Source organism: Atractosteus spatula, chromosome 20, assembly GCF_055471065.1.
Source record: "Atractosteus spatula isolate fAtrSpa1 chromosome 20, fAtrSpa1.hap1, whole genome shotgun sequence".
In the NCBI taxonomy this organism is placed as follows: Eukaryota; Metazoa; Chordata; class Actinopteri; order Semionotiformes; family Lepisosteidae; genus Atractosteus; species Atractosteus spatula.
In genome coordinates this window covers 12,282,202-12,858,917 of record NC_142725.1, presented here as the reverse complement: position 1 = coordinate 12,858,917, position 576,716 = coordinate 12,282,202, and the positions used below count along the sequence as shown (strand labels likewise).

The window sequence follows — 576,716 nt, the reverse complement described above, 5'->3', positions numbered from 1 at the left end:
ACACCAGACTCGCTCATCAAAAATACAGTGGCAAACATACGGCTTTCAGAGCCATTAGAATCCTGTTCACCTGTTTTAGACTGAAGAGCAGTTACAGACACCATTTATTTTCTAACCACTTTATCCAATACAGGGCTGTTGGGGAGCCCGACCCCAACCTGACAAACAAGGGGCGCAAGGCAGGACATGTCATGTCTGGGGTGTCCAGCGCCAGTTTTCCCTGGAGCAAATTAACCCACCAGCATGTCTCTGGACTGTGGGAGGAAAGCAGAGCACCTGTAGGAAACCAACGCAAACAAAAGGAAAACATACAAACTAATACATACACAAGAACACCAATTACATTGCGTATTGTATCTCAAAGACTTGAAAAAGATTCACTCAGACAAGCTCAAGTCAATCTGTTTGTATAAGCCCAAATGACAGCAGGCCACACGCTGACAAGTCAATGATGCTCTTGCTCAGCTCTTATCAAAACGAGCAAATCTTGTTGACACAGCACCAACTGAGGGGGAAATTCAGAAACGAGAGCATTTGGCCAAATATCAATATGAGGCTTAGTAAAAAAAAGAGTTTTAATATACCTCCTTTTCATATAAAGATCAAGGTAATTAACAACCAGTTTTATAACATGTTTTCAAGGAGTGTCTTTAGTAGTTAGAAGCACTGCAGTTGCCCCAGCTGAAATGTAACCAAGTGTGCATTAAACAGTAGGATTTCTGGAGAGGACTTTGAGGCTAGCATACACATGTGCCTTGTTAAATTACTGTGGCTGAGAGGAGGCCCCCTTTCACCAATGAAAAGGCAGGAGCAGCAATAAAACAATGGCCTGTTAATTTGCCGGCCTTCTTTTCTCTGACCTTAGCATTGCAAGCTCATTACTGTCTTTGCACATGAATTATTAACAGTATGTTCACTCATTAATTAAGACCTCAGACTGTCAGTTTCAGAAGGAGGGGCCCAGAGCCTGCCATACAGACACTGCAAGGTGGAGGATATGTCTGTCAGATACAGCAGCGCGGCCCCCACAATTAACATTCAAAGCATGGCTTTCCCCAACTAATGGATTCGTCATTAAAACCCAAGGAAGCCAAGATCTGCATTCACAAAGCCATAAAGAGCCCTTCTGTGCACAGTATTCACTGTCTAGCACAATAAGGTTTGATGAAGGCAAAACAGTTTAAAGCCCTACCAAAAAATAGAATTGAAATAATTTTCTGAAATAAAAATATCAGGGTGGAAAAAACACAGAAAAATGTAGGAAAACCAATCTTGCTCAACAAAAAAAGTGATCCAGCTGTTTCGTGACAAAAACTTTATTTAAAGTATAAATACATTTCAGTTAACTTAAGGAAAGCTCATTTTCTCACAAAATACCTCATTACGGCTACGAATGTACATTTTTGTTACACCACTGGGGTTCACCATTTGAGATGTCTATGCTATTGTAGTACACTGTACAATACCTACAGTATTCCAGCATCCCACTGTTCCAATACTCCAGTATTTCACTGGATTTAAACTGCACAGTATCCTACACAGTGATGGCAATTAGCACACTCAGCCAGTTCAGGAATATCAGCCTCTTTCTTGTCAAAGAAAGGCTGCCTGAACAAATGTTTGAGAAATTATAAAAATTTGAGCTGATCAACTTGACCTAGCCTTAGGCCTTTACTGCCATATATTAACACCATACAGTATAGCACGTAATCTTGCCAATATGGGACCTGCATTATTGCATAAACACTTATTCTGGATCAGTTAACATTACTGAAGCACTGCACAAGAATGCAGAGTCAGACAGTATTAAAATGCCAATCTAAGAGAGGAAAAGGAAAATGCACAGAATTCAGCTCTAACCCTCCAAGGAGGAACATTAGTTTCTGAACAGAAGGGATCTCTTGGTCCCTGAGGTTTTGAATGAATACTTCCAAATAACAAGTTTATCATCCTAGCCGAGAATGTGCAGTTAGCTATTTTCTGAAATGGAAACTCACTATGAGAGCTACAACTGGCCATCACAAACTCAAAATCAAATGTCTGAAAAAAAGAAAAACGAAATTGTTAAATCACATTAAAAGCTTCTGCTTCATCTTATTTGCCTCCCATTAAAAGTAATATATTTTGGATATAAACACAACAAAAGTCAGGGCTAGTTGATGAGCACAGTTTTTAAGCACAGAGTTTACATCAGCTGTGGAAGAAAGAATCTTGTAACATACTGTAGCTTTGTCAGTGGAAAAGCATCAAAAGCAAGCAAGTACAATCATTTCATTAACTGCAGTAAAATGTCCCATTGCCTGCATATACTTCTGAATTCTGTCAAACGTTCAGCACTACGCAATTTCTGGAACAATCATGACATGCTAAATAGCAAGGAACATATCAAATGAAGAGTTTCCTTTAAGATACAATCTGCGCATTGCAAAAAAACAAAATGTGCATTCTATATAAACAGCCCATTGACTGCAACAGCTACTGAAAATGACACATTTGGAATTTCATGCTTTCTGCAAAAAAACATTAGCCAAGCCCTGCAGTCAAGCTGTTTACTGGATATGGGAAAGCATGAAAAAAATGTGGCAGTTAAGAGGACAATCTGTTAAGTCATTGCCTCATCCCCTTTAAAGAAGATAAATCAAACTCCTGGAACATTTATTTTCTTTAGGCAGAAAACAGAGGGCATCTGTGTTGCAAAGCTCTCTTGGGTTAATAGTAATGTGTTTTCACAGGCAAGAAAAGCAAGACATAACTACCCACTTTCTCTTCTGAGACATATAAAAGGATCTTAGAAACCACATACAATACCCCTGAATTGTATACAAGCATTGCATCAACCTGCAAGCATGGCAGTCAATAACTGACATTCTGTCTCTTTATGCATGATGAGCAGTAGGCAGACATTCTTCATTAGTTTACTGTAACCTCAACATCGCTAAAAAGCTGTGTATGCCTACGACAAACGGTGTCTTTGAAAAGGCTTCAGACCTAGAACAAAATATTTCACTCTAAGGTTTCCAAAGTGCACTGAGATACCCCAGACCTACTATAATTCTCAGGGTGAGGACAATCAAAACCTTCAATCATACTACTGGCTGCGCTTAAAAAATCCTGAGCAACATATAGGTGGCAGAATGACGTCTTCAGACAAGCTAAAATGTTTCTCTGGAGAGAGGCGACAGCGTGGATAACGTGCGAAGTGAAGAGAGTGGATGAATCACTCCGATGCAGGCTTGGGTTCATTCTGCACCACAACTCCATGCGTTCGTAATGAAAACATTACAATAGTAATAAATTATTCAAGTGCAATACCGAATAACCGGGTGACAATCTATAAGTCAAGGCCTTTCCAACAATGAGTGCAAATCGTTTCTTTGAGTGAGAATGTAATATTTTATGGATTATGGAAAATATTTTTTCCAAGGAACCTTGGTCTGCTTCTAAGAACTCAAGAGGTCTCTGGTGTTGAGAACAGTTGAACAAAGACAAATGCTCTGCTGAAAGCAATGCTTCTCGTCCCGAACGAGTTAAACTAAACCTCACAGCAGGCATTCGGAACTGGGCGGTTATTAATACAAATTAAAGAAGCAAACAATGCTTTTTTCCCCAAAGTTAAATACATACAAATGAAGCAAAAGCAGGCAAATGTACCGTTCATAAGCACACAGAACACTGTTCCTATGGAAACCAGTAATTGCACTAATGTAAGATGAAAAACAAACAAGACCAAGGCAAGCTGGAATCTAAATTTAAAATGCAGTGCATTTAAGGAGGTCAGGACCCTGAGAATCAGCGTTAATAAGATTCCATGTGCTTCATGAGAACGAGCAGAAGAGAACAGTACTCAACCCGAAAATCAAAGCGCCGAAAAGATTATTCCTTCTTGCTCTGTGACATACTGTACCTTGCTCATCAAAGAGAAAAACATACTTGGAAATAAGTTAAGGTATGTGTGTATGTATTAAATTGAACACAAGCAGCTGAAAGGGAGCGGGTTGTCATTTTGAAAGAAATTACAAAAATTACAAAACCCTTTCAACGTGCTTCAGTCTATTCTTTCAGGAGAACACAAGCAGGGCTGAACAATGTTATTGGGAGAAAGAAGTAGAGCAATATTTTTGATGAGGTTTTTAAATTCCCTGTGGCTTGTTCAGGAGTGGGACAAACCTTTATTATTTGCTGTCAGCAGACTATGTTGACTACAACACTACGATCAAAAAGGAAGTATAAACAAATGCAACAAATGAAGTAATACAGATTAAGTTACTTAATATTACGGTTACTGGAACACCTAATATTAATGTGCACCTGACAAATGAAACCAGAGGCACATACCAAATTTACTAGATTACATTTTAATGCTTTTGTGGCAAAGATGAATCAAGTAGGTTCATATGCAGCACTAAGGAACCTTACCAGGTAGTTCGCAAATGATCAAAGAACACTGCTAATACTTTCGCTTCCAGGAAAGAGAATATAGACACATAAATGGGCCAGACAACAATATTTCAGTAAGATACAGGTCCCTGCATCTCTGTTCAGACTGAAACTGATGACAGCAGTGGCCTCTGACTTCTGCATAGGCCCTGTGCAAATCTACCCAACTAGCTTTTCCTTCACTCGCATATAACTGAGTAACTGCACTGAAGGCCAGAGAAGACAAATGAACCAGTGCAACAGCAAATCTCTAAACTGCTTCTGATTACAATTTGCCCACTGTGGCCCATGCTGTCCTCTGGTTCATGATCAGAAGAAGGTTGTATTGCTGAGATAATTGGTGCGTAGTTGTCTGCGCCTCAGCCTGGCAGGAATGATACAGTATTAGTAACAGATTAGCAAATTCTGTCTAGTGCAGGTCAGAAACTGTTCCTGTTCCAATGTCTTCAACTTTCCACCTGTAGCTTAAACTCAAGGTTAGAGGATTCTGAAACATTCAAAGGAAACTCAGATCTCCGCATTACTCCAAGAGTAAAATGTGTCATTTTAATTTACAGCTCTGGGAAAAAACAGACCAGTTTACTGTAAGTGTCTGCCATCAGTTCAGCTGCAAAAAAAAACCTAGTGTAAAGGATTTGATGTCAGTACCTAATGTGCTACAAGGTTCTGAAGAACTACACCACTGATCTTATAGGTTTTCTGTAATTACAACATTAAAACTTTCAGTAAACTTTAGTACAGTTTGCTCTTTGATAATGCTGAACAACTTCTCTAATACATTCAAATAGCTTTTAATCTCTAACTGTCCACTTACAAAGCACTTGGCTCAAGTCATAAAAATCCTCTGTGCTCAGCTTCACTGGAGTTCATTCACACAGCTAGCTTTGTAAGGGAGAAAATCTGGCACTGACAAACATACCACAGGGAAATAAAGGCAAATTAAGTCTTCATAATAACTGTGCAGGTATCACTCACAAGTTCAACAATCCTATTCCCAGACAGGGCTAACCGGCAGTCGAACACAAGGGCCAAGACAAACAGATAAAGAAGAGCCAAGCACAACAACCACCTGCTACAGTATGTAGTGAAGCTTATGCAGCACAATACCATCCTTTCGTTTTGCACATGTGTACTTTTTGCAGACTGCTCTCTCTCAGTGTGTTCTTCCTTCTCAAGAAGTCCTAGGGCTTGTCTGGTCATGTCATGACATTCTGTTCTGAGGTTTTAATATGCAAGATGAATAACTACATGAAAACAGAACTACAGACAGAGACCTGCTAACAAAGGCTTTGCCATTTAAAATGATTCAGTGTAGAACCCAAAACACATAGTTACACTATGTACTGTACCTCCCTCAAGTGAGTATCTGGTGGCGATACTCAGGCCAAATCTACCAGCTTGTGAAAGAGTGCAGTGTTAAAATAAAGATAACTATACACACACATCACATCTTAGGGCACATGATTAAATACTACATGAAATATTAAAAAGATGCAACAGTTTTGGATGCACAACAAACCAGCCCCAAGTCAGTATTTGGGAATTTAGAAAGCACATCACTGGGCACCCCTCCGTCTCGTACACCCTCTCAGTAGGCACTCCCCTCCCCCTGCCTGTACTGCTGGCCTGAAGCTGGAGACGAGTCTTGCTGGTCTATGGACTGGTAGGAATCCCGGGTCCGAGTCATCGTGGGAAAACCTGCGCAGATACAAGAAACAGGACAATGGAGTATTACCGGCATTTTCATTCTTCACACTGCTTTGTCACCATTAGAGAAATGTTCCTCACTTTTTTGTCTCACACACACACACAAATCTGCACTGTCCAGACATCTTGCACTGCTAGCATCAAGGTGCCTGGGGTGTATAGCGTTCCCTGGACACTGTGCCAGGACACTTCTGCATTACTGAGAAGCAGTGGCAACTCCAATGTCCTTCTCTAACCTTGTACTAAGAGTTCCTGCAAAGTATGCTTCAGCTGAGTTTTTTGTGAACAAAGCAATTATGGAACAGCTGGAATTCTTCCAATTTAATAATTTGTTAATGTTAATTTGAACATTAATCAGTTTTTTTATCATTTAAACAGCATTTTCAACACATATTCCAGCCCGCGCTGAGTCAAAAGGGAATCTCCCTCACACTCAATGCAGTGGAGAAGAATGAACTTTACTCATGAGAAAAATGTAACAAAATGTAATAGGAGTTTGAATGTCTTAACCATTAACCCAAGCCTTCAAACAAACAACTGAGAGAATGCTTGTGGTCTTGAGATATCAATTGTTCTGAAGCCTAATTTTGCTTTAAAACTACAGAGTCATGATTCAAGTACAAAAGAAATTAACCAAATTACCTTCACAATAAATTCCCTTTTATACAAAAGGCTTTTTTTAAAAGGATTCTGTGGTTCACCTAATGCACCTGCCTTGCATTTCTGTCCAGATTTATTAATTATATTTAAATTTACTTTAAATCTCCCCAGTGGAATCCTTTAACCTAGCTGGGGTATGATTCATTTTAACTGGATTTTGACTGGATGCTCCAAAGGTGAAGATCGCTGACCCATCTACTTGTACAAAAGCATCACTGCAAAGCAAGCAGGTAAGGAGAAATAATGAGATTTATCTAGCCCCAAAGCCCTGCTATTCTTACTTCTCTAGCCTAGAAATGTTGGGAGCAATATGCACGCCATCTTCCTCTTATTCCTATCCTCAAGGTATCATATAGAGACAAGATACATGATGTAAACCTCTTCACTCAAGAACAAAGGGGACAGAGGAGGTTTGACCCAGGTCTATGCAAGAGACAACTTCAGGTTCAGTAGAGACACAATGCTGTAGTGGAGAGTAAAAGGAATTGAACTGAGGATGGATTATAAGAAATGCTTTTTTACACAAAAGAATCGCAGGTATGTGGAAGTAATGCTTGGGGACCTAACTCAGGACTCCTTCAAGAAGCAGCTGGATGGGTTTATATTCACTTAACTACCACTAGATGAACAAGATGGACTGAACTCCCTTTTGTATGGATGCGTCCTTGGTTTCATTGCAACTTAAACATGAAAAAATTAAAAAAAGACAACACAAAGATTTAGAAAAAAACATGCCACATTCATGAAAAGCATCCTTAAATTAAAGTACGGATGAGAAATAATCTTTATTAAAAATAAACATTTGCTTTAAAAATATTGTTACCAAAATACATTTATAATGCTATTAACACCATAACAAATATCAACAAACCCACCCATTCCACACTTTTGTTATCTAGAATAAAAGCGAAGACAATTACACAACAGATTACACCCACACAGACAAAACAAACATATACAAAGAAAAGACCTTTGGCCAACTTCCTGTTAATGACATGTCACAGGCAGAAAAGGAAAAGTGACAACTACTTTTGTCCCTACAAAGGCTTCAGTTTTTTTTCTTGTAAGATACAGAATGATAAAAAGACAGGCAATGAAATAGGATCAGGACCAGAAATAGATTGGAAACTAATGGACGTAAGAAACCAAACAAGCTCTCTGATTGGTCATTTAGATGCTGGCTCTGTAATCAGAAATTTGTTGGTGGGCTTGAAAGGGGAAGTGGCAGGTGTTAGGAACTTCAACTTTGAGGTTTAGATTCACAAAAGTGGTGCAGAACTCAACCCAGAGGGAGAAAAATGGGAAAGGCAGGTGTTTTCACTCCTGGACTCTGTGAAGACGTCCTGGACAAGCTGGAGGAGAGGTGTTGCGCGCTGGCTGAAGAAGAAGATGGCAGGTTTGAAAAGGAGGGAGCTGGGAAAACGCCTGGGGTGGGGTGAGGGGGTAGGAGGGAAGGGGCAGGGATCAGTATCGGCGACCAAAAGGGGCACTGTCGGCACTGTCCGTCGTGTACCGGCTGTCAACTGAGGTCTCCAAGTCTGAGGGCCAACATACAGGGAATGGGTACAAAGGAAAGAAACAGAAAAAAAACAAATCAGCAAGCAGAGAGACAGAAACAGAGGAGGTACAGACAAGCTGAGGGGGCTAGGAACAATGCAACTTAAACAGGAAAGCTCTTTTTCTAAACTGAACTATGAAATGACACCACATGCCTTAAGTGTGATTGATCGGTTCATTCTGAAATCATCTCTGATTCTTTCAGCTGAAGGTGGAAACCACAATGTTCCAAAACACATGACAAGAAACTACTTAGTTTAAAACTCATACAGTATAATACATTTCCATCTACTTGTCTTGCTTAAAAACGTTTTCAAATCCTGGCCAAATTGTAGAAGACATGCCAGCATTTAATGTTTAATAATCTAATCTTACGCTAGTAACTGACTTTAGAGAGGCGAGAATCAAAATATGTAAGAGATCTTACTTCTTGCAAAAACATGTAAACCTAAATCATTCAGCTTTACATCAACATTCCTTTAATATGTTGACTTAGAAGGTTTAGATCCTGGAAAACAAATAAAAAGCATAAACAAAAATATCACTAACTGGATTTTAAACAGCCTTTACCATGACCAAAATCCAGGGTAGTTCTTTCTGGGATGCCCACAGGAAAGAACTGTGGAAAAGTCAAATTCTTACAAATGTGGGCCAAGCTAATAAAATAAACCTTCCTGCTTCTGTAGCTGTGGAGGAACCCAAAAGGATAAGAAGATGGCAACTCGTGTCATTGTTCCTGGTGTGACTCGACTCAGAAGTGCAAAATAAAAGTCTAGACACGGGAGTATTTACCCATCCTTTTTTCTAGGTTACTTATGTTATGGACCTTCAGACAATTGAGTCTTTAACTCACAACGTGAACTTTGTGGCCTTTACATGGAAAAGGTCCATTGCATTTCACCGATTCACTCATTAAAATGTAAACTGTATGTGACAATGGCACTTTAGAGAATGTGCTCCCTTTATTAGAACCGTAACATTACCTGCTTCTGTTATATTATGTTTGAGCAACAGGACTGTGTAAATGTTTTGTGTTATTTCATTGAAATCTAATCTTTTAGCCTACCATGAGCACATTATAGTGATGTTTTTTTATAAATTATCGTAACAAAGAAACTTAATAAACTACTAAATTACCAAATCAATAGCTGTAAAACAGTTTGATTAATATTGTAATATTCACCCATTTTTTATATGTGAAACTGTGTTGTTGAAATGCTGCTGAAATGCTCACTATAGGGTATCCCATAAGGGTTATAATCATGTCAGATCTCTGTAGTGGCATCTGAAACCCTTTTTAATACAGCAGCTTCCCCCTTGGTTTCTAAGCAGCTTTTAATTAATGCAGCAGTCCAGTATGTTATGTGCTAAACCGACACAACCAGTTCAGATTCATAAAATAGAATATAACCCACATTCTGGGAAGCACATCGCAGTAAATTCATACAGACAGATTAGAGTATGTGATGAATCCCTGCCAATTCTTGATATGTAATTGGTGGCGATTTGTAAATTAAATCAAAATTAAAGCCCTAAGATCAGGAATCCATTGCTGTAGTGACAATAGAGCAGTGCGCTCCTATCATCATGTTACAGAAACATGATAGTCTTAATGCCACAGTTGTCTTGATATCATGTTAGACATGTTAGACTATCCAGTGAACAAACAGAATTATAAAAAGCTGCAGGCAGATAAGGAACTAGAGAGGAGGCAACACAGTTTGTCAGTAATAATCTTTACCTTAAAAAAAATGCAAAATTAGTTAACTGTAGTACCATACTATAAACTGTATAAACTCCAAAGATTTTGCAACAGACGCTTTGCGATGACACAGATGACCGTTAACATTTTTTTACTATGCACAATACAACAATATTAATTCCCAGGCCCACTATGGTAAAGAATAGATGAGGAAACATCGCTCAGTATGACACTTGATTTCAGTGTAAACTGATGGAGGAAACGTTTTTGAAAAGCAGTACCGGGGTTCCTAAACGCAATAGCCTACAGTACATGTTCCAAAGTACTGAGCACCTGTGAGATGTTAATTTGGCTGGTAGGTGTGTTTTTGTTGTTCCTTTTACATAACTAAACAGCTCCTTTTGAAAACCAACATGCACTTAGTTTTGTTAATTGTTTGCCTGTTCATGTTATGTATATGGTACTTGGTAATAAAAGCATATGATACACATAATCATGTTCATTTTTTCATAAAAAGACCTTTTCTTTAAAGTTTTCTTATTGTTAATTGTGAAGTTATAAGGTTGTTCAATTACAGCTTATAGACACTGCTGTTTTCCATTATCCACTTAGTTATGATTTAGGGGTGTGTTCAAGCACAATCTCTAGCCTAGGTTGATTGCAAACAGTGCACTGGGTTTGGATGGCTTTAAACAAAAATTTCAGCCCCTCTCTTGAGCCCCATCCTAACAACGCGACATAGTATGAGTGCAAGCGACTGGGCAATTACTTCACTGCAGAAAAAGCACAAAGAGGGCAAGAGCAGATGCTTGCAGGTTAAGCACAGTTTACATATACACAAATGAAGCACAACTGTACCATGAAACAGCAAATGTCCAAATCCTGTTCTACGACAAATTCTTCAGTATTTCTCTTTGTCTGTTTCCTGATCTGATATCATATGTACAGTATATGTGCGGATACCCCCTATTTGTCCAGACAAGAAAGAGATTAATCGTTTGAAAAAGCTGAGACAACAGTGAAAGAAGGGCCATTTCACAGCATTAACTACATCTTAAGATTTGTGCAATTACTGACATGTTCTAAACCAGATATATAAAGTATACGTATGCAATATTTTTCTCTAACTTTCACAAAGCCTTAGAAAAGCATGATATTTATAAAGAAAGGACTGTGCTAGAGTATATATCATATTTCCCTAAAATATTTGTTTCGAAGACAAAGGCAGATTTCACATAAAAGCAGAAATGTTTAGAAAACCTCAGATCATCACAAAGTATTACAGTGTAACATTACTGCCTCGGTAATGTGCAATGTGTTGGTGTGAAGTGTGAAGAATAGGAAAAGTAATTGTTACTTTGCTCTCCTTAGAGAAATCTCCAACACTTACCCTTTAATGATCTATATACAGCATGTCAAAGTGTGCTGCATATTAATAAAAGGGGCTGTGCTGATGTTTCTAAACTGTATAGAAAAGCTGTTCCATAGACCAAGGCAGCATTTCTCTATTAACAGGTGTGTTGCTGAATTTTGGAAAAGTCACATATGAGAGAAAGAAAAAGAAGAACAAAATAATGTTTTCATCTATTACTTCTGCAGAGTCACCCAAGTTTCGCGTTTCATGTGCATATGACACAGGAGGCCACAGGCTAGGACTGTTCAGGTGCCAGTCTCCTGCGATATGTGCTTTTCAACTTTAACAGGCATAAACACACAAAAAATTAGAGCAGTGGCGCAGGAGCTCCATCCGACACCATCGTGAGTTCCTGCCAGGACGAGAAGGCTATTTGCTCAGAGACAAACTCTGATTGAACGCTGAAGAAGGTTAAGTTTATAATATGAATAATACCACCAGGTTGGTGACGTGTATGAGTGTGATGGTGGGGCAGCATGCCCAGTATTTAATTTTGTTTAGGTAAGTCTGCTGCAGGGTGGAAAACATTGAGAAACACTGCTCTAAGGTACAACGCATCCAGAAAATCCTTTCTGAGTTCAAGGGAAATGTAGTGTCTGCAGTAAGGCCTACTCAAGTAGAAGCTTAAACTTGTTTGGCCTGTTACAATCCACAGCAGTGTTTGGTAGGTGTCAAATTCTTAATACCAAACAGAAATGTAAGAACCTCTCTCAACGCCTGCATGAGAACAGACCGAGGCTCGGGAGCAGAGCCACAGCCAGGCCCCAGAGGAGGCCCTGTGCTTACCGAAGGTCACGTTGCAGTCGCCTCCCCTCTCCCGGTACATCTGGTAGACGAAGAAGCAGGAGGCGGGCTTGAGCAGCAGGCTGAGGATGGCCATGCCGGCACAGAAGCGGAACGTGTCCCTCAATACGGGGGGCGTGCCGCTCTCCGCTCCAGCGTAGTAGATTCCCATATGAATAATATCGGTCAATATTGTCACCGCCATTCCGGCCAGAAACTGGGAGAAGGTGTGGGAGTGGGTGGGAGGGAGGACAAGGTAGGTAAGCACTGAGAAACACAACAGCTAAAGGCCATTACAGGAAGCTGACTGAAGTGCAACTTTTAAACCGCAGGAATGCAAATTAAAACCATATTCACCACATTGCGTAATGCATTAGAGTGTGTATCTTACGGACAACGTTCTGATTCCTGTAAAATTAAATGGTGCAATATCTCAATAGGTCACCACATTTCTCCGTGTGGGCTGTGTGTTTCTGAGCTGCTACACAATCACAACACTGTCTTCCTTTTAACCCGTTGTACAACCACGCAGGTTTAATTTGGAGCAACGGCTTTGCGATGGAAAGGTGTCATCTTAGCTGACTGGCTGCATTCCCCAACTTGTCAAAAAACAAATATCGTTTTCAAGGGAGCATGTGGAAAGTCTTCCAACTCACCATGAGTACAGCATCAATGGAGTCTCTCTGAGCGACGGCCCAGACGCCCACCGCCAGGACACTGAAGTTACCCCAAGCGTAGGATGAAGGCAGCCAGATATACATACAGGCCCTGGAGACCAGCACAGGATAGCTCTACTTCAACATTCGCTTCACAACGACCCCAGAGCCAGATGTCTTACTGTGTGTTGATGCTAATAGCCTTTATTGCTACAAAAAACCCATTGATTTCTATGAATTTCTATTCATACTCATACATTTTGCTAGTCTACGTTTTAAAATACGAATAATTCACGGGCTTCTCTATGAGTGGCACAAACTGCAAGCATACTTATTGTGCCTTTTTGTCACTGTGCTGTATGACCTACCTTTCATATTGAGAAATTAAGAATACCACACACTAATAAGCTTTAAAAAGGGCTCCTTAACTTATTGTGGAGCTCCATTCTTGTAGCCATTTCATCAAAACTCCCAGAACATCTACAACCAATAACTTTGTAAGTAAAACAGTTGACAACGCTTTGCAAAACACACATTGTGTAAATTTTTTTCCTTTTTAACAGCAGAGAATTGAGTCACGTTACTTTCCTGTTGCAGCTCAATTCAACTTCACTTTCAGTCTAGGCTTTCTTAATCGACAACTGACGGTTATGTTTCTCATTAGATGAAAAAACCACACAAGAAAATAGTTAAAAAGTGGTTAGGGTCATACAAATAGTTAAAATAATAATGCAACGTTTAGTTTCTGCACTTTTCCATTATGGTAAACTATACATATTGTAAGAAATACCAAAGTTTATTCCTCATTGTGTGAAATCTGCTCTTCCTTTAGCAAATTCACTGGATTAGGTACACAACAGAAAGTGCTTAAGGAATATGGACCTAAATCCATAATAATTCAGATTATCAATATAAGACCACACATATTACATACAAAAAAATACTTACTTCTCAACCTCAAACCTACAATAAGGCTTTGTAATAAACCCATATTGACTGGTCTTACAATTGAAAAAAAAAATCAACATGCTTACTTTTCTTACTTAAAAGAAAAGGGAAAGGATATCATTCACTGCTTTGGGTCTCAACACGAAAACTCTGGGCAGCGAAAGAAAACCTACAGAAGGCACCACTGCAGTCTTGAAAAGGAAAGAAAGTTATTTTCGGGTTGGGGTAGTGGAAGGTTAGAAAGTGCATATACCCTCCTCCAAAAGTTAAAACGGCAGAAGGGCAGCCGGAGAAATTCCTCAGCTGTTTGAAAAGAAAAAAAACCCAAGCAGCTTACCATACTGTCAGAAGCCAGTGAACCAGTATAATTGCCTGTGGGTAGACGCAGACAGAGACTCATTACTGTTATGCAAAAGCTAATAATAAAATAATAATCCGGTAGTGGCACAGAGTTTATTCAGCGCCACTCGCATAGATGTAAAATCAGGCCCCCGGACGGACCGCAAAATTGTCACTTCTTGTGATCTGGATTTATGAGCTCTCCTAAACGTGTGAGCTCTACATTAAAAAGTAGAGATGTACAGAAGATAAGCCCTTTGAGCTTGTGTGTACTTTTAGCGTGAATTACCCGCAAACAAACTTTTATTTTCATTTACAGAATGAAATGTTCTACAACATACAGTTTAATCTAGGAAATCAACAGTTTTCTGGTGAAGACAGGATAAGAAATTCCACAAATTATCTCCTACGGTTTATCAGATTGAACTGACTGAATGCAAATTACAAAAACAGAAAGCAGTTGCATGCTGACGTACATTTAACAGACCTGTCTGTTTTTTCTGTTAATGCACTTCTATAAACAGTCCAAATTTTAATATTTACCTTAAGATTTATGGCTGGAATTTCCATGCTCTTGACGAGTTTCTATCTACTCCCACTCAGCCTTTTTTGTTTTTGCGTCCAAAGAGAAATCATATAAAAGTACAGTACCGTAATTTCTCTCTCTGAACTTCCCGGTCTCCGCCCTCCGTGGCAGAGCTACAGACACAAACCATGTGACGGCAGCCTGACTCTCTCCACGTGACTGTGCCCACCCTGACAGCACCACGTGAACGTCAGCAGCCTCATCCCCCGCCTTTACCCACCGAAGGAATTACGTTAGATGCGGAATAGTGAACGGGGTGTTGAATGATGATTTGGTGAAATTCTGCTTAGGACCCTTTAAAGTTGCATTGCCCTTAAGAATAGGGTACATTCCTAGTTCCTGGTCCTCCTGGTTCTGTATCTCACATGTTGAGTGTGATATGGATGTATCTTCATCCGTCTTTCCTAATACCAGGGAGAATGCATGTATTTAAAATCCATATTCACTTAGTATTTGGTGTGTTTTTGCACTGGTGGTTTAAGGTATTCAGAAAAACTCCTTTCAATAAGCAGGTCATTCTGCTGTAATGACAGCCGGGCCTCTGGTCACTGGTCACAGCCCGCTGCATGTCTGATACTCCACTGCCCCCCCCCACACACACACACACTGGTTTGCTTTTTCAGGTGAGAGCAGGTCTCTATTCCAAGCTGTTCACACCAGGAACTACCCAAATCTCTGCGCTGAACAGACAACATACCATTACACTTGGAAATGCTGCCTTTTATGGCAGATAGATGCAATATTACCTCGGTGAGAAGTGAGTCTGAGAAGTTAAGATTTTAAATATATGCAAAAGCATTTGTTACATACAGCAAGATACTTTGATGAAGTCTGAGAGTCATGAAGAATTGAGTAATAGGCGTGTTAAGCATTGTGAAATGTTAAATACACGCATGGAATTCCCCAGCTATAGTAAACCTTGATGACTGTGCTTAGTATAAGCTTACTATGAAAAGGTTCCTTAATAAAATTATTTGAAATCTGTTGATTAAAACTTCAGAGTTCTTAAAAAGTTGTCCTTGTTTAATTCATTAAAAAATCAAACTTGGGCTCTGTGAATTGTGTCCCTATATCACATTATTTGTGTTATTACACTAGCAAGCAGCTGAAGACGTTCCAGATTACAATTTTAATTACTTTTGTAACCGATTTTTGCAAACCAATTAATCTTCTTTTATTACAGCAGACACCGGAGGCTCCACATGATCTGGATGTTCGTAAACTTAAAACAAAAGCCCGCAGCTGTCATGGAAACCTTTGCTGCTCCCAATTTCAGAAAGACTGAGGGTCTATAAATCAAAGAGTGGCGCACGGGCCTCACCGCAAGTGTGTGGAAATGTGTGCCATGCGCCTTTCTTCTCTACTAGAGTCTTTGCTTTCACGCCTGGCTGTTTAAAAACCTCCTTTGTTGGGCTACAAAAAGCACAGCAGATGGTGGGCTGGTTGTAAAGACCGGGGTCCTGTGGCAGGATCACCCCTCCTGCTGACCCGCTGACCCCTGAGCTCGGTGACAAGAGAGGGGGCAGTGTGGAGAGGCTCTATTATACTCTTCCTCTCTGTCCCTGCTCCTCCTGCAGACCTCCTCTCTCCTTGAGGTTCTGCTGACCCAGCTACAACCTTGGCTTACACCTGTTTAACGTACAGATTCATTCATTTTTTCCTGAGATGTGGGATCTATCCTTCTATTGTTAATGTAACTACTCTGTTTTCAGTTGCAGGTGCACATGTTCTAGTGATCCCATTGCATTGACCCAGGGCTGTATCTGACATGCGTGGAATGGCCAGCAGATGCAGCACCTCCATAATGGCATTCTGCTGCGAGATCTGTTTAACTCTGGGGCAGAGGAATACAGACAAGGGAAGCAGAATACTAGTGATTTCAGGAACAGTTCAAACCAGGAAATCTGCCCGTCTTCTGCCCGTGTGTCATTGTCCGAACAAGGTGTTTTTCAAAGAGTAGTGTGAAAAACAATCAACCGTATCTCAGAATAAACAATTCAGTAATGAGTAATATGCACCTTACTTTGTCTGATTGCTGGAAAATTACAGATACAAAAACGTCTTTAATCAAGTTGAGGAACACATGGGGTATCAGCTGCCACATGTGATTTGTTCTGTGCTCATACCACTCCTCTTGTACATCATTGCCTCTCACATTTGCATCAGCTTGTACTATGATGATGCTCCACGTTACATACTGTACCAGTGGGCCTCCTCAGCTAAGGCAGTGATTTGTACAGCAAGACATTTGCACATAATTACAAACAGCCAACCTGGGGCTTCAGAACAGTCCTGGCACGGTGCTCTGATGTTTCATACAGTATATACTGTATATATCCATGTTCCTTGTTAAGGAGAATGTTTGAGATTCACATGGGGCTCAGATTCACTGGCACTGAAAAGGGGTCTCTGTTATACAGTATTAAGTAGAATTCTTGGAGATGCAAAAACGCATCACAAACTCCTCAGCTCCACCAGCACAACACCCACACTGGGCGTTCATTCATTTTTTTCTCAATTGTTTTTTTATTGTTTTCAACAAAAATAAAAAGAATACAAGTAGACCCTTTGCAGCTAACGTATATGAGGAGATGGGCTGGGCTTGGCCACCTCACTACCAGAGGGGCAGAGCAACTCTGGAGTGCCTCGCAGTGGTATTCATTAGGAGCTGACCTGCAGAAGCACTGCAAAACTCTTAGGTAGTCAGTTACAGAAGAAATCACTTTTACTTCACACTAAATTGTCCCAATCCTTCACACACTCGTAACAATTCGTCAAGAAATCTGTATTCATTGGTCAGGTGAATACAGAAGCTCTACTGCACACTTGTATTATAAATACTCATAGGTGTTGTGTTATGTAAGGGGTCAGCCCTCAGTCAAGCAGGTTAAGTCAAATTTTCATCAAACACCCCATAATCCTTTCAGGACGCTTAATTCTTGGGTGCTGTTATTCCTAGTGAATCATTTTCTTTTTACCGGACTTTTCCCACAAAAATGAAGTGCACCAATAATAAAACAAAGCAAAAATAAATATTTCATTGGTTTGTACTGTTATTCAGGTCAATTGCTTACAGTGGAAGTTATTTATGTTTTGTTACTTTAGCAAATTGTATACCATATATTTACAGTAGACTAAATAAAGAGCTAGTATATTTACAAAAGGCACATGGACAATTTCAACTGACTGTGTTGTAGCTGTTCAAAGTTAAAAGACCCAGTAAGCATATATATGTATGTATTTTCTACATTATTTAACAGACATACCTGACACCACTTTGCCTCTGTTGTTTATAAAACTGAGGGTTTACTGAATTTTAAAAATAGGATACAAGCTCCATCAACAAAATACATCTTCCCAAAGCACTGCATCCTTGTATCTATGAGCTAGAAAAAGCAGCACATCAGAGAATTATTTTGTCAATATATTTAGCTTGTCTTAAATTACAACTTATGCATGATCAATACTAAGAGTTTAGTGGGCCACCCAGAACTCAAGGTCATAACATCTGTGACATTACTAAATCTCATAAGTCAATAAATATCATTAACAGAGGAAATGCATCTTTATGTTATTACAACATGTAATAATAATGTACAGCAGTCTTACTTATCTTTGACCTGAAATTAACAGAGGAGCTTCTGGAAAAAAGCTCAATTTGCACATTTTAAAACTCTCGGGCTGTCTACAAACAGGCCTACAAAAGTCACTCAAATCAGTGAAATAATTAAGTAAAAATTGTGTCTATTGTGAATGTCAAAATACCTGTATCTTCTTGTCAGGTGAGATAAATAGCAAAATCAATCATTTTATAAATGTTTGCATAAAAAGCAAGAGTTTTTTCAATCGTGAGGAAGCTTGTGCAGGATGCGAGAAAGGTGAACATGTATGGAACTGTGTGGGTGGTGGCAGGGGCAGTGATGAAGGCGATTTCAAAAGTGGGCACAGAGGTTAGGACTAAAAATTATAGTACAAGTTAGCCAGTGTGTGGCTGGTCTGGGAGTAGTTCATGTTATCCCATACAACGCTTAGCTGCAACACTAATCCAAACACTAAACACGAGCCCTCCCCAACCCAACTCCCAGACTTTCATCCAGCCTAACCATAGCTCCAAACTTCAACTTAACACTGACATAATCTTTGCTGTTTATCTTGAATACCTCCCACAGTGTAGCTGTTCTCAAGAGGTTGTCTCTTCTCCTTACCCTTATTTTAGTCCTAACTCTCACATATGCCCCAATCCTAACATTAAGCACAACCTTGCTCCAACCCTAACCCTAGGCCTAACTGAAGGTCTAACTCATACTCCAGTGCTACACTACATGAATTCAAACTCTAAATCCTAACCTTAACCTCATCCCCAACCTTAACTCTGAGCCCAGAGCTAGAGTCAGAGACAGAATTAGGATTAGACCCGGTGGTGGTTTACAAACATGTCTATTACAATTGACATTTGCCAGTAATGTTTCTTCAAATTAAAAGGCTATCAAGCTTTTGAAGCAGAGATTTCACATTATTCACTTTAGGTTACACACATGCAGCACGAGAACGTGTATGTTATTTAAGGATCTTTTAAAGAATCAGACCTCTTTTACGGTTACTATACATAAGAAAACAGCGGTGTAGAAAAAAGTCTTAGATTCCAAAGAGCTTTTTAATCACAAACCTTGAAAAACACATCTCACACTCTTCTCTTGAGAACAGGACCCCCAAGCTGAAACTGAAGATGAGAAAAACAGTTTTCTTTTTTTGCAGGCATTCTGACAGCACTGGGAATGTGAGAAAGGGACTCTGCTTCTAAGAATCAAATGAAGTCTGTGAACATTACAGAACAACAGAAAGACTAAAAATCAGGTTGACAGCTTGTTTTAAGTTTAAGAGTAACAACGCAAAATAATTTACAACACTTTTGCACTTAGCAATCATACCACAAAGAAAGAGAAATATTATAAAGGTGTGTTTCGATTTATTTTGATTTTCTGCCTTTCTGAGAAAAACAAAACACAGAGGTCTATTTTGGCTTTTGGAATAATCCAATTAAAAAGATATGCATCCCTAAAACATTTCAAATAAATTAATTGAGAATAAGATATTTTGTCATTATTATAATGGGAATATTTAAACAACCATAAGGAAAAACTGAGCCTCAAAACAGCATTTATTTATTTTTGTCTTTACCTCATCAGACAACTACAGAAAAACAAAACACGTCTACTGGGGGCTCTTCAAATCAAGAATGACAATCACTGAATTTATATCATTTTTTATGTTGTGTTAGAAAAACAAAATCTTCAATAAAGTGAGCTAAACATGAATACAAAAGGCTAAAAAGACGAGTCTGGTTGGGTTGACCTTGGCTCTGGCTTTTGTACAATGTGTTTCTTCTCTCTCTTTCCCTGTTCAGTGGTTTGGGGCCAGTGAATGCCTCTTCCTCTTTTAGATGGTGATAAAAGACCCCTGGTCACTGTTGACTGACTCTGGATCCACACAGCGTCCTCGTCTCCGAGTCACTCTCCTGTTCCTGTGAAATTTGGCGTAGCACCGGAGTCCTGACAGCACAGGACACGAAGAAATGAGGACAGGAAACAAGAGGAGGGGGAAATAGCTGCTTAAGCATTCTTGCGATTTTGGAATCAGAAAAAAATCTGAAATGACTTTGCAATAGGTCGTTTTTTAGCCCGTCAAACTTTTTCTTCTACTTTTAGATTCTTAAAACATTCAAATACATTAAAGCAACATGATACAGTACATGTAACACATTTATTGCCAGAAAGAGGACATTTTGCCTTAAACTAAGATTGACCTGTTTTCACTTAAAGAGTACCTGTGGACAGTGGAAATACATGTTTTTATTTTAAATAGAATTGTGTGGTCCTATCTTTTTGTCAAAGCTGTAAACCCCTCCTACCAAGAACTTCCTAAAGAAATTTAAGATGTGCAAAGCTGTTTAAACATTGCTGTAGTGGTTATCAAGTGAGTCACCAGTGATGTGTTATTGCAATACTCAGTTTCACATTAATTGATAATGTATAGCACAGGTGAGTTGCTTAATCATGATTAAACAGCGTGGTATTGCATGAGACCTGGATGTTAAACTGCACAATTTTAGTATTTGCAATCTGTGCTAATAATTGAGATAACAGCCATTAATTCTCATTGCATATTTCCTGAGGACCCTGCTCTCTTCATCTTTCTATGAAACAAGCTCTGGGCTGCCATTATGCTTGGTAAACAACATTCTAATTAAAATCTAAGTACTACAAGAAGAGCAGCAGTGTTGAGAAGAAAGATTAATGGTAATGATTAATCCTTTAGGAAAGCTGAAATGCAGCACAGTGGATTACAGTGTAAACAAACCTTTTGTCCTGTCATATAAAAATCCACTTTTCAAAATTTTAAATGTCAACAATTACATGTTAAAAAGATGTTTCCGTACCACTTTCATTACTGCTTCTGCACAGGCAGATGCATTGTTTGTCCACTTAGCTAATCCTTCATGCATTTCATTTACCCTGAAAGTATTACTGTAACACAGACAAACTCCGGAATATCACCAAACTGTTCCAGGAACCAAGGCTATGCTCCTTCCTGAAATATGTCAGCTTGTCTGTGCTCTGAAGAGTTTTTTTTAAAACTGACAAATAGATTGAAATATATAGTTAAGCAAGCGAAACAGTGAAAAAATCACCAGGGCAAGAAGTGTTTTTTCAGAAAGGTTAGATTTTTATTTCTGTCCACAGGTGCTCTCTTTGCTAGCAATGAAGAGCAAATTAAGAGTCAGCTCCTGATGATTAATAAGGGAGATCTGTATTTCCTGCAGGGTTTCCCTACTAGACAGCTGTAATCTGCAATCTCAGTGTATTGTTAGTCTGCTTGTGGCCAGCTGTGTGCATGCTGCTCTGCTCTGTGCCCCTTAAAGCAGCGAGAGCAAAATGCCCTGTCCCCACCCATGCCCAGCCTCTCACCTTCTTCACACATGCAGTCGTCATAGCATTTGTTGTTGAGCCCGCGATTGTGCGGTTTGCACACATGTTGTCGCAGGTCACAGCAGGAGCCTGAGCAGGGTTTGGGACAAACAGAAAGCTCTCATGAGATTCACTGCAAAAACCCCCAATAGAAGAGGACAAGAAAGCAACCAGAAACCTAAAGACTAACCAAGGACCAAAGACTAAAACAGAGAAATGCAAGAAGGGATACGAGTTAAGAGAAAGTGACACCTTTCTCACATTACATGATCATTTAACCTCCAGCTAGGATGAGAAGATTACAGTGCAGACAGGATGGATAGGGCACCGAAACAGTGGAAGGAAGTTCGAAAAACCCAATTTTCAGGATGGATAATTTTCAATTCACATTTTCTACACCAGCACCAGGTGAATATGCATTGGTCTTCATCTACAGACTTTAAAACATAATGAGAAAGTCGAATTCTATTGACAGAAGGTAATTATGTTGTCAAGCCAAGCAAAATGTTAAGGGATAGACTGTTACATGATGAAGTCTTAGCAAGCAGTTGATGTATGACCTCCATACAGGCAAATGACACTTTTGTCTCTGTTTGTGGAGGGGAAAGGATGAAAATTACAGCTCCCATGTTCTGCAAACCAGGTAGCTGGATTCAATGACCCTACTTGCTTATAGCTTTTCTCATAGTTTTTATGCTTTTTTTGTTCTGTATTTATGTTAAGGAGTGCTGTTCGGCTGTGGGTACTGTGACAACCACACAGGAAATGGCCAGTCAAATGTTTCTCTGTCGCTCAATGTTGTATTTACTGTATACAGAAACAAAACAGCTTCCGAACAGGCCAGAGTGAAACTCCCCATGGCTGCTGTCTTTATTTGACACCGGGGAGGAAACCTCTGTGGAGGTGAGGCGGGGAGGCTGGAGGCAGACTCACCAGGGAGGCAGTCCAGGTGGTGGTCGCAGGGCTCCGCCTGGGCATCTGTATCTGCTGTCATGTTGCCGCTGCTCAGATTCTTACTGCGGCGCTTCTCTGCACCAGACACAGGGGATAAGAGTCACTGCAGGAACCAGCACCCCAGCAGTCCACGCACCACTCCCAAACCCAGCTACTCGTAAGGAACACATGGACGCTGGGTTGAGGGTTTTTATTAATCTAGACAAAAGTCGTTTTTTTTTCAATTGGCAAAATCTAGACACGCCAGTCGGTTGTGTGCGTTTATGTGAAGAACATAATGGGGGTTTAAACCTCAGCACAGCAATCGCAGACAACTGTATACTGAAATAGCATTCCTGCCTGGCAAAGCTGCAGGTATGCACAGCATCTCCTGGCCAGCACACACGAGAGAGGCATGTAGCTGAAGTGTTAGTGAAAATTCACTGCCAGCTTATCCTGCCAAAAACTGTCATCTTAAACATCTTTTGGATTTTTGAGGAAATCCTTTAAACACATCTATTGGTGTGGCTGTATACTAATGAACCCTGAAGACAAAGCAAAGCATTTGTTATTAAAGATGCTAGTGAGGGAGTGTCAATGCATCACCTTTCTTCTTAGAAGAAGGCCAGGTGTCTACCGGCTTCATGTCCTCGTAGTCTGTCCAGTCGAAAAGTGCCATGTCCAAGGTGGGCATCACTTCACCCTCTGATCTCATTCGGCCCTGGGACAACTTCTAAAATAGTCATACCGATTGAAATTAAAACCACAACAGGAGCAATCAGTATTTTAGATTGGCTGCCATTATATGACTAAATAGGACTGCAAACTTCAGTTCTCCTCCTGGTCAGTCTATCGTCAACCCGTGATTGGCACCTCTTCCATCTGGACAGAAAGTTCCCAACCAGGCTCATGGTTTGGTGACTGGGATCATGGCCCTGTAGGAGGCACTGTTCTTCAGATGAGACTTCAATCAGAGGTTCTGGGTGCTTGTGATCATGAAAGGTCCAAGGGAACTACTTGAAAGAGCAGAAGTTCTAGTTCCCATATTCTACTAAAATAACAATTGAGACTTCTCAATGACATGCCTACCTACTTTTCTCCCTGTTGAGTAATTATTTGCTGTGTAGATGAGCTGTTGGCACAGAGATATCGCCTGGTGCCAATGCAGTGTGTGCAGTGACAGTGGTGATGAAGCAAAACCCATCCTGATGAAGAGCCTCGGGCTCTTTCAGGGATGAAAAGCCCATGCCAAACACACGTTTTTCTGATTGTGCACCTTCAGTGAAATACGGATGCTGTTACACCAGCCACAACATGTAGAATCAAAATCATTGTTTCATTTAGGGCAAGATCCAGTCTACAAGGCCCAGAATCCTTCTTATTGCTGTTCTAGTCTGAGTCCTTAAATACTAATTATTTACTTCATTGGGCACAATTACCATTTCCCTGGTCTTCAGCAGGTGATTGGTAAAATCAGGTGCTGGCTTCCCAGGATCGGTCTTCAGCACTCGTGATTTAGGGTATCATAGGAAGCCCGTATGCACCCAAGATAAGAAGGCCTCCAAGAAAAAAAAAGATGCTCTTCTTGCGTCACTGCCTGCTTTAATTTAGCAGCAAGGCTTCAGCAATTTAAACAGCCTTAACTGATCAAAGGGAACATGCAGATTGGTTTCTGGGTCCAGCGATTACACACAGAACAGATTGTCCTATAATTCAGACAGCTCTCGTATATCACCGAAACGATACTGTCTGTGCCCGGATGCAGCCGGTCCTCTCCACAGCAACCAGGTTTAGAATAGCAGGATACAATGCACATCAAAAGGATGGCAATGTCCCCAGGGGTGGGGTGTGCAGCGGGGGAGAGACGACAGGGTTATTTAATGAGGGTCAGGGTGACTGACCCGTGTCACTCACTGTGTCACCAACACATGTCAACAGCAATGTCAATCTGACCGTAAAATTATGCGCTGTTGGACCACAGAAAGGGAGCCTGGCCTGCATGTGAATTGAAAATGGTAATCTGTTTTAGAGGACACGGAATCGTCAGGAAAGACTTATTAAACAAGCAGCTGGGAGATTTACTGGGCCTCTGAGTCTTGGTCATAGCTGGGCGTCTGTTCTGACTGCCAAGCTTAAAGATGGGACTTTTTATGGGTCCACACAGAAAACATATGCATTAAAAAAGCTGCGTCCTTCAGACTAGGAATGTGTAGCTTTATGTAGGAAACAGTATGCAATTACATGCTAAAAATAGAAATATGCAAATATGGATCTAAAATAGAGAAAAGAAGGAAAGGTCTTCTGTCATAGAACAGTTTAATAGACAATGACTACACCCACCTGGGTGATATGTGGCAGCCATTCTGCATGAGCACCACCATGTACCGAATAAGGTGGAGATATGAGAAACTGCTTTCACCAGTTGACTCAAGAGGGGACTTTAAGAAGACCAGATTGTGCAACCTCGGTTTCTTGGAATATAGCAAGAAATCAGATCCTTAGTGACTTATTAGTCAAGACCTAAGTTTAAAATCTCACCCTAAGCATGGCACCTCCTATAGAACAGTGTCTCTTGTCATAATACCGGAGCACTGCTTTAGGAATTCTTCTCCAAAGGGAAGAACTGCTTAGGTCTCTTATCTTAGTACTAACCAGACGCATTCCCATTTACCTTCGGAGATCAGATAAAATCAAGCTGCAAGGTGGTAAATCTACAGCCAATTATAGACACAGTTGAGGGGGTGGCAGTTAAAGAGCCTGTAAGCACAAATTTGACAGTAACTTTAAGAGAACCATTCAGGCAGATGGCTGTTGCGAAGAAGGACAGGTTTGTCTTTGTTAACACTCACACCCCACTCTGAGAGGGCGCCCCCGGGTCTCTTCCATGCTCTCTAACAAGCCCCCCTGAGTGGCACTGATTGGAAGAAGTGTGGGGAATCTATATTTAAGCAGGAGGTGTGAACAAAGAAAACAGCTGTAGCGTTAACCCTCGGAGATAAGACAGCACCGTGTCAAAATAAAATAAGGAGCAACTTAATTAAATCTTTCCAGCCAGATTCGATTAACGCTAGGAATCCTCTTCACCAGTTACCTCCTGCCACAGAGGACTTTAATTAAGTCAAAGGGATTCTGGAAACATAAATATCTGAAGGAGCCAATCCGATCTCCTCATACATAAATCAACACATCCATGAACTGGGAAGTGTGATATTCCTCAAAATCCGTGCTCCTGCAACATTGTATAACTTATGTATTCAAATGACTCTCTGAGATACTTATGTGTTTCATGAACAGACAAACAAACAGACACTGGGCTGAGACAGAAGGCAAACCGGTGGAGACAGAGACTGATAGAAGAGGCAGGCAGAGAGACCCTGAAAGAACTGGACAGAAGAGAAACACATCTTGACCGTCTCTCCACCTGTCTGCCTCTCTGAGTGACAAATGCGTACCTGTGGTTTGGTGGAGGCAGGAGGGGGGGCTGGGGCGTCCTCGCTTATCACTGTGGGGACCAGCGCCGTACTGTGGGCGATGCCAGGTGTAGGGGAGGGCAATGCGGTTGGTGGGGCTGCACTCTCCGACGGGGGCTTACTTGGGAGCTGCTCCTCAAACTGCTCCCCTTCCTTTAGCACAGAGCCCAGCTCAGGCTCGGACAGGCGGGCTGGAGAGAGAGGAACAGACAAGGCAGGAGGCCTGTGGTCAAGCAGCAGGAGCACGGAATCGACCTTCACTTGTTTTTCTGCCTTGAATAACAATGTTAAAGAAAGAAATTGTATTTAATTGCTTGGGCACACTCTCGGTCTCCTGAAATCAGGGGACTGGTGGTGTTTAAACACTTTCGTGTACAACATACAATAAACTGTTTGCTGTCCTGGTTGAGTGGTGCACAGGGACTTCTTTTTGCAGTGCAAAACTTGCAGTACCTAAACTGGGCAGAATACAACACAGAGCGAGCGATCAGGGCCTGAGAGACTGCCTGTGTTTGGCGACCCCTGCAGAGTGTCTGGCGGGTGGGGCTGTCACCTTTGACCTGCCTGGCCTTGTCTTTCCGGCCTCCGTGTTTCCTGTGCTCCAGGTGGTGCCCGTGCCGCCTGCCCTTGCCCGTGCCCTCACTGCCAGGAGGGCGGTTGTCTCTCTCATGGAAGGGGGTCCCAAAGCCAAGGAAGCCCGTGTCCCGCTCCTGACTGCTCCCCCTTCTCTCCTCTGGGCCCAGCTCCAGCCTGACGGGGCTCAAGCCCTCTAACCCTGTCCCATCATCCTCTAGACGCCCCATGGATGGCGGCGGGCCCCGAGAAAGCAGCCCGGCGCTGGCCTTGTCCTTGCGCCCACCATGCCTCCGATGGTGCCCGCTGCGCTGCGGCCACAGCTCTGGGCCCTGGAGGGTGTTGACACCCCCAGCAGAAGGCTGTTTCGGGCCTCTCTTGATGCTTCTGGAGCCAGGCTCAGCACGGTCCGAAACCGCCAGCGTGGTGAGGAGGAGCGCTGGGAACAAGCACCAGGAGAGAGCTGCCATCCTGTTCCACATCGGCACCTGGCAGAGGAAAACACACGAACGTGAGCAAGACTGAGATCCGCTCTGGGGCACCTTCTGACACTGTAGTCCATGACTACAGAAAACAGTATGCGATCTCTTTAAGACTCTCCCATTGTAAGTCGTTTTCTGCAATGCAACTCCCTATATTTCTGCTGCCTGTCACAGAGGAAGCTATGACCTACTTCTGCGCTTCTCCTCTGCTGAATTAGAAGAATGTTGGAAATCTTGAAATACAGCTCCACCAAGCACAGTAATGTCAGTGAATGAATGCACTCCATCTTTTGCTAGAACGAGCTTGGTGTGATGGCAGAAAGCACTCGCTTGAAGCTAGGAAATTGTATTTGGCAGCCGTTCCAACAGGAAAGCTTGAGTGGTGCACAAACAGAACATTTTCTTTATGTTAGAAATAGCTAACGGGTGTAAAGGACTGGTATGTGCTACATTCCATTAAGCATGTGTAACAGATAAGTGCAACAGGTAAATACAAAGATTCTGCACCGCGAAATGAATGATGATCTCATTTTTGGGGAGACAGACAAAGATCTGGAGGTACAGTAGCTGATGCCGACTTAGTGTTGCTCAGATCAGTTGTAACAAGAGCTTAGAGTGAATCTGGGCTGTGTCCAGAGACAAATTTCCCAATTCAGCTACTGATTACCAGAGCTGGGATAAAGTTGGTGGGGGGCTGCAGTCAACTCTTATTAATACTGAAAGTTCCCAGTCATCACAACATCCAGAATCCAACCCCACTCCCCCAGAGCCTACTTTAGCAGCAGGAAAATGGCCAATGAAACAGAGAGCACACAGCAACAGTATTAACAACAATAAAAGCTTTAAAACAGCACGCAGTAATTGCACTCAAGGTCCGCAGACAGTCATTAGAGAAAATTACAAGTGTTTACAGCATTGGTGCTTTCAGTCAGAGTGCCCTAAAAAGGGGGCACTTATGTGATCAGTCATCATCTTACAATCAATGCCTGTAAACTGCTTTATAATCTACTGCTTCCATTTAGCCACCCAGTAACAAAAATAGAAACACACAAAGAAAAAAGATTTTCTACAGGGTTAAAAAAAAACCTGTTAATTCACCACATACCAACAACCAGATAAATAATTTTTGGACATACATCAGCCCAGTTTGCTGCCTCAGGGTGTTTTGTACTGTAGTATTTTTATTAAGCAATTTTTCATTCTGCTTTTCCATGAGCACTATTCTTAGGGGATGTGAGCTGGGTTTTCATGGGAGAACTCCAATCTTGTTTGGTTTGATAACCTAAAGAAAGAAATCTTGATTCTAATAACCTAAAGAAAGGACTCACAGGTTTGAAGTAGCACAGTACTCAGTCAGACTGTAATAAATAATCTGCTTCTCTCTTTAAGCTTATGAATTGTGTGCTTTTCAGATTTAGATCTAAATCATTGTTTAGTGCAAACACTACGTAAGCCAAAGGAAAAAATTATGAAGAATAAAGATGAGTTATGACTGATAGTTGCAAAAGCTTTTGAGATTAGTTTTTGCCTTTTACTTTAACCAGATAAGTCAAGTAAGAACAAATTCATATACAGCAACAATTTTTAATGAAACACCTAGCTCAAGGGTACAACAGCTGTCTCTAGAGACTGAAAACTCACAACCCTCAGGTATGGAGGTAAGATACCGATTCACTACTCCAATTAACTTATAAGTAAAAAAGCAGAACACATAAGTCTGTCAAAATTGCAGCACAAGAACCTGTGATTGAATGTTTAAAGTGCCAATTTGTGGACAGTGTTTGGTGATTGACAGTTTTAATACTAATCAAGATCAAGTCATCTGTAAAAAGCAGACACTTCATTTGCAGTATAACAAACTATCACATATAGCCAATGACACAGCCAGGGACAGCTGTGGGTATTTTCCTGTTATTCAGAGAAAATTAAGTAAAATGTGCTTGGATTCACTTCAACCAGTGGAAAGAAAGTGTCAAAACCTGAATATGATAAGTATCTTGGTTTGTCAGCTCAGCTAAGTCCAAGCAGCACCTACAAATTTATTCAATTTCTTTTTCCTTAAAAATGAAATGTGATTCTTGTGCTTCTTGTTAACTCCTTTGTTACTCTTTGGCTGTGTGTCGAATTACTTTAAGTAAAAAAGAAGGAGAAGTTAAAGACAAAAAAAGCTCTTATAGCACTGCAAAGCTCCAAACCACTTTCCAATGAGAGCTTTTGTTCCAGAAAAAAATAGGAATCAATAAAACCAGTTTATGCAAGACATCAGCTTTTGTGGGGTCCGTCACATATCCTGGCAGTTTGTCACTCGGTGCAGGAGGTGATGTGAAAAAGCACATGTCTGTCTACCCTGAAGCTGTTGTGACTGCTTCCTATGCAATTTCCCACCACAGGGAGAAGAAAACTCGTTTTCTCAGCTTGGGAATGTCAGCAGCTATAGGAAATCAATAGACTTCAGAGTTTATGAAGGGGGTTTTGAGCTTCTGTTGTGGAGGAGGATGGGGGTCAATGAATGGCCTTCTCTCTTCACTTCCACAGATAAACAGCCTTCAAACAACTGTACGCAGGGGCTGGGGTATGATTATGATGAATTGCATGGGGTTCATTTAGCACATTACAGACTAGATATTAATTACACAAAATGTAAAAGAGCAAAAGGCCTTCTCTGTCCAGTTCAACACATAAAATGAAGAGAAGAAGGGAGAGGAGGTAGAGCATGTCTGGTAATGGAAACTTCAAGACAGAAGAGATGAGTGATGTAAATTTTAAGCATAGGCAGTGGAGAGGAATGAATCTACTAGATTATCAGTGACCAATCCTGGTGATGGAAATCCAGTGTGTCTGTGAAGTTTCAATCCAACTTGATGAGTCTCACCAGATGGCTACTGGTTTAACTAGACATATTGAACAGCTTATTCCAGCTCTTCAGGTGCTGCCACTATAAAGAACCTAAAATACCTGCGGAGAATCTGGCCAAGTAGTTTGGACACCCCTGTACTAGCAGACATTTAGCAGACATTAACAAGATCAGCCGAGGGTCCCAGAGAGGCAGGCATTTTAAAGCAGAAAATTGCCCATTAAGCTCAGGGACGTCACAGGCTCTGCAGAATGTCAGGTCACCTTCAGCTGAAAGGTCATGCAACCAATTTGAAACCAGGAGAGGAAGACTTACAGCTTTCCATTGCAAGAGGAAAAGGTAGAGACACACTTAAAATATGTTAATGAAGAACCCCATTCTCATAGAGTCAAAAATATAGAAAACCTCTCAGAACACATGCCACAAAAAACAACTTGTATAGCAGACAGCACTGTGGGATGTGGGAACCTCTTTCACTGAGGAATTTTTGGTTTCTATCAACACAGAGATTTTAAAGTTTTCTGCAATAACAGGACTAACCATAAAATATTGTCCATGAAAACCATGCTGCACATCACCTAGAATCTTAAGTGGCTGACAGAAAGTGTAAAGCAATTCTGCAGAAATACGAGCTCAGTTCTCTTAGTTATGAATCCATATTATGTCTGATATCCCACAATGGAAACATTGCATTCTAAAGCACGAGCCAGTACTTGCAGGATGCTTTTCCCAAGTGCTAATGTGTCTCTCCTACTGAACCACCTCAAAAAACATACCTTTCAAAATCATCTAGGACTCTGTGAAATGCATCAATGGACAATGGTATGAACATGTAATTTCCTTGGACCCTGAAACCATAATGACAAAAAATTCACCAGCTGATACAGAGCTATTGAGAGTGGCTCCTTTACATGTGATAACCACTCACCCCATCTTCTCATAGCGGAAAAGGTGATGTTTCTTACTCACCATTTAATGTAGAAACAAGTCAAAGGCATATGTTCTCTGATGGATTGCTAGTTATGTAATTTCTCTTTCAATGGATTAAGGATACAACCCAGGCAGGTGAAATAAAAATAGTGGAATCATATATTAGAATAGATGCTCTGAGTTCTGTGAATTATTATCTATATGCTGAAGTAACCTTCTCTTATTTTAATGAACCCAGAAGGCACAACACAACCACACAGGCACAGTTTCTATTCAGGCTGTACGCGCAGATTGCCATGCTTCCTGTGTGCCCAGAACAGCTGGTCTTTGAAAGAAATGGCACCGATGAGACTGAAGAGATGACACTGATAATAATGGAGGCTGTGCCGTTAAAAGCCACACCACTGACAATGTCCCATTCTGTCCTTGACTGGTCTCAGAAGCTCCCAGAGGAAGACCAAAAGAATGAAATATTCGAAAGTGGATCAAAGCAAGTCCTGCCCAGACCAACGGCTCTGGTAGCAAGCAAACGTATGGAAGGAAATGTAGACACTTCCTCAAAGCAAAGTACAGAGAAGAGCCTTTCAGATGTCACTCCCACCCACAGATTTTGAACATACTGAAAACAAGGACTGCCTCCCCCATTGCTGGCACCTATATGCAATACTCCTCATAGCTACTGTATGTCTGCAGGCAATTTCTGCCCTACCAGTGCAGACACTGATGCCAACTGTAGCGTCACACAAGCAGGATGTGGTCTGAAAATATCTTAAAAACAATTAAACAGCAGGATGTCATATGCACTGTAATTTGAAAGAGGGAAGGCAGTCAGAATCCCTTTTCCTGATCAAGTTGCAGGGGTTGTGGAATGGTGACTATGCTAATATGGTGAGGTCTCTTAAACACCTGACGGACAACTGCCTAAGTAACGTTTAAGATCTGTCCCCAGTGCATCTCTGCAGGAGCCGGTGCAAAAAGAGTTTGCAGCCCACACCTGATGGCAACACTGAATCCAGTCCCAAGCTCTCATCACATAGGCAGCAGGTAACACAGATAATCTGCAGTGATTGATAGGCTGGGAATCTTGTGTAAGCTATCACTTCCATTCATTTTGCAGCACATGTACTGCGTCAATCTGTGCCTTTTTTCATATTTAATGTGACAATTTAGCCAAGCATACAGAATCTAACAACCGCTGTGGCAGGAGATAAGGAAATAAGAAAACGTATAGATAAAGATGTCTCTAAATGATCTGTTTTAATGGTAAAGCCCCGCCAGATTCCCCGCAGCTTGGCTTTTGCTTGGTTCCCACCAGTGGGCTTGAAGAGAGGGCTGGAGGAGGTGGGGTAATGCCAGAGAGATGACAGTTGAGAGGTGGGCAGCGAGTGGGAGAGACTCGCGAACTGGCGGCTTTCAACGCCGCGCCAGCAGTCAGCGTGTCCAATGGACGTTAAAAGAAAGAACAACAACCACCAAGTGCCATTTTAATCTACGCTGTCGTTTTCAGGGCTGTTGGCTAGTCTGAAATCCCAGCGTGGTGTGATTGTTGTCATCTTATTTCATATGTGGGAATGATTCCCATCTGGGGAGGGCACTGGGATCGGTGGGGCTGGAGAGAGTAGGAGGGGGTGTCAGAAAATAATGGAATGGCTCAGATGAATGATTAGGATGTGAAGCCGCCGGGATAGCGCACTGCACGCCTGACAGTAGGGACTGGTAGGCATTGTGTGCGCCGCAGTGTGAATAGCTCCCAGCGATGAATGGTCGAGGGCAGGTTTGGAGGCTCCGCGGCGGGAGGGAGAAGGGACGTGTGAATAGGGCTGTGGCTGCTCCGGCGCGGAGCCGCGGCAGTGTCAGCACAGCGGCGGCGCAGCGGCTGAGCCCAGCCGGGCCAGCCACGGCGCGGGCATTGTGCGCGTTAATGACTGCGCTGCCTCCACCTGCTGAGAGCCTATCTTCCAGCAGCCATCTGGTGCCCACATCTCTAATAGCAACCAGTGTGCTCGCTCCAGGCACGATGCGGCTCGCAGCCTGCGCTCAGCAGTCCGCAGAAGCTGAAACAAAGCGAAAAAGAAGATGGAAAAATGGAAAGGAAGACAAGCTGACTCGCTCTGCTCATTCCACCTCCACGCTCAGCACCTTTCGACAGGAATCTGAGGCATTAGAGTATGTTAACCTATAGTCTTTTTCATGCCTTATAAAATCTCAGGACTGACTGATCTGGAAAAGATTGCCATGCTGGAAGGCCACAGAATCTTTCGGTAGTAATTTATTTGAGCAGGAAACATTCTTCGCATATTCACTATACTGGGGGACTGATGACACAGCCTGGTTAGTCCACGTTCCCCAAGTGGGATGTGATGGACATGAGTTTTATGTGAAACGCTTTATCACTGACTCACGCTGAGATTTCAAGGAACCTGTGGGAGATCACACAATCCTTCTTACCGTTAGTTGATTTGCAAAAGGCAGATGTGTTGATAAAATCGGGTACCAGCCACATAACTGAGGGCAGTGTTTTGCACTGGAGAAGAAACTGAACACTTGGAGAAACAAGAATGTTCCAGCACTAAGTGTGAATTAATTCCAGGCCTTCAGTTTCTTAGCATAGTGTCACAATACATTAGGGGGGAGGAATTTGAAATGCTGGTACAGTATATCCACAGCTGAGCTGACTGTACAATAATAGATCTGGAAATGTACCATGGCCACTATGCTTTACCTGTTACCTTTGCTATAAAGTGAACTTGTTTTGTATTATATTGTCAAACCTGAAGAAATTCCAGGTGTAGTCACTAATTTTCTGTACTGTTATGAGAAAACCATGACTTACCAGTGAAAACATTTAACAGGGCAGAGATACGGGTACAAATACACATAAACACAAATAAAATAAGGGTAAAAGACATGTGCACCTACAGATAGATAATGCTAAAAGAAGAGATGACATGTGAGAATGGGGTTAATTGCCAAAGTTGAGAACTAACGCTCTTGTTCAGCCCTCAAGGAGAAGGGGACAAAACTTGTGAGACTCAGGTGGGCTTTGGTCCTTGTCTCTGAAAGGCAGGAGAGCAGAGGGGGGTTTTCACAGCTAGCGGATTAGACACACAATGAGAGACAGGCGTGACAAATTCACCAAGCCTGCTTTACTTCCCAGTGTGGACAATGGTTAGACAGCACAAAAAAAGGAGACAAGCAAGTACAACTCGTTACCTTGATAACTGTATCAACAGAAAAGCAGATTCGTGAGTAACTGAATCGTGTTAGGAAATGAAGCAGATACAGAACGCGATATCATATGCTGGCTTGTTTGCATGTGAATAAGGAAAGCATAAAAATGTTTGTGTATCCTGCTGAGCAGTAATGATATACATGTTCATTACTGCTGAAAAACTGCAGGACAAATATTTAAGATGTACAAGAAGAGTGAATATTTAAAATTGCAAAAATACATTGCCCTGTGTTTAAGGTTAACTGTCTTAAAACTGGCATCTCCTGAGCATCTCACAATGCTACATCAGTGAATGGATTGAACACATCCTACACACTTAGTATTTAAAAGCGTTGTCCTTCATGCCACAGTCACCATACCCTCTACGTTGTGGCTAATGGTATACATGGGTGGCATGGCATATGCTTAAGCCTGTATGAGATAAGCCCAGGCTGTGTTACAGTATGTATACGCAGGTTTTTAAAGTTTACACGGACAAGCTGAGGGTTGATCCGACAAAAAAGTAGCAAATGTGTGAGCATACCAAAGCTCACATTGGCACAACACAGAGAGAATTTGCTTCTTGGAATCTGTGGTTTAAAACACAATTTTAAACAGAAAAAGAATTTAGGAGATCATAGTATGCTTTGCCTTTTAGTAGACCGATGTCTTTTTTTCAGTCTTGACAGTGAAAAGCACAACCTGGAACCTTACCAAACGAATTAGCTCAGATGATTCTTTTATTCATTTTACAGATAGCCTTCTAAAAATGTAAAGACTTGACCATATTGGGGAGGAAACAGATTATTCCACTGAAATAACTAAGAGAGGAGAAATGCATCCACCTGACTTTGCTTTACATTTCACAGTGCATTACAGGAAGAGTGTGTTTGTAGCAGGAAAGACAGTAAACCAAAAGGAATCCAGTTGGATCTCTAAATATGATATCTTTACCTTGTTTTCAAGAGGAGGGATTTCAGCTGAGCACTCTAATTTCTTTTTTTTTTTGCAGTTTCAAGTGCACATTAGACTTGGAATGGTTCAGAACAGCTTAGCTGTGAAATCTGCCATACGGATGGCCCATCTGTTTGCAAGGCTGCTCAGTGAGAGAGATTCATACAGTGAGATTTTTGCCCTCACTGCAGCAGGTAGCACAGATGCTAGGCACAATCCAAAGGAGGTGCAGTTTGACAGCAACATCACAGCCTCCCCACGATCGGACACTTATCATCCGTTTAACTGCGCCTACAATTTGCACACAGCAGGCTGCTGCTGGATGGCAGCTCCAGCCCTCCCTAATGAGCCATATTATTTTAATTAAACAGTCCACTTTGACGGACAAGCAACGCCAAAATGAGCCCTTTATTAATCAGTAGGGATTTTGAAGAGGAGCTTTTGAAAACCTTAGAGCATTGCATTTTCACGCAGAAATATGAGAGAGTGAATCTTTTCTGTGCTGGTGTAAAAAGGAAGTAGAAGGAATACAGGAGTTCAATACAGAGGGAAAGAAGGTAAAAGAAGAAAGAATGCTTCAGGCTTGGATCCCTAATAAAAGATAAAGATAATCATGCACCCTGTCACCTGAGATAATGTTTCCTCTTTTTTCCAAGCAACACAGAAGGTACAAGGTGTTGCAAAGTCAATTAATTCAACGTTACATTTGTACTAAAATACTACATTCCACTATACATACAGATGTAGCAATTTGGTTAATTTCTTTAAATATTACACTTACACATGAACACTATGTTGCATCATACAATTGAACAAACAAATACACAGACTTAATTACAAAACCTGTGGCTTGGCAAAGTCCAAACTACATTTTTCTTTGCTTGGATGTGTCAACAGCATCTTCCAAATGGAAGAATGCTCAAACAAATGGCAGTCTGGACAGGAGTGTTCAGTATACAGTGTGGCAGATCACAGGCTCTGATCCTGGATGCCTGCTTAACTTCCTTGAGATGCCAATGATCATTCTGTGTTGCACTTCCATCCTACAATGTATTAAAAAATGCATTTAAAAAGGGGAATGTCTTAAACTTGAACTCCCCTTAAAGTTGCCAGCAAAGAGAAACGTGTTTGATATTGTGTTATTTTCATGGTGGTCCTGACATCCCACCAGAGAAGTCTAAATGATGATGCAGAGAAACTTGTAACGATCAACAGTCTCACCATTATGGCCGTTTATATCCAGGGCTAACCTTCCTGCTGTCAGTGAAAACTTCTTTTGACCAGTCCAATACAGAAACCATTCAATTTCCACTGTCATGTCTTTTTGCAGAAAGCAGTCTGTCTCTGGTCAATACTTCTAATCCATGAATGGCTTTTTTTCAGGGTGGCCAGCATTCAAAAGCAAAAATTCAAAGCCAATTCTCTCAGGATATTCCTAATTAGAACATGAAAAGTGAAAGCAAATGAACTTGTGTTCTTGAACTGATTCTACTACAGCTAAATATGACATCTGTCTCCATTTTACCCTTTGGTCTTATTCCTACTTCCTACTGACTACATTTGAATACGTAAGAGCTAATAAAAATATACAATAGCTGTAATGTATTTATGTTGCACATATTTATTCCTTTTAATTTCTTGTGGTTAGGCTTGCAAATAACTGTGTATTGCAGGATGCTTTGTTGGTCGGTATTTACTATTAATCAAATAAGAAAAAGACGAGTTTCTTTAAAAATGCAGTCCCTAGTGAACTGGTGGGCAGTGTAAATGAGAGAGGTACACTATTGCTCCTCCATTCAGCCCCCTTCTAAGATAAGATACATACTGTATGTAAGATTTACGTGTGTAAGGCTAGTTTTAGAACACGCCATGTTATGGTTGCCTGCCAACAACTTTGAAGCTGTTAAGAATTAACTCCATTAGATTTGTTTTGTCTCTTCTTTTTCAAGTTCTTAAACCTTGATGATATAGGGTGCTCATTATGTCCTAGTACAGTGCTGCTACAGTACAGACATTAGGGACTTGATTTTGTTCTCTTTTGTTCAAAACACTTTATTCCTTTCATAGCTGTATTCCTTAAAACAATCCCACACAGAAAAATCACTATTTAGTCTGAAGAGTAGCCACATAGGTTGGATCATTATGTCTGATTCAGTCTGAGCATTTGCAATGTGATCTAAAAAGAAACTTCCACATAAGTCCACATAAGAAACTTCCACTTCCACACCAAATGACACAATTGCTTTAAATTAGCTGTGGATTTTAATTGCATTAACATAAGATCTCACTGTCTGGACTTAAACTATCGCTTGTTTTTGTTTTTAAAATGCTTATATGTCAAATAATACTGCCAAGAAACCCCAATACATCGGCCCTTTGACTAGCAGGCAGCAGAGAGCACAGACCTACATAATGCTGTCAATTTGTACTGCAGTGATAATAAGAAGTAACAATTTCAAGATGTGCAGGAAACCTTACTAAAAGAACAAAAAACATGTTCAATGTGAGAAATGGCAGATATGTATTGTGTAAGCACTCTGACCATGTTTATAGGAACTGCTATTTTCCCTTCTGTCTGTAGCATACTGCATTTCTCTTAACAACAGAATCACTGGCCAGCAGTGAAAGCCGGAGCACATGAGCCTCTGTTTGTCATGAATGTTGAACAACATCATAAAATGTTATTAAAACATATTTAGAAAACACAGAAATATTTCAAACATGCAATTAAATTAAGTTAAAGCAATATTAACTGTTTGCTTTTACAATTATATTGATGTTCATGAAAATTATCATTCATGTCGTTCCCCCAATGTCACAAAGATCTGCAACTAACATTCATGAAAACATGAGGGAATGATTTCTAACATATCTTCAGTTTATCTTCGTAGTTTGGCCCTGTACAGGAATACAAATGTACTGCTTTTTCATGGGTTTGGTAATAATTGAGGAAAGAATGAGAATAACAGGTGTTTTAGACTGACATTAAATTGCACGATCTCTCCTACAAGAAAATTATTCATTTTGGCAAAACAGTTAAATTGCAGCTACATAACGGTAGTTCTTTTAACGTACTTGCAGACATTAACATGATGAATGCATCCACAAGTCAGAAACACCTGTCTTGATCTTCTCATTTCATTTACATATGTATTTTGATGTGCTAAAACAGAAAAATTAGATCAAGACCACATTGCGTTCTGGAGGACAGATGGAACTCAAGAAACGCAAGAGGATCCGTAATTTCGGTTGAGGTAGTCCATATTAAAAAGCGTCTCTTTCAGGCTTTAAAATACATGTAACTGGTACTGCATAAACAAGCACTCAACATCTTTCAACCACTGTTGTAAACTGCCTTCAAGCTCTTCGGCAATATGTACAAATTATACAGCATAGGAGAGAAATGAAATTCTGGCCGTTACAATCCTTATTAAAAGCATATGGATCTTCAGTTATATGTAGTTTTAATTAAACTATTGAACATTTACATTAGAAGGTTGTTGAAATGACATGATTAGTTTTAGTTGAAGCAGACTGCTCTTAAATAAGAATGAAACGTAAAACACGTCTTCTAGTGCACACAGAACATGGGCATTAGTCTTTTTTACTTATTCCTATAACTCAACCAGAAGCCAAAGTCTACAATAAAACGAAAGTACCGTTAGATTTTTGTTTTCAACTGTATACTTACATTCTATTGAATACATACAGTAGGAAAATCCGTAGTGATGACAAATTTCTAGCTTCACGTAAACTACAAAATTCCACATATATGAAGGTTAATATTTACTAGCAATATTAAAGCGCTGAGCGATTTAAAACATTTTAGACTTGAACATTCGTTCAATTAAATCTGGCTGTTATTACCGATATTTTTGTTAATAAATCACAGTTGTACCGTATGACATTCCCTAAAACAAATGAAAATACAAGACTTCTTCAGAAGAGTATTTTCGGACATAATCGTTCATGACTATGTTGAAATGCCTAAAAGTATTATGTCATTTATCAAAGGAAATGACAAAGAGATATATACAAGTTTACATCAATGTAAACACAGTGCTACAAGGACCGGATTGTATAACGCCAGGAAATTCAGCGCAGAGCTTGTGTAACCGCTTGTTGACCAAGGGATACGTCTGAATCCCAGTCAACTAATAAGTCTGTTTAGGAAAGTATTATTATTATTATTATTATTATTATTATTATTATTATTATTATTATTAATTATTATTATTACAGGACGTCAGAGCTAGGAAAAGTAGAAAATAGTAAAATGTAATCTAAGATGTGAAGATCCTGCTAAATTTCAAACGCATTACAATATATTCGGAACCAGGCGAATCTGTCTGAAAACAGCAATCAATGGATACTGGAGCTTTGAAACGGGTGATGGCTTTGATTGCTGAAGTTTAAAACGGGGTCACCGCTTCACGTTCAACAACAGAGAAGAGAGCGCATTCTGGGATAATGAGGTTTATAAGAAAGAGACAACCCCCCACCTACTCTAGTACAAACTACAGGGTATTTGTCAAACTGTCTCTTTTTACAAAAGGCTGCAGCTACTCCTATTTCCAACGCATAGGGTATTAGGCTTGACAGAAGCCAAAGTCTTCAGCTTTTCGCTTTGTGACACCACTTGGAACCACTTTTCATCCGGGCAGCTTTGGACGCACCTGAAAATGAATGACCCTAATGAGGTCTTTAATTCAATTGAAATCTCATCTTATTTCTAGTGCTAAAACTGTTTCTGTTGCTAAATCGAGATAGTCGAAATCTTGTACTGTGAAATCACAGGTAGTGTTGAATAATAATAATAATAATAATAATAATAATAATAATAATCACACCATACCAGCAAACCCTCAAGAAAAAGCAAATAAGGTTATGTTGTTTCGGGTTCATTCAGGTTCGGGTTTATTAAAAAAAACTAAATAATAAGACCAAAATTTAAGTAGAAGTAAGAAATAATTCACGTTATGTGTGCAATTGCAATAGGCTAATTATACTTATAGCAAGTCTCTCTCTTATAGCAGAAATAGCAAGTCTCTATGAGAAACGGCATCATGAACATATGGGATCAGCAGATTATAACGCAAGCAATTAATTATGGTCACCGAACTGACAAATATTGGCGTAGAATTCAGTAGAATTCAGCTTCTGTCCTGCCTTAAACGGAAGGTTTAACAAACTTACACATATTCATATAACTACATATAAAATAGCTGATGATATTAAACGAGACTCGGGATTATTTGCCATGTAAGAAACAGTTTTTGACTTTTTTACCTTGGGTCAGTAAGCTATAAAATTTAGGACAAGAAGCGTATATTATTAAAAAATTCTAATGTTTAAATCGGAGAAATTAATATCCGCTATTCCGCCATCTCGAACAGGGCTTGATTGAGATAGTAAACTGATTTACTATAGAATTTAGAAAATACAGAATTTAACAAGATGCCGATACAGCATTAAACCGAAATTAAAAGAGGTAATTTGGGGTTGGGCAGCAGTAGTTTTTCAGTTGATGTTTTTTATCGATTTTAGCCCGTTATAAATAATTAAACCATGAAAGAGCCGATGGAATCTAATTTTTATTTTTAATGTTATTGTGTTCAGCCAGATTACTGATTTACAAAAATTACAGCCCTCGTCCAGGAGAAGAGATCTCAACACCAAGCACCGCCCGAACAAGGTTTATAGTTCAGTATCCCGCTGGTTCATTTGAAACTTCCTGGTGCAGTTCACAGTGCTTCAAAGATTGTCTCACGTTTTATTCATAGGAACCACCGCGTTTGTGTCCTTTACCTAATACACGGCTAATGGTCTGATATTACTGCGAGGACGTGCGTGGGAGCAGAGATGCGGTGCAGTGAACTCTAATTTGATGTAGTAATTATCGTGGCGTGTCCTGTTCTGTGCCCATACGGTCTTGGCAAGATGTACTAAAGATAATGTGTTTAAAATTAAAAAAAATATTCTGCTGGCTCCCAGCCGAAATACAATTTACATGAACATGAAATATGTTACATAGTAAATAAAAGTGTATGTCTCTTACAAATCACATTTACAAATAATTATTCGGACTTCAGTGTGATAATAATCTCTTCCTTACCTGTCTTCCAATCTGTTATCCTCGCTTTAAAGTATCTGGCCGGGACTGGGACAGCTGTAATGTCAGATCCAGAGTTTGATTAAGCGCACGGGGTTGCGAGCGTGTGTCTGTGAGTGTGCCAGGCGACAGAAGTGGTTTATTATAGGAGGCAGGTCGCGGTGCGCGCTACTGCGACGCGCGTCCACGTCTGGGGCTGATGTCAGTGCGCGTCTGTGTGCGGAGTGAGAGAGAAGGGGGGCGAGCTCCGAGCTGGGGGGGGGGGAGACTCCTCGGGACAAGGAACAAAGAGACACTGATGTTGCACACGTGCGGACAAAGAGGCCGCCTAATGATGCGAAGGATGTCACAGTGCCACATGGAAACTACATGTACACAATGTACACAAGGGGGTATGAATTATCCTAGACAAATGCATTGAAAACACACAATAGACGACCGACTGAAAATAAAGATAAATTATTCACGTTCACATCGACACTAATACTTTAGAGCGGGCTAGGAGCATTTTCCTGTGTAATTAGTCTTAAGATTAATGGCGAAAACGCTCAAGGGCGTTCGCCACAGATGTGAGTCAGATAGAAAGTGCTAACTACACTTAAAAAAAAAAAGAGCCGGTGTGGCGACTTTTAGTAACAGATTCCCACCACAACTGTGAGAGCATACTAAGACATCGCTTGCAAGGACAGTTTTATTGCTGCACTTGAACACAGTCACTGTGCATGTATTGTTGAACACAACGCCTATGGCTTACAAGCTGAACGCTGACTTTCCTTAGTATGAAAGAGCAGACACAATCTTTTACAAAAGGTTTTTTGTTTTGCATTATGTAGTAAAAACCCTTGTGACTGGGACTGATAACTGCTTCAAGGATAGGGATGGTGACTCTTCTCCACAGCAGTGAAACAAGTTCAAAAATATTTTTTTTATAATAATAATAATTTATCATGAAAAAGGAAACAGCAGGATGGGTCGTTGCATGTTTTCTGTGGTGTGCTTTAAAAGCCCCACAGAGCTTTGTACAGTACTGTACATACAGGCCTGTTCCACAAACACCATGATTCAAATTCTCTAAGATGAAAGATCCAAATTTACCTCCCTGCTCTTCCGAGACCACACATGAGGATATGACTAAATTAAAAGAACAATAAAATGCACTTTTCCTATTCTGCACTGTCACTCAATCGCAACATTGTGACATTCTGACATGGGAAATCCTTGGTAAGGCCCTGTGTGAGTTATCCATTTTTAAACACGTCCGCCCTTGTCTGTAGCTGTGCTATGACAGCTTGGTTGCAGTGCAGTAACTTCCCATTGCACACTCTACAAAAGTGCACGTGGATGTAACGAGAATCAATTCTCATAACTCGGCAGAAAAGGTTTTGTAAATATGTTTAGCTGCACTGATCACGCACTAAAGTGGTCCCTGCTTTTCAAGCTTGCTTGCTAGGTGCAGAAAAAAAAGACTTCTTCGATATGTCTGTCCATATTTTTGCTGAGGTTGTCGCATTACCCCCAAGTTGAAAAAATTCTAAACTGCCCTTAGATTTTTATGCGCTTGTATGAAAAATGCTTACTTTGAAATCTTACCAGCGGCTGCTGACTGCCTCTCCTGCTTCTTCAGTGATGTGCATTCAGAAACAGCACAAAACCCCCTTTGCTGGTGAGGAAGCTGATCTACAGGCATCACCAGGGAGCCAGTTTGGGCTGCTCGCAAGCACAGGGTAATAAATCAACTGTTAATAACACGACACCATGCTGCGATCAGGCAGTTCCAGTGAGGTTTAATCACATTTCCCCTATTATATCCCTTACATCTAACAGCTACATTAAAAAGGCCCTTTTCTCACATAATAGCACAAGTTTTTTTTGTCCCTTTTACTTCCTTTTCAGTGTCCAGCCGAACACAGTTGCACAGAAACTCTCGATATAGATGTTGTAGGAGAAACAGGTACTGTATGTGGAGGAGGGGGAAGATATGTACAGTAAGCCCCCGAACACAATAGAAAGTCCCTTCACTGCCTTTGTGTGTGAAGGAATTGTCTTTAACTTGGAATTAACTTGCTGTAGTAGAATACCTTTCACCTCTTCACATCTAAGTCAATTCCAATTCCAAGACCACAAATAAAGCCTTTTAGTTGACATTAGGCAAAACACAAGTCCACTTTATAACTAGTATATCTGATCCTGTATTGTTTTTTTTTCTTGCAACAGGGCTGAGAGACTTCAGTAAAGCAGCAGACAAAACATTTCTTGAGACAAAGACTATATTTACTAACCAGCTGAGTGTTACAGAGGAAAGATCAGGGTCTACCGCACCACTGGGAAATAACCACCTCTTTCTCCGAAAGCCCATTAAGCAATATTTCAAGTTGTAAAATCCAACTTTCATCTCGGCAGCTCTGGAGAAAGGGCTTGGAAGAGTCTACAGCTCTAATTGCATTCCCCTCTGTGGTCACGTCAGATCATACTGCACGAGGCGAGTGCAAGCCAGGCAGTTTCCCAAATTCGGCACTGGAATTCGAAAATAGGGAAAGCTCCGTTATTTCTGTCCCCTTATATTGTTTCCCATTGGAGTGTGGTTTTTTTTCCTTTTCTGTAATATAATGATTTAATAACCAGGGGAACACAGGCAGTTTTTAACAGCAGTGCCTGGGTGGCAAAGTCACCACAGTTACTGCTGCCAAGAGAGATCTTGCCAGCTTCACTAATGGGAACAAAGGGAGACGCACACTGCTTAGTAACTCCGTCTTCTCACCACAGGACTGCGGCTGCCGTATTTAAGCACAGGCTGGCCAGTAGATTGCCCTGCGTGTGAATGGGTAACAACTAGGAACAAGGGACAGTAGAGCACACCCATTTCTTTGACCTCAGGAACATTTACACAAATAAAAACGGGGGGAGATAGCCTGGTATCCTGTACCATACACAGCCACACAGCTACAGAAGGTCATACTGCAACCTTACATCATGAAAAATGACTCTTCACTTTCTGATTTCAGGCCCGCCTTACAGACTGCACAGTCCCATGATCCCATGTTTGCAAAGTAAGGCAAATAATCCATAATAGATTTGTACTAATTGGACACCACAGCACAGCTAAAACATGGCTGCATCACAATATAACATCATTCGCATTTCTGAGCTTTGTTCATGGCCTTCCTTCTTTCTGTTTTCATGTCACATCGTTTTTAATTATTCACTAATTCTCACACTGACAGAATGCTGATTGGAAAGTCCTGGGATAAAATGTATAAAACACTTGTTTTACATATCAATTTTGTCCAGTTGAGGGGCCATTCGAAAATCTGTTCTTATTGTCCTAGGGTTTTGAGGACATATGGTAACTTGGAGAATGGAGAATGTGTCTGTTGATAAAGATAGCTCTACCACTTCCTAAAATTCTAATAACCTGTCAGAGATACAGCATTAACTTCACAAATCTAATGATTCACCTGACAAATTTCCAATCTTTGCTTATTCATTCCAAGAGATTTGCCTGAGCTGTAATTTTTAACATGTTAAAGGACAAATTAGAAAAGAGGGCTTCCAAAATGAGAAGCTCACATGGCCAGTTACCTAACTCACCTCCGCCTCCCTGAATTCCATCTTATTAGTAGGAGAAAGACAAGAAACCCATGAAATGTAACCAGACTAAATATAATATTATTTTCCCTATTCAATTGCTTTCTTTTTTTCAGCCGAAAGACATAGCGCAACTAGACCCTCACTTTCTAGTGCAATGAACTCCCAGGAAGAAATATGAGGTCAGTTTTCCAAGGTTATTATTTCTGACATCCTGAGCATGTCTAAAAGTATTGTTTCACTGAAGACATTTATTGATCTGCACAAGGCAGCTTACTTCAGGATATACTGTGTTTTCTAACATGGCAGGAGAGGAAAACACATTTTCTAAAAAAAATTGGTAACTGGTCCCTTTTCATGTCACACGTCACACCAACAATACCAATGAGGTATAATTGTTTAAGACTGTCAGTGATATCAGTTCTTCCACTGGGTCATTTTGGGAGTTTGTGGTCAGTTCATTAGAGGAGCTTCCAAGCTGAGCAAATAAGTTACAGTGATCCGATTTCGACCAGGGTACTGGGGCAGATTAAGTGCTGCCACACCCTTGATTGAAAGCAATGGGTTTGGAATGTAACATTTACAATGATTGTGATTAATCAACCCAAGAAAGCAGATACACTCTTGTGTTGAATACAGACAACCATCCTTGAGACCTACTTCCCACTATAAAAGCCAGCACAATCATTTTGTTAAGTCAGACTTGGGGGTTATATCTTAACAGGGGTGAATGTCTGTTATGTGCTATTCTGTTATTTTCTGCAAAGCTTGCTTAATAAAGGTTCAAACAGCGTTCCTGTAATAGTTATTTTTAACATGACTGCGTGGTGAAAACCAGAACTCAAACGTATTTCCCGATGGAACTGAGGTTGGCTTGACGCAAGGGCACTGGCATGGCGGTGGGGATGGAATCATTCATTCTTGTGACAGCTCACTCCCTTGTCCCGTCTAGTGGCACTGATACATACTGTACCTGCAACATCCCAGCTGGTGACCCCGCACTGGGCTGTGCGTGTTAAAGGTGTCGGGTTTCTCTAGAGCTGAGCCACTCCTCCTCATACAGCACTGTGATAATCTCCAGGACGCTGCTGATACAATCACTGGAAACAAGGTGGAAACGTGAGAACCCAGACAGATCTACTACTCAGCGGATGTGCAATCGTACCTCAGTACTCTGAAACATTATCATATCAATTATCAGTGTGTTTGCTATTCATGGCCATTACAGCTCAATCCCTTCCAGAGACAGCAAGATATTTCAATCTTTTCATCCTCATACCTAGACCACAGTTCAAATCTCCAAATGCAGACTATAAAACACTTTTAATAGGTGCAAATTTAATTTCAACCGTGAAGCGACTTTTGTCTCTTGAAAAAAGGGCAGAGGAGTGCGTAACGTGATCAACACCTTTTCCACATTAGAAAGAGGAAATTGCAGAATTCTCTGAAGGACTGTTCGGAGATCAATGGTAATGTTCGTTCAGAACTGAACACATGCAGGAAAATTAAAATGTCATTTTTTTTTACTTAATGCAATTTTGTGCATTTGGTTTCATGCCTGCAAAGGGGAAACTTAATCAGTCGACTAGATGAAATTGTCCTCGCCATTTAAAATCCTGTTATACCGATACTCAATCTCAGCTCCATAGCTGACAATCCCAAGAGTGTTAACAGTTATGAGAACCGAACAGGAAAAAAAAATCCTGACAGCATAATAAAAGCACTCAGCCATGGCACAGAAGACTTACACCTGCAAATGTAAGCCTGTTGTCCATAGCTACCAGTCAGGATTTTGAGGGATGCAACCTTTATTTTCTTAAAGAATTCTTCCATTTGTTTAAATGCAGAAACATTTGATAATGAAGCTGCAGAAATCCACAGCTGACCTACCTTAGCAATTGTTATTTCTTTACCTCCCCTTATAACTGAAAAGGTGAAGCATACTTGCCTTGGGCCTGACGTCCTGCTCAACATCCATATCTACCCTTCATCTGCACCTGAAGGGCCTGTCTTAAACCACCCCTCACCTTGCATTTAACCTTAACCCACGATACCAGAAGGGTTACACTTCCCTGACTTGCTATTACTGAGCAACACTTCTAGACCTCTTTTATATCGAGATCACTGAACCATGCATTTCACTCACTGTCGCAAGAAAGGGCAAATGTGGAGGGAAGGGGCACTGTGTTCTCACTGCAGGATCAGGCTTCTGCATTGACAGGCTGTTCTGGCCGTTCATTTTGAAGTCTGCAGGAGGTGGTACAGCAGGCGAGAAGGTACGGTGAGCGAATGGAAGCTTCAATCAGGCCTCGTACGGTTTCAGGTACGGTGGCCTCCGAGTTTTGAGTTTGCGATGCCTGTTCTAGTCTCGGCAAAGTGAAAGGCCAAACCCTAACAACTCTGCAAAGGAAGCCGACAGAGCCATGATGAGCCAATTTCAATACTTTCAAAAGACATCAGAAAAGAACGGAACTCTGTGAAGCCGACTGCAGTAGCACCTCTGGCAAAAAAGCACAAGTTGAAACGAGGCAATTAAGTTGGAAAGAGAGAGCTTTCGTTCAGCAGGAATCGGCAGCTGGCTGGAGACGGACCCCCTGCCTGGCCTGCTGCTCTTATCAGCGCACTCCCCCCTGGTGCAGGCGCCCGGCACCGCTGCTCCTGCCTCGGGCCTCTCGGCTGCTTTGATGGCGGCACGGCGCTAGGCGCTGCAGGTGTCGCACAGCCCGCGTCATGATCGATCTGGTTTCCCCCGGCTCCCGGGAAGCCCCCGTCCTTGCTCCTCGCCTGGGAGGCGCACACGACGGGCCCCCGCAGACCGAAGACAGGGTAAGAAGACAGGCGGCAAGCACCCCGAAAACTACCAGAAAAAAAATTACATTTGAGAGAAGATATCTTGGCTATGTGCTAACTCCTTTCATTATTGCAAAAGTATCCTTTTCTAGATTTCCATGTTTCATCTCCCCAGAAGCGACTTAATGATTACAGTCAGTAGGTCAGTAGTTTAATAGGCTTTGCTAATACAGAGCAACACTACTTTCCCGAAGCCTCCTGGCACTTCATCATGAATTGCAGCACTAGGGAAAGTGTGGAAAGGCTTTGAGGAGAGGGCTGAGCGAGGGCTGAGGCTGCTGCTTTCCAGTTGAAGAGCAGCAAACGCCTTGTCCCCGACTTGGGAAATGTAAAGGCTCGAGAAGATTAAATAGTTTACTTAATCAGGCATGTGACACGGCTTTTGGAAAATAAACCGAAAGGGTTTGGCTTGGAAACCAGGCAGATCTTAAGCACAAGAAGGGAAAAAAAATCGTTCCCCCCCCCCCCCAACATTGGTCATTATGGGTGCACAGTGGAAAAAGAAATCTAGGTCATAGAGACTTTTTGAACGACTAGTTTTTATGCCACTATCATTTTGCAAAATGATCCCACTGTTATAAAGCAGTGTAATCAATTATCAATTTGGGTCACTGCTGCAAGTTGAAACCGTCACTGTTGACGATTTTATGCAAAATGTGCATTTCTGAACCATTCACCCTCTTTTAAATGAGGAACTACAAGGGATACTCAGCTCATTGCACATCGCTGAGTGGGGAATCCTGGTCAATTATTGCTAATCAGCAGTGCAGACACCAGCATATCTAAATACAAATGTAATGCCGATAGAGCCACTGAAAAGCAAACATGGGTCACAGTCTTTTAAAGCCAATGAAATGTATACTAAATGTTTCCACAATTAACCACTTAATTACATCAAATTGTTCAAGATAAGCTAGGTGCCCCTTTGCAGTTGTCCTGATAGTATTTCTACAATCCACTGAGTTTCTGGCATAAAACTGCTGGTCTTCGTGGATGATAAAAGGAAAAATGTTCTTGTCCAAGGGTTAGTTTACTTCTAGAGAAGAAAAGAGAAAAGCTATCAAACAGTAATTTAGAAGGACAATGTTTTTTAATGAAGACATTTAAAAATATATTTAACATTTAAATACATGTGATTGTCAAAGAACATAGCTGATTTTTATTTTTACACAAACACTGAAAAAATTAAAATAAACATATTTCAAGATATGTGAAATGAAGCATATATATGTACACACTTACAGTATATATACATATATATAACAATTATACAGAATCTCACTAAGTGAGTTGTGACAAAACATTTGAGAACTTTCAGTATTTAAAAGGAAAAATAATTGACTTTAAACACCATTTTGGTCTTGATTATGTTTTCTGATCACAAAAACACATCTAATTTTTGCTTACTATCTGAATACAACAGTCCCCAACAATATCTGTGTATTATCTTATTGCTTTGCTCACAAAAGCCGACAAATGTCCTTGGTGCTATGCAAGCACTGTTCTTCAACGCTAAAAGAAAAGCACACTGCAGTGTTGTGCAAACTGATCAAACTCTCAGATTTCAAGTCAGCTTCGCAGCCTGAAAGTCAAGACCTGAAATTAAATGACTGATACAAACAGAGAAACACAAAGACAAAAGCACACCTGGCTGAGATAATGAGGCAATACTGTTCTCCACATCCTGTACAGCCCTGAAGGAAAATCACCACGCGAAGCTTATATCAGCTTTCAGAGGAGATTAAAGTGCTGTGATCTGCAATTTGGGAATAAACAATAACACAATGTGAAACAGCCCACCAGTTTTAACGCTGATACATAAGCACCAATAAGCTTGTTATAAAAATAACTCCCTGGAAAAATGTATACTACTGACAGATTAAAGAAAAAAGGTTTATGTTATATTAATAAACATCCAACTTTTATTAAAGAGAATTACTTTCCCTCTACTGGCTTGGAGAAAAGAAGTCAACTAGTATCACACATTGAAGTTAACGATATAACAGTGCAACAGGAGTCACTAGTGAAACACTGTCACCTTGTGGCCTAAGGAGAGAACTGAACAGCTTACAATTGTTAAGGATTTAGCATGGCTTGACTAGCACTGTAAGACTTTGTGCAGTACTTACTGATAAGGTAGAACATCTCTGTCTAAATCCACAGGACTGTAACCCAAAAAATAGAGCTATGCAGTTTCTTAAAACCCAAGCCAGAAAAGAAACGTGCTGACTAATTGAATGAAGAACTGAAGTAATGCAATTTTAAAAAATGCCCCGATTTGGAAAAAATACTTAATACATTTAAGCTGAGGTGTGGGGGAAATAAGAATTAAACTTCTCTCGTAAGACTACATTGCCAAAACCGCAAGGCACATTAACCAGTACAAATTAGTGCTTAACACAAAGTGTTTCATCTGACTGGTACGTTTACACACACATACTTTCTTTATCTTATTAAATACCTTACTAAAGAGCAAAAGATGTGATCTTTCAATCATCAGGGGTCTCCAGGCATTGAGATTTTTTCATTTTTTCCACTATATTGGCTACATGTTGTCAAGAAGACGTCCTGCTTTCTCCTGGCGTGGCAAGTTAAACCAAAGATATAAAGTTGCTCTGTGCTTCCACATTCCAGAAATTTAACAATAAAAAAAACACGCTCCAGTCTAAAATTAAACCGTTTAGAGTGGGCAGGCATAACCGCACTCAGACTGAGGGGAAACAATTACAATCAGGTTCAATTAATATAATGTTCAAGTACTTTTAAAACTCAAGCTAAAAACAGTCTCTCAATTATCATCTATTTAACTCACTTGCTCTGGGACTTCAACCACTTCAGAACTGTCCCCTTCAAAAGCCGATATCAAAAAGTCTGGCCAAGCAGAATGGATGGTGAGTACTAGAGAAGCACCTGGCAGGATTTGGCTTGGATGTCTAAACTACTTGAACAGCATGTGCTAAAGTCAACCTGGCGATGATGAAACTACGTTCATCTGGCCCTGAACAGATCACACCCTGCACCGCAACAGATAAGAAAATGGGATCCATTAAAATGAAACTGATACTCTAAAGCAGGAGAGACACCATCATAGCAACAATTGCACTCGACACTGGAAACATTATACCCTAAGAAAGCAAGATGTTTTGGTGTATTGCTGAGAAAAAAAAATGAACAGAAAACAAAATCCCTTTTTGAAGCTTGAAGACACTAAGGAAGCTTTGAAAATATCTCAGCCTCTTACCTTCTTAGGCCCTTCTCAGCTTCAGGACACATTCATCTGCAAATTTAATATTTGCAGTTTTCATATGAGAAAAAAAACAACTTCAGGTACAATAACGCAGTTTAACTAAAGCCTGCTGATTACAGATGTCAGATTCATTAATTAAATCATTTTGTTCCATCGTGCAAAATAAAACTGAACACCTGATAGAACAAATTGCAAGGAAGAAGTCCTTTACACACCACCCCCACAGCCATGAAAAAGAGCACGCAAGAGAGGGAGAGGCTGTCATGTGTCTGAGGGTGCTGGAGAGGTGGGGGATCCTGGGGCGCCTCCTCATGACTGGGGGGGCTGCTCGAACTTGAACACCACGCTGAAGATCTTGCCCCCCAGCCTCTCGGCCAGCCAGGAGTTCTTGATGACGGCCAGCTTGAGGCTCTCGCAGCGCAGGGTGGCGTAGTAGTTGGTGTGGATGGCGCGGCCCATGCCCTCAATGATCACCAGGTCCGTGTGCCGCTCTCTCACCACTGTGGACAGCACCTTGTCCAGGCGGCTGTCGTGGGGAAAGACAGCGTCAGCAGGTAATACAGCACTGAGAAGGCAAGGCTGTGAGCACATTCATCCCCTGCTCGTCACTCCAGTACAGCTGAGTGGGTCACCGTCACGGCAGGGTGATTCTCTCAGGTCCTGTCCACCCCTCCCACCCCCTAATATTTTGACACAAAATTCAAGTAAAAAGGGTGGACAGTTTGTATATAGAAGTTGGAGTAGAAAGCTACGTCAGCATGCATAGGTTGCAAAGGAACACGTAAAAGTGCTAAAAGGATACCAAAAACCTCAGGTGTGAAGGCTCTACAGCCAAAAGGTTGTGTTTATTTTCTGTAAAGTGCAGCATGGAATGAACCTTTACCTGTTAGTTTGTACATATATAAGTATTAACGAACAAGTAATAGGTTTATTCCATGCTGAAAAAAAGAAGAAAGAGAACACAACGTTTCGGCCGTGGAGCCTTCTTCAGAAGAAGGCTCCACGGCCGAAACGTTGTGTTCTCTTTCTTCTTTTTTTCAGCATGGAATAAACCTATTACTTGTTCCTTTGCAGCCTACGCATGCTGACGCAGCTACCCACCTGAACTATAAGTATTAACAATGTAAAACATGTAAATATGGTTCATTCACTCATTTAGACTGATGCATTTCCCAACAGAACCTCCATTTCTACCCCGAAACATTCACACGCAGTTTGTTTCCAGTGTTAAATATTAAAACAGTAATGGCCGGTGGGATCCATACCATACCATTGCCTGTTTTAATGCCTCAGGTCCTAAACGTCCTAGTAAGACAAAAAGCCAGTTCAAACAAATTACAATGGAGCTGGCCATAATGGTGTGACTGAAGAGCGCTGTGGTCGATTCGAAATTTACTGGCCCTAAAGCCAGAACTAGGGCTTTTGTTTCCATCTCTGTTAAAAGCCTCCTGAATTTTGGCAGAGTTCTCCCCAAGACTCACTCTCAACTAAGAATCTTAATTTAATTAGAACTTTTGAGCTGTGGATTGTACTAGGTGTCCCCTAAATTAAAACAGAACTGCTGAGAACGCCACCTTAATTTAACTGACAAGCATGAGTACAACTGTAAACACCAGCTTATCAGTGCATACCCACCTCAGGTCCAAGCACGGTGAACTGGAGCCACTCTGAACTAAAATTAATCTGTCATCCTTGATCCCAGACCTACAAAATAAACAGAGAAAAAGTATTCAGAGACTTCAGAGAGTTTGACCCCCAATACCTGTACAAGCACATTAAGACTAGACACTTCTCTTACTAGCAATATTTCTACTGAATTCGTCTGTACTACTGATTAAGAAATTTGCATAATAGAAAGCAATGACATATTCAAAGTTTGAACAGCAGTCTCCATCAAGTCAGGCCAGCTCTAACCAGCTGCCTGATGTGGAACATAAACAGAAAACTTACTGAATGACTGAGTCCATGGCTGCTATCCGTTCTGTCAGTATCTGTAATTCACTGTATGTCACATCATTTAGCGCTGGTCCAGAGTTGCTTGCCAGCACAACCTGCAAAGGTAAACCCAAGGCATGTTTGTGAGTGGAGAAAAGAGGATTCAGAACATTGTTAGAGTGAAGTGGCTAATAATTCATTTAACACTGTTTATCTCAAAGTATCCCAAAATAACTAGGCATATAGGTGGCAACCTATATCTGCAATGACCTTGTTACATTAAAAAAAAAACATCAACCTACCTCTTATACACATTTTGAGGGAAATCACAGTCTTGATGTATGAGAACTGGCACTTGGCCACAGTAATCACAAAAAAGAAAGTGGCTTACCTCTGTTCCCCTGCAGAGAAGTTCTCTGACAAATGGGAACACTCCCAGAATGATGTCTATTCCACTATTATCTACGAAAAATAAGGCACATTTGTGAGGAGGACCCTGCAAGAGAAAGCCAGTATGCATGGTATTCAATCACTGATTCCAGGGAGTCGTCCTTACACAGTTATCACAACAGACATGAAACAGAATAACCGGCAAAAACGATACGTTAGAGGCAATGACTAAAGAACATCTGGTACCAAAGATTCATAAATAATTCTCTCATAGTTCTCCTTGTTAAGAGGTGTAAAAAGAGACTGTGGAGAAGATTACCACATGGGAGATATTGTACAGCCAAAAATATAATTGATAACAGATTCACCCAAAAGCAGAAAGTCTGGGAAGGGCACAGAACAAATTAGATCAAGAAGAGGGGATTTCAAAATAAAAGTACTGCAAGCAAGTTTGGAATGAGGTGTAAATTCTTCAAGATCAAGGAGAAGCGTTTCTTTTTGTGCTTTACAAGACTTATTTACTGAGCTCCTAATTGATTTATAATTACTGCTTAAGCTGCCTACTATTTGGGTGGTTTTGGGACTGGAATTCCTGGACATGTACAGACTTGGCACAGCACTTCACAATACAATCCTCTTAAAACAGGCTTCACAGCCAACCATTGTCACACTGACTTTATTTTCAATTTAAAAACTCTGCAGCTTACAAACCTATTTATACTTAAAAAAACTATTAAATCTAGCTGCAGTATTAAACAGTTTTTTTAAACAAACATAAACCAAATACTTGAACGAAGAGCACACTTTTAATATACAGGGTGATGGAGATATTGAAGGTTTTTATGGTTGTAATGTGTGTTTTCAGTTTGAAAGCATTGAAGGAGTTGTTGTGTAGATGGTAACACTATAGAAAATGTTTTGCTTACCTTTAACCTCTCAATCCATTCATTATATGAATCCACAAGCCAAGGGCGCTCTAGGGAGTAAAGGACACAGTCAATACCAGCAAGCCACTGGCACAATCGCTGTTTAAAGATTGCCCAGTGCATTTAAGCAATCACCACGCTCAATGTGCAAATATTTTCATCTCTGTATTCTTTAAACCAGGGATTCCCAAACTTGGCCATGGAAAACCACAAATCTCCTCAGTTTCTGTTCCATCCAAGTCCCAGTTACACATTTGAATTCTTAATTGACTTAATTAAAAGGATTACTTTGAACTGTTTGATTGTTCTCAGCTCTGAAACATGTTGGAGGCCAGCTTTTAACTACTGTATCTGATAAGTAAAACAAAACACCAAAGCTTTCAGTAGGATAAAAACTTGCAAATATTCCAGTCAAGCAACGTGCTAGTTCAATTAAGGATCCGATTGCGTAATTAAGTTTGGGATTGGGATTGGGAAGCCCTGCTTTAGACTGAACTAAAAATCCTAGGTAAGATAAATCATCACAAAACAAAAGATTATACTGCCTCTTCAAAAGAGAAAGAAAAAGCTCTTGTTTCAGGGAAAGGACAGGTAAAATTTCTCTTCCATTATCCAGACCCCATTTATTTAATTTGGTTCATTGACCTTGCTTACTTACTATACATCTGTGAAAGAACAGATCTTTCCAAAGGAACAAAACCCTCATACCTTGCAACTTCTGTTTTGCTTCTTCAAATCCAAACCCTGCATCAGACTCAAGGACACTAAAAAAAGAATCCGAATTTTAGAGCGTTATCATAGTAGCATGTTACTTTCCCCTATCTTCTCTCAATCCTGTCAAAGAGTAGCTTATACTGCAACAGCATACCTGACATTACTGTATCACGAACTCCAGCCCAATATGTGTCCTATTTTTTTCTATATGCACCATTTTAGGCAAGCTGACACCACTGTGAAAATTACACCTGTCAGAAATTTACAAGATACTGAAAAGACATGAGAGATTTAGGGAATCCGTTTTAACCTACTTCCAATTTTTTGTTTTTGCAAACAAAATCTAGAGAAATGGATCTTGTAATTGTTTGGAGTAATTCCTGGTATAAAACAAACTTGAACACTAACAACAGCAATATGGCTTGAACTTTTCAAGGTTGGTAAAACCATTGTTGAGTCGACACAGTGCATCAGACCAGCTAGTGCACTCCAGATGGCTAATGGTTTATAAGTGACCACAGTATTTCAGCCCAATGTTAAGACGGAGAACTGCTTACTCTGAGACTGCCTTGGCTCCCCAGTCAAACACATTCCCAGCCAGAAGTCCCTTAACCAGGGCAAATTGTCTCTTCTCCCAGCTCAGCACTTCCAGCGACTTCACGACCTTCTGGAAGTACTTCAGTGCTAAGTCATTCTCTCTTTGCTTGATCTGCAGAGGCATAACAAAGACAGTGTAAATAATATTTACCCCACACAACTACCACTGGTTATTGAATGTAGCCATACATATATGCAGTAATTCTGCATATATTAACAGTTACATTAAAAAAACAACAGCAATAAATGCCACTAACAAAAAGTGAATGTCTCCTAAGTGCAGTGTTAAAAGCACAACTTCACACTGCAATAGTATTGGATCCATAAAATCTACAGTTAAAAAAACAGCTTTCAGAAAGAAAGAAGCTGATCGATGTTAAAGCAGTGCATTTTTAAAATTTTCTGTGTGCACTTTTGGGGGGAGACAAAAAAGGGCCTTAAAATAAGACGGCAAACTAGTTCAAACCTTAGAATAGGGATCGGGAAAGTTGAACTCATTTAGACAGTGTTCTCTTGTGTCTAACAAACTTCTGACAGTGAGGGACCCATAGGCACTAGGAATGAGGAGGAGAAGAAAAGCACAGATGAATTAGGGAGGAAAAGGGGAAAGCACAGAAATTCAGGTCACAATGCAAAAAACTGACTTCAGTTGCACACCAGTGCCTTGGCTATCTAGATTAATACCATGAGACCATTTTAATACCAAGACCAGGGAGGACTTTATTCTGATGACCAATACTATTATAGTATTACGATCAAGCACGCTGGGATCATTTTCAGGTTTTTTAGATTATGGAAGCATCAATAAAAACTACTGTGAACTACCATACCAGAACCTACTGTACTTCATAGAATATTAGGTATCTAGTTTATAAACTAGACAAACCATGTAGTACTCCACTAATTAAACACCTCAGTAGTAGCATTCAATGTTCTTTATCCTAATATTATAATACCTGAATTTACCATGGTATGTAAAATGGATGTTTGCATCCATTTCTGCTTTTCCTGCATTAGACAACCCAGTATCTCTTCTAAATATGCTGCCCCCTAGAATTCTTTTGCCATACAGATGATCCTTGTTACAGTAAGTTTCCAGAACCTAACATATAACCAAAGATTTCTAGATCTTGATATAGATGGGTGCTAATTTATAAGCCCTGCCTTGAAAGACTATTGGAAGCATTTTAGTAATGATCAACAAAAAACATTCTACACTTCCTTTAGTAAGACTTTAGGAAAACCAGTTTTCCCTGGAGATCTAGCTCAAGTTTCTAGTACTGAGTAACATTTCTGCCTCTTCTGTGCTAATGCAAGTTAATGTAGAACTATATATTTTTTAAATCTGAGACATTGTCTATTGCTTTTCTCAGATGAACATGCGAGAGTGTTCAGTGATGAGAACTTTTCCATGAAAGACTTGAAGAATTCCTTGGGAAGGAGGGAATGCACTCTTACAAAGGCTGGTGCCGGAGGGTCTGTAGCTTGTGTCGGTATTTCTGGCGGAACTTCTCTGCTCGCTCTCTGGCCTGTGGGAGGTCTGGCTGGCTGGCGATGGCTCTCTTCACCACCTGCAGAGACCAGAACTGTGAACTCGGCCGCAGCTCCACAGCCACACCTGACAACAACAGCTGCTTTGAGCTTAAAACACAATGCCATCCTGCTGTGTAAATATAAACATGTGGACATGAATATGATGCAACCTTAATTTATAAAAAAGCAGGTGGTTTACACCCACTGTATTAAGCAGGGTACCCTGCCTATCACAGCCCCGGTCAGGTAACTCCTGGGGTCCCCAGCTACTGCTGACCAATTCACATTTGAACGACAGAATCAAAATAAAGAATGAGAATCTGGATTGCTAACTGGATGAACCACTCAAGGAGCAGAAGCTGCTCTAAATCAGGTTTGCCCAATAATATTTTATTTATAAACACCTGGAAGAAAGGATAAATTGCAGTAATGTTAGGCTGAACTACATGAAAATGTGGAAATATGCTTTCGTTACAACCTTCAGCTGAGAATGATTTAGGCTCTAATAAGCGAATAACTCAGACCCTAAGGACCACAGCTGGGAACCCCTGCTCCCGATGTCGACGCGGCCTTGTGCTCTCACCCCGCCCAGCGCCTCCTCGAAGCAGTAGAGCCAGTATTCACGAGCCACAGCGTCCTCGGTCAGGTCCATGGTGTCCGGGATGTACGAGGAGGGGTCCTGCAGCAGGGGCAGGTTCACCAGCTGGCGTTCCAGACGATCCATCTCCAGCATGTCGAACTGCAGGGGGCAGGAGCAAAGTCACTAACCAGCTACAGCACCCTGAGTGTTTACACTAATGCAAAGTAGCTCTGCGTCTTAACGGCTTAATAGCAAGACCATTTTTGTTAAAAACGTAAACTAATAATATGAGGAGGAGACTATTTCATCAAGCGTTTACTTAAAAGCCATTTCTGGAAATATACCACTGAACCGGCTGCTACAACATAACTTGGAAACCAACATGTAATTCACAAAATCAAGCAAACATATTATATGGTTAATCATATATTTTAACTAACCATGAGCACTTCAAGCTCACAATCTCACCATTTAAACAATGGATGCTTAGCACATATTCATAGTATCAGAAAATGCAGGGCTATAGACTAAGCAGCGAATGCAAAAACTCCAAACAACCAAAATTAATTAGCTAAATTATACTAATATTAATCTCAGTCTTGCATAATATCGTATATTGGGGAAGAACTGGTACCAAGGACATCTGAGAATCCCAATCTGTTACAAATTTTGAGATCACAAAAACAAGTTGACTTGTTAGCAGGCAACTTTCCTTCACTCTCCATGCATTCTTTGTGGATTTTGTCCAGTTGCAGCTCTCGGGCAGTTGCTTCTTTCGTGCTTACTCTGTCATTCAACGTTTAGCATTTTTACTACAGCTTTTCAGCATGTGGCACACAAACATTCTTATTTTTCATTGTAGGAGGTAAGCAAAGCATAACTTTTTGTGCTGCCCATGCCAGTGTGAATTCCCCAACAGCAGCCAACAGTGGACATGATATAGACATTTCCATTAGATAAGGGGAAAAGCCCATTCTGCTCCTTTTACTACTGAGCATTACTTGTGCGCATCTGTGACCTGTATGCTTCCTGCCCTCCCTACTGTATGTATTCGGGGCACACATCAACATTTGTTGTATTAATGCTTTTATTAATGTTGACTTGGACACAAAATCTGCAGAACGCAAGCAGTAACTGGAACCTAATATCATTTTGATGACTGACGGATAACTCACACTATGATATTATGGCTATTTGTTGAATAGAGAAAAAACTGAAATTTCACATTCAGACATGCAAGACCTACAGACAGAAAGATCAGTGCAAATCTCTCTCTCTTTGTTCATTTTTGAGCAATTATATGTGATGAAGTCAACTTAGCAGTCGGCCCAGTTTTATAATATTTTGCTCAGATGATAGTACCTGAAATGCAATGCATCTCAGCACAACCTAAAGATATTTTAAAAGTGCACTGTTATTTTCTTGACGACTCAGAATAAGAAAAATTTAAATGAAATGTATATGTACCACATTTTGATTAAAAATATTTTGCAGAGGGATCTTTACTACAGAGACGTCAGTGAAGACCGTATACTTTTAGTAAGATGTCTCAATGCCACACAAGCAAGCAAGACAAAAAGGCACAGACAGTTCAAGCTAAGGCTAACTAATCACTATTTTAATGCACAACTCACGTAACAACAAGCTGTGCTCCCAGCATCTGAAGCTTACGCTTAAGCATGGTGATTAATCACCCATTGAAAAAAATGTGAATTGTAATACACATTGAAAATGGTATTTACTTACGGGAAACTGAAGAAAAAATATAAATTAAACAGAGATCATGGAGACAATGATAAGTTGGGGATGAAAAAAAAGTAAGAAATAAAATGTTAGAAACAAAACGCAAAGGATAGATAATTCTGATCCTAATTTAATACCCCAGTGCATTGCTTTAATCCAGCTCCAAACAGAGAGACTTGTTGTCTTAAGATGCTGCTCAATCATTAAGAAACAGAAGGTAATAAACATAAAAATCTGTCATCTTTGAATAATTACCACAGCTTAGAGAGCAAACACCACTGTTTCGAAATGCCTAAGCCTGTGACTAGTTTAGATGTACAGCAGGTAATTAAAACCTTACCAGGAATAAGAAGCTCTCTGTAGAGATTTTCTTTATTGTAGTTTTACGGCTGTATAGTTATGAGCTGTGCCACTTAAGGAAAATGTCTGCTATACCCGTTATCAATTTATTCCTGCTTTAGGGGTTACATCAAACACCATGTCATTTCCAGGTTTGGAATTGGATTGAAAATAGCACAACGTTCTGGCAGGTGTATTTCATTACATTCACTGCACATTAACGGACATTCCTGAGGAAAGAATATGTGCCGTCATAACAGGTGGAATGCTCCATCAATGTTTTTATATTAACACTTTATCCATTAAAAATGCTAATTCCTCCACAAACACACAGGAGTAATCCAGCCAATTTACTCTAACACTGTTCTACAGGATGGTCATAAAAATAGCTCGACTGCGCTCAGTGCGGCGCTGAACTCACCGTTCCACTGCGGGCCCGCTGCATGGGGTTCAGATCAGGAGACACGCTCATCAGGCCAGAGCTCCCAGCGTAATTCTCCCCCCAGCTGTACTGGTTAGGATCTGTGTGGAACGGATCAGAACTTTCATTAGTCAGCATTAGAAAATGAAAACTCCCATTTCACAATAATACTTTAAAATAATACAGCACCTAAGGTTATAGAAGCCAGACCGCTGGACAGGTTTGTCAGAATTCATGCCTTTGAATAATTTAAGAGAAAGCACTAAAACAATTATAAAAACAGACCAAAAGAAGTAATGGACAATAAATTGCATTAGCTGATACTCTCTTTCACAGCATTTGTAGGACACCACCAAATGCTGAGACATTAATCACATTACATTTAAAAGCATGCTCTTTCCACTACATACCAATAGATTTTGCCTCCCTCTCACAAGAAAAAATAATTGCAGTCTAGACATCTGCTTAAGAGAAATGAATGGTTGAAATAACACAGTTTATATTCTGTACAACCCTGAACTCCAAGAAGAGGTTACAGAATGGATGTTCTGTATAATCCGGCACTATGTTCTGTCTCTGCACATTGGAAAACTCTATAAATCTTCTTGTCTTTTTTCCTCCATCTCAAAGGAAACGCAGCAAACCACACCATAAAACCTGTACTTACTGTCCTCCTCTGCTCCCTTCAAGAAGGCTCCAATCGCTCCTAAGTAGCCTTCGTGTCTGAGAAAGAGAGCCTGGACTTCCCCCTGAGGATGATTTCAGCAAAGCATTAATACCAGTGCAAGAAAACTATAGAAACTTTGACTTAAGAACAAAAATGTCACAGTATTTGGATGGCTAATTCAATCTATTTGCAGAAAACCAGTACATGCACCCACATTAATTGTACAATAATAGGATGAAAATCATTACTTAACTCCAAATATCAAGACTTAAATTCCAAAGATTTCTTTCCATAAAAGGTTGGCAAAATTTCTCCATCGTTACAGACATCTGGAGGCTCAACGAGAGCTCAGTTGAAGATGTTTTACCTTGGTGAAGAAGTTGATGCTGTAGGTGATGGTGTGCATCGTCACAGGGTGTCCTCGGATGAAGAACCCCCCGAAGTAAACTCGAGTGAGGTTGTGCAGCTTGGCGTAGAGACAGGCAAGCTGACCAATGTCATTGCTGATCATATGCAGGAGGCTCTTGGCCATGTCTTCTTTGGAGAACTCTAGTATATAATAGCACAGAGAAGGATACACTTGCATAAAAACCATTTGTGTTAAGCAAACAACTGTGGTACAGTTAGAACAATCACCACTTTGAACAAGAAAACAGATCTGATTGACCAATAAAAAAAAAAAACAAATAGCATAAATACAAGTGGAACCGTATGAGTACAATCCTGGAAAATCATTGCCATTTTACCCACCAAGAAATGGGAAAGCAGCTCAGGAAATGAAAAACTGATGGATAAACTGTGTCAAAGAAAGAGAACCGCAAAGGAACGCACTGAGAGAGCTTCATCACACATCTTGACACTAAGATGATCTCTTTGCATTGAAATGATAAGAAATGACTGGATAGCAATTCAGGGAATGCATAATCACACTCATTCTTCTTCAGTCATGTCTAGTATGTATGCTGGAATGTGATTGTGCAAATGTGGCAGAAACAAACTGAAAATTCCAACACTCTAAGGGTTAGCCAACAAGGATGCATCGTCCACCTTTATCGGTTGTGGCTGATTTGCCGAAGCTGCTGGCAATCAGGTCTCCGGTCAGGCCAAGTGTCCCATAGGCCCCTCCGTAAATATCCTTCACCAGCATGTCAACACTGGTGTGCTGTCCTCTGGAGGCCAGCTGCAGCAGCTCATCAAATCTCTGCAGCAGGCAAAGAACAAACGTTGGCAGCTGCAGGACTAACCTTGTCATTCCTACGGTTCCTTCTAATAATAACGCCAATATGACCTGCTTGTGCATGCTTTTAGTTCTGCACGTTAACACATGCTCAAAGTGGAAAAGGAGGCTGTTTAGAAGAGTGGTGAAGCAACAAGATGCGTACAAAAACTAACAACTGCTTAGAAGAGAATGCACCACAGCCATCTGGAGAGCCCACAGCTTCATGAACAACACCAGGCTTATGCGTCCTTCTGCACGTAACATAGAAATAATGCCAAAGTTCAACCACATTTAAGATTTTAACTCAAACCATTCCTCACTCACCCAGCCATGAGTTATACCTGCGGTAGTACAGCCTTACTTAAGTTTATATGCCATTAATTATTACCAGGGTGAAGTTGAAGGTAAAACAGCAAAATGCTGTACTTTTTTTTCACTGATAAAAAATATCTCCTGAACAGGTACGGTCCTGACACCTGAGGAAGCTGAGCACCGTGTAGAGATCTGTATTGGGCTGCTATAACGACTGCCCTGCAAAGGAATAAGATGACCTCTTACCTTGGTTTTAGTTAGTAAAGCTCCCAGACCCCAGAATGTGCCACCTCCAATTGAACTTCCTCCAATCCGTTCAAATTTGTCTTCCGATTCAACCTGCGTTAAAAAACATTTTTAATTAATGGAGATTTTTTTTTAGCTGTTCTCCCCTTCTCCGGGTAACTGGGCATTCAACCAGACCTGAAGGCCGTTGCGATTCCGAAACAAAGCACCTAACAAGAAACTGTTAATGCAATTAGGTTTCTGCCATATTAAAGGGAGTACTTGAGAACCACTGCTGAACTGCACTGCAGGTGGCTTGTCGTTGGTGCCAGTTAAATCAACGGGCTGTGCTTTTTAAATGCTGACTGGATTGCTATGAGAGAGTGGGCTGACCTTGACGATGGACACGCCGGAGCCGATGTTGATGAGCAGGTAAGGGAAGATGTCGGGTTGCGTGGTTTGAAACCGAAACTCGGAGTCGGCATGCTTCACATACACAAAAGCCTCGTGGGGGATATTCTTCAGCACAAAGTTACAGCCCTTGATGAGACAGGACATCTCGTCCTCTTTGTCCACCCTGCCACGAGACGACAGCAGCTGCATCAGTACAGGAGAGGCTGGCTCTCTTCTTCCTGCACTTAACGTTTTCAAAGCTGCTAGAGGAAAACCTGGGTGCTGTCAGAGGATGCCTACCTACACCGTGGCATAGGAAAAATAATTTTCTTAATTGTTATATTATTAATCATTATTACTTATTATTAATATTAATTAGTAATAACAAAAAAGGAAATCAACTGCAAACACAGGTCTCTGGCAATGTTGGGACAGCAGGAAATCAGTGAAAAATTATTGCAACTACATATTACCAACCAGAACTCTGACAAGCAAGTTTAAGATGGAATTGTTCAAATAAAAGAATCAACAGGATATTTTTTAAATCTAAAAGAGGTTCAATCACAGGCACATATAATCACCAAATTCAACAGAAATAAGTGGATCCAACTAGGTACTGGAGTGTAAACTCCAGTATCCTAATAATCCCCATCTATGGATTGCCTTCTCCTCCCCATTGATAGCTGGTGTGTGGGGAGCGTACTGGTGCATTTTGACTGCTGTTACACCATCCAGGTGGGGGCTGCACATTGGTGGTGGTGGAGGAGAGTTCTCATTATCTGTAAAGTGCGTTGAGTGGAGTGTCCAGAAAAGCACTACATATGTGTAAGGAAGTACTAGTGCAAATGGGTTTCTCTCTGTTTGAAATTTCTATCCCTTGGGATTGCATTACCATGCCCAGTCTTAAATCTTTTTTATTTAAACACGAACAAACCGGGAAATCAAACATTACTGCAGATCAGATGACATTCAATAAAAATGAAAAGCTACAAGGGAATGCTACACTGATTCTATAGTGTAACATCACTAAAAAAAAGGAGGTTGTACATTTTCGAAAAATAATGAGAATTCGGGGACAAAGATGCAACTACACCTCCACCTCTTCTTCTAGTGACACTGAGACTAGACCTTTAGCACTCACTTCAGTTTCAGTTTCTTTTCAATCAGGTCCTTGAACTTGTAAGCACCCCCGCCAGTGGCTTTGATGACTTTGGTTTCGGTGTTGACCAGGTGGTCTTTGATGAAGTCCAGGCAGGTCTCTATGTAGGCGTTCTCAAACTTGATGAAGTGTAGGCGAGCTGTGATCTCCTCCTGCACCGAGATCTCGTAGAGAGGATCATCTTCCGTCTCCTGAGATAGAAGGGAAGCACGAGGCGATTAATGCAGCAGATTCTTATACAGTGGTCACAATGGTTCTTATAATGGTTGTGATGGCTCTTTTGCACAACATCCTCATGCCAAAGGGTCAAGCCTGAAACTGAAGGCAAAGCGCAAGATGGGTAAAGAAACTGAATTCCAGATTGGAAAGCTGTGAGATCAGATCCCTATTGGACATTTGTCGTTTTATTTCTCATGAAGATCATTCTCTCATGTGCCTCTAGTCTACCAGTCTATGAATGAGTATGAATGTTGCGAGGGGTAGGAGGCAGTATGGCAGTATAATTTTGAAAATTAAAAACAGTGAAATAATATTATTTCATCAGTACGTATTCTAATACACCATAATGTTGTAGAGACTCGCAGGACTCGATTTTTAGTTTCCTTTTTTGCTGGTTTGAAAAAGCTGAGATGGACAACATTGAATGCTATGTGAATGCACAATTTCACTTTTGGTCTGCCAAAGGATTTTAAAAAACGGTTCTCTGTGAGGCTGAAGCCAAGGCAAGGAGCCCCTGCATTATTAGCCTAGCAAAAAAAAAATAATCCCCTAAGGATCAGGATCTCAATAACACCAAAGTGAGCAGCATTTGTCTTGCTAATCCTCCCATTGTGACAAACAAGAATACTCATAGTCCTGTGGTAAAAGTAAGCAGCATCAAAACCTCTTTGAAGAACTGCCTTCTTTTGCCTTTTTTGTTAAAATAAATCTGTAAGGTGAATATGCAACAGCAGTTGTACAAAACTCCTAAATAGCTATGTAATGTGTTTGGTCTTTTAGTCAATTACCAACAAGTGAGGTTTTGCCAAAAGAAGCATGAATATACTTGTGCAATGCTATTTTATATTTTATGCACTATGCTTCTACACAGTCAGCAAACTCTAAAGTGGTTATTAAAAGCTTTTCTATGAACTGTTCTGGCTGCATTAGGACCAGCAGTAGGTGCACTGTAACAGGAATAAGGAAACATGCACTACTCAATATAGACTTCAATTTTAGAAACTTGCCCTTGTGGTCAAAATACAATGCAGCAACTTGAGTAGACAGTAATTTACTCCTTAACAGACAAAGCACATGATCATAAAGACCCTGTCTGCAATACAAAATGCCTTACCTTCACAGAGTGGTCAAACGACCGGACCTTGGCAACTTTATGCTGAACTGTAGAATAATAGGCCAGTTTTGTCAAAGACCCCCCTGATTAAAAACACGAAACAGAAATCTGTTAGATCTAACGACCTGCAAGCAGTACAACCCCCCCGATGCAAACATGCTGATATGAACATTACGACTGTGGCTTCTTGCATTAATACATTACTTTATGTAAATCTCTGAACATGGAAGACATTCATTTGACCAGTGAGAGGGAAAGTATTTTCAATCTAAACCTTAACACACAGACAAAACCAGACTACAGCTGCTTAAGAAACTAAAAACTCAACTTTTAAACGTCTGGTGAAGGTCTATCTTTATCACAATTGAGATTGCTGAAGTAATCTGACAATATCCCAGGGTAAGAATTCCATAAATAACCCGCCTAATCGCTACAGGTCTCCGGAGGTACAGTATAAATATCTCTTCGTTGAATTACGTACTAATTCCTCTTCCTGTTTTCAATGGACGCTGTACGGTACTATATTACTAGTATAAGATACATAATACTAGTTTTACGCTGAGAGATCTCACATATATATTTAATCAACTGTTGTATTCATTATACCATAGCAACGGTATTTACTGCATTTAGGATACACCTGTGATTACAAATCGTGCAGGCAGAACTATTTTGATCTCGATGAAACACGAAAACTGCAGAGACCCACCACATACAGTATCGTGTTGGTACTGCTAATAATAAAGTTATACATTTTCGATTGATTATCGAAAACGACTTAATTATTCTGAAGATTTATTATAACTGTTAACATTTACGGAGAAAAAAATAATACTGGCACAAAAATGTTTTCGTACTGAAAATCCAGATTCCCAGCGTCTAAAGCAGCGGTCACTGGGGGCTGTAGTCCCCCACTTCAATAATAACCGCACAAGTCAATACAAAACAGCTACTAAATGACTACAGCCCCCACACAAGCCGTCTCCCTCCACCCGCGCCCCGAAATCGGGGGTTCGTAGTCCACTTCCCACAATTTTGACATTCGCGTCAACTGTCATTTTTACCCCCAGAAAACTACATTTCGGAGTGTCGACAGGACATGACTCAAAACCCTCTTTTCCCGAATGGCCCGCAGCAGCAGCAGCAGCAGCAGCAGCTCTACAAGTGGGACATTGTATTAAGCCAAAAAAAAAAAAGAAGAAAATTACTCATTTCCGTATTCTGGTACCTATGTCGATAGCGAACCTCTTGGCATTCTCCAGGTTCCGAAAAATCTCATCTGGCGGGAGAGTAATGCTTTTGTCCATGCTGTGACTGCTCCTCTCTAGCCGACTACATGCCGCCATCTTGGATATTTGCTTACGCCGCGGCCGAAAGGCTTCACGCAATGACGTTCAAAGCACAAAGTTTGGCAGGTCCCACGACACGATCATGTTAACAGTCATGTTACATCTCACAAGGCAGTGAAGGGCGATATATAAATATAAACTAATGCGTTTAGCCGGAAAAAAAAATCGTAGTCGTTCAAAATAGACAGTATTCACAATTAAAACGTCCTCGTGTCATCATTATTGTTCTTTATATTTGCTCAGGTCTAAATCGTGTAAGCTCATTTTCAGCTGATTTATAACTGTCATGAGTAAAAAAAAAACTGCAATGCAAAAGAGAATCTATACCACATTATTAAGCTGTATTATAAAAGCAGAAAAAAACAACCACGATACCTGCATTTTTCCTAATATGGTCATAGGCTGACACCTTGTGTACGACAATTCGAACTACAACTATATTTCTTGAAAAACTTCTGGTAGTATGAACAAGGTACCACTACCGAGAAGTTAAAAGAAACTAATTTCTGGAATTGGTGTACTTGATTCGTGCGACATCTAACAGATCAAATCAAGCAGCATAACAACATACAATTTGACATCTCATTCAGATTTTATTATCCAATTTCTGTATTGTGACCGACTTACATAGTATGGTCGAATAAACGACATTTTCAGATTTTTAACAGTAAAAGAATTAGATTTACTATCATCTGTATAGCTGTAAGGGTTGTGGAGAAGCGCAGTAAAGTGAAAAATACTTTCAGAACACTTTAAGAATAAAAAGTTCAGAAATTTCCTCCAACGTTGAATGTAATTATTGCTTAAATTTAAAATTAAAACTTTGCTAACTTGATATTGTTCTTCATTTTGTGGGCTAGAATATAACCACTTTGTTATATTCGTTTTAGCGCATCTTGACTTCTCGTAGTTACCTATAGGAGAAATTTATTTCACTTAATGGATTATAATATACCAACCTAATTTCCACTGGCGCAATTAAGATACACGCATCAGTAACTGATGAGCTCATCAGACTGAATGAGTGGTATTATTCATATGAACTGAGTGAAAATTAGGGTTAGAAAAAACAACCAGCACTTTACCTTATCAGATCTCAAGACTGCAATGGAATTATCTAAATTGTTAGCATTATCTGTAACGTTTTCATCCTGAAAGTTATGTTTTTCTTTCTAACTTGAATTTATAACAGTAATATCAATACGCAGTGACTAGCATTGCAGTCCTGCAGAACTGGGGCCCTGGGTTCAATTCCTGGGCTGCTCTCTGTGTGGAGTTTGTATGTTCTCCCTGCATTGATATGGGTTTTCTGTGCTCTGTTTTCCTCCCACAGTCCAAAGATTGTATGTTACTGGTGCTGACAGGTTAACTGGCTTCTGGGAAAATTAGGCTCTGACTTGAGTGTCCGTTCCTTGTCTGTGTCAGTGTGCGCCCAGTGCTTTCCAATATTGGCTCAGTAGTATGGGACTCCATTGAGAAACACAGAGTCCCACACTAGCAGAAAATAGGCTGGAGTACAAGTCTGGTAATACAATCCGTGAAAAGCATGGCAGTAGGCCAGGACAGGGCTGTCTGTATAGGGTTGACCATGGAGTCACATCTGTAATACAGCAGTAGCAGAGTACAAGAATTGTGTAAAAATCTATTGACTTACATAGAACACAAGATACATACAAAGATAATAGCAGTTAATAAAGCATTTAGAAGGATCCCAGTATTGACATTCATGCATTAGCTGTAACAGTAGTGTAAGTAACAACAATAACTATCTCCTTTATCATTGTCAGGCTATGACCAGGAGCACAAAGCCTGCAGGGGGCAGGAGTGTGACTGACTGTCAGCTTTGTAGAGGCAGGTCATGCCTGGAAAAAAAATACTCCTACAGATATTTTTTAACAGAAACATCGCTAGATGGCATTGTGTGGCATAATGTTTGCCAAATTCAATGGAGTTTCAAGTTTGACATCACAAATGTATTTATTGAATGCTCCTGTGAGCAGACCAATATACATTTTACAAATATTTTGCTTGCCCGTGTCTGGGTACGCCTTTGTGTGTGTCCCCCAGTGTAGGACTCTAATTACTGTGTGAGCTTGTCTCGTCTCGCAGGGTGCAGTTGGGCAGTATTATGCTCTCACATCTGGCTGGAAGAATAGACGCTGTACAGCTGCACTACCCATCATCCCCCACACACAGTTCATTATTCCCCTCCATGTGAGACTGTGCTTGTAGCAGTTTCCCACACACTCCTGCATTCACTGCCTTGAAAGGCAGGGACAAAAGAAGCGTGCCTAGTTACATATCACATTAGTAATGCTGCTTGCTTCTCCATTGTTCTACATGAATAACCCTCAAACACCATCTGCATGACAGCTCTGGGAAGGAGAAAACAAGAAGGAAAGGGATACTTTGAGTTTTTCAGGAACTGGTGTCAAAAGAAAATGCCCCAGTTAAGAAAAACCGAATCTTTTTCTATTTAGCAGGTTCCAGTAGTGAAATCTAAACTAATCTAAACCTTTCTTTAAAAGAACGGACATTTTATGACCTCAGTTCTACACTTCCCAAACTCTTTGGCCTTTTATGTTTTAAAATTCCTACAGTACAATGCTAGATTTTTGTCTGTGACCCAGCAGTCTCCAATCCCCTCAGTGCTGGTTCTAATTTGCTTCTCTATTAGTGACAGAAACCCAATAATCCCTAATAGTGATACATGACGTAGTTGTTTTTGAATGCCAAGTTCATTTTCGTGGTTAATGAAATTGAGATATCTAGCTGTTAATGTGACAAAAGCAGTGTGATTACTGAAGGTGAAATTAAAAGTGTGAACAAATAAGACTGCATAATGTTATGTCTGCAGGAAACAAAGAAAAGAAGTGTCAGTAAATCAGACCTGTTTTCCCACCATTCTGAGATAAACATGATAACATGACATTTCTGTACTACAATAAATGATACAATTGACTAACATTAAGTTACATGTCCTTATCTTTTGTGATTTGTAGTTTTGGGCAAATATGACCATGTTAGAAAATGAAAACAGTATTGATTGCATAGATTTTGTTCCATATTTATTGGAATTTAGAAAGCAGATCATAATGATGGCACACAGAGCTTTGAAACAGCACTGACAATAATTCAGTGAAATAACAAGTACAGCTTTCTGAAAGCAGCTACAGAAAATACAATGCCTTCATAAAGGCTACCTAGCAGGCAGACACTCTGCCATTGACTTTGGTTTCCAAAACCAAAACAAAAGCTCGAAAACAATTTCAAGCAAAACAAAACACATCTCTTGCTTTAGCTCAGCAAATATGTTTTTTTAAAAAACAGAATCATTCTTCATCTAGTACCTGAAGGTCAGTGTGTAACTGACAAAGTTCTAGTGCAACAACATGTCATAGAAAGACAGATCTTCACAGAAGAAGACATATCTGAAACATTCTTTTACACAACATTCAAGGTGAATATTTCCTAACAGAGCAAGCACTGCCTGCACATTCCTTGTGTGACAAGCTATAATCCGACTGTGTAGCCTTAAATAGGCAGTTTGCACTATATGAAATGCTTTAATCCTAAAGGATTAAGAGGCAATTCCTTAAAGGCATTTGTATCGCATACATTGTATGTCTAAATACAGTACTGCATTTCTCTAGTGAAATACATATGCTGTGAAAACTCACAGCAAAGTTGATACACACTATAGTGTGAAATTGAAATTAAAAAAGTACTCCTGGTCTCCAGGAAAAAAAAAATTGAAGACATTTTTGTGCAATTGGCACAAGAGCCAGCAACTTGCGTAAATCTGAAATGGATCAAACTGCTGTGGAATGGGAGTCATCTGCCTCCCTAAAAGCAGTTCAGTGACAGCACCACTGCGAAAAAGTACACAAAGTACTTCATATTACACTGGTTACTTCAAAGGAAAGCAACAAAAAACTTTTTTCAAAGCATACAAATCTCTTGTGCAACAAGATAGATGGTTAATCTCTACTACTATATTATACAGACTATAATGCATTTTGCATCTTCTAGTAGCATTTAATACCTTCTGCACAAGCAGAAGAAGAAGAAAAATTCTTCATACACTGCGAGAATTACTGTCCGTGCCAGGTTTAGACCGAGCTTATTGAATTCTGTTTTTTCAAGGGTTCTTGACAGTCCACAGTGCTCTACCAGGGCCGCCAGATGGCACATCTGGACAGTGCCTCTCCTTTGATGGTGGTGTGATGGACTGGGGAGCTCAGCTGAGGCAGGACACTCTGACAGCTGCTCTTATCCAAGGACAGTTCTGTGTTCTGGAAATGGTTCAGCAGTCTTCCCTGGGACTCCACCTTCATCCCATCCTGGGAGAGGAAGCGCTTGATTTCTTGGACACACCTGGAGTAGCCTTCACTTTCAGCTGAGGGCCGAGAGGGGGCGCTCACGGGCTGCCGGCTGTGCCGCCTCAGGTAGCAGACCGTCATTTCCAGGATGTCGGCTTTTTCCAGCTTGGAATCTGGCTGCTGGTCCAGGAGCTGCCTGAGCCGCTCGATGCTGCTGTTGATGCGATCTCTGCGCATCTTCTCCACTATCGGCTTTCTCAGCTGCAAAACAAGGACAAGACACCTGTCAATCACCTGGCTCTGGGATCCAACACGTCTTACAGAATTAAAATGGATATTTTTAAAAAGCACTGTAACATCTAAACTTCACAACTCACCTTGATGGCCAGAGTCATGTGCTCCTTCGAATAGCCCATTGCTGCAGTGACTGTAGGTGCCATGGCTGTATCTGTGTGCTGGAGTGCTCTCTGCAGAGGGAGTCTGAGAGTCTGACTTGTGCTGGCTTCATCTCTCCTATTTATAGTCCCCAATCTCCATACGAATGTGTGGGTCTGGGGCTTGTTGGAGTTTCTCACAGTCTGTAGCCAATGGACGAGCTTGGGGGACAATGGGGAAGCTGGGATTGCCACATGCTCAATGAAGTGCTTATTGCCGGGGACAATGGCCGTCTCTCTGGGGAACAGGTGGAGGGGAGGGGGCGATGACGAGTGACTCACAGGGCGCTGTGTGAATCTGGGAAAGTGGTGACCCTGTAAAGAGAGCAGGTCTGCTGCCCAATGATGGGATCAATGACACTGAAAACATACTGGTCATTGGAACAAGCATGGGACAGGTACAGTATAGAAACAGTACCAGAGGAATAATTGTAAATGTTCACCAAAGCATATCACTTGGTGACACTGTAGAAAATATACACTTTTATAAGTGCCAAGCAGATAATTAAGTTTCAAAAACTGTTGAGAGATGTTTTATATGAGTCTCTCAAATAATTTTCATTAAGATCTTCTTTACTCTAGATGATGCTTTTTCTTAGATTTATTACTAAATGTAAAGCTTAATTGCATATAAAATGTACTTTAATTATATACTTTATATAAAAGGGTGTATATAAAATCATTTAAAGTTGTTTTTTGTTTCTTAACCATGGCATTTTCAGAACATGAGAGCTGTCCTTTCTCCACTAAGCGATAGCAAAGGAAAAGTCAAATGTCAGCATGCAGAAATCAATCAGGTACGCAGTTGTTTCAGCTGGAATAAAATATAAAGAAATAAAAAAACTGAATTCACTTCAAATAGTCATTAGCTTGCAATAGGATGACTGACAGCTCAATAAAGCTGCTACAATCTATTATCTACGCACTCTACTGTTCGGTTGGTTAGTGGCTGATTAAAATATTAGCAAATGATTTCAATAATCTTGTAACCCATTCAGCTAGACAATCTGAACACAGAACTCAATAACCCATAAAGATACATATATATAAAAGTCAACTGCTTGACAGTCAATTAACTAAATTTACACCACAAAATTATAAATACAGAGAGAATATCAGCAAGAAAATGTCACACTTTAAGACAGGCTTAGATATCAGTGATACATTTCTGATTTGATTGCCCATAATATCTTTCAAGATATATTTGCTGATCACTTGTGACTGGAATCACTGTGGAAGTTCCACCAACATGTCCAGATGTCACAGATGTGTCTCCAGGCTTGTGGCTGGTCGGCACTGTGAGTAAAAAGCTGCTCAGGGTTTCCCACACTGTGCTCTGTGTGCTGTGCTCCCTGCACAACAAAAGCAGCCGTGTGTGCTGAATGAGACATTAGTGACGGTGATCGGCTGTGTATTGTGGGTCAGCCACAGCCTGACATCACACACCATCTGGACTGAGAGGAGATCAATGGCTGATATAATATCAATACCGCTTTTCCTCTGTGCATCTTTTCTCTCAATGATAATCATGCACCACAGCAGTGAGGAGATGGAGCGCAGCTTTAATTTGATTTCTTCTTGATATGTCAGTGAAAAAGTAACACACAGTATTTTATTTATTTGTTTGCTTGTTGACTCTCAGGCAAAAACACAGAGAATTTGTGGGATACAATAACCTTCACTTTGCCCTGAAAGTTTTGTATTTTACAGATAATAGTCAGATGTTACAGTGTCTAACAGGTGCCCCAGTGCAACACCCCTTTGACCAACAAGAGAAGTTGCCCAGATGCTGGTGGGATTGAGGAATCCTAAAGACGCTGGAACTGTGACTGTGCTCTCCAGAGCTTTCCCACACTCTGCCCATTGACAGAGCGCTCACTGCAACAATAGAAGTGTGCCTTGTCAGATGCTAATTCGCTTAGACCAGCAGATAATGACAAGCCCCCTGAGTAGATATGTACTCATGTTAAATATACTTCTATCAAGAATGACAAAAACACAAATGTTTAGAAAGAATACGGTTGGGAAAAAATGTGCTTCAGATTAAAACACTCCAAGTGCAATATGTCAGTTCAAATCAAATGCTAAACACTTTAAAATCATCATACCCTCTTAATCAGCATTACTGTCCACAAAGACCTGTCAGACAATGTTTAAATCTGTGTACAGGGATTAGATGTATTGAGCAGAGGCCATTGGAATTTGGAAAAAGATTTTTTAATATTAAAGACATGATTTCCATTCTGACTGTCTCTGAATTCTAAGTAGACTTAAGCATTGAGAGATTAAATGACAAACTTTTTTTTTCCAGAACTAAGAAATAAACACCTAAACTAATTACCCCATTGAAAAATGACCTTTGTCGAACAATGAATATCCACTGACAATGATCTTTTGGAAGACTATGAATGCCAAGTTGAGGAAAGTCTTTAAATTCCTTTCCCTGAGCGCTGTGCTGTGCTATATGGGACTTTCCAAGCACATTGGATCTGACCTCCTGCATATGAAGAGAATTTCAATGTTGTAGAAAGTGTGCCAAAGGAATTACAGCACTGTGTTTGACAGTTTCAACCCTGTTGCCAAACAATTAAATCACAAGCGATTCAGTGTGTGTTCTGCTCTTGCCCACACTGACCCAGAGGAGCTAACAGTGGCTCTCTGAGATGAAGCTGGACAGATAGATACTGTGAAGTAAGCCTGGGCCCAAGCCAGCCTTGACAGAAGTAACATTCAAAATGTCAGAACTCTCCTTTCTAAATGACGTACTTTCTCTAAGACCGAAACTAATCAGTGAATCACACCCCCTTTCCCTGCAGGCTGTTGTGTGGAGGTCACTCCATTGGTATCGGCCCACTGGGACTCTGAGAGTGCGTTTTCCTCTGTTTCTCACACTCTCTCCATTCACTGAGTGAAGAGGGGAGACAATAGAAGTGTGTCTTTATTACACATCACATTAGCGACGGTGTTTGATCTGCCATTGTGGGGGCAAAGATGCCTCATCCCCAGGAGACCATATGTGACCAAAGTGTCATTGTGCAGCTTCAGTCAGACCCCAGAAACCTGTGTCAGTGCAGATGGATTTAATATGCAACACATTTATACTCCTGGTGCCTTTTTGGCGGTAAACCAGGAGATGTTACAGTGTATGTTGTGTATTTATAGCACAAAATACTGCATGATCAGCAGCATTGATGTCCCAAAATATTATTCTTTAAAATATTATAAAATAAACCATTATATAATTATATTATAATAATACATATAATTGCTACGTGATTGTGATTACACATAAGTGATTACACATGATGGTTGTAAACACAATCACCTACTATTTCTACTGCTACTACTAATACATTATTAAACATTCACCTACCTATTTAGACTGTTCTTTAAGACTTTATAATTATTTTATTTTCTGTGTCTTGTGTTGCATTATTTTTCTTTTGGTTACTACACACAGAACTTTTAGTCCCTGAATCATCTTAGAACTGTACTAATTTCTTCAGTTTGGTATGCTTTCTTATCTTCATGTTATTTTACATCATGTTACATCAGTTTTTCAATTAATTGCTTTGAAAATCAAGCTTCAAATTCACCAGAATCCTCTAACAAACAGACAGCTGCCCTCACTGCTACAGAGCTGAATTTTGCTTTTGACAGTGATGGATGGGATTGATTTTCCATTGAATCTGAGCCTATGTTTGTCCATCATGTCTTTGATCTTTAAATAAGCACAACACAACTCCTATATTACTGTTAAATCTTATATCTTAAATTCAGTACCTGATACAACACCTGTAGACGATGGTTCAATTGTCTAAAACAGATTTACATACCAGTATATTATTAAAATCCTATAGGGCTAAATAATACTTATGTTGAGGTCTAAATTAAGAACTATGCAAATACTTATAGCCCTGTCATTAAAATATCTGTTGTACTTAACTGTATTCAAGGAGACTGAAAAATGCATTGAAAAACTTTTTTCATCAAAACATTTATTCACCTTTTTTCACTTTCCTCCAATTATGCATCACTAATAGCAGCATCATGTATTACAATAAAATTAGCACACAAAGTAACATAAGATTAATCTTTTATTTCATTTCTCTATAGAGAACACTGTAAAGTTCATAGATAAGAACCATGTAATAAATATTATTCACAAAAATGAGTTCAGTTTTACTGATCACAATACTTCTCTTTAAATAAACACCCTACATGAAGGTTACAGGTAATAGCCCATATCTACAAACATTGTAAACTGGACTGTGAGCAAACATCACATCACAACCACATCTTGAAGACGTCTCCAAGATCAGAACATGTATGGCACCCTTAACAGAGTGTACAGATTGAGAAAGCACTTTTATAAAGCCTTTATAAAAGGCATGAATACATGTCATAAACATGTCAGAAATGAAATAGAGAATATTTATGTTTCACTAGAGAATACGTGCATTTCTTCGGAAATAACATGCATCACATCTTCAGATTACCCCTGAAAACCTAAAATCATTCCATTAAGAAATAATTATTTCATTATACAGAAATACCACACATGTGCATTGCACACAGATTTTGTGAGCACGCCAGTCTTATGAAACAAGAAACGTGCCCTTAGGGGATGTATTTCACATCCTCACAATTTAAAACTTTTTGACTCAATCTCTTGTGCAACAAGAAGATAAAAAAGTTCATAGTAAATTGTCAGTTTTTTGGAAAATATCTGTTGGCCTTTCTGCGAACGAAAGTACCATTAACAATATTCTGCATTGCAGAAGAAGAATGAAGAACTCTTCATACACGTTGGGAATTTCTCTGAATGTCAGTCTTAAACTGGTTTGTTGAACTCTTCTGCGAGTGTTCATTGACCGGCCACAGTGGTCTACCAAGGACGCCAGAGAGCACTGATGCCTGAAGGCTCGCCTTTAATGGTAATGTGCTGGACAGGGGAACCAGGAAGGACTCTTTGACACTTGGGCTTCTCAGAGGAAAGTTGCTCATGCTGGAAATGGTTCAGCAGTCTTCCCTGGGACTCCACCTTCATTCCATCCTGGGAGAGGAAGCGCTTGATTTCTTGGACACACCTGGAGTAGCCTTCACTTTCAGCTGAGGGCCCAGAGGGGGCGCTCACGGGCTGGCGCTGGCTGTGCCGCCTCAGGTAGCAGACCGCCATTTCCAGGATGTCGGCTTTTTCCAGCTTGGAATCCGGCTGCTGTTCTAGAAATTCCTGGCCCAGGAGCTGCCTGAGCTGCTCGATGCTGCTGTTGATGCGATCTCTGCGCATCTTCTCCACTATCGGCTTTCTCAGCTGCAAAACAAGGACAAGACAACTGTCAATCACCTGGCTCTGAGATCCAACACTTCTTACAGAATTAAAATGGATATTTTTAAAAAGCACTGTAACATCTAATCTTCACAACTCACCTTGATGGCCAGAGTCATGTGCTCCTTCGAATAGCCCATTGCTGCAGCGACTGTAGGCGCCATGGCTGTATCTGTGTGCTGGAGTGCTCTCTGTAGAGGGAGTCTGAGAGTCTGACTTGTGCTGGCTTCATCTCTCCTATTTATAGTCCCCAATCTCCATACGAATGTGTGGGTCTGGGGCTTGTTGGAGTTTCTCACAGTCCGTAGCCAATGGACGAGCTCGGGGGACAATGGGGAAGCTGGGATTGCCACATGCTCAATGAAGTGCTTATTGCCGGGGACAATGGCCGTCTCTCTGGGGAACAGGTGGAGGGGAGGGGGCGATGGCGAGTGACTCACAGGGCGCTGTGTGAATCTGGGAAAGTGGTGACCCTGTAAAGAGAGCAGGTCTCCTGCCTGGTGAGGGGATCAATGACACTGAAACACGACCAGTCATCAGAACAAGAATGGGCGTGATGCAGAAAATCCTTGATGGGAAATCGATGAGAAACAAGAATTGATCAATAAATATCTGGGTAAGATCATGTGTACAATATGGGCACAATAAAAGTATTTGGTGATTTTATTGTCTAACTGCACATCTTCCAAATTGCATCGAAGAAATGGGCCTGCCCAGGAACATTTGACTACAGTCAAGACAGACAAGATTGAAGTATAATTTCTCAACTCTGTAAAGACTATGCAGTGCTGTATATGTCAATCTAATATAACAAAAAATGAAAAAGAGGATTTCTTATAATGTAGAAATAACTGTTGTACATGTAAAGACTTACAAATATTTTTAGTGGCCTTTAATACTTTAAAATGCCATGTATTGTATTAATCAGAAATGTGAGGAGGGTGTATCAAAACTACAACTCTAAATCCTTTGTCTTAGCACATCGGTGTATTATACTACAAAAAAAGTAGCTCTATATATGCTATCAGAATGAACAGATGGATATGATAAAATTCAGATAAGAATCATTCTTGGTATTTGTATTGTTCCTTTCACCTCCGTTCTTAATCATCAATAAGTCGGACCTCAGTTTAGGATCTTTGGATGAAATAAGAAGAATGTCACCTTCTTCAGCACAGTGTGTACCCTGTCCCCTCACTGGGGCGCTGGATTGGAAATTTTGCAATAGAGGGAGAGTATGCGTTGAGCAGACGAAAAACCACAGGAGTCCCCCCCCACAGACTGAATGCAAGTACATTGTACATGCAGGTAAATCTTAAACCCCTAAAATACTGGTTTCCATTTATTCTTTTGGGTGGACTGCAGTAACTGGGGTAAAGTCCCTCCCTTCTCTCAAGGTACAACAGCAGTGACTGCAGCTGGGACTTGATCCCACAATCCTCCGGTTTTGGGACCAGAGACTTTCCCATCACACAGAGTTTCACCCCACCAGTTACACACTGTAGGCTGGCCATCTCCCATCCCAGCTCAGGCCAGGCACAGCTTGACTGCTGTGCACTGATGAAATCAGGGTACTAGGTGGTAGTGCTCCTATCATTTCCAAAGTGTTAGAAAATTCATATCAAAAACCCTCATCAGATATTTTCTTTTTAACACAACAGTATGTGTCATTCATCATTAATATGATACTTTTAAACAATTCTCTTAGTTAAGAAAGAATTTAGATAAAAAGATTTTCAAAAACATTTGTCCCCACACAAGTATTGTTCTTCAGAAATATAAAAGTTCAAAGGTATAACACTAACATTTTTAGGCAGGAAATGGAAACTTTCACAGCTGCTTGAAAATGCATACAACAACAACAAAACAAACAAACAACACAGTACAAATACCAGCTGAAAAACTCCTCTCGTAGTTATTAACTGATCACTTGTGACTGGAATCACTGTGGAAGTTCCACCAGTGGAGTGTGGACAGCCTCCACACAACATGTCCAGATGTCACAGATGTGTCTCCAGGCTTGTGGCTGGTCGGCACTGTGAGTAAAAAGCTGCTCAGGGTTTCCCACACTGTGCTCTGTGTGCTGTGCTCCCTGCACAACAAAAGCAGCCGTGTGTGCTGAATGAGACATTAGTGACGGTGATCGGCTGTGTATTGTGGGTCAGCCACAGCCTGACATCACACACCATCTGGACTGAGAGGAGATCAATGGCTGGTATGTTATCAATACATTTGTATCAACACAGTACATCTCTGCATCTGTGCCTTTAGGGTACATCACAGCAACACCTTATATCATGGAAGTGAGACAGAACCCAAAGCCCATGGGGAGGAAATTTAAAAAAAAATGAAATTAACTGGACTTCCGCCCAAAAGAGGAAAGAGTTTAAGGAAAGCCTTTAGTTTATTATATGATAGCACAGCTGAAAAACTTTTTATTATGTTTTAAATGTCCAGATGTTCTATGGAAAATCAATTTGATTTAATTTTTTTCATTTTTGTTACAGATGCTGCCCCATTCCTCTAGGTGCTTATCTTTAACGTGCCGCAGTGATCTACAAGAAATCTTTCGGGTGCCTCCATTTCAGCGTGCCTCTCCCCTGATGCTCACCCTTGTCCACCCAGACAAGAAGGTGCCCAGGTGCTGGTGGGATTGAGGAATCCTAAAGGCACAGGAACTGTGACTGTGTTCTCCAGAGCTTTCCCACACTCTGCCCATTGACAGAGCGCTCACTGCAACAATAGAAGTGTGCCTTGTCAGATGCTAATTCGCTTAGACCAGCAGATGTTGACAAGACTCTCAGGAACACATCTTATTCGTTAAATACAGTTTAATCAAGGACCTAATGAACACAAACATTTAGGAACAATTGAGGACCAGGTGTATTTTCAAAAAGAAAACTCCTGGGATAACCTCAGCCAAAATTAGTAAATTAATTCAAGGTAATCAATGAGTTTTTAAAAATGCAAAGAAGTCACCCTCCACGATAAATCAGCATTATTATCCAAATTAAAATTCTGTCAAAATGATCTTTCTAAATTAAGAATAGGGGTTGTGTTTGCGGAGCAGAGGTGACTGGGATTTGAATGTGGATGAGGTTTAATAAAGAGCATATTAAGATTTGTTTCATTCTACAGGTGCCACACTCACAACTTTCCTATTACCTTCCTATGATTGACTCCATACAAAAATACTCAATAATTAATTAGGTGACAAGGACACGTGTCTGTTTTTTTTAAGTAAATAAATCCTTAAGCAAAGGCCTACATCACTTCACTTTCTGAAAAAAAGGAGATGAGTAATAAAAACATAAAATCTCCACAAAATTCAACTCCACTGTCAGACGTATTTAGCCACAAGATTACAATAATGTCTGCTATCTTCTGTGTGTGTTGCTTTCCTCCATTCAGGGAAAGCACTTTCAGAGATTAATATGGAAGAGCTAAGAGCTGTGCAGTGAGTTAAGATTGTACACAGCGATACAGTGTTTGGGGATAGCCTAAGGCATGATAACAATAACATAAACGATGACAGAACTCTTTAATATGATACATGCTTTCACTAAGATCAAAACTAATCAGCAAATCGCACCCCCAGTTCCTCATCGCCTGTGTGCTGTTCTGTGGGTTGACCCTACAGGTATCATCCCACTGAGGCTCTGGGAGCACGTTTTCCCTCTGTTTCCCACACTCTCTCCGTTCTGAGTTCAAAGGGGAAACTACAGAAGTGTGTCTCATTACACATCACATTAGCGATGGTGTGTGATCTCCCATTGTTGGGTGGGGGGGGAGCCTCAATTCCCGGGAGAGAAAGTACGTGTGCCACTGCTCACTTTTAGCCGAATGTCAGAAACTGGAGTCCGGCGGCTCAGATCAGTTCTCATTTCACATCCAGCAGAGAGCAGCACAGTTATAGTCATGCCGCTATGGCTGCGGTAAATGAAGAGATGCAAAGATGCATGTCCTACATCAATAAAATGTTATAGCACATGGTCAGCAGCAAGTGACTGAAGTAACAGTGCCCCCCAAACTATAGAAGTATTATGATCACAATAGGTGGCACCGCTGTTACACAATTCTTGGGTCTTGGGTTCAGTGCTTAGGATTCTGTAATGTCTCATGTGTGGAGTTTGCATGCTTTCATTCAAGACAGGGCGTCTTGATTATTTGGTGTCTTTAAATAATTCTTCAATAAGCTGCTTTCTGATAATAGAGTAATATAATAATAACTATTTTGTAATCATATTAGATATTAGATGTAATAACAAGAAAATTATAATGATTGTGATTTTAAGACTTCATTCAAATACTGTATATCCCATCAGTTACTTTGGCCCATCAGTTCAGACTCTACTTTGAGAATGTATGATTCATCATTGTAATGTCTATGCCTTGTGTTGCACTGCTGAACACAGTGATGTGATAGTCTATGCATCATCTTAGAATGTAATTTATTTCTTCACCTTGGCTTGTCTTGGTCATTGAAATGTGTGGCTTTTGTTTTATTAACCAGTTGAATAAAAATGACAAATTGTGAACATATAGGTGTTGTCAGAGTGGCAGACTTGAAAGTTGCTTATGGCAAGTAAGATCCATGATCTGAATGAGAAAGTTTAGGTCTAAGCATCAAATTCTTTCCTTCCAGAGTGTATGTCCTTCAGTACGTCACTCTTCTATTCAGTACCAAAGAGAAGCTCGAAAGTTTGTCTTAATGTTTAAATGTACGATTACATATGTGAAACTTAGAAAGAACATGGAAAGAAAGACCTTTCCAATATTTATGGAGAGTAAATGAATTCAGATTTATTTCATATCAATGTTTTTAAATACATTTTTGTAAATTATACAGGAGAGATTTTACTTTCAAAATGAATTTCCCTTGTTTGAAAAATTGTAATCTGAACAAAGTACATCTTGTGAGTAATGTTATTAATTGACTCCATTTCTTTCACTTAATCATTCCAATGTACTACTGAATGTAAAGTAATTTACTAAAATAACTTTAAGCACACAATGGAATATAAGGCTCAATTGTTTATTTGGATTTCTTTAAGAGGGCAACCACTTTAAATGGATATGAATTACGTAACAGAATCCAATTTTCTGATTACAGCAATTACAGCTTAAAAGTACCTTACAAAAAGGTTACAAGTAATGATAAGTGTCCACAAACATTGTAAACCAGAGTGTGAGAAAACATCACAACCACATCTTGAAGACGTCTCCAAGATCAGAACATTTACATCACCCTTAACAGAGTGTACAGAATGAGAAAGCACCTTTATAAAAGGCATGAATAGACATAATTATGTCTAGATTTCTCAAAAAGAATATAACGAAAATATTTATACTTTACTACAAATATTTACAAATTTGTACATTTCAGAAAACAAACTATAACGAGATTAGAGAATTCAAGTGCTCAATTTAGGCATTCAACTTTAAAAACCACATTTTCAGATAAGCCCTAATATTTTCACTGTTAAGAAAGGTTCTTATGAAAGATACAAAGTTGCCTTCACAGAAGGTAAATGCCTAAATTAGACAGCAATTTCCTTTAACAAGGAATATGATAACTTATATATTATCGAAAAATGTCTTGTAATAAGAAGTATTTTGCATGCGTATTATTTTCCAACTATTGGTAATATGTCTTGTCCTTTCTGTGAAAGAAATTATAATTTGGAACATTCCACATAGCAGGAAGACATCAATTTTCTTTAAAAAGGAAAAATGCTATTTCAACATTATTGAAATAATTTCTTGTGCAACAAGTAGTACCAGATATGTGTAGCGAGTTCCCACATTTGGGTAACATTTCTTTGCTTTCTGTTACTGAAAGCAAATCTGATAATATTCATTACCGGTAACAAAAGTGGCAAAAAGTTGCTTTGCATAAAACTTTTCTTAAGTAGAAGCTCTTCACACAATTCTTTTAAAACAAGATACAATCTTGCCTTCACTGAAGGCGGGTTTCTGAGTTAGAAACCAATTTCCTTTTAACAAGAAGAATCACAGTTTCAACAATTGAAATAATTTCTTGTGCAACAAGTAGTACCCAATATGCACGGCGTATTCCCACACTTGGATAACATTTCTTTGCTTCCTGTTACTGAAAGCAAATCTGATAACATTCTGCATAGCAGAGGAGGAAGAAAAAGTCTTCTACACACTGAGAATTAGTGTCCTCGCCCGTCGCGGACTGGACTGTTCAATTCTGTTTGCCTGAGGGTTTAGTAAGAGTCCACAGTGCTCTACCAGGGCCTCCAGAGGATTGTGTTAGCCTGAGTCTCTCCTTTGATGGTGGTGTGATGGACTGGGGAGCTCAGCTGAGGCAGGACACTCTGACAGCTGCTCTTATCCAAGGAAAGCTGTGCGTTCTGGAAATGGTTCAGAAGTCTTCCCCGGGACTTCACCTTCATCCCATCCTGGGAGAGGAAGCGCTTGATTTCTTGGACACACCTGGAGTAGCCTTCACTTTCAGCTGAGGGCCCAGAGGGGGCGCTCACGGGCTGGCGCTGGCTGTGCTGCCTCAGGTAGCAGACCGCCATTTCCAGGATGTCGGCTTTTTCCAGCTTGGAATCCGGCTGCTGGTCCAGGAGCTGCCTGAGCTGCTCGATGCTGCTGTTGATGCGATCTCTGCGCATCTTCTCCACTATCGGCTTTCTCAGCTGCAAAACAAGGACAAGACACCTGTCAATCACCTGGCTCTGGGATCCAACACTTCTTACAGAATTAAAATGGATATTTTTAAAAAGCACTGTAACATCTAATCTTCACAACTCACCTTGCTGGCCAGAGTCATGTGCTCCTTCGAATAGCCCATTGCTGCAGTGACTGTAGGTGCCATGGCTGTATCTGTGTGCTGGAGTGCTCTCTGTAGAGGGAGTCTGAGAGTCTGACTTGTGCTGGCTTCATCTCTCCTATTTATAGTCCCCAATCTCCATACGAATGTGTGGGTCTGGGGCTTGTTGGAGTTTCTCACAGTCCGTAGCCAATGGACGAGCTCGGGGGACAATGGGGAAGCTGGGATTGCCACATGCTCAATGAAGTGCTTATTGCCGGGGACAATGGCCGTCTCTCTGGGGAACAGGTGGAGGGGAGGGGGCGATGACGAGTGACTCACAGGGCGCTGTGTGAATCTGGGAAAGTGGTGACCCTGTAAAGAGAGCAGGCCTGCTGCCTGGTGATGGGATCAATGACACAACTCTGCCAACTGGACTGCACACGTGTTTAGGTGGGAGCACATCTGACCATGGAGAAACAGCCACAGAGATGTGAATACAGCAATGTGGTAGCCTATGCTGAATTAGATGGTACGATTAAAACATACATAAATAAGCTGAAGTTATTGTGTCTCTAGGCACTCAATTATCAAAATACACTCTAGTTCAAAAAAAAATTAAATGCATTAAATGCAAGGTAGTACTTTAATCTGTTGGTGCTGTGTCACAACAATACGTGTCAATACTGTGATGAACACCAGCAGCGGATCAGAGTTGAGAATTGAGTTGCACTGAACCGGTAGAGAAAGTGACTCTATTCCCACACTCCCGCCAAGACAGCATGCTGCCTTGCATTGTGAGCAGCACACGTCCCGTGTGCCCCTGCCCGCGCAGAGATGGGCCGCCTGCCGGAGATCCGCACACACACGCACAACCCCGAGCTCTCACTGAATGTGGGAGTCGGACTTTCACAAAGCTTCCCACACTCCTATTCACAGGCACTGAAAGGCGCCAACAAAAGACGTGTGCCCAGTTCCACAGAGCGGCACTGACAGCTTTCACTGTCGTAACAGGGAAGGGAGGAAGCAGAGGGGTGGAGGGTTTGAGTAGACCATCTGGATTTGAACTATTTATTCACAGGTAACCACTACCCCTCTGGACAGAAATTCATCGTTAGTGCTCTGATTTCCACAATAGTATTTTGCTTATAGACCTCTCCTTTTGGAAAAAAGTTTTCCTCCGTTTTTGAAAACTAGTTTGCATTGACATATTGGTGACCATTAGTGGCAGTTCATTGGTTTAGATCCTGGTGTAAATGATGAAATGAATACACTTTAGATTGTCCCAACCCTTAGTTGGAATAAGCAGTTTTCTGATAGGGAATAAGGATGGGGAATGGGGGAATAATGGATAGGTGGATAAGAATGCTATTTATATAGCGTTTTCCATTCCAAAGGATCCCAAAGACTTTTACACATAAGAGGGCACCCATTTCATCCATCACTGAATTACAGCATTCCCACTAAACAATAGCTCAGGCACACTACTTCACCAGGTGAAGCACAAAAGAACTCTGGGGAGGTAATACTAGTGGAATTCATTCTAAATTTTTTCCCTGTCTCCATAATGGAGCATTAGAAGCCACATGCTGGTCAACACCACTTACAGCAACAACCTGATTTTCCTTACAGGTCTCCCACTCTTGCCAAAGCCTAGTCTGAGTTAGCTTCTGAGAAAACGACCCCATCTCAGGGCAAAAATGTCCAAATGTGTTTACAGTAAGGGGGATTCAAATTGTATATAACTGGATGCACAGTGCAGCTATATTTTCCTTAACATAACCTGTTGATGTTTTGTGATAATGCAAATAAAATGTGTTTGTCTGGCCTACTTACAGGCAAGAAAATAAGCTTCTACACAGTATGTGAACATAAGTACCACAGGACAGAAATACTCCTTGGATTATAGTCTCTTAGTCAGTAGTTACTGTTTTACTTTCAGAATGAATTAGCATCTGACAAGGCACACTTCTATTGTTGCAGGGAGCGCTCTGTCAATGGGCAGAGTGTGGGAAAGCTCTGGAGAGCACGGTCACAGTTCCTGTGCTTTTATGTCTTTAGTGGGGGAGCAGGACTCAGACCCTCAGGCACCTGATTGGTTTTTTTCTGTTTTAAAGACAGACTCGAGTACAAAGTAGCAGGACGAACTGAGCAGTGTGACAACCGACGATGATCTGTCGAAATCAGGATTGAGAGCGGATTTTCCTGATCATTTTACTCACATTTTCTTGAGAGATAACAAAAATAACAAAAACATATTCAAACACTATATCAAACAAACCATCTGGACAAAAATTAAAGGATCACCTCGAGCTCATCACCCCATTACTGATCAGTGAAGTAAAGTCACAAGCTCGCCTAAAGCAAAGATAATATCTTATCCACACGTTGCACGTATTGCGATTCCAACTACAGGCACAGAGGAAAAGAGGTATTGACATTATATCAGCCATTGATCAGCTCAAACTTTGGATGGTGTGTGATGTCAGGCTGTGGCTGACCCACAATACACAGCCGATCACCGTCACTAATGTCTCATTCAGCACACACGGCTAATTTTGTTGTGCAGGGAGCACAGCACACAGAGCACAGTGTGGGAAACCTTGAGCAGCTTTTTACTCACAGTGCCGACCAGCCACAAGCCTGGAGACACATCTGTGACATCTGGACATGTTGTGGATTGACTTACAGATTCAATTAGGTACTGTATACATTTTAGTGATAAACGTATCAGTTTATATACTAATACAAAGGGACATAACATGTTTTTAATAATTTCAGGGAAAAGTATTAAGTTCACCAACGACACGACAGCGATTTTTGTTGTGTCTTAACATGATAAACTTTAGGGTACTTAGAGTTAGAAGGCTCAGGTCTGCTTTGTTACACTGCCCAGAATAATTCTAACAGAGGAAGTACAAATTTAGGTATAAGATGCCCATTATTTTAATATTTGATTCATCCAAATCATTTACCACCAAATATACAAAAAACAAACAAAATGGAATTTGATGTAAAAGACATAAGCAGCACTACTATCACCAAAAAACAAGAATAAAAAGTATATACATTAATCAACAGACTTGTTAATAAAATTTAGAAAGCAAGTAGTCTGAAGAAGGTGAAAACTCTTATAACTGCCTATGTATAAAAGATTAAGATTTATGCAAGCTAATTGCTAATGTCATATCACTATATTCTTTGCACAAAGAACACCTGAACCAACAGCTATGGTCAAACACATTTTAAAGGTTTTAGATTGCACTGACAGGAAACATACTGGGAAGGCCTGGTGCATACTGTAAGACTCAGGAGCACAGCTCTGGTCACCGTAATATTTTAAATCATGTGTCACGTACACACACACATTCTAGTTAGCAGAGCTGTGTTTTTAGTGTCATTGATCCCCTCACCAGGCAGCAGGCCTGCTCTCTTTACAGGGTCACCACTTTCCCAGATTCACACAGCGCCCTGTGAGTCACTCACCATCGCCCCCTCCCCTCCACCTGTTCCCCAGAGAGACGGCCATTGTCCCCGGCAATAAGCACTTCATTGAGCATGTGGCAATCCCAGCTTCCCCATTGTCCCCCAAGCTCGTCCATTGGCTACAGACTGTGAGAAACTCCAACAAGCCCCAGACCCACACATTCGTATGGAGATTGGGGACTATAAATAGGAGAGATGAAGCCAGCACAAGTCAGACTCTCAGACTCCCTCTGCAGAGAGCACTTCAGCACACAGATACAGCCATGGCACCTACAGTCACTGCAGCAATGGGCTATTCGAAGGAGCACATGACTCTGGCCAGCAAGGTGAGTTGTGAAGTTTAGATGTTACAGTGTTTTTTAAAAATATCCATTTTAATTCTGTAAGACGTGTTGGATCCCAGAGCCAGGTGATTGACAGGTGTCTTGTCCTTGTTTTGCAGCTGAGAAAGCCGATAGTGGAGAAGATGCGCAGAGATCGCATCAACAGCAGCATCGAGCAGCTCAGGCAGCTCCTGGACCAGCAGCCGGATTCCAAGCTGGAAAAAGCCGACATCCTGGAAATGACGGTCTGCTACCTGAGGCGGCACAGCCAGCGCCAGCCCGTGAGCGCCCCCTCTGGGCCCTCAGCTGAAAGTGAAGGCTACTCCAGGTGTGTCCAAGAAATCAAGCGCTTCCTCTCCCAGGATGGGATGAAGGTGAAGTCCCAGGGAAGACTTCTGAACCATTTCCAGAACGCACAGCTTTCCTTGGATAAGAGCAGCTGTCAGAGTGTCCTGCCTCAGCTGAGCTCCCCAGTCCATCACACCACCATCAAAGGAGAGACTCAGGCTAACACAATCCTCTGGAGGCCCTGGTAGAGCACTGTGGACTCTTACTAAACCCTCAGGCAAACAGAATTGAACAGTCCAGTCCGCGACGGGCGAGGACACTAATTCTCAGTGTGTAGAAGACTTTTTCTTCCTCCTCTGCTATGCAGAATGTTATCAGATTTGCTTTCAGTAACAGGAAGCAAAGAAATGTTATCCAAGTGTGGGAATACGCCGTGCATATTGGGTACTACTTGTTGCACAAGAAATTATTTCAATAATGTTGAAACTGTGATTCTTCTTGTTAAAAGGAAATTGGTTTCTAACTCAGAAACCCGCCTTCAGTGAAGGCAAGATTGTATCTTGTTTTAAAAGAATCTTGTGAAGAGCTTCTACTTAAGAAAAGTTTTATGCAAAGCAACTTTTTGCCACTTTTATTACGAGTAATGAAATATTTTTTTATTAGAAAATGCCCTAGGTCATTTGTTATATTGTTATTTCACAGAAATATGCTCACACACAGTGAAGTATACATTCCTCATTTCTTGTTTGTGAAATATTGATAAGTTTATAATGTATCCATGCCTTTTATAAAGGAGCTTTCTCAATCTGTACACTCTGTTAAGGGTGCCATACATGTTCTGATCTTGGAGACGTCTTCAAGATGTGGTTGTGATGTGATGTTTGCTCACAGCCCAGTTTACAATGTTTGTAGATATGGGCTATTACCTGTAACCTTCATTTAAGGTGCTTATTGATAATGTATTGTTGTGATCAGAAAACTGAACTCATTTGTATGAATAATATTCATTTGCTATGGTTCTTAAACATGGATATTGTTTTGTTTTTCACAACAGCAAAATCAAATAAAATTTGATTCAATATACAAAAGATTCAGAGTATTTTCAACTTCCACAGTTTATAAATTATTATAAGAATAATGTTTTTTTTTAATCTCACCATATACATGTAGCATGGAACATGTCTGAATGAAAAGGCTAAAAAGAAATCTTTACTTCTTTATTCACAACCCAATATGAACACGATCTTCGTTTACAGCATGTTAACATTGTGTTGAGCCCAGGGAGTAAAATCACAACAATGTGCCATTTGACACATTTTCCCAGATATTTCTGTTTTAATCTATGGGAACATGTTGCAAATACTGAATAGGATAATGAAAAGATTGTGTTGAGCTTCTAAAGATCAGAGACATTTAGGGACAAATTTAATTCAATATAATGTCAACCCTCCACCCAAAAGGAATTAACACTTTCACTGTCAAAGCTGCTTTTCTGCTTTTTAGTGGATCTTTTGGAATTTGAGTTCTTGGATGAGCCAGTGTTTTGAATTGTTAATACAGTAACCTTACATAATACAATTTCCTAAACAAGATTAAGAAATTATTGAATTTAATGATTCTACCGTTCTACATATTAAGACATATCTGACCTTCATCTATTCTTCACCAAGTCCTAACAGTAGATAAATCTAACCTCATGGCACAGATAACACGCATTCTGTTTGCCATGAATGTGTTTTATAGTGCCATCAGTTTAAATACATTGCTTGGCTTGATTGGCATTCGAGAATATTTGTATTTTGATGACAATTCTCTGCAAACAACTTCATCAAAATACTTCTGTCACACTCCTCAATGAATAAAAATGATAGTAAATACTCACCAGTGTGGACAAGGTGCTGATGTGGGTCAGTTATAATCATATGGGTGGGATGCAGGAGACACGATCACAGTCAATATCAAGCCCACAGCACCAGAGGATAGTACACCAATGTCTCCTGAGTCTGCCCACAGAATAACACACCGGAGGAACTCTTTTATCCTGTAGAAGTGTTCAAAATCAACATTGTTACTGTGTCTGAAGCCAATGAGGATTAAACAGATCCTTAAAATCCTGAAGCGTATTTTGCTTAAACAGATGCCTTGTGATGTATTAACTAGTTAAGGACATACTGTATATGTGTTAATTCATTAACCTCAGGCTCATTTTTCTGAGCACGTTTAGAGTTAAAATTGCACTCATGGTAAATGTTTTAACAATCAACTGTTGAAAAGTTCAATTAAACTGCAAGGCATGTAACAGTAGGACCTTGCAGGAATAAAGTGCTTTTGGAATTTAACATGTTCTATTGATTCCAGCCAGCTTGAATACATTTTCTTTTTACTGTTAAGGCCCTGTTTACCAGTTTTATCCTGGTTCTCTCTCAGGTAACCTTAACCTCACTAGGTTAGTGTCAGCTTCCTGCTGCCTGTGACATAACATTATCATTACTACATTTCTATACAAACATCCTCACATCTCCTGGTTTACCGCCAAAAAGGCACCAGGAGTATAAATGTGTTGCATATTAAATCCATCTGCGCTGACACAGGTTTCTGGGGTCTGACTGAAGCTGCACAATGACACTTTGGTCACATATGGTCTCCTGGGGATGAGGCATCTTTGCCCCCACAATGGCAGATCAAACACCGTCGCTAATGTGATGTGTAATAAAGACACACTTCTATTGTCTCCCCTCTTCACTCAGTGAATGGAGAGAGTGTGAGAAACAGAGGAAAACTCACTCTCAGAGTCCCAGTGGGCCGATACCAATGGAGTGACCTCCACACAACAGCCTGCAGGGAAAGGGGGTGTGTTCACTGATTAGTTTCGGTCTTAGAGAAAGTACGTCATTTAGATAGGAGAGTTCTGACATTTTGAATGTTACTTCTGTCACGGCTGGCTTGGGCCCAGGCTTACTTCACAGTATCTATCTGTCCAGCTTCATCTCAGAGAGCCACTGTTAGCTCCTCTGGGTCAGTGTGGGCAAGAGCAGAACACACACTGAATCGCTTGTGATTTAATTGTTTGGCAACAGGGTTGAAACTGTCAAACACAGTGCTGTAATTCCTTTGGCACACTTTCTACAACATTGAAATTCTCTTCATATGCAGGAGGTCAGATCCAATGTGCTTGGAAAGTCCCATATAGCACAGCACAGCGCTCAGGGAAAGGAATTTAAAGACTTTCCTCAACTTGGCATTCATAGTCTTCCAAAAGATCATTCTCAATGAATACTCTGTTTTACTATTCTACAAAACGTGTTTTTGTTAGCAGATTTCGTTAATTTTTAGCTTTGCTGGTAAAGTTCTTGGCACTTACTGTTTTATTTATAACACCTCATATTGAACATTCAGATTTTCAGAATCAGAATCATTCCAATCAGAATGGAAAGGCATATCTCAGCAATTAATATAATCTTTCACAAGACAAATTCCAGTCCACATCCCATTCACTCTTTAAATCTGATTTCTTAGCTCAAGTTTAAACCTAATGATACAGAGTGCTGATCAAGTGTGTAGAAAGAATTCTGTGCATTTTTATCTAAAGCTTATTATCTTAAAAGCACACTTTACCTAGACTTTGCTCTTTGTGATTTGTTGTGTTCACTGAGTCCTTAATTAAACTCTATTTAGCGAATAAGCTTGGTCCCTGAGAGTCTTGTCAACATCTGCTGGTCTAAGTGAATTAGCATCTGACAAGGCACACTTCTATTGTTGCAGTGAGCGCTCTGTCAATGGGCAGAGTGTGGGAAAGCTCTGGAGAGCACAGTCACAGTTCCAGCGTCTTTAGGATTCCTGAATCCCACCAGCATCTGGGCAACATCTTCTCTGGGTGGACAAAGTGAGCAGGGGAGGGAGTATGAGAAGAGCCCCTTGATGGAGCAATGGAGTACAGAGAAAACATTTTAGGGGATTACAGTGAAAACATAGAATGTTTAACATTGTATGTAATATAGTTTCAGGTAACAGGGTAAATGGAGACACCCCTAAATAACCACTGCAGTTAAGTCACTGAATCACTGGGAGCCCAGTTTCCTGACTAGATTCATTTCATTCTCATACGTGAGTGCCACATGTTTAGTTCTGCTGTCCCCCTACCATGGTTTCATATGTTGCTATGAAACATCATAAACACAGAAGTAAGACCATTAGAAAGGTTAAAAATAAGAGGAGATCATTTGTCCTATCTAGCCTGTTTGGTAGATAGTAGGTAACTGACCTACTGATCTCAAACAGCCATTTTATAAAAGACGTCAGGGGATCATCTTCAACCACTTGGATGGGTAGCTCGTTTCACACACCCTCAACCCTTTGGATAAAGAACTGGCTCATATTTTTCTCTGTTCAAAGCTATAAAAAATAATTTCCTTCAGCCTGCCAGCAATGGATATCCCCTGAAATCCCAGATTGTACCTGGTCCAAAGGAGCAACATCTTTCCTATATTGTGGTGACCATATTTGTACACAATATTCTAAAGGAGGCCTTACAAATACCAAACCTCTCAATGAGGTTTTACAATTCTAACATAACACTCCTTGAAGGCTGGAGGTAGAGATGTATTGATACAATATTGATCTCCTCTCAGTCCAGATGGTGTGTGATGTCAGGCTGTGGCTGACCCACAATACACAGCCGATCACCGTCACTAATGTCTCATTCAGCACACACGGCTGCTTTTGTTGTGCAGGGAGCACAGCACACAGAGCACAGTGTGGGAAACCCTGAGCAGCTTTTTACTCACAGTGCCGACCAGCCACAAGCCTGGAGACACATCTGTGACATCTGGACACACTGCAGCTCTCTGATCCACAGCTTGACGTATTCTCATTTTTTACATTATATTTTGCCATTTGTATGCTAATACACAATGCCATTCACAACAACTACATTTTGTAACATTTTAGCACATCAGATTAGCTTTTCTACTCTAAAGCTTTGAGGTTACTTATATGTCCCTCTCAGAAGAAGCAGCTCAGTATAACTTGCCACTGTGTCCAAATGACTTTATCCTGCATGAAAATTCATAGTATTCATTTAAAAGTTGTATTAAAAAATTGTACAGAATTAGATCATCATTGGTAGTATTCTAAGTTGGCCTAAAGCACATCAACAACTTGACAACAGTACAAAGCACATGGATTTTGTGTAAGATATGGAAAGCAGCTCAGATCTTGAAATGGAGTGTTTGATAACATGGCAGGTAACTGAGTTAATCAGCTTTTGGGGGAATTGGTCTGCGATTGGCAGGCATCCCATTCAGGATGTACCCTGCCTTGATCTTGTTGCTTGCCAGGATAGACTCCAGCTTCCTGAATTGGAATAAGGTTAGGCAATGGATGCATGAATCACAATCGGGAGCCCACTTCTACAAGAAGACAATTTCTGGAGACACTGGGCATTTTATTGAAGTACTGCAGGTAAAACAGCAGCATCGCACCAGTAATTTGGCTTTGCTATAGTCATTGAACACCTACAGCAAGATCTAAGGTCAAACATATTTTGAAGCCTCGAGAAAACATGTTGGGTTGTGTCACATACACGGCAAATATTAGTACTGTGTTGTTACAGTGTCATTGATCCCCTCACCAGGCAGCAGGCCTGCTCTCTTTACAGGGTCACCACTTTCCCAGATTCACACAGCGCCCTGTGAGTCACTCGCCATCGCCCCCTCCCCTCCACCTGTTCCCCAGAGAGACGGCCATTGTCCCCGGCAATAAGCACTTCATTGAGCATGTGGCAATCCCAGCTTCCCCATTGTCCCCCGAGCTCATCCATTGGCTACGGACTGTGAGAAACTCCAACAAGCCCCAGACCCACACATTCGTATGGAGATTGGGGACTATAAATAGGAGAGATGAAGCCAGCACAAGTCAGACTCTCAGACTCCCTCTACAGAGAGCACTCCAGCACACAGATACAGCCATGGCACCTACAGTCACTGCAGCAATGGGCTATTCGAAGGAGCACATAACTCTGGCCATCAAGGTGAGTTGTGAAGATTAGATGTTACAGTGCTTTTTAAAAAAATCCATTTTAATTCTGTAAGACGTGTTGGATCCCAGAGCCAGGTGATTGACAGGTGTCTTGTCCTTGTTTTGCAGCTGAGAAAGCCGATAGTGGAGAAGATGCGCAGAGATCGCATCAACAGCAGCATCGAGCAGCTCAGGCAGCTCCTGGACCAGCAGCCGGATTCCAAGCTGGAAAAAGCCGACATCCTGGAAATGACGGTCTGCTACCTGAGGCGGCACAGCCAGCGCCAGCCCGTGAGCGCCCCCTCTGGGCCCTCAGCTGAAAGTGAAGGCTACTCCAGGTGTGTCCAAGAAATCAAGCGCTTCCTCTCCCAGGATGGGATGAAGGTGGAGTCCCAGGGAAGACTGCTGAACCATTTCCAGAACGCACAGCTTTCCTTGGATAAGAGCAGCTGTCAGAGTGTCCTGCCTAAGCTGAGCTCCCCAGTCCATCACACCACCATCAAAGAAAAGACTCTGGGAAAGAGTGCCCTCTGGCGGCCATGGTAGAGCACTGCAGACTGACACCACACTAAATTGAACAGACTGGTCTAAGATGAGCATGGGCCATGTGTCTCCATGTCCAGGAGCTGTTTTCAACCTAATTGAAAAAATGTAAAGTTTCCAAGTTCAGGAAACTAAAGTTTATGGTACTTGTAATTTCTTGTGAAAGTATAGGTGAAACAGTCTGTTAATCAAATTAATTTCTTAACTTCTTCTGTGGAGAATATAGGCAATTATTTTTTTCTTGTCAAACAAGGAGTGTGTTGCAACATTGAGTTGTTTTATTTTAAGGTTTGGAGGGAAGAGTTTTTTCTTTCAAAACGGTGTTCGCTCTAGGTTGAGCATATGTAATTACTTTATAAGTGAGTGGTATCATTCTAAAATGATTTAGACATCTGGCTGAATCATGTCAAACAGCAATGATATGCTGTCTATGAATATGCATCCTGTTAGGGACAAATCCCTTACTGTATTTTGTCATACAAAGATAGAAAGTATGGTTTATCTTCATATTTGAAGATGGATTTTTATAATGTATATCATATTTTTGATGTTCTTTGAAAAAGAAATCTGTATCTTGTAACAATAACCGCTTATGCATTTCTGACTTTTTTCACTATTTTGTGAAAAAATAATACAGTGCTTACAGTTACGTTCAAAATGTTTCAGAAGTGTATACTTTTTGTGAACCCGCTTAAAGTGAAATGTTTTGCCTAAATGTTTTATGAGCTTTGGTATAGAATGGTAAAACCTTGTTTTACCAAAAGCCCAACTGCAGAGTAATTATTAATGCAACTATGCATTTTGTGACGTTTCTATTATGATAGAAGAATACAGTAATAATAAAATCTGTCCTAATGGTACAGTCCTAAAGTCAATCTAATCACTGTTATAGTGTTTTAATGGATATGTATTTCATTTATGAAAAAATAAATGTACTGTAAATACAGTTCAAGGCTCATGGACAGTCTTTTCTCAATTTTTACAACATGTAAAACAATTATATTTATTTTCTGGGTGGATTATTGCTGGTTTTGAAAACTAGAACAAGACCTGTTCTGTAAATCATGCAAAATTTTCAATCAATTTCTTTTCTAAAAATTGAAAGGTGCACCATAAAGACTGATTTAATACCTCAGGCCTTTATTAAGGATGAGGGAAATATTTTAACTCAGGAACAACAAAGTAACACTGAAATATTTAGGATTATTTCTCCATAGAAGAATTTCCTTTTCACATAAAAACAAAAGTGGTTTATATAACAAGTGTCATTTCAGGCCTAGCCAACACTATCTTTAATGTTAAAATATCATCTTTAATACTATCATTAATTATTATATTACACTGTGCAGTATACCAAAACTAAATAAACTTTGTGAAGAAACACTCATCTCTTTAAACGCTTATAGTGACAACTACATTGCTTTTTCAGTTTTGCAAATACAGTCATTTCAAATTATACTTGACACTTTGTTTAAAAGTATTCAGTGTCACAGAAATTAACAGGCTTAATCACTACATGGTTTTAAATGGTTTGCATGCTTACAATTAATTTGTTTTTTCTTCCTCGTCCACATTTTTGCAACATGGTGAAAAAAAGCACAATAATATTAATCATCAGACTAAGTGGCCTCAGGTATGAAGGCAAAAGTATGATCTCCATTCAGTTTGAAAGTCCACAGAGAGTTGCAGTTTCCCACACTGAGCAGTCAATCAGAGTATTGACAGAGATCATGGGGAGACATTTAGTTAAATTGACAGCATATAGCCCTGGGACAATGGCTTCTTAGTAGCTAAAAAGCAGGAGTATGTGGGATATTGTGAATGCAAACCACTTTCCTGGAAAAGAGCTGATGGACTTGTTGATGTTTACCTGATTTGCAGATAAAAATCGACAGTCCAGTTAGAATAAATAGAGTAAAGCACAAATTGCAAAATATATCAGAGATAAAAGAAGACATTTTCAATAAGCAACACTTTTCCTCAAAAAGCTACAGATAATTGTGCAATTTATAACATCACAAAGATTTGTGGAAAGTTGCACACATTCCAATCAAATGACATCATGACAACTATTGTAGTTTTTTTTTACTTGGGGGTAGGTAGGTTATTCAGGACCGACAGTGGCTATAAAAGAGATCAAAGAAATAAATTAACATAAATGCCAGCATAAATGACAATCGTGTCTCTGCTACACACTTCCTGATTATATGCAACTTTTAAACAGATTACTAGCATGTCTTTTTGCACTTGCTTATTTTTTTTGGACTGCATAAAAAGGTTGGCAGTGAGCATACAATTTTAGATACGTATTTCACCTATGCTTAAAGAGCTTTTCAATCACACAACATTGAAAGCTGAAATAAAGTTTGAACCATTAAATCAGTCTCCCCTACTTCAAATTACTACCCTTAGAAATGATCATTTAGTTTGCTCAAAAACATGATACTCTGAACATGTTTTTACACAGGGAGTGGAAATAGCTAAATAAGGATTGTGTGGCTATAAAATGAATATTAAATAAGCGTTTAGCACACTGGGTCTAAAGAGTGCAGTTTGTAAGATTAGTGTAAAAGTAAGAGTTTCAGATGTTTGCTCAGACTTGTATCTCTCTGTGGTATCCAGATGGTCTGCTGGGAAAAGGGCTCACTTCCCCCCATACAGGAGATCAAACACCGTCGCTAATGTGATGTGTAATAAGACACACTTCTATTGTCTCCCCTCTTCACTCAGTGAATGGAGAGAGTGTGGGAAGCAGAGGAAAACTCACTCTCAGAGCCTGGGCAGGATGATACCTATAGAGCGGCACAAAGCACCTCCACTGGGACGCTACACACTCACTGTGCAAACTGAGAGAGACTGAATAAAGAGACGTGCAAAAGCTCGTCATGAAACCGAACCTACTGTGGCCCAATTACAGGGATTTTCTAAGATTCCCAGCCTGCGTTTCAAACTACAACCACCAAATTAGTACTTTTTCAGATTGCTTGTCATAAATAAGGCTGGCAGCTTATTTATCGACAAAAGTTGCGTGGTGACTTGTTTTAGATGCAGAACCCTGCCATTAGTAAATGTCTAGTCTGGTTAGTGCATGCTCCAGTAAAGGTGATTGATTGGATCCATATCAAAATTGCTTCTTTTGTCTTGACTGGCAAATTACGGGAAGCATTTTTGATGATATGCTGGAATTATGAGTCAGGTGCTACATCTACAATTCTTATAACTTCCTATAACAGCATTCTCTTACAACAGTGCTTCCCAAACTTTCCGTGAGAAGTTTGAGGCACACAAAATATTTTTTAAATAATCAACACTAATATTGCAAGAAATAGCATTTTTTCCAAACTGAAACTTAGACTACAGTTTCAATGAGAAGCATTTGACTGTTTGAGAACTTTAATTTCCAAGAGTTTGTTTTGATTAAAAGAACTGTTTAATATTTGGTTTAATGCTGGAAAGAGCTACACGATGCGCCTGAACGCATTTTAAGCATGCTTTAAACAATTTTTCACATCTGAAGGATGATTGACGCACTTGCAAGAAATGTCACAGTTTAGATCTCAGGATGAAGGCTGAAACTGTGGATAATACCAAAGGTGGTGTAACAAAAATAATTCACCCATTTTCTATCCACTTTATCCAATTCAGGGTCGTGGGGGAAGTCAGAGACTATCCTGGCAAGCAAGAGGCAAATGACAATAATATAATATTATATATTATATTTAAAATATTTTTAAAAATCTCAATATGGACTTTAAATGTCAAACACTTATTTGGAAGCTTGTCAGTTAAATGTGCAAAAGTAACAAAAAAGCCAGTGTTGTCTTCGATGGATTTATTCTACAGCAGAATCGTCTTTATTAAAAAAATCTACATTCAGAGAAACAAGTTTTTTTCTAGCTTTCTTCTTCTGCAGAAGGATCAGTTAAAAGTCAGCCCAACACCAATAAATAATTGCATTTTCCTTTGTGCTGCACTGATGACATTACTTAATTACTGGTAGACTCCTGTAGTCATTTTGTTAAAGCACTACTTACAAGCAACTCCTTTAACTTATGCTTAACCACAGAGATTGATCCCTGGAGGGCTTTTGTTTAATAACACTTTTTCAAAATGGACCTGACTCCTGTCTAAATGTTTGTGTTCATCAGGTCCTTGATTAAACTGTATTTAATGAATAACCTTGGTCCCTGAGAATCTTGTCAACATCTGCTGGTCTAAGTGAATTAGCATCTGACAAGGCACACTTCTATTGTTGCAGTGAGCGCTCTGTCAATGGGCAGAGTGTGGGAAAGCTCTGGAGAGCACAGTCACAGTTCCTGTGCCTTTAGGATTCCTCAATCCCACCTGCATCTGGGCACCTTCTTGTCTGGGTGGACAAGGGGGGTGGCAGTACTCTGACACTAGGGTATCTGACATGCTAACTCAGAGTAAAGACATGCTGGACCATGGTGAATTCTAAGGTAAAGAGAAGTATGGTGGTGAGCTCAACAGTATGGTCATATGAAGCAATAACAATAATACACTTAATAATGGTTATTTGACAACAGGTCCAGTCAGCACCAAAACAAATTCATACTTTCTAAATTACTACTGAATTTGTAATTAGATTTTGAGACACTTCTTCAATAATAAAAAAATATGTTATGAGGAATACCCATGAAGTATATATATCCATCTTGTACAACAATATATGATTCTTATGAGAAATGAAAGAAAAAAACCCTAACAAAACCTTATCAGTCATTGATCACCTCTTCCTCCAGATGGTCTGTGATGTCAGACTATGGATGTCCCACAATACAGGGCCAATAGCCGTCACTAATGTGATGAAACCCTGAGCGACTTTCTACTCATAGCACAAGGCTGGAGACACATCTGTGACATCTGGACACACTGCACTTTCCATCGACAGAAGAGAGCTTTTATCAGTGTGTTTCCATCAATCACTGGTGATCCTCAGCTACAGTGTTTAAGAACAATCATGATTGCAATAAAATCAGACTTTGCATAACTTTCCTGAAAGGTTGCAATGGACACATTGTAATACATCTCCACTTTTAAATCATGAGACGTATTAGCCATTATCTAAATTTCCAGTATAAGCGTATCCTTCTCACCAAAATCATAATCCTTTTAATTAGGATTAATTTAGTCACGCATCTAACAGATCCTATTTGACAGTATTTTCTTGAAAATGGAAAAAAAACACTAGACAGCAGGCAAAATTAAAAATCTTATTTTTGTCAACTCCTGTTTTGCATGACACTGTACTCAATACAGATTACTAACCTGAACATTAATGAACCAATTTAGTTGAGCATTAATGCTAAACTTGACTGAGCATGTGGCAATCCCAGATTCCCCATTGTCCCCCGAGCTCGTCCATTGGCTACGGACTGTGAGAAACTCCAACAAGCCCCAGACCCACACATTTGTATGGAGATTGGGGACTATAAATAGGAGAGATGAAGCCAGCACAAGTCAGACTCTCAGACGCCCTCTACAGAGAGCACTCCAGCACACAGATACAGCCATGGCACCTACAGTCGCTGCAGCAATGGGCTTTTCGAAGGAGCACATGACTCTGGCCATCAAGGTGAGTTGTGAAGTTTAGATGTTACAGTGCTTTTTAAAAATATCCATTTTAATTCTGTAAGAAGTGTTGGATCCCAGAGCCAGGTGATTGACAGGTGTCTTGTCCTTGTTTTGCAGCTGAGAAAGCCGATAGTGGAGAAGATGCGCAGAGATCGCATCAACAGCAGCATCGAGCAGCTCAGGCAGCTCCTGGACCAGCAGCCGGATTCCAAGCTGGAAAAAGCCGACATCCTGGAAATGGCGGTCTGCTACCTGAGGCGGCACAGCCAGCGCCAGCCCGTGAGCGCCCCCTCTGGGCCCTCAGCTGAAAGTGAAGGCTACTCCAGGTGTGTCCAAGAAATCAAGCGCTTCCTCTCCCAGGATGGGACAAAGGTGGAGTCCCAGGGAAGACTTCTGAACCATTTCCAGAACGCACAGCTTTCCTTGGATAAGAGCAGCTGTCAGAGTGTCCTGCCTCAGCTGAGCTCCCCAGTCCATCACACCACCATCAAAGGAGAGACTCAGGCTAACACAATCCTCTGGAGGCCCTGGTAGAGCATTACAGACTGTTCTCAAATGCTGGGACATACTGAGTTGCACAGGCCTGCCTAAGATGAACATGGTCAGCAATTATAAATTTATAATATTATTTCTCTCTTTTGTCTGTCAAGTGCAGAATTTAAATGATGTATTTCTTCAAAATGAGTCAGACTTATTTCCTGGTGTTGGATAAATAATTTGCTACTTATGTCTTGTGATACAAGGTACTATCTGCCTGAAATGCAGACCTAAGGTACTTTAGAGTCTTTTCTATTTCAGGAATTTTCTGTACTTTTACACTAGCTCTATTGTCTTCTGTGAAGACGGTAGTCCGAACTATTTTTCTTGGCCTGGAAAAGTATTTTAGCAGTAAATTACTTAAGTAATGTTTTTATTATATATAACCCACTGGTTTTAAATTTTTATTGAAACTTTTTGTACAAGAAAATTTCTTCCCTAGGACTCCTTCCTTCAAAAATGTCTTGTTATGCATGAAAGTAATTTTTAAAATTGTCCATTTTGTTTGACAATTTTCTTTAATTGAAATATGCAATGAAATAGCGTCTTCTATGAAGACAAAATGCTCTGTAGTTTGTCAGAAAAATGTTGTTTTTTTCTCAAACAGCTATTATCAATGTTTTCACACACATTGTAGCGATTTGTTGTTTTAATTTAATAAAAATGTTTGTGAAAGTTACATGTTTATGTCGTACATTTCATCTTAACCTCGCGTTTTGCAACTATGCCCTCAAGTGTTTTGTGTGCGTCATTCCGCACTTGAGTATGATAATTACATTACTGGCCGCAGTAAACAGGCAGTGTGGTAGTTTTGAACAACTCTTGTGAGTAGGCTACTTACAATGTAAATCTAGAAAATGTAAGAAAAGCGCAGTAAAGAATTGCAAAAAAGCGCAGCAAATGTAGAAGCGATTAAGTAAAAAAGCCTTAAAGCGGTTAATTGCTGATCAAATTTGCCTAAGCAGACCTTGCAATACACAACACGCTGTTAGGCTAAATGGGTGGGCAGGCGCTGTCCATGGTGCTGATCACTGCCCTGCTCAGGCTCCACAGGACCGCGTGGAGAATGAACAACGCACAAACTCACGTGTACGGAAGCTTAGGAGCGCCAAGGAGAAAAAAAGCGTTTAAATTAGTACAACATTACAACGACATACTTAGCGCTTCTAAGCTTCCGTAAACGTGTATGTTCAGCACTGTTCAGAACACGTTGAGGAATGACTTGTGTTTTGAATTGCCAGTGTGACCACAAACGTAATTCGTCGTAAACGCATTGCCTTGTCCAATCTTTCGGCTCAATTTGCGACTACATCGTTTTAACCTCCCTCAAAAGCATGGGTGTGATTTTGTTTTTAATTTACTGAAGAAAGTAATATGCTTTAAGCACTCATCGATTCAAATTCTAGACTTTGTACAAAAACATCGCTTTTTCGGACAAAGAATATACAATTCGATGACACCAAACTCTTTTTTGTTACTGTCTATTTTCACATTGGTGCTTTAACTCGAAGAGAAGGGGGATTGCTTCTGAATGCAAACATCCTGAGAAAGCGTTTAGTTCATATTCATTGGTGAAATCGTTTACCTTCCCCTTAAATAGAATGAAAGGGGCCCGACAGATAACGAGACAGGCAATAAAAATCTTCAGTGGGTATGTCACACTCTGTGAGTGTCTGGGAAGCTGAAGGTTCCCACACCAAGCTGTCAATCAGTCCATTCCCAGAGACCGTGGTGCGGAGCCTTAGTCAGTATGCGCTATACCGAAGAGTCCAATGGAAAATAAGCTAGATCCCAGTTTATTATTTAAAATGCCCCTACTGCAGTTGTGAAACTTACTCTATTTTTTTTCTGAAGTAACCTTAAGTCACGACAGTAGCATGGTCTCGTGTAATTTAGATAGCGCTTTTCACGTTTTCCACGTATTCGTTATTTTTAGGTTTGCTATTTAGAGAGCCTTTATACCTTAAATAAAAACTTAACGACTGCGTTCTATTGAATTCGATTCGACAAGAATCAATCCGAGTTGACGTGCCTTTCAGACCTTTGATTGAAACTTAAACTGACAGGTATTGTTCCTCTACGGTCTCCGGGGAACTGAGGCTTCCCAACCCCCGCCACAGTGGGAGATCAAACACCATCGCTAATATGATGTGTAATGAGACACACTTTTGTAGTTTCCCTATGGAAATCAGTAAAAGGAGAGAGTGTGAGAAACAGAGGAAAATGCGCTCTCAGAGCCTCGACGCCTCACAGCAGACTGTACACATCAGTGACTGATACCCTAAACATGAGCGGGAGGCTCTTTTCTTGACGTTTGCGGCACATTACTGTTGATGCCACTATTATGAATGTATTTTGCTGTTATTCGTTTTAATTTTATACACTTTGTCTCTGAAAAAAAGTATTCGATATCTTTGGATTAACGAGTTATATTGATTCGACACGCAAACATAATAATAACAATGCATTATGTGCAGTATCCACCTGGATGAGGCAACAGTCAAAGTGCGCCAGTACGCTCACACAAACAAAAGACTTGGAGAGTCTTTTTCTATAGAAAAAAAATCATACTTTTAAAGAAGAAAAACGCTTTTCTTTGCCGTCTAAATAATAGGCGCGTATATTTCAGTTGCTCGACAAGGCTACATTGCCAGCACACCGCTGTAACTGTAAAATGTTCTGGACAATGTGAGATGAGAGAATATGTAGAGTGTGCATTTACATTATTTAGGTAACGTTGGTGAAGGTGATGTTCTGCGATTGACTCGTTTTCCGAAGAGAGTGTGCCACGCCTGGCGACCAAAGTATCTCCACTGTGTTATAATTTAAAAAGGAAGAATATAGAACATCTGTCATTTCACCTGCAGTATGAATAATATCATGACCCAACTGTAAAGAATGACTTCAAAGTCAGACATTTCAGGCCATACCGGGCACCTTATCTCGCGGTGGACTCAGTGTATCCTAGAACACAGAAGCATTGCTGTTCCTAATGCCACATTCAGTCTGACTGGTTCATTTTTTGTGCCGTGAGCACAGTACAGTGTGGGAAACAGGTGTGCCCAAAGACTGATGTGCCCAGAAAAAGTTGAGCCTGGCAGTAATCATTCAGAGAAAATGTTTCGTAAATTGTCTGTAAAGGGAACTTAGCATGAGTTCTCCTTTCCCTCACCTTTTCTCTCATCCAGGTAATGGTCTTAACTAGTCGCTTTACTTCTAAAAGTACGCGGACATCTACAGTACATATTCCCCACAAAAGCCTGCTGTAAAGTTACAGTGGGGGCAAAGCGCACGAGATGAAGATCAAAGGGCTGGAACATCAATCGTTTGTAGTTCCAGTCTGCGGGTTCCGATCTAAAGCGTCACGAATTCGACACCTACCAAGACAGCACACTTCACAGCCTTTTGCCAAAAGACTTCAATAACAGAGGTGGCAAGGCACGTGAGGCCGCCAGGTGCGAAACTCGGCACCTAGCTGACAGGGGGGAACCATGCCATGACAAGCTCAGAGCCACTTTACAGAAATAACTTTTCAGAGAAAAGTTTTAATAGAACTTTTCAGAGAAATAAAAACTGTCTAATGCAAAACTAACATAAGCTCACGGTTTCGCCCTTTGATTCTTTAAGTCCATAATTATTTCGTCACAATGAAATTATTCGAAATATACTAGTAAATGTGGTAACGCTTTTTAATAGTAGGCAAAAAATCCTAATGCATTCCAACTTAATAGAAGATGAGAAACACGAATATCTTACAATCTTCGAGTTGTGATAAAATAAAATGAGCTCAAAATATTTGCCAATTATAGTCTTGATCAATTCACAATTTAGTGGACATTTTCCCCAAAATGATTATGAATAATCAATATAAATGATCATGCTAGGGTTATTATTTTAATGTTTACACTTTGTTGTACTGTGATACGACATCATAAAATGTCTCATTTCTAGAATGTGCTTATTAACCTTCTATTGCTAATTTAGCGAGTACTCAGACGACTCTATAAAGGAATTCCTGTTGTACTTGAGCTATTCGTCCGACATGAATAAGGAATTTCTGCCTGTGACCGAACAAAATAAAGAAAGCAGCTGTTTCCCTGCCTCAATTAGTATTTGGATGCAGGTGAACCTGTGAGCTTTAATTAGCTGCACGTTCCAACAAGTCTTTCTCAAACAAAAGTGAGAAAACTTAGCAATTTTGAAGGCTGCGATTGACAAGCACGCCATTACTTCAAATACTAAGCTGTTGTGGAGGTACTTGTGAACTCTTCAGAGGAATTAAAAAACACAAACATTAATTAACATGAGAACAAAAGAAAAAATCCTTAACAATAGCTGCGGACGAAGAAAAGGATAGCGGATGATATAAAATGCGACCACCACCTTTATAAGTATGCAATTTGAATGAAAAGTCGCTATAAAAAAGATCATTCGTACCCCATATTCAAAAGCACACAGGAATACATCAATTCTGACACATAAACGCTCATTTCTGCTGATCAGTTATTAGTATAGCTTAACGAGTCAGAAATGAATGTGTAGCCATTTAGAACTTAATACGAGCAACGGAAGGACGTTATTGAAGATAGACAACCATGTCAGAACTAAATGTTTTGTCAAAATATCTAAATGTTACTTCTACACCACTTAAGAAACGACTCACAAAAATAAATTATATAGATTTTATTATACAAGCGTGCCTTTGAAATGTCATTTTTCCAAAGCCTTGTGGTTATTCTGTAAAACCTTGTTGTTGTTGTTTTAACACATGACATTGTCATAAAACAGTTTTTACAAAAAGAAAACCTTATAACACATGCTGAGCTGAAATATATAAAGATAATACAGAACAGCCGCCATACCCTGTACAAACATCTGTACTCATTAACTCATTATACGCACTATATAATAATGCAACAATAAGCGTGCTACAAACATTGTAGAATTAAAACGCACCATCAGGACAATGCTCTTTCTCTATTTAAAAAAATATTTTTCATAGAATTTTAGAGAATAATTATCTCACTCCTTACAAAGGGTGAGTGGAGACAGTATACACACAAGGTGTATTGAAAATCACGGAAACAGTACGTTCCTACTCAATCAGAGGAGTCCTGGACTTCAAGCTCTCCTCTAGTTTCATCGGATTGTCCTCAGTCACTCTAAAGTCCCTTCTACCAGGGTCTCCACAGAGTCGTGCGTGGGCTCGGTGCCACTTGCTTGGCAGAGATCGGTGTCCGCGTGGGCGTGGGGAGCTGTCCGTCCGGGCGACGGGTCCGAGCGGCTCTCTTCTGCAAGCCGTAGAAACACTCGAGGGCTTTCCGCTCGGCGGCCTGCTGAGGGGCGTGGAGAGACAGGTACCGGAGGGTCTCCTGCAGACACCGGGAGAAGCCCTGCTGGTAGCCCGCGCTGGCGCAGGACTCGCTCTGCTCCTTCAGGAAGCGCACGGTCATCTCCAGGATGTCCGCCTTCTCCAGCTTGGCGTTGGGCTGCTGCTGCTGCTGCTGCTGCTGCTGCTGCTTGAAGTGCCTCTGCAGCAGCGCCTTCAGCTGCTCGATGCTGGTGTTGATGCGGTCTCGGCGCATCTTTTCCACGATCGGCTTGCGCAGCTGGAAGAGAGAGCAGAACGGTTTGAGTTCTCGGATCTCAAGGGAACGGGCTTACAGATAATGACTCTCAAGCAGACCCTGATTGAACAACATCCGCGCAACTCATACTTACTCTGTTCTTTTCTTTGTTCGACAAGTGGAAAGCGGTAGTTTCCCTCTGCACAGTGAAAGGAGCCATGGCGGTAAGGTTGCGCGCTGATTGTCGCTGCAGGTCTGGCTGGGCGATGCCAAAGTTCAGAGCCGGTCTGAAGGGCTGGTGGCGAAGCGCTGCTGTATTTATAGTCGGGCTCCGGGTCTGGCCGCGTGGAGCTCAAGCTCCCCGAGCTTTCCCACACTCCCCAGCCAATCGCGTCGCCCCCGGCGACAATGGATGACATCAATTACTTCACGGTTTAGTGACTCGGATGTCTCCCGAAAGCACGGGGTGGGGGCTGGGGGGGGCGCACAAGCCCACAGAGGGAGTGTGGCGGTGTGTGCGCGCGGCGTGCAAGGCCTGTGGCCCTGAAACCTGGGAAATTCCCGCCCCCTGAAACTCAGACCTGCTGCCGGAGGCAAAGATCAAACGGCCTCTCTGAAGTGGCAGCGCTATTAGCATAAATATGTCAGGCGCATGCCTGGCCGTTCCAGCGACTATCAACACTGGGGCAGTTGCTGCTGGTCGTTTTTCTTCTGTAATTAAAAAAAAACACAGCATGGAGGCCAAGCCTGAGCAAGGGAAATTATAAATACAAACTTGACAGGTATTTGGGAATTGTAAGTTTTCAACATTTAAGAGTTTCCTCGGACATTTCCACTCGTATGTTATGCATAGAAGAACATTCCACATCTAGGTACTGTTGATCCCACAGTTTTCCCTGTGCAAACTGTTGGCTGAGATTTGTCCGTCTCTATGGAAAACTCGACCGTGACCTGAGATGAAAACGTGACACTATAGCCCCACACACAGGAAATACAGCACACACAGCAATTGTCTAACTCGGAGGTGGATACAAATATTGTTAGTGGACGGGATGTGTACAGATGCGATGTTATTGACCAGTGTTGGGGTTTTCCTAAAGTGTTCTGATATTCATGAATGTCAAAAGTCAGCTCTGTGGGCGAATGTAGGAGGTCTTTTGATTCAGTATTATTTGCTTGGTTCTTGGTCAGAATGCACGGTGGCGTTTTGAGAAAAACTTTCTGCTGAGTGAAGACTGGTATTTTGCGGCGACAAATATAATTTGCCTCGTTCTTTCGAGACGTTCGTTAAACCTATTGAGTAAAAACTACTTAAAGCAGAGACCAAACTATGTGCGTTTTATTGTGACGCTTGTGTTGTTGATTTTCCTACCGGGTTTGAGCATGTTTTGGGGAGGAAAAAAAAACATAAGAAAAGGGACTGATATGGTTTCAGTTTTGACGTTTCCTGGGAGACGCACTTGATGGAGAGGCGCGAAATCAGGAGGGGTCAAAACCCACACCCTCACCTCTAACGGGTAATTCTACACGGCACGCTTCCTTTGTGAGTCAGCTGAAAGCCGAGAATGAAACACGAGTGTGGGAAAGCCACGATTAAGCTGGCCCCACACGTGTGGAGGCACAACTCTTTATCTTTCATGCTCGCCAACTGTTTCGGTGAAAGGAAAGCGGGCAGGGTTCTGGGTAGTGAAATCACGGCACTTGGGTCAATACAGGAGCAGACTATTAATTTATTCATCTGAAAGATTATTCCCTCTCTCTCCCCGTGTGCGTGCCTGCTCAGAAAGAAGCGAGCAACGAGCCAAGTTCATAAGCGGCAAAATTATCTTTAAAAAAATCTTTGCAATTCTCATTTGCAATAAGTATTTAGTGCACTGTCCTGCAATGTAGCGTTCTGAAAGAGTATGTGCTTAGAAGAATTCTATATTTCAAATTCAATTACCATCTTATTATTGGCTATAACTCGAGTATCAGCAACAACAGTAAAAGCCTTTTCTTGGGTTCGTTTTTTTCCGGTTCTGACTGCTTTTCGGTTTTGGATGGAAACGTGGAGGATCATTTTAAATCTACAACATTACTGCAAAGTCCATAAGAACAAACGGGGAGGACAGTGCATCCAATTCCAAAACAATGTCCGAAGCAGCGTGCTATTTAAATATTAATTGAAAGGCATTACACATTTGCTATGCTGTTCGAAAATTGTTAATCATCGGCCTTGTACAGCTAAACACAAAGAAGCATCTTCGTGAATGAAATCAAACAATAAAGACGTGTTCGATATCATTACAATGTGTATAATCTGGTATTAATCTACATCCTTTACAGCTGGTAACGACGTTTGTACTGGAAAAAAAAACGTTTGTAATTTAAAAACAACACTTTTGGGGCATTATTATGACAAAACACTAAACAAAGGCAAAGTTGATATTTACGTATAATGCACAGCAATTAATACACTTATGCTTTTATAAAACCTGTCTTTCGGAGGCCATATTGTGGAAAAACAGAATTTCTCTGATGTGTATTGCCTCATTGTTGTGAAGGTATTCAAAAAGCTTTCATATCAATACGTATTCCTTTTTTTCATTTGAAGGAGATGGGATACAAACCAGATATTGGCTACAGCTCTATTCCCTTCAGTATAAACAGAGTGAGTGCTAAATGTATATTTATGCTCTTGCAAAGGAGATATACATTTCCTTTACATGAGCATTAATATGCCCTGGGCTGCTAGAATGTTTCTGCTGAGGTCTCCAGAAGGATTTCATGCAGTCATGACTTGCTTTGTTGTTGCCACTTTGCAGTAAAATGGTTAGGAGACATAGACGAGCAACTCGGCACAGGTCTCAATAGATCCATGGATCTGCTAGTGATATTGGAGCTGCCAGTGTGCATTAGAGACCTTAATGGTGGACAGGTGGACAGGAAGTGCAGTGTCTCCTGCAGACACCAGGAGCACCCTAGCTGTGGCACACCCCAAGGCCATTTCAAGGAAGTTGTGTTTCTCAGCTCGGTGCTGGGGTCCTAACTCTCCAGCATGTCCTTGATCTGCTCTGCACAGCTGTTGCAGTGATCTCGGTGCATCGCAACCAGAACTCTTAAAGGAATAGAGAGGCAGCAGTGTTTATCATGCTTCTCTGTTTAGCCCTTCAGGTATTTGTTATGCTTGCTGCTTTGTTTTCTTTTCTGGGGAACTTGAGGTTGGTGAATTTGCAGCTGAAGGGGCTCTGAGAATGTGGAGCCAGTCCTGGGCTGAGCTTTATTGAAGATTCATAGTTAGGTATTTGCATTAGAGTGCTAGGGGGTTCCCACCTGAATTGTAATTTCACACTCAGAAGGTGGTAGATAAGTCCCTTCAGAGTAAGAGAAGAATCCACAATTATCTTATGTTCTGGCGTATGCAAGCTTTTCCACTAAAAGAACATTTTTCCGGTTATGAGCCGATACACAGAGTAGCCAGGCTACTGAGGCTACTACAGGCTACGAACAACCCACCCACAAGAAGAGAGGGTTTTATATATGCTGTATATATTGCATATGGGTTATTAAAGCTGTAAAGATAAAACTAGATATTCTTTATCTGGTACTAACAGTGAACAGCGTTGTATCTGCAGTCTGATATTTTCCAGCTAGGAAAGTTTTTATGGGAGCTTTTTATTTATATATGCTCTAATATTTTCTTATCAGTATTTTTCTACTTATTTTATAATAATCGACAACACGGTCAATAATTATTTTAGGGGGAAGATATATTGGTAATGACATTTTCTTGTTCAATTTTTAGACAGCACCAGAGTGGTGGAGCAAATTTCGCTTTGATTTGATTTGATGTTGAGAAAAGTCCCTTTTATATTCTGTGTTTTATGGTGGTACGTGAAGTTTTAGCAATTCCAATTGTCTCCTAAGAGAGGAGATAAAATTATTCAAGTTATTACATCATATACATGAATCCAGATATTACTTACCATTTTCGTGCTATTACAAAGCACCTTTCACCTTACTGTGTTTGACATTCGATATGGGAGAACAATAATTGTAGTCTCTTCAGTTACCTTATTATCAACTTCGATGCTACGGTCCTGTTTTTTAAAAAAAAAAAATCTATTTCCATAATCGATTCCTTTTAAACAGTAGCGCTTCCCAGGCAATTAAACACGCTTTCAATGCAGTGTGAAAATCTCACACGTCTCGCGAACGCCGCTGCGCTACAATAGAGCAGGGTAGCTTATTATCCTGGAGGAGGGAAGAGAAAGAATTAACACCTCGTGGTGTGGGGAATACGTGGGGAACAAGGCAGGGAGCCCTGAGTTCGTGCTTGGCTCTGTTGCCACACGAGTTCTGGTTACCTGCGCAGGTGCCGTTCTGACACCTGACCGCAGGATTAAGGCTGCAGAGCGGTTGGGCTGCGGCTACAGCTGGCGCGCTCAGGAGATTAAAGAGCAGCTGTCGGGCACAAGCGTGAGTCTCAGTTTTACGATTCTTTCCCACACTTGCTGCTGCCACGAGGGGGGGGGGGGGGAATGAAGCACACCTTATTAAATTTCCCGTCTCATTCTTTCTATATAATCCCAAATCATATCCTGTACTCCTACATTCTTCAACCCCTTCTATCTCCCATGATTTTCGCCCTACCGGGGTTACTTTGCACAGCTTTTGACATTGTGTTGACATTAAATGAAAGAAAATTTAAATATATTTTGTTGCATTGAATGTTTGAAATATCACTGATATTTACATTTTAGACAAAAAAACACACACCTGAATATCAAGCTATAATTAAAAAAAATAAATGTTGAAATCCTACAATTCCCAAATACCTGTCAAGTTTGTATTTATAATTTCCCTTGCTCAGGCTTGGCCTCCATGCTGCGGGTTTTTTTTTAATTACAGAAGAAAAACGACCAGCAGCAACTGCCCCAGTGTTGATAGTCGCTGGAACGGCCAGGCATGCGCCTGACATATTTATGCTAATAGCGCTGCCACTTCAGAGAGGCCGTTTGATCTTTGCCTCCGGCAGCAGGTCTGAGTTTCAGGGGGCGGGAATTTCCCAGGTTTCAGGGCCACAGGCCTTTCACGCCGCGCGCACACACCGCCACACTCCCTCTGTGGGCTTGTGCGCCCCCCCCCAGCCCCCACCCCGTGCTTTCGGGAGACATCCGAGTCACTAAACCGTGAAGTAATTGATGTCATCCATTGTCGCCGGGGGCGACGCGATTGGCTGGGGAGTGTGGGAAAGCTCGGGGAGCTTGAGCTCCACGCGGCCAGACCCGGAGCCCGACTATAAATACAGCAGCGCTTCGCCACCAGCCCTTCAGACCGGCTCTGAACTTTGGCATCGCCCAGCCAGACCTGCAGCGACAATCAGCGCGCAACCTTACCGCCATGGCTCCTTTCACTGTGCAGAGGGAAACTACCGCTTTCCACTTATCGAACAAAGAAAAGAACAGAGTAAGTATGAGTTGCGCGGATGTTGTTCAATCAGGGTCTGCTTGAGAGTCATTATCTGTAAGCCCGTTCCCTTGAGATCCGAGAACTCAAACCGTTCTGCTCTCTCTTCCAGCTGCGCAAGCCGATCGTGGAAAAGATGCGCCGAGACCGCATCAACACCAGCATCGAGCAGCTGAAGGCGCTGCTGCAGAGGCACTTCAAGCAGCAGCAGCAGCAGCAGCAGCAGCAGCAGCAGCAGCCCAACGCCAAGCTGGAGAAGGCGGACATCCTGGAGATGACCGTGCGCTTCCTGAAGGAGCAGAGCGAGTCCTGCGCCAGCGCGGGCTACCAGCAGGGCTTCTCCCGGTGTCTGCAGGAGACCCTCCGGTACCTGTCTCTCCACGCCCCTCAGCAGGCCGCCGAGCGGAAAGCCCTCGAGTGTTTCTACGGCTTGCAGAAGAGAGCCGCTCGGACCCGTCGCCCGGACGGACAGCTCCCCACGCCCACGCGGACACCGATCTCTGCCAAGCAAGTGGCACCGAGCCCACGCACGACTCTGTGGAGACCCTGGTAGAAGGGACTTTAGAGTGACTGAGGACAATCCGATGAAACTAGAGGAGAGCTTGAAGTCCAGGACTCCTCTGATTGAGTAGGAACGTACTGTTTCCATGATTTATTAATGTTGATTACACAATGTGTATCCAATTGCGCCCTTTATAAGGTGAATTATGTGATTTAATTAGTATTTATGGAACATTTTTGTAATGCTGGAAATACAGAAATGTATTATTACGCCACTACAACATTTGTAGACAATTCTAGGACATGTACTATCATGTATTATGCAAAGGATCTTTCTTCTGAAGGCATCAGGAAAGTTTGCTTAAGGTCGAGCGTTTCCCCATAAAAGTATAGGGGTGTAGTTTCGTATCTGAATAAAATGTGACCTTTTGTAAAGGTGGCGTTTTAGGCTTATACTGCCTTAATGAAGTATATCCATCTTGTAAATGAATACGCTTTATGGTTAAATCAAGGTACGAAGAGGGCATCCATTGTTCTTAACATTTAAGGTGATGTGATGCGTTGTGTGGAGCTCCACTGCACCGAATTTAAGAGAATTTAAGAGTGCATTTTCATGTTTGAAATTGCGAAAAATAAAGATAAATCATTTTACTTTTACCAGCGTGGTGTATTGCATTTTTTTGTATTGCATAATATATGCAATACATTGCATCACATTACAGAGTTTGCAAATCTTAACGGCATAAACTCCACAATTCCTGGGATTTACACTCATACAGTATATATACCTCCTTTATATACTATTTCAATACTTAAAATAAAAAAAAACAATACTTGCAATGAAACGCAGCCCAAGCTACCTATGCACTTCATACAGGGGAATTATCGTTTAAAACTGTATGACTCGGCGAGTTAAATTACTTCATTAAAGCGGCCCGCGTCTAACGTGTTATTCCGTTCGGATAGTCTTTTTTCGATGTAGTCAGGTAGGGTACACATTTCAACCTTCGTCATCAATTACAACGCTTGCGAGTGCCTACCATACCGTATTTATCGTATTTACAGGATGTCAAAGCATTTGGAGCTTTTAAACTAGCGGTGACTAATTGACTTCACCCTTGCCCTGAAGCGTGGGTTTCGCAGGAGTTAGCCGAATGCCTTAGAGGTGTGAACTCTACCTGCCAACGGGCAGGGGAACGCTCAGTCGTCATTATTGTAACTTTTTTTGTTATTTAATAATGCAACATTTTATTGAGAGTTTTTTCCAAGAAATTCAAACTCCTTTACACAAAAGTAGAATTAATTCCAACGTGGAAAAACTTATAACAATCAAAAAGAAAAAAACAAACTTTAACAGACAGCATCTATATTTAGGCTACAGGCCTAATATAGCATATTAAACTGCGATTTACAATGTCCTGTCGTATATCTTTTTTTTTCTCCATACGGATAAATGTATGATTTCTAAACCCTGCGCCACTGGCGGAAACCGCGCTAGCAGCGGTGAGTACTGAAGTCTGGAAGGGCGGGTTACTGTAGGCGGGCTGGTTTCTTTGAAGTTTGCCGCATAACAAGCGCGGGCGCTGCCTCCGCTAACAAGCAAAGATGGCGGCGGTGGATAAAACGCTGCTTCGGAGTGTGGGAATGAGTGAAAGGTGTCATCCCCAGAGAAGAGTCATAAAACATTAAAGGCATCCGGGAGGATCGCTGAAACTATGTTGACTGTAAACATGTCACGTGCACACTATAGTGTTTTATAAAAGCGCCAGCAGCTTTTATACCCCTTACTATAGCCCACCTGAGTGCTGCTGGCTTCAGGGACATCATGATCATTTTTCAAGGTGTCATCTTCCCTCACACTGAGGCTGGTGCTCTGTACATCGAAAGAGTATGATACAGCGCCTACTACATGAAGGCAAAGATAACTCCCTCTTCATTTAGCGGGTCAAGAATAACAGTTGTTTTAGCCTCTGCAGTCAAATATTTCACGGCTGAGAACGCTTACATTAAAAGGATAATACAGTGCTGTTCTAAAAAATAAGAATTGGGACATTTCTTGAAATATTACATTTAAAATCATATTTCAAGATTTAGGCAATTCAGGTTCTAAGTAATTGCATTGCACTTCTAGAAGTGAAGCAGATAAAAATACACTGGGTATAGCTTGAGACCACTTCAAAACCCCGGAGCGTTGCAGTCACAGGGACTGTCATGCTGTATCAGTCACTGCTTTGGGTCACTTTAAGAAAATTGGAGAAAAAAAGGAAACCTCGCATTTAATTGCAAAAGCCAAATTAGTGCATTTGTTTTTCCCCCAAAAAAGTCTGGACACAGAATGCTGAGATAAAACTTGCACCACATGATTTCCTTTTTAAATATGCTTGCTGCTCCACTTAACATGACAAAACTAGTCCTTAAAAGATATTCAAATGCACTCATGGGTTATACAGTAAGGAAAGAAAAAAAAACAGTGTCTAAATGTTTCTATATCTCGGAGGAAATATAGATTTTATTTTAAACGTATAGAGGCCCTTCTGTCTTTTTTTACCTCTCTCCCTTACACACATATAAACAGATGTTCTCACTGGGAATATCAATTAAACACAATTACCAAGCCCCCCGACCAAAGGCACACTTGTACTGCCCTGCCCCACTGAGAAAATCGAGCAGTGAACGGGGGAACAATGTGGGAGACCCAGCCGAGCTCCCACTCACACGTTCCAAAGCCAATAGCTGACCTCTCCCGATCAGAAGCCCTGTATCACCATCATAATCCACAGATCAGTGAAGAGCCACCTCCCTCCTGTGTGCATGCAGACCTGCACAGCGTCACAGTCCCTTCGCCTGCACTGCGCTGCCCTTTGGCAAAGGAAATCAAGCCTGCTCAGGCCAGTTCTTTTGATAATTAGGGTGCTTGCCCCTATCTGTAGGCTTCCTCTTTCCATCAGCACAATCTTAAAATGGAAGTCTGTCACATCAGGGAAAGTAATTATACAATCAGCTAGTTTACACCTTCAATCAAATGATTAAATTAAGTATTACTTCTGTCTGTAGCATCTAGCATGTAGCATGTGTATAACACACTCATTACAGGTATGTGAAGGGTCAGTTTCTAAATGAAGTGCCTGTGGGGGGGGGGGCGATGGTTCGGTGTGGAGCAGAGGGAGGAGTAGGGCGTGGGGCGTGGAAAGAGAGGAGTGGTGCCAGCCCTCTGGGTGGTCCTGCACGTGCTCAGAGGAGATATCATTACCACATGGCACCTTCAGACATGGATCATATCTGAGCAGGTGCACAATGTTAAGAGCTTACATGGCATTCATACAAATGCATGCATTTGCACTTAAAGTCTCAAGATGGATCCAAGTTAATTTTCCAGCACTTTTTTTAAACTTCTGCTTGCAAAGTGAGGATTGTGCATAGAGACGCACACTCAAGACAGCTGAAAAGAGGGTTTCGGATTGGGTCAATCCAGGAGTTTCTGCAAAGAGAAACCATTTAAACACAGAGCACTTTCACTGGCTCATCTCTGTTAGCACTCTCTCCAGCACACTGCCTCGTGTTAGCAGACGTGATTTGCCTGCGTCTGGGCGCGCAGTTGAAAAACAAAGGTGTGAAATTCTCAGCGAGATCCCGAGCCGAGTTCATTGCAAGCCCTTTCCTTTATCTTTTTCTTCCCACCATATTTACAAAGAGAGAGAAAGGCATGCTTAAGGTATGAAGTAATCGCAATGCCAGCATCCAGCCTTACTTCATGATAAAGGACACGTCTCTATAATAGGCCTCCTCTACACAGTTTCAAGGTAGCAGGCCCAGCTGCTCTTGTGTTTAACAGAAGTCCCTCTTTAGAGCGCAGGCCCGTTCCTCTTTCCCACACTTTGCTCTTATTCACTGCAGCCTGAGATCTCCACACAAAACAAGTGGGCTTTTCTGGCACGCCCTGCCACTGATAGACTGCTTTTTTATTGTGTCTTGTTTTCAATAGGCCATCTGGGCATTTGCTGTGTTAGCCAAACATATATTTATTTGTAGTACACCTTAAAAAAGGATGGGGGGGGGGGGGGGGGGAGGTTGGTGAGTGCAGTGTATCTTTTTAGAAAAGCAGACTTGGACTTCCTCAAAACCCTGTTGTTTTTCACAAGACTCCAGTTAGGAACAAAAAGAATAACCACATAACTGCAATGCAAATTGGACGGATGGATAGATTGGTTTCCAGTTGAAATCTTAGCCCCACTTAGCACCCTTTGGGCATATTCATTTCCATGTTAAATGATATACCTTTATTCGTTCTGAAATATTCCACTACAGGTGCCTTCTGCACATGGAAACCTGAGCGGAGAATTTGGAAGACTTTGATTCAAAGGCCAACGTGCTGAGCAAGTCCTTCATCCGTGAATGAGACACAGAAAGAACAATATCCCACAGAGTTAAAAAAAAGGACACACCAGCACCCACTTGTAAAGGACATTAAATATTTTAAAATCATATAGAAAACAGTTTTTGTTTTTACTTTGCAAACAACCGACACAAAAGCCAATATGCTATTATTAAGTCACGGCTTTCTGAAGAATGAAGTCCGATGACATTTGACACCGGAACATTTTCCCGCCTTGCCAAGCTATTCAAGGCTTTGCTGTGAATGGGGGATCACGTGACGCTGGAATGCGATGGAGCAGCCACATCAAGGGAATGGTTTTAATCTACCCGAGAGGTCAGTCGTTTCCCAGCTTCCAGAGAAACGGAGTCTCATGGATGCTTCATATTGTATGAGATGCACACCACCTTCCCCTCAGCATGGGAGCTGCTGTCACTCAGCGGACAGTGGAAGCCTATTTAGCAGAAGCCCGAATCCCGTTGTCTCCCTAAGACGTTACTGCTTAGGGTGTGAGAAAATCAGTCAAGGCTCAGGCGCGCACACGTCCAGCATTCCTGCAGTTTAGTCTGCTTTCTGCTTTAGTGCTTCTACAATTCATTCATAGACACGTATATGTGCATGCCCAAGAGAGGGACTGGCATCCTGTCTGGGCTGTAGTCTATAGACGGTGGGTGCTATTCACAGCAATCTTTCATTCCTGAACAAAAAAAGCATATTCCATAAAAGAACAAGAAAGGTTGCCTTCACACTGAAAAGGAGAAAAAAGAAACAATTTCTGCTGTCACACCTTCTTCAGGTCACATCTGAGCCCGTGCACCTGCAGGAGGCTTAACAGCTGAAATACTTTTCTTTCTCCTTTCTACTTTTCCACTGTGGAAGTGACCTTTTCTTTGCACCCAAGACTCCCTGACACAGCTCCCAGTTTGAACAATTTCAGAAAAGGGCAACAATCTAAAAGGAGCCCTAAGAATGATTCATTTGTTTCTCGTTATCTGTTTTGCTAAGAGTGGACATGTGACCAGAGGAGTTTGTGTCTCATGAAACGTCACCGAACAAAAGATGACCGCTCTAGATTCATTCTACACGCAGCCTGGATCGATATACTAGGTAGTGGGTTTCAGAGCAGCAAAACTTGAAATGTTTCAGATTCTGTCGACTGTTTTTCAGTAAGAGAATGCAAAATATTAAACTGCCCAGTGACGAGCCTCGGGATACAGCCAGTCCACTTAGAGAATCCCAAAGGATTGCTTCCACATTCTCTCGTTCCTCACAGAGGTCTTTAATACACTCACAGGCCTCTGTGTACTGTTACATTCTTCACTTTCATTTTTAGTTCACATTCAGCTTTCGTTGAAAAATCATTATGAATAAAATATTAAATGCAAGTAGAAAAAGTGAAAGGCAAATGTGACAATAACCGACTGCGTGGTTTCATTTAAATAATGGTAATTTTTTTAATGCCAGAATGAAGTCATGAATATTTCATGTGAAGTGGGAGATCATGGGTGACCCCTCTAAAATTTAAATTTTATATTTACAATTTACAGTCATACCTGGTCCGCATTATTCAAAGTTAAAATGTTCTTATCCATAGCATGTCGTATTTGTAAAAGGATTTTGTTTGGCGGTTTGTTTTTTAAAGAAAGAAATGGCATGAAAGTAAAAACCGAATATCAAAAAAAAAGGGGAGATGCAACATTAAAAGACTTAGTGCGGTATTCACCTTTGCTGACAGCCATCACCACTTCTTAAGAAAGATTCCCGCGCGCTACAGCCAGCTGCTCTTTTGTATGACGGATGCGGTCTTCAGACAAGAATCTTGGAGCCCGGACTGCGCTGACTTTCCCACACTCCATATTCGACTGGAGTACAATAGAAGTGTGCCGTGTTCTAAGCCCCATTAGCAATGCCCTTCTGTTTAGTATCCAATTCCCAAAGGACCATCTGGGCACGGATCATGTTAATATAAGGTTTGCCCAACTGTTATCAATTAAAAAGTACCATCTCTCCATATTAGAGCAAAGTACATTAGCTCTGTTTAATCTCACCGGGTTTTTTTGTTGTTGTTGTTGTTGGTGGTGGTGGTGGTGGTGGTGGTTTCAAGCAACGAGGTATTCCAAAAGAACAGAGAAGAATGTTGTAATTCTTAAAGCAGTGTAATTGTGTTTGTAATTAGCACACTCCACTCTTTGTTAATTAAATGCGCATTACTAGTGGTTATACAAAGTTTCGTGTTTTGTTTTGTTTTTTTTATTTTCAAAGTGCGGCGCAGCAAACGCTACAGAAAGCTTTTGGCGAGACTCGGGAGTAGCCTGGCAGAGGAAACCCAGACTAAATATCCAGGCAGATCTGCACAGCTGTATACAATAATATGATCTCAAACGCACTTTTCCGAAAATTAAACGTGTTTTTCTGCTATGTTCACGTCATTGCCTCGAGTTTAATTTCTTTGTTAAAACACAAACTTTCATTCCAGAAAATATAATGACCGATTTCTGAGATTTCCTTTAATATTTAAATGTTTGCCCCTATAAATCCAAGATCCCCCCCCCCCCCCAAGTAACAAGGTTTATATTAATGAATGAACTGTCGGGCGTCGGTCACTGTACAGAATAAACTGGATCTAACTGACCAAGCAATGAGCGGTTAATTCAAAGGGGAAATATCTACAATCCTCTTTAACCCGGGCAATTAAACAGAGGGCTGTTACTCACATTAAAGCTGTCTGGGGATCCTGTACATACACTCACGCATATGAAAGTTTCACTTGGTCATTTTTTCCCGCCTTGTTCACGCTTTCATCCTCCGGTCTGAATGAGGCATCATGTGATTTTTCGACTACGGGTGAGCAGAGCGCGAAAAAGACAAATCTGCGTCCCTGCGGAGGTCAGCTCTTTCCCAGATCCTACACGATTCCACGGGCGCTGCCTATTAGCGCACACACTCCACCTGTTCATTTGGAAGACGGCTATTATCCCTAGGCAATATGCAGTCAATTTAGCATGAAGTAATTGAAGCTACTTCTATTGTTCAGCAACGGAGCCTGATTGGCTTTTAAGTGTGGGAAACCCCTGTAAAGCAAAGACTCACACCGCCTTATGCTGTCGGAGATATATAAATAGACGCGACGCTCCAAACTCAGTCGACACTAACTCCCGCACTCGAGAGCTACTGGTGGCGGTGTGAGCGGTATGGCTCCCGTAAATCTTTACAGTATCTCTCCGAACTCGAAAGAAAAAATGAAAGTAAGTATAAGACCCTTGCGTGCTTATTACTGGCGTGTTCCACAGGTTCAGAAAATGTTGCAGTTCTCTAACTTTCAGTCTTTCTTTTCTTTTCTTTCCAGCTAAGAAAACCAGTCGTGGAGAAGATGCGCAGGGATCGCATCAACAACAGCATTGAGCAGCTGAAGCAGCTGCTGGAAAGCGAATTCAAGGCCAGCCAGCCCAGCTCCAAGCTGGAGAAGGCTGACATCCTGGAGATGGCCGTGTGCTACCTGAGGGACCACTTGCACCGCGTGTCGTCCTTCAAGACGATCACGCCAAAGCAGGGCTACGCTGAGGGCTTTTCCAAGTGCCTGGAGGAGACGCTGCGCTTCCTAGCCGTGCACGACCCCCTGAATAAATCCCAGTTCAAGCTTCTCCGCCACTTCCACAAGGCAGACCGCCAGCTGGGCGGCCGAGACGGGGCCGGTACAGCGGCCGCTCCCAGCTACCCGCCCGCCAACAGCGGTTCCAAACGCGCTGCCCCGCTCGCCACCGAGCGCCTCTGGAGACCCTGGTGACGTCCTCCAGACGGGCGTTCCGGTCCGGGGATTGTGAAAACGGAGGATGACGGGGCTTCGTATGACAGTCTTAATAAGAAATCCTCCCTTCGTAGGAAATATTAATTCCCCTTTTATCTTATCTGACAGTTGTAGGCAAAAATTGCCCTTAATGATTATTCTGTAGAGGATGTCGCAGCGTGAAATTGTATTTAATCTATTTCAATAATGCTGTAACTTTTTACTTCACTTAATTGAAGTTGTTTTTACATATTGTAAAACTTTTATGCTTTATAATACTTGGAGCGTGTTTTGTTTTTCTTGACGGAAAAGATTGTTACTCTTATATGAGCATTGTATTAATAATAGTGATTTTTTTTTAAAGTCTTAGGTTAAAAATAACCAAGCTCTTGTCCGGGCTGAACTTTCTTCTGTATTCAGAAAATTCTTGATCTTAGTAAAGAAGCACTAAATGTATTAATTGCTGTTTATCATATTGATAACACCAGGACTTTGTGTTGTTTTGTGACTTTATTATACTAAGCTTAATAAAACAATGAAAAACTATATCGTGTTCGTCTTGAATTTGAGTTCTTTTTGAACCTGAGTCCTTACTCAAACTCTTGCAAAGTCTTTCAAGTGAAGCCGCCGAAAAACAAACTCGGCGACAAAAGCTTTATTTCAACGAGTTGCATTTATATACTAATTGTACAGCAGGTTTGTGTTCACAAAATAATGGTCACATATTTCCACGTTACTAGCACCCTCGTTTTTTGCCTTTCACGTAAGGGTTTAATTACGGGGTAACGTGTCACCTACAACGTCATTTAAAGCAAAAAAAATCATAATGTAGTCGGGAACAATATTTGAAACTGAATTATTGTTCCTGCCGTTCTTAAATTCTATAATCCCATGAACAAAATGACAGCTACTCTTATAGTAGCTATTGCCTTTCACTCTATACATTTCAGAGACCACATTATCGACGGGAGTCCCGAGACGGAGTTATACCAGCCTGTAATACATATGTATGCAGCGGGTAAATGCAACTAGCTATTCACTATGAAGCGTTAAACTGTAAGCTGAGACAAGTACTTTCAAATATACCAGTTCTTTAAAAATCAGTTTTTCAAAAGCACTCCACCCAGTAAAATATTTTAAATCAAAGAGGCTACATGAGAAAGGCGCATCTACCCGGGAAATGACCTATTATCAAGGTTATTAAGTGGGAGAAGCAGCTATCATTTTTCGGCCGTGGCGATTTGGGCTTTAATCAAGACTGTCAAGACGATTAACGATCGTGGCTAATTGTTATTTGACCTTCGCTTGTCTTCATCGCTTACAGTGAATTAAATTGTTTTGTGTGTTACCAGTTTTATTCACCCATCCAGTAGCAAACAAGACGCTGAGTTTTGGTACGGGAACCCCTTTGAATAAAAAATATCTCTTCTATCAAGGTGTTTATTGTCCGAGGGGCTGGGGAATTGGAGGGAAAGCTGTTCGTATCTGAGTACCTCTCGCTGTGAGTTGTGGGCAAGTCGACTCGCTCTGTTGGGTAAACACTGTTTCAAAGTGACCATCCAGCTGCCGTTCTCTACAAAGCCACAGCAGCCTTCCCGAAACACGAGGCTGGGAGATCCAGCTCCCCCAGCTTTCCCACACTCGCCCCATTCAAAGCTTTCAAAAGCCAGACAAAAGAAGTGTGTCGTATTTCGCGCCGCATTCATGTCGCTCTACAGCTCAGGATTTGATTCCTAGAGCACACCATCTGGAGACAAGTCGTGAAGCCGCTCGTACGTGTGACGGCTGTACGTGAAATATATGATCACTGCTCATGTCCTTCCCTCTCAGAGCACAGGTCTCAGAGGCGCTCAAAGCCAGCCACCCCTTGCACAAACTGGGCTGGGTCTGACCGCACATGAAGGCAGCGGGAACGATCGTGCTGGCTTCGCTTTCACCACACAAGTCATTTGACAGCACGTTTTCCAAATCTTGCCTAGCCAGGCGTTCGCCTCGTTTGTATTCCAGGTACAATTCTAACCTGGGAAAAAAATGGGCAGTCTGCTTTCTTGCAGCCTGTGGTTCTGCTCCTTATTGTTGCGGCCGTTTCCATAAAAGCGGTCGATCGCAAACAGACTGCTTTGCAAGCCAATTATATGTTGACTCCTTTTTTTTTAACAAGCCCATTATGCTATAGGTCAATTAAAGGGGTCACGATTCCGCGATTCCCGCTTCCGACGCACCCACTGAAAGCTGTAAGGAGAGGGGGGAGCGAGGGGGTGTTTGAGTGTGTGTGTGTGAGGGGGGAGGGGGGTTAATTGGCTGGAAAGCAATCCTAGGAAACAGGCGCCATTCCCAAAGGATCTGTTCCACTCCGTTCCCATACTGTACTGTATCGCAGTGCTCCTGCCTACTGACTGACGTCTTATCACCTTTCCCCGAGTTATCAGATAACAAAGACAAGCGGTGAGCAACAGGATGATCTGCACTCAAATCCCTGTACTCGCAGCTTAACCCATTCGATGGGAAAAGATAAGCCAAAGTCTTAATTTACAAATAAAAGACATATTTGCAACACTCCTCGAGGAAAAGAGATTAAAGGATTACTTCTGCGAGCGAAGCGTATTACATTCATTTAATCAAATAAATGAAAAGTCGTTGTGGTCCTGTTTACTTGTTTCCTACGTGCGTCTTCTGTCTTGTAGCAACGGCTGAATATGTTTTTAGAGTGCCCCATTCACCCCGTGACTGAGGCTGGGGTGCACGCAACCCGGGCGTGAGAGATGCCCTTTCTGAAGAAAAATCTTCCAGATTGTTTTTTTTCCGAGAAGGCAAATAATCGAAAACACAATTTTTGACCCTGGGTGCGAAAACATACGTTGAGAATCAAAGGGGCGCAGAGGCAGCAGTAAAGGTTATGAGCCACTGTATAACCTACATCTTTTTATTTCACGCTTCTAAAAACGACTCTACATGCGAGATTAAATTATAAGAGGTTTTCCCAGGAGAACAAATAAAGCTATGGTCAACTACTCCTCACCGAAGGAAAAAAAACAGTCCTACCCGCAGGGAAACAGCTGACCTAGAGACTTAACCCAATTGACAAGACCGCGAGTGAGCTGAAGATCCACGTTTTCCACACTTTCCAGGTACTGAGTCCACTGTTCTCAAAGCTTGTCTGTCGTTATAGTACACAGTCACGGAACTCCATTAATAGGTTATGGCTGTAACATATTTCGGCGGAGGAAGTTTACAGGTACCAACAAACTCGGTACTTGAACTCCTGATTGTGATTAAAACAATGGGGGCAATTTGTTTTCCGAGTATGTCTGGTCAGGTGGGGTGGATGTTTCAATATATTTCAATGTAGCGCCTTCTTTTCCTGGCAAAACGGGAAAGTCACGACCACCAGATCTTTCAGTTGTGATCTTTTCATCAGTTGACCCCAGACTTTGCAGCCTTTACGCGAATAAACAGTCTTACATTAAGGGAGGAGTTACTATGTTAGAACATTGGGTTAGATGTTTGCTTTTAATTTTTAACCATGTTCTCGAAAATGTATTGCTTGTGTACTCCTTTCATTGGTGAAGAGACGCCAGTTTCCAAATTACCGCGGGTACAACGCGAGAGCCCATATTCACATTTTTAGTATTAGTTTCAAGAGCGATATAATTTAACAATAAAAAACAAAATTTAAAAGCACGAGCATAATAATATAATGAAAATAAACTTTACATGTCTATTAATGTTTGAAGCACAAAGCAGAAGGTGTCTCCCCTACCTTTAACGATTAAAATTGTTCAAATACCATGTATTCGTTACAGAAAGCAGCGGAGACAGTTATATGGCAAATAAAAAATGTATTTATTTCGAAGAGTACGGGACATTGTGAATCAATAAAGACGTTTAAAAATAAGCCGATGTAGTTATAGTGCAAATAAGTAAAGCATTTTAAAAATAGATTCTCATTTACAGTAAACAAGGCGATCCACCTGGCGCTGCTGGCTTGAACAGCTCTCAGACCCGTGATTGGCTAAACCCCCGAACAGTTCGGGCCGCGATTGGGTGAGAAGTGAGAATCGACACTCTGATTGGGTACAGCGCCACAGCGGAAGTTCCGTGTGTACTGTGTGTGCTGTATGAGCACGCTGGATATACAGTAACACATGCATTGGTTTCCAATTACTGATAATTCTAAGAGAAGTCGCAATGAGGTCAAAAGTGAATAGCAGACAAAGAACGTCATGGCATCCACAGCGAGCTCACGATTCCGATAGCATGTCAGGATAGGAGTGCGGACATCACGATCACATCGCTTTACCCATTGCGACTGGCCCACCACTGTCATTGCGCCACTCGCGACATTAAGTCCATATATCACGATATGACATACCCCGACAAAACACCCCCGCACCATGTCACGACATGAAGACCGCATATCGCGATATGACATACCCCGACAAAAGTGCCCCGCCCCCATGTCGCGACATGAAGCCCGCATATCGCGATATGAAATACCTCGACAAAAGTGCCCCGCCCCCATGTCGCGACATGAAGCCCGCATATCGCGATATGACATACCCCGACAAAAGTGCCCCGCCCCCATGTCGCGACATGAAGCCCGCATATCGCGATATGAAATACCTCGACAAAAGTGCCCCGCCTCCATGTCGCGACATGAAGCCCGCATATCGCGATATGAAATACCCCGACAAAAGTGCCCTGCCCTCGTGTCGTGACATGGAGTCCATATGTTGCGATATACGGCAATCTGCATAGTGTACGAAGTAAATTATTTTCGCAGTAATTAATGTATTTACTATATTTATTACTATATTTACTATATTATACACGTGTAAATACATTAATTACTGCGAAAATAATTTACTTCGTACACTATGCAGATTGCCGTATACTCCTAGTTGCGGCACACACGATATATACAGTAAAAAGCCTCAGGCACTGTGTTAGATGTGTTTTCGACGTTATATATGCGTTTATTAATGTAGTCGATTTTACGGCTGCAATTCGACGCTGATTATACGTCGCGGCGACGTATATATAGCCGTATTTTCGCCGTGATATATACGTATATTCGACGAATCACTGCCCAATGGGACATTTGTCTACAAGAGTTCTAGCCGGTTCACTTATAAAACATTTGAGTAATATTGCCCTTAGTTGGAATTTTTGTTTGCATAACATCATCATCCTTGCATTGTCTTTGTATACTGCATTTAAACCAAAACCCCACCACACATAGGAGCGGGCAGACATGAGGGCACAGCAAAGCAGGTGGGACGGTGAGACAACTTGAGCAACTGAGTCAAGGCTGGAAATCCACGGAGGTCAGACTGAGCGTGCCCACTGTGGCGTTAGCAACCACGAAATCATGGGAACTCGTAATGACAAAGCAGTCAGAACTTCAGTTTGAAAGATCTGGTTTGAGATGGAAGAGTGCCTTCTACTGGTCCACCAATGGCAATTATAGCAGCAGCTTGGTTTTCCTTAGAGGTCTCCCTCCTTAAATCTTAGGTTACAGGCTTCGCTTCCGTGACCTTGCGGGATCTGACTACATTGACAGTAGCATCGCTGCAGTAAATGAACTTTTATGGTCGTAAATAGCTTTTTAAGATATGTTTGTCAAAAGTCTGATTCTTCCAAAAGATACACAACTTTTTAATTAAAAACAGCGCATCAGAATGTAATTTTGTAACACCGGCTACTCGGTACCGACAGGCGTTGCATTCCGTCTCACTGTTTTCAGTGCAGGCACCTGAAAGCGCAGCTGAACTCAAATTGCTGTTTTGGCAGCTATTGAAAATACCCCAGCTAGCTGGTCTTGGTGTAAAAATATCAGGAACCTGGGCAGCAAATATGAAGTGTGAACAGGAATACTTGCATTTACAAAGCTCCCCTGCCGATACTGTGTATACTCGAGCATGACGTCACGGAATACTTCCGCAACCAGGCAATACGACCCTATAAACCCTCTCCTTTCAGGTCATGTGTAACGCCTCGTTTTTTTTTCTCTTATTTTCCAAAAGATACAGAGAAATACGATTGCCTATAACACTTTTTATATACAGCAATTGTATTTGGTAGGTGTTAAATCAATAGAAAGTACCCAAGAGTGTGTATTTTAGCATATGAATATATATTGATAGATACCGATGGAAGAAACAACGTTTTCGCCATTATATTAAAGAAACCATCTATAAATATGAGGTTAGTTTAATGCCAATGACCTGTCGCCTTTCGGAGGCTGTCGTGCGTAGCATCACGTACTGTCAATTGTTATACAAATTGCTGTGCGCACCCATTTCCCCACTGGGAACGAGCACAACGAGCACAACGAGCCCCACATTTTCATATGCTTTACATTTGCTTTCTTTTTTGTTTACCTGGTTAACATTTTGTACCTGTACCAAACCACGTGAGCTGCGCACAAAGGCTTTGACACGCTGTATGTACAACTGTCATCAGTGCAGCTTTTAGCAAAAAAAAAAACAATGTTATGGAGGTTACAAAATTGTTTGGCTTCTACGCCTTGTTAAAGAATGATAGGAGAGAAGGTTAGTGTAAAAAAGCAAAATACAAACAGTATGAACAAATACATGTATGTATTGTATTTAGCATATTTAGCAGTTGAAATATTATCATCTGCAGTTTAGATATGGTATATTTCTACATTCACAAAAAAGAAACGGGTCTACCCATCAATATCAGCATATCTACCAAAATTAAAAACAAAACCTCAAAGTTACATCATTTGCTATAATCCCACTACAATACCCTTTGAATGATTTACAGAGAATGTCATTACAATTTAATTTAAAATGTTATGCAGAAAATAAAAATTAATCACACAAACCTTTTCACACAAACATTACCCGAATTGTTTTTTTTTCTTATATGCTGACCTGTGTATAAATCAGGTTAAATCTAAAGTATTCTTATTAATGCAATTATGCTGAAACATCTTGGAATTTGCAATCTGAGATTTAGGATACACATTCTCTCTGGATAGTCCCATAACTTGAAATGGACAAAGTAGGCAGCTGTGTCAGCATGTGTAGGCCGCAGAGGAATAAGTACAGGTTTATTCCATGCTGAAAAGAGAAGAAAGGAAACCCAACATTTCTGCTGTGGAGCCTTCTTCAGGTGTGTGAAGACACACACACACTTCACACACCCGAAGAAGGCTCCACAGATGAAACGTTGTGTTTCTTTTCTTCTCTTTTCAGCATGAAATTAACCTATTACTTGTTCCTCCTCAGAATCAAACAAAGACGCCTTTCTGCAGTGCTAGCCACTGATGGAGCCACATGCTAAAAGTATATTTTATTAGTATAGTATAGTTTATTTTAAAACTGTTCTCTGTCACATCATTTAATCATTTGTGCACAGAAGTGGAAAAGTCACCTGTAGATTTGTCACACAGAACATTCAAAACATATACATTTAAGTGATGAATTTCTCGTACAAACAGTGTGGCAGAGATGGCCATAGTTGTTTCATATGTACACAAAGAATATCTGTTCTTGCACACAATGTGTTAAAGTAACTGCCAGAGCACCAATATTGTGTGGTTGTGACTGCCGCTGATGTTGGTATGTAGTCGAGACGTGCATCAGACAGTATTGCTGGGCTCAGTTCAGTGTGAATGAATAGATATTGAGCTCCTTAGAGACTTAACATGGTAACATCTTTCCTAACAATCTTCTCAGTGCTGTTTTCCAATCACAGTGTGATTGAAACTAATTGACCTGTGTCACCTTTAAGTCTGAAAAAAGTTCTTTTGCATGTACAGATTCAAAAATATAATTGACTTTCTATAATATTACATCCAAGCACCTAGTCAGCACTGCAGGATGAATAATTAGGGTTGAGAACATTTAAAAGGAATGTTTTAGAATCCATAGATACACAAGGGTTTCTATGTTAAGGATTTCCCTCTTTGCCTTCTTGGCTCCACAGAACTTTGGCTAAGAGCACCTATGTGCAAGCAGAAATATAAAATATAAATTAAATTAGTACATTTTAAAACTTGGCACACCTAAATTAATTTTTGATTTATTCTAATTGTGGTGGGCAGATGTTTGCATGGTGTAGAGCTGAATACAAGTTTGAAAATGGGCAGTTGTGTTTAGCTCTGGTCTAACAAGAATAGCATAACACTTTGGGAGGAAATAACTCCCAAACACAGCAGACAAACTGACCAGAGAGCACACTATATGGAATGCCACTGTGTCTCCTTTATATATTGTTGTTACAGTGAGATAGGAAATTCTGGACACAATGCAGATGAACAAATTGATTGTGATACACTTTGCTTCATTATAATGGTCAGGTAAGTTTTTCCCTGCATAGCAGAACACGAAACACAAAAAAAGTAAGGCAACATTGTAGGTGAGGGTTAAGAATGGGTTATGTCTCTTACAGCTGAGCAACAGCTGGGTTTTCTCAAAAGACTGCAGAACAGGTACGTCACCACTAATCAGATAGACAGAAATCATCACCTGTGGAACTGTGCACAGAAAGATGAGAATGTATTGCCCATGATCTTTAATCCAGAAATCAAACGCTTTTGGAAGTTTTGCGGCCAGTTTGAAGATGCAAAGGAGCTGGAAAGATCTGACAGCAATGCAAGAGATGCAGATGGTGAAGCTCAGTTCAGAAATAGTCCTGAACCTGCAGGAGAAAGCAGAGGCCATGCCGACGTTGGCATACAAGGAGCAACAGGAGCACAGAAGGGAACCTAACATGACAAAGGCAATCCTGCCCCCCGATGACCGTACAACTGGCGTGTCTCTTTTCATGACAAACACGCCCACTGTGGCTGTGAGCACTAGCAGCAGAGCACTGATGGCCACCAGCAGGACCTTACTGACCACATAGTCCCAGGAGAGATAGACCAGGGTCCGAGGAAAGCACTGCTCACTTCCCTGTGCAGACCAGTGGCCTTCAGGGCAGGACTGGCAAGCATACATATCTGGAAAGGGAAATAAGTGCGTTTTACACATCCCATGTGTAGCAACAGAAACAACACATTTTTCATTGAATTTCAAAGCATTCCGATCAAGAATGTTGATTTTTCTGCCCTTCTGGGCACAAGCTGAAAGAGACACATTTAAATCAGGAGGCAAGCAGGTGAAATCAATTCAAAAGAGAGGTTTTACACACCACTTGTGTTGAAGAACGTTCCTTCCGGACACACTTTGCAATCGAAGCAGCACCAGTGGAGTGCCGTTATCTGCTTTCTGTGTCCGGGCTGACATTCCTCGGAACATATAGATTTGGGAGTCTAGGGGAGAAACATGAGTGAAACAGGACATTTGTGTCCTATCTCCCAAAACATGGCTTATGGTCTTCTCTACATTAGAATGGCATGAGTTGAACATATACACGAGGCCTCTTAAAAGCCTTTTGTCTAACCTGTGTAATAATGGCTACAAGACCTGAGTCAAGTATGCTGCTTTAAACAAATTATGTCCTTGAGAAATGGTCAAGGTTATAAAGCAATACTTCTTCTGGATTACTTCCAGGCAGCGTTAATGATTTTGCAGCTGTGTTAGCATTTGTAGCAGAACTGGAAAAGGTCAGTTCACCCTTCTCTTCCTTTCTAGGCTACAAACTGTGGACAATCAAAAATTGCATTGCTCTATTGCTTGATGATGAAAAGAAGAGTTCAGGTTAATTTCTATCATCATTTCACTCATTATTCAAACACAAATGGAAAGATCTAAAAATTTTTCAGTCAGCGCTGCAGATTTGAGTGAATTGGCAATGACGTTGTCTCTTAGTCAGTCCAGAACAGTGCTTCCCAAACCCTGCCCTGGTGACCCCACACACCTGCTGGTATTCATCCACGCCCACCTTCTTCAGATCACTGAAGCCTTACTGGATCCAAGAAGATGCTTCAATTTTGTATTTGATTTTGTTTCTAGTCACAAATGTGGGATCTTATTTCACTTATGCTTACAGCTCCAACATGTGTAAGAGCTGGGAACAAACACTTCAAATTAATCTTATTATTAAGTCAATGAAGGATCTGTTTGTGTAACTGAGGGCTTGGCTGAAGAAAATCCAGGAGGTGTGTGGGTCTCGGGGCCAGGATTGGGAGTCGCTGCTCAGCTCCTACTGAGTAGACAGAGAGAGGCAGAGGGAGGCCACGTGGAGTACCATGTTCCTCAGCCAGCGGACCCAGCTCCTCTCGATATCCAGGCTCCGGGTTTCCAGGTTGAAGGAGCCAATCTTCTTCAAATCGCTCTCCTCCTTGTTCCACAGCAGGATGTCATAACCGAATGGAGGATCTCCATTCTCGTCAAAGGACACGGTACGATTGAAGAGGGAAAAGTTGGCCTTCATCATCTCCTTCAGCAGCTGTCCAAAACAGAAAACACCTCAAATAAACTGTGTGAAGAGTCAATATCACTGTCCTTGTCACAGCATTATTTTTTTCCTGAAACATTACAATCCAGAAAAACTAAAGTGACCTAATACTGTGCTGCTATTTTGTTGTAGAGCATTAAAAAGAGTGTACTGTATTATCAGAGTTTTAAAAAGTAATATTGATTAGTGCATTATTGCTCCCAATCCTTGAGCCATTTGTAACTTTAATCTTTTCACAATATTATTAGAACTGTTATGATATTCCAACAAATACATTTGCAGAGCCTTTCTGTGACTTTGATGCTTCATATGCACATGTAATGCAACATTATATGATGAATAAGACAGACAGCTTCCTGAACACTTTGCTTACCTCATTGGACCTGAAGTTCTTTTTAGTGCAGTGTGTTGAAGTACAGCCCAGCACCTTATGCATGCCATGGGCCACTGTGTGTACTGCAGCATATATAGAGAAGACATACTGGGAGACCAGCTCTTTGTAAATAAGAGAGGAGCAGTCATCACAGTGCTGAAGACTGGGATCCTGAAGAGAGGGAGATCCAGAGACCCTTTGGAACAAGGATTTGTGTTCGTTCGGGAGGTCCATTTGTATATTTGCTAAAGTTATCAACTTACCGAATTTCTCTAAGTTAGGGATGTTTAATAAAAAATGTTTATCTGCCAGGGACTCACTAGTGATCCACACTCTCTCCCTCAGGGCTGGCTCTCTGAAAGCTGCCTTTAAGAAGACAATAGCTGGCACGTCAATGGAGAAGATGACTGTGGCGTTTGTTCGTGTGGTAATTATGGTTCTCACAGTGGTTGCAACATATGCCATTATATCAAGGGGCCCAGTTGGCAAAACTGAGATGGATGCTATGCAGATCCCGAACTTGGAAGAAAGATCCACAAACAGATGTCCTGCATCGGTACCGTAGTTATCATCACTGGTGACCAGAGAGACCCATTTCCAGCTGAATTTTTCCAAGAGCCGCAGCACAGCCTCCACTTGGCTTTTATCGTTGGAAACCGTGCGCATGAAGGAAGGGTACAGGCGCTTGTCACTTAATTTTTCATTGGTGGCGGAGAAGCTGATCTGAGCGACAATAAAGAGACAGAACAGTGAACCTCTGTGAAACTCTCCTGCCTTTAAAAGCGTGTCCCAAACTTTAAAATGAATGCAGAATGTGATCCAAAAGGGAACTCAGTACGGACTCAATTACTTACAAGGCTTAAAACAAGCTGAAACACGATTAAACAGAACTTTAATCATCAGCAGTTTTGCCAGCCTTCAAATGAGTGCTTAATGAGAAGAAGAATCGTCCATTAGAGAACCTTACCAGGGGCACACGGAAAGCACCAACAACAGCGCCCACGCCCAGCGCAGTGCTGCTGTACACTGGTCCTATTATTGCCTTGACTTTGGTGTCCTCATTGTACATCAATGGCCGTGAGCCCACCTGCAGTCTGTTCTTGGTGCTGAGGAGGGGGATGGTGGACTCGAAGCAGTCTGTATCGAGGTAGCAGTCCATCATCTGTAAGCCCAGGGTGATATTGGGAAGAAGACTGCTGGAGTTGTTTATGTCAGCCAGGACAAGAGTCAGCATGTGCCAAGAATTGCAAGCCCAGCTATCCATTTTTGCACTGCAGGGAGAGAGAGGCAGCAAGGGCAATGATCCCTCTGGATTTCTTTTCATGTATGTACTGTATATATATATATCATGCACAATTATTATGCAATTTGAACTAATAATTTACAGAAGCATTTTCCTGGAAAAGGCTTGGTTTACATCGTATGAAAGGCCTAAGTTAAATTTAGAAGAGCAGGGCTAAAGGTTTTAAAGTAAAACAGGTCCTATGTGCACAGGTTGCCTTTGGCTGTCCTTAATCAATTCTGCACAACCATTGAACTTCAAATAACTGGGAGAAAGGATACAGAGATATTATTTACAAAAGTGACTGCAAGACTTCTCATTTGAGCCACCTTGCAGTTAGTTGACCTGGCAATATTGTTCTGATTGTAGCTTCTTAAATTAGTATGTATTACAAATCCAAATTGCCTGTTTTCTTACCATTTGCACTTAGTGCCATTGCTGCTGTCTTTTCCAGGTGTCAAACAGAAGGTCAAAAGTCCTCCTATCATGTATTCTCCACGCTGGGTGAACTCCAAGGGCAGGCAGTCTGCTTCCTGAGAAACTGCACTTGCACAATCAATACCTTTGAGAAACAGAAGGAAAGCAAAAAGACAAAGCATTCCTGCTGCTTAATATCAAATTCCAAAGACAAATCAATGTTGATGCTATGGAAGTGATGTCAAAACAACGACAATAAATGGAAATTGTGCTGGATTGCAAAATATCTCACACAGCTGTGCATTTGCATGTGAGACTTTGCACGTATTTGCATAACTCAGAGTGCTCGAAGTGGGATACTATGGATATACAGATGTACACAGTGGATTTGAATAGGATTAAGATGACTGAAAGAGATTAAATAGACTTCTTTTTCAGCTGTGCATGTATCAAAGTCAAAGTCAGCAACTTTAGACAACTGTTCTATTTCCCGTAGCTAGGGCTCATAAAGGAGACATGGGAAACTTTGACCAGTGCAATGTGTGTATATTTATTTTTTCATATAAATACTCATATAAGGTAAATGATACATTATATATTAGAGTGGACCATGTAACAGTGCTCTATAACCTTCAGTGGTATAAATAGCAGTTTTGGGACAATCCACAGTAAAAACAAGAGACACCTGATCAGCATGTGCAGTCTAAATTTAGCAAATTAGCCAAATGGTAAATTTAGGTTGGTTTGGGATTATCAAAGTCTTAATGCATTAAGCCTTAATATCTGGCACGATAGAAAATTTGGAAAGGAAAAAAATTAAGACTACCTTAAATGTGGCTAACAGATTTTGGTTTGTTGCTGTGTATGCAAATGTCAGACTGCTTTTACTGATTGAGATTGTACCAGTGGACTAGTTTAAGTCAGCAATCATTAAAATACCCCAGTATTTTTTAAAAATGTTTTGTAAACACTGGACGCATACCAGAAGTCGCACATTACAATGATGTTACTGTATTTGCTTTGTGAGTAACAGAACGAAAGAAAATTTGAAAAACAAGACATCACTGAAGAATACACAAACCCCAAAACAGATAACTAAAAATTTGGAATGATCATAATTAGGCAGTTGCATGATGCTTAAGGCTTCTTGAATGATTTTATACAGTCAGCAAATTGAAGAGCAATGCATTATGATACTAAGGATTGTTCTCATCATATGCAAAGTATTTCAGGGGCATGCCTGAGATCAGCATGTACAATTTCAGCCTTCATTAACTCACCACTCTGGCTCAGTGGTAGGACAGTATTTGACTTGATACTTGGTTTCGATCACTGTAGGGTATTTTAATTAATAGAGATGTAGAGTGTGAGCACTTCAATCCCAGCCCCGCTGTGTGCTGAGACTACAGATTACATAAGAGTAATTGTCTTTTATTTGAGGAATGAGGTTGTTAAAACAATGAAAATCATTGCTTATTCTGGTGCCTGTCTTCATCTTTAGGTCATTTTTCCCAATGTAAAGCAGCCACATAAAAGATCAGTAAACGTTATACCTGAAGTATACCCATCCACAAGGGGGGGTTATATCTGAAATGACTAGATGTATTTCATGAGAATTTAATGGAAAATAAAATTATCTTGTTTTAAATAAGTACAAATAATTGAATTATTACAATGTTCAGTCCATGAACAGAGTACACTCTTTCTGTCTTATATTCAGAAATAGTCTGAAATAGTCCCTTTTACTGCAGTGGTTGTCATTCCTGGTGTGCAGCTGGCTCTCCAGTATTAACTGGTGCCTACATCTGATCTGTTAGTTGGTTTAGACTTCTTTTCTGGACTCAGTCTTTGGTATAAAACACCTTAGTTATAGTGCAAAATTTCCAATAACTTTTTACAGTCTCACTCCAGCTCACTAATTGAGAATTGGCTCTTATCGTTCTGGCTGAACAGTTCTAATAAGTTATGAATTAATGATGTATAGCCACAGGTGGGATATATAGGCAATGCACATTATTATAATGATTTTTGCTAAAACATACCCAGAAAATCACATAAATGTATAATCATTAAATATATTTACTCCAATACATTTTTGAGTAGTCAAAATAAGGAAGACGTAGGTCTTAGTCTGATGGGCACCAGTGCAATTTGTCTGCATATTTGGTGTTTGAATTGTCATTACATTTTCATGTTGTGAAGAAATAAAATGGGATATTTGCTGCTTCAAATTGTATAAATGCATGTTGTGTGGTTAGAATTTGCTGGCTTTTGATGCCAGAGCTCTTTTTAACGTCTGGGACTGCACTGAGAAGCACTCCTGGATTCCTCCTTGGTACGAAACAAAATATAAATTTGCATTCGTATTAATACGAAGTGTATAGGAAAATCTAAAAAGAACATCCATTCAAAGCATGTGCTCTACTGCGTGCTGCAAGTACTCTCGGTCAACTCAGCACAAGCTGGAAGTTGCAGCATTTCTGGGAAGAAACGTGTTGTGCGATTCCTCCTGTGAGATGTGCGCAGCTCGCCTCCATTTTATTCCAGTCTATTTCCGCCCTCTCCTGGTGACTGCGCGCCATTGCAGTCTAGCGCTGTTCAAAAGCATCGATTCCGCTACATCACGCTGCTTTTGAGTGACAGAGCTCCCTAAGCACAACAAAACACTTAAATGAGTATGATTAAAAAAAAGAATCTACGTTTAAGGGTAGAACATATTAGAGTTAATCTTGCACCTGAGCAAAATGATCTATAGTTTTATAGAGCTAAGCATCCTCATAATGATATAGACCTGCCATATACAAGACTAAAAGTGTTGCACTCAGTCTCTCTGATTGGCCTCATTACTATTGCCATCATCTGAATGTTGATATTCTATTACAAAAATAATGTTATTCATAAATGCTCTTACTCTGTTATAATGAAAGATAATTAGATGTACAAGTAGTATTAGTTACCATAATTCATTAGTAATACTTGTTTTAGAGTAAATTTTATTTGTGGTAGTACAGCATAGTTACAGAAATAATAACAGGTATAGTGGTACCTACTTTACTATGCCTACTGTTGAGTCTTAATTCATATACTGCATTTAACTCTGCTATACATACATATATATTTCACTTTACAAATTTGTTCAATACAACAGAAACCCCTTCTTTTTTGACAATCTGAATTTAATTCACAATTGCAACCATTTCACATGGCATTTCTACATGGCATATAGTATGACCTACATGAAGAGTAGTAATACAGATTTAAAATGTTAAAATGATACTCAGATCTCAGTTCAGTCTATTGTCATGTGCTCACGTGCAATGAAATGCTTATTTGCATGTGTGCTCCAATACAAAGACATTAGAGGAATCACCAAAAACAGAGACACAGAACAGCAGCAGCAACAAGTTAAATAACCTACGACTTAAACTGTCTGATCATATTCACAAGTATGAAAGGAGTTGTCATAGGATAAGAGCTTGTTTCAAGACAGAAACAATTACTTTTCATACAGCTGCATTGATGTAATTTAATTTAGTAAATGATGACCATAGAATACATGCAAGCCATAAAATGAACCTTCCTGCTGATACTGTATTCCAATGGAATAGCATAAGACCTGACTAGGAGACTGTAGAACTTTTGAACTGCTGTATTTTATCATTCCTTGAAAGTAAATCAGTGGAAACTGGATGGTGACACTTCAAACAGATTATGCTTGAAGCACAGAAGATATTTATCCCAACAGTGAAATAATAAAAAAAAATCTATAAAAAACCAGTATCCGGCGTGGCTCAACAAATCAGTCAGTAAAAACATAGGGGAAAAGAAAACACTGTATGAAATTATTGAAAAATGACAGGATCCAATTAGAGAAAAAGAGCATGATGAATTGTAAGCACAGCTGAAAATGGAAATTGAAAGGAATATTGTAATGGTGGTATTTCACTTGGGAACAAAATACGGTGCCTCAGGCAGAAGAAAGCTACATTTATGTATAAAATAGTATTAACATCAAGAGGTAGAAATGTTTGGGGTATTTCAAATACACGAGATCAATAAATCCCCAGGTCATGATGGTATCTTACCAATAAGAGGTTCCAAAATTAAATATCCTCATGTGAGTATGTACTGTATGTAAATACTTAGATCCAGTATCTCCTGGGACCTGAGTGAGCAGTTATTACTTCAGTCGAATGTTTCTTGTTGCTGTAGATCAGTTTCTCAAATTGACTTTTGGATTTTGGTCCATTTTTCCTTACAGAGCAGCAGATAGTCATTGTCGTTGAGGGTTTCTTGCACATCCAGCTTGCAACCTCACGTTGAAGGAGCATTTCAGCATTATTTTGGGATTGCTCTCTACTGACAGGCTGAAGGAACTAAACGTTTCTTGTTTCTGAAGAATCACAAGAACAGTACTTAACTGGGATCATGGCTGTTACTGCAGCGACGTGTTTGTCCTACACCAAACAGCACACACACACCTTACAGTGAATGCCTCACCTATTAACTGAGCGTGACTTAATCCTGTGCCTTTTCTTTGCATCTTTTCAAATATCCATACTGGGGGAAGTACAATATGATTCCCTGTCCCCTGAAAATAACACAAAAGAGTTTTACTGCCCTAGACTTTAATTGACAGCTCTGTCCCTCTCTTTCCTAAGGGCCAGGCCAGATCGGCCCAGAGTACAGTACCTGCGCCATGGCATAAGACCCTACAAATCACAAAGAAGACCGCAGAACATCTGCGAGAGCTTCTGGCAAAGGCAGGTGTAAATCAGTTTGGCCTATTCAACTCCAGACGGCAGTCAGCGCTGCCAACAGTGGGCACACAGACATGCCCGGAGACAAAGGCCGCAGCCTGCCTGAGCAGTCACCAGAAGGCATGGCACTGGTCTGCAGTCTTTTCTTCTTTTCATTGCATTTTATTGCTCCCTTTCTTCCCATGCCTTAGCAAGTCAAAATATATGAATGTCCAGAATGGCACTGAGGGGAAATCTGGTACAGCTATAACCTAGAAAAAAATCATTAAAAACATTTTTCCGAACGGCAATAAGATCTCAGGTCTATTAGGGGGGTAAAAACATCCAGTTGCTAGAGGGTTTCTCCTATGTGCCTGTTCAGTATTCGTTATAGCTAAAGCAAATGCAAGGTAAGATTTGGGATATAAACTATTTCATTAAACAAAAGACTTCTGTAGTGGAACCCTTAAATCCCAGAGTTGAATATCTCAACCAGCATCCAAAAAGGGCATTGCATTCTCCATAGATTATACCGAGTCTGTTTGAATCACACGGATTTATAATACAGTCCATGTACAACAGCTTTTTACTTCATTAGTTCTCACTCTTCTTGGTTGTGTACATTTGAATGCAGTTCTGGAAATGGGCTGTAGTATTCATTTGGGGTTTTAGAACAATGATGTAGACCTTGGGCATGAAATAGCCCCCCAGTATCCCCAATACACTAGCTAGGATGGCTATGACATTAACCACAATGAGGTACTTCCCTCTGCTAATGATGTAGACAGTGAAGAAAGTGAGCCAGGAGATCAAATAGATCAGCAAGCTGAACGTAATGCACTTGGCTTCATTGTAGTTGGCCGGCAGGTCTTTCCCCATGTAGCTAAAAGCGAAGCAGAGAAAGCTGAGCATAGTGATGTACGCGAGCTGCAGGATGGAGCTTACAGACTCCGTCCCGCTGCACTCCAGAATGATGGTGTCTGGGTAGATGTTGTAGACCTCGGTTGGCACAGGCCGGGCCAGGAGAACGTGCAGCAGGGAGATGAACAGCGCGATCACCGAGGAACTGAGGATCACGGCCTGAGGCCCCCTCTTCCTGGCCCACACCTCGTAGGCCCTGGGCAGCTTGGAGGCCATCTTGAAGATGCAGACGATCTGGAAGGAGCGCACCGCCATGCAGGACAGGCAGACGGTGAAGCCGAAGGTGAAGAGGGGCTGCTTGAGGACACAGCCCAGCCCGGAGGGCATGCCGAAGTGACAGAACGAGCTGCAGGTGGCCCCGGCCAGCGAGGCCAGCATCAGGAGGCATATCTTCCCGCCCGCCGACTTCACCACCGGGGTGTTGAGATGGAGCAGGAAGAGCAGGGCTGTGGCCAGGGTCAGCAGGAGGGTGAGCACCAGAGAGACCAGCAGGGCTACAGCTAGGCTGTCTTCCCAGGGCAGGTAGACCACCGTTCTGTTGACACAGTGCTCACTCTCTGGTAGGGACCACTCGTGTTGCTTGCACGGCTGGCAGAAAGTATACCCTGACACACGGTCAGAAAAACACAGAAGAAATAGGATTCAGTTCGTTTTCACCCTAATAAAAAAAGAAATTAGTATTCAGTTTGTTTTCACCCAGATAAAAAATTCTGGGAGTGAGGGAAAGACGATTCAAGAAAAACGGGTTGTAGTTTGTGTGTAAATTGCGCCACCTGCTGGGATTTTCCTGGCATGTTCACATAGGGAGGAGGGCTGGGGTTCACTGGTCACTAGGCCTTGTGTGCTTTGGATTTCTAAAGCCCTGAGTGATGTTCAGGGTAACGGTAAAGCTTTGTGGTTTGATGGCCTAACTTTCTGATGGAATTCTGTACCCTAGAGGTGATGCTCACTAAACCTGAAGATGAAGCTGTGAGCTGTTTGCTTACCGCTCCTGTTGAGGAAAGTGGAGGGTGGGCAGGCCTGACAATCAAAGCAGCAAGCATGAGTCCCCGTCTGCAGTCTCCTGTAGCCCTCAGGACACTCTGGTGAGCACACCGACTCTGGAACCTGGGGAGAAGTCCAGACCTTCACAGCTGAACTCGGCTAACAGGCGCTGACTGTGTGACATCCTTCTTCCCTGACACTGAGTTAATCCAAGCACAGCAAAATGCCAAGCACTAAATGTCACATACCCAAACACCTCAAAAGGTAAGCTTGGCTTTTCACGAGGCCTGAATGTGAAGGAATATCAACATCTCTTAAAGAGAAGTTACTTCCAATTATTCTCTCTCTGTTAAAAAGTGTTGTGAGAATCCCCGCACTTAATTCCTTCATTCCTAATCTGGATACCACCAGGCTACAAAGTGGTAACTCCGTCATTCGATTAAAATGACACTTCATGGCTCTACAAGCAACATCTCTGATGTCTCTAAAATAATTATGGAGGAGCGTAAGAAAACACAAAAGAGGTTCACGCTCAATAATGAAACGGGACTATTGAAACAAAAACTCCGCTCACACTAGGATTGGACGAACTCTCCTAATGTAAACAGTATATTAAGAGAAGCTCCACTCACCACACCCTGGCGGCCTGTGTTCCAGTTGATGAGACTGGCATCAATGTCCAGATTCTCAGGGTCTGGGCTATACGTTCCGACCAGCCTCAGAGACAGATTCCCTCCTGCCCAGTCCCAGGCCATGATGTCATAGCCTGTGGGAGGGTCACCATGCTTGTTGAAGTACACTGGCTCACTCCCCACAGAAAAGTTCACTTGCCTCAACTTTTCCAAGAGCTGGAGAAAACATTGAAACAACACCATAACACAACAAAGAAAAATAAAGGGGAAAATAAAACAGCAGTATTTTGGTACTGCCCACGCAAACTGTAGTAATTTACTTTTGTGTTGTCTTATTTTTACTGAAGACCTTGACTCATAAGGAATACAGCACAAATAATATCAAGTGCACACAATGTCTTTAATTGTTGATTTAAATGTCATTACTCAGATTCTAAATGTCAAAACTGCCCAGTACAGCTGAAGGAGACTATAGATCAAGTTAGAAGAGGTTCCAATGAGGATCTGCAAAGAAACAAGCAGGGGTTAATGCCACACTGAAATTTAGAAAGAAGGAAAAAATACATTGGTACTTCTGTGGCCACACATTCCTGAAGAGGTTTTTGTGTTTCTCAGTGTTGAATTAACCCCTACTTGTTCTCTTACAGACCGAGTTTCTCTTCGAAGCACACATCGCCTACTCGTGTGGCTTGGAAAACGCTGTCGAAGTGTTGACTCACGCGCCATGGTAGGGCCTCCACCCTACTGCACGCCAGCGAGTCGCAGTCCAGCAGGGAGCGCAAGGCATGCGCCAGGGCGTAAACGGCCTTGTAGACATTGAAGGAGGACTGAACATCGAACTCCTCCAATGGCACCTCTCCAAGAGTCAACGTGCCGAAGGCATCCCTGCCTTGCAGGCACCCGAGTGCACGCCATCTCTCGTCCTCAGATTTGTTGGCGACGGGACGTCTCGTTTTTTCTACGGCAAGGGCCTCGAACCCTTCAAAGCCGGATAAGGTTGCAGTTTTGGTCGAGATCCCAAGGACGGTCCCGATCCTCTCAATGCCTGGGAGGGCGGACACCCTGGTCGATATCGACCAGTCTTCCGATCCAACCCACACTTTGCCCGTGACGTTCTGCTCGACAACCAATGGAAAGAAACCGCTGGCAATGCGTTTGCTGGAGAAGACTACTATGGTGTTGACCCGGGTGTCCACGATGCTTCTGACCATCTGAAGCATCTGCTCCCGTCTGGAGTCTGTGTATGTCTGGATGATCCCTTTGTAGGCGATACAAATACCGTATTCTGAGGCCAGCTCGGATAGGCTCTGCACGCCTTGCTGCCCATAATCATTGTCGCTTCCCAGCAGGGCAATCCACGTCCACTTAAACTTCACCAGGAGCTGCACCATGGCCCTGACCTGGTTCCTGTCGCTTGGAATCGTGCGGAAGAACGCTGGGTATAGCTGTTTGTTACTCAGCATTTCGTTTGTGGCCTCGTAAGAGATCTGCAACACAGATAACAAAAGAGATGCAGCACCAACAGAGAAATACTACTTCTACACCGATATTGCAGGTTCTGTTTAACTGGGTTTCTTACAAAGTACAGTGTAGATGAAGGAAGGCATAGTGTGGGTGGGGGATAAATTGTCTTAGTTTTCATCACAGGTTTACACTCTAAAATAAGTAAATTGGTTGCAACGCCAGTATTGACTAGAAGTGTCCTCTCATCAATCACGAGCCCTTAGCCCACTCTCCTGTGAAAACCAATGGTAGTTTTGGGCAGAGCCAAGAGGTGTGCTCAAATACAACAGCTGAATTATTCCTCACCTCTGGAATCAGATAGTAGCCCAGTGTGGCAGCAGAAGTGAAGGCATAGCTGCTGCTGTCTGGCCCAATGACAGCTATGGCTCTGGTCCTGGAGGCAGTGCTGTGAGACTCCGGCTCTCTATTGTAATCATACTGCTGGACAAGCAGGTCAAGAGTGGCCAGTATGCTAGCAGGCTTAGAGCAAATATCGTAGATTTGGTAGCCCAAGGTAACTCCTGGTAGCACGTTCTCTCCTCTGCTGCCATTGTTAATTTCCTCAATGGCAAATCTCATGGCTTGCATCAGATGATAGCCGTGCTTGTTGAATATCCCGCTGAGGAGGAAAAGCGTCACAGCCGTTGAAATTAGGGCGCAGCTGAAACAACTGAACCAAATTAGACCGCTTTCAATGTTTCAGACACATGGCCACGGAAAAACAAATTCAAACAATAGCCTTTTTTATCGCTGTCTAGAACAGGTATAAGATATTCCTTTCTCGTGGGATCCAGATACAGCCTAGAAAGGCAGGGAAAGAAAATGTTTGGTCTTTGTTTGAGTACTTTTTATATAACATGAAATAACCTAAGTGAAAGGATTCCTTTGTAGATTTAGAAACAAGCAAATACTGCAATTAGAGCAATGGGGGGAAATTACTAATAACAAACTATATCTGCAAATGATGGCACTTCAATTGTGAAGAGGCACTGACTTCAGCTGAGAGTGTTGTGTGTGCTACTGTGGAAATATGTTTCTGTTAGAGGTAATAATAGAACTTCTGCACGGTTTTGTCACCTTGACACATTCGATATTACACACCAGACTAAAATAGCTGTCACTCAAACCAAATGTAACGAAGTACTGTGGTGCAAGCTCCATTTGTCCTATGCAATGAGTCACTTGAGCTTTTGACAAGTAATACATTTCCATTATCTTTAATTGCTTAAAGGCAGGTAACAGTGAATGAACACATTTGGTAACATTAATCTATAAAACATGCGTAAAAAAATATCTGCTAAGCAGATGCCCTTATCCAGGGTGACTTAAATACATTTGAAATTTAAAATAGGCAGGTAGGAGATATGGTGGATCCACCTCAAGTCCGTTATTAACACTACAAGGAAAGTAGTCTTACTTTTGGCAGTCGTCCAGCTCTGGCACAGATTTATCAGACATTCCAGCGTTGTGTATAGGAAACAGCCCAGCAATCACATAATCTCCATCCAGCTGGAACTGAGAGAGCGGACCAAACTGTCCTGCAGCAGCAAGGTCCCAGCACTGCAGGACAGCCGCCCACGTCATCCACCCGAAGGCTTGCAAAGTGACTCTGCCACAGACGGCCATCCCAGTCCTGAGCTCGCGACGTCTGGATTGCGTTTACTAAACTCAGCCGGACTGGGTGACTTTTTATCTGCCCGAGCAGCACTTTAGTGGCTCTGTTTGTTTTTGCACTTATTAAATTTGCATGCTTTCAAATGTTTAGCACCGAGGAGAGGTGTGGCAGTGTAATCCCACCAGGCAAACGGACGACACTGGGAATCAGTGTCAGATGAAAAGCTGTCCGACTTTATTTGCATTTTGCAGCAGCATGAATCAATTCATCTTTGTGGCTTGTGCAGTGTGAACAGAAGAGCTTTATCTATCACAGAACAGAAAAAGAGAAAGAGCTGCTGCAGCAGGCTCACAGATCGCTGGATGGACTTCGATCTCCCTCTAGCTGCAGAAACTTTATTGAGGGAAAAAAAGAAGAAATGTCGCCATGGAAGCTTTGCAGCCCAGAGTTATACCATAGCTGGCCCAGTGCATGCTGTGATGACACAGAACACACAGCAGCGGTGATGACTTCATTTCGATAACTCAGTGGGTTAAAGAAGAGCACTTGGCGACAGAGGTGGAAGCTGCACCGTTGGCACTGTTGCCTTTAGCTCAGCGAAGAAAACTGCAGGACATGATCCCTGAATTGCATGGCAGCTCCAGGAAACAGCACAGCCCTGAGAGCCCAGCGGATAATCTTTCTGCATGCAGATAATAACCCCAAAGATCCTTCTCTACCTCCCACAGTTTAGCAATCAGATTGCTGAGAAAGAAAAAGGACACAGTTATTAAGTTAGAGTAAATTTCAAGCACTGGAATACCAGAAGGAGGAAGAGTACAATACTCTTGGTCAAACAAGAAGGAGGGAATTTCTAACGGTGGTCCCTTAACCTTCTTTTTAAAAGGATCTGTTAGTGCTAACATGAGCTGCTGCACTCAGAACCTGGTTTTGGCAGTTTCTATTTGAAAGAGCTACTCTTCAGAGATTGCTAATGAATTACCTTTCCTAGGACTCATGTACAAGTTCAGAAACAGAGACTAGGCCCTGACACATATCAGATTACGAATCATGACACCGTGAATTAGTACTCGGCCTCACTGCATTCCCCTCTAAACAATTAAAAACACAAGCCACTGAATTGACTTTTTACCTTTTACTAACAGCACATAGTACTCAATATGACAAACAGCCAATACCGCTGTGTGCTGACACATTCTAAATTCTAGACCTTCACAAGCACATCCTGAATAAAATCGGCTTCAAAATGTTATTACTGTATGAAAATCAGTTATTAAAAATGGCAAGCCCTTGTTTTAGACTGTGATTATAAGGCCACGATAATGTAAAATATGTCATAATATGGAACCACCATTTGTAATCAAGGAGATCTACCTTTTTAAAGATTTTCTCATTTATTTTAAAATGGGTGCAAAAGCTGGCTTTTGTTTTGCAGTATTTCGAAAATAAAAATCCAGAACAAGGGGGAAAAAGATTTAGAATAATTTTAACCACACCATAATTAGTAGATCTCTTATGAAAAACTGCACATTTCAAACTAGAAGTTCAGACATTTGAAAAGAGTATATACTGTATATATATATAGTACCCATAGATTCCTGAATGGTTTTGGACAACCAGGATATTGGACATCAGCTGTTACAAACCCAGAACTTCAACAGCTCATGTTAAATCAGTTGATTTATTAATAACATATTGATCTGAGATTGTGTTTGAAAAAATATTCCTTAGCAATGATGTTGCATTATAAGAGAAAAATGGACTAATGGTTAAACTGCAATGTTCCACTGAAATATTTCTAACATTTCATTAGTGTTACTAAACCTTGATATCTGCCTGTTATGTTTTGGTAATATTATTCTCAACATTATATAGTGACAAATCCACTTGAGAAGCAGATCAAATGTAACTTTCTCACAAAAGAAATTAATTACATAATTATTCAAAATACTGTATTTGTCAGTATCTATTATTTTCACTGTAGACAATGCAAGACAGTATGAACGGATCTATAAAGTTACAGAATGTTTCCAGATCAAAAACATTAGATCACTATTCGGTTTGCATGTTTTCAAGGTCTGTATGCTTGCCAGAGTGAATTACAGCAGTGTAAGATGGTTAGGATTTTATCATGATTTACAATTACACAGTTGTAACATGAAGAGATGTAGCTCCCAACCAGGGAAAGGCAGAGCTGCAGCCCTTCAAGACAGTCTCCTTCATTACAACTGCAGCCCTCGTCACTTACACTTTCAGAGAGGTTGAGTAATGCTTTTCAAACCCGGACTTTAGCAAGGTCACAGTATAAACCACACCATCCAGCTGGGATAAAAAGTCTACAGAATGACTTTCAGTGCACTGACTCTGATCATTGTTTCTTCCACACAACCGTACAGCAGTTAGACAGGTTTTCACTAGAGTTCCCACCTTTCATTTCACTCAATAATGTCGATAATACATGGAGTATACATATGGTAACAAGCTAACCATGATTCAAAACCTATATAATATGAGGAATGATGGACAATACAGACTGATTCAGAAACTCTGCTAATTGTTTCCTCCCCTTACTTTTAAGATAATTAAAAAAATAAAATCCTAATATACATGTCACACCTCTAAGCATACATTTCTTATAGGTCTTGCTATAGACAAATAATTAAGAAGAAATTTGAAATTGTGATAATTCTCAGCAGTGTTGAGAAGTCTGTACATTGGTGTACTTTCAGGGACATGAGTGTTCGGTCACTATAGCTTCCACACCCCTTGAGATGTACAGCTACTTCTAATTTCAGTGCTATCTCACTGAGATGGGTCAACGTACTGCAAAGCATAATACTCCAGTCTTCCATTTAAACCAGAAAGAGCTAAAATCATTTTATAATACACTCTCAGCTTCTTATTCACTCATGATCAAATCAGTAAAATCTGCGGGTCCTGTTTTATTTCTGGGAGGGGTTGGGTAGGCTCACGTTCTCTTCAATAGAAGGGAGGGGTGGGAGTGGGAGGTGGTGGCTGGGGGGGTTCTGTCAGCTTCACCCCATGTAGGGGTACTTCCATTCTGTCAGTGGAACATGGGTCTCCTTGACAACCTGGGGGGAAGTCCATCGCAGAACGTAGTGTGGGCCTCCTGGCTTGTCATTGGTGCCTAAACATACAGATCAGCCAATAAGGAACAAGATGTATAACTGCAGCTTTATGATGCTTTACTAATGCGAACAGGCACCTGAATAAATTCAGAATTAACCTTCAGCTTTCTCACACTGTGAGGCAGCAATGCTAGTGATAGCCACTGCACCACTATCTTCTCCACGATAAGCTATAATTTCATGCACAGTCTATGATTCACTTTATCACATGAGTGAGTCCAAGAACCACGTAGGGTTTGGCCTGCCCTATTCTAACTGTGTTCGAGCACTGGCAGTGGTTTCCTACTGCTAGCACTGTCAGCAGACCACACACATCAGACACTCACCCGAAGCTCTGGAGCCCCCAAACGGCTGCTGGGCCACAACAGAGCCAGTGGATTTGTCGTTGATGTAGAAGTTGCCAGCCGCGTTTCTCAAGACCTTTCCAGCCTCGGCTAACACGTTCCTAAAACAGAGAGCCCAGGACATCAGCAGTCTGCACAGGGGGCCTTTCACTGATGAGCTCTTTTGAGGTGGCAAATTGTTTTCTCTAACTTCCAACTTGACAGCCCACTAATGGACCAGGCCTCTTACCCAACCAGGACCCAAGATTTTATTCGTAAAACATCAGTGCTGTGTATTGCACCAAAAACATGTTCTCATGTACTCAAAGCGTCTCTGGATATGATTCATTTCACAAAACCCGTCTACATTATTTTTTTTTAATTTTTAAGTGAATTAAATGAGTTTGTAACTTTGGAGACAGACAAAACCTGAGCTGTTAGCGAGCTGTAGTTTAGTCAAGTGTGAAAAGCAGTCTCATGAAGGCCATTCAGGTGGGTAGCTGCGTCAGCATGCGAAGGCTGCAAAGGAACAAGTAATAGGTTTATTCCATGCTGTAAAGGGAAGAAAGAAAACACACCCGAAGAAGGCTCCACAGCCGAAACGTTGCGTTTTCTTTCTTCTCTTTTCAGCATGGAATAAACCTTTACTTGTTCTCATGAAGGCTTATGCCAACAGCACATGAGAAACCCACCAGACTGGGAGTCAGTTAGAGCATGCTAAATGAAGGACAGAAACGGTTTTACTATTATGGGATGGTGTCTTATGGGATGGTGTCAATATTATTACTGTTACTGCTAATTCACTACTTGTAAAAATTACAATTTGTAAGCTGGGACCATAGACTCAATTGCAGCAAGTCTGCTTTTCATGCCAAACTCATACTCCTTTAATGCAACTCAAAGGCAAAGGATGACCACCCGAAACTGGGGGTCTGGCATGCTTACTTGTCAAGGGCAAACACTGCCCCTGTGAGGCTGTATGGCGACGTGGTGTCAACCAGCTGCAATACATTTCTGTAGTCCTCCTCAGCGTACACATACACAGTCAGGACTGGGCCAAAGATTTCCTGCAGGACAAAAAATGTCACAGATTAATTCAGCCTAGAAAACCTACAACCCTGAAACCTGAAGACTCAATTTTGCAATTTCCTCTGCTTTGCTTGCAAGTATTTATTCCATTACAGTCTTAATCTGGAATGCAAGGTGACATAACCTATCCCTACTCTCCAGTGAAGACACGTACAGTATAGTGTGTGTCAGTGTGAGTCCTCAGCTGTAATGATTTTTCAGTATGACTGGAGGTTGAGCAGCGTCCACATTCAACAAGAATACTTTTGATTTTTTGTATTCACTGTAAAATGAAAGCCTTCTCAATTGACTCACAGAGGGGTGAATGTTTCTAATTAGGATTTCTAATGGTTGTTTATTTCTATAGGTATTTAATTTGCAAATTGGTCCCATTCTCCATGATCGCCAAATGACGTTATGAACCAAATGATCTGCTCATTTCTCCCATTTCTGTTTAGACTTTGATGATTTTAAAGGTGATCCACAGTATAAAACCAGCCTAGTTTCCAAGCCACAGCCTGAAAAGGTGTGTGGGTGGAGGGGCAATTTTTTTAACAAATGCAGGGGTAATTCGTGTAAAAATTCAAATCAGTGCCTTGGTCAGAGGACTGCTTCTAAGGCTCGGAGTGAGGGTGGGGCGTATTTCCAGTGGCTGTTCAAATGCAAACTGACACATGTAATCTGAGCCTCAGGGCGCCTTCAATTAAAGAAACAAGCCCAATTGTGGTGGACCGTGGTCAATCTCTTCAACAGGCTCTGCTGTCCTCCAGATTTGCCTGCTTAATCCTGCACTTTGTAGCTGGCGGCTCTGGGATACCAAGCTAGGAAACAGGATTGACTCATTTACACTTTTCATCTTTGTTTGGACAGGAAGGCAGAACACACAAGGTTATTCTATCTCCCCCAAGAGTAGATCTGACATGAAGGAGGCAAATACAATGCAAAAACAAATCACACTGCAAAACAAAAAAACACAACAAAGTTTACACTACAGAAGAGCAATGGTATACAGTAGCTGAAATGAAATTTGCTCTTTATCTTGGAAAAAGGTACCTGTTCCTCTCTTTGTTTTAGTGGTAATTGTGCAATCCCACAGCAGTTATGAAATACATACAGTATCTGCTGGCACACCTTGAGCTTCAGCGTTATAAAGAGAAGCATTTAAAACCCAGCATGTGAGTACTGGGACCAATAGCATGTGCTGAGTTTTAATGTGATCACAGTGAAACAGGGTTTTCCCAAAGTGTAGTCCAGCAGGCGGCGAGAGCAGAAGGCATCAGGCTGCACGCGTTCTTCACAAGGGCGCGTGGGCCTGGTTTTCCAGGCTTTCCCTTGGGATGATCCTGGTGCCCTCCTACCTCTTTCATGATGATGTCCTGGGGATCCTTGGTCTCAATGATGGTGGGCTCCACAAAGTACCCCTGCCTGTCGTCGCACTGACCCCCGGCAAGAATGGTCAGGTTGGGAGAAGACTTGGCATAGTCCAGCCACTTCTTAATGCGACTGAAAGACTGGGGAGAGACACATGGAGACAACACGCAGACAACACAAAAGAAAAATCAGACTGAATACATGCTCTTGTTTGAACAGTACATTTTGCAGTCCTAAAACAAAACTACTGCTTGTATGCGTTTTGTCTGTTTATATAAGCTCAGGGTTGAAACCCTTACATGTAAAACTCACAGAGTGCAAACTTATTTTCCTCAGACCCGCTATCCTTTGACCTAACCCCTTCTGCATCCTAGTGAATTTGTATGTATAAATATTGATTAAAGTGTAGTGTAAACGTCTTAAATACTCAGGAAAATATTTGCGCTTTCAATACAGATGCTCATTACTCAGTGAAACATTGAGTGGAAACAAAAAAGGACTGCAAATCAGAACGTGTTTTCAACTGTCATCTGGTTAAAAGGCCTGAATAATAAAAAAAGTACCTTGTTGTCAATTACAGCAGAGAAGAATGTGCTGAAGTCCTCAACAGGCTGGAAAAGCAGAACACAAAAAGGACAGTATATTAATACAAACTGTAGATTTTACCCTGGAGTTTATTCTCAGATAGGCTGGCTTAATTAAAACAATAGACAAAACTAATGAAGATCTGAAGAACTGTGCTTTCAAATTCTGCATGCATCTACTGCATCAGAATCCAATCCCAGTGTTGAGGGAACTGCACGCTAACACACAGGTCATTAGTTCTGTTTCTGAAGCACAAAATTACAATACCGTAGAATCCTGTTCAAACACGGAACAAAAAGTCCCATATAATTAACTAAAATATATAATAAAAAGCACTCAAAACTCTCATCCAAACTTAGAAGACAACCCAAAAATGATGTGTTGGGAGTTGTGTGAGCATGTGTATGCTGCAAGGAAGCAGGTATAGTTCATTCCATGCTGAAAGGAAAAGAGACATCTCTCTTCTTTTCCTTTCAGCACGGAATAAACCTTTACCTGCTCCTTTGCAACCCAGAAACATGGTGAGAAAGACATGGACAAGGCTTGCCCTTCTTTCACGATAAAGAAAGGGTTCCTTGGCTTCGGAATGGCTGTCGAGGGCAGACTCACGTTGCCCAGCCGGATCTGCCGGTGCACGGCCAGCAGCTCCTGCCTGATCCGCGGCCACAGCGAGTCGGGCACGTACATCCGGGAGCAGGCGGAGCACTTCTGGCCCCCGTACTCGAAGGCGGAGCGGATCGTCCCCATCACCACGCTCCTGTCATCGGCCGACTGGTGCACGAAGTGGAAGTTCTTCCCCCCGCACTCTGGAGACAGGAAACACAAGGCTGAGGGGACACGTGGGCCGCAGCGATCTTGCGCCAGGCGTGTTCTGATCATGTGGCCGGCTTCTACGGCCACCGGTTGGAATTTTGTGGTCTAGGCAGGTCTCGGACGGACACAGTAAAGGGCTCACCTCCAGCCACTCGAGGGAAATTTCGGTAGCGATCCAGGTTCTCCGCCACCTGCTTCCAGAGTTGCTTGAAAGTCCTGAGGAAAATGAATGTTAGAGCGATTACTCTCATTATTCAACATTTCCCATATTTTGCGAGGGTCATATCACTAGTTAACCGTGTCCAGGATTCCTGAAAGAACAGCACTGTAATTAGTAGAGAGCCACAGGATGTTAGTCTGCAACCGGGCCCTCATTTTTTGGTCAAAAAAGCAACTCCTGCATTTTTACCAAGCACCTGCACGCTAGCGGTGGCATGAGTAGGAGATACACTGTTCCTCCAACCTGTGCCAACTCCACATCACTGCTTCACACAGCCTCAGTGCTCACTTCTTAAACTTCTCACTGTCAGGGAATTGTTTAATCAAAATAAATAGCCCCACTCAGTGTTTGATGAACTAAAAATTTCTAAATCTCTGGTAAACCTCCTTTCTTAAGCTCGTACTGGAAACACAGACGTACAGTAACAATAGGCATGATCCAACTGGTGCTAATAGAGCAGACACAAATATGCAGAGCCTGACATAGATGATACAGTCAAAGGCATGTTTGTATCATGGATGCCGCAGTGTTGTGGGAAAACCTGGAAATTCCACTTTGTTCGGGTCGAAGGTTTTATTTGAAAAAGTCAGGTGAAGAGAGGAGGCTGCTAAAAAGATTCGCACTCACGGGACACTGCCTGTGAAGTTGATGCCGGCCAAGTGCTCGGAGGCTGTGATGGTGTCCCCGAACACGGGGCCGTCCGCTGGCACGAACTGGATGACGTTAGGAGGAAGTCCCGCCTCCCGCAGGATCTTGTAGACAGCGTAGCTGGCGGACATGGCCGTGTCGCTGGGCTTCCACAGCACGACATTACCCTGGCAACGACACAGGGCCTGTCAGCTCCACACAGCCTTGTGCTCACTTTGCAAATTTCTCACTGTCAGGGCATTTTTAATCAAAATAAAGTAGGCCCACCCAGTGTCTGAGTAAGCAAAATTTCTAAATCTCTCATAAATCCCCTTTCAGAAGATCATACTGCAAGCACAGACATACGGTAACAACAGATATGATAAAACGCATATGAGTATTATTTACAGAATTATTTCACCTCTTATAAGTAAAGACGTATAAGGACACTTTAATGCAAAATAAATCAGTGTAGCCCAACATGTAGAAGTGAGCTTCAACTCACAGACACATATACCCATAACATTCAACAAACAGGATGTTTCTCGGGTTTTGTTGTGTTGTGTAGTATCTGATAGAAAACTCTCTAACTGTGCCAAGAACAGGCAAAGACAAGTGCTCGCTACTTGAACAGCACCTTGATTTTGCAGTGTGTCTTGTTGGTGTGAGTGTAAATGTTACTGCGTGTACAAAATTCTTCTTCGCCTTGTGCAGCAGATGTGCCAGACTCACCATCAGGGCCGGTGTCCCTGCCAGGTTTCCTCCAATAGCAGTGAAGTTAAAGGGCGAAATAGCTGCAACAAAGCCCTAAGATCGAAAAAAGATGTACATCAGCCAATGGAATGAATCTAGTTTCACAGACTTGAGAATGTGAACTACAGAAATTCAGGGGGAACAAGTTTTCTTCACGGGATTTAAATATTTGACTCACATTTGGTTTGATCCGATTTCAAAAGGAGAACTTCAGAATCACAAAAGCCATATTGTTTTCACCTTTTAGGACAGAAAATGAAACTTTTCTAGTTCTCTTTTAATGATTGTTTCATCAAGATATTTCAAATTTGGCAAAGACTGATTTTTACCTTGAATCTGAAGGAGTATAAGTATCCACTAGTAGACTGTCATTGTCATTTTTTAATCAAGATGTCAAGTTTACAAGCCTAGCACTTACTGACATGACTTTCTTCATTCTATCTTACATAAACCCTCAATCACTCTTTGGGACTGTAGTCTCCAAGTGTTGGGTGGTTCAAATCTAGGATTTAATCCTGGCCAATGTCGCAAAATATCTTGAGCGGTGACTCCTCATAGGCCCTGTAGGTGGTGCTCACCTCCAGCCCACGGTACAGCATGGTGTTTGTGCTGCCATCTCCACTCAGAGGTTGCTGATGCTCCAGCTCAATGGCGTGTTTGGCGTTGAAGCGGAAAAAGTCAATCAGCTCAGCAGCGGCATCAATCTCAGCCTGCACTACCGTCTTGCCCTAAAAAAAAAAATGTCAGTCTGAACTAGGAAGCAAAATCGCCTTTTACTTTCAAGCCGAAAAACACACAAATTGATTTCTGAACTGAACACCAAACTCTTTCTCCCCCGGCACATTAACAGCACTGCAGGCAGATGTGTCACTGCTGGTTGTTTCGTTTGTTTCAGACTCCAGAGTTAAACCGTTTGCTGGATGTTTTAAACGTCATTGTTGAAATTAAAACTCATTTCGGTAGCGAAGCAGAAGACTGAAAATCAGCCTGACGAACACTGTGGGCTTTTCCTTTAAAAATGTACCATGCTACTTACTGACCCAGGACACCACAAACAGTGTTATTTGCACTGGAAAAGCATCACGTGACTGCGGGATTCCTCTCTGTACCTGGCCTATCATGGTCTTGGCGAGCAGCTCGGCCCTGTGGGGGCCGCTGATCATGTCTGCAGCCTTGAAGAGGATCTGGGCTCTGTCCTGGACGGGCTTTAAGTCCCACTCCCTGCGGGCTGACACAGAGGCTAGGATGGCTTTGTTCAGTACGTCCTGGCAAAACACAATCACACAACGTGGATCACACACCCAGAAAGCAGGCTGCTACTGAGGAACCAGACATGGAAAATAACTGCAGAGATCTCTGTAAGCTCTCTCTTTCTGAGCATGACCCAAGAATAACACAAAACACGTTTAAACTTTGGTTAGGATCATACTACAAAAAACTGAACTGTATTTCTTGACTAATGAGCAAAAGAAGTCCCTTACCAATACATATAAAAAGACAGCTTTAGCAAGACTGAATTCTAGATGTCAGTATTAGATTTTAGTGGTGCAGCTATTCCTAATTCTGAATCAGCTCCTCATTTCCCCACACCCTCTGTAAAGGAAAAGAAACTACAGAACAGAACTGAAGTAATGGGTTTTAACAATGGATGAAGGATTACTCACCTTATCAGCGTAGCAAAATTTGGCCACTTTGTGAGAGTGATTAAAGGGCTGGAAAACAGCAATCCAAAACAACATATTAGCAATCCATTGGATACACAGTATGTTGCAGAATTGAAAAACCATGCTCTATCACTGTACAGGCGCAGTCAGGAAAGCTAGCCATTTCTGATGAGATTTAAATGTCATTGAATGTAATAGTGTTGAATAATCTGTGTACTAGCTGGGTTGAGTGGAATCATTTGAAATAATGTGCTCTTGAAACAGTGTGATGTGATCTTCAACACTGGCATGCTTAGTGCAACATGTTTTTTTTAGACCTCAATCTTTTTTATCATGAACACGTGTGCCATTTGCTCTCTGGTTTCTCATTTGCTTAGCGATGAGGCCACAGTATCTGCCACCGCTGCTGGAGATGGGTGGAATCACTCACCGACAGCTGGTATCTGATGTCTTTGGTCCAGATCTGCTCATCCCCCACCACACAGGGGATCTCCTCTGTTTTCCCCTTCAGCTCATTCAGGGCCTGGTTTACAATGATAAGAATGTTTTGTTGAACTACATGTTGAGATTGTAGCTCCCCACTCATGAAAGAAAATGGAAAGAAGCAGTGAAGGAGCTGGATGTTGTACCAATATCTCATCAAATTACTGGCTTTGTGTATTCTTATATTTACAATGAAAAACCAGCACTTGCCATATGCTACAAGGCCAGTTGACACTAGGTAGCAGAAGTCTGCAGAATGACTCTAATGTGTGTCCAGGTACTGAGAAGAGTGTGGTCCAGTATGCGATTACCTTCTGCAGTGCCGCCCTCTCTGAGCTGCCCTCCAGGAACTGCAGAATGGGCTCATTCTTCACCTCCACAGCTGCGCATGAGAATGTTCGGAACCTGCAAGGAAGACAAAGCATGGAAATGGAGCCCTCTGGCACACGGATCATCAGCCCTTCTGTGCCGTGCATATCTCAGTCTACATCTTTCCCAGAGAGGGAATGTGGCCACAATCAGTTCGTGTGGGATTACTCCCAGGCATGGTTTCCAGCAAGTTCCTTGGCCGTCTTGCCGTGTTGAAACTGTTGCGATGATTAGAGTTAAACAAATGCAATGTAACACAGACAGCTCCGACAAAAACTTCTGCAGAGACTTAAGTCAACAACATGGAAAAATGCATTACTGTCTTTATAACTGCCATGTTTTAATTCTGTAAAATTGATGTGTACAGGGAATTCAACATATTCAACAGATTGTTTTTGGAAAGAAATACAGAATACAAGCAATGTACTGCCATATATTATTTAGGAAAATGTTCAGTATTGTCCTATTAATAACTAAACTTTGGTTAGTTATTGTAGGAACAATACACAGGTTCACAGAGCAATCCTAAGGGTTAGGACTAAATCTACAAAAATGCAACGGACCCCTAGTGATTTGCTGTTGAAATATTCAGAGTTAATCTTTTGGAAATTAATCGGGGGGTGGGGACTTGGAGGGGGAGATGCCATCTGTGTATTGATTAATCTGCCATTATGAAGCAGGTTCAGTCCAACACCTGTTTACCATCTAAACATGACCAGCTGCTCTTTGGCACAGTAACTCACAAGTCAGCAAGAATCAGTGGAGCCACACAGGACGCAGCCTGCAGAAGAGCAGGAGAGAGAGGAACAGGACAGTACCTGATCAAAGCAGAAACCAATCTGGGTTACACTGGGTTTTTTAAAATCTCTGCCAGCCCCTTTAAAACATCAGATATTAAAACTGTGTCCCTGTGTGCTCTTAAGACCTATGATCCTGCTACAGACTTCCAATGGACAGAGGAAAGTCATAAGGGCACTTGGATTTAAAAGTGCACTGGTTTATTATTTTAGAATAGTTGCATAATAAAGTTTCCTGACATGAAGCAATCAATAAAAGGAGTTTAACTACCAGAATGGAAACTTTCACCAGAATTGATTAAATCATTGCACCGGACTATACTGCTCTTTTTGAAAATGTCAAGTTAATCTTGACCTACGACAGAAATGTGGTTAAATGGACTGGGCAGGACTTACAAGAAACTGACATCGTTGTAGCCACATGTTCTCCCTGTGTTTGTGTGCGTGTCCTCCCACAGTCCGAAGACATACTGGTAGGTTAACTAGCTTCTGGGGAATTTGCCCTGGTGTGAGTGTGTGCGTGTCTATATCTGTGTCTGTGTGTGCCCTGCAAAGGACTAGCGTCCCATCTAGGGTATATCCTGCCCTGTGCCCTTTGCAGGCTGGGATAGGATCCAGCTCCCCCTGTACTGGATAAAGCACTTAGAAAATGTCTATATTAATGACATCCAAGCTATCTACACTGGAATTTCTCTTTTCAAAAGCCCTGCTCTGTCTCTAGCCATCCGTCCCTTCTTACAATAACGACTAATTTGTACAGTATAAGCCATAAGGCATGGAAACCACCCAACACAGAGCCAACTCATTTCTGCACCTGCAGACACACCTGCAACTGTTGCAGCCCTCCAGTCTGCTTCCTAGCCTGCTGGGAATGAACTGGGCACAGGGCCAGCTCTGTCCCACACTCCAGCACTATCTTATCTTGGGCTATCACTTTAGGCAGCCTGACGTCGTAAAACAATTGGCCTAATAAGTGAGTTTTTCTTCGCTTCGCGGTGACAGGTGAATGAGCGCTTTTCGGGAAACGTTGTACTAGAATTTCTAGGCTTAACACCTCAACCCGCGGGGACGTACCTGTACATTCACCCCATATTTCATTTAGGATAATGTCCCGTTCATAACACGAAGGGACAACTGGAGGACAATCAACAGAACGGACCTGTTTGTGAAAATACCCACTTTATCTCTAAGTATCCGATATTGGCAATTTATCAATTAAGATCAGGACACTTAATACCACATGTAACAAATGCAACACTGCATGTTTGTTCACGTTGGCACACACAATCAAATTCATCTTATTATAATCATATTTCTTAGGCGATTCTTCATTTTACACCAATTACTTTTCTAAACTCATATTGCGTTACGTTTTAAATCATGGCAGCGGTACAGAAACACGGTTGCAAATCCCGAGCCTATTTTAAAGAGGTACAACTGTAAAAACTAACACGACACCAAAAAAAATCCACATCTTTCTGCTGCCGGTCAGCAGTCCAGGCTGTCCTGTAAGATGGACTGTCAAACCACGCTGCATCTAGTGCGCTGGACTTGCTGACATCAGTCTCTCTTTCCTCTGTGGGGACGAGCTGCTGGAGATACATGTGCAAATTCTGAAGTGGGTGGGAATTAAGGACTGAACGTTAAACTAAAAAAAAACCTCGTTGCTTTAATGCCCTTTATCAGATTCTCGTTGTGGTGGGGGCTTACGCATTTCAATGCAGGAGACGTTGTTCGAGATATTTCCACGGAACTTGGAAAAAGGGGGCAGTTAATCTGAACTTCCTCGGGTCGTACAGAGACTATGTTTTCAACGTGGAGAGTACATAGGGGCTCGATATTGCAAGCATACCTGCTGGTTCGGCTTAACAGAGGCTTTAGTCTGCTTTTCACTTTTATTTTAACTCATTATTATCGCCTTATTCAGTTTCATAATATTAATACCACCGCAGGACCTAAACTGCCATTTAAATGACATGCACAGATACTTATGAACCATTTGGACCTATCCAGTTCTTCGACATTCAAGTGCAACATGTCAGCAAGCACATTACATACAAGATCCCGGCTACATCTATAAACTCTCTAGTTACTCTGGCACGAATGTGAAAGGCACACCAAGGAGAAAGACGCCCGAAGTCAGGTGAAATTACATACCGCCTGAATGACTGGCAGAGGACCGCTCTCGTACGCAGCATGTTTCTTTTTTATAAACTAAAAAATTAAATAAAAGTCCAGAAAGCAAACAGAATATACAATTTAAAATGCCCAGCGATGCTACACCGGCAATCTGCAAAGATAAGAAAAGCTATTCAATTGCTCCTTAAAGAAAAGTAGAACGAAATGACAGCAGACATATCGGGCTGCACTATTAACGCAGAATGGGGGAGACCATTATATTCTTTGACTTTTGTAAACAATTCGAATTTGTATAATTATATCAAAATAGATGTATCATTATTTAGTTAGCTTTAAAAATTAAATTCCTTAAGGAGGTTGAAATATTCGTCTTCTTTTAAATAATTGTAAAGTTAATGAAGAATTAACTCCACCGTTTTCTTCAGAATGGAATTTTCGGGGAGTAGCCGGGGCGAGTCTCTGACTGGCCATTCAGGTTTAGGAGGAATCCCGGCCAGCCAATCAGATGCGTTCATTTTTTCATACAGCGGCCCTATTTTTTTAAAGGAGATCAGCAAGCGGTCATCAGTCACCAAAGGTTTTGGCATTTACAGTCGCTATTGCCATTTTTATTACAGCGTTGTGATAGTCGACTTAACGTATGTCTACATGCATATGAAATGAAAAAAAGGGCATGCATATTCTGTAAAACACATTGATTAAACTACCCTTGATTGAAGCTAAAAGTTGATATAACATTACAATACAGTTGAATATTCAGTTGTAAAAAATGGTGTGAATTTTACCAATAAGAACATTATTCTATGTTCACAACCATTTGATCACTGGACCTGATGCCGGTTTGGGATTGCTACAGTATAATGTCCATCGTGATCTCCTTGACAACCCACCCGATTTTCACTAAAATATCATATTAGTATCAGTTTCATCATGTTAGGGACAAGAAAAGGTTCATCCGGTGCTGAGAGGAGAAAAAAAAATGTTTCGGCTGTGGAGCCTTCTTCAAGTGTTCTTCAGAGCTGAAGAAGACTCCACCGCTGAAACGTTTTTCTTTTCCTTGCAGTATGGAATAAACCTTCACCTGTTTCTTTGCAGACTACACATGCTGACACAGCTACCTACCAAGATAACGTCTTTAGTCACATTAGAACAAAAACATAACATCATGTTCAACCCCGTGATCACTTGACCGTAAGTCTTGTGACATATTCACTTAAGTAAATTTCAGAGAGCAAAACACTTGGTTGCACATTCCATTGAGGCAATAACTGCATGACGCCTATGACCTGCTGGACTCCCCAAACTTTGTACAATCATTTGAAATTACTGCAGCCCCTTTGGCAACTTGTCCTTGTCTTGAAGTCTTTTCTTGTGGTGTAAGCATGTAAAACGCATGCTCCATTGGATTTCAATCAAAAGAGAGACTTGACCAGTCTAGGAGTTTCCATTTTCCTTACTTCCCGACGAACTCCTCGGTGTTTTAGGTCATTGTAAAGCACAGCCCAATTAGGTTAAAACCATTTTCTTCTATATAAGCAGACAAAATATTTCTGTCAATTTCAGAATCCAAGGATATAATATTCAGTTAAATCATCTATACATACAAGAGTCAGTTCAACAGGGAGCCATGCAGATCCAGGCTTCACAGATGAGAGGATATTCTCTGGAACATCTTCAGCTCCTTCCTTTTTTCACACTTGAACCTTTCCATCACTTGGCTTAAGATTGATCCATATTCTCGCATGTCCATAAAACATTTCTCCAGAACCCTCCTGGCTCAAAGATATATATATATAAGGAATAAAGTAAAGGTCATGAAAGATAAAAAATAAAAGGGAATTTGCAAAACATTATTAAGTGTCTGACAGTAAAGGTTTCAACCCAATCCACTAATCAGGTTTTCCAAGGTAAAGTGGGGCTTAAGATATAAGACTGAAGTTGTTTATAATTGTACATCTTAGCACATTCTGGAGCATGGTAGGGGTAATGTCAAGTTTTATCTCTGATATTCCTTAGCTTTGTACTTAAGGAATATTAATGAAGTTTTCACGTGTTAAACATAATGCAGACTGCTGTCCTCTTGCATGAATGAGCAGGCCTAAACTGGCTACTGGTTGAGAGAACCCCAGCTCTTCCACAGAGACCCCAGTCAATCACCTCCAGTGCCTCCTATCCACTAATCACTTTTTACTCCTAAAGTAAAAAAAGGGGGAGAAACATTTGTTGTTTACTATGTTTCTGGAAACATGAGTAATTGCAGGGAAAGACCTTGCATATATTACTTATAGATCACATTTAAATGTAATATATTTATTTTTTGGATGGTTCAGTACAATTTACTGTGAACTTTCTAAATGCCCAATTGAATTACAAATGTGGTGCATTAAAGTCATCAATATTGTCTTTGATTCCTAAATGTGTTAAATCACCAATATGGAAACAAACGTGCCCTAATAAATTTTATAATTCTGTTCAAATTTTAGTTATAGTGTCCTGCAACATTAAAATGACTAGCCATGAGATGTAGTGCCTCAAGCAGGGCCTGATGTAGATGCTTATCAAGAAGCATAGCTTCACAGTAAACACCAGCAATTCCTTTACATTTGGGGTTACAGATTTAAATGTGACAGGACTCTGTGACACCCTTCGCTGGGAGCTGTGCCTGATGAGAGAAAAAAAGGAAAAGAAACCTTTTCCTTCAAGAAAGCAAAATGACTACCACATCTTTGAGATCAAGATGAAGCGTAAAACACAAAACACACGGACCTCGCTTTACCCCTTAATCATAATTTTATTTTTTTTTCCCCCCAGACACCATTACAACCGTTATTTGGAAACAATGGCGATTCCCAAACTAAGTGCAATAGTTTATTTTTGTTTGTTTTGATTCAGTTTTCTTTACAAAAGGAAGCTCATATACAGTATATATATTTTAGATATATATTTATAGACTGTATACAACAAGGATCAAAAGAAAAATAAGAATTGTTAAACTATATACAACAATACAGTAAACAGGGTTTTAAATAGCAGTTTCATTTGGAACCGTACAAAGGAGACCGGGATCAGGAACAGCACAGCGGACCAGGAAGACTGGAGAAGAGTAAGGCAGCTGGTTGGAGCAATCAGATCAGATTAACGTCCACAAGACTTCAGCACAGACCGGCTCCGACGCTCTCTTGCTGGCGTGCTAACGTGTAAGAGGAACGTGCCTTTGCGTCAGGGGACTTGTGCTGGCCAGGACTGCTTGGGTTTTGCAACTCCTCAGTCCGCTGGACATCCGAGTGCCGGGCAAGACACATGGGCAAGGGGGCAGGGGAGCTGTCAAAAAAACCAAAACCACATGGGCGATCGACCGAGACCCCCCATCCGGTCCGTCCTGTCGTGACGCCCAGAAATGCAAAGGAACAGGAAGCAAGAGCCAGTGTGACTTCCTCTCCCGACGCACAATCATTCTGAAGGGGGCTGGTGGAAGTCAGAGCAATGCCAGATTTAGAAGAGAAAACATCATGCTTGAGAGCTACACCCATACCCTCTCCCAGTAAAGAATCAAGCTTTTGAAACAGAAGTACCATAGGTATTTGAATGTACCCCTTGTCCCCAGCCCTTCCCTACACATTCCACCTTGCCAATCAGAATCACCAGGGCTGTCCTGCTCAGTCTACGGAGTGCCGTCTGGGCACAGACTGGAGAGCAGGAGGACAGCTAGACACGCTTGGGGAAAAGGGACAATGACTTCCAGAAACACGGCTCCAGGTGAAAAAGTGGAGGGGAAGAGTTTTGGAGTAAAATAAGAATCACATTATGGTCTGAACACTTTACAATCACAACACCACACATCCCTCAGTCAAGCTGGGAATCAGCTGTGAAACCTGTGCGAGCCCTTTCCAGAGAACAAATCTCTCGGCAATACACACAGAACAGCTCAGTGCAGAGCGTCATACATTTCATACACAAAGGAAAACCCAATGTAATACAAACTTAAAATAGGGTCCTGTGTGGCAGGTGTTAATATATTCCCAAATTCACTACAGGACACTGAAACCACCCCAAACCATTATCACCGCAACCTTCGTCGAGGGTGAGAAATTCAGTTTTGTTAGATGTTTGGCAAAAATGTCAAAATAAGTCTCAAATACACTGAAAAAGATGCATCATATTAAATGGGTGCAGAGTCCGCATAAAGTGACAACCACAGTTATGATGTCCATAATAATTCATTGTATCATAAAAATGCAAAAAATAGATACATTTCTGTATGGGTTCCCTTTCTGAACACTTTTGTCTTTTACTACTCACTTTTATGATGCCTGTAAAGATTTGACTGCTTAAATGAAGATATTGGTGAAGATGTCCCTTGACATAGTACATTCAATACACTGCATAATAAGAGGTATTGAAGCTTTCTGGCCACATTCCCTGAACTTCTTCCCACATTAAAGTGACAATCAGACACAGGTTTCACACACCTTGGGCAGAAATGAAGGTTCTGATTCCCAAAGGCAACATTAAGCACATACTGTTTCGTTCATTGTTTGGCAAATTCTTTTCAAAGAACAAGAAAACAAAACAAAAAAACAATCACAGGCAGCTCGAGCATCTGAAACTGGTCAAGAAAGGACAGTCTGGAATTTGGATAACAAAATTCATCGCTGCCTTCCTCCACCCTAAAACGTGGATGGTGTTTCTACTTTTTAGTCTAAAATTGGTTAGCTAAACTGATTTGTAAAACAAGCTAAATGGAAGGACAGACTTCTTTAATTGTGAAAGAATTGTAAACTTAAAAGAAACATTAGTACAATTATGAAGACAGATATTGAAGTATTTGTAATTAAAGCTTTTGGTTTCTTTCAGTATTAAAAAAACTCTTAAAATAACCTAATGCTCTTCACTTCTCTAACAAACACACGTGTAAAAAACTGGATTGGATTGTGATTTTGCTCAATGTAGCTCTGCTGGTATGAACACTGCTCCAACAGCATTGCTGGAATTTCATCTTCTTCACAAAGATATACAAAGAGAAAGACTTGGGTTTTGCCTGAGCCTGAAGAAGTTGTGGAAATTCCAGTTTCTAATCTGCTTTTCCAATTAGAATCACTCAGGGTTCAGGAACAGATTTGGGAAATAGTGTAAAATCTGAATCACTCATGATTAGTGCACTAAATGCAATGGAACAAAAGGTTTTCTGCTTGTCTGCTGGAGGAAAAGTTGTTTTCTTTATTGGTGCAGCTTGAGTTTTCCTTTGCTCTTCCTGTGGCTCATTCACAGGATATTTTGTCACACTGCTGATAAAAAGTGATTCAGCATCTGCGCAGATCAAATAGAGAACCCAGCAGCGGGTCTACTCCCAACCACTGCGTAATTTACAAACTGGCACTTCACCCCCCTCTAGTGGCAGGACGTGGTAAATTAAAATGGCTGCAGAGATTCAGTAGCATAAGCTCCTTCGGGGAAGAAGCGCAAGCTGCCAGCTCCAATTTACAAACGCCTTTCTCTTAGGTCATCTGGACCACTTGAATAAGCCAAGAGCAGCATTTACAGTGCTTGAGTGTACAGAGTTGGAGTTGCTCTAAAAGCCATTAAACAGCAAAAAAGCATCAGCCTAAGACAGTCTTTGTGTGCTGTCTTAAACATCCTATATCTGAACTTACAGACCCAGTAAAACAGGTACAGCAGCCTCTCAGAAAGGTTCAGTTGACTCCATGTGAGTTACTACACATGGATTACTACAAAGGGAATTTACTATTGTAAATTCATCTTAACATATATCCCACACCTTATACATACAGTACTTAAGCTTTCTGCACCAGTTAACCAGGCCGAGAAGCTGAATCCAGTCAAAAAGTCCCATAAACTAACTTTCAGCACATTGCTTTAAAAGTTCAGTGGGTAATAGCTAGCAAGCTGTCCCTCCCCCATCCCACGGTCCTCCAGAAGAACACTTTATCTTAAAAAAGCCAACAATAATTCACATGAACGCACAGCTTCTTTGAGACGGCTCAGTTTGAAGCCTGCTCGCTCGGATTTAGCACAAAAGCTAGAGAACCTACTGCAAACGGAGCCCCTAGCCAGTGTCAAATGAGAGGACAAAGACATGAGATTCATGCAGGCACGGGCCTGATTCTTACGACATGCCTAACAGACTCTTAAACCGCCTCTGTTGTCATAGTAGTTGGAAAAAATATTAACAGAGAGCGGCCATCTCACATACCTCTTATGACCCTCTGAAGGAAAATGCTGTTTCACAATGTTAGCAGTTTCCCCATCAGCACCCCTGCCCAAAGACGGATAATAATGATCACTGTAAAACACAAATATAAAAAGTACAGTACAACAGAACACTAAAATATCTGCTCTGTCTCTCTGCCCACTGTTCTGTCTCCCCAGAGAACAGAGTGGCCCAATGGAGTAATGAGACCGCAAGATCTTCTAAACTCTTTCTGCTGAAGCTTTTTGGAGGGCACACGAAGGATATTTTGTCGGTTTCCAGTTTTTTTTTGTACTAGTCAGCACTGCGTCTAGTTAAACACTCTTCAAAGCAATCCGGCAAGCGAAGGTCTCCACAGACTGTGTGCAAGTTTTTTTCATTCCGCCACACGAAGAACAGTTTCTGCTTCAGTGTTCAGACTGCTAAACCTGAGCCATTATTTTCTACATGGATCTGCCCCCTTCCCCCCTTAGAACAGCATAAAAAATCCCCCAACTTGTTTCTAAGCTTTTTTAAAATAAAATCTCAGTGAACACTAATGACCGATACAATTTAAAGTCTAAAAACAAACTGATAAAGTGTCAATATGACACTTGATCGGAGACATTTAAAACCATCCAGCAATAAAATTGGCAGGTGAGCTCCCATATGCCAAAGAGGTGATTTTCTTTAAATCCCTTAACGTTCCCATAGCACGAGTACAGTTTGATTACTGATTACTCACTGTAACAAGACTTACTTGTTACATCAACAGGCAGATGAGGCAGAAACGATATCATGCTACACTGCCTCTCTGCCCACAACCCTTATTTACTTAGCGAAGGCTAAGCTCATACAATATGACACAACGGAGCCTTCCACATATAAACTTATACATACAAACGGCAATAGCCTTCTACTGGAAGCATGCTGCAAAGAAAAGTGCAGCCCTCATTATTTTGTTTTTCATATTTATCAAACGCAGGATGTTTGCTGTTGACTAGATCTTGCTCTGCATTCTGAACAGGAACATGAAAAAACACTGCTTGAAGCCCCTACCCAGCCCCTTCACCTTTCTCTTCTATTTGGCTACATTATTATATTTCACCTGCTTGATAGCATTGGAATACAAAGGCGAATGGATACACAAAACACGAAAATGGATGATATTAACTTACGACTGGAAAACATTGGAACAAAAGGCCACTAAGGTATGATCAAAAGCCAACAGAACATTATATACAAGAAATGGCTTTAGGAGTTTAATTGAAATTCTAATAGAAAACAAACAATGTATAAGGAACAGTGTCCATCTGAGGAGCTTGGATGAAGATAGGGCTACTAGAACCAGAGCAATATTAGGTAGCAGACTTGGCAGGAAGATGGGCTTAAAAAAAAAAGAGATCTGTAGATTTGCCTTTGAGTGAGCTTCTTAGTCTGCCACATACGTTTTCCAGCTCACAGATGGCTGTTTAAAGTCTTCATGATGACTGAAAAAACTCCACTGCAATGTATCGTTAATTAGGAAAATGATCAGATACCTACCAAAGCTAATCACTGAAAGTGAAGGATTAGAGGAATTTACAGCTAAAATCTAGCTCTGTGGTTCAATGCAAAACCTTCTATTACAAATGCAATTGATGTAAAATTCAATAATAATAACACTGTGTTACTTAGTTTCCATTTTGGCACAATTTCCAACAAAACTCATTGTTGGACTGACATGGCATCTGGGCATGATCACAGTACAGTGCTGAGTCACTGTAAATCCAGGTTAGAAGGGAGAAAAGGCCAATTGTACTGACTTGCTTTCACTGGCTTGGAATTAAACAGAATTAGTTCAGATCAGATTAACGTAATGGCACACACCATTAAGCAAGTGCATATTTTGTAAGTGCGGCGAGATTAAAATACCTTGACTTGGATATGGACTTCAAAAGTATTCTGTTATAGATTTTAAACAAATCTTTTTCTTAGGCTTGTGTGTAGAAATGTTTTATTTTATCAAGAATACATTCAGTTTAAAAAAAGCAAGAAATATTGCTGTAAACTGCACTCATCCAACAATACATGCCTTACAATAAACCTGTAGATTCACGTAAAATACATTCCATGGAATTGTTCAGCGCTGTTGCCAATTTACATAGAAATCTGTACTTGTTGACCAGTTGTTTAAGACTCTAGATGTAGTAATATTCTGTATTAAAAAAAGAATCTGGAGTGAACAGAAGGATGTTAACCACTTTAAATGTGAGTGCAGAGAATAACTAGAATAAGGCAGTCCACTTACATATTCTAAGAGGGTTTAAAAGTGCAACAAATAAGTACTGGAAACAATAGCATGTATCGCATTTCAATGCCTCTCTGTATATGTAACAATAGCCACATGGCTCTATAACTTCCTATCAGTACAATCTTTTGGCTTTTTAATGTTTTATTCTATGAAAACATATCGTGAGAACTTTACACCGAAGAATAAAGTGCATACTGGTCCATGCTCAGGTGGTAGCTAGCACTCCTGCTCCACAGTGGAAAACGTAGGACACTGTTCCTTATTTAATTTTTCTTTTTTTTAATTTAAAGGAAGGTTTAGGCAAAAATCTGAAAGCCTCCCATTCCTTCTGCATTTGTGAATCACATTTAAGCATATCGATTCACTGATGCACAAGTCTTCCTAGCAAAACGAAGGCAAAACCAAAATTTCTTTTGTAATAAAGATTTTCCCAGAAATAAGGCTCGCTTATTGCATAGTACTTTAACACAGTGTTATTCAGCAAGAGCTGTGCAAAATTTCTTAAGCACTGCTGGGCCCTGTCTGCTCCACAACAGGCTCAGCATTATCACCTATCAGCTGTTATTTTCAATGCTCTGCAGTACAGACAATAACAGCAGTAAGAACAACTGCTCGTCTAAATCCCCCTGATGAGCTGGCTTCATGGTGAAGGAATGATTCATCTGCTTTGCATGAATCTGAAGATAAGCATATAAATTAGACCATCTTGTTTGTGTATTTAATATTTTCAGCAAGGTCCCCATTACATTCTTATCCATTCTCCAGTTATTAAGAAGGGGTAACACGTGGGTTGTGTCTTTATCCCCTATTTCTCTCTCCCTGGCTCAGCGTGCTCTCTGGGTATGTTGTAGAACATGATCACTCCCTCTTCCAGACTTGTGTGAAATATTTAACGTGCAAGCTGAATTACCTTTGTACCAGCAGCCCAAACAGGTGCCCCGGACACAGGGACTCATTTTATTCAGCCAGGGCACTGTAGAAAGAGATCGGTATGCTTCATTTATAGCACGTCTGTATTAAAATTAATCTATTTTTAAAAAATGATCTTCGCCTTGGAAATGCAAGAAGTTCTATGTATCTACAAAGGCATTCTCTAATTCAAAGTCAAAGCCTTTGCTATTTAACATTGTCCTTTCCTGCCTTCGACAGGGAAGCTCCCTGACTCCCGGGCCTGAAGAGCAGAACAGAAGCCTGGACTCGCAGCGCTTAAGAAAACAGCACAGCAGTAACACTACATCTTTGTCTTAAACTCTTGAAGCAGAAGAATTCACCGATTTCTATGAGAATAAAAATGTTAAGCACCAATCCTCAAATGTGGGAGTTGTCTTTGTCATTGTTGTCGTTTTAAGACCTCAGGGACAAACTCAGGGTCTCCCAGTGTCGCGTCGAGGCGGGAGTACAGCGTTTGTGTCTCATTTCCAATTTCTTCCCTTCCTCCCCCCCCCCCAATATGTCTTGTCCCCTCTGGGTCCCCGAACGCGGAGCAGCGCAGGAGCGTTCATCAGCTGCTGGCGCCGTCCCCCTCCGTGTCTCTCTCCAGCTCGTCCTGGATTTCGTCCGTGTTCCCTGAGTCGCTGCTCGCCACCGAGCTGAAGGAGGGCGAGTTTCTACGGAGGCCGGAGACAAAAGGACAAAAACGATTACTCAAAGCACCGACTGTAACAAACTCCTGCGACACATCGGGTTAGAAGGGCTGCTGGCCGCTCCAGGACAGCGCCCCCTTGTGGGCGAGCGGAAGGTGGCGGCCCCTCAGCGCTGCTCCTCTGTGTACACTCTCCTCACCTGCCCCCCGACCTCTTGATGAGTCTCCTGCAGGTCTCCATCTGCACGTCCAGCCCCCTCTTCATGCTGCACATCTCCATGTACTCGTGCAGGTGGCGGTTCATGTCGCTCTTGGCGTTGGCCAGCTCCAGCTGGGGGCGAGGGGAGAGAGCAGAGAGGGGAAGGGGGGGGGAGTTAGAGTAGAGAGGGGGCTGAGGTAGAGCCTAACCCTGCGGCCTCCCAGCACTGTTCCACTGGCTGCAGAGATGCATTGTTTATTAGTGATGTGTTCCTCGTTCAATTAGACACGCTGTAAGCCTTTGGAAAGGCTGTATTACTTGTATCAACCCACCCGAACATGGAAGACACAATAACATAGTAGGGCAGGAGGTTCTGACAGGTTTTAGAGGGACATTTCAATTAAAAATTTCAATTAACTAAGACCCTGGAGACACCTCTAAAAACCTCAACGTACTATCTACTTAATTAGTCCAATTAAGTTGTTAAGGCTTAATATGGAATTAAACCAGAAGCACCAGAGTGGCCCATCCCTACTATAGGGAGGTGAAGACGTACAGACAGTTAGCTCTCCAAGTGGACAGAGAGGCTCAGTGGCTGCACAAGAGCAGTGGAAATGCAGGGGTCTTTTTCCATTTTGGATTTTGACATTTGACCCTGCCTTTTAGGATTAGGAATTGATCCTAGTGTTAGATAAAGACTGACTGCTACCGTTTTCTCATGATAAGGATTAGCACAGAGTAAGATTTTGATGTTTACTTATTATCGGTTTAATACGGGAATTTGAGCAATTATCTAATTATATAATATTTTTAAAGAAATGATATCCATTGCAAACACAGTTCATCTTTGCTTTTCTAATAAAAAACACTCCATAATATATACTTCTTCATGTTCAGTTGGCTACTGTAGTCCACATGGTGCCTGGCAAAAATACTGGCCCCCTCCCAATGATATCTCTTCTTTCAATTACAAGCAACGCACATACAAAACTTGAATAATCCATCAGACCCTTTTAATAGATGAAAGAAGTTAAATGTCAGCAAAAACTACAAAGGAAAAATCCAAAACGAAAACTCACTTGCACTTTGGCAAACCAAATTAGTCCAGGTGCCCAAAACTACTCCGACAAGTCACACAATTGGCTGAGTGGCCTCTGTCTGAATACACCTGCCTCTGTGCAGGAATCGCCTCCTCACCTCAATCTGGCCTATCGTCTCTTGGTATTCCTGCTCTCGGGTCTTGAACAGGGTCTCCGTTTCATCAATCAGACTCCCCAGGCTCTCATCCTGCGAGTTCTACAAGGAGACGGGGCAAGAACAGAGAAATGTCAAGGTCTTGGACTCAACGTACATACGTCACGCATTCTTGCGTAAGCACTCTAGGAGACAAACTGGGCAGATGTGACACAATTCAGACGGGTGTTGGAGAACACGATGCTAAAAACAAACATTTTAAAACGTTTAATTTTCCATTCCTTCTAAAGAGATGCATTTACAGATGATTACATAGGTGGTGTTTACACTATATAGGTATGTTACCAGCTAGAGTAATTCTATAAAAAAAGTCTTAGGCCTGTGTAAGCCTTTTCTCACTCTGTGTTACAGTGCTGTAGCAGTAACACTCCTAGATGAGGAGGAGCAGAGCGAGACAGGAGACGGCCAAGCTCCCTCTCACACTGTTGTTTTATCTAAAGCAGGGAGGGGTCCCGGAGTGTGGGAGTGGAGGGCTGAATTACGACGCACTAAATTACAACACTAGCGAGGAAACACTGTTCTCCTCCAGGTCGAGGAAACGTCAAGCCCAGCGTTTACCAGCGCAGTGAGCACTTCGGATGCAGGTAATTTAACTACAGTGGAGAACAGCAAGCCAGCAGGTCCTGTGGCAGCACCAGGGAAAGAGCAGGTAACCTGTTTCCACCGGTGCCGATTTTAAAATGACATCCCATTGTGGCGCTTTATTGTCAACTGAGTGGTGTAGACGTTTTGCTTTGCTTCCTGCCAGGAACAAAGACACCCAAAGAGCAGGACAGAGACGAAGGGAACTCACGGGATCCTGCCCCTCTCCCTGGGCCTCGGCGCCACCCGCCGCGGCCGCCGTGATGGCGGCGGGCGTGTTGTAGTTGGTGAAGTCCTCCCACAGCAGCAGCGTCTCCTCGTTCTCCTCCCAGGTCAGGCTGTCGCAGTCGTCATCGAAGTCGAACGTCTCCCGCCTGGCAACAAATGAAGAGTCTGAGCAAGTTCTGCATGTGAGAGAGAGAGAGAGAGAGAGAGGGAGACGGAGGGAGAGAGAGAGGGCCAGAAAGAAAGAGAGAGAGAGGGGAAGGGGAAGACAAAACAGCCACCACATTCAAGGGGCGTCCGCACACAGAGAAGAGGAGAAACAAAAGAAGTGGAAGTGACAGCGAACTGGTACTGAGGGACTGGTTCAGCCCTGCAAAACTGAAGCTGAAAATTCACAGTGAGGCCTGGATTTTAAATGAGCGCAAGATACACACAGAGGGCTTGAAAGCGAGCCAGTATTTTAGACTGAAGTGCTGTGTCATTGTGCTACAGTTTTAGCATTAACGGACGCCGGACAAGCGACCCAGGGAACCTGCTGGAGGGCTCTGTGTGCACCAGGCCCACCAGGCACAGGGAGAAACAGGCCTCAACCATGACATGTGACTGAAGTGAAAAAGGCTGCTGAAAATCCAAGTCAGGGGTCTTTTTAACGGTCTTTGAAATTCACACTCTTCAGAAAATGTGACAAACAAAAAGATGAAGATAATGACCATTTAAATCTTTTCTTGTTAAACAATTCTTACTAGCACTCATCTGTTATGCTCCATTCCCTAGCTTGCCAGTAGGTGGCACTGTAAGATTAGCCCATAAACCAAGCACGGACTGACACTAGCGGTTTCCATGCCTGGTCCTGGAGGAAAACTGAATGACTTTCATCAGACTATATTGATGATAATTGAATTAATTGTTCATTTGTTTTTCACATTTCAGAAAAGTGTGAATTTTAAAGACATTGTTAAATAGCTTCACATACTACACATAGCCCTGACCAACTCCATCTACTTTACTAGAGCAAAATGAATTCAGGCCTTATGAATGGCCAATCAAAGCAGCCCAAACAGTACAACTAGCTCCTCCAATGTTTCATTTAACTATGAAGTTGTAAAAAAAAACAGCATTCAGGACTACAAGACGGGGGACTCACAGCTGGTTAAGCATGCGTTTCATCTCATCTGTGATGTTCAGGGATCCAGCCACATCATCCTCGGAATTACAGCTGGGGTCAGCGTCCATCTCCGAGCTCTCCTCGTCCGACATCGGCTTGCGCTCCTTCTTCTTGCACACCGCGTTCACCTTCAGCAAAGCCGAGATGACAACTCAGCACCGACTCCTACTTCACCAGGCCAGTATGATATAGACTGGGTCCGTTGCAGACCAGGACTGCAGCAATGAACCAGTGCCAGATTGCACCCTGGGGTCACAACTATGTACCGTAATAATGCACGTTTACATTTGAAATTTTCATCTTGGCTTGTGTGGGCTTTAGAATTCCACAATGCACAATCAAACTTCTTTACCATTAGTATAACAGTATCTGATTTGCTATTTACAGCTTGCAACATTTGGAGACACACAAGAAGGAGGGACATCTAGCTGTTTCAAGACTTTTGCTTCCTATTTGAACTGAACAGCACCAGAAACTCAGATAACCACTGTTTGATAAAATCGCTTTAAACCGACAGGCTGAGCCACACCCTCCCAAAAGGGAACAGCCATTTGTTACATCACAGATGTCAAGTGTGACTTCCAAAGCTGGCCCTGCTGCCCAAGGCCAACTGGCGTCAAAAACCACCTCAAATGAATGACAATCAGCAGTTGTCAGTAGTCATGTGAGCAGTGCATGTAGACATCAGATACTGTACCTCCTATTAAAGCACATTAATAAAATCAACCGAAATTTCAATCATGAACACTTTTAAAAGTCATGTTAACAATGTTAATCCAGCACCAGCTTTTTTTTCTTGGGCATTTTGTAGAACAGATTTATTTTTCCATTTTTTAATGCTTACAAACCGAGAATCTCGTTTCTTCTTTCACCAGAAGGTGTCAAGACATGAAGGCTGCAGAAGAGCCCTGAGAGATGGGCACCTGTCGTGCCATCTGCCTGTCCCTCTGGGCCAAAGCGCCCATGACAGACACCGAAGCACCAATGGGAGAAGCGATGTGGCTCTTCAGTGACACTACAAGCTCGCAGGGCTTGCTGTGACACAGCACATGTAAGATCTGTTGGCTCACTCTGACCCACCCACCTCTACCTGCTACCTGGCTAGCTGTGCACTGCTGCTCAAGGAATTCTGCTAAGTCCTGGCTGACGCCACAGTCTGTGTGCAGACCTCTGCCATCTAAATGATAGGGCTCCAGCCTGAGCTCCACGGGAGCACCTTTAATGATCGCTTTGGGAGACCATGTTCCCTGACATTGAACATTTTAAACACTTCTCCCACATAGATCTCAGGACCTGCAGTGCCTGAGTGCTACTAACATACACAACTCATACCCCCAAGGATATCAGAGAGTCACCTACCCAGAGCACGCTCAGATTGGTGTATGTGTCTGCTCCTTGCTTCCTCTACTGCATTAACATTCCCCTGTGTTTAATGGTGCTAATGTTTCTATCTTTGTTAACTGTTTTTTTGTTTTAACCATCTTCTTTCCTGCAATGCGCCTTGAGAAGCTACTTTTAAAGATGCTATATAAAACACTGACCAGCCCAGTACAGGCCAGGCTAGGCCAAACCCTTCAGTGCTGGGTGGACATCCTTGCAGTGCTATATAAGAACCATGGCTTCAGCAAACGCAGTAGTTTGCATGAAGGGGGAATGAAGGAGGTGGCAGTGGTTATTGCTCTGAACAGCCACCATCCAGAGAGGAGGAGCTGGGTTTGGGAGCTGAAATGAACTGGCCACCAGCCAGCTTTCTTGTCAAGTACAGAAAATATTCTGCAGATCAGCTAAAACGTACAGCTCGAAAACAGGCAATATTAAGGGACATGTAATGCTTAGGTCGAAAAGAAGGAGGATTACTGAATAGATTGTCACCCTCATAAAAATGACATTTTTTTCCACTGAGGGCGTGCATCAGAAAACATCCCGCGCACAGTAAATGATCACGCAGAATTAAAGTGCGCTGTACTGCACTTGCATCTTCTAGTCCTTGCCTGTAGGCATACAGATGTAATATCAAAAACTCGTACTGGCTGAAGTATGATTTCTGTTTCCTCTGGCGCACATTATAGAGAGCTCTTACGTAGCAGCACAGTTTGGCACGGTGTTGCAATGCTTATGCAATCAACCTGGCTCGCCAAGATTTTACCACATTCTGTGTCATGCTTTAAAGTATTAAAGTTAAAGTTTACCCTGCTTTTACTACAATTTCATTCACCACTGCACTGGGGTAATGACCGGAATGTATTATGCTGTCACGGCGCCTCTGGGAGCCTTAGTAAGGTCCACAGCGGCGGACGAGCCGATGGAAGGGAGCCTACCCGCTGCTTCTCCGTCGGCGGTCTGGTTTGGCTAACCTGGAACATTTTGGACATGTCCTCGGAGTTCCGCTGCTGTGCCACGTCACACAGCTTGGCGGTGATGTCGATCCGGCGGCAGATGTCCATGTCTACTTTCATGGCCTTCTCCTGGATCTTGGTGTCCAGGTCCGACATTTGCTGAAGCAGGAAAAGGAAAGGGAAATGACAGTCAGCAGAGGGAATAAACCATCCGGCACAGCCCGTCTATCTTTTTTACCAAGCACTGCGGACTCCAGCTTTTGGCTGTCTATTTTCACCACAGCCTTATTCTACTTCACTTCACGGCAGTGTTAGACTCCCCTCAAAGGAAGAGAAAGAGACGAGAAGCAGTTCTGAAATCTCATGCACCACTGGAATGGCAAATGCAGCTCAGGGGACGTTGGTCATGTCTTGATTACAAGACAAATGAATCCAATCCCAGTAGCTCCTGCCTGGACTCATGAGGATTGATCAGCAGGGAGCTGATTTTACAGAATAAGGAGACTCAAACCCTTATTCTGGCTCCTATGGGTGCTCCACTTTCACCCCTCAGTCCAAAGACATGCTGGTATGTTAATTGGCTTCTGGGAAAACTGGCCCTGGTGTGAGTGTGGGCATGCCTGTGTCTGTCTTTATGTGCCCTGCAATGAATTGACCTGCAGCCCCTCAATTATTCCCAAAGCATTTAATTGTCACTCTCAGCTTCATTCATGTTTGCAATCTTGGCTTTCAACTGAGGATGAAAATCAAGTCCAATAAAAACAAAATTATTCAGCTTCTGTGTTTTATAAGCTTGTCTTAAAGATAATTCTCTTCTGCTGGGATATTTTGAAAACGGCATACAACAGTATGAATGTGGGCCTGTGCTGTACTGCAGTACTGTATAGCATAAAACGAAAATGAAAACATCTCCTGCAGTATAGGCCAGGAGGGAATCCTAGTGTGGAACAGATACACTCAGAACTGAACTGTCCATATAAGAATGGGAGCATTACTGTGCAGGTCAGGAATTTAGAATAACTGTTTAGACATCCATCAGAAGCAAGGGGTGGTGAACTTAGTCACTGCTGGTTCAACTTTTTTCTAATCCATGCTTCCTTTTTAAAGCATTTTACAATGTCCTCACACGTCTGAAGAATCTGCCCAGGATGTCAGAAAGAACATCCCTTCACCCTAAGGGAACCGAAACACCCTCTTTTATGAGGATATTTCACTGTGAGTTAAGCTCAACATAATGATATAGCCTGATGTCATTCTATGCCAGTTAATTTTTTTATGTGGTCTGCAACTCTTAAGTCCCAGTCCCGCTGAATTGTCTTCACCAGTTTGAAATGCAGACTCTTGGCATTAGTCTTTGGTAATAACAAAACAGAGAAAGTGCGAGGAAAGATCCCCAAAAAATGTTCATAGTGGAAAAAGTAGAAGACATTCCACACAAGAGCCAATGTGCAGTTTTGGCAGAGGAGTGTGTGTGTGGGGGGGGTTTCCTGGTTCACAGACAGTCTGAGATCAGGGGTCAAATTCTCAATGCAACAGCCAGGGACTGTCTGTACAGGCCCCAGAGGCATTACAGAAACTCCAGTAGCTCCTCAAGAGCCACATCTGGTAGCATGGCCCAGGAACTGAGTAACAATGACTATCAGATGTGGGAAGTGACATGAATCAGCAAAAAACAAGCCTGCCAAGACTGTTCAGAAGAAGCCAAAGTTGCTCCCTACAATTTCATTAGGGAATCGCTTTCTAGCTGTTCCAGATACACTGTGTGAAACACAAATGTGGGAAGGCAAACCAGCTGTTGTTTATTACTGGATAAAGATGAGTGCCAAGTTAAAAAAAAAAAGATCACAAGGGATTTCAGCATGACCCAAGATCAACTGTTTCTGTTTTTTTCCAGATGCCTTTCCTCTTTGCCCTCACTCGGGAAGCATTCATTGAATGCGCTTCAAAACGGCTAGGCTGTTTGTTTTAAACAAAGTTTTCCAGGCTGCTTACAAAGCCATATAAGGGCAGAGAAACAACTTCCCACATACATGTAACAGTTTACTTACAGGGCAGGCATTCGATGTGAATGGAACAGGCTCAGGCCCAGACAGACGCAGCGAGACGGATTTATGTCCGTCTAGACTCAACAGCAGGATTTGTCTAATTTTTATGAAAGAAAAATAAATTTCTCTGCACAATAGCTGCCGAGTCAAAAAAACAGGGCGGTTTTACAGCCTGTGAGATTAAGATATTAATGTGGCATGCGACAAAAAAAAAAGAGATATGAACGCCTGGAGCGCTGTCCAGTGAAAGGGTGTTTTCACGCTCTTGGTGATATGTGACCAACACCGGAGACAATACTCACATCAGTCATCAGGCTTTTGAAGACCACCAGCTCCGCCTTCAGCCTCTCAACTTTCTCGTTGAGCTCATCCTGAACGATCTCCGATTCCTGAGCATTCTGGGGAAAAGAAAGTCAGCACTGAGCCAGCCCTGCTCAACCAAACTAACCAGCAGCTAATAGAATTTAAAATCCCAGCCTTTTAATATCCGAACTACAGAACAACAGTAGGTGTAACATACAGGACAGCAAAGAGGGCGTCAGTTTTTCATTTGACCTCAAACATGACAAATCTGTCCACAACGTTTAGGCCAGACAAGAGTTACATAGTGTTCAGGTGAGTGAGATGGAAACAGTGCATGATGGAGGCAAGGCAACCTCATTATGACTGTATTAGGACATTGTACAGCGGTAGGTCAACTTAAGAGAACAGCTCCATTTGTTGGCCGTACATTGTAAACGTATGCAACACACTCAAAGTTCTTCTTTGAGTATTCTCTGTGTGGTTAGATACACAGGACTGGTTAGACCTCCTCGGGGACACAATTCATTGCAACAGTTTTGCTGAAACAGCCACCCTCAAACACAGATGTTTGTTTTCTATTGATTTGTGGCAACATCAGCACAAACTACTCAAGCTGCTGCGTGCAACGTGCTGATGAGGAACAGCTACATGTTTCACTGTGGGAGCTGCTGTGTCCCTTGGGCTATGTGTGCTGGACTGGGAAAACTGTGTGAAATGCTTTGAGATGCAGAGTGGGACTATTCTTGCCGACATTAATACTACACTAACAGTCCCATCTCCTGGCATGTAAATTTGCAGAACTCCCACATGGAAATGATGCAGTTGGGTTTTGTTTAGCTGAATAGGATATTTGCCATACTTTCTTTAATAAAAAGAGGTGATGAATGTCTTGCTTTGTTTAATGGAATCCATGAGACCTGATCTGGTCCTAGAGAGCGGGAATCATGCAGGTTTTCTTGAAATCATGAAATCTAATCACCTAGGAAGTGTGCATAGTTTGCCTGCTTAGTAAGGACCCAGGAGGATCACAAACCACAGCTGGTAGACATTCACATCTGGTGAACAGAAAACACAACCTCAACCCCTGGAGGACCAGTTGTGGCCAGCCTGGGTGAAGAAAAGGCACTGTGAAAATTGCTATTACAATGGCTGGCTCTCACCTCCTGCAGAGTCTCCACCATGGCTTCCATCTGCTCTCTTCTGGACAGCTCCTCCTCCCATCTGAAACACAGGAGCCACGGGTCAGGTCAGGTCACTGGGCTTTGCAATTTCACATAAAAAAACATCTACTCGGAGGCACGCTTCCAAGAAACCTTCAATATCATCGCCAGTCCAGGCTGTCTCAGTAGATTCCCAATTCCACATAGCTATGTGATTCATAACTGAAAATAAGTGGATCTCTCACAAACTGCAGCACAAGTCTGATTATAATGCAATTCCTCTGGATCTTGCTGGAGGTTCAGCTTTAAAGCCCCTTCTCCTTCAATTATCTACAGCGTTCACGGGACTTTGCCGTTAATTTACAACGGTCCAACACATTTAACAAAGTCTGCATCGTTGATTAATGACCCCAGACAAATGAATTGTGCCCCGTTATGTAACCATTAAAAGGTAGAAAATGTAATATGTCCTGCATACAAGCATCGACTTCATGTCATTCAGAGAATGTGAGAAGTGTACTCAATGATTACCCAAGGTCTGCATTAAAAATACATGAGCCAGTTAACATGCATCAGTCTGTTTTATTCATGGGCTTTTTTTTTGGATGCTTAATTACACTGGAAGCTGAAAATCCTGCCACTGTTTTTCCCTGTATGGAGACAAACTCACTCCATACTGTCACTAGAGTTGCAAAGTTAAAAAAACAAAGAGAAATTCTTCCCGTTGACCCAATCCTGTAGTGAACCGGCGAGAGCTTCAGCGAATTCAGGGTGGAAACACATTTTCCAGGCACTGGATTTATTCTTTTTTCATATTCACAACCTGTTATTGCTCCTCTCAAAACCCTTTCAAGAATAATGACTACAACAACCATATCAACAAAGCGTTCTGCAGAAGGCTCCTCAAAGAGTGAGTTGGAGAATTCGATTAAGAATAAATTAAATCACTTCCTGTACTTGTAATAGCACGTAATTGTACTTTGATCCCAAGGCGCTTTATATAAAGGAAAGGAAAACGACTTCATCCTCCACTAAAGTTCACCACCCAACTAGATGGCGTGCAGCAGCCAGTCTGGGTCTGTGGTCCCACTACACAGCAGGTGATGGAGAACTGGGAAATTCCTACACCAGCCGAAAGGGAGCTTGACGTTAAGCCACACTTGTGCAAGCCCAGAGTGTGACACCAGGCTAAACTGTACTCGTACTCGTATGAACAGAGCCCTGCGGTCTTTAATGACCAGGTTGTGAGGACCTTGGTTTAACATGCAGTCACAAAGATGGCACCTCCTACAGCGCAGCGTCCCTTGTCACTATACTGGGATATATAAAGATGCATATTTTAATCCAGAGGGAAAAGTGCCATGCAGATGCATTTCCCAGTACTGACCAGGCACAGCATGGCTTAGCTTCTGGGATCTAATGAGATGAGGCTGCAACATGGCAACACTTCTGACAATAATGCATGAGGACAATTCATAACTCAAGGCAGCTTAAACCTTTATTATGATTTTTAGTTTAATCCAAAAGTACTTACATTTGTACCAATTTATTGTATGAACTGGGCCAATCCCCTCAGCCCTCCTGCTGGTTTCTGTTACACAGGCCCTGACCCTTGAGTCGCCCCGTTGACCCAATTCCTTCTAACACCCCAGGAGTGGTCACACCTTCCACAGGCCAGATCTACTAAAATAACCTGCTGCGTCGATATACAGACGTCTGAGCTGCAACAACACTGGGAGTAGCACAAAAACCACACACTGGGGAATGAGATCAGTCAGACTTAATACAATGGCCAAATTAAACCAGATGATGAAACTACCCCTCTAACAGCCTCACAAGGATCTTTTAGCCCTCAAGCCCCGCACTATTGTCATGTCATTTCCTATCAACTTTCAGAAGGATTTATACTCATTTTTAAGCAGGAAATCTGGATTATAGTCCCAGTTCAATAATTCAGAAGGCTCTGTGTGCTTCTGAATGCTGCTTGATGTGAGCAGGCACTTGTCAATCAGGGAGTTTCTCCTGAGCGTCAATCAGGGACTTTCTCTAGCTGCTGTTGGCATGGCGATTTTAAACCTTGTAATTTAGAAAGCAGAACAAAAGCTAGAGAATGATGCCGGGGCACGAGTTATCTCCCTCCTGGGGTGGGTTTCCCTTTGGACGGTCAGCCCTTCCTGTGGAAGGGGGCAGGGCTTGCTGGTGTACCGTTTTTTTTTCTTTTACAAGCGGAGCAACTTCTGGTTTTTACTTCTTTTAACAGAGGGAATGCCCCTCCCACATTCAGTTCAAGTACGTTAAAACAGAGAAGACAAAAACAAAAGAGACAGAGTCCTGCAAAGTCACCACATCAGTAAAATCTCTCGTCTCCTGTTAAGATACCCCACCCCCCCCCCCCCCCACTTGCAAAAGAAGTTTCCGAAAACTGTCTGTGTAAGACTCAGGAATCTGCTTCAAGACACAATGAGTGCACAGTAGCCAGAAGATCATCACTCAGAAATCCACAGTTTATATTAGCCCTGAAGGAATTCTTTCCATCCAGGACAATGGCTGGGTGTATAAGGAGATGGATGCTTAGTTTGGACCAAGAGATTCAGCAGCTCTAACTTTAATTGTTCTGGCAGGACAACAAACTGTTTTAAGGCACGGAAGGAACACAGAGAGAGAGAGTTTAAACAAGTAGAATACAAAACCATGACAACTCAAAGAGACAGATTCTTCTCAAACAAGATCAGAGAAACAAAGATACCAAAAATGGATCAATTCTCAGCGGCCCTGAGGAACTGAATGACTTGATCCTCTTTCACCATACTCTTTTTAAAGCCACGCCTGTAAATCACTGTAGACAAATTCTAGGACATCCCATTCACTGTGGGCTTTCCCCCCAAGAATGTGCGCAAGGGATATTGTGCTTGAAGGGTCACTTCCCGTTGCCGCGGCAACCGCACATTCAAAGCACGCTAACAAAATAACTCGTGCCCCAGTGAGGTCTTGTGAATATCGCCCTGCATGTTTACAGGAAGTAAAGAGCACTGGTGCAGAGTCTAAGGCCGGGAAGGTTCTCCGAGCTTTAAAAACAAATAACACCCATGTCTTTAAGGAACTGAAACAACATTTTCAAATTCTGCGTCTGCCAGTCCTACAGCACTCTGTGGCCTGTGCTTGACAACCGTTGCTATGATAACCATTACCAAATGTAACCTAACATCAGTGGTTAGATGAGTGGAGGTGTTTGGGACATGTTCACACCTCACAAGCTTTTCAGGACAACAAACCGCGGCACCAACCCTTCTAGAAGATTGAGATAATTAACAAGAAATGATATTAGAAAAATATTGACGTATGCAGAACTTTACAGATATGAATGGTGACAGTTTCTTAAGACTTGGTCTCTTGTAAATCAACACTTCAACAAGCACTTATTATTGCGCTTAGATTCTTATGAAACTCGAGCTATGGTCTTTTGTTGAGTTTTCACGGACGCTGCTTGCTCTGCTTTAGTTCCTCTTTGACAATATGTATCATTACGTGAACCGCAGGGCAGGATGTCTAACCAGGCCTTTGTATAACAGTCTTAGCCACTCAAGAAAAGCCCCACAGGCTGGCTGACCCAAACCACAGCCCCCGCTGTCTGATTACAGCCTTCGGCTTCCTGAAAACACTCTCTTGGCAACACAAACAATGAACAAACATCACTAAAAGTCAGACTTTCAGCTTTAGCAATATTTCTCCAGATTCATTTCCTCTGTCTAGCTATCTACTGTATATTTCTTTTATAAGTATTTAATTAAAAAAAGTATGAAGTCCATTATTTGAATGTATTATTTTAGTAAAAGACACTACATATTATTATATCAATATTCATCCCCTATTACCTTCACCTTATTAATATTTTGTCGATTTTATATTAAAATCTAACTATTTTCATTGGGGTTGCAATTATTAAATAATGTTAACTGAATTATATATCTGTCTTTAATGTTTTCTCTTGAAGTGATGGAAAAGATATTAAGGCAAGTGCCATCACATAATCTTCATTAACTTTTAACACCGACAGCACTCAGTAAAAAAAAGCCCCTAGCAGAAGTATAAATGCAGCTGTAGACCTGATGTGACAAAGGCTATGTACTCACGTGCACCCTTTCAGTCCATGCCGAGCTGCCCATCTGGGAGCCCTGCAGATGGGAAGGGTGGATTGCGATGGCCCGCTGCAGTCAGTGGACTGCTCCACAGTTAAACACCATACTGCAGAATCTGTCCAGAGACCCAGACTTGGCACACTTGCTTCTTGACTGATGAGCTCACTTCACCACTGCAAGCTAGCTTCAAGTACCAGCTCAGCTTAAAACACCAATAGGTTCTGCAGGACCGAATTTCAGTGTATAAAACTTACTGCTACTGCTGTGACCATTATACCCACACATCACCGGGCTCAACCAGTCTTAATTGTTTTGAGCTCAGGGGCTTCTTCTCAGCTTCACAAACACTTTGATTACATTCTGTAACTTGTACATGAAATTACTGCTCCAAACCATGTTTGCAGCATAGAACTGCATGAACGGTCTTCTGATTTCGGAGTAACCATTAACAGAAGAAGCTCATGTAATGCACCCATTTCCTTGGTTGTTCAATGACGTGCTGCTCCTGTAAGTGCAAAATCAGACAACGGCAATAGATAGAGGGCCTCACAGAAACAGCCAAGAAAGTCACTAGGTAGGAAAAATGACTAGCCTTCATTGATCATTCATGAGCCTTGTGAAAAAGACACGAAAAACTGTCTCAGCTGTTTCATTGATGCAGAACTCTGGAGACTGGACCACAGTGTAGTCTAAGTAACTGTAACTGTGAGCATTTTTTCTTGTCTTTAGTACAGCTTTATTTTTAATGAAATCATTGTCAACTGTGACACAGTGTGCCAAATCATGATAGATTATCATTTACATTGTTACATAACATCCCTGAACAGGGAGACCTAAGGGAGACCGAATGTGTTCGGAACACACCTGTATATGTACCAATCTTATTTCCATCAGTTAACAGTTATGTGCAGTTTTACTACTTAAATTGCTTTATGGCCCACAGAGATCTGCTTTAAGGCAACAGCTGAGACAGTTTTACACACAGTAGTGATTTATTGAACCTACTGATGTTTAAAAAGTTGCTGATGGCTTTTGGTCAGTGAAGCGGTCAGTGAAACACTTTGGATTACGTTTAAGCCACAAACTAAAAGTTTGGGATCATCTGGGGTTATGAGAACAACACTTATTCAGTATCAACCCCAAAGGTACATTCGGGAAGATCTCCCACAAGCAAACATTAACTGACAGCCATGAAATATGTTTTAAATTGTAACATTTTCCTGCAAATTCCAAAAAAATTTTTTGGGTAGTGTCTAAATTTCAAGATTCATTTGTTAAATTCTTTCCCAGGCATTAAATAACAGATGTCTCTGTAGTGTCAACCTTAAACAGATCTAGAGGTATGCCTGGCTATCACCTCTGTGCAACCCTGTCAATGTGCATTACATCAATGATGACACCAACTTAGTATTCCACAAAGTACCACAACTGGCAAATGATCCTCCGTCCCATCCCCATTAATCTACAAAGGCTGTGATGGATTATCAGACAGATGCAGACAAAGCTATTATCTTGCTTATTATTATTTACTTAGCAGATGTCTGAATCCTGGGCCACTTACAAAATTATATATGAAGTACATCCAAAAATTAATAATTCAAATATACCAAAACAAAAAACAGAAAAGAATTTAATTCTAAAAAAAACAGAGGCAGGCATTTTAGAAGTGTGATGCTTACTTCAAAATCCCTGAGTGCTTATTGTGCATGACATTCAGTACTTTGTGAAACCATAAGTTAAATGATTTGTACATTTTTTTAACCTCTGTTTCAGACGTGGAATCTTATAAATTTCAGATCATAAATGGACTGAAATTCAGTGTTGCAAACAGGGCTGAGTGAAATGAGAAGAGGTGTAGGGTACATCTGCAGATGAAAAGACTGTGAAAAATAACACCTAGTTTTACCTTCATGCTGGAGAAAGTTCTGAGCATAATGGCAAAGTGTGATTGCACAGTACTGCGGTATGCACACATGCCTTCTGGGTTAGGTGGGTGCAGTGTTTCAGATGAAGTTGTGAAAGAGGAATTCAATCCCTATGCATGTTACCTCTCTTCTAATGTCTGCAAAACTCAAATCTGGCTATGGTCTCTTCTTACCTTTTAGATCAGATTTCCTCTGGCTTCAATTTTACTTTACTAAAGATTCAAAAGTAAGGAGATATTTGCACATTGATTCTGTACACAGATCCTTATGCAAATGCAGGACTGTGAAAATTTTTCAAGGTACATTTGCACATTAAGCATGGATTTACTTTATGCTTTTCCTTGTTTTTACTCAGCTTTCCAAGCAATCTAAGCTAATGAACTATGGTAATACACTTTACCATGAGAAATGTTATAATGGCTGTGAAGACCTGCCTTATTTCATTTTTGTGAATCAAGTGAGTGCAACTATGTAGTGTTATGTGGTACTATAGTGGCAAATACTGGGTACTATACAAAAGCTCAGTAAAATGCATAAAACATACAAGACAAGTATGGTAAAACTATGAAAATACCAAGAATATTCATCAAGCTGAACATTCATAAGGCCACCATCTGTAAACAAGGGGGAGAAAAATGTAAAGGGTCAGCAGTTTTGATTTAGATTGGTATTGAGTGTAAGCCTCTTCGTCAAATACTTGGCCTAGGCACACAGGCCTAGGATAAGAAAGATGTATTTCCACATCGCTATGTGGGGAGGGGGCACAGGGGTCAGGAGCTCATCAGCTCTGGAATCCTAACCCCTTCCATTTCAGATGCCAGAAGAGACCGAAGGTGTGGGTTTCATCTTCCCTGCTGTCTCAAGGCGGAGTTCCAGTGTTAGCTTCAGAGCCTGGAAATGGCGTACATACTGTATACAGGGCTGTCTCAGCTCATCTCTGCTCTGAAAGCCATCTTTGTGCTCTCCTGGAGATTTATTAGAATATCTGTACCTGTGCCAGTCACAGTGCCCACTACCAGCCACCAGAACAACCAGGAATGTTTCCCTGGGTTTTACATCAAAGACACCATTGAGAAACAGTTCTCCCACACCTTTATTATGCATTGGCTTTTAAAGAGGATTTCCAGGTGTGCTGTAATGACATAATGCTACAGTTGAGCGTCTGTCAGACTCCACCAAAGACAACAAAGATCCTTTATCAGAATCAAACATTCTCCTGCCTATCTGCACCCAGGAGAGATGGAGAAGGAGATCGGCAGCAAGGCCTGTAAAGGCTGGCTTGTTTCGTGATGCTTCGGTTCACAACAAGCTGACACTTGAGCCCAAGCGACTGAACGCAAATATTTCATGTTGGGCAGAAGCGCCTTTCATCCAGACAAAGCCCATTCTAAGGAAAAGTGAAAGGTTTGCCATTAGTATGATCTCAGTCTTAGGTAACTGTCTTAATCACGACATTCTGTTATTATGTATTCTGTTACATGTGCCACTATCTGCTATGTGTTCTGAGCACAGTGTTTGTGTTGTTTGCCATGGGACCTAGCTATTTCAGCAACAAATAAGACTGCTCTAAAGACTGCTGTTGTGGATAAGTCTTCAGCAGTAGAGTAAGGGACACTCTTCTGCAGATTCAAATGTTATTGAGCTGAATACACAAAGCAACACAGAGGTGGGTCTGCCCCGCAGAACAGACAATCTGACAAAGGTTTCTAACACTTGTTTTAAAGTGTAGACTCGTGTAGTATGTGACAGTTTGGTTTGTGTCATGATCAAGTGGTTTATGTATGGCTCTTTGATGTTCATAACGCTTTATGTTGATAACTTCATTAGGAGCAGATCAATTTCTGTTTCTTTCACAAAGTGTGTTCTTATCATACTTTAACAGACCTTGAGGTGGCCTGGTCACTGGTACAGAGCTGTACAGATAACATATTCCATATGTTCCAGTAATGATTCCATACATGTATAACATTATAACATTATATAACATTAACCATGAATATGTGTTTATGTGTGTGTCCCACTGTTCTCGGAAATTCAGGAGATATGGCTTGCTAATGCTTCATGAGCCGTCTTGCCAGCTCAGCCAAGTGCACGTCTCCTCTGCACACCCTGACTTGGAAGATTTGAGAAGGCCTTCCAGTGTTATTCATTTTGTTCTTCTAAAAAGGTTAGCACTACCTTTGCTAGCAGGTTGCTCTACGAATCTGAGAGGATCACACACAGCAGGACTCTGGCAGGATATTTATCTTTGAAAAGCAAGCTCATCAAGGGGCAATGAAGACGGTTTATTCTACTGAGTTAAGATGTGTCATTTGTACTATATGAAGCTCTCTATTTCAACATTTCAGCACACAGCTGGCAGAGAATCTGCATTCTGTCGGGCTACGGTGTTGGTTCAAAATTAGTCAGCAGTTTGTAATAGCATCCCTGTAGATTACTGGCAACTGTCTTCTGTCTCCTGAATAAAAACGGGTTTATGCACTTACTTCATAAATGCAGTTGCACTCCATGTGGTCTCATTACAATATATAATAAACATTATGTACAGCGCAGGACTTTTTACTACAAAAGTTTATATCACAATGCAATATGAGATTATAAGGAAAGAGATAACTCACTGGGTTTATACATTAGAACAAGAAATGTAAGTGGTCAGTATTGATTTCATGTCTGTCTCCTATATTTACATGCTGTGTGTTACATACAGTACAGAGCGCAGTACACATGTGGTGTGTAACTGATCTGAGCCTGCAGACAATGCACAAACATGAATACTCCCAGATTGGCTACTCTGGTCTGGTCTGGCTGTGCTGACTAGACAACAGCTCAAGGTCAGGTTTTATTTGATTTCTCTCTCTCTCCTCATCTCCAGTTCCCAATACTACTGCTGCTCCTGAAAAAAAAAAACAATTCCAATCCATCTCCATCATCAGCGCACCGAGTCTGTTAATGCCTCACTCCTTTCCCATAGCCTGACATTCAATTCCTCACTCATTTATTAAATATAGCACCCCAGCTCTCGGACACACTGCCAGGCCAGAGGGATCCCAGCAAACACAGGGTTGCTTGGCGACTAAAAGTAGCTCTGAGGACCTGCAGCCCATTGGTCCGCTGAGAACCTTGGAATGTTTGTGTGACCAATCAAAACGTTGCAGTCACAAAAATATTACAAGTTGTACCCAGGTGCCAAGAAATATTTATTGGGTGTAAGAGATAAAAGTCATCCTGTTGTGGAAATAGGTCTTCAACATCACAACTGTACTACATTCTGAAACCTTTATTCACCATGACAGGGACTTTGTTTTCTGGAGTATGGGGAAGCAGTTCCCTGTTACTCATTTCTTTAGAAAGCGGATGTGATTTCTGAAGGATTCTTAAGGACACAGAGGTGAGTTCACAGCTCATTTTTTAGATAACCATGATCTTGCTCCTTCCCATGAGGCTTTGGTAACCGAGAAGAGTGCTGTACAGAACAAGGTCAGAACAGCTGGCCAATCCTAGAGGAATTACAGGGACCCCCCCAGGGAGGGGTCCACACAATGAGGGGGCTTCTCGGTCTTCGCACACACAACCCTCCAGGCTCAGAAAACTACTGCACTGACGTCAGCACAGCACTACTGCCAGAGCACAGAGACAAGTACAGCTTTGTACTTCATCAACCTTCTTCATTTCCTCAGAGCTGGCAAAAGCAAACATGTGATTTAAATGGAACAATTATACAGGTAACCTGTAAATTTTGCCTTTCCGTCTCTCTTCCAGTATCCAATTAAGTAAAGAGTGGCTGGGTCAGGAGCATTAATGCTATTTCACTATTTCACCTCCCACACACTGAAATGCTCAAAGCTTCCTCAGTGGGCTTCAGAGGACTATCCACATTAACCCCTCTACACTCTTTTCAGTAGACATGATTTAAAAAGTTATGTCTACATGTTTAATTAGCAATTTCTTTAAAAAACAACAGCATATAGAAACCACAAAAATCACATACAATGGAGAGCAAGTTAGAAGCAGTGATAAAAAAACTCTTAGAAACCACAACTTTAGAGCCTCACTTGGTTTACCAAGACAGCTGGAGCTCACGCTGAAATGCCACTCTGAGATCACTGTGACAGAAGACTCTTGTGACTCAGGTTGTTGCAATGATGACACTGCAGGCTGGCTGTAGAGTCCAGATGGCCTGTAACTGAGGGAGGGAAAGTCTTCGATTCTTTGTGCGCTAGAGCAATCTGCAATTGATCTTCTTCAGAGCTACCACACACCGATGATGATAAAGACAATACTGTAGATCTTAAATAATCCCGTAGAACCTCTTATGACAGGCTGCTGGAGGTGATTTTTGTATCGAGCAATAAACAGACAAAACAGTACTGAACCAGGTGTTTAGGTTCCTAAAATGGGCACTACTGGCATAACTAAAACTATAATAATCAATGCTACATGAGCCAGAAGACAGGCATGACAAAGTTATTAGCTAGTTGCCTAGTAGTTCACAACTTCATTATGACTAACCCAACACTTCAGCACTTAATATTCAGGGTTATTGGAAATGAATGAATATGGCCTCAGCACAGTGCTCACTTTTTATGGGTAATGTAAATTGCTAGCTGCTTAACACCTAGAAACAATGCTGAAAGTGATTCGGTAAATCAAAAACTGATCTATTGTTTGCAAGACAATGAATAGCAGGGTTTCCTGATGGGCTGTGCTTGTCAGGCACAATAAGAAACAAGTTGAAAAACTCTGGTTGAACAAAATTATTTTCACCTGCGGAATTTCCAAATGATATACAAAGCTATGTTTTATAATAGGGGTTAATTTGTTCCCAAGTGTTTGTTTTAAGAATTTAATACAGGAGGCACATTTTTGTTCTTAAATAAAGCCTTGCTGTATGTGACAATGGGTTCAAATGTGTGGAACCAATTAAAGGCTTAGTTCCTCTGTCCATGGATGATCATCTGAAGTGAACTGCTGATTTGTCTGAGCACAGCCTCACTGTATAAGCCTTCTCCATTTCCTGGCAATCAGAGACAATTACAGCTCTCCCTTCAACATGGTTACAGGTAAAAGAAAGAACAGCCCATGTCAGCACATGCTTTTCAGAGCAGCACTGCATAACACGGGGAGGGCAAACAGAATGGCCATTCTTTGAACATTTTAATTATTTTTACTGAAAAAGACAAGAAGCTTCCAAAACGTACATAAAGACAGTAGCGCAACCTTCCAGTTCTGTGTAAGAGGTTGCCAACGCTGGCTTCCAAGCACGTCAAATTACTCAGTTGTCAGTGCACAAATAAACCAATAAATGTATACCATAAATCTCTCATATAAATTATGATATCAACAGTATTTCATAAAACTGTCTTTTTTCTTACACAAAACAAGCCTGAAAATGTGCAAATGTGTTAATAACAATGACCATGGTATAATGATAAGAAAGAATCTTAATGACTGCGCTTAGGAAAGCATTGTTGGGGTGTACTTTTAATTTTGTTTTCTTGGGATACATTATGTAAAACCTTTAGTGGTCTAATGCTCAAGAGACAAAGATTAAATAGTGGAAAATAATTCTAAATGAGGAAATTTAAATTAGCCAAACCCTGAGGGAAAGGTTTGTAGTACTGATGACGGGGAGAGATAATGTCTCTTGCCTGGCTAATCTCACAATGCTGCCTTCTCTGACAAACTCAATGCCAGTGCCGGGCAAATAAGGAGTTCTGCATAAGGGGATTGCTGTTCTATCCAGAGTAACATGCAGGTCGACCAGAGATTTGTCATGAAGTAACACCCCCTAAATATGCTTTCAATTCTTTGATTTATTCCTGGATAAATAAAGGGTAGGAGATAAAGAGATGGGTGCAGTCAGGTGTTTACCCAAAGGATTGCGTGACAGGGTAGATCAGAGAGAATAAAAAAACAGCAAGAATGTACATAATTGTTTTTTTAATGGTTTACTCATGCTCTAAAGATGCTAAGCTCAGGGTTATTCTCTGCTGGAACTTGTCGTTTTGGCAGATCTTCCGTAGAACAGAAGAATCACACTTTTTAGCTGCATGACATACTCCTTCACACCCTGTTCTGATTTCTGGGATTTAGCACTACAGAAAGAGTGATGCGTCATCCTCAATCAGAACATTTTCTTCCTTATGACGAGCATGATCCAGCACCGTATGGAAAATACAATCTCGGGAAACTGTGGATTGTATTTTTCCAAAATCCAAATTTTTAATAATGACACTGCATCAAAAAAGAAAAATCCAGAGAAATCCCACTAAATACATAGAAAACTGCCATAATACTTGAAAAGACTATTGGCCAACCTACAAATCTTGCTGTCACGATGAAAAATTTGTTCTTTTCTTCCTTAATCCCCATGTACTCCAGCTTATTCTCACAAATTATGTTATGTGGATACGGTGTACGGTCTAAGATATACAGACCTACTATACTATTCCATAGAGTAATTAGATAATAATACTGTGCACAGTGTCTTGGAACCTCCTAACTACTCATTTTAATCTCTGAGGATTTCAAAACACAACAAATCAGGATTTTTCCAAAATGTGTTTACTTGCTCGTTAACACAAAGGAGTAGCTGTTTGTCTTGCTGAGGTTGTTCGCCAGGCTGGAGCTTCTAAACAAACCAATCCCATCCCTCCGGCCAAGAACCATTTGCTTGGCAGGTTTTCCCGTACTTGGAGGACTTGGATTCCAGTGGCTAGCCACTGGGAAAGAGCAGGTGGACCAAAGCCCAAGTAGCCGGGTGGGCAAAGAGTATCATGGAAGCTTTCCTTGTTTCAGATGCCCCAAAGCTCAGGTGGGAAGCGCTATCTAGAAGTACAGCAGGTACCACCTTCGCCATTCCAATCAACCTCCCAAAACCCTGATCAGGCACATTCGAGTGTCTCATCACAGGCAGACTGGGTGACTTCCATGCTGGTGGCATGAACCATGTCTTATTTCAGGAGGATTTGTAACCATCAAGTATCAGTACAAATCCCCACCTGAAGCGAAAGATACCACTTCACGGGGCAAGAGAAGCAAAATACAGGAGTTCTGTTCCGCACTCCTCTTAGGGAGCCTGACACCTCAATCTCCAACAATGCCCGTTCCTACCTTTTGAAAAGGACTCTGAAGGTCCCTTCTGGACTCTTCAAGGCAGAATGGACAAATACCAATTTACAAAAAGCAAAACAAAACCTGGCAGCTTACAGCTTCAGATGCTTTTGATTTGGCAAAGAAAGGCCCAAGGGAACGAAGATAGGATCTGAAATCTGTGCGGGGGAAGGTCTGAATGTATCCTTTTGTTCGCCGTGCCCTCATGTTGTGGAAATGTGTTTGTCTTTCTTTTCTGGGTCATACACATGTGCAGTCCGCTCGGCACGCTATTGATGAAATACACAAAGAGGAGTGGAAAGCCACATTAGAGGAGAACATCAGACAGCCCTAAAAATAAAACACAGCTCACCATTCCAGCTATCTTCCCAAACAGGATATTATAGGTCTGCATGGACATTCCATCAGGGATTCTAGAGTATTAGATCACCGTCATCTTAGAGTCATTACCTAATGCCAAGAACACCCATCCACAATACCACACTCTTGCCTGGTTACCCACAAGTACAGTGGCCTGGCACTAGGGAGGGCTGAGCAGAAGGGGGTGAGGGGCAGGCAGGGTAATACTATCCCTTCAGGAAAAGAATGTCCTTAGATGGACTCCTCCAGATTCACCGGGACAGGTTGGGAACTGTAGGACCAAATTTCAATTAGTCAGACGTTTCATTCAGAATCAAAGCCCACATTCCTGCACAAGCCTGTGCCAACACATGTAGGACAACCTATGGAAAAAGGGGCTATGCCGTCATTCTGGAAAAGCTCTGACAAGCCCACTTACTCAGGCGGTCAGCTCCCTTTAGGCTTGCCGGTCCCCGTTTCCTTCTTCAGCCAACCTGAAAATGAACGAGCTGATCTGTTCCTGTTCCAGATAGCAAGCGCCTTGGAATGGCACTTCCTTGGAATATGTACAGAGGATTTCTGTCTGTTTAATAAACAGGCACTGAAGAGAACAGTTATTAACTGGTAGCCTAAGCCTGCAGTGTTAAACAGAAGGGAAGTGATCCAGTAATTTCTCCTTTGAAAAATTAGTCAAAGAGGCTGCCAACAAAAGCAGCTGTAAATAGAAAACAGGGAAACAATCTTAATTACGCGACAGGCCATTAGCCCTCCAGACGTATCACTGGAAAAGCCAAGTCAAACAGGACAAACCTATTAACATGAGCAAAAACCACAAACATGTGCCACCTAGTTAATGCAATCAAACTTTCTATCTGCAAATGTTCCGAAGAAAAGCAACATATTCACGAAGATGATGCTTAGAAGCTCTCAGGCACTGCTCATCAAGCAAGATCATAGTTAAGGCATTGGTCCTTTTATTGCAATGGGAAAATAAAGAATTAATTACTTTTACCACTCAGACAGTAGCCTTTATCCTACCACCAATGCTAAACACAAGGATGACACTGTTTGCACATCATTATTAGAATTATTGCGCATTTCAGCTGCAAGACACCTGCCAAAGTTTACCTCCACTGGAAAGGGCCAATTCAGTTCCTCAATCAGTACGTGTCCCATATCTATAGAACAATGAATCTGTCAGTTCATGTCTCCGTCTCACTTCCCTAAGGATTCCGTAAGGAAGACAAACCATGAATAAGAATTAGTGGGTTTTATAGCAATCTCAGCATTAGAGCTTTTGCTTGGATCATTAGTTAGCACAGGCCACTCAAGAGGGCTACATTTCCTCTGGCAAGGTGCAAATTAGCTGTCGATAGAGTGTTATTCCTAGGAAAACGGACCAATTAAATTGGTGATGCATTGCTTTCAGCTCACAATGGAGTTATCCCAGCTCTGACAGGCTACAGAGTTAGAGAGCCCTGGAAATGCTCGACTACAGCAAAGCTGAGAGAGTAACTTACATTGCCTCTGCCTGCAGGCCTCTGGTCACATTAAGGCCAAAGAGCTACTTTCTCGCGTATTTCAACAAAGTTGTAGACACTCAAGTTTCCTTTAAGTTGACCAAACCAAGAAGGTTTAAGGGTTTATAGAACAACACAGACAAGAAAGGTATACTGCTTCATATATTCCTCTCCATACTATGTAAACAAATGTATTTCTTAAATCCTACCAAATTAGAGACTTAGTTTTAGCAATGGTGCAGCGCAGTTTAAGATTTCCAAACGTGTACCATCATGTGCACATTGTGGCATTGGGATTCTAATCTCACTGCAACATCACAACATAGGAACAAGAGAAAGATCTCAGTCAGAAATTCCTTGACCCCATGAGACAGACTGCAGTCTTGTTTGTCAAAACCTCTCGTCATCTCATCTCTTAAACAGGGCTGGAGGTTTTCAAAGTGCTTCCGAGATCAACTCAGCAACCAGAACGGCAGTCTCACTCACTGACGAGACTGAAGTGAACTAAGAAAGATATGGACACGTACTGCAGGAGTAAACAATGCAAAAGCTCAGTCCTCTTGTTCATCTCAATAGCAAAATCTACATGAACTCAAAACATCAGCAACAAAGTTTGTGGAAAGACAGGACAAATCATAAAATTACAGGGAAGCTCAGAAACCCCTGTTAAGCTAAGAATTCACAGGGTCAAGTTTGTTTTGAACTGTGTTGCTTTGCAATTTTTCAAAAAAATTATTAAGCCCTTCAAACTTTCACCATCAAGTCGAGCATCTGCAGCAAATCCACATAGCTGAGACTTGAAGACTTTGTTCAGAATCTTTCATTTTCTAATGTCTAACATTATTTTCTCATTTCTAACATTCCAAAAATGCAGAGAGGTAAAAAAGTCCCACCCTCTCCCAAACCCTCCACCTTATTCAGTGACTGACTCACTTCTGCTGTGCGCAGATAAAAGGAGACAGAGGCGCACAGCAGAGCAGGCTGCTCAATGGAGAATGCGACATCATTGGAAACCGACCCTCATCAATCGGACTGAGGGATGGGAACAGCAAGAGCCCAATTATATAAAAAGAACATTTGGCTCTTGTGCCAGGATGCGATGCAGCTCGGAGTTGCCAAACACTAGCATCGGAATAAGACTGTATTAATGCAGCAGCAAACCAAATTCACCTGTGCTGGGCGGATTATAATGAAACTGCAGGCATGTGTTTTGGAAGAAAGTGGAGCAGAGAGTCTATTAAAGGCCCAAGTCTTTGGACTCAAACACTTTGGCAAATGCCCTTTAATCCATAATGTTTTTTAAAAAAAGAGACCGACTCCCATTTCTATCCCCACCAGTTTCCAAAGCTCAGTATCAAAATTACTTCCTTCCTTGCTATTGTACATAATCTCGGGGTACTGAAGTATAGTGGGTGCCCAAAGTTGTGCCGGGGAACAGAGTAAAAAGTTCAGCATTCTGTGCTTCATAATAGGAAGTTCCATAACAGGATGTTACATGGTATTCAAGAAACAATAGACCTTCCTCTGTGTAGCACTATAATCCGTTTCAGGTTTTGCATGCTTCAGGCTTTTGTTTATATGCCAAAAGCTGGCACCTTACTTAAAACAATGGGAGTCTTTTTGTTCTTATGCTTTTGGAGTTTCCAAAAGGACAGTTCTGCTGGCTCTACAAGGCAAATAGTACAGGGTCTGTTTCAGCACACCTGCCATGTCTGATAAATGGAGGTCACCTGTGCATAACAGAGCATATCTGCTTACACGGCCTGTTTTGAGAATACTCAACACAGAGATACCCTTATGTAACCTCTTATGTAACCAGTTGTGACTTACAGCAATTAAATAAGGGAATCAGGATATGGTGCTGTACTTTGAATTCCTTCATTCTTACCGTTAATATACATTAACAAACCGAAATCTTCATTAACGCTTGAAAAACCTCCTTCTCACTTGCTATTTTCATTTTCCACTGGGTTTTAAAAATCTGATCACGCCTCAGCTGCTGCTCTGTCCAATATTTTCCGCCTTGAACCTGTCCTTGCTCATTTTACTACACTGCTCTTAATGGTATGTTTCTGCTGATTATTTCTCACATTCATGTACACTTTCTTTGGGCTGGAATACATGAGCATCTTTTCGGAGCTCTAACCTAGTGACCTGCCCTGTGGTAGATCTAAATTCAGCTGCCATGTCAATTACTCAGAGCCAGACTTCCCCGGGGTCCAGTGTTTTATAGCAGACAAATGTGACGTTATACCTGTGGACCCTAAACAAAACCTGATTCCTAACTGGGCGGTGGACAGGGATTCCGTGTTTGAAGTAAACTGGAGTCCTGTTTAGGCTTGTAACTGGCAACTGGCAGTAATGGTGATTCAACTTATAGAAGGGCGCATTTTACTGCGAGTGACGTTTTTTGCTCAAGGGTACAGTGACAGTGTCCCACCCGAATTTTGATCCCGCAGCCTCTGATCAGCAGTCAGGAGCCCTGAACAAACCCTACTACCTTTTCTCTTCAACTAGAGCAGCACATGGGAACCAGGAATATATTTTGCTCCTTGCCCAGGAATATCAAATGGACAAAACAATGCATATCTCAAAGCTCTGCATAGCACTTGTAGGGCTTAAAATAAGGAACCAGTGGAATTAGCCCTCTCATCCATTAACATAACTCCCTCCCGCCATTATCATACAGTTAACATACTCATTAATCACTGGATATGTCACCCTTCTGCCACACAACGCTTCACAGAAAAAACAGACTTCTAATAAGGGTGCTGTTGACGAACTTTCTTTTGTTTTTGTCTTGAGGTTTCACAGAATGAGAGTGACCTGCCTTGATGTGATCAATGAGCTCTTTCTGGAGCGGATGAATGGCGTTTGTGCTCCGGGTGAGCACTCCCCGAGCGCTCCAGTTCATAAACAGAGCGGCAGCCTCGTGGGCGATTCTGCCAAATGCGAAGGAGGAAGAACGGTGCCAGAAGGAGGCACGTCATTTTGACGTGCTCTCGCTGGCACGTGCTCCGAGGATTTCGGGATTTTCCAGATTGGACCCAAGTGGGTTTCCACAGTTGCCCCCCAGTACAGGTCTCTGGTCCGAGCTTGGGGTAGTCACCAGGGCTGAATGTGTGATGTCTGACAAATTGCCATAAAGCGACCCTTGTTCCAGTCCCAGTAGTCATCATTCTCCTCCAACATGTTTATATATGACACGCCTTTCAGGCCTAAGACTGCACTATTGGCTCCTTCCCTTAAGACTCTCTCTAGCACAGCAGGGTCTTTCTTGAAGCATCACACTCAGAATCTCACAAACTTCTCTACTTGAAGTAGCAATGCAGCACACAGGTCACTTTTAAGGGATTTTGAAATTCGTTTTAAAAAAGCTGAGGGTTGAGTTTAAATCCTTCTTTCTCATTCTAGCATATGTTTTTTCATGGATATAACCTAACCATAAGTATTAATATTATTGCTACCATTCTCATGACTGGGAGAAACAGATAATCCAGAACCAAGACACTGCATTAACGTTATCCTGATTGCTTGGTTATCATGCACAAATATTCTACATTCTTGGACTTCTGAACCATTCTTTTTACTGTATAACTACCAGAAACAGATGAACTTATAAAGAGATAAATAAATAAATAACCTGAACGCTCTAGAAGTGTTTTATCAATAACTCTGTAATAGTGTTTGTTCAAAAGATGAATAATGCTGCTTGATAGATTGGATGTTTGCTACACAGCAGTCCCAGAGGCAGAGCTTTGTGTAGACCCAGAGGTCTGTATGCTGTGAATCACTTACTTAGTGATAGAGCATAGCACAATGGCCAGCAAGATTAATTCAAACTCCCTTCCTTTGCCATTACGATGCCAACCCCCATTTGCTTAACTACACCAGGCTGGAAAACCCTTGCAGAGGTCTGAGACAAATCCACCTCCTGGCACACAACACCCATGTGGGGAATATGTGGGAAGAAAACAGGAAATCAGGCAGCCTGCTCCCACAGACAAGTACTGGGCCTCCTGGGAAAAGAGCCAAAACTAGCATGAGATTCTCTTTATTGCGTACTGCAATGACAGAGGAGGGCGAACCATGCTTTAAAGAATTGTTTTGTCTCTTTGTAGACTAGGGGGCCAGGATCAGTGCAAACATGCTTGTCTGTCATGTGACTTTGTTGGAGGATGGGATTTTAAGAAAAGGGTTCACATACTGGCACACTAGGGTTGATAGTCCACCAGGACTGTAGCCTTTAAAGGATTTCCTGAGGGTCCCACTGAGACATCTTTTCCCGTAATCCACTCACTGGACATACCTAATTTCACATATCATCACTGTAAGCAGGGAGAGAGTACTAATGCAAGGAGATTCACACAGAAACACATAATGGAAGTGAAAATAAATGTCTTTTCAGGTGGTTGGCATGTGGGTGCTATTCTTCATGGCCAATTTTCCTTTGAACTAACCAAACTTCCTTTGAACTACAAAAGCAAACAAAAGCAGGTGAACAAAGCAAATACCATTGAGGCCTTTGTCTCAATCAAGAGGCCGGTGAACCGAAATTCATTCCCACGTGCCCTCTAGTCAGCTCAGAACGTTCAAAGAAAGTTGGTGCTGTGTTTACAAGGAAAAAAAGAAAGCAAGAAAGAATCCAGAAGCATTATATACTGTAGCAATAATCCTGCTGCCTATCTGGTTAGGAACAACAACAAAGAATTCTGTAGTACTGGCCTGGCTAGTATATTAAGAGGAAATTAAAGCACTTTTTATTCATCCTTCAGTTAGTGGGTGATTTCTATGCAGTTTTCCCCCCAGAAAAGATTAATCAAATAAATGACTTCCTTATTTAATGTGTTGCCTCTTTCAGTCTTATTATGCCTTCAGAGCCACATTTCTAAACTGTGACACTGTTATGAAAGGAAAGCAAATGGACGTGCTTCACCAACAACCTTTGAAAAGCAGTTTGTCACAGTTAGGCTGCTTTTGTAGTTGTTATAGTGCCTTAACGGCAAATAACCTCATCAGAGAAAGCCAGCGAAAATGACAAAGATCACTATGAAGGATGCATAAACCAGTCGTTTCTGCACTGTGCAGAGTATTCAAACTTGTCATACTGCAGGGACTAAGGTACCTAACAGCAGTGCAAGCTGGTAACTACTGAAGCAATCTGAAGTGGGCTCTCATTACATTTCCCGTCCTTCGGATGAGACGTAAAACCGAGGTCCTGACTCTCTGTGGTCATTAAAAATCCCAGGGTGTTTCTCGAAAAGAGTTGGGTTGTAACCCCGGTGTCCTGGCCACATTTCCCATTGGCCCTTACCAATCATGGCCTCCTAATAATCCCCCTCTATGAATTGGCTTCATCACTCTGCTCATGGTGAGCGTTCTGGTGCACTATGGCTGCCGTCGCATCATCCAGGTGGGGCTGCACATTGGTGGTGGTGGAGGGGAGTCCCCATTACCTGTCAAGTGCTCTGAGTGGAGTGTCCAGAAAAGCGCTATATAAGTGTAAGCAATTATTATTATTATAATAATAATTATTATTATTATTTTGCATGCAATTTAAGGTGGTGCAGCTCAAAACCAAGGCCTTAAAGGCTACAGTGCATCCTGTTTATTTTCATTACTAAATTGAACTACCGTAATTAGTTAGTTGATCAAAAGATCATTAGGAACAACTTGAAGAGATGTACTTTGTAAAAGCTGCAGGATCAACAGGTTCAAGGCTTTGAAGACTGTCAGGCAGCACTCCTCAAATTTTAACAATTGATGCTGTCCAACCAGTCCTAGGACACAGACTGGTTATTAACATGTCTGTGCATGTCTGTTTCAGAGACACCACAGCGGCCAATACCACTCAACCAGTCTTCCCAGGGTGCCCTGTGGCTTGGTTTGTGAGGAACGCGCTGAGCAGCAGTGTGTGCCAGTGTGTGTAGTCAGCCTGAAGGCACGTGGGTTTTATAGTTCATGCCCGGTGAAGCAGCAGGAACTAGCTGGACAATATCTCCCAGGAAAGAATGAGCTCACTCACTCTCACAGCCAGGCCAACACAGCCTAAGTGAGCACAGTCACGTCACCTGAATGGGAGCTCACAGATACCACAACTTTAACACCATCTATAGATGGATAAAGCCAGTCTACCAGCAGGGGCTAATCCTCTAGTTCTTCTGCTGAATTCTTAGCGCCATTTCCTTCCACATGCTAATCAAATCCAGCCCCTTGAATCAATTTCACACCCATAAGATCCTAAATAATACAGAAGCCTATAAAGTACATACTCCATACCAGAAACAGATCAGATCTTAACTCCTAATTATAGAATCTCCAAATGAAACCATTTCAGTAGAACTATTTTTGCAAAAGGAAAACCTTCCCTAGTAGACAGTCGGGGAAGGTTAGGGTTAGACACAAAGACAAGCTCTCCACACTAGACTAGACTTGACAAGAGCGAAGCTGGCGTGCACACTTCCATTCAGAAAACACACGCAGTTATCGTCATCTGTGTGCCAAGGCAGATCCAAGAGCCCTTTACCATCAGGGTGGAGGCTTCAGGCTGGAACGAAGTGATCTGATGGAGCATTCCACAAGAGATAGGAAGGAATAGAACAGAGGCAGACGTCTAGGAAAGGACAGATGGGGAAATGATACCCTCGACAGGGAAAAGTATTTTTAAATCACATGCTCTTCTATTTTTAGATATGGGTCACTTCAGTCTACTGACTCGGTAAAAATATATAGACTGGGTCTATATATGTAAGAAAACTCTGACTAGTGATGAGGGATCCTGCCACTCATAAGGTAAGGACAGGATGATCCATGTTAATATTCTATGTAGATCACAGTCTGCAGAGTGTAGACTTAGACTGCTCACACAAAAATGCTCAGTGAGGCCAGGGGCCAGATCTGCAAATAAACTGCTTTTTTACACAATGAATTCAAAATCAGCTACTGTGGTAGTTTTCTGCCGCCATGTAACTGATGAGCCGCCAGGCTGATGTAGCAGCATAGTATAGCTGTCACTTGGGCTCTCCTAAAGGAAAAAGGAAAGGAGGAGAAACTAACAGCTAGCAGATGAGGACCATCACTCTGGAAAAAGGAGAAGTGGTTCCATGTTTAAAAATCTTTTGTAATAAACCAGCCAAATAGCTCCCGAAACCAGATCAGTTTTCTCCTATTTTTATTGCTTTTCCTTTAGCTGGCCAGATCAACACTATATAAACATGTCTACAAGAAAACAAAATGAATCCCAGACTGCAGCTATTTCTGAAAGGGATGGTTATTTCCCCGATGCAGTGATTACCCCTGTGGTAATGCTTAGCATTACTGAGCCTTGCAGTGTAGTTTTACACCCTTATCAGCATCTTTTTCACTTTTACATGCACCTTCTCCTGGTTGTCTACAGACAGAAGCTCATTCTGCAGCTCCCAGCAAATCGTCGTACATAATCAAGATCTCCACGATGGCAAGCTCCACTTTTATGACACCTATATTTTCACACAGTATTTTACAGGCATTGCAACTCTTCCTTTGTGCTGTTTTAGAGAGAAATGCTACTGAACTCATTTAAAACTAAATACTGCATGCAGCCAAAGACCCCCACCCCTGCCAAGTCAATAAAGTATTAGACAAAGTAAAATCCAAATCCCCTTGTGAAAAACTGGAGAATTCCTGATAAAGGAACTGAAAAACAAAAAGAAGAGAAGATAGCTGATTAGAGCAGCTTCCTGTCTCCAAAACAAACCCCACACTTTTAGTTTTACTTATGGGTGTTGGTCTTCAATATTCAAGTAAAAGACTGATGTTGCAACACTGGGTCAGATATACTTTTCATGCCTTTTTTTTTTTACTTAAGTATTGCTCCATCATAGTTAACATCTTGCTTTAAATCACTTCCACCCTGGCAGTTTTCAGCAGCCTGTGAGAGATGTGCTACCATTGCTTAATCACAGATGACTGTTACAGACAAAATTATAAATAAAGTAAGATTCTGAAATATGTTACCAAAACATGGTAGATTAGATAAAAGAGCCACACTGCCTTTATAATGTGTGTATTTCTTGGAGTGAAAACCACATAGCACTACGGCAGCACGTCATTAAACATATACTTGGATTCTTCTATCAGTAAGAATTGGGCCTTTATGGCATTAGGAGGCTAATTCCGTCAGCTACACCCCATTGGAAATCATACAGTTGCAGCTGTGGAGCCATAGGCCTACATGCCTTCTGTCTGAGATTAGTCAAGGCTTATTCAGAGAATGCAGAGGGGGACTCAGTCTTGTGGCAGTGTGCCATCTATTAGTGCCTAGTCAGGAACAACTGAGGGCACTTCCTCTGAACAGCTGCGTACAGGGTTTAACAGAGCTCACTGGCCAGACTTCAGCACAAAGACACACAGCACCTCAGCAGCTCCTTCCACTGTCTGAGTCATGTCCCATCCTCAGCCCGGCACTGGCAGCAGTAATCTGATGTGTTCCTACACTTCTGTGCTCTCGGTGTCTCAGGCAAACAATTAGGGGACGTGCCAGAAGGCCGGTGCAGCACCAGCCAGCCACGGGTCAGGAAATGGCGTGGCTGTGAGCCGTGGACAAGACTATTCCTGGAAGCGGATGTCTAACGGGGCAGGAATTTTCTTTATTCTTTTCTCATTTCTGGCGATTAGGCGCGCATTAGTCAGCAATCTCAGCAAAGCCTGTCATGTCTGACTGGAATGTCAGTGATCTCTGCAGCATGGCCTGGCAAGACAAAGACAGAACAAGGGAATGCGTTGCAGAGACTTAATGCTGTCTCTGTTCCACACCAAGAATCAAGCTCCGTTCTACAGGGACACAATCACTGCTTTTGTACCTCGTTTATAGGGGTCCAGTCTTCTGGACCAATTCCACAATATTTTTGAATAGAGGCTTATTACAGTTGTCCACTTTAGGATTGTATAGATTGTGGTTTTTAATAAAGGCATAAAGGCCATAAGAGGCAAGAAACAAGAAAGCACCTCAGAATGACTCTGAGTTAACATGGCTTGCCTATACCACCCCTACACTTCTGTTGTGAAACTCTTCATGGCCAATGAACCACTGAAACTACTGACCCGGAGAAACACTGGCAGGAATACACCCATCTGTCTCACAACTGTCTGTTTCTTTCTCGTAACTGGCTCAGCATCGCCTGTTCAGATATTTCTTCGGCACTAGGAAGGCAGAACAATGTGAGCCTGTGCAGAACCGGGGGCAGCACTCATTGAGGGAACCGCAGGGCTGATATGCAGGAGGAATATGTAAAGTCTGCAAAGGATGTTTAGGTCATACCCTGGCTTCCTACACTCCTAAATTCTAATCGTGGAAATTGCTTATAAATAGCTCTATTGAGGCAGGACTTACTATACCCTCAAAATATTTCATCAGTGTGACCCTCTTCTAATGCAAGGAGTCTACTACTGTACATTGTGACCAAGTCAGACTCAAGAATTAACCCTGTTCTTTAAATAGCCATACTCTTCAGGAAAATACATGATTTTACTCCTAAAATGTTTTACTTTTCCTCCTCCATATACATATACATAGAGTATACATATACACTACTTAAAATGCAGTATGCATTTCACAATGAAGGGGAAGACATTGTTGCTATATCCATCTATTGACTACAGTTTAAAGGAGAGTAGGGAACTTAAAACAAAAATAAAAAAAGCTTATGAATAAGGGGGTCTTTTCCCCAATGTCATAAAGTACATGTTTAACGTAACAGAAATCAGTCACTCCTTCAAGCGCAGTTCCTTCATTCTATAACCTTAACATGCAAGTCTGTTTCACTGTAACCTTACACCAGCATGCCAGCCTTTTGGCACCTTTTCGTAGTTGGGCAGTTTAAGACATCCAGGTCCCTTATGACCTTGCATGGGATACAAGGGTAAAGCAGTGCTGTACTCACTCCCTGGAGGGTCTAGGTTGGTCAGAAGCCACAGGAACCTCCAGGAACTGAGTCTCCAGTTCATGGAGACCATGATGCAGCCATAAATGAGTGAAATCAGATGCAAGAGGTGAAGAGAAGGTTGATCTGAAACAGACTATAGGCCCGCTGGAATAACTCTCCGGACCTTTGTTCTGAAGCCAGGCTCGGCTCTAGTTCCCTGAACTCTGCCCGTCTGGATGCACTCCATGGCAAGTCCACACAGGTTGCCGCCTCGTGTGCTGGGTGTAAGACAGTGTGCCGGCATTTGTCGAAACACAACATAAAATATACACCTGAACCACAGCTAAACACTACTTCTTCACTGCGCAGAACGGTTTCTAGGCCCCTGGGGCTGTTTTCTATAAAAAGGGAACTTTGGTGGCTGCAACAGAGTTTTTAGACTATTATTTACACGTTTTCTCCTCTGGTTTCTCCCATTAAAATACCTATTAAGCCCAGAAAGCTCAGTTCTACTCACTATAATTCCCAGGGGCCCTGCAGTTTTCAGCCTGAGGTTTCAATCACAATCACACTGTAGAAATCTGGCTCTGGCCTGGGGTCACTGCTCCTGACCAGACTTGAGAGAACCTTGAACAGACACCTGCTGTTGTATGCGACACCTCAGAAATAGCTGAAAGTTGGGGTAACATATCATCAAGTATAGCCAGTGGACCATGAGTAGAATGCAGACTCTTCAATCCCCATTCATGTTAATAAAATGGCTGGACTTGACTACGAAACCCTCTGTAACACTGTTGCAATTCAGGACAGTGTGGGAAATATACCCTGTGTGTGTCTCATCAGTATTCCCTGGAAGTGGCCATTTCTGTGACAATTAAACTCATCTCAAACCTTCACTCGACTGTGCTGTGGCTCACTGCCTCCCTACAACACCACATACTACATTCTCCCAAACTGCACTCCAAAACGCTCAAAAGATGAAGTCTGCTTTTTTCACTGTCAGGGGACTAAAAACTGTCAGGGTATAAAAACTAGTCAAAACAAGAGCCTTCCAGGATCCTTTAGTTAGTAATTGATTCCTAGAAAATCAAGAACATTGACAAGATGGGAAATAAAAGGAGGTAGTGTGCTTTATTGTATGCTGGTTGAGATGTACACAACTTATACGAGCGTGAGCACACTAATACGCCAGGACGGTATGAAAAAGAACCTCTCGGCTGATGTGCTTTGCATTACATTTTCGGGACAAATGAAAAACAGGAGACACAGCCGGGAAGAATTTTGAAAAATAAAATCATTAAATCTTTACCTCTACCATCTTTTCATTTTTATTTTTTTAATTAAGATCCCAAAAGAATAAATGGGGACTTGAGTTTGGAACACAAAACAAGCGAGCAGCTCTCACTCAGGTCCACACCCCGACTACCTGTATCTTTCAAAAGACAGCTCGCAATTCTGGCCTCTTGACACCGATCATGCAAGATCCAGGGGAAGCAGCCAAGCTTGATACAGATATTCCAAAGGCATGATACAGAATTCCAAAACAGGGCCAGAAGGTAACAGACAGAAGCCCGTGCTGGAATCACAGACCGGTTAGTTTCCAGCCCTTTCCCAGAGCAACAGTGGCACACTGTCATGGAACCATCCTGCACAGATCTTACCACACCAAAAAAAGCACGACACCAAACAGCATTCCTGGATGGCTTTGGAAAGCAGCTGCTGGACTATCATTAATCGGGGTCTGCGAAACTGATCCTTTATAAGTGACGTACACCAAGCAGAAAATCGCACAAAAACAAACGCTTCTTACTTCAGTGGCAATTCACAACAGGGTTTCCTAGGTTTTGGTAAAGGGCTAGAAATCATATCTCCTCATGTCTTTCGCACAGTTTGGTTAAAGAACTATGAACTAGTAATTGCACCACTATTTCCCCTATTAATCTGTCTCTGTCAAGCCTTTCAAATCTGGCTGTTTAATTTTTACATCCTGAACTTGGGTTAGGATGCATGCCTCACTGGGACTGTTATTCAGTTATGATATTACAGCAGCTCGAACGTTCAAAAGGAGAGCCACTCTATTTCTTCAACACCTTAACAGTCTTGCATCGCTTAATAGTCACGCACCTCCAGTCCAGCGACTCCTTGGAAAACATTTAGAGAGGCATTCCTCAAGTATGGTTTTTCACTGAAACTTGGTGATTAATTGCACAACAAAAGCTCAAGTTGCAGGTCGTGCAAAACACAGATAGCTTGCTCTCTCCCCAACACAACAAAAATAACCACAAGGAGAAAGGAGTGGTTTAGAAAGCACTGTGCAATACCTTTCCACATCACGATTATCATTTGTTACCTGCTGAACAGGAAACAGAAGAATGCTTTCGAAATAATCAATTGTCATTTTCACTTACTGTTAAGTAAGCTTTAACAGTGCACGCCAGAACATAAATAAGATAATGCATCTATGGGGGCTAATCTGATGTTCACATGAAAATGAAAACAGCATCACCTTAAAGAATGCAGACAGGCAATACAGTGCGATAATGCTCTTTGACCTTCCCAAACAGAGAAAGCTCACTGCAAAGAATTCTAAAAGCATAACTTGAAAGATGCGCAAACAGTGATGATAGCTTTATACGTAACTGTCATTACTATATGTCAAACACCCATGTTTTTCCATGTCAGGCAGCACTTTGATTCCTAAATCAGGTACGTGAGCTATAAAAATGTCTTTAAAGCAAATCTTCAAGCCTTCTTTCATTTCCACACACGCAAACCTGTTGATTACAGGTAATGAATTTAAAACCAAAGGTTTAAATTCTGACAGCTTGTAAATGGTTTCTCACTGTGGCTCAGCAATGCATGCAGATTTATCTACCCACTGAATTCTTTCCACCATTCTACGGCCATTTGAAAGGATTATGTTAATTGCACTGAAACATTTTCAGCTCAGTTCACAATGAACACGTTTATCAATATTTCTTTTTAAATCAGGTTTCAGTTTAACAAGTTGGTGTTTTGTTTCAAAGCTGGATGCTGGTTATCTCACTTCTGTGGGACAAGTTCCATAAATTTTAAACAGTCTATAAATCCTAGCACAGCAAACACATACTGTATATGAAAAAATATGGACAAAAATACTGAAAAATGTAAAACTCCCAATGAAGCTAGAATCATATTTAAATTAAGGGGGATTGAATAAAAGAATAAGGCAATAAAACGTTCTCTGTAGAGGAAAAAAAATCCCTTCACATCTGTGAATGACATACAGTAGCTGAGTTTTGTTCTTCTGGTGTGTACAACCCTCATACTTCTGAGCTGACCAAATAAAGGCATTCTTGTACCACAGCGCAGCGCAGAAACCCACAGAAGATTAGGTCATGGTGGATAAAGTCTGTTTTTCATTGCTTTAAGATAAAGGTGGGTCATGCGAATAAGACATTACATTATAAGGTGTGAACCACAAATTTCATTACATCACATCCAAATCCAGTGTCTCTCAACTGTATTGCTTGGTGAAGTATTTGCAAGTTAATGAGAGCTTGTGGCAGAATACTGATGAAATAAATGTATGTTGAATAGCATTTGCATATGTCACAGAAATTGTTACACAAATCTGATCTTCCAACAGGCGTTTACGTCGGCTTTGCCAGTTTTGCAAGTCAAAATATATTGGAGACAAAAAAATATAGTTCGGAATTGTATTATTTCCTATTGAACGGGAAATCTGCCATGCAAATGGAGACGGGCAACAGAATGAAAGAAAGCCTTCATACATAAAGACGGCTATGAGCTCTTTAATTCTGCGGTCCATCTTCTCCCCAGCTGCCACAAACGCGCAGCTGAGAGTCTCTTAAGTTATGCCATTTCCTTCATCACCCTACGAAGCAGAGAGTCTGCACTTAGCAGACGCTGAATGGACTGTTCAGTTATAAGCCCGGTTCTGTCTTCGAGTCTGGACATTGGTTGCAGGCTCACATACGGTACAATTTTTCATGTGCACAGGGACAGAATAATAGGCGGTTCGCTTCCTTGAAAACCCCAGACACCAGCCAGCATTTTACTTAAAGCCACCGGAGGATTCTGCCACCAAACCAGGCTGGAATAGTCAAAACCTACGTTAGGTTCTAATTGCCTTGTCAAGGGATTATCACTCATCACTAGCTGGTTGACTGCGACAGAAAGGGGTTTATGAAAACATCCAGAGGCTTAGATTACTGTCAAAACATTTTTTTTTTAAATTACAACTGGCACGACTACCTCGCTCAGTGATGTAGCGCTATTCTGCTGTTTTACAGCTTTGCTCAAAATAAACAAAAAATAACTTAAGCAATATATCCGATACATTTTCCATCTGCGCCTGAGAAAAACAAATAATGTTCTATATATGCCATTCCTTACTTTAAAAAGTACTTTTGACTGTGTGTTGCCTCACAGAAGATGTCTCGTTTCCCTTTTGCAACCCAAACGTATACTGCTGCAATGCACTGAAAGTGAGCTGCACACGCCCCGATATTTTGTCACAGCTTTCCCTGTAATTACAAATATAGTTCCATGCGAGTTCACCATATGCTTTCCAATTGTTCATGTTTTATCTGGCTTCTACAGCAGTCGCTTATGCTAACCCGCCTTGCACATGGTTTAGAGCAGAGGCAGCAAGCACTGGCACGTCCGCATCACAGTAAGGATCTGTCCCAGATAATCCCTACTAATCGAAGAGATCTTCGAGCACCTGGGTTACGCCATGGCGAGTCAGTTCAGTAAATGATTTATAAGAAGGACTATGCCAGGGGTCCCCTATACTGGTCCTGGAGGGCTGGTGTTTCAGTTTCAGTCCAGCTGGGCTCTTAACAGCCTGAATCAGTTCATTTTTGTCTTAAATTGACCAGGTCAAGAGCTTCGCCCAGCTCTTCAAGCGCTTCTCCGAAGGGACCAGGAATGGACACCCAAACCTCCGGCAAGAAATGGATTTGACTACCCCCCTGACTCAGAGGAAGACGATGCACTGCCCATGTGTGTGTGAACCAGAGCAACAGCGTTCAGCCAAGCTCTTCTGAGCGGGTCAAAGCACAGACGTTTCTCCGCTTCCTGAAAAGCTGGTTTCAGGACTGCTAATTATCTTATTAAATCATTATATTATTAAACAATTTCTCTGCTGCTCTATATTGGATTAATCTACATGTAAACACTAATTTAAAGAACGAATTCATAAGACGTTTTTTTCCCCCAGAAAGTTAGAAGCTGTTGTTTTTTTAACTAGGTTAAAGATTCTGTGCCATTACCAAAAGTTCACCGAGAACCTAGCCATGATTGAATAAAAGCAGGAGATGGCATCACACAAAATAGTTGAAGCATTATTTGGATTAGTTTTGATTTCAGTGATCACTTAAACACACACCCGGACCCATCACCAAGTTAAACTACGGACTCAAATATAGTAACTTTCAAAGTACTACTGAAAGAATGACAAAAATTTTAATCCCAATCATATCAAGATATCATATACCCAAACTACATTCCCATACAGCGACCAAAGTAAATCTGTCATAGCTAACTGATGAAACAAAATATGTTGTACCAAAAAAGTGTCCTTAAATCGTTAACAGAATTAGTAACCTAGAATAAAAGAATTTGCATTTTCCATCTCTTCTCCAACGCAACCCCAAACACTGCTCTCAATTCTGCAATCCCTAGGACAAGAATAGAAGCCAAGATAAAACAAATAATAACCACCAGTATATTGCAGTGTAATATTCGATAAAGCGCATTTTTTTCCTGCATTCATCTCTGTTCCGTGCCCTTGTCAAAATACAGAATACAGTTAAAACAGAAACAAGCCGATATAAAGCACGATACAGGCCGTAGTTCAATATACCTCTGTTAATGCACCACCATCTAATTCAAAACGGGTAAACGAGGCTACAGTGGGGTCTTTAATTTAGCAGATATAAAAAGTAACAGTAAAGAGGGTGGACACTAGGCGTTTCGCACGGCACTTTAATATTTAAAGAGCATCCTAACCGGGCAGAAGGAAAACATCACGTACTTTCTCTTGTATTCGTCTCTTTCTCGCTTGACTTTGGCCAGCACGTTGTACAGCGCTCTGATTTCGGGGGTGATGGTATCGATCTGGACCCCGACCCCGTCCGGATGCGTCCAAGTCACGCCGGGTCCCTGAAGCGTCTCGAACCGCTCCCCGTGTCGTCGGACGTGGGTGAAGCTCCAGATGGTGCCGGGCAGCCGGGAGTGCAGGTAGGGGGGCCCGGGCATCTGCGGTTCCGAGGACGTGAAGTCGGTCTGGACCGCTTGCTCTCGGGTGTATCGGTATCGGGGGTGCTGCTCCAGCAAGGCTTGCTGCAGCTGCTTCTCCAATAACTTGTTCCTGCGCTCCAGTTCGTGTACTTTGGCGAGGAAGCACCGGAATCGTAGGTTGAGGGTCTTCAGGACGTGGATGTTGGATCCCAGGTCGTTCCGCAGAGCGCTGGTCACCGGCGCGCCCGAACCTCCAGTAGCGGCTCCGCTGACGGGGACAACGACCCCCGCAGCTGCCTCCGCGAAAAGTAAAGAGTTCATCATTTTTGTCTCTTAAAAACTGCGGAAAAAAAATAATCCGACGTATACCCAACTAAATATATCTCGGTGAAAGCTGCGTCTCCGTTTCGTCTGTTTAAAAGCCAACGCCAGTTTTCTCGTCCTCTCTCCCCCCCCCCCACACCCCAGGCACCCCCGTCCCCCAAAAAAAAGGCCAGAGAGTCCTCCGCGGACTTTCCTATGCTGCGAATCCTTGAAATGGGGCTGGCAATGCGGCTGGATCTGGTGCAGCCATTGCTGTCATTCCTTTCGCGTAAAGAAAAATTGGCGACCTTTTTCTTTTAAGATCCCGGATTTAAAAAAAAATATGATAAGTATATAAAAAAACAAAACAAAAAAAAAACAGTATAAAAGAGACCGCTAGCTTTGTTTTTCCATGCTCAGACCTAAGGATGGGCATGCGGTGTTACTGGCGCATCCCTCGCTGTCATTTTGTCTGAAACGCATACAGTAATATGAAACACGGTGCGCCCGGCTTTCTGCTTTATCGCTTGTGCTGCTGATGCTGTAATGTCTCTCGATTTACATCCGCCTCTTTACGCTGTTTCAAGCCTCTACCATTCGCTTTCGGCAACTCCTTTGCAGCAGTCGTGCGCATCCGAGCGCTGCCTCCTAGGGGCTCCAGGATCGTGTTGCAACACAAGGCAGCCGAATCCCATCCCGAGCGAAGGCTTCTGTGTTGGAGGCAGAAAACCTGTTTGAAGTCAAATGATTAACTCAATAATATTAATTTACTTGGTCTGGTGGGCGTTACTACTGCGCTAACCATTGCATGCCGACGGTTGTCATGAAGTCGCGCTGTTTTTTTTTATCGTGTTTGCGAATGAAAGGCGCAGAAAATAATATTGATTTTGTTGGTAGTTTTAGGAGCAGAGACAGCAGCCCCTCCCTCAGTTCGAAGACTAAGGCGAAGTTAATCAGTGTCCCTAAATTGTTTTCTGTGTGTACATACATGAGTGTGGACACACAGCTTGAAGCCATTGTTGAAAACAGCTGGATAATATTTTCTTGAATTTATCAAGCATTTCAGGTACAGGAAGTATATTCCTCGCCACAGTGACACAGGGCAGCCATAGTAATCCCAATGCACAGCACCGCAGGTCAGTGGAAAAGAAAGGAACTGCTTCAGTTGAATTAAGGGGAAACCACGATTTAACAGTACGGGTGGCACTGTGGTGCAGTGATTAGCACTGCTGCTTCACAGTGCTGGGGCCCTGGCTTCAGTTCCTGGGGTGCTGTCTGCACGGAGTTTGTATGTTTTCCCTGTGTTCGTGTGGGTTTCCTCCCACAGTCCAATGACATACAGCTACAGTATATTAATTGGCATCTGGGAAAATTGGGTCCTAATGTGAGTGTGTGCCCTGCCCTGGTTAGGCTCCAGCTCCCCTGCAACTGTGAACTGGATAAAGTGGATGGGTTTTTATGGTCCATTCTATTATCTGATTTTTCAGTGAAAATGAAATTCCTTCAGGACTCAAATGACTCCATGAACTCAAAATTAAGTGATTCTAGCATTTTAACGCATTAGTCACTTGACTTCATACAATATTTAAATGATTTATGATCGTCATACAAAGGCAGACACCAAAGGTGATGATCACAACTTGTATTTTATGCATATGTTGAGAAGCCCTGTTTTATGCTGTGATTGGAAAGTTTCCAACATACAATGAATGCGTGCCAAGCGTTTGTTTTTAACTGTCATACCTTGGGTGGGTCTGTCTTGCTGTATCCTAACAACTGAAATGTGTCACATCCGCCCTCCCCTCACAATAAATAACGCTTTACTGTTTAACATCAACAGGGGAGTTCACACAGCTTTGATCTCTGTGCAGTTATAAAGGCGACTACATGCCCCAGGGCTGAGACATCCAACCTTAAATCTTATTAAACTTTCTCCTTTGTCTAGGGTGTGATTATATGTATCTTCTGTTACAGATTTCAAATTTTTTTTCAAAGGCTTAGAAGTGACTGCAAGGTTAGACGTAGGTAGTATTTTTTTTCTAAAGTGTATTATGTTCACAAACAGCAAGTTACTATGGTACAAGGTAGGATCTGCATAGAGATATTGATTGTCAATGTTTTATATCTAATGTTTATGTTTGTTTAAATATCATTATTGCTTGTATTACATATTGCCAATGAAGTCTGTCATTTTTCAATTCCAATTACATTTAAGAATGTAGCTCTGACTTTGAGTCTTTGTTTAATTTTGTTGTGTTCAAATGGGGCAACGACACGACTGTACTAACATCGAAACCAGAGCTGTAATGGCAGATATTATGAAACTGTAAAATGTACCATGTACTAATTTTTTGCAGTTTTCATTCGTCTACTCCAAATTACCTTTCAGATCTAATTGACTGCCAAAAGAAAAGCCTGCTGTCCAGTAAAGTCGGGCTATGCCGTACCTGGTATGTCAGGGTCACCTGTGACAGTGTAGCACACTGTGGAAGCTGGTCTTGCTTAGTCATTTTACTGTGTGATAATGAAAACAAGAGAGGAGCGTTTTTGGAACATGCATTTTGACACTTTGTCTCAGATTAGCCCGGCCGCGTTGATTATCTCCAATCTATGATGGTCATAATGTTAAGGCTAATTAAAGTCCAATCTAGGTCTGGCACAGACTGGTCAGCATTGCCAACTCATAGCGCCAGAGTCCTGTCATTGGTGTGTGCACACGTGTGGTTTATGCGACGTCTGGGTTGGGATACACTGTTCTGGACCCTAGTTTTAAAGGAGATATCTTAGAAATTCAAGTCATAATAAAGAGCAGGCCTTCATACTAACAAGGACAATTACATTTTTTTCTGATATTTATTGTTACCTGTCGTGCTTTTATATGCAACCCCACAAAAAAATCTGCAATACTATAAATGTACATGTCCTGTAACAGCTAATCTCTGGGGTAACCAAGTGTTATTCTACTGCTGCACTACATGCATTTAAAACAGCTGCTTCATACTTGTACATAAGGCAGTGACTTCCCGTTGTCTCTAACTGTGGATACTGTAGTACCTCATAGCAGGTTTGTAACAGCTCACATGGGGGAAGCAGCTGATGCACTGGATAAATAAATCTTAATTCAGCATTTCTGTTATTACCCAGGTATTGTACCTGGGGGTGATCATTGGGGCCTCAGATCAAAATATAAGGAACATTCTTTATAAACAGAATATTTTAAGGGCATTAAGGTTACCAGGCTTGATACCCTTGGCCACATTCCTTTTTACAGAAGAATGTGAGCAATCTAAGATTACATTCCTTTTCACAGAGGGGCAAGACTGTTGACCTTTGCCAAAACAGGCTTGAGTTCTAGTCCTGGCTAATTCTCATTCCTCCTCCTCTTGATCTCCAAATAAGTGCTTGTGATTTGATCAGAATGAGCTTCTGAGGGCTATTGTGAAGACAATCAGATAAACAAACACATTGGACGTCTACTATAAGCTTGCAAATGGATCTCTGAAAGCTAACAAGCAGACTGCAAGCTGGTTAGACCTGTACGTTGGTGGTCAATGCTCAACTGGTCTTTAAGAACATTTACACAAAGCCAGAAGAGAGCCCTGCTGTTCCATAAGAGATTAATGGAATGGTTTCTTTTTTCCCATTTGGAATTCTCACAAACACTTGGGCTTTACAAATGCATCGGTTCTCCATTTTGCTCTTGTAGGCAAATTCACCATAAAACAAGTATCAAAATACAACCCAATTCCATAAAAACATTTACGCAATTGTATTTCCAGTAGCCGGCTTAGTTTGTGATCATGCATCCATCTTTTTCTTACTGCTTCTTCCAATTCGGGGGCGTGGAGGAGCTATTCCAGCCATCAATAGGTGCAAGGCAGGGCACACAGAGACACGCGCACACCCTCACACCAGCAGCCAATTAACCTACCACTATGTTTTTGGACTGGGAGCATGATGTTTTTCCCCCACTTTGAAAGACAATTTTATTCATCAAGAAAAGAAGTAAAGAACTGAGGTCCTTTGAGGCCATAAACATGAGGGAAGAACACACAAACACAACACAGATAGTAACCCAGCTCCACACTCACCACTCTGCCACTGTGATCAAACAAAAAATGCCAAATATTTGTTTTTATGCAAAAATGCAATCTTGCCAATACTGGGTAAGTCTTGCCAGAAAACTATTTAACCAGCTTTATATGAATATCAAAAGGCATAGAGAAGCCTACATTTGGCAAGAGCTGCTCTTAAAATGTTTTACACCCTCAGGCTGTTACACTAACAGACAGGAGAGTTGCAGGAATCAGTGCTGTCATCTGTCATGTCAATAAAAACAAAGATAATTGTTTAACGTAAGAATACTGGTGCCAAAGAACATTTAAACATTAATCCAGTGTTCTGAAACATTAATTGGCATTTTAAATCCCTCAATGTGTATAATAACCTGCCACCAGTCAACACCTTGGGCTCTTTTTATGAAGAGTTTTGTGCCAACTCTTTTTAACAGAGAGCAATTAAAAACATTCCCTAGAAATTGGGTAACGCTACAGCAAACAAATCCAAGACTTGTTTTTTCTCCACTTTTAAAGACACCTTTATTTACCAAGAAAAGAAGTGAAGAATCTGGGTCCTTTCAGACTGAATTCCACGACTGAATCAAGACTGCCAGTTGTTTGCTCAACTCATATTTAGTCATGGGTGCTTTGATTTAAATAAGAAAAGGTTTAGATGGGGGGGAAAAAAGATATGGTTTTAATGCTATTAAATTTGTTTTCAGAGGACTCGTACAGTACCTGTGGACAATTGTGCTGGTTCTTATACAGATCAGAACATTCTGCAAGACTGAGAAACAAAGGAATCTGAACTGGGTATTTGCGTTGCACTAAATCTCACAGTAATGAAAATCCTAATCCCAGAAGAGTGGTTTTAGGGTCACATTCTCTAGAATTAATAAAAATGGTTTAATGCAGTCTGAGCTCTAAACAGGAGGTCAAGTGAGATTTGAATAGGTCTTCCTAGCCAGCCTCCTTATTAACTATCCGATGGCTGAAATTAATTTCATTTCCCAGTACCTCTAGTACTTCATAACTGCAACTGAAGCTGGTTTACCAACACTAAGTAAACCTGCAGCCCTTGTATATTTCCTTAAGGCTTCTTATATCCCAGTGCAACTGTTTGCTTACCTATGGCATTGATTTTAAAACTGAGAGGCAATATGAAAGGAATATGCTACTGCTTCCAATATGTATGTGTTCCATTTTAACGCTACTCAGTAGATTTATACAGTACACTTGTGAAAAATTCTACAAGTTTATTAAGCATGCCAACTTCAATCTGCCTTGTTAAAAAAAAGCATGACTGATTTTTAGTGTGCTTTAAAATGATCAAAACTTATGAAAATCAGCAGAACGGCTACTGCACATAGATATTTTTCTGAATATTTACAATTACATTTTGTAGAGATTTCAATGCTGTTATTCGGTATTAAAATGTCCAAATCTGAGTTTGGCGATCCTGGACAAATATGAAAAGTCAATGCAAAAGCTTAAGTATCCATCAGTTAATCTGTAGTCAAGGAGAAAATAATAATTAAGGTCATATTTGAGCAGGGCTTTAGTAAGAAGCTAATCTGAAATCACTTCAAGGACAAACCCCTCACACAGGAGAGCACTTGCTGCAATCAAAGCTCATATTAGCTTTAAAATGATGTGCCGTCTGTTTTGGTTCTCCTGACCATCTCCAGCTCTTAGCTGCTTCTAACTACAGAATTTCCTGCCAAATTGAGCAAATCCAGGCATTTTAACAGCTTTCTTTTAATTTTGTGCCTATTTAAAAAAAACCTTAGAACGGTTGAGAGTGTGAATGTGAAAGATTCGCATCTCTTCCTGGAACACCCAACCACATTTTACCCTGAAAGAAAATGAATCAGACTAAACCTGCTCATAAACGAGGGAGATGAGAGATATTACAACAGGCTAATATACACAAATAAATTGGGCCAGACACTCAGTTATTAGAGCTTTATTAATTTTTAGCTAATCCAAAAAGCAAACATCCAGCAACAGTTGCACATTATCGCAGCGGGAACAGGCAAAAAAAAAACCACTATGAGGTGTGAAGCAAACCTTACACCATGCATTCAGCTTTGAGTACAAGGGTGCCCTTTGAAAATTTGCATATATGTATACTTTTCTTGTATAGAATTCCCTTATCACTGAGAATGTACTCAGTGGCACCATACTTGCGAAAACATGAATAAAATATCAGGTTGATTCTTCCATTGGATATTTTTATATTCTGAACTCAAGACAATTTGCAGAGGGAACAAAACTGGGTGAAGCTCTGGGCTGGAGAGATCAGAGCCTAAATTGAAACCAAACCAAATAACTACTCCCCCACAAAAAAAGAAGAAATCCTTTTTAAACAGAGAACAGGCCATTTCTTAATTTCCTTCTTCAGGACAGTGCTACAGCACCAGCAATAGAAATTGTAGGGCACGTCAAAACATGTCATTTCAGTAAAACTGGGTAATATATTGTTACATTTTAAAAACAAACCATTTTTTGTCTGTTTTTGTTTTTCTCTCCTTTTTTTTGTAAATAAGAAACACCTACACACGCATGCTGCTTTTTAAACATAAAAACCAGAATTTTCACAAGTCAGAGTCGAGTCCAATGACACCACTGTAAAAACCAAGGAAAAATTTGAAGGACACAGGACAGAGATCAGGGTCCTGTGATTTCTAAGGAAACCTTTTCTCCAGCTTCTCAGAGCTTTATTTATATTCTGTAAATGAAAACGTCTATGCACTGATCAAATTAGACTAAATTTGTGGGTCCACATTTGCTAGTGACCCGCAATTTTGGATCAGTCAACATGGGCGTGAATCTTTGATTTGTGTGTTGTTACATGAACCTTTACGGTTCTGAATGCATAAACTCTTAAGGCTACTCTTTCTTGTTTTAAGAGTTATGTTTCAAGAGAACTCCGAAAAAACAAAACAAAACTGAAGGCTGCTGAAGTGAAAGTCTTGCGCAATGGAGGTTGTGTGTGCTGAAACAGAGGTTAGCCCCAAACTCAGGGGTACCCTGGGAGGTGCCTGCCGCAGAGCCCTGGTGACCAGACACCAGCGCAGAGAGGTCAGAGGTCCAGTGTGGCAGGGTTCTTCTGTGGAATCGCACACTCAGGGCACAGAGTTGAGAAGGTCTTGCAGGAAGCCATCAGGGTCTGGGATTTCAGACAGCAGTCCTGGCAAAACCGGGATTAAGTCATTTTTAAGATGGTGTCGGCAGCTGCCTCTTACAAAAGATCTATGTGACAGCTACAGTGCATTGGTGTTAGGAACACATAATCCAGATGTGTACCGAGCATTATCCTAAACAAAGTAAAAGCTGATAGTTCCCTTTATGATATTAGTTTGGCCACCACCAAAATGGACTTCGTAGATCACTGTTCCAAATCATAAGGATATTTTCAGTCAAGAGAAGCCAGTTAGTATCAACATTGGCAGGAAGATATTTCCTAATAAGAATCAGATATGAACTAGATCTTGGAATTCCCTCACTTATATACAGTAGATCTACCTTAACTGTGTCTCATCACAGTGTTAATAAAAATTGTCTACTTATAAAAACGTCAGGCAGTCCTGATCTAAATCCTTCTGCTACTCCACGGACACCACAATTGTCTGTTACTGACCTACAACATCCAGGAATTCAGAGAAGGACTCCGCGGGCATGAGCTCTTCCTGGAAGGTGCGCAGCACCTTTTCTGAGGCCTCATAGATGGGCATGTCGTTGTGCCGCACATACTCTGCCAGGGAGAAGGACCAGCCTCCCTCTGTGTTGCTGGTGGGCACTTTCTGTTGAAGAATGAAGGCAGTAATGTCAGGGCAGGAATTCTGTATTTATGTAGTGTCAGACACTGGCAAGAGCAGTGTTCTTCTCGAATGGCCAGCTGAGCAATGCCATGACACTGGATTGACTTTGCCACAGCTTACCTGGTGTGCCCACTGGCACCCCAGGAGTTCCCTGCCTTCATTCACAAAGACAAGCCTTACCTGGAAGAAATTAACACTGTGCCTAGACCCTGGCATCAGCAGACAATTCAAAGCTATCTTGAAACCTGTCTGGAGAATCCCTCTTCAGGTGCAGTGTCAGACCAAGGAGGAAACTAAACTCCAGTTGGGGGAAAACGGATTATGAAGCAGTTCTGTGCATTAACTGCTCTGTTATGGAATGGACACAGAAACACTAACATATCCTTTCAGCTGTCACCATACGTGTTTAAATTGTGTCACAAAACAAGGTGTGATGCCTGCTGCTTGTGACAGTCTGTAAAAAAAAACTTAAAAACGCTTAAAATGTTTTCTGAAAAAACAACTGCTCAGCATGAAAGCTGCTTAAGATACCTAAAAACAAAACAATGAACCCTACTTGACAGTAAAACTCCTAATGGCAAATCCCCTATTAAAAGATGTAGCTGCAAAGTCAAACCTTTGACACTGAATTATCAGTGAATCTCTGAGCTGTTTGGGCACGTTTGTTTGAGAAGAGCGCTCTTGATTACTGCAGTGAAAAAGCTTTGTTCGAATAGTTAAGACTAGAGATGGGATATTGTCAAATATAAGCCTTCACCGGAATCACTGCTATCACATAATAAAACCGTCATTTTTCAGTACCATGTGATAGACCTATATAATTTAAACAAAGAAATGGAAAGGGATAAACCGCTTAAAAAGATTGTTTACACAGTTCCAATCTCATTTCCAAGTTCTTTTTATTCCTGGAAGCTTAACTGTACATATTTTTTAAAAAAAGATTTTGACCAAAGCTGGGAGTTGAAAGACATTCCTCAGCATTACTTCATACACAAGGACAGACAATTGCAGGGAAACGCATGTCAATCAAAAGAGGTCGACTGCCTTTGGCAGCAGATCGTCATGACAACAAAGAGGAATTACAGCTTCCACTTTCATCGTAAACAATTCTGTCGCTAGGTCACTGCTGACCGTCTCTTTCTTGTGCTAAAGTTAACTCATAAACAGCAGATCACATCGGACACTAGGCATTATGAGAGAACCAGTAGGGCAATTTCTTCGCCCACAGGGTTTCTATGAAAAGGTCCCTTCTTACCTTAAACATATCGTAAATGAGATCCACCAGGCCCCAGAAGAGAAGAGGAGAGCGGTACACTGCGTACTCCTTCACAGCTTTGTCTGTCAGTCTGAAAGACATCACAGCGCGTGGCTCAGTCAAACACCTGGCGCAAAAACCCACTATCCGTTCACCACACCACAACCTCACTCAGTCTTTAGTTCCAGCTACAGCTTTCTAGAAAACTCTTCCACAGGAAATTTAAAAAAATGTCCTCAGTGCGAGGCCACAGTCTTAGACTGAAGTTTCAAAGTCTGATGGCTGTTCGTAGACTTTACACAAAACCCCGTTATATCAGCATTCTCTCATTTCAGCATTTAAAATTGGCATGGAGAACATCGAGAAGTAAAAGGTTTAAACAACAATTCTTCAATAATGTCAGCATATTCAATGCTGGCCAAAAGATCAGTTTCTTAACCGGTTTCTATAGATGTCACAAGTCAGTGACTGATGCACCATATGTGTTACTCATCATACAGTAATACAACCTGAGACAGAATACTAAACTCACTCTTTTCAGTTTAGCTGGGATTGACCTCTTAGCTCTTCAATGCACTCTGTTGATTATCTATAACAGGTCAACAACAATGCAAGACATCTATCTCAAAAGTAGTTGGCTGTTGTCTACTGTAAATACAGGACACACCTGTGCCTGAGGTGAGGTCCTAACATTATGTAACTTTTACTGAATACAAGGAAAGGGCTTAAGGTGGAATGTTGGACTTGATACAAAATTCTTGTTTTATTGCAGCGTGTAATTATCTTAATTATTTTTGTAACTGTATCATAAGTGGCACGTTGTACCTGCTTTGTGGGTGGGTACCAGTTTCACTTCAGTACGTGAATCAAGGTTTACAGCGCCATGATTCTGTCTGCAGTGTACAACGTGAAGTCCCTGTTTAAGTCCCCACGCACAAGAAATACCCACTGAATCCGGATGAGCACTAACATCAGGGTATGATCAGGGTTTTCTTCAGAAACAAACATGTTAAAAATTCTGGCTTTATCAAAGAAGGGCTGGATCTTGTATTGACTCTGTCACAGAGGCATTGTTCCAGTTCGTTAACAATCGTACCCCTGACCTGTCAGTTAAATATGTATCCCCACTGCAGGACATGTATTTAAGCAATGAAGAAAAGACAGGAGGTTTATAAAGCAAGCTATCATATGCAAAAATGTGTACAGTCAATGCTGTGCACTGAGGAACAAACAATTTTAGTATGCATACAAATGACACCGAAGGACAACAGTTAATGGACAACAGTACACTCAGGACATTCTAACAGTGTAAAATCTCTAGTACCCCTGTGTACTGTTCCATTTGTGTGCGTACCAGATTTCACTGCTTCACAGTGCAAGGTTTATGATATATTTTCAAATATATTATCAGCCAACCTGTAACCTGTTAATTTTGCTGCATATCTGACATTATCAATGGCTGTAAAAAAAGGCTCCCTAAATCCAGACAATTTCATGCCAAGACATCTGAAATATACACCTCAAAATGAAATCCCTCTGCAGTAACAGGCAAAGGTTATGACCTCCAGATTTATTTAGGACCTATAGATGATAAGATAACCACTGCTTTCCTACTGCCTTACCCCTCAGATTTGTCAGGGGAGGAAGAAAGCTCTCTGCTTTCATTAATGTCAATGCCTCATTTATTATTCAAGAATAATGTAGTCTCTAGCTGGTGAAGCTATGACAAAGCTGCAGCCTGTCCTTAGGCACTTAAAACTATTACTTCTTCCACACAAGGCTGGCCAAAAGCAAGCAGCAAAAATGCCCCTTCTGTAAGTCTTCTTTGCATCTTCTAGCTCTTTAAACCAGAAATCTGAGAGGCTCTTGAGATCCACAGGCTTTCTTGTTTGAGGGCTATTAGTGGATGTGTTTTAGTTATGTGATGGTAAACCTATTTGGCGAACTGTCACAAGGAAAAACCTGAATGGACTGTAGGAAAGAGTATTTACTGTCTGGAAAGCAATAGAGAAGAGGGTCATTACAGACATATAAACTACTGCAGTTAATTTCTGACCATGCCAGGCTGGGTCTGCATTGCCAGAGAAATCTACAGGAGGAAAAAAACTGAATCCCCTAGAAAGGTTCACCCGTTAAGCACATTAATCTCATGTTCTTGTCCATTTTAACAGCAATGACAAAGTAGAGATCCATTAAAAACAATACAACAAAGAGAAATCAGGCAGCTGCTGTGCACAGGTTATAGATTAGTTTAGTCCTTCATTAATGGAAACCTAAAAGCTTTATTGATTAAAAAAAACGTTGGTGGAGTTGGTTTCTTGGAATGATCTTAAGCAAAACATTTAACACAGATCAAGATCACAAGACAATAGTAGCAGGTAGGGTACAGTTCAGTCCATCAAATCTTTCATTGATCTTACAAAAATTGCTGAGTTCAGTTCAGATTGTGAAAAGCGCAGGCTGCAGAACTGAAGAGCTTGCAATGTATCAACTTTGATATCTCCACAAAAATCCTAACCAAGAAAAACAGCTGGTACTTTGATGTCACCGATCCACCAACTGCTCTTCAAAGCAGTCTAATCAGAGTAAGGAAAAACAAACCGTCACAAAAGAAAGTCATATGGGGACATGCTGTTGCTTCCACAGGGGAAAAAAAAGCTATTATAACAACTACCCAGCAGGTGAAACGATCATATTTCCAATGAACGTTTTAATTGTGGTTTCGCCCTTTTTCAGCCAAGCAGCTGGAGTCTCACGTGAACAGGAGACTTTTGACACATGTTTAACAGCCACCTTGCAATCTCCGCAGATGAATGGAAGTTGCAAGTTAAACAACAGATATTGGAACAATGTATCTTTTCAGAAATAAACAATTTAAGAAGGGAAACCACAGTCTTTGATTTTAACAGGTACTAAATTGAAAACAGAATATTCAAGCTTTGTGGTCCACCAGGGTGTACTACACAATGGACCTCTGCAATTTTTTAATGCAAGCAAGTTCTGGAGATCACCAATTAATAAACTTGATTTAGAAAAATTACTCGTTTACAGTGCACCACTCTGATTTCTGTTTGCAATGCAGCTAAATATTTGTATTTTATACCTTAACATACTTGCATATGTTGCTTTTTCTGCCATGGCTTAAAAAAAGAATATTCCTTCAAGTTAAATACTTCCACGATTAATTGCTGTGAGTAACAGAGTAGAACCTTTAGATTTCATGAAATGATAGGGTCTTGGATAAGCCAGTTGCTTGAGAAGGAAACTTGTCTCAGAAATGTTTAACAATCAGACACTAGGACCAAGACAGAAGAGGCCATAGAGAGTGCACTGCAAAATGTCTGGATAACGATTTATCCTGCAGGGTGGTTCATGTACAGAAGATGATGATTTACTGACTTGAAGTAATAGCTTGTTTACAGGAGGATATAGAAGGAAGCCATGTTTTTAGAATAGCCTATTAATCTTTTGACAAAAAGCTAAAGGCAGATAGCACTAAAAATGACATTTAATCATTCCTCTTTAAATACAAACTGACAAATTGTATAATTAAAGTGATAAAATGCAAATGATTCTCTTACATGTGCACTTGAATGGGTTTAAACAGACAGCTAATAATCTATAGCACAAAAATTAGTTAAAAAGGTATACATCTTAAAAAAGCACATAGAGAACAATAAAAGCAGTTTCCTACTTTTCGATTAGATGACATTTCCTGAAAGCATATTACAACATGTCATCCTCCTGAGCTTATTTCAGAGCAACCCAGCCCCTCTAGTCTCGCAGATGGCAGAGCCAGCAGTGCAGTCTTCCAGATGTGACTGGGAGATGGCACATCATGCTGTTTGCTCTGCCACTGGGGTCACACCTGCCCCTGGGCAAATGACCACTAGAGCAGCTGAGGAAGCCTGTCATGCATGTTGGGAGGTGGGAGTAAACCCATGTAACTTCCCCAGAGAGGGCAGCCCTGAGCCCGCCATCTCACCCAGCGGAGTTCCGACCGCACCACACAAGAGGAGGTGACGTGTCGTCCTGCAGTATTATACAGGAGCAGCACTGAGGCGCTGCCCCTGTCACAGTACACACCACGCTCGTCTTTTTCTTCCCATGTTCCAAAGCAAAGGAAGGGACTTACTTGGTGGCGCCCCCCGGAGAGACCTTGCGGGCGTGCGCGGTGACGAGCAGGCGGCGCAGCACCTCCACGCGGCTGGCCCTCCAGCGCTCGGGCGGCAGGATGTGCAGCGCCAGGACGGTGTAGTAGTGCGGCCCGTCCACCTCGTACGCGCTCTCCACCCACTTCTCCCGCGGCTGCTCCAGGAAGCTCTGCAGGTTCTTCTCCTCCCGCGACGTGGCTCGCGTCCTGCCACAGCAACACGGCCATCAGACACCCCTTTTCCACGGGCATACCCCAATAGCAGGGGGGTCCCTGGGGCAGGGCCAGTTCCGCTCCCGGTTATCAATGACAGACTAGAACCACCCTTCAAACTAGTTCTCATCTCCAATTCCATGAAGCTTGTTTGACATTGCAATGTTTATCAAGCTCAGTTCCCCAAAGCAATTCTGATCAGGGGTTCTCCTAAAGGATCTGGGTTTAAATGCTTGTCCAAACTAAACCTTGTGGGTCAGGAGTTAATCTGGGACCAGCAGTGGACAGCTCCAATCTTCAAGCACCGGAGCCCTGTGGGCTTAATAGGTACATTTTAATTCGTACCCGATTAAGACCAAAAGCAAAGTTAACTCAATTTAATAATCAAGACCAAGTGTGGAATGAAATTCAGCAGACCTTTCAGCCCTTGAGGATTAGAGGTGTGTGTGTCCCTGCCCTCAACAAGAGAAAAATTAACACACAAAAACCAAGACCGAAGCTCACTGCGGAGCCTCGAGATCCCGCAGACAGCATGGCCAGACTGGCTCACGCCTTGCGTCTTTCACAGCGACAGGCCGGGCACGTACGTGTTGAGCACGTAGAGCACGGTGTGGATGATGTAGGGGATGAGGTGGATGTTGCTCTCCCGGCCGCCCCCGCCCGTGTCCACGCTGAAGGACTGCTCCATGGCGAAGCGCAGGAACAGGAGCTTGGTGTCGTGGATGTTGAGCTGGTAGGTGGGCTCTCGCTGCCCGGTGCACTCCTGCAGGTAGGTGTTGTGCCTGTGGGCAGACAGGGAGGGCAGAGAAATACTCGGGGTATGAGCACTGGCAACATCTGCTTTTTGTCAAGAAAACTCCAGGACAAGAGCTCACTATTCTGTGGAGAAAGTAGTTCTACTGTCATCTGAAGCTGAAAGTTTAAACAGCCTGGAATACAGGCCTCGACAACACGACTCTGTAAATGTTAAACTTTCTAGTTTTGTTTTCTGGTTCTGGCACAGTTTGCAGACCCCAGCTTGTATTAGCACTGAGAGAACACCTTGCTCATCTTAACATTTTTAAAAAATGCACTTAAAAGTCATTTAGTAAGACTCAAGTAATCTCAATCAGCCTTGATAACTCAGTTACTATTCTCCAAAATTTTTAAGGGTTTAAAACCGTTTTCGACGGTTGTCGTGCAGGACTGAGGAGTGGCGAGACTGAGCTCAGCTGACCTTGCCAGGCAGGTGGCGAAGGCGGACTCGGGCACATGAGGCCCCCACACTGGCAACAGGCCATTGCATTTGGTGTTGGCGTTCTGCAGGGCGGCGCTCTCCCATTCCTCACGCCCACGAGCCAGCCTGCAAAACAAGAGGGAGAGGCTCAATTCCGAGATCAAATCTAGCTTCTCAATGGAAAAGAACAAGCACAGCAAGAGAAACATGACCTGCAATTACACTGATTTACATTATTAATGTACAAAGAATGCCTAACAAAATCATGCTTGATGAGAATCATACTCGAAAGACCAAAGTCATCATTGAGCATTAGGAGATTAAAGAATTCAGTCACTGGCAGCCTCCAGAAAAACATCAAATCCCTGAGAATTTGTGCTACGACTAGGAAATGTCAATCTCAACCACTATAACGTGAATAAGACAGAGGGGAGAAAAGCACTTCTTCAGTGTTTTAGTTACAGAAATCTAAACTAGTACGTTTTTGTGACAGATGATGGTTTTGCTCCAGACAGAAAATGGACAGCCGTTCAGTTGAAGGGCTGGAGCAGAGGACTTGGCGACGTTTCCCAGTACCTGACAGCAGCTAAGTGGCAGTCGTAGTGGACGATGTTAAAGTGCGAGACAGTGCTGTAGCCCTGCTGCTTGCGGGGCTTGTTCTCAAACTCCTCCAGCGACAAGCGCTTAGTGAAGGTGTAAATACCCAGGACCTTCGTGGGCTGTGGAGAGAAAGAAATGACGGCATCAGCAGCTAAACTTGGGGAAATGGCATATGCCACGCACCACAACTGGAAACATTCCAAATAAAAACGAAACCGTTTCCCCTCTTCTTCCTGCACGGAAGCCACACCTGGAACTTGTAGCCTTCCCTGCAGATGCAGCATGTCAACCCCGGCTCTTCGATCAGCTCCTCCATCTGCTTCAGTAAGGAAGTCTTCGTCACAACCTGGCCCTTCTCATTGGTCTGAAACACAAGGGCACACACTCTTCGGTGGTCTTACTACAAGCAGATCATGCCTAGGGGATGTTACACTCAAAATAAATTCCCAATGGTCAAGAATCAGGTTATGCTGAAATTTTACAAAGAAAATCGGACATGTAATCCAGAAGAGAAAGATCTAAGTCCTAAAAGTAGTTTAAACACTGAATATGCCTGTCCAATCAAGCCCACGTGTGGTGTAATGAATACCATAATTGTATAACAATTAACTGCTAATCAAACAATGAACTTTCCCCAAATCCTGCAGAGGATAGAACTGGAAGATTGTGCATATCACCCTCCTTGCTCAATACCATTACACAACTCCATCTAGCTGTTCAATAAAACCCAGGAGGCTAGAAGCCATTATCTCTCGCGCCACTGGAAAGGGCACGCACCGTCATTCCCAGAGTGCCCAGGGCTTTCTGCCTCATGGCCATGGCCATCCTCTTCTTCTCGGCCCGCGTCTCCCGGCGCGCCGCGTCGATCTTCAGGTTGACGTCGGCGTGCTCCCGCAGGGCCTCCAGCAGGTTCTCGGCCAGCGTGCCGATGCCCTCGTCACTCGACACCTGCTCCAGCTTGTGCAGGTTGCTGATGGAGTCCGTCCCGATTAACACCTGAGCAGAAACGACCACGGTGAGGAAACGAGATAAGAGACCACCATTACATGGCAACACCCTGGTTCTCATAGCTCTCGGAGATTTAGGAATCTTTAAGATGCATCAACTTCACATTTGAAAACATCCATTCCCAGAATGATCAAAAGCATACTTATAGCAAGATGCTTTTAAAGGAAACTGATAATTCATGCCTGTTCTCTCCATGAGAGTTCTCTCAAATTCTTTACTGCTGAAATGAGAAATTATCAACAGCTTTCACTTATGTTGCTGTGCAGAATGAGCTAAATCAGGAGTAGCCAGGCTGATCATTCAGCTGGAGGTTCACAACCCTGCATGTCCTTTAAGCCTTATTTCAGCAGTAGGAAAAATACGCTGGAGCTTCAGTGTGGCTCCTCTGGCCCTGCCCACAGTGCTGTACCTGAGTTGGGGGGTGCTGGGTGGCCAGTCCGCGGAGCAGCCTCAGGATGAAAGGCAGCGCTGGACGGGAGAGGAACTTCTTCCACACATCAGCATCAAGACTGAAACAAGACAAGGATTTCAGGGCAGGACTCCAGAAGGTCATCCTTTTTTATTTTCACATCTGAATAGAGTGACTGGCTCCTAACTAAAGGCAAAATGCAGATCAGAAAAGGAACCAAGTCTTGCTAAGGATGACTTGTTGCAAGTTACAAACATGCTTGTTGGATTCATTAAAGCATTTTCCTGATGCATACTTTTTGGCGCTGGGGATATGCTTCTTCATGTAGTCCAGTGCATTCTGAGTGATTCCCTTCTGAAGGATCAGGTCCTTCAGCTGGTGGCCATTGCTGTTGTTTTTGATTCCAGCTGCAATCTTACAGAAGCAGTCAATGAAGACCTTGTCGTCCGCGCTGTGCTCCTCATCATACCTGAAGAAAGCACAATCGCAAGGCGCTTAAAAAACAGTGATGATTACAAGACACACCTGGGACAGGCTTAGTGGTAATCAATCATGCAGGATCAGTGGGAACTCTTGCCCCTGTGGTATGTTTAGAACAACAAGCAGCTTAAAATTGTTTCGCCTATGAACACTATACATGACTTAAAAAGCACTTTGACTTGGAAGCCTTGATGGCTGAAAGCAGGCTCTTTACTTGTCAAAGTTGCAGCAGGGCTTGAAACGTTCCACCAGGATGTGCATCTTTTCCAGTTCTCCAAAGGACAGGTATGGGATGATCCTGAGCAGGCCCTGCAGCACACTGGGATTGGAACGCACAAAGGGAGTGTTGATCTGGTCCAGCAGCATGACCAGTTGGTCTTTGTCTCCTGTCAACAGTAGGTTACCCTGCCAGAGAAGGAAAAAAAGTATGAATATTAGGTGTAAGGCCATTTTTATACATCAGCTTGTGAGTTTTACTATATGAAGCCTTGATCTTTTAAATATTTTGTTTTGCAGCCAACATCTGGATTGTTGTATCACAAACATGTGCCCCCGTGATAGTTCTGCTTGCAACTATTCCTCAGAAGCCTGCATTTCAACATTATAAACCTGCTCTTAAAATACTGATAATGGACAATATGACGGACATCAAATAAGGCAAGGTGAGAAGTGCTCCATTCAAAAAAGCAAAAAGTATGTGCAAAAGAAAAAAAATGAAAGGCAGTTACTCATCTCATTTCCCAGCACAGTACTAGTGTATTCACGTCAATCATCTGTAGAATGAGATCTGGGTACCTGTCCCAAGGCCTGTAGATGGAACATATGAGGAAGAGGAAAAACAACCTCACCTTGTCTTCAGACACTGTTTCAGCGTTGGCTTCGTCCAGGATGATCTCCATTATGCTGAGGACCTGCTCTGCAATGGAGGCTCCTCCACTGTCTTTACTCTCCTGCTCGGCCACCAGAGCCTGCAACAATTATACACATCAGCACAAGCATCTACAGATTTTTCAGAAAACTAAAAAAATCTAAATCAAAAATAAGTTCATAAAATGGAATTAACCTCCCGAAGTACACTACAAAAAAATAGTGTAGTACTTTTACTTCTTTAGTACACATTATGTTCAGTTCACACATACTTACCTGCATGCCATTTATATAACCCCTACATATAAACCACGGCAATCACAAGGAAGCACTGCAGCACAGATCCTAGTGCATCAGCACAAAAATTAGATAAGATGCCCTAAGCAACCATTTTCAATTGTTACAATATGGTTAGATTGCTTCCACAAGCCATCCGGAGTATTCAGTGCAAAGCACTACTGCATTCTCCCTTGCATGTGTAATATAGTTTCAGCAATAACTTAAGCTTTATGGTGGTTGGACAAGCAGTAGCACACTCAACCAGTGCCTCTGCAGTATGTTGTGCAGTGGGCAGGTTGTTACCAAACTGGAGCAGTAGGAGCAGAGTGGAGAGTGTCAGTCTCACCAGGTTCAGTGTACCCAGCATGACGTTCAGAGTGTTCATCTCTGGCTTGACCAGCTGCTGTCGGTTGATCTTCACTTTCACACAGTAACTGAACAGCTTCAGCAAGACCTGCGGGGGGAGAGAGCTTAGAGCATATTCCTGGGGTGTAGCCTTTCAGAAAGATGCACCTGCTTTCTTAAAATGAGGCATCAAACAAAAAATTGCTGAAAACTGATAGTTATATTAAAATCTTTTTCTAAATTCCTTTTTACTGCAGATCACTTTGGTTTGGGCAATGCCATGATGAGTCACCAGTGTTATACTTGCTACTAGAGATGACAAACTTCCATGCGGCTATGGGAATGACTGTACATTTTTAAATTTCATCTTCTACATGAAGATAAAGTGCAACCACCAGTCACCATAGAATTACCATTTATTTAAACGTAATTACAATAATATTGGAAATGGGCAAGTATGATCAATTTTAAAAAAAATCTACAGAGTTAAGCATTAGGGCTTAAGGAACCAGTACATAGTGCACTGAATCTGATTCCTAACAATGACATTGGAATGGGGGTGATTTCCCATCTACAGCACACACACTCACGGTGAGCAGGTGTCTCCCTTGTTTGAAATCCTTGATCCCTGCCAGTCTGTTGAGCATGCACTCCAGACCTCCACACTGCGCCATCACTCCTGCCATCTTATACACTTCCTCCTCATCCTCCTCTTCATCTGCAAAGCAGCAACAGGACACAGCAGTTAGTGCACTCAGGTCACAGGGTCTAGCATCACAGCTACAGACAACACCGTCACAAAATAAATTAGAATTGAAAGGAGAAACACATTTAATAAGACGGAAGTAAGCTCTATAAACTCACCATTCTAGAACCTTAGTATTAATGACTTAAATCCCTTAACATCTACAAGGCATTCAAATACAAATCATATTCATGGAATAGCTGCTTGACATGAATCATGATTATCTTTAACATATGCTATTGTAAAAATTAATATTAATGCTAAAGCTGTCAAACCAATTCTAGCATTAAAATGATTTTTTACATGGAAAGCATGACTCAGGCACAGGAGCCAGGGATGAGATAGGCAAAGGAAATGCCGAGAAGTTTTGTTGAATGAGTGTACAGAATGCTGTGTAATGTATTCTCTCATAACTCCAGTACCTGTAGTGGAGTCCAGTGACTCTATAAACTCCTCTGTGGCATCCCCAAGCAGCCCCCTCATACGATAGATGATTCGCATTGGCTCTCCCTGTAGACGCAAAGTGAACTGCAGTCAAAGAGAGACTAAAGCAAACTACAAGGACATCAGTGGATGAGACACCTGCTAAAGATTTTTTTTTTACTACACACATATATGCAATTACATTCTGGATATGACTAGTTTTTTTAATAGAGGGTACACTCCTGTAATGCTGAATGCATGCGTTATTTCATTGTATGCATTTTATCAGGGTCTGATACAGCAACCTATTTAAAAACAGACACCCGAGAAAATGAGGCAAAACCCATAAGTCTTGGCACTTACCTCATTAGTAGGGCACCAGACCTTCTTATAAACTTCAGCAACCGAGAGGTCCAAACTAATGATTTTATTATTCACCAACAGCTAGGACAAGAAATAAAAAATATTTTAGACTAGCTGCATGCTTTGTAAAACTTATTTCTATACTAAGGGGGGAGGGTGATCAATATTTTTCCAATGTGTAGGCTAAGCCTAAAACTCATTTTCAAAGCACTAAAATAAACAGGAATAACACTTCATTCCAGCACTTAAAATGTTACTAGCACTGCATTTCAGTTAAAACAGGACAGCCATCTAAATAACATGCAAAAGGGTTCTAATTACTAGTGGCATGGTGCTGTCACAAATGTTTTGGAAAGATTTGGTTTCTTGAGGTGCACTAGCTGGATATTATTCTTTCATTAAAATGATTGCTTCTTTACTAACAACAAGAGGGAGGTTTGCAATAGGTGCAAAAGCACAGAATAAAGTTTCTGCAGATTTCTGAAACAGCGTAGACTGTGCCAGAGTGGACACCGTGTGGCAGGACGGTGTCTGACGGTACCTCCATGCCACTGTCGTCCTCCAGCAGTGCCACCAGGTCGCAGTCCTGGCAGATCTTGTTCTTGATGTCCCTCATGAGCGGCCCGATGCCAGGCTCATTGCTGCTGTAGGGGTTCCCTGGCATGCGGCCCTGCAGGAAGTCCTCCTGCTGCGGGTCCTTCTCTAGCGTCACGAAGAACTCGGTCACTTCGTTCTCCTCCTGGGGAGAGAGGGTGACACGATGAGGGGAACAGCCGCCAGTTCAGGTCAAGTCTCAGTTCAGCTAGCTCTTGGCTATGGAGGAGCAAAACAAATCACAGCTCTTTAGGCTCCCGCTCAAGCCAGGAATGACACACCTCAGACAGTGGCAGACTATTCTGGAACACGAGCTGACAGTGCTGATCACAGAAGGTACACATTGATCACCAATTCGACGGCGCAAGGAAGCCCGACATGAACAAAAGCAGAGGAAAAAGCTCTGACAAGAACTCAAACTGATTTTCCCCTGGTTTTATCTCTCATGGATGCGGAAAGGTCTATCCAGAAAGAAAAGCCACTCACAGGGTAGATGATACTGCAGAGCCTCTCGAAGATGAACACTGGGGTCCTGTAATCGTCCAGACTGTAGCGCTTGGCGGTTTCAATGCACACAGCCATGAAGGCCTTGGTTTCTGATTCCGTTCCTAAAGAAAGAAAAATGTTTATTTTCACCTGAATCTTCAGCACTGGAGTTTAAATACCAATTTGTTTTGAGGCATCTGGATGCAGCGGCTCATTTCTTGCACACCATATTGAGTGATGGGATGGAACACTGGAAACCCAGAACAGGGCGATTCAAATACTGTTGAAATGTTCACTATAAAAGAGAAACTGCAGAAGGTGCTTTGGCAGGTCTGTTCTTCAGCAGTCAGAATTGTGGGCAGAGGGCGTTGGGCGGATGTGCCAGCGGCAGGTGGTCACCTGTGGTCATGTCCTCCAGCATCTCCAGCAGCATGTCCTGGGTCTCGTCTATCAGCTTGGTCCTCTGCACCACCAGCTTCCTCAGGCACAGGTAGCCGTTCAGCACCGTGCCCACCAGCCGGCTCTTGAAGTGCCGCTTGATGGACTCCACCTCCACGAAGGAGGACAGCAGGCCTGCCAGAAAGGAAAAGGCACCTCCATCACCTTCCGCTGGTCCACGCTCCTACCCGTTTGTACTCTACGGATTTTGCTCTTTACAGCGGAGACGTATTTTTAAATGGGTATTTTTGAGCACTCTCAAATACTCCCCTCCCCAGTCATCTTCCTAGCGAATAAAGATAAGATCTTATCCTAAAGATAAGATCACTTTATTAGCCATATACAATTTCTTGTATTAGGAATTTGTCTTTTCACAGACCCCAACTTGCTCTCCATGGGACACACAGACAGGGAGAGAAGCTTGGGGTCAGAGCGCAGTGTCAGCCATTTATATGGTACCCCTGGAGCAGCTGGGGTTAAGGGCCTTGCTCAGGGGCCCAATAGAGTAGGATTCCTATGCCGGCTACAGAATTTGAACCGGCAACCCTCCAGCCACAGGCGCAGATCCTTAGCCACAGTGCCACCAGTCCGCCCACTGACTGAATAACACTGTCATTCAAGATACATTCACTTATACTGTGATGCATTACATGATAGTGATATGTATTCCAGGAGCAACACTTTTAATAGTTCTTCTCACAAGAAATGACTGGCATTTTCTACGGCTCAAAAAGAGGATAATGTTCTCAACTAGGAATAGTATTAGCTTGTGGTATAGGCATATACTCAGTGTTGTGTTTAACTTGTTAGAACATGGTAAGGAGTATGTCATGCCCTGCTGCACCAGTGAATGAGGAGATCCTGTCCTCTGCGTGCCTCACCTGTCAGACTCTTGAGGGCATAGCCTTGCTGCAGGTCAGTGCTGAGAGTGGCCTCCTCCAGGGCCAGAAGATGGGCAATTTCCTGGGAGAGAAACAAATCCACTACATTACCAGGCTCAAGGACCTCCCACCTTCCCTCAACATTTCTGCCCCGTCAAAGGAGATTTCCTCGGAAAGACAGATAATTCTGCACATTTTAATACAGGCAGTTATTCTGAACATGTGTGGCAAGCCCACGTATATATCAATAAACGAAGAACTCTGCAATGTATACTCATTTTAAATGAGATCACCTAAAATTATAAGCCAAATTATATCAAAATTTTCACTCACAACTAAGCATGCTATAGTCTTAAACTACATGTCATTCATTCTACTCAAACTCACAACCTTGTAATGTTTCAGAATCTAGGAAGTGCTTGTAACAGTTAGCTTTCATTTTTGGTGTGAATCAGCTCCTTGAAACTTGAAACTGAAATCTCCTTCCAGGCCTTTTTAGAAAATGTATCCTCACTGGACAAATTCTTGACGGGAAGGAATGAAATGATTAGCAAGCACCTTAACAACCCTGACAGCATTTAACAGGCACTGAAATACCTTGGTAATGAGGTTGCCAATGTATGGCAAGACTCCCCGAGCTGCCAGATACACCTTCCAGTGGGCTGGCTTAATGAGCTTCTGGTAAAGAGCCAAGTACTCGGCTGCGCACTCCCCTGCGATACTGAGCTCGTCCAGGTAGCTGGAAGAAGAGCAAAAAACAAGCTTAAAAAAATGTCAACCTGAATTCCGACAGTCCACGCCTTTAGGTTTTGAAGTCTTCCATGACACTTCACAACGAAAACAGATCTGCAAAGATCTCCGCTAAGAGGGAGAGATCTGCAAAACACCACTGAAGTCTGATGGACAAACAGTTGTGCACTAGCGCATCTGCTTCCACTTGGTCACAAGGAGCAGATCAGAAGCAGAAGTCAACCACACAGAAAGTCGGGAGACGGTCAAGAAGGTCTTGCTTTCTGAACAGTTCCGGCGCTGGCAAGATGGCGACAGTTTACAGAAAGCTCTCTCGTTGTGTGGCTGTTTTAATGTTTATTTATACGTTAATACTCTTGTTTTATTTCTTATTTATTGCACATCTCCAGTCATTGTTTACACGTCTGTATTGTTTACATTCAAACTATCTACATGTTTACTTGTACATTGGCTACTGTTTGTTTGTACATTGTCTTGATGCACTGTTTGCACTTTGTTTTGTTTTTTACACTTGTTTTACAATCGAGAGACTTTCTGTAAGTAAGAATTCCATTGTACCAGTACCGGTTACATATGGCAATAAAGTTCAAGTTCAAGGTTTAGCTGCCACTGGCTGGGTTTCCTCCTTGCACGGCTGGCAGCAGGGCAGTACCTGGTGAGCAGGTCCAGGACTTGCTGCTTGCGGCTGGGGATGGTGGTCAGGGCCTCCACGATGGTGCAGGCCGCTTGCCGGGCTGCCTGGGTGGCAGGAGTGAAGAGGACCTGGAAGACGAAAGGCGCACTTCCTGTGATTTGCTACCAAACCCTTGAAACAGTGACTGCCTGCCATCTTAGTCCTGAAAGTAAAGAAGCCCTAAAAACATTTCTCAAGCACCCTCCTCCAGACTGTGCAACAGAATTGGGTATTGAGTACAAATTGTTTTCAAAAGCACGGGCACCAGTCTTACATCCAACGGTTTTTAGAAAAACATCAGCCATTTACATAGTTGCTCTCAAAAAGCACAGAGGCAGCCACATATGCAAAGAGTACAGTAGAGGAGTTTATTTCCATATACATATGTACATTGGAATTCTTCTTAGCAAATTACAAACATAATAAATAACAGGAACAATAAATATGTTGTGAGATCACAGGTATGTAGTAGTGAGAAAAAAACATAGCATACCATGCAAAAGGTGCAGAGTGCAGATGTGTACTGAGTCTGAGGCACAGCAGTCAGCTGTTGAGGATGTGTTCTGCAGTAGGATAGAAGCTGTTCTTAAGTCTAGCGGTCTGTGCTTTAGTGGTGCAGTACCACTTGCCAGAGTGCAAGGGGGAGAACAGTTTGTGGTCGAGATGGTTGTGATCCTGAATGATGGATTGGCCTTTATTGCGACAGCAGATGGGGTGAATCTCACCAATTAATTCAAGTCCTATAGTCCTGTGCCGCGGCCACAGCCCCTTGTAGTGTGCCTGTCATGCATTGCAGTATTGATGTACAACACAGTGATGCCACTAGTGAGGACAGTTTCTATTCTGCTGCGGTAAAAGTTCACGAGGAACTGCTTTCCCATACCGCATTTCTTTAACCACCTCTTTATGCAAAGTGAATACAAGAAAAATGTATATGCAAAAACATTAACGAACTTTCTAACTCTTAATGACCTGCAATCCTTACACAGTTGGAACAAAGATAAAAGTCTAAGTTTTAGAAAGCTTTTACTACATTCAACACAGCACTCTGACTTTAACATGTCTGTGGGCAGAGCGGTGGCTCTGTGGCTGGAAGGTTGCCAGTTCAAATCCTGTGGCCGGCATAGGAATCCTACTTTGTTGGGACCCTGAGCAAGGCCCTTAACCCCAGCTGCTCCAGGGGCGCTGTATAAATGGCTGACCCTGCGCTCTGACCCCAAGCTTCTCTCCCTGTCTGTGTGTGTCTTATTGAGAGCAAGCTGGGGTATGCGAAAATTCAAATTCTTGATGCAAGAAATCGTATATGGCCAATAAAGTGATCTTATATTAACGCTACCTGTCGCAGCCAGTTGTTGTGTCCCAGCTTAAGGTCCAGAGGAGAGGTTCTCTTTCCCCTCTTGCTCATGAACTGCTTCCATTTCCACACATACTTCTCCATGAGGTACTGGCGCCGCGCCTCTGCCTTGCTCTGGGGCTTGGCGATGTTCTCCTGACCTGTCAAGACACAATCGCCACCTGCGTCAACACGACCTCCGGCCCCACCCCTTCATCACAGCTGCTGGACCCGAGGCGTGTGGGGCAGGGGAGGCTCGAGAAAATTACTGCCAAAATAGAAATCATCGTAAAGAGCTCTCTCCCTCAGCAAACACCGTACTTATTAATCAAGAGGATGGCCCATCATTATTCTTCGGTATTGAGGTATAAGTACTAATTTGGATGAGCATGCCTCCAAACACACTCTTTCCCCAACCCCTGAAATTGGCTCAAAAGCCAATAATTTCAGTGACAATAAAAAAAGGCATTAAAATGGTTTACCTCTGGCTGGAAGACATTTTTTCCAGGCTTCATAAGATGCCTTGGGATCCTTCTTGAGCCAGAGCTGGGCCTGTGCATGGATCTCATTGCTGTAGGGCTTGACTGTGGTCAGAGATTCAACAGCAGCATCCTAGCAGAATCGGAGAAAAATGAGCACTTAAAATTCCTTTCAGGGCTTAACCTGTCATTCTTATCAGAGATAGTATTTAGTGATTCAACAGAGCAGGTTTCATATAAACTAGAAAGTATTCATATTTGATTGGAATTTGGTAGTTTTCGACTTGCTCTTTGTAACAGACTGCTTATTCCCACCTGACAAAGCATGAGAAGAATGAAATGCACTGACTGCCTTTTTTTCTTTTCTGTCACAATATCTGCAATTCAGATGCCATGCTCACTTTTAAAAGATCTTTAGTAAAATCCTTCAAACTGTTAAACAGCATCAAACAATGAAACAATGCTTCAGATGGAACAATGCACAAACAGCTGTTACTGATTAATCCCAGGCATGTATTAGTCATCCATCACTTGGGGCTGGGATGCCTGTGAGTGTGTACCTTGTTCTTCTTGCTGGTTGGTGCTGGGGGTTTGATGAGCTTCTGCAGGATCCTCAGGCACATCAGGGTGATGTTTTCCACCACTACTGGGGTCTTGATATTCACAGCCATCAGGAACAGGCTGAGAGCTGATTGCAAGAAGCAGGGGAGATCAGATTAGTGTCGCATGTCACACACTGAAGACAATGCCTGCACAACTGTAGTGACTGTGCTGTACCAGACTCAAAGATTTTTTCTTACTTTGAAATGATCATCTGCCGCAGAAGCTAAGTATACCGTGAACTAAGAAAAGCGCACTTTAAAATGCTGTTATACACTGCCAAATCAATATGCTGCAGTCTCACGGTTATTAAGAAACTGTTTATTTGTACTGTATGTACAACCCTACCCTCACAGGAACACAGAACATCGGCAAAAAAAACAAAAGCAGTCAAAAGAATCATATTTTCTAATTAATGCAGGGTATTTGCATAATGTAACAAAGCTGATGACGATAAACCTCAGGAAAGCCCATTTCAAATACTTCACCTACAAATCTTGTATCATGAGAGAAGCTCTTGAAATAAGAAAGAGCCCGAGTTCTGCTCACCACAACGCAGGCGCAGCTCCCAGCAGCCCCCTTCTTTGGCAATGGAATCTGTCAGTAGCAGCATCTCATACTGAAGACTGCTGACCTATAAACACAACCACAGGGACACTTACAGTGTGAGAACTACCTGTACTCACTACTGCCTCCTAAAGACCAGTAACAACACTTACACAGCCCGTCCGAGTAGGGAAAACTACAGACGTTGGTGTATACAGTCACTACTACAGTCCACTTATTACTGTAGTCTTGTAATTACACTTTGAAAAAAATCTGGCTGAAATGGAAAGATGCAATAATAAAATCCTTGGATCACAGGCCACTCTAGGATACCGAAAATCCAGCTCACGCTCACCAGGTCAGGATTGGCCCAGTGTCCTTTCAGAGCAGCCGACACCTTGGCAATGATAAGGTCATTCATCTGCTGGGTGGCATCTGGATGGTCTCTGTAGCAACAGGGAGGCAAATTCTCAACACAGGACCTTCGAACCCAAGGAACGCTTCACTCTAACACAAGTACGACTGTGACCCTCCCAAGAGAGGCTGCTGATGATGTGTCTGAATAGGAACATTTTGAATTCTTAAGGAAAGTAACTAAATATAAAATTGGTCTTCTATGCCTATGTCAGTCTTAATATTGCCACCTGGCTTGCAAGTGCTTGAAACGAGGTTTCTCTCCAACTCTGGCTGATCTCAGCCTACAACTACTGGGAGTTTTAAGAACTCAGCTGGCTGATTCACACAATTGTACTCTAAGAACTGTGCACTGCAGGCCAATATTTATGCACACAAAGCAGAGGGACCAAGGGGAAGACAGCAGCAGCATATTTTATATTTAGATGACATTTTCACTAGGGTACTACCTCAGTGTGACACCACCTGTGTCCATTATGGCTGGTGTCCAAGGGAGGACATGGTACAGAGCTAAACAAAGCTGTTGACTTGAAATGTCCATTTGGCTGCTCATGGAAGTGTGTTACCATGGTCCCAATATTGCCCCATGACACAGGGCCTTTATGCAATATCTGCTTGAATCAGGTAAGAGATGAATCAAGAATATTTAAGGCTATGAGAACGGCTTTGGATGCAGCTGAGGCCTGCGGTAAGACCCAGCCGGTGCCCCCCGGGCCTACCTGGTGAGCAGGCACATGAGCTGCCGCACCTCCTCTCTCATGGCGGCCGTGCCCCTCCGCAGGTTGTACTCGAAGAGCTCGCGGATCAGGCCCTGCAGCACCAGGATCTGCCGGATGGCGCTGTTGGTGGCCAGGGCGCGCAGCAGGGTGATGCAGTGGCCCGTCACGGCCGAGGCGCAGCCGTAGCACTTGGTGGAGGAGGTGTGGCCGCAGCCCAGCACGGAGAGCGCGCGGTACTGGCTGGCGGTGAAGGTGGGCAGGGCGGCGGTGCGCGAGGACTTGGTGGCCGCCTCCCGCTGCTGCAGGTCGTACTCCAGCAGCTCCTTCCGGGACGCCAGCACTTTCTGAGGAGGACAAAGACCCACGCGGTCAGCCCAACCTGAGGGCGAGGCAGCTATTCGGAGAGGATTCTGAAATTACCGCTTTTGATCGCCATTCTCATTCCTCGAACATCCTTCTCATTCAGGGCTTAAGTTCAGACATGTTTCAGCTACTCAGCCAACAAATGAAACAATTTTAAAGAGATCTGAGGTATGGAATTTTAAATAAACACAAAGCTAAAGCCCCTTTCTACAGATAATTAAGATATCCAGCTCAGGAAAATCTCCCAAAAGATTCCTTTCCCTGCAGGGAGATGGATGCTTGCCTGTTTCGCTCTGCTCTGACCTGTATGATTTTGGAGAGCTCATCAAAGGAGGTCTTGCAGTCCCCACAGTACTCCTGGGCCAGCTGCTGGATGTACCTGTTCACACTGGCAGAGGAGGCACCCACCCCAGCCCCCGCGCCCGTGTCGTCCTGGGAACAAACAAAACACACGCCAGGCATGAGAAAGACTCTGCAGGAACAGCCTCTGGACACGGACCTCAGTTCGAAATTTTTGAACATTGCACCATTCCGGATTGAGCCTCTTTTAAAAAAAAAATTTCCTGCAGACATATCTGTGAAAATGAAAACCCAAGTCAACTCCCTGCAATCATCCCCATCAGGCTTGATCTTTAATTTCTTCACATTCAGGGCAGATTAGAGGTTTAAGATCATGTCAGCATTCAGAACTGCGACTGGTTATACTTCAGGCTATCATATACATGAAATCCTACATGGAAACGTTGGGCTATTTTGGTTACATTTTCTCCCAAGTGCAGTTAACAAACAGGGATTTAATAATTAAAACACTACATGATGGGGACAATATACTGTAAAAAAGGAGCCACCCTTCAAATGAGAGGTAAAACCAAAGCCCTGACTCTCTGAGGTCATTAAAATCCCAGGGTATTTCTCAAAAAGAGTAGGGGTGTGACCCCAATGTCCTGGCTAAAGTTCCCCTGGCCTTTACCAATCATGGCATCCTACTAATCCCCATCTCTGAACTGGCTTCATCACTCTGCTCTCCTCCCCACTGAGAGCTGGTGTGTGGGGAGCGTACTGGTGCACTTTGGCTGCTGTCACATCATCCAGGTGGGGGCTGCACGCTGGTGGTGGTGGAGGGCAGCCTGCCTTACCTGTGGCTTCTCAGGCGCTGCTTCATTCACTTTGCAGAGCAGGGTCTCCAGCTGGGGCCGGTGCCCCATGAGCTGATGGTACACACGGTCCGCCTTGTCCAGGAGCGTGTTGATGTTGGTCACGGCCTGGGAGACAAAAATCAACCAACACTCCTATCTCAACGCCAAAACACACTGCGGCTGTCCAATGGTCCTGCAGGGCTTCTGCTTGTATGGTATAAACTACCACCTACACCAGGGCCTACCTGACAGGAAGTGGTGCAGATGTCTATATCTTAGGCATGGGCATATGTAGAACCGTTTTACCTTGATACCCAACTGGCTCATTTTATAATGACCAGGTTCCTTTTCAAAATGGTCTACTATCAGACATTATTAGACAGTGATGTTTATTAATAACCCTAGCACTGCTGAATCTTAAAGTCACCATGGAAGCAGAGAACATAAAAGAATGCCTCTTCTCTTTGGGATCGCTAAGCGTTAGTGAAAATGCAACATTGTGTATGTGCAACAGTCTCTTGCAATCAAATTTCCAACGCGCCAGATAAATCAAAGTAACACTGGTTGATACTGAGTCAATCTATAACCAGGGTGCCCTTCCTCACCTTCTTCCTGTCCTCCTCGTTCTCAATGGGGTCCACAGCACAGCAGGGCTTGGCATACAGCATGAAGTCAAAGCGGGCGTATTTGCAAAAGCCACAGGCATTGCACAGGAAGGGATCCTTCTCGTCATAGTTAATAGACCTGACGAGACATGCAGCAGCTATTCATTAAATCAAAACACCCAAAGACAAGGGAAAAAAAAAATCATACCAAAACAGCCAATCTTATTCTCCAACATTGTCCTCTGGAATTTGAATTTATCTACTTGTTCTTCAGATCTGCTAAACCCTTTTGCACTTACCTAGAAATGGGCATTGTTGAACCATGCAACATTTCTCACCCTGGAACCCAGTTCCATATTAATATAATTAATATGCCCACCAATATAATTCCATATTGCCCAGTGAAGAGTTGGTACTGAATGGAGGACAGACAAAACCCTCCCTAATAAGTTCAGGGGCCTGGCCAGTGTTTTAAACCTAGGATTACCTGGCTGACTCCAGTATATCTAAACCCTGTGGTGCTCACCCACTGCTGTGGACATTGGTCACAGCACTAGCTATGCCTGGATGTTGCTACAGGGACTCCATGCCTCTATGCAGGACTGAACCTGCACTCAATCACTGGTGGCCCGCTAAGTTATTCTGAAATCTTTTAATATCTAACCTCTTCACTGATCTAATCATTTGTGCCCACGGCAAGATTTTTTAATCAGTCCCCAGGAATTAAAAGGGCCAGCCTTCCCACACCCTGGGTCGCCAACGCCCCTGTGAATAATACTTCAGGAATGTTCACGTTCGGTTCCCTCACACACCTGCACTTGTGGCACTGGTACACGTTCTCGCCACAGTTGCCACAGACCCCGGGGTTGGCGGGGACGGACGCACTGCACCGCGGGCACTGCAGGGTCTCGGTGGAGGCCTGGTAGTTCTCGTAGAAGTCGGCAAACTCGATCATCAGATTGGAGGCCACGATAGGCAGGGGGAGGTCGATCTTCACCTCCGTCTGGCCAGGGGTCAGCTGCACTTTCTTCGCTTTGTGCCAGCGAGCAGGTCTGGAGAAAAACCAGTGTTGCAATTAACCAATTATTTCACCATGCAGCCCTGAGATCTGATAAGACAGGTAACTCACTTCTTCACTCATTCTCTCAAATACTGATCATACAGGTCGGACATAAAAATACTTCACAGGAAAGTAAAATTGTGAACTGTAAGAACTTTATCTTCTTTAAGACAAAATTAATTGTAATTTTCTGGTTTTGTGAATATTTTCTCAACTTTTAAGTCCCATAAAGAGGAAGATAACTAATCGTTAGGGAACTTGCTGCAACCTACATGGAGTTCTGGGCCACTTACTTGTTTTTCAGCTCTACGATGGCCTGCACAGTCCGGTTGTTGTAGTACAGGTTAATGGTGCGAACCATTTTGGTGCGTTTCAGGTCGCCAATCTTGACGGTGACTTTGCTGATGGTGTGGCTGCCGATGAGCTTCACCACCTGTTGGGTGGTGGTGTACCGGGTGTCGACTTTGATAGAGGACAGCTTGATGTTCTGCAGATCACAGGAGAAGGACGCAATCAAGATGCATGGCACTTCAACAAAATCATCTGATCACCATCTCCTTCATTTCTTGCCAAAAACTAATTTAGAACACCAAATTATGTGTAGTTCTGTGTGTCTCTAATATCCCTCCTTTTGTTATTTCAATGTCACCACATCAGACTTTGTCCACACTAGTAGACTTAAAGTACAAGCATTTTACAACTTATAGATACTCTGGACTTCTGAACCTTTACCGATTCTGCCCTCTATAGCTTTTCCCTTTCAAAACCTCATTAAACATCAGGCAATGAAACCACTGGTGTCTTCAATCGCAGCTTATTTAAATAAATGATCCTGTTTTGTTCAGTTTTTGACCTAATTGGTACTTTTATCAAATGACTTTACTCTAGTAAAGTCTAGTAAAAGCTAGTTTTTATCACTATTACTCACAGAAAATGGCACTTCGGGATTGTTGCAGACCAGACAGGGATCACTTTCCAGGTAGTATCCATCAAACTCCACCAGTCCTGACAGAGTGCTAAGAAATGTGAAGAGCAGAGGGCAATTATTTTCTTTGTACTCAGTACCATTTTGTGTGAATGCATTTCACTCTCAATTAAAACTTATAACCACAGCGTCTATACATTTATAATTGTTTATAAATTATGAAGAAATAAAAAGTGAAAGTTGCTATGAGTGAAAAAATGAAAAACGAAAAAGGGCTCAAAAGAGAAAAGAAAATGGCAAAAAAACTAGTTGACAGTTGTGAAAACACAGAAATGTCAGTGGACAAGCCCAGTGACAGAAAAACTCACTTGTAGATGTTGGAGTTAGGATGGTTTGTGAGAATGTGGTTCTGTGTTCTCAGAATCTCAACAGCCTTCTGGGAATACTCCTTCAGCTGTTAAAATAGTGATAAAATAGTGACAGCATGAAACTGGAACTAAACCATAGTCATTGTTGCATGTATTTTAACATGCTGCAGTACATACTGTGAGGTAGAATCTCCCAGAAAATAAAATTAGGTTGACAGAAAGGGCATCTTAATCATCTTTCTTTGACACAACAAAAAGATCATTCACCTACACAACTCCTCCTTTATTTCGGAGCTTTGAGACTTAATGATTTCCATCATGAAGAAAACTTAATATCTGCTCAACACAGGGTTTTTTGGGAAACAGTTACTGCTCTTCCCACTGGGAAAGATTTAAAGGGTTGTTATTCCTTTGGAAATAACACTGTTATTAACCTAAGTCGGGAACATGAGTTTAAGAAGGCGCCACTTGCGGTTACCTTCTTCTCAGTCTGCGGAGTTTTGAGAGAGAAGTAGCCCAGGAGGTCCACGAACTGGGCGGCCTTGCGGCCGTACGCCGGGAGCTCAGGCCAGATAGCCCAGGTGAGATCCAAAAGCAGCTCCTGCTGGGATTTACCGGAGTTCCTGGAAGGGAAGAATCAATATGGAGTATCATACTCTGAAACGTCTACATGCATATCATAACGCAAATTCAATTCAAATGATCTAAATCTATAAGGAATCCTTCTGGATTAATAAGAATATCACTCAACATGGGCATGCCATTCTAACTTAAGCTTGTGTCTAAATAAAAATCACCAGTAATCATCATTTCAATGACATAGGACAATGAAGGACTTAAGCATTTTGGTTTAAAAGGAAGCAAAAGTAACAATTAAGTGGTTGTTTTATGACTGCTCCGGGGGTCAGCAATGCCCATGTTACTATTCCTGGGTATATAAATGTTAACTGGTATGAACTGCTCACTAGTGTACTTGAATTCAGAACAACACACAAAGTAACTGAAATACACAGCAGCACTAAGAGGGCACAGCAGATCATGGTCACGGACAGCACGGGTGTAACACCCATAAACTCCATGCCAGTCCATACCTGTAGATGTGCAGGGCCAGGCAGTGAGCCTGCCAGCGCACAGAGGAGGAGTTGGATTCCAGCAGGAAGCAGCGCAGGAACTGGATGAGAGTCTCCTTGTCGGCAAACTTGTTAAGCTGGCTGACCAGCGCGGTGCACAGCTGATCCTCCTGGCTGCCCACACCCTCACCTGCGGAGCACACAGATAAGACACGTCGCTCGCTACAGCACAGAGAAATGCCGCAGAATGCGTCTGCAGGGATCTTCTTCTGCAAGGCACTGCCAATGTCAGTACAGCTGGAAAAAGGTGCAGGCCTGCGAGATTTTCTAATCTGTTTCAACAAGTATACAACATATAAAGCTGAAGCTACCATACGCCCTTGATGAAATTCTTCTAGGTATGCCTGCAACTGAATATCATGCTTTAAAAGCCTACTGGGCTGTCATAAAGACAACTGTAGAAATGAAAGCCGTGTGACTGGAGTAGCCTGAGCTCCTAATACAGGGGAAATCCGGGAATGGGACCAGACTTTGCTGATGCTCACCATCCTTCTCCTTCTCCTTGTCCTCCTTCTTGCTCTTCTTGCTGGAGGACTTGCTTTGGGAACTCGACTGGGAGGTTCCTGGCGCCGCGGTGCCGGACTGCCCCGAGGACGAGGAGGCTGAGAGGACCTTACTGCCACACAGGGCGCAGGACAGCAGCTGCAGGAGCACAGGGGACACGCCCTCGTCCACCAGGAAGCTCACCTGCAGCAGGAAGTACAGCACCGCTGGAGAGAGAGAGGAAGAGAGACAGGAACAGAGTTTACCGAGTAGGACGGCCAAAAATCCACTGCAGGTACAGCAGACCCCAACTTCTATGGCCATCTCCTACATTCCCCCTATAGAAAACCCCCTCTGGGAATCTTCAGGAGGTGCCCCAAAGATACACTTCCACTCAAAGTCTAATAGTTTGGAATTAAGGACATCAGATAGGCTGCTTATAATTGGAGACTTCAATTTTATTCCGGAGATTCCTTCCAGCCAGTAAAGGTTAAAACCCCTATTCTCCCCTTTAAAAGGCCCAAACCCAACTACAGGTTCAAGGTCAAGCTCTGTTCTGGGTCTCCTGTATTCCAAATAAGGAATAATAGAGCAATACTACTACGTCAGAAACAACAGTCAGCAGAATGTTTTGATATTATGAGTGAAGTTCAAGAAATGAACTAATTAGCTCTAGAATACTTACAATCGTCCTTCATGCAAAACTTCTGCCAGTTTATAGTTCGCTGGGTGGCAATCTCAGCACAAGCTTTCAGATGCTCCATCTTAAAGAAGAAAAAAATAGTTAAAATAGATAAATGCAAGGCTTTCACATATAGTCTGTTGAGTCCATGTACGGGAGGACATACTGGAATATATATTTTTTAACAACCCTACTTTCTACGCCCCTTTCTTAACAAAGCAAAATGCACAGAAATCTTCGACAGAGCAGTCTCAATTCTGGGTCTCCCTGCAGTGGGTCAGGTGGCCAGTTTGTGTCTTTTGTTCACGTTGTTTTCAGCGACTGAGCTGTTGCATGCCTGCTCTTCATGGCCAGCAGGCCCAGCGCTGCTCTTCATGGCCAGCAGGCCCAGCGTGAGTCCAGAGCCTGTGCAGGCAGTACTCACCAGGCTGATCAGGGTGTCGTACTGCAGGGCCGAGCCGGACGTGGCGGTCACCACGCCGGCACGCAGGAAGATGCCCTGTTCCTCCAGCAGCTTCTTGATGCCTCGCACATGGGAGTCCAGCGTGTGCAGATCGCGCAGCTGGCGGTACTTCTCCTTGGAGCCGCAGATGAAGAGCAGCAGCTTGCGCACTTGACGGCGCACAAAGGGGGTCTGCTGGATCATCAGGTACTGGGGAATAAACCAACAGGACCTTCAGTCTCCAGGACACAGTATCCAGCGTTGGGCTGGACACGTCACTTTCACAAAAGGGATCTACATTTCCCACAGTGCCATAGGATTCAGAGACAACTGGGAAGCCTTTTAATATTAGCATTCAATTTAATTTAGTGCCTTTGCAGATATGCTCAAATTGGGAAAAGACATTGCTCAAAATCTGATGTTTCATTAAACATTTAGATCTGTACTAGATGCAGATATCATGACTGGATGTGTATCTTTGGGCACTTTTATGACACAGCCATGTGGGACCCAACCTCCTGGGTGCCCAGACAACACATACAGCTAATATCCGTTTTGCTTTTATAATCTAGTGTTTAATGTTCCACTTGTACAACAGAGGTGCTTATTTTCTTTTTGGCTCCCAAGACTCTGTTCCTGTGGTATCTGGCAGAAGGCAGAGTGGTTTGCCATCTTTTTCAGCATGTAATTTACCATCAAGCCCACCTTTTACTTTCAAAAGCCTTAGTGTCTTGCAGAGGTAAAAAAAAACATTCAGAACTGGCCAGAAACATATAATTAAAGAAGAGTGTTTGGCCATTCAATTCAAGCTTTGTTTCCAGCAGGAAGTGAAAGGTCAGACGGTTCATTTGAGATGGGACTCTCTCTCGGAGCCCAGCTGGCTCAGGGGTTACCTCAGACAGGAAGTAGAACCAGGAGTGGTCAAAGATGGGCGGAGGGATGCGAGGGTTGGTGTCCGCAATCTTCTTTATCTGATAGGGCAGCCGCAGAACCATCTCAGTAAGGAGCTGGGAGTATGCCTCAAAGACATCCGCAGCATGGCCCTGATTGGGACAGGAAAGGAAACTGAACATTTGTGTTTGAACTCCGGCAAGTGATCTTTCCTAAGGCCTGTCCAGATTTTCCTACACAGGTTACTTTAAGCACTTACAGAACTGTACTCTTACTATTGCATTCTTTTGACCTAATCCTTTACGGTACACACAGTATAGTAAATATATTCAAGTAGGTAACTCCTATTACAGAAAGGCATCCGAAAGCCAAATCCTGCAACTAAGATCACACCCCCCACTTCCCTTAACAATAGTCTTGTCTCCTTCTAATCCTATTCGACTTCACACCTCTCTTTCCAGTTCTCCCAGAGTGTTGATACTCCTTCTCCTCAGATCCACACCGCCTCTCAACTGCCCTGTTTTCTGTTCTCCCTTCACTATTAACTGCCAGTTTCCCTCTCTCCCTCACACCTGAAGAAGGCTCCGCAGCCAAAATGTTGTCTCTTTTCTTTTCCTTTCAGTATGGAATAAACCTTTTTCTGTTCCCATATAGTAAATATGTTGCCATTACTTCAATATATCATAACAAACCCATAACAGGATATATCAACTGGTTAATTACCATGGAAGCAGCTAATTCACTTTCATATAATATGATAACATTATCTGTATGTACCAGCCATCTAATAATCCAGTGGTTTCATTCTGGTTTAAAGACACATCACATAGACTATTGGCTCCCACCTTGACATACTGCCTGAGGAAAAAAGGGCTCATGTCAGGGGGTGAGGAGGAGGTGTGGGGTTTGAGCAGCTGGCTGGCGGCTGCCGGCTCTTCCTCTCCCTGCTGGGTCTTCCAGAACTCCAGCAGAGACTTCAGCACGTGGAGGCAGTAGTCGATGGCGCCCAGGCTGAGCAGGGCTGTGGCGGTGGCGTTGGAGATCAGCGAGGAAGACTGCAGGAGAGGGGTGGACAGCTCAACGAGAGAACAGAGGATCCTTGATCCATCTGCCGCGTCCTCTCTGGACTTTTGTTTGAATTGTTAATGTGGCTTCCACAGTACAGTCCCTCCCATACTCCTCACCGACACTGTAATTCAAAAGGCTACAAGGCAAGGTACACCCTGCATGGGACGCCAGTCCATCACTGGGCAGACACACCCACACTCACACCAGGTGAGTTTCATTTTTGTGGAAAGCTTGCGGTATTGAAAAAATGTGGAATATAAGGCTTTCTAGGAGGTTTCACTCATAAAACAAGATTTACTGTTATTAGAAAAGTAACAGGCTTTTAAATACAAAATGCTGGTACTGCTGATCTATAATCAATGGGAAAAACGGGACCCTCTGTAAAACAAGACAGAAGTCACAAACTTCAACAGATGTGAAAAAACTTTTCAGAGTCTTCCTTTGTAAGATGCAATATATTCTCATAGGGTACTTGTCTTTAGACTGAGGTAACATGTGAATGCCTTTTCTGAAATTCAGTGGTACAATGGGAGTAGAGCATTTATCCTGTCTAAGTGACCAAATACAATCCATAGTCAGAAAGTGCTGCAGTGTACATGGAGTTGGCAGGGTCTCACACAGATGCCAGTGCAGGGTCTGCATACCTCAGAAGATGACTTGGACCCTGACTTGGTACGGGACATGAACACACTCAGAAGCCTCATAATGACCAGGTGCACTTCATTCATGGGGGTGCGATCATTCTTCTTGGCAACGTCCTGAAATGTACATCAACATTTCACAATTATTTCTGAATGCATTACTTAATGTTAATGTTTAAACTTTCAAAGAAAAGGCAAAAAAATCCTTGTGCTCTTAATGCTCATATACTCAACTGAGCAAGGGCTGATGCATGCACTTCGTGGAATACACTTCCCACAGTGCAGTAGGATTCAGAGACAAGTGGGCAGCCTTTTAAAATTAAACAATCCATCATTTTATTTAAAAAATTCAATGTCAAGCAAAGAAATAAATATTTAAGTGGATCCTGTTACATTTTGGACCACACTTTGTGAGCCATTAAACTTAAAAACAAAAAAGAAACACTCACCATAGCATCCAACAACCTTATTTGGATCCCATTCTCCAATTGGGAAAAGGTGTTGCTCAAAATCTGCTCTGTTTCATTACACATAAGCAGCTCTGACCTAGAAGCTGAATCATAACTGGAGGTGTATTTGTGGGCATTCTAAAACACAGCCATGTGGGATCGATCCTACCTTCTTGTGCATTCCCAGCTCAGCGATGAGCTGAGACAGGAGGTCATCCAGAGCACCCTTATCCTTCTCATCATCCCCGTCCAGGTCTGCGGTCAGCATCAGGATCACCTGCGAGACGCATCCACAGACTGAAGGAGTGCACCCACAGCACTGACCAAGACGAGCCCAGGCTCATTGCAAACAGACACGTAATGTAACACTGCTTCCAGTGAGACAATATTTTACACTATACTTGTAGGATGCACACATTTATAGACTATTACAAATGACAAACTCGTTGAACTTTGGGTTGAAAATTATTATGGTAAAGGAACAGATAAAAATCTTACCCCTTTTCATGTTATTGTACAAGAACTCGAATTGGCTAACTGAATCAGACATCATCTTTAAAATAACTGATCCATTCCTCGTTGAGAGCTTTAAACTGGTTTTGTAAAGGGATGATGCCAGTTGATATTTTCTAAACCAGGAGATGCCAAAAAGAATTTTGGCCAGCACGATCCTCGGTGGTGCTTTTGGTTAAATTACACCTGCTTTAAATGTTTTTATTGCATGAGGCATGAGTTTCACTGTAGTATGCCCTTTAATCTGAATAAAGTTCAGTATGCCACAATTAAAATGGGATAACAATTCCCCTACAAAGGCATTCTCCCTGGGTCCTTGCCGTTCTGCCTCACCTGCATGTATGGGATCGCGCGGACTCCCCCGACACTGTGCAGCTGAGGGAGGTGCTGCAGGAGCCGCTCCAACAGCATCAGGCGCACCATGTGGAGCCTGCGCACAGCGAGAGAAGCAGACAAGTGCCTCAGCTGCTGCTCTTAACATCAATAAACAGTGAAAGCTGAACGTGAAGCAATAAGCTAAAGATCACTTTAGTGGCCATACACAATTTCTTGTATTAGGAATTTGTCTTTTCCGCATATCCCATCATGCTCTCCAATGGTCAGCCATTTATTCGGTGCCCCTGGGTTAAGGGCCTTGCTCAGGGGCCCAATGGACTAGGATTCCTCTGCTGACGGCGGGATACGAACCGGCAACCTTCCAGCCACAGGCGCAGATCCTGAGCCACAGAGCCACCGCTCCGCCCCCCACCCCACTTTTTAAGATCACTTTATTGGCCATATACAATTGCTTGTAATAGGAATTGGTCTAGTTAGTTATTAAAAAAAGAGGATTTAGGTCACTGGGACCAGAAGAGCCGTCCTCCTTTGCCCTGTTTATCCAGTAAGAACTGCCACTCTGGAATGACCATTCATCCCACCTGTGCCCATTAGTTTAAATCACTGGATTTCTTCCAGTAGAAGAGGAAAAAAAAAAATCAGATGAGCCGGGCTCTGGAAACTGCTGGCTGGTGAGATCTCAAGGAAAGCAGCCTGCGATGCCAGCGCCCAGCCTGGGTGGGCGGGCGGGCGGGCTCACCTGTTGCTGGTGTGGATGTCGCCCTCCGTCTCGCCCTCGCCCTCGGAGCCCTCGCCCTCCTGCTGGGCCGTGGTGGTGCTGATGGCCCCGGTGCTGGAGCTCACGCTGCCAGGCCCGGCGGGGTGCCCCTCGGCCGCCGTGTCCCCGTAGGCACTGCTGCGGCCCGAGACTGAACGACAGCAAGCGAGGCCGCGAGTCAGGGCGGGCGGGCGGGCATCGAAACGCCCCCCACAACACCCCGGGCACTCAGAGAGACACGACGGGCAGGCGGAACAACACGCTTCAAATTGTCGAGAACGCAAAGACACCCATTTTCAGCCATAATCTTAAGCACGCCGAAACCAAGAGTGGCCACTTCCCGCTAGTGTTGGTTTTTTTGGGGTGTTGATTGAGGGGCTCTTTCAATTGGGTGCGTCTTACCGCTGTGCTCGCCCGCCACAGAGTCCACGGCGCTGCCCCCGCTCTCCGAGCCCACGCTGCCCCCGTGCTCGGCCGGCGAGGTGCGCAGGGTAGAGCCGTCTGTGGCGGCCGTGCTGCCCTCGTCGTCGGAGGCTGGAGCTGAAAGCATAACCAGAGCTGTTACAGGAAAAACACGGGGACCTTCTGTAAGAACAGGGCAGGGGGAAGCCCACCAAGCGCCAACGCCCGCATGCTCCCCTTTCAGAAAGCGCAAATATCAGGATATTTTTCTTTCCCCATTAGTTAATGAGGGGGGCACAATGACATCCTCACTTGATACTTACAATATGCTTGACTGCTAATGCCAGATCATGGCTGGTACTCCGGTAACTGATGCACTCATATGGATGGCTTATTAAAAAAAGTGAGGTTTATTTTAATTGTTTTTAAATTCACCCCATTTGAGGACGTAGAAGCAGGAAAGGGTTTAAAGGGTTACATAACAAATAATAATTTGAAAAAGAACAGATTCTGAGATTTATGAGAAAGACGCAATTATAAACCTTATAAGCACGGCAGCATGCCACGATGGGGACAAAGACTGGAATGCAGTAAAAATATTAAATAAGTCCCGGGCCACCAGGACGTGCACGCGCTTGTACATGGAGGAGAGGCTGAGCTGATTACCTGACGCCGTGGTGTCTGAGAGGGTCCCAGCGTCCAGCGAGGAGGAGCTGGGGGCCTGGCCGGACAGGCCCAGGCTCTGCAGGCCCAGTGCGCTGCTGCTGCTGCCTGCAGCACGACAGCGGACAATCCCAGAGTCACAATCCCAGAGCACCCACTTACACACCCCTCCGCCGCCAGTCTCAGACCCGCCCAGTAGCTACAGGAAATATTTCTACCTCGTGCAGCAGTAGCGTTTTCACTGAGCTTAACGTGACAACTCAGAGGTTGCTTGAAATGCTTAAAAATAAGGGTACGTTCTTATGCTGCAAACTAGAATCTGACCTAATTTAAGGTCTTCAGAATAAACCATTTAATTGTATTCGAGAGAGGGCCAGTGACCTTGCTGATCTTGCTGCAGGCTGAGTGCAATGGCCAGCTCCACCATCGTCTCGTCGTCGGCGTCGGGAGGGATGTCCAGCATCGGCGGGAAGCCCTCTGCTCCGGCGAGCAGCGCCTCCAGCGGCGAGGGGTTGCCATTGTTCACATTCTCCGCGGACTCTAAAACCATCGACTCCGACTGCGACAGGAACAGGAACAGGAGGAGGGAATTATATAACAACTGTCTGCCTGCGTGTCTGCCAGGCTGGCAAGCCCAGAGAAACACAAATAAGTTGGCATCAAGTTACCGGAACGTGCGTGAAGATCAGCAATTTGTTTTCTTACAATGGAAGAATCAAAGCACGGCCATTGTATCCCAGGTCACTCTCATGTTCAGGGCCTGCAGTTTGGATTCTAACCTTGAGACAAGCACGTAACCTACATTTAACGAGCTCTGGGATGGCTCTTTGGAATGCTGGAATCCTGCACACAAGGGGCACGGAGCACGGATTGTAGCTACCGTCTCGGCCGAACTCACCACCATCTCGAAATCCCCGTGATCCACTTCACTCTGCTCTTGGCTCTCCTGTCTGCCGCCCTCCCCACCGGACATCCCAGCTGGCTGCATCTTCTCGTCTGCGTCGTCATCGTCGTCGTCGTCTTTATCTCCTGCAAGGGTTCACGAGAGCACAGGCTCAGAACACCCGAGAGAGATCGGCCTTATTACTTCAGAGTTGTAAAAGTTTTGGGACCGAGTCAGAAACATTCCCCAAATAACAAAACAGAGCCAGGAAAAGACTTACAACATCTTTGTAACCCACAAAGCAAAAAAAACAGCAACACGGCAAAATAGAGTTTATATAAGCTCTCAGACACAAGAGGAGCTGTAGAATGTAATGTCTACTCCCCACAGGCAGTTTAGTTTCCAGTGTTATTTTTTCAGGGATTACCGTCCACACATGACTTACCCATAGGCGTGTTGGAGCGAGGAGGAGAGGGCAAGGTCACATGTCTGCGTTTGTTCCTGGGTCTCAGAACTCGAATCAGGGCTTGCTTGCAGGCAAAGCTCACAGACGTGTCCTGCAATTCAGATACATGGTTCCGACTTTGGCATATTTCTCTTGAATACTGAATTAACAATACTGCACAAACTCAATTCAGCAAGAAGAAACTGGCTGATGCCAATTACTAAACCTAGGAATTACTGGCAATCAAGGAATGTGTACCAGCACAGACGTAAGTTTTTCCATTTAAGAAAAGCCAAAAATGCAAAAGTAAAAAACCTATTAGTTCTAGTTAAAAAAAAATCTAAATCATTTAATTTATATTTCATTAAAAAAACACTTACAGGGCACAACAACATCTGCATGTAGATTTTGGAGGCGACATTGATGCAGTCCAGCTCACAGGTGCAGTATCCATGAATGATATCCACTAGAGCATTCACTGTGGCCTCAATGTGTGTCAAACCTGAATTAAAATAAGAGATTGAGACCACTTCACCAACAGATGTGTATAAACTTCCTAAAAGGCTTAAACTTTTGAAACCTTCAAAAGCCTTTAAATGTGGCATGAAAACATTTTTTATGTCATTTTTATTTCTATTATAATTGCATAAACATATACATTTAACACATTTGCTTTGATTTATTGTATAACGCATTAAAAACGAGTTGCTTTATAAAAAGATTACTACTAATAGCGGATACAATATCAGATTGGAGCAACCGCTTACCAGGCAAGCAAGCTGGAGCCAGGAATGCGTTCTTGGGTTTTAAAGCATGGAGCTTCCAGAAGTTATTGACCAGCTGCATGATGAAGTTACAGCCTTCACTCTCCAAAGGCCTCTGGGTCTCCCTGCTCTCCTCTGATGTGTCTGAGGAAACACGCACCATGTGCACATCAAAATACCACCTTCTGGAATGAAAATGCTTCCACTAAATCCATTTTCAAACCATTTCCAAGTGTTGGACAATCACAAAACCCTGGTCAGCTGCCACAAAGGAGCTTTTTCAAATCAGGGGGAACACTTGAACCCAAGTTGGAAAAACCCACATAAGACAAGCCAGCCCATAGAAGAGTGGACTTTTAAAGAGGAACTGCAGTCCCAATTTCTCAGACCAGTTAAGTCTCAGTATCAAAATAAATTAATTGGCATTGCAATTTTTTCTATAAATCGTTGCCATGTTGCAAACTCGCATTCCAGTTCCCACGAATTGCCACGCAGTGCGGACCTTCCTGCTCACCAGTCACTAATGACTAATGTGATGTACAGGTTGTGCAGCAGACATTTCACTGCAGAAATGATCCAACGGGATCTGCACGCAGAGTTAACAAGGGGTATTTGTTGGCAAAACCGTCTCGAAGTCGAGAGCAATATTTCTATTGGATTGAGAGAGATGTATTCACAAGCCTGCTCGTTGACTGCAGCCTCACTAGAAGTTTTGTTGCCTCATCCTGAATCACAGAACATGGCGGATTCTGTAATGTAAATTGGAGGTTTTAAACATTACTGTGTACATTTTACTTTGTGTGGTTTGAAATGCACTCATTAACGTGGATTCTTTCTAACCCCAAAATATAAAAACAGTGTTGCAGTTCCCCTTTAGGGGTGTGGGAAGGCAAATGGACAGAACCGCTGACTGGTAGTGGCTCAGAGGCAGGGCAAGGGGAGGTGCAGTACCTGCGTCAGTGTGAGGCAGCTTGGACTCGGTGAAGTGCACCAGGTTGTTGGGCCTCATGATGGCAATGGAGCGCGCGGTGATCACCAGTCTCTGGAACACCTCAGGGTCCAGGTCCTTCCCATCCCTACTGCAGGCGTTCAGACACTGCACTGCGTTGCTCAGCAGGGACTGGTCCTGCCAACACGACGAGCATCCCCAAGATAAACAGGAGCCAAAGAAATTGACAAGCACTCCCGATACACCTAAGCACTCTCCTGTGACTGCTTTCAGACCTCATCCCATATCCATAACACATTTTAACAAGAAAAGCTGTCACACCAATTCAAACACAATACAATGACTCTGCAACATGTTCTTTTGTCATGCAGGCCCAGCAGTCTTTTTTTACATATTGAAAGAATGTGAAGTATTTGTCTTTTTGTAAAACTTTTCCAGTAATTCCAGTGTACTACAAAAAAATGCCATGGACATGGCTCATAGTCCTTCAAAGAAGGTAATCACATTTGTTTTGCCTTAAACAGTGAGGTCTCCGATTAAGCTTAGGGAACACTGTACCAAAATGCAGCGAAAAAGGATTAGACAGGTAATGTGCCTACACACTACACACAGGAGAAAAGCAGATGCTAAGTGTGCCTCCAGCACAGAGTACCTTATGGTTGTGGTAGGCTGAGCGGCTCGTGTGCAGGCTGGCCAGCAGGCCCTTGGTTTGCTGCTGGACCCCAGCTGGAGTGGGCATGGACAGGAGCAGGGTGGCTAAGTCCAGAGCAGCAGATTTGTTCTTCTCCTGTATGGCACCGAAACGAAAAGACAACATCAGTCTGGCTTGCGTTTTTCTTCTTCCCCGATCTTCCAAAAATCACAAGGCTGATCAGAAGGAAAGGGTTAATCGTGTTTCTTTTCAACGATCCACTCACCTTTTCCGTTGTGGTTCCGACAGCAAAGCAACTTTCGAGGGCTTCCAGGGAGCTCACCACCAACCTGGCAACCAGACACATTCAGACGCAGTGAGGATGCAGCCTAATCCCTACGTGCTTCTACAGAGGGCAGGCAACTCCGGAAATGCCAAAACACAAAACCCTGCTGCCGTTTATAATGAGATTTTGGAACATACTTGTTAAATGTTTCTTAAAACAACCAGCATACATTTCCAAGGAATGTCAGAAATATGTATTAGATTAACTCAGCTTTGGAGTTTGCTCAATAATTAAGCTGCTTTAAATACAATTGTATTGCTAGAAATCTCAATATGTGCTCATTCAGGTAAATATGCTGGCTGGTGCTGCTTTTTATTTTACCCACACACACCACGCAAACGAGCAGAGAAAGGGGGGTTACTAACCGGTCCAAAGTTGATAAGGACTCAGTTTCACAACTTTTTTTGGGGGGGTGGGGGGGGCAAAGAAAAAGAAAAATGTGTGAGGATCACAGAATGAAACAAGTCCAAATGGCTTCATGTACACAGAGGCAATGCAAACATGTAGCAGTCTCATGAGGGCAGCCATGCACTGAGAAAACCACCACACACGCCCAGACCGCTGTAATACGCAAGACATCCTGTTTTTCCAACTCCTAAGCTTAACAGGCTATCTTTTGCTCAGACAATGAATATCTGAGACTATGAAATTACAAGACGCACACCTCAAAACAGCTTATTGCCAATTGGGTTATATAAACAGGAGCTAGGATGTTACGGACTAGCGTGCCCTTTTCAAAAACATAAGCACAAATGGGTTAAGAAAAGCCATGAACAATCGTGAGGAATTCAGGTGTGCGTGAATTACAGCATTTTGCTTTTTTATACCAATGTAGCAGCAGCTTTGGAACGATTCCCTACCATTTCCCTATGAGAAAAAGCAGACAGCGCTGATCCTTTATGAACCAGGTTATGCGAGACACAGGGCCAAGTTTCCTCGGCTCACCTTTCCAGCACTGTGCCGCTGGCGGACGCCGGCGTCACGATGTCGCTGTCCCCCGTGCCGTTGCCCTGATTGAGGTTGGGGCTGCAGACGTTGTTGACCGAGGCCGAGGGGAAGTCTTCGGGGGGCTCGTCGGGCCAGCCGAACTGCTCCTTGGTCTTCCCGTAGATCTTGATGGAGTCCAGCATGGTGACGCCGGCGGGGTCCACCGACGCCCCAACTGAGGAGGGGCGGGACAAGGGAGGACCCGCTCAGGTTAGGAACGTCAATCAAGTGGCACTGAGTGTAGCGGCGAGCTCAGCTCCAGCTCAGTTATAAGCTTTTAACAAACAGCTTTCAATGGCTGTGAGCGCAACATTTAAGAGGAATGCATGCCAGTGTGAACAGAACTTCCATATTTAAATAAAGCTTTTATACAAATGTGTATATACATCTTTCACGGATCTATTTTGAATGATCACAGCAGTTGTGAGACATGCTTCACAGCACATGAGCCGGCTGCAGTACATAAAGGAAACGGGGACTTCCTGAAAGCCGACCGCCACCGTGGAGGAGGGGAAAGAGGGGATCTCGATTGGAGGCCAGAGGGAGAGACCAGTGGCACTTACTGAATATGGAGAGCTTCTTGTCCGCCTGCAGGGCCTCCTCACGGGTGAAGGGGAAGTCAAACCAGCGAGAGCGGGTCAGGTTCATCTGCATGGTGCGACCGAAAATCTCCAGGTAGGATGGCGCTCTCTCGATGGCCTGGGTGCCCACCTGCACCCGCATGCCCGTCATCACCATGGAGCTGTTGTTATTGACCACCTCTATTGTAAAGCCCCCGGGCTGGACAGAGCAGAGGGACAGAGAGAGAATGAGGTGGGCGGCTGAAACGAAGAACATTTCATGCAAAAGCACCAATATTTGCAAAAAAACAGAAGTCGCTGCTCAACTCAAAAGGGAAAAGAACAGACGCCCACAAGTCTCCTCTTTCATCAGCTTTAGAAAAACATTTGCCTGGTCCTGCCTTCCTGTTGAATAGCCATTTCTACAGAAAACCGTTTACCGCCGGTCAGCATTTGCCCCCACCTTGGTGTTGGCAACGTACATCCCAGTGGAGTTCAGCCTGTGCTTTATCTGCTGAGCGTTATACACCTGCAGCAGATCATTGCCTCCAAACTCCACCTCAGTCAGCTGCTGGTTGTGCTCAAAGAAATCCACAGGGAAGGTGACCTGGCTGGTGGTGCGAGTGGCTGGAATGAGAAGAGGGGAGCTGGCTCAGAAGCACTACGATGCATTCACCACACAGTTAACAGGAACTCAAGAACATGACATCTACTGACATGTAACGCAATGCCATTCTATTCTACTGTCTGTGTGGCGTTAGGCACTATCATTCCTGTATATCCTCCTATAAAAAGCACTGCAATTATCACTTTCTAGTGTGATGTTAAAGAGACTAGTGTGCTGCCACAATACGAAATCTGAATCAGGAATGTACATAAGTAAGACTTGCCTGTGTGCTGCCACAATATGATATTTAAATCAAGAGTGTACATAAGGCTGACAAGCCTCTCTAATATCTGTAGCCATACAAGCCGACATAGATAAGGTATTGGCTGAACAAACGTAATAAAAAAAATAATTACAGTATTCCCAGGCATGAGATTCTGTACCCTTGCCCTTACTGGCAGCGGCGGCCTTGCGCTTGCGGACGGGTTTCATGATGCTGATGACGCTGCTGGGCTGCAGCGAGGGCTGCAGCCAGTAGGAGGTGTTGTCCACATTCGCCATGTAGATCCTCAGGCTGCCGTCCTCGCACAGCAGGATCATGGTCGTTCTCTGCTGGTCGTTGCTCGCCGTGTGGCGGATCGCCACCATGTCCTGAATCTGGCACAGAGACAGTTAAATGCAATCATACTGCATTAAGTGTCGTGTCCATCTTTAAACCCATGTGGGTTGAAATGGTATGAAAAAACCCATAATGATCGTCTTGATTGCCTAGCGCTACATCGTTTGAAGTTACGTTAGCCACCATGAGGAAATTCAAAGAACCGGTGGTGAACAGTAGTGTGTATCAAAGCAAAATAAGATCCACATAAACTGTCTGTTTTTTTAAGCAAGCATGTACATATTATAACAGTTCTTAACAGACCTTGGCTTTGGCAGGAAGGGTCTTGATCTCCTGAATGAGAAAGGTGTCTGGCTTGACCATTATGACCAACGGGATCCCAGTAGTTTGCTGAACACAGCACACTAGCCCAGGATGGTTCATCACTTCTGACCACTGGCACAGGGCTGGAGAGGTCTTACTGCCACCGTTAGAGCTGTAATAGACAGGAACTTGAGTGTTCTTGGAATTCAAAATGACAGTTCTAAATCTAGGGATTTTTATTACTCAATTTGGCATGAAGGCCATTCTTGTGTCTCAGACAGGAATTCTGGAGGGCAGTCATGCATTTCTAATAACACGAGCAGATTGCAAGCCACAGACTGAAAAGGAGTCAAGATATTGCCAGCTTTTAATACTGAAGAGTAGAGACAGAGAAGAAGATAACTATAAGAACATGACAAGAATTCTGGGAGAACTCTAGCAGATGAGTGTTACACTAAAAATGGAAAACAGGCTTAATATTGTGAACTACTGCCCGGACAATTTAATATATGACCTATTATTTTCAACAAAATATACACTTCATGATTAACTTACAGAACTGTGGGCAATTAATCTTTTTGAGAACATCTCAAATTCAAGCCACCATATTATCATCCTCCAAGAGATTTTTCTAACCGAATGTTCGCTAGAGTGGGTGGCTTACCTCTTGACATTGATGGTGAAAAGCCGCTGCATCTCCATGGTGCTGCGGCTGACGGTGGCAGCAAAGGACTTGCCCTGACCGTAGCTGAAGAAGAGCATCTGCAGCACGTGGGAGTAATAGACCGACACGCCCCCTCCTGCCACCTGCCCATTGCTGTCCTGCAATCAAAACCACACAGCGCTGCATGAGGCCCCAAGCCTAGCCAACAACGCCCGGCGACTACAGAGGGAGAAATCCAAAACTGAAGCATGAAGGCTTTACATCTTTAAAATGTTTTTTTTTTGGTTTCAAGTAAGTGCATCTGCTTAGGCTTCAGTCCCATGTACTATACTGGCACATTGGTAAATCACGTATCCTATTGAAGATCTCTGCAGTCTCCAGCCTCATCTCCAGATGCAGGCAGCTGTTATGGCTGCAGGTGCTCGTGTGATAAAGCCACTGATCTGAGACGGGCCGGCACCAAGATACCTTCAGGTCCTCGTGGTTGATTTCCAGGACGTTGGTGACATAAAACGGGCCGTGCTGGGCGCTACTGGACTCCTCCATCACCTGGGTGTAGATGTACCCAGCTGAGGACATGATCACGATGGTGTTCTTGCCCTCCTCGCTGAACAGGAAGGTGGCGTCGCGGATCTTGGAGCTTGGAAGCAGGAAATAATACATGGGGCTCAGAGCGTCCACAGACAGGTCGTAAATCTGAAAGGAGCAAGGTCAAAACAACAGCTTAAGGGAAGGATTAAAAGTGTCCAAGCGTGATGTTGCCATTTTACGTTCTACTGCTGAATTACACTTTTCAATTTTCTAACTTATTTCTTTGACTTGACAACCAAATACATACTGGAAAACATGAACGAGTTGGAAGTTATTTTTTCATACATTCATACAATAACAATGTACATGTGAGTTTTTGCAAGCATCAGAATCTGTCCTGCTGTCTTGAAAACTCCCCATATGGACAAACTTCTGAACGGATGGAAGTGAGGGTGCAGGAGACCAGCTTGCCTTGACGAAGTCAGCTGTGATGATGGCGAGCTCTGTCTGGGAGCCGGGCAGCCAGATAGCCTTGATGATGAAGTTGCCAGTGGCCAGTTGGGGGTGGAGGACCAGGTGATCAGAGACTGAACCTGTGCTGCTGAACGTCAGGACGTGGCAGTCCTGAGGGGCACAGGGATAAAAACTCATTGTGATACAGTAACATCAAAATCAGCTCAAATTGAGCAAAAGGTCCTGGCCATCTTTCCTCAGACTACATAGTAACAACTGTTGTACTTTTGCATTACAGAAAAATCAGTAACAGAGATTCAGATGGACAGGGACTGTGTATAGTCTGGACTTCAACAACCTGAGACTTACACATGCTGTCTAGCTGATCCCACCTATTCATTGAACAAGCAGGGCAGTTTTAGTTTTAGTGCCAAAAGCCAAGCTGCCGCAGTCACCGATGAAAACAGATCTGACCTTGAGGCCGCACACAGCCAGGTAGTCCTCGTTGCAGGGGTTGCCAGTGAGGCTGAGAACGGTGAAGGGGACAGGAGCCGAGGCCAGGCGAGTCAGAGTCAGCTTCCTCTTGCTGGAGTCCGCCTGCTTCAGGAGTGCAGACAGCTGGAGCACCGTGATCTGTCAGCACGGATGGGATCACATTTAAGAAACGAGAGGGCAACTTAAAACAGGAGAAAGCAGCAGACAGGACTCTTAATATGCAAGTATTCCATTCTGTGAGAACACCTAAAAATGACATTAAGACATTAAGATAAACTTAGACCTGAACAGCCTTCACAGACATATCATTTTCTTTTAAATGTCACAGTATAGCTTCATTAGTTTTGCCACAGTACGTATTAAATACAGTCCCTTGGGTATCTACTTCTGGAGAGCTCACATAAGGACAAAGCGATCCCAGAGCTTGGAAGCACAAGACAGGGAAGTGCTTGAGAACGGCAGTTTCTAGGACAGAAACACTCAAGACGACGGGTCGTTCTCTGGCACAGCGTACCTTTCCTTTCTCGTGGCTGACCGCAAGATGCTGGCGCCGCCCGTGTGGGGAGGACAGGACACACATGGCCACGCGGCGCAGCACGTGGGCGCTGATCAGCTGACGGATGGTCTGGCCCTGATCACCGCTGTAGTTCATCCGGACATTCTCGAAGGCCCCTTCCTGAGACCCCAGCGTCGGGACCTGGCCACACACACACACACACAACGACATGCCTATTAGCAGGGAGTGGCTCACACGCATACCACAGCACAACGCAACAAGTCCTTTCCAAGATGGTCACAATCACACACCCAGGGAACGGCACACAAACACACCCTTTACCACAGTGTTAACACACCCAGAACCAGGTAGAGTCCCAAGTAAACAAACAAAGAGCCCAGCACACATCCCAGTCTGTAGCGCCTACCATGAGCTGGTCTGTCATCTCCACGTTCTTGTCCAGGGTGTGCAGCTCGTTGAGGGCGTGCTGGGCTCGGCTGCTGCTGCCTACTGCAGACGCCTGCTGGAAGTTGGTCTGGATAGCATCCATGAGGAAGATCAGCATCTCCAGCACCAGAGGGGCCGTAGAGGACCCGGCCTGAGAGGGAACAGATGGACGGACACAGCAAGAGAGAGGGTGAAGATGAGAGCCCAACATCATGCATGCACTTCTATCTTCCTGAGGGTAAAGAGATAAATCTCGTGAGCATGCCAGAGAATGCTAAGGGAACAACTGAAAGGAACCCAGCTTTTTTTTAATTGACTTATTTTCCTATTTTAGCTTGCTTCCAGCTTAGCAGTATTATTAATCTTAATCTCAGTTTTCCTGGAGGGGGTTATCACTAGGATAATGAAAAATAATTAAGCACTAATTAAGGGTGAGGATCAAATGTTTTGACAGCCCTTCCTTTCAAATGCTACTCAGGCAAACAACGTTCAAACACATACGCTGAGAAACAGAGCAGTCTATTGAAAGGTCTTCTGTCAAACCTGTTGGATACATTAAGACACTGTTTTAAAAGTACTTGGGTGTGACTCAGTTTCACATAAGGAGTAAATTCAATCCAATTAAGCCGCTCATAGCTCACACGCAAAATAGAAACAAGACCCTAGATTTTTAACATAACGAGCATTATTACATTTTTACACTGTTCTATGAGGCAAAATGAATCAAAATATAAAAATCAGTCATTTTTACCATCAGACTAGCAGGTTAAATGTTCATTTCACCTAATAATTAAATGTCTGGTGCCTTTATACAAGGGGATGTAAAGTTTCAATGTGAAAGAAGATGCATTATAAATGATTTGAAACCATATAAGAGCATGGATACCCAAATACAACCCCTATAAGAGAGCTGACGGGCATGGGTTCAGTCCCCACGGATCCAGATCCTGAGGAAAGGGGTCTAGCCCCCATCCAAGATCCAGAAGACAGTCCTCCCGACCTTGAGAGATCTGGAGGGCACTGGTACAGCCCCCCCTGACCGAGAACTGGAAGACAGGGGTACAGCCCCCCCTGACCGAGAACTGGAAGACAGGGGTACAGCCCCCCCTGACCGAGAACTGGAAGACAGGGGTGTAGGCCCTATCCAAGGTTGTGGCCCAGCCAATATCTCGAAGGCATGGCATTAAGACGGTTATTAAGACGGCTAGCACACACCAGCCTTAAGGGGTGAAGAACAAGGTCCAGCTGTGGAAGAAACTGCGGAACAAGCACTCACCACCTGCGCGAGCAGCTCCTCCCGGCAGCCCTCGATGTTCTTGCACACGCTGCTCTTCTTGGGCTTCTCCTCGTCCCCGGCCTTGCCGTCGCAGATGGTGACCTTGCCCTTGTCGGCGGGCGAGGCGCTCTGGTGCCGGATGGCGCTCTCGGGCATGCGCAGCTCGCTCTGGAACGCCGAGGACTCCTTCATCGTGGAGCTCATGCCGCTGCTGGGGCTGCGCTTGACCAGGGCCTGGGGCACACAGACGGGCAGCAGGATTACACCCTGGCAGCACCCAGGAGCTCCACGCCAGGCTCTCCAAAGCAAAACCCAGCTGAAGTGCGACATATACATACTGCACATATCCAGCACTACAATATTACTACTGAACCACAGCGTGGAAGATATTCGAGTAACCGCTGGGACTTGACCAAACGGTATGTCAAGACAGAATAAAACTGACTTGCACTCACAGCTGCAGCAGCTAATTTCCTTCTGCAAGGTGTTTAGAGTAGAAGCAATCATATCAAATGACGTCTTTTGAAAAAGCAACTTTTGTCATGTATGGGAGGACAGGACACTCAGAAATGTCGTAAAATAGGACGTTCAAAGTGTGAAACAAACTTCTTTCTAAGCCTGGGTACTATATATAAGAGCCGGTAAACCCTTCTCGTTTCGCTGTTCTGTGGGGCAGACCCAACACGTGCTGCTATCCTTACTGAGCTCAACAAAACCTGGATCTGCACAAGACTGTGTCCTGCTCCTCTATCGAAGAACTTCCCACAACTGCATCTACTCACAAATTCAACATGGCCGATGCACAGGAATGTACAAGAGTAAGTGTGCTCTAAGTAAGTAGCTCCATAGTTCAGCAGTTATCCTTCTTTGACTACTTTGCACTATTTTTAGTGTTGCATATATAGCAAAAGCAAGTTGTCATAAAAAATTGAAACACAACATCTTTTATAAAATGAGTGTCACTTAAACAAGACGCTTACCAATGATACGAAATCAATAGCCTAAAACTATTTGTAAGACTTCTTTTTTCATGAAAGTTGGAAGAGAAATGTTATTCATGCTTGAATATATCCCTGAGATCAGAATCTTAAAAAAAAAAGGTTCACTATCCTCATATAGGAGAGTTCCCCTGTGGTATGGAGCCTCACCTGGCAGCTGCCATCCTCCTTTGCCCCACAGTCACAGAAGAAGGAGCCATACTTGGCATAGGAAATCTCATGGTCTTTGTGGCACACCTTGGCGCACACTGTACAAACCCCAACACCATCCACCATCTTGCACGTGTGGCAGTGATACCTGCAGAGGCAACAGACAAGAGTGTAAGATACCAGTGTGGTTTACAGAGCACAAGGGGACTCGCAACAGGAACGGAAAATGTTCCTTATTAAAGTGGGTCTAACATCCAAATTCTTGCATTGAACTTAAACAGTAAACACTTGAATTGGCAAGTTGAGAAACTCTGAGGCTATATTTCACCCTATGCAGAGGAGTATGGGCAAAAGCTCCTGGCAAACCTACTGAACATCTTTCACAATAAGTAGGAATACATTATACAACAACTCTTACCAGTGTTGGTTCATGAACTCTTTCTGTGTGATGGTGAAGGTGCACAGTTTATTGCAGAGAGAGTCTTCATCCTAGGAAATGCAAACACCACCCACAAGTCATAAGCACACAGCTAAAAATACACATGGCTTAGATGCAACATCTGCCCTATTAAAATTGGAACAAAAACTCCGAAAACTACCACACAGTTTCAAAAACCCTATAAATATCAGCCCTCTCCAAGATGGACCTATGTCAGGCCCTGCCTGATGCTTAATGCCACGTTCCCAGGAAATGCATGGGTTAGGTCTGCCTCATTTTGTGCTGCGGTTTAATCACAGCTGTATGTCAACACTGAGAATAATTCTCATTTTAATATGCCGGTGCTGTGAATACAATGAACATTCCCTACAACTGCTGATGGCATTGCAAAAATCCCTTAAGGGAATGCGTGTCCCACAAGATACAGTCAATTTTAAGTGTTCCCTTCAGGTGCCATTTGGGATTTAAACCGTTACACCAGATCAAGAAAACACCACGTCTATCTTCCAGACTCAAGCAGCCCATCCCTCACCGAATCCTCAGCCTGCGAGTCCTCCTCCTCCACCGCCAGCTCCTCCACCCAGTCGGAGTCCACCTCGATGGCCCGCTCCTCTCCCTCCACCAGCAGGTGCGAGGAGCCCTGGCCGCCGCCCTGCCGCAGGGCGTTCATGACGTCCGCCAGGTAGGAGATGACGTGACAGGTGCACTCCAGCATGCTGGCATGCTGCAACAAAGACGGCCCACAGTCGCACCCTTCCTTTTGTTATAAAACTGTTCTCTGGAATGTGATTTGTTTATTTAAAAAACATTTACACCCCTTCCATATAGATCGAATGGTTATATGGTATTTATTAATTTTTCTTCTTCTGGAAAACAAGTGTAAATCTGGTGTGCGGTCTAGCCTCGGTGTTGTGCTCTCACCTTGCCCTGGGTCACATTGGCGCTCACTTTCTCCACCACGTTCTTCTGCGTCAGGTATTTTTTACTGGAAAACGAATAAAGAGTTACTGTCAATAAAATAAAGCAACTTTAAAACCCTAAAAAAAACACACATACAAAACTGCCTGATCTCTGATGAAGCCCATTCCTAAAAAAGGAAATTCTACATAATTGCATCAAGAAAGTGAGATTCCACTTTTTAAACTTTATAGCCTGGGTACATTTTCTCATATTAAAGCCTGCTCAGATGGCTAAACTGAGTGTTTGACCTGGAGAATCACATGAGGTTCTTTTGTCACTATCAGCGCTGATGAAAGCTCTCCAGAATTTGACCTAGCAAACCCTTGTGCAATGCACCTATGCTTTACTCACCATCTAGCCAGCCAATCCACAGCTGCCCGGTGGAGCTGCAGATGCCCAGCTCCTTGCCCCGCACTGGCCAGCGTCGCCATGACAACCATAAGCTCCGGGAAGCCGGCGCCCTCCCCATTGGACAGCATCTCCGTCGCCATGGGGATGAGGGTGTTGAGCAGCACGGTGCACACGCCCTCCCCCACCTGGCTGTTGTCGCGGACGATGTAGGTGGTGAGCAGCTGCAGCAGCTGGCGGTTCTCCTGCACCGTCTCCAGCTGGTCCGAGTCCTTGGGGGCCGAGGCCGTCATGCGGGTCAACCAGGCCTGCAGCCGGGCAGGCTCCACGCACGCCAGCTGGGCCAGGGAGCCACACAGGCGCAGCAGGCTGGGGTTCGGGCTCTTCTCCGCTGGAGGCACAACGAGCTCGGATGTGAAAAGCCACGCTGGCACACGACGGGTTTCCTCTAACATCCCAGAGCGGGATCCCAAACCCTAATCCTGAGGAGCTCCAATCCAGCAGGTGTTATAAGTCACCATTAAATCACTGATAAAGCCACTGCGATCACGTAAACAGGTGATCTGTTAAATTAAGTATTTTAGAGATCTAAAAGTACTCTTCAGCCCCGAAGGAGCAGAGTTCTCTCAACTCAAAACTTTGCTTGCTTGTTTCATTAATGGCTCACAGGTGCTGCCAAGCTATTAAAACAGGCAACCGGCAAAACTACCTGGACTGGGGCTCTGCAGGACCAGGGTTGGAGACCCCTGTTAGACTAATTAACAGCTGATGATTTCTCTCTCCCCTAGGACACATTGAAATGCTAAGAACGCATTTCCAGTTGTTTTTCCCCCCCCCAGTAAATCTCTTTTTGCCACATTTGGTATTATATCAGTGATGTTAATATTGCTCACCAAATCATACAAAAAAAGTCAACAGTTTATATCTCCTTTGCTGCACTGAAGGTTTTCACCATAACTTTTGTGCGAGACAAAAGGCATTTTTATTAAATAATAAATGTATTTCTAATTCTAATTTAATCTTTCTTTACTAACACCATTAACGATGTATATTTTATCATGAACCATGCATATACAAGCTGAAACAACCTCCTACAAGGACTTCACAGAAAAATCATCCTCACCGAGCTGGAACAGTTTGGTAAAGAACTTCAAAACCCTGTTGCAGAATTTGGCTGAAAGGTTTTCATTTGCTGTGGCCATCATGATCTGGACTAGTTCTCCACTGGAAAAGGAAAAAAAATGGGAAGATAAAAAGTTTCTCAGTGCCATCAAACAATGCTTTAATTCTAAAGCAAATTCTTCAACAGGACCTTATAAGTAAAAAATAAAATCAGGACAATTAAGCAACAAGCACTGTTTACGATTAAGCTATAGAAAACACACAATCAAACATGATTCCTGACTTTGGGTATAATTGGTCACTATAAATAAAAAACCTGCACTCCAATCTGCAGACAAGACACAAATCAAATAGAAATGGTTGCTGGAGCACCTCATATAACCTTGATTCAAATAGATCGTATTGACAATACAACTTCAATGAAAGTGAACTACAAAACGTAAAAGAACCCAGTTTTTATTACAAAGTGGCATGGCTTTGCACAACGTTCTACAACACATCACACCTGCACAATCCACCCTTCAGCAACAGGAGAGGAAGAAGTGGTAGGGTGAGGGAGTTACCTGTCCGAGAAGAACTCCTCCATGGCCTTGCGTGCCTGGCTGCTCTCCAGCTGCTTCTCCAGGTACTGCAGACACTCCTCCAGCACAGACTCGTCTAGACCACTGAGACACAGAAGAACTTTCATCAGGCTCAGCACCAGACAGGACACAGAAACCACTGGAATTGTGCAGTGCTTGTATATACTGCACATACAGTTGTTTTTAACTTGAGTGGCTAGCTTGTAAACTACAATCACGTTAGCCAATTCAGACCATCCAGCTGTGTACTTTACTCCCTATGCCTTGCAATAGGAATAACAAAATATTGCTGAGAGTGTCTTAGCATTTCGGCTATAATGCTTACTGTGTTGATACCTTGTTTAGTTTAGGTAAAAGCAGGAGATGCTTTGCTTAGTTCGCGTAAAGTCCAGGAGAATGGTCCACATTAAGCACTGGTGTCAGAATGACCAGCTATCCCTTCATTAGAGAAGACTATTTCAGAAAGACAAAGGCAATTCTAACACTGATGAAGCACGAATGATGAGAATGTAGCGGTTGCCTATGGTGCAGTACTATTGAGATCTTTCAACTACTGGGAACAATAACTGGCTGATGAGATCACCTGTTGGGATCGGAGTGGTTGGCAATGATGTTGTAGCAGCCGGTGATGAGCCGCTCATAGACGCGGGCCAGGAACTCGTCCGACTCCGCGGGGCCAAGGATCCTCTCCAGGGAGGTGCTGCTGACCTCGGCCACACTCTCCATGCTGGTCTCCAGGAGCAGGGGCAGCAGCGTGCGGATCACCTGCGAGGGGTTCAGGTCCTCAGGGCACCAGCTGCAGCAGAGGAGACAGCAGGCCCGGGTCAACGGGTCAAGAGACGAGTCGCGACCGAAAATAAGAACCACCGCTACCTCACACATGAGTATCGGGTAAAAAACTGAAGGGGAAGGCATATTTCTAATCTACATGGGAAAAGTGGAATATGGAATATGAAACCAATAAACAGAAGAAAACCAGCACAAGAAGACGTGAGCCGAAATTTGAACAAAAAGCTGCTGAGCAGATGACTTGTCTTCCAGTATTCTCAGAGGGCAGCGAAGTGTGGTATGCCAGGGACGGGTTCAGCACACTTACACAATGAGGTCTCCCGTGAGGCGCACCAGGGAAAGCAGGATGTGTTTAAGCGAGGAGGCCAGGGGCAGGCTCTGGTTGCTCAGCGTGCCAAGATGCGCCGCCTGGATGGCACTGATATAGCTCTCTGCGGGGATTGTGTCATTGGCAAAGGCGTTTCGCTGGGCAGAGACAAAAAAAAGAATTCTGAAGTCAGATTTCCCCTTTTCAAAAAGGTCCCCCAGAATTCAAAGTTCCTCTCGATCCGCATACCCATGAGCCGATGTTGGGGAACTCGTTGGTGTTGATGTTGTTCCAGGTGTCACACAGGGTCTGCACAGCCGAGGGGAGATTCTGCATCACAGGCTGGGCTAGAGACAGAACACAGGAGATCCAGTCAGGGTGCTCCTGAAGCTCGATACATTTCAACGAGGAAGCAAACGGATTTAAGACACACGAACGGCATTGCAGTGCCTGTGAGCTGCCCTCTCAAAACCAGAACTGCAAGGCAAGTTCTCAGGATCCACGTTATATATCATATTAACAGGCTCAAAAAAGAGCCAACACACCATATGTTAACACATCTTTATAAATTTACACCCATGGCACAATAAAATCAATATTATCACAAATTAAACAAATGATTATCTCTCAAAGGAACCCTCAAAGTCGCTAAACTAAGCTTTTAAAAGACAGCTCCTACATTCAGATTTGCTTGCTTTGTTTAAACTGCTGTGATCACAAGAACCTTAGGAATCGCACAATAAATGTGTATACGCAAACATGCCTTAGGCTCCTGTGTTATTTTAATGGGTGGTTAAGGAAAGATGCTTTCTTACTCATACATAGGTTCCATCACAAAAAAGATTTCATGAAAACAGTAGGATTGTTAAAGGGGAACTGCAGTCCCAATTTCTCAGACCAGTTATTAAATCTCAGTAACAAAACAAATTAGACGACAGTATCGCAAAATTTGACAAATTCTGAATTACGCACAAAATTGTGAATTTTGTGAAAGTACCGTATGGTTGCCATGTAGTCGTAAACCACTGGTCTCGCCACGGGTGGGAATGAGAGTTTGTGAGGACTGTGACATAAAGTCAGCCCTTCCTGCTCACTAGTCACTGTAATGACTAATTTAATGCGATATACGAGCGAATAAGTACAGGTTGTGCAGCAGACATTACACCGCAGAAATGTGCAGTTAACAAATGGTACTTGTTGGCAACGGCATCTCAAAATCAAAAGTAATATTTCTATTGGATTAAAAGAGATGTATTCACAGGCCTGCTTGTTTACAATGTAATAGGGCTGCTTCATGTCACTACGTTTGGTTGCCTCGTTCTAAATCACAGACAAAGATGGTAATATAGCACTGTGCACACCTGGAAATTTAGCCTATTTTGTTATGGAAATGACGGTGCACATTTTACTTTCATTGTGATTTGAAATGCACTCATCAGTGCCGATTCCTTCCAACCTTGAAATACAGAAATAGCGTTGCAGTTCCCCATTATTAACCAATCCCTTATTTCTGTAAAGCTTTTAAACACATGAACACTAGAGATGCAATATGTATGGGCAGAAGGCAGAGGTAGGAGGTGTGTAAAAACTCCTAACAGGACATGACCTAAGAAAAACTAAAAAAGCCCTCTGAAATGTCCGCGGTGGTGACTGGTGCACTCACCCAGCACGTTGGCTTTGCAGCGCGTTGACCCAATGGACAGCACAGCGGCGTAACCCTGCAGCTTCTCCTCCGAGCGCTTGTTCTCTCCTTCCTCGGGGAGACTCATCAACAGATAGGACCTGTCGCACAGGACGAGGGCGTTTGCCGGTTAGCTCATCGAGAGAAAAGCATCAAGCGAGCCTCAGGCCAACATAACCTAACAATTCCTGAAAGAACAGTTTAACACGTTTCCCAGTCTAAACCTCAAGCTGGACGCTAAGAAAGGGCCTGGAGCTGATCAAGCTGAATCTGTTGTCCTGATCTAACCAGCGGTCCAACCGGGCCAGCTGAAGACTCTTGGAAATCCGCAGCAGCTGACCTGGCGAAGGCGGTGTAGGTGTCGATGAGCTGCAGCGCGGCGGGGAGCAGGTTCTTGGTGATCTCGGAGGACTTGTGGGGGTCGGTCTCGGCGGCCACTTTAGAGAAGTGCTCGTCCAGCGAGACCTGCACCTTGGAGATGACTGCGTCCAGGGTGTAAATTGTCTGCAGGTTGGGCACTTGGAGAGGCAGGATGGCGCTGGGATCGATACAGCAGAATGAAGAGATCTGGAGAGGGCAAAGACTTAAGTCAGCGCCTGGCATGAACAAATGTTTTATGTCAATGTCACCTATTCATTAAACACCTCATGCAACTCCACTTAATTTACCCCTGTATTTACTGTACTTAGACATTTAGCTTCTTTAGAAACTTTCAAAACATTTTGCCAACTTCTTTATTTACGGAAGCACTCCTATATTGAGCAGTAATCACAAACATCTCTATTTGTCAGCATGAAAAACACAGTTTTGATTCTACCGCACACAAGTAAGAGCATGGGCTCCAAAAACAAAACTGGGGAGTGCATCACAACAGAACTGTCTTGTGCTGCCAAGGATTCAGGAGAGTGATTTGTTTTTTGACAACAGATGCAGACGGAGGCACAAATACAGCCTGACGGCTCTTGAAATAAGGCCCACCTGCCGAGCGATGTACTCCTCTGCCAGCTCCACATCGTACTTCACAGCGCTGCACTTGGCCGACACCACTTCGATCAGAGAGGCAGCGTGCTCCGGTTTCATTCCTTGTTTAATAAGGTGCTCCTGCAATCAAGGATAAAAATATATATAAATATTTGACCTCATTCCAAAGAGGTGTGACCAGACAGATAATGATAACAAAGCTGCCTCATTCCAAGGGCCTAACAATCTATCAAATTCTTGGGGCCTGCTCAGAAACCAAATGCAACATTCCTTAGTAAGGAAAAGGGCTCAAGTTGCTGGTGTTGTCAATTTTAAAGTCAATCTATTCATTTTCTAAGTGCTTCTTCCTGAGGGTCATGTGGCAGCTGGAGCTCGTTTCAGCAAGCTATGGGCACGAGGGAGGGGTCATTTAAACTTATTACAGCAATGGCATATTACCTTTTTCAATGCTACGCTGAGAAACAGCGTGAGAAACGCACCCACCCACCACACCCAGTGGGCAACCCTGCTTACCTTGATCCAGTTGACGTAGGTGCTGACGCGGAGCCTGGAGGACCAGCGCAGGGTGTGCAGGATGTCGCTCTCGCTGGGGTCGCTGGCGCTCGGTTTCAGCTGGTCGATGTAGGCCTTGGAAGGCGGCAGGATGCCCAGGATCCGCCACAGAATGAGGAAGTAGTACTGGAGGGAGCAGGCCTCCTGCAGCACAGCGAGATGCAAGACTGGCGTCATGCTCCGAACGGAATGAAGCATTCCACAAATCAGAAAAGTGGCTACAGCCGATGGAAAGGTCACAGTAGAAGACCATCCACAAATGTTTTAAGACGCGTTTAGAAATCGGTGACTACGAAACTGCTCAGCACACACTACCACAGGACAAGGCAATCTGCATGGCCGTGTGTAAATTGCAGGGCGTATACTACAAAGACGTACACTTTCCAGAATGGAAACAGAAATGGACATTAGTCCATTCCAGAGTTTTAGCTTTTTTTTTTTAATTCTGCAGAAACATGTGATCTCAACAGCACCAAGTACAATCATTGCAGTATTCCAACAATTCACATACATGCTTAAAGAGAAACTGTTCATTGTTGAAGCCACCAGGCTGGTGGTCTTACCAGAGGTGTGATCGTTTTGTTCTCCTGCCTCCTGGTCATGTCGAACTGTGAGCCAGCAGACAGGAGGGAAATCAGGTAGGAGTACAGCTCATCATACTTTGCCGCTCTGTTAAACAGGACCTGGAACACCTGTACAAATGGAAACCCATGTCAGTCATGAAAGACCCTGTTTTTTAATTCAAGAGCAGCGGTTCACAAAACGAGTCATTAAAAGTCAAATTCTGTTCTGAACAGGAAAGATAAAGAACTATGAATAAATTATGGATAAAATATTCTAAGGATAAAGTTGTTACAACTCTGGACTTTACAATGTTTGCTTTCCGGATAGTAAAACCTACATTTTAAAACAAGCTTGTTAGAATTCGAAATCCTTTCAGTATAAATCATTAAGGGTGGGATTAGTGTGTTTTACCGAGCTGTCCAAGCGGCTTCGGTCATCTTCTGATGCTTCGGGTGAAAGGACACAGTAGAATTTAGGCTGAGGTGTGGAATCTGCACAAAAGATAAAAGCACCAGTTAATTTCTACCAATAAACAACTGCGTCTTGACAACCAATGGCTTCTTTGAGATAATCTTGGCTATGCTGCAGAACGTAAGCATACCCTCAACTCCTATACAAGTATCATGGAATTTCAAGAACTGAAACTTCCAACGCCACAACACCAAGTAACTAGTAAGCGATCAGGAAAGAATAAGTTGTAAAGTGAGGACGCTGCCTACCTGCCGGGCAGTGCTTTGTCCAGTTCTCCTCCACCTCCTTGAAGCCGTAGTAGAGAGGAGCTGTGCTGCGCTTGCTCCCCTCCTGGCCGGGAGTGCCCCCAGCCACTGGGGGAGTAAGCAGGTTATACTGGACCTGGAAACACAAAGAGCATGTCTTGATCCTTCCCAAAAAGATTTTTCATTCCCGTCTGTTAAAACTTCTCTATATTGCAGAGTCACATCAGGAAAGAGGACTTAAAAGGACTTAAGATCTGATCCTTCATTTAAAGCCATGGGTTCTTTTTCAAAAATAGGATCTAATGTGTGATTGTTGCCAGGATACTGAGCCCCATAAGAACTGTGACTGAAATGATGTGTGAAAGGTGTCCCCATGAAACTTTGAGCAGAACCAACCACAGATAACCCTTCCCTTCATCCAGGACCCTCATAAAAACAGTTATAAGCAGGATTAAGCCAGTCGGCACGTCTGACCCATCAAGTACTTAGTAGGGAACTAAGCCAGGGATCTCAGCATCCCTTTGGGTAAAGAAGGGCCTCCAGTTCCCGGTATTAAAAGCACGTCCACGACCCTCACTGATATCACTACAAAACCGACCTAAAGGCCCACGAACACAGCAGGACGTTTGGGGTCATCTGGGAATGCAGAGCGCCTCCTACCTGCTCAAACAGGTACATGGGGACTCTGGAGTACTGATGCAGCAGGTAGTCGAAGACCAGCAAAATGCGAGCCAGGTGGAGGGGCACGGCGTGCAGCTGCGTGTCGACGCGGGCGGCCACCTCGGCGATGGCCTGCGTGCACATGGCCAGCACGCTGCCCCGCCCCTTCTCCGAGAAGCTGTGGAAGATGAGCAGCAGCAGCTGGAGGTGCTCCACATTCAGGTCCTCCACGTCGCTCGGCATCGCCCCCTGCAGGGCGTGCTGCTTCAGCGTCCCCACGAACCTACGCGAGCACAGGGAAGTGCAGACACGTGAGAGCTGGGCTGTGGGCTCTGATCAGGGCATTGAGAATGGGCGGTGCTTTCTGTGCGGAATCTGAATGCTCTGCTTGCATTTGCCTGCTTCCCCAAGACAGGCTGGCTGGGATAAGTGTTTAACTGGGTCTCTACACCTGGCTCACACTTTGGCCATTATTGTTTGGACTTTCTTGAAGGAATGAAAAAGCCACTGATTGCAACGGTTGCTTTTTGACCTGGTGTTGTTAGGCACTGTGCATGAAGGACAAGGCGGCACGGTCAGCGGCTGTGAGGGCATCCTACCTCTCCCAGACCTTCATGCACTCCGGCACGTCCGGGTTCCCCTGGACACTGGCCTTGTGCTGCCAGATGAGCAGCAGCCTGGAGAGCACCGAGAGAGACTGGGGCTGAATGTACAGAGGCCACAGCCCCTCGGAGAAAGGCGCTACTCCCAGCTGCTGCAGAAGGGTGTTCTAAGGAAGAGAAATGAAGCAGTTTAATGGGCTGCATCAGGCAAGGGTTTAAATCATTTACAGAATCCTGTGCAGGTTGGCCAATTTTGTTTTGTGCGTAGAATTCAGCTGACGTTCTCATCCTGTAAAGGAACATTAACGAAAAACTAAACCAGCAAATGCAATGGAAACAAAAGGACTGCATTGGTTATTGATCCTTTGCTGCTATTCCAACATCTAAACAGATTACACAAGTGCAAACAGCAAAAAGATCTTTAAAGCTCACCATTACACGCTCTGCGCTTAACCAAATACACTGTGCCTTACCTGCAGTGCTGGTGAAGGCAGATCAGACGTCACCAGTGAGTGGTTGAAGTGATAAAGAGCAGATGCAAACTCTTCATCAGATGACCCTGCGGTTAAGGAGAAACTGAATTTGGTAAGAAAAGAAATGGACTCAACCAAATAAACTCATGTGATGACGAGAGCAACTCCATTAGAGAAATATTTTCAACTGGCAACTTAAAAGTAAACAGTAAGACAGCAGGATGTCTTCAAAATTTAAAGATTACAAGTAGTACTCTATGCATGTAAGAGGAAAGCAGGCAGTAGTTTGGAAATTGACAGTTGTATCCTTAAGGAAAACTGAATCATGCCTTTTCACTTGTCAACACTTGAAGGTCTCCAGATAGAAATGAATAAAGCCTCTGTTCAAGTGTCTATCTACAGCACTGTTTAAAGCTCACCCTTGACGTCCTTGTCTACATCTTTTATGATGCTGGCCAGGGTGGCCATGTGCTGCTCTGCCAGAGACACACTCAGGTAGTTGCGAATGAAGTTGTTCCTGGATTTCAGCATTGAGGTGGTGATGAAGTTCAGAATGCTGGAGGCCAGGCTTAAAAACTGAAAGGGACAACCCCGACATTTCAAACCACATCATTTCATCAATCAGACGAGCCATGTGTACACAGTTTGCCCACATAAACAGTCAAAAATGATCTTCCTTCAACTAATTTTATTACCCCTAAGTTCGAATGTTAAATGGCATTCCGAAAGAAAACGTCAGGGCTCTCACCAGCTCCGGATCCTTGCGGCTGGCCAGGATGTTGCCGTTCTCCCCAGCAGTCTGCTTGCTGGGACTCTTCAGCCGGGGGGACGTCTCCAGTGGGGGTGGGGGAGGAGGTGGGGGTGGGGCCACCTTCTCTTTGCTGGGAGAGATTGTCTCCTCAAACCACAGGCCCAAGATGGGCTCACTGTCATCATCTGCAATACACAGCACGGAGATTCATTTCAGGACATGGCTCAGACCCCAAGGAGAGCTGGACTAAACCACAGGAAAACAGAGCAAAGCTTTCTTGAAGCCAAGGGGGGGAGGAGGGTATAGCTATCCTTCTTTCATTATTTTTTGTATCAGTTAGGCCCTGAGCAAGTTAACCAGCTTGAAACTGTGCAAGTACCTTGACTGCTGTCTTCCTCTGTACTGCTGAAGTCATCCTCGTAGTATGTATTGGAGTCTGTGGAGGCACTGGCATCACTGCTCACTGAACCTTTTCTCTGGCGCTGGAGGACACAGGCCTGGAAAGAACAAGATGGGGGTTTGTATAGCCTTCATTCTGAGCCCTCTCGTTTTAGAATGAGTGGACCTAACAGGAGTACAATGGCAAAAAAATGCAGAGTACAAACTGGAGCAGACTAACAGAGGTGCTGGAGAGTTTTTTCTGGTGCATCCTGCCTGACAACAGTAGGAATGTAAGCACGCAAGGACTGCACTGCTTTAAGAATTTCCCTTTTCTAATATTGTATGCATTTGCATATAGATGCCACTTTTGATGCAACAGCTTACAAAACACAAGCGATCTTGTCACCTTTCGGTAGGAGGTGGACAGCAGAGTGAAAAGCAAGTTGGTGAGGGGCACAGAGTCGATCAGTCTCTGCACCCTCTGGATGGAGGTGCTCTGGGCCATGATGTTGAGCTCTGCCGGAGGGCCATCGCTCGACCAGTCCTGTGAAGGTAAAGCCGTCAGTTGCTAGTTTGCTTTCCGAGACTCCCTGGAAAACCAGCCGCCACGCAGGCTCTCAGCTGCACTCACCCGGTGCAGTGCCTCTACTTGCAAATCCTGGAAGAGTGACGTGAGCAGTTTTATGGCGTGGTTGGCCAGGACTACAGAAAGAACTCCAAATCCTTGATGTCTACAATCACAAAAAAACATTAAACTTCAAAACTTGCACATGTGAGAGCTTAATATTCAAAATAATGTAAAACAATCAGACTACTAGAACTAGGCAGTCACTGAACATGTTCTTACTCACTGAAGCATACACTTAATTTGAGATGAAACCGGAGCTATCAACAGAACACAAGACTGTACCGTGTCAATATTCAGTACTCTTGTGCCTCTCTAGAAGACTATCTGAGAAATGAATTCCGAGGATTGTAATGGGGTTTTCAAGCATACCCCTTCCCCGGCCCCAGCTTGGGTGATCCCGCCCCATCCTTAGTGCGGGCGGCGATGTCCCGGACACGCAGGGCAGCCAGAGGGTCCTTCTCCTTGCCCTTATCAGCCAGGGCAGTGGGGCTGAGGTTCAGGATCAAGTACAAGCTGTTTAGCAGGCACCATGCTCCCAGAAGCTGGAAGTTCTGATAATGCTGTAAGAAGAAAGCAAAATTACTAGGACTATTTGCAACAAAACAGGGCATTCATATTTGCTGCATTCTCTCTCTTCAATTCAGATAGCATACTACAGGGAATGGAAATTGAGATTTCTTTCAAACTACATTCATGCTTAATCAATTGGATTTGTGTTTTGATGTAATCATTAATAAGGCACTGAAACAAGTTATCAATAAATCACTTATGTATTCCTTTAAGACCACGTTGTGAATGTTAGAAAGTCACATCTACTGCCCTCCAACACAAAGCTGTAAATGTGTCTTGATATTTAAGATTCCAATTCCAGCCGTGAACAGGACCTCCCCCGTGTGGTATGTCTGTATACTTTATTTCTGTCGTGGCTAATAAGTAAAAAAAAAAGTCTGCAACAACTAACCTCACCACCTGCTCGACGGGAGTTGCTAATAGCCTGTCCAATCATGTCATAAATTTCAAGCTGTTGGGGAACAAAATTTGTTTACATTTAGTTCAGACTGCGATATTCTTTGACAACTAGGTGTAAAAAGAAATAAGCACAGACCTACAAAAAATATTGGAAAAAATCAGCAAAGCACTCTGACTGGATTACACAGTACTAAACATCCTGGATCCACGGTCCAGGTACAGGCTTATGATCTATGAATCAGACTGTAAAGCACAATCATTCTTCAGACACACACTGTCAAGCAGAACTCATACACCTCAACTGCCAACAATGCAAAGCTCCAAGACTGAGATAGTGCTGTGCCTAATATACTCTCCTGTACTGAACCGTGAATACATTTCCAGTTACTGGGAAGCGGCTTATGTTTATGGTACTTAATGCCAATTGTGCACAGTGCATTTTTAAGTCTTCAAAGGCTTAGAGGTCAGCTTCATGAACAAGCATTAGCAGTCAGGACAGAAGACATGCAGTCGATGGGAGAATACTGACACATTTCTGGACTATTGTAGCAGCATCTTTCTCATAGTCTTCCTCCTTGGAGCCGGTGGAGGCAGTGCGCAGCTGAAGACCGCTACCAACATGCAGAATGGCCATGCAGGTGGCTACGCTAACACCTGAGAAGAAAGCAGGATTGATTTTTTGATGAAAATGAAAGGAATGAACCGCAGTACTTAATGAAAATTTATGGCAAGCTGTGATGGGGTGAATCTCCTAAACCCCTCATTACTGCATTACCAAACTAATGCTATTGTTAGTGGTCTTAAACGTCTTTAGCACCAAAAGAATACTAGTTTTTATCGTCCACAATTCCTTGGAGGGTTCAGGCCACTGAATGAAAACAGACATCCAATGCAAGGTGTATATTTCATAACCAACTAGAATCCCACTGTCAGTAAGCTTTGAGTCAACTGTTTCTTTTGAGTTAACCACTTTGATGTTTTAAACCATAAATCAGGTACTTGTAAAAATGTAATTCCATGTTTAATCAGTGGTCACATACCAAAGACTGTAAACAAAATCTGTATACAATTACCAGTGGCCTTAATAACAGACGGATATATTGCTATGCAAAACTGTAAAACTATGCTCAGCGTTGGTTAGTATGAACTCCTAATCTGTGCCTGTGGCTGGAAGGTTGCTGGTTCGAATCCTGTGGCTGGCAGAGGAATCCTATTCTGTTGGGCCCCTGAGCAAGGCCCTTAATCCCAACTGCTCCAGGGGCACCGTATAAATGGCTGACCCTGTGCTCTGACCCCAAGCTTCTCTCCGTCTGTGTCTGCGTGTCTCATGTTGAGCAAGACAAATTCCTAATACAAGAAAATTGTATATGGCCCATAAAAGTGATCTTATCTAAATATCCATGAACTACAGTATGTTACAGAACATTAATATTCGTTTTAAAAAACAACACAAGGAGAAAATCATATTAAACCATAACCTACCTGCATAGAGACAGCTGAGGGCAAGAACAGTCACATCTAATAATCTTCCAGGAGTCAGGGGCTCCAGCACAGGCAGAGACAGCGTGTCTAGGGCCATTGTCACATCTATCACAAGCGAATGAAACCTACATCGACACAGAAGCGACACAGAAGAGCTCAGCTCTCCGCCCTCGGGATTTATCTTGCAAGATTAGAGCATTGTTTCAAATGATAAACTTGAAAACAGTTTCCCCCATACCCAAAGGGTTGTGGGAGTATGGAACAAACTACCCAGGGCGTTTCTTGAAAAGAGTAGGGGTGTAACCCTGGCGTCCTGTCCAAATTTCCCCTTGGCCCTTACCAATCATGGCCTCCTAATAATCCCCATCTCTGAATTGGCTTCATTACTCTGCTCTCCTCCCCACTGAGAGCTGGTGTGGGGAGCATTCTGGTGCACTATGGCTGCCGTCACAACATCCAGGTGGGGCTGCACACTGGTGGGTGTGGAGGGGATCCCCATTACCTGTAAAGCGCTTTGAGTGGATTGTCCAGAAAAGCGCTATATAAATGTAAGCAATTATTAATTATTATTATTACCCAACCCCAGGGGTGAAGCCAGTACTTGATTTTCATGTAAGAAACAGCTGGATTAAACCACTGGATCAATCAGCTACAGAAAAGACTAGATGGGCTCGACGGTCTCCTCGTTCTCAAGTCAAGAGCGATCTGAGGCTCTGCGCTGCTGCCTGGCGAAGGCCAGTACCCACCCGTTGCGCACGGCTGTGGCGTCTGCTACTGTGGCTGGCATGATGAAGAAGGAGTTGGCCGAGACAGCGTCCTGGAAGCGGTTGATGTAGCGCAGGAAGTACGGCAGGTTGAGGCACACACGCAGCAGCTTCTCCGAGCCTCCTGTGGAGAACACAGCGCGCTACACTCCTGCACATCTACACATCTGGCACAGGACACACCCGCAACATACCAGCCCCCTCCAGCCCCTAAAGGACCCGATCAGACAAAATCAGCTGGATGCTTGTGCGGAACACACTAGCGTTTGTCAGATTTATGACATTTTGGTACCTCTGAATCTTTAGTGGAACAGAATGTGGAAAACTTAAAATTGTGCAAAACAATTACAATGCCCATTTTCAATTATCCACCACGTCAAAATAAGAACTTTTAGTAACAAGCCCTGTGAACAATATATAAGAGCAAGGAACTGCATCAGCATACAAGTTCCATAGGAACAAGGAAAGGTCAATTCCAAGATGAAAAGTAACTTACTTTTTCCTTTGCAAATAATAGCTATTACAACACTTACTCTAAACTCTATACAAATATAGTTTATTGTCTGGGTATATTTAAAATATTTTTCAATTCAGAAAATTAACAGACTTTATTAATAATTTTTTGGAACATACCTCGTGAATCTTTTTCACATCAAAATGGTATTTCTTGGACAAAAACGTAGAAGGTTGATACCAATAAATACAGATATTTACGCCAAACAACAGCTGAACTCACCCAGCTCTTGTAAACTTGCCACATTCTGGGAAATAAAGGCATTCTTCATTTTGGCCTGTGTAGCTTGGTCTGCAGTTGCCTGATCGTCACCATCACTTTCCGCCTGCCCAGACAGACCAAGCAACAGCATTAACCACAGCTGACAAGGAGATAATCACAGCGGATGAAGAGGCTAGGCACAATCTGGGTGAATTCATGTTAAAACTATAGTCCTTCCAAAGCACACACTAGACGCTTCATATCACAGCAGTAATAGAATTGCTAAAAATGATTTTTTAAATTCAGGATAACCACTATTTGGCCTCTATTCTTTGAATTCTCTCTTATTTGCTATTTACATGATTAGCACTAAAACCTCCTGGATTCCTGAGGTCTGAAGAGTCTATTCAGAGTCCGATTTTCTATTCTGAGAGTCTGTGGGAGCGTAAAAGAAGCTCTCAAGCAGTGTTGTGGAAGGAAACAACTTGGGATTCTTTCATGGAGCGACTGGATAAGATGTATGGATCAATCAGCAACTACTAAACTGACAAGAGGAGCCTAATGCTCTCCTCTTGATTGTAACCCTTCTAAACGGCAAAGGCAATTTCATTAAAAGCCTAGGCACTTCCAGTAAATTTTATTACAAGAAGAAGTCTGTGATATGAATGCATTTCCGTCATGTAAAATTGCTAAGGCACCTTTTAGCACCGCTTGTCAACACGACAAATATTTTAAAACACACTGCTGCACAACACAAAAATAGATTTGTATTCCCCAAATACCTTCGACGACACACTGTCCGTGCGCTGCAAAGGGAACGTTGGCGATGGGAGTAGTTTGCTGAACTAGCATCCTGCGGAGAAGACTCCCGTTCCCCAGTCGGAACTGACCTGTGTGTGGGTGGAAGGGGAGGCCAGCAGGGTCACGTCGGGGTTGAAGACCGAGGTCAGCTGGTTGAAGAAGTTCATCTGGACCTCCTTTTGTCTCAGCTCAGGGTTCACCGGGGAAGGCAGCTCCTTCTGGTCTTCCACTGAAATACAGCAGTTGTGAGACAGAGCCTGGAGTGGGTATTGTCACTCACACCCACCCACCCAGCACAGGAATGAGAGATGACAGATTCCATCTGACACACACAGTGCACCAAAGCTTTCTTTCTGTGAGCCTTGGGCCTGGCAGAATAAAAAGAGGTTAATAACTTCTGACAGGACATTGTCTAGACATCTGAGCTTTAATAAGTGCACAAATATTAAGCAGCTGATAAAAAAGAACAGTGTTCTAATACTGGTCTGCTAGACATTGTGTTATTGATGTATTGTGCTGCAAAACGATTCGGTGGGTCTTACCACTAAAGCAAGTTTTAGTTTCACTGGGGTTTGGTTTACATTTGAGATCTTCGTTGTGGCATTTTGCCTACAAGGATTGCTGGCTTTGTCTCAGAGACTCCTGGAGGACTCCAAAATGAGCTTGGCATCTCCAGAAAAACTGCTGAATGATTAACGCAAGCAAGGTAGAGACTGGCCGGGTACAGACCCAACACAGGCGCCATACCCACCCACCTTCTAGCTGCTTCTTCCAACTCAGGGCTGTGGGCGAGCTGGAGCCTATCCCAGCAAGCAACGGGCACAAAGCAGGGTACCCCCTGGACACGACAAGTTCACCGCAGGCCCCCCCCAAACTGACTAGAGGAGCCAGTTCACAGCAACGGCCAATTTTCCCAAAAGTCAATTAACCGACCAGGACTACACTTGATCTCAGCCAAAAGGCCGAGATGTTTTTGGACTATGGGAGGAAACCGGAGCACCTGGAGGAAACCCACACAAAAATGTTTGAGGCTGGTTAAGTAAACGGGGAGAACATACAAACTCAGTGCAGACAGCCCCCGTGTCTGGAACTGAAGCCAGGGCCCCCGTGATTGTGCCAGTGCACAGCCCCTGGTGCAAGGTCCATAGACTAAAAACAACTATGAGACCGAGGGATGGATACTGACTGCCCATCCGTACTGCTGATGCACAGCGTGAAACCTGAACCTGACAGACCAAATCGGAAAGACAGCTTGGTGGGGGTGTGTGGGGAACGCCATCAAAAACAGCCAGACAACCGATTTGAAATGGATTCATCTGGAAGTGAATTGTCCTGTCTTGTGTAAGCTGTCCAGCCCACAGAGTTTTCAACATTCATCTGCTGGAACTCTTCCCAGCTTCATCACCCTGTATTATGCACACAAACACTGAGCTTTGAGGCTAGTTAAGTAAACGGAGGATTTGAAGCACCAACACACAAACCTCACACTCAGGAGTAAGCACAGCAACACTATTCTCTCCAAGACTGGCCTGAACACCAACAGAACACAACTGCAAATCAGCTCCACAGACCAAAGTTAATTCAGGCATCTAATTAACCAGATGCCATTTAAAACAAGGTCAGAACCTTAGTTTAGTACAGAATTTCACAAGGTCTTTTTTAGCGACAGCTTTCTTTTGGGACTCCGTTTTAGAACAAAGCCAAATCTTACATAATACATTTCCTCATGTTCTCTTGCAGGCACACAAGAGAGAAGAATGAGCAATGCGAGGGGCTGATTATTTTTATGATTGCAGGCTTTACACACCCAATACAAATGACGCGACTGAAAACTCAAAAGATCGCTGAGCAATCCCTGTATGTGTTAAAGCAGATGTATAAGAATTTTAAAGCTAATTTCTTCTGTGAGCATAACGTTCAGTACAGATCAGTACTGTCAATAAATATGGAACTTTGTCTTGTTTTTTGATGTATGCAGTTCTTATAACTAGCCATTTGCAAACAGACTTTGATTTATCCCAAAACAGTTGGAGGAGTCTGAACGTTTCCATATGTCCTCAAAATTATCTCTCAAAGCTCATCTTCTCTATCTGTTTGCACTTGACCACATGACAAAACCAGAACGTTGAAGATGCTACAGAGAGCCTTACCATCTGAGAGAGTCTTCACAGTCTGGGGAAGTTTGGCAGACTTCATCATCGCAGTGAAGGTAATGATCTCCGTTCTGTCCAGGCGGCTACAGCCAGTGCACAGTCCTTTTATTAAAAGGATCAGGTGCTTCTGCGGCAGGGAAAGCCAAAGACGACAGTGTAAGCTGCTAGAGGAAACATGGGCAGCTACCCAGGATGTAGTTGGTCAGAATGTGAAAATGATTTATGCTTGTAAGAAAGAGAGCCTTATTTTACAAAGCCGATACATACTGATCGGGTCATAGCACAGCCAAGCGCTAATGTCTTCAGTAACTACAGAAACAGATCGGGACCTTGAGCTGCGAATGAGCTACTCACCTGTGAAACTGCACATGCTTCATCTGGGTTTTCAAGTCGTAGCAGTGAGAATTCAATTAATACTTTACAGGCAGCAGCTACAGACAGTAACTGATTTCTAGGAACTGAAAATAAAAAGACAGAGGCAGCCATCACAACTGGGCATGTTTATTGTTTCTAACAAACAGGTGAGAGCTCACCCAAACAATTTAAGGGGAGAACTTAGGACTAAGAGTGCCAATGGGGAGAAAGACAGCAAGGTAGTTATCTTATTTCAGACGTTTTGTGGTAAAAACCTAGAAATAGACATTTAAATAACAGTAGTAAAATGCGTTACTATCAACAGGTCTCAACACAAACAATTATTCTATTTTCAGCTGTGTCAGTATTCATTATACACAGTACAAATATCACTTCATTTAAACAAAACTATGAAGTGCAATGAATTATACCACATGGCCACCATTAGTTTTTCATTATAAGAAGTCATGAACTCACTCTGTCCACAGACCGTGGTGATGTAATGTGCAGAAAGAGCCACGAAGGATGAGTAAAAGGGCTCGTACTGTTTGTCATGGTGTAGAATCTCAGATTCACTGCAGGGAGAAACATTTGATTAAACTTAAGCAAGCCAGTCCACATTACCCCCCAACAAGCACCGAGTATCAAAAGAGAAACACGTTTCATCCATCAAACAGAAACCCAGTTCAGCAAAAAGAATGGATTGAAAAATATGTCCAGTCCATAACTGACTGACTGACTGACTGCACCTGCTGCGACACTTCAGCAATAGTGTTTGCTGCTGTATCAGGAAGTCACACTGCAGAAAACTGTTTTCCGGTCATTCAGTTCCATCTGTCTGACAGTGATTCCACAAACCTGCTGATGGTACAGTTGAGATGTGTGCCAGCTTCACCTAGGCAAGGGCATTCAGGTTCAGCAATGTTTAGCTGTTATCACTAATCAAAAAGGGACTCTGTGTGCTATCATGCTGTGGAGTTGCATGCTGAATGATACTTAAAAAAAGACCACTTCAAGGGGATCCCAGGGCTACATGCCCAACTCCACATGTAGCTTCACTGCAGGACAGCCCACAGGCAACAAGGTGAAGGTGACCAATCCAAGATCAAAAGCAATGCATGCAGCAGGGCATTTACTGGAGCAATACAAGCAACCCTGCTTGCTCAGGGTTACAACAGCAGGGTCCCAACACCCTCTGCGTCTAGACCACTCCGTCAGCACTGCTGCTGAAGTAACGGCTCTAGGCTTCTAACCCTGAGTCCATGCTAAGCTCCGCTCCAGACAGAAGGCTACACATTTAATACAGACCACCCTGCCATTAAGCCTGAAGGGTATCTGGTAGACTTGCTCACTCTAAAACTTTAATGCAAGCACTGAAACCTATCCCTCTGAATAACCCCGATAACAATGGGACTGTTGAGCTCAGCTGAACACGGAAATACATCAACATGCTTACCAGAAGCACCAGTCTACCACAACTGCTTACAAGCCTAACACGCTCCTGTACCACAGCAGGCCACTGGAACACTGTCGAGCACCAGGAGCTTGGTGGTGACTGGAGGAAGGCTGTGTTTCTGTAGTAACTGCCATTTACACACTCTTGACCCAGGGAACTGAGCACAACAACTGCATCAGGTGCATTAGCAAATCAAGCAGAAACAAGAACATTAATGATTCAGCAAACAAAGGCATTTATTATTTTCAGATAAACGAATATTTGGGATGCTGATGATATCAGGAAGTGAAAGAGGCCTATTGATGGGTGTGTCCGCATTGGCACAGAGAAAGCATTTTAGTTTGCCTTCCGCAACACCCTTGAATAAACACACACACACACACAAATACGGTAGATCCCTGCCGTGATCAAGTGTGTGTAGCCCTCGAATTCAGCCGTAACCATCGACTCCACCTCTGCTTGAAGGGCAGCGAAACAAATCTGCCGTTTCTGATCAAGGCGACAACCCAATCTGAACTTGCCCCCCTTGTGACTACAGCTGCGAATAATCCACAGGCAGTACAGTGAAAGGGCAACCTTTTGGTAAGTCAGTTGATATCCAATGTGTCTGCGCTTATGCTATATTTAAAAAAAACAGCCACATCGTGTACAAAATCACTCAGACAAGAGGGTGGCGATAGCTTTTGCCGATTGCGTGTGATTTAACTTGCCACGACCAAGCACGCTCATCAGCTGATACCAATTATATCATTTAGGATGTCTGTTAACTCCGGAGTCCAGCCACTCCGCCGCGTATCGCGGACAACACGGGCATTTTCTTAAAATAAGGCAGGTTCTTAGGAGGACAAACTGATAAATGTTTTGCCGCACGATACTGTTTCACGTTAACTATCAAACACCAACAAGCAAATAAACCCGATGACAGCCGTGTGACAGGTCACCGCATTTGGGTCACATTAAAAACGGAAGAGATGTATGACTTTTTTTTCCCAGTTCAGACACCAAGTTCTGAGTTGTGCGCTGCCTTCTTTAGGCTGCTAAATCCTCTCGGAAACAATCACAATGCGATATTTTTTCCGACTGTGCCTTTAATTCATCGACCCCCCTTCTCTCCCCGGCCTGATGATAAAGCAGATTCTCGGCTTGCGGCTCTCAACGCCAAGCGCAGATCCAGCCTCCCTGCTCCACGCTGTAGTCCCTACCATCCAGCGACAGGGCCTCGACAAACCTGTTAATGATAGATCCCACAAGCTGCGGCAGCTCCTTCGTCTCAAAGGCCGTGTAAGAAGCTGATAAAAGCGGTCGGACTGCCGCAGTCCACTCAGGTTCTCCATCTCCTCCACTCGACGCCATCTTGGGATTCTGTGCGATATGAGGCGATCCGCCCCCCTCCAAAGAAGGAAATGAGGTAATCACAAGACAGCCTAACAGCAGGAAGTGAGGTCATCTCTAAAAGTAAACGTAAGGGGGTGGGAGAGAGAAAGAGAGATTATTGATGATGTCACACTGACGTCGGGTGTGCCCTGCGTGCTGAACGCTGATTTTATCAATCTAGTTAAATGGCCGAACATTTTTTTTCTTTTTGCCTGGAAATGCTCGCAACATTTCCATTAGAATTATCATTGGTATATCTTTTTTTTACCACAAATGTTTTTAATGTAGTTAAATCAAAGCCTTTTTTACAAGGTATGTAACCATGGTGATTGGATGACATCTTGTCATCCATTATATTTTTATGATTAATTTAGCTGTAGCTTTAAACCAGTGGCAACATTACTTTAGATAATGGTGAATAGCCTATTATGCTGTATACTGATTAATGTGATTTTTAAACTTGAGAAGTGCAAAGAAATAAAACACTGTTCAATTCATGGTGTGGGCATTGGCTTAGGAGGTTCAGTGAGATCAGTGTTAACTGTATTTCTAGTGTTGAACAGGAGTTCCAGCTATTCCCCTCAATCACTATCCCAATATTTAAAACTTGGACAGATTACAACAGGAGGGACTCTTAAATTGGGAAAATAATTTTGTCAAACTTCACACTGATTGGTGAGGGGACTTTACTGCTGCAATTTGCCGAAATTATTTTTGATCATCACCTGGCAGTCAAAAACACATCAGGTCAATTTTTAATCAGTTTATTCTGTTCTCACAATGCTGAATTCCATTATTCCAAAAAGAAATGGCAACACCTCACAAAGACTCATGCAACCACAGTACAAGAGCCTCCCTTGACTCTGCACCTTATTTTCACAGCCCTTAACACCCACCTACTCCCACAGTGCCATGCTTCCACTAGGCTATACTTCCAAACCACAACAGAGGCTTCAGGAGTTCCAGCAGAATCTGGGACAAAGCGATTGTACCATGTTCTACTGGAACATCATTGTACCAAGAGACTCCCGAGGTAAAAGTTTAGTGTTTGGGAATAAAGTCTAAGAGCTCTATATTCCCCCCCCCCCCCCCAATTACAACTGACCCAATGTAAAAGGTCAGCATAAAAATATCACGTCTGTTTCTGCTTCTTATCACATACTGCACCAATGTTCTGAGCGACTCTCTGATGTGGCCATGCTTATACTGGCAAAAACAGTCACTAAAAAAACTAATCTTTTAAAAGCAGTAAGACTAGATGATGCTCGTCTCACACAGCAGTGAAGAGTACATCTGGGAAGAACATAATATACACACTTTGCTTTCTCTTTCGTACTTGAGAACCACCGAAGCAGTTTCTCCTTATTGTCTTACAATAAATGACTTCCCACCATACATTGCAGAGGAAGGTCTAAATCTCTTTCAGTGAACATTTGTAAGGAAATGCCAACTGCAAAACTAAAGGGAAAAGACACAAGAAATCAATACAACTAAACAATGTCACAAAATAAAGATGGTAATCATTTCTTCTTTTATAGATCAAGATCTCAGTGTAGGAAACTAGTAATTCTTATTAAAATGTGAAGCCAACTAATTGATTTTGAAAGTATTTTGAAAGTGGGATTTTCAAAAGCTTAGCCCCTGAATTTAGGGATGAAGAACCACCCTTCTCTGGTTATAATAATCAGATTATTTTAAATCTTTAGGTGGTGTGAAATAATATATTTCATGTTATAAATATATTTTCCAAAAAGAGCACATACTGTATGTACCAAGCACCCAGACCTCAAGTAAATGGTTTTTTTTTATATATACACATTTTAAAAATAAGATAAAATCCAGTGCACAGCAGACTTTTGGAAAACCAATAACATTTCTGATGTTTCAAGTTAAGAATTACAAAAAATGAGATCCATTCAGTCCATTTTAGTCCATCAAATCATACCTGGGTGAATCACTTCAAATTTTAAGTCTATTATAAATAAGGTTAAACGAATGTATGTTTAAGATTAAGTTCCCCAAAAATATGCATTAATTAAAAAGAATACTGCACATTTCTTAACCATGTGCGAAGAAGTCTTCAAGTGTTCATCAGTTGAACCATCTTTTCATTTACTCTCCGACTCTGTGGCACCTCCCTCCATGCTCCCAAGACCACAAATCTCCTAAAGCTTGCATTTCAACCAGAGCCCGAACAACATCAACACAATCAGTCCATCGAAATGGCAACTCATTAACAATGAGTCACTGAAAAGTAAATATTTGTTCTATTGTAAAATAAAATGTTATGGCCAATCCTGTGTTAAATAAAGTACAATGCACAGACAGTAAAAATGAAAGGGATAGCTCAATTCAGAGCCCTCTGCTTTCTGAAAGAACTTTCAGGTGGAGAGTGGAATTCCAAGGGTGTGTCAAAGGAATCCTCTTCATAGGAGGTACATACAGTCCTTTCTTTATTAATCAAGAAATTCCAGCTAACGAGGACAACAGCTTTCCAACAGTTCTGAGATCATCTTCAAGAAAAACATTCAAGTACGGAAGATCACATGAAAAGTATTCAAGGGAAATACCCCCCAAATCATTCTGATGTCTCTTTTCCCACGTGCACGTTGTGACACTACATACAAATATCCCTAAAATTTCGCTACCAGATTCAGAGGATTCTAAATGTTGGATGATGAAGGGCTCTGGTTGGGAAGAACCTGGGTATTAGTGGTCTACAGAAAATGGGTCTGGAAACCGCTGTCCAAGTCATCCCGGCGCCGGTTTGCAGAAGGGGCGGCGTCCGTCATGTGGGGTCCCCTGGCTGAGGCAAAGCACGCCTTACCGCCAGGCGCGGTTCAGCAGCTTGACCTGGGCCAGCCGCTTCGTGATCATGGTGGCAAACACCAGGCCGAAGAGCACGCTGCTGATCAGCACGTAGTCATAGTCATCCTTCAGAACGTCGAACTGCTTCGAGGGGTAGACCCGCGTCTGGTAGATGTCCAGGCCGTATGCCACCACCTGGGAGAAAAGAGGTCAATCCATTGAGATCCGATTTGGCTCAGTGCGTTGAACCCATCCCTAGCTGTTACCGTTTGTGGGTTGTCATTCTGTACAGCATGGGTAGGCAAATTCTGGACTGTCCAATTCCTTTATTTTCTCCTGGTTGCTAGCTGTGCCACAGGCAAGCTGTGGAATAGCCTGGAACGTTAATGATTTGAGTTCCATAGCAGACAATATCATTGTATACCATGAATGTTTATATTATTATATTCCACCAATAAAGCCTTATATTTTTAAAAGTTTAAAAAGGAAAAACAAAATACAAATTCTCGTTACTACCATACTGACATTACCTTGATATGTCTCATATACAATGCTGTAATACAATATTATCTGCTGCAATACAATATACAGCTATTTTAAATATTTTATAGAGCCACAAAATAAATTATCTAAAATTTTAGGTTTCATTGCAGCTTACTGAATATATTACTTAAAATAAGTCACTTCTACCCATGAATGGATAGCAGTACAACTAATACAGTTCTCAGTTGAACACGACATGATCATTTCCTTTGATCCAATCCAGCATATATAATTTACATTGCCTTGAGTTTGTGTGTAGTTCTCTACCCTGTTTCATTGACAGCAGTCCTCCGCAGAGTCCAGACTTACCAGACAGGTAGACTCCAAACCAGAGGGGGCAGTGTAGATCCCTCTCACTCTGGACACAGTCTGATTGTAGTTAATGAACCACTCTGTGCGGATTGGCATCTCTGGGGCATAAGGTATAAGGTTCTCTTCACTGAATAACAGAAAAAAAAAGATTTCTAGTGAAAAATGGGACTTAATAATAAATACAAGCTAAAATAATTGGACAAAAGTGATCAAATGTTTTCAGGCCCACTTTTAATACCGTTTTTACAGTCTTGCCCATTTCTAGGCTTGTGGAACCCAATTCCATCTGGATACCGCTACTAATAGGGTTTCATGGCACACAGTTAGACTACTGGGGCTCTTCACAGTCATGTTATGAATTTTCCACAGAGCTGGGAAGGAGACTGTTTTCACCACGATCATTTAAACCCATGTCAGGTGTACAGCTCTGCAGACTGTTTACTAGAAAGCAGCCAAGAGTGTGGGACTCACCGGCTTTGCTCTGAAGGCACCTCCGGTCGGCGGGGATCAAGGAACATCTTGGGCAGGGAGAGGATGGCTCCAGACGGCAGCCCCACTGCAAGCAGTACAAGCCACCCCAGAATGAAAACCAACAATCCCAACGTCACAAGAGACCTTCTAAAGAAGAGCGCACCCTACACGATACCGATACTGTACGCAACTTCCAACACCTACAGTTAGTCTTTAAATATTCTCTATTGATGAAGGAAAGATCAAGAAATCTTAATTTCACTTGTTTTGGGATCGCACTGCAAGAAGTAGTGATCGATCTTGAGTGCACGAATGTAACTGCAGTAACACCAGTGTGAATGATGTCATTCTCTTAACAGATTCAGAGATGGCTGTTGGATTATTGAATTCTACATCTTCCACTGACTCCCACTATTTTTTTCCACAATGTCTGTGCTGTGTTTTATTGAAGTTGAGTGCTATTTAACTTTGTTGTTGTTGCTGCTGTTGTTGTTGTTCTGTCTTTAAGTTGGCGTTTCCTTCATGTCTTTATATTGGAGCACACATTGTGCATATGACCCGTAAAACTGAGCTCTGAACTCTAACGCCCTTGTCGTTCATCCGGTGCCTCTCACCCAGGAGATGGCGGCTGGTGATTCCCTTCTCGGTGAGGGTGGCCTCCAGCGTGCTGATGGTGGAGGGGAAGATGTAGGACTGCTGCAGCACCTGGGGGGGGTGCGGGCGGTCCAGGGAGCTGAAGGCGGAGCTGTTGTACTGCTCCGTGCCCTCGAACAGCTCCAGCACCGAGAACTCATTCCGCCGCGCCTTGGTGTTCCAGTACTCGTACTGAGAGAGGGGCAGAGAGGCGGCGAGTTAAGTTTGCCACGTGAGGCGACACGCAAGCAAGCATTTCCTTGTACTAACGTACATTTGACAATAAGAGAAAAGAGAGAAGAGAGTCTTTCCTGTTGTGACACAGAGGTGATCCAAAAGAAATCTGGAGAGATCCGAAACTCCGCTAGAGGGCCAAATGAGACAAGGAATTGCTCTGACTTCTCTGACAGCCGCGTGGTTATGCGATAACAAGATGATTGCCAGCAGCTGCTCCCATTCAGAGGAGCAGCAATATAAGAAGCAGACACGGATGTGTCCCTGTGTGTATCAGAACGTCGCTGACAGAGAACCAGCTAAGGAGCTTTCCTGCATAAAAGGCATATGATACTTTTTACATCACAGGCTCTGAAATTTCAGATTTTTTTTCTTGGTGGCAATGATCATGCTGCAGATTGAGCAAAAGCCTAGCATGAGACCTTTGTTCGTTTGTGACTGAAGTTTAGCATTTGGAACCATATTCAGTCAGATCAGGTTCAAACTTCTAAGGGCCTATTAAAACAACTGCCAATCAACCCAGATGCTCTTGGCAGGTGGTAAGAAACCAGGGTGCCCAAAATAAACCCACGCAAATACGAGGAGAACGTACAAACCATGCCGCCCACTACAACACGCAATGCCCAGGATGCTCACCACCACCCAGTTCTCGGAGTGGACGAAGTGCACAGGCCCGCGGGCTTTCCTCTGCACAGCCTCGTGAATGATGCGCCCCGTGACGCCGTCGATCAGATAGATTCCCACAAAGCTGCGCTCCTGGTGGGCATCGGTGCTCTCCGTCACCACGGCCAGCAGGTTAGGGTTCAGGTACTGGAGAGACACGCACAAGCCAGCTTGGGAAATGTACCCCTTTATTTTTGTTACCGCTGATCTCTTGAACATGTTAAATCAAGTTCTGTCACTACCTTGAGGATCACAGAGAATTAAGCGTGTTAACCTTTCACTTAAATCATAATTACTGCATCTGAGATGACTGGTTCTACATCTTTTGTTCCCCGTCTGATAAAACAACACAGCTGACTCTGCATATGCAGGTCTGAACAATTGTTCTCATAAAAACTCAAGGAGAAATTAGTTTTCCAAGATGTATTTCTAGCAGTTTTTCATGACTTCCAACTTCCTTCAATTTATCATAAAATATAATACATTTAGTTGTTCAGTTTATCAACTGGGTTTAGCCATCGTACAACTCTAATATACTGTTATTACATTGTTTAGCATTTTCTGTTATCTTTCCAGAGCAATTATTTTCTTTACATTTTCAATTGTTTTCTGGCTTGGAAATTAAATTGGCAATTTATCACTATGCGATTGGCCTTTTTTGAGATCATTTTATCAGAATAAATCTTCAATGCTATCGATTGCATTATGTAAGATTTAAAGAAAGTACTAGCATTTTATTGTATCTCAGTCCTGGTCACTTTCCCTGCATGAATTCCTGTAGCTCAGTTCAGCAGTACTGCTAGAGAGTGGGTCAGAACCTCGGTTTCCCACGACGAAACTTGCTGCTTTTTTCCCCAACCTGACTCAGAGAAATGAAGGCCGAGGGTTACCTTGAAGAGTACGCTGCGATCACCCATCACGCGCCCCTGAGAATGCACATGCTCGTTAGCTCTCTTCCCTTTCACTGTCACAATCCTCTGCACCTCTGTGGGAATGACCACCTCCCAGATCAGCTCAGTGGACAGGTCCTAAAAGAAGGATCACACGTACACTCTTACCACAGACCAACACTTCACAGGTTTGTGATAGACCAGCCATACAGTATGTATGCACCGGCAGTATTGATTTCAGCCACAGGAGGTCAGCCTGACACACTTTGTGTCAGAGCATTGAGAAGGCTGTGCTGAACAAGGCTTGTGTGCATTTACATGGGGCTCCAGGTTGTTATCTCAATGCATCACAGCAGAACACAATTTAAGGTTTCTTTAAATAGTCAAAAAAATGACGGTGAAGGGTATTTTACAGGACACTGCTTTTAAATATCCCAAAAGTTAGGGAAGTCTTGCTGTACACTGTGGAATATTTTCAAAATGTGAAAGAAAAGTATTTAACTTCTGGTTCTTGAGCTCTGCCTGGAGCGAGACAAAGGGGCTTTTTAATTTCTTGAGAATCCCAATAGGAAAAGCTACAGATTACCGCAAAACCAGACCAACAGGTTACAGTTTCAGGTCAGAGTGGGGAGCACGTTCGCTTTTTCCGTGAGGTCGTCAAAGGAAAAGAACTACAGGAGCACTGTTGAGCTCACTCTCCCAGAAGTCAATCTGCTCCCGTGGGAAGGAGGCAAAAAGTCTTCAGAGATCGATCGGAACAGATTAACAGTTTGAGAAGGGTTAAATTAGTTAAAGTTAAATTATTACACAAGGAGTGGCCAAAGATCCCCTCATGCTCATTCCCTCTCCTTGACTACTCTGTCCTCAGGGATACAAGGATAATGAGCCACGAAGAGGAGGTTTATATATATATAGTCCCCCATTGCAGCTAGAACTCTAAGAAGGATCTTCCACAATGCAGATCCCTGTTGATCTAAGCACACCGCATAAGGGGGTTTCACCCAGAGAACCAGCGCGGGGTCAGGAATCCACGCAGGCGGTCTGAGAGGAAATACCTTGCGCAGTCGGAAGCCAGCCAGCCTGCCCTGGGCTGAGTCCACCAGGTAGAAGAAGATGGAGGGGGCCATCTCCTGCAGCTGCTGCAGGACATTCTTTGTGGAGGGAAAGGCTGTGACCTGGGTGAATGCCGCAGAAAAAGCCAGGCAAGAGACACACACAAACACACACAGTTGTCAGTAGGCAAACGTTTCCCTTTTCAGGAACTCACTCCCAATCAACATCAGAAATGCAACTATTTTAGATTATTTTCAATTCAGAGTGAAAACCTTTCCTTTAGAATATAACCTTTAACCAGCTTTGTAATGGCCTATGCTTTGGTTTTTAGTTGGTTCAGCTTGCCTTGGATGCTTTAGTATGAAATGCTCTTAAGAAGAGTACATTTCTGTTATATTTTATCCTCTCAGGTACTAGGCTAGCAGTCTTCCTTTGTTAAGAGCATGGAGACATATCTCTCAGCATAGTTGTTTGTCTTTAGTTGTAACTCTTTAAGAAAAGGGGGTGTCTGTGTGTACAATACCTGAAACTGGTCTAGATAGGAATTGAATTACAACATGCATGTTGAGAGCAAAACAGAATTGTGCCTTTGGATTACTTTTTTTTAACTAGAGCATTTTAGGGCAAAAAAATCAGATTTTTTAGAAGAATCTATATCTACATATGTGATTTACAATTTAATATGTGACATAAAAATAAAGATCCTCTCTCACCTTGTACTGGTCATCAATCAGCAACAGGACCTTGGCATAGTCCTGATCCATCAGGGGCAGCAGCAGGGACTGGAGAATAGGACGTCCCAGGACAGGGGGGGTGATATGACTCCTTTTGCCAAAAATGGGGTTAAACACATGCAGGGTGCTCAGGCCGGTTTCCTGCAAGTACACACACATTTGTTACACAGACTACATGAACAGCACATCTCATCTCAAACCAAAAAGAACAAGAACATAAAGAAATTTAAGTTAAAAAAAGAAGTCAAGTCAATCTCCACTCTTACATTCTAGCAGTTCAGAAGCGTAATACAACAACTTAACACAACATTCAGGATTTTACAACTGGAGACAGAAAATAAGAGGCTGCTGTCTGGACTCGGTGTATCCCAGGGTACATCGGTGTACCTTGTCCTTGATCAACAAGGTGCATTGTGGCGGATGGGGGAAGTGGGCAGTCGTCCTTTGTACAACCAGCTTGAAGGAGGCACTGGGCTGGATGTCGTGTAGGTAGTGCTTCCACAGCACGGTGCCCGACTTGCTGTCGATGCCAAAGAGCTGCAGCAGGAAGAAGCGCCAACAACACCCCTTAGTTAACATGCACATTCCCGTTTAACTGCCAAACCGGAGAAGCTTCGACCAACACGAACTGCAAACATATTAAACAAACGTCCACTGATCCTCTAGTCGTAAGTACTGGAGCATTTCTCTTAAATAATCCCTTGCAAAACATAAATGCCAGAACTTACAACTGAAACGGTCACTTTTTAATGTTGCATTGCTGTTCTTTCTGTAAAATGACTACTAAGATCTGAACACTGTCTCATTTCATTAAAATACCAGCATTCTCAAACTACCAACTACAACAAATAAACTGCCACTTTTTAATTAGGAACTATACTAATCAATAAGTGAACCCTCTAAATAACTGAGGAGTATAATCTCACAGAGGAGACATAGAATATGATTGTGCTTCCATTTCATCTTTGTGTTGCCTTTGCAATGTATGACAGGACCAGATTGTGTGAAACGGTTTCAGGATGCTCTGAAGTGAAATTGTATGTCCATGCTTGTTATTTGACACAATACCCAGAAGATGAACTGATACAGAGTTCACAGAAGCAGCTGAAGGAGTCGTGTCGAAAGAGCAGGCGGCCTTACCTTCCCCGATGCTGTCACCATCACCATCATCTTCTGCAGGTTAAACTCGTCGCGGGCCAGAGTCTCGATGGTGACTTCGTTCTTAACGTGGTTGCGGGGTTTGCGGGCGTCGTAGAAGAGCTTCCACAGGTGGGCTGTCCAGGCCTGCAGCAGGATGAGCTGGGACGACAGGCGCTTCAGCACCATTCCCAGCAGACCGTCTTGGGGAAAAAACAAGAGCCGCGGGCCATAAGGACTACAGCTCAACCGCTGGGTCCCGTCTGCACTTCTGTATACTGATCCTCTCTCTTTACACAGCTTCAGACTCATAATCCTCATGATCGAATCCACCGCTTCTTCTACTACTGTCAACAATATTAACTACAAATGGGCTAGATAGACCACACAATCCTCTTGTTTCTTACCATTCTTATGTTCTAATATCTGTATTTTATGTCAGGGAGTAGCAAAGTCAACTTGCTGGAGGGCTGTGGTGTGTTCTGGCATATGTTGTACTCAGAACTCACAGTTATGTATTTGTTCATATAATTGTAATTAACAGGCTTCGCATTAAAACCTCACATTACTCGTCGGGCTTCAGAATGTTTGAGGTACTGCACCCTCAATCTATCAACAATAAAAAATGATATATATATAAGGGTCAGAGCAGCCTACTTACTCCCTTTGCACAATTATGTACAAGAAACACAAGCTTGTACACTTTACCTTGAATAGCTGGATCCAAACGTAGCAATGAGAGGAATAAAGAAACACCGTAAGAGAGAGGCTTAGAGATCAGACTGGGGATGGGAAGGAAGTAGTAAAATGTTGTAGTCTTTGTAAGCTTAATAAGACACAGTTACACGAATACATAAGTTCAAAGAAATTGTTCACAACAAGCACACCAGAGAGCCAGAGCTTTTCCAAATTAACTATCTAGTTAGACAATCCTAAAATGCCACATCTAGTCTTCTATTAATAGCTGTTAATTCTCTCCAATTCAACGTTCTGTTCTCAACATTGCAGTTTGGGAAACAAGCATTTCAACAATCTTCAAGAAACCATTTTGCATGGCTATAAAAAGAAAATGCTTAGACACAGATCACACAGCGGCCGTGTCTGAAGTGTTCTGAAAAAGGACCCGATGTGTATTGATTTTTTCTAAGTGATTGTTTACCGGGAAAGGTTTGTATAGTTTTGGATTTCAAGGGAAGCTTGTCGTTTGTTTTGAGAGTGGGATGATCTACTGTCATAATTAATCAAAACTGTTTCAGAATGTCAGAAACCGGGTCACGTCAATAAAATGTCACACAGGCACGAGCAAGCCTAGTGCGCATAGCTGTGCAGAAACCAGCCTCATCTTCACACTCTTCTTGGATAGACGAGCAGATATAGGAGGAGCTTCTGTCCTATTCATACAGAAAAGTCTGTAGTGCAACATTATGTTTTTTAACAGAACTATGCTAACGAGGAATGCCCAATTGTGTCGTTATGTTGCAGCTCACAGCGATGAATCATATAACCACAGTGGAAAAATGAGGGGGGGCACCCAGAGGTTCTAGACATGTTCGGAAAACTGCTTGGTGAATCCTGGTCATACCTGGGTAGTGACCAGAACTGGACTGGAACCTGGATGTCTGGATAACAGAACTGCCTGGGCATGTGCCTTCACGGGCTAAGCCAAGTGCAACATTTTACTTGAGTTAAAAGAAGTTAAAATACACCAGTGTATATCGTTCATATCTTCAAATAAAAATCCTAACTGAACGCAGTAAAGAAAGATAATTTTTTTGTATTACCAGCTTTCTTGCCAAACTCCCCCTCCAGCTCAGCTTGGGTTCCCGTCAGCGGCAGATCCACCATCTCCATGGTAACGACCTCTGCCAGAGCCTCTTCTCTGGACCACAGCACCCTCCCTGAGACAGGAAGCCATTACCAGACGCTCCGCGGACAACACACAGCTCACACGCATAGATTTCTCCACCTTTCTCTGAAGGAGGGAGCCTCTCTCACGACCACCCTCTTCCTATTCTGTGTTCACTGACGTTGGCAATAAATTGAAAGAAAATCAGCCACAATGAAAGAGATTGTTTTCCGGTGCGACACAGAAATAAAAGTCAAATATATTCTTCAAGATCCCCTTTTCTATCCAAAGGAAGCAGCAATTACTAAACAAATATATGCATGGTCTGATGTAAGCAACTGGATCATGTAGGTAATGTCTGCAGAATCTGAGTTCAGATCAATGGAAACTGCCAGTATTTAGATCTTGATTCGCCACAGATGAGGCACGAGTTGGCCACCCTGCAGCCGAAACTGGAACCTCTGACTTTACCCCACAGGGGCAGCAACACCTGGGCTTCCTTCTCCTACCTGGCTGCTGAATGAAGGTCAGGGCATGATCCTCAGTCTGTACCAAGACCCGGTAGCCAACAGAGTCATCTTTCTTCAGGAACGCGTGTACATAGAGCTGAGAAGGAGGAAAAGTGGCAGACGTTTAACTTCACAGCTAAACGTCTCTCCACAGCAGCTCTTATTCAGAGCAGCTGCACCACTCTGGAGCTGCAGGTATGGTCTGGGCATGGAGGAGAACCAGGGCAGGGCTTTCACACTCCTCCAGTGTCAGTCAGAACTTTAATTTACCATAGGAGCACACCTGATAATGACGATATCATGTGGAACTATGATCAACATTACTCCAAACAATACACCTGGTAACACCAGAGCAGGGAACTGCAACTGCAAATAAAGGATTATCGTTGGTAAAAACAGAAATAAGGATGTTTAAAAACATGCCTGGGTGACTGGACGACCCAGAAAAATGAGGATCAATGTTGGTGCTTCTTTCATATTTATGTTCGCTTCTAAATCAAATGAAGTTTCAGCTCCCGGACTATAACATCAAGTAGTTATTTTTTAAAGAAAACCAAAATGTTACTATATTTTTTCCCTTTATTGACACTCTAGACTAAAAGTTGTCTATATCATCAAGATAATTACCAAAACAGCTTTATTTTTTGCTTTGTTTTCAATTTATATTTGACTTTTACCATGTTTGTTTCTGAACTATAAGCAATGTAAAAACAGCTATGTCCCACTTCAAAACAGAGACAGATCCTGATAGCATACGAACCATGGGATTACACTGTGCCTCACTTTGGCACTGAGTTTATACTATGGATCAAACTCAAGTGACAGATAAAATCTCAAGGATAAATGAGTACTTTTGAGATTCTGGGTGTTTTGAGATTTTAAGAACTACACAATGGGGTGCACTTATGCACACTGATGAATTCCAGGCTTGATGAAGAAAAAAAACTACTAACTGACTGCCATCTACTAGAGATTGGAAGAGAAGGCATTGAAATGACAGCAAAAGTATTGCACATGTATTCCCCCCTTGTAACTTAAGAGTTATTTTGTCTTTCTAAATCAAGACCCCTATGTACACTGTACTGGGCTGCACAGCCCAGCTGGGGTAGGAGCTTGTGCGGAGTGAGGTGACTGTCCTACTCACTCTCTCTGGCCGTCCACCACTGGGGTCCATGTGGTAGATGATGGAGGTGTCCAGGAGTCTCCTCCCAGATGTTGCAGAGTACAGATTGATGCTGCAGGCCTTGAGGGGAGGAAAGGACGGAGGGTTACAAGCCTGAAATTTCAACCGGATCAATTGTGGTGATCAACAATGAATATCATGGCATGGCATTACAGCTATCTGAGCTTAGCACTGTTATTTCTGTTAAATGGCTTACTGGGAGAAGATACAGCAGTTCAAAATTTAATTTGCAAGGTAGATCAGTGCATATTTTTCACCACAGCTGGCACACATGGCAAGGTAAGTCATAATCCTAGCAACCAGGTACAGACCTCCTCCAAAACATTCTTCAATCACAAATCACTGTATATGTATTGGGGGAAACTACAACTGCTGCTTTGCTCCCCAGTTAATCTGATTCACTCACGGTGTTGTTCTTAGGCGTCATGACAGCAGCCACAGTCTTCTCCCCAGTCGTAGCGAAAGACACCAGGAAAGCCTGAAACATTTCCCAACATCATCCGCTTACTTCAGTGGTTCTGAGCCTTTGAAACAACGTCCCCCTTTCAGTTAACACAACGCAACAGGCCCCTCTTTGGTGTATGAGCTAATAAATGTATTTGAATATTTGAAAAAATGATTTTATTTCAATAACTATTTGTGACCAATCTTACACAACCAAAATTATTTTTAGATAGTGAAACAGATTTAATGTAGCATGATCTAAATTCGTATTTGAATTTCAGTTGATTTAAGAATTTGCCTCAAACACTATCAATGTGAGCTCTGATGCTGCATATTTGGCACAAGCTTTGAAATTCTCAGTTTTGTGGAAAAAAAGAGCACAATGCAAGCTACTTTCAACATCAAACCTGTTGCGGAGATTTTTCTGATCATCGGAAGTGTAAACATCCAGCCTCAAGCAGAGAGGTAGATGAAATTGAGGATTCGCAGAGGTTTTTATGTTCAATGAGTGTGATTGGATCAGACTTTGTCTACTAGATTTTGCTAACTGATGCTCTAGAATGAAAAGCGCTGGAGGCAGCTCCTCCTTACCGGCTGGAATGCCCGGAGGGAGATAACCAGGCCGTCGCCGAGCTGCAGCAGGGTGTGGTGATCGGGGCCGAGCTGCAGGAAGAACTCGGGGAGCGGGGGCCGGGCCGGGTTGGGCTGGGTGGACACAATGACTGGCTGGAATCCAGGGGACATCTCGAGATCCAGAGACTGGCGAGAGATCGAGAGGGAGGAGGAGCACAGCGTTAACAAGGGCTCCCAACAGCACCTGCTGATGGGAATGGCTTATTTCCTCCACACTACACCATTTCCATCTAAAGCATATATATATATGAAAAACACTCTTTAGACAACCATAGTAATTTAAAAAACTTATTAAATGAAAAGAGTAAATTTAATAAGTCCTCCTTTTGAAAATCCAGTCTCTCTTATTTTTTCTTTAACAAAAATGGCTATTTATGTGCCCATCCAATTTATTATCGCTAACCATGTCTTATGTCTCAGCTCACAGCAATGAGCCCTGCACCCACATGGGGAGATGAGAAGGCACAGACACGCTCCTCTGACACAGCCAGCTATTAAACCATTCAGCTTTTGTCATGCCACAAGGGCTGTGGACATGTTTAGGGGGGTCAGTGCTGATGGAAGAGGTGGCCAGGAAGTCTTACGGGTCACTGTTTTTTTGCTGGGAGATGAAAATACACTGCCTGACGAGCCCCAGAGTCACCTGGTGGGTCTGAGCAAACTGCCATCACTTGGACAATGCCAGGCCCACTCAGCTAGTGAAATAGCCCAGGATCAAACTCACATCATAGCGCTTGACACTGCACTTCTCCAGACATCCAGGAGCCCCTAGCTTAAATTCTGTCAGCATTGACGATGCACAAATGTACTATACATCCTGATGTGTTACACCAGAAAAAATCTGGTGAAGAAGTCGACCAAAAAAATTACATTTTAAAATGTACTTAGAAAGAATCACCTCATTAATTGTGCTGAAACGCAGTGGCAGTGACGCCCACGTACACGGAGCCCTCTCAGTAAAAGCTCTGAGCAGCCAGCTTACCTGCAGCAGGATCTGCTTCATATCCTGCTGGTGGTCAGTGTCCAGGGGCAGGGTGTAGAGGGACTGGGTGGTGGGGTCAACACACACCAGGACCCCAGTGCTGACCACTGCACAGCCTGGCTGCAGACTGGCCAGCCACGGAGCTTCCACAGACCTCTGCAGAGGACAGTACAGCATCATTTTAATATGGTGAATATGTTTTAATATGGTTAATGGTTTATATGGTATGGTTTAATATGGTGAATCCCATTGGTAACACACGTGGCTTGCCATGTACACATGTATATAAGGCATCAGCATTGTCAAACTAAATATAATGGTGTTAAAACCTTGTAAAATGTGCTCCTTTCAGTATGTACTCTGCTACTGCATATTTCTCACATATGAAATACTACTTAGTAAGACACCGTCCATAAATGCCTTGTTGACTGGCTGCATAACTACAAATCAGAATCTTAAAATTTAAAGATGATGCAGTCAGGCCTGTGTCTAAAAGCTCTACCTGGCTTTAGGTTGTGACATGCCTGAAATACCTGAATCTTTGTGCTGTATTTCAAATAATTCTTGCAGAGAGTTTATCATGTTAACAGCTGCAGTTTAAACTTTAAACACTGAACTTCAAATCCAGTAAACTAAATAAACACAGCTGAGGCATTTATTTCTAGCAAAGCAAACACATATTTTGGAAAAATATATTCACAGAGATATCATTTCTTTGTGACAAAATGACATGAAAACTGCATATGAAATACCTTCATACTACATATGAAAAATGCACCCCATTGTGTAGTTCTTAAAATCTCAAAACACCCAGAAGAAAGATCAGTTCTTGCAACCAGCACAGCTAGAACCCACTTGGATTTGTGTCAACTCTGTTATCAAGACAAACAGCTTTCGTTGTCCTATCTTCCAGGAGAACAATATTCTCAATATTATCACATAAAATGTTAAAAGTCATAATAGTAAAAATAAGCTCTAAACTATGGCATGATAATGGCACTCTGAAAAAATTACTAAAAAAACATACAGTAACTGTACTGTTGCAATATACTGTTATAGTTCTTAGGGGCTAAAGAAGCATTCAATACACAGAACAGAGACTAAATGTTCTTTAAATGGTTCTTCAAATGTGAATGGCTTATCATGGCCAGTAAAATAAGTGTAGAGTTCAACACATTTTACTGTTGAAGTAGTTCAATTTCAGGCTTCTTCAAGTTTAAAAAACAGATAATATCCTAAGAAGCTTCTTTGCTTAAGTGATACGTCGACATTTATTGTCGATGAGGGCATGCTTACCTGTTTCATTATCTCTCCATCCTCAATGTTGTAGGCAATGATGACAAGATGGGAGTGAGGCACTACTCCCAGCACATAGACCTCTCCACTACCCCCCGAGTACACGGTCTGGTACTGCACTGTCTCACTGCAGGAAACACAAGATCCCACACTTTGATCTCCTTTTTCAGACACACAGTGTTCTTGTCAAGGCTTTACACTTCAATAGACTCCAATAACTGTTGAGAATTACTGGGTTTCATTGAGCCAAATGTATTTTAACTTGAGTAATTCACCATATTATAAGGTGGAGCTATCATGATAAAATTCTCCTGACAGGCTGTACTGCTGCTCATGATTCCATAGCAGCCACTAAAACACTGGGGATTGGGTTTGGAAAGGAGGGAAACAAGCCATCATTCCTCTGACCTACCTATCTGGCAGGTTCTCCACCCATCTCTGATGGCCGTTGGAGAGGTAGTGCAGGGAGATGGCACTTGTCTTCAGCACGGCCACATACTTCACCGAGTCCTGCAACCCTACGAAAGTGGCCGCCTGAAAACTGTGCCAAAGAAACAGCAGGTTTTGTCAGCCACTTCAAACACTTCACTGACAATTAACTAGCAAAAAGCGTAAAAAGTGCAGAACTCTTGAGTATAAAGAAGGCATTAACATTTAAAGTACCATACTTATAACATACATCTTCATGTAAAGCAGTATGCTGAATACGTTCCGGGAAACACATAAGTGCAATTTTAATTTTGTTTACAAGAGTGTAGAATGAGTACTTTTAAAATTTAAAAGTTTTCAAAAGCACTATTTTTTAACAGCTCGTTAAAAACTAATTAACACCATCTGGGGTGAGACAGCTACAATCACTGGTTCATTAACCTTCCAGTGTCCAACAGGGTCTCCCAGTTTAAACCACCAACGTTGGTTTCCCAAGAGCGCAGCAATCGCCCATTTCCAGACACCACCACTGCATCTGGGGATAAACGCAAACAGAACAGTAAGCCAAAACAGCAATCATGATGCCATCTGACTAACCTTCCTTCGCCTCATGATTCTAGGGCAACACCTGGTATTTTGCATCATGTACATTATGCAGTACAGCAAAACTGCTACTCTTAATGTCATTTTCTTACTGTAACATCACATTGCAAATTAATATGGCAGTGCAGTAACTCTCATAAGCCACTGATCTCTATTATGGAAAACAGGGATTAGTTCTTGTGACTTTATAAAGACTTTCAATTAATAAAGTAAAAACAGCAGTCTTTATAAAACACAAGCACAGAAACCAGACTGATGCTACTAGTTATTTTGCTCCATTGCACTCCAGGAAAGAGCTGGACTCACCTTGACCATGGAACAGCATCGTTTCAATGCTTCCCTCTGGCCCACTCTTGTCCACGTGCCTCCAGACTACACACACGGAGGAGAACAACATCACAGACCACGAGAGAACTGACAACAACCCCCTCGAGACTCGTCAGATATTGAACATGTTTTTACTGAGAATGTCATCTGTCAGCAATTAACAGAAGTCTGCCTAGGAATGGTCAGATCTGGTACCAGTTCAAATTATAACAAGGTGCAAGGTATCCAGCGAAAGACTTTGCTGAAACACTCAGGAACAGCACTATGCCCCCCTTTAAAACACGTCTTGCTGATTAAATGTATTTTTCACTTTTAGACGAACAGTCCAGGAGACTAGTGGAGATTTGGTACATTTTCCAGAGGATGTAGACAGCAAGTTCAGTCAAAGACCCATATTCTGCAAGTCTGCTTCTACTTACAAATTTCTCCATTCCTGGAATTGAGGGAAGCGATAATATTCTGCTCGGTGGCCAGCAGGAGCTTTTTGGATACCTGCGTTTGGATGTCGAAATAGGCGAAGCGTACTCTGCCTACATACTGCTGTCTCCTGTGACAGAGAACACACGGATGCCGTCACTGAAGAGCTATTTCATTAAAAAGGCTATGGACAGTACAAAAACATACATTCAATGCACAAAATGCTCGGCCTCGCCTCCTTCTTGGAACGAAGGTGGACGGATTTTCCATCTTTCAAATACTCAAGAGTTAAAGAACCAGCCGCTGGATTTTGAACTGATAAAAAACTCATCGTTCGACCTACAACACATTTTCATCTAGTTAAACCAAAACTGCAAAAACTAAGGGTACTGTTCCGTACAAAAACTAAATTACCACGGTTTCACACACTAAAACCGCACACGAAGGACACGCTTACACAGACTAGGAAGCGTTACATTTGTTCAAAAGCTAATATGTCCAATACACTCGGGAATCTGTCACAGCCCTCTTTCATTAACGAGCAGTGCTGCTCCAGGTACAAAAAACACATTTTCCGTCCAAAACGATCGCGTTTAACTGAAACCGTAACTCACCAGTCAAACTTCCCGACCTGATCTTCAAAAACAGCAGCAGAGTGATATACTAATAAGGAGAAAAACGCGAAACCGGCCAAAAAACCTGCCATAGTGAAATAGAAAGACCTCCACTAGCCCACAATCCACCGGGAGACGAAGTTGAGAAAGATAAAAATGTACTCCCTCCAAATTGCCAGATAGAATACGAATTTGAAAAATAAAATAAAAATTCCAGAACATGTATTTAATGTATTTATCGCACGAACATAATTATATGTGTATTTAATTCTGTTGACTGTATATTTTCAGGCAGTGTGTGGACAGCCTTTGAGGAAGCATCGCGAGCGTGTGGGGTCTTTGAGTAGCGTGGTTGGTGCAACGTGAGAATCATGCCGAAATCAAAGAGAGACAAGAAAAGTGAGTTTACATGTTTAGTTTTATCCTTATTTTTTTTAACGCGAAGACATGATCTGAGGGCATGTTATCTGGGGAAGAAAAATCAACGTGGTGATAAAATGAGTGTATTGCTTGACTAGAAGAGATCATTTCAGTGTGAAGTAGTTTATGTTTCCAGTTAGAACTTGAGAAATATTTTATTTTTCCGATGTTAGTAATCCATTCAGACACAAGAAATATTTGAAATGCACTAATTCATTGATAATGCCTGTGAACCTTCAAAAATTCTTATTTTGCCAAATCTTCATCAAGAAATGTACTAATTCTGACTTGAGTTTATGATGTTGCGGTTTATATTTGGGCGAAGATCTACAGACTTAATCTTCTTTTAAATGCAGGATAGAGTAATTTTCAGATTGTGCTTTTAAAAACATAAAAAAAATCATATTAAAAAGTATTAATGTAAAACAGATGTCGTTTAGAAGGAGTCCTTACCATGGTATGTGTCTTTACAGTCTCTTTAACAAAAACTACAAAGAAGGGACTGGAATCCAAGCAGAACTTAATAGAAGAGGTAATTTCCGTTTTCCTGTTCCCTTTTCAATGCATTAAGGCTAACTGGCGTTATTGTGACATGACTGTTGGTACTGCTGGCTCACAGATTGAGAATCCCTTTCTGTCTGGAGTTTCCTCTCATGCCTTTACGCTGGGTGATCCTGTTCATTCCTGCCTTCCGAAAGACATGCTGGCTAGGTTAATAGATATCTCTCTGTCCACACGCCATGCAATAGGCTCTGAACCTTATCAACCATAAGATTTCTGATTGATAGTTTGCGGCTGTAATTAATGTCTGTTCTCTTAGCTGCGGAAATGTGTGGACATGTACAGCCACCTCTTCATCTTCTCTGTCGCCAATATGAGGAACAGCAAACTCAAAGACATAAGGACAGCGTGGAAGCACAGCAGGTGAGACAAAGTGTCTTCTTGATAAAAGCACCCTCATAACATTGAACCCCATTTTCCTTGCCATTTCTAGTCCCCTTGTCCCTCACTTACATTGCCATATTTTTGGTTTAAATCTTTCTCTCCCTTTTTTCTTCTTCAGGTTCTTCTTTGGCAAGAACAAAGTAATGATGATTGCTTTGGGAAAGGGGCCTGCAGATGAATACAAGGATAATTTACACAAGGTACATCATACCAGGCAGTCAGTGCCTTGTTCTGTTCATTTTCATCCGTAGGAGACAAAGATTAGTCTGCAATAAAGCCTTTAATTCATACATTGAATAACACTAGAAAGGCAACTTAATTCCAGAATATTGTGAAGTAAGAAAAACATAAGGGGGTAGATTTCACTCTGAGGGTAGATGATGTTAAAAAGGAAGACTTTGGACCTGAAATTTCAAAATTCTGTAGACTTTCTGTGGAAATCTGTATTTGAAAGTCCAGTGTTCACACTACTAACCCGCTTGACAGTAGAATGCTGTGAATGTGATGGATCTGCAAATGTAGTGCTTTCATTACTTGACTGTTGTTTAAGAGACTCTTTTATTTACACTCACCTAATTAGTGCCAAGTGTAGAGAAATGGGAAATGATGCCTGAATTATTATTGGCTCTTTCAGTCGCAGATCTCAGTCTTCAGTGTCTCAGTGATCTTTATATCCTGTAGGTCAGCAAGTTTTTGAGGGGCGAGGTAGGCCTGCTGTTCACCAATAAAACCAAGGAAGAAGTGCAAGAGTGAGTATTTTTTGTGTGTCAGGGGGAGTTAAATATTGCAGCAGCCAATTATTTTTACATTATTCACCAAATTTAGGATTCCAAATTATTTAACAGTGGCTCCTGTACCACTCAGGATGAAACTGACAAGTGGGCATATCCTCCTACACGCCCACCTGTTAGAGCCATTCACATTTGATTTATTACAATCTCCACATTCCCTTCATAAAATGGAGCAGCAGTGGGTGTCTTTCAGCACCTTCACTGTACACCTGAGGGTGCTAGGTGGGTCACAGGCATTGATGTTTTCCGAGAAAGGGCATGGAGCCCAGGCTGACTAATCTTATCCCTAGTCTGGGGGTGCTCAGATGCTTGTGTGGCACCATCTAAAGACTCCTGGTTACAGTCAGCTAGTGACATGAACCAGAATCAGACTAGCAATGTGCAGATGTAGTTCAATGTGTGTCTGGGGCAGGTATCTCTACTGGTTGAGCTTCTCGGAAGCCCTAGTGTCTTCACTTCTGAAAAACATTTAACAGCAAAGTAATATCTATGTACAAATAATGCCTTCTCTTCCTGTCTGGCTGCAATCAAATCTTCCTGTCGCAGTATGCTTCATCAGATAATGAAGTTAAAGAGCAAACGCATTAGAGGAGCCACATGCTGGCTCATTTGTTTAAATAAATTAAGACTTCTTTCTTATCTGTGACAGGTATTTTAGCCATTTTAAGGAAATAGATTTTGCACGGGCAGGGAACAAGGCAACTATGGCAGTCACACTAGATGAAGGACCCTTGGATCAGTTCTCTCACTCCATGGAGCCACAGTTGAGACAGCTGGGTCTACCCACAGCTTTGAAGAAAGGTAAGAAATGTCTGACTAAACACAGCCTGCTCCTGCTTTTTTCATGCAAAAGCTTCTTTATTCTCCCCTAACCTGAGTTCTTTTATGTTACGTCCACTCTGTCAGTAACTTTTTTCTAGTTATTATTCTGAAACATATATCATTGTATTATCTCTTATACTCTGTACATCTGAGAAGGCTGTGGGGTCAAGCTGCAGTTTTAATGAAGAACTAAGTGATCTCAAGGGCATCAGTTTATATCATTTTTAATCTTTAAAACTGTGCATTCACTACTCACGCCTGCGTGTTCACTTTGTGTGTGTGTTAATTGTCCTGTGTGTCTTCTCTGCAGGAGTAGTGACTCTTCTGAAAGACTACGATGTGTGTAAAGAAGGAGATACCCTGACTCCTGAACAGGCTACTATTCTGGTGAGTTCATACAGTGTCAAGCATGCTCTTGTGTCTTATCTTCATCTTTGTATTCCTTCACATCTGAGGCTTATGATTGAAGAAAATCCATTGCAATGGAAATGCACCAGTTCTAATTGATCCTATTATAGTAAAAGTCAGGGCAACTCAAAGTCTATCCCAAAAGCACAGGGTACAAGAAGGGACTAGATTGTACAAAACACTAGTCCATGGTGAGGTGCTCATCTACACAAAACAACTTCAAAATGCCAATTAACCTAGTCTTTAAGAAGGTGGGAGGAAACCCACAAGAAGGTGACTGCTAACTGCTTTGCCACTGCCACAGTCTGTGCATCATTTCCAAGAAATACAGTGAACAAAAGTGTTCAGCTTGTTTAGAACGACATAGAGGAGCAAAAACAACACAGGTGGGAAGGACTGATAAACCACTCTTATGATTTGCATTCATAGTGCTACACTGGCCCACAAATGGCACCAGATTTAGCCCAAAGGTTAAACTCACTCACGTCACCGGAATGATTGAATGATGGAAAGATGTGCTGAAGCCTGACATCTAGCACAGGTTTTGTGCGTATTCCTCTGCTCTGGTCCAGATACAGTGGTCTGTTAAAGCAGATGTTTAGTAGAAATAAACTGAAACCAGTTCTAGTTTTTGAGATGATGCACTGTTGTATTCTCTCCTTTCATTTCAGCTTTAGATTTTCAAACTGAACCCTTTTACAAGTCAAGTATGCGCATATTAGTGAAGTTTTAAAAAGTTGGTCTCTAGAGTGTTGGGTGTTTTTGGTTATGACAATGGGGTTGTCAATTTCATGCATGAATGGCACTGGAACAGACTGCTGCTACCCTACACATCTTTGTGAATCTGGAAGATCAGAAGCCTTGTGTAGTGTAAGTGTAACCCTTACAGACCCTCCCCCTTTTTCAGAAACTGCTCGGGATCAAGCTGGCTGAGTTCAGGGTGACGATCAAGTGCATGTGGAACTCAGAAACTGGAGACTTTGAACACCAGGGTGAAGAAGAAGAGGAAGCGGATGGGTCTGATTTGGAGGAGGAGGAAGAGGAGGAGGATGATGAAAGCAAAAGAGACTGAGCATGCAGAGTGGGATTTCAAGAATGCTGTTTTTGTGTTGTGCCCTCTTCCCTGCAAGACTTTCTAGAATGAGTGTTTTCTTAAATACTTTCACAGTGCCAAGGATTGCTTAGTTAAGGCATCCAGACTCATACTGCATGCAGTATACTGAGAAACTACACTCTGTGCTGTTAGTGTGTCTCAGGCTAGAACTTTGCATTGTACATGGAGAATATTGTTAATACAAAGACAAAGTCTACAATTTGATGTACACTGAGAGTAGGGCAGAATAATGTATATCTAAAATATCATATACTTTGTAAAAATAAGTACAAGATAACAGGATACAGTTTGATATTTGTTTTGTAAAGTCCAGCTTTTGTAGATTCACAATATAACTCTTCATTTTTTATCCAGTATTTGGGTTTTTTGCGAGCAAGGTCTGGTTTAAATGCCACCCCGATCAGTCAAATCTCAAATGCCGTTATTAAATCTTCTCAACATGAAATGAAATGCATCTTTTGTTCACCAAATGGTATATGTTCCAATGAGTGTTGTCAAAAAGCTGTTTCCATAAAACTGTCTTGGGCATTTTAAAAAAGGCACTTTATGGTAATTGTATATTGAAATAGATTAAACTCTTAGTAGATGAAAAATAAGTATTTTAAATTGGTATTTAAAATACATTTCTCTTATCTTACTGATTTTTAACACTCATGCTTGAATAATTATTTCCCAGCAGTTGGATTTTATCTTCCTAAACCAGTGGGTTTTAAACCACCAACCACTAAGCTATTCAAGCACATCAATGAATTAATAATTTTATGATTTAGAAGTGTTGCTTGCAGTTCTACAACAGCTCAGGTGAAGTAAGCTGTTAAAAATAACTCAAAACTCCAGCTTTTTAGCAATTACAAATGTCACATTACTAGTTCAGCAAAGGGTTTCAATAAGAGAGCTCAGATGGAACAAACAGAGTAGGCATTGTGGTTATCACACCAGGAATGGAAATTCCATCCTAAATGAAGCAGGAGCCGAGGTTTAGCAGTGTGGTCAGGTTCCCTAGCGGAAGTAGTTGGGGCACTCATGTGCCACCAGGTCCCAGGCATTTTTAAAGGCCTCCACGACGATGGGGTCCAGGGGTCCCTCTTGTGAGGCGTCCAGATTCTCCTGCAGCTGCTCCATGGTGGACATACCAATGATCACGCCATCACCCCTCTCTCCCTGTGAATCAACACACACACACAGTCACACTGCTAAACCCCAGCTCTATCTCATATGAGCTGGACACCTTCATGAAGCAAATACCAGTTTTACTCTGAATAATATACCCATGAATGAACACCACCTGCTTCCACCTCTCTCCAGTAAAACATTCACTGCTGAAACAGTTCCAATTAGTTAAAAGAAAACATCAACCTGGCTATCCGCCACATTGCAAGGCCAACGGGTGGCAATAGCTACATAACAGACCCTGTGGGTCTGTTACATTCTGAACAGTCAGCTGCTCTTAAAGAGATTTGTCTTGCTGATGAAAAAGTATTCTGTTGCAATGAAATGGCAAAAAGAATTGTTTTTTTAACCTACACAATTCCTTCCAATATGTGACTATGTAATCTCTTTTAGTAACTGGCATAAACAGCTATGAAAATATCGATCCTATTGTGTTTCTGGATGAAGTCAGAGGGGCAGATAGAGGTTACCTGCAGCTGGGAATGATGGTATATCCAGCGGAGGGCAGCTGATGTCATGGAGGGCTTGTTGGAGCCATAGACCACGTCAAGTGACTTCTGCACAACATCTATTGCCTGGAAATGGTGCTCTTTCCAGTACCTGTTTCACAGAGGTAAATCAATGCTTGAGTCTTAATCTGACAGTTTGCCTCTCAGTTGCTTCAGAGCTTGGCAGTTACTTAGAGAGAGAGCAGTGTAAAGGTATATTACCCCAAAACAGAAGAATAGAGCCATGAATAACCCCACCTGCTTCCATCTCTCCCCAGTAAAACATTAAATATTAAAAATAGCGGGTTCTTCATGCATAGAATAAAAAGAGCACTTGTACAGCACACACCTTGCTCGGTAGGCTTCAGCCCAGCTGTTCCCAAAAAACCTGCCTGTGGGCTGGGAGCTATCCTTGTCCTCAAATTTATATTTCCCAGTGAGGAGTCCTCCTGTGGAAAAAGTAAAAAGAAGGAAGGGCTTTAGTAAGTACGCCGCAGGCACAGAAGACCCCTTTCTCGGTTTATTTCACCCCAGGGCCGCCTACAAGCACGACTAATGTGGAGTGGAGGAGGAGGCATCTAGACTGTCCTCCCTGGACTCGAAGTGCAGGTGGAAATCTGGCTCCTTTTAGCTTTTGTTTGAAACCAGACAAAACATACAGTGTAGCTACCTGTGAGGCTACTTTAGGAAACCACATATGCTTAATAGCTCAAATAAATTCTCTTTTGTTTCTACAAGCCCTACCAGTCTGTAAGCCTAGACAGACTGAGTTGGAGGCAACACCTTAATTCAAAGATAGCCCAGGTCAACCTCCAGCACACTAGATGTATTAGAAGACAGTAAGACAAAAGTTCTATTTTTTCCATTACATTGTTTCAGATTTCTTTACATGTTTATTACGTAAATCCCGAATCCTCTGTAAGTTGGTCACACTGCAAAAGAGGAGTTTCTACATTTCCTGTATCTTCCAGTTCCTGGAAACTGTGTGCTAGTAGGATACTGCAAGGACCAGAGAGTGTTTAAAGGCATCACTGTGTGTGAGTGAGGTGTATCTGCTTACCAGCCAGGGGATTGTAGGCATAGAACCTCATGCCAAAATACCGCAGGCAGGGCAGCAGCTCTGTCTCCACCTGACGAGTGGTGGCGTTGTACATCCCCTGCAGGGCACAGAGAGAGGTTTACAGGGCCAAACGCATACGATTCGATCAAGGCGTACAGATGCCTTAGTAGTGCGATCTGTCAAACAACAGGACACATGTTTAGACATGCCCTTCTGCTCATATTATCATTGGGTCTATCAAAAAAGCTGTGCATCTTGAAAAGTATTTTTTAATCATTGGCTTGCCTTCCAGTAAAGATCACATCAAGCACTAGGTTCAATCACAGGCAATCCTTACTTTTCAAATAGCGAGTAATCCAACATCGCAGCCAACGAGCCAACTGTGGCTACCTATGTATTTAAGAAACGGCAGGTTTTGTTTCCAAGCAATTTTATGTTAAGTAAATGATTCTGGCTCCAAGCAATGTGAAAGACACGAGGCCCCTTGTTCATCTCTCTCACCTGGTACACTGTGGGCAGGACCCAGTTATTGTGTTTGCAAATGCAGTAAACTTCAGCGACTTCCCAGGATGCGTAGTTTGATAAGCCAAGCTCCTTGAATTTCCCCTTAAAAAAAAAAGAAGAGATTCGTACATCAGTACAAACCTCGTCAATCAGAACAAAAAGCAGAATTGTCCTGGAGCCCCACGCGTGATGCTGGTGTCTTTTGCACCGATCTGCTGAATTGGGAATCTGAATCTCAGGGGTAAGAACAAATTGGGGAGTACTGTCAAACTAGTTGGTGCTGATCGTTTGGCCCTACCCCACATCTTTCACTTACAAGTCTTGTGCAAAGTGTATGCCATCCTAGAGGATCCTTCACACCTTTGTTTAGTGAATTCCAGTTACTCCCCTCAGGACACAGATTTCCCACTCTAAAAACAAACAGGCTTAGGTTCTCAGTCATACCTGTGGGCCTGTGGCCGTAACCTCGCTCAACAGATGATTCTCTTGTGCAAATACAGTATATGTGTATTGTTTACTTGTGTGTTTTCCTTTAGATTAGATCAGATCACTTTTATTGGGAATTTGTCTTTTCACATACCCTAGCTTGCTCTCCATGAGACGGACAGGGAGAGAAGCTTGGGGTCAGAGCGCAGGGTCAGCCATTTATACAGCGCCCCTGGAGCAGCTGGGGTTTAGGGCCTTGCTCAGGGGCCCAACGGAGTAGGATTCCTCTGCCGGCCATGGGATATGAACCGGCAACCTTCCAGCCACAGGCACAGATCCTTAGCCACCGAGCCACTGCACCACAGTGCAGAACAAATTGCCCCTTGAAGGCAGGAATAAACTCCCTCTCTCTCAGTCTACCTCTTTGTGGAGCTCCTGGCAGGCTCTCAGGGTCTCCTCGAGGGGAGTCTGGTGGTCCGGCGCGTGCAGGTAGAAGATGTCGACGCGCTCAGTCCGCAGCCTCTTCAGAGAGGTCTCCAGCTGCGAGCGCACGCTCTCCGGCCTCAGCGTCTTCTCGTCCCAGGGGTTGGCCTTGGTGGCCATTTTCACTGCCGGGGACACAGAGGAAGCCTGCTTCACACAGTCTTCACCCCCCCACCCACCCGGCTTTTTCTAAAACTGAAGGGAAAGCTAAAAATCGTGGAAGCTGCGCGGCATCGCCGAGATTCCCAAGCCCGTGCTCGAAACACGGCTTTTCTGCTTCGCATTATTTTTCCTTCTGTATAAGATGCGACCTCTCAGAAAGGTGCTCATCACAGCGGTCCCCTCGTCCTGCCTCTAGGCCTAGTCTGTTCGGCACCAAAGTTCAGGTCTAGAGGGCGAGTCAGACTCGTGCCATTAATGGTTTCGGCTCGACCTCAGAACAGACTGTAACTACTACACAAAGACACAACCTTCTGCCAGGGAGCGCACTTCAGCATGCTGAAGTGGAAAAACCTCTTGAACCTCTCTCTGGATTTTACTGCATGTGTACAGATATCGGGATTGGGATTTACAAAGGTTTCCTGAGACAGACACAAAACCGCATCTTTTCTTAGCGTCTACAGCTTGAACTTGAGACCAGACATGGAAAGATGAGTGGACAATAAGAAAACTGGAGGTAGTTACGACACACACCGCAGAGTGAATCATAAATTCAGTAGTCTGCAGGCGATTGAAGTACTTCAAGTGATAAATCAACAACAAACGGGGCCAAGAACCACAGTAACATTATGTATTAGCTAGAGAAAATGTCACCCATTCATGATCTATGGACTGGAAGAGCTAAGCTTTCAGGTTCGTTAGCTTGCCCAGTTTTTGTGTTTTGTTAATGATCTGCATTTTCATTTATATATTCTTTGTAGATATTATTAATTATGAATAAATACTGATTGCTACAATTTGTAAACTACTTTTGTTTGCAGCGAATAGCATGAATATGCTTTGCGGACATGCAATGAGTCGTAATCAAAATCACAAGTGTCACTTGAATCATTCCATAAAAACAGCCTTCTCCCGTGTCTTTCAGAGTGGTTTGGACGCAGGGTAGGGTACCTGTCTGGGGCAGCCCCATGCCTCCAATGACTGTCTCTGACTGTCCATCTGTGTACATGAACGCCGTGTCCACTTCATTGTGACCGCGCTCCAAGAAAGCGCGCACCATAGCGGCGCTCGTCTCCGCGTCTGCGCGCCCCCCGAACGCCATGGTTCCCAGCACGGAGACTGGGAGTTTGGGCCGTGTCGAACCGGAGGAGGACATGTTACGCTGCAACTGGAGAGGTAAGTGCCTGAGTCCGTATACCAGCCGCCGACGAAGTACGCAAAGGCCTAGTCCAGCAGACACCACCATAATAAAACTTCTTGTCAGCTGAGCAGCATAGGGTAAAGGACAAGTGACGAGGCAGGTTCAGTTAGGGATCGTGTGTAAATAACATACCCGCACTTGGACGAAAAGATAAGTCCTCCCCCCTCCGTCTTCCATCGCATTGGGTTAAATTGTGGGCGGACAGGACAAACTTCACTTTTTTCCACAAGCTTTTCTGCTTTCTGGCAATTGATTGACTTTAAAACTGATTGGTCTACTTTTTTCAGCATTTGATTTTTAGTTACAATTTAATCTTATCCCACAGTCCGATTGCACACAAATTGAATTAATCTGGCAATTAACCTGATAACCCCCCCAAAAATAAGTTTACTTATCACTGTTTTAGTTTCTGTGTAATTAAGGTAGTTTCCTAATATTCCTTTGAAAATTGAAGTAAAGGGTAAACATTAAGACATTAAGAAAGAAAAGCATAATAGCAAAGACCGATAAATACATTTGATAACAAGATAGTTTTGCAACAATGTGTACTGCTATAATACATAAAACCCTTGTTCAGGCGAAAATAAACGCCTTCACTTGACTGTGCATCGCTATGTCTCTCAAATATAGAACAAAGGTGACTTAAAAAAGACCACTGAAATGTTTCCAACATTACTTTTCCTTTTCGTGTTGGTGCAAAACAGAGTTTACAAAGTGTGATTGCTGATACTCTTACCATGTTCCTTGCAAAAGTACTCCCTGTAGAGTGTTATTCTATTCTATATTTTTGTTTCTGGCCTTGACAATTTAGTAGTCTTCTCTTTTATTAGTGTTTCGCGGAACAGGAGAGTTCAGTGCACTTCTCACTTTAACCACCCGATGGCAGTGGAAGACAACTTCTGTGAACAAAATGACCGTATCTGCCCGTTTCATTTATTGGCAATTACTAAGAAACGCATGCCGACAACCCCAAAAACTCATATCAGAATAAAAAAAAAACATTGAGCAAAATGTCGCCCCTCGCATCTAAAGCCAGGACCATATTTGAAATTGGGATTGGCATGTTTTGACTAAGTGAAAGTTTCTGAATTTCCAAGGATTTGAATGAAAATGCGGCAGCAAAGGTTAGCGCTGCCGCCTCTCGGCGCTGGGGCCCCGAGTTCAGTTCCGGACTTGGGATCGCTAGAGTTTGTATGTGCTCCCCCTGTTCAAGTGGGGTCCCTCCCACAGTCCAAAATGTCCCTGGTATGAGAGTGTGCCTGTTTGCCCTGCGATGGAGTGGTGTGTACTGTGCCTTACACCCGTTGCTTGCCGGGATAGACTACGGCTCCCCCACGGCCCAGCATTGGGGAAACAGGGGTTAGAAAATAAATGGATGAAAATGCACAACAAAGCACGCTTTCTTTTCCTTTTTATCTCTGTACATATGTAGAAAGGCTGAATATATATAACAGCTAGTGGCAATTGTTTATTTTAGCTCTGGTTCAAAAGTGTTTGAAGCCGAGTTTTTAATAGGAGTATTTTTAATTGGAGGCTAAGGCAAGTGCAGTGGTTTACCTCCTAATAAACAATCGCAGTGGAATGAGGGGCATGTGAGCACTGTGGCGCTGACCTCTGTGTGTTTGCACATTTGCAGTTATCAGAAGGGTCAGAGGAGAGGACGGGCACATGATTGCAGTGGATTGACAGCCGCAGAGCATGTGGAAGGGGTTCCCCTGCAGCAGGACACTGCGTGGGAGCTGATGTGTCACGGATAACGCTGCTGTCACCCTGCCGGGGTCAAAGGTCAGAGGTCCTCAGACTGAGCTGTGCGAGGAAGGGACTTCTGTGTGGGTTGGAGCTTTGTGGCACCTGAGTGGGAGCACAGCTGTGGCTGAGAAATAAAGGAGTCCTTGAGTCCCAAAATACCTCCTTGTGAAAGGAAACGCATTGTAGGTTCTTAAAGTAATAGGAGTGACTGAACGATTACTTTGAACCTTTAAGGTTGTCTATTTTTTTCAATTCCTTATGATGTTATACTGTAGTAGACATTTTTCATTGTAATTTAGCATTAATTTACAGACTCTGAATATTGCCAAGTTCCTAATTTGTGTCCCATTTTTTTAGACCAGATGGAACAGCAGTTCCTTCTGCAAATGAGACAACAAAGAAAAAGCTGAAAAAACGTGTCTACTCGATAATTAGTCCCCTTGTTGGGCGATTAAGATTTCTGACTCTCAGATGTTGGTAGTTTGCTCCCGCATTGGCAGTTAATAATTGTGAAGAGACAGAAGCAGAGGAAATGCCTGACTGGGAGTCTGGTACCAAATACTGGGGCATCTGCCCTCCTGTGTGTTATAAAGACTGCATTTCACAAAGGGCAGCTTGTGAACACACAGAAATCCAGAATACTGCCTGGTATGGTAGCACGTATTAACCAGACACACACTTATTCATGAAGTTAAAAATAAAATACATATTTTCACTAATATTATTTATAAATCTCTTTCACATAGAGTGGCGGAAGCATGCAAATCTGGTTTAAGAAATGGTTTTATGAATGTGGTCTTCAGGGATTTAAGTGACAGAGTCCAGTATCACAGGGAGGCCCAGATGTTAGTGACCGAGATTGTGTGACGATTAAATCAGGAGAGGGCTGTGCCGCTGACTGCTGGTCAGGGTTGAGTCTTGTCCATAAGCTGAGTGGGAAACAGTAAAGTCTCACGTAGAGTTCTTAGGTTTGTGAGTACTTAACCAAATTCATATGTAATGTCCAAAGGAGCAACATCAAGAGTCAAAACACAGTCTACTATCTAAATGTTGTAGTGCTTGGAAACAGTTGTTAGCAGGACTTCTGCTTTTTTTTCCTGCTGTACTTTCTTTCTGTGTGCAGCAGTACGCTTTGTTTGCTTTACCAGTCTGACTGTTGCACACTGACTTCTCTCTTGTAACGTTTGTCTCATTAACATTCAAATCCTCCTGTCTAACTAACACCAGTTCTCAAGACACTTGGCAGTCTTCAAGTTTTCGGTAGATTAGGTTTTCACTCTCTCCTGATTCTTTTATAAGAGACCAGAAAGAATAAAATCAATTTGCGGTTACGCGAATATGATCTACATCACATCAGAGTCCCAGAAAGGTCTGAACATGTTGGGGAGTTCAGTGCGACACAGAAATTGCTGACACAGTTTAAAATGTAGTTCTTGTGGTGAAAATGTTCTTTTCTGCTGTTTTCTCTGCTTTTCTGTCCTTTCTGAGGACAATACAGAGTGGACCTTGCAGTCAGTCTTTTGCAAAATTGAATTTGGTTTTAAAGTGGCTGTGTTCAGCTCTGCAATACGACCTCTGGGAATGCCATAGTGAGTTACAGCAGCAGCTCCCTGGTGATTGGTGTTGCTTTTATTTATTGTCTTGGCAGACGGGTTGGCTTGCATAGCAGAAGACCAAAGGGAACAAAGAACAGGAGGAGTCAGAACTGTGATCAGTCCGCCAGTTGGGAAACTAAAGTTGGTACTGGGTGAGGTTATGTTTGTCAGGAGACTCTTGCTCCTGTTCTGTGGAAACCTGCCATCAAGAAGTGGGTTTATAACTTGCTGTTGGAAGGTGTGCTGACATTTGATGTGAACCAGGTCTTTGCAAGAGTTTCGCTTTATTGCAGTCAATTGCATTCTGCTATAAAGAATGACAGCCTGGACACTCGGGATTGCTGGCTTGCATTCTAGCTTTTCATATGTTAATGCTCTTTCTCCTGTCTGTGTCGCAGCTAAGGGAGAACACAAGCTTCAGAAATGTCTGACCGCCATAAAGCCACACACGCTGTCTGACTGCAGCAGAATGTGCACACTTCCGATTATTATTTGTGCCGCCATGCAGGGAAATCTGAACCTGGGTGACCTCTGACCTGTGTGTGTGTGTGTAATGGTGGCATCACAAGTTGGCCATATGGAAGGCTGGACACCGAGAGCAGTGTTTCAGGAGATGCAGCATGGCCCAGACCCTGAGCCCCTGACCCCCAGCCACAGCATCAATCAGATCACAGCTCTGACCTGCACACACCTCCGGAGCACCAGGTCTGGACATAGACCACCCCACCCACATTCTTCAACCTCCAGCCTCCTCACTGACCACAAATTCAACCCCTGCACCTTTTTGTTGCTCTTTAATTCAACATAAGGAACTTCCACTATTCTTTTGGCCACTTTTGAAAGGTCTGATTTGCTATTTTGTCCTTACTCTGTATTGTGTATTGAGAGAGTAAGTGTTGAAATCTAAGGGTGTCCTCTCCTCTGACTACCTGAGAAGCGCTTTGAGAAGCCACCTTTAAAGGCGCTATATAAAATAAAGTTTATTATTATTATTACCTGGCCTAAGGACGCATTCCCTTTATCTGATCGGCTTTTCAAAATGTTGAGGTTCAAAGTGATCTTCCTCTGACCCAGCTGCAGTCTTGGGGGTCCCTTGCCAAGTATTGGCATTCTTTTCCTTTTCTACCAGGATATAGGGGTTATGCAGATTATTCCGTAATGCACACTGCTCTCCCCGCAAGCCTCTTCGGCGGTTTTTTTCTGTTTAGAGAGCTGTTGGTCAGCCCTGCGCCCTGAAGAAAACGCGTTCGTTGAGCCCCGGGAGGACAGATGAATTTAGACACGCGAATGCTTTTTCAACAAGTTGCAATGAAATTAATAGAGAACAATATCACTGACCTGCGAAAAGAACGCGTTATATTTTGCTCTGATAAAATGATGCAATACAATGTAAAACCGCGTACAAGCGACCTACAGTATCACCACGGACCTACTGTACGTATATTTACAGTACATGCTGCCGTCTTACAGGAAAACTTTAACACATTTTATTCATACAGGCATGGAAAAAAATCGAATTGTTATATTTTTATGGGTATGCATGTTTGTTTTTAAAGAATACATCGAATAATATATTTGACTGAAAACCAGTTTCGCATAGAACAAGAATGTGTTTCTGAAAAACGTGGTTGATAGCTCTTATATACTAGGCGTATGTAAAGACTAATAAATTAGCGATATTCAGAGATTACTCAACCCCTCTTGTCTTCGTCTAAAATTACACCCACTTAATGGAAAGTACCTTAATGTTTTACAAATGTAAAACTGAGGGGGGTATTCAACTTTCATAGGAGCAAAGTTTTCCCCAAGGTACGTTTCTCTTTTATTAGGGGGTCAGATGTCAGAAGACTGCGGTTAATCTGGGTTACCTCTCCGCAAAAGGCCTGCTCGCCTGTCGAGTGTCGGGTTTATTAACGGCTCCGACTCCACGCGTGTCCTGTATTGTTCGTCGTTCTTTTCCTATATTGTCCCTTTTGCTCAAAAATAGTCTTGACACGCACGGCGCGTCATGCTTAATTGTAAGAAACATGAAATCCATCCATCTTAAAAGTCACCAAGCCCCCGATTAGCCTTTGACAGAGTGGAGCGCAACCATGGAATTAATTCCAGTTTTCCGAGTATTTATAGGCAGTAGCCGAAGCAAGCTGTAATAATAGAAACTAGGCAAAACTGACTTTCTGACTCGAGGAACAAGAAGAGACGTTCATCTGCCAAACCCTCAGGCTACAGGCTCTTGGATCGGCGCGTCGAAACGCAAAACGAGGGAGCCGAGAGAGCAAGACCGGAGTTCACGCTCTGGTGAAAAGAGGAATTTCGTTCCTTGCGGCTCTAGATCCCAAAGCCGCAATCATAATACTCTTTATGAACTTGCGTGCGCTTTGAATGAGTTAATAAACGTAAATCTCTGCATACATTTTTAAGTTGATCTTGAAATGCATCCTTGGTTATAGTGGGGTTTTTTTTTGTCTTTTGTATTCTTTAAAGAAATAATTGGTGTACTTTCATGGATAAGACACGTGAATGTCTACGTGTCTGGTAGTCAAAGAATATAGCCCGTTTACCTGTTCAAGAGATTACAAGCGTTTGTTGCGACATAGTTGTGTTCTCAGCACCGAGTGTGAGTGTTACAAATAAAATACTATTTTTCAACAATTCGATTCTCGGGTTGGAAAAGCATCAAGGTTTTCGTAAAGGAAAACACAGAGTTGCCTTTGAGGAAACTTTGATAAGAAGTCGTTTTAAAAAGGCTGACGACCTCTCCACACAACCAAGGTTAGGTCAGACTATTAAAACATCTGTCTGTACCAGTGGGGATCTAAAAAACCCACTGTATATGACCTTATACGGTACCAGCAGATAGCAGGGTCTTTCTGAGTGAAATCAACGTGATCCGGTGTGTAACGTTGTTAGGTTATTTATATAGGACGAGCTGTTGGCAGAAAAAGCGTATGCAGAGAGTCGTATTTCTGGTAAGTAGACATCAGCACAGGAAGATGCGTCAGGGCTACCTGGTTTAAGCCAGCAGCGTGGAGACGTAGCTTGGACAGAGGTCCAGAGTGAGGAGATCTGTGGTCTGCAGTCGGGTGGGACGCTCTTGTTGGACCCTTGAGTAAGTTACTTTGTCCGCTGAGTTAGCTACATCGACCCCTTGTGTAAATTACTCAGTCCCATGCGTAAGTTACTTGGTCCCCTAAGGCAGCTACATGAACCCTTGAGCAAGTTGTTTGGTCCCTTAAAGAAGTTACATGGACCCCTGGGATAACCTCTTCAGTCAGATGGTTCCAGTGAATGCCCCGTAGTGCGCAAACTGTGTGAATGAGTCTCCTGGTCATCAATGGAAAGGAGAGCTTATTATCAACTGACTGAGTAAAATAAAGGAATGAAGAAAACATGTTTGTTGCATATTTGCATGTTGGGAAAACCTCTTAAATCAACCAGAAACGGCAGGTTCTGTGTTTGATTAACTCCTGTTGTCGGCATGTTACAACACTCCGTTTACTGAGAGGAGAATGTGTGTGGTAGTTTTATTTCATCATAAGCCGCCTTGGTGTTCGTCAGTTGTTCTTCATTATTCTGTCGGAGCTACAAGACATCTGATATTCTCCAAACTGACCTTTCGTCTGGTTATAATTGTTTTTGCAGGTGTTTACTTTGGACATTAGAAAAGAGTTCCAGAAAATATATATTTCCTCTTAATTAAGTTGCCCAGTATGCACAGCATCACAGCACAATTTTCCTATGTTCCTAAATTCCTATTTCTTTTTCAGTGGACACACGGAAATTCTGACGGGTGTGTTTGGATTTTTGATACTACTCGACACTCATCCTCCTCCTCCAATATAAACGACATTAAAGTCAACATAAAATGTACCTTGGTACCATTTCATATACTGTACGATAATGATGTGTAATTCTGTGTGGGTAAATAATCTGGAGGATATGGCATTTACTTCAACCCGGCAACCTAAAACGTCTTGAATATGAATTTGACGAATTTTATGTCCAACCTGAGATGGGCGTTTCCAACCTGGCGACATCTCCTCCCAAACGGAGATCGCACGAGGAGGGGTCTGGTCTCCTCGAGCCTCTTCATTGACAATCGGAGCTCTCACGCGCTGCTCGCACGCCTGGATTAGCTGGTGAAGGTGCTGCGGATACTGTAGCCCAGGAACCGGGAACGACAGAAAACGCAGGATTTCTTTGAGAAACAGCTGTCAAACCGTGGCATCATAAACAGATCTCAGAAGTGTTTCTTCTCAGAAACTGCGAGGGAGTCAAACACTCCCGCTTAATAGTTGAGGTTATATTGCACTCTCTTTTGATATTTTTGCTTAAAATTTCGTTTAGTGTTTTTTTCCCAACTTGGCAATTATTCCATGAAACGGAATACGATGCTTGGATAAACGCCCCCCTACTAAATTTCGTAGGGAAGGAAGCCGGAACTTTATTTTTGAAATTATTGTCTTAGTTTCAGTTCCTCAATGCTTGAATTTATTCACGAAGAGCATTTTGTGTTTATTCTTTAAAATAATGGAGCTGAAGCTCTGTGCTGTCTTCCTGTTCGTTATAAACGGAATTTATGCAGCATCACACTATGGAAGTAACCTTCAGCCTTACATGTGAGTAATAAGCGTTTTATCACCTACTGTACACTCCAAAAAGTTTATGGGTGCGCTTTCTAAAGAGCGCAAAATTGATCTTAATTTAAGACATGTGGACTGCCTTCACCCAGACTTTCAAGATTTTGCCTTTGCCATCACTTTTAGAACATTATTAAGGCTGCTGGACTAAAGTTACGTACAGTACAGTACAATATGTCACTGTATTACACTTTAACGTATTTTGTAGTTTGATGCGTGCATTTTTATCCAATATATGCCTACTTATTCTTTATTGTTTTAATCACTTTAAATTGTGTATTCAAACATAAAATCACAATCTGGATTTGGTAACCAGATTACAAGTGATGAGATGTCAGAATTCTGTTTAATTTCATAACTTTAGAAATGCTTTTCACTAACGCTCCTGCACGCTGTTAACGTCAATGAAATACGATCACATTTCTTTTATTGTGACATTGTAATTGGGCTGTCCTGGGCTGCAATCTGTTCCTTTTCAGAAGCTCGCAGACATCGGAAATTTAAGAAGGGCAGGTTCAGATCTTCAGACTGCGTCTTTTGCGCAGTGAATGTAACTTGGATTGGAGTGAAAGATCTGAGCGGATCATTCCCGTCAAACGCAAATGCAAATACTGTAGCACTACAGTGGGGGGAAAAACGCATCAGTGGTTTAAACTTTACTGCGCAAATAAACTTTCTCCATCGAGAGAAAACCTCTTTTTTTATCAATAGTGGGATTCTAATAATATCACGTTTCTCGTCTGACGTATTTTGCGCTTTTAAATAGAATTTGAGCAATTTGCGCAGGTTATAGAGACACGGTAATTTGTATACCGCCGCAACTAGGTTTGCAATTAAACTGGATTGTATGGGTTTAACAGGGTTACGGATAGCGTATTAAAGTGTACTTGTAAAAGAGCTTTGTAATCTGGAGAAACAGAGCGTGACTCATCTTCGTTACGTGTCCTTTACGATTGTTCAACGCTTATGAGGCTTGTTATGCGTAATTAAGGCACTCTCGATAATCAAAAGGACGGTAGGGAAACAGTTTCACTTTAATGTAGTTACCTTAGTAAATAAAGCTGTAAATAAGAACAGATGTGGCTTATCTCACACGTTTCAGTCACGGGTCTCTCCGTAGTGGGATGGATGTTGTGAATGCGTTCGTATGAAACGTGGAAGATAACAAACTGGTAAATTCACCGGCTCGGCTTGATGCAGAACAGAACTCGAGAGGCAAATTAATATTAAATCTGTCCTGCTATCTGTGCGTGACGCAGCATACCGCGAAGACAGACTTTGAAACCAAAGTGATACCTAAATAGCACAACCCGCTGGTTCTGTATCAGCACCAAAACTAACGCTTTCCCAGGAGCCGTCCTTCGGTCTGCTGCGGTTCTTATATATGTACTTTTTGCAGTGCTCTTTAATTGTCCTGACAACTACTTTGGAGAATACAGCACCCATAAGCACGCCTCTTTTTACAATTATAAATGATACTTGATTGATTTTTGCAAATAATAAATGCAAGTCTGAAAAAATGATGCTATTTCAAGGCTTAGGGAAAACTAGAAGACGCTCATCGAAACGTTCCCGGCGTCGTATCCAATTCAGTATCCCTATAGAAATCTGTATCCCCCTGATCAGGTGATGCAACTTGCTTTGAGTTGGATATAGGGTATGCTGTGCTCCGTTAACAAAGCTATACAACGATGTCTTGGACATTTGAATTGTTTTTTTTTTACAGCTTTTTACTGAATGTTCTTCCTTATGTTGAAGCACAGTTCTGTCTCCATCTTCTAAAGAAGTTCTCTAACTGATTTAAGTAAAAAAAAGCCCTGTTATGCAGAGGGCGACATTTATGAATGACGAGGAACACCTGACAGTGTGTAGTAAACTACTGCAACACTTCATAGCGGCCACTACTTTAACTTGAGGTGCTGTGATCAATGTGAATTCAAAATAGCTAAATATAAACTTTGGATTCTTCTCAAACAAACCAAACCGTATTAATACTGTAGCACTCAAAACTTTTATAATAGTACACAATACTAGTGGAAGCTCTGAGTAAATTGTTGGCGCGTGGAACAAGTTGCAGAGCAGGATAGCAGTATCTTGTGCAGAACAAGCGACAGGAACCACATTGAGCTCAGGGTTACAGCTTTGCATCAAGAGTGAAAGACAAACGTTTTAAAAAAGCACATTATTAGTGTATTATTTTTCTCAGGATTTTTTTTTCAGAAGCTCTTTGAACTGAAATCTTTGGTAATTTAAAAAACAATGGGGTGTTGGTTTATTTTATCCCACTGCTATGGTTGTAAATCTGTGCAGACTGGCTTTTTGATCCTTTTAATAAATTAAACCCCTTTCTTCAAGAATTAAGTGCAATTTCAAGGCTATATTGTGATCTGTCAAAATAAGGTTCTATGGAGGCACCTTTTTCTTGTCCTGCTTGCAAATTAACCTGGAGAATAAATATTTAGTTTTTTACAACTAATAAAAGCCATCCTTCCAAAACAGTCCTGAGTCTCTGTATATGGTCTCAGAGATGTTTAAAAGCTAATAATGTTTCTCAAAGGAGGGGACTAGCACTTCCCCTGATAACTGCCTCTTTTAATAGAACCCATATGGTTAAGTAATTGATACTAGTGGGGCTATAAAGTGGAGCCATATCAGCATCCCTTTGTTATTTTAAAGATCAGATTGCAAACTCTATTTTCTATTGATCTGTCCAGCTTCTTTTTCTTATCTAATTAGTAATAGTACTAGTAGTAATAGTAATAGGCAGCAAAGTCCTAGTCTTTATCAATCTATATATTTGTCATCCTGGAGTGATATTTGAAATTGTTTTTGCATGCTTGCAGGTGTACTGGAAAACCATTCAGTAATTTCATTTTCAGATGTAGTTCTTGCATCTCTGGGAATATCAGTCAGCACGGCAGCTGACCAGAACATTATAGTATGCCGTAATAAACTCTGACATTAGTCATGTGCTACTGCCTTCGTAAGTGCTGGTCTTTAGTTTTAAATACTTGTCAACTAGCCTTGGGAATTCAAAGCTTTTGGTACACCGCCAGAACAAATCCTGCCTTATTTTTTAATAAAAAAGATAACTTTTGGCTCAAAATGATAATTATTTAATTTGAAGCTTGTTAGATGGGAATGTCTGTTACATATAAGATGTAAGGTCTGTTTTGAATGGAACACTGTTGGCTTCATATAGCCTTATTATCACTCCTATTGGAAGAAATAATGTTAATTTAGATAAGCACGTTTTGGACTATTGCTAATCAGGGCCAGAGAATCTACTCCTGTAAGTGTACACAACAGAATATACGTTTTGTTCTGCAATGGGAACTTCGCCTTTCCCACAGTCTTCCATCTGTATTACAGGTGACAACTCAACATTTAATATCCAGATTTTAAATCTGACGTGTCTGTGCATTCTGTAATCAATTCAGTGGTTCTTCTCTCATCTTAGGGGATAATTATAGGAGTGATTGTGGCCTAATGTAAGTTTCCGAGGACTGTAACACATGTAAAAACAGATGGTTGGTAATAAGCACTTACCTGTAAAAGGCATTCTTTATAGCCAACAATACAGCAAAGCATTGTGGTCTATTTTATAAACTGGTGAAGAGTGGTTTCTTTTGTGTTCACATTTAGGGAAAAAAGAACAGTTTTATCATAAGCACAGCAGTGAATGCAAGTCTGTGTTTTGCATTGTCTACTTGAGACATTTTTAGACTGTGCATACATAAAACTAGTGAGAAAAGATTTGTCTTGATTCTTAATGGCTTGGGAATGTGAAATATGTTTTTCTGAACAGTGGAAAAGAACAGTAGCTTGTACAGTAGGAACTGTTTTACTATCACCTAAGAGATGCTTATATTGTGCTAGACAAGGGAGTGCAGTCCTTCAGACCTATGTTTCAGTGAAATGGCATGTTTTAGAGGGTGCACGGCAGTTGTCATGGCACTGGTGTGAATTAAATCGTGTTTGGAAAGAATCATTTCCACATTTCTAACCACAGTACTACTTTACTGTTGTGTGGGTTCTGAATTTTTTCCCAGATCAGAGTTATCATAAAAGTCGTGTCTTTTTCTTTGTAGTTGCTTATGCCAGTTATTCAAATCTTCTAAATCTAGTGCCTAACAAAGACCCTCTTTCTTTGGAGATGCAGTAGTTTTAGATCTGGTCTGCAGGTCCATTCAGCAAAGAAGAGGTTTGAAGGCCCCCGCATGACTGCATGAAAAAAATGAGACAAGAGCTACCATTTCAAAACTTCACAAGTCAACAGGCTTAGAATGTTAAATCTAGTACTTCAATAATTACTGTCCAATACAACCCAAAAAATCAAAGCTGCAACATCTTATTTTTTTTACCTTTGAAATGAAAATAAAATGCATGGATTTGTCAGCTTTAACAAAAATGTGTACTTAACCATTCTTTCTAATAATACCATAAAAGTAGCATGATTAAGCTCTTATGTCTTTTTATGTGCTGGTGAACTTGCTGTCGGGATGAGAGTTATTTCTAAAGCTTCCAAAGTAAAAGAAATCACCAGCCTGTGTCATTCAGACTCCCCCCATCTCCTCACTCTGTGTCTTAGTATCAGAAGTGCTTCTGTGGGTCTCACCCCCCCGCCCCCCGGAAAACTACTTCTCCTTTGCTGCTGTGAGAGATGAGTAATTCTCTCTCAGTTTGCCTTGTAAAAACGGGGACTTCTAAGAACTTGTTCAATGCTGAAGTCTGCAGATTGAGGTTTGGAAAAACCCTAGATTGCTGTACATTACAAGAAGAGTAGGGTTTGGAGTGAAAAAAGAATAACCTACTGGATGGATTGTGTTTTTTCCTGTACGTGGGAGAATTTGATGTCCTCTGTGTAATGCAGGTTCACTATAGAAGCCTGTCCCTCTTTAAACAAACAAGGGTTTACAGGAATTTCCCTCTGAAAAATGTAATGGAGAGAAATTCCAAAGTAAACAGTGCTTTTTACCCAGGGATAATGGGAAAAAAAACTGAGGATTTATTTGTAATTTTAATGTGGCCATTGAGGTCACCCAGTACACTGCTCAGCCTTTATCGATTCTTTAAACAGGGAATTTGATAAGATCTTGTTTATTCTCGAGTTTTGTCTTTGATTGTCTCTTCTTAACACCAGAAAGCATCCACGATCTATAACTGGCAGGAAGCATGGAAGAGAAGTGTGTTAAAAGGACATCATTATTTCCTCTTTCTGTTAGTAAGGAAATTTTCATTTCAAACAGAAAGAACAATGGCTGCTTCTAATGAACACTTAACTGTATCCTCCTGCATCTGGTTAAGAATACAAATAATGGCAAATGTGAGTGATTTAAATGGGACCTTGCGTATTTGAAGGATAGCAGGGAGAACGCCAAGTGTGCCTTTTTTTAATTTTAATATTTCAGTCAGAGTGCCTCCAAGAAAAGTTTGGGTCACACTGACGCATCGGAGTAGTTCCTTGCATGTGGTGCAAAGTTCTGTGCAGCTGGTGTCCACTGGCTGTGAACAGGCAGACACCTGTGCTGTGTTTGTGTCTGCTGTGAGAGTGCTGGCTTTCTTTCTTGCTGTTGGGTTCCAGTGTTTGGCGCTCCAAGCACGGAGGGGTCGGCCATGTTTAATTCCAGCTGCCGTTGTCCTCTCCCGCCCTCGCAGGCCTCACGTGTGTGCCGAGAGGGAGCTGACCGTGGTGGCCCACAGGCAGCCTTGTGTCCAGGCCTTCACCCGGATGGTCAAGGTGTGGAAGCAGGGCTGTGAGGGACAGCTGTGGTGCGTGGGCTACGAGAGGAGGTGAGTGCACAGCAGCACCAGGGACAGAGCTGCTTCTCTCTCTACCGGGGGCTCACTTTGTTGGCTTACAGCAACGCTTCCCAATCCCCGCCCTGGTGACCCCACACACCTGCTGGTATTCACTCCCCCCACCTTCATCAGATCACTTTTTGGGATTTTAGTTTAGTTTAGTTTGGGATTTTACTTCCCTTTCAAAATGCAATGGTTAAAGTAACTTTATAAGTAACATGTATAAGAGCTGGGAACAAACATTTCAAAATAATCACCTTCTTGTTCGTCTTGTTCTTCTTGTTCTTTGTCTTCTTGTTCTTCTTCCTCTTCTTCTTATTATTATTATGAAGTCAATAAAGGATTTGATCGTGTAACTGAGGCCTTGGCCGGAGCAGGTGTTGGCCACCAGGACTTGGAATGTGCCTTTTCAATAAGAACACCCAGTGATTTTTTAGTGCTATCCATTAGCCTGTATTAACAAAGGTAAAAGAAAGAAGGTTAATAATGTTGACTGAAAGAGTTTTGAAAACTGCACGTTTCTGTGACTAGAGGTCAGTAGCCTGTTCCCAAGGGAAAAACAGCAGGCGTGCAGCTGGGGGAAGATGGAAGGAAGGCATCGCCTTATCGGCAGTCAGGTTGCACACACACACCAAGTGCTCTGCTGTCGAAACCCTGCCAGCACTGTGCTGCGCTGGACGAGTGGTGCTTATAACGAGAGTAGCTCACTATACTGATATGTTTGTTGAGCACAAGTTATTACAGCTTGCAAATGGGACCTGGATCAAAGATAAGTCTCATTAGTCTTTCAGAATTAAAGTAACCCCGGGATTAGTCAAGCAATAAGAGCAGACCTTTTGATTGAACCACAAGAAATTAACTTGAGAGAGGAAGGTTTGGAGGGGCGGAGTAGACTCTTGCATGACTAATCAGCCACAAGCGAAGTATGAGATACTTGAGATACTCATGTGTGTTTGTGTGGATTAAGGCTGTTGAAGAACCGAGGAGACTGTTAACTGGTCTGTACACAAAACAAAGGAGCCAGAAGTACAGACTTTTTTCTCCAGTAATTTCTCCCCCATCCATGTGGTTTTTCACAATGGCAAGTTTGGTTTTTGTTTCCCTGTGTGTTGTTTGGCAAGTGTGTCTTTGTGTTATTTTAATAATGGTTAGAATTTTTCTATCATATTTATAATAATGGCTGTGGATGGATCTAAATACCTGAAACAGCTTCTGGGGGGGGGGGCTTGAGAGATGAATGATGTTTTAAATTTGGTTTGTCAGAAGGTTCAACAAAGTTTTGTTATCGAGTAAGTCTTTCTTTCTGCCTTTTTCTTTTCTTCTTTGCTGAACAAGCAGCTACACTGCCACCTCTCATCAGTTTAAATGCAGGGTTTAGCTGCATTCCCCCCGGCAGGTAAACTGTAATTTGAAATAATCACCATCGGCAGCACACCCGAGGCTGTATGAAACGCTAGCACTGGAATGACTGGAGTGCAGTCTGAGAGCCGGGCCTCCATATTCTGGCCTTAGAAGTTCAAGGAGGCCTTTCAAGCCAGGGTTTATGACTCTGCCTTCTCATGTGTGCCTCCTGTCGTACACAAAGCTGGCTTTGATGGTCATTCTAGGTGATGATTCAATCAGGCGATAGAAACAGACTGAGACGTGTGCTGTCTGATAAAGAAGGAACAGTCACTGAAGTGCTAAACCTCAGGGACAGGGAGAGGGAGAGAGTGTATTGAGTGTGGAGTGCAGAGCAGGATGTACTCAGCTTAAAGGCTAAGTCCATTAACTTATAGACATCCAACTATGAGGTAATAGGTCCTGAACTCTACCTCCTCAAAGCCTGAAAATGCAAGAGTTGAAGAGATCTACAAGTAGGAAGAAATGTCAATTGGGGTGCAGAAGTGATGTGCACTGTATGTGGTGTTTTAAATAATGAATCCAGAGTTTGTGTCTTTCTGTTTCAGGACTGCCTATTACACTGCCTACAGACAGGTGTACAGAAAGGAATATCAGACTGTGTACAAGTGCTGTCCAGGATGGTCACAGCTCAACGGCGAGGCCGGCTGTCTTTACCGTGAGTGTCCTGAGAGCTTTTGCTCCGCGTTCAGTCACAGACTTCGTACATCTCCCCTGGCATCTACTCTGAGCGCTTTAGTTTCAGTTGTTATGCCAAGATTGTGTACCGTTGAAATTGAATGTGCAAGATGGGAAATGTGGATTGAAGATCATACGAAGTATGCGTTTTCCCATCTAGTCAGACCAATGTTATAGCAGATCCATGGATTCAGAATAATTTGCCAAGGAGATGAGCTCTTCACTAAGCAGATGCACCATGTGCATGACTCACTCCACACATCGCAAACAGTTTACACCAGCAGGTACCTTATAGCATATGTTCTTAATATTTCAAGTACCACAGGTCACATCTGATATTTTATTGATTATCAATGGCAAAATATGTATTTTCGAATGACTGTTTTTGATAATGAAATTATCATATCATAAGATGATAATTGCATCATAAAATTCCAATTCATTGGCAGACAAACTGCCTTCCCATACGCAAAAGTCCTTCTGCGGATTAATAAAACTGTAATGCTTAAGAAAATAGATCTTACGTTGTACTAATAAACTATGCTTTAGTTCTAATTGAGTTAAGTTGTTTGCTGCTGTTTCAAGAGTGAACCTTTCAGTAACTTAGCTCAAAGAACTGTGGAACTTTCTTAGCTGAAAGAACGTTGCTGTAGAACTGTGGGAATAAAACACAGTTTATAAAACTCTTATGATGAGTATTGGCTGTTGTCTTGAACCCGAGAGCCAGGAATAGGCCACAGGGCAGGACAGGGGTAGGGGTGAATGTCGGAGGTGAAGAGGTGCAAATCTTTGTTTTGCTGCAGTTTGGGCTAATTAATCAGACGGCCTTCGCCTGCTGTCTTCAATAATCACGCAAGAGGCATGGATGTGATCCCCGTTTTTTTAATGGCAATGTGATCCCCATTATTATTGTTCTATACAAAAATCCCAAAAGATAAACTAACCAGGGTAATTGAAGGCAGGCTTCCCCCTGCTGTTTATTTGAGGCCTTGCTGAGCGCTTGGCTGAGGGCGGCGAGCAGTCAGAGATGCCTTGACAGTGTTTGTCTTAGCTCCAGGGAGCAGAGTACCTCTTGTCTCCCCTGTTTCCAGGGCCGCTGGCCCTGCTGGCTCCTGTTTCCCTCGGATGTTGGCAGGCTGCTGGAAGATGTTGTGAGGGTCCTGACGTGCCGTAGCGCAGGGAGTGGGGGTGGAGGCGGCTGACAGATCATCTCCATTAGTCTAGGAGTGCCCATAAATTGCAGGGCGAAATTTAATCCTTTGTGAAAACACAAATGCGGCACCCTGTGATAAACTCTAGAAAAGCTCTGAAGAATGCTGTTTGCTACTAATGATTTGTTGCATTTTCGTACCTTTCTCTACGCTTTCTCAGAATCTCCTGAGCCGAAAATGGCCCAATTTAGAGGGGGGAACATTGTATCCAGCAATGTTAAGTTTTACATTTGCCGTGTCGGGACTGTTTTTACTTTAAAGAAAAAAAATATTTTCTTGAAGTAAACTTTCATTTCTGATCAAGAACCACTTTTCAGTTTCAACAACCTGACTGCGTAGCTTATTCCAGACTCCCACAACCCCCGATGTCAAGAAGTGTCTGCTGTTCACAGTTTTAAATGCACTTCCACACGGCTCATGTTTCACTGTTTATTCTGAAGAAAGTCCTTTAAATATCACTGCTTCGTTAAATATCACCACTGTGACGATGAAAAGTGCAGAGCAGAGAAGGACCACCTGCTCTATGGAATGCTGAATACTGCATCACCCATTTACCTCATCCACTTCTTTTCCTGCTCCTTATAAAGCTTAAAGGAAAGCTCTCTAAGAATGTCATCCAAGCCAGATTTTTACTGAGCTCCAGATGTTCTTGCGCTGCATTTTATCTGCTCTTGTTTATGGAAAATAAGAAGCCCCTGGATTCGAACACACTCATCCGTACCTACAAGGGGCCAAGCTGTATAGCCCTCCTGAAGGCCACTCTTCCAGTGGCTTTGCTCTCCTTCCATCCACGTATTGCAAATCCTTGCACGTTCTGGCCTTGCTCTGCCCAGGTCTCTCCCACACTGCAGTATTGTAACAGGACTGCTGTGCTCTGGGGCTGCCTGTTCTGGCAGCTCTGCGGGTCCTCATCAAAGGGCTTAGCGAACAGGACTGATGAAACCTGGCTGGAAGCCTTTGATAGGATTTCATGGAAGTAAGGCCAAGTCACATAGCCTGAATTCCTCCGACTGCCCCGCAATGAAGACTGCCCCCCTGCCCCTTCTGAGCGTACATGCCTACCTCACAGTGCCCTCTGTTTGCCCCTGCTCCACACCACAATCTGTTATGTCTAACCTATTTGTAACTAGCAGCAGGCACTGCCCATGCCAGGACAACAGCAGTCATGCTGGGGGATTAAAGGCTGGGAGAGGGTGAGAGAGAGTCCCTCGCTTCTGTTTTTCATCAGAGTTTCATTACAGCCTTTCAGCTCCTCAATGCGCTCTTTGTTTTAGAAAAAAAGGGCGCAGTATTAAATTCTAGAAGGATGAAATAGGTTGTCTTCTCGGTAGGAGCCGTATTTGTTTTGTCCCATTCCTGCTCGTCCCTTGAAGTTTCTCTGGCTGCATTTTGATCGCTGCTGCAGTGCCGTTTTCTCGAATGTAAGCTAGAAGGTCAAATCCCAGCGTTGATCGCTGCAGCCGCTGATGCACGGTCTCGGCTCCAAAATGAAATGAGCATAATGAAAATGCCTAAATGCCACTTCTGGATCTTTGTTGACCGGGTGACACTGCGATTTGCACAATCCAGTTCTTTCCGTTTTCTGCTGGATTAAGCAGCATAACAGGAAAAAAGCAATCGGCATCTTCAGTAACGGTAGTCTGAGACTGTTTTAAAGCAAAAAATCCCCCCTAGAAAAATCCATTCTTGGACTCCACCACACGTCAAACGAGAGAAATTGAAACAGTTTTTTGCAATGCAGCACACAGGTCTGTTAGCCGCTCCCATGATGAAGTACGGTTAATCGTCTCTTCAACGGCCAGCGCCTCCTAGCACTATCCCAGTCCTGCCACAGCCACCAAGATCAGCTCATATTCAGAGCAGAGGAGCAGGTGGCACAGAGCTGCACGTGGTTCTGACTGTCCTCAGTTCAAACAAAACACAGTTGCAAACCAGTGAGGGTCATGACCCTGATAAGCTGCTGAGCCTCGGTGTTGGGAATTGTCATTGCAGGGCACTGCCTCACTTTTTGCAGGCATTGAACCATTATCCTCACAGCTGTCCATTGCCCATAGGCATCTGCTGAGCATCTGGGTTTCTGGAGAAAGTCTTAAGGTCTTCTGTAGACACTTCTACCTCTTCCCATTTCTGGGAAAAAAAAAACATTTGCTGAGTTTGCTGGACGGCATCTTCATTTTTGTCCCCCATATCGGATTGACTCTGCGTCTCCCTGCCTGTCTCTTTCCTTTTAACAGGCTGGGGGGATTTCGAGCAGCTGTTCTCCTGCGAGACACTATGCGATTTTGCTTTTCTAATTAAACATCCCACTTGACATGGCATAGCTGGAATGCCTTGGCCCGCGCTGGTGTTTCTGCGCTTGAAGACATTCTGTTCTTCTCCTGTGGCGGCTGCTGGTCAGCGCGGGCGGTGGCGGCGAGGCTCAGCTCCGTCCGCCAAGCCCGGTCGAGAGACGCGGGGTTCACAAGCTAATGCGCTGTCCTGGGAACAGATCCTGCTATAAAAAGAAAATGTGGTTTCTGTTCATAATGCATCGGTGTGCCAAGAAATGTATCTCACCCATTTAGTAACATAGGAATGCTTCAGTTCTCTAGTCCGTATTACTTCATCACAAGTGCTATTGTACTGAAGACATTTTAATATCAGCACATCTGTCGACAGAGATAAGTACAGTCATCAGATCACATTATGTGCCTTTACATACTTAGCACAGTCTAAAACTATTTTAATTGATAAATTAAAGTTGTTAGTTTCTAAGTGTAGCAACACATGGTGTAACATTTCTTGAAGCCAACACTTTGACAGGTCAGGGAACATTTAGTTCCCATTTCAGTTAAAAAATGGTGGTCACCTGTCTTGAGATCCGGTTTTCAAATACCTTCTTTTTGACCTTTTGTGTGACATACAGCGGTATTGAGAAAAACGCTGACTCTTATTCTTCAGAGTTAAACTTCAGAGTTAGTTTGGTCAACATAGCAAGGCCCATACTGGCTAGGACTCCATAATATGTTTTGGGATTACATACAAATTGAAGTCTAAAATAACATGTTTAGTTTCACTAATGTGCCTGTTCGGGATTGTCATTTTAGACGACTATGAAATTTAGTATCTTCCCCCCAGTCCGCTGATGTTTCTTGTCTTTGAAAGGATGCAGCCGGGCTGATAACCACTGCAATCACCCCCTTTTTCCGGCAATTAAAATTCTTTCTCATACAAAATGAGAAGAAGGCACAATGCTGGGATAAAGCATCATTGACTGGTGTGTAGTTCAGGGCCAGAAAGCAAATGAAATACAGCCCCTGTGTTGAAGAGCTGATGGAGACAGAGGCAGCAGCCGGTCACTTGTTTTACAGACGAGGCTTTTGCCTTGCAGGAGCAAACAAGAAGAGCCCCACACACCAGGACTCTCACCTGTCAGTGTGGAAGGGATCCCTAATGATTAGCATGACATTGAGGACACTGGATTGAGTTTCAGCAATATTCATGACAGTTGCTACTCCAGATTGTATTCTGCCTAGAAGCAGTCAGCCTTTGTCTGTCAGTGTCAGAGGATTAATCATTTTATGGAGGTGCTAGTACTGTATTTTCCATCACTAAACCCAAAAAAGTGATTAACTCACATTTGATTTTCCGTGATCTTCAGAGTGATGCTTCTGCAGTCAATAAAAATCCAAGCACTCCAAAAAGTTAGGACTGTGTCCTTATAATAATGTGTCCATTGTTTCATTCAACCATTTTTGCAAAGTTTTTGAAGTCCATGAAGGGCTTCAGAGCCATTTGTTACCTCAGCTCAAACTGTGCCTGCCTTACAAATGCTGAATCTCTGTTCAGGTTGTGACCTGGGTCTGAGGTTCATTGTCCTTTTCGTTGCCCATGATTGCTGCTGAGTCCTGGGTGGTCTGAAAGGCTCCTGTGTGTCCAGAGGCTGGTATTGTGCTGAGAAGATGAGTTTGAGGTCAGGCTTGGGATCTGGGGAATCTGGAGGTAGAAATCTGGTCACATTGTTGAAGCCGGTACCCTGGCTTCTTTCAAGAAACATCTGGATGAGATTCTTGGACTGGTTAAATGCTAACAAACAAACCAGATGGGCTGCATGAGCTCCTCTTGTCTGCAGTGTTCCCTACATGCCCATGGGAATCGCTCTCTTTGGGAGAAGGTCTTCCATATCCTGACTGATCTGGTTTCCGTCTCCCAGCTCTGTATCTTATCTTACTGGGTCTGCGTGATGATTTGTCTCTAGCTTTTTCCAAGATTTGCCCAGTCTGATTGCTCCTGACCCCTTCTGCTACAATTCCTTTCAAACTGAAAAGCCGATTAAGCTGCATCTGGGAGGACAATACTAAGGGACCATTTTTTTGAGCTATGTCTTGAAGTATATAAAAAGCCCCACATCACCTATTGCCTGCAATAAGACCTTTGTAATAACATTATTTTTTGATGACATTGACAATGATAATGATGATTCAATTTGAAATGATTACGAGATTAGACTTTTTTGGAAAGGAAAATGCTCTTTTCCTGTGTTAGAGATGTAATTAAATGTCTGGTGATCTTTCAGAATGGACAGGAATCAGTTTGGATAATGGCAGTAGTTTGACTCTTTAGTTTTAAAGCCAATTCACCAGTGAATGTTATACTGTACTTCATTACACACTGCCTGAAATTCCCCCTTCCCCCTTAAAGGAGACATAGTAAGGCTTAAGGAGACCCGTTACTGTTGGATGTGTAAAAGTTCCTTGTGTTTAAGGAGAACTGTCCAATAGTCATAAGTGGCATAGTACTTGACAACCTGATAAAACCCTAGAAGATTAAGAGGCCGAATTGGGTACTTCACATTTCTAAGCCCTACTCGAGAGCCTCTGCTTTCAATTAAGCAGCAAGGAGCTAACAATATCCAAGAATGGGCCTGAAAGTCAAAAATGGGGACTGTCAATATTGATGTATAACAGCAATAAGCCTTTAACAGAGGTAGCTGCTACAGACAATGTGCTGATTTGCTGTCCTTGTTAGCAACTGAATGGAAAGCTTATCGTTAGACTGAGCGAAAATCCCTGCTAATGACATAGAAATCAGGAATTTTGTGTACCCCTGGGTGGCCTGAAAGTCTGGCCGGCAATATCATTGGTCTCCTGCTGCACGACAATGGAATTGGTAACAATGGCAGAGGAGACAGTGGCAGATCAAAGTTACTCTTTCCTGTTTGTTTCAGTTTTGGTGCCTCTAGAGAAGGCAGACGTAGAATTGTGTACTTGTCTTTGTTTTCTCCTTGAGAGTTTTTTCAGTGAAGTTAACCAGTCAATTCTGAGCCCAAATATGACAAAACAACAGACATGCTCCTGAATGAAGCAAAATCAAGGGTTTCAGACTCTAGAAAAAAAAAGGGAGAGTTTACAAAAAAGTTTACAAAAAATGTAGCAAAGCAGATTTTTTTAAATCCTGAAAAAGCCTGAAGACACCAATGCCGAAATTAAGTATTACAAATTTCTAGTGCTGCTTGATTGCTGTACTGTGTATGCTGAAGAGATCATTCTTCTTAGCTGTTCACTTTTTATGCCACAGAACAGACGTAATGAATGGCTGCCAGTATAACTGATTCAGTCTGGGACACGCTACTAATTAACAGAAGATAAACTGCAGTTTTTAATATTGCGTACCTGGGAAAAAAGTAGCTGTTCAAATATTAATGATGCAGTTTTTGTTCGGTACTTTTAAAACCCTCATAAAATATTACTATCAATGTTTTTGTTAAGTTAATAGATTATGCTGGGAATGGTAATTTAGAAAAGTTGGAAGTTAACACATTAATATATTTCAGGGTTATGGAAGATTTTAACTCGTATCTCATCTCAGAGGATCTTAGGACGTACAGGACCCTGCCTGGTAAACTGTGATACTAACAATGCAGAGGAAAGTTATGGTATACTGTAAGTGTGGTAAAATTATAATGAATTGCATAACTGCCATGCAGTTTTAATGGATACAAACTATCCAGATGAGCATGTGATGTCGGAAATGTCTTTATATCCAGTTTGGATTGGTTCAGGCAGATATGGGCTCTGCTCAGCTGCTGGGCTGTGTGTGTGAACCATGGCATCCAGAGGGAAGTGCATTTGTTTTCCAGATGAGCTCCAGAATGGAGACCTGCCATGTCTCAGCAGGTGTTATGCACCGGGCTGACACTGGCGCTGACAGCCTGATGAGAGGAACAACACCAGCATAATCCAAGGGAGTGCGTGGTTGTGTGTGTGGTCATACTTACTGAACAATGTGGAGTACGGACAAAACAGACAGGGACATCTGACAAACAGACATTATGGGGCGGCTGTCACAAGGTAAATGACACCTATTCTCAACCAAATGGCATATAAACATACCCACGCAAACAACTGTGCAATTAAGAGTTGTCTTTTTTATCTGGAGATCCTTAGCTAATTATGGTTTGCTTGACAACTCTTCGCTGTCAGCAGGCAAACATTTGAATCAGACCTCTTTGAACTCCGAAATGTTTACTTAGCTTCTTCAGGGTCTTTGTCTATTCAGACTGCTGGGTTTTCAACACGGCTTGTTTTTTGTGTTCAAAATGTTTTTCTTTTAAATTTGGCCAAAATACATTTCCTTTGACACAAAAGTAACAGTTTTTCCTCACAAAATCATCATACGGTGGCCTGGCGATGCAGAGGTTGGCGTTGCTGCCTCCCTGTACTGAGGCCTAGGGTTCAATTCCAGACCTGGGGTTTGATCTGTGTGGAGTTTTGTATGTTCTCCCTGTGTTTGCAGAGGTTTCCTCCAGGTTCTCTGGTTTCTCTCCACAAACAAGCTGGTAGTTTATGGCTCCTGGCTCTTTTATTCAATTGTCCAGAAGTCTTTTATTTTACACATTCCATTGCAATACAAAACATGTCTGAGGTTTCAAAATCCTGAGACCACAAGACTTCTACTAACGACAAAGAGCACAGTATCTACTGGGGAGAGCATTAAACAGCCTCAACTTTAAATAGAGCTCTACACGACCAGCCTCAGGCAGGATTTATAAGGTATTTTTACTTCACATTTGTGCATAAAAAGTCAGCATAGAAATTGCAAAAGAAATATTGCAGTTTGGGTTGCTAGTTGCTAGTCCATCCCAGTAGCTCATGTAGCCGTTTTCAGAATATTCCCAGGGATTCAGCTTCAACAACGTGGCTGACACTTTGTTCCAGAAACCCTCTCCTCTGTGTGTCAAGAAGTGCCTCCTGCTGTATTTTCAGTCCTAAATACATAACCTTTTACTTTCAGCTTGTGAGACGGTGTCTTTGTTTTATTGTTGAAACTGAAGACTTCTCTTGAGTTCTCTATACTAATACCTTTGAAAAATTCAAAATGCCTAAATCCCCCCATAGCCTACTGTGTTCAAGGCTAAACAGATCAACCATAACAGTTATGTTGTAATCTACAGTGAACATGTGATTTTTAAATGAGATATTCCTAGCGTATCATATCGTATTAGTCTCACTTCCCCTGATTGCTGTGAAGGGACTTCTACTGATTACCTGTGAATTGAAAAGACTGATACATGCTTCTAAAGACATTGTGTGTCTGTTATTTTGTATGGACAATGAGGTAGTAAAACCACAGAACTATTGACCACCTGCTCATCTCACGCTTTTTAATAAATAAAGGAAAGCAAGCAATATTGACCTCTTGCCTTTGTGTGAACTGTTAATCCACTCAGCCAAGGTTCCTTCATGACTGAGCAAGACAATCAGGGAGACAGCTGGGAGTAAGTCTTATTTAGCTTGGTCTGGAGCAGGGTAGGCTATGGGAATTATTTGAAGGGAGATTATGGATGTCAAGAGCAGTCTAACAGTGACTCGGTCAGGAGCCAATGTCTGTGAGCTTCACAGAATTGCAGTGTTATGAGAGACCTTAGCTTTCCAGCAGTCCACTGGTATTACAATGAAGACTTCAGAGGTTACATTAATGTTTTCCCATCTTCTTGCACTGAAGGAATATGGCAACACTTAATCCTGGGATTTCTATCACACTGAAATAATGTTCAGGCTTATGGGGCGAACAGCTGTAAGTGATGTAATGTCGCCTCCAGATGAACCACTGGACATCATAGAGCATCATACGAAAGTTATAAGAAGGAGTCTGGAGAGCCGTGTGGCTGGTTTCTATCAGTCAGCTGCCTTTCAGGGGCTGAGCTAAACGCAAGTCATTCAAGGGCACAGTTCTCGCTTTGCCGAAACCTTGAAGGGCTGCAAAAGGTTGAAAGAAAACCTGGAGGTATTTTGTTTCCTAGTGTACAGTTCATCTTCCTCTTTTTAAGAGGTTTTGCTATTCAGGTTAGGATCTTGGCAGTATGACGTACATGTCCTTTTTGAACTCCATTGTTTTGTCCTCTCCAGAGTGTTGCGATTTCTCTGTCAAACACAGTTAAGAGTTTGCTATAAATGTCCAAATAATTGTACAGTGTTTTTCAGTGTTTCATTTATAAATGCAATGTATGCAGTCAAATGACTTCCTTCACCGTGTGGTGTCCTTCACCACAAACTCACCAATTTCTGCCCTTGAAACAATTATCATTTTGACCACCTCAGAAGAATCCTCTGAAATGGAACTCCCATAGATTCCAAAGGTCACAGTTGCCCATTGGGCCCAGGTAACTTACAGTACTATATTGATTAAAGTTGCTATGTGTACCATTTCTTGACCTAGTGGTATAAGAATATACAGTAGGTGTGTTTAGATGGAGCTTGGCCACCCCTGTGACAGATAATGCTTTAGATAAATTGACTGATTCACTAGACCAGGAGGGTAGACAGTGCTTGTGTTTCACAGACAGAAGTTTTTGTAGGGGTCGTTCTCTGTGACCAAGTACTTATGACAGAATTGTCCAGGTGTCAGTGTGCCAGGTCAGACAGGAGTGGGGTTGTTTAGGCTGTGCTCTGTAGTTAATGCTTGGCACTTCAGAGGACTTGCAATCTGTTAAAAATAATAGAAATTATCCTATTGTGCTCATACACACAAGCTTTGTGTTGTCAGTTTCCATTTGTCTTTTTGGCAAGTCTTCAGTAAAATGTGCTTCTGTTACACAGCTTGAAATCTTGGGACAAAAAAAATGCTTTTAAATGGTTGTTTAAAGATCATTTAACCAATTTTTTTAGTGTTGATTCTTCATTTGCCAAGATGCCTGCTTTGTGCTCCATCCAATGGGTATTATTTGTCAGGTCTGGCATTTAACCACGTTTGGTTCAGATGGTTACAGTTATAAGTCATCAAATTAAAAGTCAGCCATAGCGATGCAACAGTTCAGTGTGCTGCAGGATCTGGTGATTGAATTTGTATTTGAATGACCAAGGTCAGGACCAAATATTGAAGGTAATAATAAAGTTTGTATGAAGGAAGTGGTTTTTTCCCCCCACTGCTGCCATAACGGTCATAACGGTCAAGGCCCAGGACAGAAAAGCATGTTTACTGTCTTTTAAAACCCTTAAATCCCAGCAGTCATCATGCAGTCAATGCAGATAAGAATCAGATCCTCCTTGCTGCTTCTTTGAACCTTCTGCTGTTCCTCTGACTATTCTGCTGCTTCCGAATCCCATTTTCTGAGCAGGTAGATTGAGAAAAACTAATCTCATGGACTGGAAGAGAAGAATCACGCTGAACATACAATTGGACAATGAGGACAAGAAATGGATAGCAAGGGAATCTCTTTTGAATCGGGTCAACCCTTTGGAAGTATTTTAAAGTAGGACCTGAGGGGAAATTGGAGGAATTACAATCTAGCCTCCAGATCCATCTGGGAGGAGGTGATTAAATATCCCCTGGATTTTCAACACACTAAACCTCTTTCAGAGAGGCAAGTGAGTCTTAAACTCAGACTTAAAGCTGCGTTTGTTGTAGCAATTGGGAGACAGTGGCCTTAGGAGATTAGCAGAAAAGATTTGGCCTGTTCACTTACTTTTGTAGTATTACTAATTCAGACGCTCGCGTAACATGATTAAACACTGCTGTGCTGACAGTATTAGCATGTGGAGTGTACAGAGAATAAATTCCTCTGCACAGATGTCAGCTGTTTTGGAGTAACAAGCACTTAAAATGTTTATTTAAAATCAGTTCTGCCTCCAGGATTTTTATACACTTTTTTAATTGCTCAGCACACCTGACCTTCACATTCTGAGACTGAGAATCCACAGGCCATTACTAAAAATCCCTGGGTGCATCAATCAGAGAAGAGGGTGCAGTGCAAGCGTCAGTCTTTGACCTTTTCCCATTTGCAGGAGGAAACTTAGAAACTTAAGTTCATGATGTCAATCCAGAGCTGAAAAAGGGGAAGAGTAAAATATTACTGAATGCTGTTTTTGTTAGGCTGAAGACAGTTAGAAAGGTGAAATAGCAAGTGACTAGAAGCAATTAAAGCCATTTAAATTGTTTATTGAAACAAAATAATTTGTGGTTTACAGGCAAACCTTAAGAACTTCACAGTTAATTGTTGAGAAAACAAGAAACATTGTTAACTCTAAAATTAATGTTTCTCCTCTGCACATTATAATCTCTGTTACAAAAAAAACAGTGTTTATCTCCTGGAAAAATCACAGGAAATCTCTTTTTCAGGCTTTTGGTAGTTCATTTAAGTCACTTTTGTACAAACAAAGGTTTCTGCTTAAACTAATATTGTGAAAAATGCAAGTCTGTTGATGATCATATTTTAATATGAAACGTTTGTTTGGTTGGACATTGTGAATTTGTGGCCTGGCCTCACTTTGAATTTGCGGATTTTTCAATTCAGGTATCCTCCTGGTTAAATACATAAACAGATAATTTTCACATACCCTGCTATGCATATTAGTCACATTGTATAAAATTAGCCCCGTAGAAGATATTAGTGGATAAATTTTATCATCTCACCTCTTAACGCTACTGGGCTAACCTACAAATCCTAGTTGGATTTAACAAATGTATTCAAGGTTATAAGCTATAGTCCTGAGGTGTATGTGTGGAAGGTTGTTTTCCTAGTTTTAGAAAGTGTTAGTTCCTCAAATCTAACAGTGGATTATCATGTTAGACTGTATCGAGATTAAATCAATTTGTAGGTATTCAACATAAAGTTGTCTTCAGTTTTAAGGTATTTGAATCCCTATAGAAGAGGGTTTGTGACTGACAATGATGCAAAAACTCCTGAACAAAAAATTAAATGCAGCACATCTCATTCATTCTTCATTTCGAATATCCCCTTGACCATAACGCAGGAAAACATAGTTACCAGTGTGAATGACAATGCGTATAAGACGCATAGTAAACAGACAAAGTTGGTCATGCTGTTGGCAAATCAGCATGATAACAGATTACCATGCAAAAATGTCATTTATTTAACTGTGAGCAAAAAGCAACTGATTGGTCTTGTGCTGAGAAAATGTAGCAGGCCACAGCTGATGTATTTCTTCTGTTCATCAGCTGAAATGGGTGAGGAGAGGCAAGGGTAGTGTGTGATTTTTGCTGGAATGAATCACTATCTGTTACTCGCTGCCTTGTCTGCAGTGCCAGAGAAAAACCAGTGTGCTCCATCCATCACCAGCTTTACTTTGTAGCCTGTAATGTGTTTGCTAAAGGAGATCAGGGGGCCTTTGGACTGTAGGTTAGGCTAACTGACTGTCAGTGTCTGATCTCACGAAGAGGATAAATTAAAACAGAGGATCCTGTTTGAAAATGAAAGAAGCAGGCAATCTGAATTATTTTTCTCTTTCAGTCTTTTTTTGGTTTGTTTAAATACTTGCCTATGCTGTTTGTTTAAACATATTTCTCTGTCAGTAGAAGCTCTAATATTTGTCTTTTATATTTGATTGCTGTATTTTTCCCCTAAATACAAAACTAGCCCCGATTGGCCGAGGGTAATTCGAAGAGCTTGGCAGCACGCCCAGCTTGAACACTGATAATTCGAATGAGGACAGCCGTTGGGCTTCTTACTTGTTTGAAATTGATTCAGGTGACATCTGCTTTCTCCCTCTGCCTTGTTAAGGCCGGCGATCAGTCTTTTGCCACAGTAAGTTAGCTCTGTTTAGGTTACAGAATCTGTAAGAATGAATCAACTCAGTAACTTTTGGGATTAAATGTCGACACTGGACAAGTTAGAGTAAACAGCAAAACCTGACAAATGGGTCCTATAATTAGATAAAGAAAATCAGAACCTCTTAGTCTTTTTTAAATACCATACAATATCATGATATTGCTTTACAATATTCATATGCGCTCCATATATTATTTGTTTAATCTCGTCTTTAAAAGAATTTAATATCAAGGGCTATTTTCACAATGCATATTGGGTAGCTGCTCGCTTTTACAGAATGCGATCAGGCAATATCTAAATATAATGTCCTGAAGAGCTTATTGCAAGCACTCTGTTTCTCCTTCCTTTTCACTCTGCCTGGGCTTCGCTTCGAAGCCTGGTGGTGCTCTCGGGAGAGATGTGACTGCGTGCCTGCCGCTCCTGTGACAGCTCTCTTTCGTGGTGTCTCCGCAGCCCTCTGCAGTTACGGCGTCTGCTTCAACGGGGGTCAGTGTGTGGAGGGCACCTCCCAGCTCTGCCACTGTCCGGCCGGATTCCACGGGCCCAGCTGCCAGTACGGTGAGTACAGAGCAACCCGCCCCCCCCGCCATGCCAACCTCTCCAGCCCAGCGGACACTCTGAGCTTTAAAGGGCAGGGTGGGAGTTGGCATTGACATGGGGCACATGACCCCTGGCATACCAGCTCAGCTGCAGTTTGTGCTTTGTTGCCTGACATGTGGGATCTCTCAAAGGTAGGTAGAGGATCTTCAATAATTGAAAAAGCATTAGGATTCCACTACACGTGTGTTCCTCGGTCCCAAGAATCCCTGATCATCCTTTTCAAACCTTTTCGTTTTGTTTCAGCTAATGTAAAATGATCACCTTCTAAATTTCTGCAGTCTTAGTGCAGTGTAAATTAATCCATTACTGGATAGCTGGATAAAACTAGACTTAACTGCAGATAGGAAACACTCTAATAATGGATTTTCTGTGCATTTCCTGCCTTCTCTGTACATCTTTGAGTGTGCAGCGGGTCAAATTGAGTTAGTCTGCTCTCTTTTTGAACTCAATCAGGCATCTAAGGGACAGTGGCATGACATCTCTTCTGCGGAGAGCATTAGATAGCTTACAAATGAGAGAAGGCCATTTAGTTTGTTGTTTGACCCATCTTGCCCATTTTGGTCATTGATCCAAGAGACTCATCCAGCCCTTTCTTGAAGAGGCCAGGGTTTTGGCTTCAACAAAATAGTTCTGTAGCTTGTTCTGTATTCCTCCAGCCCCTTGGATAAAAGCATGCTTCCTTTCCTTGGTTTCAAATACATTTGTTATCGGCTTCTTCTCAGACATTGCAAGCATATTCGGTATTGCAGTTCTTATGCTCCGACACAGCCTTGTCCAACTTCCACCAAATTAGTTCTTGCTCTTCATTCTGTGCTCCCATGGTTATCTGAAGTGCCACTCCTGCCTCTGGATTTATGGAATTCTCCAGACATTTACCAGCTTCTTTCTCCAATCCCATCTCCTGATGTTCCCTGGATTTCATACAAGTTTGTGTTATAAATCAGGAATGCAGAATTTAGCTTTGCACTGAAAGCTTAATGTGTTTAGATTAGCTATTTTTTTAGATTTTAAACGGCTGCTTTAAAACCTGCTGTTGATGTGTATTCATGAACGGTGCACTGGAACTCAAATTTATTTATTTTTATTAGTTTGATTGACATTTTGGCTGAATGCATAGTTCCAGGTTTTAATTCATCATGCAATAGTGGTGCTCCACAGGGCCTGTTTATTTTTTATAGAGGTAACCATTCAGAATGAGTTATAAGCTGCAATGGTGTTGAGCTACCTTTTGCATGAGTCACTTTGTTAGGGGATATTTCATGTGATAATATCAGACCTGTCACTCTCCTAATGTGTGGTCAGACTTCTCCTGTGTAGCTCCTGGCTTTGAGATCTTTGATCTTGGCCTCGTGATTTTCTTGAGTGCCATCTAAACATATACTGTAGCTAGAATCATGACTATGTAACTTTTGTGCCTGCTGCTCACTTTCAAAAACATGTCATTATGGCCACTGTGACAATCAGGCTCTTGATGTTTGTTTCATTCTACAGCAAAGACATTATTTCCTGGATTCATAATTTGTAACTGACTGAACTCATTTAATATCCTAAGATCCTTCTTTGCACTACTCACAATAGTAGCAAAAGCATCTTGAATACAATTTCAGGAGTGGTTTGATATTGAAAGTTTTTTCAAACCTTTTACGACTTCTCAGGTGCAGGCAGATATCTTTCCTGTCTACTTAACTTGCATGTTTTCTTTTATATGCTTATCATCTATTATTCTTCTTAAGACCTGCTGGCCTCCATTCAAAAGCCAAAAGTGCTATAAATGGGCGTTGTTGTAGAGCAGCAAGACAAACAATGCAGAACAAAAGAGGATGTTTTTGTTCAGCCAATAATAACGCATTACAGGAAATTCCTTCCAGTCTCATTTTTTGCCCTGGGCTTCAGCCCTTATCGTGGGTTCAGGGTGCCTTTGCAACAGGACAGCACAGTGGCGTAGCTGTTAGAACCACTGCCTCACAGCTCTACTTTCCTGTGGGTTCAAACCCAGTTTGCGATGCTTGACTGTGTGAAGTCTGCGTGTTCTCCATTTGTTCACATGGGTTTCAGCAAGGTGCTACTGTTTCCTCATTCCTCGCTTAAACACACAGGTCAGGCATGATCAATTGTTTGGTCCCTGGGCAGGAATTCAAGACAATTTCATACTTGAGAAATCCTTTCCCAATACAGCCAACACTGGCTAATGGACTACAGGGAAATGTAACCAAATATGCCAAATGGACTGAATGGCCTCCTCTGTGTCGACTCTGATGTACTAACAGTGAGTTCATGCAGGCCAGCACGTTGTTTGTTGCTGTTTTCAAAGTCCAAGCCTCCTGGGAGACAGTGATAGCAATAGAGGCTGCAACTGATTCAGATGATCCCAGATGTTGCGCATGGTGCTCCAGACAAGAGCAATATCAGCAACCAACTCCAAAAACATACACGTTGCATATTGGGTTTCATGTCGTAATCACAGATATGTAACCTTATCGCCCTGGATTCGGCTCAGGATGTGTTGCTGACCTTTGTTGTGTCATTATACTGTACAGCAATGCTGACCTGAAATAACCAAAACAATGGCCTTCATGCCCACAGCTGTGAAAGTTAGGAATCACTTCTGTTGACAAATTCCAAGCAGTACATATTCCAGTGTGCTGTGGATTTGGTCGGTCTATAGGGCACACATAATCACTTACATGTGCAGCCTGTGTTTTCCCCTGCTGAGAAGGACTGATGACCTTGGTCGAAGTAAAGCGATCCTACGGTTGTATCCTGGTTTCCTGTGAGGAGCAGGGGTAGCAGTGGAGCTAGTCAGCACAGCAGGCAGTCAGAATGTGTGAGAAGACTGGTCTGCATAGACTGTGGACCCAGAGGACTGGACAGACAAAGGGACACTGTTCCTCTGTAAAAAAACCCGCCTCTGGTTAGCTGTCAGGTTTACGTCCTCCACGCTTCAGGACATCCTTGTTTCAGTAGTCTTGCCTGCCTAGAATGCTGTGGGTCATGGCTAAAAGAACACAGTGCAGTCATTCTTTTCATACTGTAGTGTGAAGCATAAGTTCCTTTGCACTTTGTCCAAGGCAATTCCCTGGTGAGCTGTAGTTTTCAACCAGTCAACCTTTAATTTCATATGGCGTCTGCTAGATACTGATGTTGACACAGGACTGGAATAATTCCTACTTGGTGTATCTCTATACTTTTCAAGCAGCCTGTAGCTCTGAAAACATTGAATAAATGCAATTAGTGTACAGACGTGGTGTGCAAATTGAGTCCAGTGAATGCTCGTTTAAAAAGTGACAAATATGCTGTCACTCAGGTGGTTTCAGACTTTTAACACAAGGCAGAAGGGAATGTGCTTGTATCAGAATCAAATTAGATTTCTTCACTTGTGATGTGTGCTATACAGAAACAAATTTTTCAGGTGGTTCTGGACTGGCATTCACACCTCTTGGTAGTGTTTGCAGTGTGAAGATTAAGGGTCAGGGTAAAGGCAGAGAACAGGACAATACTTAACCCGCATTAATAAAACATTATTCCTACAGTGATAAAATCTAAGTTTGGTCTACATTTTTATATAGTATCTGCCACCATCCTGATATAATTGTGATGTTTATTCAGAATTGGAGTGCTTCAAAAGCGTCTCTGTTAGGACATCATATACAGCACAGAATGTTTGCTCATGTCTTGAAATCTGTACGCAGTATGTTGACAGACATATCACAACGAATTACTAAATAAATGTAAAATTTCAAACTGAAAGCTTTTGAATTAAAAAAAGAAAGCCAGGTAGCTGTGTCAATCCGTAAAGCTGAACTGAGTTCACGGTTGGTAGATCTAGGTTCTGCCTGGCTTTGGATTTCAAACATTTTGCATACCGAGATTTCAAGATGCCGGGATTTTTCTGTCATTTAACCGTTGGCCTTTCAAGCACTACGCATTGCAAGCTTTCTTGCTTCAGTAGTCTTGCCTGTTTAGGATGCTGTGGGTCATAGCTAAAAAAAAATGTCTTTATGTATTTGTTTACATGTATTTAATACAAAGAAACAAGTCTGTTTTACCAGTGGCTTTCTTCTGTGGAATTTTAATTTAAGTTTCTCTCTTTTTTCCATTAAAGCCCTGTATCATTGCTTTGGTCATCCTAATTGGGCCCAATTTCTGTGTTTCTTTCATTGGAAGACATACAGTAAAAGACACAGTCACTAGAAAAAGAGGGAGCTGTTTCCTGTTTCAACCTGTTTGGTAATGAAGGAAATTTCCTCTAGTCAGGATCTTCTAGCTCCTCCTGTGTCCCTGTTCTGTCTGTGTTAGGCTGTGTGTCACTGTAGACCCCCGAGGAAAGCCAATCCACAATGCCAGACAGCGCAATACTGCCAGAAGCACAAAGGGCTGGGGGAGTCCTGCAGGCAGACGGAGATTAGACAGTTGCAAAGGAAGAAAAAAACAGGGAGTGCGTCTTTTTGTAACTGAATGTAAATTTGAGGTTAATCCTTTATTCTTGGAGATAAGGCTTCCTCTACCTGCTGTGTTTTATTGAGCTGTTGGGGGCACTTGTAGAGGGCTGCCACCCAAGTAGGACAGCTAGGAGACCGCAGGGCTCTGGGAATGTCCATCCGGCTTGCCTTTGTTTAACAGAATGGACTTTCAAGGTCAAATCTGCAAAAGCTTTTAACTGGGCCACTGACAAAGGGCAACACAAGTGATGGCCATTTTTGGCCTTTAAAATAGAATCACTTTAGTGAGCTATCGAAAATCAGCATGATGGATTGAATAGCCTTCCTGTGCTCTGTAGACAGAGGTGTGAAGACAACAGAAATGCATAAGAATCCCGTGCAATGTCATATTAATTCATATTACCATGTTTTATATGTTAGTTTCTTTTTTTTAACTGCATGTTTACAAACTGCGCCGTGGAGCTTTTCTGAGTTTACCATAACATAGCCCTGTCGACATACTGTAGTATAGTTTAGTAAACATAGTAAACAAGTTTAAAGAACATCCAGAATACCAGAGTCAGACAAATGAATTTTGTGTGGTGGGGAGCAGGAAGTTGTATAGCCTTTAAATTAATTTAAATTTAAAATAAATTAAAAAGTTGCCTAAGGCCTATCCACATCTAGAAACCTGTGTGCGCTCCGTGTTGATTGGTCTGATTGTCCACTGAGACTCCTCAGTGACACAGCTTACACAGAGAACTACTTTTGTAATGCACAGTGCTGGCTTCTGTAACAGATGAATTCAGGTAGACTGGAAAAACTATAAGAGCAGGAAACTGGCAGAGAGCAGAGAACATTTTTAAGAAATGTAATTAAACGTAATGATTTATTTGTCCTCTGAATTAATGAAGTGCACATTTCAGATCACACAACATTAAAAAGAATGAGATTTAAACCCAATATTATTTGAATTTTGTACATCATTACAGGAAGACTGTTGAGGAAAGTCCCCATTTGAACTCTGTTTCAGTTACAAACCAGAAGACCATCCTCCTCAATGCATAATCACTGCTAGAGTGAACACTTCTCACTTGCAGGATTTATGTTCTTATGAGGGTTAATGAGGTCATTATGGTTTGTAAATGTCTGGTAAGAAGTTTCAGAGAAGTTCCCTTCCAGGGAAAGGAAACAAAAAACTTGTTTCTGAAGGTGCCAAACCACCAGATATTTCTTACCAGCTTTCTTGCCAAGTCACTACAGTATATCATCAACTGCTTGATAATCCTGCATTTGAGAGGTACAGTATATGACCCTAGCACTGCAATTATGTACTAATGAGCATAGCTTGTATGGGGACACACTTATAGGGCAGTTTGGCAGCCCAGAAAATCAGGCCCACAGAGACTTACTGCTTTTGAAGGAGCCAGTTAAGTTAAGGAGCTCCATGATGTCTAAACTGGAAGATTTGAATAACGTGATGTTAACTTTCTAATAGGTAAAGTGTTCTGTTGTTGACAGAGTTTTCCAGGATTTGCATAATGTGAATAAACTGCTTCTTAAGGCATCTGGTGATTATATATGCAGTCTCAAGTTTTAGATTTGGTCCTGCTAATTTGTTTTGCTCCTCGCATTGCTGTTTCCTTGGTTCTACTCACACCTCTCCCGTAATCCCCTGAAGTTGCTATAGTCACCTTGGATGTTTTCTCATAAATCACACATGCTGCAGGCAGTTTTCCGAATGCTGTCGGAGGCCACAGCCTGCAAAGAGGAGACGGACAAGCAAAACTTCCTTTTTGTGTCAGGAATAGAAATTCAAAATTAGCCTGTGGTTAAATGTTCTTAGCAACAGCCATTACAGATATGTAATGTTTGAGACAAATATTTGCACAAGTGCCGCAAAGGTTTGGTTAAAAAATGAAAAAAATAAAACGTCTGGGGGGGGAGAAAGCAGTTTCCTTGACGTGGAACACGAGAGAAGAAATATATTTTTTTTTAAACTTCATTTTGCACATTTAGCTTCTGATAGCTTGGCCCATGAATGTCAGGCCTTCTTTTACAGAGTCCTACAGGATTGGCTTGCTCAGTTCTGCCCAGCTCAGCGGTTGCCAGTAAATGAGGTGTTGCTGTCACAGGAGCCAGTGAGGTGTAATCCAAGAGGAATAGAGAGCCAGTCAGGATTGATGATGATGGAGGGGAGCTTTCCTGTACCTGCTGAGCGGGTGAATTGGGCTGACAAAGACGTCCACAGTGTTTTATTGAACCGCCTCAGGGAGGCAGGTGGTAGGGGAGACCTGCCCTTCAGTACACACTGCAAGGAAGGATGGTGTGGGACCTTCTGAAGACATAAACCAAAACCGAAATATCTTTAGAGATAATTTAGAGATCATTATTTGGCCCTGTGTTTCATCAGGAGTGTCTCTCGTTCCTTCGTGTGTAGTGGCATGGCTTGCCAAAGAAATAAAGCATATGGACGATTTTCAGGGCTGGGTAACTCATAACTCTTCGTAATGAAATTTACTGTAATCTTCTATTTCCTTCTTCTTTTTAATTCTAAGAAATAGTCAGTGTTGTTTTTTCACTAATGAATCATTAAAGAGACAGGACTGACATTCCTAGGATGGATTTTACCCAGACTCCTTGGGTAATTATTTTTGTCCTTTTCTACTCCTTCATGTTGAGTAGCCAACTGTCATCCACCTTGTCAGTGTCCCGACACACAGAGGACTAGTAATGCACAGTGCTGGCTTCTGTAACAGCCTGGAGGGAGCAGAGAAAATACCTTCAGCATCTGAGACTGCTCTGCTTTGTGCTGCCATCCTGAAATTTCCAGACTAGCTTCCCACTGGATAGTGGGACCAGACCAGAGTTGCAGTGCACTGCTGAGAGCAATCCCCCTTTCACCTTTCACCTCAGCCCAGAGGTGTCCAGACAATTACACTATTCCCCACTGGGGGCTCCAAATCACACCATGTGCCAATGGGCTATAGGGTAGCCCTTGCATAACGTGAGAGCACCGAAAAGAAAACTGACAATTAATTTTGCAGTCTTCCTTTTGTGTAAATGCATTTTGAAAATGAAAAGTTTCTTTGCCCATTTCTCTGCTTATCCAGCAGGCAGAGAGTGAACATGGCATGCCATTCAGATCTACATGGGTATTTATTATTAGCAGCGGGAAGCTATCGATCCATGGAATTGGATTGGAAACTACCCTGGCTGATGAGCTGCTTTCTCTCCAACAATCACTGTCCTATGCCTCATTCCCCCAGTAGGTAAATACCACATGTGGAACATGTCAGACAGTAAAATATGTCAGATGGAAAAGAATATCCCACTTGTTGGAAATCTGTCTCACTCCTAACACTCACTGCTCTTAGCACTGTCCTACTACATTGTCTCTCTTGTGCTGCATTGCTGAGAGATTGGAGGGAAGGATTGAAAAGATTGCACTGCTCACCTACAGGAGAGGTTAGCGAACTGCCAAGCGAGAACATGCAGATCTCCTGGCACATTCCAGTCACTTAGGGGCCAGAGAAGAGAGATTTGAGGAAGTTTGATTTTCCACACTCTTCCTGTTTCGTTTGACCAGAAACAGAAATGTGCTAACACCAACACGTCAGAGAGGGAAAAGCCGTAAAACCTGACACGTTGGTTTGTTTATTTTAACATCCTGGTGTTAGTCTCTTGGAAATTCACATGGCAGTCTGCATTTTTCTAAGGCTTCAGGTATGTCCGGTGAAACAATGAAAAATCCCTCTTAGCAATCATTCACCACCAAACCATTTGTTTAATAGCTGTTTTCAATATTTGAATGCATAACATTCCTTTTTCCAGGGCCACAAGAGTAAACTCTAATTGTATCGAAAGCATAGGTTAGATATTACAAGACACATTTTAGACATTTCCATTATTGTCTAAGTACAGTATGTTTTGAGAATGGTTGGGTATTCCTCTATATTCTGCTGTTCCATCCAGTAAAACACAATACATTTTTCTTCAGTGGATGCAAATGGGAGATCGGATTGAAACATCTTATCTTTTGGATGAGAAATTTGGTTTTCAGTATTATTGAAACTTGCTGCTGAAAATATGAGAAGCAAAATACCTTTTTCTACTTGATTGAGATGAGTATTATCTTTGTTTCATTGTTATATACGGTACAGTAAGATACCACATTTAATAATGACACAAGCATTGGTGCAGCTCATTGTAAAACCCGGACATGTAACCCTGAGAGATGAAACTGGAGTTTTTTTTCAGTTTGGTAGGTTGTGGGGATATGAAGACAGAGTTTGGCGTTTTATTGTGAAAATAGGGAAGACAATTGCATGGCTAAGTCTGGATAGAAGATATGCACTGTGTGTTGCTAGTGTTGACTAGGCTCATTTTTTAATGTTTAGCCTAGAGAGAAAGAAAAAAAATCTCCCTGTCACAGCAGACACATTCTTTGGCAGGTCTTCATGGAGATCTGTAAAGGTGATTTATAGGTTTTTGTTGTGTAAGGCCATTCTGGTTTCTCCAGGAACGTTTCAGGAAAACAAATGGCATACGCGCTGCTCGTCAGCTAGCTGTGCCCCGACTTGTCAGACAGTCATTAGTGTCCAGTTCCTTCACAGTTGACCTCTGCCTTGGACATGTGGTACCGCCAGTCGTTTTCTTGCCCACAAATTCCTCCTCTGTGCTGCATCTTATTAATTCTGTCAGCCATCTGTGCCAGATGTAGTGATGGCATCCAAGCTGCAAAGTTATTTTGGGAGAGCTTGGCAGTCACCTGCAGGGAAAAATTAATGAATGAAAGTGAACGGGCTAGCCAACATTCCAGGTGTTTCAAGGGAATCGATCTAATTCACTTTGCATTTAGAAAAAAACAACAGAACAATGGTCAGTCAGGTTCCCTGCCATCGTTATGCACGGACGGTGTTGGCTGATACAGTACGCTCAAGAATCGTTGGTGGATCTGGACTGAAGATTCAAAGAGGTGCTTGTAGCCTCTCGAAAACAAAACATTAAAATAATTGTGGAAGGTATGTGACTCTTAGCATCAGCTTTTCAGAGAGGAGCATGAGGTTCTGACCTCAATATCCTGATTTAATTTAATTAAAGATCAGACTGTCCCAGTCACACTCGATCCCCCTGGGTGTTACTTGGAGGGGCCAGGACATTCCTCCACATTTCCATGGCCTGTCCCTAAGGATTAGGGGGATCTTTTCTACATGTGTGTTTTCAGCTCAAAGGATAAGAAAACCGTGCAGGAGTTTTATTTTCTTTGGTCCTTGTGTGAAGCTAAATTGCATTCGTTCAAAAAGCTGAAATGAGGTTTGGAGAATAGAGTATATCAAATGCAATGCACTACAGAACAAAAATATAAAATCAGAGCAGATCGTGGATGTTTTTCGGGTTTTGTTTTCATTTTACAGACGTGGAAGCAACGCCAGGTGTCCCAGATTAAAGCATTCTTGTCCTGTTATTTCTTTCATTCATTTCTGCATTCACTGCTCTGTGTTTTGAATTCATTTTATCTTTGATCCTCAGGAAACCCCCTTATTTCGAAGTGCGGGGGAGGGGGGGGGGGCATTTGAAAAAGCCTAAATTTCAAATGAGTTACATTTGTTTTGAAACTGGACAAATCTTCTGAGATGTTGATCCCAACAGTGATTTACAGTGAATGGGACATCACAGTTAAGTGCGGCGTGACCCTCCTGCTGTCGCTCTGAAGCTAGCCAGGGCTGAAGAGCAGGTGGAAACGAGCACAGCTCTGGACACCTGCTGGACAGATGTTTTGTGTTTGCTTACAGCAAGGAAAAGTGACACCCTGTCCCACATAGTCCCTTTTGTTTGTTCTAGTGTTCCTGTGACATTCCTCCTCCTGGTTCCTGGGTAGCTGATAGCATGCTCTCTGATGCACTGTGTTTACCCCTCTCAGTTTACACTGTATTGTATTTGCCACAGCTGTAGATTGCATGACATCTGATGGTTGTTGCTTTAAAATTTTGCTAAGCCCCATAACCACAGGCATCCTAATTGCGTTGTGATTTCTTTTTTAATGGGTCCGGTGTCCTTTCTCTCAAATAGAAACCAAACCATGCTTTTATTTTCCCTTTATGCAATGGTGTCTGTTCAGTTAATTAAAATTAATTTGACCGGTTTTGTAATGCAAACCAGAGAGAGGCTTTGTTTCTCTTTGGTTTCAAAACAAAAATACAAAAAAAGTGTAAGATGTGCTCACAGCCACCTCTGATTCTTGGTTTACATCAAGTAATCCTTGGTTTGGGAGATTCTTGTTTTATTACAGTGGTCTTTTTCGCTTACTGTTAAAATGCACTCTGCTTCCCAGTTCTTAATTATTTGCATCTACATTAAAGAAGAGGGATATTGAAGCCTTTGAGTTAAATGGCTGAGTAAAAGAATCCACACTTACAAGTCACATGAAAATGTTTAAAGACATTCCTTGTTACACTGGCAGTTTCCCTTTGCATCAACTGAGGTTGACAGTTCAAAGGAGAGCCTAGTACAGTACACTGAGTTTGCTTCAGACTTTGTACCCTTTTGGTGCACATCTCAGTCATGTTTTCTATCAGAGTCTGGGAGCAAGGAAAATGCTCTCCTTACTGTCCCCCAAGCCCGTCTACATAGTATGGGTGACTGGGCCTTCTCCTGTTATGCCCCCAAGCTCTGGAACTCTCTCCCCAAGGATATCAGAGAGTCACCTTCTCTAAACTCCTTCAAATCCAGACTCAAAACCCTCTTCTTCAGAAAAGCCTTTACTTAACTAGTTCCATTCTTCACCCCTCTGCTCTTCTTAGTACCACCATCCACGGTCTCCTCTATATATCGTAATTGTGTTTTATCTTGTGTATTCTTCTTATTTATTGTTGTTGTCATCCTGTATAGCGCTTTGAGAACCCACCTTTAAAGGCACTATATAAAATAAAGTTTATTATATTATTATTATTATTAAAATACATTTGCAGTGTTCCTTACACTTTGAAACCGTGCAACAATTCAGCATAGCTTGTGCTTTCGATCCAAAACCCTCAACAGTACATTTGGACAAAAACAGCATCTGACAAAAAAGTGCTTATTGCTGTTTGTAGTAAAGGAGTTGTTTTCCAGACATTCCTCCAACATTCCAAGGACTAGTGAATTATGGAGGCCGTAAATTTAAGAGATTGTTCTATATTTGCATTACTGTATTTTTAAGATATCAAGATAAATTCAAAGCCTCTTAGTACACAGGGGGTTTGTTATTTTTTTTGTATTTGGGGAAAGGCTTTTTCCACTCCAAAAACGGGTTGGAGCCTGTCACTTATCTGACATATCCTCAGTAGCTGCCAGAGTTTAATTTTGATGCAGGCTTTGATATTTGTAGGCACGTTAACCCGATTGAACTGCACAGAAGTTTTATTTCTTTCATGGTTTATCTTATTCATTTCCATATTAAGATGTGGGGCACTTTCAAAAAGTTATGGGAAAATGGCAAGTCAGCACAAGAGCACCGGAGCATATTCTTTAAAAGCTTAGTGCAGGATTTTATCAAAGAGCAGGTTGACTTTCTTTGAATGGAATGTGCAAATCTCCCAGCTCATGAACATTCAGAGAGTGTGTACTGCTTTGCTTGGTCTTGTGAGTGGATCTCTTGGCTGCCTCAGCATAAGTGGAGTCTGATGAGGATGACCAATCCTGCTGAGAAATAAAGTGAAACTGCCAGGTTTGGAGCACCAGGCTAGTGATGAATCTGTAAAATCCAAACAATGGCTTTGGGTAAAAAATGTTTTATTAATACAAGCAGTAGCTTTGATTAAATCATTACATTTTTTATATATACTGTATCTTCCTGATTTGGAATGTCCCGATATTAATCAGCATGGGACACAGCTTTCCTGGCATAGGAAGGTGAGACACCACACTTGCCTTCTTCTGGCGCCAGAGACATTTTCCCAGAATGCCTTGCAGGAACGTTAGAGGCGTCAGGCAGCCCTCACTGATAACACCGCAAGCTTGCAGGTGTTCAACAAATACCAGAGGGTGTTGCAGCACGGCATGCTCAGTATATCCCAGTGCTACTCAGCCACTGCTTGCAGAATTCAGGTGCCCTATAGGCCCAAACCTTCGCTGTCTGAAGTCGCCACTGATCCAGGCTTTGGGAGCCTATTCTGGCTTTATTTTCTAAATTAGCAATCATGTTTCAGCAATAATTTGTAATGAAATGAAAACAGTGCTTATTTTAAGTTTAATTGACACATTTAATACAGTTGCTGCCAGGTTCTTTATAGGGTATTTATGTTATACCCTTGTGAATATCAGCTTGCACCCCTGCGTCTCTGTGTGTTAGAGATAAGCAAGCTGGGGGTGTCCGTATGCAGTATGGGGAGTTATCAATACCCCCTGCCACTAATTACCAGGCAATTACATAGTTCATCACCGTGCAATGTAAGTCCTGACCGAACCCCTGCTTGTGCCTTGTCTACCATCTACGTGCTACACGTCCTGACTGAGTGCCCTGATCACTCCTGGCTTGATCGCATTGCGACTCCCTGTCTGTCTGACCCTGTTTTTTGGATACACCTTCTGATTCTGCCACATGATCTCCCTCTCCCTTCATCTCCACTGTTGCCTTGACTTCCTGTGCGCTATCCTGCACGTGGAATCTGGCAGGAATCTGGAATTAGTGGATTCTAGAGCAAGCTGCCTTGTAATCCTCACACTCTCCCTATGTGTGGTGATATTATGGTTTAACCTGTGAAATGAAAGTGTTTCACAGTTTGCACAGGATGCTACATAAAACATACGGTAAATATCTATATCTAGAAAAGTGATAAAGGCGGGCGTTCAGAGGATCTTTTGCATGACCTTCCAGCAGATTAATAACATACAAAAACAATGCTTAAACCACTTACAGACTCCACTTAACATCAGTGCTTCTCAAGCAGCATGAATGCTTACTAAGTTCCAAAACAATATGCCTAAAATTAACTGGGACCATTGCTTGCATTTTTTTTTATTTGGATACGGTATGAGTGCGTGTTTTGCTGTTTGTGTGTACAAAACTTTTTCACAGCCCCCCACAAATGTGGAGACAGCCACAGGAGGTGCACTTTTCACTTAATTCCAGTGCTGACTGTCCCTGCTCAGTTGTTGACTTGATACTTGGTGTCAGATAGCTGGAAACCTTTGATGTGTTTTGGACAAATTATACCAGAGTTGGTTTAATTAACTTTTGCCTTCAGGTTGCCTTCCTTCAGTGCGGAATGTGGAACTCTGTAAGGATCGTTGTGAGTTGTCTGACAATGCCTCAGGTCCATCTCCTAGCAGTCTTGTTTCTATGGCGGTTCTTATCCATATCTCCACTGCGAACAGAGCGTCTGGTCTATACAGTATGTCTCAGTTTCTGAAAAAAAATCTTGCACTTCAGAGTTGGGGTTGATTGACCGTACCATTTAATTGCAATCCTGCTCAGTAAATTGTTGGGGAAATCAGGAAGAAATCACCATAAACATTTTTTTATCTCCTGTTCCTCAGATAAAGTGATGTTTCTAGAATTTGTAGTGGATATTGTCAAATGGCAGCACTTATTAAAGTTTCCCTAGCTCCTTCCCCAACTTTTCTAGAGTTTGTGTACGACGTAAGAACACAGTAAAGTTTCCAATGAGAGTAGGCCATCTGTCCCTTCTTGCTTTTGTGATTGTTTGGATTTTATTTGCTACTTTATTAATATTGCAGTAATATTGCAAGGAATCTGATTCAAATTCCTTTTTGAGAAGATTGTTCCAGGCTCCCACAGATAAGTTTTCAGTTCTAACTATATGTCCTCTTAATTTCTAAATCTGTTGGTTGTTTCTTGAATACTTGTTCTGAAATAGGCCTCTGGTACTGTCTTTTTTAAACGTGTTTATGGATTTTGAGAGCTTATTTGAAGTCCCTTCTTAGATTGAGATTGAAACTGGAGCGATTCAGTCGCTTCAATCTGTCTGTGAAAAACATTGCTTTAAAGGAAGACATTTAACCTTCTTAGAGCAGAATCCTGTGCTTTCTGTAATGTGGTGACAAAACAGGTACACAATGGTCTAAATTTATTAATTTATGGTGTAATCACCACATCATGTCCCTTAATTTAAAAATGTATTTTTTTGAAAGCACAATGATAGCTGTAGACCAATAGGCATGACATTAGCTCTTGCATCTGAAGTCATTTCTGGTATTAGGTCAGTAATACCTCACACACTGCCAGGGGCTTTACAAGCACTGAATGTACAGTATCTCATTGTGTCAGAGGTGCGACTGAGGGTGCGTCTACTAAGAACACAGCACAATGAGATTCCACTGCTGTGGTGACAGGTCACCGGGTCCCTCTGTTCTGCCAGTGAGCCTCTCAGAGAGCCCCTTGGCACACATGCTTGACTGGGCCTGTTGAGGAAGGAGAGTGTGTGCCTGTACTGACAAACAGTCACATTCGTCATTGTCTGAGTACGGAAGTGTTCGTGTGAGTCTGAGGAATGAGGATCAAATCCAGCTTCTATGTACTGAATAAGAGCACCTTAGGGTAAAAGGTGTTGAAAGGCCTTTTGATTTGAAAAGCCTCAGTCCATTTTTCAGGATTAATTTAGCACCTGTTTAATGTTATCTTAGGGTCCTTTGCCTTAGGAAAGGGCTAAGCCAGTTCTGTGGCACTAACGGCAATGCCCTCATTGTGATTATAATGCGAACAAGCTTGAGATCACCTTTCACTGTCGTTCAGGCCAAGTCAAGCTCAGGTCAATATGAGCCCACAGTATTCAAGGACTAGATGGAGGGGAGTTTTTGGAAATATGAAATTTGGGGCTGGGGGCAAAAAAGGTGGAGCAAAACAGGCCTAAATGACCTGAAGAAGGGCTTCAAAACTGCCTTTAAACTACATGAGCACTTCATATTTACCTACAGTTAGATAAAACTACTTTAAGTCCATTTGATTCAGTTCAGTTTGGATTGCTGCTCAATGCCCTGACTTAAAAATGAATATGTTTTCATCTTATTGAAATGGGGCTACAAACGCACCTCTGCAAATACTGGCACTCTGAGCATGTAGGCCACGTGTTGGGTCATGTTCTGGACACTTTTCAAAGCTGTTGGATAGCATGTGTCATGATGGCTTTGTACTTATCTGAAAGTCGCTGCAGGTGTGTTCCACAAGACTCCTGCAGCAATACTCTCATGACCCAGAGGAGAGACTGGTGTGAGGTCAGATAAGGACAGCATGCTGGAACACAGCCTGGGACATCTTCCTGCTTGAAGACTTGGAGTCCCTAATGAGTCAGTAAGTTGGCTCCCCTCATTTATACAAGCCGCCCAAGCAGATAGAGTAAAATTGGTGAAGCCTGAATTGGTCAAAAAGCGAATTTTCCGTAAAAATGGACTATTTCACATATGGTTGTATATGTACATCAGTAATACTGCGACCAAAGCTGAATACTCTAGCCAAGGTTGTAGTCATACAGTTTTTGAACAAATCATTTTGATTTAAATTCATCCACTTTTATTATGTTTTCAATCATCTATTCTCATTGCTCCCCAACAGTGTCTTGTTGTGTCCATTTAAAAACAAGTCTCTGACGTAAGTGTCATCATCTTCTACCCATTTTTCGTTCTGCTCATTATTCTCAACAAAATGAAACCCTGCACCTAAAAGTGTTGAATTGTTTTGTATTCCATTCAGCTGCTTTCTGGATATCCTGTGGTACTACTTTATTACTCTTCTCCCTAACAAAAATTAGAATGAAAAGAAGTGATACTGAAACACATGGTGATTTTGGTATGGGCAAGAGCATATTGCAGATATATCAGAGAGGACTTGGAGGTGTGTAAATATTAAACCAGACATCTTTACTAGAGTTTTGGACCTTAATGTGCCTACTGTACCATTATTTTATTAACTGACTTCAAATTTAAAATGATTCAATTTTATTTTTACAACATCATCATCTTGCATGACTTTGTTGTAAGTTCTTACTGAATTATTTTGGCTTTTTTTTGCAATAGAAGCTCAGGGTTGTGTGTCACATGCATGTGTAGCAAATGAATACAATCAGTTTCTTCAGGGCAAAATGTTTTGGTGAAATAATTGCTCTTGAAAGCTTGTAATATGTTTGTAATACTGTATGTCAGTCTCGGCTTCTAGATATGTGGTCCTTAAACAATTGTGGACACATACTCAATTTACTCCACTATCTGGGAGAGCAGATCTGATTGTGTTTGAATAGATGTTCTCAAAAAAGTTAAGCAGATGTGCACAGACAGAATACAACCTAGGCCAGATGTTGTCCATCTCCCACTTTGCAACAGCAATCCAGATTTTCAAAAGCCATGAGGCATGCGAGTGTCAGAATGCATAGGGCTGGTTTAGTTCCGAAAAATTAAGAAATGTGAGGATTAAAGCGGATTCATTCCTTCTGTGCATTTACGATTGATCCCTGAGGGTTTGAGTGAATGTAGCGTGATGTGGTGCCAGGGGAGGCGGGCTGTGTGAGAGTCCTAACAACACCAGCGTGCTCCAGGGCTGGACAGCAAAGCTGAGCATGTGGTTGAAAAATGACTGATACAATCCTTTGAAAAAAACAGCATACTGCTATGTGAACCAGGACTCACATCTCAGACTTTTTCATCGGTTGACTCCGATTTCTCTCTGCAAGTGCAACATGGCTGGGTATTATGAATCTTGCTGAACTCCTACATTTTAGCTTCCTACAGTAAATTCATTTCAATTGATATTGATTGAGCTACAGTGCTTTGTTTTCCATGGCAGATGATAGGAAAGACTTATTTATATAGTGCAAATGTGATTTATCACTGAAACCTGTTTTTGAAAAAAAAAAGCTTTGGTGGGAAAAAGACCTTTATTTTATGGCCTCTGATATTGTACTTACTAAAGACCCCAATAAATCATCTTTTTCTGTTTGTAAGTCACGTACAGGACATTGTACATGTTGGGGATCAAAGGGAGTTTCTGCTGTAACAGCAACAGCTGCACTCATGTCTTTATCCACTCTTCGCTGAGCTTGTGGTTATCTGTGACACTGAGTGGAAGGTCCATTGGGCAGACCGGAGCACAGCAAGAAGGACAGGAGTCTTAGAAATCAGTTTCTCTTCCTGCCTTCTGTTTCTCGTCTTGGATTCCCAGCCCCAGAAGGATGTTTTCAAACACAGCCCTGCGGAGCTGGCCACATTAAAGCGAGATGAGAGTTTTAAAACTCTTTGTCCGCAACTTCAAACATTAAATCGTGGCGCTGGAGCATTGCAGAGGAAATGTGAGAGCTGTGTTGCTGTTTTGACATTTTTCGGTTTGGTGTTGAGAAGCTTTTTTTTGGTTTTATTGCTGGGTTTTTTTAAAGGAAATTTGCAATTCAGACCTTTTGCAGAGGGAGGAGTGTCTTAATGTCTGTTTGCTGACCTTTAACAAAATGCATACCCCCTCCTTTTATAACCCATTTTCATAAATGTATCCATTAAATGCCAAAATTGTTTGTCATTAAATTAAGTAGAATAAAAATTTATGTTTTTGTAGGAGAGTATTGCCTTGAATCATGAACCGGACCCAAAATGCCTCTAAGAAAAAGAGAGTAATCATATCTGATAGAAGATTCTTCCTTGAGCTTTAGCCTGGCTTGTATGTGAATCTTGATGAAAGCAAAGATAGTCCTGCAGGTTCTCTGACAGCTCCTAGAGCTAATCCCCACTTATCCTCAGGGAGAGGGTCAGCCAGGCCACAACAAGTCTAGATGTTTCTGCAAAACACTGACCTTGAATTTAAACTAGACCTGAGTAGGTTTTTTTCCAGATCCAATTCCCTTTAATGAAGTGTCATTAATGAAGTCAGATTTTGGTGGATCTCAGATGTGGTATTTGGTTGAGTGAAACAGGAAAATTTCCTCTGCATGTGCATCAGCTTTAAGGCAACATAAAGCAGTACTGTTCTTTCCATTGTACTAGAATTTCTGAAGCATCTTACTGTACAATGATGGCAATGTAACTATGCATTTATCTAACACATTAATGTCATTTCACTATTAGTTATTTCCAGTGCATTGTTTTTTTATTTTTGAGATAAAAATATTGTGGAACCTCACAAGATGAATCTATGACTTCAAATGTCCGAATGGCACTGGAATGCAATGCAAAATCCAGCAGTCCACCTTCAATTTAATTCACATTACATTTGTTCAAAGAGTTTGAAATGCGTTGCTTTTTCCATGACCATTTGTGCTATATGAATGATAACTATAATAGGAATAGACAGCACAGAGCACTTTAGGAACAAAACAGCCAGGAAGCTTCTCTTCTGTGCTTTCTCAGATATTTTAAAACGTCTTCCTTCCCTTGTTTTACTTCCGTCATATGCGTCTATTCTACAGTACATAAAGTTCATTCCTCCTCACCTTGCAGTAGACAGTGATGCCTGGCTTCATCAGATAAGGAATTCTGATCCATTGTCATCTGGGACAAAGGAAACTAGCACTAGGAATGGGGAGGGAATCCGGTTTCTTATTTAGACTGGGCTGTTTATTCTGCGTTCGGGAAAGTGAAGGATCTTTTCCTTTTGTAGGCTCGTTTTCCCCCCTTTAACAACAATGACATAAGACATAAACCACAGTATGTAACTGTAGTCTAAACAGTCCTGTGTGTTTGTCCTATATGACCTCCACACACTAATGAGAGCAAACACATACTAGCCTTCCTGCGTGACACTTTAATCTCCTATGATCGAGGAGAGGTAGCAGCTGCTAATCAGGGAAGCAGAATTCACTGGGTGTCACTGAGCTGCAGTGATGAAAATATTATCCTTGGTCAGATACAGTATGAGTTAAAGGTCTCCAATGTGTTTTGTCTCTGCTTCTAGGCTTAGGTAATGATATTTTACAGAATTATTATACAGATCTTCTAATTTGGGAATAGAACTCTATTTTTTCTTTTTTCATTATGTCCATCTCTCCTTTTCCTTTTCTTTATCTGGCTCTTGTCCTTTTACCCATTTCTTAGTGTCTTTGTGCTTTTTTATTTCTCTGCTTTTGCTGCACTCTCCCACTTCTGTGTTCCTTTCAGCACATCTGTCTCTGAGTCCTTTTGCACTCTTTCATCGTCTCGGTGTTTCCTGAATCGTCTGTTCCCTTTCTTTTTCCAATCTGATTCTTCCCTCTCTCCCTCTCAGCGTTCCCGGTCTCTCCATGCCTTACAGTACCCATCTCTCTTTCCTGCCTGAATCACCTCCTTGTGTCCCAGATTCCTGAGCGACAGTCAGGAGTCTGATTGAAGCCGAGTTTTATACTTTGGCTCCAGGCATTCCAGACTCTCAGATCTTCGCATCAAGTACGGAACAAAAAAGAGATAATTCTGTATTTGTGTATAACCACATGAGAGTGGCATTCCCAGTTTACTTTTTAATTCTTGAAGATAAAATCCTGCAAATTCACATTTTTTACAGATTAAGCAAAGCTTTGGCAATGTCTGCGTGTGCTCAGGTTGTCTGTTACTTTTTATTTTGGCCTTCAGTTTTTTCCTCTCAATGTACAAAGGAAACTGCTGATAGCAGGGGTTTATATCGCTCATTTGAAGATCTGACTGCCCCCTCTAGTATATATTACATTGAGTCACCTCCTGCATCTTCATTTTGACTGTTTCCTCTTTCCCCTCAGGTGCACCAGTTGAAGTGAGTTGAATGGGCTGGTGTCATGTTGTTTGGCTTTGCTCTCCAGTGGTCAGTGGTCATAGTGCCCTGTGGTGGTGGGTGGGGCCACAGAGTGATATTGTGGCCGTGCCGTTTTTGAAGTTGAATACAGAATAGAGATTGACTGTCGTGCTCCTGTGCAAGATCAAAGGCTGGAGTAAACCCTACTGACTTAATGGCAGACCTTTTTTCTGCACCAGCGCACGGCTGTAAATGAACACGTTCTGTTTGCCTTTTGAAACCTTCAGCTCTTTTGGAGTAAGACGTTAGGCCTGGCCCAAACAATTACGAGGAATGAAAGGACATCTACTGTACACTACTCTGAAGGCCAACAGCACAGAAAACTTGGACATGGCAGAATACTTTTTTTCTGATGCTAATGATACCAGCGCTGGTCTTACATGGGGAAATAAAAGAAGCAGAATCATGATGTAGTTAAATGAATGCAAATTTAATTCATATTTTATTCAAGGGAGTTGTGCTGAATTGGTAACTGCATATGCTTATTCCACAGAGCTGTGCCCAATTTACGGAGCTGATATTTATCGCTGATGATTTTCAATGCAGTAGATACACAGTATGGAGATAGAACTTACTTCTGTACAGATCCAGATGCTGGACAACACTGAGCCAGACAGTGTGTAGCAGTAATATTAGGTCAGCAGACAGCCTGGTCATAAGGGAAGGTAATGTTCAAGCTATAACGAACGCATTTTCGTAGAGGAGGGCAGCACTGATACTGGAGAGCCATAGCCTAGCAGGTCTAACTGGTCACTTCTTAATCATCAACTTGTAAGGTCTTTGAACACATGGACTTTGATCAGTTTAGGAAGGTCATTGGTTCATTCAGCTCAGGAGCGGCCAACTGTGGACCATGGGATCTAAACGGTCATTGTATCTTCATGTGAAATGGGTTCTAAACTTCTTAATTGACCACATCACATGCACCAGTGGTTAAAATAATGTTTAGAAATGGAGAGTTTAAGGCCATAAAACCTGAGGTCGTCTGACCCTTCAGTTTCGCAGGGCAGTTTTGTCCATTGTTGGTCACCACACTGTGGAAAGGACGTTTCTTGACCTGGAAAGAGATCACACTCCTCTCTGTCTCTCAGGCTGCAATGCAGGACCTCTGTTTCACAGTCTCACAGACCTCTGTTTCACTTGTCAGCCCTGGGATTCATATTAAGATGAACAGAGTGTGGGGAAAGGAGTGCTCCCCCACAAATCTAAGCTGCATTTTATTTAAACTCATGGTTAAATACATGTCATTGTTATAGTTTTTTATTGTTAATCTGTGATGTATGAAAGTAAAGAATTGAAGTACACGTCTCATTTTGCTTCATATCATGACCTTAAACTGTAGTTGCCGTTTTCGAAAGCTGTTTGGGTGTCTGTTTACTGTTTAGGTGGAAATACCGATGGTTACAAATAAAACAGAAGAGGACAAAAAACAGAGGAATTGCAATGCGGCTTGAAAAACCTGTAAATGCCACACTCCACATTTTTTGTTTGTTCTTTTCAAAACCTGAAAATTGATTCAGGTATTGATGCGTGTAAGGATGTAAGAATCTGCCCTTTTAACACTATCTAATCAAACTCAGATGCCTAGTTCTGCTTTTTTTAAAAACATTATACAGTACGTGGGTATTTGATCCAGGCCTGGGATCTGTTGTCTAAAAAGAAAAAGTGAACCATTCAAGGCAGAAGAAATATTATCTTCCCACCTCCCAGTGCCGTCCAATAAGACTGCAGCGCTGACAGGCAGATCAAAGGACAGCTCATGACATCACAGGGAGCAGGAGCTAGCCTGCCTGCGGTGATAAATCAGGCAGTAGGAGCGGAGCTGGACGCTCACCTGACAGCAGCTACCTGTTGTAGGAGGTCATTACCTGGCTACAGCATACCTGCTGTTCACATGGCTCTCTGCCGCATGGTCACCAGACCTCCATTCGGAATTTCAAAGCTACAATCGGTCTTTCTTATTCTTTCTCAAGCACCATCTGCCCGCTGAAAACAGGAGCTTTCATACCGCATCATGTTTTTATTTCTCTTATCAATTCTCTGACTTGCTTTGTGACGATGTTCCAGGAAGCATTCATATCAAGAACCCCAGGTGTTTGTAACATAAATGAACACAGTGGCACACATCTTTAAACAAATACTGTAGCAAATAGCTGGAGTGTGATGTTTTGCAGATATTAATTAGCCCTCTTATGTGAAATAAGACTTGGACACCCACCTTTTTCTGTGGAACATGTAACCTCTCTGTAAAAAATCCAGAATATTTTTTTTTATCATGCACCCGCCCAGTTTATCTCAGCTCACAGCCACGACCCCTGTACCTACACGGGCAGATTGAGGAAGTGCAGACAGGCCCTAATGGCGTATTGAGCCGTTCAAATTTTGGAAAGCTACAGGGCCTGCAGCAATGTACAGGAGGTTGAGTCGGACTGGAGGAAAAACACGCCCGGCCCCTTTCGAGTTCACTGTGGGCCTGCAGATGCTACTGCACTGTTTCGGTGAGAACTCTCAAACCATTGATCACAACAGCTCAGCCTGTGCTTGGAGTGAGCCCCATAATCAGCACCCTGCTATCACTGCTACTTTGCTAAAAAATAATGTTTCTTAAAAGTGAGGGATTATACCTGAAAAAATACCTAGCAGATACTAGGTACATTGTACTGTTTTGATCTGTTCCTTAATTGGCATACACCCCAGATAATGTATTAATCCTATCAAGAGCTGCAGCTGCTCAAGGCCATGAGATAGTGTCCTGCATTCAGGGCTTTACTGCATTAACTTTCACTTCTTCATACTTATTCTCAATGATGGTTTAGGAAAGAGCTTTAGAATGTCTCCTACATAACTCTACCTAACCACACCTTAGCCTCTACCACGGTCAAACTGTCAGGCCCCAACAGGCCCTGTGTCAGGGGCCGTGACATCATACAATAAGTAACACGAGGGCTGTCTGCTGAGCTCATGCAAGAGGTCAGAGTACAACCCCTGGAGGGCTGTGAGACAACCTCTGTTTAACAAATACCGTAGAGCTGAACAACAAAAGCACAGAGCAAAGTGTTTGTTAAGTCAAACGAGTGCTTGGAACTGTTTTGGTGGAGGCCTTTCTAGGACGTTGTAGCCTGTCACCTCTTTTCATCTGTAGTGAGATGCTTTTGTATTTTGCCATATAAGCCAGCATACCAAGGTGAAGCAGTTGAAGCTTGCTGTCTTAAGAAAAAAGGCACAAATACTCAAGCAATAGTACAGTACAGTATGTGTTTATTTGATTACAAACTAGCTGAAATACTGGAGTCAGCATGAGAGTTTCATTCAATGTTTTGTTTCGGGTTAGGCATAACCTGTTTTATAGTATGAATAGGAATTTTCTGCTTAAGTGCGATATTTACCAGTGTTTTTAAAGGAAATCATACAGTTACAGTCTTTCTCATTCGGTGGTATTTGACTTGTTAAGCTATGTCTTAGAGTTCTTAGACTGAATTCCTTTGAACAGATGCCAGAGCATCATACACCCAAAATACCCCACAGACTTAGGTTTTGCCATGTATTCAGTATATTGTAATTAGGGAATAAACATTTTCTCAGAACTGTTTAAACAGTGTAACACTAAAAAAGCAATGACTGATTAAATGGAACATTCAGAATTGTATGATATTTAGAGTTCTGCAAAAAAAATTTCTTAAAACAAACCCCTTCACTATTGGGGCAATTCATTTTACAAGATAACATTGAGTATAGTGGAAATCAACATATCTTCATACAGTGTGATCAGAAGGATACACATCAAGTAAGATATGAGCAAAAACAGAGCAACAAGAGGCAAGCGCTCTAAAAAGTTTTGGTCCAATTTAGAAATAGGTGAAAGGTAAAATTTCTTAAAAGTCATCAGTGTGTGTGCTTGAAAACTCCCAAGGGCTTTACCTAAATATATTGTACAGCAAGTAGGTTAATTTCATGTTGAAAAGTATAAAGAAAGATAAGACACAACACTTTGGCTGTTAAGCCTTGTTCAGGTGTGAGCAACCTTTCATTCCTCATTCCTTTTCTACTTTTCAGTGTGGAATTAACCTCTTCCTGCTCCTTTGCAGCCAACACATGCGAACGCAGCTCTCCAGTCGAACTCCTTCATTATATATGGACCATTGTCCGTTGCCTCCTGATTGGAATGGGACAGCTATTTTATCTGGCACTGGTGCCTTTAAAAAATCTCGTTGTTGTCGCTGTGCTCTGGATCTGTTCCGTATCGAATCCGCACACAGCATGTTCATGAAAGGCAATCCGGAGTAGAGAAGAAGGAGCAACAGGGCACACAGTACTACTTGGCTGGGCTTGGCAGTGCAGGAATATCAGGAGGCAGCGAGCTGTGACAGACTGTTGGAGATCTGGAGAAGCAGAACTGGGAAGGCCTTCTGGTGAGGTAGAGCAGAGACTCGTGTGGGTCATGTGCGTCTTCTACACACAGAGGATGTGGTGACCCTTATCTAGTTCAAGGCTGTGACTCTAATCCCTGATTGTAGCAGAAGCCATGTTATCTGTCAGGTGCTCGTCTGGGTTAGTGGGTTGGTGGTCGAAGGCGTTGGAGTGTTGTGTTTCTTCTTCCCAACGGGATTGACAGAACAATCAGACTGAGTTGTTTGCAGTTCTGTTCTTTCTGTGAGTCACTTTTTGTTAGATTCCCTTACAGAAGCCATTGGGACAATGCTGGCTACAGGACCATTTGAATTTTAAAGACCGCACAATCCTATGTAAATATATTATCTTTACTTCTCATGTAGCTGGGGGAATGAAGGGCAAAGTTGGCAAACAAAAGAGTGCCTTTTCTCAACACTTTCTTTAACAGGAGTGTTCAGAATTGCTTTTCAGTTGGCTTTAGAGTAATAATAGATGAGCGACTTGTATTGTTCCTTCTCTTGTCTGCACATGCCTTCAGACAGGAATTGTTTAGAAACAAATTGACAGCTGTCTTGTGAAAAACAGGACCTGGGCAATCTGGGTTTATTTGAGTTGCCTGTTTTCATGAGATGTGGGATACTTTCTGCATATTTTTGTTGTTTTTTTTAACTCTGTTTGCAGGGAAGCCGGCACCACAACTCATGTTTGCTGTACTCCCAAGGTCAGAAATATCAGACAGGTCCTGGATTGAAGGAGGTTTAATAAAACATTGCAGCCAGTAATTTCATTAAACAAGATGCTCTTGTACTGTCCCAGCATGGCGACCTGGCACACTGTGCTGTAGAAGCTGCCTCCTGATTAGACATTAAACTAAGATCTTGGCTACTTGGTAATAAAAGATTCCATAAACGCAGGGTTGTTAACCCCAGCCTGAAAAATCTGACCTCCCTAAAGTTCCCCTTTAATTCAGCTGACTAATTTCTCACATCTCCACCTGATCTGCTCGGTAGAGGGGCTACTGGCACAAAAATGGCTGACGCATTTAACATTATGTAACTAACTCCCAGCTTCTGATTAATGTTGTTGTCTACCACTTGCGTATTTCAGTCTTTAGACTACACAGATAGCGCGGCTACTCCATTTCGGACTTCACTTACTTTCTTCAGTGGACAACTGATGTTCCATTCAAGTTATCTCTCACAGTGACAGTGGAATCTGTCTTAAACCATAACATACATTTTTTGCGTGTGATGAACTTGTACAAATTAAGGAGGTGTATAGCCCTGGTGCTTGTATAATCCTGCTCTGAGAGTTAAAAATGTGCAATGAGTCAGGCTTGCCTGTCTACATGAACTATGAATATGTGTATATACTGTCTCCAATTAAACTGTCTTCCATTTAAATTCTTTAAAAAATGCTTGTTAATTACAGTTGTATTTTTCTTTATCTGTAGATAGACTTCAATTATGATTGCAGCTTCTCAATGAGCCTCTTTCTTTTTCCACTTCTCCTTTTTACACTGCAGCAGTGATAATTGTTCATAATTGCTGCTTACCAAAGAGTGTTCTTCACACTACCCTTTTTTAATTGCCAGTGTTGTGTTCTTTAGGCAACTTTGTGGTTCTGCACTTAATAACAGTGTTGCTTGCTGTGTGCTGAACTGAGAGGAAAAGCAGTACTAGATAGAATAAATCAAAGTTTTATGCTGTGCTGAGCTATGTTAGTATCTAAATTCAGCCTGGGAAAGTAATTAAGCTTGCATGACCTGTTGAATGGAATTTTGGAAAATTTTGTCACAAAGTTGTACTGTGTTGTGCTATGCAGAGCAATTAGATGAATATTAGGTTTTACAAAACAGTGCCCAGGAGCAATCAGAACCTGATGTTTGATGATACAGTTCATGACGAAGTATAAGAACATGTATGAGTACCTGGTCTGATTGGCAAATAGAACACAGTTAATGAATGGGTATGCTGTCCGCTGTAACAGAAGAACCTTCTACTTGCATTATTGCACTAGCAGGGGAGGAACAGGGGTAAGATACAGTACAGAGCTAATGCAAGGAAGATAGCTGGAGATTCCAAATAGAATATTCTTTAGTAAGTGATTTTGACTCAGTTTTATCCCAATTCAGACTGAAATGTTAGAAGAGTGGACAGTGTGGACATGAATACCGAGAATCAGTTTTTGCAAAAAAAGCATCATCAAGATCCCAGGTGCTGGTCTCCTTGTGACATGCTGGTGTTCCACATGAATTAGCCAAAGATCTTGCCCTGATAATCCTGCCTCTAATTACTAACGCCAACTCTGCTAATTACAGTAGCCCTTTCTTTCATTTTATTTCTGCCATCTGTGGTTAGCAGGATGTGATGCTATCAGGTGACTGTTCCACCTTGTGATCACACACAGTGTGTTCAGATTTGCAATGCTTCCTGGCAAAGCTTTATGGGAATAATCCATGGTTTTGAAGTGGGACATAGGTAAAAGAGAATTATGTTAAAATAAACTGGGGCTTCTGGTGTCTTTGTCTGGTGTCATTGCCTCTCTATCTCTTTGTCTTCATCTCCCAGCTGGACTGATTTATTTCCAGTTCACCCGAGTAATGATGGGGGCTGGGGACAATTTTCTTGTACTGTTTCACATAACCCTCAGGAAACTAGCAAATTGTTGCTTCTGAAGCAGCATTGAGCTGGGAAGGCTGTCATCCTGGGTCAAACAAAAGTGATAACAAGACTGATCTAGGAGCCACATGCAAGGCTTTGGTTATTGATCCTGTTGGATTCTTCTCTTAACAAACCAGTCATTTCATGGATAAACAAAAGGAATTGTGACTCAGTAATCTTTACCAGCCCAAACAACTTCATAGACACAAAAAAAACCACATTAGAAACAGGATATGGCACATAAAGAAATATGTGTTGTCAATCAAAAGACATGAGTCAGATATTTAAAAACCTTAAGGAATTCCAACCCCAGCTCTTGATGCTTTCAAAGATGCAGCATGTTTCTAATGTTTTGTTCAGTGGGTGAGTAATATACTCCTTTGGTTTAATTTCAAGTGTAATTTCACATCTTTATTTGAAGGTCTCCTATTGGGTGTCTATGAAAGACAGTGAAGTGGTCATGATCTGCTCTGTCACTCCTGGGCTGGGTCTCTGAATATTTAGATAAATCAGAGATACAGGACTACAGGACTGAGAGGGAAGTATATAGGAAAATCTTAGAACCTGAAAGGTGTGTTACTGAATGTCATGTCATCTAGACACTGGGTTGGTATTTCATGAAAATCTTCCAGAGTCAAATTTTGGCTGTAAACAGGAATGCAGAGCAATGGATTTTACTATCACAGAAGCACTGGTAAAAAAAACAACACATTAAAGATGTACAGCTGTCCTCAATAAATACAAATTCCTAAATTTTAAAGGGAAAATAAACTGTCGCAGCTTGTTTCTTTTGTGTGGCTGGGTTTGGCTTTATTGAGGAAACGTTTCATGACCGTGCTCATGTAACTGTGCTGTTCCAGAGGGCACTACAGTTTGGAGAGTCATTCCTATAGGAAATGGGATTGTTCTTCCTATATCCTATATCACTGCTGTGTCTGTGGGATGGGTGTCACTGACGGGCCTGGTGTGATGTCAGTGCTAGAAGTTGACAGGCAGCCTCAGGACACTAGGGGGTCAGGGATCAAGCTGACTGGATCTGGACACCTGGTTGCTTGTGAGCTCATGCACTGATCAGCTGTCTGTCATGCAGGGAAGTGGGGGATGATGGAGCAACAAGGTTTCCTTCCTCAAGTGGCATAAAGGGCCACTGTTCATAGGTGTGCCAGTCTTTGGCAGCACTGGGAGGTGGAAAATCACAAGGATTCTCACACTTAACAGGATTCACAGCCATGAACTGAACTGAGGAGAGGTCAGGCCTTGGCATGTCACTTCCCTGAAACGCAAGTCCCATAACATTTTTGGCATCAATGCCCTGAACCGCAGTTACCACCTCCTTTTTCAGATCCCTTTATGAAAGTCATGAGGGTCGGGTCACCAGCAATGCTGCCATGCAGAAGCAAATGCTTGCTTTTTGATTGAACAGATAAATAAATTGATGATAATGTTCTGGAGTATGTGAGTCCTTTAAGTCCTATACATTTTTAAGTATTTGCCTATTAACCTGTGTGAAAACAACAGTGCATGTTTTATGAATTACAAACAATGTATTCCAAGAAGGAGATGTTTTCCACCCAATATATGAATTCCTTTTTAATAGTCCCAGTGATGTCATGCACTTCACTGTTGGGGGATTTTCTCGTAAAAGATTAAATCGATGAGCCTGCTCTGGCAGTGACAGATTTTTGGCTTTGCTGAAGTACATGTCTCCCTTTAGGACCCCAGGGCCTGCGGGGTCCTGGCAGTCCAGTGGCTGTCCGTGTTTATTGCCTGCTCTAGCACAGCTGCACTAAATCATTTAGACAACTAGGAGAGACTTTGTTAGATGATGTTAAAAATACTTGAGGGATAAATCATGTCAAAAATGTCCCCCTGGGTGTAATAGCTCTAATCTCTGGTCTCCTGAACTGGGCCAGTGGCCTGTATAATACATCTGTCCTACTGTTTTAAAGAGTGGGCTACCGTGCAGTAGTTTTTCATATTCACATGTTATAGGGATCAGGGATGTAACAGCATCTACAGCGGACCATTCTTCATCTGCAGCTCATGTAAGATAAGATTAAGATGCTGGTTCACAGCATTTAAGCAACCCGGGTCTGCTCTTAAGGACTGGACACATCTTTTATACAGCTCCCAAACTTGCTTAAATCTGTCTTTATCTGGCATCCATACAGGTTGATCCAGAACATCAGACGTTCACTCCCAAAACCCAGGAGAATCAAAATTAATTAAAAAAGCTTAAGATCATCAAGCCTCTGCCACAGTGGATTGCTTGGGATGTAGTTCTGTAAAGCAGCACTGTGGAGCAGTGGTTAGGTTTTTGGACTGTAAACTTGTGAGTTTAAATCCCAGGTGAGAAATTGTTGTTTTAGCTCTGAGGACGGTGCTTCACCTACAATCCTCTAGTAAAACATCTAGCTACATCACTGTGTGCAAAATGTCAGTCGCTTTGGAAAAATGTGTCAGCCAAATGCATTAGTAATTAGTGAGGATAGAAATGAAGCCTACAGGAAACTAACACTGTATTATTTATTGTTCTGTGCAAATCATTACACCGGTACCATTGCACTTATTGTGTTGTCAGTGGACTGGCTGCATGGGAAATTGAATGCACACAATCTGGTAGCAACTGTCTCTGTTCTGAACTCATAGTTTCTCACACACCATTAACCCAGTGATGTTCCAGGGAGGAGAAGGGGATTCAGGTATCTCTGAGCAGTTCTGTGCAGAAAGCTCACTACATTGCATCAGGCAGGTTTCGATTATCCTTGGCACCATTGTATTTTATCTTTTCTTCTGGAGGTTCTCCACTTTTTCATTCTTCTTCCTCCTCCTTGTCTGCCCTCTCAAGCCTATCCTCTCGTCAAGGAGAGTTCCATCTGTACAAACAACGTATCGATCTCTTCATGGTTCTGTCTCAGCTTTTCCCCTCCCTTTTTATTTTCCTGGGAAGCCTTTTTGAGACATCAGAACTCTGTGCCAAGGCTAACACAGTAGCCAGTGATTGATTTAATTACGAGGAGGAAAGAATGAGGAGTTTCTTTCTCCAAGGACAATTAGCTCAGCTTGTTTGGGGGTTAGAAAGAGAAAATAACAGAGGAGGTCCTAATGTTTTCACAGGCTTAATTACTACTTTAAAACACTGGCCTGCATGACCCTGTAATGGTATTGGACATTTTTTGGCTATGTTTCTTTTAACACGCAGCTCCGTCGCAAAATGCATGCAGAATTAATGTAACCCATGGAGAAGTGATCACATTAGTGCTTATCAAAAGCAGTCACACTGTGCTTTTTCGAAATACATTCTTTCCTTTGCTCAAATGCCATTTTCTAACTGTGAAAGTAACATTGTTCAAGTTGATTAAGAACTGCCTTGTTTTGCTTAAGGGTAGGCCACATACAGTAAATGTAAAAAACTAAAGATGGCTTGTGGTATGAAAACTGCTTAATATACAGTATATATCCTGCAAACACCAACTGTCAGCAGTTAATTTAGGCAAAAATAGGTCCTAGATAGCTTATAGACTAATAGCTGAATGTAGACCACCTTGTACCATAAATGTAACCAATCTACATGCGGTTAATTCACAAAAGCATTGAAGTAGGTCCAAACCAAAATTTGTTTTTTGCACTGTATTTTCCAATCTGTGAACTACTCAATGCCAGATAATAGTATTTGGAGAGATTTCAGTTATTTAAATCCAGGGATGTTCTAGTTAAAATTGTATAATGTGCTCACGAGTCCTCATTTATAGCATTGTAAATGAGGACTCATTTACAAGGATAGCTTAAAGAGGGAATGGTATAGAGTTCTCCAGGGAACATGATCCCTAAAATGCTTGTGGGCCTTATGAGTCCTTTAATCCAGGGAGGGTCTAATGAGCTTTGTTCTGTCCGAGAATGGTGCACATTAAACAGCTTTTTTGTGTTTTGATTTGCAGTTTTAATGCATTTCTTTCGTAACAGTCAAATAGCTTGTCATGCCTTTTCAAGTACAGCCACAGAATGTCTTACCCAGACACAGTTAGTTATCAGCCTAAAGCAAATATATAAGCAGTAACACCCAGTATATAGGAAATGACTTCAGGCTTTTCTTTGGCAGTAGTGGGAATATTAAAAAACAGAAAATCTGTATGAATGCATTGGACTGCAGGGCCAAAATAAAGGTTTGTTTTGACTTGTTCCTATTTGTCCCCTACTCATTTTACTCTTAAATTGCCCCTTGGGGATGAATAAAGTATTTTGAATTGAACTGAATTCATTTAATTTGAGGTTGTCTAAAATATGTCTAAAACTTTAAATAAGGAAACACAGATATATGGCACGGAGTACATTGTAAAGCATGTACTGTAGGCAGCAAGGTTGTTCGGTGCTGTTTTCAAGGTGTTTTTCTCTGCTCCTGTAGAATCCCTGCAGGCCTGCTACCTGTGCTGAGCCAGCACTGTCCTCGTGCTCTGTCTTCTTGGTGTCACCCATCAGCAGGGCTGTAGGAGCCTAGTGATCATGTTACTGCAGTTAAACTGAAGTTAGGATGGAAACTAACCCATCATGTGGGCCTCCATTGCATCCCTGTAGCAGCTCTAACAGCTGCCCTGGGATCAATAAGAATAAATAGGCCATGACAATATGAAACCTTTGGTAGCAGGGGACATTACCACTGAGCCAGTCTCTAGTAAAAAACAATAAGGCATGAAAAAGGGAGGCATTAATGTCAGCCTTGACGGCTGTGTGGCACCCAAGAGTCCAGGACATAACTCAGAGGAAAAACAACTCGGGTGACTTCAGCCTTGCTGGGCTGTGATGTGTGTAAATTAGTTGTGCAGTGAAAACCAGAACCACTTACCTCCTCTTTGAGGAGACCAAAGGTCTAGCCTCTGAGGAAGCTTGAGACGCATACTAGCTCGGAAGAAAGTACAGTATATGAAACATAGCACAGGGTCAGGACTCTTAGTGTGAGTCCTGTTAACATTGACAAGAATTCATTGATAACTGTTCTGTAACATGTTCTGTAATGTATGTGTTCTATACATTGTAAATATATAGAATGTCTGTATAATATACACTGATCAATGCAGGTTTCTGTTTTGTATGGCTTCGCAGTGTCCAGATTCCCACTGGTATGTGCGTTGGATCTATGTTCACTGTGAATTGGAAGGAAACAAAGATCAGCCCTTTTGTTTTAAATGGGACACAACTGTTTCCTTGTAGATCTTTTCCCTAGCATTCAGACCGGTGCTGGTATGAAGAAACAGTTAAGCACTGCCCAATCCAAAAGTCCTGTCTGCGTTCCCCATTCCAGAGTGTCAGGGGACAGGATGTGCTCTTTTATCTCCATCACGGCACCAGATCCCAGCGCGCATTCCTGAGTCCATTCCAGAGCCGCTTGCTGATAGCGTCCTGCAGAATTCCTCCTTACTGAATGCCAAGGCCAGCAGCTCCCTTGTACTCCCCTTCAGCTCCTTAACATAACTCTTCCTTCAGCACATCTGAGAAAAGGCAGACAGAGGACAGGATGCAGCATCATTGCCAGTGGCTGTGCATGGGGTGCCAGTAAGTCTTGAGATCAGCAGTAATTAGCTCTGGTGTACAGTATGTAATGCAGACATTTAGGGGAAAGTTGCATGTGATTAAATCTGTATGCGGAAGTCTTGATAAATATGATTGCGAAGACGGTATGGCTGTGTAAGAGTGTTATAAAAGCCTTACAGTAACTGCAGATCCCTGAATTGTTGGCGTTACTTTCTCCTGCTGCATTCTAGCACTGGAGTATGGCTCCCTCTAGAGTTTAATATTGATATAAAGGATTCTTTTCTGCAAGACCTACATATACTGATGGAAATCATCACCCAGGGAAGAATTCTAGAAGTCTTGACTTCTTCCAGGTCTGAGTTTTTCACATTAGTGCCCACAGTGCATCAGGATTAGGTGTGTCATGAAAGAGCTCACTGAAAGATGCTAAAATTCCACAACAGTAATAAGTTAAGATTTATTGTCTCCTGAGGGAATTTTTTTGAGGACACACGGCACTTCTGTACATTGAAATATAATGCACACGTCCCAAAAAAACAAAAACAAAACATTGCACATGTGTAACATGATGTTCATTATCTTTGTGTAGCTTACCACTGTGGGTTCCTATGATCTTGAACCACAGAGGTAACAAACTTCAATAGAAAAAAGCATATGTTCTACATACAGAAGCTCATTAATAGTGGCTGAATAGGGACAACACCCTTTTTAAAGCTGCACAGGCTCTGTAACCTGCCCAATGTACAGTAGCTTGCTGGTGACTAGCTTTGGAGGATGTGCTGCAATGAGATTGTCAAAGTTGTCTCCTCTGATCTGTTCAGAGCTCCACTGCCCTGCTCTCTCAAGCCTGCTTCTGTGTGCAGAGACACAATCGGAAGTTTCCTAAGATGGCTTGGCAGAAAATACAGTTCAAACCATTCACCCCTCGAACCCTTTCACCGAGAACAGCTCTCTGAAACTGAAAAAAGTCATACTGTGTGTGTAGAAATGACGAAATTCTGAGAGAATCAAGAATTGGTTTGTTTTCGAGTTCCGCCCTCTGTGTCGATCTGTAGTGTTGCTAGGCACCACAGATTGGTTAAAGCAAAAGACCTTGTAGCTTTATCTATAGACTAGTTGGCAGAAAGCAATTTGATTCTGGAATCGTTCTGAGCTGGCAGTACGGTAATGCCGGTGGAATTGTAATTAGTCCTTTTTCCCTATGCTTGGCTGCCCACATCTACCTTCTCCCCGACTCTGGGCTCTCTGCAAGAGTTCCAACCGAGATGCAAAAGGCAGGGTGGCCAGCGGGGTAAAAACGTCCATGGTTTACAGAGCAGTCCAACCCGACAGGCCCGAGAGATACAAGACCATCAAGACATCAGCAGCTCATACGTTTTTCTTGGCTGCTGGTCTAGCAAAGCCAGAATCATGGAGCCTGTGATCCTGGCAGCGTTTCTGGGCCCATACACACGACAACACTTAGAATGTGAGCCACGAAATACAACAGGAGATTCGCACCTGGGGCAGAATATCACTGCACTTAAACACTGAGCCAAGTAACACGAGCAAATAAGCTTTCTTGCCACAGAATTAAGAAAATAGAATACTAATGACATGATACAAGAAAAACACTTGCCTTGCCAAGAAATAGCTCTTTTCACTAAATATATTTTTTGCTCTTTTACAGTACTCAATAATGTTGGACTGGGAAAGAGAAATGTCATAGAAAAAGTAGAAAGAAGATGCTCTGCTTTCTAAAGCTTTAGGCTTAAAAGAATGAAAACAGTAGCTAAGCAGCACAATCTATTCTAGTTTGTCAGTGAAGCTGTGTAAGAACATACCTACATGTATAGATCTGGCCCTCACAGTAAAATGATGACATGAGAATTTGGAAGAGTCAGTTGTGTGTTTTGTGCAACTGCACACAGGAGAGAATGAGGATGTGTAGGAAGAGTGTGTAGCCACACTTGTTTTAATTCATCACAGGTACCACAGGCCTGTTCCAGAAGCTCGTATCCATGATTGTGCAGCTTGGCCAGTTCTCACTGGCTACTGGTTGAGGTACCTGTGGGGTCCTGAGTTTCCATAGTTTTAGATATTCACAAAACACCAAAGAAGTGTACTTTGCCTCATTGCTGTGCTGTATCACATCGTGATCAACAGATCGTGGGTTCAAGCAGGGCTCAAAAGGGCTTGTGAAAAGAACTTTTCGGTTTTTGGGAAAGTGTTCAGAAAACTCTTCCAAACTCTTTCCTGGTCTTTGGGCTTAAAAACCTACCACCCCTGAAGCAGCCTTACAAAGAGAGAAAGGATTTCTCGCGCCAGAGTCGCCCACAAGCGAACATTCTTATGAATCAAACTCAGTGTTTCAAATTTCAAATAAATGATCCCTGACAGCTTTTTCCCTCTGACTTTTTCTTTTTTGCTTAATCGGATAGTTTAAAAAAAAAGTGGCTTCATGACAGTTAGCTTGTTTAGGTTGGAAGAAGGCTGTCTGCTTAGGAACACTCCAATTCCCTAACCACGGCTCTTCTTCTTTAATCCATAACGAATAGCTCTCACTGGCACAGTGCGAGCTGCACGATTTCTGAATCAGAAGCCCTGATTGCTCCCTGCGGATACTTCAGATGCTTGCGTCTCCCTTACACGCAGTTCAGCAAAGCCGCTGGACATCATTACAGACAGCTGCATGTAGGCAAACGTGAAGCAATGAAGATGGAGAGCGCCGCTAGCAGGACAAGAATCAGTCAGGCATCCGTCTCCTTCGTGAAACTGCATCTTTTTAAGCCATTAGCCACTTTAAAGAGGTCCCTTGAATTTGAATCAAGTGCATAACACTAGGGGTCACACGCAGTCCTACAGGTGCACTCTGAGCTTTCCCTAGAACCCATTTCACCCCGAGATCCACAATACCTGACAAAATCACCTTTCAGGTCCTACTGTAGTGATTTGGCAGCTCTAAAATGAAAATGTAATTGAAGAAAGTTAGGGGTGGTTATATAGCTTTCGTAAAGTACTTCAGTACTCTAAGTTTAGTTTAAAGATGACTTTGAACCAAGATCCCTCTCCCCCCAGTTTGAATCCCAAGTCCATGTAATCCTTGGCCCCTGCCTTCGAGCTGTGTAGGTTTGCTGGGCCTGTCAGAAAACTCTAAAACCCATCACTCAGACTAACTAGAGCGTGTCAGCTGTCACGCATTCATGGCCCAGCAGATTGTTATCCCTCTGCCGCTGCTGTTGGCGGTTCGCTGGTATTGTTCATGGGACAGTAGCGAGCGGTAAATTGCGCGTGGAGCCTGCTCAGAAGTGCAAAGCATTCAGGACTCTGGGACCCTCTCAGCCAGACTCCCGAAGTCAAGCATGGGTGGAGCCTGTGAGACAGCCGCCAGGCGACCCATTCTTGGTTTCAGGGGTCACTGGGGCTGCCACGTTCACCCCCAGGAGTTCAATGGCACCAGCAACATCCAGGTGAGGAACCACATGACATTTCTGTGGCATGCTAATGGCGTTATAAATGTCCTTCCATAGACTGATGTATTCCTCTGTACACGCCAAGCCCCTGGGACCTTAGCTCAAGTTCTTGCTTTGGTTTCTTTTTCACAAGGGTGCTTCATTTTGCTTAAGGGACACTGGGCGCTATAATTGCTAATGATGCTTTAATGGATGTGAAGCTTTCTGTAGCCCCTTTAAAGAGACGTTAATCATAACATTCAGTGCTTGATTAACACTCTCTGAAAGGTTAAGAGTTCCCCCGCGCTGTGTTTGCCTGATCTGCAGAGCTTGACTGCCTGTAGTTCTTCTGTAGGCTGCAGAACTGTGGTTCTTTCAGCTGAAGTGATTCTGGAGGCTGTTCTTGCAATTAGGTTTCTCCAGTGATGGAGTTAAATGGCATAGTGGTAGCTGGCAGCTTGCACGCTGAAGAACATACTGTATTCTGAAACTATACTGCAGTCATATTCAGGCTTAGAGTTCAATTAAATCAGTTTCTGATTAAGTGAGCCGTGTCTTTTATTATCTTGCTCCTTTCACAGTCAAGGCTTTCCTAAGGTAAATGACCCTGCCAAGACACAGGAAGAATGGGAAGCAGGCATTGGGAAGATGGGATGAGCCCTGACATTTAGGCAGAAAGCTTGGCTCACAATCAGGAGTGAAGATAACACTGTATTTGCATGATGTCCAGAGCTCTTAAAATCTGTAAAGTTTTGTTAACCATGTGAGGATTATTAATCTGGAGACTAGCTAATTTTTTAACCTACAAGTAGTTCTCACCCTCCCCTATTCTTTTTGTATAAGCATTTCCAATATGAGCTATTGTGTTCAGATTCTGTCTTAACTGGGATTGCTGTCTTGTTAAGGTAGCCCAAAGCTCTTTACCCAGTCAGCCTGTCCTTATACTGTAGATACTGTACGTCACGGCACACACTGGCCTTTCCTCTGGCTGATCTGCAGCTCACAATTTTTCATTGCATTGCAATCCTCCCCAGAAAGCAGGGATTCACAGTTGCTGAAATCTGAATCAATCTTATCTATGTTCCATACACAGAGTCTTTTGCCAAGACTAAACAAAAGTCTGTAGAAAGCAAATGTTGTTTTGGAATTTGCTTTGATATTCCTAACTCCCTACTTCCAGGATATTGGAAGACTGGAAGAAGGGAATTGTTACTGGAAGGGTGCCTTGTCTTTGATCTCCATACCAGGTTTTGGAATAGGAAAGGGATTGGGAATTATACCTAAGGCATGCAAGTCTCTGTATCTTAGTGTCTGTCCAGGTGTGATTTAGGATCTCTACTTGCAATTTGTTGAAACAAGTGGTAGATAATCTCAGAACAGCTCCAGCTTCCCTCTTTTGTCATATAATGTTGCCATCTTATCCTTGACTTGCTTTTCAAAATCTGCATTTTCCAAAACTGGAAAGGAAACCATATTGAGATCTCTGGACATACAAGCAGAACAGGTCTTCAAGAAACAGGTGACAGCTTGGTGACCCTCCCAATGTCACAACATGATTGAGTTTGACAGTTTTGATTTGCAGCTGAAAGGCAATAACAAATTTGTGGAGAGGAGTGATTCAGTTCAAGGTTACTTCTAGTGTATTATGTTTGTAATTTTTCTTCTCCTTGGAAGGCGTGAGGATATTCTGGCACAAAATCAAAAGATTTATTCAATCTAAACAACAGCGGAAGAAAAACAAATCCTTAATTTATTCTTTCCCCTGGACGGTCTCCTCTTGTTTTTCTCATTTATTTTTAAACATTTATGTACTTGGAGAAATGTGTAATATTTCTTGTTGAGTTCTTGTTTATTTTCCAGCATGTTTTACTCATTACCTAAGCATGGTTCTCATTTGACCGCATTCCAGCAATGACCCCTAGTGGCAATTGTGCACAAACTGCTGTTTGACCAAAATCAGTGGGCTAGTGAATGTCTTTTCCCTGCACGTGCTGTAGCTGGATGATAGATTTGGGTGAATGACATTATCCTGTGCTCCTCAGCACATGAAGCGCGTGTAGATTTTGGAGAGAGTGTAAACCGGAATCCTGGTTAGATCCCTTGAGTACAGGCACACGCTGATCTTCAGAGAGTGAGCAACAAACTGAGGTTGTCCCCCTCCGACAGCGTTTCCAGGTGAACTGTAAGGCATTGTAAGTTGCAATGTGGCCATGCTGCTGGACATGGGGGCAGCAGTCATTTTTATTTATTGTGTTTGGATTGCAGGCACATGTGGTGGTCAGCTAGCTCCTATATTGTCAGTGGACCAGGCTGTGGCCCTTCATCATAGGGGTCTCTGACATGTCTTCTGACCGTGCTGATTGCTTTACCAGCTAGCACTCCCTGCCCTGCTTGACACCAGCACTGTTTTCTAACTGCAGCTGCAGAGGCAGCACAGTGCTGACAGTAGTATGTGGCGTGTCGCGTTTTCGGCCTCAGTGTGCTATTTAAATTACTTTCTTTCCATGTTTTTACCAGGACAATCGGAGAAGCCCATTGTGATACAGTATGATATCCCCTGGCACAGTAAGGCAGCAGGAGACGGCACCACAGATACATTTTATAACACAAGAAAACAATGCTACTGTATTCAGCCACTCTTATTCTGTTAAAAGAAACTCAAAGCATTTGATTATCCAGTAGTAAAAAAAACACCAACCTTTTAAATCTATCTGATTATCAGAGCTCGAATCTCTGAAGGTAGAAGATTTTTTCCTGTAGATTTGACATCTCTTAAGGTCAGTATGTATTCACTAAGGTTGATGATCTTAGGGAATATTGTAGAATTCAGGAAGACTTAATTCCTCCATTTTAATAAAGTAGCCACCTGCTTGCAGCTTCAGGTCTTTATTTAGCTGACTAAATAGCCCCTGAAGAGTATGGGGGGAGTTTGCAAACTGTGTCAGTATTGAAATATATTCATGCCAGCTGGATCCTTGTTCCTAACACATGAAGGCAGGAGACTGTTCATGGCTGTGTCTAAAGCTCTAAGAGCCTGTGATGTAGAGCTGTGGGATAAAAGAACCAAGGTGCTTCCATGCTCAGCTCCTCAAAAGACCTTTTGTGATAAACTTATTTCAAACCTACAATATAACACTGGGTCGTTCTATGAATTCTTGCATGCCTTCCATATGCATGTGATCTGCCTTTCCTCCTTATGCAGAAAAAGCTTGCAAGCTTTTCCAGGGTAATGATCTTTAGCATGGCTACTTTTTTTTTTGCAGCTAGACTTCTTACTCACATCAGACCCTGGTAGCAATTTCACACCTATAGGGTACACCTTAATCTCTACATTGGTTGCCTGTAAGGTCACATATTCAATATAAGAGCTTCTTACGGACTTTCAAGGCTCTAAATAATCTGGCTTCATCAAACAGTATATCTCTGAGCTCCTCCATGTTAACACTCCCTCTAGCAGGCTCTGTTCAGTTGAGGCTGCTCATTTGCTCACAGTACCCAGAACTTAATCACAGACTTTTGGTGACCTTGCTTTTTCTGTCGTTGTTCCATTGCTATGAAATGCCCTTCCTCTGTTGCTTCAAGAGACAAATTCTTTTATGTTTTTTTAATCTAAAAAGAAAACTCCATTTTTACTACGGCCCATGTCTGATCGACTTACAGTTTATACTGTATGTTTTTGTTTCATTTTTTCTCTTTACTTTTTAATATATATTTTTTTCTTTTTCTTCTTCATCACTATGTACAGTGTCTTTGACTGTGGAAAGGCACTTGATATATAAAAGTTTTTGTTATTAAGATCTGTGATCCTTGAGATTGATTCTAGATAAATTATATATCCATAAACTATGTATCCAGCTACAGAAACTAGACATTTGTATGTACCGTGCTCTTTAGTTGTGGAATTTAAAGAGTTTAAACAATGAAGCGTCTCTTCAAAGAAAAGTTTTGGGAGGCTGCCCCATAAATGACCCCTGACCTCAGTTTAACGCCTCGGTCAGCAGAAATGATTTTCACAGACTGCCCAGGAGAGTCAGTCACCAGGTTTGAAGACATGATAAGGGTCTCTGCAGTTTAGTGCAGTTCTGACCTTGACCTCCATCAAGGGGGGTTGAGGTGTGGGAGGTGGATTCCCATGAAAGAAATGTGAAGTCTGTCCAATCGATAACCAATGACCCACTAGATACTGACATGACACATTCACATCATATCTCTTTCATACAAGGAGCAGGAGGAGAGTGAGCATCCCTTCAGCAGATAGCAACCTGGCCTGACTGCTGCCTTACTTCTATTGGAAAGAGGGCTTTGTTTTTGTCCATCCTTACTGATTCCACATTTGAAAACTGGAAGCCAACCCAAAAAGAAGAGTACCATATTTGTTACGGATTCCTTTCTGTTTTTAATTTATGACCCTACATTGCTTAATAATTCTGTATACAGTAAAAATGTCTAACAAGCAGATAATGTAGCTGCACATGTATTTCTTAATTTATGTTGAGGACAAGAGGCACAAATGCAAAGATTAATCAATGAAACAATAAGCCTGTACTTCCTTTCTCAGAGCAAAACAATATGCGCTCCAAATAGTGACATGTCTTATTGTTCATATACAGTATCTAACAAATCTAGTCTGGTAAACGAACACAAATGTACTGATTAAAAAACACTAGACTGGATAAGACTAGCATACAGGAAGAATTGCCAACAAATCGCTAAATGACTTTGGGCTGTCCACAGTGTAAACACTTTTTGGGTCTGTTTTAGAAATCTGAAAATCTCAGAAAACGGGAGTCGTCATGTTCTTCCAGTTCCAGTTTAATATATGCCAAAGCAGACTACTGGAGGTACAAGCATTTCTTATGATAATGTTTGGGATGTTTATTAGCTGTTCGTGTGGAAGTAAACGATTCCAGATGTACTTCGTTTTGGGAGAGGGGTCCCTGCTGAGCTTGCTGTCATTAGGAGAAGTGCAATGCGTCGGGACCTGCATCGTAAACAGTGTGAAAAATGAATCCTGATCTGTAGCAGGACTCCCTCATTACAGATGCTCAGCATTCTGATAGTTCCTAATTGGTTTTCCAGACTTTGGAAAATAAATTTCAATGAGTGGGGCACAAGGGCCCCTAAATCTGCTATCACAGATTGCATCTGCATCTACGGGTTGTACTGAAGTTTAAGAATGCCCTCTATTCTGATCGTTCCAGAAAGGCTTTGTCCTTAGCAGCTGTGATCACACTGAAGTGACTTTCCTTCTTTATTTTTTTACTGATGGATTGAGTCTATGGCCAAGTTCTGTGGCACACCAGCAAGGTTCTGCGGATGATGATGATGACGACAGGTTCTGTGGAATGCTCCCAGTCTTGAAACAATCTGAACACAAAAAGCTACACCTTTTATGCAAATGTACAGAGAATGTGCACATGCAAATGTGCGTTGATATTGCTTGCAACGCTTTTTAATGTGTCCTATTAAACACACAAAGGTTGGATGAGCCCATCGGGGCACTGTTGAAGTGTGTTTCAGGATTGTCTTGGCTGGAACATGTGGCACATGCTGTTCTGAGTCAGTAGCGCACAGCGCTCACTACAAAGTAATCCTTTACTGCCGTTCCAGTCCAAACAGGGAATCATTGTCTTGTCAGTGCCAAATTTCCACACAAAACCAACAGCAACCGCACAAGACAAAAGCCCTGCTGAGCATGTTGAGAAGCACCACAGAGGACATGGCATTGCTGAGCATGAGACGGGTTCAAACTGGTTTCATGTGCTGGAGGAAAAGAAAATAACACATTTATGCCTTTTGTCCACAAACACAGGTACTGTGCATGCATGCAGCAGCTCAGGTAGGCGTGCAATGTTTGTTTGAAAACCCCACCGATCCTGGCCTGCCCCTCTGATAACAATTGTTTTGTTTACAGGAAGCTGAAAAATTCTTTCAAGTTGCCTCGGGCTTGTAAACCTGGCAACAAACACACAAAGCTCAGGGAGGGACAGAAGTACCTCACAGCTCATAAATCTGTCCCTCTTAGAGACAGCCTGTCACCAAGGAAGGGTACATGTAACATCAGAGGAGCCTCTCTCACAGGAAAGAGCTTGACTCCTGACTTTTGTCTACTTTCCGACTGTCAAAACAAAATGACTTGCATAAGGAAATGGGAAAGAAATGAGATCCGGACATTTTGTTTAGTTTCGCTTTGCAAACTTCAGTGGATTTAAAAGGTTCAATGTAGCTTAAGACTTTGTGATAAGTTGGTCAGAGTGATCAAATTACATGAAATATGTTCCTTTCTTTTTTTGTGTGCTGGTTTACTATGCATTAGGAAAACGATTAATGCAAAACCTGATTTTGCCAAGTTCTGCTAAAGCTATTTATACTCTGAGCGAAGATAGCTTGAGGCTTTCATTTTAGCTGGAGAAATGATGGAGAGACTTTTCAGCCAAAGTGAACTGGCTGAATAAATTAGAATTATCTGTGAATAAATCTGCTGTCTCCCCACCTTTCAGGAGACCATAAGAACATACAGTAGGTAGGGCTGGCTATATTTGTATAACTCTTTTAATTCAAAAGGTTCCCAAACATGTTACGTATAGGTGGAGACCCACTTTGTCCACCACTGAAGAGAAGCCCCCATCTGGGTGACATGTGGCAGCCATCCTCCAGCATCCCCACTACACAACAGATCAGGTGGAAAAAGGCCCTCACCAATTGAATGAAGGAGGAATACAAGGGTGTCCAGATTCTTTAAACCTGGAGAAAAATGTAGCCAGGAAGCCAAAATTTGCACCCCCTGTTTTTACACACAATGCCATAGGATCATCAATGATCGGTTAATCTTTAAGGACTTTGGTTGTCATCTGAATGATGGCTCCTTCTACAGCACAGTGTTCCTGGTCACCACTCTGCTGCATTGATTTAAATGATTGAGTTCAGAGAGAGGAGAAGTGCCTTCCACTCCACCATCACCACTTCTGAAACCATGTGTTCATACAGTATTTGTGTTGGAAGTAGTCCCTGCCTGACTGATCCTTTCCAAAAGACACACACCTACTCACCTGCTATTTATTTGTGATTTAATGTGGCTGTGGCTATATGCTGGCTCATTAGGAGTAATTTCATGGCGCACAGCCGCGGCTGAAGAAGTCAAGCTCAGCTGAACTGAGATAGATGTGGTATATCCCCCATCCAGCCAGCCTGCCCAAGTTGACATTCCAGGCTCCAGCCCACACAGCTCCTTTCCCCCTCTCCCTGCCCAAAGAGCTGTGCTCTCCCTCGCCTGCATTACTCATCATGTTATGTTTTTGGTTGAACTTGCTGTAATTTTCACACATTCCTCTCTGCCAGGAAAACCACCTCAAGGCAACTTTATTTCCCCTGAATTGGAACGAAGTGAGAGCCACAGTGCTAATAAGGTCCAGATGTGTTCTCCATCTCATTTTCTCAAACCCAAGTGAAGAATTCCATGATACAGGGATGAGTACCAGACAATCAACCTTCTCCCTCTCCTCCTTTTTAAGAAGGCTGCTTGACATATGAGCAAGACACACAAGCTTGATTGACATGAAAAAGCCTCCATTTTTTTTTGTAAAACCAACTGTTAAACAGTAATGTAATTAGGACAGTTGGAAGTCATTTTTTTAAATAAAGTAAAGATGAAAATGTTTCATTACGGCCGTGTGCTGCCAGTCTGGGAAATACTAGAGAGCCAGAGAGGTTGGTGATTGTGGTTTCTAGCTTTTTTCCCCCTTTCCAAGACCTAATATAAGAGATTCAATTTCATGGCAGAGATCGTTTGGAAGTGATAGTCCTTTGGCATTTTGTAGGATGAGTTCTGGCTCTTTGGCTTTCCTCTTCACCATTCGTTATAGATAGATACAGTACATACTTTATTGTCCACTGCAGTAGAAATTCGTCTTTGGCTTGTTCCGTAGAAAGTACAAAACACACAAGCAAAACATCATTATGTGATACATAAATAAATGGATAAATAAATAGGGGGGGGGGGAGACTCCATTTGCACAGTGAGTAGTTTTATTGGAGAGAGGACAAAAGACGTCTTATAAATGTTTTTATTTGAATTTGGTGCCCTAAACCTCCTTCCTGATGGGAGCATAATGAATTGAGAATGGAGTGGTTGTGTGGAATCAGCTGTCATTCCTGTGATAACATAATACTGATTCACGTAACACTCCCCTGATCAGTAATGATCTACAATAACCTACGTTCTGAGCATTTGTTAACTGTCCGAGACATTCTAGACCTCTTCTAAAATTTGTTTGTGAAACTGCCAAGAGAATGAGAGTAAAAAAATAGATCAAATCAAGGTGGAAAGAAATGTGTTATTAGTCACCAGGGTCACTGGTTAAGACTGGGACCTTCAGTCAGTGGATTAGCAGGGAGGCTCTGTCCGAGTGGCACTGGGACTGAGCGCTCTGCGGTGTCTCTGTCTCGGCAGATGTCAACGAGTGCGAGGAGACGAATGGCGGCTGTGAGGCTCTGTGCAGCAACACCATCGGCAGCTTCTACTGCAAGTGCCCCAGCGGCCAGGAGCTCAAAGAGGACGGGAAGACCTGCCAAGGTAGGCCAGTCAACAGGCTGCTCGTCCAGGGACCGATCAGGATAGCTGATCGGATTGAACAGGCATGCACTGAGGCACCTGGCAAATACCCCCGAACTGCGCCCAGTGCTGCAGATTCCACGGTATGGATCTGGACAGAAGAGCAAAGTTACCTATAGAAGAGCTGGCTATAATAACAATGCTTCAGTATTTATTAGTTTGTCTGATAAATCATCATGAGGTAACACAACCTTCAAAGTGCTTCCACTCTGCCATTGTAATGGAGTCATCTTGCCATATGAATGTCTGTAGGAGTGGACAAGAAAATAATTAAAATGGACAAATTCTTGCACTGAAACTTTGCAGGACTGTTCATTTTTTCATCAGTTCTGTGCCAAGCAAGATGTGATTCAATGGAGCCCAGCTTGTTCAAGGGCTTCTTCGGTCAGAGTCCTCACAGGGGAACACGGTGTGTGAACAGCACCTGCTGTAGTCTGCCTCAAAATGGAAAGAGGATCACAGTTACTGTATATGCTGCTGAAAACAAGCTCCTCTTGGACTACAATTAGCGCTCTGATCTGGTCATTGGAGTAGCCTCCTTAAACCAGGCTATATTGTGAATATGGGGATTAGCGCTGAGACCGTTAAGAGTTAACAAACAAAATACCCACTGTGCTGAATGCCACAATATGCAATGGTAAACTTTATTTCCATCCAAGTATTACAGTATAAGAATCTCCTGTTTTTGGGGGTGTTGGATTGCATTCACTTACTGTGGGTTGCTGTTGTTTCTCGAAAATGAGAAGCATTTTCCCCGAATAACGGTAATCGTAGATGCCTTTCATTAATAGACCCAAACCCATGTCGCCAAGTCCTAACCCTGCGGCACCATTTCCTTGCAAAGACAAATCAAAGCAAGACCTTGATCGATCCCTAAGTCACCAGTCCCAAATTCAGTGCAGACCCCAATCTGTTTACACCGCTTTGCCAACAACAATTTAAAAAACACAAACCAGGAGCTGGAAAGATCATTTTTCCAAGTCGTCTCCCAATGGAAACCTTGGCACCCAGACAAGCTGCACTCCGAAATTCAGTTTAATTCACTTTCCTCACTGCATTCAGTACAAGAGCACATACTGGCTTTGAGCGCCAAAGTACTAGCCTACAGCTTGTTTCTCTCCCTGGTATGCAGGAGTTACAGTACTTCCCAGCAGTTCTGTATCTTGCACAGCCATGATGAACTTTTATGTTAAAACTGTTTACAAAATTGTCTTTTTGTGATGAAAATCCGCTTCGTCCTTGTAATTCAGATGCAGGGTTTATAACTGAAGAGCCTCTGGAAGCAGAACAGTGGAATAACTCAATATGAGCAATGCTCTTTCTTTGGACAGCCCTTGGGAAAGTGTTTGCAGTACACAGCTGTTGGTATATAATAGCAAATCAAACAGTTGGCAAGGGAATGCTTTACAAGAGATTGTTTTTTCTTCCCTCATCCTTAGTGTTTTTGGATCATTATTATTAGTTTTATATTTTGTATACTGTTTCTTACATTTCTTTATATAGCCTACATTAAAGAGGAGGTTCAGCACAAAACGGATTTAACACAGAACAAAAATGATGCTCTATAGGTGGAATGAAATGTAGTTAACTTGCTGCTCTGTCAGATCTTGAATGGTTTAAACAATTGGCCAATTGCATCATAGCAGTTGAACGCAATCCATAAATCTCTTTTCTCATGTTGTTTGCCACACCTGCAGCAGACATATTCATTTTTAACAAGAGCTGTGTGTCCAGTCCCCTTGGGTAGATGTAGTAATTCAAATGACCAAAGCCATAATGGGGTCCATGAAGCATTTAATAGCAGCTGTACGTGAGAAGCATTTTCTTCAGAGTCTGTGATGCATTATAGTTTTCTGCCTATCAGGAAGGGTGAGGCCTTTTCATTTTAAACCCCTAAGAGCTTAGTCAGAGGTTGGGTCCTTAAGATTCCCAACAGCAGGTGGCTATCTCTTAAATAGCAGTTCTTAAATAAACCAGACCTTTGAACTGAGCTCATCTGTGACACGGACTGCTCAGTCTGTCCACCTGAGACAACTCCCCTCCCCGTCTCAGCACGAGAACCATCAGCAGCACACAATAACAGAGAATGGGTAGTGCATCCCAAAATGACTCCTAATTTGAGTGCTCTCCAAGCAGTAACTTAAGTGTTAGATCAGCAGCTTTGAGTGCTGTTAACAGACAGGTATGCCAACAGAGGAGGGACGTCGGACATTGTAATTTGCTGAGTGATTGCCACTTAAGAGTACCAGGCTGACAATTACAGTGTTAATGTCCTTTCTAATGTTCTTGGTCCATTTGCTCCACACAGACCCTTTCATTGTAAAGTCCTTGCTTCCCTGTGTACCGTCACTGTAATGGCACATTCTCTGTAATTAGAAGGCATAGATGCCAGTTCTGCCATAGGCTATTTTTTTAATGAAATGCTTGTTAACTTTTCACAATGGATATAAGATATTGCTGTGTTCAGCATTTGTCCTTTAGATTTTGCTAATTAAAGTACCATTGTTCTGGGTCAGTGGAGAGCTATTTTCCTCTTTAATTGGCTCTTTCTTTTTTCTTACTGCTCTTCTGGCTTTTCGTGTTCCCTTTGTATATTACTGTACAATCTGAGAGCACCATTTACTAAAATCGGTTTTCGGCTGAGGGCTGTCAAAAGGCAGGCCAGCGATCTCCCTTTCTTCCAACACAAAGCAGGGTCTCCTCTGGCTTAGAACAGTGACATTTTTGTACTTTTTATTTTAATTGATTTTTTATGAGGAACACAGCACTCCTTCCTCTCAAAGGAACAATTTGACATTCATAGTGCTTTAGGGAAACCCTCTGTGAATATAGCAAACAGGTGGCTTTGCATGTGTGCAGTCTGCTCTCTGAAGCATCAGGCATGGCTGTTGCAGTGTTATCCACAGGTTCTTGTAGGCGGGTGGGTGTCTCATAAGGTTTTAATGTTAACGATTATGTCACCTTGGAGTTGTTTCTAAAGAGTGCCATGGACCACCTGCAGATCTGTTGATTGGGGTGAAATCTCGGAGCCTCTTAAATCTGTCAGCTGTTGGGGTGCTGTTGGGGTGCTCATGAGAGACACCTGCGCGTTCATGTGATCCTGTGTGGCCTTCTTGGTGTTTAAAAGGCTATTTGTTTTTAAGTAACCCATAGTCCATAACCCAAGGATAAAGAAATCATTCTGTCATGTATTAGGGCTGTGGTTGTTGTCTAAGTCAAAGCCTTGGCTGTAAAGGAAGAAGTCATAATTGCTATACTTAAAATTCCTGTAGCAGCAGAAGAAGATCCTTTGATACGAGCCACAAAAAACATAGCTCTTCTGCTGTGCACCATATGGAGCTGCTCCGCTAATTCGGTTTGTAAAGTGGGATGTGAGCACTGATTAGTAATAGTAATAATAACTGATTGCGTTTCTGTAACAATTTCCATCCCAAAGGTTTCCAAAGCATTTAATGTACAGTATATATACTGTAGGTGGGGACTCACTTCATCCAACCACTTGGGTAACTTGGCATACTGCACCAGAAGCCCCACAACAGGCAATCAGGGGGATGATTGAGAAATAACTTAACCAAAGGAACAAAGGCCAGGTTGTGGAATTGTGTACAATTCAAATTGTGGAATTTATCGAGGATGGACTTTCTAAAACAACACATTGAACAGTAAAACCTCTAAGCTGCCTTCTTTAGCAGATTAATGAAACTCAGAGATCAGAGATTTTTGATGCCTGGAAAGGTAACACAGTGACATATTGGCAAAACACAAGCCCACAAGGCAGTGAGTGCGTGATGCAAATTCTCTGAAGTCTATATCCTGATCGCTGACCCTTGGCTTTGTTGTGTTTATGATGTGATCTGAGCCTCTCAGCTGAATTTCTGGATTGTATTTGAAGCTGGCTCATTTGCCACGTGCTGCATTCCTTGCACAGGGTGGGCTGCATTTTAAAAGGGTAAACTTGCCTCTCGTTTCCTTAGAGTAAACAGGCTCTGTATTTTTAAAATACCACGTGCAAGATAAATTAGGGCATCTTCTGTATTATGGCCCGGCTCTCTTGTTTGTTATGAATCATATTGTGTTTCAGCTTTGTGGAATTCTGTGAATGGTGGGATGCAGTGATCTCCTGTATAACATGGTGGGTTTTGGCTGAGGGACAAATAGTATGTTTGTCGGAAGAGCTTGGTGAGCACGGACCTAGAAAAATATATCTTGCTTCTCATATCCATTAAGGCATCTTCAGAAATTGGTGGACTAGAGCCCCTATAGGGGAATTTCCAGATGCGCGTCTCAAGAAAGGCTTTGCCTCTATTGCACAAAAACAAATTAATATGATTGCAGTGGATATGAAATTAGTCCAGCCTGTTCATTAATCTTTAACTCATGATTTAGAGACATTTTAAAATACTTTCTTCAATGTAAAACCCTTGCGGATGACTGATTTCAAACAGATCTCCCCTTTAATATTTCAAATCTGAAATATTATCAGTCATCAAATCACTACTCAAAAGTTGTTGCAAATGTTTTGTTGTCTTTAGTTAAGTCTTCTGTTTAGGACAACAAGATCAACAAAACGTTTGCAACAACATTTGAGTAGTGATCCGAGTAGTTCAGTATTTGTAGATTGGTACTCAGAGCATACTGTATGTCCCTACTGTATTTCCTCTTTATTTGCAGAGAATTAAATCCACACACATTTACAGTCATTAACTTTGCCTTGCTTAAGTCATGTGTAAAGTCATGTGCAATTGTATGGGTTTTTAAATAATCCTTGTGTGAACTTCATTGTATGTAAAACATATGGCTTTTTTTGTGTTCCTGTGGGGCTGACTTTGGATAACCGGAAGAGAAGGCCAGTTAGCAAAGGCTTTTGCCCACAGGCCTTAGTTAATAACAGGCCTGTGTTATTATTAGTATTTAACCAAGCTTAGAGGCAGGGGTTCAGAAAGCTGCTACTCATTAGAGATTAAGGGGTTTTCAGTTTTCAGGAAGGTTTACATTAGTTTTTGGCATCTTCTGCTTGAAACATGTGGTGGTTTCTTTCATTTCCCTCATTAATCAATCGACCCCAATAGTTCGTTTCATTTGTGAACGCAGAGACATAATAAACAATAGGAAAGACCTCTTTTCTTGTGAGAGAGCCTTTTAAAATACTGAAGGTGTTACCCCAGGATGGACTGAATGAAAGAGACTACCACACACTTTCTTGTTGACACTACAATTCTAGAAAAGGCACCTCTTCTACTCAAAAAGAAATGGCTGATAAATCATGGATATTCATTCAGTGGCTTTGCATATGCGATTTTCACTGTATTTTGGCATGTAAAATAAATCTGAGTTCACCAGTGGAGTACGATTAACTTTACACAAGGAAACAAATGATCCAGGAGACTCCGTTGCCAATAGACAGGACTTCAAGCCTTTAGCTTGAGCTGCTTAAATGTAGATTTATTCCCTAGTCATTTTTTCACAATGCGATAATCATGTTTTAGAACTCTGTTAAACACCCTCAGCGTCATGTTGCCAGTTTTAGATTTCATTGTATTCTTAGCAGCAGGCTTTAAAGCAAACAGAAAGCTTAACCATACAACTCATGTCTTAAAGCTTAATGAATAGGCACAATAAATCACAGCCAATAACCTGTTGTATGCATGTGAAGAACAGGGCCTATAAAACAAAGGCAATAATGTGTTCTACAGAAATGCCCGGTACACTTGACTTGAATTTAGTACTGGCAATCTCAACATCTTGTTGACAGGGCCACTTTGATCCCATTCCTGAGAATTTGTGGACGGCTTTGTGTGTTTTCAAGGGCTTCAATAGCTCTAAAGCTGCTGGAGAGAGTACAGTTCAATAAAAAGACATCCTCTTACTGAGTGAATCCTTGGGGACTCAGTTCAGTGGAAATTGGAAACTGGGAACATGGGCAGCTGGAGCAAAAGTTTGGGGCAGCACAATCAAAACTGTTTTTCCCCCCAAGTTTAATTTAAAGATGTTTTCTTCTAGATCAATCATCACATTTCAGGCTAATGAAAAGAACCACATTGCTGAAGTAGACTCCTTTAAACCTCTCCTTCTTAAGCCTTTAAAACCCAGCCTGGACACCAAAACTCCTCTTTCTTTGACATTGTAGTTCAATTTATTTTGCTACTGAAACTGAAAATTCTCCACCTGCTGGACTCCTAATGAACTTGTCACATGTTCTCTCTGCTTGACTGATTTGTAGTTTTCCCTTGTGCCGTGATTAAAACAAATCATAATGTTATAATGTGTTCACACAAATTTCTTTTACATTGTGGGGGAATATTCACTGTTAGATGTTTACCTGTTGACTTTGTTTTTCATTTCCTTTTCCTGCACAGTACGTATCCCTGCTTTGGGAGTGTGCCTTAACAAATCAAAATAACCATTTTCTCAAAGTCTCAGAGGAACTTTCTCCTCTTCTACCTTCTATCAGACTGTCATTCTGAGCCAAACTACAGTCATCACTCTAATTGGGAGATGGATATTATTTTTTCAATTCTGTTTTAAGTTTGTGTTATTTAAAAACAGTGGGGCACTGCTTTCCTAAGAAGATCCTATCAAACTGACAGATAGACGTCAGTTACCAAAAGCAACAGAGTACACCAAGCAGAGACAGACATCTGAAAAGAATTTTGGGTTTAAGTTTTGCTTTCCACGCTGGGCAGGCATGTCTACAGTCCGCAGCCTGCAGATTTGGTAACAGAGCACAATGCCAGGAGTTGGCAGTTTTTGAAGCAGTAAATTTGGTGTTGGTGATTGCATGGGCACACCTGGCAGCTGTCTGGAGAAACCACAGAGTAAGCCAGCTAACTGAACTGAGGACTCTGCTAAACATACAGTAACGAATGGCTCTGACTACAAATGTGATTGTGCATAAAAACATTTCATAATTCACAGAGTCATCTTTCAGTCCAGATTCTAATGAGTATGTGTTTTTTGTTTGTCCTTTTAGAATTAAAAATAGTCTTAATTTGAAATAACTTTAGAATTTGTTGCTAACTAAATGTTCTATAACTTTAGATCTTTAGAGCTTTTAGAGATTCTGAAACTTTTCAGAATGTTTCCAAATCAGTGCCTGAAGGCATTGAACAAAATGTTGTTTTTCCAAAATGGCTTGAAATCAGGTTGAACAAACCTTGTGAAGGAGAACACATTTTCAGGTCCTTAGTTACATGTGTTACAGTGGTGCAGCTCATGAAGTTATCTCAGCTGCATTCAAATAAAGACTTGAACCATTTGAACCATTGACTTCTGTCTTCTATGAGACGGATGGAAACAGGAACTGCAAGTCTTATTACCAGCACTGGTTTCTTGTAGTTCTTGTCATAAGGGTGCCTGATGGCCTGGCTTGTTCCTCAGCCTGAACGTCGAAAGTGAGAATACCTGAGTCATTGCCAGCTCACAACATCCCCCCTTCACCTTCCCCTCCTTTCTCTCCAGCTCAGATACGCTGGCCTGCGTCAGCAGATCCGTAACTTAAAAGAAGCCAAAAGAAAATTGATGGTCTTCAATCTGGCATCAGGATGTGCCTTACAAACTGTCAAAGCAGAAAGGGCGCTTCTTTTGGGAGCTTAATGGCTGCTCACCTTGCTGAGCTTCATGAAGAAACACCTGGGATTGAACAAGACTTGGAGGGCAGGCAGAGCAATGCAGCCTGAGCACCATTTTCTCTTGGAGTAACTTTAATGAGGATTGCCTTAGTTTGATGCCATCTGTCAATTAATGCAGTCGTTTCAAATTCCGTTGGCCTTGCCTGACTGTGCAGCATGCAATTGTTTTTCTTCTTTTCCTTGGAGCAAAGCTTGAATCGGATCGTGCAAAAGCAGTCCGATACGCTATGTACTCTTGCATGCAATAGTAATGATGTCATGATGTTCTAGTTACAGTAAATGAGCAACAGAGCTGTTACACTAGTGCACTTTGCATAACCAAATTGGTTAATGTTCTGTTTTTTTTTTAATTTGCCTTATTTCTCTTGCTTTGAGCTAAACATAGTAGATTGGCTAGTGCATACAGTATATTCAAACAAATGTCAGTTCATTTTTTTCTATCTAGTACATTTTAGTTAGCACCTAAATCAGGACTGATTGAACCTTCAGTGCCAGTACAATATAGATTAACTGTGCTGAGGTTTTACAGGGAAATGAGGGCGTCAGGAACACCATTGACTTGGGGCTCCACTCCAAAACCTCAAGCTACACTGTGGCCTTGGTTGCTGGGAGAGTCTCCAGACCCTGTGAAGGAACATGGGGTTCAGCAGACATGGGCAATGTCAGAGGCAGAGATCTGAATAGGATCACATTAGGAAGAGTCACTTACAGGCCTTTTGATCAATATAATCATCACCCATGCTCCATCGGACACATAAGAAAAGCATGCAAACTGTAATCTGGTGAAACAGCCAGTGCAAGGCTCTTTCATTAAATCAATACCTAAATGCAAAGAAACACTCTAGTAAAAGCACTAGCTGAGGTTTACATTTTACTTCAGTTCATTTGTCATATGCACCGGTGCGATCAATGAAATGCTTATTTGCCTCTCTGCTGCCATATAAAGACATTAAGGAAGCACCAAAAACATAAACAGGGAACAGCAGCAGCAACAACAACCATGTTAAAAAACAAAACTCCACTGGTGAAAAAAAATATTGTAAAGATCACTGTGACCCTGTATTGGACTATGCCATTATTATTAAAGATATTAAAATTATTAAAAATACAGTAGATGGGTAAAAAGTATAATACTAGTAGTTGTAGTAAAGAACTCTTGATAATTCTAAACGTATTCCAAATTTATTCCTATTCCATCTCCTTGTGAATGAGTAAAACAGATAGCACACGTGTGTCTTTGCTTGAAATTGCAAGCTACTTGCCAAATGTTTTTAAGAAAATCTTGTACAGTAGTTTATTTGACAGTGACAAAAACTATGCTCCCAGTTAATTTGACCGTGGAAATCCACCCTGTAGCTTGAGCACCTCAGATTTTGAGATTACTGGCATTGGAGTACAGTCATTTTTACTTGCCCTGGACCGGAGAAGTAATGTTCTCCTGTGTTTGCCTTCAGGGACACAGTCTTTCTTTGCTCTCTGCCGTGAGTCTGGTCCTGTTTGGTTTGCCATGCCCTTCAGGAGCCAGCCCTAACAAGCTGTACTTTTGATGTTGCTGTCAGGTTAGCACCCTGCCCCTCTTCATTACCCCAGCAGCATAATTGTCCCTGTCCCTGTCATTGTGAGAGGAAAGACAAGGAAAGACTGATTTGGATTGCAAAGACAAAGACTGTTTTCACCTGGACTGGCTGTTTCCCCTCATCCTTTTTGTTCAGCTATGTTTGTGTCCAGCAAGCCAGCTTAGCGTTTCCTGCTCGTCTCAGACTGAAGCAGGACCCTGCAGTACAAGCACCTGGGCAATGCTAGCTGAAGACAGTGATTTGTTATTTGTGTTTGGTAGGATCTGAGCAAATCATTCTGATCTCAGCCTGTTTTTGCTTTATGAGGTGCTTTCAGCAATTGCAAGGAAATTGTTTTTTATTATGATCTGTGCTGTATTATAGTTTGTGTTGTTTTGCCAGCACCACAGTGAGGTTGCCACGGTAAGATAGCAGTTTTACTGTCTGTCCTTGCTGTTCTCATATCCAGCTCATGTCATTGCTTTTTACCCTGTTCTAAAACCCCATTTAAAACCCCATTTGGTACTTCACTGCTGTATCTTAGGTAATAAATACAGACTGTTTTACTTTGAAATCAGGCTAGTGGTTTCTTGAACTCCACCTTGGGAACAGTTTAATATTTAGTGTAACAATATTTTGGTTCCCTGGCCATTGTGGACCATTGTGTCACTGTGCTTGTATAACATAATAAGTCAGGGCTCCACAAATTCAGTTCTTGAAGATGACATTCCAGTAGGTTTTGCAAATCTCCTTAAATCATCAACAACTACAGTCCCATTCTGGGAGGGTTAATTTGGTTCAGTTAAGCCTTAATTTAGCTAATTTTGTCCTCTTCCTGAGACATGCAAACCCTGCTGGACTGTTACCCTCAAGGTAGACTTGATTAGCTCTGACATAAATGCTAAAACCAAAAGTTGCAATAAAAAAAGCAGTCCTTCTTGTATGTAGAATTTAAATTTTCAGAGCAGTCTTTTGGAATACAGTAGAAAACAATGACCAAAGACAACAAAAAGCAGACTTATTGGAGTTTAAAAGCATATATAGTTGGTATATTTGCCCAGACCCCAGCAGGCTTGGAACATAGCACTCCTGTGTATGTAGGCTCGGGCAGTGAGTGACAATAGAGTGGCCCAGGAATTCACAGTTCATTTTGGACTCAGTGTGTGAGCTCTCTTGCTAGAGACAACAAGCATCACCCTTTGTATCCAAGCAAGGCACTTGTGTGTTCACAACACGTGATCTTCTGAGGCAGACTTGTAAACCATTTTTATATGCATTGGTCAGAAACAAGGAATGCATTACTTTTAAGCCTGGGATGTGAAGATTTGATTTATCACCCAGTTTAAACATCCCTGTGGTCCTCTTCATTTGTGAAAGTCAGATACGATATTTGTTTTTAAGTGTTTAAAGCTTGTTTCAAGTTTGGAAAAAATTACCAAAGATTCCATAATATTTCTCACATTGTAATAAGAAAGAAAGTGGAAGCACATGACATTTCCCCTAAATATTTTAGTTTGTTTTTATAAAGAGGGCTATCATAAAGGTTACTTTGCCAGTTATAGACAATTACCTTGAGAACTGTGCATTTCAAATAGCTGGGCTTCAGTCTTTTTATTTCTGACTTGTTTGGCGTTCTTCTTTTCTTCCTGCGAATAAGGAATGTGTTGTCATTCCCGTGACTCAGTTGACTGGAAACATTTCAGCTGCTGCTCTGTTTTATTCCTTGGGCTTGGCCCTACCTGCAGGGAGGAGTGAAGGACAGAGGGAGGGGAGAGGGAATAAAAGACACTGGACACTGGAGGCGAAGAGATGGAGGAGGAGGTTTTGGAGCCCTGTGGAGAAAGGCAGAGAGAGAGGGAAAAATCGGACTCATATGTCTGTCAGCTCACAGCTGAGTGAGAGAGAGAGCGACTCTGAGCACTCTGAGTACCTCTTCTTGTCTCCAGATGCTGTGAGCCAGCCAAAGCAAACTCTGCATGAGCTGAAGGACAATTTGGCCGCAAGAAATCAGTATTATTTTCACCTTTTCCGGTTTGTGAGATGTAACTGACAAACTTTTTTTTTTTACGAGTTGTTGTTTTCAAGCAATACTGCGCTTTTATCCAATCTCTCTTTTTATGCATTTTTGAGAACAGTTATTTTTCTGAAGCAGCTGAGCATCATTTGGCAATGGCTTTGCTAGGGCACTTTCTGTTCTTAATCTGGTCTTTCGGGGGCCTGCTGAGCATGATCTGTGCCTCAGGAAACACTAATTATCGGTACCATCGGAAGAACTGCTATACCTGCTATTTCCAGCACAGTGGATACAGTGGGGGATATCTGGCTCCAGGTGAGTGAAGCCTGTCCTTTTCTGTGGTGAGCTGTTTCTTGGCCATTGGGTCTCTGTCATGTGAGTGCAGATCAGTACAATGACAAAATCATGTGTCTGACTTGCCAGAATAACCAGAGGCTGTCCTGCAGATCTCTGTGCTCATATTGGAGTGAAGATGTGTACAGGACACTAGAGGGCAAAAATAGAACTGCATTCAAAGTTCTTTGCTTTGAACACTATTGACAAATGACAGCAGTGATTAATGATATTACCTAAAATGTTCTTATTTACAATAATTGTTCAGTTGAAAACAATTGTTCAGGGTCGTTCAGCAGTGTTAATATGAAGTCAGATCAAGATATTTGATAGTTTTATTGGGGCGGAGGTAAAAAAGAGAATCATGCTATCACATCATAATGATTATCATGACCTTTGTGAAATTAGATTTTGACTGGAATGGTAAGAAATATTGCCAGACCTCTAGAGTGTATCCTTTTTGTTGTCTGTCTCCAGACTTTTGGTCGTAGAATATTATGTTGCCTTTTTCTTACAGTAGTTTTTCTACTACAGATTTAAACTCCAAGGTTTAACTTCCCAAACCTCATATAATTTACTGTATACCTAACCTTGACAATCCTTAAAGTATCTAAACACATCCTCATTCACTTACCCTTTGATTGAATTCTGTGTCAAAGAAAAGGTGATGAAAATACAGTGTACAGATGGGAATTCAGAATTATACTTCTGCGAGTATTGGCACGTTGTGTCCTGACCAAAGTGTTTCCTGACCAGCTGTGTCTACTACAGAGGTAACTGTGTGAGACCCAATTACTTGCCCCTTCAACTGTATCAAAAATAATTTAACATACATTAAATCATTATGTACTGTCCTTTCCATCAGGAGGAACAGAAATTATGTCCAACTGCCACTTACTTTTATCTTAATTCACTTGAACATTTTTGCTGCCACTTGCAATGTTGAACTTTGCTTAGGGGTTAGAAGTGAAATAATTGAAATTAAGGACAGTTCAGCAAATAATATTTTTGTTACTTACTGTAGGGTATTAATGAATCAGATATCTGTACAGTCTTGATCCTTCTGCAGACCTACAGTATTTACAGTAATCATACCTGCAGTCACTGTACAGTACTCCTTTTCTAATTATGTGGCAGACAACGTGCTACTGAAATAATTTGATTTTTATGTTGTGCCTCTGAGAGAGATAGAGGTGTCAGCATTAGAAAATTGTGCCTTTACAGTGTTATTTCCTTATTTATCTCTGGAGCTGCTTGAACAGAAACACTAAAAGAGAACTAAACGATTCTTTCTATATATAGTATCATTGACATTGACATTTTCTTTCTCCACTGGGGATGTCTTTATGCTGCTGGATTTGGATGGATCCATGGAATTTCATCTGGATCACTGGGTTTCATGTAGACTCACAGCCAAATGGCAGTGCAAGGCAATATTAAATGAGCTCGACAGATGCCAGTGATCCTGCGTTGCCCGTGTCAGGACATCCAAAGTGAGCTGTAATTCTGAGTAATGCTTTCAGCTTTCAGTCCCAAACCTTTCTGAATGGCAGCCCATCTTCCCTGCGGCAGTTATTGCGGGCTTCTTGCGTGTGTCGTACTGTATATTGCCTTGATCTTGCCTGCTGGGCTCCCTGCCGCATGCCTGTGCCCAGGGTTGTCACCCCGGTGGTCTGACAGACACATTGCAGCTGTGTCCTTCTGCGTCGCCTGGCGATGCTTCGGGGGGCACCTATTGTTTGCAAGTCAAGGGAAAGGTCCCGGCTCTGCATTGACACAGCGATGCTGCCGCGAACTGCAGCAATTCAGAAAGGTTTGGTTCTGGGCAAAGATAAGCGATCTTTTCCCCCACCCATATTTTCCTGTTGTTATGTATGTAAACATGTATAAATTAATTCTGAGACTCTGAGCTGCTCTGTGGTTCTGATAGCATCAAGTTCACACCATTATCAGAGAAGCAGTTGAGTTGCTACCAGACATGCTTAGATTGCTTTTTGCCTCGCTATCAGTTCCCTTTTGAAAAGGCTTCTCAAGATAAAGAGAAGTCTTGCATTATTCGGAACATTTTGCCTTTTCATTGGGCTTTTGAGTACAGTGCAATGCATGTTTGAAAGATCCCACAATTATTTATTAGATTACACTGTATTACTATATCACTGTATGACACTGTATGCTGTTCATGTTTCACTCTGGTTGGCACTGTGCAGATCTTCTGCAGTCTTGCTCTCATGTGTGTTTGCCATGGTGAAATTGTGTTGCAGTGTCCCTCTGGTTTCACCATGTTTGTGATGTGAGTTTACTTTACTGTGGTTTTTGCTTGGTCTGTATCATGTTTTAAAGTGCCATTCTGTCCTTTAACATAAAGCCACTGTGCTTGTACCTTGCTGTATCACAGTAGATTCTTATAAAGGTGCACCTCTATACTGTGCTATGGTATTCTTACAAATGGCCACAGCCTGTGGGACAGTGACGCACACTTTCTTTCTCATGAAGAAGAAACCCTGCCAGCAGCAGAGCCAGTGGGACATCCATTGGAAGGCAAGTGATGGAAAAAAAATGCATCTAGAATGGAAACATTTCATTAGCGTTGTCAAACACTGACCCTGTGAAATAGAAAACAAAAGCAGATCCTGACACGGAGGCAGAGAGGCAGTGTGGGGCAAAAGGCTCACACTCGTCAGGGAATCTTGACAATAGTGGAAAGTGTCAACAGAGAAGAGCAACACTGCAGTAATGTCAGTCAAAGCACAGGAAATAAAGAAAATACATTCATCCCAGCCTGAAACTGTGAGGGAGCTGGCTGCTACTGGTCTCTGCTCTTCTCTCTCTGTGAGAACACAGATGAATGATAGAACAGTGATTCAATAAGAACATTAAATGGCTGCAGACAAGAGGAAACCATTTGACCCAATGTGCTTGTATGGTTGTGAGTAGCCTGCTGATCTGAGGATCCACCACTTGTAGAAACCACTGTCCTTTTTGTGAAGATATTGCTCATCTTCTGTGTCCCAAATACTCACCCAATATGGTGTTGTGCTTTCTAGTTAAGATCCAAGTAAGCCACCAGTGGCAATGACCTGCACAAAATAATGCATTTAAATGAGCACACTGGACTTTTGTTTCTTGAGATGCGTAGAAGGCTAGATGGTTCATTGCTGTGCAACTGTGCTTGGTACCGATGTGAAAGAGCTGGAAAACAAAACTGTTTCTTTTTTCTGGCATAAGCAATAAAACCGCCACATTCGAGCGTCTTGTTTTCATCCTGTGAAGCGAGAAAAAAAAATTAAAAGTACAATAATCCCATAGCTTGCATGCCTTTGTGAGTGAGGTATTCTGGTGCACAGTTTTGTGGCTTTGGCTGAACATCCACTATCATTTGTGGTCTTTAATGTGCCAAGCTACAAGAGGCTGTGCATAGAACTGTTTTCTCTGGGATAGAAGGGAGCGTGCAATGTGTTCTAATGGTTACATTCAGAAATAAAAACTGCGATAGAGCATTAGTGCCCAGGCGTTGCATTGTGTCCAATGCATGTGATAAATTAAACAGCAAGACCAGACCAGATTGCTGATGAATTCAAGTGTAAGACTTATGGAATATGGAGCTATCTTCTTTTACCTATATCACTCTTCATGGCCTTTTCTAATACTTGATGTAGTCCCATCAATGACATCAGAATGCAGATATATACAGTGTTTTCTACACACAGCAAAGTCTTGTTGCCTTCCTGGGAATAGCGTCAGGCAGCCCAGGAGCTACAGTAGGTGGATTTGATGGTCTGAAGAATTATTGATTCGATTAAGGAATGAGTGATTTGTGCTGTCAGCTCACACGTGCAGCAGATATTTTCTATCCAAAGTATTCTTCTGGGTGTGCTAATTTATACATATTGGAGTTACTTGAAATACGCCGCTTTCTTGATGTGTGCCACTCTTCACAGCTGCCTAGCACGTTCCTTGTATACTTGGCACGGGCTCCCCAAGGTTCTCAGCGTTGTGGTCCAGCTGATAGCGGAGTTCTGTCTGTGGTGGTGCCAGCTCACCAGCCAGGAATGTGCAGGAGCTAGATTGATGAGGCACAAGATGGTTTTAAACCTCAAGCATGCTATTGTCCCACTGGGAATAAGGGAACAAGCAAATTAGAGACTTGTTTTTCCAAGTATCAGCTCTGAATCATAGAGCAGTCAGTGTTTCACAGCTTCCCTGTGTTTTACAGTAATAATACAGAATGCCGTCTCTGGGAAATGATTCAGTGTTTCTAAAGACATTTAGCTAGAAGTTTTATTATATACAGGCAGTTTTTTTTATCTAGTATGAATTGTATGTACAGTAAATGATAGCAGTGAGCCAGTTTAATTACAAGTGTTTAATTAGAGGTTAGTTTCTTCTGTTTGTGTTGAATTGGGCCACTTCTCCAACTACAGTCCACCTTTCTAATTAATTTAGGATTAAGCAGTCCCCTTTCCGGTGAATTTAACAGTGGTCACAGAAGCAGTGCAATATGATACCAGCATGCACCCTTAGAATGTATAACTAAAGAGTGTTGGAGTTGTGCATGTTGCAGAAAGATAGAAATTCAGTTCCAGCAGTTTCTCAGCTACTTTCACTAGTGCTAATTAAAAATACATTTAAGATGTATAAGTGAAAATGCAATCTTAATCTTATACTTTCCAATGTGTACCCCAATATTTTTTGATATGGTATAGGTTCATGTTGAAAACAGGTCAGGACTGAAGAAGGCGGCAAGAAAGTTGGAGACACCAACTTTTTTAGACTGGGTGTTCAATTGTGTGCACATGAACAAGAAAATACATGTTGTGCTGCAATTTCTTCCTCATCGCTGTTAACCGAATGATGTTTAGCACTCCCTGTTCTTGTACATTGACTGGGCTTTACTTTTGTTCTTTTTTTAATAATCGATTGCAGCATTTTTGAGCTGTACTCAACGTTCCGTGACTGCATAGATCTTTGCTATCTACCTTTAATTGCCATTGTAAGTCTTATGCAAATATATACTGTAGCGCACAACAAGGGATTGTGCCTATTTGTGTATGTAACCCTGTTCTAAACACATCATTTTCCTCTTCATTATTGCTTTTGTTTTGCACTACTCGCTTTGTCCCCAAATGCATGAATCAAAATCGCCGCCGCTATTGAGATTGTAGACTCCCGGCTCCTTTTCATGACCGTTCTGAGGTTTAATCGATGTATTTTTATGCATCTATGTGAAACGAATAAAAGTTGTTTAGTCCTTGGCTGTGGGAACACAAACAGTTCACCTTCCTGCTCTCTTTACAGTGTACAGTGCTGCGCACTGATTGAAACCTCGCCCCCTGGCACTCAGGTCAACAACAATTAAGATTCCATGCAGACCGCATTTCCTTAAACACAGGCAGGTGGTTCTCATTACTGCTCGTGCCTGTGTTTTTGGGGGGTGGGGGAGGGAGGACGCAGGGTTTCACAGGGCAACAATAGCCCAGATAACCCCAAAAGATGCCTCGTCCCTAACCAAGGATAAAATTTGGTCCTTTGCCTTAACTATCCTGTGTCATGAAACAGTGATGCCTCATCACCTGGGATATTTTAATAGCAAACTCCCCACTCTCCACTCAGCCTTTGCTCCTAAATGTTTGATAGGGTACAGTTTCTCTATATCAAAGTACATCACTACTGTGCTAGGTTACAATGGCTGTTTTCTTAAAGGCCACAGCAGTGCTGGGTGGGTGAAGAAGAGTTAAGTACCAGTATTTCTTTAAGAGATGGTATATTGGTTGCTCCTTCTTGAACAATACTACACATGTACCAGTACAGAGTACAGTTAGACAGGCTGTGTTCCAAATGAGAGAGGCAACCTCAGGATGGTTTTTGTAAACTTTTAGTGTCTGATTAGTGCTGTTCCCAAGAATTTTATTTTTTGCAAGATGTGCACAGAGCCATCACATTTACGAGTATGTTGTGGATTCTGGTGTTATCAGCTGCATTTTGGCACTTTTGTTTGCTCTTGTTAATTCTGGACAGAGCGAGGAAGCAGCTGAAATATGCTCATGCTTTTCAGCTATGTAACGTCTGCCCTTCCTACGGCTTCTCCATCACCGGCTTCCGTGACAATCTGACTTCAGGAATGCGTTTGTTTAATGTCAAAGCAGTTCTGGATTTGATCTTGCCTTTGGCTACATTGAATGAAAATACATATTTTCTATATACAAATGCTTCAGATAGAAAGGGAAAAAAAAATATTTTACTTACTGTTCTGCTCTATTGTTCCGCACAAGTGACTGACATGTTAACCTGTTAGCTGCATCCTTGGTCACTTAAGATTTGTTTATTTGTATCATATTTGTAATTTACATATGTTTGCCAATAACAATACTTTTCAATTCTTTGTCAATCAGTAACATTGTCAATGAAGTTCCAGTACTTCCCTATTCTATTTCTTCATCAACCGAAATCCATATATAATATAGTACAATCATGTGAGCTAAAGCTACAAATCCTGGTATGTATCAGACATTTAAATCTGAATACTGAATACTTAACAGACATTTAAATCTGAATACTTAATTATGCATATTTAACATACTACAAAGTATTTTTCAGAGTGAAGACAGCTCTGTAAAATGAAACCGATTAGAAATGTGTATACCGTTCAAGCTGCTGAATCTCGGTGATCACTATGTGTTGTCTCAAAGGCATTTCATGATGCTATCAATATCAAAGCTGCCTCCCTGACCTCTGAGAGGAAGAAATTTCCTTCTGTTGGCCAGTCGTGACTGACATTGAATTCAAATTGGACATGGCTCACTCATATCCTGCACTTGGTACAGTTTGAGGAATGGGAGGGATCTTTTTACGGTGAGTGGTTTTTCTGCAGATACAAGAGAACGTACCTGGGGCACATTAATGAGATCTCTGTTAACAAGACAGTCTTTTCAGGCCAGGCCCCATAACTGTTCTCTTCCTCAGAACAGAGCTTCTCAGAAACTCATGCTGGCCCAGCTGTCCTTGAGCATGGTAATTGTGGGTCCACAGGTTTGCAGAAGCGCTTATTCATAGCCAAACATCTGAAACAAGGCAGCCTTACCTCACATTCCTCCCTCAACCCAGTTCTCGATGAGAACATGAACAGACTGATCCAAGGAATGAAAATAGCTGCCATCTGCCTGACAGGTGGGGGACCTCAGAGCTGGGTTTAGTGCACCACACTCTTCACAGGCGATTGACCTCCCACACTTGGCTTCATAAACAATACAGCACAACACATAAAAACTTTGTTAAACATTGTATTAAGAGTAAAGTTACAAGGGCCTGAATTGTTTGCTCTGTCTCTGTGCAACTCTACAACACTTACAGTGATAGGTATTGCAGGCAGGCATTCCTGAGACTCTGCTGTGTGATGGGTTAATTGCTTTTGACAGCCAGGTTAACACGTAACAATAGATAATGAAAGCAGGACCCCCAGTCCGCTGCCCTGCACACCAAACCTCGTTTTATCCAGCTGTGGTGGCTGTCAGCACCCAGCTTCTGGAATGAGAGCCCTTGGGCAGGGCAGGAGCCAAAACCCATTAAGGCTGTGCCAAGTAGAGGGAAACACTGGTGTACAAAGATAGCAGTCACCCCAGCGTGCTTCACTACCGTTCATAAAGGATCACGCCATCTGTCCTTGTCTCAGATACACTGCTGTGTACTGAGGAGTCGGAAACCTAGACGTGGGGCAGAGGACAGAGTTGTTTCCTAACACACAGTGCTCAAAGATCCACTATAGACCCAGACCCAGGAGTATATTTCAATATACAGTAATATGAATCACAGTTAAGTCATAAATCTTAATCAAATATTAGAGCATTAAAACACAGAGAGAGATCCCTGTCCAGGTAACATTGCTGAATTTATAGTAAAGTCAGCAGTACTTGCTGTGAAAGAAGTCTTGTGGCAAAATGAGATGTTCTGCCTGTGCCTGAAACTGGAACCTTTATCAAACAGCTTTTGCCCCCAGGACCAGTTCTGATTAGGAATTCTGCTTCCTGTGTCCTGTTTTAAACATGCAAAGGGAAATGCAGAAGGGTGCATTATATTATGTTTTCAACAGATGTTAAACTACACATTTTCACCTACACACCATTCCTGTTAGCAACGATATGTGTGTACGGTTTGATTTCTGCACAGACCAAGCAAGATTTCCATTGCAATAACAGTTCTGATCAGTTTAAGCTTTTAGAAGATGTAAGCTTTTATTGTAAGACAAAACCAGGCATTCAGTTAATGCATAAGACATTATTTTGTATAACACTACACTTACACATGTTCAAATAAATGTAAAATATATATAGCTATATGAATACTGTACATCGGACTCTGCTTAATCAACACAATTTGAACAGGAGTCTGCAGTGCACAATATCCGAAATGGATCAAACTGTTGCACAATGCAGTTTGAGTCTTACTTGCTTCCAGGGGGCAAAAGAGACATCAATCTGGGGGAATTAGGGGATTTGGATTAGGTCAGTTTTTCTAAAGTGATCACAGTGCCACATGTGTTTTCCAGGCTGCTATTTGCACTCCTCGAATGAAAGCACATTTCAAAATTTAAAAACTTTTTTTAATGGCACATTACTGTGTGGTAAACAGAAATCCCAAAACAACTATTAAAAACCATTGAATTGAAATGTCCACAATTACTACAATCACTGCTACCGCTTAATAATAGTTGGACTCCATTAAGTCTTATTATCTGATTTAATGTTCAAATTAAGAAAATGGTTGAAGGGCAGTCAGTCCAGCAATAATAATGAGATCATGAGTAGCAATTTGTAAGAGCAAGGTTCGTGCTATAAAGGGTCAAGCAGCTGAAACATAGACAAAATTAAATGTCTCCAAAAATACCCTAATAAGTAAGAAATGTCAGAATTTTTTTTTTGCCTCAATCTAGTACACAGCTAATAAACTTTTAATTTAACTGATCACTGAACTCAGTCTATTCATCGGTATCTTCTTTTCTCGGACCAGTCAATCTAGAAAAGCATCTGCACAAGATTTGTATTATAAATGATTTGATTTACTGTAAATGTCTCTTTACCCTGGGGGCAAAAATCTGGTTCAGATGTCTCATTTCTTAGCTTATTTACAGTTAAGTTCACCTTTATACTTATATTGTTACAACTCTGTACCCTGATCACATCAGCTATCAGCAGCCAAGCAAGGATTATAGCAGATCTACATTTTGAAAATAAGATCCTTAGAAAGAATATCCTTCACCACTGAGCTTGAACAAAAACTTATTTCACCATAATCCCTCATAAAACAACTTAATGTGCCTGTGAGATATTCCATACTGGCTTAGTAGGGTAAAGACCAGGAACATGAGCCATGATGAGGATGGTGAGTAATATTTACAGACCTTTCAGTGAGACCATTAATTGTATGGGCTCACAGATTGGTCAAGAACCATCCTTTATAGTGTACCTTTGGGAATTGTCACTCGCATTATCACAGGTCTCCCAGCATGTACTAAGGTCAGCACAAAGCGATGTCCTTTTGAAATCTTATCTTCAGTAATTGATGGCTAACAGCTATAAGACCATAATCATTATGCCCTTGGCTAATGACCAGATAACTGATAGGTATCTCACTAGTAGCACTGTTACAGTATAGGCGCACATAGTTGAATTCTTCTGGGGCTCAGCAATATGGAAACCGATCTTTAATCCTCTATTTGTGAACAGCTTCTTCCTTTGTTCAGCAGTCGGACCATTTGAAATGGATTCTGTTGTCAGCTGTTGTTGCACTCTCGCCAGTCGATGTGCAGATGGTGACGCACATTCTGTCTGGGTAGCACTCCTCTCCTGCATTCTCCAACACACAGGTGTCCCACTCTTTTCTGTCTAAGACTGCACTGAAGAGCAACAAAGGTTTTAAAACCTGTATGAAATTTGCATGCCATGAAAAACTTGTGCATTCTAGAGTACATCTGGAGCCATAGACTATGAAAAAGTAAACAGGAGATTCTTGTGTCCTCATAAAAGATTAATGCCTCTTACTACAGTGAGAGAGGAGCTGCATATTTAATTCAAAGCTGCTTTCATGAGTGACTTCAGTGGGTGATTGTAGCCCAGGTGTAAAAAGTATGAATAGGTTCTCTGCGTAAATACTGTAAATGCCTCATTTTTACTCACAGCACCATATTTTTCATTTTTTCAGTTTTCTGCTCTTCGTACATTTATTGACCTTTCATAAGGATTCCATCCTCTTCTTTGTTTTCTCTTTGTACTGGTTCCAAAGACGTCTCTGTAGAGCTGCTAATGCCAGTATGAGGATTAAAACCATTAAGATGTTGGACTCCAGTAACAAGTTTTACTTCTTTTCAGTTAGGAAAACATTTTATTTTTAAAAACAACAAAATATAAATTAAGAGTTCATAGCATGGATCCTTTTACTCTATCTCTCTGTGTTACACATGAAAGCCTGTTTCATATTTGAAACCTAAAAAACTCTTCAGACCCTAAAGAATGCCCCATAAACATTTGAAATCCAAGTCCTACCCCAGCACTGTAAAAATTAGAACCACTGCACATACTGTAGCTTATCTCACTGTAATAAAGAATCCCAAGGAACAATTAGTACAAAGTGTTTTACTGTTTTAATTTTAAAAAGTACAATCAGATCTCTAAAATAGGAATCTTTCAAATGAATCTTTGCAGTTCTGCAGTTGTGAAATATCTCCATTAGGAATATCTACAGTGAAAGCTCTACACTTTAAAGTATCCATTTAAGTCAAACTGTGGAGCAGTAATTATTTTGTTGCTGTCTCAGCCACTAGCCCAGCAGCTTAGAAGATGACAGAGCCTAGCAGCAGACTTTATCTCCCATCTTTACCAGCCTGGGCTCAATCTCATATACTGTACCTCTGCTCTCAGGCCACTTGCTTTCAGAATGTGCAGAATGCCGAGGCTTTGAGTAGGTCAATGACAGACAGGTCCCTGAGCAGAGGCCGAGGTGACTTAGTTCAAAGCTACGCTAGGAAGAAAGAAATGCCTCACATTCTTTCTGCATGATAACACTGTTTCCCAGTGAGACCTCTTGTCAGTTTATGATTCACTTAAGACAGTTCTGACCTAATAAACTGGGGGATGGTTGGATGGCGGTGGTTCATCGCGGTTTCAATTTGCACGCGTGGAAGACTTACAATAACTCAAGCAACACCGAATTCCTTCAGTCCTGGGGTTAGGCGACATGGGATTGGCAGCACAGGAAGGTGACGACTTATGTACTCAGGCTTTGAGGTGAGAACTGCAAAAGTGGCTGGGTGTATTCTGTCAGACACCCTTTGACAGATGCGGCAAAAGAGCTATTTAGCAGGTTATCTTTACAAATACTGTAAATAGGATGCCTTAGCTCAAGAATTCCGACTGTTGCGAGGGAAAGTGTGCTCAGCCCAGAGTAAATGACCTAGATAAGCAGTTTGCCTGGATCGGAAGGGTTGGTCCTTTACTCAATATGTGACATGAGTAATGTGGGATTTTAATTGTGTGCACATCCCATGACAGGTCTGTCTGAGCGTGCTTCACAACCTGCAGACGAACAAAGAGTGACAAGGGTGCTTCTGGGCTGCAATGCAAATCTGCACTTAGCTGTTGCTCGATTCATTTTTTTTTACTTGTACCAAAAGACATCATCATCATCAAAATAATTATAACCTCCTATTACCAAAGTTGTTGCAGTTTGGTGTTGCTTTCACTGTAATTCACTGTAGTGCTAAGTCATAAGGAAGGAAATATTGTTTTTTTCACCTTTCGTTTTGTCAGGATTTGGAATTTATGAGCATCAGCTGTTATGGGTTTAATATTATGATGCTGTGCATTCCCTAACTAAACCAAAAGTTTCCTTAGAGTGTGTGAGGAAAAACCAACAGCACCGAGACTTATTTACATTGGACAACACACAATGGGGATATTGAGAGGGCTTTATGCTGACTGTGCACCTCGGCAGCAGTAATACGGTTCAGACTCAATTCCCTTCTCCACGGGGGCCTGGAATCGTCCTGGGAGATGCTGCACTTGTCTTTCCACCACCGAGCACATTTGTATCTCCTTACGGCCGTGCAGCTGATGTGTCAGTGTTTTAACGGCAGCTCTGTGTGTTGAGAGGGAGCAGGTCCTGTATGAGGTTATGAAAAGGAAATAGCTGATTAGCTCACCCCTGACCTTGTGATGCAGAGTCGATTCCAAGTGAATGTGATTCAGCAAATGCCTTTATAAGACATGCAAATTTAATAGATACCATTTTTCTTCCCATTTTGGAAAGGAAAGATCTCAAAACAGCCTCCGTCAGACTGTGTCCAGTAGGCAACTTCTGTTATGACCCATGGCCCAGTGATTTATCCTGTTTATTTTGACTGGTCTCTCCATCTTTTCTGTTGACTTTTCATATTTTTGATGTTGTGCTGTTGCTCCCATAATAGAAACAGCCTGTTTGTTTACTTATATACAAATCCACAGGGGAACAGATGCTTATAAATACTGATTCTGCATCAGCGATCTGGCATCCATCCATCCTACAAAAGCATTACAAGTCCTCATTTAAATGCCTCTTATGAGAGGCGGTAGGGGCCAATTTTACCGTCTCGATCTGTGTGCGAATGAGACAACCACCTTCACTGGAACTTTTCGATTTCTGCTCCCTGCGCCTCACAGTTCAGACGATTGCTGCACCTCAGGCCTCTACCAGGTGAAAAATGGTTTCTTGTAGTAAAAAACATAAGAACAGTTACAAACGAGAGGAGGCCATTTGGCCCAACTAGTCTGGTAGTTAGTAACTAATTAGTCCAGGAAACATATTCAGGCCTTTCGTGGAAGAAATTAGGGTATCAGCTTCAACAACATTGCTGGGTAGCCTGTTGTAAAACAGTATCAGTAGCAGTTTGACTAATTTCGTGTGCTTCCTGTGCCCCTCCCCTGTGTCGTTCTGCAGACGTTGACGAGTGCCAGGTTCACAATGGAGGCTGCCAGCACCGGTGTGTGAACACGCGGGGCTCCTACTACTGCGAGTGCAACCCGGGCTCGCGCTTGCACACAGACGGCCGGACTTGCATCGGTGAGAGACCGCGCCCGACGGTCACGGGCACTGGCCCCCGGGGTGACCAGCCTCCGAGCGGGCCGGCCTGTCGCACTGCCCAGTCAGCCTGTTCAGATTCGTTTGGGATTTTCAGGACAGGCAGGGGGCAGAGCAGAGGGTGTTGAAGTCACTTTTTGAGAGCTGAATAATATATACTGTGACAGGCCTACCTCCGAGCACGTGGCCAGACCACAACGGAAAACTGAGACGCTGTGTGAGGAGGATTTATTTAACCCAGAATTCTTCAGATTATCTGACACAATCACCTCTTTTACACAACCCAGTACCAACTCTACCCATGAATGGGTTGATATGCTGTACAAAACTCAGTCTGAACTGAAACCCATGTGAAAAATTTGACTCTCAGTTTTTCACCGATTAGTTTATTAATCAATGGATTCACAACCTGTTAACCTATTGACTTGTAACAGACGGCCGAATGGCCTCTAGTGGCAGGTCAGCTGAAACTGCTAGGCTTGTTAGAACTGGCCCTGTTAGAACATACCAGAAAAAATCAGCTCCACACTAAGAAGGTCTATTTCTGTAGGTGCTTGAATTATAGTTCAGCCTCATTTACAAGTGAGGACTCTCTTTTTAAGTGGCATATGTATGTGCTCTACCTGTGAATTAGAATGTAAAATTGGGCATAGACGCTCAGTAAGGTTAGAGCAGAAAGGGGCATAAGTATTTCCTCTGATAGCTCGGGGAATTTCACTTAGAGCAGATCACAGCAAACCTCCCAAGGCATATGTGAGTTCCCGAGCTCTTCTGTTCCTGTTAGTGCCTGTTGAAAGGCAGTGCAGGTCAATTGCAAATCTAGGGCCAGCTCAGTGCTGAGGCCAGTCTTCAGAGATAAATCTGGCTAATGTCTCTGTGCTTGCCAGTGGGTGTGGACGGCATGCTCCCTGCTGTTCTGGAGAAGGCTAATGTCATTACCATCCTCATTGTGAATTTCTGCCATATTTATAGAGGTTTTGCTGGGCCAGTTTAGTTTATTTTTTATTTAGTTAGAGCTGGCCTCAGGGACATATTGAGCCATTTCTATAACAGAAACAGAAGTTATTTAAACTGAAGAGGTAGGTGCAGTGCAGTAGGAAGGGGGTGCAAAGACTTCTAAATGTCAGATTGCATTTGGAGGTTTTTTTTACAATTTATGATATGCTTCTAAATAGCATTTTCCACATACAGGTAGGTACTCCATGTCATTACCCACCCCGACTCTTCTGCAATTTGGTATTGAAAGATGAGTTCATCTGAATACATGATTCAAGTCTTTGGAAACATTGTCAGTTACATAATTAAGTTGTTTTACCCTCACCTTCCAAAATATTAGGAACTTTTTACAAATAGCATACTGAGCTTCTGTAAGCATGAACACCAGCATGAACACATGAAGTCCATTTCCCATTCATTCTGGTGTAATGAGAGTAGTGGAGTGTGAGATTAAATTGCACATTCCACTGGTTGCAGTGGTTTTCAGTGGTATTGGGATCCAGTTTTTCGGGTATTCATGCTCCTCAAACCAACCACGAATTGTCTGCCACCGAGAGAACTATTTTTCTGTAGTATTTTGGCCGGTGAGTTTAAAATATTTATCTCAGGCACAAATTGAAAGAGCCAAGGTCATTTACATCTTTTCTCAAAGTTTGATGACAACAGGATCGGCACCACTCCTCTCAGGTAGAATCTTCTGCCCCCAGGCATGCCTGGCACTTTCTGTCCCCTGAGTCCCACAGTGTGATCTGACAGAATCTCACTGATAGGAATGCTGGCTCTTGGAGGTGACAGGAAGTTCATATCTTTGGACCCATGAAGCATTTCTGTTTGTTGGAAAAAGAAAAGAGATTTCAGTTCACAGCCTTGAAATATGGATTTAATAATGTGTTTCTAATCGCGGAATGCTGATAGCATGTTTTTCTACTGTCTGCTCCGAGCCAAATATTCAACCCCTGACAAAGTCACCCTAAAGTCTGAAATTGAGATTTTCTAAATTTTATGCTTGACTTTTGAGATTTACAGTTAATATAAAAGTTCAAATATGCTTAAACAGTAGCCTTCATTAAAGAATGAACATACAGATATAACTAAATCCTAGGCTGTTACATGAGAAGAAATTATTCAGTATCAACAGCATCCATAGTCAAAATTTGGTCTGACCAACTTTTTCATAACCTCTCAAGTATTTCTGATATTTCGATTTTCTGTCAGCCATTTGTAGTTAATAAGAAGAAAACACGGGCATGTTTTCTGAAAGAAGCAATATGAAAACAAGGCAGGGTGGAATGGCTGCAAAAAATCCCACTGAATTAGGGAGATGTAATCCGTGAAATGTGCATTCTAATAGCTGATTTTCAACTAAAAAAAAGGCATCAGACAGTGTGACATGAGGAGTCTCCAGTGCCTCTACAGTAAGAACATACTGTAGGCAGTGTGCCATTGAGGTTGGCCTCTGTGGTGACCCAGCACGCTGCTCTCAGCTTAGACAAGAAACCATGTTGTGTTTCCTGCAATTAGACCAGTGTGAATGGAATGAAGTACCATTCTCTTTTCAAACAGCAATAAGAGCAAAACACAGCCATAGTCATAGGGGTTGGGGTACCTCTGATCACCATACTCTGACTCAGAATAATATTCAGATATACCCATGGTTTGATCCCATACAGTGAATTAAATTCAACAGCTGTTTTCAGTGTGCGCTTTTTTAAATTAAGAACTGACACTTCGCCCTCACAGAATGGGATGCTTCTGCCCCTTTGTTGAAAACTGTGTTCGAGTTCAACTGGGGCTTGTCTAATTTCTAAGTTTCTTGCACGTTAGAGGCTCTATTGTCTTGGACCAATCCCATGAAGGAGCTAAAACAGTGCCTTAGCCTGTCTGGAACTATTATAGATTGTACAATAGTAGATGCAATGAGTGCAGTGACTTCAGTGGAAAGCACACTGAAACAAAACAGCTCTGCATATGAAGTTGATATGTAGTGAACATTTTGATCCCATTTATCCATAGTGCTTTGTACAAGTTATTAGGCACTTCTTTGTTTTCCCTTATCATGCATATTTGACTACAAACAGATTCACTTCTTTTTAAATGATATCACATAGCTGGCTGGAGGTTTAAAGTTTTTTTGTTGTTGTTGTTGTTAATGCATGTGTTTCTCTTAAAAGTGCACAATCTATTTTTTTTTTGTTGCTTAAACTGACCAGAAAATGATCATTTGTATAACTGCTCTTGCTTTCTGAGAAGCCCACTCACCCCCACCTCTCTTCTCCTGTCTCTCTCTCAGCTGTCAACTCCTGTGCCATTGGTAACGGTGGCTGTGAACAGGATTGTGTTCAGCTGTCCCTGGCACACTATCAGTGCCAATGTAGGCACAACTACCAGCTGACAGAGGATGGCAAACACTGCAAATGTGAGTAGAACCCAAGCTGATGAGAGGGCTTTTTTCAGGATGAAAAAAACTAGCCTAAATTGAATCACATCTCAGGGCTAAGCAGTACACTGAGCAACCATTATGTTAACTACATAAATTACCAAATGAGAAGCCTGTTTCCTGTGGGATATATTTTGGTACAAGTAGATGACAATGCATCTGGGCTGTAACTAATAACAGGAATGTGCTTCTTTAATATGAATTTCATTTTTACCTACCCCTTAGGCGTCTTAAAAGCAGTCCAGCTTTGAGGTTTGCGTGCTCCGTGTGTGTGCCTGGAGCCCGGGACAGTTCCAGGGGTGTTTTACTTGCATTCTTCAGTTTTATCCAGACTGAAGTATCAGAAACGATGTCAGGGCGCTGACAGTGTCAGCCACTGAGGAAAGGATTGGGGATTGAGAAGAGGGTCAAGAAATTGCTCCTTAATACACAAGAGGCAATTTCCCCTTCAACATGTTTAGTAAGAAAATAATATAAGTTGAAGCTCATTGTTTGACCTAAAATAGTTTTTGCCTCCATTCACTTTGCTCGATACAATATTTCTATGCTTTTCCCAATGCAGCCTTTGAATGTTTTGGAAACATATCAGGAAAACACTTTTTATAGAGGCATAAGGCTTTGCTTTGTGATCAGCCTTCATGATCGTGCAACTCTGTGATCAGTCTAATAGTTCAGCAAAAAGTTATGAAGGAAGATCTTGGCTACTTTGGGGACTGTAGCCTCGAGATGTAACATAATTGCACAAATGCACACCACAGTGTCAGATAAATCAAGTCTATTTGGCAAAGAGAATCAGATGGAAAAACCTATTGCAATTCTGCTGAACCAGACAGAAGTGCCTGAGTGCTGACAATTTTGCCAAATACTGTAGAAGAACTTCGCCTTCTCTGTTTGGCCTGGCTTTCTGAGCCCAGTGCCTGTTGGCAATTGGGCTGTTTTTTCATGAACTCATTATGATACCTGCTTCCTGATCACAGCGATCATTCTGTAGGTATACGGTTGAGCCTTCATAAAATGACATTGCTGGTTTTGTCATTATAAACATTAAAAGTACAACATTGTAGGCCAAGGAGTTATTGATTTTTCTCCAGCAGAAAAAAATCCTTACTTTGACCTGTATAAGAAATGTCTGAGTTATGTATAATATAATATATAACAAATCAAAATATTGGAAATTATGCATTTCTTAGCGGGGCAATGTTAGTGCCATTAATATTATTAATACATAATACAATTTGTGTGAACTTGTGACATACAGTAACAACGTAAACATGAGGTATAAGTACAATGATACTATTGAAAAAAGTTTACCACATCGAAAGAAGCTTTCTAGCCATTCAGCATGTACTGAAACTCCTAGTCCTGTTGTCTTTCAGCAGCACAATTCTGCAATGCTTTAGGGACTTTAATAGAGCACAAGAAACGGGTACAACTGGAACACACAATGATAGAGATTTCAATAAACGCAAACGAGATATTACACACTTCCAGTTCCTCAGTTGTAAGTGAGAAGAAATGGCACCGATACACCTTTAAGATTGATGTAAATGCTCCTTTGCTTTAAAATGCTCTTTTTTTCTGCATAATTGCTCATGCCTGATTATGGTCTACTGGCACCACCACAAGTTAACATGAAGCCTTCGCCAAGAAACTTCACTTTAAATAGAGCGGAATGGACAGCTGCAGAATTATTATTGATTTTATTTTGTGCTCGTTGCCAAACAAGGGAACCTGCTGTGCAGGATGAAGGAGTTTCACTCTTGTGTCAATGATTTTATGATTTTTAATTTCAGAAATGTTTGATTGAGAGCCATGAACAAGTTCCGCTCCTTTAGTATTTCCTTTTTTTTCTCTAGCATTATAAACCGTCATCAGGTGCACTTATGCATGACGTTGGAAGCTGAGAAGCTGTGGGGTTGGAGGTGTCTGTATCCCAGCTTCTGCAGTGCACAGGCCTTTTCTTTGTTCTTTACTACCCCCATTAATGCAGTTATGGAACTGGTAGGACCTCATGAGGTGATGCTTCAGCCAGCCCCTACTCACACCACTTTCTTCATCATTGCCAGTCCATGTTTAAATTCTGTCCATGTGCTGTTGCTTCAAATAATGTGCCCAAGGATGCATGTTGTAGAAAACTCACAGAACCTGGCAGCCCATCAGCTCCAGTGAGTTTATAAACATGCCTTTGAATTCAGTCATTCTGGGGAAATGCCAGGAGCCAGGTTTCATTTTGTGGTGTCATCAGCCCCCTGAGTACCACAGTCATCTCTTCCACCCACTTGGACCAATCACAATCACCGAGAGCATCTGGCAGAAGGCCCTCAGGTTTGGATCTGATCAAGGCTTATGGGAAACAATGCCAACAGAATCAACACAGCTGAGGACAGGATCTTGTGTTAGAAGTGGAGACAGGAGCTCTGCTGGTAGTCAATGTGACCTTTAGCTCTCCTCCTGATTGATTCTGTCTGTGAACTCAATTGACAAATTGTGGGAATTTATTACAATTAAACCTTCTAGAGGGTCTGATTTCGTCCCTCACTTCCTGCATTATGTTGTTGATTAGATTTGAAAAATGAGGTTTGTGTTTGGATAATTGCCTTTCAAGAGCTCATAATAGTTTACAATTGTTTGGGCAACACATCACTCCATGGGAGCTCGTAGCTGTAAAAACAATACAGAGATGTCTGAAGTATGATTCAGATGCAAAACTCCCTTCTATCCATCTGAAAGCTGCTCCTCCCAGAAGAATTTATTTTATGGGGGTTTGAGAGGCATTAGACTTATGCAATGCGTTCTGAATCTCAGTCGGACCTTGAAACATTCCAGTCAACAATCTTCACGCTGTTCCAAGCCTTCAGGGTTTGGCTTCTCTGTGAATTGTAGGTTCAGTCATGGTTTGTCAAACAGTCGTAATCTTAAGTAACCTGGAGTCCAGCAAAGTCTGGCTTCTTATACCTTTGTTCTTAGGCTCAGTCCTGGAAGTGATTACGGTAGTTTATGACGTGCAGAAAAGCAGCCGCCCTTTTGTCAATTTCAGTTTCATTCTGACCAGTTCACCTCCCTTCCCACAAGAATGTGGGAAGTGAGAGGAATGAGAATCGGCATGGCTATACTGTACTTTCTTTTCTGGTGTAATGCTGTAAAATTCTTTTCTGGTTTTCTTTTTTTTGTTTTACCATCATGATGATTTTCTGTGTGTCCTGGCTAGATTCCATTGTCCAGATTGTAACCTATAAGTAACCTATTAATCCAAATCTGATTGGGGATGTAATTTCCCCACTGTGTAGTGGGGGATGCTGGCACTGAAAGGCAGAAAGAAGTGGGTTACCTTTATGTTCAGAGCTTAGAGATATGGGATGGAAAATGCTATAGAAACACAAGCAGTGATTCCACAGTTTTGAAAAGGCTTCAATCGACCGGGATGTCCTTGGTTTTGGCACACAGTAGTGTGATACTGTACTGGGGGCGTCTGAACTTGCAGGGTCGGCAGTGCAAGCTGCACCACTGCAGACCCAGAATTAAATGCCGTCTCTGCAGAGCAGGAGTAGGCAAGGAGGTCTCTAAAGCCTGGCGCTCTCGGTGTGTTGCAGTGAGGAACCCCTGTGCTGACAGGAATGGCGGCTGTATGCACAAGTGCCACAATCATGGAGGAGTGGCCCGTTGTGACTGCCATGCCGGCTACAGGCTGGCACGGGACAACAGGAACTGTGAAGGTACGAACTCAAGCAAAGGGAAACAGGAATCTGGGGAGGTATAGTGTGGTACACTCCATCTGCTACAGTCATGTGCATCTAAAATTATGTAGTCATTTCATTGCCACTTCCCAAATAGAGTAAGCATTCAATCCATTGACGTGCTATATTTATTACACTTCATTTGTTAATAACCTTGGTTCAGACACATCTTACATGTTGTTTTTGCTCCAGTGTTTATGCAACAGAAAGAAAATATGATTTCCAGTTGGGCAGGAATTTATCTGGACTTTGAAAATGTAAAGCACAGTTTAGAAAATAGCTCAGTTGCTTTTTTTTCCCCCACAGCTTGGGAAAGCGCTGAAATTAGTGCATGTAGTTAAGATGGAATTAATGCAGGAGAGTCTGGCCTGTGGAGCCATGTGTTTCGTTCCTTTGGGGGCACAAGAGCTGTAGGAAAGGGGCAGCGAGCTTGGTGATCTGGCCTTCCAAACTATCCTTCAGAATATGTTTCTGCATTGCATCCATTGATGTGCTATCCTGGGAGCTTGGTCAATAACCATGCACTAAAAAGCATTGTCTGCACACCCATGGCTTTAACATAGGTTAGTTATAACTTACAGATTTGTTCTTCCAGTTCTAGCTGTAAGTTGCCTGAACAGGCATGTGTGAGTTTCTGTGCATCTCAGGATAGTCACAGTCTGACTGGACTTCTGGCACAGTGTGCTTCTTTGTGGTCACACACGTCATTCTGCATTTCAGATTTAATAAATGACCTAGAATTCTGCCTAAATGTGGCCTAGGAACATTTCTGGTCGTGGTGACTTTCTTGTTCTGTCCCTTGTGCGGTTTCCTTCGCACCATGATGGATGCGGGTTGCAGACATCAACGAGTGTGAGACTGGCCAGGCCGCCTGTTCCCATGACTGCCGAAACACGCGCGGCTCTTTCTCCTGCGTCTGCAACGCCGGCTACGAGCTGGGCAGCGATGGCAGACAGTGCTACAGTAAGTTCAACTCCCTGTGTTTCTCCTGAATGATAACAGGATCTTTCTGGGCCTCTTGTTTCTCAACGCCATGTCTTAATGTACAGCAAATGTAGCTTAGTCATAAAATAAAATACCATTTAATGCTTTCTGAACATAGTCTTCAGGTGAGATAGAGAAAGCTTCACTGGACATGCAGAATACTGGACAGGTTTTTTTTTGTTTGCCATCCAACCTTGTCCCTGTATGGCCATATCAGTTGGCTTTTCACATCTTTTCAGTTTGCTTGCTCCTTTCTTCAACGAGTGGTTCAGTGGGTCCAGAGTCCCTCATTCGATTTATTAGCATCACTGTGTTCCTCCGTGTAGACAGGCCAGTATCTGGGGTGGGTGTCGCTGTGTTAAGGTGCCCAGTCACTGACCTGGGTGCCCATCTGTCTGCCAGGGATCGAGATGGAGATTGTGAACAGCTGTGAGACCAACAACGGTGGCTGTTCCCACCACTGCCAGCATTCCAACAGGGGATCGGTCTGCAGCTGTGACAGCGGCTACCAGCTGGACACTGACCTCAGGACGTGTGTAGGTAAGGGGCTGTCCATCTGTCAACTACGGTACTGTACGTGCAAGACATCCCACCTGCCGTGGCAGATGAATTCACAGTATTTTAATAAGCCTGTTACTTTCTGCCATTTATAATATAATAAATAATAGGTTGGGCATAAAGTAAAACAATGAAACAGTGGCCTTGAATCAAAAAGGCCTCAGTTTAACAGATTAACATAAGCAAGTCAATCAGAAACATGGAAGCTCCTATCAATTTAAAATCCATTCTTCATCTTTTGAGCAGAAGAATGCTGCCTTGGTGTACTAAGAATTGGCAAATTTGTGTTTGACCACAGGGAACACGCAGAGCTTTTTCCACCTGGGCTTCCAGACATGTAGTGCAGGCACATCTGCCAAGCCCCGATGCCCAACACTTTTCAGTAAAATCCAACATGTGTTTTTAAATTTGACAGTGTTGTTCTAGTTGGTTAAAAAGACTTACTTGCTTTCCTGAAGTCATACCAGATAAGTGCAGTAATTGCTAACCAGGGGATCACTGTGCTTTCTGCAGATATAGACGAATGTGGAGGGGAAAGATCATGCTGTGAGCAGGACTGTACTAACTACCCTGGAGGATACGAGTGTTACTGTAGGGCAGGATACCGCCTCAATACCGATGGCTGCAACTGTGATGGTACAGTATAGTACTCTGATCTGTGTAGCCTGTCCTGTCTGCCTTTCCATTGTTTTGTTTCTACCTCTGTCTTTGTCCACTCTCTGTCTGCCTGTCCGTCAAGACGATTTGGTGTCTTCCCCTCATATACAGAATACAAGCTCTTCTTCAATACTTCTGTCCACTGCTGCGATAAATAGAATTGGAGCTCACAGAAACAAAATAGGGATACCGATGCCCTTTTACTGATGCACTGTGATCGACCCTTTTTTACTTTTCTGAGTTGAGGATTTAATTCCAGGTGTGGTAAACCTTTCTTCCACACACAAAATCAATCTCTGATCAAATACATAATATATATCCTAGCCCTCACTTTGACGTCACACTGGAAAGAATTAGAATTGTAGGTAGACTCCTCTGATTCTTGCAGGGATCACTTATGTACAGTAGCTTGTTAATTGCTTTGCCTACCATGAGAGCGACTTGCATTTTAACACAAGATCATACAGCTCGTTCTGCACACACGAGAGAGCAGGACTACTGTCTAGCCCAGCAGTACTTCCCAGCCCTGGTCCTGCAGGAACACGTGTCTTATGGTTTTTGTTCTAGCCAAGTTCTTAGTCTGTATCAAGCCTCATTGATTTCAGTTTTGTGTTTGAGGCATATTTGTAAATTTGACCTTTTTGCCTGAAGTTCTTGGAAACAGTGCCCTTGAAGAGGGGTAAAACTCTGGACTGACCGAAGAGACAAATTGAATAGAAGTCTAACGAAGTGAACGGATCAATTAAGACATTAATTAGCATTTGAGGTTTAGAGCTCAGCTGAAATGAAAACCCAGGTTGAGAACCACTGATCTAGCCACCCAAGAGGCCCACTGTTAAATGAAGTTCAAAGTCTACAGTGCATTTTTAGATATATTCCCTGCAGGACATATGCAGTCATGGGACTGTAGGTTTGCCCCACCGGTTTAGCCAATATGACTGCAATGACCAGCATATTTTCTGATTTGAGTGAGCTGTGAGCTGGGTGGAGGTGTGTGTGCAGCTGGACAGCTGTATTGCCGAGGTGCTCATATCTGTGCTGGGCTTGATGCAGATGTGGACGAGTGCTCCTTGGACAACGGCGACTGTGAGCACACCTGCCAGAACACCGCTGGCTCTTTCCTCTGCTACTGCAACATTGGACACCGTCTGGACGAGGACCGTCGCTCCTGCATCCGTGAGTTAACCCACTTCCCACCTCTCCAGGACTGTCTTCACCTCCATGGCTCCCACAACCATTGCATACGTAGAGTCTGGAACACGGCAACAACACAAGTACAGTAACTTCCTTTTCCATCGTCTTGGCAACAGGACCAGCCACAACGGGTTTGGCATAGATCAGGGCTATTGAATCCTGGTCTTCGGGCCTTCATTCTAACTCAGTCCTCAATAACCTAAATCACCTCATTAGACCTAATTAATAGCTTCTCACAAGTCTTTTCATGGTAGGCCTTTAAAGAAATGAAGAAAACCAGCAGACAAAGTGACAACCCGTGATCAGGACACCACTGTGTTAGGGTAATAGATGTTTGGAGTCAAACATTTCTGGTCTGCCATCTGATTGTTTAATCAAAGCTAAAACAATTTTTGGTAAAAAAAAATTAATTACACATGCTGTGACAGCATGATCAGATGCTTTATGTCATTTAACAAAACCTGTTAATTAGCTCCCTTTCCCCCTTTTGGAGTGTGAGCTGCCATTTTGTTTTTATTTGTTGTAGTTGTAGTTTTCAAAATGAATACAGATTGGCTCGAAGAAGATACGTACATCTAGCATGCTGAGGGCTTCACACAAACATTTTAATTAGAAGTGGACTGCTTACAAAACACTGAAGAAAACAGAAATCAGAATTTATAGTTCTTGATGACTTTAAAGGATATGAAGAGTATTTTCCAGTGTAATGTGCTAGGCGACCATTTTCTGATGGCTTCTCCTGTCTCCCTCTCCCCGTCGCCAGCCCTGAACGACACTGTGGTGGCTCTGAACGGGCGGCAGGCAGTGGAGAGGCCGAAGCCTCATGTCACCCTTCTCCACGAGTATGCCCAGTTCCTGGAAGACTACCAGGACTATGAGGAGGGCTTGGGGGAGCTTCGTGCAGAGAGCACGCTGTCAGAGAAGTTTGGTAAGTAACCCATTAATACGACGCACTCCCTGCAACCCCCCCATACTCAAGAAGGGTGTACAGAATAAATGTTTTTAAGAGGATTTGGATGGACATGAGAGATGTTAGGAAGGTGTCTGATGGCTTCAGGACCTGCTTTGTAAATTTAACTAACTGTAAGTACAAGGAATTACTGTCTTCTCTCCCTGGTCCGATTCAGAAATTCAGCAGGAAAAACTCTGTGACATTGGAGGGACTGAGGGGCACATGGCAAACTACAAACTTTTGGAGAAATGAATTCTTGGCTGAAGAAAATAGTACTCATCTCATCTACAATGAGAAAAGTTCTTGTGGTGTCTAGTGTAGGAGATGAGAGGAGGTCATCTGTGTCTCTCCCCTTCTCTGTCTCCCAGTGTGCCTGGATAACACTTTCGGCCATGACTGCAGCCTGACCTGTGAGGACTGCACTAACGAAGGAGTTTGCACTCCTGAGAGGGATGGCTGTGACTGTCCTGATGGCTGGACAGGGATTATCTGCAACCAGAGTGAGTCCCGGCCTCACACACTGCCTGCACACATGTGCCGTAACGTCTGAGAAAATAAATAATTTTGAGAAACAACCTTCTCTTTCCTCCACAGCCTGCCCAGAGGGTACCTTTGGTAGGAACTGCTCCTTCTCCTGTAAGTGTAAGAACGGAGGCACCTGTGACCCCATGACCGGCCACTGTCGCTGCCCCCCTGGTGTCAGTGGAGACATGTGCCAGGACGGTAAGTGTTTGAGATTGAGTTCCTTCAACGCAGGGCAGTCCTGTCCTGGTTCTGGTTCTGGAAGGGCACAGTCCAGCAGGTTCTCTTTAAGTCACAAAAATCTTTAAGAACTGGGAAAAGGCTGTTACACTGGCCCAATTAAGCCCATATTTAGCGACACTGAGCAGTTAAGAGATGAACTCATCAGAAATGAAACCCCGCAGAAACAGCATCCCTTCAGGACCAGGATTGGACAGCTCACAGGGGTTCAGTTTCAATGTCAATGGCTCAGAAAGGAACAGAGGCTACGAGTTTTGTGAACATGTAGATGTGAAACTTGGTATTTCTCATTCACAGGCTGTCCGAAGGGCTTCTATGGGAAGTACTGCAATAAGAAGTGTAACTGTGCCAACAACGGGCGCTGCCACCGCACTTATGGGGCCTGTCTGTGTGACCCTGGGCTGTACGGGAGATTCTGCCACCTGCGTAAGTGACAGGGCACACCATCTCTCTTCTTCTCAGACCTTGATTTGATGTCTCATGTGAAGGCCGGCATCTCCTATAGCTCTCTGTCCCCCCTACTGGGGCATTAGTCATTAGTTATGTCCACCTACTGGTACACCAGCTCCAGGAACCTCCTGGAGGAGCTCCCAGCTTCTGGGATCTAACAAGATGAAGCTAGACAGGTAACACGGCTGTCATGGTCAATAGGCTGAAACATGGAAAATACATCTAACTGTACGTTCTACCTTTCAGTAAAAAAATGAATCCAAATCCTGTGGATCTCCAAGGAAAAGGGGTTCTGCTGTAGACCTAACCTCTTCCCTTCATCTCGAGTGTGTCTCTGATTGCTTCTGTCTCTACAGCATGTCCAAAGTGGGCCTTTGGGCCAGGCTGTTCAGAGGAGTGTCAGTGTGTTCAACAAAACACCCTGGAGTGCCATCGGCGCCATGGCACCTGCATCTGCAAGCCCGGCTACCATGGCAACACGTGCCAGGAAGGTCAGCACCTATGCGGAGGGGTCAAGGGGTTAGGGGGTCGGGAGGAGTAGGATAGGCCTCGGTAAAGAGAGATTTGTTAATAGTACGGCTTGAAAAGGTCAGGAGTGTGCTTACTTTAGAGCTTTGTTTAGTCTGCTTTTAGTGCTTTTAGTCTTTAAGAATAGCAAGACAGGAATTATAAATCATGGTTGATGAAGTTCCAGTAGGGAGCTGCGTCAGCATGCACTGGCCGCCAAGGAGCAGGTAAAGGTTTATTCCATACTGAAAGGAAAAGAGAGACGCCTTGTTTTGGTTATGGGGCCTTCTTCAGGTGTCAAGCTCCACAGCCAAAACATTGTGTCTCTTTTCATTTTCTTTCAGCTTGGAATAAACCTTTACCTGTTCCATTTTAAACCATGGTATTACCAATGCCCATAGGTATGTTTTTGTCGCCATCTTCTCTGACAATTTAAATTTAGCACTAAAAACGATATACAGTAATATTCATAAAATGTAATTCTCTTCTAGCTTGGGTAAGAGAAGCATAATCCTGTGGTATCTCCTAGGAGCTACAGAGGAAGAGTACGCAGTTTTAGCCACCTGTTGTTTTTATTTTTATGTTTTGTTGGCTTTGCTTGCCATTTCAGAGTGCAGTGCTGGTTTCTACGGCACCAGCTGCAAGAGGAAGTGTGCGTGTGCACCGGGCGTGGCCTGTGATCATGTGACAGGGGAGTGTAAGAGACAGTGTCCCGCGGGGCTTCGCGGGGAGAACTGCGATCAAGGTGGGTGCAGCTCTAAAGATGGCACAATGGCTGGATGCAAGGTGGTGGTGTTGGTGGTGGGCGTTTAACCTTGCCTTGCTATACCTGTACAACCTTGTAAAATAACTTAAAACCTGATTTAGCTCTTTACTTAACCAGATACACTAATCAATAATAACCAGAAACACTAAATCACCGAACAAGAGGATCGCAGATACATCTGAAAATGTTGTTATCATCTTCTAAGAAGATATAATACTCTGGGAGCCCAGGAGCAGTTGATTGCTTGAGCACCACCTGGGCTGCTGTCAGACAGGCCAAGACTTTCTAGGACCCTTAGCTGTGCCGTTGCTGGGATAGTTCCTGCAATTTAGGAAGAAAATGAAGATCCTAGAAAGCAGTTCCGTCGAGGCTGGGTGTTTGCATCAGCTGTGTAGTAACTTCAGCAAGAACTGGGAACATCTGAACCAGATGGTCCGCTATAGTGGTCCAGTGTCCAAACCCCATGGCACTCCTATGTGTTTCTCACAGGGAATACTGTATCATAAATACACTGTATTTGCTTGTTAGTGTCTGTGAAATCTTGGGATGCCTGCGGTCTCGGCATCGTCAGTGACAGATTCCAGTCTTCTGAGATCAAGCACTCGCTCTGGCAGTTGTGCCAGATATCCAGAGTTTATTTGTGGGGGTTTTTTTCCACGGACATGCTGAACTGTTGCACATGACACGTCGGAGGTCGAGACAGAGGTCAGACTCCTTTTTTAAAAGACATTTTTTAGCCTCTACTGAAGTTGACAGATTCACATGGGAAATAAAATAGAATTGTTGCACATTTGTTGAACACACACCCATCAGCCTTGTTCATTATGGGAATGAGAACTTGAGATCTGTATCTGTAGTAATTCCTGAGACAAACCATGCACGCTGTTCACAACAAACAGTACATGCTTAAATGGGAGCATGAAAGTTAGGTCCCTTTGACCAATGTTAATTAATTCATTTTGTGAATAAACCTCCATGTACTATGGATTGCCACGCAAAGACCACAGGGAAAAAAATCAATAAAAAGGAGCAGAATCTCTTAACACTAGTTCGTGTTTTTCTGCGAGACAAATCCTGGACAAGTTCAGATTCTGACGGGCTTCAATAAGACTGGCCATTCTGCTGCTATACATAAACAGCATGGGCAGAAATATACCCATGACCCCTTTTAAATGGCCTAGCGTTTGACCTGAAAAGGTTGTTCAATCGCCACATGAGTGGCATGTCTGCAGAAGGGCAGGCTCTGGAGAGACCCGGAAGTGAGATCCTTTTTCCTCCAGTGGACATTCGCCTCTGTCCCTCACTCTCGTCCATCACCCACCGACATCTCCTCTCTCTCTCGGTGGAGAGTCTCTGCCTTCTGCCGGTAGCAACCTGGAGCCCAGAGCCAAGGTGTCCTGTTCTAATCACCAGGCTCCATTAAGGAAATTGGATGTATCCAATCAGGGGTCTTTTAAAAGCAATTGTGAGTTCCCTTTGGGAAGAGGGAGGTAAAACCGGAAATAACAGGAATATTTTTACAGAAACACTGTGCTGGCTTCTAGGGCCCCGCGCCTGGAAGCCATTAAGCGATCAGAGATGTGCATCTGTCATCAATTAGGAACAACGGGGAATGACGGGAGCTCTGTAGGCCCTTTCTTTCCTTAATTCCATCTCATTGACTTAACTTTTTTTTTGTTTTGTAATTCATATGCTTTGGGACACTTTTGGTGTGGAAGGCCTGACCCCGAGATAGGAAGGCGCAGCAGGGAAATGCTTCCCTCGCGGTGGCGGGTCGAATTCATCCATCTTCTCTTTCCCCATCTCGTGTGACTCGTGTGACTGCCCTTCACCCCCTGCCTTGCCAGCCTCACTGCTGCCTACCCTGGCGCCGCCTCTCAGACTCCGGGTCCGCGAAAGACAGCGCGTGCCAGGGGACCACTTTGGTAGGAAGAGAGAAGCTTCCTGAAATTCTGCTCTCCAGAGTTCTTGCAGTTTTAGTCGGCCTGTGCGACCCGGCTGTCTTTTCACAACTGTTCATAGTATAGCTGTGAAAGTCAGAAAACCCACAGATGGCATGGACAGCTACAGGCATCACCACAGGACAGTGACATCACTGAATCCTCCAGGAGGTGGACAGTGCATTCCTGTAAGATTCCCAGCTCCCCCTGGATTGTGTTGTGTCGCTGTCCACGCAGGTGTGTTCATCGTGATCCTGAACACATACAGTACAGTAAACGCCATAGGAAACTCCTCATTGCACCAGGTGCGGTTTTCTTAATGCAGTCGTTTGACTAGGCCAACTAACTTTAAACATACTCATATGTTTCAAACCAGACCTCCTACACATTGTATAGATATAGATATGAAACCTAACTAACATATCTATCCTGGATAGATATGAAACCTAACTGTTAAGGTCTGTTATATAATCTACTATAATCTGTTATAGTAATAATATCTATTAGTATCTTATCTATTAATGTCTAATCAGTTATACTGTAGTAATGATCTATTATTAGTTAGGTCTCAGTGCCAGTTGCCACTCAGACCCTAGAAGCATCTTTGTTAATTTCACGTGCTGCCATTAGTCAATATTCATTTACATGGATTTCCATTTTTTTCCCACTTTTGTCTTATTTTCCTATGCGTTTGTTAATGGCCAGTCTTTTACAGCTTATCTTTAAAAAAAAAAATCTCACGTTTTAAACATATTCTTTGCTTTTTAAGAAGTAGTTTCAGGAAGTTCAAAAAACGGTTTGCAGGAAAAAAAAAACAGGAAAATCTAGCCCTAAAAAATGTAATGCTTTTAGAAATTAAAATGCATCAAAAACAATGTCATTTTAACGTGAGAACCTGCTTAGAAACACTTTCAAAGTTGCAAATAAAATGTTCTACTTCATGTGCAGCTCAAAAAGAAAGTAAGTTACAGAATGTGCTGTACTTTGGAACACAATTTAGGGGACCAGGGATGCTTCTTAGTGAGTGGGGGGGGCAAATTACAAGTCTGAATATTAATGCTGCTAAAAAGTATTTTGATGGGCAGAGGGAAAATTGGGTGATACTAGATACTGTATACCCCTTCACTCACCTAGCACGGGACTAAGACTGCATTTGTTATTCCTTCCTGTTGTACTTTAATTTACTTCTTCTGAAGATAGGTGTTTCTTCGGAAACCTGTGCTACAGTGTAAACTTCATCCTGATTAACTAAAGTGCTCTGAGAAGATGCAGACCATGATGGAGGAATGATGCCCACCATGATCTTTTTCTCACTGTCACTGGTGAGCCTTGTCCTCTCCTGTGCTCGTCCGATAGAGTGTCCGGCAGGGAGCTTTGGAGAAAACTGTGCCCAGGCCTGTGACTGCTCGGGGGCTCCGTGTGACAGAGTGACTGGAGAGTGCCACTGCGCAGCTGGGAGAACTGGAGAGCGCTGTGAGGCAGGTGAGGAGCCGGCAAACTCAGAATGTGAGGGAGAGAGGGTGATGGCAGAGGTGGAGTGTTGTCATGTAGCTGCTGATTCATTTATCGTATTTGACTACTGACAAAAATACCCTCGGGCTGGTAGGCATTTGGTACTGTATATCTGTGTAAGATAAACACTGGAGTGTCTCGTCTTGTCACCTCAAAATATGAGGTTGTATGAGAGTGCAGAAGCCACCTTCCAGAATGACCAAAGAAAATTCCCAGCAGGCACTGTGCACCAACCACGGACATCATCATGTTTCCACCTTCCCACAATTCATTCTGGTATTGGAGTTTGAAGAGGGAGTCCAAACAAGAAAACGCTTTTAACTTGCTTATACAACATAGCTTGGAAATTAAGACTAGAAAACGAATTCAAAAGCGAATTCAGTGTTTCGCAGTAGAATCACTAGAATCTTGGCACAGTTTTCTCAACATGCAAGTCTAAGTGTATCTACTGAGTTACTTCAAGATCTGGGGAGAGAATGAGTTTTGTTCTGTGCGAAAAGCAGACAACACTAGGAGTCTTGGCCAAATTCACCTCGTCTGACTGATTGACGCCCTGATGTCAAAAGCATATAAAGTAAATGTGATTGACAATATATTATATTTGATCCCTTTTAAGGCAATTTGCCATCAAATATACTGTCTAAGTGCAGCAACATATTTAATGTTAAGTGGCATTTGTTGTATTCCTGTGGAAGATTGATTGCTTGCCATCAGCTGAGCTGCGCATTGCTTATTTTCCTTCTCAACTGGAAGTGTACTAATGGGTCCTAATGAGTTTCATCTGTTTCCAGCTCTGACCTAGAAGCAGGAGCAATGTGGGATCTGTAGTGGAGCTGTCAGCTCCCTTACACAGGGACTCCCCTACTGATAAGACAGAACACAATCAGAGAATAGGGAGGAAGGGGGCGGAAGAAAGAGGCTCTTCCAACTTGTTGATGTTGTCGTAATGTGAGTGGGGATTTCAGGAGCTGTCCTTAGGCGCCAGAGATCTGTCTGTCAGACTCCAGAAGAGACAGAGCCTGTGTTTTCTTTGGCTGGGTGTGGCTAAAGTGAAGACACATTACAGAATATGCAACCAAATACCCTTTCAGAGATTTCAGGATCATGTCCGAATCCCTCTCATCTTATTGAGTAGATGTGACACTGATCGGGAGAATTAGAGGAGAGCTCACCAATTAATCACTCTCAAAATGTGCCTTATAAAATAGCTTCAAATCTGTGTCAATGGACTTTTTATTGTAGGTCATTAAAAATGCTTATTAAACTCTGTTGTTCCTTTACTTTATTTCTTAGAAATGATCTAAAGAATGCAGCCTTTCAACAGCAAACTTATTTGCCTTGTTTTGCTTTGATCTTTCCAATCTTTCATGCAGATACTTTGCACTCTGTCTCTTTCATTCCTTGAACAATGATCGCTCAGTGGTTTTGGTTTTCTGTAGCTGTGAGGCTCTGTAGTTCAGGTAGTGATGGAATAACATGCCTAATCTTTTCCAACCGTATTTCCAGAAGTCTCTTTGCCAAAAGGTTAGGGAGCACCTTGGACTTCGGAGCAGGAAGTCCAGTGGCGGCACGTGTCGTCTGTAATCATTCGAAAGGAGAAGTCACCCTTGAGATCCCTGAGAGGGACAGCAGGGGAAAGAGGCAGAGCGTGACAGGGCCAGCTAACGTGTGCTTTCCACTGTGTGCAGACTGCGAGGAGGGGCGCTGGGGTGCGGGGTGCCTGCAGTCCTGTCCTACCTGTGAGAATGGAGGGACCTGTGACAGGCAGAATGGCACTTGCCTCTGCCCACCTGGGTACATTGGCACACTGTGCCAGAGTGGTACGTACCCAAGTTTTGTTGAGCAAACTCCCCAGTGCGATACTTCCTTTGTCTGCAGCTGAGAACGGGGCAAGGCAAATCCACAGCTCATCAATGCAAACCATATTACAGAATACGGACCAATTCTATAGTTTTCAGTCTGTAGGGCTCAGACGTTATAATACCTGCCACAGGCATGTCCCATTTTCTAGGTTTGTCTTTCTATATCTTGGTATTAGCTGTTCTTAGCCAAATATTTGTATGCTCCTTAAACAACTCTGAGTACACATATTTGGTTTGTCAAGAGAAAGGTCTTCGCTCTATGTTTTTAAAAGTTATAGAAACTTAATTTGTCTTAAACAGCCACGAAATGTTGCATTCTTTCAAACATGTTCTTTGATTAGGTGAAAGCATGATTCAGTGCAGTATAATCATGGGAAATGTATGGAAATGCAGTGAAAATTATGGTATCTCAATGGAAATAAAAGCAAATAACACTTACAGTAGGCGTGGGTCAATTTAAACAGACATCGATAAAGGCTGCTTATGGATGGATTGCTTAAACATCTGAATGTTTATTCATTTGTAGTGTGTCCATTGGGTCGGTATGGCCAAGGATGCCAACTGCGCTGTGTGTGTGAAAACAGTGGGCACTGCCACCCTGTCTCTGGGCGTTGCACCTGTGCCCCTGGATGGACTGGGCACAACTGCCAGAGAGGTACGGATGGCTCAGGGCTTTTCTCTCTCCTGCACTGTGAGGTCTTCTTGCCCGCGCCAAGCACCACAACACAACCTCTGCGTCTGCTCCCTGCCCCAGCAAAAAAAGTGCAGTACTCCAGAATCTTTCAGCTGTAGTATACTCAACGATCTGGAGCTGTTCTGCTTCATGACCTGGTTCTCTGTAATATTGAAAGGTTTTTGGCAGAACCGGTCAGGGGCCATGTAAGAAAAGCAGGAGTCAGAACATGTTCTCTCCAAATCAAATCAAATCAAGCCAGATCAAATTGGATTTTTAGTCCACCTGCTGATTGAAAAATAAAAACCTGATTTCTTCATGGCAGCTATTCGTTAGCAAGTGGGTTACCTTCTGCCCCAAGGACACTCTCTATCAAGCCAGAAGGTGGTCATCTCCAATCGGCATCTTCCCTCAGCCTCATTTCTGGGAATCCTGTTGCCTCAGAGCTTGACTTGCACAGCACAGGGGCGGACTGGGTGTGGATCGGGATTGGTCAGGCGCGGGAGACGGCGCTGAGCTAATGCTGGCTTGTGCTCTGCATTGCAGCCTGCGACGTGGGGCACTGGGGGGCAGACTGCGCCAGCCCCTGCGACTGCGGGGACAGCGACGGCAGCTGCGACGCGGTGACGGGGGAGTGCGTCTGCGAGGCGGGGTTCACCGGCGCGCGCTGCGATCAGAGTGCGTGGGCTGGCCGGGATCGCATTCGCCCTTCGTGTGGGGTGGCAAAACACCCCCGGCAATTTAAAGACATTCTGTTTCCCAGGTCTCCCTAGCTAACGGCTTATGCTGCACAGGCTTAGAAGAAACTTAGACCCCCTGAACATTAATATGTATGTGGCTTCTACATCTGAAAGCAGGGATTAAATTCAGATCAGGGTCTCCTTAATCAAGGCACTCATCATATTATGAGAACCAGTCTTAATTTGTCCTCTCCTCTGCACACTTCCAACTTTTTAAGAAGCTCAGCCTCTAATATTTGAATTGTCTTCATTTTGCTACCCAGAATGCACTGCAGGCTCTTTCGGCCCGGGCTGTCGCTACCAGTGCCAGTGCGACAACGGGGCGGCATGTGACCATGTGAGCGGGGCCTGCACCTGCCTGGCGGGGTGGACCGGAACATACTGCGAAAGGCGTGAGTCACCTTCTGCAGGGAATAGCCAAGGCACTGGAGCTGGAGCTTTAAAACTCTCCTTGTAGAACGTGTCTGCATTCTCACAGTGCTTTCACAACAGGGCAGTTGCCTTACTGCAAGAGAAATAATGCCACACAGTGGAGCTGAAGAAATGTGACGAGCAGTGGACAGTGCTGTTGCAGTTCAGCAGACTTCAGTAGAGTTCAACAGAATGAATCTCCAGCACAGGAGTCTCCTTTGAAAGTCACATTGGAGTCAACTGGAGGTTTTGCATTAAGCGCCTGGACTTCCATCATTGTGGTTGCTAATATTATAAGTATTTGAATTAAGTTCTTCTTTGGAGTGCATTTATTTTACATGCATTCATGTTTTCTGCATTATTATACAGTATCTACAGAATTTCAAAGTTGAATTTCCAAATTTTCCAACAAATGGCGGACTTTCTGATAAGTAAACCCTTTGCCTGTAGCTCCTACAGTCTTTTGTGTTCTCCTGCAGCCTGTCCTGAAGGGTTCTATGGTGTGGAGTGTCGGAAGAAGTGCCGCTGTCTGAACGGCGGGCGCTGTGATCACCTGAGAGGGGCGTGCCTGTGCCCTGCCGGTTGGGTTGGCCCACACTGCAACCACAGTGAGTCCAGTAGCAGGCCCTCTATGTCGCCCCTGCCTCCTCCGTAATCAACACGCAGTGAGGATGAGTGTGAACATACACTGCACACAGCAGCTGTAGGGAGTTTCAAAGGTGCATGCCTGCTATGGCAACCTTTTTGAAGGCTATTGTACAAAGATGCACAGGACTTGAGCTCCATCTTCATCTTCTAATTAAGCTGGATAACTGAAGCAAACAAGTAAGAAAGGCATTGCACCTGAATGATCCAACAGTCAGATAGCCGTCCTTTGCAAACTCAGTACACCGCATATATAAAGGACAGACACACTTTTCCTCACATTTCACATTTGTACCTCTGATCAGGGCATGTAAATCCTGTTTAATCGTATCATGTGTGTTATCTTGCTACAGCGTGCCTGCCTGGTTTTTATGGGGAGGGCTGCAACCAAACCTGTGACTGCCACAATGGTGCCAGCTGTGACCTAGTGACTGGGCAGTGCCACTGTACACCAGGCTGGACCGGGCACAACTGCCAGCAAGGTAGCGACCAACCCCACTGCATCTTGGACTGGGTGTATCTCTCCTCTGCTGGCGCGGGGCAGGCTGTGAACAGAGCTGCAGAATGAGATCCCGCTGTACTGCAGCACGGGAGGATTTTAGGAAATGTCTGCTCTGTTGGCTGCCCTGGCTTATTTTTATTCTTTTTTATTTTTATTCTGAAAGGCCATAGCTAATAAAAGTAAAAGTTATGTGCATTCTTGCTTTTATGGTTGTAAAACCAGTCACCACCTTGGAAAGATCTGTGCTGCTTCTAGCTGCTCACTGAACTCCTGGCCACCAAGACTTGACAATTTTGGAATTGTCTCCCTCTGCATGTTCTTTCTCACAGACCCTGCTTATTCAAGTTACAAGTCTCAATCCAGTGGATGCGTTCCCTGGATTGCACTGCAACCTCTTTTAGAACTTTCTGCAAGCTCCGCAAATATATCATTCCGAGTTCCGTCCGAAACCTAATCTGGTAATGAGACTAGCAGCTTGAGTCTTTGTTTTTGGCTGAAGTTACACAGAAACCATGAGAATGGAAGCTTCACTTGGCTTCTCTCAGTTTGAGATTGCAGCCATGATTCTGACCCAGTATGGGGGCTTGTTGTCCTTCCCAGCTTGTTCACCTGGTTTCCATGGAGCCGACTGCCGCCAGCGCTGCCTGTGTCAAAACGGGGGGTCATGTGACCGCGCTAGTGGCCGTTGCACGTGCCCAGACGGGTGGACGGGGCTGGCCTGCGAACTGGGTAAGTCTGAGCAAACCGAAAAACAAATGAACCAAAATGTGTGTTGCTGTTCGAATCCAGAATTCCCTTATAAAAATCTCCTGCCGTGACGTTCTGTCAGCTCCATCCAACCATCTTCAGTTGGTGCCTCTCTCCTGCTGGAGCTCCTGTATTAGTTCTAACATGCCCAGGAAGTTGTTCTCATTAGCTACAGCTCAAGGGCTCAGGCGAAACTCCCCTCTTACTCCCCTCGTAAGTGTCTCCGTCTGATGAAAATAGCTAATTATAGCACCAGAAGAAGGGAAGGTGATTGAGGTTTATCTCCTGATGGTCCTGAAAAAAGTCAAGGTTATGCTGGATATACTATATCCTGAGTTGAATGGGAAGTATTTCTTCAAGCAAAACCTATTTTTTAATTAATATTGTATTAAAATCTTTCAAACTGGTTCTTGTAAATAACTACCCTGGGAGCTTTTTTTTCTTGAAGGCTTTACTGAGGTAAAGCCATTAGCTTCATTCCACAGCAAGAGCCACTAACATTTCTGCTGAGCAAATTTGTAGTATCACACAGGACATTGCTCTGCTGTATCTAGCAACTTCATTTGCACCTACTTTAAATAATTATTTTTGAGCATCAGTTACAGATACATAGCACATTATATAATTGTATATATACTTTATAGTGTGTGTACATATGCACTATGTTCACTTGCCAGGACAGTGGATGATTATCTATACAGTATGTAAACCTAAATTCTCTTGCAGTTATTTATGTTATGCTAAATATAGATTTTCTGAAGTCTTTCTTTTTAAAAACTCTGGAATGTCTATGACATGTTATGAATCACCACATCAGCTGGTACCCAGCCTTCGCCTCGCAAATAGAAAGAGGAAGTCATTAATTCTAGGCAGACATGCCTCTAGGGACTGCTTCACTGTACCTCTTTTGAAAAATGCCTTGCCTTTGGTAAGTGTTTACCATAAGAAACAGTTACTGTACTGGAGACAATTTTAAGTTCATCTACAGTAGTTCAGTTTCCAGAGCCCTTTTGAATACCTCTCAGAGAAATCAAATACAATACTTTCAGGATAGTCATGAAGTTAACCGTGCAATGTCTCATTGTGTGCACTTCACACTAGCTTTCTTTTGCTTTTCAATAATCCTGAATTATTTTTGTTCTTTTATGGCTCCATCCCTGTGCTTTATGGTAATTTTGTCATACAGTAGTTGGTGGTTTTAATTGCTGTAGACGACATGCTCCAGTGCTGAAGCCAACACTGGAGATTTTACAATGCAATTAAGTCAGTCTTTCCCTCCATACATACTTCCTCACATTTTATTGATCCCTGTCTGCGTATTTTAAACTTTTTACAAGCTATAGCAAACCCTGGCTAAATATTTTACTGTAATGTTTGGGCAAAACTAAACACTTCATTGGTGCCAAACAGTGTTGTTCATAGATCACTGAAGAGCTGAACTAGGAGGCTTGAAAGAGAAACAGTGAACTTGTACCAGCATGGAGAGGGTGACAGAAAAAGAATCACATGAGCTGTGCAGTTTGTGTCCAGTGGATACTGAACATTTTCTGGCTTGGGGTGTAGCACTCCTGCCTCACAGTTCCTGGTTTCCGGGTTCGATTCCAACTTTCACTTGTCTGTGTGGAGTTTGCGTGTTCTGTTCCTGCCCACATGAGCTTTTGCCAAGTGAGGCAATTTCCTCCCACCTCCCAAAGATTTTGCTGGCTAGGTTAGTTCATATCTCTCAATTGTTCCTGTGTGTTTGTGTGCTTATCCTGTGATGGACTTGTGTCCCCCACTGGGAATAAGGGGCTTTCTGATTATGAGTGAATGGATCGATGATTATTTCCTCCAGGCTCTTAAAATGCCAAACCTGTGTATATGCAAACTATCATCCACCTGTCCAAAAGGTCAAGTCCTGTTTTTTCATGTTTCATACTATTGTTTTGCCTCTTTCAGCCTCTCTGTCTCTGTCCCTGTCTCTCTCTCCCCTGCCTGCAGAGTGCGCCCCAGGCCGGTTTGGAGCAGACTGCCGGCACAGCTGTGAGTGCGAGAACGGGGGCCGGTGTGACCGTCAGACTGGACAGTGCACCTGTCTCCCGGGTTGGATTGGGGACAAGTGTCAGACAGGTGAGAGCGATGACCTGGGCTGGACAGCTTTCTGAACTCTCGTGACCTGTGCTCAGGAATAAACCCATAAGTCTGTACAGCCCAAATCATTTTCAGCAATGACAGACAGGTTCCTTATATTAGTACAGATGTCATAATTAAGAGATTCATCTGATAGAAGAATTAAGAGATTCAAGTGGATAGATGATTAATCAAGTTGGCAACTGATCAGATACAGTATTGTTTTTTTGAAAGCAGCCAACACAAGGCAGAATTCATTGCCGCTTTTTGCAAAGCAGATCATGTTATTTACAGATCAAAGACTAACTGGAAGGTCATGAGATGTTGAACTGGAATGTCAGCAGTAGTTTTTTTTGTTTGTAAATTAGACATCAGAACAATCCAATATTCATTGACAGAGCTCAAAACATTACTTTGGGCATACATAAAGCCAAATTCAAAAATGTTCTTTGATCTCCACGGTCTTGCAGCTTCACATCAGGAAAGCTTTGCAAAATCCTTCAATTGACAACCTTCTCAGATGGTATTATAAAACTGAATATCATTTTACACACCGCCTGACAGGCATTATAGAATTTTTTTAACACAGCATTAAAGTTGAGTGGGAATGTTAAAAATAGTGAGAACTGCTATGTATATACAGTATATACAATACAATTCTTGCTCCTTGGTAAATTCAGCTCAGAACTTTATAGTTCTAAGTGCACTTCACTTGATGTACTGTACTTGCAGATCAGTGAGTATCTTTATCAACGCAGTAGTAGTGAACTCAGAGTCTCTGAATGAGAATTATTAGTCGTTTGGCTGCTCTGGTTAAGTAAAGTATCAAAAATCATACAAAGGACCCTAACTGGAACTTTGTCTGTATGTGGTTGTCTGTATGAGATTAGAAGATGGAGTTCAGAATTGGATTTTATTACTCAAAGAATCAACAAATGAATTATGCCTCTAAAATCTTAAGATAAAAAGTTGTAGCTGCACTAGTATGTGTGGTATTTCCGGTGCCAGTGTAGTGTACTATGAAGAGGCAGTCTTGGCACGACCCTGCGGTGGAAGAGCGAGACAACAGTGCTCTTTAAACAAGCACTTCAGTGTACAGTACACTGTAACTCCAGTAATCCCAGTCTTGCTCTCCCAATCCCTTTTTGATTGCTAAGTGCCGAAACACGGGTGTATTTGTGGAACTGAGGGCCATTGTAGTTTCTCTATAAGTGACCCTATTAATCGTGCCTCAGTTTAGGACAGGGGGGCTGAGGTCTCAAGTTGGGGGCAAGTCAGTGATGGGATATAATGCTTTCGGAGACAGGCTGAAGTGTAGCTTTGGAACCATCATCTCTGGAACAGACCCTGACATTTGTAAGGTGTTTATGACGCTACTGCTCAGGGTCGGGTTGCACTTGGAATGCAGCGTTTGAGGTCATTCATGCAGTTTCACAGCACACATACATCTTCATTAGGGTGCGAGAGTGCCGGACCTGTACACTTTAGTGCAGTGTGAATCTGACACACAACAATGCATTGGAGAGGCCCCAGCAGAGACATGGGTGGAAGGTCTGTATGGATGATATTTAAGACATCCCCTTCGTAGCTTGACAGTCTGTTATGTAGCTTCAAGCAGTGAACGAATGTAGCCAATGCCAGACCTGCCGGCAGTTAGACTAGGTAAAACTGCAGGGGATTGTGGTTGTTTTTATTGCAATTAAGGACATCATCGCAAAATTTAATTTCAGAATTCTTCCACCGAACACATACTCGTGTCTCTGGATTTTTTTTAAATGAGGAGTTTTACATTTTTGGAACACTCATTTGACATTTTCCACAATGTGAGCTTTTTTGTGGTGTTCATATTTGGAAGACATTAAGCACATTGCCTGTTAAGAAGCAGTTTATGTGCAATTGCATGGTAATTACTGGCACTTACTGTAAAAAGTTCTGCTTTTCACATGACTGAGCTATTGTCTCTTCTCCCCTGCGCATTTGGAAATCAAAATGCCCCGACACCACACTGAAAACAGCACAGAATCAATATCAAATGTCGGCCCCCTGTAGCCATGTTGAAATGGGAAACGCAATTTCTCCTTTTTTCACGCAGATGAGAGGAATTAACTCTCTGTAATGTAACTGGCATGGTTACCCCAGGTCAAGCTTTGAGCCGTGACCCTGTTGTCTGTGCCTGTGTGTCCCTCTGCTCTGTGGATGCTGTGTTGCTGTGCGGCCCGGCCTTCAGGATGTGCGCTGGGCCTGTTTGGGGCCGGCTGTGAGGAGCACTGTGACTGCGCACATGGGGCCCCCTGCCACCACATCACTGGAGCCTGCTGGTGTCCCGGGGGCTGGAGGGGTCCGCACTGTGAGAGAGGTCAGTACCAGCCCACGCTCACTGCCCTGCGTATCTCCACTCGTGTTTGAGGAACAGTCTTAGAGAGATGTTATGAAGCACAGGTACTGTAACTGTGACATACTGTAACCAACAAAACAAAAATCTGAGTGAAGGCTGATTTCATCAGACTATCAGTCTTGAGCTAAACCACTGTGGGGTTTTCCACAGTATTTAATAGAAATCAGCTTGTGCACAATACAACATCTTCTCCACATGAACAGAAACACCCGTGTTAAACTGTTTGAAGAACTTCAAAACCGAGGAAGAAAGTATCATTATAGGCCTGTTCTTTTCATTCCACTAGAATTTTGGCCACACTTTTATAATTTACTAGATATATTTATTAAGTAGGACAGTCACATTAGTTAAACTCATTCTAAAAAGGAAATACTAAACCTCTAGCCATGCCACTATGCCAGCAACGGTGTAACTTACTGCAGTACTCATAATGCAAACTATATGATATAGCGATATACAGTGGTTGAGAATGCCAAATATATTGTAAGTCATGCACAAAATTATTCCCAAGAAGCTATTATGTTCCTCAAAGAATGTTTTATGAGTCTTACTTGTGCAAGATCAGTGAGACGTGAATAGCCATTTCTGCAGCTGTCACCCTAAACGTCACAAGTGTGTACTCTGGCGCCCTCTACTGGTTGTACGGCCAGTTAATTTTATACCGAGGCACTAAAATGTGTAAATCCATAATAAGTAAAGGCATTATTACTGAATTACCACATTTATGAATGAGAATAATCTACCGTTTTCTAAAACTGTCATTAATCATCAGTTGGCACTAATTTAGTCATTCTCTTGATACATTCCAAGTTTCTAATCATTTCTGAGTTGCAATACCTACTATAAAACTTTGCAGGTCTTATTTATAAAATGTGTGCTATTGCCTTTTATGCTGTACCTGTCTAACCCAGTCCATGGCTCTTTGCAGCCTGCTTACCTGGTACTTATGGAGAGAACTGTGCCCAGCGGTGTTCCTGTCCCCATGGGACCTCCTGTAACCATGTGACTGGCGAGTGTGGGTGTCCTCCAGGCTTCACTGGGAACGGCTGCGAGCGGAGTAAGAGAAATGTTTAACTCACTTGGCGGGGAGCCAAAAGCTTCATCACAGACAGAGAGGGAAACATTTTCGGACTGTTGAGGGTGGCATAGTGGTGTGGAGCAGGTCCTCCTGTTTCACATTTCTTGGGCCCTGATTTATATTGCAGAATGGGGTTTGAATGTACTATTCTGGCTGATGTGAGGATTTAGCAGCTGCTCCAATTCCCTGCTACCTTGCAAAGGTTAAGCAACGTCTCTATATTGGCCCTGTGTGTGTGTGTATGTGTGTGTCCCTGCCTGCCCTGTGATGCACTGGCATCACTTTTAGGGTGCAGTCCACCTTTGTGCCTTCTGCTTGCGATAGGCTGCCAAGTTCCCCATGAATAATCATCTCTCTGGTGGTGAATGAACAGACTGGTAAAGAGTGGTGAAAAGAGGTAACTTTTTAAAAACAGCATTGTACAGTATGTATATAAGGACCCATATCCAGCATTTTTGTTGTCCTGTGTCAGCTAAACTGAACCAAGTCAGTCCCTGACTTGAACACTGTCTGAAGCGGTTTGCATGGTAGTAGTCTGAGACTTTTAAGGAACACGTAATACTGTAGGTTTATTCCATGCTGAAAAAAAGAAGAAAGAAAACACAACGTTTCGGTCGTGGAGCCTTCTTCAGATGTGAGCTCACACCTGCTCACACCTGAAGAAGGCTCCACGGCCGAAACGTTGTGTTTTCTTTCTTCTTTTTTTCAGCATGAAATAAACCTATTACTTGTTCCTTTGCAGCCTACGCATGCTGACGCAGCTCCCCACCTGTCTGAGACTTTTATTCTACTTTATTAACACTTCTCTTTTCTCTTCCCACCTCCCAGCTTGCCTGCCTGGTACCTACGGCCACAACTGCAACCAGGTGTGTCAGTGTTCTGGAGCAAATCAGCTTTGTCACCCTGTGACCGGAGCCTGCTCCTGCGCGCCAGGCTACCATGGCAAAGACTGCCAGCTAGGTGAGCCCCCCTGCTGGTCACGTGGCTGAAAATCCCACCTGCAATAATAGCTCTTGATTTTGTTTTGTCTCCGACGCTTAGAAAGTGATATGCATTCATACCCACACAGGGGGTATTCTTTGGAAATATTTACAGCAATGTCTAGACCTGTTGCATTTACATTTAACACATAATTCGAACAGAATCCGCTGTGAGAAAGGTATATACTCGGCGGCATAAAAACCTAAGAAATGCTATGCGATCCAGTGCTTGTTCTCGAAGACGCAGACTCTGTTTTCGATGCCTAGAATGCCCAGAAGGCTGGTATGGCCCTGACTGTGAGCAGCAGTGCCAGTGCCTGAATGGCGGAGTCTGCCAGACCACTACAGGGTCCTGTGAATGCCCACCGGGCTACATCGGAGCCGACTGCAACACCAGTGAGTCTGCCTGCAATTCCATGAGCATGAGCATTTTATTTCCATTTTAATGTAGATTTACTGTATATTAGACAACATTACTGTAAAGCGTAATGCATTGTAATAATATAATATAGTATTTGATTTGCATAATTATCATGCTGTGATACATTCTGAATTGAGGTTTGGTGTAGTTAATGTCCAATTTTTGGATTGCCTCGGATTCCCCTGTTATTTTAGTCCTCAAGAGGGGAACTGAAGCTACAGTACAGTAAGCCTTGTCGTTTCTTGCTGCTCCCAGCATGCCCGGCTGGGCGCTACGGTCAGGACTGCGCCCGGGTGGCGTTCTGTGGCAACGGGGGGAAGTGTGATCCTGTGACAGGAAGCTGCGTGTGTGCTGCTGGGTGGAAGGGAGAGCACTGCGAGGAAGGTCAGTTCAGCGTGTCAGAGAGGCTGTCTCGGGCGGAGCTTTAAAAAGCCAACTCTGACCCCTTTGCGTTCTCCCTCTCAGATTGTCTCGCCTTTATCCATCTTCCAAAGTTCTTTCTCCCCATCCCTTCGTCTTTTTCGATTTGAATGCAGTTTATTTCAATATTCACTATTATTCATGTGGATTTTCTACAGGTGCACTGGTTCCTCCCCAGTTTCCATAAGCATGTTGGCCTCATTAATCAAATCTGTTCATTGTCCTCATGTGCTGTGCGTGCCCTGCAGTGTCCTGTCTAGGGTGCAGTCCCTTCTGATACTTTCCTGGTTCCTGGTTGCTGTGGCACTTGTAACAAAGGCTTTTTAATAGTGCTTGGATGGATGAATTCACTTTGGATTATGTTTTTTTCTCTTTGTAAAACCATTTTAGACTAGATCGTTTACTGTAAAACTATGGTTCTGAATGGTGTGAACTGAAATGAGTGCTTGTCAACCACCCGAGCCTGTGTGCCATACTGTGTATGTGTGTGTGTGCTCACACTATTGCTGGTGTGTGGTTGGAGCGTCACAGGGGTAGCAATACTCTGTTGTTCCCCGGCAGGCTGTGAGCAAGGCTGGTTTGGAGAGGGCTGTTTACAGGTCTGTGACTGCAGGAACGGGGGGCTGTGTGACACCCTCTCTGGGGTCTGCACCTGTGCTCTGGGCTGGACTGGTCCACACTGCGAATCAGGTGAGTCCCGCACACATTTCTAAAGAAGGTCTTCATTATATGGCATTAACTGTGGCAATACTGAATGAAGAAGTCAGAATGAAACCAGGGTTAATTCCACTCTGAAAAGCAGAAAAAAAAAACAATGCTTTGCCTGTGAAGCCTTCTTCCGGTGTGAGTGCAACTCTGTCTAAAGGAATTTATATCCTTCCTTGCAGTCGACACACACTGACACAGATGCCCGCTCGACCAAAAGACATCCAGTAATGTGTGCACTTTTATGAACGTTAAAAATTCAGGCTTTAATACCTGAAGTATATTATTCCCTGTTTTTAATTGTAATTTTCAGATAACATTCCTGTTATCTGTAATGCCTTTATTTGGGTATCTTAGAATTTCTGCATCCATCCTGAAGATGTCAAATACCTCCTTAACCTCCTTCCTTCCTCGTTGTGGATGTGTGCACCAGATCATCTTGTGAACCTGTTTTAGAGTTCTTATCGGCTTCTGCCCTGCCTGCCCCATTTCCTGTGCTTGTCTGATAGCGTGCCCCATGGGGAAGTACGGAGCCAACTGCCAGCAGGACTGCCTGTGTCAGAACAATGGCACATGTGACAGAGTGACGGGCAGCTGCCAGTGTCAGCCAGGCTACTACGGGCATGTGTGTGAGCACGGTAAGAGGCAGCTCTGGGCCATTACTAGTACCTAGGAAAGCACCTGCAGAGCACCTGTCTATGGAAAAGACTCACTCAGACGGAGGCCTCCAGAGCTAACAGACTCAAGACAAAATCAAAATATGATGATGATCCTGTCAAGTCAGAAAATAAACAGTGTAATTAATATTTTTGTTAGGGTTCATTATTTATTTTTAGATTGTAATGCAAAAGTACAATCTTTCAGTAAATTTTAGGGCTCTATAAAGTTCAGGCTTGACGTGACCTGGATTAAGGATGTGTCTCTTCTATAAACAGCACTAATCTCTCTGTGGGTTGCTGCAGAGCTTGTGCTAAGACATAAGAAGATAAAAGCCTATCTTGCTCTTCCTGATTCTCCCCATCGGGCTATAGTAGTCTCTGCTTTGAGTTAAGACATAAAGAAACATCAATTCCTCCTGAGTGGGTGGGTATATAATGGGTCAAAGTGGTGATTCTAGTTTGTTTAAAAAGTTGGTATACCTGTGGTATAGGTCTGTTGATGTGAAATTGATGAGCACCTTTATAATTCAGAAATTAGGGAATCCCTTCTGTGAAAGTCAGTGTAGACAGAGCAGGAGAAGAATTCATAGACTTGGAGATTAGGGCTCTACATTCAGCTGTGTATCCCTCCAGCCTGTCCTCCTGGTTACTACGGCGATCGCTGCCAGCAGAGCTGTGACTGCAGACATGGAGCTTCCTGTCACCCTGTCACTGGACACTGCCTGTGTCCCCGTGGTTACCACGGCGATCTCTGTGAGAAAGGTGAGGCAACAGTTCTGCATTTTAAAATGGCAAAATAACCCCTTCACAGTCCTGAACACAGGATTAGCTTGTATTTCAACCATACTTTGTGTTCCTACCTGCTTCTACAAAGAATAAACATACAGTACAAGCATTAAACCATAAAGATTGCAAGAAAAATTCAATGAGAACAAACAGACTTTACTACAGAGGTAAACTGAAGTTCTTCTTTAATTGTAACCTGGAATTGGACCTCATTACTTATGATAAGTACGATTTACCAGGATGTGTAACAGAAGAGCAGAATCCTTTGTCACACAGAGTGGTATACTGATAAAGGCACAGAAAGGAATGTAGAGCTTTAATAGGAACAGTACAAGAATGTTATAACTCAAGGAATCGTATTAAACAAAATGCAAAGTGGAATAAAGGTGTTGCTGCAAAGCTAAATGAAGAAAAGATTCGCAACATTACGTGTGGAAGAGATCATAGCCAACTCTCCCTGTCTTCCACCCTCTCCCTCTCGCTCTCCCTCTCAGTGTGCGATCAGGGGTGGTTTGGCGACAGCTGTCAGCAGGCATGTGACTGTGAAGGCGACTCTCCCTGTGACCCAGTGAGTGGGCAGTGCCTGTGCCCCCCAGGGAAGACTGGAGCCAAGTGTGACATAGGTACGGAGCGGGCATGAAGACATGAGCCTCTTTATTTAAAAAAATATCGTAGGCTTGCCAGAAGACATTATTAAAGACCCTAACTGTACACCTATTAATTTTACTTAGCAATAAATGAAACGGCCTGTTGACGTCATTTTACACTGTTTAAAATAGCAGAAAGAAGTTGTGGCAAGCTGTGAAGCTCTGAAGCTTGAGTCTTCCATTCTCTTGGCACTGAATATCTCCTCTCTGCACGCTGGCACAGCTCTTGCTTTCTGGCGCAGACAAATGCCGTGCGGGCCTTAACTGTCGGCGTGCTTGCTCACTTGTTGCCTCTCTCCCTGTCCCCTCAGACTGCAGAGCCAACCGCTTCGGCCCCAACTGCACCGAGGCCTGCGAGTGCAGGAACAGCGGCCAGTGCAATCCGCGCAGTGGCCACTGCACCTGTCTGCACGGCTGGATCGGGCTCGCCTGCCAGGAAGGTATCCGCCCCATTCCTGCTCCTCACACACCTGCTCTCTCCTGACCCCAAGGGCAGCTCTGCGTTTCAAGCTGCAGGAGAGTTGCAAGTAGTATTTCTGTCAAATGCCTTTCAAGGTTCTGGATTAAATGGTTAAAATACTAAAGTTCTCAAAATAGAAGCTGGGTTTCTTACAGGTTGTTCAGCAGAAACGAACCTAGTACTGTATCATCAATTCAGTTCCACTTTTTTTACTTTAAATTTCTTAATATACAGTAGGATAAAACGGTCCCTATCCTTTCTCTGCACGCAAAAAGATATGCTGTAAGTGTCTGTGCCTTAATATATAATGAGCTGCAAAGGAGAATCTGTTTATTATCAGTTCACGAGGAATGACAGCAGCCGAAAGCTTGGGAGAAATTAGAATCGTTTATTGTGATGTGGAGATTTGGCGTAACCCGCTTGGCTGAGGGCCAACCTCCCGGCCGTCGGACGGGGAGGATAGGACCCCCATGCGACCAATGGGGTAGCTGCAAAGGTGGAGAGGGGGTGGAGGAGGGATGCAGAAAATGAACGAGGAAGAGGAGAGAGTGACGTTTGATATTTATGGAGACCGGTTGCTTACGTCAGAATTAGTGAGAATTGCAGCAGCTGTGTCGAATGAGCGCGGCTGCCTTCATTCCTCCCGAACTTTCATTAAAAACTCCATTAGAAGTTTAGCTCGTGCTCTTTTCCAGGATGACTTACATACAGTAGGTTGAAAAAAAAAAATTAATGCAAAACTGATACAATACTAATACGTTATCTGTCAGTGCAATAATAATAAAACTGTATAGCTGGAATGTGCATGAAGAATATAATACAGGAAAAAGCAGTCATTTATAGGTTTAAAATATTTTGGATCTTTGGTTGTGTCCCCAGGGGGTCCTCCCCAGCCACCTCACCACTCCCCCAGGATAAGAAGAGAGCATCGTGCCCGTCTGGAGACATCTGTGTAGGATCCCGGCCACCTTGTTGCCCCCAGCACCTCCCCCCGCCCCCAGAGTCCCCAGCTCCTGCATCTACTGTGCAAACAAGAGAGATAGCACTGCCATGGCCCAACACAAGGGCCAAAATGCACATTACTGGCCTCTGAGTTCACTGGCGGGAGGTTTTGTAATCCGTAACAGACTGGCATGCTATGGACCTACAGGAACTGGAATTTCAGCAATCTCGAAAGGGAACCAAGTCACCTTCTTGGAGAAACAGGAGAGGCTCTCAAATGTCTTTATGGATTATTTTTGTCTGCGAGGATTTCTGCTAATGGGGGCATCAGCATTCTTTCCTCATTTTAAGTCTGGCCATACAGTAACCTACAGGAAGGAGATGTTTTGGGCTGGGTTGAGGATGTCTCCACTGAGCTGCCCAGTCCCTGCCTCAGCAGTTCATGAGCTAAGACACGATGCACGATTCTCCAAGTCAGTGGGATTGTATGGCAGGAGAAAGAAGGTGGACTGGACAGTGGTTAATGAACCAGGAAGCATGAACTCTAAAGCTTTCACATTTGGAAAATGAAAATAAGCTTTTTTGATAAATGGCATTTAAGGATGCAAATGTAAATTTGAAAAAATAATTGAAATACGTCAACTTAGAGTACACATAATGTAAAAAACCCCAGCCATAAGAGGTTAAACTAAGCCAAAACAATCTCAATGCATTGGAATAATTGTCTTAGATGAATGCAGCAGTCAACCTACTGTGCATTGTACCTCAGACACTGAAGACCTCATCCAGTGTAAAATTTGTGCATGTGGTTGTGTGTATGTGTGTTCTATACTCCAGAGACTGTGCTGTGCATTCTAGCTTGTCTTCTCACTGTACTCCTCCAGGTGCCAGTCCTTGATAAATGAGCCCACAGTATAAATTACAGCCATTACGCGGCCCAGCCCTGGGAAATAATCCGGTCTGTGCTGGATGTACTGTAGCCACACAGAGCAGAGCATCACTGTTTCCTTGCTGAAGAGGATGCACTCTGTGGGGACTTTGGACATACAGTACAGCCAAGGGTGCTATTAGAATCAACTACAATTAGAGAGCTGTTTGGACATAGGGTGAATTGCTGATGTTATTTGCTGAGAACCACTGTTAGGGTGGTTTTGGCCCGGGAGAATAACAGCTGTGTATTTCAATACAGTTTGGATATTTGTGACAGATCGGCTTTCATTACAGTGTCATCAGCCTTGCACCTCCTTGATATAATTGACAACAGGTGCTGGGGAAATGGCTTCAGCTGTAGTTGGTCAACAAATTTCTTGTTGCACAAAGAGTCCCACAGTGTCTGGTAGTAGTCAGAAGGATGGGTCTCTTTCAGATGTATTTGTGGTATGGTTTTATCACTCTTTGTTTTCATGTTGTGTTGTTTAGATGGCTAAGAGACCATCATTTTATTTTGTTGCAGTCCTTCATGTTCATAGTAGCTGATAGTAGCTGAATTATGGTATATTGTATGTATGTATTTATGTATGAATGTATGTACAAAAATTACATTTAAAATCTTAAATCGCAAACTTAAAGGCAATGCAAGATTAGGCAGTAGGGGAGATAAGGTTCCCTGTTTAGATTTGACTCTTTGATCATATTTGAAAAAAAATTAAGACCAAAGACTGCGGGAGTTTTTTTTGTAGATGGTTTTCAGCTTCAATTGTCACATATTGGCCTAGAATCAGTGGAGCAGTGGGGACTAGTGAAGAAATGCAGACAGGATGCAACAAACTGCAGTTGCATTTTTCTGCGACACTGTGGGAGAGGGATACAGGAGATCCTCATGTGCTCGGCTTGCGCTCGCAGGACATCTTTGCTTGCAGGACCTACTCGACAGAGATAAAGGAGCAGGGACGCGCAACAGTGTTTATCGGCTCTCCCGCTGGCTGTGTGCGCCGCTGTTCGCGGAACTCGTGGCAGCCGTTCAAACGAAACGGGTCTCCTCTTTCCTGCCGGCGGTTTGTGTTCCCCAGCCGCTGCTGAAAAAGAAAGTGACACTGCGCTGCGCAGCGCTTCAATCTGTGGTCTGAGATGAAGTGTTGCCGTTGTTTCTTGCTGTTAATTCAGTGAGATTCTCAGTATTCTTTATTATTTATCTACAGATTTTCATCACTGCTTTAAATCAACAGCAGAGAGGCTCTGAAACTCTGATATGTGTTAGTATCTTCAGAAGGCTTGTGCATACAGTCCAGTATACTGTGGTGTTATTTTGCTGTATAAACAGTGGCTGCCTTTTTATAGTGATGAAAGCATGAGTGTTTGGAAAAACCTATCCCTGTACTTAATTACCCATGCTTTCTTTAAGGGCTTGCTTTGTACATTGGCATGGAGGTTTCTGAGACTTGACGTGGTCTGTATATGAAGTGACTGCTTGTATTCTGAAAAAGTGGTGCTATAACATTTTGTTTTACTGTAGCTTTTTGTAGTGTGGCAGAAGACAATGCGGTGTCATTGCAGAACAATGGATAAGTGTGGGAGTTTGTAAATGCATTTTTATGGGGTTTTTTTTACTCAATTTGTATATTAATTACCTTTATCCAGTTTTTACAAAGTATTATACTATGTTATGTAAAAAAGATCAGATGTATGGATTTGCTTATTTCATTGTAAGCATGCATAATAGTCATAAAGAATTTATAATTGCATAACCAGGGCACTGTTGTATTGCACATGCCATTGAAAGGCTTGATATTTTATTTAGTATATCCAGAGGTAATACAAGGCTCTTTCATTAGGTTTGTGCCACACTGCAAAGCTTCAAAGACACTTGCAGGATCTGTGTCTTGGTTTGCCGAGTTCAGTGACCTTCACCCATGTCTCTGTATGGTGGAAGCACTGTGTCTGATTAGTGTTAGAAGTCAGAGGCAAGACATCTTGCAAAGCAGGTAATGTAGTTAACAAATACTGTGAGATGCTTCATCCACTCGTGCTGTAGGATGGCAGTACCTCTAACAATGTTTTTTGCCAAGGCTGAACACTGTTTTGATCTGATGCAAAATAGTTATGAAGTTGTGATTAATGTCAAGGGGACAAGGAATGGCAGTCATAATAGGAATTGCTTATCTCAGATTGGAGTAATTTACTATTAATGTCATATTTACATGACTCCAGTAGACATCCTACAGCTGATATTTTTCAGATTCTCCCTTAATGTGATGCTGCTTTTATCTTGATTGCCATGCAGAAACATATTAATCACCTTACCCAGCTGAATTTGCTATAAATTACGTGCTGCATCTGTGATCATCCCTCAGTGAGCAACTTTAACCTGTCAGTGAGATATGATAAGAAATGGTGTGAATCATTAAGTGCTGATTTATATTTCAAAGTCTACAGAAGAACAAGAAGTGACAGAAAACTGAAAAATTGATTACAGGGGGAGTTACGGCCTGTTTTGTGTATTTTTTGGAAAATGCTAGAAGTCACAATGACAAAGGAAACAACCGGTATCAGAAAACTCTCTGGTACAAGGCAAATACATTATTTTTTAAGCAGGTGCCTGCAATCTCTTGATGAAACAATTCTTGTAAGATTATTCTTGTTTAAAAAATAACCCTACACAGGCTAGCATGGCCTAATTTTTTATTAGGCTCAGTGAAGGACATTCACAGGTGTGGAAATTGAAGTAAAAGAAACCAGTGAGTTTTAACAATGAACATTTTTTACAGTGTTATTTAAACAGGAATTAGCTCTAGGTTAATGAAGAGTGCAAAAAATATACAAATACAAATAATGGCTACTGGTTTGACATTGTGATTGTGATGCTGGTGAATATGACCTACGGTACTCTCGGTCTGTCATGTTAAAATGCAGGTTCACATGGGGAGCTGTGTCTTGGCTGCAAAGCAACAAATAAAGGTTCATTCTACGCAGAAAAGTAGAAAGACGAAAACAACATTTCAGCTGCTAATCCTTCAGAGGTGTGTACTGTACAACCTGACGTTCCTCACACCTATAGAATGGAAAAACAGCTGAAAAGTTTAGTTTTTTTTCTTTCTTTTTTCTAATCATGTTAAAATGGAGCAGCATGAAGGCCTGATTCCATCAAATCACCCTTCATGCCCAGAGCCCACCCCCCAATACTCTTCTGGGGAAAAATCCAAACATGTATGTTGACAGGCACTAAGCTACAAAGGGTCTGTTATTTTTGTTACCAAAAACCACAAAAATATTTTTAAAGTTAATTATTTTGCAATAAAAAGGTCACATTTTAGAAAGCATGAGGTGGATTTCTTTTGTGTTTTGAAATACTCTGTTACTCTGGACAGTGAACAAAATAAAGCAGCTTTGAAGGGCTGGAATTAACAGTTTGGTGCGTGACCTTTAAGCACTGTAGCAATCAGAGCAGGATCTGCATAATCAGCCTTTACAGGAAGCAACCTTCCAGGCTCCTAGATGCATGGCTAGCTGTACAGTTTCAGGGAAGTGTCTAAGTGACCCTGTGATGGGGACAGCACTATGAGTGTGAGAGGATCAGTGTTGCTTTTTGAAGTGCAGGACCATCTTGACAAGTATTTTATCAGAAATACCAATCTGCTGTCCGTCCATCCATCCCTCCATTCCAGGTCTAACAGGGCACATTTGTGCCTGCAACGGGAGCTGACATTGAGTTTTAGATCTTGGGTAGTACAGAATTCTTCTTCACATAGAGGCCTGGGACATTGGCGTGGTAGAATTCTCTGCGATCGGGTGTGTGGCATTGTGAGACTGTGGCAGGGGGCATACTGTAGCTACTCTTGCCACAAAAACGTGTTTTTTAGTTGGTCAGAGTGCCATCAGTAATTACTAATGAACTTATTCTAAGTTAATATTATGCCACTCTCATTGATTCATGCCACTGAGGAAAAATGCATCCTATAACAGAACAAGGATTGTCCTTTTATACAGGATTCACGAGGTTTTGGACATGTCTTGCTTGAAACCATTCAAATAATGTTACGCTGTAAACACAAAGGTCGGATTATTCACTCTTTAATTGCAAATAATCAAAACAAATCCACACCAACGTTCTGCTCTGTGAGTGTACAGTGGAATCCGCAGGAGCTATACAGAGGTCTCCAAAGGTTTCCTGTTACACTGGGGTATGAAAGGAAGTAACACACAGGAGACATTATGTAGGAGCATGCATCATCATGGTTAAGGCCTGAGAGCGCTGAAGAATGTAGAAAAATGGTCAATGTCCTCTACGTGTTGGCATGTGGCTAAGAAATAATGAATCTACCTGTGTCCATTGTTAAGGAATTGAAGACTAGTGCTATACTAACAAGCCAGGAAAAGGACACAAATGTATGTTGTCACCAGTGGCTATGAGCCATGTGGTTGAGGAGGTAACCGTATATACAAAGGCAACAGCTGGAGATCTCAATACAAAAACACTGCCTTGTGAGGGCAAACCACAAAATGAGATGACTTGAATTTCCCGAACTATATGTGAATAACAATTGGATTTATGTTCAGATTCAATGAAAACTGAGCTTTTTGGACATGCTCATTGGTGTTTTGCCTGGCATACAAATGTGAATCTGATGTTGAGAAAACAGTCACACCCACTATGAAATATGGTAGATGGGTCATCTTAGTTGGAACAATAACCGAAGGAGACCTGTGGCCAGGAGGCTACCCCCTTAACCAAGCAGAATAAGACAAACCTATCTCATCAAAAGTTCCAAACATTCACAAAGCGTGAGTTTGTCATCACGTCAACATTATGACGTGATGACAATGTGAATTCAACGTCAACGTGAATTTGTGAAGTTGCTGTCAGGCAACAGCAGAAACACAGAGGAAAGGTGACCACTTGGTCCATCTGGTTTTATTTTTCCCCCCATCCCTTGACACCTCCCCACCAGAAAAGCTACTCTGAATTGACCAGACCAACTCTAATGTGCATCTCCTTTGTGTCATAAACACACAATACACCCTTCCCTCCCTGCTCCATGTTTCAGAATGTACTGTAGGCCACTTAACAATACTAGGCAGTTCCACTAGTGACAGCAAAATCTGCCACACCCAAAAATGTTGGTATCCCTGAAATGCGAACCACACAATCAAAAAAGAAATTGCGAAAGGGCTTTGAAAAGCCACAGAAACCAGGAAATGAAGAAACAAAGCATCCACACCCTGTCATACAATTAGAGAATTGAGTAGAAGTCTTGACCATCACTGCTGGGGAAGTGTAGCAGATCTCAACAGATCTCAGAATCTAACCAAGGTTGGGCCTGGTCAGGACTGGAATGGATGCCTTAAGACACACGAGGTTGCTGCAGTGTGTGATGTTGGCGGTGCTCTTCCTCTGGATCAGAATTTCCAAGCCCTACGCTGTGCCGCAGGACGTGCTGTCCTTCGGGAGAGACCTTAATCCAAGGTCCTGACTATGTGGCCATTAAAATTCCCTTAGCACTGTTCTTTAGACTAGGGGTGATAACCCCTACACTGGTTAAAATTCTATTCTGTGCCTGTACAATCTCGCCTTCCTTAAATTCAACCTTAATTGAACTGGGTGGATCCTGTGTTCTACCTAAATCACTGCAGATGCTGATCAGGAAGAAAAGCGCTATAAATGCCAGAACTGTTGTGAGTTGTATTATTAAGTGTGTTACTCAGATCAATTTCCCTTAATTTGAAACAAACCAGAAACTCGAAAGCTCCATGCTTTGAGAGGAACACGAGCACCTGATCGACGGCTTTCCCTGAAGCGGCGTCAGTTTGTGCCACTGCTGAGTGTCGTCGTTTCAGTTTCTTTCTTGTAAAATGGGGCAGCAGAAAGTCATTATCTGTGAACATCTCATCTCCCGTCTGCCTGCCTCGCACCTTTAATGATTGAACAGCATCTGGTAACAGGCGGCAGTTCAAAGCCGTTAGCGACCGAAGAGAAACCAAAAAGTTTTCCGAGACGCACTTCCTATTTAGCAGTTTTTAATGTTTGCAGCCTGCGCTTCTGTGTTCAAACTGACACCTAACCTTCACTGGACACATGATGTTAGGAATAGCATTCTAGCAGTAACGTTATATTATTATTATTTAAAGGGAAGTCGATTTCCTTGTTTTCATATTTATGTATTTATGCATTTATTTATTCGTTTTCATCTGTTATGGCTAAAATGGTGGAGAATTCGTACTCTTAACACTGTTTAAGAGTTCATAACAGCCCGGTCCAAGCCATCGATAATCGTTAAATATGAAGTTGTCGGGATGGTTCTGTTTGTGGGTGAGTATTGTTTTATGTTGCTTGTGTGTTAACTGTGTGTACGTGTAATACGAACTGTTTTTGCCTGTGCAGAGCTAGACGTGTTTTGTGCCACCCTTGAGAAAATCATTTTCTAGAAAAAAAACACACAACGTAAAGAAAAATAGTAACAAGGAAAACTCAATTTCACACACTAAAAGATTGGATGACACTTTAGTTTTTTAAAAAAAAAAACAAGAGTTATATGTGCAATTAACTTTGCGATATGCTAAGCGAATAAAGTCTTTGTATTAGAAAATTAATGATACTTGTTTGGATGCTGCATTATTTTTAATGCCTGCCCAGAGGGGAGGAACCGGCCGCGGAGCTCACACACGTGTACCTGTACGCCGGTATTTTGAGACTGCCTCAGCATAGCGCTTTCTTCTTAAGTACAGGAGTTTCAGGGTCACCTATTTAAAATAGAAATTCTTCACACAGCTCAGACAGGTGAGATGAAAAAGTGAGGTGGAGATTCTATAGGTGTGCCAACCGAGGTGTACAGGATAGTAGTTTACAAATGTATTACGAGCTTCTGTCTTGCTGTGCGAAAAAAGAGCATCCTATAGCTGAAAACCCTTTAAACTTAAAAATAAAGTCCAAAACAGACTTCCAAAACCGTAGGGGATCGTACAGATTACTACAGTATGTGACAATTTAAAAATGTATTCGTTTCAAATTATAGAGCTGTTGAAGATAAAATGTGACCTTATCAAAAAACTTTTTGAAAATTTTGGAGTTGGTCCTCTTCAAGAAAGAAATGGAATTCCTGCTGATCACAAATAATATGTTTCTCATATTGCTTTAAATCTTGCCTTTAAATCTTTTTCATTTAAAAAAAAGCTGACTGGACAGAACACCATTAAAAAAAAAGATCGTGAAACCTAATCACACTTCCCACAAATGTGGAACTATCTTTAGTTGTGAATGTGGAAAGTGTTTTTAAACAACAATTTCATTTCTGCAATAACCGAAATCTTCTTTGTCTTTTAAGAGTGCCGAAAATCGAACGCTGTATGCAGGATTTCAAAAGCATTGAAGACTTTCCTTTTTTTTTTGTTCATGATTTAAAACAATGCCCACAAGAATGGCAGGTGGTCAGTTAGTGCATGGGTAGTGCGGGTTCACTTTTCCGTTTGTCTGTGTGGATTTTTCTTGTAGTCTGTGCTGGTAATTCCAGCTGTGGGTGTTTACTGTTAAGAGTTCGACAGCATCTCTAGCGACGGTCATTTCAGAGAAGCCAAAGAGCAGGACAGGGGCAGAACCATGCCAGGAGCACAGGCATGGACTGTTAAGTGGCTCAGTCTCTCTCCCTACTCTGAGATCTGACTGGAACCTTGGCTATCCGGGTCTGGCCTCTTTGAGGCACTATAAGCTACTAGGAAGGAGAAAGGACGCCACCTAAGATCACTAATATTGGATCCCATTAGTCTCGAACCCTCATGTCAGCACTTTTCATGTTCCTCTGATAAGAAATCACAAATGCCTACCTTTTCCGTAGAGAGGAAAGGGAAATTTACCAGCTGGCTTTACCAGGAATTCATATGTGATAGCAGCTTGGTTTTGTTACGTTTAATTAATAACACATTGGATTATGAATACGGTGCTACAGTGTACAGGTGAATGAGGAACGTCAAATAAATCACTGGTGCACTACAATGCTATGGAGGGGAGAAACGCAGTCAGTCAGTCCCTGAGATTGCATGAGATGTGCCAGCCACACTAACCCACTTCACACCTGCCCAGCAGGTTCAAGATCAAAGGTGAAGGAAAAGGTTTAAGACAAACTATCAGTATGTTCCCTTGGAGATGTGTACTGTACAGAGCCTCCTGCGACAGCAGCACTAACATTTGCATAGACGTCTGTTAGAATCTCCCAGCCAGCTGTGAGTCACTTTCAGAAACTCCTCTCACTGTACTGACATTTACGCAATTCTGGGTCATTTCTCTGGAAATGGCACTCAAAACTACAGACCAGCAGCTATTTTCTGAGCTGCTCACTTGTCACTGTGGTTAATAAGATTGGAAAGGTTCCTATCTGAAACACAATGAAGAGCCTTATTCCAAGTAGCAGAAAGGGAATTGAAACCATTGTTATCTGTAAACCTGTTGCCTTAATTATGCTGCTTCATTTTCCAATAGCATTGCATTCCTCCACTTCCTGAGATCCACACACAATAAAGTAGCCCTATTCTGAAAAGCATATTAGACAATTGATATAAAATGGATATTTTTTCTTTCATCTTTTTAATCAACGAGACATTCAAAGTTTTGATGCAAAAGTGGCTTGATTTTTTTTTCTAATTCTAGTCAAGGGGAACCCATTTTTTAACAATTATTATGTTCACACTGTACACTGCCTCAAATTCAAATCATTAATTTGATCTTTTACAATTTACCAAAAACATTTTGGTCTTGGAAAGGCAATTCAGATTTCACCCTAGAAATTGCAACCCAGATCGGAGGAAGTCTGAAGATAAATGGGTATCCTCTAAAAGGTTGGTCTCCCGTTGAGTCACAGCTTTTCGGATTGCTGAGCTCTGTAACCTTGTCAAGAAGGAGAAGATGCGAGTGGGAGCTAGGCTTGGATGATTAGCGCTTTAAAACTTAGGCACAGAACAGGTCAGCAGTCAATAAGAGCTGAAGTTTAGACAATATCTGGTAGACTAAAGAATAGTATCATATGTTCCGAGGTAAATAATGAATTCACAGAGTAACCCAAACATAAAGAAATGCAAAGTATCTTCCACCGCTAAGAAGAGTCCCCAGTAGTTTTCGTAGCACCTCTTTGGCACGTCGGACAGTCTCAACTGGACAGTCAGTTCTCCCCTGGCTGCACCTCAGCTCCCTCAGTCAGCAGTTTCCATCTTTTTTGGGGGCACTCCTGTACTCTCTGTTGCCTCTCTCCAGATTTTTTGGGGTGTGCTGTACATGCCTGCTCACCAGCCACCTCACACACCCGCTCATAAGACAGCAGGCATTTAAACAGAGTGGAGCTCAGCTGTCACTCACCCAGGAGTGACAAGTGACTCCCCTGAAGCACACACTCACACTGACTGCCTGTCACACCTGGCAGATCAGGGCTCTCTACAACTGACACCGTCCTTTGCACCTTGTCTGTTTATCACACAGCTTCTGCCTCTGACCTTGGCTTCCCACATCTGGAAGGAGAGCGCCCCCTACAGCACAGCGCAGTGGACTTCTGCCACTCTTGCCAGGACATCCAGAAAAACACACAGGAAAGGAAATGGGCGCGTGCGCAGGGACACAGTCTCCTGTGGGGAACACCAATTCTTGGACAGAGAAGCAAATCGCTGCTGCAATAAATGTCTTCCAGGTCAGCTTCAACACCTTTTCCTCTTCATAGACTGACAGAGACCGACTGATAGGAACATAGATGCACACGCTGACAGAGAGGGAAACTGGAGAGTTCAAAGGGTTTAGAAACACTATGTTCAGTGTGTGCCATTGCGTACTCTCAAAGATGACGCACTCGTCTGATACAGTGCCAGCTTTTGCACAACTGCTAACCAAAACAAGATCTCCCGAGATGAGCACTTGATAGTCTAGATAACACTGGGCAAAGCCCGTGTCAAGAAAGAGGACTCAGCATAGTGGATGTGAGAAGGTCAGGGAGACAGTGAAATGAATTGAGTGGTCAGGAGAGATGTGTTTCTGGTCTCCTCTGCTTGTGTATGAAGTACAAAGTTGAGTACAAATCCTGACTCCATCAATGCAGGGGTAGTTAAAATACAGTACTTGTGTCTGCTTCACTTGGATAAACTTGGATCGCTTGGATTGCTTTACCCTGACATGAGGTAGTGTGAGTGTTTGACTCTAGTCCAGGAGTGAGACAAATATATTTGCCAAAGGCAGTGTAAATGTAGAGCAAGTTACCCTTTTGGGGGCATAAAATACTTTTATGTAATACATGTAATAATATCATGCTATATTTGTCATAGTATTACACCTTGATCTTAGCCATAATCAATCGTGTGATTCTCTATTGCTTTATCACGCCCTCATTCCATCTAACTACATTGGACCTCAAGCAAGATAGATGTTTCTAACCACTGTATATTGTACAGTAGTGTGCTGTGATATTCCTATATAAAGAAGAATGAAGGAATGATGATGCCAAAGGTAACCATAGTACAATAGTAAAATACTGGTGAAACCATAATAAAGGTCATATTTGGTAGGAATTAATTTTGTTTTTAGTTTTTTAGACGTGATAGTGAATGATAGGTGGTTATAGACCTTTAAAATGAGGAAAACATAGAATTCCTCATCATCTAAAAGTACAGAGGCTTATTATTACTACTGCTACTGCTGCTACTATTACTACTACTACTATTACTAATAATAATCCCATGCAAGTATGTAGGGAAAATGGACAGTAGATTAAGTTGGGTGTATAATCTTGTTCCTTTTACATCTTGGCTGGAGAAGCTTTTGAATAGCCCTTGCATGTGGTGTGTGGTGTATGTGTGGTGTATAAGAAGGTCTTTCTTGGTTCTTTCATGCCTTTCCTAAGCAGACCTGCCTTTGTCGTGGCTTTTTTTAGGTCACTACAAACAATCGTCCTGCTCAGACAATACCAACCAGACTCGCTGTGCTCCGTGCAAAGAGGGAAGTTTCATGGACCAATACAACCATGTGCTAACATGTCACAGGTGTCGTTCGTGCGATCATGCAAGTAAGGAACAGATCGGCAGTGCTGCCTTTCACACAGCATCCAGATTGTGCTCTCCTCTCATGGAGAGAAGGGGTTTCTCGTAGGAGGAGTGAGCAAGGGGGAAGGATGAAGGGTAGAGAGCGTTATCTTCTCTGCAGGAAGAGGTAGAGCAGACATCTACATGTAGACCCCATGGAATGAAGGAGGTCAGTTCTTCTGACAAAAGCTGACGTTATAAAGCTTAATCCTTGATATTTGTATAAAGTGGAGATGAAATACAGTGGAGATCGACAGGGTCGCATAATTGGCTACCAAATAGAAAATCTCTCTCTGTCTTTTGAACCCCCTGGAATGTTTTCCTATTTCATGTTTTTGCTGTAGATATCACTTTCATGTCTTACAGCTGACTTTGTTGTTAGGATGAACAAAATCATTTATCTCTGTATGCTGAAATGTCGAATCGATGATTACTTTTTTACATACCCTCGCTGGTTACTGTCAGCAGCCGTGTCTCATCTGAGACCCAAAACCCCCTGTATCCACAAGGTGAAAATGAGGAAGTGCAGGCCGGCTCCCAAGCCCGCCCACCCATTAAACCGCTCACCTATTGGTGCGCAGCAAAGTCTGCAACAGCGCTGACTGGGGGAGTGGTGTGTCAATCACTGACTGGGAAGGTTTCTCTTGAAACTTAGAGAGCCCTGGTCAACTAATCCCAGGCGAACTCCTGGCAATACAAAGCCAATTGCTTGCAAGCACCTGGAGAAACCCCGGTCACCATCAGGCAGGGATATGACGCAGGTTCGAGCACATCTGGCTTATCGTGCTCATTGCGAGCACTTTCATCAATCAGGAGCCCCTTCAGAATGAAATTTCAAATAAACCTCTAACTTGATATGTGATGGAGGGAGGGGCTTTGGCTGTTTCTTTGGGTAAGAGCTATCTCAACCATGTGCTGTGCTACTCAGAATTGGAGGAGGTGAAGAAGAGCTGCAACTCCACGTCCAACACGGTGTGCGGTTGTAAGAAGGGCAGTTATCGCAAGAACGACAGTCAAGACTTCCCCTGCGCCAAGTGCAGTCTGTGTCACAACCGGACCATCGAGGAGAACTGTGAGTATGCACACAGCTGGAGGGGCTGGGAGAGGGGCAGAGGGACATCAGATGTAGAAATGTATAAGCAACATAGAAGAATACAGCTATGATTAATTAAAATATACCAGGCGAAATACACCAGGAAGTAAGTGTACAGTAAGTGCAGCCCGCATTTTTGGTCCATCTGGTACCTTATCACTTTTTACAGAAATCACTGCCATTCTTTCATTTTGTAATTGATTAAGGAATTGTATCATTTTTGAGAAACTGAATAAGCAGAAAGTCTGGGTGGTAACTAGGCTGCCTAGAGGGGTACAGTAGAAGGACAGGCCAAGATGTGCTGGATTGGGAAGCTCGGAGAAGAGCCGGAAGACGTCCTGATCTAACTCAAGGCTGTACTGTCTTGCAGGCTCTGAAAATGCAGACACTCAGTGCGGCGATTGTGTTCCTGGGCTTTATCAAGACAAACACGGAGAGTGCCAGCCTTGCCGCAAGTAAGAGTGCACAAATGCGGCGGGGGTTGAAATGAGTCCCAACACAGGGTGCTTTGATAGATTTCAGGTTTAGCAAGCTGCAAAAATTACGGTAATGTTGAAAAGAAAATCTATTTAACAGAGTTTATCTATTTTATCTCCAAGACTTTATAGGGAAAATTGTCTAAAGGAAGCAGATGTGAAATATCCAGCAATCGGTGATACTGTGCATATACAAGAGCCCACAGGTCTAGACAGAACTGGCTCAGATTGCTCTGCAATGGGAGTCATGTTTCCTTGAATTCACCCTGTCATACTGTGGGCTGTAGGCTTCCCAGTCTGAAGAGCACTGAAAACACACTGACCACAAACATTTTGACCTGCCTTCTTTTCCAGTTTCTGACATCAGCCCCTTTCCATTTTTATTTCTTGGTTATGAGCTGAGGTATGCACTGAGCGATATCCCTCTGTAGCTGCCTATATGACAGCTTGTAATTGCATGCAAATAGGTCACTGGGCTGTGGATTTCCTCTCGCATGAAGCAGAGTGATAAGATGCTATCAGGCTTGCAATGATGTAAGACGCCTCTGCATATTCTAATGTGCAGTTTCCTTAATAACACCCCCTCCCTGCAATGAAGCATATTACTTTTCCCAGTTGTTCTGTCATCCAGAGAGAGAGAGAGAGAGAGAGAACACTGTCATTCATTTTCAAATCAGGTGGCAGATTGTAGGTCCTGTCAGCTGACTTTTTTTCTGGAATTTACTTGTCTGTTGAAATCCACCGACTGCAGTCCTTTCGTTGGCATTTGTAAAAGGAAATATAGGGACAGAGGGAACTTTATTTTAAGGTGCTCAAATACGCTCAAACTACCAAAAATAGAGGCCATATATGAGCAGCATGAACAATGAGAGACATTCACAGTCCTGTCGTGCCCCAGTACATACAGAAGGTCTTGTGTTTTCTGTGTGTCTATGAATGGATCTGTTCCCGAATTGTTATGTTGGTTTTACCTTCAGCTAAGGTTGTGAAGAGAAAGATAGGTGGTGGGACTGAGATCTGAGGGCTTTTCTGGCAAGGAAAGGCAGTCAAAGTGTGTCTCACACTTTTCAAGACAGCTACTGTAGAGGTTTCCTGCTGCTGTGAGAGACCCTTTTTGTTACTTGGGGTTTCTAATGCTTACAACCACAAATTATGTATGTAATAATTTATATAGTCATATTGTGATAGACACAATTTTGGGTACAATCCAAGCACATACAGTATCAGATCCATTCTGTTAACCCTCAGACTAGGCGTCTCATACCAACGGGGTCGTGCCAGTCCCAGCTCAGAGACTGACTGACTATGTTCTCTTCTCTTCTTCCAGGCAGGACTGCACAGAGGACAACAAAGACGCATGTGCAGAACTCTGTGCCTCACCACCTCCAGGTGATTCAGCAAGCTTAATAAATGGAGCCAGTAATGTACCAGAAGTAGTCATTAGGAAATACAGCAATGTGCACAAAATTACATAATAAAAGACCATCTTTTTAATCCAAAGGATTTATGTTAACTTTTTTAAAAACGTTTTTACCAAGCAGAAAGTGAGTGCTCAGCAATTTCAAAAGACAGGGGTAAATTTTAAAGGATGCATTATGATTTGCACATTAGATATTTTCTCAAAATGTGGGTGTTTAATGATCCAACCATCCCCTTTATTAAAGGATAAAACATTACTAAATTTGATTAAACATAAATCAAATGCTGTCAGTTTTTCTAAGAAGATAACTTGAAAGGCGAGAGCAATTTCTAACTGTTTTAACTATAACTAACTAGTGCAGCAGATTATAATTGTCTTAGAATTGTCAAAAGTAAGCAGTTGTAGGTTTAATGTTGCACATATCTCATTGTGTTGCATTAAATGTGTACGATGCCATCACATAGTAGTATATCTTGCGTGTGGACATGCATGTGTTCCCAAACTGCTTGTGCAAGTGGGGAATTGTAGTTTAGTGAGAACGAGTCACATTCTCAGCAGTGCTTCTTTTATGGACTATGGTGCAGGGGTGGGGAGTGTCTAACGTGCATTTCTGCATTTGAGTCTTTTGGAGTCTTTTCTGCATGATTTTTGTGTCTGTTCTATGATGTTACATCTTTGAGCTCTGAGGTTTCCCAATGTGCAAATGTTGTCATCCAATATTTCAGGGTATGGTGGCGCAGTGGTTATCGTTAGTGCTTAGTTTCGATATCCGGACCTGGGTCGCTAACTGCATGTATTTTGTATGTTCTTCCCATGTTTATTGGGGTTTCCTCCCACAGTCCAAAGACGTGCTTAGGTAGGTTAATTGGCTTCTAGTGTGTGTGTGTGTTTGTGTTTGTGCATGCTCTATGATGGACTGGTGTCCTGCCCAGGGTGTATCCTGCCCTGTGACTGTTTTTGGCTGGGATAGGCCCTGGCTCCCCTGCGCCCCTGTATTGGATAAAGTGGTTAGAAAATGGAAAGGTGGATTTCTGAGTATTGTTCCCAATGTACCAGTCATGCTGTCTGTGTTTGTGTTTAGAGGACTGGAAGCAGACCTTCACGATCCTCTTCAGTTTGCTGGTGTTCTTGATGCTGGGGGGGCTGATCACTCTGAGTCTCCGCCAGTACTTTACCATAGGGGGAGGACTGCCCCAAGCTGCTGGTAAGACCCATAATGTACCCCAGTGAACAGCTAGGTTATAAGACCAGGAAAAAACGAGCACTCATACATCAGCTGGGTCTGACTGATTCATCACGACCTCCAGAGTGAGCTTTTTCTAGCTGCTTATTTATTACACACTGGTATAATATAGGAACAAATACTAGTAACAAAAGTAATTTACAATTTTAATAAGAAGTTAATAGTATTAGTGATAACTTACGATTTATTTCATTGTTGGTGCATTACAAATAATTTGTTTTAGTATTGTTTATACATGCTAAAACAAATGATATGACCTCTTATGTATGTTTTTTTGCACATACATTTGCGCATGTTCCCGTAAACCTTTATGCATGTGATGATAGCATCTTGTGTAGCAATTATAAAGAGATTATGAAGCCATTTTACAGCAACATTCAAATAGAGAGTTACTTATACAACAAATCTACATGAATTATGACCTAGACACTGGAAATCCATGCCTAAAACATGGCCAGTGCATCATCTTCTACATTCAAGCACATTAAATATTACATTCTACGATATCCCTCATGAAACTTTTATCAGTACATGTACTGTAGTACCTGCACATTTTGCTTTCAGTGTCCTCTTCTGCATTGGAGCATAGGAATACCTTACTGTACTTCTGTACATATGCTTTAGCATCCTATTTCATTTAGAACAAATCTGTTCCTCATATGAAACAAATTCATTTAAGTTTTTACTAGTCAGAATGACTAAACTAAAACGCATATGCAAGAGATTTAGATAAACGTTCTTAGTCACCATATTTTTTTTTTAAAACACTTAGAGCCAGAAAAAAACAACCAGATGCATTCTCGGGGGGTTTAAAGGAATATCCTACACTGAAGGATAGACTACTGTGAATGTTTTTGGTCTTGAAATAGAAGTCTATGAGGGGACCTGACACCAGAATTCAAATTCATAAACATTGATATTGTCAGTGTAGCAGACATCTTCAGAAAGCAAGGAAAGACCATAGTAGTACGTTTAAGACTGAAACAAAACTGAGAACCTCCTTATCCAAAGGGTTCTGAGAGTTTGGAACAGGTTACCCAGCTACGGTGTTGAAGCTGATACCCTGGTTACGTTCAGGAAAGAACTGGAGACCAATTAGCTAATAACTACCAAACAGACTTCCTTTCTTTTATACCTGTTATCACGTTCTCACACCTCCCCCAGTCTTGTGCAGGTGTAGCAATATTTATGGCTTTATCAGTGTGAACCATTTCTACTGACAACGTCTTGCGTTCCATTGTCATAGGTTGTAAATTTGCTTGCTGCCTTGTTTTAAATAAATCTGTGTTAAAGGAGTGTGCCGTCCCATCTAAATAGATGTGATGTTGTGATAGAATTGAACTTATTTGCTTCTTTTCTTCTTCCCTGGTGTAACTCGTGTAGTAGTCAGCTGATAGTAAGACCCAAAATGCCTGCATCTGTCATGGTGTGTTGATCTTCCTCTGTGTTTTGTACCATCTGTCCACAGGCCAGTCTCCTGGGGAATCGAAAGTGCCTATCCACTCTGGGGTATGTGCAGCACCACATCTCCTGTCTTTGAATGTTTATCTCTATCGGTAGTTGTAGAAAACCACACAAAACTAATTGACAACATTTTGATTTCTTTTTTCACTGCCACGATTTGTCCATAATGATGGCTAGCAATTGAAGGAGTCTATTCCATCAATGTAATAATCCAATACATAAATTCAAGCCCAGAGGTGCTGATGTAATATTAGAATTACTAAGATACTGCTAGCTGTAATCTTGTGAAGGGCTGTGGATTTTACAGTATATATTATACTGGTGTTTTAAAGTGTTGTGCTGTTAGTGTCACTGAGAGTTTAAACAAGATTAATTTGGGTTTATGCCTTATTACAGGTTTCAGGAATGCCTGGAATTATCACCGACCCCCAGTTAGAACATACCAACCTGCTGCAGTCAGCCCTCCCTCCTGTTGACAGACCTGCAGTTCCCTCACCTGATCTCCCGACTGACAAATGTAATTTCCGAATTTCTCACCTGCTCTGTCTCTGTGTGCTGAAGTTTGAAAACTGCTGGCCACCTGCTCCCACTTGCTAATGGCACAAAGATCACTGACCTCGGTGATATCCTGCAGGACCGTACGGCCTCAGACGGACCGACCCCCAGTTCGAACATACCAACCTGCTGCATTTTCCAATGTGCCTCCACTGCAGTTAGGGGCTCCAGTTGGAGGGAGCCCTGCTAGCATTGTGATTTCTCAACAAGGGGAGCTCTGCTGATGGGAAGCATTTTCATGTCAGGCCTGAAAAATCATTGTTGAATTTCTGGGACTGCAGTAGGTCAAAAAGGTGTTGGTGTCGTGTACTTTAATAGGCAGACGAGAAAAACAATTAAGGCACAGTATTTGTGTTGGTGTGGTAAAGTACATAGGCTCAGTGGGGCTTTTTTGGCCAGGTGGGCGTTCAGTAGCAAGTGGCCTTTTTTCTTGCATTTTAAGGGTAACCAACGCTGGCGTTACTTCCGTACTTGAAAGGAATACGTTTCGTGACCCGAACGTTACAGAAACACACGCTTTTATTTTAGTACGTATTGTACATTGTACATTTGGCTTTCTGTGTCTAAGCCGGCTCCGGGCGTGGTGGGTTATCTTTGCAGTATAGCGTCGAGCTATCTGGTCTTTTTTATCAGTTTGTCTCTGCCCTGAAAATGAATACGGGGCAACCGTGGCAGGAAACAAAAATGAAATGCACTGAGGAGGAAGTAGAGGGATGGACTTACATGAAAAGACTTGAGAGGACATAACCAGTCAGCCATTAAAGAGCAAGTTCAATACTTACACATGTATTTATAGAGTAGGGATACGTACTCCCCTCACTGCTAGTAAAATCTCCATTCCAGTAACAGTGAAACTTTGGCCTACGGTAAAGGCACAGTCATGGGCCACAGACACAAGGCTCCTGGACAGTTTGTCTTGAAGTCCTTGTAGGGGGGGTGAATTTTCCAGAGCTCCATGCTTTATTGGCTCTCAGGAGCATGCCAGGAATGTTTCAGTTTGTAATCTTTCTTCAGCCTCTGGCCCCATGTACTCCACCTGTACCACATCGCGCTTGGCATGCGTCTTCCCAGTTCTTAATCGCTTTCTTACTCCGCTGGTGCTCCTCCTGTGCCTCCAGGGGCGGCGAAAGAGGAGCCTCCCGCCGACGCCTGGCCCCCCGCGGTGCTGTACGCCATCATCGAGGAGGTGCCCGTGCGGCGCTGGAAGGAGTTCATGCGCGTGCTGGCTCTGCCGGACGGGGAGATGGAGCGCGTGGAGCTGGAGCTCGCCCCCAGCTACCGCGAGCGGCAGTACCAGATGCTGCGGCTCTGGAGCCAGAGACGGGGCGCGGAGCTGCAGAGCGTCCACGCCGCGCTGCACAGCATGGACCTGCCGGGCTGCTCGCAGGAGCTGCAGGAGAAACTAGTCTTCCTGATGACCCCCAAATCCACAGCCCCAGCTCTGTCCTACCCATCCCTGATCCAGTACAGGCCCGAGGCTGGGGAGGCTTCCACAGGGCCTGCACAATAACACCACAGCTGACCACGCTGAACAACAGCAGAGCAAACAGGCAAGCAAAGGGACAGGCTGTCTCCCCCTGAGCAACCAGGAGACAGGCTTCAATGAAAGCCCCACTGCAGAAGGAAAAGGACAGATACTGCTCCTCTTGTAGAACTCCACAGCTGAGGCAGGATGGAACAGAACCCCCCCATTGCCAGAATGGACCTTGCACTGAGCAGTTGCCAGCCACAGCAACCCAGTGCCCTGGACTGTCACTCAGCAACACAGTCCCAAGTGGAACAAAGCAATGGTACCAGTTACTACAAGCCATGCCCCCACACTGATAGGTTCTCAGGTGCTAATCACTCTTTACAGCAGGATACAAGTTCCAGGTCAACAGTGCCCTACTCCAGGCTCTGGCCACCTCTTACAAAGGAAGTACAGTAAGGACTTTCCCTGGGTGGAAACTGTGGATTGGTAGCACATAGGGCTGCATACCCAACTTTGGCTTCTGATGAAATGTCTTGGCTATGGAAAGCACTATTCTAGCAGGAAATAGAGGGCAACGCATTGTAAAGAAGCTCTTTGTAAAGGGGACTATGGTACGGCTCATGATCTTTTAATGCGAAGCCAACCGTGAAATTGTCAGTAATCGTCCCAGCCTTTAGCACTACCGATGCTTCACACCATCGAATCCAAAGCCGTTCTCAGAATCTCGAGCACAAATGATGAAACACAACCCCTTTAAAAGGCACAGTGGCAAAGCTGTAAATTTCCCGTCGACAGAAATGATCTGCGTGTTCTCTCGCACACCACCTTTCCCTCCTCACTTGGTCTTGCCCGAGACAAACCGTGTTCAGTGGAAACCTGTACGAGTGCACACGCACGCACGCACACACACACACAGTGCAGTCCACAGGGACAGACACTAAAAAAAAAAAAAGCTGACACACACTTTCACTTATCGTTAGCATCTCCACAGACGCACCATAGTGTGCAGGAAGCACAGTACAGGTAGACCACAGGAAATCAAGTACATCTCGGCAGGAAGCAGAAATGCTGTGCATTCAAGATGTTCTTTGGAAGGGAGGAGTTCCACTGCAAGGGAAGTGAGTGAGTCAACCATTCCGCAGAAGAAAAGAATACTATGAAAAGATCAAGATCATGGGCAATACAGGGAACTGTATTAAAGTATCAGTATCAGTGTGAATTTCAAAATGCATTACTAAATAAAGTATTTGCCATTTTCTTGAAGAATGTCTATGTCCAATAAATATATAGAAATATATATTGTAAGTAGAATTTTTAATTCAATATACTTTGTCCTGTGTAACACAGATGTGTGTAGACAGTTTTTAATGTCATTTTATTTTTTTTTTCCAGATTAAATAAAAGGCGTAACCTGACCCCTGGAACTTTTTACCAACACTGTAATTTATCGATACGTGATGTAAAAATAAACGTTGCTGCAATCTGATGATTTTTGCTTTGGCTTTTAATGCAATGTAAAATAAAAATGAAGAAACATAAAAATATTAATTTAATATTTTAAAACACACTTGTCTAATTATAATTCTCTTAATTCCTTAACAAAAACATTGTGGTCTGTGAAACCATAAAAAAATTACAATGCATAATCATATTATTAAGTAAAAACAATAATACTTCTTGGCATTTATATTGCTCTTTCTATCCCAAAGGTCTTTACATATAAGTGGAGACCAACTTCATTAACCACTGAAAGCCAATGTATGGCAGTCCCACTACCCAGCACGTTAGGTTAAGAAAATAATTCTCAGTAGTTCAATTACTGTACACTAAAACTTGAAGGAACATTTGTAAACCCAGAGGACCTTAGCCAGGACACCTACTGTAGGTTAAAATCCATACTCCTTGAAAAAGTGGATTGGAATCTTGATCATGTATGATCAAGTAGTCAGTAGCATGATCAAGTAGTCAGGACCTCACTTTAACATCTCCTCCAAAGTTCAGGACCTCCTACAGCAGGGATTCCCAGTTCTGGTCTTCGAGGACCCCACACACCTACTGGTTTTCTTTCCAGATGAGCTTCATTACCCAATGAAGCCTTAATTTATCAAGCTGATCCACTAGAATATTTGCCATTTTTTCCCCCCAACTGGAAGGTTTGGGTTTTTAACTTACGCACAAAACACAATAGTTAAAAGGGAATTCTCATTAAATTATGGTATAGGAAATTGAGAAACATGTCTGGAATAAAAACCAGCAGCTGTATGGTCCTGCACTGTGGTTTTGCTCACAATACTGGGGCACTGGTTTGCAAATTCTGGACTAGAATGAAGAGCGCCATCTGCTGGTCCATTGACACCATATTGCAACAACAACAACTTGAATTCCCCTGGAGGTCCCCCATCCCACGACTGAGTGGGCCCATGTGCCCATTCTATGACCGAGTCAGATCTTAGCTTTCAAGATCTGACAGGATCAGGATCAGGCTTAAAGGTGGTAAAAGACACCAAAAAGTGCAAATTACAGAGATGGCTTTAAACCACGTCCTAGCTATGGGGTGTGTTTAAGACTGCACTTTCCAGTGGCCTGCTCCTTGATTCAGGTATAGGAAAGCCAACTGCAGAGCTGTTTTACCAGGAAACTGAACCAAGGACCTAAGAACAGAATTGAATCTCTTTCAGTCACTTGATTCATTTCAGCCATTAGAGCTCAAGTTAGCAATATTGGCCCAGATACCACTGGCTTGATCCTACACTGCGTTGTAAGCAGACTCCTGCGGGATGGGACTAAATGCCACCAGGATGGAGATGAATCTAATGGATCTGGATGGGCTGCCATTAGACACAAGCAGCCCCTAAAACTAATCGGAATGTAATGTGATCCTGGCAAAGTGAAAAGAGACTGATGGTCTGACAGAGCACGTTTAATCCGACAGGATTAACATTGGTAATTCCAGATTTGAGGTCACAAATATAAAAAACACAATTGTGAATGGTATGTTCATTTAAAAAAAACATTCGGGGCAAGCAAGAACATTTCAGAATTCCCATTGCTCGGAGTTAGCGTCACTAGTCCAGTGATCAGATAATATCAGCCAACAGTTGCCTAGGTCCCACAAGCAAAGGAAATCCATTGGGAGTCATTGTGCTGTTCGTAGGAGAGCCAGCTTCATTGAGCTCAGAGTTCACATTGATCTGCACAAAAAATAAACTGTACTTCTCCAAGTACGTCCAAAACAACACTAAATGTTATGCGGTTTTTGTTCTGAAAATATGCAGGAGTGGCAAACCTACTTTAACAGATTAAAAACAAACTGAAGTTTGCAGCCAGAATCAGTGCTTTGCTCTGTATTGACCACCAGGTGGAGGCCACACTCTGCAAAATCACAAATGCTCAGTCATGAGTGAAAAACTCTTAAAATACTGACAGCAGGCGTTTTCTGCTCTTATTCTCTTACTTGTGAGATTCCTGGAGAAAAAGAACAAGGGTGGAGCTCTTCCCTGAGATCCTACGAAAAGCTATGCCTATACACACTAGCGTAGTATATTCTGCCATTCTGTAAATGGAATACATTTAAGAGCCTCTTCTGAGGTGGATAAACATGAATACACAACTAACTATCCTTAGCACTAAGGCACTACCATTCTTAAAATGTCTGTTTAGAACACCCGACACACATAAAAATATAAATAACTTCAGATTACAGGTTTAAAGCCACACACTGCCTTTTAAAGTCCATTACCTGTGGCATGTTACAAACTACACATATTCACGTCAAAATGAAGCCTACACTGCTGCCCGTGCCACAACACAGGCTTGGCCACAGCGGTGATAGCTCTGGCACGATTGTCCTCCAAAGGAAGTGAGCACCCACGGCATGGTTTCGGAAGGGTGATACTGCAAGCCAACACGCCTCGTGCCAATAGAGAGTTCCCAATTTTTCAAGAGTCCTCCTCTCTCAGCACTGAAATTACCCAATTCCTCCCAGAGTACTTCTGCATACTGCGCCCAGTCCTGCATCATACACAGAACCAAGAGCACAGACAACGCAAGCAACAACAAGAGCAGTTGGACTCCCACTGCCAGGAGTTAGCTTCACTAAACCAGCTGTCGGGCGCTTAGGTCCTTCAATCACTGACAATGCACCACGTGTCACTGGGCTGTTTGTAGGAAGGCCAGCTTCACAGAGCTCAGAGTACACAGTGATCTGCACAAAAAATAAACTTTATAATAAGAAGGGACTTTGGGGGAGGGAGGAGAGGAGAGGAGAGGGGGGAGCTCTATAGCTCCTTACCGAAAAAGCTTACTTTCCCAGAACTCACTTCATAAAGAGGCTCTAGAAATCAATGGCTAACTCTTTTAACAAGTCAGAGTTGCACCTGGCCTTCCAGGAATTTAAGACAGCTGCACTGGGAGTGGGTTTCATGTTGAAAGCATTTTTTTTTTGCAGATGCATTTCGAAGGGCTCTTGTACGTGCTGCAGCCCTGCATGTAACATTAAACGACTTCTTTTTAATTAGACGAGCAGGAAGGAGTACTTTCCATGCTTTCGTTTCTGCATGATCCGCTGGGTCCTCCTTCAGTCTACTGCTCTGCCGCTAACCGGAGGAGGTGAACAGTAACTCACGAAGCTCTGTCCTGTGTGAGCCGTAGTTTTTAAGCAAATTACCGCAACCCAGCCTCACTGTTCCTGGAATGAGTGTAAGCCTTACTGTGCATGCTATTTACACCAGTCACCAAGACAGATACACTGTACAGACCACACTGGAACACGTAGGTAGGCTGTCTAGAGGCTTCTTGTAAAAAGAGGTGAGCATCTGTGGCTTATAATCCTTGGAGGTGTGAACAAGCCTTGAGGCAATATCTATCCCCAGCTGAGCAACAGTGGACAGTTTCTTGTAAGTAGAGACGCGATCAGTTTGCATGCTTTTCACTAAAAAGCGAACAAATTCATGTGCTTTGACTGGAAAAGCACTTCAGAGTTCAGAGGTAGGAAACAGCCATCCCAAGAAACTGGGAGCCTTACACAGAAATGACAAGCATAATCAAACGTCCCCTGTCTCACAAGATCCTGCAGATGAAGAGCTGCCCATCAATGAACAGGCTGTGACAGAAGGCATGACCTGTCATTTTTTTCCTCTGAGGTCTCTCACTCACTGTCCATGTGGCCATCTCGACATGATCAGTAATACTAACCGCTTCGGAAGACTCGCTCCCTGAGCGCAAGTTTAAAGTGAGGAATCGCTGCGATTCTCAGGTGGAGTTATTCCCCGGGAACACCCGATGAGCTTGAGCTTTAATTAGCAGTCTCCTTCATGAGTCATGGCCATTGTCAGCTTAGGCCACTCATCGTCTGAGGGCTAAAGGTAGCAGAAGTGGGAGGTATATGCCACTTCCCCAGCAACAGTAAAAAAGTAAGTAAAATAATCAAACGCCAAAAACATTAATAACGAGAGCTGTAATAAGAATCTTCTACGAGGTGACACTAGGTTAATGACCGTACTCCTCTGAGTTCTCCTCTGTGTTCTACTGATCCAGTTGAAAATGAACAGTTAGCCCTGGTTAAATTAACGCCATGAGTTTTGATCTTTCCATGGTCCACATGACTGGCTGCTCTTGTCTTCTCATGTTGCCGCCCTGATACTGCCCTAGCTTGGCTCGGCGTGCTCACATCGCCTTCCCGACTTCCTGCACTGCTGGGCGGGCGTCCTTGTTGTCCTTGTCCTGGCACTGGGAGATGGATGTCTCCTCCTGGGAGAGGGGGAAATCCGGACCGAAAATACAGGGCTCTGGGGAGTAGCCCACCCCTTCAGCCCGTGGGGGAGAGCAGCAGTGTGTGTTGGTCGGGAGGTGGCAGCTGATGGTGGCCTGGAAGTTCACTTTCAGCTGAGGACTGGTGGCCTGTGGACTATCTGTACACAGAGGGAGAGAGAAGCAAACAGAGTTAGAAGAAGGCCCTCCATCATTAACCATGACCTCCAGGAAACAGCAAGCACTGGGCCGAAGCCAGCAGGAAGTCAGTTTGGTTGAAAGTGGTTGCTGGTGAGCTGTGGTGGAGTTACGGCTCATTGCTGACAAGCCTCAGTATTACCTCAAGACCTGCTTACACTGAAAAGGACTGTCTTTCTTACATCTGAGCAGAGACTTAGCGCCTTCAACAACAACGCATTTTACAGGTTGGTATAAAAAAAGGGAGGACAAGAGACTTCCGAGATAAAAATGAAGGGAATTCACAGTGGAGCTTCATGAGACGGTTAATCATTTACATGAAACATCTTTACGCTTGTCAGCACTAGCCCAGAATCTGGGTTCAAGAGACAGGAGACGAGAGACAAAGAAAGAAGGAGCCGATATCCAGTTTCTCATACTAGAAAAATGAATCTTTCCATCTGTCCTCTGTCCTTTTACACTTCACTGCCCTCTCCTCATCCACTCTCCAGGCTATGTAGTCGGCCATATGCTTCCCCCCCATCCTATGGGAATGCTGCAGAAAAGTACAGGAGTGATCCCAACACATTGGGCAGAGTGCACGGCCATAACCTGACTGCATCGACAAAAGTCCCTTCTTCTTACCTTGACAGCAACTGGGGCTCCCTCTCTGGCCGCTCGATGTGGTCGACTCCGCGCCTGACTGGCTGCCCGAGGCATACGAGAGTGCGGAGTGACTGGATTCCGTCTCTCCCAGCAGGCACAGCTGTTCTTGCGAAGGGGGGTGGAGGTTGCCGGAGGGGTTCCGCTGTAGGGCCCCAGGGGTACAGTTCAGGACCTGGAGACAGAAGATCGCGAGAGAGCATGAGAGGGGAAGATGTGGTGGGGGCCAGCATGTCAGGAGCAAGTCTGATTTTCTTGAGCCATGGATTCTCGTCAAGCTTTGTCTGGGATTCTGCCGGCCGTCTGTGTGTGGCCTCTCTGTCTGTGTGGCTCAGTCCGCGGTCTGCATACACACGTACCCTCGTGGTCCGAAAACCTACCTTCTTGGCCTCTGCATCGGCATTCTCTTGAAGGGCTGCTGCAAAACAAAAGGTCATCAAGGACGATGAAATAGCGAAAGCTGAATTAGCAGCAGGCACGTGACGCATGAAAGAAGCATGGCTGTGGCAAAAAGTTATGGGGGGTTAGTCTAGGTCACCTCATTCATGCTGTTATTTGATTTCTGGTTTCATTTCCTTCAGGAACACCTTGTTGTGGTTTAATGCTTAACTTCACAGGTAGTCAAGTGTACAGAGCGTTTCGTATTGTTATGCTTTCATTATCGACAGAACAAGGGGCACCCAATCTCGACAGATGCAGGTGTGTGGACCTGCAGTGTCCCAGCTGTGCTCCCAGTTGCTTGACTGACCCCTTAATCGACTTCATAATGGGTCAACTGCAACAAACTGTGGCAGCAAACTAAGAATGATCCCATGGTGAGTACACAGCGCTGTAGTAAACTAGTACTCTAGATATGTGGCGGGTGCAAAGATCCCAAAGTAACAGCTGCTACACTCTAGGTGCTACAGAACTATGGTCAGTACAGTACAATGCTTAGTCTATAGCAAGGGTTGTACTAAGAGAAACAATGGATAACATAGTAAAGTTCCAATTTTTTTAGCATCTTATTACTGAAATAATATGGTCACTACATAATGATTTAAGCATCTGTCACTGGAAAATTTAATTATAATATTTGATTAAGAATTTAATTCCAACCACAATAGAACAGACCTAAATTACTAGTCATCAGCATTTCACCTATGCCAAACAGCCTGCATTACTCAATAGTGAGTTCTGAGATATATATTGATAGGAATATTCTGGGGCAGGAAAGGAAATTAAATTAAGGCAAATTCATACAAGTAAAGAAGATGTGACTCTTAATTGTGTTCAGTCACATCTGGGTGTCATTTGAGTGTGTTAGTTCTGTTATTTATTGTCAAGACTCTACTCTGATGGTTCTCAGGGGTGATGGGGACAGGGGTTGTTGAAAATACTTTTTTACCAGATTAAATCTTCATGAGAGGTGAGAAATTATATATGTTGAATATATAATTTTGTACCGCTAGTAAACACTGAAAGTGAAGAAATGCTTCATGAATGATTGCAAACTGTCACATGTGTAAGACCTGCTCATAATCTCTGTGCCAAAAACAGTAGGACGTGAGAAAAAATGAGATAGACTGCAGAAGACAGTGTCGATATGACTGTGTACAAAAAACAGCTAATTAAATATTCCCAATATCCCAATCATTTAAAATTTTATCTTCCTAATCCCATGCATTCAGTACTGAAACTTGTTTCTGGGAAGCTACAATTCAGGATCCTAGAAAATAGATTCTCCAGTTTAGCTGGAAAAAATCCAAGTTGCATTCCAAATGAACATTCCTATTCCTATTTAAATGAAGTTTCAGAATATTGTTTAATCTCATATTAGTTTGAGACACAGTAAATCGTTCCAGTTCAGTGGAGAATTGTCCAGTGATGGAGTGGAGAGGTCAGACGTGGGTAACACAGAAAGATCAGAGAAGATGTGACAATTGAGGGACAGTTCAATTATAATCACACACAATACTGATGGGGTACGGTGTACCTGTTGATTTATGCCTAAAGCTGAAAGATATGGTCAAAAAAGTGCTGTGATGTGTAACAGAGCTGACACCCACCAGTGCTTAAGCCCATTTTTGGTTACACCTTTGTGTGAAACTAGAAATAATGAAGCCATCAGCACCTTTTAGCTACCACCTTCACTGGTGCCAAGGCAGACAAGATAAAATCACAGGCTTTGGAACGGATGAGAAAAATAAAACCACGTTTTTTATCATGACACCTCTAAAGCTGTTCCAGTAAGCCTGAAACTGATCGGAGTGAAAACTGCAGTTCAAGTAAAAAAAAACAGCTCTATTCATGTGTAAGAGGTCTGTTCAAAGAGTGACAGAAAGAACATCCAGTATCAGAAGTCATTACCAGTCCTGTTGTAGATGCAGCGTCCAATGATAAACATCACTATGATGATAGTGACCAGCACTGCAGCGCCAGCTACTGCCCCAGCTGCATGACAAACAGAAAGAAAAGTTTAAAAAAACATGGGGTGGGAAAGTGGTGGATTTTAAATCTGGCAGAGCTTGTCCGCTATTTGAAATGACTTGGAACACAAGTGGGTTTTATCAATGTACGAAAACACTTGTTTCAGTGATGTCAGGAAAGGACAATTTTGAACCTCAAGAGATATAGGGTGTTTTATTTTCAAAACGTGTTGTGCGAACCACCTGGTAACGAGACTCATAGGGCGTGTTTGCAATATACATACCTTTAGGTCTCCAGCACACCTATCATTTAGACATCATGTGAAATACAGATCCCAGCGCTCAATGGATCAGTTCTCAATTCCTTACTTAATTTGACCAATTGATTTACCAAAACTGATCAAAACTCACTTGTGTTCCATTTCTTTACAAATTGATGATTTAACGATCGTTTATAAGACCCCCTAGACTAATGCTGTCAGGAACAGGGTGGATAGGCTCTCTCACTGTTCCAGCTATGTACCTTCGGACTCTTAAGTCCAAACCAGGCGATCGTGTACAAAGATGTTGCGTTGCACGTTACACACAAGACAGGCCTGTTGAGGCTAGCCCTTTGCACTCACCAATAATGTTGGTCTTGTCGATGACAGCTACAGTCTTGTCGGCCTGCGCTGTGCTGGGAACAGAGTGGGGCAGAGAAGGTGGCCGTGCAGAGAAAGGGGCGTCCATCCTGTGCAGGACAGAGTTGCCAAGAGTCTCAGCGGCGACATTCCTGGGAGTTGCAGTTGCCATTTTTGGGTGACAGACGGCGTCTGCACTGTTTGTCCCGGCGCGCAGCTCACTGCTCCCCTGGGAGGCACAGCTGGAGAACAGAGAAGCACAGAGCCGGTGAGACACGGACCTTCAGAAAACACACAGAACTCAAACTGTTTCACAAAAAAGTCAGTCTGCCAATGTTTAACCACTCTGGACTTGGTTTGTTTTGTGAATGCTTCACTCCCTTGTTGGGAGACTGCTCTCCTTTGCTTTCTGTCCTTTCAACCATTTCATGCACTGATTAATCCAGAAGTTATGACCCATTGACCATAAAAATGGTCACAAAGACCATAAAAAGGGTCACAAAGAAAATGCCTTTGAAGAGATTTAATGAAGAGAGTGTAGGGTTTTTGAAGAGAGTTTGGGGTTTTTAATGAAGAGAGTGTAGGGTTTTAAACACATGGACAGCAAGTATTTTAAGCATCAGACTTAAATGTCTTCTATGGTCTGATGTTTAAAATACTTGCTGTCCACTGTTTACAAAACCCAAAGGCTGTCAGGAGAATTTTGAATCGCTGTATGCCTTCTGCACATGCACACGTAGTGAATCTGCTTGTTACTGTCAGACTGCAGATTTATTGGAAAGGAAATTAACTGGTGGGTGGCTATATAATGCAGCTTGTGAGCTGTAAGAGAGAGCAAGGGGATACATACTCAGTGTGGGGCTGACAAATCTCTGTGCTGGAGTCTGTGGCAGAGAAGGTACCAGGAGGGCAGGGAGAGCACACTACATCAGAGTTTGCCGTCCCTGAATAGCAGAAAAACACCACAAAGTCACTTCAAACGAATGAAAACCCGCAAACCTTCCAGACACCAGTTCTAAGAACGGTGCTGTGAGTGAGATTCCCTTTCCCAGAGCTAACAGCAGAGTGCATTTTTTTGAAGGTCTGTGCCCATGAGTACGCGTTTGCTCTGGTACCTTTCTCTGAGACTCCCTGGCCAGGCGGGCAGCTGGAGTACATGCTGCAGGTGTCACAGGAGTAGGTGCTTGAGGTAAAAGAGCAGTAGCCTGCCTTGCAGACACACTTTCTCGGGGAGGTGACTGTGCAGGGTTGGACCTCCTCCAGGCCTATATATGCCAAGACAAGATCATACAAATTAATCCAGACCCACCAGCTCAGTGTTACACAACACAGGCACAAACCCCCATGCAGAGTGGCGCCTTGTAGACAAAACCCACTTTTTTATGTTTGGAGATAATATCTACAGACCTGGCAGGCACTTCACAAACAGCAAAAGTTTTTAGGAAGAATGTCCATTGTAAAACCTCTCAGTGAGGCTGCAACAGATGTTTCTATGATGACTGCTCTCGAGGCAGGACTCTTTGATGTAATACCGTAGGAAAGCCTAGCTTTCCTTCAAAGCCGCCATTGGTACAATAAAGGAGTTTCCAGAAAATCTACCACTAGTTAGGGAAAGTTATTTTCTTTCAAGGTCTACCTGGATATAGAAGATGAAGACAGACAAGGAAATCTTCACTCTCACCCAGGGCAACTGAGAAAATGTCCAGGACTCGTATGTTGCTGCTTGAGCTCTTGTCAAGCCTGTTAAAACTCAGCAGCAGATTTTGATTGACCCTCGGTAAGAAAGAGTAGCTCAACCTTGTACAGCACCTCGTTTTGTTGGGTACAGTTTTGTTGTGAGGTCAGCCCGTGTCCCTTGTCCGACCAACCTGTCCAGACTGACCAGTGCATTCCTGACTGACACAGTGTCAGGCAAGGAACTGGACACACCTCTCAGTTGGACCCTCAGGCACAAAGGCGGCCCTGTTATTAGTGGGTAAATTTGAAAAAAACGGTGTACAAGCCTCACCTTGATAGCAGGCCTTTGTGCATCTGAAGCAGTTGTTGTGGTAATGCCAGCGCTCTGTGTAGGAGCCGTTCCGACACTTTTGACACACTGTGTCCTTTGTCTCTGTGCAATCCTCGATCATATGGGTCCCTGGAATGGGAACCATAATACACAAATAACCAACCATGCATTGGGATTCCCAGACATTAGCAGGTCAGCTTGACAGACTGCGCTGACAATCAAATCAAACAATTTATTCCACTGAGCACCTACAGTTACCTACCTTTTTCCACAACATGACTCGGGCCATGATAATTTTCTTACAGGACAAATGCAAAACAAGAGCGCAAACAGAAACAGATTAAGGTGGGCATACTGATGATATGTTTCAGCATTCAGGAAAGTGCGACTCCAGTCTTAGCAACTGATATAGCTAAACGAGGCCAGTTGCCTGCCTCCTGAAATAAAATGCCTCGTCTTCAAGGTGTCGCAAAGCTTCTGCGGACAAAAGCTGCCCCCCGTGTGACTTGGGAACTGCAATTTTCACAGGCTCTATCAGCAACCCCACAACAGTCACGGCTGCTGCTCTTTTCTTTGCCAAATAAAACTCCTAATGCCTACTAGTAATAACAAATAGCTTTAGATTAAAAAGGACATTTGTTTTCATATTCTGGAAACCATGTGCAAAATTTGCAGCCTGGAGTGCAATTGTAAAAATAATCTATATGTAAATGTGACAAGTCTCGTGAGCCATACTGGATAGGTGCTTACTGAGTAAGACCTAGGACTAGATACATGCATGACTGGTCTGCATATCCCAGTTTAATTGCAGCTGAACTGCTACATACAGTAAGTGCCGCTTCTACCAATGCTGACGACACTGACAGCAGCACTGCCCCCCGCAGGCCGTGTGACCGCACCGCATGCGTTTCCGGGCGCGGGCGCGGTGTGGAATCCCCCGGGCCCCCACGGCCCGGGAGTCTGAGCCCCGGCACAGGAAGCACAGGAAGCTCGGCGGCAGCTCTGTGATGTGGTGCGAAAGTGCCGCTGCTCTGCGGCTCCCCGCGCGTGACGTCAGCGTCGCAGAAAACGCCGCCGGGTTTATCAAAAAGCCGGCGAGAGAGAGAGAGAGCGGCAGAGCAGGGCAGGACTCTCACGGCGCTGAAGCACGGCGCGAGGAGGAAAAGCAGGCCACAGGAAGTGCTGCCAGCTACACGTGGTCTCCGCGGGACGTGCACACCACTTCCAACACCAAGAACTGCATCTACTGAATGTTGGGGTGTAGCAAGATGATGCAGAATCAGAACTACACTACTGGAGGCAAAGGCAACACTGAAAAGAAACTTCTGTCACGCAGACACAATTGACCTTTTCGTTTCTGGTCTGGCTGCGATACTGTTTGAGAAGCCATCAGGCTGACGAAGTGCTCGGACAGAAATATCTTGGCGGCACCATGCGGAAGGCAGTGACACATCTGCCCGTGCCGTCTCTCTCTCTGATCACAGCACCGCAGCCCAGTTTCTGATGTGGAGCGCCATTCCGTTTCCTGAGGAAGGGTTGAGGGAGGAGCGCGTGTTTCTGAATAGGGATTGTGCCGAGTGATGGCTACCGCACACGACCAAAATCCTCACCCATCTCATACCTGGTGGACACCGTGAGCAGCAGCGGTGCACCCTAGAGTGATAGTATTCCCTCTCTGGGTTCCGGCAGACCTCTCCGCTGTCCAGGGGGTAGGGCAGGGTGTACGTCTGTGGGAGAAACACAGATGAAGCGAGGTGGACAGGAAAGGCCGTTCTTGAGCCCAGAACAAGCTACTCTGGTCTGCACAGAGACGGGCTCCGAGCCCAACCAATCTGGAAAGACAGGAGTCTTAGCAATTGTTTCCGCACGTAACTAGAAGTCTTTCAAGAGCAGTTCACCCTCCATCACTTTTCAGGATCGATTTCCCTTCTGATTTTCTTTAAAAGGTGGTGTTTTACTCAGTACTATGGGGACCTTCATCAGCAGTCTTCACGAAACTCGTGAAATTAGTGGTTCTGTCTTTTCTGGAGGTCTAAACACCAACACACCTGGAGGGATGGACACAGTTAATTGTGTATTGACCATCACACTCAGTCTTAAGTCTTGCAGTAGGCATTATGCTTTCAGGCTGGATTTATTTGCTTTATTCTTAAGGAGGAACTTAAATTGCTGGTATATGTTCTCCCTGTAACATATGATCTATTGTATCGAAGATCTCTGATTTATTGTAACTTGACTGGCTTGGAAATGCTGAAAAACATGTTAAAAAAGTGACTTAAATGATTGGCAGACTGACAGGTCATTTAATCGATTCTGGGCAGATAAAGCTTTGGCTGGCTCAGCAGAAACGACTGCAGAAGAACTATTTGGGGCTGTGGTGCAAATAGCACCCGTCCTCCTTGTGTGCTTATAGTACTCCTTACAGTGCTAGATTGTGCAGGAGCTGCAGAGCTGTGAATGAATCACTCTCTAGAGTGGCACTGCTTGACTAATGGCAAAAACCATGCTTTCCTCATTTTTTTAAAGATCTGTTTCCTGCTGTCTGCCTAAGTCGGCAATAAAATGGAAATATGAACGCGTGACTCATTTCACAACTACTATGTGACAAAACACCATTTTTTCTTCTCATTCACATTAGTCACTAAAAATGGGCAAACCTGCTAGCTTTCCAAAGTTCAACTTCAGTGCCCTCTGTCCTGCCAGCAGATAGGAAGGACAGCTGAAGACTTTTTGTTTGTTTTACACAACCAGAGCTGCTTGGCAGTTAAAAAACAATTAACATGCATCAAAGGGTAAAAAACACTGCACTTACTGCATTATCTCAAGAGGTGTGCAATAAAATCGCAGATCCCTGATTAAATGCCACAATCAAACTCTTTATTCCAGTCTAGTCAGAGCATGAGTGTGTCATGCCTTAGTTCTCCATGGTTTAAAACAACTTGTTTTAAAGGTAACAATGTTTATGACTGGGGTCACAGGCAATGGAAATACTATATACTGTAGTATATGAACACATGGGTTTGTTGTTTCTAAGGTAATAGACTGATTATAGCTTCTGTCTATAAACTGGCCAGATTCTCAATATGTTCCACAGCCTCACACTTCTTGAAAACCCAAATACTGCTGCATCAAGTGACTAATCAGCGTCAAAAAGGCTTTTAACAATATAGACAATACTACTGGGCAGCTCTTCCTAATGACTAACATCTGCATTTGAGAATGGGCCACAATGAACACAGTAATCTGGAAATTTCCCTATTGGAAAAGTTTCAAGATTCATGTGAAACGTACTTGATACTGAAGCAATGACATTACCAGCGATGATAAAACCGAGATATAAAAAAAACAAACAAAAGATTGATGTGTGTAACTGAGGATGAGGTTTTCTTTGAAGATGGTTCCTCACCTCAGTTGAGAGGAATTCCTCTTTTAATGTTCTCAGCACCATACAGTTCATCGGGATTTCCTCCCCAAGGACAAAGAAATAATCGAAAAAAGCAGCACTCCCTTCCTCCCGCAATTTCAAACAAAAAGGCTGTTTATCACACAGAGGTTGTGAAGTGGACAGGCAGCCGATCCAAATTATTTAGCAGATATAATGTAGGAAGGAAGCAAAGCCTGCCTCTTCCATTAGGGTCTTCTCAGAGACTGTGTTTAACTGGCCAACTAGCTAATGACCACTTAGAATTAATATTAATATGCTTAACAGATGTTCTTATCCAGCACAATGTATGCCAGCAGAACAAAACATATGGCACTGCTATGCAAAAGTCAGTCTGCAATTTGCATTGTTCTACCCTTTTCCTTTATGATGTAGAAACACTTCTGTGCTGACCTTTTTATTTTAAGCTACCACCTAATTCTAATAATTAGCTATTTCATAATACAAGAGGTAGCCTTTTACTAGCCTTACTGTAGGATGTGAAGTGGAAGACAAATGATGATAATGACAAGGAGCATCTGACAAAGAGTCAGTTGAATTTGACTCATAAAAGTGAAAGATTAGATACTACAGCACTTCAGATTGGCTGCTTCTACAGTACGTAGTTCACCTTATTTTGTTGTGATCAGGTTTTTGAACACCGATCAATCTAAAATACCTTGAAATTACAAGACTGGCTTCCAAACTAAGCCGCATTAACAACAGTCAAAGACGTTGTAATACCTAGAAAACGTTAACGGAGGATTTGAGTAAATTGCTGATGCTCGTAACAGAAATATGTTTTGCAACTCCTGATGGTGTCAAAGATATTGGCAAATCAAAGTGGAGTAATAATTTCTATTACAGGAGCCCACTATCCTGTCCAAAAGATTACAACTTGCTTATTGTATAAGTCTCCATAATTTATAATGTTAAAACAAATCTGAGAAAGATAATGATTTGATTATTTCCTAAATTAATTTCAACTGTTCCGTTCCTTGTGCTACAAAAAATAATCTAAAGTATGATGTCACTATAAGAACAGATTCGGGGATCCCCTTCCTGAAATATTAAACCCTTAGCAATCAGGCTTACCTGAAGCATTAAAAACTCTCCTGCAACTAAGCTACAGCATTGAAGTGAACATGGATGACTTTAGGAACTGCTCAGTACCCTTGTTTTCTCCTAGTTAGATTTAGCCATAGATGCTTCCTAAGCAGTACAGCGTCATGCTCTCCTACCAGAGGAACCAGTACTGGATCAATCACAGAAGGCACAAGGCAGGGCGCAGGTCGAGCTCCGTGAACACAGGTTCGAGTCTAAGCGCTGAAAGCAGGATTCCCCAAGTGGCAGCCCACAGCTGGCCGAGCACCACTGAAGAGAGGGTGGGATTAGTTGACAGGGCTCTCCCGGGCGCTTACAGGCACGAAATGCTGTCAGTGAGGGATGCATTTCTCCTCCAATCAGCACTGAGCTGCCAGTACTGCGCTGCATTAAAGAGGAACTACGACCCCATATTTATATTTTGGGGTGAGAAAGGATTGGCCTTGAATGAGTGCAAATCAAACCACAATGAAGTAAAATGTACACAGTAACATGTAAAACCTCCCATTTATATCACAAGACAGACAATTGCTAAGTGTGTGCAGCGCTATATTGCCGTCATTGTCGTCGACTCAGAACGAGGCAACAAAACTTCTGGTGAGGTGAAGTGGCCCTATTGTAAACAAGCAGGCTTGCGAATACATCTCTTTTAATCCAATAGAAATATTGCTCTCTACTTTGTTCAAGTCACATTGGAACATTTCTGCACTGAAATATCTGCTGCACAGCCTGTACTTATTGACTTGTACATCACATTACAGTGACTAGTGAGCAGGAAGGGCCAGTTTAACTCACAATTCTCAGGAACTTGCTGTCACCTGTGGCGAGACTAGGGGTTTGTGACAACATGGCGACCATACCAGTATTTTCACAAAGTTCATCAATTTCAATTTGAAATCAATTTTTGTCAGCGAGATGTAATAACCAGCCTGAGAAACTGGGACTGCAGTTCCCCTTTAAAAGCCAAGTGGCTTGAAGTTGTTTGGGCAGGTCAGAGGTGTCTGCCTGCACTCTCTTTCCCCTGCGAGAGATCACAGGGATTGTAGCCAAGAGCCAAGTCGTGAAAAACACAGTACTGGTTATACAGTATAGGGCAGCTTTACAACTAAGAACTTTTTAAACTAAAGCACCAGAGGTTTTCTAGACAGTTTTTGTCTACCTATGTATAAATATCGCACTTCCTGCTGACTCACTTGTGTGTTTCATCTTTGCACCCCTCTCTCCACCCTGTTTTTGCCCTCGCAGCAGCTCCTTGGCTCTCACCCTTCAGTAAAGGTGGCGTTCAACAGCCCTGGGCCCCAGTCAGCAAGGTGAGTTACTCCAATAAAACTCCCTATCCGAATCCCACCATGCGAGAACTACCGAAAACAAAATAACTGGCGAGTCTAAATGAGAACAAAAACATGCTGCCATGGCAACGCCTGAAGTCGAGACCACAAATGGCAGGAGTAATAAAGGAACTGTCTGGGACACTGAACAGAAATAAAGAGCAAATTACAAGAGAGAAAAGCAGGTGGTAGACACCTCACATTTTCAGCAGGTACACCTGCCAGTACCTGACTGAGCACACTTCCACCCTTGGCACATAAGGTATTAGTCTGGCAAAAATGTCTGGTGGCATTTTGATTTAAAAAAACAGGATAATGTGGAAATGAGGAATATTCTTTAAAAAAAACAGTGATACACATCATGTTACTTTAGCTAGAAGAGACAGTATGGGTTTGTGCTTTTCTGGTCAAGCGCCTCTTAGGGCGAGTTATCACTTAACAGCATTTGGAGTCTTATGTTACGCATTGTCAACTTATTCGCCTATGAGCTTTTTAAATATAGAGTGTTGTGTTTCAGGCTTTTATTCTTCCCTTCAAAATAATAAAAACTGTCAATCACAAAAGAGGCTACATCGGTAGGATATGGCACAGCAATTCTAATGCAGTGGACACAAACACACATGACCGATGGCAATCATACTGAGGTACGAGTGGGCCGCCACTTGGAAATTGTGCAGTACAGGACATTTGCAACAACCCATCAATAAAAGAGCAAGGGTAGAAATAAAGTGAACTTTTTAAAATGAGTCACAAAAGCAGAAAATGCAGAACACTTTTTTTTCCACTGCTTATCAACACAATCGCTTAGACAAAACCAGTACACAAAACATTATTCTTTACAATGTCTAGAGTGCCAAGTAAGGAAACAGAACAGTGTCTTTTTTTCCAGTAAGTCAACAAGATTACTGTGTACAGACAAAATACTGTACAAATGTGGCACTGAGCAGCAATGACGTTTTCTGCAGTCTGTTTATTAGAGAGGAAACAAGACCTTGAAACTCCTAAGCTATCTCATAGCTACACCTAAACAAGAGCAGAACAAATCAAAGCTACTAGATCCAGGAGGGAGTTATACTTGTGCAATGTGTTATTTGAGGAGCTGGTCATTAACGACGCATTGGTACTTCATGATTAACATACTAGAACTTAAAAATTTAGGGACAGAAAATGGACAAACATTTTGCAAGTACTTTAATGAGATTTCTTCATAGATACAGTCTTGTATAGTATTGAATATATCATACACAGGTCCACAATTCTGGTGCTGGAGGCCACTACACCTGTTGGCTTCTGTTCCAGTCACACAACTGAGCCCTTACTTGAATTATGATGAGTTTGAGTTGAATTATCTTCAGCTCTTAAACATACTCGGGGTGGTCTTTTTAACTGTTAAGCTTCAGAAGTGATCTAGAATTCCAAACCTTAATTGAAACAAATGCCAATGATTCAATCAAGCAACTTGTTAAATTTAGACTATAATTAAGTCATTATGCTCAGCTGAAATGAAACTCGACAAGTGTTTCTGTCTTGCAGGTCCTCCAAGACAAGTGTTGGAATTCCCTTGTCTTATACGTGCCTTATAGTTAATAATTAAGAACATAAAGTAAAAAAACATTTATAAGTCATAAACTATCATTAGTAAATTATCTTTTCATTACAAGTTTTGCACCTTCTTCAAATGGTCTTCCTAAGTGGGTACTTGGAAAAGAGTGTTTTGTTGATCAAATGCAGAAGGAATTTAAATTAAACCCCCTTTTATACATCTTTTTGCAAACTTTCACAAGCACAAATGAAGCTCCTGCCAGTTTTGTTTTATTCCAGTGCCTTACTAACCACTGCGAAACATCCTTCAAAAGCAAAGCTTATTCTCCAATAAAACCTACAGTACAGATCCATAGTGTCCTCCATCTCATCTGGAGCGCTTGGGGTCACTGACAGGATATGTCATGGCCCTCACAAGCCAGCGCACAAACATGTTTGTTGGCTGCAGTTCAGCACCAATATCTTCCCTTTTACCTGCTTGTTACTTTCAAGGTTAAACATAGTTCAACTAAATGAAAGCCAGCACTGACATTTATATTAGGTTATACAATTAACTTAGCCCCGTATAATGTACACACACGGAGCTTTTATTCCCAAGACAATAACCTGCTCAGTTTGCACCAGTGTTTGATCACTTATGCACATTGTGTATCTATGTCACTCCCTGGTGACCCACTTTTTTTAATTTATTGTGGACTGTGAGAATGATCCAAAGGTCCCGACTTGCGTTTTAATCCTATGCTTGTCCATTTCCCCCCCATTATTTGTGAAGGGATTCACCCGTGTTAAATGCATTGCGCGCTGTGCACGTCTTTTTTTTATCTGCCTGCGACGAAAAGGCTCCCACCCTGTCCCATCAGCGATAAGAGAGGTCTGCCGTCTATCCTCTGCACGACCGGTGCGAGCGAGCCGAGAGGCGAGGGTGTGTTGTGGTGGCGGTGGCGGCGTGAGCGAGGCCGGGAGAGCTAGCGCCAGGCAAGCGGAGCGGGGGCTGTGGGGGGCGGCTGCTCGGCTGCCGTGCACCAGGAATAGCGCAGAGGCCAGGGCGGCGGCGGCGAAGCGCTTCACGTGTCACTGCAGTGGCTGCAGGCTGCCTGACCTATTTTTCGAATGGGGAGAGAGACCGAGCGCCCCGGTACAGTACCACGTCAACCCCTGCAGTGCTACAGATAAGCCATTTCCTCCTGTTCCCCAGATGACGTGTAATTAAAAAATAGAGCGATTTAAAACTGGCAACAATCATGGCTTGCTTGCTTATAATAACAACATTACCACAGTCCTTTTGCTTGTTTTGCTTCAGGAAGTCGTGGGCAGAGGTCTGTTAGATGACCTGTTACGGTAAGAGGGTTGAACATGAAAACACTCCAAGGCAATGTTTCTCCCTGCAGAGCACAGAAGGAGCCAGAGACAAACTGGAGATTTCCGCACCAAGGACGGCTGCCAAGAGACGCCAAGTCTCGGGGAAGAAAACTAATTAACACTCTGTTGTCTACTTCTGTTTTCCTACCTATACCACACTGTATAGCAGTGGTTCCCAATCCTGGTCCTAGTGACCCCCACACCAGATCTTTTTGTTCCAGTTAAGCCCGCAGTTACACAATCATATTTCCCTGCAACTCACAACTAGCAACCTAGTGAAGCTCAGCAGGTGTGAGCCTGGCCAGTAACTGGATAGGAAACCTCCTGGGAAAGCTAAGGTTGCTGCTGGAAGAGGTGTTAGTCTGACCAGTAGGAGGCGCTCACCCTGCGGTCTGCGGTCTCTGACGGGGACACTATACTGTAAAAAAGGCGGCGTTCTTCAGAAGAGATGCAAAACCAAAGTCCTGACTCTCTGTGGTCATTAAAAATCTCAGGGTGTTTCTCAAGAAGGATAGGGGTGTTACTCCAGCGCCCTGGCCTAATTTCCCATTGGCCCTAACCAATCATGGCCTCCTAATAATCCCCATCTATGAACTGGCTTCATCACGCTGATCTCCCACCCACATAGAGCTGGTGTGTGGTGAGCGTTCTGGCGCACTATGGCTGCTGGTGCATCATCCTTGTGGGTCCATGGTGGTGGAGGGGATCCCCATTACCTGTAAAGGGCTTTGAGTGGAGTGTCCAAAAAAAGAGTAAGGAATAAGTGTAAGGAATCATCATTATAAGCCCTTCATTAACTTAATAACAATAAGATTAATCTGAACTGCTTGTTCCCACCTCTTACACATTTTAGAGCTTTAACCTACTGCATTCTGTAAGTGAAATTAAATCCCAAACCTGTGACAAGAAGCAAAATGCAATTATTCCAATAAAGCAACTTCGTAGATCAATTAAGGCTTCAATTAACTAATGAAGGTGGGAAGGAATGAAAACCAGTAGGTGTGCAAGTCACAAGGACCCGGATTGGGAACTACTGCTGTACATGCATCATAAATCACAAAAAGATTACTCCAAAAAATCAGGGCACCTCTGGAAGAAATGAATACCGTGCTACCTGGTCAGAAAGAAAAGACTCAAGCTGTGTTTGATTTATTTTTTGTCCCGTGACAAGTTCTTGCAACAGGCCACGCACAGGCTGTGCGTCACTCCTGTCATGAGGAGTGACACTGAACTGAGCGCAGCAGAGGTGATAGAGGACATGACCGCCACTGTGTCGTACCAGAGGAGGAAGTCAGGAATCAAAAGAAGAAGCAGGAATTGTTCCCCCTCACCACACAGACCCAGAAAAGCCTAAGCAAATTCAGCTTTTTTGTTGCCTTTAATAACCTCTTGTTTTAAGCAATATTAACTTTCAGGAAGTTAAACAAAAATGTCGGAGTACTTAACAACTTTGGCTAGTGCTAGTTCTTTAACTCTATCTACAGTATATCACTTTTAAGCGTAAGAGTGTGCAAGTTCATTCAGATGACTTCTCTGAAACTGCCATCCGGGAACACAAAGGTCTTGAGCAATTGCACTCTCACAACCCAAATGATGTAAGATAGGAGAGCCCAGCTTGTACTCTAACCAATACTGTCATCAGCGGAGCCACTGTTAAAGTAACACAACCCCCAGGCTACCAGTTTAACATTTCTTCTGAGAGAGACATATACAGTATAATGCCACACCCAAGTTCGAAAAACCTGGAACTCCAGCCTTCGCACGCAGCAAGGTTCAGTGGTCATCTGTGATCGCACTAATTCATTTTTTCTCCTGCGGTGTATTTATAGGCATAAGCAGAACCTCAAATGATCAAAACATGGAGCTGGGAGATTACCCGAGCCACTTCTGAAGAAGGCTGTGTATGACTGTTCATGGGGAAGTTGCTCTGGCTCAGGCCACTCCAGGCGTTACTCACCCTGCGTCTGAGCAGTTATTAACCACAGACCAGGCTCCTTCAGTGGAGCGGTATCAGTGGCTTCACTCTCTGCTTAATGAGCTGCAGTCCATTCAGAGCTTTATGAGGCAGTGATGTTTGACGTTTCACCGAGAACGTTCTCTGCTAGCCATACAAATGGGCATGCATCCCGACTGGCAGACTGTTTGCAGAAGCTGGTTTGTACTGCATCTGACCCACAACACAATCCCAGCCCTCACCCTTGACATGCCATGGCTCTTTGCATCAAGCTGTACTCACAAAGAGCTTTAACTGCAACAGTTTCCAAAAGGCCAGCTGGCAAGCTGCAAGTCAAGCGAGGATTCCCGAGGCAGAACAGAGCCGTGGCAAAGTTTTAAGCCCATGTTACTCTTTAGACAAGGGATGAATGACAGATCAATGCCCCAGGTGCAGAGCACCCTAATACAGACAAAGGATATGAAGGCAGTCTCTGTAGTATCTTCCATACGTTGACTAAATGCCTGACTCACACATTTACCAAAGAAAAAGAAAACAAACTATTGTCATGAGAGATTTCAGGGACTGTTTCTAGTCACAGTGGATGAAATTCCCGCTTGAAAATGCTCCACCCTGACATTTGTACTTCTCTGTTTTTGAAAAGCCAAAACAAATCTCCCTTTGTGATTGTCCAGGGAGGCTAAGGAAACTCACAGCTTCCAGAAGGCTGAATTACTAACTAAGAAAGGGTCACTTCCCAAGTAAGAGTGCGCAACTAGAAAAGTCTGGTTTTCCATGGTAGCACACATTAATCAGTTCTCAGATGACTTGCTTTTTGGAATAGAAACAGCACTTAACATTTCAGCATTAGTTTGCCATTTGAAATTAATGTACATGTCCTAAAGGGCATTGTATTCAAAGGCAGAACTGTAGTCTAGATACACCCAGTAGGCCTATATATAATGTCCAGTTTGATTTTTACACCTACTTATGAAACCCAAACTTCAGCAAGGAAGATCTGGAGATCAAAGCGTCATGTTAATTAACTGCAGATACTGATCAGGTATCACAGGATGAGTCTCGACCCCATCAAAGGCTTTCTGTGAAGCCAATAGAAGTACAAGGCGGCACCTTTTGTCAAACGTTTTGACAGGTACCACACCCCCTTTGTCAGCCAATGGGAGGTCATTATGTGCCGATGTCCCACCCCCTCCCGATTCAATGGTGTGTCGTTATGAGTGGTGATGTCCCACCTTCCCCTCAGCGGTCCTGAGCCTCTGGGTCCAAATGTCTGCCACCGCGATCCCCCTCGTTTTATAAATATGTGTATTGTAGCACTCTTGGGTTCACGTGGGTATGTGCCCTCGTTGCTGCCACCTCAGGTCGGCTCCCCCACCGATGGGGACTCGAACCCAGGCCTCCGGCGTCACTCAACAGGGACCCAGCCAGTTGAGCTAAAGGGAAATCTCCCCTCAGCCCGACGGCTTTCACTCCATTTTACAGACTCATTTGAGACATCGCCCGAAGAATGAGGAATATCGATTGTATACACAAGATTTCTTACAAAGGGTGCTTTATACTCTTCTTTCTACAAAGCGAGAAATGAAAATCAGACCAGAAGGCTAATGTCCTCAACTCTGTAATAGAGTTAGTATATGTAAATAACATTAATGAAATTACTACAAATCTGCTGTTTTGAGATGGGAAACTAAAATCTGGTGCTTACCACGGGGTCTATTCCAAAATACAACGTGCTTTGCATAGAACATGTGGTAACACTGTACGGCTGATAACCCAAGCAAATTTATTTGCCCTGATGGACAGAGTAGCGCAGATAAGTGTTTACAGCTATAGAAGCGGAGAGAGAAGGGGTGTTATGACCACTTTTTCAGATGCAGCAGCGTTTTTGAGCCACGTTGGAATAATAGCTGCATGTACTGAACGAATTTTCTGCACCAATATTTAATTGTAGATTGCAACCAGGAGCCTGTAACGTATGTAAAAAGTTCAAAAGTGTATACTGGGATGTTTCTGTCTCTGTGTTTTTGTATTTCAAAAGCTGCTGCTGAAACAAAGCTGTTCACATTTCACATGCTTGTCCTGTTGTCACGCGCTTGTCCTGTTGTCCTGCGAGTGGCACTTTTAATCGGTCACTGTGTGTGTCACTCGGTCACTGTGGGGGTGTGTGTGTGTGCGCGCTTGTTGTTCTTGAGGCATGCCATCAGAACAAGACAAGCGCCACGGTCACCGCGCCTCCAGACTTGGTTTTCAAAAAAGTTTGACGAAAGGTGTCGCCTCATATACTACTGCCAATAAGAAACAAAAACCAAATATATCCGAGTAAGTATGTCCCTCCTTAACGTTCGGAAACCGAAAACTGTTGGTAGCTCCTTAAGCATAAGTTTCTGAAATTCCCAAGGCGAAATCCCAAAGAGAAAAAGAAACCAACAGCAAACAGTTGTGACTCACACGTACTGTACAGTATGATCTGCTGTGCTACAGTTACAATGTCTCTGCAGAAGCAGTCACCAGGGCTGTAGGTCCGACAGAGCTGAGCGCTTTATGGCAATTACACAGCACGCTTGTAGTAGTGAGTTAAGAGGGACACTGGCTGCCTATAAGCAGGCAAAATCTGTAGCCATTAAAACACAACAAACTCTCCTTTCTATAGGTCCATCGATATAAACACATCACGGCACAAGGTATTAAATATTCATGCGCGCACAGATTAAACTACAGTTCATAGAAAGTGTGGAATTGATTTACTTTCAAATGAATTTCTTTATATTATCCGCAATCCCGAATGCACCCTGATTTTGAATGTCACTCCTGACTGATAATGCAGCTGAAGTTCCGCTCTCTTGAACTAACCTCGAAAAGCCCTCTACCTCACTTCCTCGCACCTGTTTGATGTGGGGAGTTAAAAAGAAGCCCGACTCCTGACAAGGGAACACAATCAGATACCGAAGAACCTGGAGGATCTGTTTACACTGAAGTCCTGATCTGAACTCCACGGACTGGCGTGGGTATGTTCTTATGTGATCTGAAAGGAGAACCGGTTCTTAAGAAACGCGCTCCGCGCGGTTCACCTTCTGGTAAACGAGACCACACCTCAACTCTGCTCGTATCCATCACAGCAGCTGCGGATGAGTGTCTCAGGGATTTACGGGAAACCTGCCCTTGTAGTCAAAACACGGCTGTTGCATAAAATCTATGTCCGGGACTCGCCTAAAATGAGTAAAGCAAGCAAATAAAATCTAATAAAAAATAACACGCTTCTAAGCCATCCGTACTCAGACCCTCGAATTTAAAGCATTGCTCTCACACATCATGGTAAATGGTAACCAAATCTGTGGTCCATTTTCAAAAGTAAAGGTTTACCACACTGGCAAGCAAAGAAACCCACTTCATGGACGCCCCGACAGTGATCGCATGCCACATGTTTAACATCAGCTCATCAATTGCGCTCATTTTCTGAAGAGGTTGAAATAAAACATTCACATTCCGCTCCGATGGGAAATGAATCATACCCGCAAGTAAATTCACTTTGAAACAGCGACACTGTATAAAAGAAACACTGGGAAACCAAGAAAACTGCAGTAAAATGTATCCTATATAGCTGCCAAAACTGTACACTAATAAACCACGTTAAACGATCATGAGATATATTCCGCATCATAACACCTGAATGTGTAATATAGTATATGAATTATATGAGCAAAGCATAACAAACAGCTAACTAACCATTCTAAATACAATGGCTATGTTTTACAGAAGTTGCAAACTTTAGCACAAACTGCATAATATTTACAAACGGTACTATGTAAAGCGGGTGGCTTTGTTCAACATCACTCTACCCTCACCGATACAGCCCTAACAGCCATTGCGCTAAAAGGAAGATTTGGAAAAACATCTGTTCCTGCGTTTCCAATTCACTTTCAGGAGGCTTCGTTTTCTTTTCTTAATAAGTCCGTGTGGTTATTTCGTCCTTAAAGAGAAAATGCTCTCACCATATCAAATATCAAAGTAACCGCAGGAAATACATTAACTGCCACATTACAGTTCAATATTTCTAGCCTTTTCTGGAGATTTCGCATTGCAGAGGAAGGTCTGACTTGTCTGTGCTTTTCTCGGCATCACTTTTCGAACAAAGAGCCGCTTGATTCTCAGAATAAACACCGGCTTTAGTGCAAGATCTGCTGCTCTGCCTGAGATCAGCGTCTCGCCTTGCCTTCAATGCAAGAACACTACTGTGCTTACTGCAGACTCCTCGCATTGCATTACACGCAGCGCTTTAGATATTAAATTCGATATAGGTAGTGAATAAGGCATTAACAGACTAAAGCAAAGGACTGTTAAGGACACCGTGATCTGAGAAAATCGAAATTCAGAACTCCAAAGCGAAAAGCCGAGAAGCAGAACGAACCGACATGAAATAAACAAAGTTTTCCACTTAAACGTTTCTTTATTATTTTCACAAACACCCACCTGGCTCTCCACATGAAGCATCGTGACAGCAAGCGCAAGGCCCAGGGTTTTCCAAAACATGTTTCTCACGATACCGCGTCTTGTCACACTGAAATCTTCCCTGCCGGCTTCAGCCTATTCCGAGGTTCAGCTTCCAGTGTCAAATTTCAGCGTCTTTGCCAACAGCACGCCTTCTCAACTCAGGACGACGCAGGTGAGTCGATTTATCCGAAGACGATCTGCGTCTTTCTCGTTTTAATTGCAATACAGAATCTGCGGTTTCAGTGCGAGGAGTCACCGGAGTTGTGCGCAGAAACGCGTGTTGTGCTGGAACGACTTCAGGGCCTGCCTCTGCAGTCTGCTGAACTCTGGCACCTACGCAAATCGACTTCCCTTTTGATGTGAGATAGTAGCTATCAGAGGAGGAAAGAGCTGAAAAAATGACCCAGGATAGTCACAGACATAAACAGAAATGACCAAACTCTCTTTTTGGTAGTCCTTTTGTTATATCATGGAATAATATTCAATTCAGAATCCTAATACGAATTGTCTGACCAATTCGAAACACGCTACTTCAACTAGCGAGAATGTGTGTTTTTATTTGTGTGACACAGTGGTTTTAGGGGGCGTATGACATTTTAAACGTGACTAAAGCCGTTTGTTCACAGCATGTGCAATGTACAATGTACAATGTACAAAGACGAACTGTCCGTAGTTTTTGAGGGAAATATCTGTGTATAAAACACGCATTTCTGTATGTATTTATTGGTGCAGAAAATACATGTCTAGATCAAAATGTCCCTCGCTACACACACTTTCAGCATCTAGTCCCATCTCTGAACAAAAACTGCGTCCTAAACTGAATTTCGTAAAATGTAGTTAACCCTTGTTTCTAGGCTGTTGTTTTATAACACGAGATAAGCACTTCAGAGCTTAAAACCGACACAAAATCTATATAACACGTCGAAATAGAAACGATGCAAAAATGACTGCTTTGTGGACGAAACGCTTTGCATAAAACCATTTCCATTCTCCAGCTCTGAGCAACCTTCGCACAATAGCTCATCTTCAAATCATTTCTCTCTCAGAGGGACAGAAACCCAGCCTGTCCTGTGAGCGCGTTGTCTTCCTGTCATACCAGGCTGAGACCCCTAACGCTGATAACTTCTGAGAACCTCAGGATCCAGCTCATATCCAGACCCCCGGCTCTGCGCGGTGCCTTTCGCACTATTCAGTCAGCGCTACTGTCTTTGTCATTTCTGGATTCATTTGAGAACTGAAACCGACCATTTTGCACGACAAGCTCATTTCTAAAAAAAAAAAAACCGCCCAGAACGACTTTGCCTGCAAAAAGGGCACCCGAATGTAACAAATACTACATGTTCCAAATCTCTGCTCTTCCGAACATCAGACTAACCTTCACCGGGCCAGAATATGTTCACTTGAATCAAGTATTCAAAGTTAAAAAGTAAGGCGCACACAGGCTTTAAATTGGCAGAATCAACGAGTACAGTACCGGCTCAGTGTTTGTCAGCCCACATACACAGTGGTTGACATTCAGATTTGCACATGTTCCTGAAGTTGCACAACCTTTGTTTTGCCGATGACATTAGTTGCTAATACCACATGCTATGAATCCCCTTTCCCACAGTAAATATTAGATACAGGCCACATAATTATTCAAAGTCGTTTTTTTTTTTGGCTAGCTCTCCACTGCTGGTGAGGAATGCAACATTAGGTCTCAGATGTCTGTCCGCTGCCTACAGTGTTTATATTTGATCTACTCAATCCCACTCACAGGTACATGCAGATCCACTCTTTATCTGGAAGAAAAGACAGACATCAGAGGAAGAAAGATTGAAGCCGCTGTCATCAGCGCCTTGAACATCATGTTTTTGAGGCTTTCCCAGAAGCATTCCTTTTACTAACGCTATGAGCAGTTTCTGAGTAAAATCCTTAGACTCAAGAGGAATAGATCGTTGAAAGGAATGTTTCAAAGCGATTCTTGTATAGCATATTATTACAGAACAGCGCCCCATAAACTGCATACTTCATATACATACATGAAAATATACTTCATCATAACCATCCGAAAAAAGCAACGCAGGGCCAATAAAAGCTTCCACTCTCCAACGTACCTTCTTTCAGTATACTACTAACAGGTACCGTTTTTTTAAACGATTTTACCAGCTTTCTTCCAAACGCGTGCACGCTGCACTTTGAATTGTATCATTCACTTTGGCTTCATTGTTTTTGGTGGGAGTTTGTGAGCACCGGGACCCCCTTGTCTCTCAAAGGCTCAGCCCACTGTCCCAGCAGAGCTGAGGATGCGCTGTCTCTGTCTCTGTCACGTCTCGTTGAGCAGGAGCGTTTCCGCTGGGCGGAAGAGCGAGGGCAGCTCTCGTGCACGCTGTCACCCTCCGCTGGCAGTCCCCCACCTACTGCTCCTTCTGCCTGGGTCAAAGGTCAGCCAGAGCTCCACTCCTTCACAGCAGCTACAGAATCATCATTAAAGGTGTTTATTGATTGCAGGGCTACATGTCTGTTAAATCTGTAATAAACCATTGAGCCAGCTATGCACCTTTATCAATTAAAACAGCAAAATCTACAATACAAAGAGCTCAAGCAATTTTTGCAGCATAAATTTAAAAAGAACATGTACAGGTAATACAGTACTTGGATCTCCTGGTGAAAACAAACAATGAGGTAGGCTTTGAAAAACAAAAACTATCACATGCACAATTGTCTTTAAAAAGTAATTGGATATTGTCTTTTAAAACCAGACTAGGGTGTCTTTTTTTTCTGTTCTTCATTATTTTTTAATTCACTGTTTCTCAAGCCAGGTTCTGGAGTGTACCTGTGTCTACTGGTTTTTGCTGCAACTGGGCCTATAATCACCAGTGCCAACTGGAGCCTTTAAATGATCTGCTTGCTAACTTAGACTTTTTCTGTGTACTGGGTCCCTGGTTTCCAAAAATAGCTTAAAATACATTATTTCCAGCTAGTCCAGCACACAGATCTTTAAGAATTTGTAATAGGTTTATTCCATGCTGAAAAAAAGAAGAAAGAGAACACAACGTTTCGGCCGTGGAGCCTTCTTCAGGTGTGACACCTGAAGAAGGCTCCACGGCCGAAACGTTGTGTTCTCTTTCTTCTTTTTTTCAGCATGGAATAAACCTATTACTTGTTCCTTTGCAGCCTACGCATGCTGACGCAGCTACCCACCTGAACTATCTTTAAGAATTTGCCCATTACAAAGCTCCTGATAGGTGATCGATTGATGTTGAACTCATACAGGGGGGAATGACATTGTGTCAGTCTGTCCCACAGTGAGCCAGTGTTTATCCTTCTGTGTGTCCAAAAGTCCAGTTGGTTATATTAGTTTCAGTACGCACACCGGAATGAGGGCAGTCATAAAACTCACTAATTAGCACAAGGATCGAACCAGTTACAAATCTCCTTCCACTTTTTTCAGAAATCAAATTTAAAAACAGGCCCCAGATAGAAAACAGAGGAAATAAATGAGGCTGTAATTTGTTTTCTGCTGTGAAAGAAGGGAGAGAACACCAACAGGAACATCAGGCACAGAGAGGTCAAAAACAAGGATGAGACAGGTTTTCTTAATTATTCCTGCTCCATCACTGACCCACACATTGACAGACAGCTGGGGTAGGATATACAAAAACCTTGCTTTAGTCACCATGAAAACAGATGTTTTTTTTTTTACCCATGATCTGAGTCTTATTATTTTTAGACCTGTGAAATGTAGGTGTGGGAGTAATGTCAGCTATACACAGCCCTGGAGGCAGAAGAACATTTTGTTCTGACCTACAGTATAGAGAGCATAGCCACCCTAATGCAAATGTCAGGGCTTCCACAGTAGTCTGCAGAGGTACACCGCATGCATCTGTGTTTGCGTACATTGCAGTGCACAAAGCAAGAGCCTGGTGTGTGCTTGCCCGAGATATATCTTCCATGTACTCTGTTACAATATTCCCTTGTTTTATATGGGCTTGCATACCTCCATAATGATATTTGAGTTTCACCGTGCTTCCCTTCTGTGCAAAGATCATCTGTGCAAATTGTTACATTCTGGCACATCCTACATAATAATGGAGCTCTGAGAGGCGATTTCTCAAATTCATGTTGGCTCCCATGCTCCCCCTATCGGCCAATAAATGACTTGGCGTTACGAAAAACATGTTTGGTCTGTTACGACAGCAAGCAGGTTAAAGCAAAACCAGCCTTGCCCTAGTTTGCTATCTCTGGGAGAATCAGGCTCCTGCTTCCTCCTTTAGCCTGTTCTCAGCAGATTTTAGAGGGGAGAAGCTTTAAGGAAGTTCCTGTTTTAGAATCATTTCATGATTGAGCCTTCCTGTAACTGAAATGAGCAATATGTGGGCAACATTTATTTCAAAGAATAAAAAAACTTTTTATTACAGTATTTACAAGGGTGATTTCTCAGTATTGCACTGTGATTTTATCCATCGATCTCAGTCCCTCTACACACACTGTTGAATCTAGAATAAATATACAGGCCTGCAGGACAGACAGTAAAAAGGCAGATGCTTACTTTGAGTCGTAGGTGTCACTGCAGAGTGCAAACAAAAACTTTAGAGAAAGACAAACACAAGGAAATGTTTCACTTTTGAAACATTTCCCTACAAATTATTGGGATATCATAGCTGTATGAACAAGAGAGTAAATAATCTATCCTTTTATCAGAAAGCCATCTAATCCCATAAGGGTTGCGACAACCTGGAGCATGGCCCAGAAGCAGAGCGTGCACAGCAGGACTGTCCCCTGGACAGGACTCCAGGGCATGTATTAATGATGGCATGCAGTCCAACACGTGGCATATTCAGAAGAACAGCCACCTGATTGATGACTCACTCTTTTAAAGAATCCCTCTTGATGCCCACAAGGCATTTTTTCTTTTTCTCTCACAACAGAAATCACAATTGGTTCTAAGAAACATCTTGACTTGTTTCTGTGAACACAGGAGGTTAAAGTACACTGTACAGTTTTGTTCTGTTATTCTAGAAATATTTCCTTGTGTATATTTACAGTACTAAACACATGTGTAGCAAAAAAAGCCCTTTTCTTTTCAGTGACATACAGTAATTAGAGGGAAGTGTCTTGTCTACTGTATTCAAACCCCCAATTAAGTTGGGTTTTTTTGCACGTGGAATTTCCAAGCTGAAGAAGAGCTAGGCAGCTCTGTATGGCAGGTTTTCTATGAAGGGACAGAGCTGTAACAATGTGGGCTGAGGAGCAAGGCCTTCCTTTGCTTAACAGCAAATCCAGACATCTTAGAAGCCATACTCCAAAGATGGAGTCCTACAAACAGTGGACAAGAACAACACAATTCCACTTTTTAGTTATACCCCACTTAAGCAACATCAAGCTTAAGGGCAGGCAATCATATTTAAAAAGGAACAACGAAAAGACCCACACAACGCAGACCTGTTCTTGTACTAACAACACGATTACTCATAAGTAAAATAGTATCACCCTCGATATAAGGTGAGGACTCAAGTCTTCTAGAGGTAAATAGCAATGGCATTCAGTCTTCCAAGGTTTTTGATCTAGGATGAGAGCCCCAACATTATTCAGAGCATTAACCACAAAACCAGAGAAAGGCTCATGCATCGAAAGGTGTTATGTTCCTATTAGCAAACACTTTAAGCCATCAAAGCAACAAGGCACCAAATAGATATCTCTGTCCTCCATCAGACAGTTCCTAGCTTAATGAGCTTTTTAGGTCACCTGCAGAAGATTAATAGAGCTGAGATTATAGCTTTGATACTGCCTGTGTTAACATCATGAGCTTTTCCAGTCCAAATTTGATCATGGCAGGCAGCAAATGATAGCTTGTCCAAAAAATGACAGCTCAAACCCCAAACTACAGAAGAGTGCTGTACATAGAGAACAGATATGACTTTAATTTGGACAACAGCTGGTGGATTCATGGTCTTGTTTTCCTTTTGTCTGGTCACAGAATTGCTACATTTGGGCAAAGAGGCCTTGTGCATCCTGCTCCCAGTTAGTAAACATCTTCTGCTCCCTGTACTGCAGCCTGTTCTGCTTGTGTGTCATCCAGAGTGCTTTATCCTCCTCATGTTTCTCTAGTATCAAAAACAGTTGTTGTCCTGTCACACATAGCGTAATCCACCGGGATATAGTGAAGCGGTCCTATGGCTGTCTTTCATTTTTCTTATTCAGGCAATCAGACAGGAGCCTAAATGAAAACAAGCAGAGAGTCTTTGATGTAAGAGTCAAACAGACGTCCCTGTCCGTACTTCCATTTGAGTTAATGTATTCATGCATCACATCTTCCTATTTTAATGTTTTGTTCCCCATTGCGCCTTAGCTTAGAACAGTAATCCATGTTCACCTGCTGCTTCTGTAACAGTCCTGTCCAGAGAGTGCAGTCTAGTAAAAGAGAAATCCAGCCGGACTTTCTTCAGCTCATCTCGTCATGGAAGATTCCAGCGGGCACTAGCAGTGTGTGCCCTGCTATAGGATTTGAGATGGGGGGGGGGTATAGAGTGGAAGGATTTGTTTCATTCTGTTTTCACATTTGTCCTTTTTACTGTGCCTCTCTCATCCTTACTGTTTCTTTCTCTTTGAATATAAAACAGAGTGCCTTGTTTAGTGGCGCCATCTCCTTCTGATTCCCCTGTACCTTGATCGAGGTTTCTCCATCCGTTCACTCCATTTCCCTGTCCCTTCGCCCCTCCACCCACCAGGCTCTCTGCCTGTCTGTCTCCCTCACTTGCTGGTAGCTGGAACGGGGAAGCACAGGTCCTTGGGCTCCTCTTCTTGCACGCACACCCTGGAACTGGCCGGGTCTCTGGCCCGGATCGCCTCGTTCTCGGGGTTCTTTATGGATTCCTGCTGGGGGAAGCTGATAAGGGCTTCTCCAGCTGCCGGCTCTCCGGCTTCCGTCCTCTTCTCCTCTATCTCATCCCTCCATTCTGTCTTTGCTCCCAGAATCACTGTTCCTGGAGAGATGATGTAGATTGATCCTGGAGAGCACACACAGAACATAGTTAGACACACAAGTATTTTAGTAATACTAAAACAAACATGCACAACCAAGGTCCTACAGCAGATCTCTCATGCACAACTCTGTGTTACAGTAAATCATCTCTGATTTCTTTTTTGGTACTTCTTAGAAACTCATCAATATGTTGCACAAGTATGGATAAAATATATTGAGAAAATATATGGAATGGGGTTGGAAGAGTTAACCGCCTTTCCTCAGGCAGGCACAGAGTTGTAGTGTTTCAAAGAGTGATGTATCCCTTCCCTTGCAGGAGTACTAAGAGTTGGGCGGTCACACTTCCCACAATAACGTGCAACGACCTGGCACTTAGTATTCCTGCAGGGAAGAACGACCGCCCGACCCCTAGTCCTCTCTCAGAGGAGCGACCGCCTGACCCTTAGTCCTCTCTCACTGAGGAGCGACCGCCTGACCCTTAGTCCTCTCTCACTGAGGAGCGACCGCCTGACCCTTAGTCCTCTCTCACTGAGGAGCGACCGCCTGACCCTTAGTCCTCTCTCACTGAGGGGCGACCGCCTGACCCTTAGTCCTCTCTCACTGAGGAGCGACCCCTGACCCTTAGTCCTCTCTCACTGAGGAGCGACCGTCTGACCCTTAGTCCTCTCTCACTGAGGAGCGACCGCCTGACCCTTAGTCCTCTCTCACTGAGGAGCGACCGCTTGACCCTTAGTCCTCTCTCAGAGGAGCGACCGCCTGACCCTTAGTCCTGTCTCACTGAGGAGTGACCGCCTGACCCTTAGTCCTCTCTCACTGAGGAGCGACCGCCTGACCCTTAGTCCTCTCTCACTGAGGAGCGACCGCCTGACCCTTAGTCCTCTCTCACTGAGGAGCGACCGCCTGACCCTTAGTCCTCTCTCACTGAGGAGCGACCGCCTGACCCTTAGTCCTCTCTCACTGAGGAGCGACCGCCTGACCCTTAGTCCTCTCTCAGAGGAGTGACCGCCTGACCCTTAGTCCTCTCTCACTGAGGAGCGACCGCCTGACCCTTAGTCCTCTCTCACTGAGGAGCGACCGCCTGACCCTTAGTCCTCTCTCACTGAGGAGCGACCGCCTGACCCTTAGTCCTCTCTCAGAGGAGCGACCGCCTGACCCTTAGTCCTGTCTCACTGAGGAGCGACCGCCTGACCCTTAGTCCTCTCTCACTGAGGAGCGACCGCCTGACCCTTAGTCCTCTCTCACTGAGGAGCGACCGCCTGACCCTTAGTCCTCTCTCAGAGGAGCGACCGCCTGACCCTTAGTCCTCTCTCACTGAGGAGCGACCGCCTGACCCTTAGTCCTCTCTCACTGAGGAGCGACCGCCTGACCCTTAGTCCTCTCTCACTGAGGAGCGACCGCCTGACCCTTAGTCCTCTCTCACTGAGGAGTGACCGCCTGACCCTTAGTCCTCTCTCACTGAGGAGCGACCGCCTGACCCTTAGTCCTCTCTCACTGAGGAGCGACCGCCTGACCCTTAGTCCTCTCTCACTGAGGAGCGACCGCCTGACCCTTAGTCCTCTCTCACTGAGGAGCGACCGCCTGACCCTTAGTCCTCTCTCAGAGGTGCGACCGCCTGACCCTTAGTCCTCTCTCACTGAGGAGTGACCGCCTGACCCTTAGTCCTCTCTCACTGAGGAGCGACCGCCTGACCCTTAGTCCTCTCTCAGAGGAGCGACCGCCTGACCCTTAGTCCTCTCTCACTGAGGAGCGACCGCCTGACCCTTAGTCCTCTCTCACTGAGGAGCGACCGCCTGACCCTTAGTCCTCTCTCACTGAGGAGCGACCGCCTGACCCTTAGTCCTCTCTCACTGAGGAGTGACCGCCTGACCCTTAGTCCTCTCTCACTGAGGAGCGACCGCCTGACCCTTAGTCCTCTCTCAGAGGAGCGACCGCCTGACCCTTAGTCCTCTCTCAGAGGTGCGACCGCCTGACCCTTAGTCCTCTCTCACTGAGGAGTGACCGCCTGACCCTTAGTCCTCTCTCTCAGAGGAGCGACCGCCTGACCCTTAGTCCTGTCTCACTGAGGAGCGACCGCCTGACCCTTAGTCCTCTCTCACTGAGGAGTGACCGCCTGACCCTTAGTCCTCTCTCACTGAGGAGTGACCGCCTGACCCTTAGTCCTCTCTCACTGAGGAGCGACCGCCTGACCCTTAGTCCTCTCTCACTGAGGAGCGATCGCCTGACCCTTAGTCCTCTCTCTCAGAGGAGCGACCGCCTGACCTTTAGTCCTCTCTCAGAGGAGCGACCGCCTGACCCTTAGTCCTGTCTCACTGAGGAGCGACCGTCTGACCCTTAGTCCTCTCTCAGAGGAGTGACTGCCTGACCCTTAGTCCTCTCTCACTGAGGAGTGACCCCTGACCCTTAGTCCTCTCTCACTGAGGAGCGACCGCCTGACCCTTAGTCCTCTCTCAGAGGAGCGACTGCCTGACCCTTAGTCCTCTCTCACTGAGGAGCGACCGCCTGACCCTTAGTCCTCTCTCAGAGGTGCGACCGCCTGACCCTTAGTCCTCTCTCACTGAGGAGCGACCGTCTGACCCTTAGTCCTCTCTCAGAGGAGCGACTGCCTGACCCTTAGTCCTCTCTCACTGAGGAGCGACCGCCTGACCCTTAGTCCTCTCTCACTGAGGAGCGACCGCCTGACCCTTAGTCCTCTCTCACTGAGGAGCGACCGCCTGACCCTTAGTCCTCTCTCACTGAGGAGTGACCGCCTGACCCTTAGTCCTCTCTCACTGAGGAGCGACCGCCTGACCCTTAGTCCTCTCTCATTGAGGAGCGACCGCCTGACCCTTAGTCCTCTCTCACTGAGGAGTGACCGCCTGACCCTTAGTCCTCTCTCACTGAGGAGTGACCGCCTGACCCTTAGTCCTCTCTCACTGAGGAGCGACCGCCTGACCCTTAGTCCTCTCTCACTGAGGAGCGACCGCCTGACCCTTAGTCCTCTCTCACTGAGGAACGACCGCCTGACCCTTAGTCCTCTCTCACTGAGGAGCGACCGCCTGACCCTTAGTCCTCTCTCACTGAGGAGCGACCGCCTGACCCTTAGTCCTCTCTCAGAGGAGCGACCGCCTGACCCTTAGTCCTCTCTCACTGAGGAGCGACCGCCCAACGCTTAGACCTGCCATAAATAAGAGCAGCAACATGACATTTAACCTTCACACAAAGAACAGCAATTGCCCGATGATTAATCTTCCCACAGAGAAGAGCATTCGCCTGATGTTTATCGCCCTAAGTATCTGACACTTAGCCCTCCCACAGAGGGCTTTGATTCTTAGTCTGCAACTCCAAAAGGGAAAGATTTCTGCCCTCAGACCCCACCTGGAGGTCACTGTGAACTCTCTGTAAACCTGGCAACTCTACGGTTACAGTGACTGCAACCTGGCTGAGAGACCATACATAAACCAGAATTCTCCCCAAGACGGCCTCTGCAACAGGAAAAGTTTTATCACAATCTCCAAATTGGAATTTCGTCTGATTATCAAAAGAATACAGTTGAAGTTCTGTTGACATCGCTGAAAATTGACTAACATTCAAAGTTGTAGTCTATAAATTATTGGCAAGCAGATTTTTTTTAAGTTCTTCCCCGTCGAAGTCTCCATCACTGCACAAAAGTGCCCTGAGTTCATTTCCAAGCTTGTACCCACCTACGGCATTGTTCACACTGTCTCCTCCCCTGTTGCGGTCGACAATAACTTGCTGCGTGCCGCCGGAGCCTCCCTCCCCCAGCTCTGACAAGGGGCAGCCCCCTGGCCTCTCGCTGGTCACGGGCCTCTCTGCTTCCACACGTGGGCCTCTCTCTGGGAGGAGCTGATGGTGCGGCCCCAGAATCGGATGCTTCTCCCCTCTCTCCACCTCCTGGTCTCGATGTGCGCCCTGCATAGCAGACCAACCAAAAGTTCCTAAGACTCCTGGACAAACCTTCAACATGCTCTCAGATCTCAGAGGATTTTGAAACGGAAGAACCTTCCTACTTCTCACTGATGGAAAACTCTGTGTATCCCAGTGGCACTGAAATCCATGTGCAGGATAGCAATAAAGAGAAATGAAAAAACATGTTGAACACCCTTGCTTGCTTTAAGTGTTTTGAGAGTCTATAAATGTACTGTATGAAATCCCTACAGTCCATCCACTCTTGACAATCTCAAACAAGTACAACTTTATCACAGTTGTTTTTTGAGGTGACAAGTAACACTGTTTGTCGCGGGAGGCTGAGGACATCTTGGTCTACTCAAACCTTCCTAACACCTGCAGGGGTGTGCTCAGTTGTGTACAAATGTTTGGTGGAATGAAGCCAGGTAGTGACAGTCCAGTGTCTGAATTATAGGACATACTGTACTAAGAAGCCTTCTCACTGGATGTATTATTCCACTGTGGATAAACTGATTTGTTTTATTGTGTTCATTTTGCCTACATGTGTTATTTACTTTCATTTCAAGTTTCATTTTAGTTGTCTCATGCAACACATAGTATCATCAGTTCACTTCTGTCTTTTAATTTAAAGGGAGGGAAGGTACTTACATAGCTGATAAACTGTAGTCCTATAAGAAAAAACAGAAAAAAACAGTTACATTGTTCACATTTGTACTGAACATAACTACAGTAAAGCAACATGGATTTATACTTAATGGCCCAGGCTCTACATAACTGACATATATATCACCATCGTATACTGTATATGTTACTAAAGTGTTATTCTGTGCTGTTTTATTTTTTTGTTTTTTTTTTTATTTTCTGTTCTGCTGAAATTGCATGCAATTCTGATTAATACTTCAGCTAGAAATTTGACTGTGATCCTTTGTGTCCATGCAGCAGAGAAACCAATCTTTAGATCTCATGGCCTACGTATGTCTGAGTCGCTGTGTATGTGAGATTATTTATGTCAATCTGTGCACCTCTGTCTCAGCTTCTCTAGTATTTCTTCGTGGTATCAGCACAGGAAACACTGTCCTGTACCTGGACACACTTGTACATATCTTGTTGTAGGAGGTAAGCGGAAGGTTATAATTGGAATACTTAAGTACAATCAGAAATGGCCATTGCCATTAATGACTCTGTGAGGGAATCTTCATTCCTGACTGCTCTGTATTGCTGAGATGTCCCCTGGGAAATTTGACGGTGTGGCTACCCTTGATTCACCTGAGCCAAAATGGCTGCCTCCTGAGGAAGCCTCAGCCGTACAGCCCAGTTAGACATGCAGAATCCCTGACAGACCCTAAAAGGCATGTTTATTAGTCAAATGCTTTGTGTCTGGCATTCTGACTGTCCACCGCTTGTAGACTCACCTGTCCGCCACTTGAGTAGGCTCTTCAGGGATCGTCTCCTGTTACACACGACACAAAGTAGGATGGCAAGAACAAGCAGCAGGGCCAGGAACGCCAGCGATATCAGACCCAGGAACTGGGCCCCTTGCTGGGACTTGGCAGGAGTGGAAGACACTAGGGAAGGTGCAGACAGCCGAGGGAGAGACACGGGGCTCTTGGGAACTGAGGGACAGTGGGGACAGGGAGGGGTGGTTGAACAAGAGTGGGGAGGGAGCAGGGAGAGGAGGTTTTTTGGAAGGATGAAAGACGAAACCAAATGGTGAAGGAGAGGTAAGACAAAAAGGAGCAGGGGATGGGAGAGAAAGTGATAAACAAGAGGATTGGAGAGAAAAGAAAAAAAACAAACATGAAAAACAGCACAAAATTCCTGTAAATCTTTTGAATGAGAAGACATCATTTGGTTAGAGATAGATAGATAATACTTTATTAATCCCGTAGGGAAATTGATGTGTGGTTATTATTTGGTTACTAATAGCTAAGTTATCCCGAAAACCCATACAGTTCTACCTTGAAGGATACTGAAGTCTTGGTGTCAGGAGCTTCTCTGGCTGGATTTATTTCAGTCAGCCATGACTTTTAATTTTAAAATGCACCTCTTATTTTCATCCCTAAATGCAGCTTCTGTTTCTTTTATTTGTGCTACGCCCCCGTTCGGATAATTAGCTTGTTGAAGCTGACAGTGCAGCCCCTCAGATTGATCCATTTGATTTACGTTTTGTGAGATTTTCAAAAACCCTGGTAATCATCCTTATTTCAGCGTTAAAGAGATTCAGTGTATTTTTACCCATCTGTTTCTGACTTTCTTTTGAGACCAGAACGTCTTGTCAGGAGGTTAACTGTCCGGCCCTATTTGATTTTCTGGTGACCTCTAGCGCACGAAAGTGGTATTGCATGCTGTATTTTGTTTTCTAAAGAAAAGTACCTGCAATAACAAGGACAGGAGCACTTTCACCCAGAAAGAGAACAACAGGGACATGGGTAGTCTCTCTCACTTATGCTTTGCATTTCCACCTGAGCTCGAAAGACTAAACAGGGCCAGTACTTTGTGTAATTAGCAGAGGCAAACATATTTTAGTGGCCTGTAGGAATTTTAAAAATATTTTAAGTGGCTGAGCTTCCTTAGGCTTTAACCATTTAAATAGAAATGAAGCCTCTGAGAAACAAGTTCTTTTTACAGGCTTTTATTAAGTATTCTTTTCTGTGCATACCAGGCAGAACCAGCCTCTTTCTCTCACAATACTTTCCTAAACTGCAGCTGCACAACCTTCCTCTCACTCCAGAAAACATCCACCAAACAAAGACCAGCCCCCAACACACTAATGAAAATACTAGCCCACTTAACTTTTAAAACGGACTCTCTACCAAGTTTAGCAAGTTGCCAAGTTTTAGTTGAGCTCTACATATTAAAAAGAGAACTCCAAGCACATCTACAGTATCAATCGCACTAGACCCTGTTAGCCTGCATGACAGTCTTGCTATTTTTTGTGGAATTTGCTGCATTTCGGCAAAACATACCTGTGCTGGAGAGCTGTAACTTGCTTTGCACAGTTGATTCAGTATCAATATCCTCGGATTTTGTAGGTACAGTGGATTCCGCAGGCTCAGTGGGGTGTGGGTGTATTCCTACAGTGTAAGGAGTAAAGCTGTGGTCTTCTGGGATCTCTTGACTCCCGATCCTTAAAGTTATCGCCGCAGTCGCGAGTCTCTTGGCAACCGCGGTGACAACACGCGAGTGCTGTGTCGTGGGGGTTCCTCTGCCTCTTGAGAGGAATGACTTGGTGCCCCCCACTGGGGTGGCAGTGAAGGAGAGGCGGGGGATGCAGACTGAGTCGTGAGTCTTGTTGCCCTCTTGCAAAACCGCCCTTCCGAGACTGGAACAACTGCAACAGGTACAAGGACAATAACAGCGACGTTTCTCCAAATACCACGTGGCATCTCTGCGGACTCAACTAATCAAGAAACCAAAGTAAGTCAATCTGATTATTCCAATTTCCTTGTCCCTGGCAGGAGTGTGGGGAAAACATTCTTCCCTGGATTAGGGATGTCATACAGTTCCTTTGCTGGGGGGAAAGCAGAGCAAACAGCTTGGATGGATTAGAGCAGGTCAATAAGTGGTACCTTGAGACTCAAGAAGTCGTTCTTTCTTCGTACTTGGTGTGCACATTGGTCGAGAGATTTCATTTTAATGTTGCACTTAAGTCTGGGCTGGAGATTCAGTGGATACTGCAGGCACTGGTCCGTTTGCATAAAAAGCAGGAACGAGACCTTCCCTTCCCCACAAGCAGTGCTTATGACGAGATATTCTTATTGAAGAAGTTCTTTTGAACTCTGCTTCAAGATGAAAGGAATTGTTGCAGAATCACGCTGTTGGAGGCGCACTGAGACCTACACTACTTCGCATGTTACGTTTAAAGTGCTGCTTTTTAAAGTGAATTTCATAAATAAAAAGCTACAATTTTTGATGGTCTAAAGTGTTCCATGTTGCGAATGATTAGCCTTTGTTTTGTAATAGAATGATTATTTGGAATGTGTGTGTACAGATAGGTGTTCAAATGCTCAAATACATATACATATAAATCATTTAAAGAGGACTTCTTGGTTCTCCTGCTTATGTGTAAGTACCTTGGTTTGAGATCAGCTGCTTCAGTCCTTATTCTCTGGACTCCCTGGACTAAGGTCCAGGCTCCACACATAAACTGATAGAGCCTTCTTGTGTGCAGCTCTGCTGTGGAGCTCTTTGCCCAAGTCCTTTAGAGGCTGACCTTTCCACATTTTAAAACTCTCTTAAAGACCTGCTTTTCCTCTATAGCTTTTAAAGCATTATTTACTTTTACTCTTGTTTTTTACTGGGTACATTTACTGCAATTATTGTGTTGTTTGAAAAATGCTTAAAAACCCTTGTTGTTACTTTTAACCCTCTGCTGCCACCTGAAGTTGATGTTAGGAATGTCAGAAGGATGTCTAAATTCGTTTGTTACAGTAATCTATTTTATTTCTAACTTCCATCAAAGAACTGATTTCAATACCATCTTCCAAAACACTAACATCAGAAACTTTGCAAAGCTGATGCTGAGAACCTTTGAGCATAAGAGTATTGTCACACTTAAAGTAAAGCCGGTAGCTGCATCAGCATGAGTAGGTTGCAAAGAAACAAGAAAATAGAAGAAAAGAAACAACATTTCGGGCGTAGAGCCTTCTTCATGCCTACAGAAGGCCCCACAGCTGAAACCTTGTGTTTTTCTTCTTGTTTCAGCTTGGATTAAACCTTTACTTGTTCCTTTGTCACACTCTAGCATAGGAAAGCTCTGTTATGTCCATATTTATTCATTTCCACACTGCTGTTTTGCTAACAAGGAGAGAAGTTGTCTCTCGTTAACAAATCTTTGCATTTCATCTATTGTTGCCCAACTGTGTGGGATCTTCTGAGACATAAATATTGCACAATGTGTCTGTAATCACTGAAAAAGCTAAAACGAACCTGCGAAATGTCATTGTTCTCCATTATGCTCCTCAATACTGATTGCTGTGCTCTTGTTGGAATGTCTCCTAAAAGCTCCATCCTCATTTATCATCCATTACTAACAACAGTCAACGCAACAAAAGCATCGTGAGCTGCAGGGTATGGCTGTACTCACTTAGTGTGCTGTAGACAGCGCTGCTCTGCAGACAGGATGTTAGAATAGGTGCCAGCTGGACAGGGCTTGCACTGTGTGTCAATCGTGGCACCTCCTGAAAGACAGAAGCCAGGCCTCGCCGTAATTTCCCAGCATTAAACTTTAAACTGCCCTGGTGTAGCAGAGCAGGAGGGAGAAGGTCAGTTAGCTTTTTGGCTGCCTTCTGGCGGCGTGTCCAGTGCATATTGCTGCTGGGCCAGGGGTCAAGGGAGGGAAGAATCCAAGCACGATATCGGAGAGCTTTCTGGAAGAGGGCATTATTCTTGCTTGCAGGGCTCAAGGTGGTAGTGTAAACTGCTGTTTATGGTTGCGCTGAGATGTACTGTGGGGCAGGAGGGGTTCAATGACACCACAGCACCAAGCCCAGAGGTGATCTAGGGGGCATTGGAGAGATAAGGTGTTTGTGCTGCTGGACACTCACCACCAGCAAGCGATGGGATGACCAACATCCCTTCCATCTATTTTCTTACTACTTTACCCCATTCAGGGCCACGGGGGGAGCCAGGGAACTATCCCAGCAAGCACCGGGCGCAAGGCGATACACCCTGGACAGGATGCCAATCCATCGCAGCGCACAGTCAGACACAGACACACATACATTCACACTCACACCGATATTCCCAGAAGCCAAGTAACCTACAGTACCAGCATGGCATTGGACTGTGGGAGAAAACCAGAGTACCTGGAGGAAACCCACACAACCACAGGGATAACATCCAACATACAAACTCCATGCAGACAGCACGACAGGCATTGACCCCAGGGCCCCAGTGCTGCCCAGAATGACAAACAGAAATCTTAAAAAATACCGTTTCAAAACTGGGTTGAGAGTGAGGAGCAGGATATACGAAATGGAGAAAAAAAATGGAACCAGGGAAGGACAAAGATGGGTAATTCTTACCTTCTTGACTAACACCCTCGCCGGGAGGGCATTTCGAGTGCTGTTGGCACTTCCTGCAGGTATCCTGAGCTGTCACCTTGCAGAAATAGCCCTCCTTACACTTGCACACGCGGTTTGTTACCATGGCACACTCCTGCACCTGCACCTGGTCAGCTGCATGCAGACAAACAAGCTCATTACAGCCGCAGCCCTGCAACAGCACTGACGGCCTCCCCTGCCAGACATCCAGATGGGACAAAATACAACCTGGCTCACTTGCAGGGAAAATACAAATATTATGTCTACAAATGGGAACTAGGACATTTATGGGTTTAGGATTTCTTGTGAGCAAACAATGAGCAGTACGTTTTTGCATTCCATCCAACTATTAACAGTAACTGCCTTATCGTGTTTAAATGTGTCATTTCAGGTTACATTTTATATCAACAAAAGATAGTTGCTTTATCAAAAAGCACAGCATTGAATAATGTTGCTCATCTACCCTGCAGAGAAATTATTCTTACAGTGAATACAACTATTATTCTATATCATGGTTCTTATTTATGTTGTTGCTATTTGTAGGTAGTTATAAAACATGACTGTTTAGTTTTTGTTCATATAAAACTCACCCTAAAAAGCCTGAAAGGCTTTTGAGCGAAGAAATAACACTGTTCAGCTGTTCACACAGTCTGACCATGGGCAGGCATAGCAGACAGCCGGTCAGTGTTAGAAATGTACAATACTGCTCGCTAGTCGATCACCAGTTTTCACCTCAGCAAAGGCGTCGTACTGAATTGATACACTTGATTCCTTTCGTGGCAGATCCTGCAGCTCCGAAATCCCATCCTGTCGGTCCCCTTCCTCTCAAGCCAGACCTGTCACGACGCATGGTTTCAGGACCGGTTCTCACCTTGGCAAGGACTGTTGCACGTCGAGCATGTGGGCACCCCACGCTTGGTCATCCAGTATGTGTTGGCAGGACAGCGAGCACAGTCTTGGGCCCTCGTGGCACAGTAGTTATTCCTGGGGGCGAAGCCTGGGCACAGCGAAGAGGGGAGTTAGGAAAGGAGGGCGACTCACCCAGAGGAAGACGGTGTCTCCCGGGGGAATCAGCTGCGGTGGTCCATCCTAGAGGCACCCCACATGTTTTCACAGAGGCAAAAGCCAGTCGGGGCTTTTGAGGGAGCCCCACACCTGCTGGTGTTCCCTCTTTCCGAGTCTGAACTAGCAAGCTGCTGGACTGAAGCCTTTGCGAGTTTGTTTTCTAGTCAAAAGCTGGTGATCGCACTGGTGAAATCCAAGGGTGAAAGTCAGACCTCTGACGTGGTTAGGAGCTGCAAAACTAACAGTTCAGGCAAATCCCGTTATTGGAACTAGGAGCTACAGGAGGAACAAAACGCTACAGTATGGGAGACCGAGCTGCCATGCTAGTGGTGAAGCTTTGTCAGGAATTCAATAACCAGCTCTTCTGTATCATGTTTCATACTATTGTTTTCTATTATAATAAAGAGATAAAATGCGATTTGTATGTTTCTCCAGCCACCTACTCATACTGTATGTATTTTTAGCATTCTTTTGTGTAGTAGTGATATACTGGCTTCGCACGTGTAGTTTAAAATAGCATTAGGAAATACAGAAGTGCTTTGGCAGCTGTGTTTTGTGTTGACAGCATGCTTGAATGGGTTTCTGTTTTGCATGGGCACTTTCGCATGAGATCTCCCCCGCTAGTGCTTTTGCCCTCCTCAGATTGACAAAATTAAAACACATCTCTCTGTGAATACAACCGCAATCCACAATTCCCCTCTGGTTATAACACTCGTGGGAATCTCCAGATCCAGATCAGTTTCCTCTTTGGAACAGGGTTCATCTTCAGCGTTGTCATTACAGAATTGGGCACCAGGTGGCAGCACACAGTGACTCACTATTCACCACATGAACCCCATTCAAAAGGTCAGCCAAGAACAATTTCTGTTTCTTTGGGGATTTAATTATGTAACTTCTACTGTGTGTTTCTAGGAATGAATCTGTCCATGCCAAGTAAGAACATGTACAGCTATAATAAGATTTATTATCCTTATAAACTTCTAAGAACTGTATTTCAGTTCTGTTTCAGAGCACAAGCTGCAGTACTTGGCTTTTGAAGACAACGCCACTTTCCAGCACTGACAAACAGATGTTTGCATTTACATATGTAGCTGGCTGAGAATGGTAGTTACAATGAAATGAATGTTTGTCCTTGAGTCAATAGCTACCAGCATCATTTGAAATGAGCAAGTGTCTTTAACCACAGGTTTAGCTCATGTGTTTATTGTGCAGAGTATGGTTTGGGGGGTTCTGGTCAGTACTCTGTCTGAGGCTGTGATTCAGTGGGGCAATTGAGGTTGTGACTCAGCTTCAAACTTAGGAAAACCTGACACACTGACTCCCCATGACTCTGAGAGGAATTCTGTACAGTGGGAGAGAGGCACGAAGACTTGACATCTGGAGACAGATGGAGAAGACTAATAATACTGTAAGTGGTGTCAAGAAAGTTAGCATCAATGACTCAATACTCCTTAGTCCTGGGCTCAGTTCTGCCTTGAGGTATCACTAGCATTGGAATCTGCATTGCTCCCATGTGTGTTTTCTCCCACCAAGGCAATCACCTGGGTAAAGTTTGAGCTCTATGGTCCTGGGTTTGAACCTCCTTCTGGTTACTAGCCGACTGTGACTGGCGTTCCCCAAGCAGCAGTGTGTCATTGGCCGAGTGCCGGTGAGGGTGGAGTGGGATCAGCAGGCCAGGACTCTGAGTGACACAGTGATTCCTGTGGCCTCCTGGGTGTTTGCAGGCATGTGTTGCTGTCGGTGAGGGACGCGCCTCTCCTCCTGTCACCACTGAGCCTCCGGTGTAGGGCTGTGTTACCTGTGATGTGTTAGAAGCTTGGCAATAAGACAAGTCTACCTGCACTTTCTCAATCTCCCATGTGTGCAGTCATGGGTTAGTAGCTGCAAGCCAAAATGAGAAAAACACAATTGCTGATTCCTATTCAAATAGACTATTGTAATAAGTAGGGTGGCATGGTGGTGCAGTCATTAGCACTGCTCCCTCTCAACTTCTTCAGTTCAATTCAGGACCTGGGGTGCTATCTGTGTTGACTGTGAATGTTCTCCTCGTGTTCGTTTAGTCCACTTCCACGTGCTGCATTTTCCTCCAAGCTAAAGTACTTGGCTTTTGAAAATAACAGCAATTTCCAGCACTGGGAATTAACCTCCCACAGTCCAAAGACATACCAGCAGGTTAACTGGCTTTTGGGTGTGAGTGTGCACGGGGTTGTGTCTGTGTGTGCCCTGGGATGGACTGGTGTCCCATCCAGGGTGTATCCTGTGTATCCCATCCTTTGCTTGTCAAGATAGGCTCCAACTCCCCTGCAACCCTAAATTGGATGAAGAGGTTAGAAAATGGATGGATGGATTATAATTTTCAATTATAACAATGCTCGATTCAAAATTATATCTTACCACAGGGGTGGTGGTGTGTTTGTGTGTAGGGGCTTCTCATCGGTATAACCAGTCCTTGTTATGTTACTACTGAGAAATAGGACCAAACAAACGCAATGGTTCTCCAGTTATTATTGGCTTTTCTGGTATTTTGTTGCTGGAGGAGAGTCACAGAATTCCCTTGAGCTGGTTACAAACAAAGAACCAGTGTTTTGTGAAGGTGTAGCTCCCTATTGCTCACAATTTACCAGTGGCCTCAAGACTCATGAGTAATTCATCATAGCTCAAAACATGGAGAAGCCCTTAGTTAAAAGTCCAGTGTGCCTTTTCTGCTTTTGTGGTTATTTTAATTCATCCTTTTAAAACATACACCCTTTTCCTGGTTCTCCTTAGATGAATGGCAGTGGTAAGTACCTTTGTTGACCGCAAACGAGGACGTGGTATAGAAATCTGAAAAAATAAAGGAGAAGGAGCGAGAGGGGGAAGTATCGGAGGAGACTCGTGAGTGAGCATGACAGCTGCATCAGAAAATACCCATCAATCCCCGTGTATGAGTCGCCTATCAGCTGCATAGGTCAGGTCACAGGATTAATATGGTGTTAAAAGTCAATAGAGCAGGGAATGAGACTTGCAAGCAGTTTAAAAGAGACTGGCACTCGAATGGTATGTGAATGCAAACACGAACCGGGTTTTTCCAGAAGCACTCGGATTTACAGGGGAACAGATCGTGTCTACAGGAGGTACCCACAGTTTCCTGTCGTAGGCACACACCTTATGGCTGATAATGAGAGTTTTTTTTTCTGTGTTTAAGATCTACCAACTCCCTCTTTTTGTTCCAAAACAGATTTTTTTTTTTCGATTGTCAGTTACAGTTTTTTGTTGTTTTTTTTCTGGGTCTCAGGTTCAGGCTGTGTCTGCCTTCAATAAGGATGCATCAGTTCAGTTGCATGGACTCTGTATGGATTAAGATGCAAAACCGAAACAAACATGCTTTTTCAGACTGCCAGCAACAATGACACTTTCACAGATTAGAAAAGGATGCGAATAATACCTATCTATAATATCTTAGTGATCTTATAATGTTTAAGCCTACATATGACTTATACTTTTCTATAGAATTGAATGCCCTCATTAACCTCTTTTATATGCACAACTTGGAAAGCAATCTGTTTCACTGTTTGCAAATCTTTGTATTCAGCCTTGTACCTATTTACAAAGTTTACTTTAAAAGCAAGAGACAAATCCCCTCTTCAATTCTATAACCCATTCCTATTGTAAGTTTTTTAATTGGTAAAAGCAAGAAAGTTTATTAGTTATAGCAGAGGCAGCATAATGCTGTTTAATTTTGTTAAAACCTATTGTAACATGGTCTGCGTGCTTTCAGTTCATAAGCTGGACATTTGACTGGGAGGTTGTGGGTTCAAATGCCAGGTAGGACATTGCTGCTTTATCCTTCAGCAAAAGCACTGTACTCGGATTGGAACAGCAAAACCCACCGCATAAACAGGTCACAAAATTTAGAGTGTGTATGTTAAAAGAAAAACAGGGAATTGTACCCCTGACAGTGATTTTGTTTCAGTCAAACAAGTTCATAATACAATTTGGTCTCACCTGAAAATCCACAATTCTTCGAAAAAACTACTGCTACCATGCGTAAATTTAAAGAAACAAAGAATACATTAATTTAGGCCCTGGAGTGTTGTGCATAGGATCTCACAGTCTGGAGAACTTATCCTGCCATGTTAAAGAGGACAACGTTTGCAGCCCGAACTGGGTACCTCTGTCTCACTTAGCGGAGAGCGTTCTGCGGTTTTTCTGTTACAAGCATTTGCATCTCAGGAGCAGACCTGAAACGCTGGAGGTATTTTTTTGTCAGTATTTTTCGGCTTTGGCAAATGGAACATTTCCCTTGGGGCCTATCTGGGGAATGCCCCTCCTTTCGTTATGTTTCATGCACCTGAAGGTTTGTAGGTCAGACAGAACCTGGGCCCCAGGCTGCACAGATCGCATCCTCTGTGCACCGAGATATCTGTCTTCTCTCCTTATCTCCATTCGCCATCTCCCTCTGTCATGACTGCATCGATGGTGGATGATTAAAATAAGATTAAATTCTAAGCATTTGACTTGTTCGTCATTCCCTTGGATGCAAGCACAGCCTAGGATATTTTATCTTACATTTAATCAGCCCAGTGCAGATTCTTGAAATTCACATTATTTTGGAAAGGGGTACCGTTACATTTTCTGAGCTGTTTCTTATTTTCCTGTGTAATCCACTCTGAAGCAGTTTGCGGTGGGCTTTCATTGTACTGTTGTGCCTCGACAAGCTCTTTGGCACTAGAATTACTGCGACAGTGGTTACTGCAAAAGAATTGAGAGAGGCTTTACAACAATAAAAGACCATGAAAAGAACAAATGGGCAAAGGAACTTACCCATCTCACACCTCCAGCAGCAAGCTTTCCCCTGGTTGTCGTAGTAGTGAGTCGAATTGTTACAGGCTGAAGTCCCTGTATTGATCTGCGAGCAGGGAGAGGGGGTGGGTGGATCGTAAGAGAAGAGATCAGACAGGGGGGAGGTCGCAAAAGGCAGGGATAGGAGAAAAGAAGGAGAGAGAGCCACGTAAAATTAATACAGAATTGTTTTTTTATGACCATTCTCCTTTTTTTTCCCCTGTGGGAAGAATGGATGTGAAAGACAAATGTCTATGGACTACTACATCAATACCTGACAGCATGGACAAACTTTGGTTAGCCAAATTAATTAAATGACAGATGTCCGATCATCAGTAAGTCCCTTAGGTAAATCGGAAGGAGCCGTTCTCTGCAGAAAAAGCACAGGACATGGATCTATAGCCTGGCTGTCAGCGTTTATCATTTTTAAAGTCAAGTGACAAACAAATGTTTAGAAGAACTGCAATGCTACACGAGCTGGACCGAGTTAAATGCTATAGGACTTCCCTTCTACAGAAAGAAATCACCACCTGTGATGCAAAGGACAGTGAAGGTTAAGTAATTGTTGAATAGCTTAGGTTATGAATTTAACTCTACATTAGAAAAACATTTCGTTCAAAGGATAGTGCATTTTTAAAAACAAACAGAAAAATAAACTTCTTCCTGCTCCACACTGCACCGTACACTGTACCACTTGTGTGGTTCAGAAGGAGGGAAGCCCTTTTCTGTGTAAAGGCTAAGGAAATATGGACATGAGTGCTGTTAGTGAAAGCAGCAGAAAGGATTTAGTGAGATGGGGCAGACACAGAAGAGGCACTTGGCAAACAGCTGGTCTAATTAAATATGGGTATGAATGAGTAATTGTTTAGTAGGGCTGCATTTAATTGTATAAAAAAACATTTTTAGTCTTTAGTCATCCCACATTGATAAGACCTTCGTTAGAATTTTGTGTGTGAAGGTTAAAATGTTCTGAGAACCCTTTCACTACAAAAACACCAGCCAGAGTTCTGAGAACTGATGTAACAGTAGAGTCAGTTGGGGCAGTTTGACCAAGTCAGAAGATCACAAGTCTGACTTATCTTTCTTATCAAATGAGAACCTTGGGTCACGGCAGGACTTATTTAGCTGGCCCCTGTGACACATATCTTTGACAGAGGTTGCACCCAACATCCCTGGTGTCACTCCATGAAATGAAGCACATACTGTACCAACTCCACCCCTCAGCCTCCACCCTTCCTTGAGCTCTGGAAGCTCTGAACAACGATTTCTACATCTTTCACCCTCTGATCAGATTCTGCTTTGTGAGCACGCACATCCCCATTGAGCTGATAACAGTTGGGAAATTCTTCTCCTAGTCAGTTCATGTGTTTTTTTTCAGTTAACTGTGGGAAGAGGTGTGAATAAAGACTGTGAGGCTTTCACGCTTTAATAGTGCACATGCACTTGTTAACTTGTTCATTTCTCATTCCTGCATCTGCATTATTTGCATGCATGCAACCTTCCTTCAGCATCAGGTCTCAGTCTTGTTTTCCAGTACAGTATCATTTGTCCTGATATACCTGTAGGTGCTCTCTTTCCATTTTGGTATGCAAATGTAAACTACTTAACACTTTCCACTCTCGCAGAGGTCGGCTGAGATGACAGAGCCCACTGAGGGCTTCAACAAGAACTTCAGAGGGGGGGGGGGAGTTGAAATTCTGCATGGGAACCAAAAAAAAACACTAAAGGCACTGTAGATGGAAAGATAAATCGATGTTTACTTGTTGCATAACATTTCACACTTCATTGCATCTGCTGTTCATTCGTGTCTAATTCATTCCTGCTGTTCTAGCTCGTTCTGTACTGCCTGTGAGCTCACGACTGCAGAGCTGTGCACTTGTGAGCAAACTTTCTGAAAGCTGAATGAGAACGGCGTCCAGTGGAGAAACAGCCAAGTTTGATCCGGTCCCTCACAGACTGGCTGTACAGGGAAATCTCTGAAGGCACACCTCAGCTCCTTGAAAAGCATTAGCTATCCGAGGCAGGATATAAAAAGAACAGCCAGGAACGCCTGCACCCATGTCTTTTTCTTCTTCTGAACCAAGGCAAGGATGAATAAATGAAGACACAATGGAGTGAGGAAGACAGAATTGCATTCAAATGTTAAGTTGAAGTGCACCGAAATAAAGACTTTGAATGAAACGCGCTGATGTGGGTTGACTGCTGCTTTGCAATCAATGTTTTACTAGACAACCACAAGTGAGGGCTAACCTTCCCCCCCTCTCCCCCCCCCCCCTCAAACACACTACTGTATTCTTTTCATGTGTGAAGAAACGGAAGCCCTTGGCCAGAGGTGGGATTGTTCTGCTGCCCTGCAGCATATCGGAGACTGTCAGCAAGGGGAGGCACCCTTCCTGTCTGAAACTACCACGATTACTACTTCTGATCTCGAACCAAACACTCATTAATGATTCAGAGGCACCTCTTGCACACCACTGTTGCTTCTGTTCAAGAAAAGGCGTGCACACATGTAAAAAAAAACCTGTATTCATTTATGAAAAATTAACCCACAGTGATATTTGCGTAAGCCATTATAAATACTAATAGCATGTTACACCCTAGAAGCCTGTATATGAAGTCTTCTCGGAAGAAGAGGGCTGAGGGCTGGTACAGTAGAGAAGCAGCGACACTTGTGAAACGCCTATTTTACCTTCACTTCTGGACTCACAGCAATGCCCCCTGTACCTGCATGGGGAGAAAGGATGTGCACCAGTGGTCCAAGCCATTCAGCATTTGACAGGCTACAGGCTCCACAGAGATGTAGACGACGTTCAGCACCAATGAGAGCAGAGCAGTTTCGCTTGACGGCATCTGCAGGGGTTGCTGTTGAACTGGGAGGCAGGAGATTCCTGGTAGACTAATCCCATCCCTACACCCAGGGATTCGGATGGATCTACTTGAGGAATCCTGGTCACAGCCGGCTAGTGATGTGACCCAGGTTCAAACCCGCAACATCTAGATCATAGAGCCCAGCCTGCACACAGGGTGAGTGTCTTCACCGGTTGATCTTCCTGGTTACTTGGTCACAAAAGATTGCATGGGATCCCTGGTGTTCTGATTCTCTATATTTCCCACTGAAATCAACTGGACACTTAAAATGACTTGATCTGCTGTGTAGTTTCTGCAAAAGGAAACTAAAAAAATTTCATTTTAATTAATTAGTAATCTTACAGAGAAAAGGTCACATTCATCACTCATTGAATCAACCCTGCTGGTCCTGGCAAGAGGAAATTCCTCAGAACATAGTGATTCCAAAGGGGTGTGTGACAATTGCTGTAAGGGATTTCCCTGTAAATACAGGCACGTTCTTACAGTACACAGTCCTTATCAGGAGTCCATTTTGTAGGGTCTGCTCCTGATTTTTATCAATTTGATAGGACTGCACTGAAGATGTGGGAAACTTCATGTGATACCGCTTGTCTTTTTCCCTAGGGTCATACACTGTACCTCATTTGAAAAAAAAGCTTGTTCAGCCACCTCTGTAAGCAATCATGAAATGATTTTCAGTTCAGAGAAACAGAAGGATAAACAGCCTGTAATGGATCAGCTCGTTTCTCACTTTAATAAGTAGAAAGTGAAATGAGTTGGTAAGCAGTTTCCCCCTGACAGAACAATGCTGTGTTATGAAGAAAATACAAGTGAACAGTAAATCCAAACCCATGTATTGTAAGCTGCGATGGCAGTTTATTTTCTCCTCTCACACACACAAAAGGAAGCCTATTATTAAAAATAACAGCTGGGCAAAATGAGCTTCCTGTTTGTTTGTTTATCTGTGGTTTAGCTCTTGGGTATGTCAGAAAATTAGATTGGGCTCCTTGTAAACAGAAACTAGATGCAATGATGACATCTGCCAGTAAAAGCAGCAGGACTTTACTGGAACAGCAGTGCTGTCTCACACCCTGTGCCACAGAGCAGTGAGTGCATCTAACACTGGAGAGCACTGGAGAGCACAGACAACACGTTTATCAAAAAAGACAATAGACAATTAATGATCAAAAACAGACTGCAAATTTATGAGACTTGCTGTATAATCACAGTATTACGTTATATACTACACCACCTGTACCTGTTTTAACAGTATGTGTACAGTGTCTTGTTTCAACTAATGAAACACCCTTCTACTCTTTGTCCTCTGTAGAGAAAGAAGGGTCTATTAAGACTAGTGTCTGTACAGTTCTCTGTAGCAGGACAGCTACATTCTGTGCAATGTTCTGTGGTAGTTGAGACACGCAGATTCCTAATGCTTGAATCTGTTTCAATGCATGATTTCAGGGACTTTATCACATGTGCACTGCTTTGACAACCTGGATTAGGAGCCAAGACCCCCCTTCCCCAACCCATACAAAACCTTCTAATGGCTTTCTGAGAATACATTCGCGCCAGCATGTTTTGACAGCCTATATCGTATATACATGAGCTTTACATTTACTTGGTGGTGTTACGTTGGTTGTCGACTCATATCCCTTTCTCAACATTTGCCATGCCTCATGTAGTCCAAAGATGGACCACAGGGGAACCTCCAGTTAAAACAAATATTTTAAACATCCACACACAGGAATGGTGGCCTTGAGTGAAGATCGGTGCAGAGAACATTGATTCGGTTTTGAGATAAATAGGGCTTGAAAACGCCTCCTTAGTCCAGCAATTCCAAGTCTCCTATTCAAGTACTAGCTACCTCTATCTCTGCTAAGCATCAGAAATCACATAAGATAGTGCACATTAAAGATGAGAAGATGTCTAGCTCAGGTGTGCTGTTCTATAACAGATCAGGATATAGAGGCTTACAGTGGAGGATGAAGCTCTTGAGATGAGATAGTTATCTTAAGTGTATTGGCAAACTGTCTGGCTTCAGCAATATACATTACATCAGTTGTATTTCTAGATACTTCTGCCAGAGAAAGACAAATTCTCTGATTGATCAGCATGGCTAATTGTGTACAGTATTGCTGATCACTAGGTATCAAAGTATGCAGTCTCAGGCAGGGCGGGCAGCTTGTTTCCTAACTGAGGTTGCATATGATCTTAAGTTACCTAAAACATACTGTAATAATGATAGCCAGAGAACACAAGTGGAAATTTCATGGAAGTGTATTTAAAACTGAGAACAGGAGACACTTCTTTGCATATATATAGGGAATAAACAGGGAACAAACATCCAGCCATGTTGCTGAAGTTTCTTTCAAGAGATAAATGGATGAGTTCCTCTGATGAATTAGCAAATGGCTTCTTCTCAGATGTAATCATTCGTATGTTTTCCTGTTCGTCTGATGGTCAAACCCACAAGCTGGGTGTAGCCATCGTCTGGCAGAAGTGGCTAGTGAATACATCCTACAAACCTTGAAATCCTGATATCAATAATTAGCATGGGAGACGGTGTAACCTGCTCCTTTTCTTGAAATTCACGCAGCAAGAGTCATTGATTTTGCACCAGTTTCTATTTTTTTCTTCCATCCATTATGTAAAGTCTGTTGCTATATCTGATTTGTACATATTTTTTAAAATATTAAAAAAATAACTATCATAAGATACAATACCTTTTTTTTCTTGTATGAACTAGAGAGATGTACACAGCCAGTGACCTTTTGTTATCTCCTGCATGAATTCTACATGATCAGCTTTGTATGTCTGCTTTAGGTTGCTCAAGAGGCACCCTATGAATTTATATGAGATTTTATTGAAATATTTTTAATCTGAGTTCTTTGGCATTAGTACTAAGTAACATGCTTAGTACTGCCATTCTAAATAGAGAAAGCATGAAAAGCTCTTTTGTACGTAGGCTACCTTGGTTTAACTCAATCATCACCAAAGATTTAAATCAAGCTCTTCGCTCATGTAATTAATTTCCTTTGAAGTGGGATATGTATGTAGGAATGTAAATAGTAATAATTTATTTATTTATTATGTAGTTAATCGCTTTTCAAAGTGGCCATTCACAAAATTCTTCACTTAACATGCCTTGCCAATTATACAAAATGAAAGAGCAAGCCAAGCAGAATTTATTTTTGGCTTAAACTGTTTATATTCATAAGGATATTCCACATAAATACACAAATCCTACATTCTAATGCACACACATAGGTAGTATGGAGAGTCATTAATTGAAGAGTGATCTAAGTTTGCCCATATGCGAAAGTACTCAAGGGGTACAGTATAGCCTAAACCAACCAGGAGCAGTCCCAGAAGGAAGTGGAGATCTCTCTGTTTGAAATGGAAGACAAACACAGTACTGTATTTGTATCAGACAATACATTCGTAATACAGATAGGTTTCAAAATAAGGTTATGAAATACCGTTTATTGAAATATTGTCTTTAGAGTTTTGCGAGTTTCAAACGCCTGGATTCAGTGGACCTGACTCAGTACATTTTCTCAGAAAAAAATGAGTTGCTATAAATTGTATAAAAAAACCTCCAGCAGAAATGACTTTTTGATCTCAAGTCAAATTTCCTGGCAAAGGAAAAATATTATGCAAAAAAATATCTAAAGCTCAAAATATAACACTGCTGACATTTATTCCAAGAACAGCTTTCTTCCCATCTGAGCAACACCAATCCCCAAAGTCAGGCACTCAATTCCCAAATCTAGCATTTAATACCAGGAAATCAATCTAACTCAATAAGGTTTAAATATCCAGTCATGCAAATTAGACACAGACCTAACCCGTACTGAACTTGGAACTGCAAGATCTTTTTCTTCCATAGTTGTTAGATTTGTTTTTAATTTTAAAACCCTGGAAGGACTGGGCCTCAACAACCCACAACAGCAAAAGAAAAGATTATTTCAAAGATCTTCCACAGCTTTGGGTACCACAAATAGCCCACAAATATCCTCTACAAAGCAATATTGAATGACTGCCAAAAATCACTAGTGCAGTGCAGCACAGTGTGAAACAAGCATTCCAGACTTTTTCAGCAACGCTACTTTGCAATGAAACATCTAATACTGCCATAAAATAGGGAGAAAAATATACTGGAAATCTGGAAAGAGACAAGACTGTGCATAAACATATTTAAAGAAGAGACTGCAACCTTATCATCAACAGGTGTGCCTTCTCATTTGTTTAAATTGAGTTTAAAACTACCTGTGGAAAAAGAAAGCAATGTAAGACAACTACTAAACTCCATCTGATTTACAAAAAGCTTACCTGACAGTGTTACAAACACCTGATTCTTAAAACCTACATCCTGGACAGATTCCTCCATAAAAAAGCATTTACCAAATACCTAAGCTGTAGGCTGGAAGATATTTCTCATCACAATTACTGTTTATTTACAGCCAAGACATGTTTGAGCCAACACCTGGCACTACAGCTAGGAACAAAACTGAGAGAGAGATGACAAAAGCAAGCTAATAAAATAGTTTCCGGAATATAGATTGCTTTATTTCACTTGGACACTTGGATACCCCTGATGACAAACACAAGAAGTTGGGACTTCAGTCCTGGACGTTTTATAAACTACCCACAATCCATCATTATTCATGGGCCGCAGACAGTTTCTCTGGAGGGAGGGCAGCTGTTGGCCCTGGGACCGCTAGAGAGTTCTTATCTCTCCCTGGGTTTTCCTCTGGTCATTTTTTTTTTACTGCTAGAGAAATCTGTAAAGGGCTCAGGAGGAAAATGTTGCAAAGAGTGCGATACCAAATAAAATGACCACTCATCTTCAAATACTTCAAATACTATAATTAGACAGCAGAACAAGATGCTCTGACCATCTAAAGACAAGATCGCTTTGGACTTGTGTTCTATTACCCGTGGTGTGGATTGAGTCAGAGCTTTCTGTAACTATAGTATGTGGTTGGCCATAATGGAATCACCCTATAACAGATAAAGCCATTGGACTCTCTTCTGAGTGGCTAAAAAGGCAATGTTGATGAGGAGCAAAAGGACATCTAGAGTAAAATTGCAAGAGTCCACTCGATGTGCTTGAACACTTGTGAATTTCTCTTTCTTGTCTTGCCACTCATCTCAGTATTTCGACCTCCTACAGAGTTTCACAACCCAGTTTTAATCAGATTTATTGTTTTCTGCTTTTATTTTGTAGGGAGGGGAAGTACGAGACAACATTTATGGTACACATGTTGTAAAAATAAAATGAAAATTGCACCTTCTTCATTTTCATTTTCTTGTTCTTTTACCTTCTGGTCTTAGCAGTGAATGTGCCCTGGAGGTTCTCTGTTCAATTGTGAAATTACTTTTGAGGTGTTTTCTTTTGCTGCCTTGTGGTTGGGAAGTCTGGCAATTTTTCTCTGTGAAAAAGAGTGTGCATTTTGTTTCTTTAATATGTATCCATTTGTACCGGCTTATCTAGTTGATTAATATGCAAAAATCAGAGAATGTCTGCCAAAATAAAAAAAAGATGAATACTTTGATTTGACCTGGCTTGTGGAACACACGGATCACCTGTAGCACTTACTGTTGATAATGGAGCGTTATTGGAATCTGACCTATGCACAGATGACCACTGGATCCTACAGAACAAAGTCATTCTGGAGCATCTCATTGCATCAGGTAGAAGCTGTGGTTCCTTAAAGCCCCATTAAGTGACATTACTGTAAGTGGCTGAAATCACATCCCCCCTCCACTGAGACTTGGGACATATTTTGTTGTAGCTTGTAAATCATTCCAACAAACGCGAAGGTGAGAACCAGGACTCGTGAACGACCGGCTTTTAGCTGCAAGGAATATGTGTCCGCGCCTGCAGCGCACTTAGGAGTTCTTGGTTTGTGAAATCACACTGTGACGTCTGATAGTTCCCATAGTCCCCTTGCTCCCACTCCGCCTCATTCTGCGCCAGCTGTCGGGGTGGGGGGCTTTGTTGGCTTTGAATGTCCAGAAAGTACATGAATTGTGGTGCCGTGACTCACTGTGAGCTGGAATACCTCCCTGCTGACACTAGCCATGCAGATCTTCAACTGGATTTAATAGGCAGTGTCCTGCTACACAAATATGCCGTCTTTTACTATGCATCAAGAACCACCTGTGGCACAGAGGTTAGCATTGCTTCCTCACAGTGCTGGGGCCCTAGGGTGCCATCTGCCTGGAGTTTGTACTGTATGTTCCCCCTGCGTTCAGGTGGGTTTCCTCCGGGTGCTCCGGTTTCCTCCCACAGTCCAAAGACATGCTGGTGGGTTAACTGACTTCTGGGAGAACTGGCCCTGGTGTGAGTGTGTCTCTGTGTCTATATGTGCCCTGTGATGGACAAGCGTCCCATCCAGGTTGTGTCCTGGCTTGCACCTGTTGCTTTGTGGGATAGGCTGCCCTGCAACCCTGAATTGGATGAAGCAGTTTGAAAAGGAATGAATGGATGAATGAACCTCCTGTCAGGCTCAGGCGTGAACTGTCCTATACCTTCTTACAGCGTGCAATAATGTGAATTTCAAGAACAAGGTCAAATTGGGGCTGTATGGACACTTAACTTTAATCCTCTGTGTGATTTTGAAAAAAAATCATTTTACCAATACTCTCCTTACATAATTCCTCTCAATGAAGAAGCACATCATGACTCAGAGCGCTCCTCATCGATTTCCCACAGTCTATAACTTCATCCGTTAAGTTAACGGTATGAATCAAGATGGTCATGATGCAAAGTAATAGCGACCTTGTTTATTATAACCGACGGCTTGTTTACGGGACCATAATGACTCAAGAGGTAAGGAAAAAGATAAAAACAGAGATAGGGTCAATTCTGATTTCTGTCATGGAGTGGCAGGGAAAAAATACTTAGCATTCGAGCATATTTTAAAATAAAATACCGTCGGTATATTTTCACAGTCATTAATTCCCTACCTCAGGCGACCAGCTTGTCACTGCCAGTCGATCTGCTTAGGGGAAATTTGCAAAAAAAACACCACTATCACCAGAATGCATACACATATGTATCCTGATAAAGGTAATAGCGTTTCTGTCATGAAAGGAAGTCATAACGAAAAGACGCACAAAACTTCCTTAAGTGCTGCTAAAATTAGAATTAAAAAAAACTTCCAAAGCTCTTACGATTTGAACACCTTACTAACAGCTACAAGACTCCGACCAGACTCATGTTGCACTACAACGAAATGCACCGACATCGTTTCACAGAATAGTATTGTGTTCAGCCGATCACCTGTGTATAGTCCTTATGTGAATCACAGAAGCGTAACATCGCGCCAGGAACATCGCGCAGGTTTAACAGGAAATACTCCGCACACAAGCCAAAAATTTCCAGATGAATTTACCCCGTTGCCTTACAGTAATTAAAGGCTTCTGGCGCTTAGCAGCAGCTTTCGTGATGTCATGCTACAATAACGCGATGCAGAACACAAACGCTGCAACAGGATGGCTAAAACAGCAAAGAATTCAGTCTCTCCGACCTGTCGCAGAATCATTTCTGAAATGTCAATCTGCACACCGAGGTAACAGAAACGAATTGCAAACTTTTTTTTAATTGAAAGTTAACAGACCCGAAGCTGCTGTCCAGCTCTAAATCACAACGGAGTCATGCAATTCATGCTCGTCTCAAATCAACATTGTTTTCAGACGAAACTCTTTTGCTTTTCAAATTGAAACTGCAACACATCGTTAACGCTCAAGGAGAGCAGGCATGCCATTCATTGATAACTCGTTCAAGGCAGTTCGGCGCAAGCTACGCGCCAGTTCAAACACAGTGACTTACCACGCTGAACAGACTGGAGAACGGCAGGACGATTATCAGAGGTAGTGGGAAAGAGCGGCGGGAGCCCATGGCGATCTAGACAAATCAGAAATCAGCAGAAAAGTCCAAACAGGCGCGTAATATGCTTTCATTAGCATATATCCAGACGGATTATTTTTCCTTAAAATGAAATATTTTCATTTATTTAAGTGCACTTAAAATCCTTCGGTCGTAGGTTTCAGTCATATTTAATGGTATGAAAAAGCCCTAATTACATCTACAAAAAGTTCTCAAGTGTGGTCCTCAGCGAGTCAGGCGAGCTGTCTGTTAAACATCCCGGCCATAGAGCTTATTTGTATTGTGCCGCGTGGGCGGTACAAGATGACTGATCAATGGAAGATGGGGACCAGTATTAAGCCCTGCTCAGGAAAAAGTCACATCGGCAAAACTTTTCAGGTATCACGGGGACTTCGGGGAACTTGGGACATCGCTACGGGGAGAGAAGGAGATGGAGAGTACGGTGTCTTACGCGCTTTTGAGATAGTGTACCTGGTCCTTTTGTGCGTTAATGGACATGTGCAACCGACGAAATTCTGAAACCATCGATCGATACCGAAGCAAAAAAAAAATCGTCATTCTCGGCATCATCTGATGCACAATTACTAATAATGGAAATAATGAAACTTACATTCCATAATTATGGAACATCTTTAAACCATGCATTAAGTTTTGGGGCGCAGAGAGCACCCGGAGATAACATTAGCGAACACGTAGGAGAGAACATGCAAACTTCACACAGACAGAATCAGTCAGTGACAGCGCTACATAGTTAGGAAAAAGAAACGGTTAGTTAATAGAGAGATGTAGTTTTAGATATAAATACGCAAAAGAAGTAGAAGCATCAAGGTCTGTTACTTTTTTTACGTGGACATAGGGATCGAAACCCTTTTATCGAAAACTTAAAGCAGTGGACATACACAGAATCCTTTATTTAGCCCGATAATTCAATTAAGAAATCGCATGTACTGTACAGTGACGAACAGGAAAGCTCAGCAATTTATACAACAGAGCATGTACCTACTGTATTGATCTAGAAAAAGAGCATTTATCAATAGTGATTTCTACCTCGTACCGTCCCGACAGCGATTTAAACTCTAGACCCGAAAGTTCAAAACCACAACCTTTGCCAAAAAGCGTAGAGGTTTCAGCAAACTGTTAAGTACAGAGCGTAGCAGAGCTCTGGTCACTGGAGAATCGGGTGCGTGCATGTGACAGCTAACTTTCACACGGATAACAGCACTACTGTGCTGCCGCAGGTCTGTAATGAAAAGTATCATACAGCCTCTCATCCTTGAGCTATATCTCCCATTCCGTAAGCGATCCTGACGTCCCAAATTTGAGCTGGTCGCAAGAGGCGGATTACTAATGATGGATGGAAATTCCGTCAATAAAACGGATCACTGCAAGCCAGCCCGTGCACATTTTGGTATGTTTTGGGAGCAATATAATTTTCGAAGTACCTTTCAAAGGAAATAATTCACGAAGCGTTTTACATCCGCCTTCCTCCATCAGAAGAGAAAATAAGTCAAAGACGGTATAAAGTGAAGCTAATTTAAGAATTCCTATGCAAAGAGTGAGATGTTATTTTTGCATGTAAAGTTTTTCTTGAGTTGCGCAGCTGTGACACATTACAAGTACCACCTAGAGGCATCGATATTGATAAACTACACCTCCCAGCATGTACTGCTGGGAATTTAACATTCTTTTGAGCACTCTGGGAAACGTATTTTTCATGCGCATCATACGACGCTTTCAGCAAATGTATCTGCAGGTGAAGTCGAACTTACGGCCGCAGTATCAGGCGGTGACCATGTGGGCGTTGTAGTCGCACTTTTATTCAGAAAGAGGTTACGATTTTTGTCAGAGAACAGGAGGAATTTCCCGGAGTCTGATGTATTATTATTATTAAAGCGAAGTAATTTCGATCGACTGTTGTTAGTGCATCGTGTTTTGTTTTCAGTGTTCAGTCTCACATTCATACTTGAAAAAGCTATATGTATATCATAAAATGAATATGAAAGTCAAGCTTTGCTTAAACAATGATAGTTCAAAAATCATCAATGCAGTGCAGTGAGTTTATTAATTAACGGAGTTTTTAAAAATTCTTGTAATAGGCGTATTTTTAGTTTTCTCCTACTTACTGTATAGAATCTTTTAGCTGAACAACGAAGGCGTGTTAAAGCCTTTATTTATATACCTTTTGAAATAAAAATTCGGATTAAAATAGCACCGCCGCGGCGACGACGACAGCTAATAATGATCGTGATAATTTTGAAGGAAAATGTGTTCTTTTGAATGTTATGGTAAGGTCGATAACACTTTAGAATTCCCCGTTAGTCTATATGTCAGCTCGCCCACGCTCCCCGGCACTGAGTCTGAAAGTGCATCCTGCAGAAGAGCGGGCAAGGTGTGTACAGGAGGCAAGTCGCATAGTACAGTGAGTGACGAAAGTCTGAAGACAGACACAGCCCTTGGATACAGAAGTACAGAAGCCAGGCATTCGAATCTATCCTGGCCATTTGCGCACGACTCCAACTGCCTTGTGCTATGATGCAACACGGTAAAAATGAGGCACAAATGAAAGCAAGCGGAATAAAAGTAACACTTTGTAATGCCTTCGGTGTTATCTGTTGCTTAAAGTAATCGCTCCATACAAAATGGAACTAGAAGTATGTAATGGACAACATACCATTAAATAATCTGCTTTTTCATGGATGTTCAGCAACCATTTTTCTGCTGTCTCTGACAGATGGGAGTTTATGTAGAGGAATCTTCAATATTATCAATCTTGTACTTTTATAGTAAAATTATCAGTAGCAAAGCTGGTCTAGATTTTAAAATGAGGATACAACCTGCTGTTGTTTTAATTGGATTGTTCCCACTAGACAGAAAATGTTAAGACGGGCGGAAGGTATAACTTTGATTACCTGCTTTTCGGATTAATCTGACTAAGAAAAAAAAACGTTTCTGCACCCAGAAAACATCAAACACCTCGCAGAAATGTTGGCCTTGCTCAGGCAGACAAATGGAGAAGTGAAAGGACTATCAACAAACAAGCACAATATCATTCAATCATACAGTACATTACTGTGTTCCAAGATGCAAAACCACAAGTTCAACAAAAGTTTTTATTTTTTATCCCAAAGCAAAAAAAAAAAAAATCGGTCGAGACCCCTTTCTTGTGCGATTCCAGGAATTATCTCGGTATAGAAGCAGGGACCACCCCTCTTGATGGTGTTCACATGTGTTAATGACCTATGGGCAGAATAAAAATCCCTTGAGCTTTTTAATATTAACCACAACACATGAGATTTTTCATTCAAAAGAAGTGAAAGAAATGGGGCATTCAAGTATTTTAATACATTTCAGAAGGCTTTTTATCCCCACACTTTAAAAAAAAATCACTTTGTTTACCAATACAAAGCTTACAAGAATGACTTCTGTCCCAAAAGCGCACAGAATTCCACACAAGATACAGATCACTAGGAATCCCACAGAGACAAGTTAACATACAGCTTCACAGAAACCCACAGTCTTACTGTACAAGACGCCATAGCACAAAATGTCCCCAATTATACTTTCCTTTTTTCTGTAATTAGCAAGGGGAAAAACAGCTGCTAGAATGAGAAATACTGTATTCTAAGAATCCTGTTAATGTACAGGAAATACATTTTCAGGACACTTGAGAGTCTTTGACCTCTGTGCAAAACAAACCTGTCTAGGCTTGTTTACCGACCAAAGAGACTTACAGCACCAAGGAGTGAAATTAAATACAAAATTGAAACTGTATTTATTTTCACCATACACATTTTTGGGCAAAACTGAGATGAGATCAATGTATTAATGGCATTTTTCTAGCACTTCATCCCACAACTCTTCACCAAAAGGAGTGGAGGGTACCCCACAGGGTTACCCCTTAAAAATGGCACTGCACACATGGGCAGGTGCAGAAATGAAACCTGTTTAATTGATGATCGGGATGGGATAATGGGATGATTGCTGGAGGACAGACTGAGCCAACCTGTAGTGCAATTTAGCCAAGACACTAAATCCTCAGGGCCTTGATACAACATGTCATCCAAAGGACAGCACTTCTTCCAGCACAATTTCCCTAATCACCATACCTGGCAATGGTTTGGAAATTCTGATCCAGGAGGCAGAGTTCAAACATCTCGTATAAGAGAAACCCAATTTTCCCTTTAGCAGTATTGCCAAACTCCCGAAGGACTCCAGTATTCTGTGGTATTCCTCCCAACTGAACTGTTAGTCTGGCTCATTGAGCTCTTACATTGATCTGTATGCTGGCATTAGAAACCAGCAAGAGGGGGTCGTACAAGCATTTCAATTGGTAAAGGTGCTCACCTGGGCACAGGTTAGGCCCTAGGATTCAGGTGTACTGGGCTGAGTGTAGGATGGAATCAGCCAGGGATGTTTCAGTCCAGTGACACTCATGTGGTGTCAACAGGCTCAGGGGTATGTGTATCAGAGGCACTTGTCTGCACTTTCTCATTCTTCTCTTTATGACGTCGCAGAACTCATAGATGAGCCGTGACCAACAGGTTTTTTTGCCATTTAATTAGAATTAAACGATAGACAGAGGCTGGGTGTCAGTTCTCCTCACACTTAGCTTCTTTTTCAATCCCTTGGTTGAATGTGATCTATGAGCCCATGCAGCACAGAGAATGTTTGTTTGCGTTTGACAGTATCATCCCTGCCTGTGTCGGCACATCATTAATAGTCAAACATCACAAGTTGCCTAGAAAGCCAGAGGGAAACAACAATTTTAAATCAAGTTGAAACGTAGTTCTGCTCAGTATACCTCTGGAAAAGGAGGCACATAAAAAAAGATTATTTATGAGACCAAGTCCAAGTGAAAAAAGTTGATCAATCAATGAGCTCAATCAGCGAAATTGATCAAAAGTTCAGCTGGAATGCAAACCAAAGGACAAAGTAATGTGTTAAAAAGTAGTAAAACTATTGTATTTCCTATATGCAAATGCCATACTGTACACAGTACGATTTTGCCCTTTAAATTACATCAATAGAATTTCAGTCAGTGACATCTGAAATACAAAAAGTCATAAGTGAGAGAATAAAACTGTATTATCTATTGATGTGCACTTCTAATGAAAGTGAAATTTGCACCACGGCTGCTTTTTATATTAGGAGGGGAGTGGGGTGCTCGTGGGTAAACTGTGGTGAGATAAAATCTCAAATGAAGAGTTAAACCCAAGCTCTTGACACTTAATGATACCATCATTTCAGGAAAGACAAAAAAAGAGATTTACTAGAGATTTAATGTTACACAGGACAGCCCTTGCACTTTTCAATTATGGGGTGTAATTGAGGAAATTCATGTTTGCTAAGGGGATCTCTCAGTTCTCTGAATTTGATTTGCATTGATAGTGCATATTTAACAGTGTGTACAGACAGATACAGGCACTTGTCATAAGCTCTCTGGTATTCAGGATTCATTCACCCGACACAGCCTTCTTGTAGCAATTGTAGGTTAGCTGTGATCGATCACTGGAAAATCTTTCCAGTAAAACTATTTCCCAGGACCCTGTTGTGTGTTTTTCTGCCACAGATGCAATCCCACTGCCTGGTTCAGCGATCCTGCATCACACATGTGCAAGCTTGGTATTGCCTTGCTGGAGGTGAAGAGCAGCCAGCCAAAGTATACCAGGAGGCATTAAAAACATGAGAGCTGTGGGTTCTAATCTTCACTTGTCGCATTGGTGATGCCTCTCAGTATATTAACCAGCCTGATAAGTTGTTATTGGCACAGACAGTCCAAGGATACAAAGGATTTTGAGTAATGTATATTCAAATATTCATTTGAGTAATGAATATGAAACGTGAGTGTGATAAAAGCTTCACAGGCTGATTTATATCTTGAGAGGGAGGAAGATGCAGGTGGGAGGGAGGGGGTCTGGGAAGCAGATAAGTGAGAAATCAGATTTATTCACGTGCTGACCCATAATCTATATAGCACGTGTATATAGGGTATACTACAGTATATCCTAGCAGAACCTTATTCATTATAAAGTGCTTATAGACCTTGTAAAACATGTGAGTTTTTAAAATTTAAAACTGATGAAATTTTTGAATTACCATTTACATGACTTGCCTTCATTGTTCAAGCAATACCAATTAATTTAAGCTGCTGTGTCCCAGCTTTAATTATAATTAATTATTTTATTACTTACCAGTGTGCCATGTGAGGAGAAGAAAGACTTCCTTGGCCATACCTTTAAAGGATGTCACAAATAAACTTGGTTGGTGGTGGGGACACTGTTGGTGGTCTTTGGTTAATGTGATAAGACAATGAAGAATCATCACCGTGCATTCATCACTGGTCCTGAACTGGGACGGAATTACCCTGATCATGCCAATATGTGCTGTATGTGCAAAATACATCTCTGGACATCTCTGAAAACCCACTGAAGTTGTTTTTTGGCTTGACAATCCATTCTTTACTGCTCTTATTGCTATTTAATGGGCCCTAAATTCAAAACGTTTACATATTTGAATCCCCACCATTTCTACATAAGAAGTGACAACGATTTGAATACTGTACCCACTGTGTTCAAGCTAGGAAGCTAGACAAGCTACTTTTGTGGTACATTCCAGAGTGGAATTCCCTATTTACATTTTTCACAATCAGGGAGAATATTACTCTTTTCAGGCACATCTTCATAAAACAATACAATCATTCTACGTTGTCAGATTTCACAGAAATATGTCTTACATCAAAGCAGCAATGCTTTGCATACTCAGAAACTAACAAAACATACAACCAGTATACAGTACGTAAACATTATATACCAGACATCTACCCACACATGCTGTTTTCACACCACTCCTACAGGAACCCATACAACTACACCAGAATGCTATAGATGTACAATGACACTGAGCTCATATACTGTAATTACACATTATCCCATTGTTTCTACACATAATCCAATGATTGCACTTGCCCATAAACCATTTACTATTGCAAACAACCTTTATTGTGAGCTCATTCATTTCTTTTGACTGAGTATGGGATAAAGGATTTCTGGTTAACAGGCGGATGTTTCAAAGATATTAAATCCACAGGTAACTGACTTTGAAAATGTCTCTTCTGTTAGAAGCAAAACAACAGGCACTAGAGCTACGCCGCTGATTCACTCTTTCATTAGTTTAATGCAAAGCATGGCAAGAGCCTACACATACATGTACAACACATTCGTGTACAACCTAGCATTGCAATAATGGCTGCAAAATAGCAGTTGTCTTTAGCACATAGGCGTCCCCCGGATCTTCAAGGAGACCCATCAGTACCGGGTCCTTTCTGGGACTTTTAGCAAATATGCTGACACTCATCCCTTGTTCAAGAATTAGAGACATAAATCTAGTGTGCTGATATAGTCAGTGGCACTTTCAGTTGCTTGCTTAGATAAGAACACAAAAATGAATAGAAACAACAGGAGGCCATTTGATTCACCATGCAAGTAGGTGATTAATTACAATCAGCGTCCGTCATTTCCTGATAGATATGGGTAGGCAATTACATCCTGATACTCACCACTCCTTATGTGGTCCATTCTAGATCCTAAATGCACCACCTACTAACATGATTATTGTTCAAGAAAGTGCAAAGACCTGTTGATGATGCCTATTTGGCAAAACATGAGTAAGTTTTGGGGTAGATGGCTGGAGGTATAAGACATATTAAACACCGTTTAATATTAGACACCATTCAGGTATTCCATAATCTTGCAAGCTGAGCTGAATCAGCTATTCAGAATGTATACATGTGAAAGAAAATTCACACTCCTTTTCTGTGATGTCATATTGGAGTTCACACCAAATAGAGCCTTACAAAAATCAAAGGTGGGTTTTCTGCATTTTCCCCACTTCAAACACTTAGTCTACAAAAAGAATAGCAAGAAAATGACGTCAGAAAGAGAAACCACATTGGACGAGTTGGTTAATTCACTACCAGAAATGACAAATTAGATCTTGTCACTGTTCAAGAGAAGCTGTGGTCTTTGTGAAAGAATATGTGGGTACATACCAAATTCTTTGCTTTTTAATGAAGCTGCATTAAAAAAGGCTTCTACCAATGTAACAAAAAAAAATTAAAATCTTTGCCTCAGTCACTCATAACATTAAGTCATCTAACCCATGAAACGCTCAAATCCTCTCAATCCAGATTAATGATGATGATGTCAAATTCAAAAGTATACACAAAGTGATAAAACAGAAAGATTATAAGTGTCATCTTGTCTCTATGGGCAAGGGTGGAAAACCTGATTGGGGTTGATCAGCCTCATCATGCTAAGAGCTGAGGACAACTAAACTGCATGTCCTCACTCAGCTACAGGATACATGCTGCATGCCTGCAATCAGTGAATTCATATCAGTCACCTGTACTAAGCAAGACACCAAATCATAATTGTGTCTTTGTAGACCTCTTCCTTCCAACTCCATAAAGTTGCATCCAGTTATAGAGTGATCTCATAAGGCTCTCTTTAATACTCTAGATTTCAGATAACCATCAGATGCCCAGTCACTTCAGCTCTGTATTTGGATACTGGTGTAAATAACCCTAAACAAATTTTAAGTATATGAGGCTACTACTCTATATCTATGTATTAGATAAAAAGGGACAGGTAAGGGAATTTGCAGTACTACGAACCAGATCTTGGTGCATAGCGAATATAGCTTAGACGTATATGAAACATCAGAATGAGCATCAATTAGGTCTCAAATACAAAGGTTTTAGGTCAAAATACAAAATAAAACAGCTGATAAATCTGAGACATAAAGGTTAATGACAACTAAGCATCTGATGCTCTGGCCTTGTACAGTATCTTCTCTGTTAGCATACCTTCTGAGTAAAACTGAACACTCTTTTACGCTGTTCAGGGTACTGCACTCAGTTAAAAGATAAATTAGATGGAGTACAAAGGAAATTTAACAATGTGGACAAAATAAGTAACATTTTCTCATATTCATTTCCAACCTTCCATGTAAATGTATCTATATGGTTTTAGATGTGTGGATCATTTTTTCCTTTATCTTGTAATGAGCAATGGCTTCTGATGAATCTACTGTACCAGTCCTTTCAACAGGCCAGCAATGACTCTGGTATATGATCTGGATATGAATGGATCACATGGCTTTTGCTGTGCTATAATGGAGCAGTTGATATCATTGAGGGCTACTGTACTTCTGAACTTAAAATAAACCAATTAATGTATACACTGCAAGTCTGATGACTGTGACTATAATTGCTCACATACTTGTGAGCTTGTTAAAGATCATGTTCAGTAGGTGTGACCCATCCTATTCAAGTGATCTAGCATGTGGTCAAGTATCCCAAGACTCCTTGTAATGCAGTTACAGACCCTTTCCTCAGTTTGCTCTCCTATAACAAAAGACACCTCTGATGAAAGCCAGCTCACAGGAAGCAAGACTCTGGTGCAATGCTGAAGGAACAAAAAAATACTACCAACAGCATGCACAATTCAGGCCACAAGAAGCAAATGAACGATCTGCAGATTACGATTCTTATGAGAAGACCACTGAGTAGCCCTGTATCTCAATGAGCATCTGTCAATATATTATATGCATATAAAACATGTTAAATGTTAATACATATCTCTTTCAAAAACCAAAAATACACAAGAAATGTACATAAAATTACTTGCTACACAAAGGCCCTGTTTATTAGCCACTACTACATCCTTTTCTGCTTGATAGAACAAGATGTTAAATTACCACTATCCTTTATTGCATAAACCCTTTACAGTATGTGGCTCTCCATCACAGTAGTAATGGCATCACAGCTTTTATCTTGTCAGACATCGTAGGTGGCATGGAGCAGAGCCACGTTCCTCACTTAAACCACAGGGCAAGGATGTTACAAACATGTTATCCCAGCACTAAAATTGTACATGCCCAAACATTTTGTGTGGAACAACTAATTATAATAGTGTGAATATTGCATCAATAAATGTGCACTTTATGGAGTAAGTCGATCAAGTGACCGACTGCTGAGTGAATGTCATATCCTGAGTAAGTAGAAAGCTATGTAAACACACGGCTTCATGGAATGGAGAGTTATGTTTCAAATGTAACTACAGAGCTGTTCAGATCAAAACTGTTTAAATAAATACGGAAAAATCTGCTACCCAACCCTGAAAACAAAAGCTGTTTTTTTTTTAAAAACAATTGGTTCAGTCATTCTAAAAGAAACACTCTTTTATATTTGGCAGGCAAAATATTTAAGGTGTCACAGAAACCCAGCAAATACAAAAACAAGTTAGAATCAAAACACACAAACAGAAAACACAGAATTGAAACATCAGAGATACAGTGACGTATATGCCTTGGACTTTCCCAGCAATTGTCTTGCAAGAAAAATAAAGTCTTATTTTGTCAGTATTTTTTGTAACCACCAGTCACTTTATGTCCTTTTTCCAAAAGATTCAGATTTACAGTTGAATACTAAAGGGTTTAATAGATTTTGGGAGGCACAATTCCTACTGGTATGATGTAATCTTTATGCACCCTTTTGGGATTGATGAGGTCAGCCTTCTGAGACTTTGACATCACCCTGTACACCCATAAAGTCTATATAATACTCAGGCACAGTAACAGACAGGTAGGTGTTCAGAGCTCGTTGGAAAATATCAAGACCACATTTTCCAATAATGTCATTATTATTTGCATGTAATATTCATAGTCACTGCCTAAGGTGTAAGCCCCTACTTATATGATTGTATGACAAGTATTGAATTCCTCAGTTCCAATATCCATTATTCTATCATTCTGTCTACAATTTTGCATTGGATGGCAGTGTTTCAAAGATTAGATGGCCATTCTGACAATACAAAACATACCACGTACACAATTGAGAGAGAAGCAACAGTCCGGTGCTCTGAGCTGTGATTGATTGGTGGGTGTTCACCAGTGTCTGTCATTCAAAATCGACAATGCTTTATGCATATGCTACAATTCAGGAGTTAAATATAAAATTTACTTGTGCACAAGTGTTTGGACTTTGTGGACATTCTTTACAGAACAGAAAAGTTGCAATTACAATTTTGTAAATTGATATTTTCAATCAGACTTGAAGTGCTAAAAGACATTTATATGTGAAATAATTTAAATGTCTACAAAAACTACAAAGAAAAATCAAAATAAAAATTATGTGGATTGCATAAGTATTTGCCAGCTTTGCTATGGGATATCTAAAGTTCACAGAAGGACTATGACAAGTCAGATAATTCATGTAATAGGTTCTGTCAGCATGTGCAATAATAGATGTTGATGAACTCAAAATAGAAAGACCTGTCTTTGTGGAGCATGGAGTTTGCACACACCATACAATACCGATTGTGGTAAAAAAAGACAAAATTTGAATCTTTTGGTCTAAATCTAAATGCAAAGCCTTATACCTAGTGCATACCCAACACTGTGCATTGCCCAGTAAAAAAAAAATACAAAAACTGTCTGGATAGGTGGTGTCAGCATTATGTTATGAGGCTGGAGTAAAATACAATCCAATCTTGGAGGCTGCTTTAGTCTGCTAAAGATCCAAGAGTCTAGTGGCAATTCAACTTTTAGAAAGCCATTGACTCAAAGCACAAGGTCAAATCTACACTGGAGTAGCTGAACAAGAAGTAAGTGAATGTCCTCAAGTAGCCTAGTTAATGCCTGACTTGAATCGGGTACATTTGTGGCATGACTTGAAAACTGCTGTCCATTAATGATACCTAACCAACCTGACAGAACCTAAGCATGTTCGCAAAAAAGACCGGGCAAAATTATACCATCCCATTGTTTAGAGGTGGTAGAGACTTAGACACTCGCAGATGTAATTGCTGCCAAAGATGCATGCGTCAAATATTAACTCATGGTTAATGCATAAGCAACCCACATACTGTATTTTAGTTTTTTATTTTTCTATGCAGCTTTTGGTGACATTTATCTGTTGACCCATAACAGTGTTCAGTTTGAACATTTAAGTTTTGATTTAAAAAATCAACTGTAGAAAATGCAAATACATAATTTGTAATTCAACACAATGGGACATTATTTAAAGGGGGTAACTACTTTTGCAAAGCACTGTATATACAAATAATACTGGACTGCTGGAGCTCCTTTCCTGATAATAAAGCAAACCATTAATTAATTTTTAATTGACCGCAATATAGTAGCAACAAAATAAGAGTTGAAGTAGTTGGAACAGGCTATCAGTTTGGAAATTTCAGCTACAGTAAGCATGTTTTCCCTTTTTCAACATAATGCTCTCATGAGCAGGACTCCCCCTTGAACCTGCAGAAATGAAATGTTTGTAGACTTCTCTAGCCAGATCTACTAATTCTTTTCTCTATGCCTAACGATAATGTCACTGCATAATGAAAGAGTAAAGAGTAAACTTTCCTTTATGTTATGGGGCTGCTTAACTAGATTGCTTCCTGATCATTGAGAAGGTGAACAGCATAAAAAGTGCAAAAGGAAACAGGAAGTCTGTTCTCAGGTCTGAGATAGCACTTTTACATCAAGTGGTGATAAAGTGAAGGAACTTGTCAAATTTGTATGATTGTCAGTACAATGATCAATTTCAAAATCAATCCAACAAAACAGTATTTACCATACCATAATCAAGCACCAGACAATACCTTAATGAAATGTGACTGGATTTGTTTAAGGAGAATCCCTACAGTGTAGGTGTCAAACTAAATATCATGGATGCCTGAAGATAGATTACCTTAAGCATTTGTAAACTGTCCAGAAGACAGTTTCCCGAAAACGTACATTGTTCTAAGCATAATAATTTAATGTTTCTGAAGCTATAGCATCAGTGGCTTGACCTAAAAGGATTTCTAATCGAAACTTAAAAACAAGGCCAAATCCAAAGTGCTAATTTCCTGGTAATGGTTATAACAGGCCGGCTTCAGAAATGACTTTGCTCATACTGAAACAGCAAGGCCAGTCATTCTCAGAGCGTCAGACTGAAAGATTATCTTCATGTTAAAGAAACAGCACTGTCGTTATGACCAAGAATGCACAAATGAGTTTGCATATTAGCTGGTGCAGTACTTCATTTATCAGAAACTCAAAAGCAGTTATGTAAAGACTAACATGCAGAAGACAGAGAGAGCACAGCACGCTGTGAACTTTACGATTCTCATTACCACTCCATAACTTTCCTGGTCAGAATGAATTGATAAATACCTTCTTTTCATTTATAGCCCTTCATCTCTGAAGTGGAGGAACATTAGGGACAATGACAACTCAAAGCCACAATGGCCCACTAATACCTTACTATTTCCAGTTATTAATAGTCAAAGGTGAGTTGATAGCTCAGTAGAAAATGAACCCCTTGAAGCAAACTTCAACAAGCACAAATAACCTTCAACAGTGTAAGTGAAAAAATAAATAGTATAAGAATCTCTTTCAGTATTCAATGGAAAATTCCATTGGCAGGGTTTTTCATTTTTGATTTAAATTCTGGTATGCAAACCTTGAAAGAAAAATAAATGTACTGTATTCCAAATGTGCTCCATATTTCAAAGAAAGTTGAACTTGTGCAAGCTGTACTGCGCATGTGGCACTGCTAAGCAATACACTTTGATACACATACTATAAGAATTGGTTCAAGAGCAACATATTCCCCACGGAGAAAGCACTGATATCAATGGAAAATACTGGAGCATTTATAGTGTTCCTGGGGGATAAAATCTAGTGAATATTGGCGATTACAGTGGCTGAATAATTTTATACATGTAGTTCCATATTACCTGATGCACAAAACCTGTCATGTTCATTTTGGTAATCTAAAAAAGCACAGAGAAAGGATGTCTACACACACTGTGGACTTAGATTCTCACACTGTGCTTGAGAATGAACACAGTGTATGACCAGGATCATACAAGGTCAATGTTCAAATATACTTTTGAGCTTCTATTGTTAGTGCAGTACAGCCCAGATATTCCACCTCTACTGTAGTCCTGTCAGAGACTGCAAACTATATGACATGATGCAGATCTTGATGCATTGTCATAAAGACTGCCTATAAAGAGCATGTCCAATACGAAACAAAAATAGGTCCTTTTAAGGTTCTTATATTCTTTGACTTTCTTTGTGCTTTACACTCATTAGACAAAGACATAAAAATGTGACAATTAAACCTGAAATACATCAAGAGTATCTTGCTGAATAGACTCATCATCAATGTGTAGCAGAACTAGTGTCAGCTACTTTGGATACTGAAAATGTATCCACATTTCAAATCTTTCTGAACGCAGGCTTCAGGATCCTTTATTAAATTCTCAATTAAATAATTCCTCTTAAGAAGAGTGAAGTTCAATGTTTGATATACACACACAGATTTGCCCATGAGGACATGTTCTCATAAGGAACAACAGGACATTACAGAAAGCACTGACATCACTGGCAAGCACCAGAGAATTTATAGTGTGTTTCTGGGGCATAAAATCTAGTAGATATTGGCAATGGTTGTGCCTGACTAATTTCATAAATGACAATAGATTTTAAATATTTACATTTTTTCCTGCCAGAAAACGAAGAGATAGCTGTCCAAACAATGCACACCCTAGCCTGGCAGGACTCAGCCACTTTAAGGCCACTGCATGGGGATTTCCTCACAGCAGTGGCTCATTAGCCCCAGATTCAAACTCATTATGTCTGGATCATAAAGCTAAATTTTTCCTTCAAAGAAACAGCTTTGCTGTCTGAGCCACTCCGAAACTCCCACAAACTCCCACTGCATGGCTGTATGGAATGTTCTGCCCTGATGTGCTTACAGTAAGCATACGGTCATTAACTACTGCAATAAATAACTGGCAGGTAGTATACAGTCATTTAACAAAATATATTAAAAGTTCAATTTCAGTATCGATTTATTTTTCTTAATACAATAATTCTCTATGGCGTTCTCAATGTTATCATTGCAGTCCATGTTTATTATTAAAATAACTCGGGCACAGCTTGCCACTGTAGTCCCTAGAAACACAGCGAAGGACTTGGCAGATAAGAAAATTAAACAAAATTCGACTTCATCATCCACACGTTTTCAAGAGGAGACTGAATAATATCAGGAGTAAAGAATAATAATTACATACATCTACTACTTTTTAAAAACCTGATGGGGCATGACAGCGTTTTTCCTATCTCTGAGGATATGGAAGCCATGCAGTCTGGTCAGTTGAGGTGGGTCTGTGTGATGAGGTCAGAACACAGGGTAGGAATGACTGGGCCCTTTGCTCTGGGTGAAGCCCTGGTTCTGATTCAGACGCATGAAGTGGTAACGGGCCAAGCGGGACAGATTGAGCAGCTCGTCCGAGCGCTGGCAGCCTGTCACTCTTGACATCAAGAACTCCTGAAAAAACAAGATGCAGTCAGTGATCACGTCTCAGTGCACCTGTCCTGCACTGCATTGCACATGCAGTGCAAGATGGCTCATCATACAACCATGGCAGATCCAGATGAGGAGACAGAGAGAGCTGATACGTTACTAGAAGCATGGCGATTTTGCTTTGCTATTTCAAAATAGACACTAGGATTTCCTTACAGCAAACTCCATTACCAATGAAGAAATGGTATAATTATATTATATACAGATTGTCTTTTCCAAAGTCCCATGGGTTTTTCTCACTGAGAGGTTGAGGCACATCAGAAGAGCATACCTGCAGGCCCTTATTCTTTATGACTCAGTACAGACGTTGTTTCCATAAAGGCAGATCATTACAAATTGAGCAAATATTGAGCAGAGCAGATGCAAAACTCAGCGAAGGAACGAAAACTGAACAATGCTCTCATTCTTTTGTGTTTACAAGGTAGCGGAAGATGGCACAGTGCAGAAAGAAGTCAGAGTACAGTAGGGCCCGTAAGATGCTGTCTTGGGTTTCGGTAAAAGGCCATGGAAATATCTTACATACATTTTTGTTTTTTTTATTCTGAAACTTCGAAGCGAATTGCTTCGATGACATTTTCAACTTCCACCAATGTAACCAGACTGATACTATCTCTATTTTGCTGTCAAAAATGTCATAAGCAGAGGAAAGGTTATGGAACACTGAAAGGCCACTGAACTCAACCATCAGCCTTGGGCTGCATTACATGCATTACAGATGTCTGTGGACAGATGCCAATGATCGCTTTACTCTTTTTAAAGGGAAAGAGCTTTTATTTTTGAGTAATTCATGCTTTATTCCCGCTGATTTTCCACGTATTCCTAAAAACATCTGAAAATGGAGACAGCTCACAAGAGGCTTCTCAGGAGTGCACAAAAAGTACCATAAAATGTTTAATCAGGTTAAACTGCTAGCTGAAAAAATAATGTTATAGCGTTGTAAAATGTTTCTTGCTCCCCAGCACACAATTCCTAGTTTAATATTTCACCTCTCCACTGTGACCTACAGAAGATCTAAAATGATCTTTTAGTTATTTTTGAAGGAGTGGAAATTGAAGAACCAGAATGTCAAGCTTACTCTGGACCCCCGTAGAACAATGGGAACTGGAATGTAAATGCAAGTTAATGTTCTCTAATTTACATCAACACTAAACAAGACTGAAAGCTTGATTCAGACCAAGTTAACCGTTAACAGCAGTGCTTACCACCTGCACATAGCTTCGAGTTTTGCCTAATGAGAAAAAATAAACTGCAACTGCCAGCAGTATCGTGCCATGGAGATCTTAACGATATTAGCTGGAAAGAAAGTAATGTTTCTAATATTATGTCCATCTTGTTTTACACATGGATACTGTAGGTTTTTCCATCTTCAATTTGTGGGAAAAAATACTTTTTTTGTGAATTCTCATGTCCCAGGGATCATGCCTGCCACATTTGGATTTTGCTGGTTAAAGTTTTTTTTTCCCCCAACATAAGTTGTTTTAGCCACATTCTGATTAAATTTCAAGCAATACTTTGAAAAAACAAAATGGCTTGGATTGTGGATGACACAGGCCACATGCCAGCTAGCCTTTTTAATCCAGAGGATCTTGTTTTCTACCTGTGTACACTATTTTCTGAATCTGTATACATTTCACCAGATGTTACCTGCAAACTTCACTAAACAGTGCTTGCCCAAAAGCAGTTTGAAATTTCGCAAGACAGGCATTTGTGACACAATATTATTTTATAGTAAGGAGATAACGAGGGGCACAAAGTGTTATGAGTTCTACTAACATTTTCTATAGGCATATCATGTTTTTATTATACATATATCCTTCTTAAACATGTAAATCAGTACATTTTAATAACTTAGGTGATGATTGGGAAGGATTTAAAAATATTAGTCAGGCATCACAACTGTCATCTTTCACTGGATTTCCCAAATCCTCTTTTGTGCCATTCTTGACATTTTTTCACTTTTATAAATGATGTAGTGTCATAGCAAAATATATTATATGGAACGGCGGAAGGAATGGCACCTTGGAAATTATCACAGGTTTTCAACGAATTCCCAAAACTAACAATTTCTAAAATAGTCTAAAGAAGGATAGTGCACCTTAAAGTATTTAGTGCTACTGTCAGTCACAAATTAGCCAACAGCAGAACAACAGACTCACAATCTAACAATACTGCTTACTTACAGTAAGTGCACAATGGCTTAAATACCAAGTTTGTGAAAAGGGCACCTACACCCTCCTCAGATTGCTCCCATGACTTAACTTGCTTGCAATTCCAGATGCTACACAATGTTGTGCTACGTTAACAGGATACCAACCTTGACAGGGGGCTTTGTTAAAGGGTTGTCTGCAGATGCTGCTGTGTCAAGAGAGCTCCGCAGGTCCAGACCGTTCACCTTTTCAGCTGCAGGAAGCGCTGTGCTGGACCAGCCAGCTAGACAGTGCTGCAGAAAAATAAACGTGGGGACACCATCACCCAAGATGCTTTTCTGATGAACGCAGCTCTACCCCTACTCACAGCTCAGCAGCTCATGGGCGCCTCCAACATCAGAGCCACACAATGCGTCCTCTAATAAGAGATTTCAGTGCTATCCTGGTTCCAGATGGGAGGCAGCACTTTCCGTGGCAGCCTCCTTGCCAGATGAACCCTCTAAGGTTTTCATACACTCCAAAAATGGAGGTTAAGATTATGAGAGCTTTTTGTCAGTGATTAAAAGAAACTTCACTCTCAGGTGTCAGCAGATAATTCCAGGTAATAGCCATCATAGTTTCAGTTACTGTAAGGAAAAGGAAATAGGTGGAGATACTCTGGAAAGAAGGAAATGAGAAAAAATACATCATGCTTTGAAAACTGCCTGATTCCCAAAGTCAACAGTTACCATTGATGAAGTTCAAAGCGTTTGCAGGAAGCACTTAGGATGTGGCACAGTAATTGTGCAAATATAAGGTCAATAGTGAAACTGTGCAGCAAGGTTTACGAATGAGTTTACGGTTGGTAATGCACTTGAAAAACAAAGCCAGTGGACACAAGCTCATCCCCCCGTTTCTAATTTCATACTCACAGAGGGAAGCCCCAGACTGTCAGAGGGGTCAAAGCTGCAGCGCCGATGAGCTTTGTACTGGTATGCTGGGAGCAGCGAGGAGCGAGGGAGGCTGACCCTACAGAGAGAGAGCAATTACAGAAGGTCATATGAGGACAGAGTGAGGATATACTGAGAGGAAGAATAAAGACTCACTTAAGTTGATTCAGGAGACATATTTGATTTCAAAGTATAAAAAAAGACAAAGGCAATACAGGATAGGGAAATTAGTACACAAAAACAAACTAACTGCAACGAAGAGACAATAATGAAAATGAATGAATCTTTTAAAACATGTACAGGCAACCAGACACAATGTCCTGAAAATGACCCGCTTTCCTGAAACTCTCAATGCCTTCAGTAGAGGATTTAAATAAACAAGGAACCACTTACCGTCATAAGTTGATTTTCACCCACACAAAAGAGTCATTCAACAGAAAACACAACAAGCTTTTAAATTCAGCAAACTATTTTTAGCATTTCTCATGAAATCTGGCTAATTTTGGGTGGTGGAAACAGAACTGTAAATGTGCAAGAGCCAGTATTAGTGTAAATAACCTTTACCTGCAGTTTCAATCATCATGGTTGTAGGGAAAAGAGTACTAGTGTGGTGACTCCAGGAGACCTTACAAATAAGACATCCAAAAAAACGTACTCACCTGAATCCCAAATCCCATGTTGTCGTCACACGATTTATTACCAGCAGAGAAGGCAGGTGGAAAAAGGAGAGGGGCCAATTAGCAAGACAAGAATCAATACTGGGACATTTCACATGAACACAAATCCCCAACCTGTGTAAATATTGATGCAGTCCATTGTAAGAACTGTAATTGTCATGTTTCTTCTGTCTCTGAAAACTTGAAACTTACTTTAAATTGACTGTACTTTTAATGTTTCATTTCTTTTAATGATTAGATTGAACAATTCTTGTCTGTTTTGCTACTTAAAATTTAAATTTCCTTCATCTAATTTTAAAATCTCTTTCTAACATATTATCTTTATAAAATGCTTTGAGCTGCTTTTAGCAACAAAGGGTGCTATATAAATAAAGTATTTTCATATTACACATTCTTATCAAGTTGGATTTGGTTTCAGTTATTTAATTGAAAAAGTGTAACAATTTTTTTTTTGAGGTTGAAGTGAGAGTTTACGTCTTGGTTTTACCGAGTTTACACTAAGCTCCAAGAAACTGAAACAATGCATCTTTTCTGTGGAGAGGAAATAGTATTTGTGAAAGTGCAAGATTGTTACCATGTTACTTGTAGGAGAGAAAACATTTAAAGCTTGTTTTTGTCTCTGTTATCTTACATTGTATAATATTGTACAAATGAAGGATGTGAAGTACTTTTCTAGTATTTGGTATAGTGTTAAGCAGGTTTTTCAACAATATTATGTTGACCTCAGTATAATATACATTGTGAATATGTCTCTACCTTTGAGATGCTATAGAACTGCAGGTTCTGGGAAGCATTGTCAGAAAACAGCTAATTTATTTGCTATATAAGTTTCATAAGGTTTTTGCTCCTCCAGACACCTACTATTATTATTTTTTTAAAGCATTCCTGGGAAGGAAAGGGTTACTGAAAATGTAGTCAAATGATTCATGTACCCAGAACATTCTTCTCAAATGATTTTAACTTTCCCGACTTTTTTCCCCCCAAGGAAATTCTTTAAAACTTGTATTTATTCCTATATAAAGTGGCTACCAAATTTAATTATGCCCCCCCAATGAACTGTAACTAACAGCTGATCTAGCATGAAAACCCAGGTGTTCATTCAGTAGTTTCTGACAGAAATAAATCAGAAGCTCAAGGCTTTTTCTATTTATACATACAATATTGAAAGTCATACATCTGCCAAAACTGTTGTATATATTGCTAAACTCATGACATTCAATATCACCCATGCCACAGCAGTCAGTATTGATTTTTTTTTACAGACTATAGTTTGTACTAAATCCAACTTGATATGTGTAACATGAAAATATACTTTATTTATATACAGTAGCACCTCTGTTGTTAAAAGCAGTATAAACTGTTCTGTTTTTAATTCATTCCATAAATCATCTACTAGGCACCTTGATTGATTATCACAAACTGCAGGTTCTCTTACTCTTTTGGTCATTATGTTTGATGCATACCTCTTTATTATCGTACTGTAAAGTCCATATGTGACTATGTTTAAGTTTCATGACAGAATGCTGCAGGACTTAGTAAAAATATCCCGATAAACTTTGTAATCTGTTCCTCTGTTCTAACTAAGATGTCAGGATCAGAGGATACAAATGAACTCTAAAGCAGAATGGATCCTTCTCCATTCTTCACAAAATAGTTTTCAACATCATACATTTCTGTGCTCATTGTATGCCAGCTGAGAATTCCAGAAGCTCAAACTGTGATTTATCCAACCAAATTTTTGTGGACTTGGAAGTCAAATAATTGCTGCTCAGATTTAAACAGCGGTCTTGGAAACAAAGTATCCTGATGATGCCCGAGTGTTTTTGTTAAATATTCTCAACTGTTGCCATTGAGTGTAAGTTGGCCTGTCAAACTACTTTTCCAACCAAACTTTAGGTAAAACTTCCATATCTCTCTTTCCTGGTGGAGAAGCCACCACCGAATTAGCTTTGAGCGTCTTCATGAGAGAGCCACAGTCAAAACTGGTGTCTTATGGATGTAGTCTGTCACTGCAGTTGTTAGAGTAACCCTTTTAGATTAGATCTGGAAACAATTCTCTGATCTCCACCATGATAATGTGGTGCTGAGTTTTTTGCTTCTGTATTCAACCTCCTGTAAAACCCAGTGGCAATCAAGGTGACTTGTAGAAGATCCTATGAGCACTGTAAAACTGCCAGTTAAGGATTAAATTCACAGCATTTCATTTCAATGTATTTACAAGGTAACTGAACATTCAGGAACAAATCCATAAATCTTTTAGGTTGTTTTAATTTTACAACCTGTTTTCCAAAACCAAAAAATACACCTAGATTTAGAAATTAGGATTCTGGAAGATTTGTGTCATTTCCCACCTTTTTTTCCCTGCTTAGTCGTACCTTTGTCCAAACACATGCATACAATAACTGGATCAATATACAAAAATCCAGCTTTAAAACTGAAACAGCCTGGTTTATTGTTTTATTAGTAATCGTGAGCCTCTGTGTGTACACAGATAACATGTGGTTTAACAACCATTCATTTTACAGAGGTCAACCATTAAAAACCTAAAACTAAAAGAATAAATATTTTAAGTGCAGTTTTTACTTCACCCCATAATGAACTGTACTGGCTTCAGAGGAAACCATTTGTCTCTCAGCACATCTACTTAGCGAATTTTCATCTAGCTGTAGACTGTATAATACATATAGTCATATAAACATTGACCAATCTTACTGCAAATCCCAAAACCAATATTTGATGGCAACTGTGTAGAAACAAGAAACCGTAATCCAAGGACAGGTTTTGAAATTAAGCAGTTAAACTGAGAGGGAGGTTGAACATACCTGATGAAAGCTGGCTCTGCAATAGTGTGTGGGCCCTGGGATTGGGGCTTCTTGCACACTGGACAGGCAGCCTGGGGTTCCAGCGCGACAGGGAAGAGGCGGCTGTTGATTCGGTAGCAGTGCACACCTGGATGAGAGAGTGAGGCACTTTAAAGCCCATCAGCGAGCCATATCACAGCTAACTTGACCATATTCACACATGCACAATCCAACTAGCTACTTTTTAGGGAATGCTCAGCTGACATATAGCTCCAGTTAGATAACTGAAACATTTGATGATGGTGATGACATCATGCCCAGCAAAGGAAGGGGTGTGGTGATTACAAATGATGAGGTTATGACTGGGGGGAGGGGTTCCCCTTCAGTGACACTGCAAATGTCATTGAGTTATTTTGTAAAATGGGATGCTTTAGGTCCTCTCATTCTCCACCCTGGGTGACTTGTCACTGCTCTGTTGAGAGTTCTAGCCTCCCTGTTGGGACTTCTCTTGAACAAAAAATGCTGCAATCCATTTCCCTTCCTATTTGTAAAATAAAATCAAAATCGTGTAGGTATCGTAAAAACAAAAACGTATTGTTTTTTTACGCAAAACCATGTTGTATTACCTCAGAAACGTGTGAATACAGCACACAGAGAAAATCGTTTTCAATTGTAAGTACTTTTATTTTATAATATATACTGGATCTAATGTACACAATTTTCCCCAACACAGGACTGCATTACTGTGCAGTGCTTTTTTCCCCATCCTCTCTAACTCAGATTTTTTGTTGGGCCTTTGTAAAATATTCATAATTTCACAGTGATTAATACACTTGCTCTTGGACCTGCTGACAGTCTTTTATGACATTTTCGGAAATTATATTTCCGTACTATGCTAGCACATTATGAGAACTGCAGTGGTTAAAGTCTCCACAAATACAGTAAGATTATGTGTATAGCAGAAATGAGGTGATGCATATCCCCATAACCATAACGCATATAATCTCAAAAGCTCCTCAATGGAGATTTTAAACCATGTTTTGTTTTAGTGATGATGTGCAACTTTAACAAAGATACTAGAGAAAAAGACAATCTTGTCCAAAAGACAATCTTTTTTTTTCAGTACTGGGAAGTATTTCTTTCTTATGCACTAGTTTTACAGAACCAAGATATCTGCTAATGTGATTGGCTACTTTTGAATGTTGTCAAGTTTCCCATGTTTCTATTGGTGCTTTAAGAGTTTTCATGCTCCCATGGAAATGTTAGTTTCTGGTAAGGATAACAGGTTCACAGATACCGCTTAGTGCAACACCATGCTAATGTCAGGTACAGAAGGATCTTGGAATTGCAATGCCCTGGCATAGCTTGGTCTTGCCCAGAAATCAAGGTAACAATGTGGTTTTCTTTCACAATAGAGCCAGCACAATCCTGCAGTGTCTTGCAAAAGTGGAATGACGGTATGACGCATAAAACTACAATGTGGCCTGAAGTGAACTTCAGCTTGACCAGCGGATTCAACTCCCTGTGACACACACATACACCCGCCGAGAACTCATACACTGGTGCGTGTCCTGGGCATACTCCAGTTCCTGCTCTTGTCTGGCTGGGGAGGAAACCTCTGTGTCTTCTGCTCTGTGAATACACAATCACACAGACAGGGGTGCCATTTCAATGCATGTCACCTCAGTGGAAACTGATTCACCCCACATTTGTCATTCTTCTCAGTCTTCACAGGACAACCCCACGGCTAAGGAAGAAAATATTCCTTATAGACAGCTCACATACAGTCATAGAGAAAGCCTTTTAAAGCTCCATACCATGCTCTTGCTTTATCAGAAATGCTTTGCTTCCTTGACTGTAACAGAAGTAGCGCTTTTTCTTAAAATATATATAGGGAAGAAGATAAGAAGTTCTGGTCTGAACCAATTTAAAAACAGTTTCCCCATAATCCACTACCCACACCTTCCCCCAGCTCAACTTTTTTAAACTCTCATTTTACATCCCCAGTAGTTACCAATTTAAAAGATCTTGGTTTTACTCAGATTCCAGATGTAGGAAGTGAGTCATTAGGCATCTGACATGACGAAAACTGCAAGGTATGTCAGCTAATTCCCAAGCCCATGAATGTGTGTGATAATGCACCAATAAAATAAAATTGTAATGTGAGACTATAATACACCCAGGGTCTATATTTAAGGAATCAGCATATCAATGTACTCCTTCCTAAATCATGCCTTACCACATGTAAATTGAAGTGTGTTCTGTAAGTCAAGGCAAAGAGCTGAACGAAAATATACATATAGTCTCAAAGAAAATGCTATAGCATATGCAAACATTTTCTTTGTGTTACAATACAGGTACTCTGATTTTCAACTCACCATCAAATTTGTGACATTTCATATGATGCACCTAAGCCAGGTCTATTTTCCATACAGTCTCTACAGAGTCTTTAAATGTATTAAAACCTTTTACTTGGAAAAAGGCAAGAATGCTTAAGGTTTTAGTAATATTTATATTTTCACTTGTAATGCACATTTTGCAATTTTCTTAGCATAAAGTTGGGCTGATAAATATGGGAGTTGTATTTCAAGATAAATCCTAAATTCATTAGAATTCCAAATGTTGCAAGATCTTGTTCAGACAAATTTCAGAAAGACAAAACCAGAAGGTAAAACTAGGAGTTTAGCCAAGTTACCGGGCTGTTGCTCGGAGGTTACTATGCTTGATGTATCCAAAAGCTCAATTACTTTGAGTTTATTTGGAGTTGGAAAACAAAAAATACAAGCATCTATTCAGTCATTTGTCAGAGAGTACAAATAAAAAGTGTTCTTACTCCATGTACAGGCTGTGAACACAATCATCCCTGTTGACCTGACGGAAGTTCCTGAGTTCAGCAAAATACTGTTCGGAGCGCTCTGTCAGGGAACTCTCTGCATCCAGCAGACCTGGGGGACAAGAAGGTATCACGGTGTTAAGAAAGCTGTAATTAACCTATATAACCTCTCGTGCAGGGCTTCCCAGTTCTGGTGACCCCAGTGGCTGCTGGTTTCATACCAGTGTACAATCCTGTTACATAATAGACCCCTTTGTAGAATAAATTGTTTCATTTATCAGTTTTCAGTTACTATATTGTTTTCAGCTCTTAAATGGCTAAAGATTTCAAGTGAACTTCAAGTGTGCATAACACAAAAGCTGCACCTTTTCAGCGACTGAAAATTACAAATGTCTAAATGCCTGAATATTTAGTTTAAGTATTAAAATGAGAAACCAAGACAAAATCCAACTGGAATAACAGCCCACAGGCACTGAAGTCAAGAGAGTAGGATCCAGAATTGGGAAACCCAGCTCTGTTGTTCTCTACCATAGCCATCACAACAGGTGTTCCAAATCACAACAAAGAAAGGTAAGGATGTACAAAGCTATCCTAGATGTATGGGCCTGCGTATATGTTAATCTATACAATTAGCATAACAATCAGGCGTTTAGATAGTTGAAAGTTTAGTTAATGGCATATTTTTAAGGCTAGAATGTATTTTTGCCAATTATCACAATTTCCATGTGATTTCTGGTGTTTATTCTTCCCTTGGTTTTTAACATACAAGCGAACCATTTCTTTGAACGGTTTTGCATGAACAGTTTTTAAAGAGACTTTTCAAAGTAGGAAAAGAAATAAAGTTTCAAAGCCACACCACAAGTATGTAAAAATGGACAAAAAAGACATGGTATTCTTCTTTCCCTGTAAAAAGAAAAGTGATTCAAATGTACTTCTCAGAGTAGTGGTACATCACCACAATATTTCATTCAAGAAAGAATCCAGCTGGAATCAAACCAGCCAGCACCGAAGTCACCAGGACAGGAATTGGGAAGCCCTGCTCTAGTGTTTTCTAGCATAGATATCAACACTGGTCTTCCAAGTTACAAAGTTACAACAAATAAATGGAATGATTTACAAAGCTATCCTAGATATATGGACCTACTTAATCAGCAGAACAATCAAGCTTTGTTCAAAAAAACCAAAACTAGCTATATTATTTGCTTATAAACTAGCATATTCTTTCAGCTACAAGTCTTTCTGCCAACAGTTCTATTTTCCTCACAATATCCAGTATATTAGTATATTATTTCAGTGCCACACCACAAATCTTTCACTGTAACAATAAACATGATACAAATGTACATTTCAGAATAGTGGCACATACAGTAACACAAGTCACAAAAAATATGGAAAATGAAATTCAATGTCATTCAAATTCATAGAACACCCACTTAAAGATCTGCTAATTTACCACCTAAGCTGTTAAGAAGAACTTCTTACCAGCTATCCAGTCATAACCCAGCAGTGGTTGCATGGACAACCCTTCAGTGCTCAAAGTGTGCTCTTCATCCACTGAATGGAATGTCACATGACCGCCCTCCTTCTGTAATGACAACAAAGACCACATACTCACCAGAGCAATATGATGATTTGAGCTCTACTATTTTGCTTTTTTCCACTAGTGTGCTGTACTAGTACTTTGTGGAAGTTATAATGCCATTCCACAGAGCTTATTGGACACTTTTCTGACACTTTTGGTTTTTAATCTTTCCAAGCTTTTTTTTTAATGTCAGTGGTATTTTGTGTGTTTTAGAATATTTGTCACTTTTGAAACACAAAATTTAACAAAAGACTGAACGTTGTGTGGCATTTTAGATCTTCAGTATTTCTTAAGGTGTTTTTTAGCACTACTGCATTCAACTGCTAATGGCAGATATCTTTCCATGGACACAGCAAAATTAAAGCATTACTGAAACTGACAACACAGATGTTAAGATTATTCCTGAAGTGTATTCCAGTCACACACAAAGTAGAAGAGCCAATATTGCAAGTGCAGTATTATTTTATGACTCTTTACAAAGCATGTGCAATTTGTTACTTTCATAATCATTATATGGACCTTTTGCTGTTATTATTATTTTTTCTTAGAAATGTTGTGATAACGTTTTCTACACGTTTTATGTGGAATTTGTTGAACATCACACTGCTTGCTCCTTAAATTGCCTCCCTGGGGATGAACAAAATATTCTGAATTGAACTGAGGACTTTCTTACCCAACGTTAACAGCACTAACAGTTCTGCCTCCGGTGAAGTGTTCCTACAGTGAATATAAAAAGTCTACACACCCTTATTGAAATTACAGGTTTTTTTGTGATGTAAAGCCAGAAATCAAGATGAATCATGTCAGACATTTTTCCATCTTTAATGTGACCTTGCAACCAACAAAATTGTGTTGTAGGTTTTTTTAATTTAAATTATTTTTCCTAATAATTACCTATTTGTTTCTCTCTTGAATTTTGCTGGTTGCAAGGTCATTAAATCATGTCTGTCATGATTTATCTTGATTTCTGGCTTCAAATCATGACAGACATTTTTCCATCTTTAATGACCTTGCAACCAGCAAAATTCAAGAGAGAAACAAATAGGTAATTATTAGGAAAAATAATTTAAATTAAAAAAACCTACAACACAATTTTGTTGGTTGCAAGGTCATATTAAAGATGGAAAAATGTCTGACATGATTCATCTTGATTTCTGGCTTTACATCACAAAAAAACCTGTAATTTCAATAAGGGTGTGTAGACTTTTTATATCCACTGTAAGTGTTAACATGATTGTTATCTGGAGCAGAATTTACATATTTTGCTTAGAGATCAAATAAATCCAATAAAAAAATAAAATAAATGACCTTTACGTGAAATAGTATAAAAGATGGGATAGTCCCTTGATAACACGAACAGATAGGTTGACTTTGCAATATCCTTTCAGATAGCTGCAGTTATCTTGTTCAGAGTTACTGAAAAAACACCTGTGGTCACATAAAGACATTATGCTTCATTATCAAACGTTTAATATACATCAGGAGCTGTAATCTAGAAACCAATGAAAAAAATTTTTAGAGGTTTGACTAACAAGGACCTATAAAATTGGCATTCTGTTTTTGTTTAGAAATGTGTGATAAAAAAATAACAGAAAGGTGAAGACTGCACATGCAATCCCCTTTAAAGTACTAGCACATTTGCAAACCAGCAGTTTATTTAAAATGTGTGCCAGTAACTGGGCAGCTGGATCTGGGGGGGTCAGATAAGGGGGTCAAGCCATCACAGGATACAAGAAAAGGCTGCATTTCTCACGATGACATCAGGAGACTGGCATCACCTGAGCGAATGATTCAGTGAGTGAACACTCCTGAAGGACAGAGATGAGTCAGACCTTCTTTGCCAGGTGTGGTAGTGAGAACTCAAGAGAACAAACTTGGAATGGGGACGATTCCTGCAGCAATCCAGAGAGGGACTGAGTAATGACAGCCAGTTTTGAGGGAGAGACAGAACAGGGTTGTCTGAGTGTGGTTAATTGCAGAGGCTCTAGGATAAGGTACATGGTTATAGAGAGCAGGGAAAGATCAAGCAAACTCGATTGCTGATGTGCCAGCCAGCTGGTAAACAGAAGATGGGTCGTTTTAGCCTAAACAGGATCGAGAGGATAGTATTTTCCACTGCTACACACTTTCTAACAAACGGGATGTTATGCATACACTTATACGGCCAAAAACAGGGTTTGGAACAGCAAGGTTGTTCTGTATACCACCTCACTGCTCATATAAAGGGATAGTTTTATGTGCAGGTTCCCCCTGCTATGCTACCAACAAAGGAGGATCTGTCACAATGCCAAAAAAGCAGCCATGTTTTTCTGCACAAAATCTATCCTTGCATTTAATAGCTAGTTGCCAAGCTAATTAATATTATAATTGGCACCATGATCTTTAGATTCTTTTACAGTTACCCCCATACAAACATCCTTGAACAATAAGTATGCTTTACAAAACATTCCATTAACAGTAAATCCAATTTGCACTGAAGTTCCAATAGATTTAATCACTTTAATAATGCAAGACCTACTGAATTTACTGTGGGTAATACTCTAAGCACAAAAAAGCTTATACTAAGTAAACTGGAATGTTTCTTGAATTGGTCTGCCAAGGCCTGAATCTGCTGACAATTTCTGCAGTCTTCCTAACATTCTCTCACTGGTGAAATAGTGCCATCTAGCCACCCACCAACCTTAGATTCACTGACACCAATTCCATGGAACAGCAGTCGATTAGAGCAATTTTTTGTGCGAGCAACAGATTTTCTCAAAAGACAACTATAACAATGAAAAGAAGTATTAAATGCTATGCAAACATGTTGCCTTCCATATGTATGCCCTTATGCATGTACAGCACTATATACCTCCATTACCAGTTAACCATCTCTGCTTCAGCCTCTCTCTCATCCTCCTCTGTCTCTCTCTCTCTCCCTGCTTTTCCTCTTACCCGGGGTCTCTCCTGGTGTGGTGTAAGTAGAATGGGTTTGGGTCTCTTGGCATCCTGCTTGAGAGCTGCTCTGTGGCGGTCATTGCCCTGATCCAGCAAGTGTTTGGCATACAGGACTGGCTCCAGGTGAGATCTCTGTCCGAAGTGGGTTCCCTGTCTCCACTTGGAGACCCTCTCACAGGATGGGGTGGACGTCTTACAAAGTTTACCGGACACGGAGGCTGCCTCTTCTGTGTATTGGGTGGGAGAAGCCACAATTAATTCCTATTTCGCAGAGAAAGATATTTGTAATATTATCTGTGACATACATCAACTGAAAAGACAGTGTTTCAGAAAGTTAAAAAAACCATCCTCCCAATGAAAGTGTTCAAGTACTTAGAATCTTTTGGTGTTGTGACGTTCCATCTACACTTTCACTTCTAAGTGATAACCTACTCAAAATGTATATTTGCTTTGAGCAAAACAAGCAACTTTTAACATGTTTCTCAACCCACCAAAGAACACCCTGCTAGTGCTTTATCATGATGATTAATTAAGTCACACATGGTATACCTTCTTTCACATGAACGTTATCCGTTATCTTTATTGCTCAATTTCAGGCTGAGCTCCCCACTGCAGAATAAGATGGCACAGGGAGATATGCCTTTTGATAACGAATACAATTTTAAAGTTGAAAGGAAAACACCTCCACATGAGGTGACAACCCTGAGGCTCTTACCTTGAAGGTGTGCTGTGGGCTTGGCTTGGGATTCTTCAGCTCTAACAAGGACAGCATCAGCCCTATCTGTTCCATATAGCAGCTCTCTGTTCTGAGCTCTGGGCCTGCACAGCGCTGCACGGGCTTGGCCCAGCTGGCCAGCAGTGAGGGTCACCATAGGCGCAGCAGGACTTGTGTGCACTGTAGGTTCCATGTCCTGTGTCTGAGCGTCCTTTGAGGAAGCATGACCTTCTTGTAAGAAAGCACTCCGGTAAACTGCTCAAACTTTAATGCCATAAATAGCACACAATACTAGACAATACAAAGACTACAAGGAACAAATCAGAAAACACATATTTGGAATATTAATAAAGTATGATAAATATTTAATGAAGGACAGCATATCCTGCTTTCATGTCATGTCTTCTCAGACATGTTTTTTGAAAGTTCCACAAGCAGACTGAAAACAAGAAACTCACTTAGGCTTTCTGTAAACAATCCTAACTTATCAAAGAAGAAGGTTTTGTTTTCGTTCATCTGTACATTGGAAAACCAGTCAAAAATGTTTCACGCTGATAGGTGAAACATCTGTAATTACAAAACCCTCTCAACTGGCTCACATCAATACCCTTTCTAACAAACACGCAAACGTATTGTTTTATTTAAATTAGACTAGTTTAAATACAAAACGCATGTAGAAATTAAAAACCAGCTTTATAGAAAACCTGCCTAAGGAACTACATGTACATATGAGGTGTTCCAAAGAAATGAAGTAGAGCTGAGCATTATGGGTACATCTCTGGACTCATAAGTGGTTTCATTGCGGGTTCAAGCCCCTGTTGCAGGGCTCAACTGCTCCGGTTTACCCAGCTGAATGAAAGGGAATGAGCATTTTTGGGGTAGGCACTGTGATGGACCAGTGTCCCATTCAGAGCCGGAGGTTGCTTGAGGCTTAGACAACAGGACGAGCTCTGACCCGAGGACCAGTTTGCGTGGCTTTTTTACTAGCATGGAAATGTAGTGTTTGCAAATTATGCTTATATAGTTCCATTTCTTATGACAATGCTGAAAATGCCACAATGGACTTTAAAATCATCCATCTGTTCATCTTCTAACCTCTTTATCCAAGACAGGGCTGCAGAGACCTGTCTCAGCAAGCAAAGGGAACAAGGCAGGATACATCCTGGATGGGATGCCAGTGCATCGGAAATCTCATTGTCCCATACAGTTTCTGGTGAATTTATCTGACCATTTCCGTTCTTCGAAAAAATGAAGATGCTTCTTGCAATCGTCAAAGCAAGCACAAATGTCAAGCGTGTTCTGTACCAAACTGTTACTAAATCCTTAGGGAAGAAAACCCAAACTATCTCAATGCCGGCAAATGGAGAGAAAAAAAAACTTACCAACTAAATTTAATGTAATGAGTTCTGGGGGGTTTTAAAGTTGTAGTTTTGAAGTTAAAAAATATGAGGCCTATTTTTAAACCATACCAGGGACAGTGGTATTATATGTGAACTGTGATTTGTTTCACATTTTAAACAGAGAAAACAAAACCTCACCTCACGGTAATCTTAGGTGTTGCGGTGTCAAGTCACAAACCTAAAAGCAAAGTGAGCTTGGAATGAACTTTGGACAGAAAAAAAGCAAACCCTGTTACCTTCTTCAAACTGCAACCGCTGTAGTCTGCTGCTGTGCTAACCAGGTTGTCTGTGCCTTCTGATCCAGTTGAGTTCTCCAATGTTGCTATGGGAACACTCGCAGTCCTGGCTGCGGCTGAGGCAACAGAGCCCCCCTTAACCTTAGGCCCTGACTGCGTGATCTCCGTTGCTGTGGAAACCTGGGCGTCCCTACATCTCAGCCCCTTCAGTCTCTCCCCTCTCTCCCTCAGCTTCTGCAACTGGTCTTTGTTTTGAAGCCGCAGCGCCTCCAACTGCTCAAATGAGGACATTGCACTTTTGGAGGCAGGATCTGTCCATCTGAGAAAACTGGAAGAAAAAAAACACAAATTAACTTGTTTAAATTTGTATCCATTTGAAGACTTCGAATTTTGGTGCATTTATTATTGAATAAAGAGCAGTTCTGTTCAGTTGTAAGGGGCCACGACGGTGGACACGCAGTTTACTGCACATCTGCACATACTGGCTGGGCTGCCAGTATAACTGTTCAGACAAGACGTGAACATAATGTAAAGAAGGATCACTCCTGTCTAAAACATGCATCAAAACCTTAGTACTTTAATCGTACTTTCGTATTTTAATCTACATAAATGCTATTAATAAATACAGGCTTTCGGGTTGATTTTCGAAAGCCTGTATTCACGTTTAAAAGGAAAAAGTGACACACTGTCTATGCTTGGGGATTTTTCTCCTGCTCTGAATGCAATGGTCGTTAAGGTCCTCTGAGTCATAAAATGTCGTACGAGGCACGTGAAATGACGACTGGCCGTATTATGGTAAAACCAGGAAAACGACATCTAGCATTTTATGGTTATTACCCATTCGGGAGGGGGGACTTTGCCTTATTACTTAACAGAAACGAACCGGGAAGAGGGGAAAATGTGAAACTGTTTTTCATTGTAAAAAAATCAAATTGTATTCCTTTTGTAATTTGCTTCTTACTTCCCTTTTAACTTAATGCTTTCTGACCGTGTTGTCGACTTGACAATTCAAAAGTCCCCAATCTTTACTCATGGGGGAAAAAACCATCGGTTTATTTAACGCAGGGGAATTTTCAGAGAAATATCGGGCGACTCTGTTTACTATCATTAAACTGTACCGTTTTCGGCATCCCGGAAGCAACATGCAAAATTAAACTTATTTAAGAAAGTTTACGACTTCGAGAAAAAAAAAACCCAAAATACAGGTGACAACTGTATAAAATAAACACATAAGTGCTCGAGGGGTTTCACATCATTCTTTCATACCAGGATCGATGCTAATCATGCTGTGACACCGTGCGCAGCTAATATATCCGTTTAATGGCACATTAACTACGCTACAAAGTAACAAGCTTCGATAATAATTGATGCCTGTTGCTTACCATTCGTGTAAATTTGTTTTTGCAAATACATTTACACCGCATTTAAGGTTTTGCAAGCTGTAACCATAGAAACCCTAAGCGTGGGCTTCTGTTTAATCTTGGCATTTCGGTTCTTACCTTCCAACACCCAAATTCTTCTGTACATCCGCCAGACTAAGAGTGTATTTGCTTATCTTTTCTTGACTCGCAACACAGTCCTACTTTTCTATAGTCTCTTTAAGATTTCTCCTTTTCATATATTCGCAAACGAAGAGTTTACTTTTTACCTCCATTACAGTTTGGACACCTTCCGGCTCTGTCGATTGGCTAGCTATTCGTTACCCAGAATGCACCAACACAACCCTCCTGGCCTTCATTTAAAGGGCCACTTAAAGAAAAATGATCCCTAATCTATAGGTTGGTTTGCAGACATTCTCAGCAAAGGAGAAGTGCCTTGTCACTAACGTTATCCAAATTAGTGTAGCAGGAACCAAGCAAGGGGTCTGTCGATTCTTCCAAAGTAAGGGACTGCTCTGTGCCTCTCAGCACCAACGAGGGCTGTCCATACCTTTTCAGAGAACGAAGATTGTCGAAACAGCCCATCAAATGTCGAACCTTCCCCGACTACTACAGTCGAGCTAATAAGCTAATAAAAAAAAGGGTTTGCTTTTTTTACTACGAGCTAGTACAGTTTCCTTTTTTGTATAGTACAAGCCTGCCAAGTGTTCAGTCGAAGAGTTTCATGCTGTAGGGCAGAAAAAGGCCTTCAACCAACACGTCCTAATGTGGACATTGCTCTTTGAAATCTCCTGGCCCTGCAAATTGAGATTGCACAGTTCCAGTCCCATGGGGCTGAGGTTTCTGCACGTTTTCATTCCACTCTTCCGCCTGTTCTCATGATGACCTAATAGAGCTGATCGTTAGCTTAACTGTCACGGGTCAAACAGGTAACAAAGAAAGGACTGAGAATGTGACAAACTAAACTTTATTTTAATACATGTGACCTGGGCCAGCCTATTGTACATTATAACACCTGAAGAAGGCTCCACGGCCAAAACGTTGTGTTTTCTTTCTTCTCTTTTCAGCCTGGAATAAACGTATTACTTGTTCCTTTGCAGCCTGCACATGCTGACACAGCTACCCACCTGAACTATTGTACATTATGGTTTTAATGTCATGAAGGAATGGTGTTGTACTAAACACAGAAAACACATTCAAATATCGCCGGTATGCATTCTGTTTTAAGCAATGAATATGGGTTCATATAAATTAAACGATACAGAATGATCAATTCTAATCATTAAAAACATCTTGTCAAGCATTTAGCAATACAGACATGTTACAGAAGCCATTCAGAGGGCAAAGTGCTGATATACAAGGTATGCCTTCTTAACCTTCAGCAATTAACTTTCTTAACATCAAAGCCGATTAATGGAATTAATTCACTGTTTCTGTGCTGCAAAGGAGTAAAGGCTAATTCCGAAATGCCTTAGTACTAGCCTATTAAGAAGTAGAATAATCACAAGAATGATAGCTAACCATTGACACAGGGAGCAGACCCTTCTCACACCAAATACAAACAAATCTTAAGTAAGCATCAAAGGATAGGACAACACTGCAAAACCTACCTAACTGGTGTCTCAAGTATAGTCAAATGTTCACAGTACAGCCGTTCAGCAGGAAAGCCCATGCTGGAAGCACATTTAGCTGCTGTATATTCAAACCAGTTAAAAATAATTAATTGTTCTGCCTATAAGCTATGGAAATGTGTCACAGGGTGTTTCATTGACACAGTGTGCCTACAGTATTTTTCTAACCACCATTGCCCTTGTTAGGGTGTGGATTTGCCAGGCCTCTTCCCTGTGAAAGCCCTACAGTGGAGTTAGAAATATGTTTCTAGATACTGCTGATGTGTCAAAATGTAAATTAACCTTAAGTAAAATAGCCAGGCCCTGTAACATGTATGATGCATGAATGAATACATGGTTATATTGCTCATGATGGCAATTACAGGCCCAGAAACTCATTATAAATACAAGATCAGTATCAGGACTATTACGTATTTTTGATAAATTGCCATTTTTGGACCATTTTTGTTTTTAATAATGGATCTATCCAGTAGGTTAGCCCTCTGGTACACTCAACTGCTGCTGAAGTTTAGCATCACCACAGAATGTATTCATTTTATATTTTTTATCTATTAAAATGAATGAAGCTGAGTTAATGAGAACAATGGGATTTATTATGAAGACGCTAAAAATTACACTTTCCTTAGAATAATGTTGTTGTGGTGTGTGGGAGAGGTATTAGGTAATGTAAATAAATTATAGTTGAACTTGTTTAATTTAAGGGACAGCTAAGCACATTTAAAGAGGGCTTTCCAATCCTTGTCCCAGAGTGTTTATTGTTGCTCCGGCAACACGGCACATGTAGTTACAGTGAAGCTGATCCGCCTCTTTCCTCTTTTAAAGAGATCAAGTTAAAATGAAACGTGTAGTTCATGTGTCTTTCTCGGAATGTTAAAATCTTGAGAGTCTTTTCGATGTCATGCAAAACGCCGGCATGAAATAAAAAAAGAAGAGAAAACTAAGCGTCTTATGATTGCTTCCCTTTGGAAAAAAAGGTAAATTTTGAATTTTAAACATTTGTTTCGAGGTGCTTGTACTATGCAGTCTTAAATTACTGCAACAATGGAAACGCTGTATTAAGTTACGACGTACAGTGTAAGTGTGGACAATTCTGATGACAAGTTAAATAAGAAAAGGGCACAAGCTATTTGAAAACAATTGCTGTAACTGTAACAAGAAAGACTAGAAAGAAAATGCGGGTGCATACGATACATTGAAACACATTAATATTAATTTTGTAGTTGCATTATTATTTTATTAATAATGAATTTGCAATTCAACAAGGTACAGTAAGGATTAATAAAAATCCGCTCTACAAACCATGAACTATAGCTTTTAAAAATGCAAAGTGAAATCCGCTTTCAGACGGGACAAATAATTTTCCTTTTCTCTTCAGCTTTCTCAGAATTGTACCGATGCTGCTTAGAAGCGATTTCTTTTTGTAAAGTTCCTAGTGCGCTGGCAGCTGCCATTTTTCCTCTTTCCCTCGTCTTTCAACTCAGCTTTCAGCTTTTGAACGTCTTGCGTGTTTTTACATTGCTCGTTAACAAAAAATCAAATGGAATTCCCCCCCAAAGACCTATGTATGAATTTTTAACAATTCTGAAATGTGTCTCAATTCGGCTACCATTATTATTATGTTTTTAAAAAGCCCCCTGTAATATGCGACTATGCACGGCTACGGGTGAGAATTGAACTAGGTGACCTGCGGATCAAAGGCGACTGTCACCTGGATGACTGTGTTGTCACAGGCTATATTCCTATAGACTGCGTTTAAATATTGCTGCAGCCAATTCCCAGACGCCACGAGACAACAAAACCAAACCAATAATTGGGGGTAAAAGCGCTTTCTTTGCTAATGTAGTTTGTGTCACGACTGACGCAACTAAACCTTGAACCGTCTTGGAACACGAGATAAAATTTCAAGAACTAAGAAAACAGTTACTCAGCTATGGAAAAGTGTATTTGGAATAGTTCTAAAACGACACAGAAAATCCAAGATATGGATTTGTATGGTGTTTTACGATTTCTGGTGTGTATTGTAGGAGCCAGAATGATAGTAGCCGGCTTTATTCCTATCAGTCAGCCAGTTTGTGTATCTCCTAGTCACTAATAACTAATATTTCATTGGCAGAACGGGACACCCGACCCCCACCAGTTCAATCTAGACTGCGTCCTTTACGGTAATTTGTCTTGATACCTCTGAGTGCAAAAAAAAAAGAGTTACAAAAGCGTCGTTCAGCGTGCCAGCTCACATTCATTTTTTACTCTCAAGAATGAGCCTAGCTCGAGGTGGTCGGATGCGATAATTTTTATCTCCGAGCCGAGCAGTACGGAGAAAGTCAGACGCGCACTGTGCGCGATTACCATACTGCAAGCCAGGCACCTCTAATTAGCATTGACTCAGCGCTTGTCCGGCTTGATTAGTTTAACCAGTTTTCACTGGTTTGTTGTATTAGATGTTAGTGTATGATGGTACCATGCAATTGTGTTTGTGCTGTCCACATAGCGCTCAAATCGTCACGTTCCTGGGAGCTAGATAAGCAAGGAGCTGGATGTTTTTTTATTTGGACATTTTCAGATCAATTCAAAGGATCTTAAGAGCGTAGTAGATCCTATCAAGGGTGGACAACGTAATACGTAAAGTAAAGGTTTATTCCGTGCTGAAAAGAAAAGAGACACAATTTTTGGACCGCGGAGCCTTCTTGGGGTCATTAGTATTAGAAAGAGGAGAGTGAGTCATCAGTCAGAGTCTGTCAGACAAACAGGTCCTTTTTGTTTTGGATGTACTATTCCAATTCAGCAATACAAACATTGTGACTGTCATAGCTTAAACAGTTATTAAGCATATTGCAGTTTGAAGCGAGATATGGAATTATGGAGGTGAAAAATATCCTTGTGATGGACGTTCTCGTGTTTTTGGTCCACCCTCAGGGCCTTTGAGAGCTGTGTGAGCCCCCGTCCTGCATTCTGACCAGCTGTCCCCTCCTTGGTATGTGAGCTGAGCCCAGGACAGAAGACGCCCGAGCCCAATATGGCTGCCGCCCCCAAGGAGGCGGGGGACGGCGCTGCAGAGCTGTGCAAGGAAGGGGATAAGCTTCTAGGAGAGGGAGAGCTTAGGAGGGCCACTGCTCTGTACACGTCAGCGTTCGGCTGCCACGCCGGGACCACCGTCTCCCACGTGCGTGGCCTGGGGGGGGCCCTGTTGGCGGGGGTCGTTTCCACTTTGGAAGCCCGGCTGGAAGACCCCGGAGAAGCTCAGCACCCCGGGGAGAGCCCCGGCCCCAACAAAGGCCTGGCGGCTGTGTTCCTGTCCACGCTGGTCCCCAACAACCTCGCCGCGAGCCTTTATAAGATGGAGTCGCTCCTGCTGGGCGCCGGCCGCGGCGGCGGTGACGAAGTGGTGGCGCGCTGCTCGGCCCTGCTGGAGGGGAAACAAGACCCCCGTCCACAGGGTTCCGCGCGCCTGGCCCTGGAGCTGACGCACGCCCTGGCCAGCCTCCTCTCGGAGCCTCGCGGCGCCCAGGGGCCAAAGCTCTACCTGCAGGCTTTCCACGCAAACAAGGCCGAGACCGCCAGGCTCATCAGGAGCAGGCAGGCCCAGCTCCTGCCCAGAATTGTCGATGCCTTCTTGGAGAGACTATCTCTACAGACACTGGGGGACGAGACAGAGGCTGAGCAGGAAGGGGGAACTGAAGCTCTCCACCCAGAAGAAGCTTCCAAATACCTCCACTTCTTATCAGCCATCGCCCCCGGCGACACACGTGTGCAGGAGCTCCAGGCCATGGCCCTGTTCCAAGCTGGCAGCTTCGATGAGAGTGCACAGGCTTACTCCCTGGCTCTGGGGGAGACAGACTTGCAGGCAGAGGCCCGCGCAGGCACGGAAAACACGGCTGCGCACTGGCTGCTGCCTGAAAGAAGAGCCTGTCTCCTGGTGGGCCGAGCAGCCGCCCTCTTTTCTGTGGGAGGCCGGGCAGCGGAGATGTGCCGGGACCTCGGCGAGGCCTTCGGGACTCACCCTGCCACTGCCAGGCTGCAATTCCAGCAGCTGTTCTCGGACCGTGGGGCGGAGGCTTCCGCCTGCTCTCAGCTCAGGCAGCAGGCAGAGAGGGGGCTTTGTGAGTACCGGGAGGCCGTTTTAGGGCGCCCTGATCTACGCTCCTCCAAAGGGGTGGAGTTGCTGGATCCTGTCATTGCAGGGCTGCAGGCCCTGTGCCACCTGGAGCCAGGAGGGGGCAGCAGAGAGCTGCGTGTGAGGCTGGCAGACTGCCTCCTCCTCCGAGGGCAGTTCCGGGAGGCCCTGTCCATCTGCGGCCAGCTTGCGGCAGTCGCCCCAGCCCAGCAGAGCTACCAAAACACAGTACAGGTGCTGCAAGGCTTTGCGCGCTTTCTTTCAGGCGACCAGCAGGGTGCGCTGGAGGACTTCCAGGCGGTGGTTGAGCACAGCGCCCCACACCCCTCCAGCTGTGTGCGGGCACTCTGTGGCCGGGGTTTGCTGCGCATGCTGGCCGACTCCCACTACTTGGCGGCCCTGGACTACATGACAGCAAGCCGGCTGCATCCTCAAGAGACGGCCCTGACTGTGCGCTGCCTTATCCCTTGGAACCTCCGAGGGCTGCTGTTCACCGTGCTGCTGGAGCAGGGGAGGGCCATGCTGGAGGGAGCTGGCAGGGGCAGCAGCCAGGGTGGTCGGAGCCCCTCGCCCATCCCCGAGCAGCAGCAGCAGCAGCAGCAAAGAGATCAGTCCCCGTCTAGACTGCCTGAGCGGGATTGCTGCTCCTCACACAAGGAAGGGTACGCCCCTCACTGCCCTCGCTCTGTGTATTCTGTGCTGCGCTTCTGTGTTCACTCTGTGAGAGGACGTGTGAGCTCTAGGTGTTGGGAAGACAGCTGTTGCATGTCTGTTTGGCTGCTGCATGTCTCTGTAGGGTCTGGATGTGTATGCACAGCCATCCTAAGAGCCTGTACTTTGTGTGCGTACAGCAGGATCACCTAAAGCAGCGGTTCCCAATCCTGGATCTGGTGCCCCCATACCTGCTGGTTTTCATTCCAGCCCACCTTCATGAGATCAGTGAAGCCTTACTGGAATATTTGCGTTTTGTTTCTAGTCCCAAGTTTGGGATTTTATTTCACTTTCAAAATACGGTGATTAATGCTCCAACATGTTGGAGCCGGGAACAAACACTTCCAATTCATCTTCTTCTTCCTCTTCCACTTCTTCTTTTCATTCCTTATTCCTTATGCCTTATCGTCAATGGAGGGTTTGATTGTGGACCTGAGCAGCAGCTGTGTGCCTCACCAGGACCAGGACTGGGAACTGCTGCTCTACAGCCTTGATCTGTGAAGGTGTTTGGGCCTGTCTGCAGTCTTACCTGTGCGATGCCCCCACCCTCACCCCGCTCCTGGATCTCACAGGCTTCTGTGTTCCTCAGGACCCCCGTGGGGGTGCAGGCGCTGGCAGCCCTGCTGATGGAGCTGGAGCCGGGCAGCGACGCGCCGCGGATCCTGGCAGCCGACGCCCTCTACAGGCTGGGGCGGGTAGAGGAGGCCTACCGCTTGCTCCTGTCCCTCGGGCACTCGTCTCCCCGCTCGCCCGTCCTCGCCCGCCTCGCCCTGCTTCAGCTGCACCGGGGCTTCCTGTACGATGCCAACCAGGTACGGGGGCACCTCACCCAGAATGGCAGCGGCTGGCAGGTCACGGGTGGCAGCCCGGCTGCTTTTGTTGGCTGTTGACTGGCGGTAAATGCAATCTAGCACCTCGGTTTGCCTACTGCCCTGCTGCAATGCAAGCAGGTGTGAGCCCAGAGTCACCTGTGATGTCGTCGTGTTAAACCTGTGCTGTTAAACTGGTTTGCATTTCTCCCAGGACCAATGAGAAAAATAAAGGTAGTTCACAGTTCCAGATCTACTCCCACCCATGATGAGATCTGGCCATCCCTTGCAAGATTGCAGTAAAACTATAGAAGTGGCGGTCGTGCTAGGAGTTGTTTTGATAAAGAGAAGGGTTTACCAATCTGATTGAAAGAGAATGTCAGGAAATGTTCCCTATACACAGAGCAAGCAGAGTCTCTGTTAGTCTGTCCCCCCCCCCCCCCCCCGGAAGGGGTATGAATAAAACTAGCTTGATCAGGGAACTGTGGAAACTGCTGGATTTTAGAAAGGAGGTGGATTTCCCTCTAGAGAACGCAAAACAAGGTGGTTGAACTGTCATCTATACAATCACCAGCTGGGGGCAATATTTGCCAAGATTTTGCATATTTAACTGGGTGGCTTAGCTTTTTAGCTTTTCTCCAAATAGCCCACACCTACAGCAGTACTGAGACTGCAAATTGTGGCTAAAACCATCCAGGTAGTGTAGATTGCCAACAATTTTTGTTGTTTTTGTGGGCTGACAGTTACATTTCTACTGTAAATGGAGTTGATCTCTCTGTGTTGAACAAGCAATGGAACATTTCAGTGCTTTGACTGGTTTGATGCTTGTGCTGAACTTCGGTTTTAGGGATCCGCTGCACATTGTAATACAATCAGTCAGAAACACAAAATTTTGTATTAAAGGGGGGAAATTTACATAGAAAAAGAGAGAAGAAGATACAGACACTGTCGCAGAGGAGATAACAGAGAATGAGACTGAGAGAGACAGGACCTGGCCTGACCTGAGTACTGTCTTAGATTACAGGCACTGTTTGATTAATGTTCTCTACTGACGGCTTTATCTGTTGTTGTGAAAGAGCTAATTGCTTTCAATTGCAAAGTGGATTTAATGAGCCACTAATGGGCTTCTTGCCACATCTTGTCAGAGAGAAAAGAAATGAAAATTAGATAACCTCAGGGCAGCTTCTTAAATAACCACTTGAATGCTGAAATGAGCAAGGCCATGCTCTTCCGTAGTGAGCCAAATCACTGACACTGATTCCTGCACTGGATCAAGCTTTTATTTTATCAGCAGAGCTGTATCGGGATGGACTCTTATACTTCAGTGGAGAGAGTTTCCCCATTGAGCTTGATTAAAGTTCTGTATGGGGCTTCACGTCTCTGCAGGTCTGCTCCACTGTACCTTCCCTCTCTGTCTACTCCTATCTCTTTCCCTCTGCCCAGCTGCTGAAGAAGCTGACCCAGTGCGGTGACACCAGCTGCTTGCTCCCCCTGCTGGCAGTGGCAGGAACAGCAGACCGGGCACTGTTACAGGAGCAATGCCACACTGCTGCCATGCGCATCCTGGAGGGCCCCAAAGCAGACCTCAGCATCCGGGAGGCAGTGTCCTACCTCACCATCTCCATCATTGCCTCCGGTAGGCACAGTCACAGCACCCTGAGCTGAAGGAACAGACTCTCGAACCTGAACGCACTAGTGCGTTCAAACATGAGCAAGGGGTTTGTGGTGCATGGACAGATAACCAGTAAGACACATGGGGCCCACTTTCCAGTAAGGCTCTCTGGAGCTCACAGCATGCCCAATGACAAATGTCAGGCATGTCAGAGGAGAGCACACACAGAGCGAATAGTGATTCTCGACTGAGGAGGTATTACATTTGAAACATAATTGGTAATACTGAATTTTATATAGATATGATTATTGTTAGAAGCTGTGAGTCAAATATTAGTCATTCCTGTCACCAGCTTGAGTCCTGATCCACCTGATGTGCATTATCCAGTCAAGTTTCTTCTTTTTTCTCCCCTTTGAAGCTTGAAGCTTCAATTCCACCTCAAGGCGTTGTTAAAATAGTAGTGCTAGAGGGGTTAGGGACCTAGTGGAATTGATGAGAATCATATGACCAAACTGCAGAGCCCAATTCAAACACTTAGTGGACAACCACAGACATCCTGCTGACACTGCCTGAGTTGAGGTCTGGCCCAGACCCCAGAACATCTGTGTTGAAGCAAAAGATAGGAGGCCCCTACAGTGGAGGGACTGTGACTTCCTCTACTGAGAGACACAAAATAGGGAAATCAATCTAAATTCAATACATTGCAAACAGAATTAGAACCATCTGTGGTACTTTGATAGTGAACTACTTGTCAAGCTGCCTAAACAGTTAACATACTGTAACTGTCCTGAGAACCTTACCACAGTGTAAATTGATGTTTTAAATGTTTTATTTTGGCCTCCCTTGTATATGCTAGAATTCCCCACGGTTTTTTTCTTTGGAAAAGGAAGTATCCATAGTTACTTCTCTTTTTGTTTTTCTGAACTGTCTTTTTACTGGGATGAGTGAGTGTCTTATGATTGACTGCCTAAAGTTAAGGTTGTTTATTTGGATCTTGAGTAACACGAGGAAGTGTGAAGAGAATTGAAGACAAATCTCCTTTCACAGTCTTTCCAAAATCCTTTTTTTTTTTTCCACAGCGCATTTATTTATCCAGAAAGTAAATCAACTCGAATTGCTTTACAGTTCCTGGAATTTCTGTTCTCATTATTTCTTTTTTTAAAATTGAAAAATGGAGCAGAATATATATATATACAGTATATGAGCAGAACAGCTAAAAGCTCAGGCATAAATCAGTGCTTAATGTTTGCTTAGACAATGACACTAAACGCCCTGTCTCTGTAATGCTGGAGTAATAAACATGTTCTGTGGGAGTGTTTTGTAACCCAGCTCAGTGTGCATTATCCATTGCTATTAGTGTAGAATACGTGCCTATTGCTATTTTTGTTTTGAATGCATGAGGATCTGGAAGTAGATGTTAGGGGTTTGACTGCTATGAAGTGATATGTGTACGTGTGCTACTAGGGCAAGAGTTTGAGAAAAAGTGAACTCGTATTGAGCTCTGAAGTTCTGCTCTTTCTGTTACTCAGTGTATAACCTGACCTCCTGACCATGAATGGACAGGCATTCATAGAGAACATTGTGCTCAGAGCCTGAGGTTTTCTTGGTAGCTCTCTTGAGGTTACAAGTGATAACACATGACTCAGGAGCAGCACTGTCAAATGTGCCCAACTGTACACAAGCTTCTGTCAGACTTTTCCACCCTCAGGCCTGTTTCCCCACCTGCAAGTCAAGGTTTTGATGCTGTCAGCACTTCTTTCAAAGTCATCAATGCATTCCATTAAACGTAAAGCTCAACCATCTTCTAGATTTCTAATATATATATATAATATTTTAGCAAGCAGTGTGTGAGAGTTTATATGAGCATAGATTGCAAAACTAACTGACTTAATGTTTGTTGGATGAAGACCCTGGGATGTTAGTATTGAGAAACCCTGCACTAAGACCTGTTGTCATTCCTCTTATGTTTTTGGCATTATTGCTCACTGAGGGCAGGGGGTGTGGCTGAGGACTCCCTCTTGGCACGGGCACGATGCTATGCCCTCCTGGGTCAGCGCAAGACTGCCATCTTTGACTTCAACGCCATCCTCAAGGAGCGATCTGAGCATGTGCAGGCCCTGTGTGGGCGGGGCTTCACCTACCTCACCCTGAACCAGCAGAAGGTGACACACCTCATCCCAAAAACACCTGAAATGGAAACCACAGGGAAACATGATTAATGGGGCTCTAATAGACAAAGAGATGAGTTGAAGCCAGTGCTGAAAAAGGCACTGGAGCGGCAGGGTGGACACAGAGAGAGAGCGGAATGGGAGAATATTATTGAAAGGGAGTGTTAGCACTGATAAAGTGCCTCTGTGGTTCCATTCTCCTTCCCGCTGTGCTGATAGTACAGGGATGTCATTAAGATAAGGCAGATTAGGGTCTGTTCTCCAGCACAGACTCGATACACGCTCGGGGATACAGTAGCCTGAGTGCTGACACCTGCTGAATGTTCACTTCAGAGGACCAGGACAGGGACTGAGGGAGGGGGAGAGGGGCAGAGGTGTGTGTGTATCTGGCATGCCAGGGGATGCTGCACGCAATACACATTGCTCTACACTATAGAGGCATACAGCCCTTTCTGTCTGAGAATGGACCAGAGGTGATGACAGCAGCTACAAAGAGACGTCAATTGACACAGGAGGGCTGGGTGAATTAGACAAAAGACGTACAGAGTAAAAGAGAGGTATAATGTAAAGGCACTGATGTAGACCAGAAAACACAGGTACATAAATGCAGACAAAGATGGAAAAAGAGAGTGTTTGGTATATGGAGTAGTGGTTAGGCTCTGGGCTCCTGACCAGAGGGATTGTGAGTTCAAGTTACCTCTACAGGTACCCATTGCCCTGTGTAAGCTGCCTCACCACAGATCAGAGTGATCTGGAGGCCAAGCCTGCGATAGACTGGGATCAAATCCACGGACTTAACGTCTCTTTCACGCTATGGAAAGCAGGAAAAGCTGTGGCCTGATGGGCTACACTAGCACACAAAGACATGCAGAGACATACCTTGTTTCCACAAATTACACTTCCATACTGACTCCGCACTAGTGTGCCTGTACAGTCCTGTATCTACTGGGCATGGTGTATGATATACAAGATGACACCCTGAATTAGAGTATAAATACAGTGTGGAGGAGTGGTTAAGGCTGTGGGCTGACTGGAGGGCTATAGGATCAAATTCCAGGTGTGGCACTGCTGTTGTCATCTTATCATTAGCTAAGTACATTTCCAAATTGCAGCACTAAAATACACTGACAGTACGAATGGGTCTACTTCAGATAAAAAGGGCATCCAAATAAATTAATAATAATGCAATACATATAACTATTATAATAACAGAGTCTCAGGAGCTCTCAAGATGGAGACTCCAGGAACTGTAATTAATTTGTTTCAATTTAATTCACTCAGTTTTAAGAGCAATTGTAAATCAGGTGCTTCATATGTGTGTGTTTTGTGCTTCAAAAAGAAAGGAACTTGCTAAATACAGGACCCTCCATCCTCTTCTTCCTGCACATAGCTGCACTGACAGCAGTAATAACAGGGTAGGGAGAATCACAGCGAAAACAAGATAACAGCTTGAGGGAAGAGCAGGCAGGACAATAAGGGATAATGAACTTTTAAATGACGCGGCCTGGTACTCAAAACTGCGACACCTGACCAATTGCCATCTAAATAACACACCAACACACCACCACTGCCTATTTTTAACACGATTGCTATTGTTTGAAGGTTTGTGTGCTCTGTTTTCTCTTGCATGAAAAAGGGAGCTAGGCAGACAGAGCTTTACTAATCTGTCTATAGAGTCCTCTATCTCTCCAGAAAATGCTTTGCTGGGATGTGTGTTTTGAGCTAGGCAACTAAGCCATAGTTAGAGATTTAGGGTAGAGAAGCCAGCCGGAACACCAGCTTGATCAGCTTAGTGCCAAAATGAATAGCACCACTTACCTGTGCCCTATCTGGCCAAGCTTTTATCACAGCTTTTATTTATGTCAGGGGACATTCACCAGTTTTCAGGATGCCCTGCACCTGTACTAAGACACAGAAGATTATTAAGGTAGAAAATGAATATGGTGGAAATTAATTAAGAGAGCATTAATTTTAGGGGACTATTACCCTTCTGTTTGTTCCAGGAGTGCACTCAGGACATACTTACAGCACTCCAAGTGGACGCTGCAGCTGTCACCCAAGACATCCTGTCTCTGAAAGAGAAGGCCAGTAAGCTCATCTGTGACTGGCTGCACCAGCACTGTAGGACGGGGCTCTACGAAATCACAGCAGCCAATGCGGTTCCCTGCAGGGAGGAGCTTCTGAAAGAGGCGTTTCTGATTGGAGGAGCCCTGATGAAGATCGACTGCCGAGACCCCAGGTGGCACCTGCTGTATATCGATACTCTACTGGCCAGAGGTGAGAAGAGGAGCAACTGGCTCTTGAGCTTGTCTGAGCAACCCCGTTCCTGCTCTGCGCTGTGGAAGCAGAGAGCAGGTCTTTCTCTTCCCCTGATGGTTCCATTTTCTGAGCTGTTGCTCCAGTAGCTGCTTTCAGACTCCTCTCTCTTTGGTGCAACGAGGTAGTATTGGGTCTTTTCAGCCTACCAAGGTGTACCTGCAGCAGTTTCTCTCTCTAGGCTTTAGATGGCATTGTAGTTTTAAATCCTGGCTCCCTCTCTCAAGTCCAGTACAGCAGTACTGGGTGTCCCCTCTGCAGTATTGGCACATGACTTCTCTCTCTCAGGCGCCTTGCAAGCAGCGGCCGCGCACCTGCGCCAGATTTTTGGGCAGGAGCCGCGGGAGGCGGTGGCCCAGGCTCGATGGGGGGTGGTAGAGGCGTGGCAGAGGAACGCCACGGGGGCGGCGAGGGGCCTGAGTGAAATCGCGGAGAGAGAGGCCTCGACCCTGAGCTTCCTGCTCGCCCTCCTGAGTGCGCAGCACCGGAAACACCTGGCGCAGGTACTGACACAGCCCCGCTCACAGACACCCAACTTGCTTACAGAAACAAAACCACGCCCACATCTCCCACGGGTGCCACAGGCAGTACGGTCAGAGGATTGGACACTGGCAGGTGAACAGCCAAAATTCTGGCATTAGACCAGCAGGATTTTGGCCTTGGAACAGCCGGATGTTGAGAAGGCACAATAATCTATTATAGGGGACAACATCGGGCTAGATGATCAACCCATAATTGGATGATCATCGTTTTGGCCCTGAGAGTCTGTATGTAGCAAACACAAAGTTACTGTTGTTTCAGTATTCCTAGTTGGAGCCCGTGTGTGGTAATGGGACTGACAGACAGATGCTAAGTGTGAGATTCAGGTGTTGCCTGCAGATGAGGCACAGTGATGCTTACAGTGGCTGAGCCACAGTAGGCTCTGCACAGAGCTCTGTTAAGTAGCACTGTGAAAAAATCCAAATGTAACAAAAACTCCCTGGACAAAGGCTCACCACATGTTTTGGGTTTTCAGATTTCCCTTTTAACTGCTGAAAAGACCGTGGCTTTTTAGGACACATGTGAAAAGTGAATTATCAGCAACATTTCCACTGGTGGGCTTTGATACACTGCAAAAACATTCCATCGACTTGATGAAAGGATCTCTTTTCCGTAAGACTTTGTGGTCCTGTCATGCTCATTCAAAATCAATTCAATGTTTTTGTGCAGCCCCCCCCCCACCACCACCACTCCCACCGCCCAGAACCACAACAGACACAAAAGATAAACATATGGCAGTTGAAAAGTAAATGGGAATGTGATCTCAGCTTGTTTGGTCAATACCTGTCATAAAGACTCAGAAATGAAGGACGTTAAAAATTACTGATAAAAGGAATTCTGGTGCTTGTGAATTACTCAACTGGCCCACTAGGTTTATCTAAATGAAAAGTTTGGATCTGGATGAAACAATACGCTTACAGCTTCATGGGCATCTGCAGTGTTGCAGTGACATCAGTGAGAGATGCACCACTCCTCCTGTCAGTGCTAACTCTCCTGTGGGGCACTGTGGCACTGTGGAGTGGCAATCCCACATGGGGTGTTATAAAATCAGAAGTACAAACAATCAAAGAGTTAATGCTGGCTGCAGCTCCACACTCACCTCAAGTTGCTCAGTTGCTCCTGGGCATCTGTAAGGCTAGATGGATGAACTGGCCCAGCAATATCAAATCATAATGGTAAAAAGTTACTGTAGGATAAAATGATCCAAGTGAGTGTGTCTGAGCAGGATTCGCGCGCACACAGGACAAGCAGATGAATTAGGCTCAGTCACATTCGCCTGCTTGCTACCATGATCAGAGGGAGAGAGTGTGAGATCTGAGCAAGAGGCAGCAGTGGTTTGCTCAGCTCCTGCCCTGGTGTGTCCCATTGCCCAGAGCTCCATTAGCCTTCACCACTCACTGCCCTCCAGAAGGCTCCTGCTTTCTCTAATTGCTGCTGCTCTGTGGTTTCTCCTTTAATAATGTATTATTAAGGCAATTATCCCTGGACGTTTAATAGGGGTTACACAATGTTATAAGCAGTTTCCGCTTGGAAGAGGAGGGCAGTTTTGACAAAGAGACGGACCACCGACTCTCTGCAGTGTGAGACAGCCTGCTCAGAAATAATGACCACAATATGCATTTTTGTTGTTTAATTTGTCTTCCTCAGTTTCCTTGTCTAGTAGTGATTTGATGCGACAGAAATTTGACGTTATGGCTTATTTCCACAGTTTACTCCATGCTTTTGCTAAGTTTGTCACCCCACTACAATGTAGGTCTCCACACAGCTGACTGTGGTCCCCTGATTCCTGTCAGTGCTGTTGTCGCAGTGTTGGCCATGCTGGTACAGAGGTTACTGGGGTTTTCTCTCACCGGCAGGCTGCAGCGGAAGAGGCAGGCTGCGCGTCCGAGCGCGGCCAGTGGGAGCAGGCGCTGGCCCTGCTGACGGTGGCGGTGCGAGCCGGAGGCGAGGCGGCGAAGCCCCTCCACCTGCGGCAGCGCGCGGCCTGCCTGGCGCGGCTCGGGCTCCACGAGCGGGCCGTGTCCGACCTCCAGCTGGTCGTGCGGAGCCACGCGGGCTCGGGGCAGGACCCAAGAGCGTGGGCCGGGGATCTGTGCCGACGGGGCCACAGCCTGGTGCTGTCTTCCCGCGAGGAGTCTGCTTTGGAGGACTTTGCCCGGGCTCTGGATCTGCACCGGTCCCAGGCTTTGGCCTGCATCGAGGCCGGGCTGGGCAGGGCTCGGCTGGCTGAAAGCTTCCAGCAGGCCGCCCTGCGACACTTCGGGCAGCAGCAGCTGAGCGAGGCCTGGCGCCTCGTGGACTACGGCCTCAGGGTGGATGAGAGCCACGCCGAGCTGCGCAGGCTGAAGGCCAGGATCAAAAGAGAGGCGGCTGGCTCGTGTATCGTCAACTAGAAAGTGATCCTGAGAACGAGGTCGGGAAGTACTGGAATGGGACAGGATATCCAGCTGCTGTGCCGTCAAGCAGGACCACCAATAGAGCTTCTGTATTGTGAGCAAGGAAAGGGTGTCCTACACAAATTACTTGATGAAGAATAACCAATTATTACCAAGTGCAATACTCATTCTATCCATATCTATAGCTGCTATAGTGCCCACACTGGCGTTGCTTTTTTGCTTTAGTGCATTTTGAAAAATTCCAGTTCGCCAATTCATTTTGCATGAGACAATCCCCAACTTGGACAATTGTTCATCAGCTTGGTTCGTCTCCTTGGACGTGGTAGGGTGGGATGACAGCAGTGGCTATTTGTCATACTGTCGGGCATTTAAGAGGCCATCGCAATCTGTCACGCTGCGGG

The 576,716-nt window shown here is 42.5% G+C and overlaps 26 protein-coding genes and 1 long non-coding RNA gene across 37 annotated transcripts; 10 read left to right on the top strand and 17 right to left on the bottom strand.

Annotated features, from left to right (window-relative positions):
* Nucleotides 1-1,300: 1,300 nt before the first annotated feature.
* On the bottom strand, nt 1,301-14,898 carry agtrap (angiotensin II receptor associated protein). Of its 2 annotated transcripts, none has more exons than XM_088938079.1 (5): nt 14,747-14,898; nt 14,202-14,236; nt 12,917-13,028; nt 12,264-12,477; nt 1,301-6,135 (listed from the first exon to the last, which is right to left on the bottom strand). In XM_088938079.1, the coding sequence occupies exons 1-5, from the start codon at nt 14,771-14,773 to the stop codon at nt 6,026-6,028; spliced, it is 498 nt and encodes a 165-aa protein (XP_088794205.1). In that variant the 5' UTR covers nt 14,774-14,898; the 3' UTR covers nt 1,301-6,025. The 2 variants fall into 2 exon arrangements, with proteins under 2 accessions (XP_088794205.1, XP_088794206.1); XM_088938080.1 differs by lacking the exon at nt 1,301-6,135 and adding an exon at nt 7,544-8,342.
* A 4,526-nt stretch (nt 14,899-19,424) lies between these two features.
* On the bottom strand, nt 19,425-27,217 carry draxina (dorsal inhibitory axon guidance protein a). The gene is made up of 6 exons (XM_088937975.1): nt 26,711-27,217; nt 26,140-26,348; nt 23,294-23,420; nt 22,688-22,783; nt 21,755-21,844; nt 19,425-20,338 (listed from the first exon to the last, which is right to left on the bottom strand). The coding sequence occupies exons 1-6, from the start codon at nt 27,210-27,212 to the stop codon at nt 20,226-20,228; spliced, it is 1,137 nt and encodes a 378-aa protein (XP_088794101.1). The 5' UTR covers nt 27,213-27,217; the 3' UTR covers nt 19,425-20,225.
* Nucleotides 27,218-48,779: 21,562 nt separating this feature from the next.
* pank4 (pantothenate kinase 4 (inactive)) lies at nt 48,780-66,803 on the bottom strand. Its single transcript, XM_088938262.1, has 19 exons — nt 66,670-66,803; nt 65,442-65,524; nt 64,091-64,299; nt 62,950-63,133; nt 62,578-62,670; nt 61,848-62,001; nt 61,168-61,349; nt 60,801-60,882; nt 60,134-60,234; nt 57,634-57,789; nt 56,976-57,088; nt 55,984-56,071; nt 55,478-55,629; nt 54,915-54,970; nt 54,207-54,256; nt 53,282-53,386; nt 52,906-53,006; nt 52,591-52,659; nt 48,780-51,481 (listed from the first exon to the last, which is right to left on the bottom strand). The coding sequence occupies exons 1-19, from the start codon at nt 66,785-66,787 to the stop codon at nt 51,265-51,267; spliced, it is 2,313 nt and encodes a 770-aa protein (XP_088794388.1). The 5' UTR covers nt 66,788-66,803; the 3' UTR covers nt 48,780-51,264.
* A 4,156-nt stretch (nt 66,804-70,959) lies between these two features.
* Nucleotides 70,960-71,623, bottom strand: LOC148817560 (transcription factor HES-5-like). The gene is made up of 2 exons (XM_088938328.1): nt 71,490-71,623; nt 70,960-71,373 (listed from the first exon to the last, which is right to left on the bottom strand). The coding sequence occupies exons 1-2, from the start codon at nt 71,550-71,552 to the stop codon at nt 70,960-70,962; spliced, it is 477 nt and encodes a 158-aa protein (XP_088794454.1). The 5' UTR covers nt 71,553-71,623.
* Nucleotides 71,624-76,434: 4,811 nt separating this feature from the next.
* On the bottom strand, nt 76,435-77,078 carry LOC148817559 (transcription factor HES-5-like). Its single transcript, XM_088938164.1, has 2 exons — nt 76,977-77,078; nt 76,435-76,860 (listed from the first exon to the last, which is right to left on the bottom strand). The coding sequence occupies exons 1-2, from the start codon at nt 77,037-77,039 to the stop codon at nt 76,435-76,437; spliced, it is 489 nt and encodes a 162-aa protein (XP_088794290.1). The 5' UTR covers nt 77,040-77,078.
* A 4,818-nt stretch (nt 77,079-81,896) lies between these two features.
* LOC148817558 (transcription factor HES-5-like) lies at nt 81,897-83,769 on the bottom strand. The gene is made up of 2 exons (XM_088938247.1): nt 83,663-83,769; nt 81,897-83,546 (listed from the first exon to the last, which is right to left on the bottom strand). The coding sequence occupies exons 1-2, from the start codon at nt 83,723-83,725 to the stop codon at nt 83,130-83,132; spliced, it is 480 nt and encodes a 159-aa protein (XP_088794373.1). The 5' UTR covers nt 83,726-83,769; the 3' UTR covers nt 81,897-83,129.
* A 3,639-nt stretch (nt 83,770-87,408) lies between these two features.
* LOC148817557 (transcription factor HES-5-like) lies at nt 87,409-88,004 on the top strand. Its single transcript, XM_088938142.1, has 2 exons — nt 87,409-87,471; nt 87,588-88,004. Exons 1-2 carry the CDS (start codon nt 87,409-87,411, stop codon nt 88,002-88,004), a joined length of 480 nt encoding a protein of 159 aa, XP_088794268.1.
* Nucleotides 88,005-93,682: 5,678 nt separating this feature from the next.
* LOC148817556 (transcription factor HES-5-like) lies at nt 93,683-94,317 on the top strand. The gene is made up of 2 exons (XM_088938363.1): nt 93,683-93,784; nt 93,901-94,317. Exons 1-2 carry the CDS (start codon nt 93,722-93,724, stop codon nt 94,315-94,317), a joined length of 480 nt encoding a protein of 159 aa, XP_088794489.1. The 5' UTR covers nt 93,683-93,721.
* Nucleotides 94,318-99,776: 5,459 nt separating this feature from the next.
* LOC148817555 (transcription factor HES-5-like) lies at nt 99,777-100,443 on the top strand. The gene is made up of 2 exons (XM_088938362.1): nt 99,777-99,910; nt 100,027-100,443. Exons 1-2 carry the CDS (start codon nt 99,848-99,850, stop codon nt 100,441-100,443), a joined length of 480 nt encoding a protein of 159 aa, XP_088794488.1. The 5' UTR covers nt 99,777-99,847.
* A 5,177-nt stretch (nt 100,444-105,620) lies between these two features.
* LOC148817554 (transcription factor HES-5-like) lies at nt 105,621-106,233 on the bottom strand. The gene is made up of 2 exons (XM_088938137.1): nt 106,168-106,233; nt 105,621-106,055 (listed from the first exon to the last, which is right to left on the bottom strand). Exons 1-2 carry the CDS (start codon nt 106,231-106,233, stop codon nt 105,621-105,623), a joined length of 501 nt encoding a protein of 166 aa, XP_088794263.1.
* A 5,162-nt stretch (nt 106,234-111,395) lies between these two features.
* LOC148817553 (transcription factor HES-5-like) lies at nt 111,396-112,612 on the top strand. Its single transcript, XM_088938252.1, has 2 exons — nt 111,396-111,461; nt 111,574-112,612. Exons 1-2 carry the CDS (start codon nt 111,396-111,398, stop codon nt 112,012-112,014), a joined length of 507 nt encoding a protein of 168 aa, XP_088794378.1. The 3' UTR covers nt 112,015-112,612.
* A 6,913-nt stretch (nt 112,613-119,525) lies between these two features.
* Nucleotides 119,526-120,118, top strand: LOC148817552 (transcription factor HES-5-like). Its single transcript, XM_088938298.1, has 2 exons — nt 119,526-119,579; nt 119,681-120,118. The coding sequence occupies exons 1-2, from the start codon at nt 119,526-119,528 to the stop codon at nt 120,116-120,118; spliced, it is 492 nt and encodes a 163-aa protein (XP_088794424.1).
* Nucleotides 120,119-130,237: 10,119 nt separating this feature from the next.
* Nucleotides 130,238-132,129, bottom strand: LOC148817551 (taste receptor type 1 member 1-like). Its single transcript, XM_088938492.1, has 4 exons — nt 131,833-132,129; nt 131,186-131,588; nt 130,866-130,987; nt 130,238-130,483 (listed from the first exon to the last, which is right to left on the bottom strand). Exons 1-4 carry the CDS (start codon nt 132,127-132,129, stop codon nt 130,238-130,240), a joined length of 1,068 nt encoding a protein of 355 aa, XP_088794618.1.
* A 5,675-nt stretch (nt 132,130-137,804) lies between these two features.
* On the bottom strand, nt 137,805-143,096 carry tas1r1 (taste receptor, type 1, member 1). Its single transcript, XM_088938151.1, has 6 exons — nt 142,761-143,096; nt 141,650-141,962; nt 140,560-141,327; nt 139,841-140,056; nt 139,211-139,331; nt 137,805-138,829 (listed from the first exon to the last, which is right to left on the bottom strand). The coding sequence occupies exons 1-6, from the start codon at nt 142,967-142,969 to the stop codon at nt 137,898-137,900; spliced, it is 2,559 nt and encodes an 852-aa protein (XP_088794277.1). The 5' UTR covers nt 142,970-143,096; the 3' UTR covers nt 137,805-137,897.
* Nucleotides 143,097-144,081: 985 nt separating this feature from the next.
* On the bottom strand, nt 144,082-157,526 carry aldh4a1 (aldehyde dehydrogenase 4 family, member A1). The gene is made up of 15 exons (XM_088938150.1): nt 157,338-157,526; nt 154,326-154,419; nt 153,962-154,054; nt 153,532-153,579; nt 152,977-153,132; nt 152,446-152,595; nt 151,847-151,921; nt 151,115-151,302; nt 150,410-150,483; nt 150,064-150,260; nt 149,433-149,480; nt 148,857-149,009; nt 147,376-147,497; nt 146,434-146,552; nt 144,082-146,106 (listed from the first exon to the last, which is right to left on the bottom strand). Exons 1-15 carry the CDS (start codon nt 157,376-157,378, stop codon nt 145,994-145,996), a joined length of 1,671 nt encoding a protein of 556 aa, XP_088794276.1. The 5' UTR covers nt 157,379-157,526; the 3' UTR covers nt 144,082-145,993.
* Nucleotides 157,527-160,090: 2,564 nt separating this feature from the next.
* iffo2b (intermediate filament family orphan 2b) lies at nt 160,091-208,667 on the bottom strand. 2 transcript variants are annotated; one of them, XM_088938380.1, is made up of 9 exons: nt 207,629-208,667; nt 176,651-176,711; nt 175,490-175,585; nt 173,161-173,301; nt 170,786-170,934; nt 169,628-169,820; nt 168,778-168,876; nt 167,582-167,712; nt 160,091-167,406 (listed from the first exon to the last, which is right to left on the bottom strand). In XM_088938380.1, the coding sequence occupies exons 1-9, from the start codon at nt 208,156-208,158 to the stop codon at nt 167,301-167,303; spliced, it is 1,506 nt and encodes a 501-aa protein (XP_088794506.1). In that variant the 5' UTR covers nt 208,159-208,667; the 3' UTR covers nt 160,091-167,300. The 2 variants fall into 2 exon arrangements, with proteins under 2 accessions (XP_088794506.1, XP_088794507.1); XM_088938381.1 differs by having other exon boundaries at nt 169,628-169,790.
* Nucleotides 208,668-214,146: 5,479 nt separating this feature from the next.
* On the bottom strand, nt 214,147-284,422 carry ubr4 (ubiquitin protein ligase E3 component n-recognin 4). Of its 7 annotated transcripts, none has more exons than XM_088937917.1 (106): nt 284,264-284,422; nt 282,057-282,154; nt 281,580-281,683; nt 281,223-281,352; nt 279,162-279,301; nt 278,293-278,395; nt 277,539-277,680; nt 276,793-276,917; nt 275,840-275,964; nt 275,303-275,362; nt 274,711-274,901; nt 274,345-274,444; nt 274,120-274,257; nt 273,712-273,829; nt 273,330-273,517; nt 273,001-273,157; nt 272,582-272,667; nt 272,106-272,275; nt 271,507-271,789; nt 270,850-270,982; nt 270,542-270,621; nt 270,130-270,258; nt 269,528-269,710; nt 269,012-269,134; nt 268,374-268,600; nt 268,016-268,134; nt 266,602-266,699; nt 266,353-266,510; nt 265,840-266,052; nt 265,239-265,340; nt 264,677-264,777; nt 263,557-263,944; nt 263,167-263,230; nt 262,778-262,969; nt 262,225-262,295; nt 261,807-261,954; nt 260,659-260,892; nt 259,363-259,533; nt 258,954-259,136; nt 258,419-258,577; nt 257,963-258,115; nt 257,429-257,656; nt 256,961-257,118; nt 256,297-256,468; nt 255,791-256,031; nt 255,231-255,394; nt 254,771-254,987; nt 254,166-254,382; nt 253,586-253,618; nt 253,161-253,224; nt 252,896-253,030; nt 252,246-252,420; nt 251,298-251,438; nt 250,911-251,032; nt 250,531-250,642; nt 250,101-250,231; nt 249,584-249,761; nt 249,206-249,310; nt 248,540-248,677; nt 248,120-248,288; nt 247,378-247,474; nt 246,701-246,808; nt 246,086-246,199; nt 245,219-245,428; nt 244,376-244,525; nt 243,465-243,692; nt 243,044-243,122; nt 242,361-242,585; nt 241,837-242,005; nt 241,224-241,368; nt 240,746-240,831; nt 240,381-240,468; nt 239,746-239,939; nt 239,205-239,444; nt 238,393-238,531; nt 237,788-237,913; nt 236,955-237,083; nt 236,289-236,632; nt 235,511-235,601; nt 235,159-235,243; nt 234,570-234,697; nt 234,013-234,142; nt 233,534-233,691; nt 232,177-232,286; nt 231,372-231,513; nt 230,775-230,856; nt 229,855-230,028; nt 229,456-229,577; nt 228,917-229,114; nt 228,376-228,456; nt 228,012-228,099; nt 227,435-227,562; nt 226,846-226,953; nt 226,202-226,321; nt 225,568-225,758; nt 225,169-225,342; nt 224,874-224,973; nt 224,234-224,452; nt 223,707-223,820; nt 223,433-223,575; nt 222,857-222,982; nt 222,228-222,422; nt 221,410-221,634; nt 217,275-217,365; nt 215,839-216,001; nt 214,147-215,388 (listed from the first exon to the last, which is right to left on the bottom strand). In XM_088937917.1, the coding sequence occupies exons 1-106, from the start codon at nt 284,386-284,388 to the stop codon at nt 215,324-215,326; spliced, it is 15,534 nt and encodes a 5,177-aa protein (XP_088794043.1). In that variant the 5' UTR covers nt 284,389-284,422; the 3' UTR covers nt 214,147-215,323. The 7 variants fall into 7 exon arrangements, with proteins under 7 accessions (XP_088794043.1, XP_088794045.1, XP_088794044.1 ...); XM_088937919.1 differs by having other exon boundaries at nt 248,540-248,671; XM_088937918.1 differs by having other exon boundaries at nt 250,104-250,231.
* A 738-nt stretch (nt 284,423-285,160) lies between these two features.
* On the bottom strand, nt 285,161-303,278 carry emc1 (ER membrane protein complex subunit 1). The gene is made up of 22 exons (XM_088938313.1): nt 303,171-303,278; nt 302,559-302,686; nt 302,119-302,184; nt 301,651-301,744; nt 301,193-301,321; nt 300,781-300,907; nt 299,485-299,640; nt 298,461-298,628; nt 297,832-297,903; nt 297,387-297,485; nt 296,243-296,339; nt 295,669-295,785; nt 293,891-294,090; nt 293,138-293,287; nt 292,730-292,891; nt 292,019-292,138; nt 290,964-291,101; nt 290,047-290,220; nt 289,158-289,368; nt 288,544-288,628; nt 288,070-288,199; nt 285,161-287,412 (listed from the first exon to the last, which is right to left on the bottom strand). Exons 1-22 carry the CDS (start codon nt 303,260-303,262, stop codon nt 287,233-287,235), a joined length of 2,895 nt encoding a protein of 964 aa, XP_088794439.1. The 5' UTR covers nt 303,263-303,278; the 3' UTR covers nt 285,161-287,232.
* A 220-nt stretch (nt 303,279-303,498) lies between these two features.
* mrto4 (MRT4 homolog, ribosome maturation factor) lies at nt 303,499-308,310 on the top strand. The gene is made up of 8 exons (XM_088938394.1): nt 303,499-303,569; nt 304,064-304,122; nt 304,411-304,514; nt 304,654-304,735; nt 305,217-305,284; nt 305,976-306,127; nt 306,459-306,535; nt 307,464-308,310. Exons 1-8 carry the CDS (start codon nt 303,542-303,544, stop codon nt 307,626-307,628), a joined length of 735 nt encoding a protein of 244 aa, XP_088794520.1. The 5' UTR covers nt 303,499-303,541; the 3' UTR covers nt 307,629-308,310.
* akr7a3 (aldo-keto reductase family 7, member A3 (aflatoxin aldehyde reductase)) lies at nt 307,185-313,209 on the bottom strand. Its single transcript, XM_088938393.1, has 7 exons — nt 312,912-313,209; nt 311,739-311,926; nt 310,890-310,994; nt 310,389-310,485; nt 309,678-309,777; nt 309,311-309,440; nt 307,185-308,831 (listed from the first exon to the last, which is right to left on the bottom strand). Exons 1-7 carry the CDS (start codon nt 313,204-313,206, stop codon nt 308,670-308,672), a joined length of 1,077 nt encoding a protein of 358 aa, XP_088794519.1. The 5' UTR covers nt 313,207-313,209; the 3' UTR covers nt 307,185-308,669.
* LOC148817543 (uncharacterized) lies at nt 313,028-317,500 on the top strand. The gene is made up of 3 exons (XR_016094600.1): nt 313,028-313,136; nt 314,798-314,946; nt 316,559-317,500. It is a non-coding gene; the product is annotated as an uncharacterized LOC148817543 (long non-coding RNA).
* A 3,415-nt stretch (nt 317,501-320,915) lies between these two features.
* Nucleotides 320,916-451,149, top strand: LOC148817542 (uncharacterized). Of its 2 annotated transcripts, XM_088938429.1 has the most exons (38): nt 320,916-321,124; nt 326,804-326,938; nt 328,897-329,006; nt 342,737-342,841; nt 387,472-387,594; nt 412,125-412,247; nt 415,552-415,677; nt 419,289-419,411; nt 420,273-420,395; nt 420,819-420,956; nt 421,488-421,610; nt 422,685-422,807; nt 423,589-423,753; nt 424,146-424,277; nt 424,372-424,500; nt 424,837-424,965; nt 425,346-425,480; nt 426,107-426,241; nt 429,559-429,684; nt 431,403-431,534; nt 432,103-432,231; nt 432,796-432,927; nt 433,253-433,381; nt 433,880-434,008; nt 434,399-434,527; nt 435,148-435,276; nt 437,275-437,403; nt 439,631-439,759; nt 440,727-440,855; nt 441,705-441,836; nt 442,124-442,252; nt 442,533-442,661; nt 443,259-443,387; nt 443,912-444,040; nt 444,695-444,823; nt 445,342-445,470; nt 445,806-445,934; nt 446,834-451,149. In XM_088938429.1, exons 1-38 carry the CDS (start codon nt 321,036-321,038, stop codon nt 446,908-446,910), a joined length of 4,800 nt encoding a protein of 1,599 aa, XP_088794555.1. In that variant the 5' UTR covers nt 320,916-321,035; the 3' UTR covers nt 446,911-451,149. The 2 variants fall into 2 exon arrangements, with proteins under 2 accessions (XP_088794555.1, XP_088794556.1); XM_088938430.1 differs by lacking the exons at nt 320,916-321,124; nt 326,804-326,938; nt 328,897-329,006; nt 342,737-342,841; nt 387,472-387,594 and adding an exon at nt 398,870-399,146.
* Nucleotides 451,150-453,898: 2,749 nt separating this feature from the next.
* LOC148817541 (tumor necrosis factor receptor superfamily member 25) lies at nt 453,899-467,495 on the top strand. Its single transcript, XM_088938385.1, has 10 exons — nt 453,899-454,139; nt 457,290-457,494; nt 458,725-458,856; nt 459,801-459,944; nt 460,336-460,420; nt 461,769-461,830; nt 462,943-463,065; nt 464,573-464,613; nt 464,965-465,085; nt 466,242-467,495. The coding sequence occupies exons 1-10, from the start codon at nt 454,110-454,112 to the stop codon at nt 466,631-466,633; spliced, it is 1,335 nt and encodes a 444-aa protein (XP_088794511.1). The 5' UTR covers nt 453,899-454,109; the 3' UTR covers nt 466,634-467,495.
* Nucleotides 467,496-468,083: 588 nt separating this feature from the next.
* LOC148817540 (uncharacterized) lies at nt 468,084-493,743 on the bottom strand. Of its 2 annotated transcripts, none has more exons than XM_088938452.1 (10): nt 493,394-493,743; nt 479,840-479,945; nt 478,219-478,347; nt 477,326-477,475; nt 477,061-477,154; nt 476,214-476,452; nt 475,532-475,615; nt 473,563-473,600; nt 473,165-473,357; nt 468,084-472,503 (listed from the first exon to the last, which is right to left on the bottom strand). In XM_088938452.1, exons 1-10 carry the CDS (start codon nt 493,451-493,453, stop codon nt 472,259-472,261), a joined length of 1,338 nt encoding a protein of 445 aa, XP_088794578.1. In that variant the 5' UTR covers nt 493,454-493,743; the 3' UTR covers nt 468,084-472,258. The 2 variants fall into 2 exon arrangements, with proteins under 2 accessions (XP_088794578.1, XP_088794579.1); XM_088938453.1 differs by having other exon boundaries at nt 471,985-472,342; nt 493,394-493,519.
* Nucleotides 493,744-500,146: 6,403 nt separating this feature from the next.
* Nucleotides 500,147-526,973, bottom strand: LOC148817539 (uncharacterized). The gene is made up of 10 exons (XM_088938399.1): nt 526,905-526,973; nt 516,197-516,281; nt 511,200-511,325; nt 510,311-510,463; nt 509,371-509,464; nt 507,251-507,615; nt 505,697-505,897; nt 504,933-504,952; nt 504,059-504,287; nt 500,147-500,403 (listed from the first exon to the last, which is right to left on the bottom strand). Exons 1-10 carry the CDS (start codon nt 526,971-526,973, stop codon nt 500,147-500,149), a joined length of 1,599 nt encoding a protein of 532 aa, XP_088794525.1.
* Nucleotides 526,974-541,852: 14,879 nt separating this feature from the next.
* On the bottom strand, nt 541,853-560,340 carry miip (migration and invasion inhibitory protein). The gene is made up of 11 exons (XM_088938024.1): nt 560,142-560,340; nt 558,643-558,970; nt 557,007-557,217; nt 556,289-556,518; nt 553,255-553,357; nt 551,773-551,884; nt 550,498-550,571; nt 548,961-549,087; nt 545,444-545,540; nt 544,700-544,825; nt 541,853-542,349 (listed from the first exon to the last, which is right to left on the bottom strand). The coding sequence occupies exons 2-11, from the start codon at nt 558,931-558,933 to the stop codon at nt 542,200-542,202; spliced, it is 1,521 nt and encodes a 506-aa protein (XP_088794150.1). The 5' UTR covers nt 558,934-558,970; nt 560,142-560,340; the 3' UTR covers nt 541,853-542,199.
* Nucleotides 560,341-564,665: 4,325 nt separating this feature from the next.
* On the top strand, nt 564,666-576,312 carry ttc34 (tetratricopeptide repeat domain 34). Its single transcript, XM_088938261.1, has 7 exons — nt 564,666-566,425; nt 567,064-567,286; nt 568,727-568,919; nt 570,891-571,057; nt 573,067-573,340; nt 573,668-573,882; nt 575,776-576,312. Exons 1-7 carry the CDS (start codon nt 564,666-564,668, stop codon nt 576,310-576,312), a joined length of 3,369 nt encoding a protein of 1,122 aa, XP_088794387.1.
* The last annotated feature ends 404 nt before the right edge of the window (nt 576,313-576,716 follow it).

Bases quoted from the DNA above. Each gene is read 5' to 3' on its own strand.
- agtrap (XM_088938079.1), bottom strand. From the start codon at position 14,773: ATGGAAATTCCAGCCATAAATCTTAAG. The intron at 13,029-14,201 runs GTAAGCTGCTTG...GCTGGTCTCCAG, and splicing joins CACTGGCTTCTGACAGTATG to GGCCTGTATGTATATCTGGC. The intron at 12,478-12,916 runs GTGAGTTGGAAG...ACCTTCTCCCAG, and splicing joins CCATTGATGCTGTACTCATG to TTTCTGGCCGGAATGGCGGT.
- draxina (XM_088937975.1), bottom strand. From the start codon at position 27,212: ATGTGGAACAGGATGGCAGCTCTCTCCTGGTGCTTGTTCCCAGCGCTC. The intron at 26,349-26,710 runs GTGACAGCCCCA...CTCTCTCTCCAG, and splicing joins CAAGGCCAGGCAGGTCAAAG to CCCGCCTGTCCGAGCCTGAG. The intron at 20,339-21,754 runs GTGAGAGGCTGG...CTGTGCTGTCAG, and splicing joins CGACTGCATGTGTGAAGAAG to GACTCCGGTGCTACGCCAAA.
- pank4 (XM_088938262.1), bottom strand. From the start codon at position 66,787: ATGGCGGCATGTAGTCGGCTAGAGAGGAGCAGTCACAGCATGGACAAA. The intron at 64,300-65,441 runs GTAAGGCATTTT...CTTCTATCTCAG, and splicing joins CGTTTGACCACTCTGTGAAG to GAGACGGAAGATGATCCTCT. The intron at 54,257-54,914 runs GTATGAGGGTTT...TTTACTCCCTAG, and splicing joins AGCAAAACAGAAGTTGCAAG to AGCGCCCTTGGCTTGTGGAT.
- LOC148817560 (XM_088938328.1), bottom strand. From the start codon at position 71,552: ATGGCACCTACAGTCACTGCAGCAATGGGCTATTCGAAGGAGCACATG. The intron at 71,374-71,489 runs GTGAGTTGTGAA...CTTGTTTTGCAG, and splicing joins ACATGACTCTGGCCATCAAG to CTGAGAAAGCCGATAGTGGA.
- LOC148817559 (XM_088938164.1), bottom strand. From the start codon at position 77,039: ATGGCGCCTACAGTCGCTGCAGCAATGGGCTATTCGAAGGAGCACATG. The intron at 76,861-76,976 runs GTGAGTTGTGAA...CTTGTTTTGCAG, and splicing joins ACATGACTCTGGCCATCAAG to CTGAGAAAGCCGATAGTGGA.
- LOC148817558 (XM_088938247.1), bottom strand. From the start codon at position 83,725: ATGGCACCTACAGTCACTGCAGCAATGGGCTATTCGAAGGAGCACATG. The intron at 83,547-83,662 runs GTGAGTTGTGAA...CTTGTTTTGCAG, and splicing joins ACATGACTCTGGCCAGCAAG to CTGAGAAAGCCGATAGTGGA.
- LOC148817557 (XM_088938142.1), top strand. From the start codon at position 87,409: ATGGCACCTACAGTCACTGCAGCAATGGGCTATTCGAAGGAGCACATG. The intron at 87,472-87,587 runs GTGAGTTGTGAA...CTTGTTTTGCAG, and splicing joins ACATGACTCTGGCCAGCAAG to CTGAGAAAGCCGATAGTGGA.
- LOC148817556 (XM_088938363.1), top strand. From the start codon at position 93,722: ATGGCACCTACAGTCACTGCAGCAATGGGCTATTCGAAGGAGCACATA. The intron at 93,785-93,900 runs GTGAGTTGTGAA...CTTGTTTTGCAG, and splicing joins ACATAACTCTGGCCATCAAG to CTGAGAAAGCCGATAGTGGA.
- LOC148817555 (XM_088938362.1), top strand. From the start codon at position 99,848: ATGGCACCTACAGTCGCTGCAGCAATGGGCTTTTCGAAGGAGCACATG. The intron at 99,911-100,026 runs GTGAGTTGTGAA...CTTGTTTTGCAG, and splicing joins ACATGACTCTGGCCATCAAG to CTGAGAAAGCCGATAGTGGA.
- LOC148817554 (XM_088938137.1), bottom strand. From the start codon at position 106,233: ATGGCTCCTTTCACTGTGCAGAGGGAAACTACCGCTTTCCACTTGTCG. The intron at 106,056-106,167 runs GTAAGTATGAGT...TCTCTCTTCCAG, and splicing joins CGAACAAAGAAAAGAACAGA to CTGCGCAAGCCGATCGTGGA.
- LOC148817553 (XM_088938252.1), top strand. From the start codon at position 111,396: ATGGCTCCTTTCACTGTGCAGAGGGAAACTACCGCTTTCCACTTATCG. The intron at 111,462-111,573 runs GTAAGTATGAGT...TCTCTCTTCCAG, and splicing joins CGAACAAAGAAAAGAACAGA to CTGCGCAAGCCGATCGTGGA.
- LOC148817552 (XM_088938298.1), top strand. From the start codon at position 119,526: ATGGCTCCCGTAAATCTTTACAGTATCTCTCCGAACTCGAAAGAAAAA. The intron at 119,580-119,680 runs GTAAGTATAAGA...TTTTCTTTCCAG, and splicing joins ACTCGAAAGAAAAAATGAAA to CTAAGAAAACCAGTCGTGGA.
- LOC148817551 (XM_088938492.1), bottom strand. From the start codon at position 132,129: ATGGATAGCTGGGCTTGCAATTCTTGGCACATGCTGACTCTTGTCCTG. The intron at 131,589-131,832 runs GTAAGGTTCTCT...ATTGTCGCTCAG, and splicing joins GTGCTTTCCGTGTGCCCCTG to ATCAGCTTCTCCGCCACCAA. The intron at 130,988-131,185 runs GTGAGTCCCTGG...TTATTTACAAAG, and splicing joins GGAGAGAGTGTGGATCACTA to AGCTGGTCTCCCAGTATGTC.
- tas1r1 (XM_088938151.1), bottom strand. From the start codon at position 142,969: ATGGCCGTCTGTGGCAGAGTCACTTTGCAAGCCTTCGGGTGGATGACG. The intron at 141,963-142,760 runs GTAAGACTACTT...TTTCCTCCTCAG, and splicing joins GAGCTGGACGACTGCCAAAA to CGGGATATTCAACAAGCACG. The intron at 138,830-139,210 runs GTAAGCAAACAG...ACCGTGTGTCAG, and splicing joins CACTTTCCTCAACAGGAGCG to GGTATACTTTCTGCCAGCCG.
- aldh4a1 (XM_088938150.1), bottom strand. From the start codon at position 157,378: ATGCTGCGTACGAGAGCGGTCCTCTGCCAGTCATTCAGGCG. The intron at 152,596-152,976 runs GTACAGAGAGGA...TTTTTTTTTTAG, and splicing joins CCAAGACCATGATAGGCCAG to GGCAAGACGGTAGTGCAGGC. The intron at 151,303-151,846 runs GTGAGTCTGGCA...TGTCGTTGCCAG, and splicing joins CAGGGACACCGGCCCTGATG to GGTAATGTCGTGCTGTGGAA.
- iffo2b (XM_088938380.1), bottom strand. From the start codon at position 208,158: ATGATGAACTCTTTACTTTTCGCGGAGGCAGCTGCGGGGGTCGTTGTC. The intron at 170,935-173,160 runs GTTAGCCAAACC...GCTTTGCTGAAG, and splicing joins ACATGTCCAAAATGTTCCAG to GTGAACGCGGTGTGCAAGAA. The intron at 167,713-168,777 runs GTGAGGAGGCGA...CCTCGCCCCCAG, and splicing joins AGACGATAGGCCAGATTGAG to CTGGAGCTGGCCAACGCCAA.
- ubr4 (XM_088937917.1), bottom strand. From the start codon at position 284,388: ATGGCGTCGAGTGGAGGAGATGGAGAACCTGAGTGGACTGCGGCAGTC. The intron at 250,232-250,530 runs GTAAGTCATGTG...GAACCCTTGCAG, and splicing joins TCGCTCCAACACGCCTATGG to GAGATAAAGACGACGACGAC. The intron at 248,289-248,539 runs GTAAGACGCACC...GCTGTCGTTCAG, and splicing joins TGTGGCGGGCGAGCACAGCG to TCTCGGGCCGCAGCAGTGCC.
- emc1 (XM_088938313.1), bottom strand. From the start codon at position 303,262: ATGGCAGGTTTTTTGGCCGGTTTCGCGTTTTTCTCCTTATTAGTATAT. The intron at 295,786-296,242 runs GTAGGAGAAGGA...TTCCTGTCTCAG, and splicing joins GACCTTCATTCAGCAGCCAG to GGAGGGTGCTGTGGTCCAGA. The intron at 293,288-293,890 runs GTAAGGCCGCCT...TTCCTGCTGCAG, and splicing joins TGGTGACAGCATCGGGGAAG to CTCTTTGGCATCGACAGCAA.
- mrto4 (XM_088938394.1), top strand. From the start codon at position 303,542: ATGCCGAAATCAAAGAGAGACAAGAAAA. The intron at 304,123-304,410 runs GTAATTTCCGTT...CTGTTCTCTTAG, and splicing joins AGCAGAACTTAATAGAAGAG to CTGCGGAAATGTGTGGACAT. The intron at 304,515-304,653 runs GTGAGACAAAGT...TTTCTTCTTCAG, and splicing joins ACAGCGTGGAAGCACAGCAG to GTTCTTCTTTGGCAAGAACA.
- akr7a3 (XM_088938393.1), bottom strand. From the start codon at position 313,206: ATGGTGGTGTCTGCTGGACTAGGCCTTTGCGTACTTCGTCGGCGGCTG. The intron at 311,927-312,911 runs GTACCCTACCCT...TGTCCCCGGCAG, and splicing joins CATGGGGCTGCCCCAGACAG to TGAAAATGGCCACCAAGGCC. The intron at 310,486-310,889 runs GTGAGAGAGATG...TGTGCCCTGCAG, and splicing joins TCCTGCCCACAGTGTACCAG to GGGATGTACAACGCCACCAC.
- LOC148817542 (XM_088938429.1), top strand. From the start codon at position 321,036: ATGGAGCTGAAGCTCTGTGCTGTCTTCCTGTTCGTTATAAACGGAATT. The intron at 424,966-425,345 runs GTAAGTGACAGG...CTGTCTCTACAG, and splicing joins CGGGAGATTCTGCCACCTGC to CATGTCCAAAGTGGGCCTTT. The intron at 425,481-426,106 runs GTCAGCACCTAT...TTGCCATTTCAG, and splicing joins TGGCAACACGTGCCAGGAAG to AGTGCAGTGCTGGTTTCTAC.
- LOC148817541 (XM_088938385.1), top strand. From the start codon at position 454,110: ATGAAGTTGTCGGGATGGTTCTGTTTGTGG. The intron at 461,831-462,942 runs GTGATTCAGCAA...GTTTGTGTTTAG, and splicing joins CTGTGCCTCACCACCTCCAG to AGGACTGGAAGCAGACCTTC. The intron at 464,614-464,964 runs GTATGTGCAGCA...GCCTTATTACAG, and splicing joins AAGTGCCTATCCACTCTGGG to GTTTCAGGAATGCCTGGAAT.
- LOC148817540 (XM_088938453.1), bottom strand. From the start codon at position 493,453: ATGTTTTGGAAAACCCTGGGCCTTGCGCTTGCTGTCACGATGCTTCAT. The intron at 476,453-477,060 runs GTATGTATCCCC...TCTGTTCTCCAG, and splicing joins ATTTGTCAGCCCCACACTGA to CTGTGCCTCCCAGGGGAGCA. The intron at 473,358-473,562 runs GTAGGTTTTCGG...TTCTGTCTCCAG, and splicing joins CCGATGCAGAGGCCAAGAAG to GTCCTGAACTGTACCCCTGG.
- LOC148817539 (XM_088938399.1), bottom strand. From the start codon at position 526,973: ATGGGCTCCCGCCGCTCTTTCCCACTACCTCTGATAATCGTCCTGCCG. The intron at 511,326-516,196 runs GTAAGTTCCTTT...CGCTGTGCCCAG, and splicing joins CTGCTGGAGGTGTGAGATGG to GCTTCGCCCCCAGGAATAAC. The intron at 504,953-505,696 runs GTGAGTCTACAA...TTTTTCTTATAG, and splicing joins CCTACTCAAGTGGCGGACAG to GACTACAGTTTATCAGCTAT.
- miip (XM_088938024.1), bottom strand. From the start codon at position 558,933: ATGTCCTCATTTGAGCAGTTGGAGGCGCTGCGGCTTCAAAACAAAGAC. The intron at 557,218-558,642 runs GTAACAGGGTTT...GCTTCCTCAAAG, and splicing joins GCGGTTGCAGTTTGAAGAAG to GACGCTCAGACACAGGACAT. The intron at 545,541-548,960 runs GTATGTTCAACC...CTCTCTCTGTAG, and splicing joins GCAGAGCCAGCTTTCATCAG to GGTCAGCCTCCCTCGCTCCT.
- ttc34 (XM_088938261.1), top strand. From the start codon at position 564,666: ATGGCTGCCGCCCCCAAGGAGGCGGGGGACGGCGCTGCAGAGCTGTGC. The intron at 568,920-570,890 runs GTAGGCACAGTC...CACTGAGGGCAG, and splicing joins CATCTCCATCATTGCCTCCG to GGGGTGTGGCTGAGGACTCC. The intron at 573,341-573,667 runs GTGAGAAGAGGA...TCTCTCTCTCAG, and splicing joins CGATACTCTACTGGCCAGAG to GCGCCTTGCAAGCAGCGGCC.